This window comes from Xiphophorus maculatus, chromosome 7 (genome assembly GCF_002775205.1).
Source record: "Xiphophorus maculatus strain JP 163 A chromosome 7, X_maculatus-5.0-male, whole genome shotgun sequence".
NCBI classification, from domain to species: Eukaryota; Metazoa; Chordata; class Actinopteri; order Cyprinodontiformes; family Poeciliidae; genus Xiphophorus; species Xiphophorus maculatus.
In genome coordinates this window covers 23,513,122-24,059,240 of record NC_036449.1, presented here as the reverse complement: position 1 = coordinate 24,059,240, position 546,119 = coordinate 23,513,122, and the positions used below count along the sequence as shown (strand labels likewise).

The window sequence follows — 546,119 nt, the reverse complement described above, 5'->3', positions numbered from 1 at the left end:
CGTGGAAAGTTGACAATGTTAAAAATATAGTGATGATCTGAAGCACTGTGTTTCAGATCACATAGTCTTTTGTGTTCTCCTGTCCTCTTTACAGACTGCTTTCAAGTGTTTTATTGTTGCCATCACTTTTGAAAATCTGTGTAGTTTTCTCAAAGACATCTCAAATGTTTTTCTGTTGAATACAAAACACTTGAATGTGAACAATGCATTTGATCCAGATGAAAGAGTTTATTCAGGCCTTTTCAAAGAGAACTGCCATCAAGGTTGGCTTTTGGGGTGCAAGAATAGGTAGCATTAAGTTGGAACTTGGATTGAAAAGTAGCTTAACAAAATCTAAAAAAAAAAAAAAGTGTCCAGAAAGTAACAAGGGTTGAAACAACAGACATACATCATTTTTATTTTATGTTGCTTAATTTTTGCATTTTCAAATGATCTTCTAATGAAGAAACAGACTGGTTTCCAGATTCTGTAGTTCTCTGCTAATCTATTGGAGTCCATCAGTTGTCAAGGGCCAGTATCCTGAATGTTAGTTCTCTCCCTGATTCCACACACTTGAATCAAATTAGGAGTTGTTAGTAGGCCTCTGCAGAAATATAACATACTGATGAGGTTGTTTCTTAGTCAATCTAATCAGCTATGTTGAAGCAGAGACCCATGTAAAACTAGCAGAACACTTCACCTTGAGGCCTGGAGCTGGAAACCCATCATTAGTTTGCAGCTTTGAAATGTCGAGGGCTGTACAGTCCAAAAAGCAATTTTCGAACTAAATAAAACTTTTTTAACATAAACATATTTATGTCTGTTAATGTCATATTTGAAAAATATACATACATATATCCTTCAATATTTGGGATGAATGTTAGTTTGGATATAATCGCTAATGATATTTGGGGAAAGTTCCTGAATACTTAAACTTACGAGATGAGCTTTAACGCAGCATTAAAGTTTCCCCTGAAACCCACATGGACAGATTCATCATCCTCGTCCTCCCGGCAGCACAATATCCCCCTCCTGTGTCTTAATTTTACATCGCAACGACTTGCTGACAACTGTCTAATGACGCTGGCTCAATTTGGCGTGTTCAGGAGTGAAACCCATGTTTTATTCAGTTGTAGATTCTCTGTATGTGCAGCATTTCTTTCTTCGTGTATCCATGTTTTGCAGGTTCTTCACAAATATAAAACGCTTAAATAAATAAATAAATCATATCTCATAGCTTTAAGAACTGGAAACTTGCTAACATTAAATTGTCTCTGGTATTGTTTTCTCTCTGTTGGGATGGGTAGTGGATGTGCGCATGCGCGCTGACGTCTACCGTTTCCTCTTCCCTGTACCTGATTGAGCTGCAGTCCAGTTATACCATACTTTTTCGACGGGCTGTTTTTGATCCAAAAAGGAATTTCGGTGAGTTTTTCACTAATTTTGCTCATTGTTTCTCCGAGCTGTGGTTATATATTCAACTGTTACGTCAGTATCCATTACGAAAATCAATAATTGCTAAACGGTCGGTGCAGTTTAGCTAGCTGCCTCAGATATTTCTACTTCTGAGATTTAACGCCAACTTATTGGTTTTGGCCCTGTTGTTTTGTCAGGCCTTAGTTGATTCGTATCTGTTAATTTTAAGCTAGATATATGTACTTAAAGATGCACTTCTTTATTAAGTAATGTCTCTGTCATTTTGTTGTTAGCATAACGGGAAACAAATGTGACATAGTTGCTGGTGGCTTACAATAGTGATTTACGGACAGTTGTCAGGGTTTATAAACGCTTCTTCAAATTATAAATCAACAAACTCGACTGCAAGTAATGCATGCCCTTAGTTAAATCACACTGTTGCTCTTTCGCTACAATGTAAATATATATTTATGGTTATCTCTAAATCTTGCCTAACGTCTTGTTTTGCAGAGTGTCTTTTATGAGTAATCAAAGGCAACAGAAGCCTACGCTAACAGGCCAGCGTTTCAAACCTCGAAAAAGAGGTAAACTTTACACTTTAAACCACGTGATTTTTGCATTTTGTTCTGGAGCGTTAAAAGAATTGAAATGCCAATTTCAAAATAAATGCTATTTGACGTGTGCTGTTGCTGCTAACCCTTTCTTTAAATATTTAGATATGGCATTATATGGCAAATATACCAACAAAAATTCAAGCTTACAATGAAATAGTTATTTTCTACAGTTTCAAATCAGACACTACCTTGCTGACCAGATTATGAAACCCATTTAGGCAAACGTTTTATGCTTGATGCAGAATATTACAAAAACCAATGGAAATATTCATAAATGGGATTTTGGAATAATTTCAATATCTTATATGTTGCATTTTTACCTGGATTTACTCCTGATGTTCATGTTAACTTGCAGTCAGAGACTATTATTTCTACTTGAATATATGTACTGAAACCTTCTGTTAATTATTTACCCTTGTTATTTGTCTTGTATATTTACTTAATATAATTCCACCCTGGGTTCAATTATGTATTTTAATTCTGACTATTACAGGAGTTATTTTGAAGCTCTTTTCGATTTGTGCAGAAAAGATCAGGATGCATTTTACTGTCTGTTGTACTTGTACAACTACATGTGACCAGATATCTTTAATCTTGATGGACTTGCAGCTTGTGTTACAGCTAATGTGTTTTTCCCCTACATTCATGAACATGATAACAGAAAAAGAATATGTCACTGATACCTTTCAGAGCCGTAGACCTTCTTTAAGTTAGACATGGCACAATTCCCATGATTTTGGAGCTAGCAACCAGACTCTCTCTTAGTCAACTCTTTCCTTTGACTTATTGTTCCCAACTTCTACTACATTTAACAGTGTATTTAACTGTAGAGTATATTTCTTTTGTAATTGGATGTTTGACAACCCTATTGCCCTATGGTAAAGTGAGCAGTTTGTAGAAACCAACCTCAAGTCATTGGTTGTTGCAGGTGGTACAAAATGTCCCCAAGGCAGGTAATTGGTGCATAGTTTATACATAACCTCTGGATGGATTTAGGTTAGCATTGTTTGGTTAAAAGTTGAAAAGCAGAAATCTCAAAGTTTGCCATATATTTGCGTAATGGCATCAGTAACATACTGAAAGAAAAATCATAAATGTACTAAAAAGGATTGGTGAAGTTTAAAGAAGAATCTTTTAAGGGTCATTTGAGGATATTTCTATTTACCTACAGGTCATAAGTGGTTAGCTATAAAACCATAAAATTTCAGTTTTTGTTTCATAGATGAAAAAGAGAGGTTTGACCCATCCCAGTTTCAGGAAAGCATTGTGCAAGGTCTAGATCAAAGCGGCTCTGATCTGGAAGCTGTCGCAAAGTTCCTCGATGCCTCTGGTGCCAAGCTCGACTACAGACGATATGCCGAGACTCTGTTCGACATCCTGGTGGCTGGAGGAATGCTGGGTGAGAGGCCTCGCAAAAATCTTTTCAAACTTTATCCATCGTTAAGTTCTCAACAGTGCCGAATGACAGCAGAGTCTTGGGGCAAAGAGCACCAAGACTGAAGCTCCTCCTTTCAAATCTGTGAAACGATGGTTGTGAAATGTTTCCTCCAGCAGATCAACAAGAAGCATAGAAGGAGAATAAAGCTGCTGCTTGCTTATTTCAGCGTACCTGTTCCAACATGTTTCAAGCAGGTAGAAAATTGTTGATCATAAGTAAAAAAAATTCTGCTGATTGGGTGAAAACAAAATGACATGTCACCACTATAAACAAACGAAAAGTGAAATTAAGTAAGATTAGCAACCTTTAAACATCATCAGTTAGTACCGGATTCAGTTTTGCTTGATAATCAAACAACCAGTAACTCCTCCTGATCTGCAAATATAGTCTGCCAGGTCTTTTTTTGAAACTTTTTTTGCATCTTTGTCTTTGAACCTACTTTCACAAAGAAACAGTTTGACTTCTCATTACCATCTCATTTTGGTAAAATCTATTACATAGCGAAATCAGCTGTAAGAGAGGCTTTTCTTGTCTTTTCAAAATGTCAAACGTTCTGTTTTCAATTATTTCAATTGTATTGAAAAGATTCTAATGTGCCCAGATTTCCACATTTTGTTTAAAATTTCCCTTTGAGTAGCTTCATGTATTAAATTAGGCTTCCATTCTTTTCCATTCCATTTATTTAACAAATAATTAGAATTTGTCTAGTTTGACAAATTCTAAACAGCAGCACATAGAGCATTGATCATGTATTTGATCAATGTGCTACAGTTTGGGAATTTGGGTGTTTTTACTCACTGGTCAAACTAGAAGAAACAACAAGCTCTTACAAAAGGAATTCATTAATCGACTTTCAATTGTTGTGAACCAGCAAAAAAAATATCTACTACTAAAGCTGTCTTCTTGTTATTTTTTTTTTATCTTCTTGATACTGCATCCACTTCCAGCTCCTTGGGCGAAATAACAAAAATTTATTCTTTTCTTTTTTGTTGTAAAGTCACAACTTTATCACAGTTTCCTCGCATTTCCTCACACATGTAAGGATAACTTTAACAAACAAAACTTTACAGACCAGTTAGGGGAAAAAACATTTCTAATCTGGATTTCTATAGTTTGCAACAATTTTACCAACCTGTGTGAAGCAGAAATGACTAATAAACATGTTGACATTCTTTAGAAATACGGTTAAACCTTTTTGTCTCAATTTCACATTTATTTTAATTTAATAAAAGCAATAAGCAGGTTAAGTTCACTCTGCTACATAACAGATGTGCAACGGAATCACACTTTTATCATAATTATGTGCCACCACTGGATATAGTCACCAGACCAGACCACTCTGGTGACCACAAACAGCAGCTGGAGGAGATGACTTTTCTTGTAGTTTTCCTCTGCACTTATTGAGGACATAACATCTTCAAAAGGCCTTGCTTGGCTAGTTAGTACATGTACATTTAACAGCTGGTGCTCTGTGGGGATTGTAATATTTCTTCCTTACTTTCACTGCCTTTATTTCAACTCTGCAATGGAAAAATTAGTTTTTGAAGAAGGAGAAGGTAAACAAAACAGATGCATCTCGGTAGCTGTATCAAACTGTACTGCATCAAATTACAGACAATCTCGTGATCTCTCTGCTTTGGCAGATTATAGCCATAGTCTCACAATCCTTCACAAGCTAATATTGTCATATTTTCCAGCACTCGAGCAGTAGATTTAACTTTTCTTGGCTATTAACACACTCACTAGCACAGTTATTGGTGATTCTTAAATTTTAATAAAAGTGATCTTCAAAAAATTCCTCTTGTTATAATCTGTTTTTTTAGCAATCTGTTGGCAATAGGTTTGTATTAGTTAACTAACAATCTTAGGAATGGTGATTGTAAATGTGGAACAAGATGAGCATTAAGTGAAACTTGCTTTGATTGAAAGAATTAAGAACATTTTAGACAGAAATTGATAAAAAGTTTTAACTGGGAGATTAATGAAGTAGTAAAGAAAAGTGTTTGTTTTTAGCCCCAGGTGGTACTCTGTCTGAAGACATGACCTGCACAGATTTTTGTGTCTTCAAAGCACAAGAGGACATGGAGACCATGCAAGCATATGCACAGGTGAGTAATTAAATTTTCTTTTCTTGAAAAGAAAAAAAGATCAATATTTTGTAAACAAAAACTTTCCATCCAATCGTATTTTGTATTCGTAGGTCTTCAACAAGCTCATCAGACGTTACAAATACTTGGAAAAGGGATTTGAGGAGGAAATCAAAAAGGTGTGATATTTTACAAGAATATTTACATCCATTGCCATTTTGTCTTAAATGTACATTTAAATGGAGGAAGCGACATTGTTTTACTGGATTCAGCCAACAGAATTAAACTCATGTGCTTACTGTTTGGCAGCTGCTGCTGTTTCTCAAGGGCTTCACAGAGGCTGAACGCAACAAACTGGCCATGCTCACGGGTATTCTGCTGGCCAACGGCAATCTCTCTGCATCCATTCTCAGCAGTCTCTTTAATGAAAACCTGGTCAAAGAAGGTAACCGGTTTAATCTTTCACTGGTGCTTAGCGCTTATTTCCTGTCTTCACAAATTGGAGTCTGCAAGCTCTTTAGCCTGGAAATTATTCTAGCTTCTATTGTTGTAAATCAAAATGTATCACCAGCTGAAATAAATGGTGACTGGGAGGATGCTGACGTGAACTGTCCAGCAAGTCGAGTGGACTGAGTTTATCTTTAACACAATGTAGCTACTTAATATGTTAAGAATTTATAAATTTCTTGGTTGTGTTAATTCAGGTTTATTTATGCAGCACCAGTTCACAATTAAAGGAAAAAAATGCTGAAGGCAACAAATTGATTTGTGCTCTGATTTCATGTTTGGGTTTTGGATTAAGTTGTTGTCGTGAGGTTTAGTGAGCGCATGAAATGTACACCCTCAGGTTTAGTCGAACACTGTGTGAAAAAGTTCAGCACTGCTTTATTCAGTTCTCTGCTTTGTATGTGTAGACAGCTGTTTAGCAAGCAGTCACATTTTCTGTGTGTTATCGTAGAGTGTCACATTTGTTTTTACAAATACTGACAAACTTGTTTTTACACGTATGTCCGTTTCTGCTGCTCATCCTTGTGTAGTTTCCTTTCCACACAGGCTCATACTTGAATTTCTCGGCCAGATTTATTTCACTGTGTGAATAACTGGACTTACAAGTTTAAAGTGTTCTAATCATGTGTTGATACTTGTTTAGCAAACTTTCTGATTGGTTTTGTGGACTGCACAAAAATCTGAATTGAGCACCTGCTGTATGAACATTGACCTTAGAAAAATATATCCGGGGAGAGTGGAAATCTGTATCGACAAGGAAAAGCTTGATTGGTGCATTAAATAAAAATAATTTTATGATCTTCAATACAGATAAAATGACCAACAGCCAAGGCAGTTTTAGTCTTGTCAAGCAATATATATATTTGACCTTTTGCACGGGAGCTGCAATGGAAATTTCGTTGAATTCTGTTCATTGACAATAAATGCTATCTATCTATCAAACAATAATTTAGGTAGATTTTGTTTTCTTTTTTTTTTAAAGTAAATATTTTCTTTTACTGTCATGTGATGGCAGTTTGTTTTGCGCTGATTATTTTTCCTGAAATAAGCAATCTGTGAATCTTCATTGCTGTATTTGTTTTGCATTTTTTAAGTCTTTCAATCAAACATTTTGTGGCCATCATAAATTGCTCTTGCTTCTGGCAGTCAGAAAAGCTGGTACCAAATATGCAGATAAGCATGTGGCTGGGAAACGTGAGACTATCCTCGAGGAACTGAACAAATGGAATGGCATCTGATGAAACTGTTAAATTGAAGATGTATTGATATAAGAGATTAATCAAGCTATCTCCTTGGATTTATTCGCATTTTAAAAATTTCTTTAAGAACTATAAATAAAAACAAATAATTATTATATTAGTACTTGATCAAATAAAAAATACCTGATAAAAACTTTACAATTTTTAAGCTGCTTAAAGTTAAAGAGCAGTCTCTTAATCACTGCAACTGTCAAGTATGACTAAATTCTGCATGTTATGGGACAGTAAAATGTTTAAAAACAAAAAAGTGAACTATAATGAATTACAGAATATCTCCCTTTTCAATATGGATATTAAAGAAAGAAATTCTGTAATATTCATTCTAAGAACCAGTCTTGTTAAATCAGTCATCCATTTATTTTAACAAAACAGGAGTCCTAAGAAGCCCTCTTGCTGTAATCCATCATTATTTATTAATATTAGCATAAAAGGCTGTCAGTGTTGTGCAGCTCTGCTACTAAACAGGATTTCTTTTGTTTTCCTAAATATCAAAATGATTACAGTGAACACCTAAAGATGTCTTTTGCATCCTATAGTAGTAATTTGCTTAGTAGTTTAGTGATATTAGCATTTTTAGCTGTGCTTGCTGTATGTATTCTTTATAGTATTTGGGTAGTTGTACGTTAAGTGTGGAATGTACAAATAGATTTAGAAATTTCCAAATCCAGGCTGTTCAATGACTGTCACAAAGAAAACAACATATTTGGAGCAACAAATGATGTTGGTATTTGTTCTAATTTCTGTTTTCTGCTCTCTTAGAAATAGCAATAATATATCACATATGTCTACAGGCTCAGATTAGCAAGAAGCCCCTCAAACCAAAATCTTGTTCTTTGTGTGAATATAGGCATCTATTACATGCTTATGCTATTAACTGTTGATAAAGCAATGCAAATTGTGTTGTGAGGTTTGCCTGGCTTTGACATGGTTGTTTGTCTTTTGCTGGCTGCAGAAGTAAAAGGTGGCCACACACAGACGGCAGCTGATGAATAGCCTCAGTTAATCGAGCACCACCCATTTTCAGTCACTTTATCCTTGAAACTTGAACCTTCAAATAGATGGACTGATTAGTGGCCTACTTCACATGTTCATAAATATAAAGTTATTGAAATTCTATTTGTTGAAGTCGTTATATAGATGTTACCCTGCCATATCCATCTCCATCTGCTTGATGGTCTTATTGCAATTAAAAGCCGCAGACTTACGTTTACCGATGTATTACGGAGGCCTAACTTAATCCTGGTAGATCAGTGTGCAGCAGCTGACTCACATTACCATTCATTTGTTCAGGTGTTTCAGCCTGCTTTGCCGTGAAACTCTTTAAATCCTGGCTTTCCGAGAAGGACATAAACTCAGTTGCTGGCAGTCTTCGGAAAGTTGGCATGGACAACAGACTTCTGGTGAGAATGACACATTTAATACAACATTATTACAGCAGAATTAAGTCTTAAATGTCTGTGCTTTTTTATTATGACTTGTTAAATAAAATGAGATTATTTGAGATGTTTTGACATTCAGCAGTTCAAGATTTAGTTAATGAATAAAGTCTGTTTCTGATCGAAAAAGTCCTCACTAAACATTTCACTCCTTTCAGGAATTGTTTCCTGCAAACAAACGCAGTAGTGAGCATTTCACCAAGTACTTTGACGATGCAGGACTAAAGGAGCTTTCAGACTTTGCCAAAAACCAGCAGTCTATAGGTGCACGTAAGGAGCTACAGAAAGAAATTGAAGATCAGATGTCACGAGGAGACTCCCTCAAGGACGTAAGTCCACTTAGTTTTCCTGCTTTCTCTGACACTGGGTTCTTTTTATGTAGCACACCACCGAGACTAGCTCTGAGAATCGCTTTCTTCTTGACCTTTGTCTGCCTTTGTCTTGAGGAGTGGCTGCAAAATGGGTGCAGTGAATCAATGAAAAGTTTCTGCAATCCACTCAGCCTCGACAATATTATCACCTCCCGCATGCTTCTCTGAGGATTCCAATGCCTAACACATCTAGAGGGTTTGATTAGAGGCACGATAATGCACATGCTGGCTTTGATTTGTCTGCATTGTCGTTAATGTGTTCGACAGATTATCGCGTACACCCGAGAGGAAATGAAGAAGAGCAACATCTCAGAGCAGACAATGGTTGGACTGATTTGGTCCAGCGTGATGAGCTCCGTGGAGTGGAACAAGAAGGAGGAGCTGGTCGCAGAACAAGCCATTAAACACTTAAAGGTGACACCTTAGTTAAGTTTTGTAATGGTCTGCATTCTCTATTTAGCTTGTGAGAGTATAAAGAAGCAGAAATGTAAAGAAACTTGGCTGAGTCTTCAAAGTGAACGTTACTGCTAAATCAATGTAGGGTTATCACCTGGAAGAGAGCATTTACAGGGCCTTGGAAAAGTATGCATACTCCTTTGAAATTGTTTGCATTTGAATGTAGTTTATTTTACTGGAGTTTTATGTAATAGACGTCCAGTGTCCTGGTTACTAATACCCCTACACAATACAATACACCCAGAAGTCTCCTAATTATCAAATTAACACTTGTGGAAGGCAATTTCAGGGTAAATCTAGGTGTTCTGTGAAGATATTTAAAAAATATTAATGAACAAACAGCATAATGAAGACCAAGGAACACCAGACAGGTCAGGTATAAAGTGGTGGAGAAGTTAAGAGCAGATTTTGATTATAAAAAGGTATCCTGTAGAGTTGTTTTTCTTTTACAGGTGGACAGGAAGCTAAACAGAATGCAGTTCTGAGAGAAAATGTGTTAGAGGCTGTTTCTGACTTGAGTTAACATCCAGCAGAACAAAAATAAAAACAGACAGATCTGTAATGAAAGGATTTTAATCAAAGGATATTTATCTGTTAGAATGGTTCAGATCAAAGCAGAAGTTTCTCTTTTCAGGTTTTTATTTATGTAATAAAAATGTTACAAACTATGCCTTATTGTACACTGTTATACACTGTGTTCTTCAATAGAACAAATTTGGAAATCATTTTATGTGTATGAATACTTTTCTCAGGTGTCTATTTAATCAATAATCTTCACCAACAAATTAGAAAAAAATTTAAATAGAGAAAATTCACATTTTTTAAAAATCCATCAGGTTTCAAAACTGAAAATTCTCTTGTAAATCTACAAATGTCTCCCTTTCTCAGCAATACAGCCCACTGTTGAAGGCTGTTACCTCCCAGGGATATTCTGAACTCACACTTCTGCTAAAGATCCAGGAATACTGCTATGACAACATCCACTTTATGAAGGCTTTCCAGAAAATTGTTGTTCTGCTCTACAAAGGTGAGTTAATTACGCCCATACGGCTCCTGGTCCTGTGTTTACCTTTTTTGTGTTGGAAAACGGTTGGTTTTGTGTTGGAAAGCTATGAATGCTGCCAGATGGCCAGAGATTATAGCCAGAAAGTTTGTCTTGATTGATGTCATCAACCAGCCCTGGTGAATAATTTTTTTTTCCTCTCCCCCACAAGCACCTGGGGACACATCTGTGCTCCTGGCATCAGGTTAAAAAGATGTTGTTTCTTTTCTTTTTTTATATTTCAAGCGGATGTCTTAAGTGAGGAAGCAATTCTGAAGTGGTACAGCGACGCCCATTTGCCCAAAGGAAAAAGTGTTTTTGTGGATCAGATGAAAACCTTTGTTGAATGGCTTAAAAACGCAGAGGAAGGTAGGCCACTCACTCATTCACTCTCTAGCTACGCTGCTGAAGTGTTATTTAGATTATTCTGTAAACTAACCTTTATTTTAATCATTCCAGAGTCCGAATCAGAGGAAGAAGAAACAGACTGAGGACAAATTCAATGCATTACTTCAATTTAACTATACACGAGATACTGTCAAAGGATTCTTCTTCCTTTTTTTTTTTTTTTTTTACAGAAGTCCCTCTACGTTTTTTTAATTCTCTACCTCTGCATATCAACTGTCATAGAAGGGCTTTAATATTCTTCGGACTTGCTTCCTCTATAAATCAATGCTTGTACTTCTCTTTATATTTCTTAAGGACACAGTCTCAGTGCCAGACAGAGCTGAATGGGTATAAACTATTCTTTTCAAACAAGTTTTTCTTTTTTTTTTTTGTGAAAGGCAATTTCCTTCTAAATTATCCGGTTTAAGAGATTTCAAAGTTTCTGTCTTTAGTCAGTTTGCCAGAGGTCCTTATGTGTAGCTGTGACATGCTGGTCAAGCAAAAGACAAACTGTTTTCTGACCTCATTTTAGATCTCTGCCAATGATGTGACAACATTGAATTTACTGCCGGTTTTTAAATTCAGCCTTCATTATTGGTAATGGAGCTATGCCATTTTACACAATCATGTTAATGGTGGTAAATATTGCCCCTCAGAATTATTTTAGTTTTTCCGGAAAATCTTATGTCATTTTTGTAGGGTTTTACTCTTAAATCACAAATTTTAAAAGAAAGAGAAAGAAGCTATCGTCCTGAAGGTAGCGTTTGTTTCTGCATGTTAAAAGGCAAAAGCAGACACCTTTAACTGTTGATATTTTATTAGGATACAGCCATGTTTTTAATTTATTTACCTTAAAATTCACAACAATAATAGTTCAAAGTCTTCATACCGGTTTGGAAATAAAAAAGAGCCTTTTAAGAATTTTGCTGCCTCGAAAACGGTTTCTTCCATATTTAACTTGTATTGAATTAAAATTTTTTCCAATCACCTCTGACATGCCTTCCCTGTTCATGCTGAAGAACAGCATCCCCACAGTATGATACTGCCACCACAATTTACAATGGGTATGGTGTTAAATTTCAGCCGCAAAGCATTTTGAGGAAAACTACTTTACATTTCTTTTTGTATAGGTTTATCACATAGTTTGATATTACTACTGTACATTTCAATTTTGGTTGTAACTTGGCAGCATGTGAAAAAGTTCCTGTGGTATGAATACATTTACAAGGCAATGTACAATGCAACCCAACTCATGGAAACTATCATAAGCAGACACTCATTTGAGAGAGTTGCATGTGCAGAAAGACAAATAATATTTCCTTACTGCCTGTGTTACTGCATGTTTCCCTAAAACTGTTTCTACTAGTGGATTTCTTCTTGAATATCATAATCATCCAATCAGGAGAAGCAGCTTGACATTCATAACCTTAAGTGCAAACAGCAATCTCAGTTTCTCAACTGTTACCCCACTTTAAATCATAATTATGGTGCAGTCAAGGGTGCAGAAATGAGAGCGAAATTATTTAAAATGTTATTGACAGGTCAATAATGATACACTCACAAAGTCTGAAAGTATATTCACCTGTCCAGTTTGGTGAATATGCACATGTAAATACATAATAAAAGGATGACACTACCCAGCCAAGCATTATCAGATGATGATCACTTTTGCTCGGTACCAACAGATGGCAGTAAACCCTTAAGAGATTTTCCCTCCCCCTATTAAGGGATGCCAGAGTTTTAGAATCAAGCTCAACCAGAAAATGCCATTTTGAAGAAACCCGACGAAAGTATTAGACAGAGCTACAAAGTATGCAACATGAGTATTTTCTCTTCCTCTCTGTCTCAGGAGGATTTGTTTTCCTTTTGGTTTTATTTAGTCACGCAGCAGAACATGAAACAATTTGGGAGAGTGACATGCCGGCTGGGGGAAACATGACTGCTTTTGAGATTTCTGTGCGAGCATATTTAAGTGCATGCAGCAATGATTGCCTCCTCCCCACTGCCATCACTACCAACAACATGAAACACACATACACACCCTCGTACGGTTCTAAACATCTTAATGGGACTATTCTCTGTGTGCTGTCTTCCTGCTCAGCCGCACGCCAAGGACTCCTCCCTGCACAATGAGGAATGCTGTGGTGCTATAATGAGGCGTCCAAGCAGTGTCCTGACATATCTGCTTGTTCTGCTTATTTGCCATTTTTAGCAATTACATCTGCTAGATATACAGCAGATATTCCAGACTGTTACCATCAGTAGACCCACCTTCATCTTGAAGTGCCAAAATTGGTGTTGACATGAACATGACCTTTTCTCAATACCCTGACATTGCTCTCATGTTCATTTATTGTCTTAACATGTTACTGCAAAATATTTTAAAGCTAATGAATGCATATTTGCTTTTTTTCCCATTTTAATGACAACTGGTCGATTAATAAATAGACGAACAGAGACGGGCGTGTTTCTATCAGTTGGACTTTCTGCTTGAAGTGAGCAGAGCGGCAAAATGTGCCAGGGAATGCCAGGGGAGTTGCGGGGAGCAATTATTCTGAATTTCACACTGCGGCTTTGGTCAGTAAACATGACTCTGACTGCAATGCAGACCTCATCTGAATAATGCTGTCAGAAAACGGAGAGAGAGAGGCCAACTGTTTGTTTGAATGTGAAAACAGAGACTTGAGATAATTACTCAGTTTTGAACAAATAAATAATTTAGAAAAAGAAAAAAAAGCTGACCTACCTCACTCCCACCCAATCGTGCGGTGATGTGCCAAGCACAAAAGGAGCTCTGTTTTTGTTACGGGCAAGTTTGAAGTGAAAGCAGTTTGCTTTGCATTTTAAGCAGCGTCGCACGCGGGCACAATGGTTTTTCCTGTTCTGCTGTTTTTGTTTTTACAGAAGAATCGGGCAAACACCGGGTTTATCAGCCAGGTGAAATATGGAAATGAGCCTCAACATGTTTGCTTGCTAAATACCACCGGTTTGTCCTCAACATCAGTCGTTGCAAAACATCCTTACAGCAGAGCAGCTTTCCTGCCCTACTGCAGTCACAGACAGCTGAGCACCTCTGTGACAGCAAACAGCTGTTAAGCGCATAAAATACAAACCAAAAAAAAAAAAAGTGCTGTTATTGATGCTGTGGGGTGAATTCTAACAGTTGTTTGGTCTTCTAGAGGCGGAAAGTAATGGTCACAATAATTGGAGCCCTGGTAAAACATTGTAAATTTTGTTTATTGCAGTAATGTAATATGAAACAAAAACATTTAGAAAAAGCCAAATTGTATGAGTATGCTGACTGAGAAAATAACATACTTTTTTCAAATTGATTAGATTAGAATTGATTAGAACAAATTGATTAATCCATGGTAATTTGGTTCTTTGGGTGTGAATATGCCGTAACACAGTGGACAATTTCTTTAAGCCAACTTGTCGCTAGGTTAAACAAGAATCCATAAAAATCACCAAAGATGCCTTTAGACAGCTGTAGAAAGGAGAGACATTTTGTGGTCCTTATTTTTCATTAACAACAGCATTTCCCTGCCTACCAGTTGTTAAAGAGACATTCCAAGAAAACATGTTCCAAGTTGCTTGTTAAGTATAAAGAAGAATCTGTGATGCTGTGACGTCTATTCAACTCCAGAGTTCCTAGTTTGAGCTTAGGGTACTATGAACTTTGATGTACCAGGACATTTCAAGTAAAATTCTGGAGGTCTTTGCTTTCAGAAACAAAAACAAAAATAGATTTTTATAGGATTTTTCTCATCCAAACAAAACATCATGGTGCTCTGAGTCCCCAAACTAAAATCCTTGTGAAAACCCAAGAGGTAAGCTGAAGAGAAGAGTGAAACGGAGAACTCTGGGTGAAAGAGTCCTCTGTTACTTAGAAGTGCATTGAGAGCAGAGGTACCAATAACTTTGAAAAATCATGGATTATTCAAAAAATATTTTCAATAGAATATGATTTCTTAGTAGAGTTATTTATTTTAGGTTATTTAACACATCTAATACGGCTGACATCAAAGCTTTTTTAAAAGCAATAGCCTGGTAATTTCCATCAATAATTAATAGTCTTGCTATCAAGTGTTGTCAGTAATTAATCAAGACAAGTTTTGTCTTACAGAATTTTATAGTCCTATGTAAAAACGGCTTCATTATCCTGTTTGTTAGCTCAGTTAAAGTTTGTTATAACTGCAATATAAACTCTTTTATGAACCGTTTTAAAATGAGGTCATCTTTCAGTTCAAGTAAACATCTCTGCTCAGGCAGATATTTCGTCTTAAAAAAACTAAATAATTACATGAATAGGAAGGACACAAAGTCACTGTAGGTATTAAGGAAGAGTAACAAAGGCATTGTATTTTCTTGTAACAATTACTCCACTGACCCATAAGATTTTTGTGGAATACATGAGTAATAGATGTCCTTTCAACATAATGCCCCACATGAGCTGGGAATCTCTGAAGCTCCTCCACAGTTACCATAGCCCTCTTGGCAGCTTCTCTTATTTATGCTTTCCTTGCCATTTTAATTTAGATGTGCAGCAATGTCTTGGTTGGTTTGGAGCAGATTGCCTGGAGTTAAATATGTTCAAGACATGAGAACTACTGTACTGAATTTGAATCATTATCAGTTAAATCAAAGTCAAACATGCCATGAAAGAAGGTCATGAATGCTTTTAAAAGAGCATACAGCAACTTCTCTTTTCATTTTTAATATCACTCTTGAGAATCTAGCTGAGAAAGCAACTTGCTACTAAATGGCTGGCTCCTAATATTTGCAGGGTTTTACTGAATAACATGCCTGGAGTTGCACACTGTGTCAAGGGTGCCACTTAATTTATGTAATGACTCAGTTGCTAGCTAATCTAAAACTTCAAACCGAATGCTGTCGAGTGATAAACTGTGACTTTATACAGGGAAAAGTGTTTTATATCTTATTTGTTCCTGTAAGCATTTTTGTTATGAACCACCATTTCTAGAGTGCAGCTGGTGAGTCTTACAAGCTTAAACTTGAAGAATGTCTCTTATAAATTTTTGATATTTTGCTTCAGACCTGTTGTGCTCTTTACTTGCCTGGTCAACTTTTAGTTTACAGGTAAAGATATCTGCCCCCTTCCACTTCAGACCCTCTTTCCCTTAACCTGAAAAACAACTCTGAGTTCTTTTGAGTTTTCAATCGTTCTCTCTTAGAGTGAGCGCTTCTGTGCAAAACAAAACCTCAAAAAACCACACAACCATTTAGAGCCTCTTACAAAAGCCTGGGAGAAAAACCCCCAAAACAAACAATTGTCAGAAAATTTAAGTTTTGACAACTGATCTGATTTTTTTCCTCACTTTTTATGTAATTTTATTAATATGCTACACTTTAGCAGTCATGACCAGAATTATATACAATTAAAATCAGATACTGACATGCACAAAAAAGACGTAACTTGCTTTTTCTTACGTTATGACATGAAATCAGACTAACATATAGTGGGTTCAGATATCCTCATAATGCCAGGGTTTAGATCCTCTCATTATCAACCAAAATAATATGACCCCCTGCTAATCTTAAATTGACTTTCCCTGCTCCTGACACATTTATTAATTTCTCAAAATCTTTCCACCTTCCTCAAGTTTTGCGAACCTTCACCCCTCAGGGGAGGTTCAACAAGTTAAAAAATGTTAAGTTATTTGAACAAAACATCACAGTGTTACAAAAATGACTGCCAGGTTATTGGTGAAGTTGTGGCTACTTTCCATTTTTATAGCTTACAGAAATGTTGCTGTTATTGGTAAAATATAGATTTTAAGTGAAAAAAATCATAAATTAAATATTACAACTGAACAACCCTGGTGGGGAGCATCAAAGTTCTCATGGGGAAGGATTTATTGATGCTCAAAGTTGAACACATATCTCTGAGTGATCTGTTCGTCACCACGGTCTAAAATAAGAGCGTCTTCATCCCCTACAAGCCCCTCTGACTTCCTATGTGAAAACGCATGGAGTGTGTAATGGCCCCACTGTGAGAGTCCAGGGATCTTGCAGCTAGACTTAAGTCAACACTGAGTCTCATCACAAACATCATTACTTTCTCCTGGCCTGTCCTTTTCCCTCTTCAGTGGCCCAGGTCTGATAGCTGTGTACAAAAGACTGGGCGCAAGGAGACGGATGGCCTAGTTTGATAAAGAGTAATCGACTCAAGGGTTGCTATTTACTGGGTAAGAGCTTGTCTGCAGCTCCATATCCAGAGGATAAAGCTTTTTAAGGCATTTCAAAGAGCAGAGTTTATTAACATCCCAGGCATTTGGGTTCACACTGCTTATTCAAGAGTTTCCGCTGATTATTCAAACGCGCAGTGATTGTCATCTGGGTCTATCAGGCCACTACAGGGGGTACAGGAGCCAGATTTATTTGAAGCAGAGCCAGAAATACAGTGTGGGTATTTTGACATGAATCCTCCTGGGAACACCAAGGCTACATCACAACATTTTGGCTGTGACAAACCACATTGTCACAGCCAAATGTGACAATGTCACATTTGGCTGTGACAATGTCACAGCCAATGTCACAGCACCATTTCCAGAACCATTCTGGAAATGGTTCTGGAAAACCATTTCCAGAATGGTTTTATCGAGTCTCCCCGGAGTGCACCATAATGACTGTGCTTCTGGAATGCAGAGGCAGCATGCAAGTGTTGGGTCTGCATGCAGACCCTCAGCTTTCCTTTTGTCCGTTCCTGCAGCTGTGGCTCTGGGGAGCGAGGCAGACTGTGTGAAGACATGAAAAGTCCTTGACACAACAGTTTGTTTTAAATAGAATGGCAGATTTGCAAGAGGGATCTACTTAATAATTAAAGTGTGTAGATAGGGGTGGGGGTGCACGTGTGAGTGTGTGTATAAGCATATTTATATGTATATGTATCATAAAAGGTTTTCTAAATACAACTTAAGTAATAACTTATTTGGAAAGCAAATTTTTGTGTTATTTTGCCACCTTTTGCTTTATAGCTAGAGGTTTGTATTACTACAAACAAGTGCTATAATATAGAATGCATATTCAGTTATAACACAAATGCTACTGTATACATTTCTTAATGCACAATTAACAAGATAATGAGGTAAGTCTCAATAACAACCAGACATTACCTACTGAAAATTCAAACCGGTTATTTGGGAGGCATTCTTGGAATTAGGCTTTTCTGTCATACCACAAAAATACAGATTACATTTTAAATTAAGTACCTGAATATTTTTAATCAAACATCTGATGGCTTCTGACAGAAAATAGACAAAGTTTTTTTGTTGTTTTTTTTTTCTCAGAATAATGACCTAAAAGTTATGGATAAATCCACTTTATCTTTTCCAAAAGCTTTTTAAATTACAGGTTTGATATTTAGGTATAAAAAATATGCTAGATTAAGCTACTCTGCTAAGAAAATTATTTATTTTACACTGAATGAGAAGATAAGTGGTAATTTGCATATCTTTATTAAAGCATCAGTTAGCAGGATGTTGCAGCTTATGTATTACTTTGTTAAATCTATTGTCTGTTTTTTCATTCTTGTACAAAGAAGCAGTTTTATCACAAAGTTCTAGTTTTTCCAAACTTAGCATTACTTTTACAGCTTCCTTTCACTGTAACTTGGACAGCAGAAATTACAAGCTGAAAGCATTGTGATATATTTTTATGGCTTCCTCTTGCTAAGTGAGAAGTAGAGTGCTAATTCTGGTGCTTGCTTGGAAGCCAGGCAGGAGCAGTGATTTAAGGACAGGTGTAATGTGCTCTCTTTTCTCGGTACTTATTAAAACCTGGTTGCTGCTTTTCAAGATTTCTCACACTTTTCAAAGGTGGATGACAGCAAACCCTATTAATCTTCAACTTGTTCAAAGGGGGATGAAAATGTCAAAGCTTATTTTATATCTTTGTGCAAGAATTAATAAATGCATGAAAATGAAGGTGATGAATTTAATTGTGAACATACCAACTTCTTTCTTTGCATGTATTTCCAACTTGTCCAAAGAACCACAAAGCTTTAACTTCATAGTCAATTTCAATGACTGTCACTTTGAAATTGTTTACAGGTATATGTGAAAAATTAGGACATCATGTGAAATAAATATATTTGGACATGTGGCTATTTGATTTCGATTATTGTGAAAAAATAAACTATTTCAAAGAACAAGCCTGAAAAACAGCTATAAAGGCTTTTTTTTTTTTAATTTCTGGTAAAAAAAAAAAAACAATGAAAATAACACTCCTAAATTTATTCCAACTAAAGCTGATTAAAATGGACATAGGCATAGGTGCACCTGATTAAAATATTGTTGCTTTATTACATTGTCCCTTTTCATTTTGAAGGTGTTTTCCCCTGTTTAAACTTCAGATGCTTAGTTTTGTGTGCTCCTGTCTGTTAAAGTGAGCATGCTGTGAACACCAGGGTAAGATTGAAGGAGCTGTCTGAGGCCTTCAGAAAGAACATTGAAGGGGCTTGTGAGTTTGGTAAGAGATTTAATAAGGCCTCAAAAATTTGAAATTCACCATTCTACTGTGTGGAAAGTTTATATGTTGAGGACAGTCAAAACGGTTAGCCAGTCTCACTATTGAGCAATGTTTACCTTGAAAACAGGCAGCAAAATGCTAAAAGAAGACTCCAGAAACCCTAATGTCATCACAAGACTTAGCCTTTTGCTTTTGTTGATATGAAAGTGCATGTCTTCATAATCAACTCATGAATTTGTAGAAAGTCCAAATCTTTTTCTCAGTGGAGATGCTCTGATGTGACTGATAAACACCTTTGCATAGAAGAAATTCTTCAAAGATCTCAAAGATGAAAGTGAAGACTGGGGCAAACTTTTTCAGACATACGTAAGGGACTGACTCACTACAAGAGTCTCATTTAACTAAAGACGTTAACATTTGATGTTTGGGTTCAGAATGACCTAACTTTTTTCTCAGCTAAAATGCATTTTTTAAATTTACTTTCCTCAACAAGTTAAACAAGATTCACTTTTGTTATCCAAAATCACTTCATATAAGATAGAAATTAAAATTATTAGACATTTTTATGCATACATCTAATTTGAAAGAGCTGTATGTTTAATAGGGTCTTGATTTTTTTTCTCATGACTATACTTCTTTTATTTTAGAAAATATGTATTTATTTGGTCAACAAGGTAAAATATTTGAAATAAAAAAACACTATTTCTGTTTGTCTTACAGTTTCAGACATTAAAATAACACTCTTACAAATAGGTATTGTACAGTACAATATATGACTGAAGACTGAAGTATCTATAAGCTAAAGCAATTAGTATTAAACTGGGTGTATCTTTTGATTTCATCTTCAGCTAATTGACTATTTTCAACTTGCAATATACAAATTTGGCAGCACAACAAATTGAGTATCTACTGAGATAATGCAAACTGTTATTCTTCTTTCCTTTTTTTTAACAACTATACTGTGTTAAATATTGAGCTTTGATTTTCCTGTGGGATTTTTTGACCTGCAAGTGCAGATGGCTTATGCAAACTAATTTTAACTTGAACAATATTATTCTGTCCATTAAATTGTATAATAGAAAATTACGTTTTTGAACTAATAATATTAATTGGCAACTAACCCTTTTTGTGCCATTTTCTCTATTTTAATTTGTTGTAATATCTAGTAATCTTTGACTGATTGCCAGCTGCAGTAAAACATGTAGAGCTTTCTTTGAGTTCAGACAGCGGCCGTATTCCCCATAACAAATATAATGATAGTTTATGGTGTAGCAATTTGTTGATGTTTTCAAACAAATTGGTGAGACGTTTTTTTTTCCTCCAAAATAGGGCGACTCAAAATTGTTGTCTTCCACTACTGACAATCAAAACAACAGGAAGCTCGGAAAATATTGTAAGAAACATACATGATTATACCCAAATAGAACATGTATCTTACCCCTATACAAAAAAAAAAAACAAGACTATGTTCTTGCTAAGATTTCAAATCCATTCTGAGGAAACTTACAATGATAGTTTTCAAAAGTTTTGTGTTAGTACCACTTGTTCCTGTGAAAATATCAGAATGCAAATACATAAAATGTGAATAGATTTCCTTTTTTTTTCTTTTTTTTTTACAATACAGTCAATCTGAATCTCACAACCCTGCCTCGAATAAATGAGGTGATTGGTGAAAAATGTCTAAGTCTTACAAAAAGATGGAGTATGTTTTGAAATTGATTGATAAAACAGCTCCCTACTATATTGTCTAGAGATGTCTTGCTTCATTTGTCTAGAGAAATACAGACATTATCACTTCCTTTCGTGTAATGCTCCAGGTTTGTTATTGCGAGCTATTGCACAAAAACTCCACAATAAGGGCATTTTGTCTTTGTCACTGATGAGAGGTGATAGCTTTCATATTTGTTGTTCCCTCTTTTCAAAAGCAGATGAAGGGGAATAAAAACAAGTAAAGAAAGATGCTCATGAGACAAGCCAGGCTGTGAGCTGTGGCTGTGTAACAGGAGCAATCCATAACATTCAGTGTATCTTAACACTTTGATTTCACCACAGACTGAATGTACTGTTCCACTGTCACTTTCAGGACTTTTGTGCTATCAGCAAATGCTAAAAAATGACTTTCAGAGATTGTTTCCTGCAGCACACATGAAACATACAATGTGCTGCTTATCCATGCATCACTGCACTCAACTGGGCAAACAGGTCAAAACTGTTCCAATTACGGCAGCCTTGTGCTTACAATTAGCATGTCTGATTGGGCATGTCTTGTGAAATTAGTTACAGGGAATACAACCAAGACAACTGGAGCTGTACTACCTTTTATGTTTCTTTCAATTTAATACAAGAATAGATTTCAAGCTGAACAAGCACTGACATGCCTAATAGATTAATTATTTTTGTTTCTGCGTCATCTTAGTATATTCAAATAGGCTACGTTACAATAGTATTGGCAGGGATGCTAATAAATTTTTTCAACTGTAATTCATTCAATTACAATTGAAACCAGACATTTATATACACTGCATAAGATGTCAAATAGCTTATTGGGCAGGATCCCACTAGATGACGTTCACAGTCAGATTTTGAAAAGACTGGGAAAGACCTGGGTTCACACACTTACCTGTGTGGCTGTGCCTAATGCTGGATCAGATTACAGGATATTACAGACAAACTAAATCCAACTGAGCACATCAAGGTTTCTTGGAAACTCTTGCGAGGATGACAGTCTAAAGGAACAAAAATATCAGTACAATGGCAGTAAAAGATATTCCCAGACTTTGGACAAGGTATATTTCTGTTACACTCCCACATATATTGAAACAGAGATGCAGCTGAATATTATTTAGATAATTTCAACTGTATTCTTCTACTCCTGTTGATAGTTGGAACATGTATGTGAGGTTATGCGTTTGTGGGTTTTGGAATGAATCTTAAGCGTGTACTGTAGAAATGCCAGTTCATTAAATTAAGTCTCATTCCCATTATTTGAAATATGGAAACAGTTTGGTTTATTTCAGTAAACCAAATAATGAAGTAAGGCATCTCATTATTTATTGTATTTTTGTCTTGAATATTCAAGTATTTCTCTGCTGTTTTTTATTTGTTTAATATGTTACACTGTGTTATGGTATTTAGTTGGGCGATAGCTGGTATGATGCTTTATGCTGTTTTGCTTTTATGTACATAATCTTGCTTAGTTACAAAGAAAGAAATAGCCGGTTCAGAGCTGATGCCATGCTTCAGTCTCTTTTTTTATTGGCTGTCTGAAACAGACATAGCAGCTGGGTCAGTGTTCAGTTGATGCAACCTGACTGCTTCCAGATCTACCTCGAAAAGTCAAACATGTTTGTTTGACTGCAAAAGAGGTCGGGTCAGTTTAGCTCCCCTTCAAAGTCTGGTTTTCACCCTATCTCGTAGTAGCTAGTGCAGACTGACAGACGTTTTCCGACTGGCAATCAGAGATAAAATCAGGTAAAAAAAATTGTATAGTGTCTCTCCAGCCTGACAATCCCTGTAGGAATTATCTTGATGTGAGACAGAAGCTTATTTCTATCTGGAAGTTCACCAAGTCTATAACAATTAACTGCTATTTTTATTTGATCGGTTGTAACCATGTGCTTATGTCTGTAAGATTGGTAATTCATAAGAATCAATGTTGGAAAGATTAAGTCACATATACATTCCAACTGATCCCACTTCTCAAATAGTGCATCAAGTTCAGTTTATTATTTATATTACTTTAACATGTTCTCTACCTAAGGAACCCAGGAATTCCATTGACACATTGACCTTTGGCATTCACTTCTCCTGGACGAGCATGTAGCAACAGTTGCATAATCGCCTATGTTGTGTCGTTAACTTTGCAACAAGTAGACGGCACAAAGATTTGGGGCAGCCTCAACCTTTCAAACTTCAGTAAACTATGCATACACAGAAAACCAGTTCTTTCTGTCCAGAAACTGGACAGTGCTTTCATAGAAATGAAGAGGAGCAAGCTATTTAACTGGAATAATAATTTTCCAGTTCTGTTATTTGTCTGCTATTACTCTTTATTTAGGAGTTTTATGTTTCTCTGTGACTCTGCATTGTGAGTACGAACATGGTCACTCTGATGGTACTAGAAAAGCATAAAAATGGGCTTTTAGCAACAAGTAAAACACTTGAATATTATTTATTCATTTTTGTATGTAGAAGGATGATAGTTTGCACACACAAACCTTCAGGGTTCCATAGTTGTCTCAGGAAGAGGTTCACAAAAAAGCCCTTTCAGCATATGATTTTAATTTTCCCATCACAGGAATGCATGACCCAATATGTAGTTTCAGTATGGCCAAAAATGGAATAAACAAATACAATTTTATTTTTTAGTTATACTTCCTGATTTTATAAATGTACCAGGAAAAATACAAGAATAAAATAGCAAGAATTACAAAACCATTTTTCAAGTCATACAAGGGGAAAAAAAGGTTAAAAATTATTCATCATGCAGAAAAATAAATCCTAATTATCCACTTATCTGTCCATTTCCTGTTCGTGTTTTTCTGTGTGAAGAATGAATGAAAAATCATGTTTTCTGTGGATAGGTCCCCGGCCCCTATCAACATAAACAACACGGGACAGAGAGACGAGCATGTAAAACTCACCCGTAGGGTAAAATCAAACTCATCAGTTCAATTAACCTTTTTGTGTGGATATTATAGAAACAGGAAACAAAAAGGCCTGTGCAACTAAAATCCATATAAAGCGGATTTTAACCCGTCCATGCCATGTCACCCTGCATAATCATGAACCAAGATAAAACAAAATCACACTTAGTTCCTCTGGTATAATCTTTCCATTGAAAAAACTGTTGGCCACATTCTCACTTACGTAAATATGACACAGCAAACAAATCTGCAGCAGTGACCGGAACCTTGTCATATTGTATTATTGTGTGTTTAATTATAAAGTTTTATTTCTGATTAAACTGATATACAGATTTGTTGTTTCCCATACTATAATTTTATACCTTGAAGACAAGTTGTAATGCTCTTTTTGTTAATATGGACAACAGGTTTTTTTTTCTATTGGTGATATAAATATATCTATAGAATATCTTCAGTCTACCTTTGCATTTAACCTGGAGGAAAAATTGACTCCTCCCGTGATTGTCAATGTTATCCATGGCTGCTGAAGTGTTTTGTCATTATGAATGTTCTTGGATTTGCACTAAAAAGTTTCATCATCTATTTTCCCAAATCAGATTTGTAAAATTTTACCTAAATATATTTTATCCTATCACAGTGCCAAACCTCTTCTCTGTTTTAAGATGTGAAGTTTCTCGCTTTCTGTGCTGAAGCCAAGATATCTTCCTTTGTTTGTCTACAGTGAGTCACCTTGACAACCCTGCCATTTTTATTTTCTTGTGATTTTAAACATAGCTCACTGTGAGTAAGACATATAATTTGATGTGATCTACAAATGAGTTTCAAGCAAAACAAAAAGTTAACATTTAAAGCAACACTTATGTTGTGCCCTGGTAAGTCAATAATGGATCCAAAAATAATGATATCAAGATAGCTAAATGGGCTTTAAGAGCTGGTGATGCATAGCCCAATTATTTTCTATCAAGACATTTTCAAATATTTAGAAACAAGAGAACATTTAGGAAAATAAGCTATATCTTTTAGAAACTAAAAGCACTGTTATACTTTTTACAGATGGTGTCAAGAGTTTTTGAATCTCATATTTCATCTTCCAAAATTATGCCTGTTTACATGCAATTTGTGTGCAAAAAAGATTTTAGGCATTGCTTTTGTGCAATCGTGGTTTTTGCATCATGCACCGATATAAACTTGTGGGAAATACTTTCTAAATGGAGTATGTGCCCTGATTATAAGTCTTCTGATTTGAGTGACTAATTGAAAGATAAACTGCATTAAATGGACATCCAGATATGATCACTTTTTTTTACTAAATTCTCAGTTCAATTAACAACATTAAGATGATTTTTGCAGATATTTAAATGACCCAATTATGTGAATGATTGCTGCATTCAGATTAGGAATGTTTGCAGTCTTGCAAATTTTGGGATCAATAGTTGGTCATATTTGCTTGTATTGAGTGCTCATTTTTTAGCTTCTAGTTTAGCCAAAGTTATACCAGCATTTTTGGATGGATGGATGGATGGATGGATGGATGGAGAAAGTCAATTTCTCATTGGTTGATCATCCCCTTTTTAATGACTCCTGCCCTTCAGGTTTCTCATAGCTCAGACCCAATGTGAAAATCAGAAAGGAGACTTGCCTGTTCACGTTAGAGAGCACTGGTGAACTTTATCCTATCCCAAAACTGGAACCAGTCAGCCATTGGGCCAGTGCCAGAACCAACAACCTGACTGACCTTCTGGCTCTTCCAAAAAGTTGTTTGTGCCAAAAAATGTCCCTGTCTGCCATGCCAAGAGTAAAAGGGTGTTTGAATATGCCCATATACCAGAAAGATTAGACAGACATGATACAGCTTATACCTCCCCCCCTCTCTTCTTAGTTTAGTGTTAAAGATTCAAATCAGAATAAAATTGTAATACCCATTCCTTGGGGCTTCTGACAAACATTTTATAATTTTTAGGCTTAAACATTTACATCCTGGTCATAGTTTATTGATTAATTAGTGCTACTTTTCTTTGTTAGTCATTTTATGTTGTGCTTTAGTTTTTTTTAAAAAAAAAAATCATTAGTGAGTAAATATTGACTGATTTACAATCACTCTTTATTCTGTCAAACAGTAGCTCATTTTAATTCTTATAATCTCCAAATTGTTGATTATGCATTGATTCTAAATAAGTCTTTATTCTGAGGAATATACAGAAATTCACTGAATGAATATTGATATCTATTCCACTTGAAAACTGGAAACTTTATAAGTGGAGGTTTGACACTCTTGCTAACCATCGGTTTTGGTGAATATCCCAAATGAGGACTGACAGGTTGTCTACTCATGTCATTTACTGCCTGGATGGCTCGAAGACAAGAAAGGACACATTTATCATGGCTATCTCACACAGAAGTGTTTGACATTTTAAGGTGTGTTGTGCAGCAAGAGTTTCTAATTACCGCTCTCATATGTCTTTATCCCGGAGGATAACTTTGTCCCAGCACAACATGATCTTCCACTCTGCACTACACAGTGCACTCAACTGTGTCAGCCAATCAAAAGTACAGATGGGATTTGTCACCTTATGCAAACAATACTGTAAAAATATTGTTCTGAACATTGAATCATAACCAGATTAGTTACTGAGTGTTGTTGTCCTAGGACCAGCTTGTGTTAACTACAGTGACATTGTTTCTCAGTAGGGAGTAACCAATTGGTTACAAATGCCATATGGAAATTTGGCAGTTCAAAAGCAGAGGAGACTGATGAACAACTGAATGCCTTCTAGACATAGAAGAAACTGGTTACTTGTATTTTCTGCCAAAGTCCATAGTAAAAAGAAAAAAATCATGGTTGCTTACTGAATTTCTCTGGGAAGGAGCTGAATCACGCAGTATTACTTGAACAAGTTTATACAGTTAAATTATTATTATTTTCATTTGAAAGTCTATATGCCCAAATAATTTTTCAGTCCAGTTGTTTGAACATAAGTTCTAATTAAATGTCTGGAGAGTCTAGTCAGGGCTGAGATTTTGAGAGAAATTAAAACGACACTGGACCGTTTGAAATTTGCATACTAGCCTAAGAGTAAGAGTAAAACCACCATGCTGCTCAATATGCAGTTAAACTACCCCAATGGAAATATTGCTCAGGTTAGACTTTGGTTGTATTTCTTCAGGTTTTAATAAAATCCAACCCCACATTTGAACAAAAAGGCCAGTTGAATTGGTTTTCAATATGCAGGTTTGGATTTTGTTTTTTTAATAAAACAGACACATTTGACCTAATGTATCAACACCAATACAGCGGCAAAATGGATGCATGATCATGTCCGTGCTCATTTTATCAGTATGGACAGAGCGCAGAATATGCAGAAATGCCACATCAGGCCTGGGATTATGTGCAAGTTTATATCGGTGCTGACCTGCTGTGCTGTAATAAAATAATTTTTAAAAATCAAGTTCTGTTGACATTTATCTAGCCTTATTATCTCAAAATGATAAGCTCCACAAAATTTCAGAGTATAAGGTTATTGTATGTTTCATGAGTTTTTTTCTTCAATTTACTTAAAATAGGAAACATTTTCAGAAAATTGTGACTGACCTCAAGACTTTATTTTTATTGTTTGATAAACTACTAACCATTTGTACAGGATTTTTTATAGACTTACCACAAGACCATTACTTGCTTTTAAAGAGATTTAAACAGTCCATGCCACAGAACTGCATATAATTGCTCCCAGGAGGTGATTTCCAAAGAGGGAACAGATTTGTTAGTAATCAGTGACTGTTAAGTCCATCTTTAATGGAGTTATGCCAAAATCTAGGACCACAAACCAAAAGGAAAAAATACTGGGATTCCAAAGCAAGTGTCCATCAAACTGGGAGTTTTGAAGTTCTGAAGAACTTTAACTTGGGCATGTAAAAGTGGATCTGCATTGGGTTACTAGAGAGGGGTCTGAACCAGATTTTTGTAACTCCTGCTTATACGGCAGTGCTTTTGTTTGGATCGGGTGGAGAAATATCCAAAAAGTGTGTGACGTATGGCCTTGTGCCAACTGGATTCGGGTTTCATATTAAGATCCGTAGTGTGATGAACTAATGACTCTGAAGGCTGTCAGATAGGGACAGGACAGCAAGCCTAATTATTTTATGGTGCCAGTAATCTTTCACTGAGTCATCTTAAAATCTGAAAGTAATCTCCTATATTTATTGTCTGCCATTCATTCATAGCACAAATTATATGGCCACTCACACTATAAATAGTTAGCTGGTGAGGAACGCATTCCTAAAAATATTCTTGGCTGGTGGTGCTTGTACTCAGTTAAAGAAACTGCCGCAATCTTCCACTCACCCTCACTTAACTGTTCACTGACTAGTTCAGTCATCTTTAGATCAGCAATAATTTCCTAAACTTATTTGTTTTCAATGTCGTTACAAACAGACCAGTCTCAGGTGTCTAAGACTGAGACTGAAATGCTGAATAAAATTACTGACTTCAAAGAAACACTAAAACATTGAGTAAGCTTAGTAAGTTTTTCTCTCAACCCTTATATTTTGTTCATTTGAGTACAAATTTAAACTCCCTAACATGAAGGAAAAATCAGTAAACAGTAAACTCACATGTATTAGGAGTTCTGTTTTGCTTAAGACATTCTTTCCTATTCCTGAGCAAAGGAAAAACATCTTTCATATCTGCTCATAAATGCGACAATAAAAGTTTTGATTACTCTTGTTGAATGAATCTGATGTTAAAGTGCCTCAGTGAGCACCTGAACAATCCCAGATTCCCTTCTCATTCACAGACAGGCTAGTAAACCAACTCATGTGAAAGGTGTTTATTAAACAGACACAGTCATTTTCAGTTATTCAATTCTTATTCAGATTCACAAATGTTCAGGGACTATCTAACTCAACAATCTGTCAGGGTCACACTTCGAAATGTCAAAGCAGACATTTAGCAGATTGTCCCAGTGAGTGAATTCCTGTGGACCCAGAGTGTCTTACTGAAAGTGACCTTCGAAAAAGTCATTTTTATTCAGACACTCTCAGAACGTGGAAGGATTTCTTTGCTATTAGGATGCAGTTTGCAGGTACATTTAAATAAATTAGAATGTCATTGTTTTATTCAAGTTTCTCAGTTCAGTGAATGAGACTCATACATTATGTAGATTCATTACAGGGAGCGATATTTTTGAAGTGTTCATTTTATGGTCAATATGGTGGTAATAATTTACGGCTAACGAAACCCCAAAGTTCAATTTCTCAAAAACACAAATAACTGACAAACGCAGATTAACTTATAATGACATACGTACAAATAATTAACAGTTATTAACTGAAGCTGACCATTTACAGAATACTGCATCCAAGCTTATTAAAATGGAATAATAAGCTTGGAAAATGTGTTTTAGAAATAGCTGCACAAGCAAGAGGAGTAACCATAGCCTTGAGAGGATTGTGAAGCAAAGACAGTTCAAGAGTTTAGGGGAGAATTTCCTGAAATTGTAACTCCTGATAAGCCACTCCTAAACCAAATACAACAACAGAAGTAACTTATAGAACTTATTTGGGTTTGGAATTAAAAAAGCTGCATTTTTGCTCAGAGATAAAGCAATAAAGTAAATTTTAATTTGGTCCCAGAGTTTTGAGTGGAGAGGCGTAGTGGGAACTTTCTGCAGTTAGAAATGGTTTGTGGAGCCATGTTATCTGCTTAACCAGATCATGACAATAATAATGCCCCCAACACTTTGCTTCTTAACCTGCTCACATTGTACGCAACCTCAACCCATGTGGAGCTGCCAGTGACTGATGGCCTCCATGCCACACTGCACTGATGCAGTATTTTATGCAAAAGAAGCCCTGACAAAGTTTCAAGTGTTTCTCAATTCTTTGTTTTTGACTTATTATGAAATAAGAAGGATCTATTGTGTATTATACAAAGTTTCCGAGTCTCTGAGCTTAGTTCAGAACTTTCATCAGCAAGTCACAATCACTTAAATAGATGCATGAAATATATCCCTTTGTGTAAAATGAATCAATAATTTAACTGAATACATAAAAACATGAATGAACTAGTCAATGATTTTCTAATTTATTGAACATCTGTATTAATCTAAATGTTTTAGAATGTTACACATAGTTTTCTTCACAGAGAAACCTTTACAACCCTTTAGACCTACTGAGGGTAAAATTCAATCAAGCTAAAATTATGTTGAAAGGGATCATATCCATAGAAATTCTGAGAAAATAAAAATGTCAGACCTTCGGAGACATGCAGTGCACAAGGTCTTGGTAATGATCAATGAGCAGCTCTGAAGAAAAGAAGCCTTCACACTGAGATCTTGGCAGATGGGTGCTATGAATAGAAGGGAAAATATCATGCCTAACAGGAGAATCAGATCAAAAAGGATAGAAAGAGTACTTGCCCTCATCAGCCAGTTTCCATGAATATAAAGGTGGAATCTTTCTTTCAGGTAAAGCACAATAAATTAGCACAGCAGGCTTAGCCAGAGGTTTTAGGATTCTCATGTCCTGTGCTGTCAGTTTGATTCCTTCTTCTTGTTGTTGTTTCTTTAAAAATGAGGCAGCTGAATGATATCTTCCCAAAATTATTCCCAGAAACTAGATGGCCATTTCTAAGACTTAGAAAGAGTTACAATGAAGTGAACAGATTCAGCTTAAATAAAACAATTGTGCTCTTTACCTTACTATTGGTCATTTCAGTTGCTCAAATTCTCAAGGAAAAATCAGTACACGAAAAGCAATGTAAATGTAGTAAACGGATTCTCTAATATGAAAAACTAATTCTGACACATTCATAACCCTTAATTTTTTTGTGTACGCTTTTTAAAAAAAATAATTTTTACTGAATGTGGATAGTTGAGAAATGCAAGCAAAGGGATAAATAAAACTGTGCAAGATTTTGTTTTTAATTGTATAAGCTTTTAAAGGAAGAAAGTGTGATTTCATTCCACTTTACAATTATTATTAATACTACTTTGTCTTGGCCTATCACATAAAATCAATTGAAAAAAACACAAATATTTTATATGTATTATCTTTCATGGGTTAGTTTCTAATTCTGCTTCCAACACCATATATTACACTGTACAATATAAATACAAACCTGATGTTTGTTTTAAATGGCAGCAAGAAAAAGTAAAACCTCAAAACTAAATTGGCATTAAGGAAACTTTCATTTTGTTTCTCATCATGTATTTTAGAAGGGCAATGAAACCACAGAAGTGTCGATGTTAAAGAGTAAGTCACACTCCTGTGGTTAAGACTAATGGCATTTTACCTAGTGCTTTCATGGTCAGCTAAACTGGCAGTGCTGAAGGACTGCAATGAATGGAAGAATGTGAGGAGAATGACTGTTCAGTGACCGAGGAAAATTCCTCTGTCAAAGGCACCTTAATTTTTATGCAAGCAAAATTCTTTTCTTGGTCTTCTTCTTAGCTGTTGCCATGGTAAAGATGTGCCTATTAGGAGTCCAATTGATATAAAAGATGGCATATGAGCTTATCCATGCATGTACATTCCCAGTTGGACTGTGAGTTAAAGGAACTGAACGCTGAATCTTTGTAAATGATCTTTAATGCTGCTTTAAGATTTGTACGCATACACATTTTTATTTTAATTGCAACATTAAATATATAATGGCTAATATTAAATTGATCAGGAAAATTACTAGATTTATTAAAAAACTGCAAATTAACTGAAAACAGTTGTTATTGCTAATAACAGATTCATAACAGGACAGATTATGATATGAATAACTGAGATGTTATGAGTGGCTCAGCAGTTATTGATGAAAATGTTGTAACTATGTCTGGTTGTTGCAGCATCTGCCAGAGGGTTGATGTTCAGGCACCAGTTACAGGCAAGCTTCAACAACTTCAAGGATTTTTCCTCCACACAGAAGACTCATAACATGTTTTCAATGCAAAAGTAGAATAATTTATGTTCTCTGTCTTTGCCAGACAGACTTGTGACACACATGATGATCGTCCGAGCTAATTAGTCCTGAAACAGCTCCAGATGTGATGTATACTGAGCCTTCAGCACAATACTGAACATAAAATAGAGACACTGATTAGACACCAAGTTCCAATCAATCTCCCAAGGCAATCTTCCCTGAACTGGTGCCTCACATCTCCCCCCTTTTAGCTGAGCAACAACCACACACCACCAACTGTATGTTTAATGCAGAGCTAAAAGCACTGCTACATCTGCCTCCTGATGTCCTTCAGAAGCTCATCTCACTTCAACACGATGTGAGGAAACAAAAAATAACGAACAGGAACTGTATTCAAGTCTCGTTTATGGAAATGAAAGCTTAACTTAAATCCATTGTAATCCTTCAGCTTTGATTGATAACAGGCTTTTTAAAACTTATTATGCTGCAGCTCCCTGTTGATACAACAAAGCATGTTTGTCTTATGCAAAGCCATGTCAATAACTCCCACCGCAGATTGGCCCTTTTGAGGCACAGTCCGGGTCAGAAGATTGCATACAGATGTTAATGTTCTGTTCACTTTGAATGGTTTATTTGAACCATTCTTTTTGTAGAGTAGAAGGATTAGACAACATTAAACTATAATGGGATTTTAAAACAATACTTGGGTGAACAAGTTTGATTTTATGGCAGATTTCTCTTATCCACATAGAATAAAAATTATACATTCAAGCTCCAATGCAGTAAATACATACACCCTCATTAATATTTGGTCAAAGGTTCCTTAGCATATTGCATGGCTACATGCTTTTTGTAGCAATCAACAAGCTTCTGCTATTTTGGTCTGACTATTTGACCTCTCTTCTTATAGAAAATGGTACAGCTCATTAAATTCATTGGTTTTCTGGAATATGGAACATAACTTACAATTTTCAGTGAAGTTGAGGTCATGAATTTCCAAAAGCTTAATGTTGGCTAATACGAGTACTGATGTGTGTTTCACATCTCTGCCCAACTGAAACGAGTGTTCAAAGGCTTTTCTCTGTTCATCTAAGATGAAGGTGAAGGATTTGGAGGTAGTCCTCCTTCTACATGATTCCATCTAATCTTGTACCGTGCACCAGTTCCCCACAGAGCAAAACAGCCCCACATCATGATGGAGCCATTACCTTTAAAAAATAGGAATGACCATCACTCCAAAAATATAGAAAAGTTTTAATAAGGTCAAAAATAGGACAAGTCCTATTTTTGAAGTGTCCTCTTTAAAACTTTTCTATGTTTTTGGAGTGCTGATTATTCTTATTTTTTTGGAGTTCTTTGGAACCGGAAACGCTTTTACTTTTTTTCAGTTTTAGCCTCACCTCAACTCCTGCAAACATTCTTTTTGTTGTGGTCACACACTCAAATATTTGTCTTGACCTAGAAACGGTATGGTACAAATTACTTAAATTTGACCAGTTCATTTTTGAAGCTACAAATTACAATCAAGCCTCAAGTTGTATTTGGAGCAGTGATTTATTTCATGTCTGGTGCTATCTCAGTCATGGGGTTATAAAAACCATTTCTCTTTGGATAGTAAAAGTGGTGTTACTTGAGACCTGATGGTTCCAGGGTTGTTCTTAAACATCCAAACAATTTTTCTTTAACTCAGGGGAACACACTGAATCAAATTGTACACCCCATTGTACTCGGACAATGATCTTGAATGTATAACCAATGATTTTAAAAATAAACAGTGAATATCTCTGTAAGGTTTTCGAATGGCTTTCACTAAACTCAGTCCAATAGAAAAAAAAATTCCCCACATATGCACAGAGAAAACAGGAACACTCCATGCAAAAAGAGCCCATGTCAGGATTTCAATGCATGACCTTCTTGCACCAAAGGTGACACTGCACTGTATTTTTGTTCTAAAAACATTCGCAGATTTTTGTGTTGCAGTCAACACTGTGAAGGAAAAAAAAAAACCACAAACAAAAATGGTTTAAAAAAATGTATTAAAACCTGGCCATTAAAACAAGATTCATGCCCAATTTTTCTCTGAACCTGTAAATTGCCGCAGACTGTAGGCTGACCAGACTGCAAGCATCCTCATGATGCCAAAATTCTCTCACTCTACATGGGGTGAGACAGACGCAATGTGAAACAAACGTGGTACCATGAATCATGCATCAGGCACAGCATGAGAGGCATGCCTGGCTCAAGATCAATTAAACCTCAAAGCAAACATCAGATTACATCTTTGTGACACTAGACACCTGCAAAAAATAAAACTAAAATAACACAGTGATGGTGGCCATGATTTACAGTTGAACGACACACTATGTCGTTTGACCATAAAAACATCAAGTGAACATTATTAAATGGCATAGTAAAGAAAAACATAAAGATATACTGTTCCACTTTGTTGTGTCGCGACATATTCACCGCTTGAAGGCAACCTAAAATGAGGTTCTCACCTGTAAATATCCCTCAGGAGTTCGACAGGAAAATAGACCACACATCAGGCTTCTGAAGCATGACAGCAGAGTCATGATCCTGTACTTATGTATTTTCTTGATTCTGATAGCCTAAAACACCCCGAGGTAAAACTCTCCAAAACACAAACAGAGTAGTATACTCACTTTCCAACTTCCAGCAACTGTAATGGTGGTGTGCATCTACTCAAAAATCACAGTAAATATAAACAACTGTTTTTATCAAAGGAACAATTACATTGGGTGTTTAGTGAATTTATTTTTTGTATTTTCAGCAGGAAGTAGAAATATATATAATTTGTTTACAGTGCTGTGAAAGCATTTTTTCGCCCTTGATACTTCAAATCATATGTCAAGAACAAAGATAAGTTTATAAAAATAACTTTCCAAACATGAAGTAGACTAAAAGACCTTGAAAAACAACACACCATACTCAGCTCTAAAGAAATTCAAGAACAGATGAGAAACAAAGTCAGAAACATCTAGAGTCTACAAAGGGTAGCAAAGCCATTTCTTAAGCTTTGGGAGTCCAGCAAACACACAGTTTGAGCTTTTGTCCTCAAAAGAAGAAAACATGGAGCAGCAGTGAGCCATCCCAGAGGTAGCAGCACAACCAAAATTGCTTATAAAAGTGTATCTAATGCACTGCAGGCCGCTTTGGTTAAGATCAGTGTTCATAATTCAGCAATAAGAAACTGACTGGTTGAGAATAGACTCTGTGGGATCACTGCTAAGCAAGAAAAGAAAAGGAAAAGCACACAAAGGCTTGTATTGAATTTGCCAAAAAAAAAAAAAAATTCTTCATAAAACAAAAGTAAAGCTGTTTAGGACGGTCAGCATCCAATTACATTTGGCATGAAACTAACACTGCACATCAGAAAAAAAGTATCACGCTTAAAACTTGCTGTGTAGCCTGAGGGTTCTTTGTTAATTTCAGATCTATTCCACTGAAAAAACTGTTGTTCTTGAACTAGTTTAGTTCAGGTCTCTTCAAACTTTGGTGTTTTGCTAAGAGCCAATGTATTTGTGGAGAACCAACATGCGTCATTAACAATGGAAGTTACACCATGCGGTAGGGGAGTGTATTAGCAACATGGCAAAGCTGGCTGGAAGAGCTGGTTACTTCTTTAACATATGTATCTTCCCTTAATTTAACAATCCACAAACGTAGCCAGTGAAGTGGTCACTCTTGTTGTACATAATGGAAAGACTGATGTTATAAAACAACAGAGAACTTGATCATTTTGAAGGGTGGCAGGCTTACCAGGCAATAATGGAGATGGTGTGTTTCTGCTTTCGAGCGCTAAAGTCAGCACCCCTAAAAAATCAGCTGCTAGGTTTCCTCCAACAAACCACTATAATTTCTTTGTTTCTTTGTTCAGTTGACCGACTTTTTTCTCCAGATGTTGACTGGCCCAGGGGTGAAGACATCACAGTTTGCTAAAAAAAAATCAGTTATTCTGTGGTGCCTCAGTTGAACCAATGTTCACACTGTGGAACCTCTTTTTTTCTGTGGAAACTCGTAACACCAGTTCAAGTACATTCAGGAACTGGAAGAGGTTCTGAACCATGTTGGGAACCATAAATTCTGCTCTCTAGCAGAAAATCCAGATGTGAATGTCCAGCAATCAATTCATGTTCACCTAGATAATTTTGCACATCAGCAGGTCTGCCTCTGAATAACTAAAGAACAAAACAAAAAACAAATATAAATGTGGTCTAGTCAAAGTCCAGTCTTAAATTTGATTTGCTTTTATCTTCCTTTAGTGTGACATTAAAATTAGTTCATTAATGTGATAACATTGAGTGATAAACAAAAGCAGGGGAAATTTGTAATGGGGTAAATACACTTTACAGTCTACAAAGATTTCCAGAGGCACAGTGGGATTAATTAATGAGAATTGTGTTATTGTCCAGTCATCATGATTTCAAAACTGCTTAATAACAAAAGAAATTACCATTTGTATTGATTCTTCACACCACCAACTGTTAGGTTGTACAAAAAGGATTGTGAGCCTATAAATGTAAAGCAGTGAGAGCTTCTTTTACTCCCATCAAATCTACCTTTATTAAAATCAATAACATCAACCACCTTTCAGATTCTGGATGATGGACAGCTTCACTCACCGTTTGTGTGCCCAAAGCAAGCTGAAGGCGATATATTCTGCATGTGATGCGTCACCCCATGATGTTAGAAGCTGCATGGTGGCACAAATAATTCATAGACTCCCCTCTTCTGTCAGCGTACATGTAATGACTGGCTGGCAGTGAGCTCTCAGTCAGCTTTGGACAATGTTTGTTTTTTGTCTTCCTCCCATATTGTTCTGCTGCTGTGCGCCCCCCAGGGGACCAGTAGTTTGAAAGAATCAGAGCCTTTGGCTTAGCTGGTCAAAAAGTTTTCTTCTTTTTATCATTTTGAACTTCCAGTTGTTTGCCATATAAGGCAGTTGTTTATTATTTATGTGTGTTCTGGCTGCAGTGTGTGAGATGAGCAGTCCAGAGTGTTTGTGATAAATTGTTCTTTTCTAAGCTCATTCTGGAGACAATTAGTGATGGAAAGGCAGCTGGTTTCAGTACAATTCTCCCTGCCCGAGGCGACGGTAAAGAAAAGGTTTCTTGGAGATTATAAATCAACAGTGACTGGTAAGTGTACACCAGTTTTTGTAGTTTAGATTCATTTTGCATTATATTTTACTTTCCATTTTCTGTACATGTTGAGTGTTTTGTTTTGCCTGTTCTTTTTTGTCTCAAGAGACAAAGAGGCACCCTGTTAAGCAAAAATATATGTAGAAAATAGAACTTTCTTTAGCCCATATGTCCAAATTCAGCCTAAACAAAAATGGTGACCATTACAAAACACTAAACACTGCATCAGTAGAAATCCCAGTACAGTTATGTTACGTTCAGTTAAATATAAATGTAAATCATGCTAGTCACTGACTAGCATGGAAACTAAAAATCTGATATTTTTCTGAACAGTGAACACAATGTAGAATCAGTTTAAGAAGTTGCTGAAGGGTCATCTGTTGTTAGTTGCAGTATACTACTCATCGACATAAAAAAATATTTCTTGGGCGTGCCGTGGTGGCGTAGGGGATAGCGTGACCCATGTTAGAAGGCCTTGAGTCCTCGACGCGGCCGTCGCGGGTTCCAATCCTGGACCCGACGATATTTGCCGCATGTCTTCCCCCCTTTCTTGTTAGCCTACTTTCATATAAGGGACACTAGAGCCCACAAAAGATCCCCTGGAGGGGTAAAAAAAAATATTTCTTTGACAAAAGACAAATGTTTTGGACATGCAAGAGAAGGTTGAATATTATGAAGTACTATTGAGTTATGTAAAAGTAATCATCTAAATTATAATCATCTAATTGTTATCAGTACACACACAATCATAAATAATAGATGGAGACACAGTGCAAGAGCATATATATTTCCTTGTTAGTGTTGCCCTTCAGTGATGGCAGTGACTGAATTCTGCACTGTATTCTGCTGTATACAGTGTGATTTATGCAGGTAAAATAATCTATTTGCTATGTCTAGTGCCAGAGGTGCAGAATGCTGTGTGACCTGTAAACCTGCCATGGAGAAAATAGCCGATTTTGAGCCAAAATAAATCTTTCAATTCTCTCCATTGTTGCAGTCTCCCTCTTACTGGCGAGATAAGCAGCTGGGATGCACTGCGCACACACAGTCCCAGATATCTCCATCTTGAACCCACAGACCACTGATCTTCTTATGCGATATCCAAGAGTTTTTTCTTTTTCTGTGGCAGGTAACAGTTTGGAATGTCAAAATTCAAACAAGCTGATAATTAACATCACATCTCACAGCTGAAACTTCACTATTTGTTTCCAACAACCCCATCTCTGGTGATCAACAGATTTGACACTACCGACATTTAAACTCCTCAAACTGCCAGAGGAACCTGATTTGTCTCCTGTGTTCAATGAACCGTTCAATTGGTAGAAACAGATCTTTAAATGTCATTTCCGAATTTCTAATTTTGCACAGGCCCTTGAAAATCCTCTACCTGTCTAATAACAGCTCTGATCTTTTCTGAACATTCTGATCTGCTATCCTGTTATTTACAAAGTTTCTTTCACTAATTAAAGATGCATTTTTTTAACACGATTTAAAAAGAAGTTAGTTAAAATATTTTCCTGTTCATTTGGTCTAAGCCAGAGCTATTTGTTTAAAAATCCACTGCTCAGGTGGGAGAATGACTTAACAGAAAAACTAATTAAGCGCTTTCCAAAACTGGCATGATATGGAAGAAAAGAAGAAAGCTGTTGAAAGAAAATTTTAGGAAATCCCAGTGTGCCATGAGACATGTAGGGTAGAAATAAAGTGTGTGGAAGAAGGTGACCTAGTCTGATGAGATTTGGATTGAACTCTTTGAAAAGGTCTAGGAATGGAGAAAAAATCTCAGTGTACATCAAGCTGAATATACCATTCCCAGGTTAAAATACGGTGTTGGTAGCATATTTCTGTGGGAATATGTTGGGTCAAAATATTCATGTCAGTATGAACCAATCAAAATCTAGCTGTAGATCCTTTTGAGAATTTGTGGCAATTCTCAGCCACTCTCCATTAAATCTGGCAGAACAGTGAGCCGTTTGAAACATGCCTCGATTTCTGCCTCTCTCATCATAAAAAATCTAATTTAAATGATAATTCTTCTCCAAATTTGCAACTATGTGCTTTTGGTATTAGTCCTCCATATATTCCCAAGGAAAAACTTTTAAGTTTTTAGTTCTAACCAGACAAAATGTGAATAAACTTAGTGGGCATGAAGATTTGCAAGGCCCAGTGACTCACATAGGAGCTAATTATATTGATGATCTGAGAGCAACATTTTCAAAACACGTCATTTTAAGTTACTTTACAAAAAAAAAAAAAAATAACCGAATCATACATACAGTCCAATTGAACTGAGTCATCAAACAGTGCAGTCAAGCTTTGTTTATTCTTCTAATTGGTTTGAAAAGTTTTCTTTCCCAGGAAATCCAGCAGATTGTGTCGATTCATTGACTTGCAGCATACACTTCTCCTGGACAAGCATGTAGCAACAATAGACAATCTCTTGTATTGTGTCGCTGACAGTGATCCACTCTGAACATGCATTTAGGTATTACCATGCAATTAAAAGAAAAAAAAAAAATACCCCTGGGAAAGATTCACATTTTCTGATTAAAAAAATTCTGCGTCATTTTTGAACCATTACTGCTCCTTTTAAGCTGCTCTGATAAAAACAGTAATAACCATTTAGCTGTCATCAACATTGCATTCAATAAAGGACTTGGTGTAATAGTTTGTTTTCTCATTTTAAAATAACTGTGACAAATTATTGTTTGGATGAAGGGAAAAATGTATTCAGGCCTTCAGAATTTATTAGGGTTTCTCTGTTTTCTAAAAGCTTGAGTGCAGCTGAATCATTTTGTAAATAAAAACACTTTTTGTCACTGGGACTTAAAGGCACTGGTAAATATTTATCCTGCAGAAAAAAAAATCCCATAAGTTTTAGTTGATATTTAATGGTGCATAGACCTTCATAAAATCTTAGCAGTGTACCCAACATGCGCAACTGCGTAAACCATGACATATCTTAAAGGCTAAAGAATGTATACCAAACTACACCCTTGCAACCTGATATACTTTGTTTCTTCGGTCCACTGCTACATTAGTATAACATACACGCTGTATGTGATGAGTAATTTCTATTATTTCAGCCCATAGTCTGCAATTTTCTAAAGGTTACAGGGGCAGCTAAGGCGTTTGTGTGCAAAGCTGGCATCATTTTAAAGGTTAGAAAATATACAAGGACGGCATTAACTTCTGGACCCCTCGAAATAAAAGCACCTCCTCAGAGTGCCTTTGTCCGCTACTACAGAGAGAAATATTTATCTGAATTATTAAAGTGAAATATAGAGCATACATACATGGCCTCATTAGTGCATGTAGTGAAATACTGCCTGTTGCACTTGCACAGAATGGAAGGCACTTTCTTTTTTCTCATTTTATTACTGCCTTTTAACATGTTGCAGAGATATAATGGTGAGATGATAATGAGCAATAAATTGATAATTGATGTGGGAGATGGGATACATTTGGCAAGTATTTAGCAGACTATTGATTTATACGTCATGGTAACTGCTTGGTGACAAATTATAATTGTGGCACTGATAAATTGTCTCACTTGACTACAGTTGGGTCTCAGCAGTGCACAATATAAGTCCTGCTCAGAGCGAGGTTCTGAAGCAACTTGTTATTAATGTAATGCTGACATCTGCAGAAAGTCAGGCAGGCACCATTTAAAGGAGGGCTGGGCACAGTGAGGCTGTGCGATTAGTCAAGAAAAAGAGCCTGAAGTTTAATTAAAGTCATCAGGCAATTAGGAGCCAGCATGATAGTGCTTTACAACACATTTCTGTCTTGTCCATTACCCAGGCCTAATCAAAGAAATCCCTCCACTGATGTTATGAGCCATGAATTGTATGGTTGAAAATGGGTCAGTCACATGGACACTGATGCTGAAAAATGTATTTGTCATCTAATTACACACACACACACACACACAGACGCACACCCCCCTACACACAGAGTTTATTATTTTTACTAAGCTTTTCATTGCAAAACAAATATAAATGAACAGAAAAAAAATGCATGTTTAGATTTTAATGAATTTGACAAAGAGAAGAATGTTAAAGATGTTGATTGCTTTTTTGCTGGATGTTAAAACCACTCATCTTTACCATATATGGAGAATGGCTTTTCTAGAGGATAAAACAGATGCTGTTTGCAGAGCGAGATGTAAGAAAGGTTTGTTTTTTTATCACTACCAACCAAAAAAAAAAACTTGTATTGGCTTGGTTGTTTGTTTTGTTGGAAATATGCCAAAATGTTACATTGCCAGGTTTTGTGAGAGAATTAAAGAATACTGTGAATCTACACAAGCCAAACTGTAACTGTCACAACTCCTCATGCCAAAGCAGCATCCACTCCCTTTCAGTCTCAATTTCAGTTGTATCTCAGAGATGCACAACAAATCCAACCCTGCTGAGAGCACTTTCACAGTCCATCCTGTTATTATTGGAACACACATTAGGTAGGAAAGGACTAAGTGGCAAGTGTACAATAAGGAGTTCCATGAGAAGGAAACAGCTCTGTGCTGTGATCCAAACTTGCCAGCTAATGGCTATGCTATCCAGTAAATAACAAAGTATAATAATTATTTTCAGCCATTTCCAGTTAGATTTATTGTCAGAAAGGACAGAGTTTAGGGACATGATGTAAATATTATCACTGCTCAGGGTGACACAACTACACTGTATGTTTGGCATGCGTCAGTAAAATGATCCTTAAAAAATTCCCAAAACATATAGACACCACAGAACTGAAATTTATTTATCACTTTTCATGTTATATAAGTACAAGAACTATGACACCAACACAGAATAACAATATCTGCATCACCAGGTGTTGGCTGCCAGGTCAACTCAATAAACATGTTTTTTTGTTTGTTTTTGTTTTGCTCATATGACCCCTAATGTGTCAGATAACAACATTAACATCCTCTTAAATATTTCTAGTCTGTTTCACATTATTTTCAGCATCCTGGCTATATATTTTCTTGTTGCTATCTTTTAGAAGAAAGCTATTATGCTAATGTGTTTACATCTGGGCTATTTTACTCCTGGGTGTCTTCCTCCTGCTTTGCTGCCCCCCACTTGAATTACGTTAAATAGGCATTCATTTCTTATTTTCATTGTAGTCATGGCATTTGCAGGTCATGTAGGACTACCATCCAATTTGCATGTTGGATATTAGACCTATCTCTACATAATTCAGGTGAAGTCAAAGAAGCCAATACAGTTTCTGTTTCATTTTTAATGTCATTGCAAAAAGTAGAAAAGAAAATTAAGTTGTTCCAAAAAAATCCTTCTGTAGATAAACAAATCTGGAATTTCAGATTTCAGATTGATTTGTATCCCAAATTGGGCAAATGATCTGGGAATTAACACATTTCTTCACTGTACACAGAAATACGGCTCTTTAGAAATAGAGCACAAAGATGGGTAAGAACAGAAGAAAATAAATAAATGCAATCAAGTGCACTGCCGCTAAGATTCTTCGAAGAGATTCCATTGTGTCTATACTTATTACTCCAGTTCCATTAGCAATGACTCTTACTCATTAATATGTGTACAGACACTCTAACTGACTTTCAGAAACCTTTCAGCTTCTATTCAGTTGCATCAGATTGGATAGAATGTGATAATGGTTACATACACAACCAAACTCCCCGCATACACACCTGTGGTAAATATTAGAACTTCACTTAATCAAATAATTAATTCACTTAAGTCTATTATTTTATTGTTTATTTTTGTTTTCCTATATTTTGTTTATCAATGGATGTTTTCTCTTCTCTTGCTAAGCGTTTATTTAAGGTTAGAGATTCATCTGAATAGTGTACATATACTAGCTACAGTAATTGGAAAAAAACATCAATCAGTCAATAGAAGACTTGAATTATAATTTTGTTTCATCATTTATTTTCAAAATAAACCAAGTAAATGAAATGTTTAATTTACAGCAAATAAAAATCTGCTAACAAAACAACAAAAAGTAACATGGAGATGGTTTGGTGTCAACCTTTTTAACAGAATGATCACTCAGATTTAGTAGCTTTTTTGCACATGTAATGTCTTTTCAAAATACCTTCAAAAATGATCGTATCAGAGTTGGATTGGTCATTCAATGCATAATTTGGTTTTATGCATTGTTTGTAAAATCTTCATGGAACATCATGGCTCATTGAATGGGCCTAGAGTGCTTGTCTTCCAAATGAAACATTGGAGGTTTGCCTAATTCCTCCATTATATCCTTGAGCCACACACTGAACCTTACAGAGTTCCTGAAAAGCTCATCAGTGGGTAATTGTTTGAAGAAATGTTCTGCATCTATAGTGAGCTATTGTTCAGTATAATTAGCTCTATATGAGACTTCAAATTGAATGGGTAACTCAGAAACACAGTGGGGCGCACTTTGTTTTACATATGGTAATTTTCAGAACAGTTTTCTTACTCCTAACATCTTTTGCTTGTATACCTTATCAAGCATGGCTAGACTTCATATAACTCCTACTAAATTAAATTATTTCTGTACTCTGTATAATCCAAAAAGGTGAGAGTAGATAGATTTTTGTTTTAATGTAATGTGCCAGATCTAAAGGTTCCAGCTGTAATTTGCATGATGTTGTTACGTAGGAAGAACTACATTCCCAGACACGTTATTAAGACAATGCATGGTAAAAACAACACCAAAAAAGAACAACAAATAGTAAACAAGTAAAGCATCCTTGAGACAATGTGGTATAAACTAGCTAGCAGGTAGTCAGAAAGGCTGCATCCTTGGTAGAGATTTGAGCTTGAAATCAGGAACCAATTGAATTAAATACTAGAAAATAGTTTCTCAACACATAACTATCCCACAGCAAAGTTTGTACCTTTTGACCTTGAAGGACACTGTGGCTATTAAGTCTCATTATAAGACAACATTCACCTAGAATGAACACTCAGTAGAATAACTTTATATGTTAAAATGGCTCCAACATGGTAAACATCAATATTGGTTCATGATTAATCGTATGGTTTTTGAAGTGGTAACTTATGATAAAGCTAAACTGCTGCTTTTCTGACTTCCTGTAGCAGCTACCTGTACTCCATGACTAGGACTGGTCTGTATATGTAAGAAAAAACAGATGGCATTCTTCAGTCATCAAAGTAGGCAAATTTTTCTAGTAAGACTTAGAGGACAATGAATTACATTTTTAAGTAATTGAGTGTAACATGTAATTCTTAGCATCAACTGAAAATAATCCCACTATGAAGTAAACAACAGAATCAGACCAGTGGGGTTCATTCATTCAGCCAGAAGAGCAATCTAACAACATACTCTGAACTTCACCGATCATTCCCCTACAGAGACAGGGAGGTATGGATTAAAGTGTGCAGCAATATGTGTAATATCTAAGAAGAATTTTCTAATACCCGGTTTTCATGCACAGTCCAAATGCATTCAATGCTTTAAATACAAGAAAAATTCTGTATCATCCTTATCAACTATCACTATCTGCATTACAATCTATTGATCAACACATTTCTCAGATCAGATAGATGCTGGAAGATCATTTATATATATTCCTTTATTTAATCAGGTAAACCCCGTTGAGATCTAGATCTCATTTTCAAGAGGGACCTGAGCAAAAATTTGCAATACATAGCATTTGGTCCCTATGTTATGTTTGACTTGTGTGCTGGTACTGCTTTGACCAAATCACTGTCGCTTCTGCAGTCCTGTGTTACCCTTACAGCTCCTATTCATTAGAGCTCTGAGGTGGTTGACTTTGACCCACCATTCCTTTTCAGGGCCTTAGCAGACAAAGAAATGTCAGTACATATGGCTTTTTAGTTAATTACTATGGCACTGCGTATTTACACAGATAAAAATGCTTCAAAAACTAAACATATGATCTGGTAAGATTTGTTCTGTGTTAAATTAAACTAAATTAAATCAAAAACAAAACAGAAATTTAACCATGTTCAAATTCTAAGGTGGAAGAGAGTCGTTATTCTTCAGCAAAGATTTTTAATATATTTTTTTGGGATGCTGTGAAGGTCTTGTTTTTCATGACCTCATAAAACAGGCAAACCATCTGCTTAGTCTGCAAACTCAAGGTGTGGCTGAGTCAAAACTATTACATGCCGAGGTTAATAAGTGTTAATAGTTTGCAGATGATGTGCTGCGATTTGGTTTGCAGACTGATGAAGCTCATCTTGAGTGTCCTTTTTCTTACCCGAGAGCAATAAAGCCCTGTGTGGAACTAATCCACTCATGTCTTTTGTCTCTGAGAGTTCACCACCAAAACTTCTGGCCATTTAAATGGAAATGATCTGGCGATGAGCTGCGCAAGCAAATCTCCAAAAGAAAGATTTGATGCGCATGAACCACTTTTCCTTTGCATTCACCTTCCAACTCTTGTACCTTCTTTTCCTTCTGGTCTTTGTTGAGCTATCGAGGCCAATAACACCCCGAGATAGTTTAAGAAGCATAATTAGCACATAAGCCTTTGTGGCATTGTTGTCTTCACGTGAAGAGAGATGCTGGAGTGCACTTTGAATAGTTCATGCGAGGGGCCTGAAGCCACGAGTCAGTCAGTGTCTAGGAACTCATACAGCAGCAGCCAACTCTCATATGTTAATTAGTGATGACTTTCCCTTCTGGCTGCATTGCAAGGCTGTTACAGAAAGGTGTGACAGTTCAGGGAAGTATGTAGGAAACTTCCAAAAGCTCTGTGTGTCTTTTGATCTGCCAAGATCCCTGTTTTCTATTGTTCCATTTCATTTGTGGAGGTAAATGGAGATGAAATAAGCAATGCTGACATCTGCAGAGCTGACAGCATCTCAAGAAGACACAACTTTGCCATGAGAGTTTTCACTTCATGCCTTCATTTCAGGTTGAATTTTCATTCATTTTGAAATTGGTTTTTGAATATAGGGTAGACAGTATGTGGGATAGTAATAAGTATTGGTTGTCACTAGAAAATCAGAAAAAGGGACAATAAAATACTTAAAAGGCATTTCTGGTTAAAAATACACAAATGTTATGGTAATGCTAATAAGATGCTTTTCATGTGATACAGTAAGGAGAAAAACTGAGTGTCATGGAATGCTTCACCAAAAGTCTCAAATATTCTGTATAATTCACTTAAAATTCAGGGGAACCTCTGACTAACACTAATCACATCTGAAATAGTTCATTCACCAACAATCCTTTGTAGATGAACATCTTGATGTGCTTCAATGAGGTTTTAAAGCTTTTCCTCTCACTTTATCTTGTATTCTGAGTTCTTCTATTTTGATACTTGAGTTTTTTGCCTCATTTTTGTCCATGACTTTTGTATGATATGGATTTCTGTTTATCATCAAAGTTTTAATGACCTAAATGTCTACCTTCTTGCATTTAGGTTCTCTTCTAAAATTAACAGTTGCAGCTTTGAAACTTCACTTTTGACTGAATGGTCTTTTACCATCTGCAAACTCAGGCATTGTCATTTTCTTCTCTTAAACCCCAATGCTGCTATTGACACAGTATTTCCCCTACTATGTTTTGAGCCTTTGCTGACCCTCCTAATAGCATCTCCATATTCTATAGAAGTTCAAATTAAATTGCTTGTCCATATTGCTATGGATCGCAATGCAAAACATCTAAGATTATAGTTCCCGTATCAAAGATATTTGTCATCGGGAATATCTAGGGAATTAAAAATAAGCTTTTGGTGTACAGATCATTAACACAGCTGCATCTCATATCTTTCTTTTACATATTTATTTGTTTACAATTTTCTATATTGCAAAATCCCTCCACAATGCACACACAGGTAAGCACATTAGGCATGGGCTGGTTACTGGGGTCATGCTTCAATTTTAGTTTCAAAACCTCTTAAATTGTCCATCACAGCATTTCTATAGTTTAAAGTCTATAAGGTCTATAAAGTCTATAAAGTCTATAACATCTATAAGGTGTTTCTGTAACACCTTATAGATGTTTCTATAAACATTGCTATATATGTTTCTTATGGAAACATCTAGATTGAGCAGTGTTCTCTGACTAAGGAACAGTTACTTGAACTCTTTACTTGTTCCACCACACAACCAGTCTTTGACAAAAAGTTGGAAATTTGGAAAGTGTTTGCGTGGAAACCGAAAAAGCTCCACCTATTCCTGATACAGGTTTATGACTGATGTCACAAGTTTAAATGCAAGTTCTCCCTCTACGTTGGCATAACAGCCATACTGCTGTGTTAGAGAGTGAAACTTGTGGAAAATATGAGAAGTGAAAGGAAAAAGCTGCAATATCCCAAAGATGTTGTGTACAACAACACACATTGTGGTTTATATACAAAATCAAGTGTTTATGCACCAATGCAACATCTGTAATTATTAAGCTCACTAAATGTGCTAACAGTGAAAACTACAATTTTAGTAAATCTACTGGGTTTTACCTCCAGCCATGAAGGACCAAATACAGGAGGTTGGTATAACTATTTGATTCAACAATGCACTGCCTTTTAATCCAGTCTGGTTTCAGTAACAGAAAAAGGAAGAGCTTCACAGAAGAAACTCTCTGATGTCATGGGAACCTTTAAAACCCCACAACTGGGGCAAAGACACCCATCTCTACAGCACCTCTGCATAAAATAGATGCTGCAGAGGTGCTCCTCTTGCATTGGTGGACAAAGCACACCACCTTTTCTTCTGCCGGCAGAGAGAAGGTCCGCTCACAGAACTCCAGAAGCTTTGGATCCAAAAAAATATATAAGTTACTGTTTTGTGCATCCAATACTTCCTGGAAGACGGAATACACCTTGATTCTGGTTTGGTCTGCAGAAGGAGCCTTGGAATTACAGGTTCCCCAAGATCGCAACCAATGCTGGTTTTGTGTTCTTTCAAAGCACCTTCATGGTATTCCAAATCATTAAATAATCAATCGCTGCAGTAAATGATAAATCGATTAATTTATTTCCTAAAAGTTAATTGATTTCTAATTCAGTCAAAAATTAATAAAATATTTCGTCCTTGAAATAAATTTTGTCTTAGCATTGTGAAATGATGTTCGGAATACATATCAAGTTTTATCTAATCTAATTCTTAAATTAATTTAGAGCTCATTGACCTCCCCAACAAAACTCTTTAATACATTTATTGGTCATTAAGCATTCATAATTATACCAAACTTCATAATTTGTTTTGTTCAGTTTTCAGATTTTACTGTTTTTAGTGTTAGTAGTTTTAGTTTCATCATTGTATCTTCTTCACTGTTACCGTTCAAGGTAAACATGCAGTAAACCTGAAAGTACAACTGGTATGCTAAGATGCTGGGGTGTCAGTGTGTTAAACTGCAGAGACCAAATGATTGAACTCACGTCCTTTGTAATTAATCAACATCAGCTTGTTAACCTCCCAGTGCTACTCTATAAAGAGCAGAATGGCAAGAAGTGATCATTCTCTTTACAAGAAGAATACTTGCAAACTTCTTCTAAATTGAGTAGGTGTTTGTTCATTTTTCTTGTTAGTCTTCCATTACTGTCCATCTGTTCTTCCTAAAATAACATACTGATTTTGACAAGATAAAATTTATTTTACAACCTGCAAGTAAATAAGAATTTTTTTTTCAGTCATTCTTTTGCTGAAAGAAACTGATTTGAAGATCCCTGATAAGATTGCGTTAAACTGATGACTTTAAAATAGATTATTTTAAATTGACAGACAGATTGACACGCTGTTGCCTGTGTTCTCTCATTCTGCATATATCCATGTATCAAAATCAAAATCCCAATAAATAAATGTCTTGGACAACAATAAATATATCTTGAATATTTACCACATATGTTTTTTTAGCAGCAGCAATGTAATGATTGTTGCTTTTTTTCTTTTACTTTAAAATATGTCATACCCTTCAGTTTTTATTTTCTTGTGTAAATACTATACTACCACAATTCATGGGCTGTAGTACATCTAAGTGACACTTTCTGCAGTCCCACTGCTGTGGAGAAGCCTAGGACTCATTTTTTATTGTACAAGAATACCCATGTGAAATGGGAATAAAAAGTAAAATTCCAAATTAATTCTGACAGAAAACATATACGCATGTTTAACCACTTGACCCACTGTGAAATAGATTTTTTTCAACAACTATGGATCAAAACATGGATTCTTTTGTTAATGTAAAAGATGATTTCACAAAACTTCCCACATCATGCTGTTCATTTTAATAAAAAGCTCAAAGCTATTCATGAACAAAATTTAGAAGCCCCAGGCAGGCTGACCTTTCATCATTTTCCGGTTATTTTTTTCCTCGGGCTCTTGAAGGGGAACCTTTAAAACCTCTTGAGACCAACAGGAACGAGTTCTTAATTAAAGCCTGCTGCACATTACATTGTCCAGTCCCTGTGGCAGCTAAGTTTGTTGGATGTAGGTGGTAGAGTTATAACCTCATACCATTGTTGATTCAAAACAGGGATTACACCCCGGAGCACGCAGAAAAAGGTCACCTTGGCAATGTTTCTAATGCAGAACTGTACAAAGTAATAAGTTGGATAATACCCTCTGTTTAGTCGTTTCAGGTAATTCCACTTAGCATTCCACCATGATTCAGGCAGCTTTTTGTACTTGAGAGAATTTTCTGAGGAAAAAGTCACTTTCTGAGTGATAAGATCAGTGGCTTATGTGTGCAAATCTAGTCATGTTTCGGCATATCATGCATTTTAATTTGAGCCCTGTGCTTTCTATTAGTAGGGAAGCTTCTATTGCGATTATTTTTTTTTTTTAACCAAAAACATGTAAATGGGTAATAACATCTGTCCATTCATCTGTTGTCTATAGCTGCTCATCCTTTGCATGGCTAGCGGTTTGGGGAGATCAAGAGTGTTGGTGGGGGTTGCTGGTGCTCATTTCCAATAGACATTGGGCTAGAGCTCGTACAATACAAGCAGAATAAAAACATCTTATTGGTTCTTTAAATCAGGTAGGTGTTTTTATTTTAAAATATTTTATGTTTAGTTTAAAATTCTTTTATTTTTAAAGTTATTTTGCCTCAATTGTGAACCTGTTGCTGTGCTTTAGCCTTACCTAAATATTATTTTAACAATCTTATTCCTTTACCGTTAGCCTTGTAGCACCCTATCGATTAGGGTCTAATTGACTTTTTGTTTTCTTTCATAAAAACAATCTACCAGCTGCTTAAAAACTAAAAATGAGTAAATATACTGTAGAGGGAGGTTAGTTTGCTTACTAATAAATACAATACAAGCAGTCTTTTGGGACAATACATTTGTGAGTATTAGTTCTGTAGAGTGTGCAAGTACTGTAGACCTATTTAATCCCTGTGGTCTCTGTTCAACTGGTGACAGTTCATTCTTTCTGCTTTTCTTCTCAGGCGGCTGCAACCTCTCTTGGGACATGTGTTGATGAGCAAAATGTAGCCAGTCAAATTACCGAGATGGAAATGTGCTTTTAAATGCACAGGTCAAGAAAGACCAGCAAAACCCCAATACAAATAAACTGTCAGGACTGCACAGACGTGGAAATGTTCTAATGTTTTATGTATAAAACATCAGATTAACAACACCACTACACCTTACACCAGGTCATTACTTATTTAGGAAATACCGAACAAATTGCTGAAGCAGCAGAGTGGAAAAGTCACTGTGAGGCATTGCTAATCAAAGGCATTTGATTAACTAATCTTCAACAAGAGTGACCACTTTTACATGCGTAGATGTGGTTACTTATTTTGCTTCTCTGCAATATTTATGTGCATGCTAGCAACAAAGAAGTATATCCTCAATTGCTGCTCAAATGTGTGAAAAGGGTTCCTAGGTGATTTTCATGCAATTAGAGTTATTCTCTGTGAAGTGATTAGGATTCATTACAGTACATTTACCAACTTATCTGCATTCCAAACAAATTAAAACCAAAGTTAAAGAAAGCCAAAATGGTTGTCACAATGCACTGCTCCAATAATATCTAAAAATAAACATAAATCAAAACTTGACAACACCAGCCAGACACTGCAATGGAGGGATAACAATTTAGATTTGATTTGCAGCCACAGAACGCCACTCACAAATAAGCAAAAACGCCCTGTTTATTGAGGAAGTTCTTCTTTAGCAAATGCAAAGGAATTTTGTGGCATGTTGTGCAGATGAAGCAGACCCAAATGCAGAGAAAAAATATGGACAAAAATTTTACAAAAAACCATGGGATCTCAGGAAGCCAGATGAGAACAAAAAACATAAAAAATAAACAAAAGCACTAGGAACGAACAGGGGAACTGGATCTAATGATACTTAATAGGAAGAATCATAAAGGAGGAGTGAGAGAGAGGTGAATAAACACTGGGGATGCGAATGCTGGAAAAATAGACCGGAATAATTGACTAAAGAGTTGTAGGTCTGAGGGCAGAGAGAAAGAATAGCACAGGGGGAGAGGGAGCACACAAAGGGGGGAACAAAAAATGAATCTAACAGTGACCTATAACTGGACACAAGCAATAAATAAACATAATAAAATAGAATCACTGATAATGGGACTAAACTAGAGTAAAGTAGAAACAAGGCTGATGTAATCAAAATAAGAAACTAGAATGAAATAATCAGAACACCATAGCAATTAAAAATAACACAAGATCCTAACATTTTAAATCAAAATAGACTAAAAGTAGGTCAAAATTTTAATCATCATTCCAAAAAACCCACAGATGTGCAGCAAAAAAAGGGTAAGAATTAGAGTTTTTCAATAGGATAGTCAAACTCAATCATTTTGCAGAGCAGACCTCAAACTAATTATAATAAACACACTCATACACACCCCTACACATATTAAAAGAGGAAAGGTTTGAGCAGGAAAATTTGCTTCAAATATTTTATGATTTTAATATCAAAGTAATTTGCCCCCATACAAATTGCTTGGGGTTTTCTTTCTGACTTTTTTCCACCTTTCAACTTCAAATTGAACTGCATTTCTCTTAGAACACATGAAAAGTATTTCTACTCTCAGAACTGTCAAATAGAAAAAAAAAACACCCATCAGGGATTGTTTGCTTATTTCCTAAGACTTTGTCAGATGTGAAATATTAGTTTTACAGATATTACATCAAAAATGGTTTGCTTAAATTGGTGTGAAATTATTGTAACTCATAGGAGCAAACACATGCACAAACTCATGTACAGTCTCACTTAAATCTTTTTTACCGCATTGCAAATTAGGTTTATTGGAAAATTATACAACCTAGCAGCTGGTTGCAATAAAAATAAGGACACAAACACGATCAACTTAAATAGCTCAACACAACAAATAATTATTTTTTCCAAATTAACCACAATGTCATTTTTAAAGGCTACCCTTTGAAAATTATTTAACCTCTTCTTGACCAGCCTTCAAGGTCACTAATATCATTGGCTTTGCATGCTGGACTTTGGGAATAATTGTTTGGAATAATGGTCCTGGTGGAAATTTAAGTGAATCTCTAGCTTCACAAAATTTTCTTTCAGGATTTTCAAATATTTGATTGAATTCATCTTCCAGTCCACAACAGAATTATTTTCTGCTCAAGCTTCATTTGTCGTCCTCCATACATAGTCTTGATTCATAGGTAGAAAAGATTCTAAGCTAGTATCATTTGCCACACAGAACACAAACCTAAAGCCTATTTGGCTTATTCATATAGTTTTGAGTAAATTAGTGTTGACATACATACATTTTGTATTTTTTTGTTTATTTTTTCTTGTTTGTGTAAGACAGTCGTCCCCTCTGTGAATCTTTGGATAATTCTCTGTACTTATCCAACATGCAAGAAGATGTTACCATCAAGATTAGAGGTATATGAGGTTTACCTTCTCAAACACACCTGAGGAAACTAATGAAGCCCTTGAATGGTTGAAACCGGTATACCACCGCAGAAATTTAAATCTGTGCTTTTGTTAAATGTTCTGTTCAGAAGATTTACATAGTCAACAGCAGTAGTTGATTAAAGTAAGATTTATCACTGGATTTGGTTGCAATCCTTGTAATGTTTCCTTTTTCTTTTTTTATACAATTTAAGCAATTTTTCTGTAATATGGCAATTAAACAAATATATATAATATATTTAATTTAGCCAACAAATACAATTACCTTAATTTAGTTAAGTGTGAATGTGGTATTATGGGAATGCAAATATCCCTGTATTTCACTGTTCTTCTATGTCCTTATTTATTTCCATTTGTCCAATTTTCTATATTCGAACTCTAATAAGCTCGTTGATAAAAAAAAAGAAGATTTTCTAGTTTCTGTTGGTTTTATTTCACACTTCTTTGGAATCGTAAAAACCAAGCTTAATTTGCCACAATATCTTAGAAATTCAAAGCAATATATCCCGAAGGCAACAGATAAATAGAAATTTTCTGTTAATTTTGGAATCAAATTAAAGTATTTTTTTCCATTGAAGAAAACCTTTAATTCTCTTAGAATTACAAAAGATTCTGCTTTAACTCATCTTTACTTCCCATATAATGTTCTCAACTTAATATTTTCAATGTGCAACAAAACCCTTCAGTCAGTTGGATTTATTGGACACCATCAAAACAACTTTATTGTGTAGAATTAATTTGTCAAATGACACACTGCATCGTTGGCTGTGGCAGCGTTGGCAGCCTCATACATTTTGTTGTTTACCTGCTGAGAACTTGGCAGCATGGCATCAACTGGTAGAAGCTGCAGGACAATGAATGCTCTGTCCAATGCTTTGGTTTTTTCATAAACCATCAGTCCAAACATGTGTTCCCAACTCTCTACACAAACCTTTATGTCAACAACAACACTCAGTAATACACGCGCAAAGAGAAATAGGGTCTGCTTCAGCTGATGCCGCCTGCTGCCTCAGTCCCTTTGGACCAACTACTTTCCCAGAAAGTCAAAATCACAAGCCTGCTGCTTAAGTGGTAGTTTCTTGGAGCCAAGCATTTACCACAGGAGTAGTGAAAACTGACTTCATTTTTAATCAGCATTTTTAAAGTGATAAAAATATATATAAGGGTTAGGCTCATAACAGAGAACCAATGAGTTATTCTTAAGGACCATCTTACCCACTTGGTCTAATGACAGAGATGAAGCATAACAAGAATTTGATAAGTCAGATGACCCAGCTTTCCAGCAGCACTTAAAATCAGCATGTATTTGAGAATCAGAAAGGAGCTTGGTAGTGTTTGACATTTATGCAGACTTAATGGACATTTTGTAGGCACCATGGAGCTGTATGAGTGTACGGACTGTCATGTTTGAGAGGTTGAAAGTAAAAATCTCTGCATAAACTGTCAATTTCTTCATTTTGTAGTGTGTGACTTTGTAAAAAAAAATTTCACGTGCTCAGATTGCAACATAGTGGTATATGAAGTAACATTTACATTTATCCTTACACACAAATTACTGTACACATGTTGGTCATAATTATAACACTTGTGACAGGTGATTAACCTGTCAATCTTCTCTATGATAAAAACAACAATTATACAAAATAACAGAATACAATGCGAAGAGCAGCACAGTGATGATAGACCATAAAAAAGTGATGCAAAAAGTATGATGGGAATGAAAGTTTATGAAAAGACGTCTCCATAAAGATGGGATTTTAGTTTCAAAGATTGTGAGAAAATCTGCTGGATTGGAAAGGATGATTTCAGAGGGTTGAGGCCAGAACACTGAAGGTGTAATCACCTATTGTTTTGCAGTTCAAGTGGGGTGGATAAAGGGAGAGATTTGAGGATCTAAGAATAGGAAGAGAGAACGAGTGGATCAGAAATAGAACAGAGAGCAAGGTCATAGAGGGCCTTATCTGCAATCAACAGGCTGCTGTAATTTATTTTAAGGTGTAATGTGGGACCAACAGCTTGTTTGTTTTAATGGCTTGACAGCTGCATTTTGAACTAGCTGTAATCAATTTAGAGCAGCTTGACAGCAGCACACATAGAAGGTGTGTGCGATGTGGTGCAGATAAATGCTGTGCAAGGCATGGGCTGGTAACAAAGACAAAGAATCCCCATACCAATGTTTCAAAACATTATGACAACTCAAACATGGTATGAATAATGCTGATTATCTGCTAACAATTATGAGTACCAGGGTCTGGTTTAATAGATATGGGAAGCAAAAATTCAATACTTTCAATCAATGTGTTCAATGTGAGAGAAATTAACAGTTATAAGACTTGAGGCACTGCTGCAAGATGCTAGTGTTAATAGACATTTGCTCCAATTAATGTGCTGTGATCAGAGAGACAAATGTCAACTGTTTTATGAGTTTTGGAAATCATTTTTGAAGTATATGCATATTTATTCACACCTTCACATTTAAACCCTTTGTAGTTTTGATGATGCAAATGAATGTCATATTTACAGTTCTTTGCAAAATGATTCTTACTGCTTATATTTTGTGATGCTGCAACCTCCAAATTCAATAATTACATTATACACAATTCTATGAGAAAAAACAAACCAAATAGTGCTTAGTTGTAATGTGAAATGTTTCCACATAGTGCATATATTCTTTAGACAGCATAACTACTGGTTGTCCTATCAACAACATCTTCTTCCTGGGCTGCAGATAGCCTGATGGTGGTAGGTTTGCAGTTATGTCTACTCTTTCTAGTCCAACTGTTTATGAATTAAACAATTTTTATGGTTTGGATATTCTTATATAATATAAATCTGCTTTAAATATCCCCACCACCTTATCCCTGAGCATCACCGGACCATCAGACTTCATGTGTTTGTTGGTTTTCATGATGTTTGTTCAATAATAGTTTTCTACAACAAACCTCTGAAACCTTCACTGGCCAACTGCAGCTGCTCAGGATTGTATTGGGGGTATTGTATTAAAATGGGTTTGATTTAAGCACAAGCTAGAATTTTCACATTTTTATTTGTGAAAAAATTGTTGAACATGTATATTTCCTCTTCCACTAAATACAATATTGTGTTATTTTGTTTTGGTGTATTACTTAAATTCTCAATAATATGGAGTGAAATTTTAAATAATAACACAGAGAAATGTGAAAAGCTTAAAGGGCTATGAATATTGCCGTATTAGAAATATGTGATTGTGTCAGTAGACGTCTCTGCATGAGGTATTGCATGAAAAGAGGTTATAACAAATATAAATCATAATTTTATCTTACTGTTTGGGAAAAGAAAGATTCATAGCATTTTTCTGAACAACTCGATTGCTAGACATATTGCATTCAGAATAAAATGCTTCTTAGCCTTTGACAATGTTTATGTTGCCTCTTTACTTTGTAATGCATTGGATTCCCATTCTCTGTTCATTTAAAGTCAGCAGCAAAGGCAAGAACAAAAAGCTGCTATGAAAAAAATGCTAAAAAACGCTAAACATATTCATACATTACATTCTGCTACATCTCAAACACTGAACACATAATTCAGAGCTATTTCTCAAGGACTAAGATACTGCAAGTAAAACAATCATGGGTTTATGAAGGAAGGTAATAGATGTTTGCACGCCCCAACTGAAAGCTGTATTGATTTTCGACTGGAGAAAAGAAATGGGGATAAGGGAATGTTGAGTTGTCAGATTGCCACCTGGCAAAGATGTACGAGGGAGGAGATGGGCATGAAATCCTCATAAACTAAAATGCAGCACTCTATCATCAAAGAGAGATGAGAGGGAAATGTTTCATGCAAGGTCACAGTGAAGCAAATGTGACATTAAAAACAGCTCAAGACGTTAATTCACTCTAAATGTGCCATTTATGTGCCTCGGAAAGCTTACCTGACAATATGTGCCGTGCAAAGCATTGTGCAAAGGTCATGAGAAGTTTCTTTGACACATTGAAACTTTTTAGTTATTATTTTGTTAGCATTGACAGAACACATAAAGAAAAACTCTCCAGTATCATGTAGTGTCACTCGTGTTTTAGAATGACATGATAAAAGCAAAGTGTTGGTTGTACCTTTGTGCTAATTTCACCTTTTTTCATTATTTGCTGACATCTACCTCTGTAATTTGGTGTTCTGAAGCTGCAAACAGGCAGATGAAAATTAGACTGTTATATTTCCCCTCATCCAGTGCACAGTGACTTCCCGCCGCCAGCACTGATAAGCATTCTGGGTTCCACCCAAGACTTGTTGATCCGTCATGGCCGATGCACCAGCTGTGTTCAAAGACATCTAGCTGTGGTGGCAGTCATGCATGTGCGATTGGACCTGGGAAGTCTGATGTGTATGAACAAGATAATACCTGACCTTGGCCTTGGAAGAGAATGTGCTCTACGGCGAATGCAAATAAAGAGGATGAGTACAGAATGGAGCCAGCAAGTGGGAACACTGAGTCATAGGCCTGGTGCTTCAGCATGCAGCTCACTCTTGGGTTCAGTCTTTATATCCTCCTTGTTTTCTGATAATAGGATTTAGGTAAATAAAAGGATGGGAGCAAGTGTAGACTCTGGGCTAGAAAAAGCAAAGGGCTATGAATGATATATCCTTTTTTATTTAAAGCACAAAGCTTTTTGTCTTTACTTGTTTAAGAGCAGTTCAGACTCTCTAAGGTCCTCTCCAAAATTTTGCCTGTAAGAATTCTCTATACAATTATTGCTATGTTAAGAAATGCTTTCCAAACTTTCTGCAAAACAATAAAGTAATTTCTGACCTTCAAAATGCAAAATTAACTTCCTTAAAGGCGTGCAGATGCACCTAAAATCATTCACACTGCAAATTAGGAGTATTGCCAAAATCACACATTGTTCAGGTGTTTGGAATGTGAAAAAATGCATAAGATAAAGTTAAAACTAATATGCCAGTAGTTTTACCCAAATTTAACATCAAATCCAATTTAAAAAGAGATTATCAACATTATTCAACCATCCAAATTTTATAAGGTCACACATTAGCAAATACGACGTGTTCTCAGGGACACTCGATTCAACCAATCAAGGGCTTCATCTGTTGCATCAGGTGTGCTTAAGATGAAGCACCTCAAATACCTGGGCTTTTGATGGCAACACAATGTGAAAAAGTGCAAATTGTTTTCCATCGTTTGAGCTTTTTCTTGCACAAATAAGAAAAAAGCACACAAAAATATGGAAATATGGTAGAAGCACTAAAGCTTCCTGGAGATTCAGTTGGAAACATACTTTGAAAATCTTAAAATTAAAGTTGAAGAACTCTAACTTTCTGCCACCATTTGGCAGCGGTAGTCACTGTGGTTTCAGTTTGCACAGTATGACGCTTACTAAATGCTAAAAGGTTCCATAACTAATGTCCAGGAATCAAACCACTGCTGAATCAAGAGCAAAAAGTCAACTCCACATTTTACAAAACTATATTAAAAAGCCATCAAGATTTTGGAATTCCGTTTTGTGCTGTGATGAATTAAGCTTGCCATATTACAGCACTACAGATAAGCACTGTGTCTGAGGAAGGAAGGAAGAAGCATAGTGATGGTTCAGTGATGCTCTGGATCTACTTTGCTTGGCACTAGAAACTTGCAGCACATAGAGGGCAAGATGTATCCATCACATATCAGAAAATCCTAGGAGGAAAATTAAACATCAACTGCAAAGAAACTGAAAATTCTGCGTCGCTAGACTTTCAATATCTCAAAGTCATTGAAAGCCTGGTTTCAGAAGAGGTGCTTGAATATTACTGAGTAGCCATCATACAGTAGCTGCCCAAAGTGAATTCTCTTGAAAATCCTTGGTGGAATTTGAAGATGGCAGTTGCAGCATATAATGATAAGAATATTATTCTACTGGAGACCTTTACCCTTGAGGAGTAAGCTTGTATCCGTCTATGAATCATGCTTGTAGCAACCAAAAGGCCCAGGGTGACTTTGGAATATTTGCAGAGTTCTACAGTCAGGTGGAAAATCTGTTTACAGTTTTACCTGTGATTTTCATAAATCAAAATTTGATGGAAAAATGGTGAAAAGAAAGAAGTCTTGTTTGTATTTTTCCCTATGGAAAACAGGAAAGAGACACAGAAAAGGGGAAAAGACATGCAATGAATGTCTCAAGGTGGAATTCAGACACGAAACAGCTGTGTTAATGATTAACAGCCACATTGTGACACCAGATTCACTGATACGCCACTACAACAGTGAAATGCTTTAGATCAAAGCATATTCATATCTTACAGTGGCCTAATGTAAGCACTGGCTAACTTTATATCTAATTGACATTTTTTGGCAAGACTTTAAAATAAACATTCTAGTATGATAGAGACATACCCCAAATACTGTGAGTTTTAAGCACATTGCAAGGAGATTCCACAAATTATTGACTTTTAATGTTTTAAATTGTCATATCATTTCACAATCATGCAACAACTTGTCTTAACGTGTCACATCCCAAGAAATACCCCAAACTTTGTGATTACAGTGAGATGAAAGCTGAAAAGGTTGAAAATGTTTCAATACTTTCACAAGATCCTTGTGCCTGACTTTAAACTCCCTCAACAAGTCTGCAAATAAAGCCACCCTATTTGCCGTTAGTTCATGCCCATAAACATTGTTGTTGTCCTTTCAGAGTGTATGGCAACCTTTCCACCCAATCTCACTCTTTAGGAAAAGAATGGCTCACAAAGCAAGTCTCACTCTAAATGTAAGGCCAGTAAAGGAGTAAAGAAGGAGTTAGTAGTGCTTCCAGAAACCTGACTCCCAGACTAGATGCATCTCAGTACTCCCATTGATTTATTCCAATGTTTTATTTTGTTTTTTCTGCTCTACATCAGTTCAGATTACTAAAATTATTTCAATCTGGTGAAGTCAAGAGTAAAGCACTTTTTGTGAAATTATTATTTTCTTTCAAGTCAGTAGTGTACATACTATGTTTTAAACTATTTGTGAAAGATCGTTTGATGGTGTTTAAGAGTTAAATGGTGCCACAACTGTGGATAAAGTATTAGGTTTCATCTTAAACACTGTTTCCTTATGTGACATCATGGGAAAATAAAAAAAAGCCTGATATCTTGCTTGCAGGGTTTCTGTTAAGTGTTGACGTTAACAGAAACAGAAAAGTGAAAATGTGCCATTTTTGTGTTTATGGCCCATGCTCATGTGAATCCTTGGGCTTTGAATCGTGGGTGGCAATGCTGTCAAGACTTTTAACTGAGTTTATTCCAATTATTTTGGTGTGTTGAATGTGTGGATTGATGCTTGATAACATTGGCATACCCTATTCTGGATGCATCAGATGGAGCTACTTTGAGGAGTTCTGTAATATGGGACAGCTTTTAATCTTAATAAAACTGAGTTTGGTCAGAAAGAAAAAAAAAGCCTTTAGACATTGCCAACACCTCGGGAAGTTGATATAATCCACAGGAGTTGAGAGGCCACAAATAAGAATTTGCTTTGATCAAAACCTTTGGCTGTAAAATGGTATTTGGAGTGACCTGCAGAAGGGGAATCATGCAGGACAATTTTATGTATGTGCTTTACAGAGTCTACAAAAATATTATTACATCCCTTTAGGCCAAAATAGAAGACATTTTCCAGAGTAGCATTCAATTATAAACAGCAGAGCATAATGTGGGCTAGGGTGGGTCAAGTTGTGGCAAGTATTTTTCATCAGAAAAGATAAATGTCCTGATTTTGAGGGCTTAGGCTCATTACATGATTACATTTCTTCTCACATATAGGGGAGGACAGATGTCATTAGAGCTTCACTTTTAAAGAAGATTTCAGTGTTCAGAAAAGAAAAACAGATCAGCATATTGTGACAGAAATCTATACCCACAACCATGTAGCCTGTAGGTGTGGTTTAAATCACTTCTTATGTATTTAAGTCCTTTGTGGAGGGTCTTTTTGTAATTTAATTAAATAGTTGAAATGATGTGTGATTTCACAAAGTATGTGTTACCAAGTCTTCTCACGTCATTGTATATCTTAAATTTTGATCATTCAGTTATACTGGAAAAAGTTTAAGGTTTCGTTTTTTTATGAGTCTGTGCACGTGCCTCTCAGGGGAGCAGAGTAATTTTCCTCGTTTTTAATATAGAACTGAGACCCCACAGACTGCAGGGGCATTTAAATGAATTCATATCGCTGTCAGTTAAGAGCACATGAAAAATATTCATGTGATGATCAGAAATTGATGCTGGTGAGCCTACACCTACGTGGCAAAGATTGTTCAACTGATAATCATAAACCGTGAAGCTGTGCAGTTATCTACTTAAAAACCAACTGAAACATTCTTCTTTCCCATCTCTTGGGGTTCACTCTGTCTGGTACCTTTATATTTGGGGGTGGGGTCTCAGTCACCTATGTTGCCAGGCAACAACTTCAGAGGCAGTGGAGATTCAAGTGTGTCTCATTTTATGTCTCATTTTTAGTCTCATTTTATGTTAACTTTTTTGTACTTTTGCAGATGAACATCTATCAAATATTTTGTGTTGTAGCAGCCGCCATTTGTTTGTTTGTAAAATATTGTTGTAATATTAAGTTTATACTGGTAATTTGGGACCTCATAAAGCCTTTTGTTCTTAAACTGGATACCTCCTGATCTCTGACATCTTTGAAAATGTCAAAAGTCTTTGACACCATTAGATGACATGGTTACAATAATTTAAAAAATCGTAGGAACTCAAAGAGTTTCAAACCTAAGAAATTTCAGTCAAATTGAACTTTCAAGCACAGAGGTGGGAGAATCTTCCAGATGCTCTGCTTAGCCATCACTGGTACTGGTGCTTTGCACAAACTGTGTGGACGGAGACTGATTGTCAAATTGTTTCTAAACTTCACTTTAAAACTCTAGTTATATAATTGTAACTTGTCACAACTAGTTGTTCCTAAAGGAGATTGATCCCAAACACAAATTAAACTGATTTTGGAATGAAGGAAGTGTTTATATCAGCTCATAGAGTAAAACATGCTCAATCTGAGAACAGAGACACCGATGTTCCAGAAGCTTCTAGTTTATGAGCCTTGGTCATTCCTGGACTGTAGTTTAACATCTGAAGCAATTTTCTTTTGTTTGAGAGTGGGAATCAGATGGCTGAAACATTTACTTATTTATTTGACAGGGACAATGCAGGTAACAACAGCAGCAGAGCAGTGTCTGCAGCTGATGTGTAACAGAAAGAGTTTATACCTAAAGCAAATTCACAACTCAAGTGCCTGGTTGGGCCTTTCTATACAGAACACATCCATGTATCTTCATACACATTTACATATACAACAAGGCATAGTAGCTCACACAAACCTATGCAAAAGATGTGCAGGTTTGAAAAGACAAAAAAAGAAAAGAAATGAAGATCCATAATCAAAAGCGCAAAAATAACATGCATTGATTCTGAATGAAACTCTATGTATATGAATGCAGTTTGAGAAACCTTTTAAATGAACATATATAAAAGTCTGCAGTTTTTTCCTCACTGTCAGTGAGCGTTGATATATTGGTGACCAACATGTTGAAAAAGAGCCATGACTTTCAAGGTATAACAGCACCCACACAGCCATTGAAGCGCAGCAGACAAGGAGGGGATGTGTTTTCCTTTCATATCCGAGAGCAGCAAAAGCACAAAAGTGTGTGACAGATTAAAAGCCTGAATCCCGGATTGGATTGGATTTCAGTTCAGGCAAACAAAGGCACGGTGTAAGAATGCTCTCTTTCTGTAAAGTGGATATACAAATAACACTTAAGAGACTTTGTTGTAACATTAATGTTCTTTTCACATGTGTGAGAGAACTACTCAAATTGAGTTTACTGGCATTTGAGTAGTTTACTGGCATTTGGTAGGTATAGTTTTAACTCATTAAAATTATGACCTACTGTCTCAAAATTAGGTAGTACTCTTTCCGAATTTATCTGACCTTCTGGGGATTTAAAGATCAGATAAAAGATCTAAGCTTTGGGAAGCTTATTGAAGTATTCAGAATCATGGCCAGCATTAACTAGAGAATCAATAATGTAGCCATGATACCTCTGGATTTGCTGTTGGCAGTACAGATATATTTTAAATATGCTATTTGTTCTGTCCTGGATTTACAAAGCAGATTGGACTAAAGATGTATAGATGTACACATGACCCAAATAGAAAGTGTGAGTAATGTGCAACTATTACTTTACTTTTTGATTGGTTCTGATCTCAGTGGGATTTTATGGTAAAATAATGGCAAAAAAACTAGTAATTCACAGAGAACCCTGAGGGCACCAGATATTTGTCAACTCTGCATAACACGACTGATTCTGCTCTTTGGTAAGTCAGAGCTGTTTCCTCTCGCTGTGACTTAGATATGAATATGGACAAGCTGAAAGCATGCATAACACCTCATTTAAATGTGGACAAACTGCGTCAGCCCAAACATATTGCTTGGTGATTTTTTTTTGAGAAGCAAACATGCTATTTTGTCCAAATTGTGATTTAAAAAGGATACACATATTCACATTTGCACACATTTAGCAGCTGCAAATAGCTTCATTTATTTACCTATTTGTCTTTGTGATATGATAATTTTTGAAACATGAAAAAAAAGTTTAAATATAGTTGGTACGCAGGGGTGTACATGTGTCTGATCTCTCTGGATTTATGTAGTTTAAAAATGTTGGAAGACTTAAGCAGGACTATCAGTAGATAGCTTTTCATTCCCTTTCTTTTTTAACATAGTTTTTTTTAGGTTTTCTGTTATCTTGCATAAATTAAGAAGATCACTGTGGAACAGATCGACAGTAGAAAATGTGGATAGTAATTCTGATGTTGGAAACTTTGTGACAAGACATCATAAGGCTCAGAAAATGACTATGTAAGGATTAAATTCTAAGTTAGACTGTTCGGATGTTCTGACCTTGTGCTGTTCCTGACAGAGATAGATTTTCAGGAACATTCTGTAACAAATTAGGTTTTTATGGTGTCATACTGAGTTATTTCGAAGGTTCTAAGTGTCCCAAACTCATGTCCCATTTTAAGCCTCCATTAACCATCCAATGATAAAGCATAAGAAAATGCACAGCAGAATTATTTCCTTTTTCCATTTTTGTTCTCCCCACAAATATATTCTAGTTTTATTTGAACAATAATATTGATGTAAATATTTAATCAGATATAATTTTGTACTCTTTAAAAGGTGAACATATTTCTTTTTGCAGTGTTTTTAAATGGAAAGTTTCAGAAATGTTCAGCAAATCAAGGCTCTTTTTACTAAGTTGCATTTTTCATATTTTTTTTATGGAAAAAACAGATACTTATAGAAAACATTAAAGCTCAAATAATAAAAAAATGAGCATAGAATCAGCAATGAAAAGTGCACTTAACTTTCAGTTTATTTATACAACAGCAATTCACAGCAAATGTGGCACTTTATTAAAAAGTATATCCAATCAGATCATACAGACAACAACCTACGCTGAGTATTCATGTAGTAAAAGTGGAAAGGAAAATTTCCCTTTAACTGAAAGAAACACCTGGTTCAGTGTGAGTGGCCATCTACCACAAGTGACTGGAGGGTTTAACATGACAGAAAATTCACTAAAAAACAAAAGAAGAATAGAAGCATTGAGAAGTACAAAGTAAAATCTAAATGGAAGCAGTAGCACTTTTAGTGACTTCATCTGGGACAGAAACATAACAAAGCAGATAAACTGCGAGTTAGTTTTCACCCCACAGCGTAAAAGAAACCACATACACATTTAATCACAATAAAAAATATGCCTGTGAGACAGACAGGGTTAAACTTTGAAAGATAGAGCCAAGATTTTCATCTACAGGATGAAAATATTAAGTTGTTGGCAGCAGTAGCTCAGTCGATGCTCCTTCAAGGATGGAGTCACAGCTAAACAGAACGCCAGGCCAGCCGTGAAATAACCCCAATAAAAATGAATACTATTTGATGAAACTTTTTTTCTAGAATGATCCATTGCATTACAGTGTTTTATACTTATATCATTATTACATTTATTTAATAATATGTTGTAGATGGACAAGTTGAGTAATAAATGACTAGTAATTCCTTTCAGAATTTAATCTTAGAAAATGAATGAATAAGTTGTCCCACTCAAAATGTCAGAGAAACATCTGTGGGACCAGATCTCCAGCTGATTTTCCAATTGATGCAGCTATAATGCTGGAAATGTTTCCACTTTAAGATTCATTTTGATGGAGGAGTCAAATTTTGCTGAATCATGTTATTTTTCTGGATGAAGTCCTCAGGTTGACTTGACTTACAGTCAATGCAATCACAAACTGCCAAGGTGCAAAGCACTCACTGAATCAATAGTTTCTCACTTTGGCAGTTGGATCAGTAAGCTAAAAAGGCTAAAAAACAATGAGTGCAATGAACTTTGCTGTTGATTCAGATGTATTTCATTCCCACTGCTTTACCTTGTTCTTCCCTCTGTGTACTGCAGTGCTGTCAGTCTTACCAAGCAATGTGACTGTTTTTAAATTAGTGCAAAATGTTAAACTTCGCCTTTATGTTTGACCTCTGATGTTCACCAGAGGTCAAGCTGATGTCTATGGACTTCTTACATCATCTGATTTCTATTGAAGGAAGCTGAACAATGGAAAGAAGACACACAGTTTAGTTGGTAGGAAATGCACAAAGCTAAATGTTTCTTTTAGAAGGTTGACAGGACTAAATACACAAGAGTTAGAGGCTTTGGTAAAAAACACGAAAACCTGCAAGTATTTTAAAATTTTGGTAGTCTGGAAAAATGGATGCCAAAATTTATCACAGGGTGTGATTTATATTATTGGTGCACTGTTCTATAAATTGTTTACTTATTTCAAAGAGTTAAAAAAAGAAAGAAAATAAGTAACCAGAATGGCAAAAAAAAATATATGTGCATACATAACCAACAACAAAATCAGAGATAAAAAAGTGAGCACTTATTTAAGCCTACCAACGTATCTCAAATTTCAAATCTTTGAACTAGGAGAGACATTGTGTTTACCACAATATTGGGTGATTATTTTAGCAGATTAATCAACCTGTGTTAATCTTATAACTCAGTTTCTCTCAACAATTCCCTTTTATTTGTACAAAGCACCATAAAATCTCCTATTGCTTCAACTGTAGTTTTTTTTCAACAATGCTCTACCTATTGAGTTTTGCTTTGTGCTGCTTTGACTTTTTTCTCCTTTGATTTCTGTTTTTTTTTCAGAAACTTACAAAAAACATATTTAAGTAAAGCCAACTTTTCACAAAAATAATCACAGCTTAATATTGTCTGAGGCTCTAACCTGAGGTTCACTTGGGAACCCACTCCCAGCCAAGACATTTACAATTATGATAAATATGAGAGACAAGGAACCATGAAAAATGTCCTTCAGTTACACTATCACTGTCTACAGTTTCAGTGTGTAATAAATGTGACCCCCAGCTCAAACTCAAAAGCAGGAATGATTAACTTAGCTTGAAAGTTTGACTAACTTTCAGAGTATCTGAGTTAGTATGTATGCAACTTGTGCATTCATAATCTTCTCCTGAATTGAAATCAAATTCTTAATGGGCCTCAGGCCTGCAGGTGGTTTGTTGATAACACTGTGTTTCTGTTTAGCCACTTTAAGATGGTTTATGAATGGTTACTCATAATAAATCAGTGATTGAACGAGTGGCGTTGTTCTACAGCTTAGCAAGATTTTCTCTCAATTCTTCACTTAGAGTGAAATAAGTTAAAAATTAGGCTAAATTTGACTTTTGTGTGGTTAGAAATAAAACTATCAACCCCTTCAGGGATTAAGCAATAATGTCGCATCTTGCTCATCTAAAATAGTTTAGGAGTGTTCAATATATATGGCTTACCGTGAACTGAAGCTGAGAATTGCGTCGGAGGAACAAATCGAGCTTTGATTGTTTGCAGTCTAGAGATTAACATTGACTTTGATGGTGAGCTTGATGGTACAGAGTTTGTCACTAAGCAGGCAAGCAGTTGAGTAACTAAGCACACCTGCAGAGAACAGTTGAGGAGGTATAAGTTTTTTCACAGGTGGATGTGGAGACATGACTTGAATTTGCGAACAGGGTAGATTGAACGTAAACTTTTACCAGAGAGCTAAACAAGTACCACAGAGCGGGCCAAAGACCACCATTGGGTTAATCATCCAGGGGAGAGTAAATAGTTTGCAGCTCCTTAAGTCCTCATCTCACTGATGAGGCTGATGGAATTAAGCTCTGCAGGTTGCCCAGCACTCTCCTTTCAAAGATCCTCTCTTGAAAGGATGTAACACTCACACAAACACACCAGACTGCTGACATCAGGTATCAATGAGCCCCAAATTTTCTATTAAAAGAAATCCAATAAAACTAAATAGAGGCCAATATGAGATGTAATAAGGGGATAGACAGAGAAACAACAATCAGGTATGATCTAATTAGAATTGAACCATTTCACTCTGCTGGGTTTCCTAAAATTGAAAGCCTCTTAACCAGTTTGAGTAATACATTGAAGTTGGCTGAATTGTTTGATAACAGGGATCAGTTTGGAATGTGTGTACTTAAATTAGAATCTGTGTGTATGATTGGATTGAATTGACTTTTTATTGTAAAGTGCCCTGAGACAAGGTGCTATTTAAATGACGGAATTAAGCTGAATTAAAAGACATTGATAACCAGACTAACATAGTAAATATAAATGCAAAAGACACTTCAACAGACACTTTTGAGATGTCTTCTTCTTGCTTTAAATGTAACAGCATGCACTGCATATAAAAAGTTGTTACTTTTATTTGACTTTCTGGCATTAAGCCAGACTAAACTTTGCCAGAATAATGAGAAATTCCCTTTACACTGTGTCTTTGATCAAACATTTTGAGCGTCCTTTAACAAGCTTCTCTCTGTAGCTTGCGAGAATTCTTTCCTTGAGGTGCCATCTATTTTGTGAAGTAAATTACCTTCCCCCGCAGCAAAACATCCCAACACTTCGCAGTTGGTATGGTGTTCACCAAGCTGCCCCCTTTTATCCTCCAAATATTATGATAGTTCATCTTGGTCAACAATTACATTTTTGTTTAATCAGACCACATGTCATGTCTCCAAGGTCCATGTCTTAATATTTGAAAACTGTGATATTTCTATCTTTCCTATGTTGTTTTTGGAGTAATGACTTTTTCCTCTCTGAATGTTTTTCAGCCCATGCATACAACTTGTTTTGTTGAGGATAATGATACTGTCTAATCAGTTTCAGCAAGCATCTTCACAAAGAGTTATCATGCATTTTCTGAACCAAAACACATTCACCTTTCGGACAAAAACCAAAAGATTTTTGTCCATCATGATTGCTAGGCAATCGTAATGCCTAGCAGTACGATTCTTAGGCATTTGCATATATTTATTTAAGTTGTTAAACATTGTACCTTTTGGGATATGAAAATTGTTCTCAAGGATGAATCGGATCTGTGGCGGTCCACAATCCCCATTACGACTGGGTGATTTATTTTTATTTTTTCATGACACCATTATAGAAAAACCCTATGATTGAGGCGATGCCTTAAAATACATCCACAGCAATGCCTCTGTTTGACTCAGATATTGTGATCTGAAGCTTATAAAGCCAGGACATCATCTGGGCTTTTCACGGCTTCAGCGTAAAAAGATAATAACACATTCTCTAAAACGTTTGGGGCGACAGTGGCTCAGAAGGTAGGAGTTTGCCCTTTAACTGGTAGGCTGCCAGTTTGAACCCACGCTCTGTCTATACCAGTTGTTATGCCCTGGGGCAAGACACTTCACCCACTTTTCCTGCTGGTGGTGGTCGGGGTGCCTGGTGGTGCCGACAATGTAGCCTATTCAACAGTGTGTGAATGACAGAATGTCTGGACAAGATAAACCATTATACAACTGCAGGCCATTTACCAAGTCTCTCTCTGATTAATCTGACATTTAAGAAATAGAAATCATTTTTATAATCTGAACTGATGAGATATTTTATTTTAATCATATGTTAGTTAGTTAGTTAGTTAGTTAGTTAGTTTTTTTTAACACAAATAGAAACCCTATTTAAACCTTCTAGTATTAGGTTTAGCTTTTTCTGTATGTTTAGGTTTGTTCTTCTGGAACGTTCACCCAGTCTGAAATCTTGAAGTCTCAAACTGACTTCCGTCGACCACTCCTCTCTATTTACCTCCATCCATTTGTTCTACTAGCTGAAAGTCCCTGTCCCTGCTGAAGAGAACCATATCCACAGTATGATGCTGCCCCTGTGATGTTGCCCCATGCCGAATTTCATTTTCAGAACAATGTGTAGCTTACATTTTCCACAACACATACAGCTTTGTGCAGGGACCAAGATGTTAAATAGTTTTGCTTTGTAGCAAATTTCACACAGAACGTCTTATGGATTTCTGTCGATAGTTGCTTTCTTAATGTCACTCAGATGTAATAATAAATTTGAGGTGTGTATGAGTAATAGTTTTCCTGACAACAGATTCCTGAAGCTTATGCAGAGTTACGATGTTCCTTTTGGCTGCCTTTCTGATAAACACTTTCTTTGCTTTTAGGAGGTGAGTTATTTCTCAACATTGCTGAAGGACTGCTTGAATATGATTTTTGAAAAGTTCAAAGCTCGGCATGTTGTTTTAGCAACTTCCCAAACTCAACAGATGTATCCCTGATCTGTCTGACATGTTCCTTTGTCTTTAAGATGCTGTTTGTTCACAGATGGTTCCAAACAAAACTTAGAGGCTTTCAGAGATGAGCTGGCCATTCCATTCTGCAATGTCTATGAAATGCATCACTATAAAATGATTCACTTCAAATCGATAATCTTTTGCATACTGCATGCTCAGTGTTACAGAACATTATGCGTAGACAAAAACTATGATAAAAGGTTCAAAAAGAAAGTTGGAGTTTTGACAAACTTTTGTTGACAGTGTGCTATCAAGTGTCTCCTCACAAACAGAACTTTTAATGAAGCCTGTGGAGAGTGCGAGTATCCAGCAGTCACACTTACAGGTAGACAACTTTTTAGCGTAATTAGACTGTCCTAATTACAGGGAAGTCTGCTTCTACACAAAAAACAATTGTATGTGAAAATGTAAAAACCTATGATGAGCATTACATGTCTAAAATAAATTCCATGGTACAAGACAAACATTCAGTAGATTAATTAGCAATGGGATTACTTTTAAAACCCCATCTTCAAAGTGAAAAGATGCTGGCAGCTGATGCAAAGCATGGGGGGGCGGGAAATGCAAAACAAAATATTTGCGCTAACTTGATTCATACCTCTTGCATGCCAGTAAACTCTACCCTGACCCACAACACCTAATTTTTATGGCATGAACAGTTTCTGACTACAAAGATAGGTTTGCGTTTATGGCCAGCGTAATAAAATTCCTGAGAAACTATGTAACAATATTCTAGACTCTACAGAAAATAAAAAAAGAAAAAAATTTAAATAAGAGATCATGCTCTCTCTTTTCTTAACGGCTGTGAGACGCACCCAGGCTGAGAACTGCATCTTCTGTTTTACTCCTGGTTTTACAGCTCCTCTCAATGCAACAGATTTTATGAGGTGAGATAAGCCGAGCTAGCCTCCCCTTCTGTTAAATCTATCATGTGAAATATGTTTTAAAGCTTCAGTCTTGAATGTAAAGTTTGTTACTTCAATAAAATTGTTACTAATTTTTGTTTTAGTCAAGAGTTTATTTCACCTCCAGTGTTAAATATGCACTTGATGATGTAAGCAGGAAGTCATCCATGTGACTGGACAATCCAAACAAGCCTTTGCATCTCATTTTGATTTTGACTATTTAGTTTATACAGTAAAAGAACCCGTTCTCTGACGCTTTCTATTCAAGGTAATAAGTACATAATTAAACATGGACAATGTATTAAGAGCCTACAGTAGAAAACAATACTGATGTTTACAATTGTATTTGTTGCAAACATTAACAGAGACAATGGATTTTGTGCACAAATTTGTAGATAATACCAAAGAACAAGCAAGACAATCTAAAGTCATAATCATCTTTATTTTTAAATGCTTTGTTTTTATGATTGCCATTATTAGCTCACTCAAGGCCGTTTTTAGATAAAATAGCTGTTTTTTTAAGGGCCTGAACAATATACATACATATTTTTTTATTCTACTGGCCATCCTAGTACATTTTTGGACAGGAAAACACTTGAAAAAATGGCATGCTTTTCTCTATTATATTAAAAATGTTTGCCAGTGAAGTGAGTTGCCTAAGTGTGATTCATGACCAGGTGCAGAAGAATGATGTGATTCAGAGAATGGGAACACTGGAAAGCAATTAACCAGGCTCTGGTGTGTTTCTAATCAGTTTTCTGGTCTTTAAATGTAACAATGTTTTGACAAGACTGTGAAAGTTTAGGAAGGACCTGAAATGGGGGTTGTCTGTTTGTTCAATCTATGCGCGTACACACACACGACCTGACACACACGCAGACATACACACCCCTGTACACCTTTTGTAAATAAGAAATGGTTTGATCAATGTTGTGCAATCTCAAGCATAAAACAAATCACCCTGGCATGTTTGTTGTCTTGAGTCTCAAGTAATTTTACTCTCTAACCATTGAAATAATTATCAAATGGGTAATCAACTAAGACTGTTTAATTTACAAAATACTTTAAATATCTTTTGACAATATTGTTATGTCAGTCGACTTCATAGTAACACATTCCTTTTTCTGCAACTTTGAGATTCTCTGTTAGAAACATAGCACAAAGTGAATTTAAGCAAGGAAAGATAGAAATATCAAAAGCCCTTGATGCCATCACTCCAAAGCTTGACCTGAATTTTAATGATTTTATGCTGTTCATGTCAGCATACAATCTTTGACAATAGTTGAATATTGGGAATTTTTATATATATACCATGTATATTGCTGGATATGATCTTGTTAAATTGTATTTCACTTGAAGTGCATGGTGTGATCTTCACTCCCTGTTCTTGGTGTTATGCAAACCTTTCTTAGTTTCATTTCAGTAGTTACATTTCACTTCTAAATGGGAAATGCTTTACTTCAAGGTTTTGATACAACTTTCAACAAATATTTTTTAATCAACAGTTGTTTGTCTGTTTTATCCTTTATTAATTCAAAGGTTAATTTTTTTCCTCAAGTCTAATCCAGCATGCAATCATTTCTAAAGGTCTGGGTAAAATATGTGGGGAGTGGCGAACTGCATGGGCCAAAGAATACATTTATCTACAAGAGCAATCAATGGTCTAATGTTAAAGGACTTGTTTGGCAACAATAGTATTCTTCCAGCGTACTAAACTGAAAAAGATTTTTTCAGTAATCTGAAAAAAAGATATATATATATATATATACTGTATAATAATTATTATTATTTATTGTTTTTTTTATTTATTATTGTGCTCCAAGCTTTTTCCAAGCTTTTAAGCTTGGAAAACCTTTAATTTTTTCCACCCAAGCAGTAGCTGTGGGCTGCTCTAAATAAAGCCTTATTAGAGTGATTTTAATAAAATTACAAATAATTGAAGTTCTCAAAGCAGCAAAAGGTTCTTAGAAGGCCATTTCTATCATAATTGAGCAAAATGCTATGAAAAAAAGCAGTTAATAAGAAAGAGTCAACATGAAGTCAGGGAAGGTATTTCAGAAGAATACAAGCAAGCTTACAGCATTTGCAGACTGTAATACCTGCCAAAGAGGATTCTTTGACCATGCAAACTGCTCCAACACTTATATCTGGATTTTTATTCCTCTGCTCTTTTATCTTAATTCTTAGTGTGTGGAAAAAGGAAAAAATAAATAAATCCTTTAAATAAGCTGAGTTATATTTTTGTCCTTTGAAACAGTGTCTTATTCTGCATATCAATCAACATTTTTACACATTTTTAAAACAAGTACCCTTAATATATATACATGAAAGCAATAGCTTGCACAATTTAAAGTTTTGTTCTCTGGGGTAGGCATGCATAATCCACATTACAGGTCCATTCTACCCAAAATTATTTCAAACTATCAGTCTGATATAATTTTGGAGAAAAAACTAAGAGTTTTTCTTAGTGAAAAATCAAGTATTTATAAATATGCAAGAAAGAATCAAAGCAATACTCCAGGTATTTTTTTGACGAGGCAATAACAACATAACATGATACAAAGCTCAAACAAGTTATACATAACGCCTCCTCTTTAAGGGAAAAAAGTTTCCAAACCAACTTGTCCAATGTGAAAAAATAATCAGCCAAATTGTTAAATTATGAATTAACTGTGATTAACATGTTTACTCTGAAACCACTTCCAGGCCTTAAACAAACAATTCATGCTCAAAACTTTCAAAATGGAAAAATTAAAACAATTCTCTAAAGGAAAAGAGTGTCAACATTTCTATTCAGTCATGTAAAAGTCTAGTAGAGAGTTATCACTAAACAATTATGACGTTATCACTGCTTTTTCACATAGGGCCAGGTTGGTTTGGATACTTTTTTTAACTTAATGAATTATTTAAAAACTATTTTTTTAGTTTATCTTTGTCTCTTATTGAATTCTTTTTAATGATCTGAAACGTTAAAATGTGACAAAGCAGCACAAGCAGAAGAAATTTGCAGGGGACAAATCCTTTCTCACAGCATGTATGTCAATAAGTGACTATGGAACCCAAAACTCAGCCATGTTTCTGTGGATTTTGTTTTTCATTTGTGGTTTGTTTTCAATAATTTAGCTTGAAGTCTCCCTCACAGCAAAACAATGGCACACAAGGTGAATGGGAAACAAGTAACACTGAAGGGAGCGTAGTAAGCATTAATGTGATATGCCATTCTGAAAAATGCTTACAGAGTCAGTGTTGAATAATGGTCCTTATTTATTTATTTTTTGCCACTGGTATGTTTGTGTAACTCATTTAATCAGATTGTGATTGCATTTTTTTTTCTTAGAGCTATTACACAAGATTACAGATTACCTCTACCAGCTGGAAGCTCGGGTGTCATTCAGCATTCAATGCATTTACATCAAGTCATTCAACCATGGCCAGCCTATTTATAAGAGTTACTGTTTATTATGGAGAATGTTCTCCATTCAGGAAGTTGTGTTTTATTGATTGCTGCAGCCTACAGTTGTGCCTGTTACTGGTTACTATTATGAACCTGAAAAAAAAAAAAAAAAGAAAAACTGAAGAAGCTCTCGTTTGTCCCTAAAGTCATGCTCACTGTTCAGAAGGAGAGAGTTCAGTTTAATTAGAGGAGCTTAATGCTGCTTTTTATGTGCCCTGGAGGGGCTTCGCTTTACCTCCTCCTCCTGCATATTCATGACTCCTGTTTTGTTCAAAGGACAAAAAGAGGAACATTCAGATCAGAGCTCTGAGAATTAGATGATAGAGACCAGTCCCTCTTGTAGTGTTACAATGTGGATTAATGTTTAATACAATACAATCTTATGGGACCTGAAGTATTTATTTTCTATCTCATGTGACAGTGCATGGGAATTTAAATTCTCACTAATTGCTGACCCAGTGTTAAAAAGACATGAGCTTCTCCCAATTTAGAGCAGCTTGACAGAAGCATCATTATGATCCCTTGTCAAGTTTTCACTTTTGATTCCATGTAATAATCTGCCCTATCAAGCAACTGCCAAAGACGGTTTATATATAACACTGACAGGATCTCTACTATTCTTAGAAGCTGTCCCATGTTTCATCATCACCCTGAAATATGTTGACACAAAAACAAAATAAATGCCTCTACAGGGGCAGCTACAGTGTAAACTAGACACCTATAACTAGAAACTGTTGTTTTCCAAACTGATTAATGCCAAGCTGGCAGACAGATAGCAGAGTCGGAGTAGGAGCTTGTTTTTAACCTTTTCTTCCATTTTTACAAAGATAACAGAGATGTGTCAATCTGGAGTGTGTAGCCAGGCATAGCTGTCCTGTTAGGCATTTTACACTGTGATTCTAATTGATTTCAATGATACTCTTGAATTTACATTATTGCAGAAGTACAGTGAAAAGAAGTGATCAAATCTTTGCTTTTGGAAAGAAAACAATTTTTATAAAAAATAAATAAATAAATAAATGTTGTAAGACAAAGACTCCAGTTTTCAGTTTGACCAGTCCAGACAAGCAATCCATTTTTTTGGTCAATTTGCCTTTTTTTGCCATTTAGTACTTTTGCGAATCTATCTTATTACAAGTACAAAACATAGCTATTTACTGATCTCTCCTCAATTAAAACACACCGCTGGAACTATTAACACCAGCTTTGACGATTGATGACTTTAAAAACTTTTCTACAATTTACTCATAATACACTAGAACAGGGGTCTCAAACTCCAGTCCTCGAGGGCCGCAGTCCTGCAACTTTTAGATGTGTCTCTGCTGCACCACACCTGAACAGAATAATTACGTCATTAAGGCTCTGGAAAACTGATCTACACAAGGAGGAGGTCATTAAGTCATTTCATTCCAGTGTTTTGTACCTGTGGCACATCTACAAACTGCAGGACTGTGGCCCTCAAGGCCTGGAGTTTGAGACCCCTGCACTAGAAGTATGGTTATATGACTCAAATTATGACTCATTAGAGTTATTTTACAGTACAACTTTTTTACAGAACAATTTTTAATCTACTGACTAATCTCACCTGAGACCTGATATATGTTCTTCAGAAAGATACAGTAGAATTGACTGGTGTGTCCTTACTTTAAAAAAAGAATTTCAGTCAAAACATGGTGAGGGACAAAGCTACAGATTCACTCATTTATATTCTTTCTCAACATTGCTTTAGTTTATATAGTAATTATCTATATTTTTGCCATATGCAGCATATTGTATTCATGTGATGTCATATTCTTCCTGGTTCGGCATGCTTTTTACTCTGATAGAGCTAATGTGAGGCTTTAATTAAAACATTTCCTAAACTCTATCTCTAGGGGCCCCTATAAAAGCTCTGACTTACCTTAACCTCAAAGTACTTACCTTGTTCTTACTGAATGGCATCTACCACCTATTCTCACCTATAATCAGACTGCCCAGCCTGTAAAACAATTTACATTCAGGTGATTAAACAGCTATTTTTCTTCTGCTGGTAAACAAAGAAAAATGTGTGAGTCAACATCCTAACCAACCAATCAGTTTTATTTACCTCTCACCAACTCTGCTCTCCCTTACGCTAGAGAAACTCTTGATTTATAGCTCTTCTCTTGGTAGCTGCAAAAGGACACATTTGTTTTCTTTTTGTACAATAAAATTAATTTTAACTAAAGCTTCTCAGTTTATAGTTGCAGTTGAGCAAAAACAAACTTCATGATGAATCTTCAGGATGATGTTATCCAGCACTATTTGATATTGAAATAGATTTCCAAGCTTGATCACACCATAACAGTGCTTTTATGCATCACCAATATGGAAAGGCTGAACAAAGGAGGTACTTTGCACTCCATTTTACCTTATTAAGTGCACTGGAATAAGGGGTTTCAGAGAGCGAAAGGGCAACTTAATGTCCTTTTCGTCATTGTGAGGGTTTTGCATTTGACCTCCTATCAGATCGTCTACCAAGAGAATGCTCAACACTGCACTCACTCTGTCACTGGCCCTTACTGTTGCACATGAAGTGGGAAATCATTCAGCGAGGAGTCCAGACAGCAGCTTTGGGTCCCTGAGGGGGTCATTACGGTAGGGATGAGCAGCCCAAAAGCAGTGTATGATGGACAGTGGAGTGACAAGGCATGTTGTGGGGGGTAAGGGATAAATTGGAGTGTGCTAAGTTGAAGAGGAGCGGGAGAGGAATCTTTTAACATATTTGGAGCTTGTTGGCATCAGCGGTTCTCATGTGAAAAGATTACAGTGTCAACATATATACTTTTTAAATAATGGTTTAAAAATGGTAGATATTACAATTTCTTTACATCTTATTAGTAACTGCTATTTTACTGGAAACCAGCATAATACCATTGCTTACTATTATGTATTTATGCTATTTATTATTATGGATTAAATATTGTTTTTTCCTGATATTGGTTCCATTGGTTTCCCTCTTACAACTTTTCAATACAATGGGACAGTCGTAGCAAAAAAAACAAAAAAAAACAACTGGTTGTCAAGTGGTAAATTGCATCATTGTGTGCATTGTACACCCTGTCTATTGCCAAAATCAAACTAACAATGGTTTGGGCAATATATCCAAATGGAAATTTGGAACTCTATTCAGAAGGTTAGCATCTTTAATACATATTGTTGGGAGAGATACCTATCTAAATCATGTGCATTGCTGTCACCAATACATAGCCTACATTTGAAACCAGAACTGTTCCATTATTAATTTCCTCAGTATTGGAACAACAGAGCTTCAGGTAGCAGTTGATTTTCTACCCGCTCACAAATTGATTTTGTTTGTCCATGGTGTAACCACTTCAAGCGTGTATCATTACACAATGTAGCCTAAAAAGAAGATAATCAGTGACTTGAGCTGGCTAGCTTGGTATTATAAAACAGACCGTTAAGAAATTTTAACCAATCACACATACATTTTTCAGTTGTTGCAATAAGTTGTGCCTGGCAAGAATTAGGATACAGCTGCTGGTGGTTAGACAAAATACATTTTCTGACTGAATGTTTTTGTTTTATTACAGAGGTGACAATCTTTGGTCAGTCTGGCAAAAAAGTGTGATGACACAGCACTTTTCAGAAAAAGTACTGGGATTTTGATCTAGATAAGTTTGGAGTGTAAGTTGTATTACATTGTTAAAAAAAATATATATATAAGGAAAAGAAAAATACATGTAGTACTTTTTCTGACATGGAGCCACAGACTACCTGCTAGGAAATAGTAAAAAGTAACTTCTAGTTTATGGCACATTATTAATAGGTGATCTACAACTGTCAACACAGTCTTTTAGTTGAGCTTTCTGTGAAAAACTCTTGTGTGCAGGCTTTTCCTAACATCTCACCAAGCTGTGACCATCTGTGCCAAATGTACAAAAAGATAGGGATGCAGAAAGATTAGCCATTTGCTGATACCGAGCCCCAGATCAATACTACTTGTAGTTAAAACAAATCAATGTCATGCTTTCAAACTAAAACAAACTTTCTGCATTTCATTAGTATAACATGGTGTGTGGTTGTGTTTTTATTGTGTCCTATAACTTTCTCACCAGTCACATGCAGGCCACTGATGTATTTTTTTGGAGCGACAGATATTTCTTCACAAAAACTCTGGTAGGGAAGAAATTCTTAAAATGCACCCATAGTTTTATGATTTGTGTTTCAAGATATATCTGGCTCGACACAAAAACTATATCCGTTAATAAATTCACATCTTGCTGATGCAGCTGGTGCGGTTTGTTAAATTGAGTAATGCCAGCATTTAACTCTCTGTTTTAAGAGTTGTTGATAATTCAGCCTGTAGTATACTTGAGTATGGCTCCAGTTACACATTTGGGCAGTTTGCAGAAATAATAGTTTTGCTCATACATGAACTTTGTAGTTTGGTTTGAGTAAAGTAAAATGTCATAACCAATGTTTCAGTTGCTTTTCCCCAAAAGGATCAATATCTGAAATTACATAGCGATACCAGGACTGTGTCTCTTTCACTGTGAATTTTTATAAAGGTAGTTTGTTTGGGAAAACTGAACTGATCGACCAACAATTTATTTTAATTGGCTGGACAGCTTGCTTGAAAACACTGTGGGCAAGGCAGACATAACAGTTGGATTTAGTCAAGGACTCTGGTGCGATCTTTAAAGATGCCTTTACTGGATTATCCCTCATAAAAAACAAATAACTGAATTTATATAGGGCTTTTCTCATCATGCTGACCACACAAAACATTTTACACTAGACCCAGTTGGACTCACAAACACAGACTTTTATACACTGAAGAGTATATTAGTAGGCCACTAGGTGTTAAAATCCTTGGCCAGGGCCAAACTGAATGTGGCAGAGCAAGCTGGAATAGAGCTGACAACTTACCTGTTGTAAGACAACTAATCTACTCACTGAGCAACAGTCACTTCACACAATATGCTAAAGCAAAGAACAAGTTAATTTAAACCATGAATAGCTCTAGAAAAGACTGAAGAAGCCTAATGGATAAAAACCAAAACATCTTTATAAGAACAGAAAGAAAATAAATCCAGTTTTCTGTTCAATCACAATGAATCACAGAAGATCACATTTTCCTGAGTTACTTTTAATGATGCATTTTGTTATATATCACATAATTAAATATATATATGCCACTTTCTGCCCAATAAAAACAAAATAGGCAGTATTGGGCTCATTTTATTGTAAACCTCTCAGACTGAAGCTGATAACAAATGAATACATTGTGAGATTCTCTGTTGAATAATAAATCACATTATTTGCAGAATTCATTGTTTCTGCAAATAACTGAATGCCAGACATTCCAGTTTCATCTGGAATTGTTTTTTTTTTATTTGCATGCTCAATTTTGCCAAGAGCCTTAGGTTTCTTAGCAGAAATGTTTAATGGGCTTTAAACCTGAATCGTCATGCTTTTTGATCCTCCATCGACCAACCGTTGCAACTATTTATTTGCTCAAGTATAGATTTAAAGTCAACTTGTGATGAAATTATTTGGATGTACACTGAGGATGAATTTTAAATATTCCTCACACATTACAACTTGCAGCTCAGTGCCTCTGTGGTGTGTGATCTGCATTATTGAGGTGGATGATGTTGCCACCTCCACATCAGCCATCAAGCCTGCTGATAAATTCTGAAATCTTACATTTCAAGTTTGAAGGCAAATTTTCGATATTCATTGTTACACCTAAAACTAACTTATTCTGGACAACTTTATTATTCAGGGAGAACTTAAAGACTAACAAACACTTAAAATGTTCTTGATATTCTCAAAAGCATCTCCAAAGGGCTGTTAACATATTGAAAGTATAAGGTTTGCTTGATTGGGCAGATTTAACTGTGCACCTGCAGAAAGAAGTGAATAAATTTGCCACACAATCAGTTATTCTTTGGGTTGTAATCATTTAGAAAATCACAAAAGACTCATAAAAATGTTAGGATAATAACCCTAACTTAATAACTAATTAGTGTGTGGGTATTTTGTGCATGCATTTTTTTCTTCATTACAAGAGCAGTACATATTTATTTAGCAAAAGTGGGGATTATAATTAGTCATTGGAAGCATACACAAGTATATCATGCCATTTATCAGAATCATATCAGAAGCTCTGCGCTGTTTCGTACAGATTAAAAATACAATTTACACTGTTTTACTTTTCAACTATAAATTTTCAAGTCACTATATCCTTATGGCTATCATATTATGATCATAATTCAATGCTTTTACCAGGTACATATAGGAAACAACGAGGATCTTGTGGCAATACAGTAACTTTAAAAAACCAAACCTAAGGAATTCCTGTCAAAAATGTAATCAGTGATTTGCAGTTCTATTTATCATTTCAAAATGTATATTTTTTTTTTACAATAGATAAGTCTTATTACTACAACGTAAAATATGTTCCTTTATTTTGTGGACTTGACAGAGTATCTTTATGCTCACCTTTCATGCTTGTCAGATTATATCCCAGATATTCCGGCCTGTGGTATTATGGAATTGAATTGTGCTGTGGGGATTTGGTAAAGGGAGATTGCTCTGTGAGACTGGAATCACACTCCCATACTGCATGATACAGTTAGGCCTCCATTTTTACCATTTCAGGACAACTCAAGTATGTTGACAGGTTTCTGTTCACCAACTGTGAATTCAGTGGCTATACAGTGCCATTCACAAGTAATTATATACTTTAAATTTCTCCACAAATATTTATATTAGAACCACAAATTTCATTGTATTTTTAATTTCATTGTATTGACAAATTTCAACACAAGAGAAAGACAGAATTGTTACGTGATAAGAAAAGGATGCACAATTTAAAAACTGCTGTCGTACTGTTGCATGCTGTGATGTGTGCTGGCAGTGCCGGTTACATTTCAAAAAGATGAATCATTTTACACAGCAGCAGCGGTTCACTCACGAAGCGTCTGGCTAAGTTCATGTGAAAACAAAGTGGAAACCTATCATGAAAAACAAAACATCGTAAGGAAAAAGAAAAGAAAAAACTTGAATTCAAGACCAGATATTGTCTTTGTTAAAAATATTCCTTTCACACTTTCACAAATTAAATTGTAAAAACAAACAAACAAAATACTGTTACAGAATTTCACGATTGTAATGCAGTTGGTAACTCTGAAGTGACATTAGCAAGAGAGAAAAATAGATCACAACACTATTTCCAGGTGTTATGCAGGTTTACCGTCAAAGTGAATTTGCATGTGTGCCAAACAGATGGATTAGTGAGTCAAACTGAACTGAATTTATTGTAGTGTAGTGCTCAAGAGTGAATGGGCATAAAGTGCATGGGTGCAATTCAAACTGTTAATGTGTTAGGACAAGGCTGAACTTCTCTTCCTAGAGAGTTAGGTGGTTTGTGTCATACGTCACCTGTCACAGAAATAGGCCTGTGCTGTCAAAGCTACTGATGTTAACTAGTGGTAAGTGAATCTGCTTGAAACGTTCTTGCTTCAGTGTTGCATCAAATAATGTGCACTAAGTAAGGCCGAATAAATGTGGATGTTGAATGTTTGTTTGGAGTTTAGGAACTGGAGCCTTTTAAAATAGGTGACCCAAGAATAAGTTTTACATTTTTTTGTTGTTGTTGCTCCAAACAGTCCTAAATCTTTAGTTTTTAAATTCCAAAAACTATGCTAAGTTTCTAAGCTGTCACTACAGGTCTTTAATGTTACCAAACCCCACTACCTGAACATTTCTTTTGAAATATTCCCAAAGCAGCATTGTCAATTTTAGATGGATGACTTCTTGGAATAAATGCACTGCGTCAGAGTGTTTCAGAAGTCTATTGTCACTCAAGATCTGATGTAATCAAGTGCAATGTGTCAAAGAAGGCCCCTTGAAAATTATTTTCTCTAAACGTTTGATCGCTCTGAATAAGTAAGATGCTTTAAATAACTGTCAGACCTCATTACGGAACACGTTGCATAAGTGCATATTGGAGTGAGTTGCAGGTTAGCATTTCTTCTCCGCTCTATCTTAAAAAGGTTTTCGATTATAGTGAGGCAGTGGACTGGCAATCTATTCAGAGTTTACCCTTCTTCTAGTTCATTGACCTCTGAAGATTGGTACCAGCCTAAAAGGGACACTGTAGAGGATAAACAGGCATGTGAAATGGTGGGGTGAACATAAGGCTAGGATATATTTTAGTTCAAGGAGACTAAAATATATCCTTTTCTTCAGTTCCTATCCTTAGTAAAGAAGAAAAACTGAAAAAAAAGCCTAGTAGATATGAATCAATGTAAACAAGCATCTGTAATAGTGCAGCACTGAAATATGTCAGGATAAGTACTGACACAAGTCAATTATCTGAGGCCATAAGAATATCATGAGTGACTTTCACCAGTGGTATTTTAGTCCTACGATGAGATCTAAAGCTAAACCTGGGCTCTTTTTAAGCTGGTTACTGCAATGTAAATTCTCATATATTTGATGAGCAACTATTTTTCAAGAATCATGTATGGAGTCTTGTTATATTTGAAAATGGTTGTCCACAAAGCTCATGAGAAGTTCTCAAGTTCTCCTGAATAATTCATCATTTTTTGTATTTTGTAATCTCCAAGTCAAAAGTTATTTTCATATAAACTAGCTCTGACATTATCAAAGTTATTTATATTGTATCTAAAATGTCATTGTTTTATCTGCAAAAGTGCAGTATGCCTGTTAGATTTTTCCAGAGAACCGAACAACATACTGGAAATGGGCAGAGAGTACGGGATAAGTTTATTGAGCTTTGTTTTGGTGAGGGTTTTATCTTGTTTTTGATGTTTTCACTGAAAAAAAAATACCTCAGCTCTAACGTCTCACCATGGTGACTACAGCTGTGCAGACAAATACCCTAAAATGAAATACGAAATTGACTCACAAAAGACATGCAATTTAGTTAAAGTTATTATCCTCTGTTACAATTTTTCCGCTATAATTTATGCTAGTGCACATCCACCCATCTTTTACAATCTTCTTCATCTGTCCACTGTAATCCTGTTTCAAAAAGATCAACTTATCCTGTATAATTATTCTGTTCACTGCTGCATAATCCCATTTCTGTCCAAAGTAATCTGCTGGAACAGTTTGGTGGCTGCAGTGAGTGACTGTGACTCCGTAATGTCACCATGGGAGACAAAGTCATTAGACTTGTCACATAGCTGTGCTTAAAAGCAGTGCAGCTGTCAAACTCAAACAGTTCTGGTTCCTATTTTACATCTGAAAAAGGAAACGTCTAAATACATAAATTCATCAAAAGTGACTGCAACACACTGTTAGTGCTCAATACTATTGTAATCACAAAGTTCAATCTCTTTACTTCAATTTACTCTCAGTTAAGAGAGCTAACCATTTTACTTATAAGCAAAATAAAACAAAACCTTTGATTGTAAGGGGAAAATATTTCCCCAGACTTGTGATGAAACTCAAAGTTTTGTAAAGATACATTTCTTAAAAAAACAAAAACATGATCACAGAGAAACATCTACACAATGCTTTACAGCATCTCCTCATGTAGTTGTCATGATATGCAGTTAGGGTTGGTGAGGAACACGCTGTGGACCCAGGTTGGAATGAAGAAATGATCATTTTAATGATAATGAAATCCAAAATCCAGGCAGCACAGATGAGCAGACACCAAAGTGCTCAGAGCTGGTAGCAACTGGTATAACAAAAACCCAATGCCAGTCTTGACGGCAGACAAGACAAGGACCTGACAAAGAACAGCAAACACAGGTGGGTTTAAATACGCAGGGAGACAATCGGGGGAAACAAGTAATAGCTGCACTTAATCAAGGGGTAGACGGGACAACACAGAGACTCTACAAAACACGGAAACCTAAATGAACATACAGAAAACCCAAATCACTACAGTAGTTGGCTCAACAAAGAGAAACGTTTCATTCCAGCAAGTAACCGGGCATGAAATTGTTGCTCTCCTTAGGTGATTAGTGATGTAGTGTACCCAGACATTATTGGAAACACCAGATCAGAGTTTTGTGAAAACTAAAATTCATCTTGCTCAACTACAGAAAAAGTGTGGAACGGTACACCTACGGTAAGATCAATATTTCTTTAGAAATATCAAGATCAAGCTTTATTTTCTTAAGTCAATGTGCTACATTCAAGCTAACCATATGACCTATTAATCCTGACCAGCAGAGCTGTAAGGGTGATGTTCAAACTTTTTGAAGCTGTAATTTAGAGTTTATGGTTCATTTAAGCTTTAAACAGACTAAACAAGGTTAAGCTGACCCTTAGTAGAACATTTTGAGTTTGATTCCAGCATCCCTTCAAAACTCATTGAAGGGTCCTAGGGCATGTGTGTCATCTTATGTGGGTAAATGAGTGACAGTGACTAGTAGTGTGAAATGTTTTCTAAGTGGTCAAAATATTAACAGAAACTCTGTACAACTGTAATTTACTGCAGGTTCTCTGCCTCAAGAGTTTCCATAAAAAGAATCATTTTTGGTGAATTGCCTAAGTTCTGAGTGGAAAAACTCCTTTCTGCTTTCCTATGTGGCTGAATCAATTGGAGCTTCTCAACAGCATGGAGTCCAATCACAGTCTTAAGGGTTTTTTTCTTGTACTATATATTATCAGTTCACAGAGAACAATGTATTTCTCCTAGTTGAGGCTTCTAAAATTGAAAAACTGAAAGCTAATTTTACCAGAAAAAGAGTAGCAAAACTCATAGCACTACAGGAAAAAAAAGTTCAAATTATTAGAGGTGCTAACAAACTGAACAATGTTCATTGTTTTGAGAAAATGGCGTCAGTCCTGTTTAATTGAGAAATAATGTGAAAAGAAATGTGTTTTTCTCATAAGTGACTGAACAGGATCAGGAGCTATCTTCCAAAAAAGTTTAAAGATAAACCCTGTTAAATGTGATCAGAACTGATGATAGATAGATGAAGTTAAATGGACCACAATCCCACACTGTAAAAAAACTAACCATAATTACACTTTTTTTCTGTTTGCTTTTGCAGATTAATCTGTAAATGGCAAAGTATTTAATAATACAGTTGTATCATAGGAGTTCATAACAATTTAGAAAACTAATTAAATACATGGATATACTGTGTTAATAAATAAAAAAATAAATCAAACATTTTATAAGTCAAGCTTTGTCTTACACAAAAAAGAAAAGAAATACTGTACAACAGCTGAGTCAAATATTTACTGTCAGGATTATTGTTAGTGATCAAGTTTAAGCTTTCAAATTAAGAAATGAGATGTTGTTTAAAATCATTCTGGAAGTTTCACATGAAATCAAACTCTTATGCTGTGAATTAAATCTAAATAGTTAATTTCTATGTTTTAGTTGTTTTATTTATTTTGATTTTAGTGAAAATAACATTTGTAGCAGCCATTGGGAATTTGGTTCTTAAGTGCCAGTGCCAACTTTTGCAGGAATCTGCTAATTACCAATTCATTTGATTCAGGTGTACGTTGAAGCACTGAAAATATCTGAAACACACACAATGCTGGCCATTGAGGACTGCAGTTACCCAACCCTGGGTTTATAACAATGAATTGAACCTACAAAGAGTTTTTCTCATTAAGTCCAAATAGACTTGGGTTCAACAACCAATGAGGTGAAGGGAAAAAATTAGCAGAGATCTATGATCCCCACTTACCTACAATAATGTTCAACACTTTCCCTTGAGTAATTTCTAGCTGTCATTGTGCATATGACAGATGATTTGACAAACAAGATCAATGGGTACACCCAAGAAGAAGTATGATTATAAGAGTGGGGAGTGGTCAGAAAGTGTCCGATGAGCATGGGTGAAGGAGTCACTCAGGAGAAGTTTGTGTAAATGCTGACATTTTGGAAGAATAAATGTGGACCTTTGAGGATACCATTTTTGAGGGAGATGTGATTGTGGAAAGCATGGACTCCACTGAAAGGACATAATGTGCAATCAGACTGTTCGTTGTTAATTTCAACATAAAGGAAAATGACTTATCATCCATTGCAGCCATGGAGCTATCTAGTAAGTGTTGTCTAGCCTTAGCTTGCTAAGTAATAAGTTTGAGTTTTACATGGAATATACTTCTACCTAATAACTCAATGAGTGTTTTCCTCTGTGCCGAAGTAATGAATAAAATATTCCTGTTTATTATTTCAGGATCTTTAGAGATTACAGTTTTCAGATTTCCTTTGTTTCTTTGGAAAGCCTGGCAGGTTGCGCACGCTGTGTAAGAGCACAAACAAACAAAATCAAGCTGCATTACCACTCTAATTTTAGGCTCTTGTGATCATCAACAATTTTATATATTTACTTTTCTCAAACTGTGCCAGTGTTTCCCGTAGAATAAACATTGTTTTTTTTTTCTTTTATCAAAATCTAAAATGTCTGTGTAAGAAATCAACCATATTTTAAAGACGGTAGTTCAGTTCAGTCTCCTTTTTTCTCTTGTAGCAATAATGAGTTCACTCAAATGATTGTAAAGGATAGTATGAGCAATTGTTGCTTCCCATATCCTGTCAAATTTGCAAGATTGTAGAAAAGAATTACAAGCATCTGTTTATTTTACTTTTAAATTAACATAATACAAAGTTTATTTAGGAAGTCTTTGCTTTCAGTTCTTTGGGAATCAGCAGTTCATGAGCCTAAAAACTCAATGGATACATAATACCCACAATAGTGACAGGTATGTCAGTAAGTTAAGCTACCTAATTAAACATAATAGTCAATGTGACAGTATACACTATACCATGTAAGGCTTAGTAGTCTATGGATCCCAGGTTACTGTAATCAATCCTTAAAAATAACCATGATAACTTGCACAGCAGAGCTGTTAAGAGAGCTCCAGTATATATAAAAATGGCTCTGGCAATTTTAACAGTAACCTACTTAAGACTCAGAATGGACTTGTGCCTATACCTGCCCTTTTAGATTTCAGGGCCGCTTTGCTACGATCGATTGCAGCATTCTATTACAGAGGCTTGAACATGTTATTTGGATTATAGGAACCACTGTACTCTGGTCAGGTCACATTTTTCCAATAGATTCCAGTTTGTTCTTGTAATCATAACATGAAGGGCTGCAAATCAGGAAATCAAAAACTAAAAATATATTAATATATTTTTTTTTAAAAACAATAAAGCAAACAGCTCTGCTTTGTGCTAGTTAGAGAGCAGGTAAAGAGACAAAAGAAAAAATATATAACAACCTGGCAATAAATAGGGTAAACAAAGGAGTATACATGCTGACAGAAGTATAATCAACAACTTGTAACTCGGATTTAAACAATAGATGGCAAAGAGCTTGTAGGAATCAAAACAAACTGAAAGATATAAATGCAAAAAAACTGAAACCAAACCTAAAGAAAAAAATGTTGGTTTACATTCATAAGGATGTCTTATGGATGTTCCAGAAGACAATATCCATATGTCTGAAAACATGGTGAGATTTTGTTATAATACTGAAGTATTCATTAACACTGATGTTTTTTGTAGTTTTTGAACTATGTAATTTCAATGAAAAACTGCAATAGTAACATGGTGATAGGAGAAAAAATACATCTTTCCTCACTTGCAGAATTCATCGATCTCACTATTGTTTAATGTATAAGTTCCCAAAGTTGTTGGTGGCTTTTGGCTTTAGTACCATCTTATTGAAAAAGCCCAAGCATTATCTCCTTTACCATCCTCAATAGGTTTGACAGCACAGAGAGAAGTATGAGATGCCCTAATTGCTACATAAATTTCACCCTGGAACCTGGTTGCTCAATATTTGTAAGGCAACTTTTCTGTTTATTCAAGTTAAACCCTTCTACGGCACATCCACATATCCTTTTTCACATAGGTCACTAGAGACTCAGGTAATAATTCTAATCAATGTATGTTACTCTGGGTTGAGTAGACCTGTCAACAGAAACACAACCCTATATTATACAGTGAGGCTACAACTGTTCAAACTGAAAAAGATTCCTGTGCTGTGCTTTGGGTTAAGAATGAGCAGCTATGTTGCTTGACTTCTTTCAAAGCAATTAATTTATAAAGTTAAAAATGCTAGCTCCTGTACTCAAGCTGAATAAATATACTTGTACACATTTGCAATTTCCATCAAGGATTTAAATCAAGTTTAGAGAAGTCATAAGTCATTTCCCCAGAAACCTGCCTTTTATATAACCTGCTAACTGTAAACGTTCTAAAGCCAGAGCAATCTTTGTGCAAGTGCCATTGTTTAGGGATAATTGCATGTGGAAACAAAGAGCTTAGAATACAATGATGAATGTGCATGCTCCTTCTCACTGAACAAGGGAATCACAGACTGACCCACTTTAAATTCTTATGTGAAGGTGATGTATGGAAGAAGCTGCAGTGAGAAAGATGAAAAGAATGGATGACAAGAAACTGTAAAAACAAAATGAAGAAAGCCATCATAATTTTTATGTAGGAAAAAAAAAGAATCCAGAGTCCATTAAATCCTTCTGAACCAGATAAAAGTGTCTAGCAATATAATTCTAAAAATATTTAATGATCTATAACTCTTCTATCTAGTCCAAATTGGTCACTGCTAAAAGTGCCAAAAAACATACCAAATGCCAGTCTTGCAATTCTGAACCTGGCAGTTTTGAAACCATTTCAAATTTCCCTAATCATCCCAGTCTATGTTAAGTAACACACAACCCTTGCCCCTCCCACCCCGCAATACACACAGGATGCCTTTCTATCATCACAAGGACTTTAAATTGATTTCCATTCATTTTTCACTCATTTCTATTGTTTAATCTTGCTAATTACCCTAATCCTTAAAGGTTACCAGATCGTGCCTACGAAAATATCCTTACCCTAAACCCAACCTGAACTCATCCTAAGCTCAGTTAACTCATTGATTCAAACTTTTACCCATAGTCCAAAAACAGCAACAACAACTTATGAGATCTGGGATTTGTTTAATGCCCATAGACTCAATGCTTTTAGTTTATAAAATTAAATTAAATTATCTGCAATTTTACACCATTCTAACCCAGTTTAATAAATTCATAAAAAAATCAAACTTTTATCAAAAAAATTCCAAAATATTCTATTGTGATCATATCTGTATAATAACAGCAAGATTTTATTATTCAAGACTTAAAAAAAAAAAACTTAAAAAATGTAATTCCCATTTTATGACGTACTGACCCAATTCGACAAAATTATCATTCTTGCTAGGTTATTGCTTTAATAAGGGTTAAATGTTAAGTATTAATATGCTTAAAACATGACAACTTTAATGTGTATGCCTAACATAAACCCTATTAAATGTCTCTGATATGCAAAGGTAAAAAAATCCTTTTTAACACTCTATCCTTAATATTATTCAGGTTTTGCTTAATTCAGAGTAACAATCTAGATTTAAGGTCAGACTTTGATGTGACTGCTATGCTTGGCCTGCATGAAACAGCTGGGATTTTTGGAAGTCCACAGGTATTTGCCAGAGTCAGTGATACATGATGCCCATAAGGACGCTTGGTAATTGCTAGTTACTTTGCGAACATGACAAATTGCCTCGTCTGCAGCAATGTCCCTCAAGTGAAACAAGGCACCATGAGGTCAGTCTCAGGTTAAGAGTGTTATCAGCTGTTGACCTTGACTGTTCATTCGTCTGTACGGCAAGAAGCAGCTGGGGATTGAGGTAGGAAACGCGAATGTTCATTAATAGCAATACTCAGCTAGAAATAATGCTGGGGAGGGCTTTGAAAATTCAAAATAAACCTCATTCTACCTTAATATGCCATTTATTCACAATTTTTTGATTGTGAAACAAAAGGCATACAGAACACATCATTCTTTTCATGATGTGTTAATTTCATTTGATGTAAATAATGGAAAACTACATTTTTTTTCTAAGGATGGCATGTTGGACCAAGAAACAGAATGATAGTTCTAAAGGAAGATTTTTGTTTAATTTCCCCCCCCCCCAACTTTTAAAACATAGGAATGCTTCTTAGTGTATTACCAGGCTGTGTGTACAAAGGATTAATGATTTCAAGAGGGTTTTTTTTTCTTTGTTTTTTTTTTTTGCTTGTGAACTCATGTTTATTATAAAATATATTTAATATATTGGGCCTTGCACAATTGTTAGCATTTGTAAAATTGATGTGTGTAAACTATTCCTTCTCACTAAAATTCCCTCCAAGTAGAGGGATGTAGTAAGTTATGAATTAGGATGGCAACTGTCAGTCACATTGTCACCACCATGATGACTTTCTGCCAGTGTCCATTCACGTGTATGGAATATCTCAACCATAACAAACAATGCCTTTTTTGTTTATCAACTCAAACATGTATAAATTTAAAAAATGTAGTTACATGTGTTTTAGGGGTGTCACTGGTAAGCTAAAGACAGTTTTAATGGCAGTAAATTGCTCCCCCTCCAAATGTTCTCAAATTGCTAGTTAAAGTTTAAAAAAGGTTCTATGTGATTATGGGCTACTTCAGTAAAATTATATTTTTTCTAAGTGGTCTACAAAACTCTAGGGTTGCAGATATCCAGTATTTTAGTAAGTGAGTAATCCCTTTATTAATTCAGTACTTGGAAATACATTTGCTACTCCAGACATCCACAGTTGTTTTTCTTTTTTTTCAAAGCCACCTAATTACTCAGAAAGTGCTGCACCCTCACTTTTCTCTGTCATCACTCTGCATACTCACATTCACACAAATACAGTATATTCTGGCCCATCTACACCAGCAAGGGCTCTGGACTAATGTTACCCAGGTGCACCAGGTCAACAATTAGGTGTACCTAAGCATTTTAGTTTTTTTTTAACAACATAATATTTTTAGAGTAATATTGTTGACACTTTCTGTGTAGAAGTGCTGTATTGCAAACATGAAAAGTTTGCATTATAGTTACTGCAATTAATCATGGCTGTGTAAATATGTGTTGAAAATATCCAATAAATATATTTCCATTATGAAGTTAAGAATAATAGCATTATTAGCTTTTTAAAAAATTGCTTTGTCACATAACTCTCCCAACACAGAGAGAATGACCTTTGAAATTTGGAGTGACCATGTGCACGTTTTAAACTTTTATTGTGAAAGTTTGAAGGAAGGTGCGGGTGGCAGTATTTGTGGTGAAAAAAAATGGTGAATTACCCACCATTTTTAAGTCACATCATTCTGTTCGTTCTCCAGATGACTGCTGAAGAATAGGCCCACTGTCTTGGAACCAAGGATATTCTATGTGCAAACAGTGTCATTATTAATGTGTAGGGTTTTTTGTTGACTACAATCAGACGTGTAAGTTTTTTGTTTTGTTTTTTTGCCAGAAGTCCAATAAATTTTCCAAGCAGGTAACAAGTTAAACAGACATATCAAGACATTCTGAAGGCCAAAACATCCAGTTAAGTGGCCTTTTACTCACACAGCTCTCTTTCTTTGTGTGAGTTGTACTGAAAGAAACACGTCTTTACAGCAGGAAAAGAAATGGCAAGTGCACCATTTGCAACCAAGAAACAAAAAAGATTGTACTCAATAGATTTTTAATCTAACTTTGAATTACTATCATTATTGCCTAAACATGGTGCACCCCACCACTCGACACATGCACTAACATTCCTACCCCCTCCTGTGTACAAAGAATGAAGAGCCCATCCATCCATCCATCCATCCATCCATCCATCCATCCATCCATCCATCCATCCATCCATCCATCCATCCATCCATCCATCCATCCATCCATCCATCCATCCTTCCATCCATCCATCCATCCATCCATCCATCCATCCATCCATCCATCCATCCATCCATTTTCTAACACCCTTGTCCTTAGTGGGGTTGGGAGGGTGCTGGTGCCTAACTCCAGCTAACTTTCCGGGCGAGAGGTGGGGTCACCTTGGACAGGTCCCCAGTCTGTCGCAGGGCAACAAAGAGACAGACAGGACAAACAGGGGTGCACACACACACACACATACCCAGGGAGAATTTAGAGAGACCAATTAACCTGACAGTCATGTTTTTGGACTGTGGGAGGGAGCCGGAGTATAAGGAACTTAATATCTTTTTATTTTAGCAAAAGGGGAAAAAATAAACAACATTGCCAAACCTTTACTGCATTTTTAAAGTCCATTCATATTTGCATCTGTGTGATTTTTTTATTTGACACAAAACATGAAAGCCTCTAGGCATTAGAAAATGTTCTATAGTACTGTGGCAACAGCTGTCTAAGCATTACTTATTTGATCTATCTAATTTTCTTTAGAGACTCCATAACCTTTCTGTATTTTTCATCCAGACATCAATTACCTATATCACTTAGAAAAACCAGTGAGCTCAATAGGAAGGCAGAGCACCTGGAAAGCACCGATACGGACATGGAGAACATATAAACTTCATGAAAAAAGACACCAGGCCAGGATTTGAACCCAAGACTTTCTAGCTGCAAGGCAACATTGCTTACAACCACGCCACTATGCAGCAGTAATAGGATTTTATATCCGGAAAATACTCCATGGTTCAAAAGCTCTTTTTAATGACTTTCAAAGATCATAAATCATTTGCAGTAAAAGTCGCAGTGAACTTTGTCATTCCCATTGTCTTTGATGAGTTAGATAACTTTGCATCTTTCCCAGTAGAAAGATGCTGGGATAATTCCTAAAAGAGTTTCCAATGAACAAAGTTGTACCGGAACAAGTAGATGCTAAGGGATTTACCTAACTTTGAATTGATTTAACTGCGTTCTGGACAAATAATTTATTGTACTTGCATATAAAATCATTAAATAACATTTCAGATTTTAACTGTGAATTAATTTGCTTGCAAGAGATGGGTGGGGAAAATCTATTTTTCAATGCATCAAGATGTGGACTTGGATGATTCCGAACCGATTAACAATCATCAAAACTGTGCTATGTTGATTACCTAAATGTGGCAATCAGATAATTTATGGTGAGAATGTAAACTCACATGGATATGACAGGACCATATGCAGCAAAGAGGGAAATGAGTTGGGAAGAGCCACATCATATTCTGGATGTGTAAAATTGAGCTGAAATACTTTGAAACACAACAAGCAGACATGTTTCCAGAAAGAGGTGAAAAAAAGAGCTTGTGCAAAGTTATTGTTCATGTGCTACTGTGCTAAGCTTGTTCAGTTTTCTGTAGAGTCTGTTTCCTTCTCTTTTTTGAAATTTTGGATATTTTCCTCTGTTTCTTTTTCTTTATCTCTCATATTTCTCTTTCACCCCATATTTAAACAGAAACTTGTTTTGGGACCTCAATTTCTGTCCCTGTAAAACATACTGAATTGAATGCTGTCATGTTAAGTAATGAAAGCATTGATTCAGGGATTTTTGTAATCAATTCTTTTGAGGTTATTCATTATGGTGGGCATGTATATTATATTTTTGACAGCAAATCTTTATTATTTTCTTGTTTGACTAATGACATGAAGAATGGAAAACTCTGAGTCACAAACAAATGTTTAATTTTCTAAATATTCAATTTTCTAAATATTCAATTATTTTAAATGACCCATCAATATTTTAAACATTCACATGAAATTTATTTTGGAGCTCATATTTTTAGATCAAATTTGTTATGCCACGTTTCAGTGGGCTGTGCCCCGTGAGTATCCAAATGGAAGATGCGGTGCAGGGATGATAACTTGCCATCTCCCTTGGTCTTTGCCCAGTTAGGCTCCTCGGTTGAATCTTTATGTAGTAATGGATGCTGCTATTTTAAACAAACCATAGGGGATGCATCTATTTTGCATTAAACCATTTCAGTTTCCCAACTCTCCTAAGGATGCTGACAAATACAAGTTTCAGAGACCAGATAGTTCCACACATAAACATTAAAGACGAAAGACACACTAATCTTTCAATAATGGTGCTTTTTATTAAACTGGATGGGTTTTTTAAGTGTATCACTAGAATAGCTAGCTCTGTTTTGTAAGGCTTTGGTCACACCTCAAAAAAGAAAAGACTTACTGACAATAATGCTATTTTTGGTAATTTCCTGTTTAGGCTGTTAAATAGGCCTGGAGCTAAAACTTTGAAATCATGTCCTGGTCTAAATATAACCCTCTCAGTCTTACCTCTCTTTGTGTAAACAGCCAAACACAGGACCAAGGAACCCCTGTGGGTTCAAAAGGCAATTATTTGGAGAAAGCTGCCATGTTTCAGGTTGAGGGAGGGATGTTAATTACCTTGGTGGATTCACAAGATGCTGCCTCCTCTTTTTCTTTTGTTCAGTCTCTTTATGGGCTAATTAATTATGAAACAATGCACAGGTGATTCATCTGAGAGGAAGAAATTTTTAAACCTTTCTTCTTCCCTTCACAAATACACAACAGGAGCAGGGAGGCTTTTTATCATATGTCAGAGGCACACCTACAACTCTACATCATGCATGGAAAGGTTTTAATGCACCATCTAAACACAGACGGAGGGTTCACAAGTCAGGGGAGCAGGATAATTTGAGGCAAAAATCTGCAGATGCAAAGAACGCTGGTTTTTGGGTCGTTAGCTAAAGTTTATCTTGGTTTTTGCAGTTCTGTTTTATTTTTTCCATCCCACATTTTATACTATTCTCTCAATAATTTCTCTCATTTCTTCTCTCTCACTTCCTCTGAATGTCTGAGATCAACCCGTGTTTGTCATTTCTATAATCTGTAAATATTTTCTGTTTTTTTTTTTTTTATGGCCCACAGTTGGACCTTAAGATATTAAAGACTATTTGTTTTTCAGCTCCAACAGCTTTGTCAGCTTTAGCTAGCTACTTTGTAAACTTGGTTCAATATTCACTTTTTATTCATCCGTTGTGAAGTTTCATAAAGTTATTAATGTTTTTGTAATAACTAAGTCAATGATCTAACCCTCAACAAAAGTCTTTTTTACAATCTACCAAACACTGAAAACAATTTACAAGGTGATTAAAATCTATTCTGTTCTCTTAAAAGCAAAGTACTTTTACTTTTTTGCTTGGTAAGATTCTCACTCAGATAAAAAAAAAATATATAGATATACGACAAACTGACTTCTAATTCAGATGTTTAGTGCTTCAATCTAAAATACATAAATGACATAAAAGACATATTGATGTTACCTTTCATATCATTCAAATTAAATTCTCATGTTTGAGTGTCTGATTTCTGTTTTGAGTCAGAATCATAAACTAATTTGGTGCATCCAAGTCAATGAATAACAGCGCCATAATTATCTCTCCATTGTCTATACTTGATTATCTTTGCATGGTCACAAGTGGGCTGGTGTCTACTGTGACTACAGTGGTTACTGATAGAAAGGCAGGATACACCAGGTCTCCAGTCTATCACAGTGCCATTCTAATGTCCTATAACATAAACCTGACCAGATAGTGAACTTTTTTCGTAGTTGTATAAATAACTTGATTTTATTTTAATGACTTACTTTACTTATGATTGTAAAACTAGGTCTATAATTAGTTAACGGATGATTTTATCTTTTAAAGAAATCGGTTTTGTTGTTATGTGTCTAAATCTTTTGTACTTTGGTTACCTCTTGATGCCAAAGAAAAAAACAACAACTAATTGTTCAATATTTTTGCTTTTTCTTTGTTAGATAGATTTAAATCATGACTTCATATATGCATTTTGCCTTGCTCCTCTTGTTGAATTAAATATTTAGGACATGAAATTTGCAACATGTAATGTTGATGTGCAATAAGAAAGTTGTTTTTCTTTTGGATATATTTACTCAAGGAACAAATTAGGTTTTTGTTTTGCCTGCACTGTTTTCTTGCATTCACTCTGAGAAGTGATATGGAAATGCACTATATGGAAAGACATCCTAATTTAACACCGAGAATATTTACCTTGGATGGCTCATATTCTTTCTCCTCAGCATTGGGAGATGGAGCATGGCACGCCAGCATTGAGCAGGAAAATCATTATACCATATATGAAGGTAAGTGTTCCCAGATTTCACATGGGCAGCCAAAATGATGAAATTCAAAACTTATTTAGCTGTTAAATGACTATGCTGCTTCCACAAATCTGCCAACTTAGTTGTAATGAAATAAGGAGAAGGGTGATGAAAAATAAAAGAAACAATTGTAACATATACAATTTATCTTGGCCAAATGACAACTCTAAGCATTGGGCAACAGCACTTTTCAAGTGGAAGTTTTAGGTATAAAGTTCACCAAAAGAATGTAAACTGCAGTTCTTTAAGATTTTTGGTGACTATTTTCAAAAGCACACTGGATATTGGGTGTACAAGCAGCATTTTCCTGGTAAATACTTGTTATAGCATGTCATTATAGTGTGCAGGCTAAATGGCTTTAATATTTCTTGTCTTTCCATTGAATGATGAACATTAGTTTATTAATCCAAGAGCATTTCAGGTACCCTACCCTACATCTTACCTTTTGGGTAAGATGAGTCATGGTTCTGGAGTGCATGCTTATGAACTTCATGAGAAGCTCATAAAAAAACAGACGTGTCCTGTGGTTTATTTCCACAGCTTATGGCTAAGCAGACCGCATTATTAAACTGCAATGGATTTAAAGAGCTGGAAAATGACCACCTATTGATCGACCTATGTGTGGAATATTCCAGCCTCTGTTTGAATTACATGGCCATGGTCTTTAAATTCCTTAGCTTGTGATTCCTCTGTGTGCCTAATTTAACTCCCTGTGAATGTACTTACCTTCTGATTTGCTTGGTCTCAGTTTTCTTTCCCCTTTGGAAAATAATTTTGTGGATCCTCACCTGACTGCTCTGTCTTCCACTGTTCCTACTTCCACATTCTGTTGATTGGCTACCTGCTCTGGCATGCTTACCTGCAAATTTAACCTGGACAAAACTCTCAGAGGAAACTCAAGACCACTTTATGCTTGACCCAGCTTCACACCCAACCACTCTTTTGTGCAAGTATCAGGTGTGTCCTCTGGTCAGTCTTCCTTCCTGTAAACAATAAGTATACCTTCAGCATACTCTCCTTTCAGCAAACCATTGTACTTGCAGCTTGTCTTGTGCATCTACTGCAAATAGGCTAAATATGCTGACCTTGAACTCCCACAATACACTTGTTTGAATGAAATTTTTGAAGACACTTGAAATATGTGGTTATGTCTGGTGCTGGAACCCACTGTTAGATTAAATGATGTGTTTGATGATTTGAAGACAAATAAGTCTTGTGAAGGGAGGTAAAGATGATACCAGAGACAACTTTTTTATGGAAAAAAAATGTCACTTTTGGATTGTTTATATCTGTGCTTCACAAATGTGTATTTAATCAAATATGTTATGATTAACTATGATTTTTCGCAAGCCTTATTTTTTATTCTTTCTTTTTGGTGATCCCCCGACCCCAAGCCACTTGGTGCCCTACACTCAGTGCATGATGCATGTGGGCAGAGCAACTGCACTGAATCCATCGATTGGCTGGCATCGATGGATATTTTTTCACTGTGCAGAAAGACATTCAGAAACAGAATTATGTTAACTTGCTTGCCTCAGTAAATCATGCATAAAAGATTTGCTAACTTTAGACCTTCAGTCAAGAGTAGAATGAATGTCTTCTGGCAGCCAGTTTAAATCCAGTGTGCTCGTTTTATTTCTATACATGTCAAAGAAAGAACTTGGAAAGTGAATGTCAAGGCTTTGGTGATTAGTGGAAGTGACACCCTATCAACTACATCCATGCTTGTTTTTCCTAGGAAGTTTTGCACCAATTCATGCATCAATTCATAAGACACCGAGGACTGCCTCTAGTTCTAGTTGACCTTAAACAGGGAATAGGGGTGGTGCAGTGGGTGTGAGTATTATGTGAAATTGACATTTTTGAGTTTTATATAATATTCCCTCATCAAAAAAATAGTTGTTTTGATTCTTTCATGCATGTTTGAGAAATCCTTGGATTTATCATTCAGGGTTCCTAAATGCTTGCTCATACAAAACATCACTTATTTATACAAAGTTCCTCCTTCAATTCGCACCTGAACTTCCACCCAACAGAGCACCCCTCCACTGCACCTTCCCCACACAGCTCCACCAGTTAAGTATTAAAATAATTAACCACAGAAAATATTAATGCCTATTACATAAGCTTTTGCAAAAAGTCTGGGACTTCATCATCATCCCACTGCATTGGTATACTGTGGGTATAATAAATGAAAACTACAAGGTATGCTTATGAACCACATTGTAAGCTAAACAGCAATCTCAATCATTACTACCCATGCCCAAAAACTGATGACAATGGCTGAAATCATGTGCAAGATAATAAACAGAGAACAAAACAGTGATGCAGGTTTCCATCCCACAAGAACTCCATACAAAGCCTGGCATATTTTTCTGTCATTCACTGTGAGGCTGAAGCTCTGTGTGGAAACTAACAGGGAGATGATGTGTCCCTGGAGACAGCCATGCTTTGGGAGCGAGGCATTTCTTAATCATCGGGGAACCAGTGCTGTGGTATTTTTCTGTTGTTGCCGGCCCCCTTCTCTTTGTGCAGGAGGTCACCTGTCATACACGCTACTGAATTAGTGTGACTCATAAATACACAGGGCTAATTTAAATGTGACGAATGTTGCTGTGTGACAGCACACATGAAAACATTTGTCGCTGTGTTATACAATGCCTCAACGAAAGACTGGGTTACAAATGTTTGGTTTGCACCAATAAACAAATGAGGGGCATTCATGATTTTTTACTCGATTTAACGACAGTAGAGGAGGAAGGAAAAACTGGAGAGGTAGTTGTAAAGCATCCAATCATATACACGTTCAGTTTTAGCAATTCCAGTGTTTGGAGGCTCACACAGTGGAGTGTGTGTAACAGCTTTGCATTAACAATATCCTCGATTCAAAACCTGACTGGGTTCTCTCTGTTTGGACCTTGAGCAAAAGAAGAACCAGACTTCGTTGACACTTTGTGTACCCCAGCTTCCATTAACCATCCAAAGACATGTACACTTTGCCTATTGGCTAACTAGATATGAGAGTTAAAATATAAACTATTGTGTGTCCATGTATATCTGTTCTTTCATTTTCTTTCTCTGAACATATACATATTACAGAGGTGACAGGTTCAGGAGGAAAACCCAGCCATCCCTCTCAACAGCAATCCTGTCTATCTAATTCTGAGGAATCTTACGGTTTTCCCAGACAAGAGGGGCTATGTCTCTGGTATGGTCTGTTGCTGCCTTCAAATGACCAGAAGCCAGGAATTAAATCCAAGACAGCCACATTGAGAATGAAGCACCATATGCAGATGATGTAGTCATCAATGTGGCTGATCCATATGGCCCTCCATTAATTAGGTTTTTACAAACTATGGTCTAAATCTAACTTACTGAAACTTGTTGCCATTTGATGCCTGAATTTTTATTCTAATCAAATTATGCCAAAGTGATCCTCTTTTTGCCCTTAGCATATTTCCCATAAACCTGCTGTTCAGTCCAAATTGACAGATGGAATTTTTGTTCAGTTTTCTCTTCTGCATTTTTGATCTGCATTGGGGCTGTGCCAAGTGTACACTATTTCGACCGGAGAAAAAAAGCAGCCAGAGGGATGGACGTTTGTTTCCAGTTTATTAAGAGGTTTCAGGCTGCAGAGACACTGGTGATGCAAGGACTGTCTGATTTCCATGTAGATGATAAAGAATACACAGGGGTTGCTTTCAAACTGTTTCTAGGCTACACCAAAATTTTCATCAAATTTAAATGACTAGCAATTACCCAAAATGATTGTATGCACAATGTGAATGACAGTTGCATTATATATGTTTTGTTTTTGTGACTAGATATATGAACTGTTCGGACATTGTTGGAGTCATTACTGAAAATAAATGTTTTGTTTTTTTACTTTAGTACAATCATTCCATTTTCTGTACCTCCTGACTGGTGCTAAAGAGACACAGGGGAGGCCAGACCCCATTCCAGAAGTCAATGGGACAGGCTACAATAGCACTGATGTGGGGACAGATGAGACAAACAGTCATCTAGGCAGATATTCTCTCCTAATAGCAATTTAGTGAGAAAAATTACCCAAAATGCAAAAGGAGTAGATGGGAGTAGCTGGGGGGGAAATGTTCAGCCAGAAGTCGAAAACTCCATATAAAAATATCTGACCTGCAGTTAATCTGGCTGTTTTCTACCTGTAAGACAACAGCGCTAACCACTAAACTTTCGGAGCAACACACTGTTGGTATCATTTAGACTGAAATTTATTCATTACATGACATAATTTATCTTAAAAACATCTCAAATCCAGACATGTCACTTTTGCCCACTAAAAGGTGTGAAAATTGTTGGGTGATGTCTGTCTTCAGTACATCTTCAGTGAAGCTCACCTGAACTAACTAAATATATGTAATAGCAATAGGTTTTATGAGAGAACATTGATTCATACAACACACATTAATAAAGAGGCATAGTAAAAAATTCTTGGGTTGGGAGATGACGATGGCCTTCAAAGTTTTGGATAAAAATGAAATTCTTCTAAGCACTTCAGTTGGTGAGAGATTAAATTAACAATGTATTAACCAACAAATGGTTGGTCAATACCATTTTTAGCAGAATTGGTATATAACATTTATTGATTTTCAATTGCTGAGTGGATTTATAGGAGGATCTCAACTGACTGGTTTAGGATTTTGCAGCTTGGGAAGTCTTGGACATCAGTTAATCCATCTGTTGTCTCACAACTAATCCAGGATGCCTGTCTCACTTAGTAGAGGGACTCTTGGTCAGTGACTGAATGTCTTCATTATCAGACTACATGTGTTTACCTAAAACAAACACTAAAAGGTCTGTCACCAGGGAGTGTGTAATATTCAACATCTGTCGCCATCCCCTTATGTCGAGTTCATTATGGAAGTTTAATAAGCTTTGACTTTTAAACAAAAAGCATGCTGTGAAACTCTGTAGGGCCAGTAGTTGTGATTGAAGTTACTTGGAAGCAAGGTTGCTAAAAATGTACATATATTTTACCAGCTGGACAATTCACAAATATTAGGAGCCCTTGTAAATATTTGTTAAATAGACAACGTAAGTAATTAAACTTCTGTTGGTCTGGTCTTCCAAACAACCTGCATGCATACCCCCATATCTTCAATAAATATTTTGGGGGCCTCTGAAAATGCTTTGTCATTGGACATGTCAACATGATAATAATAATCCATATTATCCAATGATAATAATCCAAAACATATATTTTCATCTTAAATGTTTCTTTATTAATTAGATATATACATTACAATCTACTTTGATACATAGAAATGATGACATTTTAGTAAACAATGTCAGACTCAAAAATATTCTTTCTAATATGGTCAGAACAGCTCCATTTATGTCATGCTGAGGTCTAACTTCTTAGCCCACATGCAGAACAACACCAGAAGCCGAGATTGATTAAAGAGATTTATTACAACCAAAGGGAAGGGGGGGGGGAAAACAGATAAACAATCCGGGAGCGCTTGGGACTGGATCTCAGGTCAGCTAGGGAAGAAACAGACGGTAAGTTTGGGGTCGAGGAAATTTGGAGATGGCGCTGACTGAGAGCTTACCTCCGATCGGGAGGAGAAAGGACTGGGGGGAAAAACCTGGGAAATCCGGAGTCTGTTTTGAGGCGCGGAGGGCTGCGGGCTGCGGCGGCGTTGGAGGACGGACAGGTAAGTCTGAACTGTTCTGCCAGAAGCAGGCTGCCGAGCTGTAGGTTCGGAGGGGTCCTGGGCTGGATCTATCTTCAGCACGTCTCAGGTCAATCAGCTGAAAAAGGTCAGAGACACAGATGGATCAGAATTCAGGAAGCAAACAGGAAGAGTAGAGCTGGAGTGAGCCGGTACCATAACTAGCTAACAATCTGGCAGGGAAGTGTCAGCAGCCTCCTCCAGTTATACAGCTCCTGATGGCAGAATGGTTTCAGGTGCGTGGTTCAGGAGACGCCCTCAGATGGAACAAGGCCTCCAGCGCCCTCTGGTGGATGAACAGCTCCGGATCCCAACAGTACCCCCCCCTCAACGACCGCCACCTGGCGGTCCAACCGAGGAAGGCAGGGAGGAACGATAATCAGAAATCAAAGAAGGATCTAAAATAAAAGAACCCGGAACCCACATCCGATCCTCCGGACCGTAGCCCTCCCAGTCGACCAGGTACCGCCAACCCCGGCCCTGTCGACGGGAGTCCACGATCCGGCGGACGGTGTAAGCAGGATGCCCATCAATCTCCCGGGGGGTTGGAGGGGGCCCGGACGGAGGGCACAGCGAGCTGGTCAGAACAGGCTTGATCTGCGAGACGTGGAACGTGGGGTGGATACGGAGAGAAGAAGGCAGATGTAACCGGACAGCAGTAGAACTGATGACGGACTCGATCTTGTATGGGCCAATAAAACGAGGAGACAACTTCTTGGTCATGGATTTCAGTGGGATGTTCCTGGTGGACAACCAAACTTGCTGACCAGGTGCGTAGTCAGGAGCAGGACGTCTCCTCCGATCAGCGAAACGGCGGTTCCGTTCAGAAGAACGATTTAGTGCTGTGACAGTGTTCCGCCAAATGGAACGACAGCGGCGAATGTGGTGCTGGACCGATGTAACGGCAAGCTCCTTCTCATCCGCCGGAAACAAGGGAGGCTGGTACCCTAAGGAGACCTCAAAAGGAGAGAGACCGGTAGCTGATGAGACGTGAGCGTTGTGTGCATACTCAGCCCAATGCAGGAACTGGCTCCAGTCAGTGGGGTTGGTGGAAGTGAGGCATCTCAGTGTAGACTCGAGCTCTTGATTCATGCGCTCGGTTTGTCCGTTCGACTGAGGGTGATAACCAGAAGATAGACAGACTTTAGCTTCCAAGGCAGCACAAAAGTGTTTCCATACCTGAGCGGTGAATTGAGGTCCTCTGTCTGATAGGATCTCCTGCGGAATGCCATGCAGTTTGAAAACGTGTTTAACCAAGAGCTGAGCGGTCTGCAGAGACGTGGGCAGTTTTCTTAGCGGAATGAGGTGGCAGGCTTTGGAAAAGCGATCAACCACAGTGAAAATGGTGGTCATTCCTTTGGATACAGGTAACCCAGTAACAAAATCAATTGCAATGTGCGACCAGGGTCGTTTGGGGATGGGCAGAGGTTGAAGCAGACCAGAAGGGGGCTGATGAGACGATTTGTTTCGGGCACAAACTGAGCAGGCCAAGACAAACTCTTTAACATCTTTGTGTAGTGATGGCCACCAAAAACGACGGGAAATTAAGGCTATGGTTCTACTGGTTCCAGGATGGGCTGAGAATTTTGTTGTATGCATCCAATTAATTAACCTAGCTCTGACTGAAGATGGAACATACGTACGGTTGGGCGGCCCAGTACCAGGATCCGGCTCGGACAACAGTGCGTGTTCTATGATGTCGGAAACCTCCCAGGAAACTGACGCAACTGTACAACTGGGGGGCAGAACATTGGCTGGTGTCTCAGACTCTTCAGTAGAGTAGAGTCGGGACAGAGCGTCAGGTTTAATGTTTTTGGACCCAGGTCGGTACGTGATGGACAGGTTGAAACGGGAAAAGAAAAGGGACCAGCGGGACTGACGGGGATTGTGTCTTTTGGCGGATTGAAGGTACGACAGATTCTTATGGTCTGTCCAGACCAAAATGGGATGCTCTGCGCCCTCCAGCCAATGTCTCCATTCCTCCAAGGCTAATTTGATGGCGAGAAGTTCTCTGTCTCCAACATCGTAGTTCCTTTCAGCAGGGGAGAGTCTACGAGAGAAAAAGGCACAGGGGTGAGTCTTTTGGTCAGATTCGGAACGCTGAGAAAGCACCGCTCCGACTCCTGAGTCCGAAGCGTCAACCTCTAGGATGAACTGTTTCGTGATGTCCGGCTGAATGAGGATAGGAGCATTAGCAAACCGAGTCTTCAGCTTTTTAAAAGCCGTTTCTGCTTCGGGGGACCAGTGGAAGGATCTCTTAACTGAGGTTAAAGCAGTCAAGGGTTGGGCTGTCTGACTATAGTTCCTGATGAACCTCCGATAGAAATTAGCAAACCCCAGAAATCGTTGAAGTTGTTTTCTATTCTCTGGGGTAGGCCAGTCTAGAACAGCTTTGATCTTCTCCTCCGATGGTCTTACCTGTCCGCCCTCGAGCACGAATCCCAGGAAGGTGACTGATGGGCGGTGAAATTCGCACTTCTCAGCCTTTACAAACAATTTATTCTCCAGCAGTCGCTGGAGAACAAATCTTACATGTCTCTTATGTTCTGACAGAGTCCTGGAATAGATCAATATGTCATCAAGATAAACAAAAACGAAAATGTTCAAAAAATCTCTCAAAACGTCATTAACTAAGGCTTGGAAACAGGCAGGTGCGTTTGACAGGCCGAAAGGCATCACTAAATATTCGAAATGGCCCAGAGGTGTCTTAAAGGCGGTTTTCCACTCATCACCCTCCCGGATCCTGAGAAGGTGATAAGCGTTTCTTAGATCTAATTTAGCGAAGACAGTAGCTTCCTGAACCGGTTCAAACGCTGAAGCTAGGAGAGGTAGCGGGTACTTATTCTTGATGGTGATCTGATTTAACCCCCGGTAATCTATACAGGGTCGAAGGGAACCATCTTTTTTGCCCACGAAGAAAAACCCCACCCCGAGCGGAGAAGACGAGGGGCGAATTATTCCTGCGGCTAGTGACTCATTAATGTATGTCTCCATACTTTCCCTTTCAGGTTTGGAGATATTATACAGCCGACTGTTGGGCAGAGGCGCTCCAGGTAGGAGATCTATGGCGCAGTCATATGGGCGATGCGGAGGTAGAGAGAGAGCACTAGCCTTACTGAACACAGGGGCTAAGTCATGGTAGTCTGGAGGGAGAGTAGCGAGATCGGGTGGGTCCGCCTCCTGCCGGTTTGCCGGTGACTGACCCGTCGGCACGGCAGAGCGGAGACAGGTGGAGTGACAGGAAATAGACCAGGATTCAATATGCCTCTTAGACCAATTTATTCTGGGGTTATGAAGAAAAAGCCAATCGAAGCCCAGGACAACAGGTGAGTTGGCAGCCGGGAAGACAAAAAATGATAATGTTTCACGATGGTTACCTGAAACCAGGAAATCCAACGGCTTAGTTTGGTGTGTGATGTCAGGTAGTTCCTTGCCGTCTAACGCTGCAACTCTGAGGGGTGTGGCTAACGGATAGGTCTCTATGTCTAGTTGCCGGACTAAGTTTGAATCGATTAAATTTTTCTCACAACCAGAATCTATCATGGCGGATAACGTCAATGATTGATCATCAGTGAACAGTGTAGCTGGTAGCAGCAGACGAGGAGAATTTCCAGACTGTAGATGGTCCGCCAGTCTCCTCATTTCCTCTGGCGGACCACGGCTTTTGCCTTGGAGGGGCAGGTGGAGATGCGATGTCCAGATTCACCGCAGTACAGACAGAGGTTCTCTTTGAACCTTCTTAGTCTTTCTTCCGGGGAAAGCCGAGTACTCCCGATCTGCATCGGCTCCGTTTCGGCTGGTTCTGAAGATGGAATAGCAGAATTACTGGTTTTGTCAGAACATGATCTCACAAACGGGTGGCAACTCTTGGCTCCTTCCCTATTTCTGGAGCGTAGCCTATTATCCAACCGGATGGTGAGGTTTATCAGTTCCTCCAGGGTCTTAGGCTCATCTAAAACCGCTAACTCATCCTTTATCGAGTCGTTTAATGCATGGAAATATGCGCTTTTGAGAGCCGTCTGTCCCCAACCTGAAGCTGCTGCCTTAATCCTGAAGTCTATAGCAAACTCAGCCACCGATCTTCTGCCCTGTTTCAGTTCTAGCAGACTTCGGGAATCCGATGTTTTATCTGTATCCTGGTTAAAAGCCTGCTTAAACTCATCCAAAAAGTCATCAAACGAGTATCCGTAATCTGCGGAGTTGGGAAATCTAGCCTCGGCCCATTCTAGCGCTTTTCCTGATAGATGTGACAAAATGAAAGAAATCTTTCTTCCATCATGGAGGAAGCTCTGAGGGGAATGATTGAAGATAATGGTACACTGAAACAAAAATCCTCTACACTTGCTGACTTCTCCAGAAAATCTTTCAGGCAGGGACGGACGGAAATCTGAAACTGTAGAGCGAACCGAATCCACAGACCTGGAAGTAGATTGTGGATCCGGAACTGGAGCGGGTGCTGGGGCGACCGCAGAAGCCTGTGAGCTAGTTCCTTGCAAATAACTTGCAATCTCCTCTAATCGGCGGTTTGTTTCCGCTTGACGATTGTTTAACTCTCGCAACGCGGCGTCATGGTTCTGAATGAGAGTGTGCTGTTGTTCCAAGGTTTTCCGGAGTGTTTCCGCAGGGCTAGGTTGTTGGCCAGATTGTTCTGTCATGCTGAGGTCTAACTTCTTAGCCCACATGCAGAACAACACCAGAAGCCGAGATTGATTAAAGAGATTTATTACAACCAAAGGGAAGGGGGGGGGGGGAAACAGATAAACAATCCGGGAGCGCTTGGGACTGGATCTCAGGTCAGCTAGGGAAGAAACAGACGGTAAGTTTGGGGTCGAGGAAATTTGGAGATGGCGCTGACTGAGAGCTTACCTCCGATCGGGAGGAGAAAGGACTGGGGGGAAAAACCTGGGAAATCCGGAGTCTGTTTTGAGGCGCGGAGGGCTGCGGGCTGCGGCGGCGTTGGAGGACGGACAGGTAAGTCTGAACTGTTCTGCCAGAAGCAGGCTGCCGAGCTGTAGGTTCGGAGGGGTCCTGGGCTGGATCTATCTTCAGCACGTCTCAGGTCAATCAGCTGAAAAAGGTCAGAGACACAGATGGATCAGAATTCAGGAAGCAAACAGGAAGAGTAGAGCTGGAGTGAGCCGGTACCATAACTAGCTAACAATCTGGCAGGGAAGTGTCAGCAGCCTCCTCCAGTTATACAGCTCCTGATGGCAGAATGGTTTCAGGTGCGTGGTTCAGGAGACGCCCTCAGATGGAACAAGGCCTCCAGCGCCCTCTGGTGGATGAACAGCTCCGGATCCCAACAATTTAAGCCTAAGCTGTCAATGTGCAAGTCAACTCTGCCTAAAAACAAACATTGTATGTGTAAAAATATATTGTATAAAAGTGTATTTTTACACAGAGATATTAAAGTGTATTTAATGTCAAAGCTAACATTAAGGTAGCTTTGATTTTTTTTTCTTCTTTAGGTCTGTTAGAAATGACACAATGTTTATTCTGAAAATGCTAGAACAATATAAGAAAGAAGTTTCATTATGACTACCTTCAAATTCAGTATCCCATCTCTAGAATATAAATTGTATATAACTTGAGTCAAATATTTCCCTCCAAAAACTTCACTCAACAATTTGCTCAAATTTTGTTTCCTCCCTTCTGACAGAACTGGATGGGAATAATTTGGTGAAGTCTGCCTGACGTAACACAAAGACACTTGATTTGATGTAATGTCAAATGTAATTTCAGTCAGTGAGAAAAAAGTTTGTCTTTTTATATAGGCGGTCTCTAGCAGATTTTGGGTGTATTGGAGTTAGAAATAAATGTTCTCCATCACAGGGACGAAAGTTAGTATTGATTTAAAATGGTTTCTTTTGCACAAATAAACAAAATAAAAGAAATATCACACAGCAGTATGTACTTTCAACTTTGTGTTGTCTGGATATTTTTAATAATTTAAACTTTAATGAGACTATTTTGCCCCAAAGAGGAATTGTCTCTGCTGATCGTTATCAGACAAATATTCTGTTCCATGGTTTTTATTTGTATCTTGCCTGTCAAATCAGCTTGTCATACTAAACCCTGTTTTGGTAGAAGTTATTTTCTCATAAAATAAAAGTGTTTCTCTCCACTTTTGCCATAGGCTCGTTTAAGAAGTATGAGTTGCTGCAAATCCAATGACTCAATGCAATCTGCTGTGCTACCTTCATAAGATACTATCTTACCTGTTAACATCATGTGATTGATTGACTTTAATTGTGCTGTATTAGAATTATATTACTGTATGTAACTGTATCTGAATGTAAATTCAAGATAGCATAATAATGGAATCAATTACTTTGATTTTAGTCAAATCTGGATATTAATTGGAATCCTTTATATTAAACAATACTGTCAGATGACATTTTTTTTTGCAATTTGGTACTGTATAATTACAATATTATTCAATGTAGTAATTAAAAATGTTGCACTGTGGTGTTTAGCATTGGTGCCTGGCAATAACAGGGATTTGAGTCTCAGCCAGCAGTTCGCATGTCCTCTTCCTCCATGTAATGATACTACTGCATCTTTGCCCAGTCCAAAAATCTTCTTGGTACAAGTGGGTCTCTGTATGATGACCCAGTTATTACAACAATCATTGCTGTCAGGGTAGATATACACAATTTACATTCTATAAAACTAAAATGGTTATAACAGAACAGATTGACAGTTTTGACCTGGAAACAAGTGTTTTAATTGCTAATTGAAAAGTCCAAATAAACTTTGATGAAGTTGACCTCCATAAGCCGGATCCAAAAGGATAAATGGAAACATTAACATATTGGAAGAAAGAAGTATAAGCTAAAACATTGCCAGGTTTGTCCACTGACCTGAATCCATCAGGACACCTGGAGTATTTCAAAATGGAAGGTAGAGCAACAAAACCCCTCCAGCTAAGATAATATGGAAAGAATTACCTATGAAGAATGGTAGGACATCTCTCCACAGACTTGTGCAGGACAGGCATCATCCATGCCCGTGAGGCTTGAATCTGTGAGCAAAAATAAATGCAGACATAGGGAAAAAAGGTCACCAGTGTAGTGGGGTATGGACATTTTTTGCAATGAAATTCTTCAAGCTGTATTCTTTCATCTCTTTTCAAGGTTTCTATGTGGCGCAATAAATAAATGCAATTTTGGCATTAAAAAAATGTCATATCTGTGTAACTCTCCTGTTTTAACAGACTTTTAAATTGAGATGTGGAGCTCTAACCCAGCTGTGAGTAAATGGAACAAATAAATAAATGCAGTCTGGGTAAAAAAATTATTTTGCTTTCCCATTATTATTATTATTATTGGTAAAAACTATAATTTCATTTGTGGTTTTTACCTTAACTTTTGGGGGTTTTAGACTCTTTCTCTGAAGAAATGTTAGAAAAGACACACTGCCTAATTTATGTAAGGCATCATATAGGAGAGAGAAATTGTCAGTCTTACAAGGGAGAGGCATTTCAATTTCTTAAAATAGTCATCTTTTCCTCTAAAGTAATCATAAATCCACATTTTTTTATATGGTATTTTATTTTAGCACACAGAGCAATAGTTAAAAAAGGACAAATGATGAAACAAAAATAAAATAAAATAAAATTATTCTAAACTAAACGGAACTAGCAGATACACTCTCCAATTTTGCATCATTTTCATTTTATTTTTTAACAACAGGTCATCAGTTACAATGTAAGAAAAAAACTAGAGATTATAATTTACGATTGATTATAATAACAAATAAGTGAGTACATTAATCTGTCTTGTTCTCGCCTTTGTTTAAATCTGTGTTTTATGGTCCTTGCTTGTTGCTGTTGGTGTTTTATATTAATTGTTTTATTGATTGTAGCACTTTAAGATTTTTGTAAATGTATAGTGCATTATAAATAAAATGTATTGTTATTGTTATTACATAGTAAAGAAAAAAAATTGGCAGGTAAGAGTGTAAGGTGTTTCTTGTTGTTGGTCATCGCTCTCCAATTTTACATCAACTTAATTTTATTTTTGAGTTGCAAGTCATCAATCACAAATTAAGAAAAGACTATATTAAAATTAAATATTGATTATAATGTTAATAACTGAGTACATTAATTTGTCTTGTTCCTATACTTTAATGTTTAAGTCTGTATCCTATGATCATTGGTTGTTGCTGTTTCGGTTTTATAATGACTGTTTTATTGATTGTAGCACTTTGAGATTGGAGAAGATTTAAAGTGCTTTATAAATAAAATGTATTGTTATTGCTATTACATGGTAGAGAAAATATTATTGGCAGGCAAGAGTGTAAGGTTTTTTTTGTAGTTGGTCATAAGGTTTGCTCACATCTCAAGAGGAAAATTTGACCACTCATTTCTACAGAAACTCTAAATCATTAAGGCTTCTTGACACTTGAATCTTCAGAAACGTCTTCAGGAGTTCTGTGTGAATAAAGTCTGGAGACTGACTGAACCAGATCTTAATGGGATTCTTCATTAGTTGCTCCTTTGTTAGTGGATCATAATCATAATGAAACCACGTTTTGTGTCCTGGTTAAGAAAAAAAATGTCAAATTTTTACATTTTTTTTTATATGTTTACATCCTGTCAGTGCGGTGAAATCACCCTTTATCCTTAGCAGAATACAAACAGCTTGAAACCACAGTGTTGTTGCTTTGTGCTTAACCATAAGGTTGGTGTACTTGAGGTCAGATGCACTATTTATGTACCTCCACTGGCAGATTATTTGATGCCAAAGAGTTCTATTTTGGTCTAATCGGAGGAGAGAACTTTCTCCAAAGCTTTCTTTGTATTATCTAGATATTAACTAGTAAACTGAAATTTGCCCCGTATGTTTCAATATAAGCAGTTAGGTATAAACAGCAACATTCTTAGGGATTGTAGTAAGATGAGCTCCAGAGACAGAGAGCCACAGATAGATATTATATATACTGTATCTCCTCATCTTATAATAATCAATTTTGTTTCTTTTAGCTTACATAATCCACAGGAAATCAAACAGTAACATTCCCCTCAGTTAGGCAGTAACCAAACCTGACTAACCAAATCTGTAAACTCATTGAGTGAAGCCAACTTTTGAGGGGTGACCATCTGGATCAAGATTTGGCAACTTTACAATCTTTTGATACCCTAGCTGAAAGTTTAATTATAGAGGCAATTAAATTGAGCCCAGTGAGAGTCTCTACTGTTCTGTTTCCCATTTGTTTTCTGTGCCTGTATGTGTCTCTGCTGATTGTACGGGCTTACTAAGCTGTGTCGGTATTTCTAAATCACATTCTTGCTGTGTCATTTTACATTAACTGCAAAACCAGCTGTTACAAACATGTTATCCGAATTGGCAATGACATCACTGACATTGTCTGTTTAGTCACAAATTGAACATAAGAGCCTAAACTGATATTATCTATGTGGTCAGGATGGTCACAGTACTTTTGATTATGCTGCCTTGGAGAAGGGATACTTATGTCTTCGCTCAATAGACTATAAAAGAGATGACTAAACCCTCTGTATTCAAATATGAAGTGAACATTGATGTGTGTTATAGAGCATTATTATTTACTTACCATAGGAGCTGGCAAAAAAACATCAGTGGGAATCTTTATAGCAAATCAGTCAAATGTAATAATTGCAATAGTTTTTGATAGCAAGTTGTTTCTTGTGTTATGTCAGATCTCATTCAGAATGGTATGACTGATAGATTACTAATAAATAGATTATTAATGAATAGTCATCAAAGAAATAATCTCCCCATGAAATAAAAACAAAATAAACTGTCTTATTTATTTTGAGTTTAAATCATCTACTGACCAAATGTGAATTAACTTCTGTGCCCTAGTAATACCTCAAAGTGGTGAAATAATTATAAATCAGTTAATTCATTGGGATATTTTCAGTTTTAATAAAAACTGGTGCTTTATTTCAAGGTGAAGCACCAGGAATCAGAATAAGTAGAGGTTATATTTGGCCATCAGGGTCATATTTGAGTCATAGTGGTACAGGCAATGGTACAAGTGGGGTCTCGAAAGCAAATGACAGATATTTTTTAGATTAACAAAGAAATCTCTAGCAGCCTGGGTAATGTGGTGCTCAAACTGTATATGTTACAAAGTGAAATGCAATCAAGGGATTGTGGAGCATTATTTTCAAACATCATTGAAGTAAAAGCCAGATACATGATAGTTTGATTGGGGCATAATCATCTTCTCACCTATGGGCTGCACATATAATAATAGGGACCTTATTAAGCACAGGTGTCAACCCTAAAGACATTCTGATGAAGGCTCTTCACCTGCTTGTCAGTTAATAAGGGACTTAAAGAACCTTAGCTGTTGAACAAACTTAATGAAGGAGCTCTGACCTCACAGATGTGACTATGTTGCAGATAACATCGGCTTATTCAGGAGCCAAATGTGCAACTTAACTGATAGTATTTGATTTGTAAAAGATAAATTGCTTGGACATTTAAACTGTTCAAGCAACAATTGTCACTAATAAAAATGCAGTTGAATAATTGGTGAAATGGAAATTTTAGCAATTAACATGCCGCTTCTTCAGTTTAATTAATTTGAAGGTGGCACATTCTGTAGTGGTAGAGCAGCCACCCAATAAATAAAGGTTCTGAGTCATAATTTCAGCCATCTAGGGGTGGATTACCAACATTGAGACCTTCACTAGATGTCTTTCTCTGTCTGCTCAATCTTTGATTAATGTGAAGGAAGACAAAAAAAACCATTTTGTTTTTGAAAAGTTCTTAGGGAAAATTAATTGACTGTAGTAAATGTTAATTATGCTCCATTCATATCAACAACCATTGTTTTATGTACTAGATTAAGCAGTTTGTTTCTAAGATTACTAATGTGGGCATTAAGTTTTTTAGATGCGCTCAAGTTGATTGAAGCCAACTTGAGAAAATACAGCATATTGTAGAAACAGAGTAGACAGGAATGTAAGCTACATATCTTTTACCTCAGCTGTTTTCTGTCTTAGATTGCCATGCCCTAGGCAGGTTTCCATCAGTCACAGGGTCAATATCAACGCAATAAGAAAAGCAACCATTTAAGCAAAACCTCAACCTTGGAGCTACTTAGAACCTCCAGTTAACCCAGCAAGAGAGTATTTAGATTATAATATGAAACCAAGAACATACAGTTGTATAGGAAGGACGTGTTCAACCTTCAAACAAAAGCCCTGTTCTGGACTGGAACCAAGGTCTTTATTTTATGATGGAATAGTGCTGCTTTGCTGTTTTTTCATTTTAAATATTAAAATGAATTATGGTAACCATGTATTGAGAATTTTTCACTTTCAAAATATTCTCAAAACAGTTTTTGGCAAACTAAACCCAACACACCACAGTACCTTCATTTTGGAGATCTTCAGTTCCACTAAAGGAAGTATTTTCTGTCCATAGTAATAAACCTTTGGTTAAGATATATGATTCAAATCTAATTTTGAATTAGATTTGAATCATTTGCTAATTTTAATTGGCAAACATTTATATTGAAAGAATTTTGTTGCCCTCTTAAAAAAGTTACATTTATTACAGTCTTCTTTAATGGTCTTCACCACTTAGTTTGATTCAAAGACTGGAAGACTGGAATGTCATCTTGCAAGAATAATAGTCAGCTAACCCACAGGCACATACACTTGCATTTAGTAGTAGCTTTTTGGTTTCCTCAGGAATGTGTAGGTGTAGTGATGGAAAAAGTACAAACCCTGAAGACATATTTTTCTACACAAAAAAGAATGTGTTTAAATCAAGCATGGAAAATTTTGTTTTGTTTTGTTTGTCCTTGACTCTTCCTGACTGCCATAAATAATACTTGACATAAAAACAGCATTATTCTACAAGCGCTACAGAGAGCTTATTAGTTGCAATCTGGAAAGTCATTGTCTATGGTTTAATACCAGTAGATGTAGGCCAATATTTACTGGCCCCTGAAGTCCCTAGTGGATAGGAGAATAATGATGAATACCTTATCTTATATTTTTCCACATTTTATAAATTGGGTAATTCTGAAAACAAAGCAAAAACACAATAAAAAAACTATAATTGTCTACATGATTGATCAAATGGAATTGGGTAATACACTAGAATCCTTCCAAAGTGAATAAGTTTACCCACAGACTCTGAATATTCAAGTGCAAAAACATCTTCATAGAGATAGATTTCTATGATAGTAAATATTAATGCCATTAGTGTGCCATGTATTTTATCATCTTTGTTTATTTGTTTTCTTAACTCATACACTATGTTTACATATTAATGAAGCTGGCTTTAACAATTAAACTTAAGTCAGTAGTTTGTCAGACTTTAAAACATCCATTTGGAAACATCATGCAAAGTCTCAAAAATTCTGGAAAAGAACAACCAATTTTGGGTTTTATGCAAACCTATCCCTGGTTTGAATATGGTCTGATAAAGGTATGGATTTGCCAGCTCCTATGGCTTTTTTTACCCATAAACCATGGGTGTCAAACTCCAGTCCTCAAGGGCCGGTGTCCTGCAACTTTTAGATGTGCCTCTGCTGCACCACACCTGAATAGAATAATTAGGTCATTAGCAAGGCTCTGGAGAACTGATCTACACAAGGAGGAGGTAAATAAGTCATTTCATTCCAGCGTTTTTTGTACCTGTGGCACATCTAAAAACTGCAGGATACCGACCCTTGAGGACTGGAGTTTGACACTTGTGCCATAAACTGTTTACTCATGCACCTAAGAGTATTCATCATGCATATCAAGTTATTTGTGTTGGGGTTTTTTTATGTAATAATAAGAGAAATTAGAATAGAAATGTTCAATCTTACATACAATTAAATCAAATATTAATTAAACATTATAAATATTAAATATGGACCAGTTAACCTGGAAGAAAAATGATAAATTATGACTTAATGATCAAACCAAAATTAGGATGACTCATTAACTACAAACAGAAGGGTTCCACTGTGGATTTGAACTCAGGACCTTTCTGCTGTGAGGCAACCATGCCAATAATTGTACTACTGTGCGGCTCTGAGTAGCTTATTTTAAATTAATTCTGTATTTGAAAGATCTATCAAAGAACTGTTTAATCTTAAATGCAAAATTCATGCTTAATTGCAAACTCTTCATAAAATATTGCCTGTTTATGACTTCATGGCCAAGTATTGCAAAAGTTTTGCTAATGAAAAAAAACAATTTCAAGTGAAACAAACTTGTTCACTAACGTGAACTAAAGTTATTAACACAACTTTGACATAAACACAATTATCCAACATAGGTTTAGCATCTTACTTATTTGTGATTTCATGGAAAATGTTCAGCGGTATCTGCAGAGGTGCAATTTTAAATCAAAATAGAGGTAAGTGAAGTGTTTCTTTTCCAACACTTCAGATTTTTGTTAAAACTATCAACTTCTCTTGTCAGCATGAACTCAGCATTTGGTTTGAATTGTTTTCCACAGATATACTTGAAACATAGTGTGCTATTGAAAATGAAGTATTTTAATTGCAAGTCCACAAAGTAATGTAGAGTGTCTTAGTAAGGATGTAAACTCAGACATGTTGTTGCTTCAACAGAGATGTTTGAAAAGATTAGACTTTTGATTTAAGATCCAAGGCTGAGTGTTTTGTGTGCATTCCTGCAGAGTATTAACTTTAAAATGCTTATATTCTTTGAACATGGAAATGAAATGTCTTTGCTTTTGAGTGTTGGCACACACAGATGACATGTATTAATTTAAAAACTTGACAGAACTTATTAGGAATGAGTTAGTCTTACCTAAGTTTATAAAAAAATATAGAAGTGCAACAAATTGTGGAAAGCTTTTGAGGGAAACAAACTTGTTGCTATCTACTTTAAATTAAAATAGTCTCTGGTGAACCTTCACTGTAGATGTAGCTTAATATACTGGTGTTAAGGACTAAGCACCCACTAAGGTCAAAAAGTGGCCTTGACTCTTAATGACTGTATTCAGTGCAGCACAATACAAACAGTAACACTGTTGAACTGTGAACAGTCAATTTATATGGCATATAATGGCACAATGTTTCCAGCATTTCATTCTACCTATTTGATTGTGGCACATGTATAAGCTCTATTTAGCCCAGATCAACACAGATGTTTTTTGGATATGTTGAAAGGTTAAAGTGCAACATATACCACTTGCTCCTCCCACAAAATGTACAAAAGTGTAAAAGATGTAGAAATAACCTGATATTAACATTATGTGATCAATTTCACCCATGCCAATAATGATCCTTTCACAGTGGCTGGTATGGCAGCAAACTTAACTTTGTCTTCAAAGTTAAATTCAAACAAAAAAAAGAAGTATCCACTTGGAGAGCACTTATCAATTGTAATGGGACACTAAACCTCCAGCTCAACATAGTCATATATCCATTCTATACTATGTGTTTACTGCTACTGCTTTTTTCTTGCATTTAAGATAAAAAACAAAACTCTAACACAGAAGTCCAAGAGCCATAGCTTTAGTTTCACCCGGGTAATTTCTGTAAAAAAAAATAAAATAAAATAAAATAATTTTCTGTTAAGCATCTTCCACTACTGAGTTATTAATCAGTTTGCAAAAAATAATCAACAGATCAGCCCCACTCTGCATAAAAAGTTGCACTTTTCACTTGTTGATGTTAGGACTACTTTTAACTGCAGGTGCATCCTTTTTTACAAATGATCAAGCATACATGAAAAGAATGCTATGTTGTTGAAGTTTTTATTGGTATTTTTTAATATATTTCTAATATTGTATAAAATAAACTTAAGTGGTTAACTGAAAAATCTGAGCTAATGTCTTTTTTTCAGATTAAGCGATTAAGTGTCCAAATAATTGATGGAATAATTGATTATTAAGAAAATCATTAGTCAGAGCTCTAACTCTCATGTACACCCAATAAATGTAATTGGGCCACATCCAAATACATACATCTGTTTTATAGAATTTGACATTTCTCAAAATGCTTTATTTCTTCACAGCTGGACATGCTTAAATAGCTTTTCAACATAGACTAACATATGGCAAAATAAAAAAAATGTGACAGCAGAATCTAGCAACATCTATGCCCGGGAGTTTCATTAGAGAAATGCTAAACAGGTGAGTTTAGGAGCAGATGAGAGACAGCTGGGTAGTGGAGAAAGCTCAGACATTGAGGAAGGTAATGGGTAAATCAGGGAACACAGAGAAATGTTATTTAAAATAAAACAACATACTGTGACAGATGTGCAGACTCAGGAATACATAGAAATTTAAAATACTAATGATCATGACACTTCTCTATGCTTCTTTTTGCTCAGTCCCGTTTATACAGCTGAAAGAAACGGATCCAGAAACCGTCCCAGATGACAACAACTACAATCCAGCTGCAGACTACATTGACACCATGTGAGTGAAATATCTCTAAACAAAATTGTTTATTTATTTTGGAAATAAGTTAATGGTGTTTCTTCTCTTCAGTTACTAACACCTTCCCAAAATGCATTATAGTGGTTAACGTTCCTTTTAACTTCACTTATTTCCATTCATTCATTTTGCATGCCTAATTTTCACTGATAAATAAGTTGAGAAGCAAGGGCATCACAAAGTCCATCACAGAGCTTGAACAAAACAGAGACATGACAGAAGTAATTTCTGTCATGTAATGCATATCAAAGTATACAATTACACAACTTTATGTTTTCCCAATAAAGAAGAAATTAAAAAAGTTTTCATTCCAATCCATGTTTCTCAAACGGCGGTTAAGTGATCAAATAGAACTTGGGCTGCCTTGATGCTCAAGTGAATTTTATGCCCAATATTTACACAGTAAATATGAAAAAGAAACATGATAATAGGTTGAACCATGAGGTGAGGATAATACATACAAGCAAATGCAAGTGGTTGAATTACACATATTATTACTTGAATCAAACAAGGTTTTAAAATTATGTCCAGCACAGGGATTTTTCACTCAGGTTTCTTTTAGTTATCTTAAAAAGATTATGTTTTCTTGCCTTGCTAATATTTTTAGATTTGTGGTCGTAAGTAATAATTCAAACCAGCTATTTTGCAAGAAAATATTTTGTAGCTAAAAGCGAATTTGAGTCCTATGGTAAAACTGATTTTCTACAACTGAATATTTTTAAGCGGAAGAGTTGTTCATAAGAAAAATCATCCCGTAATTATCCACCCTCCTGTCTTTGTTCTAGTCATTCACTATCTGTTACTTTTCATATTAATATGGGGATTTAGTCATAGCTCTTGTGTCACTCCTGTATGGTCGGGCGTTCATCACCCACATCACGTAACTCATTAGGACAAGAAATCAAGAGCAGTATCTAAATTAATAAGATTTTAAAAAGTAATTTCCCATGCTTGATACCATATTCAATAAGATAACCTGGAGTAACCCATGTATCTTAATATGATTTTTAAGCTTTACTTCTGAACATTTTAATGTTGGCTCTGACCATTAAGTCTTATTTTTACAAAAGCTCATCTGTCAGAAATACAATCATACAATATGTGTATTTCTTGTGTTTTGGGGGGGATTTTTGTACCTCGGTTGTCTTCCTTGACCCACTTTATTGCATTTTTTAACCCTAAGTCTGATAAGACTGAGCACGAATGACATCACTGAGTTTTGATAGCAAATTAAAGAATTGATCTGGAGCTCAGCAGGCAATTATCAGAGCAGAACCACTGTGCATATCAATGAGCCCCTGCACAAAAAATGAAAAAAAAGGGGGGGGGGAAGAAAGATGGCGCCTTGCTGCAAAGCTAATATTCCTTATTACACCCTGTTTATATCAGTATACCTTGGAGCTCTGTAAGGAAAAATCTTCAGGTCTGCAGTGGATTTGATTTCCCTCACTGATCAGGGGAAACCAATCTCAGACCCTTCATATGTCTATGATAAAAACCTGTGGTATTGTGGATTATTTCCACTTCCAGTGCTTTCACGACTACAAACCTGCACATTTATTTTGCTCTCTTTTATTCTCCTGCTGTTTTTCCTCTTCACCAGTTCTATGTTTTGTTCTCCATTCTGAGCTAAGCAAGTCTGTGCAGGTACAGCAGTCTGACACCAGAATTGGTGACCATTTATTTCCACAAGGAGACAACAACAATGCCGTTATTCAATAACCTTGCAGGGAAGGTTATATTCACAGTTAGTTGATAGGAGAATGACTTGTATTCTTATTTTTCAGTGCTGTGACTTGTTCTCTATAGACCTAAAAAAAAGACATAAGGGTGAATTTGCTGAGCAAAGGTTGTGGTGCATACCATGCACCACAATCATCCGACAGTCTAACAAGTCGAATGATTATCCAAATAGATTTGATAATTGTCAAGGCTTTCAAAATGTAGTTCCGAAACCGCAGACACTATCCATCACATTTTTACAGTTACAGAGATGCCAGAGAATCTGTCAGTGAGCAGAAAAGAATATCTTACCTGTAGTAAAAAATGGCGGCAGTGGTAACGTGATTTTCTAGACTTTGGGGCATGGATAATTTGCCATAAAACAGAATAGAATGGACTTGACAGGAGCATTGTACATTAGTAGCACTGTTGCAAATGCACCAATATTAGCCAAAAGGCTGTTCTTCATCTGTGGTCCCTTGGCCAAACCTTGAATTTTGCTCTTTGTCAGAAAAACTTGAAGAAGGGATGTTCATTAGCTTGTAACCTAGAGCTCCAGTACATTTTGTTATGCTTCAACCCAATGTGCTGAACATAAATCCAAACGGCTTGAGAAAACACAACAATTTTGGAGTGGCTTAATCAAAGTCTGAGTTTGACTAAATGCTACAATTTCATTTTAAACTAATAATGGCTAAATTAAAACAAATGTAAAAAGTAGAGTGGACCAAAATCTACAGTAAATGACAGCTTTTGCCACCAATGGGGGCAACACTAACCTTTTGCTTTGGAGAGCAATTATTTTTTCACCCAGGTCCAGCAGTGGTTGTGATGATTTAGTTCCCTTAATAAATGAAATCATCTTTTGAAAGCTGGATTTGAATTTAGTATTTCTTAGGTTGTCTTTGTCTGATAATAAATTTAACATCTGGACACATACGAGCAAAATCTAAATTCATAAGCCCATGCATACTTTGGCACAATATGTTTCTATACATCAGAATAAAAATATGAATAAATACAATAATTGTGTTGTACAGCATTAATTGGAATATTCAACATGCTAAAACATTTCCAGCATATTGATAGCTTGTTTTAAAGCTTTTCTGAATTAAAACAGTGAATTAGAATCTCATTCAACCCAAGTCATAACAGAATTGTTGCTGAGGTAGTTTGTGTATGTGTTACTGTGTGTTGGCTTGCTGCCACATCAAGAAGTGGATCTGTCACTAGGAATTATGGACACAAGATGGATGTGTGCCAAGTGAAAGGAGATACTAAACAAAGCAGGATGATACCAAACGATTATCTCCAAATGCACAGACTTTGTTCATGTCCTGCTATGCAGCTTAAGACAATGTTTTTAAGTTGTACGTTCTGCTCTGTCTACCCACAGCAGCCAACAAATTTCATTAGTAAATTTCTTAAGATGATTATGAAGGATCTACTGAAAAGCTGCCATATTTCTGCAGTTAATGGGCTCAGCGAGGAGGCTGGGGAGGTGAAGGGCTTTTTGAAAGGTCAGCTCACTCACCACTGGTGCTGACCCCCCTTAGCTATAACTACTCACACCTCTTAAATCTCAATCAGGAACAGGAAGTGTGTCCATTCATTAGCTATGGTGTCCAGCGGCTGTCTCTTTCATCTCACCCCTCACGTCCTCGCCGCCGTGTGAAAGCTTCCCCTCTGTTCCAATCTTCCATCCACTTTCCACACTAGAAACACTTGACGTGGTCCCTCAAAAATGCGCTGGCTGAACCGCTAGGAATCTGCTGAACCACTTTTATACACACACACATACACGTGCCACAACCTCCCTACCTTTCTACTCCTGTCTTTCTATCTTCCTCCCCCAAGCTCAAACCATTGCGATCCTTCGATGTCTCACAGCTCTCTGTGCCACACAGTTTTTTTTCTTTTTTCTTTCTGCTGCCAATCAGTGGAGCATTTTTCACAGAACTACTTGTGGCAGAGAAGAATGATGGTGGGCGAAAGTGTGTGAGGGAGTGCATGTGTGGGGGTGAGCACGCGCAGATGGGCAACAAAAGCATTGTACTCAGCTGAGGGCAATGCTGAGGTTCCCCCCTGAGGCTGAGCTGAGATTGAGTTCATTATTCAGTAGCAGTGGGTTCCAGCTGCAAGAGGAGTAAGATGGTGAGGGGGCCATGTCTGTGTTATGGCTCCTTCAGCCCTGCAGTCCACTGGGAACCAGTCAAAAATAATGCTGAGGAAAAAGGTTTTACCTGTCATATTGAGATGGAAAGACAGCATCTGGACGTCTTTAGTGTCAAACAAAAAGAACAAACTTACTGCTAATAATAAAAGGTGTTACTTTTTTGAACACCCCTTGATTACCTTGAGCTGTTTGCAGGCTATAATTTAATCATTATTATAAAGATCATCTCGTGTTGCTGGTGTTAGGAAGCACAGCCGGATCAGCAGCGGAATTCTACTGTAGCTCTAGATGGCAGGAGTGAGTTAAACATTAGTGCCATCGCCTACCAGAGTAAAGAATGTGCTTTTGTGTGAACTGCTTGTTTGTTTTCCCTTGAGGTTGATAAAGTGTGTTGGTATAATTTAAAAAAAAAAAAAGAATTAAACACAAACTAATAACAGAGAAAAAAAAGAGTCCTTTCAAGATAGGGCTGATGTCCTGCTGCTTCTCACTTACAGGACCCAAGGTTTGTTCCTTCACTCATGAATAAATACATATTGCTACTGCTTTTTTTTTTTCTTTTGTTCCGGCACTCACACAAAGGCAATTAACTGGAAATTGCTTTGTTGAAACTGCTCCACAAAGAGCTTAGCAAAGGAAATGGCATCACAGCAACTGCATATGTAAAAACTTAATGCGTGATGTTCACCTCTCCTGAGATGTGCATGAAAGTGCATTGAGGAGCCATTACATGGTGACAGTTTGTAAATGGTATATGGAATGGGTTGCAATTGCCTTGGCACTTTCCTAGTCTTACTGATCACTCAAAGCCCCTAACAGTGCAGGAGGCATTCTTTCCATCACACATACAGACACATGCACACGCACCCCATACAGCTATCTTTGATAATTCACACACTAATCACACATCCTACTTGCACACAGCTCACTGATCAGTGAATCAAAGACAATGTTTGCTCTTCTGTGTGTGGGTGGAGATTGAGACATGATGGATCAAGCAGTCACAGGATGAGCACAGGTTAAACTACCTAAGAGGGTTTTTTCAGCTACTCCCAAACCATAATTAGTTTCCATTTTGACAAATTCTATAGTTAGACAGATTAAAATTTTCTGGAGGTATTTCTGCTGCTATAGCATTGTACTGCTTGAGGATATACTTGCCATTTTTTCTCATTTGGGTATTTTATTTTGCTATCCACCATTATGCATTATTTGCTGTTATTGCTGCCATTAGGGCTGAGTTCTCTCTGATTCTTTTATTTCCATTAGGTTCTTTTTCTTGCCATGGTAGCCATGTCTGGCCCACTGCATTTGTATTTTGGTTTTGTTTTCTACAACATTATTACAATGTCAGAACTATTGTTGTTGTTGTGAATCTACTTTCATGGAAGTTATGCCTGGCCTAGTCCTTCTGTGTTTTGATTGTGTGTTCTTTTTTTTTTTTTTTTTACTGAACTGCTGTCAACTTTGTGCACTCTGTTTTTCTTTCTAATGAACGTTCTGCTTGCCTGGTGAATCTGTCTTTAGCTGCATCTATTTCCTTGAAAAAGTCAGAGATAGAGCTAAGCTATTCTCTTATTTATTTTGTTCATCTACATTGCCTATTGCTTCATATTTGCTTAGTATAAAAGATCATTACAAAGTCCTAATTTTATGAACCTTTTTTTCCCTTTTATAGAACTGACACTGTCAGATTGCATTGTGTTTCAGACTGAACTTGCCTGTATGTAGGTAGATCTGAATGTGATTATATGATTTTGCATTAGAATGAATTTTGTTGCCCTGTAATGGGCTAGCGACGTGTCGAGCATGTACTGCACTTCTTGCCCAATGACTTCTTGCAGTGACTGCAAGGATAAGCATGATTAGATAAAGGATGGATTTGGTGGATTTCAATAAAACTTAGACTGATGTTTAGATTTGCTCCATAATTAACTGTACTGAATCTGAACATGTAAATGAGAAGGTAATAATAAAAAAACAAAGCACAACTAATAATTACTGTCCAACCCTAGTGATGCAAAGTGTAACATTGAATAGTGTGGATTATATGCATAAACTAGACACACAAGCACACTTTATTTGTGAATAAAAAAAGCTAGAAATAGAATGTATTCATAACTTCACAACTGTAAACACTTTCAGGAGAGATTTCATTTTCTATGATCGACTTATTACTTAGGGCAGTGGTCCCCAAACTACGGCCCGCGGGCCAGATGCGGCCCGCCTCCACATTTGGTCCGGCCCCCTGAACAATACCAGAGTATTTTCATATATGTGCATTTTTATTTGATAAGTTGGACTTTTGCAATAAAATAAATGTTCCTTAGTAATGAACTTTATTTATTATTAACTACTAGTTAGTAACTATTTTATACATGCATATAATTGACCCTAACCCTTTTTTTTATGTGGAGAACCCAGTGTTATTTGGTTATTATTTATTTCATAAATAGTGTTATTTCCTGACTTTTGTTCTCTGAAGAATCCAGAAAAGGTTATTTGATTGTGCTTTCTGAAAAACAATACATTTTTATGTTTAGCACTCTTACAATCGTCACACTTTTTCTGTTACAAACTGACCCCGGCCCCCCATCAGAGAAGGGACAAGTTATGTGGCCCTCACAGGAGAAAGTTTGGGGACCCCTGACTTAGGGTAATGTAGTTTTGTGACTCCAGTAAAAATTGACCAAGCAGAAATTTGCCAGTGATTCCTTTAGTTTTATCAGGGTCATGGTTTTATGAGATGAATGTTCTGACCAGTGATTAGAAACAAAAACAGTTGAAATAGGATATTTATATGAAATCTTACATTACACAATGTTTTATTTTGCTCCATAGTTTATGAAAAAAAAACACTTAACTACAACAGAGCAGTTTTATTCTTTTGGTACTTAAGTACATGGGTACAAAATGGTTTGTTTACAGGTATGAAATGGTAGGATGGAACACAATTGCAATGTGTAGGTACAATTTGGCATAGGGGTGAACTGACCTGGAGCCTGTTCTGTGATTACACAGCTTGGGGTTGAGTGCATTTTGTAGATCTGAGCTTTCAAGCTCGCTCTACCCTTGGCCACATCTTTCACTCTCAGCAGGTATCAAGGCTGCCATGATAACAAGTTATACTGTCAGTGGTGTGCAAATAAGTAGTTATCGATGCACAAATTGACCAGCAATGCAATAATTGTAACTTGCACATTGTAAATAAGTTGTAGTTTGTGGGGGGTTTTTTATCACTGAAAAAGTGTTTACCATCCTTTTTATAGCAGTTTACTCATCTTCAAATCCTTACTTCCAGCATGATAATGCACCATGCTAAAAGCTCCTCTCATCTCAAATTGGTTTATGAAATAATAAACTAACTGTTCTCCCAAGGCCTCCACAGTTACAAGTTCAACAGCAGGTTAACCAACTGTGATTAGGTCACCTTAATCAGCTGCTTTTGGCATACGTACCAGAAGCACATGCTGAGAAACATGTAGTCCCTTTCTATACCCTGAAGGATTAGCCTGGATTTAACAAAGGTACAGTTCTCATTTTGCCTCTTAACAAAATGCAAGTCATTTCCTGCATGATGAGAGTGCTGTGTTTCCTGCAGCAAATGGTCTGTCATCCTACTGTTTGATCAACGAGGAATGATACCCAGGGGAACATCCGTGTATTCTCATCTCTTTATGGATCCGGCAGAGGGCTTTGCATCAAGACAGACCTGACCTCCATCCAGTATGTTCCCTTCTTTTCTTACTAATATCTGCCAATCCGAACAAAAAAAAAACTGTGAGCCTGAATTTGCTTGACTCATGAGCTGAATCTTACACACACCCAGCTCCTGAGAACACCGGGATCATAAAGCCGAGGTAAAAACCACAACCCCAGCAATAGCTGGATAATGAGCCTGCAGTCACGACAGGGTCAAGCAGGGTCAATGGTTGGTGCTAATTCTGGATAATGCTATTGGTATTCGAAGTACAGCTGGAAGCATTGTGGAAACTGACATGGGGAACCACATTTTAGTCAGTTAGTGGAGCTCCACAGGCAAGGTACAAAAAAACGACCCTCAGAGCAGCACTTCAATGAGATGTGTCACCTCGATGTCATGAGGGCAGCAGACTGTGCGGTGGTGTTCTTGTATCCCGACAACAGGCAGAGAAGCCCATCCAGTGTTCTGTTTTAGGACCTGTCCTGCAACTGAGTGACACACAATGCATGAGTAGCCTGTTAGGTCACTCTAGCCTCTGCTTTACCTCTGTTATACTGTGACAGCCACAAGCTCTTTCCCTTGACATAGCTGCTAGATCATGATTTGCGCTACTGCTATTGACATGTTCATAACAAACAAAAAGGTTGTTACACTCTTGCTAAAGTGATCTTGCATAGGTGGGTGAATCTGTGCTAATTGAGGCTAAAGGTGAAAAGAAGAGATAGAAAATGCACAATGTACTCCCAGTGAACATGGCAGCAAAGTTAGCATACATGAATCATTCAGGACACAAGAAGAGCACTTTATAATCATCAGAAAAAGCTGAAGCACTTCGGTCACAATGTTGCCACTATGATTGCAACAAAAAAATCCTGTCTGCTCCCAGCAGTCAAAGGGGAAAAAAATGACAGCCTCATGAAATTATTCATCCGTGGGGTTTGTCTGTCTTTTTTTTTTTGGGAGACCAAAAACAGTGCAGTGCTGCCAGTGAGAAATAGCTGCAAGTCGATGTGAAATGTCCTTGAAGACTTGGACTTCTTCAGTTTATGTGACAACTCAATACAAAGCTGAGACAAACTGTTCTGCATAAAGGTTTGTGGAGGTAAATTTCCATCAGAGTGGCATTTTACCCTTTTCTTACGCATTGCTTTGTTTAATGAGATTATATTGTGATTGTTGTTCATATTTAAACACAGACGGTCGTACAACTCCACATACAAGAGGGATAATATATAGGGATGGGCAGGTATATAAATCTCATCATATAACATGGAGTGAAAATGTCATGACCACAAAATTTAAGAAAAGAAAACATGTAGAATAACACCATTTTGCTTGAAACAGATGAACAAGATTTAGTTGGATGTACTTTTTCAGAATTAACATATTGATTCTTGCAGTCATAACATCCTTAATGACATTTAATATTTTAAAAGAAGCAAAATTATTGAGTGAGCACTGCTGAATTTAGTTTTCCTTTTTTTTTTGTGCTGAATATTGTGTCTTTTGGCTGTTCTGCTCCTTACGGAGTAGCAGTTAGACTTGCCAGGCTGCAGTTAGCTCCAAAACAGAAATGCCAACTACAGTTTTACAACAGCATTACCTCAACATGTGTGATGGGTGGTGCTTATTTCATTTCTATGCCATGAGTGTCTGTCTCTTTTGAACCCTGAACAGCTATTTTTTTTTCTGTTTCATAAAAAGTAAAAAAATAAACATTGGTAGTGCAAAGTGGCAGCAGGTGGGTGAGGGGTAGCTTTGTGTTACTTCATGCCCCTTTAACTTGTATGTTCTTAGGGTCTTTGCTGGTGCTAAATTGTCACAAACAAGTTAAAAACCTTAATTTGCATTATTAAGAGACATTTAAGTTTCAGGCTTTTTTATGTGCATGTTCCTACAATTGTGATTTCTCAAGTGGTGACATAATTTGTTGGGTTAATAAAACAATTCCAGTATTTATTGCAACTAATGTGGCAAATATTTATATTCTTTTATTTCAGTTTGACAGGGCTCACACCAGAAGCTTGGTGTGGTGCCTTCAAAGCTAATGACAGAAGTTTGTGAAGCATTGCTAAGCAAATTTGTGATCACTAAAATTTGTCATAGAATTGTATGTTAAAGTTGCAGTAGGTAACTTTAATTTTAAAGTACATAAATATATATATATTAACATTTTTTTTATTAACTGGGACAGATAATCTGCGGTCTGAGGTCCTATTGCCATCTGCACAAATAAAATACTTAGTCAAAAACAACCAATCGGAAGCAGGAGAACGGTCTTAGCAATGTCAGTCATATTGTGTAATGCCAGTCATTTCCACTCTTGACTATCTAGCAATATTAAAATGACTGCAACCATCACCCTGAAGAAATGTTACATTTGTATTTAACCTTTTTGTTTTACTTAACACTAACAGCATAAATGAATATGCTACCTTAGAAAAAGCTGGAGAGGACTGTTGCCAAGAGGAATGCATGTGTTTCCTTCCTCTATTTCTTCCTGTTTGATAATTTTGACCTAATCTGTGAATGGGTGGATTAAAGGATGGAGAAGACACGGTTCTTTAAATTTATTTAGATGTGCAAGTCAGTAACCTTTACCGACTTGTTTTTAAGTTGACTGACAGGATGTGTTCAAATACTTATTTATGAAAGGCTATATGACAGCACAAGATATTTGGCTTTTTGTGTTTCATCAGCCAAGTGACCTACATTAACCATTGTCAGACATCAGTAATTGACAGCGGAGCTCATGGGGGTGGCTTTTTTTTCTTTTGCCTGCATTATTCAAACTGAGACAGCGACAGATTTTTGAGTCCTTATGCAGTATTTAGAGTCACTAATTTTCAGATTGGATATGTTCTTAAATGCAACAAACATCTATGAGGTGGAAACAACAAAAGAAATAAATTAGAAATTGTGTTTTTAAAACAAGGTAATTTATTTGAGTAACTCAATTCACTGAGAAACAATATATGGGTTAATTACACCTAGGCTGATAAGATATGTTTGAAGCTTTTGTTTCTGTTGATCATTATAATGATGATTTTTTTGTCCCACTTGCAGCTTATGAACACACATTATCTAAAAGGTTTTCATATTGACAGGTACACTTAAGACCTGCTTAAAGGTTATTTTCCACAGGTACTGTTAATCTGAGAAATTAGACTAACACATTCAAATTAGAATTTTACTGTATGCATCCAAGGTCACATGTGCAACATTTTAAATGTATACGATATCTTTTAACAGCCGTTTATGCCTGTGCTCTGAAATGAAAATCATAAAACTGAAAATTGGTTGGCTGCAGAAACCGAGCCACTCAGGTCCTTTATTTTACATCTCCATGTAAGAAAGCCTTATTGGTCAGCTGAACTCTTCCCGTCTAGAGCTACATAAATTTTGATGTCGGAACAAAGCCAACACAATAACATGATACCATACAACCTCCCACACAACACTTCAGAGAAAGAAGGCAGAGTGCAATGTTGATCATTTGTCTACCAAGTCAGTTTTTCTTCAGGAACGTAACTCTTCAACAGAAGAATCGATTATTTGCTGAAAGCCATAGACTTAACCCTTCTTTCAGATATGGTTATGTTTGCTATGTTCTAAAATTCATAATCTTTCATAAAATATCAAAGAAATCTATAGATTAGCACATTTAAAATCACACCACAGTGTCTTGCAAAAGTGTTCACACTGCTTAATTTTATCATATTATAATCTCAAACTTTAACATATGCTCAGTCTTCTATCTAATAGACCAACATAAAGCAGTGCATAACTTTGAGGTAGAAAGAAAATGACACCAAGGGTTTTCTATCTAAAGAAAAATCTGAGAAGCTGACATCCATTTCTATTCGCCTCCCTGAGTCAGTACTTTTGTAGAAATACTTTTTGCTGCAATCACATATCCCAGTCCTTTTGGGATACCTGTCTTGTAGTTCCTTGCATTTAGATACTGAAAGTCTGTCCATTTCTGCTTTACAAAATAGGTCATGCTCAGTCCTATTGCATTTAGAAAATCGGTGAACATCAATTTTCAAGTTTTGCGAAAGATTCTCAATTCAGTTAGGGTGTGCATCTTTACTGGGGCATTCAAACACACAAAGCTTTGATCTAATCATTCCTTTGTGTCTCAAGTCCTTTGGAGCCTCCAGCAGGCTCTCCTGTATGATTGCCATGTATTTAATTGCATTCAGCTCCCATCAGTTCTGAACAGCTTCCCTTTGCCTGTTAAAGACAAACATCTATACAGCATAATGATGCCACCTCTATGTTTCAAGGAGTGAATTGCATATTCAGAGAGAGGTCTTATGTTATAGTTATATTGAGCATTTTTATGCAGACTAAATTTGCACTTACCTAACCAGGTCTTGACAATGTTCCCATCTCTCATTGATGGACTGAACAATATTCCATAATTCTAATCTAACCCTAACAGTATCCCTGGTTTCCCTACTGTTTTGTGAAAAGTTTTGTTTACAATATTTACTCTATTTATCCAAAGAATGCATCACACAAAACTAGACTCTAGTGTTTCAAAGACTCCTGAAGGCAATAGATCTCACTGGATTTTATTTAGGGATATCATAATAACTGGTAAATGAATGCAAATAAATACTTGTCAGTTGTTCAATTTGTTGTGTGAAAGGGACAGTATTATATATTTTCCAGGCACAGTGCCATTTCATAGCACAATCAAGTAACTGTTACCTTCAGTTGTTATAAAAATTCTGCATATATCAATTAATGAAATTTGACTTTACAATTTGATGCCTTGAAATTGGGCCTCTGTCTCTTTAAGAAGGTCAAACAATGCACCTCCATTACACCATTTACAATTCTTAGGAGCGTCGGACTCTGAAGTAGTTTGCATGATATGCTCAGCAGACATGCATTTCCACCACCAGGTGTTTGCTAATTGCTGCTGCCACTAGCCTAGAGGAGCTGTTTGGTGACTGTGCTTGATTCTCATCTTCTTTCAGTGCTCCATCTGGGATTTCTCCTATTGATCTAGATTTTTCTGGATAAATTTCAACGGGGCCTATCAGCTAAGAGGATACTTTGTGAACGATTGATTGTCTGCACCGTTTTAGAATTGTAGACTGGCTAGGGCTGTGGTTTGGCAATGATGGTGGAGGAAATGAGTGCAGCCATTCAATCTGTGTTGGTCCCACTTCCAAATATTGAGCAGTTAAAGTCTGAGTAAGAGGAATGTATTACATTTCATGGCTCTACTGTACTACCCAATAGGTTGTTTACAGTGCATGCAATTTCTGGTAAGTTTTATCAACCTGCAACATTACATGCGTCACATCCAGCCATTAGCAATTAGAGTCTGCCTCCAGTAAATGACTGTTTCTCAATAGCCAAGTGTGTAGACCCTCTGTATGAAGCAAAGTGTAAAAAAATGTGTTATTTTTTACCAAGCTAGTTTGCCATAAATCCTTTGAATTCAGTTTCAGATGCTGACTCTGAGTCTTTCCAAATGCATGAATTGCCTTGAATGAAGTTGGCATGAAAAGCATTATTTGTATTTTTTTTTTACCTACAAATTATTTTTTACCAAACAGATCTATTCAACCCCTGGTCAAATTCGCATTTTAAGTAAACCCAGCCTGCAAAAGGCATTTTAAAAGCTGTATTTTCTTCTTTGAACTTTGTAAAGGTATGATTAGGAGACATTTTGCACACACTGTAAATGTACTGTTCAGCTCAAAGGCATACTTTTTAGACCCACATTTATCATTAGTGTCAGCAAAGTTGACATTACTTTTTCAGAGAAAACAAAATGTCAGAACTAAGCAATGACTTAAAGAGGTTCAGCTTAAAGTGAAAAAGTTTCCATGTTTGTTTGTTTCTTTTTTTTCACTCCCTCTCAGAAAAATAATCAGAAAAAACACAATGACATAAATGAATTTGAGATAATGACATGAATAATTGTACCAATTATTCTTCATTTGCCAGTTACTCCATGGTTTCACTGTAACCTCATGCGGTGCTGGTATATTATTTTTAACATTTCAATTATGTATTCTGCTAAACAAAAGCACACTTTCAAAACCACAAATATGTTCTGAAATATTGCACAGTTAAGTCATTTTATTGAAATGCAAGCAGAATCAATCATCTCGTTGCACTCAGCTGGCCAGTTGTCTGAAAGAAAGCAACACTTTTCCTTCACTTTCAGAAAAAACTAATTTGGCTGCTTAAAAATATGTAACTGTCATTTTCAGATTTCCTTTCTTTCCCATTCTGACCCCAAATTGAGATTCAGCAAGTTACATTCACCACAATAGGTGCATTAATGTGTTTCTGCTGTGACTCACTGTTTGTATTAACAAGCAGTTGACTGGATATACATAATAAAGTGACCAATGCTAAGGTTTGTGAATATGCATTGTGCCTTCACATCACATGTTTGATTTGACACTAATATTGATAATCTGAGTTGAGTTCAAACAACAAGTCTGCGTGTTCTCCTTGTGCGTGCACGAGTTCTCAGGGTTCTCCGGCTTCCTCTCTAAATTAGTTAATCAGTCTCTCTAATTTGTTCTTAGGTGGATATCTATGCTCATGGTCGTTTATCCTGTGTGTGACTCTGTGATGGCCTGACGACCTGTCAAGGTGAACCGCGGAAGATTGAATGGATGATGAATTTTTATAACTAAAGCAATTTACCAAAGGGAGAAGGAAGGACTTGTGTATTTAAGAGGAATGCATCCCGTTATGATCATGCTAAACTTTCTTAGTGTTAAAAATCTTAAATCGTACTTTTATTTTTTATTCTTTTCTATTTTTGTGCCCCTCATTCTTTAGGACCCCCATCTGAGCCTTAGCTCCTGATAACGACACCAAATCATCTCTCTCCAGAGCAAAACTATATGATTAATGTGCAACGAGCTGCGTCACCTTGACGGCATTAAATCATTGAGAAAAGACAGGAAACGTACTCCTCTTTGCTCTTGCCTCCCTCCCTCACCCAACTGTCCCCCTTCCTCTTCCTTCTCGTCCTCCCTGCCTCTCTCACTCTCATCCCTCCGGTGCGTCTGTTCGCTGCTCAGAGCGGCGGTGTGCATGTGTCAGGGAGCCGCACCGTTCTGCGCACTGGTTCCGCCGGACATCACCGGATAACGGCGCTCGTCAACCGGGTTGGTGGTGGAGGGGGAGACTGGACCCGGACCAGGAACAGGAGCGGGAGAAGCACCGTGGCTACTTGTATAGCCCGCTCTCCGGAAACATGTCGGAGTTTTTCCTTCTCGCCTTTCTCGCCCTTTCCTCCGGATTATTTCCGTGCGCCGAGCCCTCGAAGGTGTCCGACGGGGAGAAAGGTAAGCCGGAGCAGAACCACGGGCAATGCGCAGTCCGATGAAACTTGGCACCTCTAGTCTTCTGTTGGTACACTGCTTCTAAATGTTGTGTAGTTGCTGGATATTAACACGTTTTTAAAATGCACCCGTCCTGTATCCTAAACAGTTTATTACAACAAAAAAAAGAGAGATGCTTCTCATCCTTTCCTCCCCAACGTGTCATTCTTTCCTGGAATATTTAGGATCTTTAAAATGACACGTTGCATTGCTTGATCCGAAATAACAATGCCACCTGTATAATAAGAACTCGCTGGATGTGCATTTGACACAGCTTTTGCTGTGTTTGAGCATTTCCAGGAACAGCCATGAGGAGCCAGGACAGGATTCGGTAGCCTATCTGTGACTGCAGGTGCGCAGCGTAGCTATATCCTACAATGCAGCAGGTGAAGGAAAAAAAAGATCCCCTGAGCCGGAGAGGATTTTTTACATCTATCCGAGTTGTAGCTTGGATCTTTGCCGTGGGATCCTTGAACATCGCACCAGAACGGATTTGATAGGACGGTGGTTTGTACGGTCAGCTCCACAGAGCGCGGCAGAACCTAGAAGAAGCTTATTGCAGCGAGCCCCCCTTTTTTAGGAGCTTATTAGAACAGAATGGTGTCTGATATTTGAAGTTTAAGTAAACGGTAGCAGACCGGGGCCGTTTGTCACTCTTTTACTCTCGAATGAATTATTCATCTTTATGACAGTCCCGTCAGTAAATCAAAGCTCAAGGCGCAGGACTCCAAATAAGTATCTTTATTTTTGCATTTTTGCAATTGATAACAATGATGCGCACCTGGCCAGCAAATCGACTCTTTAAACTTTGTAACCAGACCCATTGCAGGTTGAGTTTGGTCATAGTTATCAATGGAAATTCAGTAACAAATTGGAATTTCTACATGTAACTTTCTATTCATTAAAAAGTTGAAAGGATGCAAAATAATGCACTTTGACTATATCAAGTTAAACCAGCTATCTGTTTTGTATTTTATTATGAATTACTCTGTGTGAGAACTGAAATTAAACAAACAACATGCAAAGCCAGAAATACTGATAACACATTCTTCTTTTATCAGCACTTCTTTAAGATAGCTACTACATGGCTTTAGCTTGTCAATGAAAAACTTGATTTAAATCGAAGATTTTACCTTCAGCATTTTGCTGCAGTTTTAAAGGGTTATTATTGTGTCTGCCTTAAATCCAAAAACAAAGGCATGAAAAATTACTCTTACCCATAAAAATGACAAAGCACCTTCCCACTTCAATTTTTTATGTGACCACAAAATGACCTTTGATGCCTATAATATTGCAGTGTGACAACAAATACCACGCTTCCCTTATATCTGTATGCTGGAATAATTTTTTCAGAGATTGAATGGTGAAAGATATTTATAGTTAACCTGAATAAACGATAGGTCCTATGAACGTGGTTTTAAAAGAACAAACGGTGAACTTGACAGAAATCTCTTTGCTACCCAAAAGATCTTTGAGGATAATTGAAGAAATACGCAACCAAAATCACACCAGCTTTGCTCGACATCGGCATCTATTTTTTGCAGAGCACAGTTCAATTCTGCATCCCCCAGCTTGTGTTATCTCCCATATTCATAGACTTATGGTGCTTAATTCTGATACAAGATTTATAACCCTAAAAGTAAGGGCCAATAGCATACTGCTAAGTTATTAACAAGATTTAAATTAAATTAACAACCTCCACTTCAGTGGAGTATTGTAAGGGGGGAAGCAGATGTGGAGGGGCCACTAATAATCTTGGGCTGACATATTAAAATTATAAGTGCACCAAACAAGCAACGACTAATTTTCAGTTGATTTATCAGTGAACCTGCAAATTAAATACTGAAAGATCTAATTCATTTGCCTTTTTATTATATGCATAAAACAAATAACTGCACAATCAACCCCATACCCCTTCATTAACATTTTTGTTTAGTAAAAACCAGGTAAAGGTTAAGAACGCATGCCTTACTTTAGGAATGGGAATAATCTGGTCATTCCTGTTTTTTTTTCTGAATCCAAAATCACTACCTCTATCATATAACCGGCAGCACATTTTGTTCAAACCTTTTTGTAGTCCTAGGGAAAACATTGCCTTTAGTCAACATTTACAGTAAATTAGTCAGATCTAAATGAAAATTAGATCTCGATCTTGGCATGGAAAACCCATATTGGTGCATCACTATCCAAAGCCAAAATCCATAAATAGAATTTCAGGAGGTTTGTATACTGCTTTGGTCAAACTTTAAATGTAGGTCCAATTAATAAAAAATATTTTTCTTCCTTTGTAATCTTCTGTAATTTTTTAAACAATCTAATAATCATAAAGTTAATCTTTTTAAGTATCTATTTACCAGAAGTTAGTTAATGTTAGAGCATGCTGTTTTGCCCTTAGTTCAGTTTAGTGACCTTGATGTTATAATGCTGCAACTCTTCTAAATATTTGACCTAATTAAGTGATCCTGACATCCTTTGAGGCTGAGGGCAGGAGGGAGTGATGGGTATAACAAAAACAGGCACTTGTATTTATATACTTGGCAGAATGCTTGAGTTTTTTTTTTGTTGTTTTAAACAAACTGGTTTATCACTGTGATGACACAAGAATCCTTGAGAATTCACATAGGCTTCACGTGATGTTTTGTCTGACCCATTGTGGGTCAGACAAAACGGGTATGGGTTTTATTCTAAAACTGAAAAGATTTATAACTTTAAAAGGGGACAATTAAAAGGCTGCTTAGCAATTGTTAAAAAATAAAAAATCTTCATTCAAGTAGTGCTTCCTCAAAGTGTTTTGTCATAGATGATCAATTTAAGGAGGTTTAATAACCACCAAAATTCATAATTGAATTACATGACTTAAGTACATTTCTACTTTGACTCTAAACTCCCATGTATAAAAAAAATAAAATCTATAGCATCTATGCACTAAAATCAGTTGATTTGGCAAGTCAGACCATTGTTATGGATCTGAAAAATATAAGTAACTTTATAATTTTAAGATGATATAACTCAGCTAAATTTTATTAACTAAAGATTTGACCAAAAATATGTTATCCCTGTATCACTTGAGCAGGGCTATGAAGGAGTGCCAGACATTCGGAGACAATATATTAAAAAAAAAATCACATTAAAAATGAAATATTTCAATGTTGCAACAACATCTTAAGATTATATGTAAAAACTATAATTAACATTAATTAATATTCCCATATTGTGCCTCTACTCCACTGAGGACTTTAATGTCAGTATTCACGCTTTTATTTTCTTGTTTTAAATTTAAAAAAGGTGTACACTTTATTTAACTTGACCAACACATTTACATGTACACCTACAGCGCAGTGTATTTGGCATTATTTCAAGTCAGAACTTAAACTCAAAGATCATCCTTGTAATGATGTCTTACCTATAGCTTACCCTCCTTTACATTCTCCAGCCGAGCACAGTGTGGCGAGGCCGCTCTGCCTGTTGAGAAACTGTCACAAATGCCTCCTTCAACACAGCTTGGAAAACAGGGACTTAGAGATTGCTTTGCAATCACAGTAGGCAAGACAAACACTCCGTGCTTCTCTCGGTGCATGAAATGAAAAGATGGATTTGCCTCTTTCAGCTCTTCAGCAGTGTTGAAAGGAGTGGAGGCACCTAGTTTTGACTGAAAGTAAAAAAATATATATATACACAACTGGTACATTGAGAACTATTAGATTCAAACACACTACAATAGAACCTGGGATGAATCACTATCAGCTGTCCTGCTCCATTCGCACCAAGAACAAATGAAACATCTTGTATTTGCACAGTACTGATAATGGAATTTCTTTTTTTAACACAAAAAGTGGTTGTCAGTCTAATTAGTTTGAAATTAATTTATTTCAGTGCAGTTGTGACCATTTTGCATTGAATGCCAAGTGGTGAGTAGTGGTTATCTCTGAATGAATTAAAAGCATTTGTAGAGTTTAATGTTTGAATGGCATTGTCTCCAATAAATGCTTCCTCTCTGTTTCCCTACTTATCACTCGTGTCCATCTAACATTGAGCTGGTCGACCTGGCCTGGCTGTTGTGTCAGAAAACCGCTGATCAGACACAAAGAACAGCTTGAGGAATTTGACAACACTGTTGTACTTCCTTCTTTTTTCAGCTTTTTTCCTTAAGGAAAAAACATCTAAATACTCGGGATGTCATGCAGTGACCTCAGTGGCAGATAAGCATCACCAAGCTCAAACAGCTCAAGGTTGTTTGTAATGTATAGCCTATTTAAAAGTTGATAGTGTTGTGAAAGGCACAGATATGTCCACTCACTAATGCAGGTAAAAGTGCCTTCAGGAGCTAATTAAGTGAGATAGTGAGATACGATCGCACGAAGGGTATGTAAGTAACTGTGCATTTTAAATGTGCATTGGTTGAGACAAAATCAGGATGAGTGCTATCATTTAGTGCTCAAGTTCACCTGCAGATAGTTTTCATCTTTACTCTTTAGTGTTACAAATGAAATACAGCAAAACTGCATTTTCAGGATTAATGTTCAGCAATATTGTAGACTCGTATAGTTAGAGGGTGGTGTGGAGCAATCGATGGAATGAAAAATGAAATACAAAAGAGAGGCAGATTTTTCTATTGTTCCTTCTTAATTGCAAAAAAATTAGTTTCATTTTGTTTTTAATATCCTATTATTGTCCAGAGTTCGATATGAACCACTTCAGCACTTCCATTTACCAAGATAAGAAAAAGAACAAATAGGCTATATTAGAATATGGATAATGCTTAGTGAATGAGTCAGCTATGTCCCTGCAAAATATGTTAGGTCCTTTAATTTCACACATTAAATCAGGATCTGTCAAACAAATTAATAGTTGTTATCTACCTATCTGTCTAGTGTGTGAAATATTAAAGAGTAAAATGGAGGACCTCACAGTCTGTACAACGACCAGCACACCTCGATGTCCATTAGCTAATCACACATTCATTCAAATGCAGATGTATATGCAATTTAAATACATCTGCATATGAATTGCATTCCTGCTTCATCTTGTGTGTTTGGAATAACTTGTTTGTGTAATTTTATATTTCTTAACAGAGTAACAGTACTCTGTAATTATATATTATGTGCATGAGAGCACAACAAAAGGAGTTGAATATTGGGAACAAAAGAATGATTTTTCTATATAGTAGGTAATCTATATTAATAATTATTTATTTCTCTGTTTTTAACATTTATTAGCATTGTGTATTTCCATATTAAAGACAAACATTGAGGTCTGAAGTCACTCAGTAGGCATTACTGACCTTTTTCCAGGTAATTTTGCACAGATTACAACCTTCTTGGCCAAATTAAATATTTTTGTGGTCCTGATTTATTCTTTTTTTAGATGGTTTTGAACTGATTTTGATTCCCTACAATTTGAGTTGCAGTTTTTTTCTTTTTTGCCTTTTCTCCCCCATAAATACATCTGTCATTTATCAACAACATAAATGTTCTCCATTACACCAGATTGCTGGGCTTTTCAACATTTGAATCAGAAATCTTAAAATTAAGATCTCGAAATTACTAGATTAATTGTAAAAAAAAAAAAAAGATTTAGGTTTACAGCAGATGCAGTTATTTCTAGTTCTTGCTGATAATATCAAAACAAAGTAGACTAATTTTAGGTTACCTTAAGTTCAACTGACCTATTTAATATTGGTAAACTTACTTGAATGAATTTCTTTACATTTCTTGCCCAACATTTTTGGTGGTGACTGTGTTCTTTAGAGGTATAACGTTGAACTTTTTTTAGGTTGTAGTTTAAAACTTTCCAAGTGTACATTCTTCTATCGCATGTAAAGTCATTGTCAGGAATAATAACCTTAAACAGTTGTGATCTGATTGACTATCAACATCTCACATTATTGTGGATGTATTAAAGCCAATTCTTATGTTCAACAATTTTCTTCTGTGACCAAGTTTGGGCCAAATGTCACCTGTGATTCTAGAGTAGTTATGAATCCACTATCACCTCATTGACTCTATAGTACTTCATTCCCTTGATGGCAAAACAAACTCATTTCAACATACCTCCAGCACTTTCACTTGACAGTTGGTATGACAGATGTATGCTAAATACTTTTTTGCTTTTTACCAAGCATGTGTCATGTGTCCAAAGGACATTGTTCTAAAATGTCTCTGGTTATTTAAAAAGTAACTTTGCGATCATTGTGTTGCCAAATTCATTTTAAAAGGAAGAGGTTTTCTCCAGGCAACCCTTACAAACGAGCAAAACTTGTTCAGTTTTGTTCTTCTGATGGTTCTGGATTTCTGGTTCTGGATGGTTTAAGATTTATAATTCTAACTGAGGCCTGCAGAGTCTGAGATGGAGCTCTTGTCTTTTTTGCAGTTTCTCTGAAAACCAAATTTTCTGTCCCTGAGGTGAATTATGTGGGATGTTCTCTCCAGGAAAGAATAGTAATTATTGGCAATTGTTAAATGTTTCTCACTTGTAGACTCCTGAACTTCAAATTGTTTGAAAATGGCCTTATAACCCTTCACTGATTAGCAGTCTGCTAAAATTGCTTCTCTAAGGTCATTACTGAATACTTTTCTTCTTGGCTAGCTGTAGACCAAACCTTCAAAATCAAATGCATTTGATCTGCAGCACTTGACTTTTACACTACCTCCTTTCTTCTAAAGAACCAGCAAGAGTTTGCTTTGTTTTTGAAGTGAGTGTAATGATAGTCAAGAACATTTCTCCTTTTGCATGGTTGTGTTGCTGTGCATGATGGGCTTAAGTGATAAAAAACTGAAATCTGAACTGAACATGATTGGTCTGTTTGCTTAGCAAGATATTTTTTTGCTGTTAATCTCTTAATACAATATGACTTTTTTGTTTTATTCACTAATTTGAATAATAAACTGAAATTGACTGGGTTGTTTAATAATTACGATCAGTTTGGATTGGATGAAATTAACTGAGTCTGTATCATTAGATTTAATTAACTTTTTTGGTGGGAGAAATGTGGGAGAAGGTGGTTGCTGTGAATTGTTGCTGTATAAATAAACTGAATTGAACTGATAGACAGCCAATAAATATTTTATTTCAACTGAACTGGTTAACAGCACTGAAGCTGTTGCCAAACCAAGCATAGCTTGTGGAGGAACATGGGGATGTTCACAGCATGTATGCGTATAAAAATGAGGCAGAGGGTGAATAAAGCTGTGATCATTTAATCCTTTTAGTAGCCTATGTATGCCTGGCCAGGACAGATTTTAGTTGCCTTTTGAGAACCCTAATAGGGTTTAACCTCAGCTTTCCATACTGCTTCACAAGCAGCGTTGTAGGCTTAAAACGGAAAGGTAGAATTCCTGATGCTGTAGCGTTGCGCTGGCAGAAAAGTTCAGAGTCACTGTCTGAATCATGAAAGCTCGGCTGAGATAGTAAGGGCAAGTAATCAGGATAGAAGAGAGGAATCTGTTAAAGAGAATTGTTTATGGCAAGCCAGCCCAAGGGAAAAGAGCTTTAACTTGAATATTACTAGGGCTGCTTGTGGTTGTCACTGAAATATTCTATTATTAATTTTTCAAACTGTGAGCAAGCTGTTCTAGCTCATGATTTTTGGTGGAACCTCATTAGAAAACAAGCACTCTGAATCAGACAGCAGCTGCAGTACAGCTTTAATTAGTGACGGAGGACGTTTAAGGACTGCAAGGTGCATCGGCCATTTCAGTTTTCACTTATTAATACATCAGAATTTTACTGAATTGGTGATCACATGTAATGTAAAAGCGTAGTCTGCGGGTCTGCCCTCCAAGTGTGGATTTATTAAATAAATTATTTCACACAGACACAGCAGTTAAATGAACCCGGTCAAGACAGAAACCTGGCAGGCAAGTTCAGTGATTGTATTGAACTAATATGAAAAATAAAGGTGGTCAGAGAGGCAGAAAAGTACAGAAACAAAAGCAGTTGTTGGGGGGGCTAGATCTGAACAGCATATGCTACTAGAAAAGACAAAAACCCAAGAATGGATGGCTGCTGGGGGATTTGGAAACAGGTGGGTGTGGCAGTCAGCTGCAGGCAGGAGGAAAGGTTGACTACGTGGGTGGAGGGAATGTGACTTCAGGGAGAAGATAAAGATTCTAAAATCACACTGACTTAAAAAGAAACCATGATATTCAATTGGACACCCACCCTGCACAAAGGCTATTGTGGGGTGTCCCAATATAAATATAAATTTAGAAATGCTGTTAAATTCAAAACAAACATTTCATATTTCCCTATAAAATGTAACAAAATTGATTTTTGGTTAGAAATAAATTAGGAAATGCCCTCATTTATTTAACTGGGTAAAAAAAAACAGTTTTTTGTTCTATGCTTGGCTTCACACATAGGGTCTGGAGCCTCAGCTATTAGAAAACAGTTGCTTGCTGAAGACATGGACTCTGGTGGAGTCTGTATGCTTGATTGAATCGACTTTTTTTGTAGAAATTTGTTGAGATGCTATTGGCTGTGAATTTGCTGTATATATAGTGCTTAAGTGATTGGGTAAAGTTTTTTATTTTTTTATTTTAACCAGTTGCTAACGTTTGGCCGTGATATATGTAATGAACTAGTTCAATACTATGAAGCTTACTGGAAATTGCCTGACTTGCAAGCAATCATCCCTGACTGCAAACAGAGACGTGTCAAGCCAAACAATATGGCTGTTAATGTTAGTTCAATATTTAGAAGTGTGGCCAACACAGACTAAATGACTTCCTCCGCTGGCATTGGCAAATTTTAACGATAGCCAGACTACAATTTTAAAACGGTGCACATATTTAGCACATTATAACTGCATTTTCAAAAAAATGTGCCCTATTTAAATGTTTAAACTTTTAGTTTGGTGTGTTCCTACTGAACACCGAAGTATTTACAGAGGGATTTAGAGATTATTTAAAATCAGACATTCCGATTTTGCAGGCATTCTGATGTGAAAATAGTCTAAAGATGAAAGACAACAGCATGCCGCTGTATGTTCAACCTGGGAATAAACTGCAAGATTCTAAAACAGCCCTCAAAAACCTTAACATATAATTTGGAAGACCTATGGCAGGGGTTTATATAAAAGTGAATTTTTGAACAGTAAAAAAAAAACTGCTCAGGTATTAATCTTTTGGAAGGTAAGCACAGAAGAAACCTTTGTTTTCCAAGAAAGACCTGAAGGCCACACTAAAGTTTTCCAAGGACAATGTGTGACATTTAAGACCAGGACTACTGAGATAATGTTTTTGGACATAAAAGTGTAAATTGAATTATTTGGACAACAGAACACAGGACATGTTCAGCAAGTGTTGGCCTAAAACAAAGACAAAACAAAACGAAAGCATCACATTTCAACAAGCCATTGAAATGTGGCAGAATATGGTGATTTAAAAGGATTGGAATATTTCTGCAAGGAACTCTCAGTGCCTTGCAAGGGGAGAAGCAGTCTTAAAATCTCCTTCTCCTCCACTTTCCTCCACTGCCACTGGACAAAGTCACAGGAAGGGTTTTAGCGAAATAGTCATAGGTCAAGCTGATTAAGCTTAAACTGTTATCAGAGATTTATCTCTGACTTGGTCAAATGCTCAAACTGGGTCTAAGTTTGGTTTAGCAGAATAGGAGCAGAAAGGGAGTCTACATCAGTAAGTACAGAAATCTCTAGTCTCCTTGATGAATTATTTCCATTTCAGATTATCAGATGTAGCACAGATTGTTAAAAAAATTGTAGTAGAAGTTTGTCCAAAAAAAAAGAAAGAAAATACAGGCCTGATAGATACTGGAAATAAGCCTACTGGCCTAACAGACTTGAAATATTTTTACCAATCAAATGTTCAGAGACAGCAAAGCAGTGAAATAGTAAAGTACATGTTTCCAACTGATGAGCATAAGCCTGGATGAATCATTCTTTTGACTTGTGTATTTGTTGTTAACAGCTAAAAGGAATAAAGACAGAAAGCAGCCCTGTCCCAAAAGAACTAGGAAAATAATTGTTAAAATACCAATTGAGTCTATTAGTCAAATACAAAAAACAAAATCTGTGATACCAGTCAATTGGGGATTACATAAAGTTCTCACCATGCACAAACATTTGCTTCAGGATGTTTTCTCTTATAATTATGATACCAAACTTGTGGAATACTGGAATTGTGTATATGTACAGCTCTGGAAAAAATTAAGAAACTATTGCAGTGAACCCCATTGACCTCATGATTATTCCACCAAATATTGATTTCTGAACTCTCCGAGTTAAAACATTAGTATTGTAGTTTCTAAATGAACTTGCTTTCTTTGCATTATTTGAGGTCTGAAAGCACTGCATCTTTTTCGTTATTTTGACCAATTCTCATTTTCTGCAAATAAATACTACATTTTTGCTTGGAATTTCAGAAATATGTTGTCAGTAGTTCATAGAATAAAAGAACAATGTTCATTTTACTCAAACATATACCTATAAGAAGGAAAATCAGAGAAACCAATTATTTTAAGTGGTCTCTTTTTTCCAGAGCATGTATATATACACTATTTATTTATTTATTTTAATTTTTTTCAGGCAGAAAAATGGGGCACATTTACCTACTGAGGGTTTTTTCAGAAACAAAAACCTCCACAAGGGGTGCCAACATTCTTTGCAGCTCACTGAAAAGATCCAGTTCTGGTTTTAAAGGGGAAACTGTTTGGTAAAGACTAATAGGTGGCCTTCAAAGGTGGGACTGCCCTCTATTTTCACAGCTGTTTAACGCCTTTTCCCCCTACACCACAAACTGAAAATGGGCCTGCCAGCTGCAAGGTCTCTAGCTCGGTTTTCTGCCCACATCCTGTTCCGACATGGCAGCAAAAGTGTCCACATCAGCAGTAGGTAATCCTCAAGACGTGAAAAAAGGTCCACACAGTCTCCAGGCTAATCTGTCTTCACTCACTAATTGAATAAAACGCATGCAGATTCCAGGTAAAACTGGGTTGAGGACTGCATGAGACGGTGGTTCCAACTGGAGATGATGCACCAGTCAGCATTGTGCTCTGGCTTGTGCTGCTGTTGGCTTCTATGCATGGATTTCAGGTGCATTCTCATTGACTCTTGCATTTCAAGTTTGTCTTGGCTGTAAAACTAGACAAGCAGTCAGAACTACTTCTAAGCTCTTCAGCTGCACCAAAGCAGACTGAACTCTCCAGCCAAACCTGAATGTTTGCCTAGAAAAACTTCAAACATTGCACAAGGCACGATGAAATCCCATCTTGGGATTTATTTTTTTATTGAGGTAACTGCTTAGGCAGCGTTTTTGCAGAATGACATCCAGCCTTTTATGCGCTGTGAAAAGACATTGAAACAGCTGACACGTCTCTCTGGTGATGTCAGCTGAGTGTTGCTGACATTGAGCTCTTACATCCTTCTCCGGGCAAAGGTGAAGCGTGGCCGCAAGCTAAAGAAGGAATCTCTGAATCAGCCCCTACCTGTTTTTTCTTGTGTTATACTGTGTCCTGATGAAGCTGTGCTGAGTCCAACTGAAAGAAGATATTGAAAGTAGCTGTTAGATTTGTGATGGTGTCAAATTTAATATCCTCTCCCACTGTCTTAACGGGTCACATCGAATCAGTAATGGATAGGCTTGGGGTGTTTACAGTCTGTTGCTGTAAATTGACTTACATCATTGATTACTAAATGGAAGGCGTGATAATTTTTTTCCACCCAGCTGATAAAAGTTTCAAAATAGATTTTTTTTAAGATGCTACATATTTTAAAATGCTAAACATATCTTTTTTTTTCTTTGAGGAAACAAAGAATGTTGGTTGTAATAATTATATGAGAGGTTCTCAGATATCAAATATTTTAGATGCAACATTGGACTCAAATATTGCTTTTTTGCAATTTGTCATTTTACAGCTAGAAACTTCTTGCAAATACACGCATAAAAGACACAAGTATTGCTCTCCTTCTAGAAAGTGAGTCTTTATCCCAGTCTTCTGTTTCAGCCTGTAACCAGACTTCATAAAAAAAATAGCCTTGTATTTAGCTCCATTAATCTTCTGCTTATCTGACCACATTTCCCATGTTCCAAGAAAAGCATAACACTGCCATAACAATGTTGTGATGGCGTGTGACATTACATCCAAAATACATTAAATCCAAAATCCAAAACATAAAGCTGTGGTTATAATGCGATAAAATATGAAAAAAGGCTAATAGAAATATATGTTTCTTTTATAAGTTGTGTAAGTAACCTGCTTTGTGAAAAGGAAACAGCCGTGCACATGTACAGTACAAATATGCCCACCAAGACAATTCAAACAAAATAACTAACTGAGCATTCAACAAGGGACGTAGTGCAATAGTAAAGGTTAAAGTTGGTATTCAGCTGGAAGGTCTGGGTTAAGCAAACCTTTCTTCAAATGTCTCAAAGGGTGTAAGACTCTCCTTCTGCTATTGGTTTGTCAGTTTGAAAGAGTTAGCGGCGAGCTGGATGATGGCAGCACCCCGAGGAGCTAACCTGTGCATATTGTTGTGTGCACATCATGCACATATTCAGTGTAGCAGATATTCACTTTTAGCTATATATTCTGCTTCCATTACATGTATACTTTGCCATTGAGGATGCAGGTTCTCTTCTGTATTTTATCTCTTTTTGTAAAGAAACAAAATATTTACATACTCTGTAGAGAAACACTTTTTTTTCCATGTAGTCATGGATAGAATTACCAAAAGTATTTTTGTTTCTTTTATTTAAACAAAAAAGAGAACCTTTTTTTCTCATGTGGTAGAAATGCATTTTTAAACTGTATGACTTGGATCCAATTGTTTGAGTGTTCATCCATAAGCTTCTCACAATGTTTGCTGGGATTTTGGTCCCTTCCCCTTGGCAGAACTGTAGTAAACATGATGCTGCCACTTCTATGCTTCAAAGTTGCCCCTTTTTTCTTGATTAAAAATATATTATTCCTGCTGAATTTAACTGAAGAGTGCCTTCATTCAATTTTGACTGTACACGCATGAAAACCTTAACATTATTTAGAGAGAGTTATGTTGGAGTTTGTAAGGTTGAAGAATAACTTGCAGATTACAAATAACTGTTATAAAACTGAAATATAAATATGCTGTGTCATTAGATTGTTTTTTCCTATATTTGGGGTTTTATCAAGTGTGGTCTTTATCATATTAAAGCTGGTATTACCAAATGTACATAATCCTAGGCGTACTAAAGAAGGAACGTTATTACCATTTTGCATTCCTTTATATTCCTACTTCTTTTCTTTTCAAATTTAGAAATTGTTCACTTGACTTACCATAGCCAACATACACACACACACACACACAACTTTTAGTGCAGCTTCAAGAACCATTTCTCCCATACCCGTTTGTGTTCCTTGCACTCTTCCAGGTTGAACAGTGTTAAATATTAAGCATGACCAACAGGTATACTTCCCTTTTATTCCCTCACACTTTAGCTAAAAGCCTATTTCAAGGAAGTCTTTAATATTTGATCAAATCCTGCTTCTGTCATAAATTGGTGACAGCCCAACGAATAAACATGTTAAGGTTTGTGGTGCCTGTCTCCAACTGATCAATACAGAATGAACGATTTTCTTTCCAGGAGGATTGTTGGAGAAGGCTTGGTAAACAAAAAGACAGATACATTGGGAGATATTCTTTCATTTTTTGATACTATAATTACTTAGGTGTTACTTTTGTTGATAAATGTCAAACCTAGATAGTATTTCTGGTGAGTGGTAAAGTCGACATCCTTACAATAAATATAAAAGACAATGTTTTTTGTTGGACAAAAAATCTAGTTATATGAGAAGATTTGATAATAAATAAGTGGTGATAATGCCACCAAGTGTCAACAATGTAGTCTAGGTATTTGAGCAAAAATCAGGTTACATTTGGAATATCTTTTGCAGATATGGATTACTTCCACTAAATGAAGAGTAGAATAAAAAGTACCCTTCTACAAATTTCTTTCTGTTGAATGTTTCAATTCCTTAAGCAAATTTCAAACACAGGGAATTAAGTAATAATTCAAAAATGAATTGTTTCGAAATGATTCTTTAGTTTCTTATTCTTCCCAACTAAGCTTTGTCATCACATTGTAGTTTAATATTAATTCATAATCCAGTGTCTCCCGTGTGTTGGGATGTTGTGCTGATAGTTGAATATCTTTGAAGTGCTCCTTTAATAGTCAATTTCTAAGTTAAAAACTGCTCTGTGACTCAAATATGAAAAGTCTGCACACGCACACCCACAGGCACAAATACACAAAAGAGCTTGCTGCCAGCACTTCTGACCTACAGATTGGTCAGAAGTAGTGGTGTTGAGGTGTTCGAATCCCCCAAGTGGCAACGACGGTGGCCAGAGGACCAGAGAGAGGGCTGCCGAAGCCTGGCTGGGGTCTCTCTCCCAGCTGCCACCTGGCACAGAGCGAGGGCTCAGTGCCCCATCATGCAGACTTGGCTCAGAAAACCAGAACAGGGGAGGGATTCATCCATCCCCCAACAAGCTTCATTCAGCTGACAAACCTAAGGCCAGTTGGTGATGCTGCACTAGATTAATCTTGGAAACATATTCATAGATAAATAATAATAATAATAGAAACATGTTTAATTTTATTGTATATCGCATCAGTGTCTATTGGTAAACATTTACATGCTAGCTAATGTCTTTCACTGACATAGGTCTTGTGCTTATTTATGTATCTCCTTTTCTCAAGCCACCAACTTAAAAAACTGAAGAATAATGAAAACAGAAAATGTTTCTTGCTGTAAAGCCTGGCACCTAAATGTGATGTCATTTTACAAAGACAAGAAAAATTCATTATTTTTTTGGACTAGATTTTCCACAATCAACATTTAAGGTGGAGTATCCACTGGTTATTCAATAAGCGTCCAAGATAATAAATATTTAAAGGGTTTTGCTACATACTGATATTTTTGAGCATAACACTTTAGGATAATTAAAAAATATTAGTATCTTGCTGATTGAGGGACACCAATTGTGTTGGTTAAGAGGCTACTGTAAGCAGATCCTAAAGATCCAGCAAGGTCATATTGACATAACCCAGAGAAGGGGAGTTATTGCAGATCAAATGTGTTATGTTCATGTATACTACAGTAGATTAGAACCTTTCCATAAACCTGTTTAAGGCAAACATCAACATACAGAGAGAAAATACACATATAAAAATTAAGTCTTACAGCAATAAATGTCTGTGTTGGGTCTACCGTCCCTGGCAGACCAATTAGTGTTACTCTTCAGTTAAATAGTGTGAAACAACAAAAGTCCTTGGCATCATTTTTAACACCCATGTGCAAAGCAGAGGAGTGGAGACATTGAAATGTGGGTCCATCAAGAATTACAGGGTGTTATAAAGACATAGTCTTAGCTTGTTCTTTAAGTATCAATTTGGAGCATTCTCTAAGTGTGTGTTCAAGGCCTGCAGTTGCCACAAAGAGGTTTTTGGCCCTGAAATATTTGTTAGTCTGCCATGAGGGATGAATAATTGAATGTACTTTTGTACCACTGTGCATGAATTGAAAATAATAGATAAAACCGTATGACAGCCCACAATCACACCTACTGCAGAAAACCACATAGTTCACTTTTAGCTGCTTGGATAGTGTTTACTCCTGTGGATTGAGTTCAGTTTTGTGGCAGCACTATCACTGGGTTACTTTGTGTAAAAATTAGATTAGAAAATACATCACCACCAGCTGTCATCAATCTGATTCACTATGATTTTCCAACATGCTTCCGAGCTGCTATTGATCTCTGGTTCCCTGCTCTCTCCCTCCCCTAGTGTTAGATTGGAGTCGTATTAACTGCTCTCCCATCAATCACAGTTCACCCATGTTTGTTTGTAGGAGACTTTGATACGATTAGAGCAGTGCTCTCAAGCTCAAGTCATGACCCCCGCTAGATTGGAATGCGTCGACTTGTTAAGGATGCCAGCAGTCTCTGCATTCTTGTTTTAGTGATGTCCTTCATTGCTCCATAACAGAAAAGAGAAATTAAGCGGCTGCAATGTGTCAGCTGTCACAGGTTTCTCCTGTTGCTCAGTACCTGATAAGATCCACTGCCCCCTGAAGCAGCCCTTTGTAAGAACAAAACCCCAGGGAAATCAAAATCCTTTTGGACTTCAGATATGAAATATGTTTTCTTAGATAATACTTTCTTGTGATTGCTCCTGTGGCCTTCTGCACATTAAACAGTGAAGATCATTTTTTTCATCTTGAACAATGATTGGATTTTTAAATATTTTTTTAATGTTTCTTTTTAATGATACTTGTGTTGCATTATGGGTCACCCAGTTTTTCTAAGCATCCACAACCACATATTTAGAAGCTGAACAAATTGGAATAGGCAAGCATTCGTATTTTGTGACAATATTAGAAACCAGGAAAACCGTTTGACTGATGTTAAACACAGACACTGGTGTTCAAAAAACATAATAACATAAATATCTAGTAGATTTAATAGAACAACTCTACAACCCTGTGTTAAAATGACAGGCTTTTCTGATGTAAAAAAAATAGATAAAATAATTTCAATAGTTTTTCTACCTTTAATCTGATAAGTCCATCTACAAATAAAGGTCCAATAAACTGTTTGCACAGTTGTGTACAGCCCAAACTAATTCTTTGCTGAAGCAAACTGTAGTTAAGTTCCAGAATTTTGGAAAAAGGGAACATAGCAATTTTTCATTGCCAAAGTTCTTCAAATATCTCAGCTTGTGCGGACATCTGTAGTATATGGCTCTCCTCTGGCAATCGCACAGATTTCTTGTCAGATTTAGTTTTGGACACTGGCTAAGGGAATTTAATTATTTTTTTATTGCAAAATAATAGAAAAAGGTTGCTACTTCTTATCTTTTTAAGATAAAACCAACATTTAAATTTAGAAGTATAAATGTACAGTAGTTAGGGACTTAACCAAATATCCCTGTTTTAATCTTTTATTGAACATTTTGGACATAATTTTATTTGATCATGTAACATTTTTAGCTCTTCTTTTTTATGGGAAATTGCCCTGCAGTTTAAACAGTTACTACAGTATAATATAGTGGGGGACATGTGACAGGCTGGTATTATATGCTACTCAATAGCAATAGACAAAGCCTCTGCAGCTTATAAATAGTGCAGCATTGTTTTATTGAAATTGAAAATGTCTAACTTTGAGCGTCACATCTGTCTTTTAATGAACTAATGGATTTTACCAGAACAGAGGCTCATCTACTGTAATCACCAGACAAATGGGACAAGAATAAAGGAGTGGTACAGTAAAGCATCAAGAAGAGGCTGATATGGCCAAAAAAAAAAAAAACATCACTACCTCACAGATTTTTGAGCTGGGATTATAGTCAAAAACATGTGCCACATGTGGTAAAATATGTAAAAATCACAATGCAATTCAGATTTAGTCAGTGTATATCTGTGTTTCTGTGTCTTAATGAGGTGTAAATTGAGCTACATGCAGTGGGTGGTGGTCTCTCATTGGCAGTAAATAATCAAGTAAAGGTCACAGGCTAGTGTTTAGCTATTGGGAAAAACATTAGCTCTCTCGTCACAGTCATCATGGAGTAATGGATGCAAGTTCTAAGTAAACACCCGAGGTCAAAGTGACATGCATTAAGTACCTACTTTGTTCAGCTGTGTCTTTTTATGACCTTGTAAAATAATGAATGAAAAAAAAATGTCTTGTTTTGCCTGCCTTCTGACCTGTCATGTTTTGTCCATCAAAGGAAACACATTTGGACAACATAACAGATATTTTACAATACTAGTAAAACAAGATTATTAAAATGACTTGAGATTATCACCAACCATTGGACTATACTGTTAGACTTGGATATTCGGTCATACATGGAATGACATTACAACAGCATCAGGTGTGCTACATGCTTTTTAATTAAAAAACAAATTCTCTCATGTTGATTGACTTAATATAATCATAACTTTAACATCTTATTTTTAAGTCTGCTGCTATGGGAATAATTATCTTAAACACTTCGTACTTTGATGGTTATTCTGTGTGAAATTATTACCGCATCTCACTTAGCTACGGTTATTATTGTTTCAGTATGCACTCTTTGTATGCCTAACCATCTTTCCTCTCTCCTTCTGTCTCTCTTTTAATCTCTGGCCAACAAATTAATAGCTGCCAGCGGATCAAACTCAGAGGACTATTGAAGTAGACTAGTGTGATTAAAGGTAATTTAGGGATGTGACACTACACTGAGAAAGTGCAACCGTCTTTCTGAAATGCTTTATCAACGTTGGGTGATGGGAGCCTTCATGCCGAGGTGACATTTATGTTGATCTGCATTATGCATGGGCAGCTTGTTCAAAGCAACAGAATGTACAAGGCCTGTTTGGTGTCACAGGAGTTATTTCTTTTGAAATGTGATTGTCTGCAGTTCAGCCCACATTGATGTTCAAACAGGAGTTAATGTCAGCATTTTCTTTTAAAATCTGCTTGATGCATGTTAATCCTGATGAGATGCCACGTCTCTTCGAATTATGACAAGTCACTTTGTATGTAATAAAAGATAAAACAGGAGATATTCATGATAAAGAACTATAGAAAAAAATCTGCAATCATAAAACGAAAAAAGGTGATTTTGATTTCTGGCTACTCGAAATTATGGCTGATACGTCTAAATTTGAATGAAACGTAGACTAAAAATGTGGCAAATCTGGCCAATTTTAATACCCCTTAAAAGATTACAGAAAACATCCAGTTTTTTGTTGGTATAGTGTCTTACTGCTTTTGGTTAAAACTAACATCTAAACAGCAGAGTTATCAAGTTATTTTATTTCCGTGTCTTATCTAACTTGGCAACAATACTGCATTGCTGTTAGATATAAATAAAAATCTTCTGGAGAAATTCAATATATTATCTTTTTAAGAACAATCCATACAGCATACATAGATTTGTGATTTACTTTTTTTACAGTAAATGTTTACTTGATGACAACACTATATTAAAAGCAGAAGAAACAAAACTACCACTAACTCTTGTTGCTGGAACTTACCTTTGAGAAACCATACAGACAAAACATGTTTAGACAACATTCCAATTTGATTTTCACATAATCACAGAGAAAAAGCTCCATTAATGGAATGTTGGAATATTTATTATATAATATTTATCATATCATTCTAAGATTTTCTGTTTCAGAGGAAGGAAACCTCGTTTGTGATGACCAGTCATTTAATTTATTGAATTACAGCAGATAAGTCACAAACACTCAAAAATCTATAAATATATTGACCTATTTGCATTTTTATCAAGGCCCCCAGTGCCATGCCCAATGATTATATTGGCAGTTATAACAGGATGTTGATTTTGATGCTGTTCCTAAATTGTTTCATCCTGTGGCTCATGATACTGGCTCAATCAGATGTGGTGCAATTACATTTTGCCCCCTGTTATTAACCTCTGAGATTGCACAACAATCAAGCCTGGTCTGTCTTAAGTGAATTAATGTCACAAGGCTCTGCTCTGACTGTAATTGGCTATGTGACTCCTCTCATGATCTCTGCTACGCAGGTAAAAATTACCTGACAAGTTGCTTCTATAACTATGCGACCTCTCCAGAGATCCTGCTCACCAAAGCAGCCTGTTAACAGTGTAGGCATGTGCATCTTCTTGTCAGCTGTGCCAGATTTCTTTTTTTCTGAAGCTCAAAAATGTGCTTGAAAACATGTATTCTAAAAATAGTCAAAGGAGTGTGGTGAAAAGTGCATCTTCAAGGGCTGTCACATCAGCTGTGGCAAGCATGACATGACAGATCTCATTTTAGATACTCTCCTTTTGACCTCTGTCTTGTTCTGCCAACCAAGATCTTTGGGTCTGACTCATATTTACCTTTTTGCTCTGATCTAATGTTCATAGCAGTCTGCTAAGACAATGCCTAACAGCTCACTGGAATCTGTGATGATGGAGAAACAGTCCAGATTTTTGGGCTGCCTGCATTTTCCTTCAGCTCTAGTTTTTGAATCTCTCTGCTGTCACACCCATCTCCCTGACAGAGCTATCAAAGGTCAAGCTCCAGCATCTGTCTCTCGAGACAATCCTCACGTGATATGCTGCTTATCTCCGTGGTTACAGTATCACTAAGAAGCTCCAAGAGCATCGCCTTTTCCAGAATTGACCTTGTCAGATGCAATTTAGACCTTGCTTCTGCTAATACTGTTCGAAATGAGTCAATCATGCATTTGTAGAAAAAAACATTTTTGTCACTTTATTTGTTGATGAATGTTTCCTGAATGAAATGTTTGGGTAATCGGGTTTCATACTAGTAAGTATTTCAGAAGGACACTGCATTATGACAAATTTTCAGTATTATCAGAACTAACAAGCACTTTCTGGATGCAAATTGATGAACGTTCATTGATGTGGTGTTTGATCCCATGCACACTACTACTGTTATTTTTCAGTTTTGTAAGACATTTAAAAGCTGCAGCCCTGTGAGGGTGTTGCATGTAAAATTACAGTCTATGTTTAATACCTCTAAAAAAAAAAACATAATGTCATTAAATAATCAACTAAAGTTGCAATTCCCATTGATAGATGTATGAACAGAGCTGTGTGTATGTATGAGATAGTGTAATCAAATGGTCAAAACAAGTGAATAGAAAATAGTATCAGCTGCCAGTTTCTGGTTCTTTTGGTGAATTTTATTGTTTAGCATTTTTAGTCTCTGACATCCATGTCAAGCATCTGAAGTCTTACTGGTATTTTAGCAAACTGGCAACACACCTGCACCTCATTAGACCATACCAAAATAGAACAGGACAAATCAAGCAAAATCTCAACAAAGAAATAGGAATCAGATTAATAATCTAATTTAGAAACTCATCTACATAACTAAATTGTCTGCAAAATTAAACATGTGATAGAGGGCAACTCAAAAGGTTACTTTAAAGAAAAGCAAAAATAAAACAAAAATAGAAAACCCTCCATTTGGTAGAACCCAGAGATGTAATCAGTGACATCATACAACCATTTAAGCAGGAAATGCTGGGCCGGCCTCTCCCATACACCTACTCAGGCTGTAACATCTAAAAGAGACAAACAATGGTGAGTAAAAAAAAAACAAAAAACTAATAATTTATCAGATATGTATCTTGAAACAAAAGAAACATTCATGTTTATCCAATGGTCCAGAAGTGCTAGCTTTAACTAAAACATATAGAGATCTAAACTGCAACATAGTGCTGCTACAAACAAACTCAGGATAGTGAGTGAAGCAAACTTTCATGAGCAATGTTTAAATTAAAGAATTATGACCTGTTATAGAAAGATTAAATAAATCAGAAATATATTTAAGGGACAAGTGGTAAACACAAACTGAACCACTTTCACAGTATGCCAGATGGTTATGAAAATGAAGTTAATTAAGCAATTTACATTTGAAAAGGATGCCTAGCTTAGCTGCAGATTCTTTCAGATACCACAGTGAAGAGACTGGGAATGTATTTTTAGCATAGCACCAAACTACTTTTTGTATGTTCGGGAATTTGACATGGCTTGTGTTGCTGATTTAGAGTTGGTGATAAAGAAATGAGCACCACCCAAAAGCTTGAGTAGGCCTATCCAAAGAAATCAGTTGTCTTATAGGATTTTTGAAGAGGTCCAATTAACAGTTTAATACTTAAGACTGATTTTCTCCAAATCACTGGAGGGAAATGCAAAGTGATGCAGTTAAAAAAAAGTATATAAATTTTAAGAACAAATATCAACAGCCAGGGATGACTTTGAGCTGAGAATCTTGGGCTGTAAATAATTGATGCCAGCTCAGCACGAGAAGGCAATAACCAAAGCGTTTAAAATAGCAGTTTCTGTATGCAAGACGGAAATGTTCTCAATAGCATTAAAAAAACTGGTGCCATCTGTTACATTGATGATAAATGTTTTCATTGTTTTGAAAACATTTTTGATATTGCTCTGGAAAACAAGCTTTTCACACTAGCCGTGCAAGAGAGAACATAATTATTGTTCAGTACTTCGGAAGAGATCCTTGTGTAGCGATGACATTAAAATAATCTGTGTAAATTCTGCTGCCAAGAGCAAGGGTAAGTCAGGACACAGAATGGGTGCACAATTTCATATAACAGACACTTTTCTAACTGGATCAATATTATATTGGGATTGTGAGGGAGCCAGTGGCACAGGAAATATTTTGCTGGTAAATAGAAAAATGGATTACAATAAATACCTGAATATTCTGCAAGCAAACATCATCATTTTATAATAGCCTGTGAGGTTCCCTGACCTAAACATCACAAAATACACTGCTCAAAAAAATAAAGGGAACACTCAAATAACACATCCTAGATCTGAATGAAAGAAATATTCTCATTGAATACTTTGTTCTGTACAAAGTTGAATGTGCTGACAACAAAATCATCAATGGAAATCAAATTTATTAACCAATGGAGGCCTGGATTTGCAGCCACACACAAAATTAAAGTGAAATAACACTACACGCTGATCCAACTTTAATGTAATGTCCTTAAAACAAGTCAAAATGAGGCTCAGTATTGTGTGTGGCCTCCACATGCCTGTATGACCTCCCTACAACGCCTGGGCATGCTCCTGATGAGGTGGCGGATGGTCTCCTGAGGGATGTCCTCCCAGACCTGGACTAAAGCATCCGCCAACTCCTGGACAGTCTGTGGTGCAACACGACGTTGGTGGATGGAGCGAGACATGATGTCCCAGATGTGCTCAATCGGATTCAGGTCTGGGGAACGGGATGGCCAGTCCATAGCTTCAATGCCTTCATCTTGCAGGAACTGCTGACACACTCCAGCCACATGAGGTCTAGCATTGTCCTGCATTAGGAGGAACCCAGGGCCAACAGCACCAGCATATGGTCTCACAAGGGGTCTGAGGATCTCAACTCGGTACCTAATGGCAGTCAGGCTACCTCTGGTGAGCACATGGAGGGCTGTGCGGCCCTCCAAAGAAATGCCACCCCACACCATTACTGACCCACTGCCAAACCGGTCATGCTGAAGGATGTTGCAGGCAGCAGACCACTCTCCACGGCGTCTCCAGACTCTGTCACATCTGTCACATGTGCTCAGTGTGAACCTGCTTTCATCTGTGAAGAGCACAAGGCGCCAGTGGCGAATTTGCCAATCCTGGTGTTCTCTGGCAAATGCCAAGTGTCCTGCACGGTGTTGGGCTGTGAGCACAACCCCCATCTGTGGACGTCGGGCCCTCATACCATCCTCATGGAGTCGGTTTCTAACCGTTTGTGCAGACACATGCACATTTGTGGCCTGCTGGAGGTCATTTTGCAGGGCTCTAGCAGTGCTCCTCCTGTTCCTTCTTGCACAAAGGCGGAGGTAGCGGTCCTGCTGCTTGGTTGTTGCCCTCCTACGGCCTCCTCCACGTCTCCTGGTGTACTGGCCTGTCTCCTGGTAGCGCCTCCAGCCTCTGGACACTATACTGACAGACACAGCAAACCTTCTTGCCACAGCTCGCATTGATGTGCCATCCTGGATGAGCAGCACTACCTGAACCACTTGTGTGGGTTGTGGAGTCCATCTCATGCTACCACGAGTGTGAAAGCACCACCAACATTCAAAACTGACCAAAACATCAGCCAGACAGCATAGGTACTGAGAAGTGGTCTGTGGTCCCAACTGCAGAACCACTCCTTTATTGAGTGTGTCTTGCTAATTGCCAGTAATTTCCACCTGTTGTCTATTCCATTTGCACAACAGCAGGTGAAATTGATTGTCAATCAGTGTTGCTTCCTAAGTGGACAGTTTGATTTCACAGAAGTTTGATTTACTTGGAGTTATATTGTGTTGTTTAAGTGTTCCCTTTATTTTTTTGAGCAGTGTATATTGTGTGGATACTTTTCAAAAAGGAATTGCAAATAAGACAGATCAGTAATCTTAGTGCTGCAAGTGCAACCTTAAGCATCATACCACTGGAATTCTGGGGGGGAAAGCCCCAGTTAAACAAAAGGCAAAAAGATCTGTAACAAGTACCAATGTTGATAGAGCTTTTTATTTTAAAAGTTTAATCTTTGAAAAAGTCAAGTCATGTTTTACTTACTTATTAAGTTAGCAGATATCTAGATACATAGCTGAAGAGTGTGTATAAGATAATAAAAAACAGTGTATTAGTAAATAACTTGACTGAAAATAAATGTTTCTTATCAATTTAATTTGGCAAAAAATAACTACAACAGCTAAAATAAAAAGTTTTATAAGATATATTTAATGGCCAAAATACAATTTAAACTGAATTAGCTCTAACATCCATCAAATATTTGTTGGTTTCAGGAATTAAAAGAAAGAGGCCTTACTAGTTAATTTCGGGTTCAAAAACCTGGTCTTAATTTGAGAGGGACAAGGGGAATGAGTGAAGTTCAACTTTAGAAAACCTCTTTTAACTCATTACCGTCTCATTTCATATCCTGCCAAAGTGGGATGCTTGACAAATCCCAGGCATGCTGTAAAAGCAAAACAAAAATTTTAGCAGGAACTTAAAAAAAATGCTGAAAGTTCTAAAGCACATTAGTCAAACTAAAATTGTTTTTGCAACCAAATCAGCATTTGGTTGCAAAACTGTTGCTGTTATGTGGTTGCCTATGTTGAGTAAAAGTCCTTCCTGGGCAGGAGTCAGTACGAGGTGCTGACCATCTAATTAGAAGCAGTCTGTGTGTGCGTGCGCATAGATGGCCAATAAGAGAAATGGATTCTATTATGTTTTTCTAACCACATTCTTCAACAATCTATCCTTTGTCTATGTAATAGGATGTATGGACGGATTGAAGGACGGAAATGGTAAAATGCAGCAAATATTTTTGCTTACCTTAATTTGAGGAAGACATATGAAAAGGGTTTGTTTTTTGGGTTTTTCTTTTTTTTTTTTGTCCCAGTAATATTCTTGGCAAGAATAAATACGCTTCCCATAAAATTGAACTAATATCTTGAGTAAAGTCTGAGTCAGTGAGATGGTGTTTTTATTTCAAGGTGCACAAACATAAAGCAATGTGCAGTTTTATTGCTTTTTGTTCCTGCTGTAGAAATGATTCTGGTCAGTTCCACATGATGTTGTGTACAGACATACTGGGAGGACGAGAGATCTCTGAGGCCCGATAAGTGCTTGGTGTAGTTAATAACCTAACACCATTTTGGATCCGAGCGAGTGTGCTGATGACAAAAACCTGGAAGTTCTCATTTTGTCATCAGAAGGCAAGGGGCTTGAATATTGAATGTTTTGATAAGCTGCTCACTGGCATGTTTTATTGCTTTATAATATAAATTTAATAAGAATGCTTCTTATTTATTTCTGAAAGAATTAAATTTTGTGATAGGAGCTTATCAATAGGTCACATAACACTTCTGTCAAAACTTATCGCAAATTCTGTGATATGAATTGCTGCAGTAAAGCTGTGTGTGAATGTCCTCTCTGCCGCAAGTGTAGCAATGTCAAAGCAGGTGATTATCTCATTTGCTATGCTGAATGTTCATTCAAAGTATGAGATATTTTAGAATGGGATTTAAATTTACCTAGTATTTAAAGGCGGAGCATTATGTAAAAGCTTTGTATTATGTAATAATGTTATTCCGTCATCAAAAACATTCATGCATGTTTGAGAAATTTTTGAATCTCCCAGGGCAGCCTTTCGCTGGTCCCTAAGCGGTTGGTCTCACAAAGCACCACCTTTTTACACAAAGCTCCTGCTTGGAGCTACAGACTTCAGCTGAACTTCTGCCCCACTGAGCCCCACCAAACTAGCAGCAGCAGCAATTAGCAAACATCTGGTGGAACCGCGAGTCTGCTGAGCTTATCATGCTAATTACCTCTCAGTCCAACTCTCCTAAGAACAGTTGTAAACTGCATAATGGAAATTGTATTGCTGTGAGGATGTGTCTGAAAGAGCAGGAGCTTCTTAAAGAGACAGAGGCCAATTTCCAGGCATCAAATTGATGGTCAAATTTATTTTATGTTTAATATACAGCATTTTCATAACAAGTGTTTCTTGATTGTGCTATAAAAATACAAAATACCACCTCTTTCAGTGCATCCTAATCAGATAGCTTTTTCTTCAACACAAAATTGCATACTTTTTTCATATTTTGTTTGTAATTTTCATGTATTAATAGAGTGACTGTCACAGGTATTATAATCGCTGTGCTCATTATTTACTGCTACCTGATATTAGAAGAATAGGATGAGCTGTAGCCTAAGTGGAGATTAAAATCCTGTCAGGCAAATCACAAAGTATCACTTTAAGGAGTGTTAGACCGCCAGGTTCTTTCAGAGTCCTACTGGGACCTTTCTGAACCTCAAAATCGTTCATTTCCATAGCAGCCACAGTGTGAAAATCTGCTGCTGGCGATGTTTCCCTGTGGAACACAAGCTCTTCATTATTAACAGCCCCTTGCTGAACATCCTCCACATTTCTCTGACCTAATGACTTTCCGGAGAATGGAGCCTCAGTTTAAACTCTTCTGTTTCTTGTTTTTTCTTTTTTTTTTGTCATTTTTCCCCATCATCTTTTGGAGGAGTAACTAATTTTTAGGAGGACAACGGCAATTGCCTGTTAAATGATCATAAAATTAAAAGTATAAATTTATAAGAAAATCTACTTTGAAATTTAATTTAAAAAATCACATGTTGAAACGACTTATACAGACAAAACTTAGCTCTTCAATAAATTTTATTTAGATCGCAGAAGCATAGCATAACACAATCATTTTTGTTTAAAGCTTAATAAAGTTGCAACATAAAAAGGGGAAAAAGAGCTATGGACCTTTTATTGTAGCTGTTGCCTCCAGGTGAAATTTTTTTCTGAGACGTGTGATATCTTCAGTAAAGGAGATTTTCTCGTCTTGCTGTGACTGAGAAATTTTATTACTGGGAGGAGAAACACAGCTCTGAGGTCTCTAAAGTTTATTCAGAACCCAAAACGTAAACCTGCAAACAAACGCCTCTTCTCCAAATGAATGTGAATATTTCACAGGAAGAAGGTGACAGATATATTAACTCTTTTTTTTGCTTTATAAACATCATTCGGTTTTCATAACTGCAATAAAAATGGTTTTCCTCTTTGTCTCAAAGGAAACTTTCTTCTGTGTTTCTCTGGAATATGTAATAACATTGTAAGAAAAAGTTCTCGCAAACTAAGATCTTTCTCCATATCAGAGAGCTTTCATTACCTCATAAGATCTCTCATAGGCCTTTCTTTTAAGCATGATCTGTTTTTTTGTTTTTTAATTGTGCTGAGACAAATTCTATTCCACAGTCTTACTATATACCTGGTTATAATCCCAAAAACTTTTAGTGTATTTGGAATCAGTGTCCCATTCAACTGTTTCACCCTCCAGCTTATAATTCAAGTTAACAATTTAAATGGTAGACCCAAGTTTTACAGTTAAACATTTAATATATGCTTTGTACTGGTACTGATGAAAGCTTAACAGATCCTTAAAATGATGCCACCACTACCATGCTTTACAGTTGGAAAAACCCCCATAAGTCTAACCCGTTGAAAAATTGTGGACTATCCTGTAAGGCAGGTGTTTGACAGAAAACCAATCAATTAAAATCAAATCTACCAATGCAGTCAAAATCAAGGGTCCAAAATCTAGTCAGAATTCCGACTGAAGTTTTATGGTTGCACGTTGAACGCATGTGTTCAGTGTAAAGACTTTCTATTTAAATGACATTCATGCTCAGTAGTAGTCTCTGTAAACCTCTCATCAGAACTAGACTGTTAAAACAAATTCAACTTAAAAATTATGTAAGCCTTTGCAACAGTTCAAAACTAAGCATTAATTCTCAGCGAATTAATGCTTTTTTTCACTTACAGATGTGAAAATGTTTAATTGTTTCAGACCATAAAGGCAGGGTAAATACTGATGCATAGTACACAACTTCTAATTCATACCTTCTAGCTATGTATTTTTGACACATAGTCAAAAATACTTCCACTCAGCCTATTTTGTCTTTCTTTAAATGGTGGTGTTTTGCACGGTGGTCACTCAATGAATCAAATTCGTTTTACTGAGCAAAGTATCAACAAAAACCATGAATGCAGATTTCTCTGGGTCAGCCTGAAGTTCTTCGAATGTGTTGTGTGACCCTGTTTCTACAGCCGGCACCAACACTTGCAGGCTTTTCCACTTAGTTTTAAGCTTTATTCTTTAGTGTGAAATAATTTTGATAGTTTTATGAGTGTGAAACTTTTCAAGTGCTCTGCCATTATAACTTATTTATTATGAATGCCTTGGAACAGCAGCAATTGAAGTAGTAATTTTTTGGGGGGTAATGGTGCTTCTTTTGCTCTCCAGCAGATAGCTTACTGCTGTCATTGTATAAAGCAAAAGGAAAACAATTACATGGGAGCACAGTTGAGCTGTGACGCCAATCTGGAAGCACAAATGCTCTTCTCCGCTATATGGTGCTCAGTTCACATTGGCTTGCTAAATTGTGTGTGTCTGTGCTGTGTGATAAGGGGTGAAGTTCAAATCAAATTGTGCTTAGGGTCGGCATGAGGTCTTGGACAGCCCTAAGAGCAGTACATCCCACTGCTGTCTTTCATCAAAATATGATTTGTTCAGGGGAGAAAGCAGTTCTTATCTGAAGAAAAGGGTACTCAGCAGCAGCCTTTGTCATACTGCACTTTTAATTAAAGGAGAATAAGAGAGTACATATGAGGCACCTTCCCCCGTGGGGAGCAACACCATTTCATATTTCTTTTTAATAGCTTGTGGTATTTTGCAAAGGACCTTCACCTTGCTCACAGAATTCGTACTGATCAGATACGGCTGTCATTTGAGGGGAAAATTTTATTTGACTTCATCGGCATCAAAGCATAGTCAGTCATAATTTAGAAGCATGGCCTTTTTTTTGTTTTGGAACAGAAGCTGTTTTTAAGCATGGAGGGGTCGTACTCTGGTAGAATGGTATCAAAATCTTTGTACGATGTGAAGCCAGATGTTAATGTCACTGAGTGACTCTGCAGACAAGTTGAGAGGCATTAAAACAGCTGGAATCAAGCTTTAAAATGGGAAACTAGAGGGTGAAAAATTTCCCTGACAAGAGAACACTGGAATATAGTAAACCATTTCAATCAGTCCAAAGCAGCGGGAGGCTGGAGCGTCTGCATTGAACATCCCCGTGGAAGGCTGCAATATGTGCAGCAGTGATAACAAATGGCATGATGCAAAAAAAAAAAAGAATCTGCTACTGGGATGAAGGGAAAACTTTTCTATCTTTAAACACAGTCAAAGTACGATTGTTTGCTTTATGAGTGAGTGATACTTAACTAGGTTTTCATGAAAGGAGAAAAAAACTGTGGCTCAGAGTCAGAAAGAACCAGGAAAGAAACATTTTATATTCAGTGCTGGATGTGTGATCATCATTCTGGTATTCACATTTCTACATAAAAGTCACAGAAGAAGAAAAGAGACTGAAAGACTGCATAACCCCCCCCCCCCCCCCCCCCAAAAAAAAAGTAGAAGATCTGCTGCAATATTGACAACTGTTCCTTTTAGCTGACACAAGCGTCATTATTTTTCGTGAGCTCTGGCTGCAAGACATCAAAATAAGGGAGCTGTGGGTTGTTTGCTGTTTCAGAAAAGTGAAACCGGATTAATTAGAGCTCTGTTTTATTGATTTCTTAAAGGAAGTCAGGTCTAAAAGATGAACAACAAGAACAACACTTCTCCAAATGTGCAATACAATACAAAGAAAATTACTGTTCTTTGGGAACAAGGCTTAATATAAGCTCAAGCTGAAATGTCCTTTTCTCCTAAAACTGCCAGTTTGTAATTGCAACAAAGACATTTAATCTTAAAATGACAATTGGTAGTGCTGATTATGTATGCTTGTAATAATGCACAAATAGTTATTCAGTTGACATTGATGGTGGTGTCATATCTTAAGGGATGTTCTGAAATTTGCAGCAACTGAAGTTTGCCTCTTTGTTTGGCATTTTAAGAATACCAAATATTAAAAACTACTGTGGGGAAATTAAAAGGACATGGGGTAAAGATGGGGAAAATGAACACAGCATTGATTTTCTCAATAAATCTAGTTTTAATAACCAAAGAATCTAACAACCCACACATACAAAGAAATGGAAACACATTAGCAAATAAATGGAATAGAATCAAATAGACACAGAAAATAATATTGAACCCACTTGATAAAATGTGTTTAACTTTATTTTGCTTTTTTTCTGCAGATTTTGATTTAGATTTAAGTTGACTCACTGTCTTAGCCATTCTAGCAGCTGTGGGACCAGCTGAATTTTCTTGACTGTGAGATTGGAATACTTTTGTTCCATTTGAAGATTCCAATCAAGAAAACCTTACTAAATACCTCCATTCATCTCTTCAATCAAATGAAAGTATGCTATCTGAATAATAGTTCCTCTCTATAAAGTTCCCACCTCTGAATATCACTATACTTTTGGTGTATTTGGGCAATTGGTCCATACAGTTCCTAATCCCAACATGTGTGTAAGAATCACCTTTCATTTTGCATTACTTGTATCTGTGTATGCCTTTCAAAGTTTTTCCTCTTTAAGCCACAAAATTGCATCCACCATAACAACTTGGTGTATTTTTCTGAACAAAAAATTATTCCTGTGGAATCTTCTTTTGATCACTGATATACATTATTCAACTTTATTTTTTACGTAAAAGGCATAAGTTAGTGGTACTATATGTTTGATCTAACTGATGCATGCCTAAAGCAGAAAATACACGCATTTTCACTTGTCATATATTCACATGTGTGTGATTGTGAAATTCTTATGTCTAAAGTACATGTTTTTCAAATTCTAAAAGAATGATAGGTGGATGTTTATGATGGTATACCTGACAAATACATTGTTTTAGGATTTGTTCAGCTCTGATCAATGTCTTTTTGATTGATTACAAGACTGTATGGTTTCTATCTTGGCCATATAACAGACCTTATCATTTCATTACAGAATTCTAATAAATCAACAAATAACTTTGCTGGGTCTTGCCATAACAAGAACCTCTTTGTGCAAAAATATCTACTTTAATGATCACTGTCCACCAGTGACAAAGTGGGTTTAGACAAGGCAGCTAGAAAGCTGATATACTGAGCCATCATATTAAGTGTGAAACATTGTGTTTATATTTAAACAATGCCAATTTGCTGCTTAAGATCTCCCATTATCTGTTCAGCTGAGGCCAAGATAATTGACTAAGGATTTGATTTTCTCAGTTCAAACATGATTACGGTGTTGCTTTGTGGATCTCTGCAAATGCTGATTTATTGCCGGGTGTTTTATACTGGAATTCAATCAAAGAGAAACAATTGATAAAGCTATCGGGTAAATTTACACTTCAGCAGACATTCACATTGTTCCATCAAATAGAGAGTGGTGAAATGAAACATTAACATAATCAGTTAGAAATGTGTGGTATTTATTTTTGAAATGGAAAAGGTAATATTTTCCAAATTTATTCAGTACTGTTCAACCCAGTTAATGTCAAGCAGGGAATTGTTCATTAAGAAAAATCAACAGTCTTTGTTATACCAGGAAAAGTTGGTCATGCACTTATGCACTTTCTATTGCATAACACAATATGGCTATTTTTTTGATGCATTGAGATTTGGACATGGATGACTGACTCTAAACAAACTTATCAAGGCTTTAAAAAAAGACTGGGGGAAATTATTTGACAATAGTTTGCAAGATTAAGCTGGTTGGTTGGATAGAAGATTATTATAAATGACTATTTTAAGTTGTCATTGCCAACGATGATTATTTTAAATTAATGATCATATTGTTTTTCCCATGAACTCATTGACAGACATGGGAATTGCTTCGTGTGATGTACCATTATATCACACGATGTAAAGGGTTGAACCTTGTTTCCATTCTTTCATTCTGCCTTGAAATTGTTGCGCTCTGGCAAGTCCATCTTCAATATTTTTGCCTCAGTTTTGTTTTAGATAAAACAAAGAATATTGCTTCTCTTGCTCTTCCACAAACACACTTTCTTATTAACCTCAGAAGTTTCTATTCTTTGAATTTTGCTGTAAGCCTGGTGGATGTCTGGTTGAACAGGAAAAGAGTTTTACAGGTTCAGCAGTTTGTACGTATTTGTGGTTTGAACATTTTGTTATATTCTGTAATAAGTTGTTGAAATAAACTGTTACTAATATTAGATGAATAGTAAGGTCATTTAGCAATTTTCACATTATAATTACTGCAGAGTGAAATGAGAAACAACCCTTTTGAACTAATTTACCACGATTTAGATTTTTAAAATGAATGTCAGGTACTTGGATTATAAGGAAGATATTTTTCACTTTGTGCAAGAAGTGCTGCAAATTTTAATATGTGAGATGTTGAATTGACTGACATTCAAAGGGTGGTTCAATTTTTTTGAAGAGGGAATAATAGTATAATTTTGGTCATCTTAGAATACATTACGGCATTAACCAGAGCTCTGTTCAAGTTAATGCTTTGTACTCCACTGACCATTTTATGGTAAATTTGTTCAATTGCTCGTGAGCACAAATGGTGAATCAGCCAAACACATGATAGCAGTTCAGCATCTAGATTGTGAAGACCGAGCATCAGAGTGAAATAATTTAGTGAAATGATAGAGAAAGTCATTTTAAGCATGTGATGTCTCTTATTATTTTCAAAGCTTCTATCCAAACATGTGAATTTGCTACTGCATGCTGCTGTTTGCTAAACTCAACAAAACCATGCTCACACAAACAACCATGTATATGAAATTGTTTGTGTTGATCCAACACATTTCTTTTGTGTCCCAATTAATGTGGAATTGAGAGCAATTTTAGGATAAACAGACTCTTCCTTCCTTGACAAGAATATTGTCTTCTTGAGCAAAGAAGAACTTTAGGAAGACCTCCAATTTACATCTCATTAGATTCATCTCTTACTGAGGCATAAAAACTACAGATGTTCATCAGATTGAAATCATCCTCTCTTGTCTGACAGCAACATCAAAGGTACCGTGATACCATTTGTTACTTCAAAGATTATGTTAGCTGTGACATGTGGTGACACAGGTTAGGCTACTCAGTGGCAGCATGATAATGTTTCCAGACAATGTGTGTATGTTTGCAGTTAATGTTCCCAATCTAGCTTTAATAATTCTGCTGTTGATAATCCATTGCACTGACTGGTACAAGCTTGCAGGGGTTTGACTCTCTATAAAATCCTTTGGGAGGAGATGGGACACTCACCAGCTGCAAAATACTCCTTTAAAGTTAATGTCCAAGCAAAATCTCAAGACATAAACGCCTATGTCAGTTTGTTTACAGTTCTTTAGAAAATGTATCACCCAGGTTTTTATGTGACTTCATCTAAAAGCTAAAAGCTCCAAAAAAAAAAAAAAAGTCAGGTGATATTTCTTTTGGACATCCATTTTTTTTCAGGCAGTAGAGCTCATAAATAGAGATAAATAAAGTGTATTTATGGGTTTTTATTAATGTCATGCATCATAGTAAAGAACATACACCACTCACTGTTTTAGACTTTAATATTGTGTCAATGTGGTGACATGAGCATTTCGGTGAATTACTTCTAATCATGCCTAATGTTCCATGCAAGGGTCTACCCTGTCTCTGTCTTCTCTCATCAGATAGGTCACACAGTGTTGTTAAGTGTGTGTGTGCACTCGCATGTTTGTGAGCTGGGGCTTGACAGCAGTACATTTGGCTTCCCAGTGGACCATGGAAATGCAACTCAGGCTTAGAAGTGCTCAGATGTCTCTTCATAGCCAGGTCCCTTGGTGCATGACCTTATTCCCTGTGACATTTTCAGCCATTAATCTGCAGATGTATGGTGATGGAGTATCTATCTATAGTTATATTGTGTTCATGTCACATAATTTTCTATGCGACACTGATGTCATGCAATTCTTTGAATGGGTTGATGAGACTGAATTTAGCTTTGATTTAGTTTGCAGCTGGTAATTGCTGCAATGTTTACTGTTTTTCTGCATTGTGTGGAGCTTTCACTTCCGCCTGAGTTGTTGACGAAAGCTAAGAGTTAGCATCATAACGCCCAGTTTTCAAGTTCAGCCTGGGAGGATTTTATTGATTGATGATAATGTCTGGGTCTTTGTCGTTTTTTGGGGGACCAATAAGCATTCTTAATATGACTGGCGCGATGCCTGGTGTACGGCAGCTTTTCTCCTCCCGGAGCTGCTGCCTGGTAGCGGTTCAGAGCAAACAGTGGGGAAGAGCGCTGCAGGTGTATTTATATAGGTGAGTGGATAGACTGAACACTGTGGGCGGCTGCGCAATAGATAATTAACGTAAGTGTAGCTTTACAGATGAACCGGAAAATGTATTTTATGTCATCCCGATCTCAACAAATGTGTTGCAGAGCACATCGTGGCGGCACGTAGCTGGTAAAGTTACTGAGTTATTGTGTGTGACGAACAAAGATGTCAAATTCCATCGCTAACATAAACACAAAAGCTATAAATGTCTGGGCAAGGTTAGAGTTCATCTATTTAACTGACTGAAGATGAATGCATGAACGAAAAGCTGAGGTATAGACATTTTTTATAAGCGTATTTGTGAGCCTGCCTCTATATTGTTGAATTGAATATAATTTCAGATTTTTGTATAACTTTTCTTCAAGTTAACTTGGAAAGTGAGCTATTATTGTTACGAGTTAATTTTATTAATTAAGTTACATATTAATTCAAGTTATTGTTAGTGAAGCTCAACTGTGAAAAATTGGACTGAGGTTGATATGCGAGAGTAATACTGCTGTTATGTTAGATTTACCAATGTTTTACTTTAATCTATTTTTAATCAGATTACTCTATTAATCATAAGAATAATCGATAGCTTACTCGATTACTAAAATATTTGTTTACAACAGCCCTACTTGAAAGGGTACAGTGAGATTATTATTGTGTGTTTTGCAATTGCTGTGATAATTAAGTAAAAATTCAGTCGATTCTATTTTAGTTTCATACATCTCCTATGAATGTTTAAGATGTTGCCCTGCTTATGCAAAGGGCAAGTCCAAAAAACACATCATATGGTTTATGTGTTTGATAAATACTGATTCAACTCCTTCTTATGAAGTATGCCTAGGGTTTTGCTGTTAGTGCACAGCGTGTACAGATCAATGCTCCCATGACACTTCCAACAAATCTATATGTTTCTGACAGAACAACATGAATATTTAAATATTCATATTTACCACTGCTCTCTCTCTTTTCTGTCTTTCAGCTAAACAACAAGATTTTTTAAAAAACACTTTAATATAACCATAAAATCCCAGCTGAGAAGAAGCTGAAAATAGCATTTACATATTGAAACATGAACTAGGCATGGGGTTGCAATTAGATTCTCATGGTATGTAAACTGTGACAAAGAGTACAACTGTTTCCCAATGTAACAGTTTCAACATTAAGATTTAACGCAAAAGTATACAAAATAATCCAATTAAAACAATAATCCAGTACACTGCTGTCAGAAACAACCAGTCAGAGACAGGAGTACTGTCATAACACTGTCAATCATGCATGTGTACATGTTGCTCATGTCAGTCCCCGTTCAGCGTCAAATATTGTTAAAGTTTAAGATCGTCAGTGCGCTGCAGCTGTGCTAATGGCAGATAAGCAACCTAACACTACAGGAAAACTGACAATTTTTCAAGTAGTCTGCTTAGCAATGGCAGAGAAGCTGTATGGGGAGAGAGCAAGACGCAGAGACCTGTCAGTTGTGCTTGTTAAAATTTTCAGGCCCAGTCCACGGTTTTCTCAGAAATCCTCACTGCAGCCTTAATGCATAACGCCAATGTTAAGATCAATATTATGGTCACATATACAATTAATATTTAAGGCTATATCAAAAAGAAGGGTGCACTGTGGCTTAAAGTTAAAATCCCATATTTATATATCACTCACTAAGAGGTAATTTGAGGACTGCTATTATTTGTTGTTGGATCAAAAGAAAAAAATAGTAAAGCCTCAGCTTCATTAATTAAAACAGAATAGCAACAGTTAACCTATTGATGCTACAAGAAATAAAATAAAAAACAATCTAGTAGGTTATTCTTTTGACAAAAGCTAAAGTCAATCTCATTTCCATTACAATGCCCAAAATAATCTCTACAGATTAGCGATTGTTTTAAATGTATTTCCATACGCTGTAAATACCAGAAAGGCATGTTTACATATCAAATGTGATCAAAACTGTCAAACTTTGTCTATTATGTGATGTGCCTGTCACGTAATAAAAGCAATATATTGTTAATCTTTATACCTTAAAGCTGGTTGATTTTCAAAACAGATTAAGTTATTCTTGAATATTTATGAGACATCTTTGACAGAAGCGTCAATTCACAGTCATCCTTCTTTAAGGGTTGTAATCTTCACATCACCAATGACGTCCGATCACATTTGGTGCACAACATCTTAATAGAGCTTTGAATAATTATTCTGACAGTTGCTTCACTACTAAAAAAATTCATAGTTCACATTTGTATATCTCACTTAAACTCTACTGGAGTAAACCCAACAGCAGGGGATACATGCAACGTAGGCTGACTTAAGTTATCAGGAGTGTTACAGTGGCAGGTTGCTCTTGTCACCTCTCAAGAGGTGCAAAATAAAGCTGACACATACAAACATCACCACATCTGTCTCCTTCTATCGTCGTTGCTTTATCTCGACCTGTAATAACATTTTATAGATGTGTTGACAGACTGTCTCAGGCAGTCATTACATACTGTTCCTATCTTATCGCAGCCAACTGAAACTGCATTATTGTTTTCCGTCTGTTCGGTGGACATTATTGTCACAGGTTGCAGTGGTTCAGTGTCTTGCAATTCTATATATGTTTTCCCCAGATAATGAAATCCTCGTTGCCTGCGGAAGACTTCATTTTGAAAACATCAAAGCAATGGCTTTGCACGGACCACTTGCTTTTGTAGTGGAAGTTGGTGTGCTGCTTCCCTCACTGAAACCACTTAGGGACCAAACAAACATTCTTCTTCCCTAAAGAAGAAAAGATGCAGTGTCTTAAAAATGTATTTAACATTTATCACAGTTACAACCAAAACCTCATTGCACTGTATCAGGAGTCTTAAAGATTGATCAACATTTAGTGGTGCATGGCTTTTGGCATTTTCTATAATAAATGTGTGTGCTTAAGTATTAAGCCCATTTTTTTATTTGATAGGCTTATATAAATATGTCCAACTAAATGTTTTAAGCAGTCCTGCAATTATTAAATAGACATCTTGTGTTCAACTGCAACCTAAGACATGGAGGTCCACCTATACCTGTTGACCAAGCAAGGAGAACATTAATCAAGAGAAGCAGCCAAGAAATCTGGAGGAGTTGCATAGAGCCACAGTTCCGGTGGGACAATATGTTAAATACACACCAAAAATGGCTTTTGTGAAAAAAAAACATGATCTTAACAGTCTGTAGTTCATAATAAGTAATGTAGGGGATGTATAAAACATGGTAAACTTTTTTGCCATGCTATTTCCATTGTGACACAGTGGTGGCAGCTTCATGCTGCAGAGTTTATTTTCCCCCAGGAAATGGAAAGCTGGTCAAGAAAGATTAAACAAAGCATATAGCTAAGTACAGCATACTCCTGGAGGAAGACTTTTTGAGAGCTGCAAAAGACTTGAGGTTAGGGCAAGAGTCATACACTCCAGCAGGACAACCTCCCGACAAATGCAGCCAGCGCTACTATAGAATGGATCCAGGCATATTGATTGTGTGATTGACAAAATCAAAGGTCAGGCTTAATTTCAATAGAGAATTTGTGACAAGGTCTGATCATTGTAATTCACAGAAGCAGTACATTCACTCTGTGTTTTAAGTTGTGTCTCTAGCTATGCAAAATACACTAAAGTTTGTGGTTGTGTAGTGACAGTAAAAATGTCCAAAGGAGAAAACTCCATTTATACTGCAATACATTTTCTTTTTAGTACTAATTCTCTTCTTTTTTTAATGATATATTAAATGATAAACCTTCAATGAAAAGGAAGTATTAAGCTTGAGGAAGTAAAGTTAAGAGTGGCTTGTCTGTACTGAGCCTTTGCCACATTTGAATCCAAATTTCTTCTCTTTTTTTAGCAATCTGTCTTGACCCTGATATGTCGGCGGCAACCTCCATCTTTTTGGGTGTGAGTATTGACAGGGGTCCTAGGAGAAAAGCCACAGCATTACACCTCCAGCTGTTCCAATTTCTCATCTCTACCGCTGAATTGATGCTGCTGGTCTGTAAAGCTTGCAGCTGAATTAATAATGAAGTGAGTCAATAGGTCTCAGGATCCTATTCTCACAGATATCACCTTGAAGCGACTTTGTTCAGGTATTGAGGTGTGGAGTATGAAGGAAAGTTGTAGATATTTACTGCCAAGAGGAGGGCATTCTGCATAGCATTACTGGGTGAAAATGGTTGTTTCTAACAGGTATTTTAATTAGTTTGACATCTACTTTTGAAATGTTTATGAAGCTTGCTTAAAGTAAACAATGGCATCTTTGGGAATTAAAATAATTTCCAGTGGTTAGAATCCTTTTTAAGTTTTGATTTCAATCGAGCAAGTTTTAAAATTTTATAGCATATTTCTTTCCTCTACATTTATTATGTGGTCCATGCTGATGTAGATGTCAGGTACAATGTGTCACAACTGGGAAATGAGATTATTGTGTTTGTTTTCCTAAGTTCAAACTAATAAAGTATGCATCAGCCCGATACTATTTGGAGCCTCGCCAATCGAAACACTTGTTATTATGATCATTTCCCAAAGAGAGGGCTTGTCAATCTGTCTGAGATCATTAACAAGGCTAGTAGTGTGATAGCTTCTGTCGCTGATGGCAAAGCCTATTTAGTAGGCGTGACATTGACATTCAATTGGCAATTTTCTATTTTTGTTGTGGATAATAGCATATTCTGCTGAGAAATAGGATAAGTAAAAACACGTATTAGGGTACCGTCACTGCGACAACCTCCCAGGTAACAAGTTTATTAAGTGATGACCCGCAGGGATACGTTACATCATTCTGTAAACTGTGGTGCAGCTCAGCGTCTAATAGTCAGTACATTGTCAAATGATTAGACAGTTTTTATTACTAGACCATCGAAGTCTGCTTACACCACCAGACTGAGAAGGGGCTGGCAGCGGTCTTTCAGGCAGGTAAAATCAATCTCATCCATTTTTGTCAGTGAGTTTATACAGTCAGCTTAAGAGCAATACAGTTGCTCAAGCATGAGTATCTGTAAAGAAAAAGGGGGGAAAAAACTGGACTGCTTTTTGCAGCCCCATAAGAGCAGAACTCATGTTGAAAAATTAACGTATGCTCCTGGGTGTTGTATTCCCATCAATGCCAATTAGAGCAGGAGGTAAAACATTTTCCAGACCAAAGGGGACAGACTGCTGATTACATACTACCATTGAACTCACGTGAGATGTCAGTGGGTAGTGTTTAGGGTTTTGGACAGAGGCCAACTTTACTTTCACAAGTTTAGGATTCTGGGTTTGAGTTGAACGCCTGAACGTTGTTCGAATGTTGAAGACATCTGAAATTTGTTACTCTATTGTTATTCATTATTACTTTTATGGGGCATTTTAACTCAGATGCTTCAGATCAGTGTTTGTACATTTAAATCTTATCCTGCAACATAATCTTGAATATCTATTGATGCTGACATTGTCCCATCAAAAACCATTGAACACATCGAACATGCAAGACTGGAAATTGCATAACAAGCATGATATGTATAGATTTATATGCCTCGTATGGAGGCACTACACACTGTAGAAAATACTGTACATAATTCAAAATGTAATTACACATTTAAAAACTGTTTCAGTCATCTTTGATCTTTTAGAAGTGAAGAATCCTTGGCAGAATGCTTTAAATAGTCAGTTTTCATCAACAAGATAATTTTGCTATAGTTTAATTTACAAGTTGTTTCTGTCCGAAACAGTCAATAACTAATGAGCAGAGGAAACATCAGACACTGTGCACATGCAAGAATAAAAAAAGCAACACTAGTATGGTGTGGCGACAGCTGTAGAGAAATGACTTCCTATTAACAGGAAGAAACTTCTAGCACTACCCAGCATTCTCAGGATTTTATAGTCCTACTTTGTGTCAAAGTCTTTAAATAGTCTGCCAGAATTTACAGATCATATGTAATTCACAGCAGGTAGAGGTTGAGTGTTCAACTTTCTGTAACCCAGTTAGCTTTCCTGCTGTCAGCAAAAACTCTTTGCTGCTGCAACCGTACATTTTCTGTTCTGTTAACATAAATGTCCAAAGAAAATCAAACATAAGACCAACAACAATACAGGATCCTAGAGTCTGGATCAATGGAAAGATGATGGATGGCTAGATGAATAGGTAGATGGTGGCCTCACTCTGATATTTAATTGAAAAATGACATCAATTAATACTGATACTGATATTCGATCAGATCTGTCCTATTTCTCTTATTTAAATCAAATTTGTCATTTTTTTGCAACCAGTATTTTTCACGGCAAATAAATAAATGCATTTAATAATACATATCTTAAATGACCACTGGCAACAATATCAACAATTATATTGAAAGTGCTCTTTGTTCATGCACATTATGAGTAGCTAGAGGCTTTGTAGTGATTTCATAACTATGCATCTTTTTTCTTGTTGCCTTCTTGATGCTATATTACAAAAACTATGGTTAGAAAACTCTTATAAGGGGACCGTTTACATTGATTCTTTTCCATTTTCCATAAAGAAAACTGAATTTGTGATGGGCAGAACAGCAGAGACTTTTGTGGACATTTGCACCACAACTGGATTATGTTTTTTGGGATATTTTTTGTCATGAAGGGTTAATTATTTGTTTCCTCTTCTAATGCTAAATGGATCCATTCAAGTGTCCAATAAATCCACACTTCTATAGTTTGTCACTGAGCAACCTGGCTGTAGTTCTTGCAAATTCAGTGTTTTGCTGTAGCCCACTAGTGCTTATAGCATTTTGTCTTTTTTTTTTTTCTTAAAGCCCCTGCAGAATCTTAAGAGGGACACCGCTTTACGCAAGAGAAATAGTGTTTGAAGAACCCTATCTTGGGACATGGCAATATGAAGTTTGCAATTGAAATGTTTTTGGAGGAGTGATACATAAATACAGTATATAAATGCACATACAACAGAAAATGTGTAGGAAGTAATACATTTTTCATTTTCAGTTAGGCATTTATGATTAAATTGCAGTATGTTTCTTTTAAGGCTGCCAGTATGAAACGGCCTTTGTTACTTCTGTAGAATTCTACATTTTCAGGGGGAATACATATAAAAAGAATAATGAGGAACTTATAGAAATGTTTGAAATTTCAGTATTAAAAATATTTGACTCTCCACAGCTTCTCTGTTTCCCCTTTGTCCTTCGTATTTTTCTTTATACTCATGCTTCTTCTTCTTGTTAGAAGTTAGATTTACTGTTTACCACCACTCTTCTCTCTTCTACTTTGTTTATTACCACGACATTCACTTGATTAGGAAATACCTATTTAACACCTTGGATTTTCAAATGCCACAAGATCTTAGCTTTTTTGTTCTATGTAAATCCATAGCACAAGTATTCCTATACATTATTCCAACCACTTGATTGGTTGGAATAATCAAGTTCCATGTGCACTTTTCCTCTCAGCATCTTACACCCAACTATTAAGTGTTGGAGTGTTTCAGGGGCGTCTTCAAACAGCTTACATATTCAGTGCTGCCTGATGTGGTAGACCCCAACCTTAATTGCTCTTTTGCTTAAAGACTTTTGTTGTTATGATTAATGCCCCATGCTGTCCTTTAGTACAGCCCTCTCTAACCCTTGGTAAAACCTTGTTTTTTTCTCTGCTACTTCCTTAATTCATTGTTGGTATACACCATGTAGCGTTTTCTCCACAATTGTTCTTCCTGATCCTTCTTTCACTCATGGTTTCTGTTGCCTCAGAAATTTTTCAGTTTGTCAATGGGGCTATCTCACTGATGCACTCCAGGTTTTGGTTTGTGGCCTTTATGACAAAGTCAACACTTTTAACACCCTGACTTTTCATGACCGCCTTGTTCACTGTAGTTAATTGGTCATGGTTGATTTTCATGTCTATCTTCTCAAGGTTGCTTTCTGGTAGTTCAATCCCATCTGTTATAATTGTCTTATCTTGGATATTATTTGACCAATCAGAAGAGCATCCTAATGTACTTCTGGTTAGGTGGATCAGTGAGTTTATGCCTTAATCACTCTTGACATGCAGCTTGATGTCATCCATGTAGAGGAGGTGACTGACAGTGGCTCTATTTCCTAGTTGGTATTTATTTCTGTTCATTATAATGATTTGACTGAATTCGATTTACCTAACATCTTCCCCTTGAGCTTGCTATCAAGGCTTTAATTGTACTATTGATGTTGTACAGGTCCAATAACTGTGATCCATTTGTTTGGGATTGTGCCATAGGCTTTCTTCTAGTTAATCCAGGTGTTACACAGGTCTCCATTTCTGGTAGAACTAGCTGGTTTCTTAGTACAATGGTTAGAGGCAATGTGATTTGGACCCGGCCACCATGAGTTCAAACCATGATTGAGTAAAGTAAGTGACATCATTCTGAAATGGGCATTGCCTAGTTTAACAAGGCTTACAACAGATGTTGAGGAACCAGGACCAGGGTTGAGACACAAGCTGCTGTTATGTCAGTATAACAAACTCAATTAAAAGATGTGCAAGGTTACATATATTGAACAACATAGAGTAGACAAGAAGTATGAAGTACCCTTACGCATTCATAAGTTCTTTTCTCTTGTCTTAAGATATACATCAAGACTGCATATTTTATTTTATAGTTAAGTTGATTTAAGTATCTAGGAACATTTAGTTAGGAGTCTGACTTCTGTTTTCTTTGGTTATGAATAGGAAAATGTTAAAATGGGAAAGATAATACAACATGGCATTCAAGTTAGACAAATGTCCATTTCATTTTGTAATCCCATAAATGTCTACAAGAAAAAGCATGTATGTCAGAATAAGAATAAGAATAGCAAAAATCACATCTTTAAAGTTCACTGTCAAGGGAACTGCAGCTTTTTCAGTATAAGAAACTGTATGAAATTGTATTGCCTTAAAATAAAGTTTTACACAAAACAAGTCCTGATTATAACCAATGGAGTAACATTTCAAAGATGGATCCATATATATTGTATATGTACATTCCAAAGTAATTTCAAAAGTCAGATATTTCCTCCTAAAACCTTTTGAATGTTGCCTGATGAAGCCCTTCAGTATCTCTTTGGTTTTTGGTGAGTTTTTTTGCTGTTGTTTTTATTTTTTATTGTTTTCACAAGTCAGTAAAAAGCTTTCACATCTTGTCATATGTGAGTAGGTGGATGGGTTTATTAGAGCAGCCTTCCTGAGTACTGTTATTTTTACATCCATACATCCATTGAAAATGTAACTTTAACCTTGTTTTTCTCATAAGATCATTGAAATGCACTTTTTGCTATTGGCAGCCATGATGTAGTTTTGTGCTAATGAAGTAGATTAAACAAAGATGCATGACTTTATTCTTAAAACATCTCCAAAGGATATGTTGTAATCAGGATTTGCTAATGGTGCCCATCTTTTTTCTCTTGCACTCAAGGGTTGTTCTTCTGCTTGACTGAAAACACGGACTAATTGGGCAACTTAATTATCGTCTGGCTAGCTCTCTCGGCGAAGTATATGAGATGGGAAGAGGTGGGGGTGTTCATATTATCAATCATACAAAGCATGACCTGCTTCTGATTAGTGTTACATGTAGTTAATTGGCAAAGACAGACAAAAATGATACTGCCAGAGAATGCTTAAAAGGGCTTATAACATCTTTCTAACTTTTTAAGGGTTATAGATGGAATTATATATGAGCTTTACCTTAGACAGTTTAAAGAGACTTTAATTTCCACCAATAACTGCTGCAGAATATGTATCATATGTGTCATATCACCAAACTGTATAATTTTGCTATGATCCCCTTTTGATAAAATTTCAATTCTGATGTAGAAAGTTCTCACATATTGATATTCCTTGATGAGTCTTTATTTATAAATGAAATTAATTAGAAGCAATGAAATAAATCATCTTGCTCATCATGGAACAATTAAGGGATGAACGCAGTATGACAAGAATCGAATCAGCGTGTGATTGAATTAAACGTGTATATAATTTTGTTAGGTTCCATTATTTGTTCAGAGTGTACAGTAGAAAATGATATAGATTTGATACGATGTGAGTTTTCTAGCAGCCAACTTTATAACTACTGCAGCAACTTTAAGATACGCTATTGGAGCTGGAATTACTGCGGCATTACTACAAAGACAAAGAGAGAGGAACACAATGTTCCACTAAAAGTGTAGAAAATTGCCTTAAATGTGGCAGAGCAGACATGGTGTGTACTTACAGAAACTAAAAGAAAGTTAGGTCAGTGCATTCCTGAACTACTAATGTTAAGTAAAGTATTGATGCTACTAGTAACAGGAGAATTGTTCCTTCATTTTGTTGCAAAGGCAATTATACCAGAGGCTTTTTTGAAACATTTTGTCACAATATAATTACAATCACTTTATTCTGTTAGGATTTGATGTGATTGTGGTTTTCAAAATTTTTAACAACAGCAAAGAGTGGCATATATTTGCATTAACCTTGCTTTACCTTTGAAATTATTTTATGATTAGAACTTCATCAACTTTTAAGCATGTTGTGTTTGGAGGAAATGTTACATTACACACCACCTCAGACACACAATCCCCATAAGTCATAGAAGACTTGCAGCTGTAACTGTGGTGAAAGGTGCTGTTACTGGAGGATTAAGTACAAAAGTATGCCACACTTTTGAGATTTTTATTTGTGAAGACATTTGAAAACTTGTATCTTTTCCTTTCTCTTTGCATTTATGAACTACTTTTGTGCTGGTCTACCACAGGGGTGCTCTTGTTCAGTCCTCCAGAGCAGCTCTCGTGGAACTTTTAGATGCATCTTTAAATGGCTGAATTCCTTCATCAGTATCTCATTCTGTTCTTCAGGTATGTTGAATCAGAGCTGCATCTAAAAGTTGCAGAGTTGTTGCTCTCAAATGCTGGAATCTAGCACTCTTGAAATCTTTCACACAAAATAAAAATAAAAAAAAACACTGAATATTTGTGGTTGTAGGGTGAAAAATGTTGGGAAAATATTTTTGCAAAGCAATTTAGGAACACAATAACAATAAAAAAAGGTTTTAGACATTCTAGGAGAAGTGTTTGACTATTGGATTCTAACTTTAAATTCACTAAGAAGAAAAACAAAATGTCATCTGTGGCATACTGCAGCAGAGCCAACAACCGATAACCATTTTCCTGGGAGATTAGCTAATCATTAAGCAGTGGGCGACTGCTGGCAGTCAGTTCTAACAACCTACAAAACACTACTTTTACTCAGACGAGCTGATCGGCCTCAAATTGACTTTTGACTGAATGCGACTCATCTGATATGATTTGTAGTTTGCCATCACTGAGATTAAAGGAGGGATATATTGTTTGGCCCCTCTCCTGAAATTAGACCTTGGCCTAGGGGAGGGAGAAAAAGCTGCAAAATTAGCATAACAAAAAATGACATTCAACATAATTCCAGTGCAGTTGTTGCTGCTGCTTGGTTTTATCCGTGTGTTTCAGTCAGAAAAAATAACATATAGCCACAGGTCCTTTAGTCACTGAAATGTCTGGCTTTGTACCATGGATTTAATCTAACTCCAAGGACAAGCAGGAATGGCAGTGTGACTAAATGATTGGCAGAAATCGTAACAATTATATCATGAATGTTAAGCCGAAGAGAGGAGTTGGATCTTGAGAGATGTCCGTTTATATCCCTGCATGTGGCAGTTCTGGTTCTGGATGCGTTGCTGCTCTGGGCTTAAATGGGCAAACTTTGCCCCCCACTTGCACAGACCATAGTAGGTAATTACACTATCTCAGCTCCTTGTCGGCTGTATTTTACTGCTATCTTTTAATTGGAGCAATGAGGGGAAAGCTATTTTATATAGAGGATTTAGAAGATGTGCTGTACCGGTCTTCAGCCTGCTAAGAGGAGAGATAAATAGAATGCCTCTCTTTGTAATGTGATTTCACCTGAAGGCCACGATTTTATTAGCCACTGGAAGCTCATCCGTTGAGCCTACTTTCATTTGTCAGACATGATAGTACTTCTTTTTGTAGCATTGCACAATGGAAATGTGAGATTTTCTGTACTTACAGTAAGTACATCCTTCACATTTTTAGTAAGAAGGGGTTTTTTTTGTTGTTGTTTTTTTTATTTAGCAAAGGAAAATAGGGTCCTGCAAATGAAATTAATATCTTTGGGTTTCTTTCAGTTTTGCTCCTGTTACCTGTAAACTTCAATGAGTTTTATTGGCAGACTATTACAAAGCATTACATTGTTCTGCTAAAAGTAAGAAATAGGTGTGATTTACAGTTATTTTACCCGTGAGCAAATTCTTTGTTTGACCACTTTTCTGTCATATTCAGGTGCCATTTGTCACATTGCACAAGTAGAAAAAATATATATATTTCCAGTTTTGTGCAGACCTAATTTGATCTAAATCTTTGCATTGTAGCTCTGACTGCATGTTTGACTTTATTCACTAATTAGATGACAAGTTAATACTTTGGATTCTATTTAATGGACAGTAAAACGAGCAGAATTTGTTTTTGAAAAAAAAAAATCTCAGTCAGTATTTCCTTTGCCATTCATTTCACAAGGTATGCACTACTTTCCCATAAACTATTATATAAAACCTATTACATTGAAATAGGTTGTTGTAAAATATGGAAAAAATTCAAGTGATGAGAATACTTTTGCAAGAAACTGTATAGAAGCATGAACAAATCAGACCACAACGTGAACATGCTCTTTCTACCCTGGTCCTGCATTGCAGAGGAAAAATCCCCAACAATTAAGTGCAAATCATATTCAGTTTGATATGTTAAATTATGCATAATTTTTTAATTGGCTGCTGGGCAGCCATTATGGGATTTCTTCTTAGAATGTGCAGCGAGAAAGGTGAGGCCATGTTTTGTCTTGCGGAGGCAGTGCTGGATGGTTTCCAGAGGTCATGCAGCTGAACACAGGGAGCCCTGCTACCTGCTGGGTTGCCGTTTCCCCTCTGCACCTCCTCCTTGCCAGCCTCCCCCTTACACACTCACCTGGCAGCATCTCTTGATAGCAGTCACTCTACCCTCAGGGCAATAAGCGGGACATATAGCACATGTTCATGCATCTCATCTTCTCATTTGGTATAAGTAGTCTTAATATAGCTGACCTCTTTCCAGTGAAGGTGTTACAGAGAGGACATGCTTTTGACCTTAAATGGTTATTCTAGAAATACTTTAAGAGAAGGGGGCAAACTATTTCTGATTAACTGTTGGAGTCTTTAAAGAGCTTTTCAAACTGTTTCTTGTAAAAAAAAAAACAACAAAAAAACGGATCATATTCTCAAGGCTTTATTGCAGAGGAATCAAGTCATCAGGATGGCACGTACTTTCAGCTGGAATTTGTTTCTATGGAAGGATTTCATTAATCATGTAGGACTTAAGATTCATGCAGTGTTTGCATAGTTGTCAAATAAATTTGGTAGTAAATCAATAGCTTTAGAAGACAGGATTGAATATCCATTTTTCCCATGGACCTGAATGAAAACCCATATTCACATACAGTGAAACTCTTGGAATCAAAACACACTATCAACATAGAGCACACATACCTTAACTTCCATAAAATGTCAACACTAACATTTAATTTAAAAGAACTTCAGAATATGTACAGAATAGTAATATTCGGTACATATAATAGTAATCTTTTCAAACTTTCTTTCTCAATTGTGTTATTACTGGTACTTCATAATATTTATCTGAATTTCCATATTCAGACAAATATTGTGTAAATTTTGCACTCTAAATGTGAGTTGTCTTCAAAGTTAGTTTTCCAGGATTTTTAGAAACTGAAGTTTTTTGGGAAGTTGCTGCTTTAACTCTGCTACAGGAAAAGCTAAACTACCCGAAACATATAACTGATGTATGTCTAAATTTAGTATGCTTGACCGGATAAACAAAGAGCTGAAAAGTGTGGAGAAAGCGGTATTCCAAAAGAAATTTTAATTTACTGTTTGATTCACTGACAATTTGCCTGCTTATTAGTGAGCAAACACCAATTTGTTGCCTCATTTTAAGTGTCCTTCATCAGCAGGTCTTGAGAAATGTTTTTTAGAAGGAACTTCCCCTATTAAAACAATACGAGCTGTTTGTGAAAATTTCTTAAGCTATCCCTCATTAGTGTACATTTAACTTCCAATTCATGAGTGGTCTTCAAGAACAGCTGTTAGATTTCAGAAGCTCACGTTTTCTTGTAGAAATGTTGATGCTTTTAACTTTGCTGCTATCAGATGAAAAACTAAAGATGCTGTAGATCAGCATCTTAGAGAACTGATGTATCTCCAAGTAAACTCTGTTAAAGCTCCTTCCAAGGTTTTCAATCATGTTTTTACAAAAAACAACTCTTACAAGGAGCATTTGTTCTTGCGCTAAGCTGAATATGTTGGTAAAAATAGGATTTTAAAAACTATTTCATGTTAAGTTCACTGATAAATTGTCTGCTTTGTGGAAACTTTAGTGCAGTGCTTCCTGTTAAGCCTTGAGAACTGTTTCTCAGCACCACTTTGAAAGACTAATCAACATCCCAGCTGTTAAGTCATGAAAACATTTACAAAGATGCATGAGTGTACATGAAATAACTTCAGTTTTCATAAATGTGTGGAATTCAAATGTTACCTTCTATAATTGAAAGTGACACCACATAACAAAAGTGTATAAGTTGTGCATTAGTGCAGTAATGAATTCTTTTGTTGCATTCAGAGGTGATTTGTGTACTAGAAACATCTCTGTTTTCTGAAAGAGAATAAGTTGGTGTATGATGAGTAAGCTTTGGTTAAAAAAATCTCAGCTGAAAACACATTTCTTATTGATGAGAATGAAAGAATACAGAGCCAGTGATCACTAAATTCTGGTTCTGTGTATTTACAGCTTCACTCTGTTAGAGATCTGTATGCAAACAAAACTCCAGATGTCAAGTAAAAAGACCATGTAGCCCTCTACTATTTGTTAGACTGTATATGAGGGTAGAACAACAAAGGCTTTCATTTTATTGTCTTCAGCATTGTTTATAGATTTATGTGTATAGCTGTGTCACTGAATTATGTGATTATAATGAGATAACTTTTATTTTCACCTTCAGAGGAAGACCTGGAATTAGTCTTTGTTGTTAAGCTGCCAAGAAGCATAAAAATATCTATAGATAATGATCAGTAATATTCCTAATGCTGTGTTGGAGTAAAATAGACTGAAACATCCTTTCACATCTTATGCTTACTTGATTGCTTTCCTTCAGAAATCTCAGGTGAATCTTTGAACTGCCACACTTGGCAACAGTATGTATGCACATACTGTGCTGATGTATATGTTTTGGCTCCTAGTAAAGGTGAATTTTAACATCATTTCACACTGAAAAATGTGTTGCCCTTCCCTATCAATGCTGTTTTTGTTTCCTCCTTTACTATCCTCCATGCTGTGCAAGTTGGCAACTGTAAACAAGGGTTCTTGTTGAGCCAAATTTTTTAGTTTCCATTACCTTCTGAAGATCAATTTTCAATTTTGAATAGTCGCCAGCACAAATATGTTTCCATGTGGTACTATACAAAAGCACCTTGCAAATGGAATAATATACCTTTACCGTTTCCTATTTTGTCACATAGCAACCAGACATTTTGAGAATATGATTCTACAAGTAGTTTGTTTGCACAATTTTCCATAAGTCATGAAAGGAGCATAGTAAACATGTGAAAGAAGGTGCTTTGGTCTGATCAAACTAAAATATAACATGGTAAACAAAATCCTCAACACGTGGTGGTGGCAGCATCTTACTGAAGCCTTTTTTCAGCAAGATGATCAAAGGTGATGGAAATAATAATGGAGCTAAATGTAGGGCAATGCAAATGAACCCTATTAGATTTCAAACTGAAGTTGGGATTTACCTGACTAGACAGGCAACTAAACTGCAAGTAAATATTAAATTATACAACTTTTTCTTTACAGAAAGGTTAATAAACTATGTAATTTCTTAGATGGCAGTATGCCTCTTAAAAGCTATGACTGTTAGCCGTTTACCTACACTGGAGCCCCAGTTTCATGGGGATTATGTACCATAGCTAAACTCTGCAAACACTTGGGACCCCCACTGTATATAGACATCATCAGTTATGTTGACTTTGATAGTAAAACTTGCTGTGACAGTGACAAACTTTTCAGTAGCTTGTACAGCTCATATCAAAGTTTGTGACCTGAAAAAAAACATGTATTTTTTTAAATTAGGTCCAATAAAAGTACCTTTGTATTTCAAAGGTGAAACATTAGATAGTGAAGCAAAATAAAATGTCTTGGAAGAATGCGCATCGTAAAGTGCAGAAATAAATCAGTCAAGTTTGATTTGGTGACATATTAAAATTTTGCCCTGCAATTTAAATGATTATATTAATATAGAATCTAACCAATATGTTGTACATTAATACTATAAACTGTTTTTGCAGAAACATTCAAACATAATGTTTTAACATTTAACCATTAGGTTCTTCATATTGCCTTGAATTTGTGCTATTTTCTATCAGTTATCTTGTTTTTTATCTTATTTCCATTTGAATCAGTAAACCAAAAAATCTTGTTCTAAAGCCAGTTTTAAGTTTCTTTTCCATATTTACATGACACAGTGATTTTATTAAACACATCATGAATTTTGCCCATTCATTTATTTTTTGAATGACACCCTAAATAATCCTCTGTGGCATACATTTGTCACCAGTTCAGGGAAAATACCTGTGTCAGGGAGCAAATGCACCAGCGATATTAAATTGCCCCTATGTCTAAACTGAAAAATTGGTAGGCTGGTATCATCCTATATAGTGAAGATAGATACTGTTTCTGCAGTAAACAACACGACTTCGCTGTTAAAATTCTGGAGCTTAACTTGTATCAGGTTGTTTGGAAGCTGAGAATGTGGGTGCTTGTTTGTTCTGAGAATATGTGGAGCAGTGATTAATGCTGATGCACAGAAGGCCAGGATAGGAGGGAAAAAAATGCCCAGAGCAGCCTCTGAGACCCAGCTACCCTGCAGCCACACCCGCAAGGCACTGGTGTGCTTCTTCCGTTATTCATTGGAGCCTATCTAAAAGCTGTGACATCTTTATTTTTCATAAATGCTGCTGCTTTGCCACATTAAATAACTAATGCGTTTTTGTAAGAGAAAATATGCAGAATTATGCACAAAGTTGCACTCTCTGCACTTTTTTTGTCTTTGTATAGTAAAATACTTGCGTTGACAAGGTGTTAGGAAATGTGGAGAGCTGTCCTGAAGGGATCTAATTATGATCTGCAAGCCTTTATTTCACTATTCTGCCCTTGATTCCTTTTAATTTTAACAGCCAGTCAAAAGTCAAAACTGATAGACCCTGACCTTCCTCTTTTCATAAAACCCTAATTACTTTGTTGGCCATATAAATTTTCACCACTGGTAAAAAATTTGCAAAAAGGCTTTTTGTCATGTGAACCATTTCTGTGTAGCTTTGGCCTTGTGTTTGGATCATTAACTCAAAATACCCAACAACAACCCAATTTCCTATGATGTTAATCAAGCTAAGTAGGTGCTGTGCACCTTTCTGAAGGGAAACAGGCCCACAGCATCATAGATCATTCACCATACTTTTCGGTGGACATGAGCGGTTTTATGGATATTCATCCTTAGTTGTATACCAGATCCACCCAGAGTTCACTCAAACACATTTCTGGTTAATGTCATTTAAACGTTTGCAATTTGTGTCTGGTGAACAAAATACAACAGTTTGGCCATATGTTTTTGAACATTATTCTGCTGAAGGACCTAATAACAACCCATTGTAACTTTTATTTTTATTTTTTGGCAAATACCACCACATTTATGCTTTAAATAGTAATGGAATTTTAGGAAGTTAATATCATGTATTCTAAAAACGTTTGCATTGCTTTTGCAACAGAAACAGAACCATGTCTATTCTTAAACATTGAACATGAGATAATTTAAATATATATACAGTACAGATCATATACTGTATATATGATCTATATATACAGTATATAGATCATATATATACTGTATATATACGATCTATATACTGTATATAGATCATATATATACAGTATATATATATATATATATATATATATATATATATATATATATATAAAGGAAAATAAAGTTTCCTTTATTTTCATGACTATTAACATTGTAGATTCAGGTGGAAAAATGCACTAAACAAAAAAGTGTAAAACAACAGAAAATACCCCTTATATTCTAGTTTCTTCAAAGTAGCAACCTTTTGCTGTGATTACTGCTTTGCACACACTCTGCATTTTCTTGATGAGCTTCAAGAGGTCGTCACCTGAAATGGTTTTCACTTCATAGGTGTGCCCTGTCAGGTTAGTAAGTGGGATTTCTTGCCTTATAAATAGTCATGAAAATAAAGAAAACCCATTGAATTAGAAGGTGTGTCCAAACTTTTGGTCTGTACTGTGTGTGTATATATATATATATATATATATATATATATATATATATCCTTGGTTTCGCCTGAAACCCATCTGGAAGGGTCTATTATAGCAAACACTCCTGCCAATTGGCAATTATCATGTCCTTTGGTCTTCTCTGATCATAGGACATGGTTGCAATTAAGCGCCAAATAACTAGTTAAAATTTACTTGCTCACATTTGTGATGGTAGGACAGAGAGGCCTATTTTCTGCAATTACTTCCAAACAACCAGTTGGCATACAGACAGCATATAATGGGTGTTATGGAAAATTAATCTCCCATAAATACTACTTTTTGCTGCAAATTTCTGTGAGCCCTAGAGACTGTTTTTAACTTTACTTACAATCCTTTTTACTACATACAGAACCATACATAGGTCATTGTCCAGCCTTGTGACCAGTGCTAAAAAGAGATGAGTCTCTGATTTACATAAAATTTAAATATCTGGAAAACAAAAAAGTGATGGATTATTAATTGAAAGTTACTATAAACTTCTATCACTCCTATGTCCTATGCAAAACACATAAAATTATGTATTTTTTAAAAGTTAGTTACATTTAATTTGAAGATATTGTTCGGGGTTTTTCACCAGTGACTTTGTTAAAGAAAAAAACATTTTTTAACATGGGATTTTTTTCCCCTTCACTGGATGAATATATTCAAATTAAAGTTTAGATTTTCATTAATGTTTCAGAGTTTAATTTGCTTTGGTAATGAAAGATTTAATTTTTGTGCTAGTATCATAGTGGTGGTGATACTAGCACTACCACTATAATAGTGTTAGTTAATTTGACCAGCATTCTCTTTTTCTTCCGTTATTTGCCTTTGTTTTGTTTTTTAAAAAACTAACTCCCTCAGAAAAAAATGGAACAGTAGTAAGGTGAAAATGCACTGTACATTATTTTAATAATGATATATTTTCCACCTTTAAGAGCACACTACATCAATGTGCAGAGTACGTCTGTACTGACGTCACTGATGGAAGTACTGTGTAGGTGATATAGTCTTTTAGCACATCTTATGACAGTAAGTACACATTTGGCTACTTCATGCATCTTGGGCAGCTGGGAGTGTGTTTAGTGTTACTGTAACTCAACCACAGAAGAGCCTCTCATTATGCTCTGAGCTGATTAAATGTTGAGAGCTTCTCTTTAGACTGAGGTGTAGAACTGGTAAGGCATACATGGATATTGTTTTGTTATAGCACCATATGTCTAACTTATCTTATATAGATATAAGTCCACAAGGTAAATGCAGGCGATACAAAAAGATTCTTTGAGTTCACCCAGTCAAACAAAATATTTCAAGGTCATGTCACTGGTCAGCTCATTATCGATCACCAATCTTTAGCACACATTTAAACCAAATACAGCTTTTCTGGGCGACATCAATAACCTTGACTGCAGGAGTCTTTCATCAGATATCAAACTGACTGAGCTGCATTCATATTTTTGAAGAAAACAGAGAGGAAGGTTCAGGTGGCTGCACTGAAAGCATGAAGAGTATCCTTGTGGAAAATGTGCATGGTGATATGCCTGCGTCTACGTCTTCAGATAGTCACAAAAAAGTCAACCAAATTGTTTTTGTTTTTTTCCCCAATATTAACACTAAATTACAGGTGTAGTCAGGTCTTGACATTTTAATGTTACATTAAAATATCAAAAAGATAAAAAGAAATGTCCAACTATCCAACCACATGACAGCCAAGAACACTTTTCTTATTGTTTTGCAAAAAAGACCACAGTGACAGGGATTGATTACTGCTGTGCTGATTCTAGTGTACCTGCTGGGCTGTGCAAATGCCTTCTGATGTGAGGTGCATTTTTAATGTGTCAGTTGAGACCTGCCAGGGTTATCATACACTATAAATGTTTCTTTCCAGTAAACAAATGTAGAATGCTAAGAAAACGTTTCTCAAAGTTACAGATATGACTTTTCATGCAATTAGTGTGAACCATGTTTAAATTACTACAGACAATTAAGAATTCGGTATCATACTCTCATTAAGCTTAACATGATGATGATGATGATGATGATGATGGTGTGCATCTGGTTTGTGCATTGCATTTGTATTGTGGAGGGAGTAAAAATCCCAATGTTCTACTGCATTGGGTTGAAATCATTATATTCTGCTGTGTCATCTTGTTTTCCACACCTAATCATTGCCTTACAATATTCAGTTAACAATTTAATATTCTATACAAAGTCTATGTGCAGTCACAGGTGGTCAATTACATATTACATACTAGAAAATATGGCCAAGTCCACTGTGACCAGTCCAAGCATTCTGCTTTCTGAGTTCTTCATCAGTGCAGAGAGAACATATGCATAGTCAGTCATTGCTGACATTTGGGTAATATTTAATTTCTGTACATTTTGCAGCAGTGGATCCTACAGGTGGCTTGCAATTTGTGGCATTTTGATGCTGACTGTTTTTTTTATCCACAAAAACATTTGCTGCAGCCTGGCTTAGCTCAAATTATGTATGTTGCAAAACTGGTACATACTCAAAAGTACCTATGTGCATATTAGGCATAGGCAACAGTCTGAAGTTACACCAAGGTTTTAAAAATTCACTATTTCAACGTTACAAAATTGTACATCGCATTGCTACTTTTCTTAAGAACAGTTGGTCTTTTTTTTATGAGATGCCACAGAAAAGGCTGGAGCAACCAGAGTTCAACTCTATGAAGTATCCATTAATTCATTGCCCCTCCTGTTAATGCACACTACTGAGAAACTGGGTAAAATAAGGGAAGAAAATTCTTCTTATGCTGACCAGCTTTTAGCTGTTTGAAAATATCTCTTTTTGCAAAAGTAAGATAGTTGTGGATTAGAAACTAAATCACTCTTATTAACTTTACACTGTTTCAGAACTACAGATTGCAAGCTACAAGCCGACTGAAAAGCTCTTTTGGATGAAAACAATCATGTCTTACATTTTTATTTTAAGTTTTTAATAGACTGTGAAAATCTTATAATGGTCCATGTCTACTTTTTATAGGCTTGAAGCGCAAAACAAATGTGCAATAGCATGGAAGGGATAATAAGTGTAACATGATCAGTTTCCAATAACTACATTGTTGTGTATTATAGGGAAATTGTTGTGTTAAGATAAGTTATTTTATTAACTGCATCTACTTGTAGTTTGGATCGTTTTTCATGGGGAAGACAGTACCTCTTTAGCTTTCTGGAACTTGGGGTATAAAGTTTTAAAGAACCACTGACCTAACATAAAACTGGTGCCTGACCTGCATGCTTTCCAAAAATAATAGGTTTCTCTTTGAAATCCGCTGTGCTTACTGCAGAACTGGATGTTCCACTGGTAAATTGCTTGACACATTGGTGAGCTGATTTGTAGTCACGTACCAAAGTTGTTTTTGTGAAGCTGAATCTTTTGAGTATCTGGCCATCCATTCTTTGTCTATAGCTGCTTGTTAGTACTCAGAGTCACTGGATGCTGTTGGCTATCTCCAGTGGTTATTAAGCAAGATACGGGTTACCCCCTGGACAGGTCAACAGACTGCTGCTATGACAGAACAGCCACACAAAAACCTTGGGGGAATTTAGTTTCTCCAACTAACTAAAGAGCATGTTTTTGAACTTTGGAAGGAAGCCAGAGTACCCAGAATGAATCCTGCATGTGCAGGTACAACATGGAAACATGGAAGCAGACTGGATTTGATCAGGAACATTTTGCTGCAGAAGAGCAGTCTTAACAACTGTGCTACAGACCACCCATCTGCTCATTATCAATAATTATATTTTATACTGAAGTTCCTGATAAAGCTGTCCTTGCTTTCTTAAGGTTTTCTTCTTTTTCAAATACAACAAACCCTAATTTATGCCAAATTGAAGTAACAAAAAAAACAAAACAAATAGCAATAAGTATACTGAAGAAAAAAGAACAGTGTGAATGTTATTTTCTTCTTGTTACGTCTCCGTTAAAATTCTTCTCTACCCAACTGACCTTCAGGTGGTACTAATCATCTGTAGCTAATAACTGCTCTACCTGAGTAAACAATGTTTTTTTTCTTCTCTCTACTAGAATCCAAACATTAATCATCATGTGCAAGTGAGGAGTTGTAATGAGTAAGATAACATTAATTAGAGTTTGAATATGGACTGTGGGCTGCAGTAGAAAGAACTTTCTTTGCATAGTTAATTATCTGTGATGTTTTTTAAAAAAACATCCAAAGATGTCTTGAGCTTCTAATTTCCCTCTGCTGTACAGTTTTCATAATGAGATAACTGCTATGATGAACCTTTCAGTTGAGATGTTATCTGTTCAGATAAATTTGGTAGTAATCCACTGTAGCAAAATTACTACAACCAGCAAGGATTTTGGGCCTTATTATAGAAGAATCTGAACAAAATCAATAGGACACCTGCTGCGTTACAGTTTACTGCAAAATAAAGATCTGTGATGAGCCAAAACCCTGCTGCATCTGACTGCTTGTTTTTAAAATGAAATGTGTTGCCACTTTGTTTGCGAGACATGACACATTTTTGTCATGTATGTTTAATGAAAAAAATTGCTGCTACCTCGTATAACAAAATAAAAGCAAACTTTTTTTAACCATATGTTTTCACCATATCAATACATAAAAGTTGCTTTATAGAGGTGGTCAAACTTATTGACAATCAACAAGAAGAATCATCACAAATATTTGCCATTTCCCTTTTGAATCATATGAGAGCAGCAAGGGTTTAATTATTTTAATCACAGTCACTTAGTAATTCTGTGTACATTTTTAGGTAATGTATGCAAAAATATGTGTTTAATAAAACGTACAAGAACTGAGTGTTTAACTCTCTTATTCGGTGCTATGACAGTTTAGAATAAAACTCAACCATTAGATTTGGTTGCAGATCACAGCACAAGGCAAGACTGCAACTTTTGTTAAGCGGCCAAGCTGTCCAGATGGAAAGGAATTACCAGATGGCAGATGCCAAGGGAGAGAAATGAGAAGGGTATGGATCACAAATGAGGAGACAAGCCTAGAGTAACAATACTTTTTTTCCCCTTTCTGCAGTGGTTTAATACAATTATATGGACAGCATTAATTTTCTTTTGTTGCTACAAACATGACTCCATTTAGAGTAAAATGTTATACATGGAGTTAGAAAGTTTAAGGAATTGCAGGGAAAGGGGTACAGATTTTCCAGATGTTGGGTGACAGATGGGCTGGCGTGCTTCTCATGTGGGAGGTGATGTGGAATCTTGAAACATAAGAAGCACCTGACAGACACGGTAAGAAAAAATGGAATCCACTCTGTCCTATTGATATAGCTGCTTTCTGTTTTCTGTCCCCTTTGCAACAAAACGATTGATTTGGTGTGTAAAGGTACATCCATGTGGGTGTCTTAAACATCCAATGGCTGTCAACCTCAGGAGAGAAAGGGATCAGGGAGAGCTGGTGAGTGTATAAATAGTCCATGTAGATTTTTTTTTTGTCAGTGTGCTATTAGATGAGACCTCTGTGGGACAATTTCAGCAGGGGCTGGAGGTGGGGTGACACTTGATTAGAGCCATTCATCAAGTCTGTGTGAAGTGGATGTACGTGATTACCAAACTGTGTTGTTTATTTTGTTGTAATACTTCACTTCATCTTATGTTGCTCTTCCAACCCCATCACTCACACTGTGCGAAACTCTCCAAATGAATCATTTAGGTATAAATTTTAGTCCCTCCAGCCTGTAAAAGCGCTCAGACTAATATCTTGTTAGGCGACAAAACAATTACTCTCATAATGCTGCTGTACTCTTAGCTATTTAAGTTTTCTCACAGGACCATCACAGTCGGAGATTAACTAAAACATGCTGAATATATTAATGCTAGACCTCTATCATTCCATTTCTATCCATCCCTCCGAGAATGCTCATAGCTAAATTGCCCTTGAAGTAAATTTTTTTCTTGTTAGGACTGGAGGGCTTTTCTTTCATCTCAGCCTTTCTGGTACTACACTTTTGGAGATTGTTTGATGTATGTGTGGTGGAAGGCCAAATGGAAGTTTGCACAGGGGGGGAAATGGGATACGCTGTCATGTTCTGATGCAGGAAAGCATTATTGTATGTCCTAAATATTAGCTGCCGTGTTTGCTTTAATATTTGCCACCGGGTGAAGCCAAATCCAGACTATTCTAATGTTGATTTGCAATTGATGTTTGCACAAAGGTCACCCTTCAAAATGTGCTCTCAGAAATGACAGAATTATAGTACAACTCACACCTTGCATATTTGTTGGGTTATGCGGAGGTGAGTAAAGCAGACAGAGTAAACACCTTAATGAAATCATAAATTGAGACATGGTGTCCACAAGACCTCCATCCTGTTGTAAGTCAGGGAACTTTGGAGCAAATCAATTTGGATCTAATAACTAGCTCTATGAATATTCCTAAGGCGGTTTAATGACAACCAACCTTTTGCTAATTTGACTTTTTTTGCACAAAAACAAAAGATTTCATTGAGAAAAAAGTATGAGCAGAAGAGCGGTTTCAACAGTGATTGTTTTTAATTGGTTTCAGTCTCAGTGGGTACATTAATATCTTACCACATTACTGTTCTCATTAAAGAAGTAAAATAGGCATTTTACATATAAATGTACGTTTTGCCTCTCTCTGGTGATTTCATTGGTAGAGCGACACAATTAGTACGCACTATAACCAATAAATAAATGATGCTGAAGCTACAACCACGGAGTTTTATTTGTGAATCCTGCATGATTGTGCTTTCCATAAAAATCATCACTCTGGAATTAATAAGAGCAACATTTAAATTGCAATGCATGTTCAACATGGCTCTACGGGTTGATGGTCCCTCTGTTAGTTCCATTCTAGTAAACTCAATTCGCTGCTGCAATGGCTGAAGGAAAAAAAAAACCCTCAAATGCAGGACTAGCAAAACAGCGGTAGGCAGGTAGTAAAAACCAAGACAATTCCATTACCAGAAACATGTAAAAAACTGCTACATAGGAGGAATCCAAATGTGAAACAAATCTGGGAATGCAGAAATGGACACAAAAGAAACATAATTCTGACTATAAACAAATGATTCACTAGAGTATAAAATGAAAAAGAAATTAAACCAGGTTTGTGGAACAGTAGGGAGCAAAGCTAACTGAAAGAAATGATCTGACGCTGTAAAACAGAACAGATAGTAAAGCTTACCAAGTTTCTGCATATGCAGTCAATATCCTAATCAAGAGGAAAATTTGCATTTAATGTATAATGCTGCAGTGTTATTTTCATACACATCTGACAGTTTTTGTTGAAAATTAGTATTCTTTCTGATTAATTTTGCTAATAATTATTTCTCCACTTGGGACCCTTCATTGACTTTAATTCATAGACTTTGTGTCTTACATTTTTATTTACACATTTTCAAGTAGTAAAAAAAAATGTCATCACCCCAAGGTAACATACTCTATCCAGAGACAGTATTTTAATTTTACATCCTTTATTCCACTAAACACACAGCATAGAATACTGTGGCTCATCAAAATTGACAAGCAAACTTCATCGATAAGACAGGATGTTTTACAAAATATGCTTAATTCCTTCATGCTTAGACATGCAAGACACATTTTTAGATATGCTAAAGTGGAAAGATAAGAAATGATGTGACATATTCAGTAAAATTCACAGGACATGTCATTACCATAAACACTTGATTTTTTTCTTCTTGAGAATCTTACCAGATATTTATTTAGCTGGAAGTGTGACATCCCAATTTTGGTGATTTTAAGGCAAACTCAAGTTCATTAACTTGTCGACCTGAAACACAGAGACAACTTATCATATATGGCACACTTGAATTCAAATGATGTAAAAAATGTTAGATATCGTAATGCTGTCTAGGATGGATTCATAATGTATCTTCCAGTATTTTTTACTGTCCACAGATTCCATTTGAAGGAGTGGTATTGTAGGTACGGCCTGGGAAAAGCTAACATTTAGTTCACTCAATAATGAAAAATGTGTAATTTTGTTTTGTCACCAGACCAGCTGATCTGAAGCAAGCTTGAAATCATCTGATTTCAATCACTAACAATTTTGTTGGTGCATCAGTAATGGCAGGTTGAGTTTTACAATTACACGCACCCAGTGCTGAATTCTAATAAATCTTATTAGTTATTTGCATTTCAGAACATTACCCTTTGGAAATTATTTTATGGGTTTTTGGTTAGGATATTAAAATCTGCAAAGAAGTCAGGTGTCACACATGTATTTGCTGAAGCTCTGCCTTGTTTCAGGGTAATAATCCTCCATTTATGAGATGAGTTGTGGTGCCTTTGTTCCATGTCACCTGCACAAAGGAACACAGGGCTATAAAGTCTAAGTAGTCCCTGCTCTGTGTTTATAGCTATGACAGGGTGAAAGTTAAAAAAAAAAATAAAACTTTTATGAACTATGAGCTTTTCTAATTTAGAGGTAGTAGGGAATTAATTACATACAGTTTATAGAGATTTGGAAGGATAAATCAAGCTTCCTGTAAAAGGTTAGACAATGAAGCGTATTCCCTTCCTCACCTTTCTGCCTCTAATTAATCAGTCAAAACCAATGTAGGAAGCTGTGATTAAAACTATTCAGTTAAGGAAGATACAAACACAAATATCTACTTTTTTATAATGAAAACAAAAGTTGTTTTTTAAGTTCTGAAACAATACAAAAAAGTTCAAAGATATTTCCTTCTAATAAAGAAGATTAGATTACCATGTCTGGTTAATATGTACCTTGGAATTAATTATAACAGCATTTTTCTATGCAAATAATGTCGTGATCATTAAAATTTATTGAGAGATGTTGTTAAATGACTAATAAGAATATTAAAACTTGTTTGGTGCAGCTTAGAGATCGCTAAACATTATAACAATATATTTTAGCTGCAAATAGTTGTGGTTCCAAAACAACAAAATTTTTTGAGCTATTCAGCTCCAAATGTTTTGTTGCTTTCAATAAGTAGGGTCTTAATGCACATTAGTTAATGTAGGTTAACGTCTAACATTTGTAGATCTAAACTGCTGTCATTGTGATGTTATAACCAAGATGGCAACTCGAGTTAGACTCTGACTCAAGTCGGACTTGAGTCAAAAAAAATCAAAGACTTGTCATAGATTTGTGCCATAGGATCTTGAAACTCTTGGTTTGAGCATTTTAGGTAATGTAATGAAAAGTGAAAGAAAGCCAGAATATGATCTACAGATTGCGGCTCTAATAGGTGATTTGCTGTTGGGTATGTTTTACTACAAAATACTTAGTTCATTTTCAGCCAGTGATGTTGTGGATTATAGGCTGGTAATAGCTCCTAACAATCTGCTCATGTAGCTTCATAACAACAACCATATTAATTTGGTTCATGTTTGTTTCAGTTGTTGGAGACTTGACTCTGACTCGGAGAGTTAGTATTTAACATTGACATAGACTGGCCCCCCAAAGACTTGAGACTTGACTCTGACCTATGAATATCTCTGGTTTTATAGAGAAACATCTGCTCATTTGTGAGGTGGCAAATCAAAGGAAATAACCATAACTATCTTATTATTCTTGAAAATAACAAAATGAAAATGTTGAAAAGAAACCATTCCTCAACTGAATGCCCTTAAACTGGACACTGAATTTGTAAAATTCCCCGGTAATAAAACTGCCTTGTGTAATGTGCTCTGGAAAAAAGACTGATTAAAAAAGATAAAGTACACTAATTACACAATTAAGTATTTAAATTATTATAGAGGATACAAGAACCATTGAAGGCAAATAGATGTTAATTTAATTTTACCCTCCACTCAAAGGTCAACCATTTGGCTTTTTAAGATTTTGTGCTTATCTAATTTATAAACACTTGTAATGTTCAAAATGGTGGCAATTAATCAAGTTTTAAGCTCTTGGCTTCTGAGAAAGTATGACAAGTGTTTTTCAAGCCTCTGCTCCTCTGAGACTGTTACATGGGGTCACAGGCTGGGTGGGAAAACATTTCAGGCTGAAAGAGTAGAAAAACAGAGTCACCTTGCCTGGGGGCAAACTCGTGCAGCCTTTGGAGTAACTCTGTGGTGCTGCTGAGGACAAGGAGCCAATGACTCATGCTGGCCCACGGCCACTGGAGTCTAACACCTTCAGATGGCTATTTGCCCACTGATGGAGAGATTCTTTGACTGCTTATGTTCGCAGGCTGGGCTTTAAATGAGCAGGTGGCCTAAATCTGCTGCCAAGAAAAGACGTCTTTTTCAGAATGAGTATTTAGTGAAAATTGAAATTTCGTCTCCCTGTGATCTCCCTGTACTCAGGAGATATATGGAATAAATCTTTAATTATTGGTAATAAGTCCAGCTGTTCAAAACCTCAATGAAAGTTATGTTTCTTCCCTGGTTTGTAGGTATTGGTATAATTCTGCAAACTCAGAATTTATCCGTTCTTCTTTTCAAAATATAACTTTTCCATAAAGCTCAGGTTTGTGGTGTATGACAAAGGCTATGTTCACACAGTATGTCTTGATGCTAATTCCTGAAAAAAGTTTTGGTTTTTTTGCAAGGTTGTTCATACTAATTAATTCAGCCACATTCAGATTGGCTGACTTGTGACCTCAAAGCAACCCACATGCACACCCCAACGTGTCCTCACACAGCAACACACAGTTTACTGAAGTAATAATGGATCCAATTTTAAGTGGTTGATCAATAGGAACCAACAGTATTGTAACAAGATCATAACATGACAAAGGAACTAAGAAAATAGTGCAACTGATAGCAATGGCCTTTTTGGAGCATTGACAACAACTTTTGTTGAGAAGTCTGCTTAGATGATGTGATGCGCTTCAGTGACTCTGACTTTAACAATTTTCAGAATTATAGTTGTCAGTCACTCTTCTGTTTATGTCTGGATTTACAACGTACATTTTTGTGGCACAGAATTATGATGCATGTCTCATATCATTGACATAAAAGTCAGATAAAATGCAACATAACTGCTTAGATTAGCATCATATTAAGACATGGCACGTATCAGATTGTTTTGGGAGGTGTGAAAAGATGAGAATTGGGTCATTCAGGCTGCCATTAAAAGTCTGATTTGGGTTGCGTAAGAGTATTTTCCTGCTGTGTGAAAGTTGCTAAAAATCTCCCATCTGAACTCTGTGCAGCTCCTCTATAATCACCATGGCTCTTCACTGCTTTCATTGATTAATACACGTTCTTATACTGATGTTAAATTGCACACAGGAAGAGCAAAATGTAGTCCGACCAATTTTATTCATAAGTCCCCTTGTTAGTAAACCAAGTAACCATTTCAAAATAATAATGCAGGTGTTTTTTCACACTAAATGGATGAGTTCCCACACAATGCTTGCTGTTACAGCTGTGTGATGCCTTAGAAGGTTGAAGGATATCTGTGTGTGAGTCCTCTGAGGTGTGTCAAGTTATTAATTGAGGACATCAATAACAACACACCCTGTTTCTTTCTCTCTGTCTTGAGCATAGCATTCATCATGTGAGGTCAGCGCAACCAGCCAAGGGAAAATAGGGCAGATTTGGTCATAGTAAGCCAGGCCTTGCTGTGCTGGAAATTTACCCCGCTGTTTCCGAAGTGACATGGTGCTTTGATATCAGCCACGCCTCGGTGTGAAATTACAACATGTTTTTGCTTGTAGCCTCATACATGGTTGATAAATCTAATCTAGCATTAAAAGTGTCCTTTTGCTTTCTTTTCTTCCGGTCTTTAAAATGTACCTGAAACATACGTTAAAAGTATGTTACATTTGTTTATAGCCAATAGAATTTCAGTCCTATTTGTGTGAAAATAAGTGACCTAATTGATTTTGGTCAAACTTGCACCTACTGCAGAGTATTTTCAAGGTCTATTTGTTTATTTGCTCCACTCACTTCCAGCAGAACCTATTAAGTTTTTCCAGCTTGAGAGGTTCAGTCTGAATTTGTACACTGTTGACACATGTCAACAAGCATATCAGATGGTAGTACTGGCATTTAGTTCTCTGCCTCTTTTGAAAAATGTAATGTTTCTATTAATCCTATAAATCCATCAATGACATACAAAAATATTTAGAATGCAGTTACATTGAATTGAAACAAAAAAAAGTATGGTAAAAATTTTTATTTATTTATTTTGCATGTCCTTTCCTGTCAGCTTATCAAATTGTGGCTTATGTTTCATTTATCAAGACAGGTTTGGTCAACAAGAGGGTGGGTAATGGAGCATCACCCCTTTAGAATTTTGACTTAATTTAATTTAAGGGATGATAATTCACCACTTCATCACAAGGAGGAAGGTATTTAAATTTTGCACTTTAGGCTCACTGACACTGTTAGAATATCTCTGTAGAAAGCAGAGACAAAAGCAATGTTGGAGCAACATATCTTGCAAATCTTGGCTAAGTGAACGCGGATGCATTTTCTGTTGAACCCGATCCCTGTCTCCTCTGCTCACTCCACAGGCTAGTATCAGTTTACTTGGGTAAAGTACTTTTAGAAGGAGACAACAAAAAATGTGGTCATAGGTTATACAATTATTACAATACAAAGGAAACTACTTTATTAATTTTAAATGCTTTCCATTACCATTAGAATAGTAGTATGGAAAAAGTATTTGAAGTTAATGTTTACTCTATGCCTATCTCTGTGTAATTGTAAAGGAGACATAATGTAATATGTTTGTACTTGCAGTGTGCTTCCATTTATGTTAAAGTGTAACATAAATGCAATACATTCCTTCTGCCCACACTTTTTGTTGGTCTTTAATATACATCGTTGCTTTTTTCTTACATTTGTTCTACAAATCTTGATACCAGCAAAGACAAATTTGTCAGTATGTCAAAATTATACAATTTACACATTTTTGTTTCTTTTTCATGAACACAGCAATTTTGGACCACTTCATTTATTGGTATTAGAGAAGGAAGGTATTGTCTGCTGTAAACTTTTCACTGTGTGATAACCTTCAGCAAAATTACCAGCTATTTTTTGTATTTATATAAGACTTGTATGAAATATCATAAATGCAATTATTTGTTTTTGGTTTATTATGCAGACAAGCAAACATTTAAAATAAACATGTATTTAGTAAATATTGTTGTGCAGACTATTTTACCTCTCTGTCATTCAACTTTTTATACAGTATAGTCACATAAATGTATAACAAGCTGAAATCAGCTGGTTAAATATTCCATTTATATACTCTAGAAACCAGCCGGCTATTGGCTGCTTAACACAGATGTCATTACTAGCTTACCAACTGTATTTCAAAATTGAGTTCCCATTATTACGGTAAATAATAGCTTATTTACTGTCTATATTCATATTTTCATTTTTCTGTGACTTTAAATATTCACAAACAGCTGAATTTGTATTTGTAAGCACTGGAAAAATGCAATAACCTCCTTTTATCCAGTTAACTGCCAGGCAGCTGCCACAAATGAGGTATCTGCATTATTTAATGCTTCATACAATCAGAGAAAACTAAAGTCAATCTGGCACTTCCAGCGACATCCTATTAAAAGCACCTTAAAGCAAAATTGTATGACTGTTGGAAAACCTTGGCATACCTAGATACCAAAAAGCACATCTGTCAGTCAATTCTTAGAATTGTTGAAAGGTGAATGAAAACACACATATTCAGGGTCAGTGCAACTTTACTTATTAAATAATTACTGACTACCACTTAAGAAGTTAAGCCTGGTTAAGAGCAGCAAATCTACAAGACATATCTAGGTGGTTTTCTGGATGGTACTCTGTAGGTAACCAATAAAGCAGGAGGAAGATTTGTCGAAAATATGCTGACCTGATTTAAACTATAAAACTCGAAACCTAAAATGAGCCTTTGAAGTGCAATTTTGTTCTGAACAAGCACTTTTTGCCACTTTTGTTAAAGCACTTTGCCTGAGGGGAAAATGTTCAGGTATAGGTGGTAAAATACTTCCAGAATTTGTTCTGTGTATTACAGTTTGAGTTATTTTTAGTAATCTGATATTTCAGAATTACATGGAATGAGCACCAAAGAAACTATGAAATGTCAGTTACGTTAAATGTTGGCTCTGTGACGTTAGAATAAAACCCAACTTTCCTTGCACCTACACAAAGTTCATGTCTTCATGTGCGTGTGTGTGTGTGTATATATATATATATATGTATATATACATTTCTCTCACCTCTGTAATAATCTCTCACTGAAGATGTTAATAAAATCAAACCTTTAATTTGAATACATATATTCAGTGGGGGAAAAAATTCTTTCCTAAAAAATAATTATTCACTTTTTCCACTCAACCTTTTGTTGTGCAACACCCAGTTTGACACAGAAAAGCACTTAAACTTTCACAATGTTGCAACATACAGCAAGAGCAATCTTTTTCCATTTCTCTTTCTAAAATCCTCTTACAGTAGATCATCCAGAGTCCAGGGTTCTGTCTTATTTTTTCTTCTCTTTATCTACCTGGCCTGACTCCAATCCTACAGGGTTTTGGTACCTATAAAATCCATGAAAGAATGCTTTTATATCTGGTAAACCATTTCTGTGTTAATTTGGCCATAGATCTTATATTATTGTCCCATTGAAAGACTCCATGATGTAACAGAGGTCATCTTTTTTTTTTTTATTGAACGGGTTCTGGTATTTAAAGAGTCTACAAAGTCATGCACTATGAGCACAGTACCCTTTGGAAGATAAACACAGCATCACAAATGATCTGCTTTACTTATCCATGTCATCAAATGCTTTTTTTAAACTTGCGTTTCCTTTGTTTTAGGCCAGACTTGGGTTGTTTGTTGCTGAAAAACTCACTCCTAGTTTTATCTGACCAAAGCACATGGTTGCTGGTAAAATCCAATGCACGTTTTTGCAGACTCCAAGCATTGATGACTGTGCTAGTTGGGCAAAAAAGGTTTTTCCCATTCAAATACCTGGCAGTGAAGTGCATAGCATCTAGTGGTTGTTATGATAATGTGGTGACCAAGTTGCCATTTTTGCTGCAGTTCTAGCTAAAAGTGAGGTTTGGGGATATTTATTCCTCCCTTACCATCCCCTTTTATGCATATGGAGGCAAGATAAATACTTTCAGCTTTTAGTGTGAATTTATTAAATCTTCTATTCCTGGGACAACAAAATATTGCCTGATCTGGATTAAAAATGCATGTAATCGTTATTCCTTTGTCCAGTTGGAAAAAAGGCCCCGGCTACACTGCTCTGGATACTTTTTAACAGTGATTTTTTTTCCTCCCTATTTTTTGAGTACAATCTGCATCTGCTTTGTATGAGGAATTCCAGTCACGACTAAAGCAGTGCAAGGCTAAACATTTAGTTTGTAAACAAGTCGCAGAGCCATTTACATTAGCTTTTATGTTTTAAAGAATTGACATAAAGATAGCATTAAAACTCTTAAGACTTGCCTTTTTTTCATGTAACCAAAACTGTTGTGTCTTTTATAAGCACTTTTAAAGAGAAAGAAATGCTCCCAAAATTTTAAAAAGCTATTGGAATGTTTTCACGTTTATCTGGACAACTTACTTTTGTGATTACTTTTTTAAATCAAAGGTTAAATTATCAACAAAGTGGGTATTGACTGTTGACAAAACAAAGTAGAACAAAGCTTATAATAAATGTATTAAGCTAAAATGATCATAAAGTTATCAGTACTCTCAAATTTTTTTTCTGGAGATAAATTTCTATAATTTCAAGCTATTCTCTCGAAACTATACTTCTAAAATCTCCATTTACCAATGAACTACAAAGTTCAGTGGAGTAAGCCAAAGATAAATGAATGAAATCATATGTTGACTCTACTGTAACCACACCTGTTTCCTTTTCACACAAACAAGCATACATATAGTGAAAATGAGTAATGTCTGCAAACTTTGTTTTTTTCTATTGGATCTGTGTAAGACCCTTCTTTGTGCCAAAGCCATTTATAAGGCTGGCATTGGAGCTGCTTACGTGATCTTAACATCTTGTATAATGAAGTCTTTATCAGAGGAACATGTCCACCTCATTTCATTCATTATGCATGCGCTTTAATTCAGGCGGTGACATAATGTTGCCTAAGGAGTTTGCTGACAAATATCTCATGCTTCAACCCTGTAATGTCGAACTGTGTTTTTTCGATTTCCCACATATTAAGTCATGACTTTTTTATTTAGTCTATATAACCCTCCAGGAGGATCTAAATGCACATATGGCGCTATGCACTGGCTGGGATATTTTTAAACCCCTGACTCAATTTAAGGGGCTTAAATTTTGAATGACTGTTTTGGCTTTCTTTCCAACCTCCCACTGTGCTTGGCATTGCAACAGTCTCTTGAAGGTACAGAAAATGCCAGCCCATATTCAGACCTCACAAACAACTACAAGCTTTCCTGTGACTGTAAAAGGCAGCCGTAAAACAACCCGTGGCTCGCATATTTTACACTGCTACCAGCCAATCCTGAAAGACTCCCAAGTAGGGGATGAGGTGGGAAACCAGGAAATGTATTTTTTTAATCTAATAATGCACCAATTAATTTCAAGAGTGAACTGTTCGACAATGACTTTTTGTTGTCATGCCCTTCCATTCCTCCTAAAAATATAAATAATCACAAAAGCCTCAAAGACCCCCATCACAACATGTCTTCCAAACTTTGCATTAAAGTGCTACTATAGTATTTTTCTGGTTGCCAGTCAGTAAGTAAGTGGAATGGCCAGCCCATACAAAGTACAAAACCCTCTCTTTAGCTGTCATGTTTGAAAGCTTGAAAGCCTTTCTCATCTTTTCAAGTGCAGGAATTGCTATTATTTGTCTTGCCGGGTATGAAAGCTTTCAGCTACCGTTTCTAGGCAAGAATTGCATTAATTTTTTTAACAAAAAAACAAAGATGCGGTCTTTAAAATAAAAAAAGAAAGAAAAGCGTCAGTAAAGTATGTGCTGAAGGAAAAGTTCCTGTGGTACATTAGATAGATTGAAAATGGCAGACTTTTATATTCTCTAATTAGAATATAAACTAAATGACAGAAAGAAAGGTATAGTAACTGCCTTGCTGTATGTTGAAGGGTTTGTTGACAGATGCTAGGAAACCGTTTGAGTCAGTCAGCTGCCTCCCACTGGAATTTGTAAGTGCTTTAGCTGGACGTCTTTCGTTTCTTGAAGACAGTTTTTAAAAAATGGAAAAGTAATGTTTCACATTCTCAGTATAAGTCAGGTCCTATTCCCTTTACAAGTTATATTCTGTTTTTGAAGAGGAAACACAAATTTGTTAAATTTTAAATAAGTAAACCAAAGCTATAACAACTGTGGGAAGTGTATTTATTGATCAATTTATTAAGATGGGGAGCCAGAAGCTCCCCAATGGTCTGCTCCAGTCTTCTTCCACTGGGACATGGCTGGGTAAACCAAAGGAAAGCACCGAGTAGGCATCCTGTTAACATGCCTGAAACAGCTCAGCTGACTCCCTTCAATGTGGAGGAGCTCCTCTAAGCTCCCTCCGGACAACAGAGTTCTTCAATTTATCTCCAAGGCTGATCTCAGCAACCCTACAGAGAAATTTCCTTTTAGCTACCTGCATCCAGCGTCGCAGTCTTGTGGTCCTGATTCATAACTCATAACCATATGAGGATGGTAACACAGGCGAACAGTAAGTCGATGGTTTTGCTTTTTGACTTACTCATTTCTACACCAGAATAGTCCAGAACAGAGGCCTCATTACTGCACACGCAGCTCCAATCCATCTGTCTATCTCCTGCCTGATCCTATTATCACTTTTGAGCACAGCATCAAGATATTTGATCTATTCTGCTTGAGGTATAGACTGACCCCTGACCAAGAGGGAGCTCTTCATCTTTTTACATGTGAGAACTTTTGCCTCACACTAAGTGAGAAATATACCTTTCCAAAGTCTCAGAATAAGCTCTGCCTTTATCTCTTTAATATATAAGTGACCCAGTGGACCCAATCAGCTTCTGTTTTTCATGAAAACTTTTTCAATTCCATTATAAGTACAATGACTCTCACAGCCCTAGAAACAGCCTTAGAAATCTTACAATTAAAAAATAGTTGAGCTCTATCAACTATATGGCAACTGTCATCTCTTTTAGCTTTGGTTTTGTTTTCAAGCAAGACTGTTTTTAGTCTTTATTAAGTTCCCTTAGTAAAATCATACTTGAATAATACTTAAATCAAAATTTAGTCAAAGGACAACAGATTTTCTGCAAAACTAATGAGTGCATTCTCCTTCTGATCAGACAAAATAAATATGTGCTCACTCTAAGAAAAAGTAAAAATGCTATACATGAACAGGCACCTGAGTTATCTGTACTTATGTATTTATTTATTGTTATTTACACTTATTGATTCAGACTCTGGGGGCTGAAAAAAACATTTTAAAACCACATTACTTTATAAATGGTTTATACTGGCTATATTATTTATTTTTCAGCATAACAACTACAAAAAGGTTTGGTTCTGTGGGTGGTGTTTCTAAGCCATAGTTATCCTCTCCACTGTGGCTACATGCATGCTGGGTAAAAGGAAATGCTGCATGTCAATGACTTGACGCAATTTTTTGGTTTTCGGGAAAAAAAACCCTTTTTCAACCAATTTGAATAATAAACTGAGTTTGATGATGGATTAAAATTTTAGTTTTTACTAAAGTGCCTTGAGGTGCCATGTTGTGATTTTGCAAAATATAAATAAACTGAATTGAAATGACATATTTCTACTTTTATGTATAGATACATTGAGCAAAGATTTGTGGAGTTCTTGTGATCTCCAATTTTCTAAAGCGTTGATCTGCTGATAGTGATTTTAGCTGACTATAATATTTTAAGAACCATCACTGTCAACATTAATTTATTTTTGCTATCTTCTCGCTGCCTTGAGCATTCCTCTTTTATTTATGTTTGCGAAACATGTATCATTAGACCTTGTGCATGAGAGAGTAGTTGCTGTAAAACAACTCTGATGTTTGAAGCAAAATGAAAATCGTTTCATTTTAGAGTATTTTTGGAGTATTAGTGATTTGTATTGTTAGCATTGCAAACTGTAGGAAAAAAAATGTGTGAGTATTCCTTGCACAATATAGATCATTACCTTAATGGTAGACTTACAGTATTTTTTCATGGAATTGAAAACTGAAAGGAATAAAAAACAAAAGCATTATTGTAACACATTCAGCCTTCTTATCTGCTGAAGCCTCACTCTGAAGAAATAGTAGACTTGCCTCTGTAGTATAAACCTCCTTTTTAGCAGCTTATTATACTTCTTGTCTTCTGACTTCAAAACCATTTCAATGATACTGAAAATAGACATGCATGGGTTGCTATGAAATTTTCATGGGATGATTACATTGAGTAAAAATATAAATGGTTCCTGATATAATGATGTTCACAGTGAAATGTAAAACAATGTAGTATTTGATAATCTAATTGCTTATATTCTAAAACACCAAAGCAACAAATGCGGAGAGATGAGGAGAAATGGTGTACCCAATAGTGTAAAAAACTTAAATTGTTGTTTTTCTGTGTGGTAACAATTATTTTTGTCAATAGAAAGTACTGTTCATTTCCTTTTAAATGGCACATTTATCATGAAATTAAATTTATGTTCACATGACTATGTAATGTGGTCAAGTATCATTGACATTCAATACATTAGACATTTATGACCTGAGATACTCTGGCCATTTAGTTAAAACCCAAACATCTATTTAAGTTTGACAGTAAACAGAAACAACTGTCAGGTAAAGTGCACTCTGCACTAAAAAGTTGGTTTATAGAGAGAAACAAGGGGGGGAGAGTATAATCCTTCACAATATAATATTGCCATATCACCCACTTCTAATGAGAAGGAGAGATTAAAAACAAGGTTACACCTCTCAGACTTGAGGAACAAGACAACACAAAATAAACACCAGAAATCTGGGATTGTTCTCACATTTCATCTAATGTCTTTTTTAAGGCTGATGTAGAAATAAAATGTCTTCAGTTTTGCTTACAAGGATATGAATACCAATGATTGTATTTCCTCCTTGCTAAATTTTAATGAGATCATTGGGTTGCCATAAGGCAAAGCTGTTTAACAGATATTTTAGAATGTATTAAGAGTGCATCTACCATTTGTTTTTGCTCATCAATGTCATCATGCTCCATTTAAACAGTGTGTGTGTGCTATCCTGTACATGTTAACCCATTTTCACAAGTTGCTAACAGCAGTGTTAATGACTTGTGTAAAGGTCATATATAATATAATGAGAGTTATACGTCAGAATGGCTCCGGTAATTTTGAGCAGAACTGCTAATTAGAAAGGAAAGGAAACAAATTTTTCCCTGGACATAGACTTATTTCTGTAATTGTTAGTGCTACTGTATTTCTCCTGGGTTATGAAGGAAATTCAGATTCATCATGCAACACTGTTTGTTTTGAAAATTTTAATAAAGACTTCAATAAGCTGTGAAAGCTTATTGCAAATGTGCTAGTATTGGGTTGCTTATCAGAATTAATAATATCATGAAACGGGATTAGTTTTTGAATCTTTTATTAAATATGTTTACATGAAACTGTGACTTTTATGATGTTTTATTTTGCCTGTTTTCTTATCCCACGTATCATGAATTCTAGTGTCCCAGACCACTTACAGTCAGCTTTCACCCTCCTATTACAATCACTCAGAGAAGCAGAGGAGAGGCTTAAAAATCTCTCATTGCTCCCTACGTCACTCCACCTTCAGCATCGGACACAGCAAATTGATTTTAATCAGGCAATAAAAGCAGATCTGATCCTCCCTCTGTTGACTCACTTTCATGCCCCAAAGAGGCTGACCTGATCGACTCCTGTGATGGATTTTGCTCATAACTGCCAATAGCCCAGTTCAATACAGTCTCTTTCATTTTAGTAGAATGTAAAAAAAGACTGATGTGTGCCAGGGTTTCAACTGTTTATTTATTAAACAGCACATCCCTTTAATCCCCGACCTCCTGAGGTGCAAAAGAAATGGTTATGTCAGAATGCTTTGGCCTAATAGCGTAGAATTCAAGTGAATGAAACCGGCTGTTTGATGACTTATTTTTTCTCATTCTTTTTTTTATTTGTTTTATTCTTTCAGTCTTTCTTATGTCATCATTTTCATCCTCTGTCATATTTTCAGGCAAGTTACTTAGAAACTTGCCAAAAGAAGGATCCAAATTTGACATGAGCAGTTATAGCGGGTCTTTAAAAAGCAACCCCAGGGCCTCCACTACTTACTAAAAGATGTATTTCATTTTGTTCTTTTTTGTTTCATTTGAATATTTTAAAATCGAACTAAGATATGAGTTCATCTATCCATTAATTTTTTTACACCTACCTATACTTCAGTTGGGGCGGGAGGTATTGCTACCAGTCATTGGCGAGAGGCAGTATACATCCTGGACAGGTCCAGTCTTGCATGCACACATACCTGAGGACCGTTTAGAGAGACCAAATAACCTGACAGCCAAGGTTTGGACGCAAGCATGCATAGGAAGAATATGCAAACTCAATGCCGAAAGATCCCAGGCTGGGATTCAGCCCAGAAACCTCTTGCTGCAAATCAACAGTGTTACCAAGTGAGCCATTATTTCATTCATTACAGCCACAAATCATCACACAAATTGCCACCATGATAAAGTGTCTGTCTGGTCATTTCTAAAACTATCTAATTAGTTTCACACTAGATGTAAGGAGACAGAAACCGTTCACAAAGGCCAACTTTTATCTTGCCAAGTTATTAAATATTTCCTCCAAGTCTTGAGGATCATCAAGATGTTTAATTAGTAAATGTGAGATGAACCTTTTGTTGTTTTTGGTCATCAGCCATTTTTGTCTTGGAACTCTCCCATGGATGCTACTTTGCCTTCAATTTTTTTTGTTGTTGTTGTTGCTGAATCATAAACACTAGGCTGAACTGAAACAAGTAAGGCCTGTGACGCTTTAGGTGTTTTCTTTTGTTCTTTTATGACCTTAGAGATCAAACTTCAACTGCTCTTAGAGTAATTTTGACTTCCCTCTTGGCAAGGTCCACCACTCCTCTGTTTTCTCCATTTATTGATAACACTTACTGTGGTTTGCTGGAATTCTAAATTCTTAGAATTGATTTTGTAACTCTTACCGATTGCTAAATATCTGACTTTGTTTCTCGTTCGTTCTATTTCTTTATTTTTGTATTTTTTTTTTTTTTTAACTTTTTTATTCAGATTTTCCAGTGCATGTCACATCTCACACATCTTACAGGTTACATGTAGAAATGCACATGTTATGTTCTAAAAAAGGGTTTTGTTTGTCCAAGGTCTTAAAGAAAAGACAAGAAAAAACAATAGTAATAGTGAAAATAAACAAATAAAAAATACAAATACAAAGAGGAATCTCCCATTCATTAATCGTAATTTCCATCAGTTGTGGTTTGAAATGAATGTTTGAATTGAGGACCATTTTTCTATAAAGATATCACTTTTCATCTGAAGTTTTGCCGTAATTTGTTCCATATGATAAACCTCCCTCACTCTATTCTTCCATTGGGAAATTGTTGGGGGCTGAGGCTTCAGCCATGAGACCGTAATCATTTTCTTTGCGAGGACAAGTAAGATCTTTAATATGTAAGTCTTACTGTGATCTTGGATTTTATTCTGGAAAATACCTAGTATCATAAAGGATGGTTCTAGGGGAATTGTAATGCCCAGGCAATTGTTAATTTCCTTTTGTAGTCCTTTCCAATATGTTGATAATTTTGGACAGTCCCAGAATATATGAGTGAAGTCTCCAATTAGTCCACAACCTCTCCAACATTTATCAGAAGTGTGGTTAAATCTAGATATAAGAAGAGGAGTCCTGAAAAATCTCATTTTGATTTTCCATTCGAATTCTCTTAACATTGGACTATTCTATGACCCTCCCTAAACATTTTTTCCCAGTCCTCATCATTAATTATGATATTCATTTCTAGTTCCCTTTTCCCTTTGATATATTTTGTATCTGTAATTACTTCCTCTTGCAATATTTTGTAAATATAGGATATGAATTTGGTGGTTATATTTCCTTTTATTACAGAGAGTATTTTTGTAGTTTGACATGATTAATACTTGTTGGGGTTTTTTGTGGCATACTTGCGTTGCATTTAGTTTTTTTTTTGGATAACCTTTGCTGTCTTGATAAAATACAAATTTGCAAACGGCTTTTTATTTAAATAATGCAGGATGTCTTTGTCCTATTTACAGCACGTTTTACCTGTCAATCAGATGGTAAATTAAAAGAAGATTGTTGATTTAAATGGATATAAATGCAAGTTTTTAGTGCCCAATTTACAAAAATGAGTTACAGTTAAGCATAATATCCATCTGATTGCCTAATTTTTTTTCGAACTGATTCTATTGACATGCTCGACGTGCTTAAATTCTGTGACTGACTGTAGGGTGCATTGAAACCCTAAGAGGTTTGTTTCAAACTTATAAGAATAGTCTAAAAGGGTTTCAGTGTGACAAGCCATGGCAGAAGAAATATGAGAAGTAACTACTTTTACTGCAGCCTCAAACAACTAGGAATAGGAGTTTATTCATTTAAGCTTTTGGTTTGATTGATAATGTTTAATTTAACCTCATCCAGATGATGTAGGTTAAGAACAAAGAATGTTTGTATTATTTAAAGCAAGGACTGGGAGACTAGAGAGCATAATTTCATGTCTCATTCTTTTTGCACGATTCAAAGCACAATCAAATTTGCATGCAGTATATTGGCATGAAATCCCCGAAGCTGTGATATTCAGAATCTGTCTTTGAAAAATAATTTCCATTTTAAAATGTGGCCTTTATGGAAAGCGAAAGGGCAAATGCAGCCTTCAGGTCAGTTGTTTTTGTTGTACCCTTTGTGTGTTAGATTTGGGCTCAGATGGTATATACATTGTTTGGTTTTTATTTTATAAATGATGTGGTGGTTTTAAATAAAATGAAATCATGTGGGGATTTTTTTAAAAGTAGAAGTTAGAGACAAATAAAAGAAATGTCAAGAAGCTAATCAGTGGTCATAGGTCATTATCCAGAATAATATGCATTCATTTTCTCATTGAAAAAACTACAAAGTGTTGCATGTTCAATGAGGTAAGTCACATTTGAACACTTTTTCTGAGAGGCAAAGAAATCTGTTCTTTGTGCCCTACAGCTTTTGAAGTGAATTTGGATGTTTTCTTTTTTTAGAAGGTGTTAATGTAGCCAGATTAATCTCTGCTTCAGGTCATAATTCAAAAGGCTCTCCTAGCCTTTTTCGACATCTCCTATATTTTTCTTATCATTTACTCATTTTCATTAGCTGTGAGACCTCGGGCATATACAAACACATAATAGACCCACATATGTACACCCCGGCAAGTTCCAACACAACTGATATGTGATGTTTTATAAATTGGTGTAAGCACCACCAACATTTCAGCTTATATGTTGGTGATTAGTTTGTTTATATGAAGCTTGAATAAAAACATTAAATCATTGCCAGGATAATAAACAACCCCCCAAACCTCTTCCAATAACAATAAGCAAAGAAAGGCATTTTATTTTCATACTACTGAGACATACAGTGCCATAGTGACATAAATATTACATTAAAGGTTTTTCAGAGAAAGCTTTTGTTTTTCACAGTAGAATTAATATTGTTATACAGTAGGCCCCCAGGATTCACCAAACCCCCTACGGAGTTGTGCACAAATCTGGTGCCCAACAATGAGTAAAGCAAAAAAGGCTTTTCCCCCAAGTTCTAAGTCATGTTCTACTTTAATAACAATGGTTTATGTTTTATAATAATATATATTCTAACTTTTTTTAGGAGAAGAAATCGTATGCTCTAAGAGCAAGAAAATGCCCTGATTGACATTATGTCTAAACAGAGAAAAATACTTTCAGCTACTTTCACGTTCATGCTCATGAACACCAATGCAGCGTTCCTGAATCGTTCTTCCTTCAGTCTTTGTTATACAACACTTTGAGCAGTCAGGCAGCTATCACGGCTGAAAAGGTTCATATGTTCTGTGAGTAACATTGGAAAAGACATGTTTCCCTAATTCTAATGAAACAAAGCTAATCAATTCCATATACGCTGACTCTCAGCTGTGCAACTTTGCAGCAAAGTGGAAAACTTGTATAAAGGGCAAGTCCATCTTAATCACATGCTTCTGTGGTACACTGGCAAGCAATGAGACAGAAATGTCACATTTGCAATGGGAAGCGGTTTATTGCACCACACAGACAGTTAAACCAATGCACATATGCTTTTGCTTTGTGCATTTTGTCTCATTAATTGCACCTAATCAGCTTCCCTGAAAACAGTTTCTCTATAAGCATTAAAGTTTTTTAAAAATATAAAGCAGCATATAAATAAACAATATTATCTCAAGTACAAATGTTTGTACCCTATGGGAGCATCAGTGAGCCAGCAGCTAGATAAATGGGAAAATGCAAACTTCCAGATGGCAAATAAGTCTTTAAGAAAGTCCTTCTGTCTCTCTCAGTCAGTCATTTATCTCTTATGCTTTAGCTCCTTGATTAGTTCCTCTGAAGAGTATCGTTAAGATGTAAACAAGCGTGCCTACAGTGTGATGAATTCAGTACCATACCATGATTAAAATCAACTCTTTTAATGATTAAAGGAGGTAAAAATTTAAACAGACATCACTTATGTTGTTTTGGTATCATCTACTTTATGGTTTATAAAAGTACTGGTACATCGAAAAAAAAAAATTATATTGTGCAACATTTCTTGTCAGTCACCTCAGGAAGTCGAATGGTAATTTTATAGAGATTCATTACACACAATAAAATATTCAAAGCTCTTAATTTTTGCAACCGTAATGTAATGATTGTGGCTTAAAGAAAACCCAAAATTCAGTTGGATGTTTTAAGCACAGATGTCAGACCTCTGAAAAGTATGTACATTTTCATGCACTCGGTTAGCCCTCCTCGCATGCATGAATTACTGCATCAGTGCACTGTAGGTTAGAGGTGACCAGCCTGTGGCACTGCATAGGTCCAATGGAATACCAGAATGCTTTGATTGATGTCATTAGATCCTCTGCCTTGTTTGGTCTGGTGTCTCTCATCTTCCTCTTGACAACTGTGCATAGACATTTTTTATGGGATTCAGGTCAGAAGAGTTTGCTAGCCAATCAAGAACATTACGGTCACTGCATCAGCTTTTAGTACCTTAGGCAGTGTGGGCAGGTGCCAAGTTCTGTTAGAGTAAAATCAACATTTCCATAAAGTTTATCAGCAGAGGGAAGCATGAAGTGCTCTCGGGTGTGACACCACAAGTTTCTGTTAATGACCTTTTGCACAGTCTTCCAATTTTCTGAGACACTGAATTTTAAATTGTCTGTAAGGTGTAGTCTTCAAATGTACAAGAAACAAAAGTTTGGAAAATATCACTCAATGTGTGGTCATTCAATGTAATATTTAGTTTCACTTTCTAAGATGAGAATGAGAAATGAAAAAATATTGCACATTTACACAGTATATGTACAGTACATCTCCACATTTTTTAAAGATGTACTTGTAAGTACAACTAATCCTTCATACCATTGTTTTCTTATGGTTGCCATCTCTCCTTAAAGGGCTTATTCTGTGTGATACCTTCATTTATCCAATAGTTTCTTGACTTTGGAGCAGGACACAGCATCCTGAGTATCATCATAAACAAAGTCATAGCTTTTACAAGTGCACTGTAAATTTTAATGTCTTCTAAAATTACTTTGTGCAAAATACCTTTTGTGTTTAACATTAAAAAAAATTATGAAAAGGACTAAAAGAAAGACACAAGGGCAGGCAAGAATGCAGCATTCAAAATTTGGGAAAGACACGTTTGATATGTTTGGATGCTATACTGTCGCATCAATGCAGAACACAATGGGCAGCCCCAACAAAACTACTCCCAACAACAGTTTGCTTTGAAATCATAAAGTAATTTGCATCATGGCTTAGACATGTTTAAACCACAATGCTCAAAGATGTTTCTTGCATTGTGATTTTATATCAAAATGCACATTTTGCCCATATTCTGTGTTATATATAACACATCCTTTCAACCTTTTTTTGTTAAAATGGTCTTGCCTCAATCAAGAAAATGTCCTTGTCTTATCTACAATAGTCCATGAATCACTGTGGATTATGATGACATACCATTATCCTTATACGACACTTTTTGTTTTTAACAGAGGTTTGGTTATAAAGACTTCATTAATAAGTTCCTTTGAAATGTTTAACAGCTCTGAAAAACAATGTAATACAATTTTTATTAAGTTTGAGTTTTTGTATGATTCTGATATATTTTTTCAACATCTTTTTCTTTAAGCACCTGATGACTTTTGTCATGTTGTTTAATTATTTTGCTATCAACACTCTCATTAAAACCTTTTAAAAGCTTTGTGTTGTTTTCTGGATATGCATAAGAATGTTTTACTTGATAGTTAAAATACTACTATTTTAGACTTCTTATAAAGAGAACGATTTATTATATTAAATTGTTACGTTCCCCTTCCTAACACTCCCTATATGGCCTGAATCACAAATGACCACTGTTTTGTTATATAGCTACTTTAAATTTTCAAACTTATAATCAGCTGTATTTGATATGCAAGATGTTTATTTTTGGAACTTATAGCACAACTCTGAATTATGTCCTAACTTAATGCTGTTTTTTGTGTGTTTTTTCATGTCTCTGTCAAGAAATTTCAATGCCATTTTTCTGCAACGTAGTAATTACTGTGAACAGTCAAAGTGTCATTCAAGGTATAGAGCTGTAAGGTAATATATGAATCATTTGGTGCTAGCTGTGGTACAGCAGGGGCCAAGAAGGATGTGATCCTTCACCATAACAGCTTTCACTCCACTCCGATAATGCTGTTTAATCTGGAGGCTACACTGAAGGCACTGACATCCAACGCAGACTCAGTGGAAACCTTGACTGGCACTTCACCCCTTGGTGATGACAAAAACCCTGTCTACTTAAGCAGCTATTACTCCATCTGATTGGTAATCATGACATGGAATGGGGAATAAATCCTTCAGACTGCAGCTGGTTTAAGATGGGGGTCTTTGAAGGTACCCAGTGATTAGGTGACCTTGGATAGAGCATCAAAAGGGGCCAGTAGAGAGAAGGCGGGTTTAGAAGGACTGTAATTTTCTATTATTTTCTATTATTGGCAGTATAATGGCACATTCTCATGCAAATTACATTCACATATGAAGGATTAATTCAAACCAGCAAGTCGTTCTGAGCTCTTAAAATTGTGGTGAAACAGGATTTTTTTTCTTTTAGAGGAGTCTCTGTTACTGTTCAGCTCAACAGTCTCTTATCTGTCTCGATAGTAAGTTCTTTTTTTTTCACAAATTGAAAAGGTAAAGATTTTGGGGGGGGTTTTTTTGACAATATATTTATTTATTTGTGGTTTCATTCTTGTATGGAGATTTTTAGAAGACCACCCTGCATTTTCAGACAAATGTTTCTCTAAGCTGTTAATCGATTTTAATTTCTAAGAAGCTTCATTAAATTAAAAATGGGCATGATGAACATGAAATTTGTTTTGTCTGACTAGGCAGAAATGAGTTGAAAAACTGTCGGATTTAAGGCATTCTATCAGAGTAATAGAACGAGTGTCTTCAGCCCTAAAGTGTTTTTGAGGCAAATGCACAAACACTACTGGGTCAAAAGCAGATTTAAAAAAATGATTTTTAACTTACTTCAGGAAACAATAATCTTGGAAAATAGGGATAAACTAAACTCTGTTTTCACAACAAACAGTTTGAAATATGTTCACTTAGTTTCCAAATGAGTGTAGATTAATGGTTGAAAAATGAACTTTGCAAATCACTACATTCTGCGTCAGTTCTACATAGAAGGCGACCACTTTTGGCAGGGTTGTATTTGTAAAAATGGTTATTCACCTTTGTAGCTGTCCCTGGCAGCAGTGCTGAATAAACATTATCCATTCATTTTCAGATCTGCTTTGTCCTCTTCTCTGGTTGCCAACACTAGAGAGCCACAGTACCTCTAGATTGTCAGTCTATCATATTGTCCAGCACATAAACTGTCTCACTCCTACCAAACAGAATTTAAGACATCCGAATAATCTTGTATGTACATAATTTGGACTACTGGAAAACAACTGTAATACTTGGAGAACATTGGATACATGCAATTTCAACTCCATGCAGAACCATCACATTGAAAACCTAACTGAAGTCCAGACTTTTGAGCCAATAGCAACAATCCCTGACTACAGTGTGCTACTCAGGCTGGAATCCAATATTTTCCTGCACTGCAAGTTCATGTTTGATCCCACCCATGATTCAGATCTTAATGTGCCGCCCACCGGCAGATGTTGTGTAGCACATGAAAAAATGCCACTGATGCATAAATTAACTTGCATGAGCTTCACACACTTAAAATAATCAAGAAACAAAAAATGATTTTGAAGTTTGTTGTTCCTTCTTAACTAAGGCTATCTGAAAATGATGGAAATATTCAGCCATGGATCTGCTTGCATAGTATGCAGAACAGAAAATTGTTAAGAATGTTTGCTTACAAAATTCTTAGGACCATTTATTAAATGTACATATGTAAATTGTGTGTGGCTACCTTTCTATTCAAAGTTACATGAGTCTGACGACATGAGATTTGGCATTACTAATCATTACTACTCATTATTGATGTGAGCATCTGGCTTTGTCTGAGACCTGGACAGGAAGGTGTGAGCTTCAGCGCTGATAGTATCTATGTTTTAGAATCTTATTTTGGAGTAATAAAGTATGTAATTCTTGAATTTCTCCGTTCAGGTCATGAATAACTTTTCTGTCAGGCTGGCAAATGACACTCATGTTACAAAAGCACTAAACATTTACAATGCCATGGCTGGCTAACTATTAGCTGCTAATGTTACCATTTAATTAGAAGCTTTGTATTGGTGCTAAACATCAACAGTAAGAAAATATAAACTCTGAACTGAATACATCAAAACTGAGCAATCTATTAAACCTTTATTCTTGTTGTGGAAAAAAAGGCTACATTTTGTTGCTCTTCCTGGGATTAGGACCACCTTACAATTGGATAAACAGAAATAGCAGTTAAAAACCTAACTCACTTCCTGTGAAATCTTAAACTCTTTCTGTAAAAACAATAATATTCAAAATACTGCTAAAATGTTGTATTGTTTTACATAACAGGGGGTTTAGTGCACTTATCTGGTCAGCAGGGTATGCGATTATACACATACAAAAAAAATTAGCAATGCCTTAATACTTCTTGACTATTTTTATGCAAAGTCGTACCTTGTGGACTCACCTCTCATACATTTCATTAAGCTTGATGTCTAGCCAACAAATATCCACAAACACTGTTGTATCTCAGCTTAGCCCAGTCTGATCATTTCAAACAGGTGTCACCTTTCTTGGGGATCCAGCTTGTTTACAAAATGTGTCCACTTGGACTTTGTAGCCTCTGACTGCTCTGCCCTTTAGTCACCACACCATGTTGTGCTTTTTTTCTCAAGCTTCTGGCCTGGAGCTAGTATAAGTCGCTAGCTCAACAACAATCTCCTGGAGTCAGTCCCACAGCACAGCCCTGGTCCACGCCAAGGTCCTTACCGGAGCCAAAGCCAACAGCAAGGTCTCTGCAATAGCCAGAACTCATACAAGGAAATCATAGGCTCTCGGCCAAGTCCATAGTCTCCCAGACCTCTAAAGAGGTCGCTGCTTTGCTGCTTATGCTGGTTGCCTGGTAGACCTTTTAGGCTTTTGTTTTACTTCCTCTATTTTCTGACTAGTTTTGAAAATGTATATTTTGTTTAATTTTTGCATTGTTTTGAAACAATGAATATTGTCAAAAGCAATTATACGTTTTTTACTCTTGTCCATCACAATGGCAAGGCAAAGGAAATGCCAAACAGTTTAAATATGCTAGTGACAGAAAAGGTTTACTGTTGTCCTTTATTTAGTTTTCATATATGAATTTCTCATTTAAGGAATATCTTACTAATAAATTACTACCATTCCTCCACATTACTTACAGAAATTGTTACTGCAGACAGAGAAGTGGTGCGCATCTGTAAAACAGCAAATTTCTGCAACACCTCATACCAGACGTGAACATTGTTTTTTCACAAATTCTTCAGAGGAAGTTTATAATCTCTCTAGATATATTTAACTTAGTAGAAACAAATTGCATATGGATTTATATCAATCCAGATACCCTTACTGTAACTGCTTTATAGTCAAATGGAAGAGTAATATGTAGAAGTGTAGTTAATATGTCCTACAAAGATTTCACTGCATGACCCTTTCCTCCAGCCTAATATATATCACACTAATTTAGTGCAAAAATATTAAAAAGGGTTTTCATCCAGAAACACTTACTTGTGGCATCAAGAAATCAATTAGAAACACAAAATCGAGGCTCCACATATCTTCAGGTTGTTCACCTGGTACATCGAGAAAACCAGCAGACCGAAGATGAAAAGAACAAAATGTTTTTTATTTATAGCTTTTGTTTGTTGTGAGAAATTTACAGTGCTCGCAGCCAGTCTGCTAGAACACAGCAGTACTTACAATCTCAGCCATATTTTTCTCTCAGAGGTGACACAAAAAAATAAATGAGGAGGAAAAAATTGAACAGAGGCAGGAATGGCTTTCAAATGAGTAGCTAATTGTATGCACTATTTGTACATTTTTGATGAAATTTCTGAAATCTAGAAAGGAGAGTGGTGTGACTTTGAGTCTTCCACTAATTATACCTTTAAGAAATGTTTGACTTGAAGAGACAGGTTAAATCAGTCTTCCTTGTTTAAATTCATTCAAAACCTGGTAAATTAAATTTAATTATAATTAAAAGGGCTGGGATTAGAATATCTCTGACAAATTCAGAAAATACATCACAACTGTTTTTTCAATTTTCTACATTTGACCATGTTCTAATCACAGTCTTTAGTGCATTCAATGCACTTTTATGTTGCGGACAAACTTAAAACAATTCATTATATAGTTGGTAAATCAGGGAGTTGTTTAAAGCAGACTTGGGTTATAAAATAATATCTCAAGCCTAAAATATTTCTCAAAACTATTTCTCTTAAACTCATAAAGTAGTGTGATACCTAATAAAGTATCACACAATTTCAAAAATATATAAGATGAGATGAACTGCATGCAGAAATGCTACTTGTGGAAGAAAACATTGCTCATAACCCTGGATAAATGTCATCATCATGCAGTAGGATGCTTCTTGTCAGTGGGGACAAGAGACCTGGTTAGAGGGGCTGGGAAGATGGAGAGATGTAACTTCAGTGTGATACTGGAGCAATAAGACTTAAGAATGTCATCCTAGCAGTACACTGACCCTAAACATACAGCCAGGTCTCAAAATAGATAAAATGGAATTATATTCATGTGTTTGTATCGCTCAGTCAAAGTTTAGATCTGAATCTAATTGAAAATCTGTGGCCTGATTTATAAAGTATGTGTACAGCCTTTCTCCATCCAGTCTCACTGAGCTTCACAAAACATTTATTGTATTTTGCAGAAAAGAAAAGACAAAACAAATCAGATAAAGACATTCATCTAAAGAATTGGTTCTATTATTTAGCTGAAGGTGGATATTATGCAGCAGTTAGTGTTGGTTTCACATTAAATACTAATTAAAAGCATTAAAGTTTGTGGTTGTAATATACAGTATAACATAAAAGACTTCTAAATACTTTTGCAAGGCACAATAAAACCATTATTTTTATTGTAATGTGCTGCAAGTCTTTCTACTTGTAGAACAAAGAAACAGCCCATAGTTTTAAGACCAGTCTCATAAATCATTCTTTATTTACAGGTCCAGGAGCAGGGGGCTCTAGTTTATCTATAGTTGTCTTCTGAAACTTTTCATATGCTGTTCCTTTTTTATAATTTTGTTGACATACCCCTTCTGTTGCTAAGAAAATAAGAGTGACCTCACTCTGTAGTGAAGGTCGAGCAGCAGCTAATGAAGGCCCCAAAGCCTAACACCATTGATTTTTCACCCATTTCATGGCTTGAATGCAAAGTTATTCAGCATTGCCAGGGGACTGGGTGAGGGGTACAACCTGGTGTTTCCAGCAGAAACCAATCATCTTGTATTTCAGGTTCTGTAGGTGCAACTACTGTAGTTCTTTCTTTTAGTGCTACATTATTTTTGCCTAACTAATTCATTTGTTTAGACTTTTAGTGAGATTTTAAAAAATAGAAAAAGTATATGGAAAAGAAAGATGTACACAGAAAGGAAATGTTGGGAATGCTGCTGAACGGATGTGCACATTTGTAATTATGGGCAACCGTCCAGAAGTGTTGTGACATTCTGCAGTCGCTCATCAGTGCGCTGAGTCACGGTGCTCTCTCCTCTTCATATGCTGATCAGACTTGACGTGGATGGCATTTAAGACTAAATAGCACAAGGCGTATGTCACTTCTGGAGAAACGCTCGTAATAAGGATTTAATATGCAGGTGTTAGGTGTCATTGAGATGCATCGCAGTACACTGGATCTTTTAACAGATTAAAAATATGAAGATTAGGGAGAAGCCACATTATGCGTTTGTTAGACTTAACAACATGCTTAGTTTGCCTCATAGATTCACTCTCATCCATTATGCATCTGACCTGGAGCTGACCAGGACACTAAATAAGCTATAAAATCTGCAAGAGTTTAAAAATGTGTATTTGTTTTATACTGAGTGTTTTATATGTATTCATACCCATCAGAAACAGATGAGTCAAAGTATCATAAGCTCCCTCTTTTATAGGCTGCTGATCCTTCACATCCTACCAAGGGAAGTCATGGATTTTTCTTTTATAAAATTTGCCAGCTGACATACCGTGGCGCTGGCAGAATGTCAGGATCTGTAAATAGTCAGTTCAAGCCTTATCTTGTTTGATCATACTGCCTTATGATGAAGTCAAAGTGCCTCTGAAGTGTTATGTCCTTGAAGACTGCTAGAATTAAAATTGGTTGGACATAATAATTTGGCACTATCCACAGTTTTAGGTCTTTTAAATCAATAATCCCTTCCTCATCTGAAACTATAAAACAACTCTCTGACTTTGAGCAACAAGTCAAGCTTTCCAAATATTAATATCTGGGCAGAAATCTTACAATTTTACAGAAAACAGAAAATTTACTTTTTCAGTTTGTGTTACATCACAGATTCAAAAAGAAAAAAAACGTATACATTGGAACTGCTTTATTATTTGAACAATATGGGTCAATGTGTAGAATTTTCTCTCACATTTTAAAACTGAAAAAGTAAAAAAAAAATTGTCAAAGTCAGAATGCAGACTAAAAAAGATGTTTCTCGCAACCCAGGGCTCAACATTCAAAATGGCTGCCTTTTTATACCGCAATTATTGCTAGTTGCAACTTAATAATGGACAGCTGATGATTTGCATTCCATAAGATGTTTCACTTATTGTGTTATTCATCTTCCTTAAGTAGTCATCTTGCTACAGCAAAATAAAGTTAGTCTTTGGCTGCTGGTGCTCAAAATTAATTAACTTGTAGTTACCTCACTAATGTGTATCTGCCTTTCATTTTAATGGCATGTGAAGATGTGTGCATGTTTTGAACCCTGTAGCATACATAGTTAGACAACCAGATGAGTCAAGCTGACTCTGATGTTAATTCAGTGGTATAAGCATCATAACTTGAAGACACTTTATCAGAATCAGAAGGATTTATTAAGTGGTGTTATGCTGTTGCAGATGTGTATATTCGGAAAACAGAAAAATAGGAAACAAATATGATAGATTGAGTAGCAAAAATGATCTGGATAAAAAGTAACTTGCAACCAATTATACTGAAGTATGTTGAGTGAATAAAACAGTATCCTATGCTAAGCTTACACTTCTGTACATAACAGTGCAAGTGACTGTTATGTTTGTGCATATGGGAAGTAGATTGTTTGCCAGGTAAAACCCAGTTTCTTGTTTGATGTTTTACTTCATACAAAGAATGAAGAAAGCTATGCTACGAAGTTACTGAGAATTACATGACCTGTAACATAGAGACGGTGGTTTAAAAAAAACAACATATCTTCTGAACGGCACTAAAGCTGCCCAAGTAACACCAGTAGTAGTTACCATGGCCTACAAGCAGATATACCTTGACCTATTACCCTTGACCTTTTGTGAGATTATACAGTACAAATTTTTGCGTTTTGGTTCACGTCTCAAAGAGAAATACACTAACAATCTCAGATTCATACACTACTGCACTTAAAAGAAAAGCTGGATGTGTAACATCTCCTTTAAAAACTGCTATTCAAAGTGAACAGTTTTTTTCCTTTTTTAGCTTTGGAAAAAGGCTCTTTGAGCTGTGCTCTGCTGCTTCTTCAACTTAGGTCTTATTTGAATAGGTGCTTGGCTTAAGACTTATCCAAAGTAGCATATTGTGAAATGTGCGCCTTATTGCAATTCAGGGGATTGGGAGGTCTTAGTGGTCTGTAGCTTACACCTCATTGTCGTATAATGTTGTTTAGAAAAATAAAGACCTAAGCTCTTGTGTAATTCACAGTTTATTAGGAATGAGCAAATGGGACAGTGGATGCCTCGCTGCTAAATGCCGCATGAGGAAGTGTGCTGTGCCGTCTTAGCATTTGTATTAAATTATTCTGAATATGCTGTGAGTAGCTTAACAGTATGAGACTATTATCTAATCTTAATAAAGAACTTGGTAATAATATATGTCCCAAACACTGCTTGCAGATTTTGCAAACAAGCCTTTCTTCTTCCAAAAATCTGGCACCTTTCAAAGACTCGGTAGCATTAATGAGCTACGCTGCTGTGCCAGTGGTGGCTGCTAGGTGTTAGGAATGGTGCTCATGATAATGCACCCAGCCGGGTGCAGGCTATGTATTTCCCACTGTTATGGTAATGGAACCTGTTGGGGTGTTTTTTTTCCACTTACAAAGGATTGCTATGGCATTTTTTTAAATATAGAAATCAACACTTCAGTAATGTTTGCATGGAATTATGCCGAAATATATGATGATGAGTAACACTACACTTTCATGTGTCTTTCTAATGCAAATACTACCAAGCTGTAACTTTTCCTCAGCTCAGTGTTTGTCCCTTTGTTGCTTCCAGCAGCTTTTGGGACTGTGCTGCCTGACAAAGAAAAGCTGTTTGGGGAAAGCTGAATGAAAGGACGAAATGACATAAGAGGTCATTTGCTCGGCTCATATTTGGCCCCGTAGCTTTGAAGATGAAGAAGCATGAAAGGAGGTAGAACATCAGTCGGTAACTGGGCTCCTCAGAGGTGAAGGGACCGATTTTTTTTTTCTCTTTCTTTTCTCTTTTTTCTGACTTCCTTCAGTGCTTGAGGAAATGGCCCTTCTGTTACCAGCACTCTGCTTCTCAATGGTAATCAATTCAACTTGAAAGGCATAGAAGACAGGCCTTTTGAAACTTCATCAATCTGAACGTGTCTTTGCCAACTGCAAACACAGCATGTGCTTATTAATGCCTTCCTAGTTTGTGTAAATAATGTTTTTGGGATTAATGTAGATGCTGCACAGTGGTGCACTTGGTAGCACAATTACCTTGGAGGGTGAATGTTCTGTATGTATGGGTTTTCTCCAGGTACTCTGGCTTCCTCGCACAGGCTAAAACCATGATTGTTAGGATAAAGGGTCTCTCCAAGATTTTTCTTAGTTGTGAGTGAGCGCATGGTTGCTTTTCCTTATGTCTCTATGGCTATGTTCCGACAGCAGGTCTTGATGTTCAATTTCGATTTTTTTACTGAAATCTGATTGTTTTTGGGTGGTCATTTATACTGCCATTTAATCTCGACCACAATGAGACTTCTGTGTTAATGGTTTTGCGTCCCTAAAGCAAAAAACCAATATTGACGTCACACAGCAGTCTACTCTTTATGAAAGTAATGATGGATGTAGCCATTCATGGATCGATTTCAGAGTTTGTTCAGTAAAGGAAGCCGACAGTATTGTCACAATATCATAACAGGACGAAGGAAGCTGATAAAAAGAAAGCACTACGAATAGCAACTGCCTTTTTTGGAGTATTGACTGCAATTTCTGAAACAGGGAAGATTGTTGAGATGTGTAATCAGGAGTCAGGAGTGGTCTTATTGTGATGTGATGCGCTTCAGTAACAAAGGCATCTGTGAACATAAGACTGTAATTTTTAGCCATTATTTTTTCTGGTGCAGGATTATAACATATGTCTCACATTAGTAACATAAAAGCTGGATAAAATGCAACATGGCTGTTCAGGCTGCAGACACTTTGAAATCAATTGGATACATATTCAAATTAGTTCCACGTATGGAAGTGGCACATATCAGATGGCTTTTTGGTGAAAAGATTGGAATTGTTTGGTTGAAACTGAGGTGAGAAAGGCAGCTATTGGTCACATATGGGCAAAAAAGTGGATTTGGGTTCACATTTGCCTGCTGTGGGAATGTAGCATATGCTCTTTTATCTGATCTTAAAACTTTTCTCTAGAAGACATTTAGTGTATCCATGTTTGGAGGTTGTTGCACCATGGCACAGCTCACTGCTGCGTTTCAGCCAGAAGGTTCTGGGCCCAAATCCCAGCTGGTCCTTTCTGCATGGAGTTTGCATGTTTTAGCAGCGCATGCATTCGTTCTCTCCAGGTACTCTGGCTTCTATCCATGGGTTCAAGGTTATGTCATTAAAAACCTTGTGTCCTGAAAAAAGAACAGCTCCACTAAAAGTCTGAAATTAATATTAATTTCACACACATTATCTGGACACTTCTGACTAGAATAAAGAGAAGCTCATAGGCAGGGTTGAGGATTCTCAATCAATTTGTAATAGTTCTGTTAAACTATGGTGAAGCAATACAATAGAAATGAAAAAATCCCTCATACGTTTATCTTGAGTGTTCATGTTGCCCTATCTGACAAGCCTTTTTTTTCTATTTTCAATAGCTGTTGTGTAGATTTTCAAGAGTTTTAGGGAGAAAAAAAGGACTGAATATTTCAAAGGGGACCTTGATTTAAATTGTTGGATATCAGCTATATTGCATCAGTGGGAATAGAAGAGGCAGAATGGATGAGATGTTTGACCTTTTCAGATTTGTCCCTGGGCAGCAAATTTGCTGGAGGGTGCTGGGGCAGGGAGCAGCGGTGCGTTGAATTATCACTCCCACTGTTCAGATGCTTCAGACCTGATCTCCCACTTGCTCCCCTCCTACCTCTAATGGGTTAGGAACACATTGGGGGGAAAAAAGGAAAAGAAAAAAATGGAGATAGCAAGAGTGAGTAGGAGGAGAGACTTTGTGAGCTGAGTCTGATTGTCTACAGGTTAAGCTTAGAAACAAATTACCGTTTTTACTGGGCACTGAAAAGCGGTAGAGGCAGGTGACATTGTAGTGGCAAATCTTTTGCAAAAGCTTTTTGTTATTCAGCAGTGTGATCGAACTGAGTCTGTGACAGCTACCGGCAGGAAACATGTCAGGGCTTTGATGGATGCTTTCTATATTGAAAGGCTACGATGACTTTTTAGTTGACTGGGCTTTCGCTGAACACCGCCTGTTCCACCATCAAATAAAAGCACAACACCACGGAAGAGAAAAAGATAAGAAAGAAACTTGCCACAACGCTTTGTAATAGTTTCAGAGTCACATCGGACATTGCGTCTTTGTTGGAGGAGAGTGGCTGTCAAAAATGTTAATATCAGCTGGGGTTTTTTCTCAAAACAACGATGGGGTCCTGTGTTCTTCTGTCAGCCTTTAAATATTTACAACCAATAAATAACGGCACTATCTAGGTTTTTTTGTAATCTGTTTCACTCACGCTCAACTTTTTTGTTGTCAAAAAAAGCCACTTCATAACATTTTGTCCATTTCCAGTTCAAGAAATGTCTTTTCTGCTTCACTCTCACCCAGGTGGACATCTAAACCATGTTTTTCTTCGGTAAAGCCTGATGTTTCAGTGTAGCATCATCACCTCATGCCGCATCTTTTTCTATTCTTCCCCACCCCTCTCCTCATGCCATCCAGAACCCATCTTGTGCGACGTAGGGGAGTTTCACTGTCATGACCAGCAGATCTGCATTCCCGAGGCCTGGCTCTGTGACGGTGAACCCGACTGCCCCGACAACTCTGACGAAAGTGATCACATCTGTAAGTCCATTCATTCCATCCATTCCACATGAATGCCAATAAGTCCTGAGTAATTATGCCATTAAATGTTTCAGTCAGAATTTTACTTCTCGTTACTCTTCGTGAAGGTCAGTGTCTAATTTTGGGCTTTCAGTAATTTATTTATTTTATACAAATAACTCCAGGGGTTTTTAGAGACAAGAAATGGGTTCACAAAATTTTTTGTCGATTTTCTGTAATGCACAGGATCAGAATTTTAGAAATAGTGCCAAACTTCAACACACTAACTAATACTGCTTTTTTTTTTTTATCCCTTTGGTAAGTTGCAGAGAGGCGACACACATTCTCTAGCCATCAACAGGTTTATGGAATAATTTTAGTTGGGCATTTGACCATTGCTCTCATTTTAATTAAAGTTACTTGCTTTTCAGTTCCTGTACTTTGCTTTCTGTGTTATCCTATTTCGTTCAAGTTGTTATGTTATTTGTGAAAGAAAACATTGCAGCTTTACAAAGCAACACCAAAGGGAGTAATTCTCTCCCATAGAAACTGCTCTCCAACCACCTTAAACACCTTCTTGCCAAACAAAGCTATTCCTTTTATCCTTAAAACATTACCATGAACAGTTTTGCATATTGCCATGCAGTAGTTTACTTGAATTACCTTGTCACTGCCAGTTACAAAACAAAGTACCACATAATTGTAAATGGAAACAGATATGTTTCTTTTGCCCCCAAAAAAGAAAAGTATTGTGTGCATCCTTAGTCAAGTCTTTGTAGAACCTCCTTTTACTGCAAATAAAGTTAAGTTTTTTGTTAAGTATTCCTCTACTGCCTTTTTATAAACAGAGAATGAAATTCATGGCCATTCTTTTTTTGAAAAATAACTTGTGGTCTGTATTATTGGTGTGATTTCTGCAAATGCTGGCCTTAAAATCTTGACAAAGGGCGTGCTGTGGTGGCGTAGGGGATAGCGCGACTCACGTTTGGAAGCCTTGAGTCCTCGACGCGGCCATCGCGGGTTCCATTCCCGGACCCGGCGACATTTGTCGCATGTTTTACCCCCTCTGCTTCCCCCTTTCCTGTCAGCCTACTTTCTTATAAGGGACACTAGAGCCCACAGAAGACCCCCTGGAGGGGAGAAAAAAAAAGTAAATAAATAAAATCTTGACAAAGATTTTAAATAGGATTTTGAGAGTGGAGCGAGACTAAGGGGCTGAGGGAAGCTTCATAACTGATACAAAGGGATACAAACTAAGAGCCAGGAAAGAAGTAATATACATTGAATACTTAAAACTACAAGTAAAAACTCATGAAAACTACTAAACAGAGCAAGACATAAAAAACAAAGAATAGCTAAAATGCAGAGCTCAAACACATTGAAAATCCAAAGTTCATAATATTTAGCTCCCTCAGTCCTTCTTTCAACTCTTTCCAATGAAGGAAAGCATACTCACAGCACAATACTTTTCTGTGGTAATGAAAAGTATTATGCTGTGATAATAACATAACATACAGAATAACATACAGCATTAATTGTTCACTACACATAGCATTTTAAATGTTTCACAGTTGTGATTAAGGTAAACTGTAAATAGGATTTCTGGAGGATTTTTTTTTCCCATCAAGAAGTTTTCGTTTAACCACACCTCCATGGACGCTTGACACCAGTCTGGTGTGTTGGTGAGATTGTTGGATCACTGATGTTCTTTAACAAACCTCTGTCTTTCTTTAGCACGTTGACTGAGCCTCATCCTGCTTTTATAGATGGATCCGAGCAATCTGAGCTGACTTCCCAAAGCCTAAACTAGACTGAGAGAAATACATAAAACAAAATACTGTTCATCTGTCCCTATTAATGAACTATATACCTTCTACTTATAGAGTAGCAATTAATATTTATAATAAATACCATCCTTCTCCAATGTGAAAGCTCAGTGTTTTCTATGTTGTTTTTTTTGGTATTTTATGTAACTCTAAAAGTTTAATTAAGCTGTTTTCAAGGTGATTGGAAAGACTCATCAGACAAACAAACAAACAAACAAGCACAGAAGCCTGCTGGCACTTCAGAGCTTTGAAAAATAGATATATGAATTCATTAAGGGTGTTACTCTGTGAAAAAGTGTAAATCCTTTATTGTACTCTGAGTATTTGGCTTCACACTTCCAGCTGCAATCCGCTAAACCTCCGCTTGTCCTTCACTTCAGAATTGTTTGTGGCATGAATGTTCTCTGGGTTTATTATTCATACACTTCTGTGACATAGATTTTCTTTAATGGAGAAACAGAGCAGAATTATAGGCTGAATGAGCGTTTGTAAATCATGATGAGATTGTGACTGCCATGCAGTTGATTGCAGCCAAAGACAAATAATGCAGCAAAACTAAATTATTAACATTCAGCCCAGGTTCTTCCATTGGTGTGAGTTATCGGGTGTAATCAGGACTTTATCGCTTTGGCAGTGACATCTGTGCCTAAATTGTATGCAATTGTGTAATAATTATTAATGCCTGAGCATGCGCAAGGCAGTGTATCAAGCAGGTTACTTTGAGATGAAGATGCGTGCTGCAGAAAAAGACAGAGGCTTAGCTGCTTGTCTCAGAATGATATAATTACACATTTACCAGCTGTTAACACGCGCACAGCTGCCTGCATGCTCTCTGAGGGTATGAAAGCAATGAGGTGGTGGTTTGCCGAACGACTCTCCTAGCCTCTGTGCATGCTGTGATAAAGCAACAAGAACATGCGACCCAGACACGAATCAGGAGGAATAGAAAGAATGAGTATGTCCCCAAGACTACAAAAGCACAAGCAAACACAGTGCCAAGACATGCTGCATCTTCCTCTGGGTCCTTTGTTGATAAAGGGAGTTGTTGTGTTTTATTCATTCTTATATATCAGTCTATCTTTAATATTTTGCACATGGGCTTATGCCTTGTCATGACATGTGCTTAGTTTATCTAAAGCATCTAAAGGAAAAAGTCACCATTTCATTTTTGTCATTAACCTTTATTACACCAGGTAAAAACCCATTGACACCAAGGTCTCTTTTACAAGGGTTACCTGACCAGGAGGTCAACAGCACACACTTCAGAAACACAAGTTGCTTATAAAATAAAACTAACATTACAAGTAAAATGCAATTTGTTTTAAACTGTAATTATTAAAAAGCAGCATGACATTTACACAAGGGATACTTTATGTATTTTTCTTCATGTATGTACAATGTTTCATACATTGTCATAAGTATTACCATACCTTAATATCTTCCACAATTTGTCACATAACTAGAAACTTTAGTGTATAATATTTCTGTAACACTAAAACAAAATAGTACATAACTGACATGAAAGAAAGATGGTATGTAAAATCTGAAAAGCCTAGCATGCATTTGTAATTAGCCTGCTTTAGTTGGATATCCCTACTTAAAACTATTGCAACACATTAACTTCAGACTTTAGAGTACACTTGTTTGTAATTTGATTTTAGTATAAATGCACCTGTGAAAACAGAACATTTGTATTGCTAATTTTTATTTTCAGAATTCAAGGTTTTTGTTAAACAGTACAAGGCTTGGAAGAACTAATGCTGTACTGTTCAATCTGTCATCCAAAAAATAGAAAAAGACATGGCCAGTTCCTGAAATGGTAGGCTGTGCAAGAAGAGCATTAACCAGAAAAACGGTGAAAATGCCAACAGCTAATCTGGGGGTGCGAGCCATGTGAGATTCAACAAATGGGTGGAATAATTGGTTGTTCTCCGTACAACACAAAAAATGAACTTTCTGATCCACACGAAAACAATTTTGCCAACATTGCACCCCATGCTGACTGAATCATCCCTTTTGTAGTGGCAGCATCATGCTGGGGAGATGCTTTTCTTCAGCAGGGAGAGGTAAACTGGTGGGTTCATGTCATGATAGATGGCACTGCTGTCATTGCAAGTAAAGGAGGTTGTGTCTAGTGTTTACATTAAATAGGCAGAATTATTTATTTGAAGAAATATTTTGGAAAATCACAAATAATTTTCTTTCCATCATAAAACTATGGGGTAATATGTGTCAATTTATCCATTAAAATCCCACTTAAATATAAGACATTTGTGGTTGTAACATGACAAAATGTGTAGAAATCCAATAGGTGTTAATAGGTTACAAGATATATATATATATATATATATATATATATATATATATATATATATATATATATATATATATATATATATATATATATATATATATATATATATTTATTTATTTAGGGATTCTAGTCAAATAGTGAGACATTTTCACAGTTTGACTAACTGGCTTACTAGGAGAAGGATTTCATTTTTTTAACATAAATACGATTTAACGTAGTATCCAATTGCATATTTCAAGAGAAGGTTAGCAGCTAGATTTTATTATATTACAACAATAGCTGCAGTTTTAAATGACTAAATCTCTAGTTAGCCCTTTACAAGGGAAGATTGTTGAATACAATATGAATATATCTAATATAGAGATTCCACACAGTGACTGGGGCCCAAGAGATATAATCTCCAAAACGCAATTAATTATCACTTTGATTAATGTTGGCACAGTTTTATTTACTAAGCCTGCAGGAAGAAGACCCTGCATATTCATCTAAAGAAATTGGTGCCGTATTATCGTGGATTATGTCTCGATAGAAAGGGAATTAGATCAGCTTTACCCAACAAACAAAAGACAGGATTGAAATGCACTCTGCCTTCTTAAATAATACTAAGGATTGCAAAAAGCTGTGGAGAAAAAGCCCTCATTTCAGATCCCAGTCCCTGAATTGAAATAAAAGCAGCAGGAATTCAGCATATTGTGGAGCAGCAAGCAGGCTTGCTTTGATTTGACACACTATTGTGAGTCTTACACATAGAGGGTTTAATATCTTAAGAAGGAGATGAGGTAATATATTAAACTTTTGTCATCTAGATATATAAAAACAGTGGCACACATTGCTTCTTTCTCCTTTGCTCTGCTTGGTCAGGGAGATGTAATCACTAGGACTTCGGGGATTATTGGGAAACAGGAAAGAAAGGTGGCCTTAGATTGGAATAGCCAGAGTCTAGGAGGAGACAAGAGCTTATCCACTCAGCTGCTAGGCTCACAGGAATGGACAGCTGATGCCGGGAACTCATGAATCAGAGAATGCAGCTGGTCTTTATGAATGACAAAAGAAAGGCCTAGAAAAAAGCAATTTAGCACCTTTTGTCATGCAGTAATTAGGCCAACCTTTTTCTCTTTGGACAACGCCACTCCTTCAGCAGTTGAGGTGGAAAGATGAAACAAATGCAAAGTGTAGCATAATCTCTTAATATGTGCATTAAACTTAAAAGAATGTATAAATGTCAAGGCAGTCTTGAGACACTTGGTTTTGCTATTTGCTGTGCGTTTGCAATAAACTGGGACAGTCATAATTCATTTTATGTAAAACTTGTTCTGGTGTAATAAAAAAATTTTTCCTTGTGCTAATGGCTGTCAGCATTTATTCCCTTCCTATATTGATGCTTCACGCTTGCAGAGAATATTTAGAAGCTAAATCCATCATGAATCCTTTAGGAAAGGATTTCATGGACTTTTGGCTCCTCTTAGTTGTGCTGCCATAAGGAGCTTTGTGAATCTGGTGAACATGGAGACCAGTGAATCCTCTGATTGAATTGTCACTCCCAGAGGAAGAGACAATAAAAGGGGTCAGTGGCTGACTTCAAAAACATGGGCACAGGAGCTGTGTTTCATGGCTGATGATTGGCTTGACCTAATCGTTGCCATTGTTGATCTCAGGGTTCTGGAGGCGAAGTGGGATGACGGCTGTTCAAAGACAGCACTCTCTCAGGGCTTTCTCTTTTGATTTTTCTTCACCAACAGGGAGGATACATCACCCAATGCCTTTCCCTGAGGAGCCTTCCTCTCAATTTTCTAATTATAAATCCATGCCTATTTAACAGAAAGCTTAAAAAAACAAGAAGTGTAATTAAAATAAACAATTTCTGCCTCATGTCTGTCTCTCGCATTGTTCTATTGAGTGTTATTAATTTGCTTTCTTCTTGTCAGTCCCAACCACTACAATAGCTCTCTGTTACATTTGGTTGCCCTAACAACTGCAGATAATATATAGTTTTGCATTTTTAAGTGTTGATTGCAAAGGAGGGGCAGTTTCCTCCACATTTATTGGCACTCAGAAAATGTGGGCAATGGTGGTGGCGGCGACAGAAATTTGTACTCTTTTAGGAATTGTAAATGTATAAAAGTACAGTATTGTATGTAGGATATATTTGTCCCCCTCTTGTGTGTTCTTCAATGAAATATTGGACTTTTCTCCTTTTCTTTTTTTTGGTATGAGATGATGTGGCTGAAATTGTAGATTTACATATAGATTTATATTTATATTTATTTTAGAGCTCTTTTGCTTATCTTCACTCATTGTGTGCTGTGTGTAGACTGACATATTTTTATTTAGGGAATCTATAGTCCTAATATTGAAGTTTATGTATCATATCTCATATCAAATGTTTTGTAAGTCATAATGTTAATAGAAATTGATAAGAGTACACAAAGAAATGGGGCATCAAAGTAAATAATGCATGAACAACTACTCATTTAAATAGGTTTGCCGTTTACTGTAATTACCTATATCACTGGTTCATATGTTATACTGAACTCAATAACAAGCAAAAAAGGGACTAAGAGGATTTTTCTTTTAATTTCACACAATGATTATACAGTCTTTTACCGTTTAATAAAATGAGAAAGAAAAATATACAAATAAAACTAATATCAATCATACGTTCCAAATAAATATTTGGAGGTAAAACTGACAAAAGAATCACCAAGCAATATATCTGGGTTGGAGTTGCTGTGTCTATAATTATGCTTTAGACTCTTCCTATCAACTTGTTGCTTGGCAGTTTATCTGGCAGGCCCCATATTGAAATAAATGTATCACTAATGTGTCTGGTTCTCAAGGGAATTGGCGCCAGTAGACTGGAGGTTTAGGGGGTAATGTAGCGTAGCACTGTTATTGAGCTAAAGGACTGTCCTTTTTGCATTATGTACCATTTTTCTAAGATCTCAGCCTTCTGTTGGCTCATAAAGAAAATGTCTACATATTATGAAAATCATTCTCTAAAGGCTTTCTATCTAGACAGTTTTTTAATATCTGCAAGACCATTAGATCCTTTTCTTTCTTTTTCAAAGTGGTGTTCTTCAAGTGATGGATAAGAAAGCTCTAAGGTTACATTATGTTGTTTCTAAAATATTTAAGATTCTTAGTGTACTATCATGTTAAAGATTAGTTTGAAATCATGTTTGTGTCTTCTTCTCTAACTTTTCATGTGGAATTAATTTAAGAACACATTCACTGTCATTTAAAATCAGCATAATTAACTGAGCACACATTTACCCAGCCGTACTGTGTGAATTTTGCTTGATTTTCGTAAACATGCAAACCTTTGAAATAAGACACTTTTTTTCATTGTTTGTCCTCCCTGGTACCTTTGCCACATTTCTGCAGGCTTGTCCCATCTGTTTTATCCACTGTTCAAGGAAACAGTTGCAACAAATGTGTGTGTGTGTTTGATCTGTATTTGCCTAGACACTTATAGTTATTCAATATAATTACAAAGATATGCTTTGTAATTATCATTTTTTAAATACTTGTGTCAAAATGTGATAGTTATATTGAAGAAAAATCTAGATTTTTGTCACCAGTGTCATTTGCATGCTCTCAGTTTGATTGCCCCTCCCGATGTTGTTTAGCAGATTTCCATATGTTTGAGCATTTGTCTTTTGGCAAAACTATTAGTGCAAGAATTTTGTTGCCTGGTGACAATCTTGTACCCACAGAATGTCTCATTCCTGTCAGAAATGATGCACTGGGAGGAACACGCTACAGCTTTGTCTTTGCTCTCACAACCCCCCATCTTAGTGACTAAGCTGCACTGACACATTTTCCCCTCTGTATTCCCTCCAACTACGAATGTTGTGAAGGACTACGTCCCAGCTTGTCACCTTAAGAACCAAAGAAAAAGAGCATATTTTATAAACTTAACATGCCTGCTGTCATGGAGTCAGTTTGGCATTTAAGTATTAAAATCTACATTATTCCCCTGCTGGTGCAGCAGGAAAGAAAAGCACAGCAAAGGCAAAAGCTAATTCACAGCAGACACAGAGGCACACTGAGTTAACCATAGCAGGACTCCAGCTGAGAATGTTATCCTGTAATCAGAATCGCAAGTGTCATTCAACTCACAAGAAAGGAGGTGCTGGACTTGAATGTAAATCAGCATGAATTGTTTGAAATGCCTTTTATACATTGACTCAATATGCAGTGTTTTTGAGAAACTTGCATACACTTATCAAAGGAGACTGAAATGATGACACAATTATCATTTCAGTCTCCTTCACTCTCCATTATCTAATGCACTAATAAGTGCATTAGATAATGAACTTATGCATTATCTAATGCATAAGTTCAAATGTACATACTCATTAATATTTGTATACATTTTGCTTAGCCTTCTGTTGGCTCATTTTCTTTATGAGCCAACAGTTTCTTTGGCTCATTCTAAACCCTTTTTTAGAAGGGAGGCATTCTAAACCCTTTTTTTGTGATTATAAGCAGTATCTAGTTTTGTTTTGGTTAGATATTTAACCACTCTTCCTATTAAATTGACTGTTTGTTTTTTTATTGAATTTGAATTGAATAAGTTTGGCCTGTATGTCACCACCACCCTAGAAGGCTGATGTTTGTTTGCTTCATATTTTCCTGAACCAGTCTTGAAGTCTGCCTGGTTTCATTGTCCTGTTACAACACCCAGTCGTGTCCAACTTTCTTAACTGACCCAAACTGTCAAGAACATTGGTTTAGGTGTTTAAAAACAGCAAAGGAATCATTGAGGAACTGGGCATTATTGTCTATTATTAATAGTGTTGTGAGTTTAATATTAACTTGAATTGAGAGGGTGCTAATCTAGGAAGAAGCCTCAGTTCCAAACACCAACACCATCAGAAATGTGCAGGTTTCATTCATGTAGTTTCATACATTTTTATTCTGATTGCCCTTTCATTCTGATTACTTATATTCATGTAAACATGAGCATGAACTTTGCAGTCATTGCTCACAAAAAGCAAAAAAAAATTGATGTAGGAGTACTTTCTATGTTAAAACTCCTTAACTCTCACCTCAGGATAACACAATGGAAAAACAGCACGCAGGCGTTCTGCTGCATGTTAAGGGGTTAAAAATAAAGAAACATTTAAAAGCAGGAGAGAGGTAATGTTGGTTGCCGCACTATCTCAGCAGATGCCTTCCTCAAGGAAGGTCTCTCAGCTAAACAAAACACCCGGCCAGTTGTAGCTTATATGGAGCGAAAAAGAAATGAAAGGGTAAGAGAGCTCAGGATAACCACAGCCACTCCAGTGTTTGTCTTTATCAAAAAGGAACGTTTTAAGTGTCTTAGCATTGGACATGGTGTCTGCCTCAAAATTCAAATTAGGTCACGGATGCGAAATTAAACAAAGTAGAAATTCTGTTTAGTGCTGTAATTAATACTTTGTAATTTTTATACATAAAAAGTGGTTATTGTTTTTCTTATTTTGAACCTACATCACCATAGTGTTATTGCACATTAATTCTAAAATCAATGCATCAAAGGTTGTGTTAGCATTTAGCTTTTACACTTAATGGAAAGTTCATCTGTTTAAAAAGCAAATACTCCTAGTTAGTGTAAGCTTATACAGTGCATATTAAAAAGCATGCTTAAATATTTTTGTATGCTTTTTAAAAAACAAAGCATAGTTTCTAGCTCTTTTAAAAATTGGCTGCAGCAGTAATGTACTTTAATATTTTTACATTCAGACCTTCACTGTCATGTGCTGCTGCAGATTTTTATTTATTTATTTTTTATGGTGGGCGAATGATCTGAACCAATTCTTCAACAGGTTTGATCATTCTCTCGCCCCTCCCCCAGCTCTATCTCTCCTGCTGCAACCCTCCTTATCTTCAACAACTGCCTGTTTTTTCTTCTCTGGACTTCACACCTCTCAGCTCTCAGCCATCATCCTCCCATTCCACTTCAGAGGACTCCCTCCCACACCACTACCCTGTCCCTTACAACACTTCAGGTGAAGAACGAACTGTGAAAGATCAAGGTGCAAGAGGCTGAAGGGCTGGATGGCATCAGCTAACAGCTCCTGAGGCTTGGCATAGATCAACTGTGTGGTACCATGGGATACATGTTCAACATGGCCCTGGGGCTAGGGAAAGTACCACAGTGGTGGAAGACCACTAGTGTTGAAGACCACACATTTGAGGGACCTCTTCATCTACAGCCCCATAGCACTGCAATATCATCTGATGTTGGTCCTCAATCATCCTGGGGAGGCCTTAATTGTATGTGCTACAGTTTGTCCACTAGCCTGACATCAGAGTGGATGATGCCATCCTCTGTCTCCTTCACTGAGATCTCAGTCACCCAGAAACTCTGTGAGGATCATGCTCTTTGATTTTTCCAGTGATTTTAATACTGTCCGCCTAGAGTGTCAGGAGTGAACCAACACCTGTCCCAGTGAATATACTATTCTATTCTATTTCGGTATATTCCAACATAATTGTAATGAGCCTGAATATGCCAAGACATGAAAACATGGGCATTCTCTTTTTCTTATTTCTTTTTATTTATAGTCCAGAATGAAATTTCAGAAAGACTGAAATAAATGGCTGAAAATATGAAGTGGTATATCTCTTTCATTCTTAGGCTGAATGGTACACAAACTTAGTATGAGTATTATTATGAGGTAAATAAAAGCAAATCCCAACAAACATTGCATTTAATCATAAACCACTTAGCAATCAAATCTCATAAAATACAACCAACACAATCAGGAATCAGCAGGATTCCCTGCTGAGGAAAGCTGGCCTGCTGGGCTCAGATGCACATGTCACCAAACAGTCAAGGGCATAGCCAAGTTACTGAGTCTCAACATCATTTACACCGGCAGCAAAAGCACAATAAATATTCATCAAGAGCCTCAGCGTCAACATGAGGTCCGTCTGTAATTCGCCTTCACAGTGAGAAAGTATAATAGAATGTGCAGCAAACCTCACAAAATAAACAAACTGTCTAAACAACAGATCAGTCACAGTGTGTGTCTTGACCAACAGTTTTGCTTTCTTTTCCATTAGACCACAAAAAACATGAATGCACATTTGATATACATTGGTGTTAGTACTGACACCCCTGAACCATTTGACTAAAGTTCCTAACTTTAATATAATCTATTGAAATAACAGCTAGTCATTTGCAAGTCTTCTGCAGTGTCTATTAGGGCTTAGCATATCCAAAAAATGTAGTTTTGCCCAATGACTTCTTTAAAACAAAACAAAGCTCAAGCTCATTATGACTGAATGGGGATCATCTATGAACAGATATTATCAAGTCTTTCCACATATTCTCAATTGAAGTTTAGCACAAAATGTTTTTTGATTGATTAATATGATTTGAATTAAGATATTCTGTTGTAACTCTATAAGTTTATGGTTGCTCAGTGTGAAATGTGAACCTCTGCCACATGTTCAAGTGTCCTCTGCCTTTAAAATGTCCTCTAATAAGGTCTTGTTTGGCTCAATCTATCGTCAAATCAACACTGACCTCCTTTGCTGTTGCTCCTAAAATGAATTATTATATATATGCTAGACTGTGACAAGGTTCTCATTATTAATTAGGTAGCTCTTGTCCAATTATTAAGTTGAGTTTTTTTCATATTTTTTTTTCACTTTCTTTTTTTTTTAAAGCTAAGCTTTGCTAAATAGTCCTGCAGGCTCTTAGTAGATTTATGTATTGATTCTTTGCTGTGCTGTGAAACCAGGATGTCATGAGTGTTAATGCCTGACTCTATTCCACTGCTCAGTGAAATGAAACAGAGGATTTTACCTGGAAATACGAAGGAAAGAATGCTCAGCATTTACAGCAAACACAGAGTTATTGCAAAAAAGGAAATAGGTTCCAAAGGACTTGCAGGTGTTGATTGATTTGGCTTTTACTCTGTCCCCTAACATAAAACCTGTAATATTGATCATCTGTAATATTCTGCATAATTCATAATGAAATTATGTGCCAATCAAAAATAAATGGCATGCATTTTAGAAATGTGATTTGAAAAAGTATATGTATATACTTTTTTTTTTTTTTTACAATAATCTAACAATAACTTAGAGGTTAAAAAACAGCCTAAAATAAATAAAATGAGCCTAAAGCAGCTGGACCCACTGCCAAAAGTTACCAAAGGGTGATGTTATCACATACAGAATTCTGAACTCAGGAATTGATGTGTAACATAATGAAAACCCAAGACAATTATAACAATATTGAAATCTTTACTGTAAGCCCATAAAATAAATATTTTTATGGGAATTTGTCAATAGAGGAGGAGAAAATCAGGAGAAGTATTGTCTGAGAGCTGTAGCTCTGAGACCTAACTGTCTGATACCCTGTCTAGAGATTTAGATACGCTGTGGAAAGCATATTAAATCTCCACTGTAGAGCTTCTTGTTACAAAACTTGTAATACAAAAACTAAAATTATGGCAGTATTAAAGTAGATGTAGTAACGTTTCTCATAGTTCTGACAGGCATTACCTTAATGAGCACAAGCATTCGCCAGGACTCCCATTCCTTCCAACAACTGTTCTATCTTTAAATTAGCAAATCATGCAGTACTTAAGTTCTTCTTCTCATCAGTTTTCTTTGAAAAACTAGTAGCATTGTTTCTTTGTTGTTACTTACACTATGTCATCATTGATGTATCATAGTTCCATTTCTGTTTTCGAGTGACATGGCTTCAAAGCTAAGAGTTAAGAAGATTGATAAACCATGCAATCCAGAAAAAGATTAAAAAGCTACAGATTGTGGCTAAATCAGGATAATTAAAATTAAGAATGAAAGACTGGTTTTAGTGCCTACAACACTCTTAGTTGGCTATAGTTGCTGATTTTTTTACAGAATTATGGCATTATTTAATTGTATTTTATTGGAAAATTTGTTTCAATAAAGAAACCCAAGGAAAGCACACAAACCAAATATATTTTTCTCACCGGGAAGATGTTCATTTTAAATTATGTAGCAGGCTGGTTGTTAATTGTTTCAATTAATCAAATCAAAGATAAAATGGTATTTATTGAGATGTTAGTGCTAAAGACTTGTCATATGTAAAGCACATTATTCTGTATTACTCTGCAAGTGTTTGCCATATAGAAGCTGTTTTATTTATTTATTTATTTATCGTTTTTAAACAAATATGGACAAATACAGAAAAAACAACTTTTTGGCTGAGTACAGTGTTTCAAATGCCAGGTATATAAAGGTCACACAAGAGAATAATCCTTTTAAAGAGTACTTGCTGGTAGGACCACTGCGCCTTTTAAAGACAGCCCAGAAAGGCAGAGAGAGGGAACAGTACTTTATATGTACGTAGTGAAACAGGGCTGTGTTGGTAGAAAACTTTGCTCTGTTTAGCCCATTGTTGTGCATCTGCCCACAATTTGGCTGCTGACCTTGTTGCCAGGAAACTGTGAAAACCATCTGAAACATAAGTCGGATCAGTTTCTTTTTTTGTAGTAATTTGCGGGATTACAAATGTAAAATTGATCTGCAAATTTCGCTCCTTAAGATAAAATGCAAAATATTGTTGCAAACCCTTCAAGATGTAACTTTAAAAAGTATGAATTCTGTAACCATATACCAAAACATAATTTAAATAATATAATAACAAATAAACTATGACATTTCAGGAAGCAGGAATCTTTTACCTTAACATCAATGGTTGGCAAAACACACATACCTACAACACATAAAAAGAAACATTTGGTCTCATTATGCTTCATGTTAATTTCTTCCCACTTGCCCAGGAGCTTATACAGTAAGTACCCAAATCTATGTAGATTACCCTACTCTGCATTTGGCGATTCCAATTCTAGTTATTTTTTTATGTTATTTTGTAAATGTCCTCCACATGAAGCTAGTATTATTTTGGTTCACAGCATGACTTAATTAATACTTATTGGTTATTTTAACTTCACATTAATCCCATCTTGGGAGATGTGTGGCTCTCAAGTGAACAAGAAATGCCTGTGTACCACTGCTTTGAAGGAACTCACATTTATACATTTACTGAGAGTTAGGACTCAAAACTTTAAGCTGATTGAAAGGAGACACTGATCAAGGTGAAAAGCACACTGTATGAAAAACTTCTTAGAATGTATCACACTGAGCTGTAATTTAAGCTTCATTTAGTTATGTTAGGAGTTTTCACAAAATGGCAGAAAACGATTCCTGTCAAATAAGAATATTGGGCTTTAGCAATTCAGTTCTTTTGGCACAGAAATTTTAATTCTACATACAGTACCATCCAAATCTATTGATCCCACTGAAACCTTTTCACATGCTGTCAACTAACAGCATGTGTTAGTTGACAGCATGTAACTAACACTAATGTGTTTCATCTGGCTCTTATATGATCAAACAAAGCTTTAATATTTGTGAAGTAAAAGGAAATGATTTTCCAAATGTCTCAGAAATAAAACTTTTGTCATTGTATTTAACACCCTTTACTCTGAGTCCCCTTAATCCAACAATGAATAAAAATAAAAATGCATGCCAAACTTTTCTGTTCTTACTTGTAAAGGTTTTTCAAGGCTTTGGATCCAATTTTCTTCCACTTCACCATAATGAACATTATGTTGGTCAGTAACATAAAATTTAAATTACATACATTGAGGTTGTGATTGCCATGTGACAAAACAGTACATATTTACTGATTGTAATTAAAACCATTGGTACCAGCTTTCTGTGCCACAGAGTCAGAGGAAACATTTTGAGTTTTAGTGTGGACTTACAGTTTCCCCCAGCAGACTGAAGCTTGATGACTTTTATACATTGCTTCTGTATGTGTTGAATTTTTATAAGTGCTAATCTCTGACATGAGTTTTGTGCAGGTCAGGTTTATTTGTATGGCACATTTCAGCAACAATGAAGTTCAAAGTGCTTTTCACCATAAAAACATAATACAGTAACCAATAATGAAATGGCAATAAACATTTCATCTTGTCAAATTCAGCCCTGTTGAGGGGTTCTTTCTTTTTTAGTGATATGTAATGATATTTAATTTATATTTAGCTTATATTATTCAATATTATATATGTCCACTTTAATTATAAAGTGGAGGATGCAGTGATCTAAAACTAGCTGCAGAAATGTTCTCTCAAATTTATTTACACTTCTTGTGTAGAAAGCCTAAGAAAAAATGATATGATTGCTAGAAATGTGTGCAGCCTCCACAAAATACTAACCTACTATGACCCATCAAATTTAGAGTTCAGAAGAAGATTAATCTCTCAGAAGCATTTTATATTTAGAATGCTCTCAAATCTAGTTTTCACTTATGTAAAACACTGTGAGTTTGATTACCTTAGATCTCAGCAGCTGTGCTGATGGAGAGCCAAAGAAGAGTAATGATATGTTTGAAGTTGCGGTGTCAAGCAGTGATGTGTGACTTGGTATTTGGAAAACATCTGAAACATGATTGGTGTAAGGCCCCATTATAAAAGGCATTGTGGTAACATTTGTGATCCCTCTTGTGGTGTTAAATAAAATGTCACATATTCTTTCTGCTGCTTGTGATCGCAGCCAAATGTTCTAGGGAGTTGAGAGTATAATACACACACAAAAAAAAATACATTTATTGGTTGAATCGCAGGGTCAATGTAAAAATGACATCTCTTTATAAGTTAATCATAGTTTAGATGCTTCTTTTTTCTGCTAAATGCTTCAGAAGAAAGCTTATTTTTATAAAGATAAAGTGCTGCTGAAGTCTCTGCATGGATACACGAAGCAAAGTCTGGGATTTAAATGACTTTAGCACCTTGCAGTCAGACAAAGGACAAACAAACTATTTTATCTCTGACTTTGAGTAACTGAAGTATAGCATAGTAGTTTGGAACATAATACAGGGATTCTGTCCACCTCAGCTGTTAGGAGACCATCTGTATACCCCTGCATAACAGATCAGCACCACTGAATATTCATGCATCATCCCTCCCCTTATCACATTAGATTAGAACCCATGTGGCGAGAAACCAGAAAAAAGAGGCTGACAGGACTGTTTTGCCGTCACAGACCCTTAGAGCTGCGTGTTAAATAGCACATTTGCCAAATGGACACTTAGGTGAAGGATGGGTTGTTCTGTGAAGACTAGTCTTTTTCCTTCATCTTTTTCTCTTCTTTATACTTTTCCATAAACTTTAGAACTCTGTATTAAATTTTAATTTAACATTTTATATATAATCTCTTGCAAAACTGTTTATGCCCCGACACATAACACATAACAACACAACAACAGCAGTGTTTTTACTGGGGCGTTTACTGTGGACAGACCAACACATGTAAGACCTTAATTATAAAGTGGAGGAGGAATTTTACACAATCTGACAGTTTGTTTGTTCTCAGCCTTAAAGAGTCAAATCTTTGTAGCACTACCTTTTTCATCCATTTGCAGTTGAAGAATTGTAGGGTATCTCCCTACTAGCTTGAAGGTCTTGTCATCATTTTCTAAATGAATTCAAATCTGGACATCCTAAAATAAAATTATGTTTTCATCTAAAACATTTGATTGCAGTTTTGGCTGCAAGCTTAGGGTCATTGTCCTGCAAGAAGTTGAACCTCTGTTCTGGTTCCAAGTTTTGATGTAATCTAATACACTTTCTACTGCTTTTTCTCCATCCATTTTTCATTGACATGAAAAAAAATTGACATTTCCTGTTTCTGCCACAGACCTGTTTTACCATGGAGATGATGTCTTTGAATAGATATAGTGTTTTTTTCCCTCTACTTATACTGTTTACATGTACCCTGACACATTTAATTTCCATCTCATCTGACCAGAGCCTTTCACATGCTGCCGCTGTGTCCTCCACATGGCTTGTGGCAAACTGCAAACGAATTTCTTTTTGTCACTTGGCAATTAAGGCCAGATTTGTGGAGCGCACAGCTAATGATTGCCCTGTCAACACATTCTCCCACCTGAGCTGTGGATTGGCTTCTGTTTACTCATTAGATGCCTTTTCAAAGCAAATGGATACACTGGATTGATTTTGGGGGGCATAAGAGTAAAGGGGCTGGAAACAAATGCATGCATTTTTCAGATTTTTTAAAATATTTTATTTTCCTTCCATTTGGTTTATTACATACCCCAACAGAATATGTTGAACTGTGAGATTGTAAAAGGACAACTATTGTGAATACTTTTGCAATATATATATATCCCTTATACTGATAGTGAAAGTATACAAGTTTCAAGATGTGCAGTTGTTAGTAAAGCCTAAATGTTCACAACAAAGTCATAAAGGGATGTTTTAAACTATTTTTGGAAATTACCAGTTCCCTTCATTCAAGAAACATAAAAACCTAATGGACAAGGCTACCTACAGCTGAAATAACTAAATGGGGCATAAAAGCAGTGCAAGTCTTTTGTGCTTCCCTTGCTGTAGCCAAGGTACCTTCATTAGTCAGTCACCATTTCTTGGCAATTGAACGGTTGGAAGGAGATAATGATATAAGTCATTATTGCATCAGTCCAGAGATACACTTCCATGTCCACATCTCTCTTCTGTAAAACCCTCAACAGGCTGTCACCCTTCTTTTTGTTAGCCACATTAATTGGGTAGTCTTACCTTTTTAGATAGAAGTGGGTTCCACTAATAGATAATGTACACGGAATTCTAAATTGGTGTAGTATGGGTGTAAGAACTTTTAGGAATAGTTTTATCTCTCACCTGATGGGTAATAAATCTTCCCATTAGCTGCCCACAATAGCTAATCCGTAATTGATGTCAGTGTAGTTAAGGTGGAAATATGGCTTTTTACAGTGCGAGTGTGCTGGTCAGCTGTGTTTTATGTGCTCCTGGGGCTTACACATGAATGAGGGTCACTTATCTATGTGCCTCATGAATCCCTAAACAGCTGCTCTCCGCTGTTTGCCTGGCTGGCAGTGGCAGTCAGGTAGTTTGTTATAGGATTTTAACCAAATGCGGCTGCAGAGCAACGTGGGGAAACATCTGTTGTGTGTGGAGAACAATGCTGTGAAATATAAATATATTTGCATATGCGCAGGTTCTTCCTCATGCAAAAGAGGTCTTGAGGTATAAGCAGGTTGACAAAAAAAAAGTTTACTTGCAAATAAAACAAATGATGGTGAATCTTTTTCTGTCGACTGGTGTGCACTCCTAATTTTGCCTAAAACCAGAATTTTCCTCTGGATGTAAACATGAATAATTATTGTTCTGGTTTCTCTTTTTTCTGCTTCAGGTGCACAGGAGGTGGTGATCAGATGTCCCCTCAATCACATACAGTGTATTGGGACAAGAAAGTGTATTCATTTCAACAAGCTCTGCAATGGGGCCAGAGACTGTGACGACGGGTACGATGAAGGAGTTCACTGTCGAGGTAAGAGAAGCTTTTATGTTCATTCTTCTTGCCTTGGGTTTAGAATGCATAAAATGATAAGACTTTTCATTATCACAGCAATTAATCAGATTGTGCTCATCTTATTTGGATTATTAACGTTGTATAATTTATTTCACCCATTAAAATAGAATAAATTTTTAAAACATGTATTTGTGAAAAGTGTTTAACTTTCATATCTAGTTAATGTTCCCTAAAATACTATTGCATATTTTATCATGGCATATTCCAGATATGTGCTTTTCTTTGTATAAATTAATAGTTAATTTTTACCCACAGTTAGAAGCTGTTTGTTTTGTTGTTTAATACACTTTCATCAGCTACTTAATAGATGACAGAGAACAGCTTATTTCATGCTACAGTGTTTTGAGTTGGCATTTTTCCCTTTTTGCTGTTGAACTGGTTGCTAGGGTGATTTCTCGTCTTCCCTACTGTCAGAGCAGGCGAGAGAAGCAGCGGGATGGCAGCGCCAGGTGTTGTGCTGTACACAAGTTTTTGTTGTTGCTTAGTTTTTGTGCAAATACACCAAGCTGTTACGGACACCTGGTTTCTATGAGGAGGCAATATTTGCCCTGCAATCGCTGAGGTCCCTTCACAACAATAGCACCCGTCAGACAAAAACTGCAACCTGTCCTGACCCCGTAAGACAGTTAAAGTCGAGCTGGTATGAGTCCATGTATGATTCAGAGGTGCTAAGAGGTGTCAGTGTCTGATTCACTGTCCTGAAGGAAGAAAAACTATTTAAGTATTTGCCTCTCATTTTTGACATTGTCATTAACTTAATCTTGCTAAAGTCTGCAGATTTTGGGATAATGGAAGGTATTTGGTACTGAAGATGCATATCTTTTGTTTGTTTCTCAGTATCACTTCAGAGATATGCAATGTTGTAGCAATAAGAGTTGCATTGAGCAAGAAGCTGATTTCGGATTTCCAGTTCTTTTATAATGTTGATTTGCCACTAACAGTCTGTATTTATTCTACTTCTTAAAATAATGCAATTTGAGACAATATGCATATCACGCTCAAAATGTTCATTTTTTCTTTCTTTCTGTCATGACCAAATGTCATTTATTTACAATAATTGGCCATTTTATTTGGAGTACCTTGCTGATGGTGGTTTGACACTTTTTGCCTTAAGACATACCATAATTCTTTATAGCACAGATTCAATGAAGTGCTTGAAATATTACTTAAAAGATTTGAGCCATATTGAGGTGATAGCATCATGTAGTTCCTGCAAGTTTGTAAACTGCACTTCCATGATGCTTTCTATAAGATACATCTGATTATTATGGAGGCCATTGGAGCCAATCAAACACATTATCATGTTCAAAAAACCATTTTGAGTTTTTTTGAGATTTTTCATTCGATGCATTGTCCTGCCAAATATAATCATCAGAAGATGGGTTCACTGTGATCTTAAAGGAAAGTCTTCACTAACAATACTTAAATAAGCCATGACCTCCAAATAATACCTAATATGTAATAAAGAGTCAAAAGTGAGCCAAGAAAATATCTCCCACACCATTATATCACCATCAGCAACTTTAATTTATATAAAGTGAGATAGTACTGTTGACCTCAAAATCTGAACCCTACACTCTAAATCACAAATCCAAAACAGAGAATTATTGGACCACGGAATGTTTTCCCAATCTGTTAAATTTTGGTGAGCTTGTTTGAATTGTAGCCATAGTTTTATGTTTTCAACTTACATGAGAGGCAGCCTATATGGTCTTATGTTTCTGCAGCCCATCTGATTCAAGGTACAACATGTTGTGCATTTAGACACGGTAGAATGCATACCTTGGCTGATGCCTTTCAGTGATCTAAACTAGTCAGTAAATTGATTAAGGCATCTTTTTTCTTTTACAAAACATTATCTCTAAATCAGTAAGAAGGTCATACACTTGCATAATAAATTAACCAATGAGTGTTTGTAGCCAACGTGTGTAAAAAAGGAGTTGCAGTAATACAGGATTTATAACTTATTTTAAACCAAGACAAAAATACCAAGACAATGTGTTAACTGTCTTTCAAATCTTATGTTTGGGATTTATGTGATTAGTGCAGTTTTAGTAATTAGTGCAATAGTTATATTGATTATTGACCAACATATTAAGTCTCTGTCTTTGTGCATATTGAATGCGATTAGTTTGCTGCATTTTGGTGGTTACTATGAATTCACTTTACTGATATTGAAGATTTTGATTCCACTTCATTCAGTAATAGACCCCTTTCAGGATGATCTGAAAGGGGGCAGCACTTATTTCTGGTCAGTGAAAAACACTGATCAGAATATGATTGGATTTTGGAACAGTCAAGCCAAGAACCATATGATATTGCACGTCAACCATTTTTTAAAGTACATTTTTATTTTAAACTGTAGTTGTTTTTCTAACACACTTGAGTCAAACCTGGAGGAACCCACAGTGATTTCCAAACTTTTTGTGTGTGTGCATATTAGCCTTTATCCTGGAAGAGCAAAACACAGGCATTAAATCGAGAATTTATTCTAGAAACATAAAATGAGATACTGTGTCAAGTACAGTAAAAAAAAAAAAGAAGTACAGTGGAATCCACCCAGTTTATAGCATTCTTAATAGTCATAAGTACACATTGATGCTGCTTGCTTGCCACTTATGAATTACCTTTGCCATAATGGATACCTATTAGAACACCTCTTATTCTGTTATTCTTCTGAAATGCAGTGAGAACACAATAGCACAGAAACTGACCTACATTAGCTGTATAATTCATTCCTCTCACAATCATTTTCCACTAAAAGCACAGAGAACAAGAGAACAAAAACTGCTTTTTTTAAGTCTTTGTCCGAGTTTAATTGGATATGAATTAATGTAGATATAATACCAAAACATAAATGTTTTTTTATAAGTCAACACATAAAATATTAAGTTTTATCTGTAAACTATTGCAGAATGATACTTTTTGAAGATATGTTCAGTTTTTTAATATGTCATAACTTGTTCTGAGGATTTTATTTAAAACAGAAAGCAATCATAATTTTTGCTGTTAAAAATAAGAGATACTGCATTGATTTCCACTGTTATAAATTTGCCATATTATATATTTCTGTACTTCATTATGTATTTAAGTTGATCACTGGTGTATCTTGCAGAGAATGTATTTTTGCCCTATGTAGTGTTGTATATCTAATAGCTGAGATAGCCAGCCTGCAGTCATCTTCTCAACAGCCATGCCACTCAAAGTGTTAGTGTTACCTTAATGAAAGAGACGGATGCTGCATATTTAGTTTCCACACCATCACTGTAAATATCTTCAAAGGAGGTAAACATTTTTTTTGTACACTTTTTGGTCAGCTAACCAGCAGTATGCAGAAACATGTGGGAGGTGAGCAGTGGAGTGTAGCTGTGGGTCCCATACAGAAAATGTATCTTGGCATCTTACTAAAATGAGGTTTAATTGTAAAAATACTAGGGGTAAAATTCTTTGCAATTTTTAGACCATACCATGAAAACATACAGCTTCTAGTTCATAAGGTAACCTATAGAGCTCTGAGAAATATATCTGATGAAACTATGCTATGGTCTTCTGATAGAGGTAATGAGACAAAGATGCATGTATAAAGAAAATAAATTTAATATTTGTCTATTATTGAGTGGAGAGTTGATTTTAGGTATTTCTTACAAAAACAAAAAAGACAAATAAGTAACACTGCATTTCCCATCCTGTTATTTTGCACAATTCATAATTTCTTATGTAATCTGGAAATGGGAATACATAAAGGATATTTTTTTTTGTCAGAATCAAATCATGGATGAATATAATACATTTAACATACATTTATTTTAAGTGGACATGTTTCTTGCAATAGTTCCACTTATTTCCAAGTCGAAACTGTCTTGAAACATTATCACTTTAGTTTAAACGATTTGGGTATATGCCCACAATAATATTATTACTGTATTATATTGTAAAGCTCACAGTCTTGAGCTACATTACACATTCAGCTGAACATTTTATTTTTATTGGAATAGTAAATGTGATTTATAGTTGTAATGAAAGTTTTTTTTTTATTAATTTGGAAATATGTTCACTTCTTCCTCAGTGCAGACATGCGTCATCAGCTTTGAAAATTTTGGAAGCTGCAAAATTTACCCTTCTCAGTTCATGTCAATACTTAAGGCATTAGTCTTGTATAGTAGAATTTTATTACCCCTTTTGTTTAGTTTTCATGTTTTACTCCATGTTCTTCGTTATGATTTAACATTGTAATAATCTAAGATTCTTCATAAGTTCCCTAAGCAAGAACTACAGTTTAGGACGTGGACACATCAAACTCAATGAAGCAGGAGAAATTGAGGTCATCAGAGAGAAGTCGAAGGCAACCAGCTGGTTCTCTTAAAAACTTTCCCTCCCTTTTTTGCCCACCTCTTATGAATATACATGCTGAGCATCCCACGAGGCCTTGAAATGAAGGTACCCATATGGAAAACCATCAAACTCTTTTTGCTCACCTTCAGGAGACTCATTTTTAATTGTATGCTACTGGCTGCGCTGTGGGAGCTCTGAAGTCTCTGCTTCTTGCATTGAAGAAGACAAATGTCAGTCCTAAATAAATAGAAGTTAGTCAGTTAGCAAGCTTCTTGTTATATCACGAGAACTGTCCCTAAAGGTGAAAACAAACAAATTTATTTCACATTTTTATAATAAAAACAATGTTATTAAAACAGATTACTCATTGGTTAGAATGACAGTGTTATTCCAATGCTGTCACATGCAGTGCACTTGCTCAACTGAGCTTTGGGCGAGAACTGACCTACATCTGAACTTTGAAAACTGATTCCAAGGTTTTCCAGTAACATTTGATGACATGAGAAAGAAAAATGCTTTAATAAAACGAGCCTAATTTATTTGGATTCAAAACTTATACTATCTTCTTACACAATACAAGGAAATACTACTTCTCTTATTTTAAAGTTTCAAGAATAGTTGACAAAACAAACCACACTAATTAAGTAATCAAATGCAAATGATGGATAATTCCAAATCCTGCATACAACTAATTCACTTTCACACTAGTGCCACTAAATGCATTTGAGGTTTCACATAGTTCTTTAATCTTTCGTCTTGAATTTTAAAATAATTCAGTGAAATAGTGAAGGTTATTCAAGTTTGCATTTACAAGTTTTTTTAAAATCACAGTAGTTAGAGCAGTGCCAATTACTGACTGAAATGTAATCTATTTAACATTTTTATCCCAGTAATTTCCTTCCCCATAATGTCCTTCATTAGGTTTTATGACTCAAATAAAAGACATTTCAAATAATTACAACCTGGGGTTTTTTACAGCTAGGTCAGATTTTTCTTGTATCCAATTTTTTTTCTCCATGTGCCCAACAGAACATAACATTCCAGGATACAAAGACATTCTGGCAAGGAAACATTGCAAAGCATTTCCATTCATTGCAATGTATCTTTTGTAAGCTTAGATTATTTTTTTTTATTCTATCAACTGTCATGGACATTTCAATAAATTACAGACAAATATGCAGCATAGTACGATGCATATCATACTATTCTTTTATACTTTCATTAAAAATTATTTACTGAAATGTTTGTTTTTCCTAATTAGACTGTAAATATACACTTAGTTACCAGTCCCAATGTTGACAATGTTTCATTGAATTGTATTGCACCTTGAAAAATAAAACCATTGAGCAAAGTGCATTAAAACTCAATATGAAAGCAATAAAAGAGGGCACAAGATATAAGTAAAATACATGTTACAGGTTTTTGGCAAAACATTTGAATAAATGAAGAAAAAACAATCTCAGAATGCATCCAATAGGGCATCTCCGATACCACACACAACAGACAATAGCTGTCCAATTGCTGGATTTATGGTTTTAATTTCTATGCCTTCACCATTTTTTCCCATAGTCTTGACTTTTTTATTGTGCTTGTTGCATTTTAGTACTGTTTTGTGTTGTGCTAAGAACATATTTATTGTGCAATTATTGGTGGAGGTTATAGATGAAATCATGTCTGTCACAAATGTCAAGAAGCCTGCTGCAGTCTGGGATGCCTGTATTTGCTGCAACAGTATGTAATGTTACACTGATCTTGTCACAGCTCAGCTAGAATATTTCTGAATTATGTGTTTAAGGCTATCTTGGTTTCATTTCTTTACATAATATGCTTTGGAGTCTTCCAGTAAAAACATCCATAATCTCCCGAATCTGAATCATGTGCTGCTTACAGCCCACTGTGATTTGTTCACAACCTAATAGTTATATTATAACTTCTTGTGTTTATCTGGAAGTAGTCCAGTTATTTCACTAAAATCTGTTATATTTTCACTTATTATAATTATCCGTTATTCACTAAATAAACTGTTAGAATTTTTATGTTTTGTTATCTTATACATTAGTAGTTTTATATTACTAGTTGTTTTTTAGTTTTAAGGTTTAGTGTTCTCACAGCAGAGAGGAGGAACTTGATCAACTGTGTGTAAGACGTTTCCTTAAACTCAAGCGTGTTTTCACAAGTGTTCTTTAGGGGGGGCGTCCTGAGATAATCCTTAGTTGGAAAACTGTCTGTTTGTAGAATTTAGTTCTGTTTATCTTTACTTGTTGCCAGGATAACCCCCCTCCCATTTTGTTAAGATCACATTCCATTCACTCCCCTTCTCTGCTAATAAAAAGACAAGTTCTGCAGCAGAATGGCAGAACGCAAGGAGATCGGCTTGAAGGAACTGATCCTCTGTGCCTTCTCAATTCTTGCAAGAGTTTGGTTGAAAACTCAGTAACGTTGTCTGTGGTTCTTTTCTATAGGTTGAGAAAACACCTAACATAAACCAATACATCAAAAATTTTGTGTTCATTTCGTCACTCACAATTCATCCCAATTGTTTGTCCTGCACCATGGTTGTCATGCCAATTGCTTTATGCAATATTTTATTTCTATCGTTTCTCTGGAATCTAAATGATTCCCCTCATGGTCCACCTCTGATATTTTAGGTTGCAAGAATTTAGTAACAAAAGAAATGTTTAGGAGGGCTATTGTCAGGAATGTTATAAATTATCAAGTGTGGTGACATAAATTTATGAAAGAGTCGAAAGGATCAGGGAGTCAGAATGTTCTCCTCATGTTATTATGTTTTTATTATTAATTTATTTGATATTCACAAGGACACAGTTAACATGCCACATACATTACCATTTATAGTTATGGTTAACTTGCAATGCTCATCCCTAGAAGGGTCTTTAAATAAACAATTGTTAAAATACACAATTAAACACGCCTAACAAAAGGCAACATAAAGCAGTAGATTAGTTGTGATCACATACCTGACTCTTTTTAGGTTCATTTATATGAACCTTCAAGTTTATATAAATGTCCCCACTCTGAATCCAGTTGCTGTGGAACAAGGAATTCTACAGCTAAGAGCAAAGAACTGAAAAAGCAGACTGTCCGGATGATGTCTTTCTCAGAGGTACTTTGATGTTTCCACTGGAGACTCCTCGTGTGGGAGAGCCCACCACTCTGAGTGGAACTACAATTTCACTGAGAACAGAAAAGGCTGGATTGTACAGACATTTATACATCCATTTTAAATAACAAAACTTTATCAAATTTTCAAACCTTAGTAAATTTAGAGTGCATTCACACCCTAAATTTAGGGTGCACCAAACAGGTGGATGCACCTTAATTGAACTATAGTGCATTTGTCTAAGTCTGATTTGCTTAGGGAGGTGTAAATGGTCAATCAAATGTTGATGCTAACCAAAACAGCAAACTCTGGTCTGAAAAAACCTAGGTCTTGGTTCAGTTGAAGTGAACTCCGACTCAGTTTGAATGCATATGTGGATTCAAGTGGACCAGAGACCACTTCAAAAGCAGGAAGCAAACTATAACACAGGGTATTCTAGGTAAATACAACCAATACAATAGTGTGAGTCTAGTCCTGGAAGGAGAAATGGCCCTTGGTCTTTTACCAAATACAAAGGAAAAATCCTTCAACTGCCATGTAAAAAAATTGAAAATGGGATTGTTGGATTGCAAAATTTTTAAATCTGAGTTAAGGTGAAGACTGCCTTTTTCTAAGGAAACCACATAATGCTAATCGCTAATGCTAAAGTCTGTTTAAAATGAGTTTTTTATCAGTGTATTTTTGTTATAAAAGAACAGCAAAATCCAATTTCACAGAGATTTCTCTAAAATATTTTCAGGTAAGAAATAACCTTATACTTTATTTTCAGCTCTTAGCTTCACGTCTGAGCATATAGTCATAAAGATGAATAATTTTCACCGGTAGCACAATTGAGTGACAAATGATAAACATTTTCAAACACGCATGCTTCAGTTCTTTGTTTCTGAACTGAAAGAAATTTCTGAAGACCTTTAAGCTTTTTGGATCAACCAAGCATGTGGGGAATGCATAACCTCCGAATAAGAGTGCAATGCACATGGAAACAGTGTCAAGAACATGATGTAGTTCGGAACATGTTTCATTTCAACTGACATTTAAACAACGCATTAACAAACTAAGCACAACCCCCAAATCTCATTGATCATTAACAAGCTGATATGGTAATAGCTCATGAGTACTTGACATTTATGCCGCAAAATTAGCCCATTCCTTGATTGTGAAGTGTGGAGACAAAGTACAGTTAGAGAGCAGGTCAATGAGAATATAAAAAGTAGTTTCATGCTCTCTTTAGATTGCAGTCTAAGAGGAGTAAGGCCTTTGAAACCCCTTCAGAGAAAAAAGGTTTCTTTCACAGTAAACTCTTCCTTCCACCACTGTTGACAGACATAGACTCCTATTCTAATACATTGTTCTGTGAAACTGATCATGTATGTGCTGGATTTTACATTCCGTGTAAGTGAGCAGTGAAGGACTTACTTCACTGCTCACAGTAGAGCTACAGTTGCCACAGTTATTGCTGCAGAGTATGATTCCATTACACCTCTCAGAGCTCTATGGACTCTGATTTTGAGGTTTTCACCCAGGTGGAGAAATGTGTTGCAATGTTTCAAATATGAAAACTGAATAACAAAAGTTAAAAACTTATAAGTTTTCTCTTTATCAAGCCTTGATTCTGGTAAATAAATTTAAGATTTGGATAAGTGAAAAAAGTAAATGCCTCCTAAACCTAGTAACTCATGCTAGCCTTTGTGTTTATAACACAAGTATTTGCAGTTACTTGCAAAGAGTCTTTTACATTGCTGTGGAGAATTTTTTCCGTCTCCTTCTAATGGACTTGGTTTAATTAAGCCACATTGGGAGCTTTTTCAAGTCTGAACACAAGCGTCTAAATTTTGATTTAAGATCTGACTTTGGCTATGTCTCTATAAAACCTTCATTGTGTCAGGAGGATTTACTGGTTTGCTTTGGATTCTTGCATTCTATTTTTGGTTTTTGCCTCAGAAATTTCCTGTGGTTACCATTTTCATCCATTCTCTTTCTAATTGTTGAATGATGCACTCTGACCTTATCTGAGGAAAGTGATGTCTGTCAAGCTTTAGATGTTGGCCTTGGTTCTTTTGTAATGTCCTGGAGAATTTGCGGATGCACTCCGAGTAATTTTTATAGGCTGGCCCCATCTGTGATGATTCACCATGGCTTTGCTTTTTAACTGATTGTGGATAATGGCTCTCTGTGTGGCTTGCTGGAATTCCAAAGACTGATAGATACCAATGACTTTATTTCACTTCAGCTTTTGAATTTCTTTAGGTTGTGGGATCATGTTTTTTTTTAAAGATATTTCAGCAACTTATACGTTTCAGACAGTTTTTTTTCTCAAGTGTTTTCTTGATTCTACTTTTTTGAGCCTGGGTGTGAAAAGTGAATTAAACATTATGGTAAATAGGAGTAAGTTGTAGTTTAACATAGGGCTAGATTGACTGAGATAGAGAATTTACCTAAATACTGTAAATGAAATTATGATTTTAAAGCAACCTTTTGTTAGGTAATCTTTAAGTAATATTATTTGAAATAACTTGGACTTGACCTCTCAGCTTGTTTGAAACAAATTTCCAAAATTTTCTTTACTTTCTAAAGACTTAGAGAAAATAGTTTTTATTCATGTGGTGTCCACTTTTGTTCTTATCATTCCTGCCTCAGCTGGGGTCTATTAAAGGAAAGCCTGGTCTTTATTTTCATTGTTATGCTGGTGATTGCAAGATTTATCTATTTATTATCTGTGGCTCCTAAAGTGTGGCACAATCTGCCTTCCAACATTAGACAGATTTTTTGCTTCCCATTTTAAAGTCTCTGTTAAAAACAATTCTGTTTTCACTGGCTTTCAACATAGCGTGAGTTGTATGTTCTTTTGATACTTTTAATTAACTTGTGTTTTTGTTTTTTCTTTTTATTCTGTTTGCTATGTTATGATGGCTGGAATAAAATGTGAAGCACTTTGGTCAACTGTTTTTAAATGTGCTATACAAATAAATTTGACATCAATATTACTTGCTACTTGTTAATTATCATAGACCCATACTTTATTTCTTTTTATCAATGTTTACCATAAGTTTTCTTAGTTGACATTCTGTTTACAAAGTAATTCATAAATATTCAAATAAATAAGGTCAACTATCCCTCCTGTTTTGTCCCATTTAGACTAAGTTGAAGAGGCGACCCTGAGATGGCTTTTTCGTCTGTAGAGAAGAGATAGGACATATTGGATAACAGATTTTGAGAATGGAGCTGATAGGAGAGATGAAAAAACAACACAGAAGATTCATGGATGTAGTAAAAGGAGGACATGCAAGGGGTTAGTGTGAAAAAGAAAGATGCTCAGGATAAGGTGAGATTTGAGGAAATGATCTGCCATTCAGACCTCAAAAAGGAGTAGCTGATAGAAGAAGATACATCATTCCCACCCCCTTGTTTCTGAACAAGTCAATTATCTCACTTGATTAACTTTTCATTATAGCAATCCAAACAAACAGTTTTCTCCTGCTTGAAGGAGCTGGTGATAAGTGATGCTCCTGTTGTAAAATGACTGGCCATGGATACAGCTTAAAATAAATACTGATATTTTTTTCTTCTTGCAGTAGGTTAAAAGTGCTCAGCCATCCTTGTACTGTAACATATTAGCATATTTATTAAATTTTTGCTCCTGTAATAGATGGAACATTTGCCGTAAGTGGTCAAAGTGATTGTTTTCTTCTCCACTGTGTCACACTGCTTCTTTATTGTGTTACGTCACCATGCTGCAGCCACTTTACCAAAGAATATGAGGTAGCAATTCTCTATAGTGGTGTGTTTGCTGTTTCCGTATTTCATACAGATGAATATGTTGATTTGTTGTGCGTTTTGGCAGAATTCATCAAAGTATATCTTGTTACAATCTCACCCCTTTTTTAACTCTGTATCAGACACTGTTTTGCTGTTTGAGTCTTTTCAGGCCTTGTGGTATCACTGCTTGTGATCGACTTTGAGACAGACCCAACAACACGCTATATCAACAAGAGCAGACACTGGCGATCAATATTTTATGCATCTTACTTTGTTCTTGCACAGTCTGGCAAGATTATTGTCACTCATATCATTACTCTTTCTAATATGAGGAAACAATCTTGTGTCATCAAATCCCATTACAGGGGATTTTCTTCCTCCGGAGTGGGTAGAATTAAAATTTCATTGTTTGCTGGCAGATTCTGACACCCACACCCATGACGTTGCTTCCAATTTTTCAGGGCATGTCAGAAGCCTGGCTGTGCACCAGGTTTTAAATCTCTTATCAAATTGGACTGTGGAGGATTACCAACATTTACTGTCATGTTTGCCTTCTAGTTTGAGCACCAGAGTTACATTTTTTATATGAATATCTATATCTCTCAAGTTTAAGGTTTGTACTGATATTTGTATGGAAAGCATCATGTCATGTCAAAGCTGACATCCTCAAGCTTTTTAGATAACTTTCTAAATGCCTGTCAATAAATTGTGTCACTGCAATTGCGCAGACACTTTTTTCTCTGTGCAGACTTTCTAAAAGTTCAAACTCAAGAGATTATTTGCCCCATTTTCACTGCTGTGGAATGAGACCTGTCAATCATGCCACCCAGTATAATATCAACTCCAGCTACAGACCTGGAAATTGGTTCAACTCTTCACTTATGCTTAAAAAAATAACAAAGATTCTTTGAACTGGCATTTGGTGTACCTTCTGTGTTTGGCTTGCATCTGAATTTGGTCCCACATCAAATATAGACCTTGACTGTGGAGGGAAGCTAGACTGTGGAGTAAGGCTATTCAAAGACAAAGGCCATGGCCATCCCTAAAGGGAAGCTAGAACTAGGCCAGATGGGGCAATCTGACTGTTAGCCTTGGAGCACTGTTTTCTTGTTCATGGTGAGACTTCTTGTTATTACTGGCAAAGGAACAAAGCAGCTCTATGAATTTATATTCTGCCATCTGTGTGACTGAATGTTGAAGATCTGAGTGTATTATGCTGTGTGAGTGATCTATGCTGCCATGAAGTCCTTGCTTTTAAGATATGATCTAAACTAAAATTTATATTTAGGTCATGAAACTTCAATAATACTGCAACTTACTTTTAACAGAATTGAGCTATACATTCTCCACTAGTGTGGGTTATTGTTACCCATGTAATTTTTGTTATTAATGTACAAAATCTCATTATGTATGTCTAGAGAGGAAGATTTCTGGTCTAGGAAGAATAGAAGCTTTTGCAAGTGCTATGGTTGACTTGTGTTTGTTGACTTTAGAGACCTTGAGCTTAAACTGTGTTCTCAGTTTATGCTAAATTTTTACAATTCATTCAGGCTAGACTTATGGTGGGATATTGTGAATATTGGTGTCCTCTGTAACTCTGGCTGTAAGTTCAGCATGCAATTATTATTATTATTATTTTTTAATAAAAAATAATTATAATGTTCCTTTGCTGGTGTTACCACTGGCATTTTCAACTTAATTATGCAAATATGAGTGTGCAGGTGCCTGTCTCTGATTGGTTCCCAGAGACAGCCACCAATTGGTGGCCTCCCGGAGGTGAAGGATATAAAAGCTGCGGATGCAGACTTCCTGCCATCCATCCTCAGCTCATCTCAACTGGCCACACTGTTTGTCTATTAACACCTTGTAAAAGTTCTTGGAGCTGTAGGAGTGAGCTGCTGTTTATGTTTCCTTAGTTTTCTCATGTTTTTCTTAATTAGGGAGGTAAGTTTTTGTCATTTGGTTTATTTACTTTTAATTAGGTAAGTTGGTTAATATTCAGATAGTTTCCTTTTGTTTGTTGTTTTCAGCATTATAGCTCACTCTGAAGCCATATGCTTGTTGTAGCATCTCAATCAAAAATACATCTTTTTAAAATAAATAACATTATAAAATGTTCAACTTTGTGTGTGTTGGCTGCTTGGGATCTGAAGAGGATGGATCCTTCATGTTATGATCTGGCCACCCCTAGATGGGTTGTAACAGCTGGGGATCATATTACAGGTCACAGGGTCAGATGGGTAGAAAGATATTGCTGAGGCATTAGTAACTTAAATTAACATCCAATATTAAGAAAGACACAAAATTGTAAAGAGAGCAGGGAATGAAAGAGCCTTCCCTTCTATTCCACTGCTGGACAAAAAAACACTACATGAGACATTTTTTTTCTTTCAAAACATTGTGGATAATTTGTTACAAAAGGCTTGGTTACTCAAAGGTACAAAAATCTATGTTTATATCAGATGATAAAAATAAGTCAGAAAAGGTAATGACAGTAATCAATCAATCAATCAATCCTATTTATTTAGACACAATTATGGTCCATAAAAAAAAACAAGAAACAGACAAAACAAAAACAAGAACAAGAAAAATAAAATAATCATCCACTGCCATATTACCTAAGGCACCAGTGATTCCACAAACTAGAGAAGAACCTCACTGAGCTTTGAACAGGATTGGTCAAAGTGTGAATGATGCTGTTTGCAAAGTCTGTTAACATACACATACTGTACATCTGTACATAATGTCTTGAAGCACAGCAGCACAAGTTTGTACATTGGCATTTACAAACATCTGACTGGTACTACTCCATCGCGGCACCCCAAGCAGTATCCTCAAGCCATGACAGGAGTAAAACTTCTATTTACTCCTGAATAATGCTTTTAAAAGACTATTTTACTCTTACACAATATGTGGTGTTGTCATACCACCACCTGGGGATGCCCTTCTTTTCATAAATAACGAAAGCTGGACTGACAGAAATGTCACATGAACATGACTTCTTAACACCATTTAGTCAGTGGAGGAGAAATGTGTTGTTTTATGGTGCTGTGGCAGGCAGTTTTAACACATAGTAGAAACATGACAAAATGGTGAAAGAGAGTCATAGTGATTTCACTAATTTTACTCATTTCTGTGGCCCTAGATTGTTATTAGATACAGAGTACACTAAAGCTAGATTGATTTTGCATTGCAATTTGCAAGAATTCATTTTAAGGAATAAACAGTCAAATCTGTTACACTTAAAATGTGGAGCCTGACTTTTATAGAATCAAACTCTGACTATTTGTAATATGAGTTTTTGTTTATTTTTATATGGTATTTTTAGTATTTATTTTATTTTTGTGTATTGTAACATATATCATATTGGTTTTAGATCCAAATAATTCTAAACATACTCCCCCTATAGAGTCTGAAGTATGTTATCTTACAAACCTTCATTTTAACATTACACTTAATACTTGCCACATATTGCACCTTTGGTCATTTCTTAATTACAATTACTATTTTTGAAGCTTGGACCTTGTAGGTCCTTCCATGTGACCTCCTAAAAACATGTATGCAAAGATTTTCTTTAACTTTCTAACTGTTCTAATTAATATACTCAAGTAGAACAGTTAGAACACTTAGGCAATAAAACTACAGTACAAAGTGCACAATCTCATACAACCTTATTTTCTACAGTTCTAGTTGTTTAAGAACTGTTGGATTATTGCATAACAGACAATGCCTGGTGTAAAAAGGCAGTTGTTTTCTTGTAGTCATTTTCTAACTTCTATGTTTTCTTCCCTCTCCCATTTTGAAGAGAAATTGGCCTTTATCACATTATTTGCATTCTTGAAGTAAATAGAAAGTCATAAGTCACTAACTTTGTATAAAGAACAAATGTTTCCTCTACATTAATTTTATAGTAGACCATAAAATGAATGGTCTACTATTAGACCATTAATAATAGACCATGTTGTGGTCTGTAAAAGACATTGATACTGCCTTTTTTTTTTTTTTTAAAAAGTAGTTTGTGATATATCCTTTGAAGGATGTGACCTTTTGGAAAAACAAAAAAGTTTTCTTAAAGAACTTAATGCTTACTGTCTCACACATATTGTTTATTTCTAGATTACAATGGCAGGGACACAACAAGCACTTTACAACTGACTCATGCATGCAGAGGTAGCTTAGATATGTGAAAAGCGGGCTCAGTTCCAGATATACAATCCCCTCCGCTCTCTGTTTGCCAAGAGGAAAAGCTCATCATCTGGCGTCTCTGAGCAGATACAAGGATTAGCTTTGAATATCTTTAGCCCAGCATGTAGACATTTGATTACTGCATCACAACAGGGAAATATGCTTGCTACTCTATACCTCACGATGAATAGCAATGCAAAGGTCACTCAGGGTCCACACACAACTTTGACAATAGGTAAACTGGTACAAGTGGATAAAGCGTTAGCCTTTGACCCACCTGTCAAGCACTGAAAACTTCAAAACAAATTACCTGCTTTTACAAAGTATTATTACCAGTGACATGCTTTTATCATTGAGATGGATATTCATTCCACTGTGGCCACATTAGTAAAATGGGTCTGCTCTGTAACCCTGGGTGGGAGTTTGTTCTACAGGATTTCCAGGTTCCTTTTAGAGTTAAAAGCCCAGGATGGGCTCACAATGAACCACTATAAACCAGGGATAGATAATATAGACATTATTCTAAGGTATTTCAATGTACCGATATAATAATTAAAAGTAGGGGTTGGGGGGGGTGGGGGAGGCTACCATAAATATATATATATATATATATATATATATATATATATATATATATATATATATATATATATATATATATATATTATATACTCAGTTTCTTCCTGGATCCGAGGTTCGACTATCCGACGGACCCTCCTCTCCAGGACCCCTGAATAGACCTTGCCAGGGAGGCTTAAGAGTGTGACCCCTCTATAATTGGAGCACACCCTCCGGTCCCCCTTTTTGAACAGGGGGACCACCACCCCAGTCTGCCAATCCAGGGGAACTGCCCCCGATGTCCATGCGACATTGCAGAGTCGCGTCAACCAACACAACCCCACAACATCCAGAGCCTTAAGGAACTCCGGGCGGATCTCATCCACCCCCGGGGCCTTGCCACCGAGGAGCTTTTTAACCACCTCGGTGACCTCGTCCCCAGAGATTGGAGAGCCCAACCCAGAGTCCCCAGGCTCCGCTTCCTCAGTGGAAGGCATGTTGGTGGGATTGAGGAGGTTTTCGAAGTACTCCGCCCACCGGCCCACAACGTCCCGAGTAGAGGTCAGCAGCACACCATCCCCACTATAAACAGTGTTGGTGCTGCACCGCTTCCCCCCCCTGAGACGCCGGATGGTGGACCAGAATCGCCTCGAAGCCGTATGGAAGTCTTTCTCCATGGCCTCTCCAAACTCCTCCCACGCCCGAGTTTTTGCCTCAGCAACCGCCCGAGCCGCATGCCGCTTCGCCCGCCGGTACCCATCAGCTGCTTCCGGAGTCCCACAGGCCAAAAAGGCCTGATAGGACTCCTTCTTCAGCCTGACGGCATCCCTCACCGAAGGTGTCCACCAGCGGGTTCGAGGGTTGCCGCCGCGACAGGCACCGACAACCTTGCGGCCACAGCTCCGATCGGCCGCCTCGACGATGGAGGCATGGAACACGGTCCACTCGGACTCCATGTCCCCCACCTCCCCCGGGACGTGTTCGAAGTTTTGCCGGAGATGGGAGTTAAAGCTCCGTCTCACAGGGGATTCCGCCAGACGTTCCCAGCAGACCCTCACAACACGTTTGGGCCTGCCAGGTCTGACCGGCTTTCGCCCCCACCACCGGAGCCAACTCACCACCAGGTAGTGGTCAGTGGACAGCTCCGCACCTCTCTTCACCCGAGTGTCCAAGACATACGGCCGCAGATCCGATGAAACGATGACAAAGTCGATCATCGAACTGCGGCCTAGGGTGTCCTGGTGCCAAGTGCACATATGGACACCCTTATGCTTGAACATGGTGTTCGTTATGGACAATCCATGGCGAGCACAGAAGTCCAGCAACAGAACACCGCTCGAGTTCAGGTCGGGCGGGCCGTTCCTCCCAACCACGCCCCTCCAGGTCTCACTGTCATTGCCCACGTGAGCGTTGAAGTCCCCCAGCAGAACAAGGGAGTCCCCAGGAGGAGCACTCTCCAGTACCCCCTCTAAGGACTCCAAAAAGGGTGGGTAATCTGAACTGTCGTTCGGCCCGTAAGCACAAACGACAGTCAGAACCCGCCCCCCCACCCGTAGGCGGAGGGATGCTACCCTCTCGTTCACCGGGGTAAACCCCAACGTACAGGCGCCGAGATGGGGAGCAACAAGTATGCCCACTCCTGCCCGACGCCTCTCACCTTGGGCAACTCCAGAGTGGAAGTATGTCCAGCCCCTCTCAAGGAGACTGGTTCCAGAACCAGAGCCGTGCGTCGAGGTGAGACCGACTATTTCTAGCCGGAACCTCTCGACCTCACGCACTAGCTCCGGCTCCTTCCCCACCAGAGAGGTGACATTCCACGTCCCAAGAGCCAGTTTCTGCAACCGAGGATCGGACCGCCAGGGTCCCCTCCCTCTGCTGCCACCCATCCCACACTGCACCCGACCCCTTTGGCCCCTCCCACGGGTGGTGGGCCCATGGGAGGGGGGGCCCATGTTTCCTCTTCGGGCTGAGCCCGGCCGGGCTCCATGGGTAAAAGCCCGGCCACCAGACGCTCGCCATCGTGCCCCCCCTCCAGGCCTGGCTCCAGAGTGGGGCCCCGGTGACCCGCGTCCGGGCGAGGGAACACCAAGTCCAAAGTTCTTGTCCATCATAAGGGGTCTTCGGGCTGCTCTTTGTCTGGTCCCTCACCTAGGACCTGTCTGCCTTGGGTGACCCTACCAGGGGCATGAAGCCCCAGACAGCATAGCTCCTAGGATCATTGGGACACTCAAACCCCTCCACCACGATAAGGTGGCAGCCCATGGAGGAGAGGAGGGTCCGTCGGATAGTCGAACCTCGGATCCAGGAAGAGCAGTGTGGTTTTCGTCCTGGTCGTGGAACACTGGACCAGCTCTACACCCTCGGCAGGGTCCTGGAGGGTGCATGGGAGTTCGCCCAACCAGTCTACATGTGTTTTGTGGACTTGGAGAAGGCGTTCGACCGTGTCCCTCGGGGAGCCCTGTGGGGGGTTCTCCGGGAGTATGGGGTACCGGGCCCTTTGATACGGGCTGTCAGGTCCCTGTATGACCGGTGTCAGAGTCTGGTCCGCATTGCCGGCAGTAAGTCGGGCTCGTTTCCGGTGAGAGTCGGACTCCACCAGGGCTGCCCTTTGTCACCGATTCTGTTCATCACTTTCATGGACAGAATTTCTAGGCGCAGCCAAGGTGTTGAGGGGGTCCGATTTGGTGGCCTTAGGATCTCATCTCTGCTTTTCGCAGACGATGTGGTCCTTTTGGCTTCATCAGATCGTGATCTGCAGCTCTCGCTGGAGCGGTTCGCAGCCGAGTGTGAAGCGGCCGGGATGGGGATCAGTGCCTCCAAATCCGAGGCCATGGTCTTGAGCCGGAAAAGGGTAGAGTGCCTCCTCCGGGTCAGGGGGGGTGTCCTGCCCCAAGTGGAAGAGTTTAAGTATCTCGGGATCTTGTTCACGAATGGGGGAAGAAGGGAGCGGGAGATCGACAGGCGGATTGGCGCAGCGTCTGCTGTCAAGCGGGCGCTGTACCGGTCCGTCGTGGTGAAGACAGAGCTGAGCCAAAAAGCGAAGCTCTCGATTTACCGGTCGATCTACGTTCCCACCCTCATCTATGGTCATGAGCTTTGGGTCATGACCGAAAGAACGAGATCGCGGATACAAGCGGCCGAAATGGGTTTTCTCCGTAGGGTGGCTGGGCTCTCCCTTAGAGATAGGGTGAGAAGCTCAGTCATCTGGGAGGGACTCAGAGTAGAGCCGCTGCTCCTTCACATCGAGAGGAGCCAGTTGAGGTGGCTCGGGCATCTGGTCAGGATGCCTCCTGGACGCCTCCCTGGTGAGGTGTTCCGGGCACGTCCCACCGGGAGGAGGCCCCGGGGAAGACCCAGGACACGCTGGAGGGACTATGTCTCTCGGCTGGCCTGGGAACGCCTCGGGATTCCCCCGGAGGAGCTAGAAGAAGTGGCTGGGGAGAGGGAAGTCTGGGCCTCCCTTCTGAAGCTGCTACCCCCGCGACCCGACCTCGGATAAGCGGAAGAAGATGGATGGATGGATGGACTCAGTTTCTTTTTAGTTTTTTTTGTGTGTGTTTCATTCTAAAAATTGACAGAAAAGAAGTCTGCAAGACATCCCTGCTTAAAGCTCATCCTCGAGATGTTTATCCATTTTCTATGCTTAGTTGGTTGCAGCTGAAGAAGATGGAGTTTAACTGTGCTCAGACTTAAATGTTGATGACAGAGATAAACCCTCTTTGACCAAGACTAAACACACTGTAGGGTACTTATGCTTGTGATCAGTTAATCATATACCAAGTGAAAATAAAGGATTTTTCTTCTGGCAGTTTGTAATTTGGTTTATAAATTGGAGTAATTTAGAGCATAATTTATGGCTCTGAGTAAGTAATTAATACTATAGCTAAGCAAGACAGGGAGTTTTTTATTTAGAATCTACACCAGTTAATGCCAGGACTAATCCCCTATAAAACATTTTTACCAGAAAACCAAAGAAACTATTGCATTCAGGTTCAGATGAAATGGGTTCCTCTGTCTTTTCAAATACCAGCCCATAATTAACCCAAATTCTTCATATCTTTGTAAGATTTAGACCAAAAATTATTTGTATTTGCCAGAGTTGTTCATGGTCAGTGTACAAAAAGAGACATTTTTAACATATATTTCCCCTGTTTTTATTTGGATTTCATTTTACGAACGATATGTTAAAAATTGCCATTCCTGGTAATCAATGGAAATATCTTCATTGGTTTTACGCCTTCTAATTGCTGGTCTTCTGCGTGTTTCAACTGATTTACCTTTGGTGATGAGCTTCAAGTATTTTCAGTTGATATGTCAACCTCTGCTGTTCACAAATTTATGTTGAAAAATCTGTCTCTCATTTGTTAACGTGTAATCAGTATCTTAGGTCTATTTAGATTCTCACAGAAATGCTAACAGGTGAAAAAACTAGTTATTTTTATTAATCTTGAATGCTCTTTATTCAGCTTTGATCACACTTCCTGTTTCATTTTTAAAAAAAATTTTGTACCTGGTTTGAATTATTAGTTTAATCAAAGAAACTGCTGCTCCTGAGGTGTTTGACTTCATTTGTAACCCAATCTCTGTGAAGCCTGTTTCTTTTTTTTAAAATACAGGTTGACTTCAATTACTCAAAATTATTCCAAAAAATTGACCAATTTAAAATAATGAATCAAGAATCAATTAGCACAGTAGGAATCCAAATGACTAAAACTTAAAATTAAAATGTGGCTTCCTATCCTGGTTGTCTATTCACCAAGTCAAAAATATTTATTTTTAGATCAATTTGAAGCTGAGTACACTTTTATCTTTTTGAAAAAAAATGAAGCCCCAGACTGCACAACCATAACCATTAGTGTTTAAAACATAATCCTGGAACTTAACAACTAATAAATCTAAGACCTTTTGAAAACTGTTTGAAGGCTTGTTTGCACGCTACTGATAGCACAGCAGGAATATCATAGCTGTAAACGTGTTTCTATTTTTACTTATGTTCAATTGAGGCAACATGCAGAGCTGTGACTCAAAATGTTCCATTATTCATGCGAATAAACAGTTCAAATAGTGGTGCTTTAATATCTACAAAAGAGGAAAAGAAAACCAGGGTACTCTTATTTGCACTGACAAAATATTCATGTAGCTTGATCAGGAATTTATTATAAATATATTTCAAAAGATTAAACAATTTCCCCTTGAAAAGTGGATTTTTCTATTGCCTTAATCAGGAATTATCTTTACACAATGCTAAAACAACTAAAGATTATTGTGTTAATTTTTAATCATTGTTGTAAAACACATTCTTTCAAAACATATGTTTTTCATCGGATGGTTGTGCTCTTTGAAGGTACTTATTTATTTAGAAGAGCCATGACATGATTAATGCAGCATATCCTGTATGTGCAAAGCACCAGCAGCATATCGTTTAGGAATATTTTTCTCAACATTCTCTTTCAAGTACATCAAGCTTCAGGTATTTTCGACTAAAAACATCTTTTCACCACAGGAGCAGAGGAGACATATTAATACATAAATGTCAAAGCAGCCTCTCCAGCCATTGTAGTTGAAAGGTTACTGGGCATTTACATTTTAGTTTTTCGGTGCTTTCTTACTCCCTGTCATACAGAAGACACATTTGTACCAGAAATGAAAGCTCTGTCATTTCACATACAACTCTTTGTCCATCAAAACCTCTTTGACAGCACAGCAGACAAAGTACACAGAGCTTTCCTCCCTGCTGTTCCTTCCAAGCCATCTTAAAAGCAGTTCACTCTGAGACTGATATTGTTTCACAACAGTTACCTCCAGATTCATTCGGCTACGTGGAGAAGAAAGACTTTGTAGCACCAATAGCACAATCTCACACTCAGTAATAAGGAAAAAAATCAGACCTTTAATTTGTGTACATTTTATTTAGATAGGCCATAAATTGTTTTCCACAATAATACTGGTGTCTGAATTATTGTTACCAATAAAAATACATATAACTGAAGCATTGCTTTGCATTTCTACTTAATTTTTTAAAGTCAGGAAACTTTTAATTACCAATTCTTTACTTCAGTAATGAATTAGTATCTATCCTTGCTACATCGACATATTTTTGCCAAATTAAAGTAAGTCTTTTGTCATCTAGACACTGTCAGTATGTGAGGTCTTTTAGCTTAATATGCTATTATGGCTTTGAATTGAAATTTTTCTTATTAAGAAAAAAAGGTCTTGAGTTGTTGCCTTGTGCTGGCAGTGTTGACTAAAGAGGATGTCCCACAACAGGATTGAAGAAGCTTGTACCATTTGTTATTTTTCTGGCAGAAGTTTGGATTTTACTGACTAGATAAATGACAAGACATCACTTGTCACTGATTGTAAAGCACTGAACTTTGATTAACATTTTAAAATACTTTGACTGATCCAACCTAAACTTACGGTAATTGTTCCACACTGAACAGTGTTTTGCTTTGTTAGTTTTATATTTAATAAACCTACGAAGAAAAAAGAAACTCAAATAGAGGTTTTGTTGGGGTTTTTTTCAGTTAATTATAGGCAATTAGAACACATTAGAATTTGACAAATATACACATCACAAGCCATGGATAAGTCCAAAGGTCTGCAATATGAGGCATGTTTTCTTGACTCTAACAACTTTAGTCAACATGATACAGATAAAGAATTGTTTTTTAATGTAAATATAATAAGCAAACTAAATATGTTAGCAAATGTAACATGTTTGGTTATGTTTTTATCAATTATAAACAGCAAAACAAGATGACTCTACAGGTACAAGGAATATTTTTGTCATTAGTCCACAAACTCTTCTTCTTTTCCACCTATATTTTATATTCAAGAATATGATTAAATTATCTTTTTCTAAAACTTTATATCTTTGTTTGAAATAATAGAATTTTTCATTCTACCATAAAAGCAATTGCATGGTTTTTTGGGACCTGAGAAAAAATATACTTTTTAACAGCAAGGTCAAAAACACCTTTGGATTGAAACGTTTGCTGACCCTGAACCATTCAAACCTGGATGGGATTATTCAGCAGTTATTACCTATTCTTTGAAACATAGTTTGGCATTTATAAACCTTTTACTCTATTGGTGAATAGGAACAATTTCTAGTTGTTGTTTTTTTTCTCACAGTATTGTCAAAATCTCCTAGTCTCATCCTTGTGCACTAAATAGTGAGTCTTGCTCCATGTTTTAAGATGGCTTTAATTTTAAAACCATAATTTGAACTGAACTAACTACCATGCACACCAAGTATTTAAGTGAGGTAGACAAATCTCTAAAACCCACTTGGAGAGAACAGAGTCTCCATAGCAACCAATTATTTCAATGTTTTCATACACATCTTTACCATGGGATGCTCGTAATTGTAAAGGTGCTGCAGTGTTCACTTGATTATTCATCTGTTCACAGTATTCTTATGTTTTCTTGCAAATTAACTATATATCTAACTAATTGAATAAGTTTGACCCTTCTAGGCTGCCATCGGGTATAAGGAATGTTGCACTGTTGACAGGCCACCATAGAGATTATTAAACTGGTTTTAATATTTGCAAGTCTTCAAATTGGTTTCTATATGTACTTACTGGGAATTTATAGGCTTACTCCAAACAAAACGTCATTCATCTTCATGCAGTAGTTAGTCAAGACTTATTGTAGCCTATAATGAAAACAGTGACAATTAATTGCTAGCAGCACACAATTCAACTGCTAAGTATAAAATTGAAAGAAAAAAATCCACTGTATAATAATGACTAAGCTTGTGATTGCCTTTTTCTTGTATCACTTTGAGTGTAACTGCACCCTGTCACGAAATACTTTGATCTACCGCTGTGACATTTCATTAATTTCTTTAGATAGAGCAACCGGAAAGATCATGGAAAAATTGATATGCAGCTGTCTCCACTGAGCTGGATGATGACATTAATGAAAGTTCAGCCGCCTTTGTGTTGTTAAAGCATTGTTTTGAGACTAATTTGTTCTTTTGTTCCACTTATTGATTTGTTCTGCGACATATTCTTCATTCCACAATTAGATGTTCTTGTGTTTGCAGAGCAAATTACAGTATTCTGAAAGTACACCTAAAATGAAATGTTGGCAATGGAGCCTTACTCCGTCATTCAGTCTGTCAGATGAAGATTTGACAATGCAATGTTAGTAAAAAAGTTTTAATTGTGCTGCTTAGATGGCCTAGACAGCTGACTGACATATTAATATAAGTTATGAAGCCTGCACTTTGGGATTATTGAAACTTTTTTCCACTGACAGTACTGTTGAACATTTAATGGGGATGACATTTCTTTCCGTTGTTATGCATTTTCTAACTGTATCGATTCCATACTTGACATTTGCATGAAAAATATTAATACGCTGCAATTTAATTTTCATGTAGTTACGGAGCCATTTTGACAAATCACACTATCACTGGTTGAAGAGTGGCTGAACATAAGAAATAAGACAGTTAAACCAGTTGCAGACCATGTCCCAGATATATCGGTGTAGTGGCCAATTAAGCACTGATTCCAGGTTAAGGCCACAGCTTCTGATTTAGCCCAAAACATGGGTTTTGCTGCACAATTTTCTTCTTGCAAAGGTTATTGTCATGGCTTCTGGCTCTTTTCTACCTTGCCTTTGCCCTCTTCTTATTTCTCTAACATGGTTGAATACAGCAACCAGATTATTTATGTTTTATGTCTTACTCCACAGGTGTCAAACTCCAGTCCTCGAGGGCCGCTGTCCTACAGCTTTTAGATGTGCCACAGGTACAAAACACTGGAATGAAATGGCTTAATTACCTCCTCCTTGTGTAGATCAGTTCTCCCAGCCTTGCTAATGACCTAATTATTCTATTCAGGTGTGGTGCAGCAGAGGCACATCTAAAAGTTGGAGGACACCGGCCCTTGAGGACTGGAGTTTGACACCCCTGTACTCTCTTTGCATATTGTTTCAGTTACTGTCTGTGAGCAGGTTTCCATATGATTGTGGTGACAAACACCTTACCACAGATTTTTTGTATAAAAAAAGAAACTTTTTTGTGTAATTTTGTCTAAATAACCAAATTTTTGGTTTTATTGGCTGTAGGCCATAACCTTCAAAATTAACAGAAATAAACAGAATGTATCTTTTACTTACTCTTTTTTAAATAAATGAACTTATGATGGTGAGCTTGGCTTTTTTTCTTTGCTAAATGAGACTGAAGTGTTTAAGAGCGAAAGAGGGAAACCAGGCATATTTTTGTAAACTAGAAAAGTAATTTTCCTAACTCTACCTCTTTTCAATTGTAGAGCTTCTGTCAGCCTGCCACGAGCTCCGGTGCCGATATGGCTGTGTCATGACAAGAAACGGCACCTTCTGTTTCTGTGCCGATGGCTTTGAGGTCGGTGAGGATGGAACGAGCTGCAGAGGTAAGAATCTGTATAGCCGATATTATCCTTCACACCATGGAGCCCTCCCCATTAAACCCAGAACCCAACCATTCCCCAAATCCAATCTGCCAACAACATTCCTTCCCTTTTCCCTTATCCAGATTTCTTTCATATGAATAAGTAGGAGTTGCAGAGTATGTGAGAGCCAACTGTCTGCAGGGAGAGCCTCTTGCATGCAACGTTTCCACGTCAAAGAACATACACTTTCATGCACATGTTGTTTATACAGCATGCATCTTATCTATGCATTTCTCTCTCTCTCTTTAAATGATCTTCACATATGTCAGAGGCTACACGAAGAGGCGACTTTGCACATAACTCATGCTGAATATATAAATTATAGTGGCATAATTATGCTGGTGGAGGAAGTGTATCAAAGTAGCTGAACTTCCTGAATTTGATCCAGTTGGAAAAGTACTAAAGAGTAGTTCAATGGCTATTACGACTCCAAAGATGGTTTATTGGTAACAGAAGTAATTATACCTGAGGTGTCAGACTGAAGCCACATTAGCATTACTTTATGTATTTGGGTCATGTTTGAGAACACCTAATTTGTTACAAATAACTCTCTTCCCTTTTTTTCGTAAGATCATGATGAATGTGCCATGTATGGTGCATGCAGCCAAACCTGCATGAACACCTACGGGTCATACAGATGCAGCTGCACAGAAGGATACATCCTGCAGCCTGACAGAATATCTTGCAGAGCCAAACAAGGTGAGCAGCACACTTGCATACATGAGACAATGTAATCTGCATAGCACATATGTTTCACTTCTATTAATAAACAGGCTGGAATTCCAGCTTATCAAGGCTTCGATCTGTACGAGAAACGGTGGGGCAAGATGAATGTGGTTTAGCTTTGACCACATCCATCACCCGCATGGGAACGAGTAGATCTGTTGAGGCTGGTGTAATGATAAAATTAATGAGCACAAGAGTTTTAAGAGGGTGCCATCTGCATTATTTGTTCGGAGACAATAACTGATTTATGCTAATAGCTGTTGACGGCTCAGCAGTGAATGTGTCCCCACAAGTAAAGCAACCTGCTAATTGTTGAAATTAGGTACTCAAGAAGGATGCTGTGTTCAGGTAATCTGTCACCTGCAAGTTAATCAGCCCAACTAATTTGGTCGTACAGTTTTACATCTTGCATCCAGCTTTCTTGTTCTTTTTTTCCATTGTTAAGGTGCACACATAGGTTGGAAATAGCTGGAGGCCAGAAACACCTTGTTGGGCATAACATGACTGTTATGGCTTTTAATCACAGTGACTTGTGTCCTATGAGGAATAAACTGAATATGATTACCCATAAACTTAACTGAACCCAATGCTCGCATGCATTAATATTAATTTAGCAGAGAGTGATAGTGGTGGGAGCATAACTACAGGGTTACCATTTGCTGCAAAAGCTCATGAATATATATCTGTGATAGAGCTGTGAGAGGCCAAAAGATGAGGGGCAGCAGGGTATGAAGACCACATTTGTGTGCTGAAAATACAGCTGAAGTTAAAATTCCATAACACATTCTTCTTTCAGTAATTTAATCTTGATCCACCCATTAGATTCAGACTAACATGGAGGTTGTTAGGGTTTTCTTTTCTCGCATAAATCTGATATTTTTCATCCAGATTGAAGGCGTTGTAAATCTAAGATTCATTCAGTTTCAGGTTGTAAACCCTTTTTCAATAGACACTAAATATATTTATTTGCAAGCCTCTTGTCAAGGCCCAAACAGATCCCTGAAAAACATCAGCCTGGCTGCACTCAGCCAATTTAATTTCAGCAAAATAACTTGGGGGCGGGGGGGACTTTTGTCAATATTTTCCTATCTTCACCATTCCCATCTGATTTCTTTGTGCTGAAGGCATTAAACCCATCAAAGTAACACATAGCATGATGTCAAAATAAGCCATGCCACAACCTATTTCATTGCATTACAAACACGAATTTCAATCTATTTTCAATAAACAATTATCTGCAGAATTTAAAGTTTAAGCAAAGAAGACATGTTTTTTTTTTTTTTACAAATAAAATTCTGAAATGTGTGGTGTGCCAATATATTCAATCCCTTACAAGGATACCTAAGCGAATTAAAAGTCATCCAATTGGAGATATATGTTATCCAATTAGTTAATAGAGTTCACCTGTGCGTAATTGATCTTGGTATACTGAAAATCACTTCTTCAGTTCAGGCCGAAAGAGTTTGTTAATAAATATTACTGAAGAAACAATTAAGTTTAAGAAACATACCAGATGGATTATATACGAAGCTCTGGCAAGGTTTAAAGCTGCTTTAGGACATAAAACACCTCAAGCTGGGGGTAGTGCTGAAAAGGCTGGCGGGGCTGAAAAAAATCCACAGCTTAGTATTTCATAGCTACTTGTCTTTCACTCCAAAAATTGTAGTTTTCCACAGGTCATTGTGTGGACTAACATGTTCAAGAAGGTGCTCTGATTGGATGAGACCACATACAAAACTCTAAAACTCCATGTGTGAGAAAACCAAGAGGATGCCAGCTTGAGTGCAACATCCAAACTGTGAAATAGTGTTGTGGCAGCATCATGCTAAGGTGTTGTGGCAGCATCATGCTAAGGAGCCCATGTAGTTGTTTTGATGAGAGGAATACAATGGAGTTTAAAACCGTGGGATCTCAAGTCTTTTGCAGCTGTTAGCAGCTGCAAAAGACTTGAGATGGGGCAAAAATGTATCTTCCAAAACAAAGACAACTGCAAGCGTACCACCAGAGCCACCATGAATGGCCTTCTCAAATATTAGACTTAAACCTAAATGGGAACCTACAACAAGACTTGAAAATTGATGTTTACATGCATATGCTTTCCATACAACTTGACTGAGCTACTTTGCAGAAAATAAGAGAAAAATCCAGTCTTTAGATATGCAAAAATTGCAGCAACATACCCAAAAGTACTGCAGCTACAACTCACAGCTATAATTGTAGTGAAAGGTGGTTCTTCAGATGCACACCATCTTTTCAAATACTTATTTATGAAAAATATTGAAAACCATGTCATTTTCAACCTCCTTCATAATTCAGCACTACTTTGTGTTGGCGTCTCACATAAAACCACAATAAGTATGTTAGAGTTCATTACTGTAATGCAGCAAAATGTGAAAGCATTCAATACAAGCAAATCCCTTTTGCAATGTACTGCACAATTCTCAATATTCACTGGAATAAGGTAGTATGGAATGTCACTACATCACCGCTGTTGATTAGTTTGAATAGTTCATAATTTATTTAATATAGTTTATTTTTGACAGAATAAAAACTCTACAACAATGCACACCTAATGGTGGATATAAACAGATCTCCATCAAAACGTCTGAGTACCCCTTCAGAGTCATGCACTAGTAGTTATGTGACCCGACATTCTGATTTATTGCGTGCATTAGGAGAGCAGCCCTTGACTTGAACTTGTGTGGGAGATTGGGATAAATAGGGTCCCTTTTAAAAGGGCGAACCTGATGTCAGAGAATGTGCACGGTCAATTAAACCCATAAAAGCAGCTTATTTCCGTTTTTACCACTATGGCCAAAGGGAGGTTAGAAAAAAGTCCAGCAATTCCCACCTCAGTTGTTACTTGTGGTTCCAGAATTTTATTTGTTTAGCTTATTGCATTTAAGAATATTTTTAGGATTTGGCTAGCAATTTTTCTGCAGGATAAGTGGTTGATTAAATATTAAATTTACTTTGTAGGACTGAAAATATTTTGGCTTTTTACATAGCAATATTTATTTATTGTTTTGCTTACAAATCTGGTCTGTTTTTTTTTTTTACAAGCATCAGTAATTTTTTGCACAAAAAAACACATGCTGGTTTTCAAATGATGGACATCCAGCAGTCCATGTTGGAAAGTAAATCATAAACGCAGGAACTGAATGAATCAGCAAGCAGTTCTCTATGGTAAAAACTGAAAAATGAATGAATGGCTATACCGACTGAGTCTGAATTGTTCATATAGCCTGATAATAAATTACTGCAATTATATGCTGTGTGCTGAAATGATCATGAACAGCCAAATGCACAGACATCCTTTGTTCATATTTAAAAAAGTTCATGGATATATGAATATAATCATAGATATAGTATGTCTGTGTCCCTTTGAATGTTTAATCTTTTTTATTGCTTTTACAAAATAATCATAATCAACAAGCTTTCTTTTTGACAAACAAAATTTACAAAAAAAAAGAAAGCTTATGTCAAAGTGAAAACAGATTTCTTCAAAATAATGACAAATAAAAATTTGCAATATAAAATAGGTGATTGCATAAATATTCACCCCCTTCAAGTCAGTATTTAGGAGATGAACCTTTGGCTGCCATCACAGTATGGAGTCTGTGTGGATGAGTCTCAATCAGGATTGCACATATGCGCTGCAATTTTACTCTATTCTAACTTGCTGAACTGTTCAAGCTCTGTCAGATCGCCTGGGAATCAGCTATGAACAGCTCTTTTCAAGTCCAGCCACAAATTCTCTGTGGGGTTGATGACTGGGCTTTGACTGGTCCACTTCAGGACATACATCTTGTTGTTTTCAAATCACTTCTGTGTAGCTTAAGCTGGATGCTTCTGGTGATTGTCTTGCTAGAAAAGAAATGTTCTCCGAAGCTGCAGTTCTCTTGCAGATGGAAACAAATTATTCTCCAGGATTTCCCTACATTTTGCTGCAATTATTTTACATTCTACATTTACAAACCTGCAGCAAGGGCAGCAGGATCCACAGCATGATCTTCCTGTTGTCATTCTTCACAGTGGAGTCTGTGAATTTGTGGTTATTTGCAGTGTTTGGTGTCCACCAAACATATAGTTCTAGTCTGATGGCCAAAACCACCAATAAACTTTCTTCCACTTGACCATGAAGTCTCCCACATGCCTTTGGCAAACTCCAGTGAAACGCTGATATGAGTTTTCTTAAACCCTGGCTTTCTCATTGCTACTGTCCCATAAAGCTTTGACTGGCGAAGAATCCAGACAACAATTGCGTGCTGAGCCTCTCCAATCTCAGCTACTGAAGCTTGTGACACCTTCATTGTAGTCATACGCCCTTCTTGCACGGTCACTCAGTATGCAAGACCAACGTGATGTAGGCAGATTTACACATGTGACATATACCTTCTATTTGTTGATGATGGATTAGGAGATATTGAGCACCTTAAAGATTTTTTTATATCCATCCTATGACCTATACTCTTCAGTAACCTTTCCTGTGATTTGCTTGAAATGTTCTTTTGTCTTTGTGCTGTAATACTAGCCAGGAATACTGATTACCTAGTGAATGGACCTTCCAGACACAGGTGTCTTTATACTACACTTACTTGAGACACTGTCATGCCCCACAGCTTATTTCCATTCCACTTATTGTGAGACTACTAGCACCAGTTGGTTGTTGAATTAGGCCAGTCACTTTAAAGGTGATGACTATTTATAGAATTACTTATGTGAAGAAATGAGTTTCCAGTTTGATATTAAAGTTTTTTTTGTAATTCTTTTGTTTGTCAAACAAGCCTAATTTTTTTTAATCAATTTTAAAATAGGTGAACACTTTTTATAGGCACTGTATTCATTGAAGTTGTACTGTACCATGTTTATTCATTAATTTGAGAAACTGACCTCTAAAATTCATTAATTCTGATTGCTTTTTTTGGCATGAATTTCAGTGTTATGACACCAATACAGAATGACAAGGCCCAATTAGTCACTCGTGAACCTACAAATGATGCTCTGGAAATTTGCTCATTGATTGGTTAAGGAGTTAAATCAAAATGTTGTTGTTGTGTTATCCACTACCAAATTTTTTTTATAGGTTCAGTTTGAAAACATGGATTTTACAAGCTTTCTAAAATAAGTTGTCAATAACCATTCAAGCAAAACACTCCAAAGGTGGAAAAAAGACAGTGTTCATCAATGTATATTATTGCGACCTGCATCTGCATCTATCTTTTTATAATGTGTTCATAGTTGACATTGTTCTATAAAGAAACATTGACACTTCTTGGAGAAAAAAACAACAACAAAACATCCTAATTCATGTTACTTTAAAATTTAAGCAATGATCCCGAGTATGTCAAAGTGTCTGAAATTTTACATCCATTCCATAATTGCAATAGTGGGACTATTTTCTTATTTTTTTCTGTAAATGGCAAACATTTTGGATTTAACATTAAAAGATGAGACAAGAAATCAAAATTTTAGAGTACATTTCCATGCATTTATATCTAGATTTTATGCACAACTTAGAGGATAGCATTATTTGTGATAGAGCACCACTATCTTTGGGTCAAAGTATTGGGACATGTTGCTGAATTTTACTACTTTTTTTTTTTTTTTTTTTTTTTTTTACAGCTGTGTCCTTTTACTCTAATTATTTAAACCATGAACAGCACTAAATGTATTCTCTGTTTGGTTTTGCCTGTGTGTACAAAATTTCCAGATACATAAAAACCAGAGAGCCGTTTATGGGTATAAAACAAGCAGCTGTGAAGCTCAGAAAAGATGGAAAAATCAATAAGAGCCGTTGCACAAACATTGGCCAGTTAAATCATTTGGAATGTCCTCAAGAAAAAAGAAACCATAGAGGTGCAAAGTAACAGACGTTAAACAGGTATACCAAGGATACCATCGGTAGTTGACAACAGAAATATTGTAAGATCTTTAAAGAAAAAACACACAAAAACTTTTGATGGCATAAGGACACTCCTCCAAACAGCAGGACTAAAGGAATCACAATCCGCTGTTTGCAAAGAACTTCATGGATTCACCAGAAGACAAACTATTAGCAAAACGAATCTATCTACAGACTGAAATTTGCTGAATGGTAAAGAGATGAGCTCTAAAAAAACATTGAAGCACACTTTTTAGACCAATTAGACAAAAATGTATCTTTACAAAAATGATGGAAAGATTAAAGTCTGGAGAAAGAAATTATTCTAATATTCAAGCTCATCAGTGAAACAGTAGATGTTATAGATTGTATATTGGACTTGCATGGCTTCTGAGACTGGCTTATTGATCTTTATTGACGACTTTACAACAAAATGACAGATGCAACTTAGCTGTTTGGAAGATCTGCCTAGCTCCACCTATCCAATTCTTTTTTTTCTTTTTGACTGAAAATGTGCTGGTTAAGCTTCAAATAAAGGCTCATTTCTGAGCTGTGTTTTAGATCCAGATACAGTATCTGCCAATAAATGCTGATGTTTTGATCTGATGTGCTATATATCTCATCTTTTATTCCCATAATATTTGCAGTCAACAGCAATGCTTCAAAATCTTTGGAGGTCAGTTGTGCCATAGGGGGGGGAAAAGTTAGGACAATGGACCTTACCAGAGGGGTCGCGTTTCATTGGCTGATGCCCATTCTACCTGGTCACGTGCATGGCCGTCTCACAAACACACTCTTCCCGTTAGCTAAGTACAGCATAATGGCAGCACTGATACAACTTCTACACCTTGAAGCCTGTCTGCTACACAGTTTTACGTTACCTAAACAGATCAATATGCAATGTGTACTGTATCTGACATACACTAAAGATTTTATTTTAGCAGAAAAGGCTTTGGACTACACTGTTACTCATGTTAGCCACTCTAGCACCAAGTACAGCTAGTCAATCAACCATCGCTGTGTTCAGGGAAGCGCTGATTAATAATCGAGAAATAAATATCAAGCCTGGAAACTTGATATGGTAACGGACTGAATGTTATGTTTTTAACATAATCTTTGCTCGTTTTGCGGGGCGCAGGCGGTTGCCAAGGTAACAGGTGTGCTTAAACTACAAAGAGAGAGAGAGAGTGAAAAGGTACTAGTGGTTTTGAGTTGATCACCTGTTCAGGTTATTTTACCTTTGTTTACCTTTGCTGTGGCGCATTACAGCCGCTGTAGTTTCTAAACGTTGGACTAATTACCTCGTTCGTTTGTGATTATACGTCATTCACAACAAACATCAAATAGAACAAATATATTTCATACAGAACAAATGGCTTCTACCGTGGTAATTATGTGAAATTGAATTAATTATATCCCAACTTCAGAAGATTTGCCTTTACCTTTACAGAGCTCTTTGGTTCCTCCTATCAGTCTGTAGCTTCTCATATTGAGGTAATCAAACCAAATTTCAGATCTACCATAGGCCAGCAGGTACCACTGACACCTGCTGGCCTCAGGTTTGCAACCAGCTTGTGACTGAGAAACCAGTAACCTCCTACCAGATGATGACATGAACTTGTTAGTTCCTCTGTCCATTGTAGTAGCTGATATATTGTGACAATCCGGTAGAAACGATGCACTAATCGAGTCATGTTTACATGGAAACAACGCGCTAGGAGGGTTTGCTTGTGAGACTTGCGGTCACGTGGGTCGGTTGTGGGTGGAGCTTGGTAAGGTCCATTCCAAGGGTCCCCGGCCGACAGAAGGCTGCCCCAAAAATGCATAAAAAGAAAAAAATAATAAATTGTTTTATTCTATTCTATTGATTTATTGATTTATTTTATCAATAAATTGTAATTTATTGATAATGTCAATAAATTATTAATATAACATTTTAAACTTGTTTACACGTCCCTGTATCTTCATGAAATGGTTTGTTCCTGCTTAGTGCACTTGACGGTGACGGTGTTCAGCAGCAGTACAAGACAAGAACTGCCGTACCTTAGTATACCGCCAAATAGTCAAGTTTTAAGAAAAATAGCGAGATTGAGAGAAATAGAAGACAGACAAAAGAGTGTTAATTTGTAACCCAGTTTTTCTCCAAGAGAGGCAGGTAGACTGTGTGAGATTATCAACCATTTAGCATAGTTAGCTTAGGTACATACTACTGTTTGCCTCCATTTCACCACATTTAATCAGCTAAGGAAAATAATTACCAAGATAGTCATATATTTAACTTGTCCCTGTAGCTTTTACCACACTTAACAGATGAGTCAGTCGGCAGCAGCTCTAGCCCCCCATACCAACAGAACCCCTTCCCCCGTCCCAGTGGAAAAGGTGAGTTCCATGTGTTCAACGACGAGTTAGTTAGCATTATTCCAGGGAATCTGTGAATTTCTCTTGTCTCTTTGCTCTTTTTACAATTACACAGCAAAAGCAATGTATATATTACTGACAGAAATTGAAACAATCTTTATAAAATGATAAAAAAATAGCCTCCTATCTGTACTGGAGGCTGGGCAGTTTAAACTGTGTCTACTTTAGCTTGCATTTAAGTTACATATATCTCTTGCCACTTTGCCTCCTGACCTGTCCCCTCTTCTCCTAAGTGAAATTAAAACTGCAGTATGTAACTTTTATATAAAAAAATCTTTTTTATATACCGGTACTTAAAACTGTCACTATGTCATGACAGTATGGTATGAGAGGTAATCTGGGAAAAAACATTTAAACTGCCTTCTCCCAGTACGATCTAAAAAAAATAAATAAATAAATATTTGAGGCAGGAGGTGAGTCTTAGCGCTGTCAATCACCATCTTGTGCTGCTCATCCTCCTTTCCCTTTACCTCTTGCTCTGTGCTATGCCATAGCTAGCATAGCCTGTTGTTAATGCGCAGTCTAGTTAGCATAGCCACCAATGACAGCAGATAAATGGTCTATTGATGATAATTTTAAGATACCAATCTTAAGCCTGTCAAAGTCCACTACATGGTGGAAACATAACCAGACATCAATATGATGGTTTGAAAGAAAAAGAACAGCTTGCCTCCTGATGCTGAGCTTCTGAGTGAAATAAATAAACTATTTTCCTTCTTTTATTTTTTCTCCATTTATTTTAGATCCTGGTGACAGCCATCCAGTGCTTCTTATTGGTAGCTCAAATCGTATTGTCATCACCCATCTAAATGGAACGGGTCTTCAGCCCCTGAGGTCCCTAAGTGTAAATGGAACACTGGCATTGGATTTCCAGCACACACAGGAAAGGGTATGCTGGGCCCTGTCTACAGAGTCCTCTGGGCAACTCCGCTGCGCCGCAACAAGGAATCTACGTGGATTCACACGGGAACAAGAAATAAGAACACAACGGAGTATACAACGTATGTCTTTTTTTCTTCCCAGATCTCGGTTCTTACTGTTACATAGTCCTTTCTTGCTTCTACTCTAGTGATGGATTTAACTCATTTACATAAAGAAAAAGAAAAAATGGCATGTCTTTCAGCTTTGGTACTTATTAAAAAATGCTTCTTCACACATCGGCTGAACATTATTTTGCTCTGGCTGGCTCTCTCTTCTCCACGCTCTTAGCTGCAAGGCGCCTCTAGCTCCTCATTATCTGTGCAGTTTAAGACAGGTTAGCCTCAGCAATTTTAGGATTCACCTTTATCCTATAGCTGTCACTCTGCCTGCAGGCATCAAAAGCATTGCTGCTTCTGAATTCCTTTTCCACAATAGTTCATTGGAAGCATAAATCACCAACGTTTGATTTAGCGTTCATGAATGCAGCTCATCTTATTTTCACAGAGACAGTTATATCTCAAGTTACAAAGCATGTACATCAAATGTGCTTAGGTATACACAAAAATGACAAAATAATTTCAGAAAGTAAGAATTGTCTGTAGCCATGGTAAAATTCAAAGTATGCCAGTTTTACACATCAAACCTAGTATTCATAACATTGAATACTGTCACTTCTGTGAAAGACAATGGTGTCTCTCAGGGGAGTGCTTGGAATTTATTAAAAATAACTCAAAAGAACTCTAAATTACAATCCCGAAGGTCAAAGCAGGGGTTTATTAAATACAGCTGTATTCAAAATAATAGCAGTTCTGCATCACTATGCAGATCAGTCAGTGTTTTTGCAAAAAAATTATATCTCTATATGGCAGATAAGCTTCTAGTGGGTCTTGTGTAGCACTAGAAAACAAGCACACCCTACTGTCATTGCATGCATTATTCTGATATTGTGTACTTGAATAATTAATTAAAAGAAGGGCAATGTTAAAATAATATGGTGGAACTCAATCTGGATGGTTGTGTATTATATGCAAGAACAGGTTTCAGTGGCCATTGTTTAAAGGGGGGCTCCGGGGTATTATGTATTTTCCAAGCACATAGTGCCAAGTTATATCACCATCAAGTAGTTATGTTACCTTATAGCCATATGAGACACCTTGAAATGGGCCTCTCTCTCTTCCTAGGGAACCCTTCAGGACATGATCACAACAATGCTCCTCCATGATGGTGTTTAGACCTGTTCTTAGGAGCCTTCAACTGAGAAGTAGTTCATATGATAAACTCAGCAGACTCTCATTATTATAATACTCTAATTATTTGTTATGTATCTAATCATTATCGACTGGAATACCCGTTTACTGGCCCAAAAGTTGGTCAATGTCATGCAACACAGATATGATGCACTTCTCAGAAATAATGGCAAATAGTCAATAATGGAAATATTGAAGCATATTTTGGTTTGTACTGAAAATCTACGAGTTTGCAAATGTTTAGAGATTGTTTAAACAGCCTAATACTCCTTTGTCCTCACTTTTTGTGACATGAAATGGTATATAGTTTCTTTCATATTTTGCTTTGAAATAGCATAGAAGCTTTATTCACTTTTTAGTCTTTGCTATATTTGTAAACAGCTATATAATCAAAGACAAATTGCAGTACGCTTAGATTTTTTTAAATACTTGCCAAAGTATCAACTAAAAAAATTATTTTGATTGTTACATGTATAGTTATTTGAGTTCTTTGCCCAGTGACAATATTTGTTATGTATTTATTCATTGCAGATGTGGAGCAGATGGCCATTGACTGGCTGACAGGAAACTTCTATTTTGTTGAACATGCCTCTGACAAAGTATTTGTCTGCAATCGTGCTGGGGACACATGTGTTACAATTCTTCAACTAGACCTGCTGAATCCAAAAGGAATAGCCCTGGATCCTCTCATGGGGTGAGTAAAGTGCAAACAAAAAGTCATATCCTGTCTGAAAGCTCCAAATAACTTTCTATCACGCATTTTTTATTCAAGAGCAAAAATAACACAAGCTTTGAAGGGCTGCATTTTCTGAAAAATTGCAGTGTGAATGTTATTAGTTCAAATTTCCTGCGTCACTGCTAAAACCTGCAGTGATGCAGAAATCCCTGCAGAGTTTAATAGTAAAGTATTAGAAGCTAAAATGGTAGATGAGCAGGATTCTTTTAAAGGCAAAAAGTGCAAAACCACTGAGTCTGTACTGTTAAATTCAAATTCAACGCAAATTTACTTCTTTATATGTCAAAATTAAATGTAAATTATATATTTCTAGAAAATGGACTCCATTACTATAAAGAAGCAAAAGTCATTGAAGAATTGATTAAGCAGTACATTTCAATGTGTGCGTGTTTGTAATTCAGTTCAAAGGTACCTGTAGCTCTTACTAAAAGCTCTTACTCTCTCTTCATATTCAGCCAAATTACTAGATAGGTTCACCAGCTATCTAAGCATAACCTGTTGCTATTAGCATGTTAGAATATAAACTATCTTAATCTGTGATTTCATAAAAATTGTGAAAGATATTAGAAATTGAAATTTCTATGGAAAATTTCTATTTTAGAAAATATAAATTAACATATTATATCTTAACATAATATATATTGACATAAGAGCACAGGTAAACATCATAACTTCCTAAAATATATGAATTATCTCATATTTGAATGGTTGAAGCAGGACAAATGTTGGGGTGTAAAAAACTGATGAACATGTGCTCATGGTGGAAGAAACTCATTTCAGTCAAATTGTAGTATTCATGTATTGATTTTTTTAGTGCATAGAAAAGTGAATGCACTTTTTTTATAAGGCATGAAATTTAAATTTCTTGAGACATTGTTTTTTGACAGTTGCACACAGTTGAAAGCATCTGATCCACTGTTGTTAGTGAATGACATGAAACATACATATAAAGAAGTTTTGACATTCAATAAGGACACTGCCATTCAGAAACGTAAAAACATATAAAGATACTTTCAATAAATTCTAAAATGAATTGGAAGTCAATGAAGAGAGGGTAAAATCAAAGTTGTATGTTCTCACCTTTCACTTTCAAGTGGTTTAGAATCCACTTTAAAGCCTGTATTCTAAACCAATTGTTGTTGCTCAGTGCAAGCCCAGCTTTTTTTTTTTTTTAAGGAAAATAATATAAATAACTAAATAATAGAAGCCATAATCATTATGTCCTGAAAGATCTGTATGTTTTGAAATGTAAAAGGTTGAAATGACAAAAAGATTGCAGCATGAACAGAACAGTTTGAAAGAGCCAGAGGATCACTATGGAGTGAATTCTTTTCAGTATTCACACAAATAAAAATATGTTTATCCAAGAAGGAAGGCATTCTAAGATCGTCTTTCTCTCCTATGGCTCAGCTCTTTTTTTATTTGAGCTGTTTAATTTGACAGGCAGCTGATGATGCCTCAGAAAGTTCAAATTGTCCAGACATTCATCTGTATTCACTGATGTTGCCACAGAAAAAATGTCCCTGCTGGACTTTCCATCACTGGATGTTTGTCTGTAAGGATAGAGGAAAACACATTATACCCCCTGTGAACACTATAACAGCATGTGGTGGGCTGTGTTCAGGATCACACTTTTTGAGAGAAGATTCTTAGCACTTTAAGTAAGACAGAGTGATAAAAAAAATAAGCAAATCATTTAAGTAAACTGCATTCACAAGCTTTATCAAACTGTGCACCAATTATCAAGAATTCAGTCATTTTTGCATTTCTACTTCTGCCTAGCCGGCAAAAGCGAGCCTATAGCAAAGATTTGGCAGGAAACTTGTAGTTAAAGCAACATTTTAACATCCCTTTTTATCTGTCTGGGATTTTTAGGAACAGTCTGCAATTCAAAGACAAAGAGTGTTTAATTTAAGCCGATGCTTGTGGTAAAATGTTTCTATCCAAACATGGCTGAACTTGAGAGCACCTTGCTTCTGCTTTAAGCTACTTTTCTTATTCTGCCATGACCATCCCCTTAAGGCTATGACAAAACAGTATAAATCTTGCATGTTAACACCCTGCATAATTAATCTGAAAGTTGAAGCAGTTGAAGCAGAACTGCATTACCACTTTGTGGTATTTTTTTGTTGTAAAAAACTCTGCTTTATTCATCAACTTGGGCTGCTATTATGCCGGCGGGTCTAATCAAAATAATTTGCTGTTGGTTTCCTAATGGCATGACCAGTTTTGATTTGGTCGGCTGCATCTATGCTCTCATTAAATGCAGTTCAGTTCCAGGAATATGCTACAGCTTCTGGTAAATATGAAGCAAATTTGAGAATGTTTAATCTGTAAATCCACCTTTTGTTACTGTAAGTCAGCAGTTGAGGGATTTTGTTCTACAATAATACCTTATCACATTTTAGGTTAAGGGCTAGATTGACTGTATAAGACAGAACATTTCTGTGTGCTCCTACTGAATCTAATTGGTGAGAAATAGGTACAGCTGTTTCTGAAGCAGTGGGCCTGAGAGAGGTCTGTCAGCCTGGAGCAATGGAGTGAAAACAAAAGAAATGAGGGAGGTGTTGGATAGCGGCACAGCAGGAAGAACAGTGTTTATAGAATATGCCCTGCTTTGGCACTCCAATTTTTATCCTTGTTTGACTCTTATGATGTCTCCCTGCCTCTTTTTCTATTGGATACGGCATTTTAACTTTGCTACATAGAAAAAGATTTGATGGACAACCTTTTCTTGTTTTTGTGGTGGAAAAAAGTAATTGATTGATGACAGCGCACTTAACTGCAAAATTCTTTATAATACAAAATGATTAAAAGTCCTCTTTTACTGCCTTTCTAAAATTTGTTTTAGAAATGTTTTTATTTAGAGCAAAGCAGACCCAAAGTAAAATTTTTCATTTGTGCTCACAAACTTGCAGAATATAATTGATTCAATACCTTTACAAAGATTTGTTAGTCCACAACCAAAATGTAATTTGTTGTAGTATTTGTAATAGACCAAAACAAAGTAGTATATAATTGTAAAGCAGACAGAATGTCTTCCAAAACAAAAATAAAATTCTGAAAAGTGAAAGGTGCATTTGTATTCAGCTCCTTGATTTATTAGTTTCTGCAACCACATTTTTGCTTTATGTTCAGCTGCAAGTTTATTCTCTATATACTGCGAATGTTGAACATTCAAACTCTACCAAAAATAGACTGTTTTATTTGAACATAAATTTGCATCATATTTTAGTCTGGGTCAATATGCTTTTCTCCAAACCATTGCTTTTAACAAAAGCAATATTGCCCATCAAAGTCCTGCTGATTAATAGGAGGATAGCATGGGTCATTTATGTCTGTACAAACCTTTGGTCATCTTAAAAATTTAATCAAGACAAGCAAAAAAAAAAAAAAAGTTTTAAGTTTTAACTTTTTAAAATAAAATAAAAATTGCATTTTTTTTTTCCCCAGCTATAAAAATGTTTACGGGTTGTGAATAAGACTGTCATGACCCTGTCATAAACATGACATAACACCTGTCATGAACATGAGTAAGTCTTCATGAATATTTATGACTATTGTCATAAAGTGTCATTCACATTATCATGACACTTTTAAATCATGACACTTTTAATGCAAAGTTGACATTATTCAAAATGTCTTCGTTATGACAGCTTGACATTGACCAAGAAATCATGTTCTGACATAAATTTGTTATAGAAGTATTAACGATTAAACTTTAGCTTTAATAACATAAAGCTACATAATTTTTAAAGTTTAATCAGTAATACTTTTATAACAAATTTATTTCAGATCATGATTTCTTGGTTATTCAAATTATTATATAACATTTAAAAGTATAAATTAATATTGTTCAAAAGATTCAGAGACAGAATCATAATATTTTGTCTGTTGGTATTCATTTGAGAAGTTCAGTTTGAAAACAACCTGACTAATTGGCATAAAGCAGTTATTAACTGCTTCCAAAGTTTGAAAAGTACACTGACAGAGAAAAGAAATTGCCTTCTGTAGTGTTTATTTAGATTTTCTGTCACATTCTCTGCTTTGCCAGTCTTATTTTTCATCGTGAGACCTACCCAACATTTTCCCTGGTCCCATGCAGTTTACTTATCATGGGGCTCATTTCCAGGATCCATGTGGATCTTCTTCCAACTGTGGAATGAAGAAGTACAAAATCAGCACCACCCCTAATCCTGGGAAGCAGTCATTGATATGCTACATACAATCACACTTCTTTAGAGTATTGGGGTTCTTGCTGACAGACAGTTTCTCTCTGCAGCCAGGTCCAAGGTTCAAAGAACATTCTGTCTCTCCTTAAACTTAACTTGTGCAGATTAGGGAAGCTTCCTGTCGTTCTCTGTATCTTGTTATTCAAAAAAACTGTGGGAGCTCAGTCAGAGGCAGAAAGAAAGAATGACACTCCTTTCCTAATAATTGCAGAATTTGCAGACTAGAGTAATTTTGAAAAGTATAGTCATACCCCAGGGGACCTTTACCCAAAGAGATGAAAGCTATGGCTTCCTTGTCATTGTAGCAATGCAACAAAAAGCTACTTTGTTGCTCTTGGAGACTCTAGTGGCAATAATTTAGACACAATAAAATATAGTGAAAATATTAACAAGGCTATAAATATAATTATTACTTTAAAATTCAGAAGGCCTGAGATACGTTTTTAGCTTTCCTGTGTGACCTGTGTGAACACAGAGGTGGTAGAGGGAGCTGAAATTGATCAGTGTTTCTTTTAGGTCTCTAAACTAGAAGGAGTTTAGGGAGTTATAGAGTCAATTTTGCAAGTAAATATAAAGTTTCAGGTGTGGAATATAGTTGACTGGTAAGAAAGACGAGGTGTTTTATATAGTTCTCCCACTGAAACACCTCCAGTAATTAATCAAAACCAGAGAGAGACTGCCTTTTTTGACCACTTCTCTAAAAGCACACAACTTCTTCACTACATCCTGATAGTCATGTAACAAGGTGTGTTGATAGGAAATCTGGAACAGAGCAAGATTTTCTAAACACCACTTAATTAAAAGACTAAAAGCAACCCCTTGGCATCAATGGATTCCCAATTCCCTTTAGGCAATTTTTATGTGTTGTCACTAATATGTTATTTACATAAAATTCCGTTTCTCAGCGTATTTCTCGTTTTTAATGGGCAGCTCATGCTGTCGTTATGCTTTGTGTCATACCCTAACAACACTCTCCGGTTCTCTGTGTGGGATTCCCAGACGTTCCCAAGCCAAATGGGATATAAAGTCCCTCCAAAAAGTTCTGGGCCTTTCTGAACAGATCCCAAGACCAGCTCAACTGTATCCAGTTATTATAGAGAAGCAGCAGCTCTACTTTGAGCTGTCCCCAGATGATGAAGTTCCTAATCCAATTTTTGAGGATAAGTCCAGCCACTGTGTCTAGGAAGCTCATTTCGACCAGTTGCAACCAGCATTTCATTCTCTTAGTGGTGATCCATATCTCATGATCATATCTCATGATAGTCAGAACATCGTCCCTTATATTTCACAGAAATTATTTAAATGCCACAAAAGTTGATATCAAATCTAAACAGTGGGAAGATAATAATAACACATGTTATTTGTGTCAAAGCTCAGGGTTTTTATTGTTTATTTTTTCTTTCTTGAATTAGACCAAAAACATAACTGACCTGGTTTTTAGACATTGTTCTCACATTTTGATTGGTTGTTAGTATATATGAGCCCTTACCTGTTGTCTTTGTGAAAACAGTTCTGGTCATGTTTAAAGTTGAAAACAAGAACGCACCAATTTATCAAGCCAGAGATTAAGGCAAGGCAACTTTATTTATATAGCACCTTTCAGCCAAAGACAATTCAAAGTGCTTGTACAAAAAAGTTAAAAACAACATACCTACTTAAGCTAGTTGTGCAACAGAATGTACTAGTACTAAACAGGCATGAGCAGCTTGATACAACCCCTTCTTCTATGTAAAAGGGTGAGGTGAGTTAAAGAGTAAGTTGTCTTTTTTTAGCAATTTGCATTCCATTTTATGAAAAAGCCAAAACTACACTATATTGCGGCAACAATATTTCTGTACTAAAATAATTTGCGTTGCTGTAAATTGTGTATTAGTAGTAGCATGGGAGAGGATTGTTTCATCTGTCATCTATCACTACAAATAAGTGGCACTGTATAAACAAAATCATAAGCTTACAATATCTACAGAAATCAAATTCTGTTTTTTAAATATGTGTGTTAATTCTGTACTTAATCCGTCTTTATGGATTTTCTGTCTTTTGCCTCCTATTTTCTTTACTTATTAGTTTCTAATTATGACATTTATATTTTTTAAGGCTAAATGAACACTTTGAAGCATTATGTCAAATGTTAACTTGTGACCTAAGTTAATCTATAAGAGCCTTATCACACATACATGTTTCCTTTCAGGTAGCAGATCTGGTTTTAAGTGGCAGGGTTTTCCCCATCTATTAAAACTAAACAGAACTATTTGAACATATCTATTCAAAGTTTATATAATGCAAGGTGCTATTACATCTGTTGGCTTACACTAACCAACACAAAGTATCCATAAAAAATGAATGTAATTTGAGTTGACATTTGTCTCTGTTCTTCTCTAGAATGCTGTTCATCACAGACTATGGGAATGTGGCCAAGCTTGAGAGGTGCAACATGGATGGCTCTAACCGGACCCGACTAGTGGATTATAAAATGGAGCAGCCCACTGCTGTCGCATTGGATATGATCAAGAAGCTTGTTTATTGGGCAGATGCCTACCTGGATTACATTGACGTTGTGGATTACCATGGCAGGAACAGGCACACCATTATCCATGGCATCCAAGTGAGTGTCACATTTTACTGTAAGCACAGCTTTTTTCCTTCTACATTTAAGGAGCCATTTTAGATAAATGTTAGGGCTTTTCTTTACAGCAATGCATTTCTCTTCCCTTGAGAAAGTCAAATTATGACATGACAGAGTTCTTGGGTATTTTTTTCATTTGGGCACCATGATACGAGGCAGGTGGTACATTCAGTGTCTGGGGTTTTAATTCACTCTTCATTTTCATAGAAAAGGTCTTTTGAAACCTTGATGTTTTATTAAATAGAAAGAACTGAGTCACACGTGGAGCAGTCTTCGAGATGAGCATATCAATAGTCTCTCCCCTGTAGTACACTTTTAAGCCCCTTTAATTGCAAATTATGATTATTCATTAAAAGGCCATTGCCACCAACGTGGATGAGAAATTCAGCCTTTATGAGGAAAAAAAGAACATACATCTTAGCACTTTATTATGTATGCAGGTGTTCTTTGGATGATATTGCCTTGTTCACATTTGCTTGTGCCCTCATTAGACTGAGGATCTTAATGCCATTGGATCTGCATATCAAATGTCATACAGAGCCTCAATTTTTTTCTCCTAGACTGTGCATTTTGTGTTCATGTTAACAAGCTGCCTCTTTACTCTTTTATTTTTTATTAGACTTAATTTGACATTAAACTCATTCATATTTTTAATGATGTTACTCAACGTTTCCAATTTTGGACTGAGCTTTTGATAAAATATTACTGTTTTATGCAACTTAACAATGCTTAGTTTATAAGTCGGGCTTATTGTGCTAGTGAATACACACTCACTTGGCATTGCTAGTTTAGGGCCTTTGTCCATTTGGAAGGTTTTAATGTTTGTAGCAGTATGGTTATTGGCAGAATAGAACAAGAACTTCAAATAATTTTACACCAAGTACTGGCTGCAGTATTTGGCTCTGTCTAATCACATCTATTACAGAATGACACACAAAGGCTTAAATATAAAAATACATCCCCAAATAATATTTGATCAGATGTCATTTATACAAATACACCTTAACATAATTCTCAACTAGAGGTGGTTATTTTTCCCGTTTTTCATGGCACATGATTGAGATTGGTGGATATCCTGGCAAGGACCTGTCATTCAACTATCATCCACTGCTTTCTAGGGTTTGGAATCATAGACCTGTTTGTTATTCCCTGTTCATGATTATTCTATCCACCTTTTGTAACACAACAAAACCTCAGGCATCAAAACACACTCACAGCAATGACAGTGTCATCAAAATGCTTGACAACTGGTACAGTGTCAAGAATTGAACCTTAAAAGCTTCAATTCAGTTACTCCAAAAATACATGTTGTTACTCTTGCCAGATAACTCAGTCTTTGCTTGGTCTGAGAGTAAAACTTCTCTTTAAAAAAGTTTTTTTTTTCTTGGCCAAGTGTGCAGTCGCAGATTTTAGTCCAACCTTACGTATGACCAATTTTTTCCTTTATTGGTGCCTGCTTGCAAAAAAAATAAATATTTTTTGCAAGCATAGATTTTGTTGACTAATTGTTTTATCCAAACATCCAAAACCCAACCCTCAACCTTACTGAATGGGTTTTGACTTGATTGAAAATTAGGTTTGCCCCATAAAAATCAACAAATTTGAATAAACTCTACAAATTCAAACAAAGAATCGAGGCCAAACATTCAGTCAGAATTGTGCCAGAAGCATTTTGAAAGTTACGAAAAGAATTTGATCGAAGAGAGTCTGTATGAGAATTTTCTATGCAAATATTACTGTGGGTGCATACACATATTTATGCCTGCAGATATACTGTAATTTTGACCCTGAACAGAATGTTTCAAATGCATCCTTAAAAGGCCCACAAATTAATGACATTCATGCCCAGGGTGACTGAATGTCAACTTTTCACTTTTCGTCTGTACTGACATGCTTCCTGTGTTCTTGGCTTTTAGCATAAAAACAACATCCAACTTTACTTTTTGAAAGGAAAGCAAAAATGTTATTAAAACAATGAAATCAAATTTCAATAAAGTTAATTTTTAATTTGTTTGAATTCTTTTATTTTTTTTTTTAAGTATCCAGTGATGGAACATTTTCTTTGTAAGAAGCTGTTTAAGATCTACTTGGTAGTAGATCAATTTAGTGTTGAAGCTAAATTCCACAGACAGAGAGATGGACGAGTGGGTTAATTTGTTATATTTTTTTCCTGAAACATGTTTCTCAATGCCCCTGATGTAAAGGTGTGGGGCAGTGAGCCTAGGTGTATTTCCTGTGAACATAGCTCATCCAGCCATGTTGCTTTGTGTAGGTGTCAGCCTGCTAAATGTAGCATGGAGGGTGGTTGTGTCAGGGCCAGCAGTCTCCCAGTGGAGTCCAGCTTTTGACCGTGGACAGGCTGCCAAGTGTAGTAGACGACCACACCTCCATTTCCCATCTCTCCTGTGCTTGATGCATGCTTGGGATACAGCTCATATTGAATCTGCTTTGTTGTTTTCTTTTTCCTTTTGTGGTTTGACTTATGTTTAAAAAAAAGACAAATTGGCTTTTTCTTATGTTTCAGGTGTCATACGTATATGCATTGGCTGTGTTTGAGGACTACCTCTACGCCCTGCACTCTGCCCCTTTAGAGGAGAGTTCATCTGTGGAGTTGCTGCAGGTGAACAGGTTCAACATCACAGCAGAGAGCAGGACATTAGCCAGCCTGGGGAATTCTAGAGCCCTGCGTGTTTACCACAAACTCGCTCAACCGAAAGGTAAAGGACATTTTCCAATAAGTAAACATGTGCAAGTATGTGTCACAGTCTACCATCCGTGACTCACAAGGTGTACACTAGAAAAAAAGTACTTTTGTGGCATACAACATTAGTTTTGGTCTTTCGTATTTTTCCCCAGTCAGGAGCCATGCATGTGAAATGGATTCATATGGAAAGCCAGGAGGATGTTCTCAGATTTGCCTTCTGAGTGGAAGTTACAAGTCTAGATCCTGCCGCTGCCGTATTGGCTACAGACTTGGTTTTGATGGAACATCTTGTAAAAGTTAGTACACATTTTCCTTTTTTCTCCATAAATCACTTTAAGGTGTTACTAAGCGATAGGGTATTCAAATGATAGTCAGTTGTCTTTTAGTTTTTAATAAGTTTTCGCAATTGTTAAATTTTATTCTGTAAAGCCAAACCTTGTATCCAAATCTTAGTGAAATTAATAGACAGACTTGTAATGACCGCAATCCTACCAGTTAGCCCCATCATGAAAAGCCTATCCTATCACCATCATTCCATTTAACGAAAAAGACAAGATGTAAGAAAACAATCTTTCATTTGGCAGTCAGAGAGAGAGAAATTGTTTCCAATGAGCTAATGAGCTAAAGTAGATTGCATCCAGTGTCATTGTAGTGGCAGACCGCTATTTAGGGTGATGGAATCAGATAATACCGTAACCAGACACTATTATATACACCTTTTGAAATGTTTTCAAAAGGTGTATATAGCCATGATTTGAAAAGACAGACTACTGAAGTTCAAATCAGTCATTATAATGGGAATATTCAAGTTATGGAGAGTGAAAAGTGCCAAATTATACTAAAAAAATAACTTATGAAATGCTTATTTAAATGTGTCATTAATTTATTAAAGCTAGAATGTCATCCATAAATAATTCATTAAATATAGAATTAATTATATGTGCCTCTATTAAATGTCTACATTTTATTTTAAAAACCAGATATAATTATTGCATGTTTTAATAAATTATTTATTTTTCCTGTAGTGAAGCAAAGCAAGAATTCATTTAAACTGTCACCTTTCCATCAAACTCAGCAGGTGGTAGTAGGCCTGCTTCTGTAGGGATCCTGACATCTGATTTGCTCTTTCAAGCAGCAAGTTTATACAACTTCTTCCAAGTTTGCTTTGACTCTGGGTAAATATTTTTACTGTAAGTTTGAAAATGACGTCAACAAATTGTTGTAATTTATTTATTACAAACTCTGGGCAAGCAATACTCCAGACTCTATATGTCTAGTTTGTACTGAAATACCTCTAATAAGTTCACAAGAGAGCTTACTGAGGTACTGCATGGAAAAAGCTGCCACAGACTTCAGTCGGGATCAATGTTGGCTCCACCCACTCGCTACGACGGCTAGTGCTTTTTTGTGAACTTATTAGAGATATTTCAGACCAAACTAGGGAAATAGAGGCTGGAGTTGCTCACCCAGAGTTTTGCAAAAATTGCAAAAATTTAAATATGTTATTTTTGCGCTTTCCAGCAAATATATCGACCTCTAAGCTAAAGAAAACATGGGAGAAGTTGTCTTAACCAATTATAATATAGAAGCAATCCTAATCCCACCCACTGAGTTTGATGGTGAAGTTGACGGTTTATTTTAATTCATGACCTCCTTCAGCACAGGAACATAATAATTTAAGTCATGAAATAATTATATCTAGTTTTTTAAATTAAATCAATACATTTAATTGAGGCACATTAATTAGGTCTATATTTAATAAATTATGTATTCATTTGTAGTTTTAAAAAATAACACATTTAAATAATAATTTTATATGTTAAATTTTTTATTATATTTGGCACTCCTCCCTACCCATATCAAGTGACTTGTTGGTGTTAGAGTGGCTGGTCTGAGTACTTTAGATGTGATCTGGGATTTTCATGCAGAGTCATCTTTTAGATTTACAGACAATGATTAGAAAAAGAGAAAAATATCCAGTGAGTTACAGTAATGTGGACGAAAATGTCTTACCCATCCCTTCATAATTAGAATGCACTTATTAGAATGTGACTTATTTGTACTCTGATGGCTACTTTTAGCAGCGTAACACTTAGTAGAAACCATATCAAGCTTGTTTTTTCAACTTGATTCAACCAAAGTATCCCTAAAAAACTGTCCGGCTGATGTTTCTTGCTCAATTCACAAGCAGAAATTGTAAAAAAACAAACAAAAAAAACAACAACATAACAATCTGATGAAAAATTAATAACAGGATTATAAACAGTTATGCTATACTGAAAAGAGAATGCTTTAGAGTCAGTGCTGTCAAATTTTGTTTGTCTGCCATAGTGTTTAATAAATTCAGCTCATCAGCTCTATTGTTGAGCTTATTGTGGTGCCATCATCCCAAATACACATAAAGCATAATTAAATATTTTTCTTTTCTTTTTTTTTAATCTTTCTATTTTATGAAATTATGTAGTGGAAACACATACTTGACTATTTAGACATTATTAAAAATGACTTCTTTGTGTACTATCTCTAACAATTAAACAATAATGTAATAATTGTAGCAGAGTATATGCTACAATCATTACCTATCTGTATCTATCTCTAGATATCTTAAGGAGTTGGTCTGCCTGTTACTGTAACAAAAACATGACCTGTGCCATTTCTTGGGGGCTTTCAGGCAGGCCACAATGACCTATGAGACTTTTTTAGTCTCTTATGACGAGACCGGAGGCAACAGGTGTGTTGTATTTATGTTGCAATGAAATTGTTAAACATGCAGAATTTTTTCATTGCAACACTATTTTTTGCTCTAGTTCTCATATGATTAGGAAGATTTGCTGAATCTTTTAAAAATCTCATTCTGCTGTGAATAACACGAAGATACTTGCAGTGAATTAAGATTCTTCCACTTGTCTCTTATTCATTGAGCTCTGGCTATTCAGCTTGACCTGACTAGTGAGATGCTGTTCCTGGGATAATTACACAATGTTTTCTCTTGAAACAATGAACGCTAGCCTTGGATAAACTTCAGTTACCGTAATGTTTTAGCTTCAAAAACTAGGTTGGGATTTTTAAAGGTCCTGACATATACTGTACCATTAAGATGTGTTCATGCTACGAATAGTTTTATAGATTCAAGTTGGAGCAACGGCAGGCATACTGTATGTTGATTATTTAATTCAGGGTGAAATATATTTTAATGTTAACAATAATTAGGACTGACAAGTGCAGCAGATGTTTCTCTTTGATCCTTCTTTGTTCATTATTATGCACTTCCTTGTGCTTTATGATTAAATCTGCTATATTTTTACTCTTTTAATTAGTAAATTACTTTCCAAACACATATAGCGTCATCTTAAATACTTTATGTATGTTTTATATTTTCTGAAAATCTACAGTGCAGTGAAAAAATATTTACCTATAGATTTGATTATTTTTTTCACCAGAACACTAAAAAAACACCTTTCAAATGAGGATTCCATGTATTAAGGAGAAAAAAAAAGATGGTCCACATGTGAAAAAAGTAAGTGTCCCCTAAAATTAATAACTGCCCCAAACTTGTATAGCAACTGCTATTACCAACTTAGTGACTTTCTTACTATATTTAGTGACATTTCAGACAAAAACAAAAATTGGTATCGGACAAAATTGGAACCAGCAGGTCAGGCTTTTTAAAGATTAGTGATCTGGGATCGGCCAGAAAATTGCAATCTTTGGCATCCATCCATTATCTTACACCCTTATCCCTAGTTGGGTCACCAGGGGTGCTGGTGCCCATCTCCAGTGGTCAACAAGTGAGAGGCGGGGTCATCACCCTGGATAGGTCACCAGCCCAACCATGGATGCACACACCCATACTGAAAGAGAATTGGTGTGTGCATTCCTCATGTTTTTGTCCTCAAGCAGTAATATTGGTTCAAATGTTCTAAACTGCTTTCCAAAAAATTTTTGTAATCATGTTTAGAACAGTTAGTACTGCGTTGGCATTGCTAATTAGAAATCTAGTGTCTCTGTGCACTTTTCATAATGTAAGTATTGTGCTTTTTGCCTGAGGCCTCCAGCAGGCTGTGAAAGTTGCCCGATTCTAAATATTTCAATGCAAAAAAGTAAATAAAATGACTTTCTATGTTTCAATTGGTCTTTCTGCTGTCTGTGGAGGTTCCGTGTTATTTTTCTGTAAAGCACCGACTCTTGCTTCTTAGAGTTCTCTCCCGCATTTCACTGTAATAATCTGACAGAACTTCTAACACTAAATGTTTGCACAAAGCACATAAAAAAATCATGTATTTTTTCTCATTCTCACCACAAACGTTTCTCTGAAGGAAGATATGAAGAGCAGCAGACAGTTCATGAGGCTATCAGAAGGACTTTCTATCAAGCTTCGACTGTAGCTTTAAACTTTAATCCAAGTATGAGCATCTGATGAAAATAATGCAAGCCATCAGTTCCATCTCTGCTTGCAGTTGTTTTCAGATTGAAGTTTTTATTGCCTTTTTGTATTGGCTTTTTATCATTCTTAACAGCCAAACACCTGTCTATGAATTTCATTATTGGGATAATGTATAATAATGTTAAATAAATTCCTAAGTAATCTAGTGTGACATGGATGGATGGATGGATGGATGGATGGATGGATGGATGGATGGATGGATGGATGGATGGATGGACGGATGGATGGATGGAAAGAAGGAAGCATTTTCATACATCTTTTTTGTCATCTTTCTATGACAGTAGCTCCTTTTAAATATAAATAAGAGAATTCAGCCCAAGATTACTGTTGTTTGTTGTTGTTTTTTTTTTTTGTCCCTGTGAAGGTCATGTGTCATAATAGAGCTGGCTATGTGCAGGCAGAGCCTTGGGCTGACAGTTATAAAGATGAGGGCAGGCGAAAACAGCTTTATGCGAGTGTGACGTTGTCCTATCGACCTGTTGGGACGCCTGATAGATTATTGCCATAATGAGGGTTTAAGTTTTCCTGCATTTGTGGGCTGCTCTGATCAATTGTTGGACATTGTGTAGATGACAATAAAAGCCGAAGATCAAATTGATGACACAATTTGGGCGCCTACAAGATTTCGATCAGAGTAATGGAGCTTTGGGAGCTTTTGCATGACATGTTTGATTTATTCCTCTCTAGTGGATGTTCTGATGACATCAACTATCTCTCTCTTGCTCTTCATCTCCTAAAGCATAATGAGATTTTTTTGTTAAATGATGTAGTTTTTCATACAGCAGTCACTGTTAGAGTTTGATATCTGGGTCTCTAGCAGTGCTTAATTGCCTCCTGGTTAGTTGGTCTCTCTCTTACAAAAATGATAAATTGAACTGAGGCATGTGTGGTCCTCACCTCCAGCATCCTTGTCTCTTGGGTAGTAGGTGAGACTGGAGAGAGGTCTGCTTCTCTCAGTGGAAGGCCTACTTCATTCCTTATTCTTCCTCTCTAGAGGTTCCTCAAGGTTTCGAGTATACACAATCCCCATGCGACACAAAGATGCCACTGAGGAAGTCCCTCAGCTCCAGACTTCTGTTTGTTTTTCTTACAGAACACCATGTTATTTAGATTAGAAACACTATTCATAGCCAAGGTAAGCATTGCAATTGAATGTTTGCTAAAGTAATTCATTACTTTTATTCTCGTGGCAGTTTTGCAGTGAGGGCGTGATTGAGGGTGGTGAGTAGAGTCATTGGCACTGATTACTGGCTCCATTAGGGTGAATAGATGGCTTTGGACTTGCAAAACATATAAGAACAATGTGGTTGTTAAGTGGGTTTAATGCACGGATCAGCACTGATGAATTAGACCAATTAATTGACAATAACAGTAAAAAAAAGGTCTGTCCTTTCTTGCTTTGTAGAGCCCAAAAACGATTTCTTCCTCTTCTATGGTAAGGGGCGTCCTGGGGTCATTCGTGGCCTGGATATGAACATCAAGTCTGGTGACGAGCACATGGTACCTATTGAAGACCTTGTCAATCCGCGAGCCATAGACTACCATGCAGAAATGGGACACATTTACTTTGCTGACACCACCAGTTTCCTCATTGGTCGTCAAAACATAGATGGAAGTAGCAGGGAGACAATTCTCAAAGATGGTGAGTCAATGTTTCTTGTATCTTTTGGATTATTTTTTCTTTTGTAAGTCAGGTTCATTGTACTTTTTAAAAGACCCTATTCTCTGTTATGTCTATGGTCATAAAATAGCTTTTGCACATCTGTGCTACTAAAATAAACTGCACTTCAAATATCTTTTTATATCTTTTCTCGTTTTTAGGCAATAAAAATCTCACACATATAATATATGGGATGATAAGGGGATATAAATGAGTCTGCTTCTTAAGTGTAGAGCAAAAAATAACACTTGCAACTATTTTTAGGTTATGATTACTGTATGTACAATGAAAATATATTGACACATGTATGATTATCTGTTTCATTAATTGTATGTTTTGAAAATTCTCAGAAAAAAAAAAGAGAAATGTCTATCATATTTTGTGGTGCTGACTTTGTTCTAGAACTCGATAATGTTGAGGGTATTTCTGTGGACTGGATTGGAAATAATTTATACTGGACCAACGATGGCTACAGGAAGACGATCAGTGTTGCCAGGCTGGAGAGAGCCTCTCAAACCAGAAAGACACTGTTGGAAGGAAACATGTCACACCCTAGAGCAATCGTAGTTGATCCTCTGAACAGGTAAACTCTCAAACCATATACTGGTAAGGTCAGAATGTTTATCTAGGGTTGATTTATAAAGCATGCTTAACCGAATTCTTGAATTGCATGGCTGTGTGACTGCTTAACTGAATTCTTGAATTGCATGGTTGTATGACTCTCGAGCCATTTAAGTACATTTAAGTTAAAACAAAATAACATGAGCAGGCAATATTACTTAACTCTCCTTAACCCCTTAACTTGCAGTATCCCATCCGTGGGACACATCTAGTTTGTTTGAATACTCTGCCTTTTTTGCCGCCAGTTAAAGGATTAACTATGGCATTCTTGTATAATCTATTGTATTAGCCATCCTATTGTTGATATTTATAGAGTAATGTTATGATAGTTACGTTGAATTAAGTACTTAGTTGTAATGTACTGATTGTAGTAATCTTAAGGATCATCAAATATGGTTTGCTTCTTTATGTTTAAAATTTAATATAGTCTAGCACTTTTTTTAACCTTAGTGCTAAGTCAGCCACTGAAAGCAACATGTAAAGAGTTATCAAAAGCCTTTGAAATTTTGTAGCGGTGGCATAATCCCTTGTGAATTACAGAAAAATAATTTAATTTTAGAATATTTAATCATAAACTGAGCCAAATCCCATACTTGGAAATATGTTTTTAGCGAAATCTCTGATGCCACACGTATTGGCACTCCTGCTGTTATGACTGCTAAAAGCCTGAGTCCGATGAGTCAGTTCCCTTCTGATCTGGCTATATGTTTAGGACCATTATTCTGAAAGACACAATTAAGACACAAAATCCCTGGTACTTCAAATAGTTTATGATGCCATACATACTTAAAAACAGAAATAAATAGGCCCAAAGCATTACAGATCCTCCACCTGACTTAACAGGTACCATAAAGTGTTTCTCTCTCAACATATTTACAGTATGTTTAGACTTTTGCAAAATGACCTACTAGTGTTTATTATTGAAAAGTTAATTTTTTGTTTTATCTTTCTATTTAACATCTCAGTAGATTTTAGCCAGCTCCACGTGCTTATATCTGTGATGTCTGAACAGAAAAGTATTTTTTCAAGCAGCTGATGGGCATGTGGAAATACTTAATGATTCCATGAATCAAGTAAACAGTATCACATACATTACTAAATAAAAGTGCCTGGGTTTTTCATATCTTGTGAAGACATTGGACACATATCTACAAGGTGGGTGTCAATTGTGGAAAACACTGTACATGTATAAAAATATTTGTTTGAGAGTACTTCTTTTTTTTTTACAGCAGTCTGTCATGAAAAGAACTTTAGAACAGACATGTGAAAGTAAATCTATAGAAATCCCTACAGTGCAGCTTGAAGCTAATAATTTACCAGAAGTTCTTTAACTAAACAAATAACTTGAATTCCCTAAACAAAGCAAATATATGTTAAAAGAATTGTTTTTCTTTTCCTTAGCATGTATTGAAGAGACACTATGAATGTTACAACACCCACTGGTTTTCTTGTATTTTAACTTGCTGTGTCTTTGTTACAAAGGAAGTATTGTTATTGAATAAATCGTGGGAGTGATATTTTTATTGCTGCTTTCAGCACTGTTCTTTAAAATGTCAAATTTAAACACATTTCTCCCTGTTGCTTCCAATGTAATTACTTTCAGGATTAATCCTGGAAACCATCATATTTTTAAAACTTTTGTACTGACCTTTGACCAAGTAGTAGGTCACATGAAAGGTTTTCGAAAAATTGACTTGTACATGAGCAAATGACAGCATTTGCTTTTTAAAGGAAAAACTTTTACAAAAAGAAACTATTTGCTCCACACTTGAAAACTTGGTAACCAAATTTTCAGTTTGCCGGCTTCTTCTCTGCAGCCTTCATAGATCACATCGGAGTTCCTGTTTGGATTCATCAATGTTGGTTTTTGCCAGCAAAGGTGGTAATTAGCATACAGACATTATGCTGCAAAACTGCAATTCATTGAGTGTCTTAAGGATCTTAAGGATTAACACTTTAAGGCTTAAATCGTATTACCACCCACTGAATCCATAGCAGTCAGAGATTAGTTTTCAAGCCTCAGGGCATTGTTCCAAACATTTTGTAGCATATTGCTTTTTTTCACAGTTTTGGGAACTTGTACCCCACCACTAACTTCTTCATTCTTACATTTAAAACTGACTGCATGGTTTAAAAGCAAAGTTACATTCATACAGTAAATGGAGCCCTAAACTTGTAACATAAGAAAAATAAATACAGACAGATTTTCAGTTGCAGACAAATGATTATGTTATCTTTTTCTTTGTTTGGGGATTAATAACTTTTATACTGACCCTCCCATTGACAGCACAGGTGATTAGAAAAGCTAGTTTTAGGCTTGTGAGCGAACATTCAGACAGAACCCCGGCAGTTGTTTGATCTCTATCTGCTCAGCTGGAAGGCTCTTTTCACATGAATTGGTTGCACTTCTCCTACAGATTTCTCCACTGCAGTCTTGAGACCTTATTTTCTGCTCTGTTGCCACCTCCAGTTTGTGTTGACATGAGTGTCAGCTTAATAGTAACTTCCTTCACTGTTTTGCTACATTAAGAATGACATATGTGAATAGTCAAAACATTTTGTGCAAGTCATTTCCTTATGTGATTTTGTCTCTTTATGCTATTATAACTGATGTGAAATCTGATGTAAATGTAGACTTTTGGCAGGATTAGGGGGTTCTGAAACAATCATTGCTTTTGCCTATTTGGAACTAGATATATTTTTGAGATAGCTTCTTCATTTTCAAGTGAACATTTAAATGTATAAAATTCCTAATTCAAAGAGCTGTTGATGCTATGATGCAAACCCCACTGGTTTCGGTGCCTGCCAATAAGTGGGTAACCCAAATATTAGGTTCTCTCAATTGAGATATTTTCAAAGCTATGTTTAGTGACTGCTTGTGGGTGTTGTAGTTTGAGGTTTCCAATTTGCTGTTCCCTAGTGAAAAACTAAAACTTTAAAAGGATTAAAGCCTTCAGTATTTACTATCACAGAAGGTTTGGTCATATTCAATAAATGCTTTTAGTCGGTAAACATTTCTGTGACAAAAGGCTGGGTTGTTTATTTATTTTCTGCTTTTTGCATTTTTTGGAGCATAGCAATATCCAGATCAGAAAATGTGATGATTATTATTCCACCTTCACACTATTGTGTATTTCCCTGGCAATTAAACAACTAGAAAATTTCGGAAGAAATTTAGCCGGGGCCTGCCAAGGCGCGCCCGTCGGGCATGGGCCCGGCGTCGTCGCGCCACAAATCGGCGTCGACGCCAAAGGACGCCGCGACGTGATCAGTGGCACGCGGAGAACCGCAAGAACGTTAAGCGAGGCGGACGTGCACCGTTCGGTACGATTTAAAATGTTGTCAAGGCTTTTATTTTGGAAGTTTTGTTAACCTTCATTTCAAAGGGCCAAACTAATCCCATGCGTAATAGTCCTTGGGTTAAAATAGTTATATAATGCTCAAAACACAAGTAGCTGATGTAAAAATATTCAAGGCTTTTATTTTGAAATTTTCAGTATGCTTCATTTCAAAGGGCCAAACTAATACCACGTGTAACAGTGCTTTGGATGAAAAAGTCAAATAAAGCCAAAAAGAGCAATTACGTCATGTAAAATTATTCAAGGCTTTTATTTTGAAATTTTCAGAATGCTTCATTTCAAAGGGCCAAACTAATACCACGTGTAACAGTGCTTTGGATGAAAAAGTCAAATAAAGCCAAAAAGAGCAATTACCTGATGTAAAAATATTCAAGGCTTTTATTTTGAAATTATTATTATGCTCCATTTTAAAGTTCCAAACTAATCCCATGTGTAACAGTGCTTTGGATGAAAAAGTCATATAAAGCCAAAAACAGCAATTACCTGATGTAAAAATATTCAAGGCTTTTATTTTGAAATTTTCAGTATGCTTCATTTCAAAGTTCCAAAGTAATCCCATGTGTAACAGTGCTTTGGATGAAAACGTCAAATAAAGCCAAAAACAGCAATTACCTGATGTAAAAATATTCAAGGCTTTTATTTTGAAATTATTATTATGCTCCATTTTAAAGTTCCGAACTAATCCCATGTGTAACATTGCTTTGGATGAAAAAGTCATATACGGCCAAAAAGAGCAATTACTTCATGTAAAATATTCAAGGCTTTTATTTTGAAATTTTCAGTATGCTTCATTTTAAAGTTCTGAACTAATACCACGTGTAAGAGTGCTTTGGATGAAAAAGTCAAATAAAGCCAAAAAGAGCAATTACGTCATGTAAAAATATTCAAGGCTTTTATTTTGAAACTTTTGTTAAGCTTCATTTCAAAGGGCCAAACTAATACCACGTGTAACAGTGCTTTGGATGAAAAAGTCAAATAAAGCCAAAAAGAGCAATTACATGATGTAAAAATATTCAAGGCTTTAATTTTGAAATTTTTGTTAATATTCATTTCAAAGGGCCAAACTAATCCCATGCGTAATAGTCCTTCGGTTAAAATAGTTATATAATGCTCAAAACACAAGTAGCTGATGTAAAAATATTCAAGGCTTTTATTTTGAAATTTTTGTTAAGCTTCATTTTAAAGGGCCAAACTAATACCATGTGTAACAGTGCTTTGGATGAAAAAGTCAAATAAAGCCAAAAAAGAGCAATTACGTCATGTAAAAATATTCAAGGCTTTAATTTTGAAATTTTTGTTAATATTCATTTCAAAGGGCCAAACTAATCCCATGCGTAATAGTCCTTCGGTTAAAATAGTTATATAATGCTCAAAACACAAGTAGCTGATGTAAAAATATTCAAGGCTTTTATTTTGAAATTTTTGTTAAGCTTCATTTTAAAGGGCCAAACTAATACCATGTGTAACAGTGCTTTGGATGAAAAAGTCAAATAAAGCCAAAAAAGAGCAATTACGTCATGTAAAAATATTCAGGGCTTTTATTGTGAAATTTTCAATATGCTTAATTTTAAAGTGTAAAACTAATCCCATGTGTAACAGTTACTGAGTTAAATCAGTTATATACAGCCCAAAGCAGCAAGTAGTTGTAAAGGCCAGTTCTCAGTCCTGATCTGTTTCAACTGAGGATAGATAGAACTACAACGATGCGTATTCGTAGTCCTAACCAGCAGCCAATAGCCTCTTGAGTTCCGTTGCTATGGCAAATAATGGTCTCAGCAGGTGTGAGCTCTGAGCTGTGAGCTCTCAAACACACAAGTGTGTTTGAGCAAACACACTTTACTGAAAAAAAGCATTGGAAACAAATCCTTCTTGTTCGGGAACCGTAATACATATTCGAAAAGCGTTTTAAGCGTATGACAGTTCAATGTGTCTTCTGCGATAGTCCCGAGATTCATATCTGTACCTCACTCAGAGCATTTACAGTGATGAGAGAAAGAAATGTTGTGCCCAGATATGAACCGAGGTCGGCTGCCACTCTAATATGAGCAAAAATGAGAAACTTTGGGTCGCTTAGAGGCAAATTGTGGACAAACCATAACTGGTATCGACGAGCCGTCTTCACTTTCGAAGAGATCACAGACGTATCTACAAAATGAAATTTGAATGGCATTTCTAGGTGAATTTGTGACGACACAGCAAATCCTCAAAAATAGGGTATTTCTAGGATTTTTCCCATTGAGTTATAATGGGGTTTTTTTCGTAGTTTTTTGCGAATTATGTCGCCATGTTAATCCCGAATCCCACCAAAAGTAATAGCTGGAATGGCGTGAATTTTCTGCACGTTTTGATACCTCTTTTGTAGGTGTGCACGCAGCGGTATGAGCCGCATTAACGGTTACGGATGAAAAATAAAGAATAATAATAATAAAGAAACTTTTCTTGGGAGAATAGCAATAGGTTCCTGCCATGGCCCCAAATATTGGACAAATATTGCAAAGATACATGTCTCTAACTAGATAAATCTCCAGAAATATTTACATATATAATTCTATCAGTTATTTGCTATCCAGCTAAACCAGGCGACCACAGACATTTTGGACATGTTAGCAGTTCTATGACAATAGCAAGAAAACTTACAGATGCAATATATTCCACATATAGTTGTTACAGCTATATATGTCATTCAGATGCTTCTTAAATGGTTCCCAACAATCCATAATAATGTTATTTAATTTCAGGCTATGTTTTGTGAATTTCTATTTTCCCCATTGGTGAAGATTCACTCACCTCACTATGCCAACAGTTTTCAAATTAACTAATAAATAATATTTATTTAGTTAAAAAGTATTTGAACACTTTGTATAATAATGTAGTTAGGCAAGGGTACTGATCATTTATGTTTTACACCATTTTCCACCATAGTAGTTATTTAGATCCACAATTAGAGGATGTGTTAATATAGGACTCCATTAAGAAGGAAGGGGTGCACAACAACATTACAACAAACAACAAACAAACAACAACATTAATAAATACAAACTGGGTGCACCTGTTCCAAAAAGACATGCAATATAGGAACAGGGCCATATTATAAGCAACAAACTTACTTAATATAGCATGCCTTAATATTTCACAAAATGCTTTAATTTCTTTACATTTAGAACCACTTTAAACACTTTTTTGTAACACCAAATTGCTTGTCAAAATAAGAAACTCATGCAGGGGTGCAGTGGTGGTACAGAGTGTAAGGTATGTGAACCACTGGCAGAGGCCTCAGTCCTCTATGTGACCTTCATAGGGTCCCGGTCTGCTGGCCTTTGCCACATGTCTTCCACCTCTCACAACCCTCTTTCCTGTCAATATATTGTGAAATAAAGGGCATTAGAGCCACAAAATTCTAAAAATCCCCAAAGAAACTAAGGCATAGCAGCGTTAGTCAGCACTAGCATCCCAATTTAGTAGCTTTGTACATCTATGACTCAGCTCCTTCTTCACCAATTTTGAAACAATCACTGTGGGCTATTTTAAGTCAAGAATGTCACTTCATTCTGCATATTATTTTATTTGCCTTCTTGTGATGAAAATTAATATATATATAAATTTGTGTTACACAAAAAATGTGAAGTTCACTAAATTAAATTCATTAAATTCAAAGGTATCATTTTTTTAGCTGATGAAGACACAACCTGGAATCAAAGAACAGTATGTAACAACAGAAAATGTGTGCGAACCAATTTGAACCATTTTTAGCAATAACTTGAGACACATGTCTAGTGTATCAATAAAAAATATATTTTTTGTTCTTTATTGCGCCCTGAGATGTTGACTAGAGTCCCAGCAGCTTTAAATGAAAAATATCAAATTAAAGGATGACATTCAGCATTTTGGCTGAATTTAGATCAGTGAAGGAAGTATTAATATTCTACTTTTGTACTTTATATAAATGGTGTGCATCTGATGCAGTGTCTATCTATATTCAGCTGTGTAGACGTGTGTGCGTGAATCTGTGTGTGTCTGTGGAAGTACTATGGTATCAATAATTCATGAGGTCACAAAGACGACTCAGAGACACGGTATTCATTCACCTTCCTATCCCAATCTATTTTATCTTTCCTGAGCCAACCCTCTACCATTGGTGAGAAACACGGGGCACACGGCTCAGTCAGCAACACTCAAGCAGAGCAAATCCCCTGGGCATTGTTACTACAGAAAAGACCATGTCAAATTGTTGCCCCAATCATGTTAAAGATACCTTTGGCTCATTCAGAGGTGTAGTCCCGACATTATTTTTGTGGTTGGGAATTTAAAACAACTAACTCTACCTTGATGTTTTGATACACCTATCAGATGCATTAATAGAGAAAACGAGCAAGCCTGGGAAGGATTTGTTTACAAGAAAATGGAGAGGTAAATTGTTGCTTGATGAATAACGGCGTTAATTTATTTTCCATGCAAGTAAAAGAAGTTATTACTTTGCAAGAAAATACAGCCAAGCATTATTAAAAAAGCCAAGTTTACATCAGTTTCACACAATGCATTAAAAAGTACAGTTTGTCTTATAGAGAGTCAAAAACAATCTGACATTGCATATAAAATATTATATTATAACATTCTGGGTAAAATACCCAGATGCTCCTGGCATGTACGTTCTTAATTTAAGACGATGATTCATTTGTACATTGATCCAGTAACAGCTTGTACTGTTCTTGTCCACCTCTCTGTATGACAGCTGGATGTACTGGACAGACTGGGAAGAGGATGAAGTGAATGACAGCATAGGACGGATAGAAAAAGCCTGGATGGATGGATCCAATCGTCGTATTTTCGTCACCTCCAACATGCTGTGGCCTAATGGTCTGACTCTAGACCACAGTAGCAGCACAATGTACTGGTGTGATGCCTACTATGATCATATTGAGAAGATTTACCTGAATGGAACTGGAAGAATGGTATGTATATATTGATGATTTGGACCTTCGCTTCTTAATTTAATTTTGCTGTCTGAATCAATCAACTTCATGTTTTGAATAAGTTATTTGTGAATACGTTGGTAAATTAAAGTTTTAATCTTTCAAAAACGTTCAGCCTTATAAGATATTAATATAATAATATTAAAAAAGTAGTTTCTAATTTAAAACGTTTTAATGCTGATGTTTTTATTCTTCAAAGCAATGAGATGATTGAACAAATCTCCGCCTTTCTAAAACCACAGCCAACAAAATATCCTTTCATCCCTAACCTTCCCTGCAGTTAAACTGGCATATTAATGATAATAAATTATTTGTAAAAGATCTTTAATCAATGCCAAGATTCTATCTAGCATTATTATAAGCAGGCCGTTCTGCCGGGTAGATTTGTGCAAAGAAATTAAATAACATTCATCATTCTATGGGTTTAGAATAATATCTAAACCCATATTCAAATAGTTAGTCTGCTTTGAGATGATTGATTTTGCTGTTGCTGATGGTGTCTCTCTGTGGCTCCACTAATCTTCTGATTATAGTGCACGGTGTTTCTTGTTGCAGGTGGTGTACAGAGGAAAAGAGCTGAACCATCCCTTCGGCATCTCTCATTATCGCAATTTCATCTTTTGGACGGAGTACATGAATGCGTCTGTATTCCAGCTGGACTTATCCACAGGCGATGTCACTCTGCTGCGGAGCGAGAGACCACCTCTATTTGGCCTGCGTGTCTATGACGCACAGAGCCAGCAAGGTTGGCAGCTTTCCCTTCACTTAGTAGCCGTCCAATGCTGTGAATTGAATATGAATTGCTTCCTTTACAGTATGGATCCCTGTTGCCTTAATGGGTATGGGGGATTTATTACAATATGTATTATATACACTCCAGAGTAACAAAAAATGCTGTTGCTCTGTTATTTCATTGCAGTTACTGATGCTGGAGTAGATTATCAACATGTAGAGAGCTTCATGTCATAATCTTACTCCCATTCTGTCTGTTAGAAAATTGCGCCAACCAAGTAACCATTGAGGTATATTTTTATTGTACAGGAATAATATTGATATATATGTATATAAATATATATTTTTTTACTGCTTGAGATTACATGGAATAAGTGTTTGCTTAATAGCAAGTCTTGAGTAATTTCTGGTAAGTCGAAGATGTAACCTCCCATAGGACTTTTATTCTATATTTATTATTGAATTAGCAGGTGGGACACACAGGTTTTGTTGAAAGGCGGTTTAGGGGAACTGTTTTGAAATCTTTCCATTTCTGAGATTTGTTTTAATAAACAGAAGTCTGAAATTGTGTGAGCTTGAACAAATAAACTGCATATTTCCCAAAATACTTTTTTCTATTTTCATAGGAGTGATAAAATCGATTCTATATGTCATACTGTGCGAGATGTAAAAAATCTGTGTTTCATCTTTCATTTTTCAAAGCTTTTATGGAAAGAACTAAGCTCACAACTTGACTCCAACCTGAGTAGTTTAAAATTTTTCATTAAAGTCACAATCCTCATGCTATGGAAGAGAGATCTAACTATCTTTTATCTAAAAATAAAAATCTATTTTTGGCAATACAACTATCAAACAAGTGAGCTATAACCAGGAGGCAGAAAATAAAACTTATTCTGTGCATATTATAAAGAGCAATTTTATACAATAAAATGTTCAAACTACAGAAATAACACCCCAACTACATAATATCTAGCTGGTTAGCAAATAATACAATAATTGTCCATTTCTTTTTCTGGCATTTTCACTGGGCCCAACAGAAAGATGTAGGGTGTAAATGTAAAACTTTTTTAGCTGAAAAAAAAAAAGTTACACTTGGAGAAAAATAAGTTGTTGGTCAACAACGGACAGATGGAAACTGCTGACTAAATAAATCTGGAGAGATGGCAATAGATTTATATATTATTGATACACTGTGGAGCTAAATCATCATGGAATATTGCCTGTCGTACAATTCAACTGTGATTCAGACATGTTAGCAACCTGGATTTAAAAAAAAAACCCACTAAATAAATAAGCAAGGCAGTGACTTATTCCAGCACTACTCCATTTTACCGAACCTGCCACAGGGCTGACTTTGTTGCTTATTTTTAAGGTATAGTTCCCTTTCGGCATCAAAGGATGTGGCAGCAGGTGCATTTCAATCCTAGCTTTGACATAGCAGCAGTATTTGATGCTCAGGGAATGGCAGCATCAAATACTGCTGTTTTGTCAGTATTTGATGCTTCGTTCTCTCTTTCATTGAAAGAATATCGATTCATGTTGTTATGATGCTGAAAAAACCAGATAGGAGACAAAATGGATAATGTAGTCAGTATAATGTCCTCTGTGGACTTCTCTTTTTGCCATATACCAGCCATGTAAAAGCAGAACATGATACATTTAGAAGAATATTATTTTAGCAGACAGCCAAAGTGGTTTTGCGCCTTTGCTGCATCCTGAAAACATTGATTTCTGTAGAAGAGCATCAGAGATGCTTATTGTGAGTAGAGCAGTGCCCTGTCAAGCGCATGATGCAAACCAGTTGTGGTTTTTGTGTGCACAGACTAGTTCACATGATCTAGAAAACGTCTAGACTTTTTCTGTGGCCACTGGATAGATTAATTGGATGTCCAATGTTGTGGTTACTACTGATTGGCTCCCACAAGACCAAAAGCTTTATCTCATTGGTTCAGGCACTGCTTTTGGGAAAAGTGGTAAATTGAAGTGACAAAGGTGTCACATGGCTTAACTTTATAGGGGTCTTTTTGCTATTGAGGAGTGACAGTTTTGTCCAGGAAGACAAATTATCCCCACTGAAAAAATGATAAAAATGTCAAATATATTTCTCTTGCTGTGTTCCCAATATTTCATGTGATGTATGGCTTACACCTGGCATGTCTAAGTAAGGCAGGAAATGGGTTTTGCATCAGAAATGGGATTAATTTTGCAGGACTTAAAGTGGTGAAAGGTACTAATATTCACAAGACTTAGAAATTGTAAAATAAACTGAAAAAGACAACTCACAGTGTTTGCGATCTGTTTCTCCCAGGTGAGAACGCATGCAGCGTGAATTATGGAGGATGTAGTACCCTTTGCCTTGCCATCCCAGGAGGCAGAGTGTGTGCCTGTGCTGACAACCAAGCTTTGGAGAAGAACAATGTCACCTGTTCAGGTAGGAGGACGTAATGAATCAGATGAAATATAAAGTCCAGGATCGTCATCTCCTGCTGTCATCCTGCCATCATGCTAAGGGATAAAGACGAAACAGCTCCTTGTTTTTATGCAAATCAGGCAATAAGTACATACAGGTGAAAAATTATCCCACCAGACCTCCAGCTACCCAAAACAAATCCCACTTGCTTTATGTTCTGTGGGGTTGTGAGACATTATTAACTGAGTTTGCCTGCTATTATGGCTATGCCAATAATTTCTCCTGAGTCCATACCTCTTACCAAGTCCTATGTTGATTTTAATTTGTCCTCTGTACTGTTTTTTTTCCAGATTCCTCCACTGATGTTTTAGAGCCAACTCGATGTAAAAGTGACGAATTCCAGTGTCACAATCAGCGCTGTATACGGGCCTCGTGGAAGTGCGATGGCGACAACGATTGTCTGGATGGAAGCGATGAGGAGAGCCACAGCTGCTGTGAGAATCTTGATTAGTCACTTCAAAAAATAAAAATACCCCATGCAGAAGCTGTATGGGTCAATACTTTAAAAAGCACAACAACAACAAAATAAACACTACAATTTTTACAGTTAGTTCTCTCTTGCCGTCAACATCCAGGTTGCTAATTGACACTGCAACAGGGATGTTAAATGTGCTGCTGTCTACCTTCTTGGTCTTGCTGGAGGATAATCACTCTTTAACAAATTACTTGGAGGAGCAGAGTTTTTGGCTCATTTGGATCATTCATTTATTTATTTTTTCTTATGGAAGGCAGAAGCAGTATATTTTTACACCATAATCATATGCCAGCATGATTAGAAATTAAAGAAGAATCACCAGATAGCTGCACTGCTAGAATATCATTTGGGATAATCTGACTCAGTTTATCTAAATGGATGTTGAGTCTTCATAAAACAGTGTCGCCACAAACTCAACATCACTGTTGTTTAGTTTGTGTCTGTATTGATATACTGACACATACTTTAGTGTTATTCTTTGGATTATAAAAGTTCAATATCTTCTTAACAAAATTGATAAAAATGGAATCAAACCCTTTCCTCAGAACAAATTTGTCAGAATACTACTATCAGTTTGGGAACCTCTTGCATTATCCAACTGTGAAATCTTGATCTACCCTAACTCCACACAGCCATCCCTGTCTAAGGAATTGTGCTTTTACTCATTGTTTTAAGTATGCCCATAAATTTTCTCATTAACTTGGTGCAATTTATAAGTGATGAGAATTAATGAATTTGTAAACTCAGTGTGCAGCTTGACTTAATTACAAGGGTGACAAGAAAGTAGGGTATGTGGTGATAGTATTTTCACTGAAGAATATTAAAATGAACTGAATGTGACTTTAATGTGAATACTTTTTTCGATGAGGAGAGCCGTCCCCCACAAGTCTTGATTTTCAGTGTCAAACATGTGGCTTTGAATACAAAAAACAAGACTTTTCAAAGTATCTGTTACTGAGACATTCATAGAGTGTTTTTGAACACGCTGTAATAATCTCATGGCATAAACATAATGTAGAGACATCATATATACCAGATGGGCATCACTGCCTCAAAATTTGTGCAAGTGCAACTCAGCCATGACTCAGTGATATAATTAATTATTTTAATGCCACATTTCCGCCCAAAATGATTCATACCACTGTCAGATTTAGGTAGAAGTTATGTTCATTCAACAAGAAGTTTGTGTTTGAGTGAGATAATCAAAAGATAGAAAGGTGTAAAATAGTGTCACAGTTTTAATTTAACTGTTCAAAAAGTCATAAAAATTATTAATAATCACTTAATAGCTAATTGAAAACATTTTATTACCATTACAGTGAAGGCTTCAAGTAAGGATTTATTCAACTAATTATTATATAACTTGTTGGAGAGCAGTTACAGTGTGTAGAAATTTGAATGTTGAAAATAAAAATAATGGAGCAGTTTACTACTCTCTGCAGCCTTTCTGTTATCTGCTAATGTCTTGTCTAATTGTTAAAAATAGCTGGTTGAATGAAAATTCCTCTGTTGAAAATAATTTGTTTCTTCTTCTGGCTTCCTTTCAAAGAACTGATTAAGCAACATAACTTTGAGTCTTTCTTCAGTAAGAACCATTGCACTAAAGATTCAGAAAAACATAATTTTTGAGTTATTTGAGCGCATTGCTTAATTTTATTCTTTGTTTTATTTGGGTTTTTTAAATTTACTTTATTAACTATTGGTGGGTTTCTGTAAAGCCACTGTCATTTTTGTATCTATTTGAACTGTTTCAGACAACCACACCTGTCCTGATGATCAGTTCAAATGCAACGACAACCGGTGCATTTCCAAAAGATGGCTTTGTGATGGAACCAATGACTGCAGTAACGGTGAAGATGAAGCTAACACCACTTGCTCTGGTATATTCTTCATCATTCTTTATGTTTGTAGTTTTGGCATCTGTTTGATAGTTTGATGCTTCTCTTTACATGCAGGACAATTTATTTCTACAATTATGTTGCTACATTCACTGTTGGAAATATAATTACTCTTTAAAGGAGTTTTCCTTTATGTTTTGATAAAAGGCTCCCATCATGTGTTACTCAGAAGACTGATGTGCTGTTTAATTGATTTTAGCTCATTGAGCTTATAGACTGCTAGCATTAAAGATCAAACAGCTTTCTCATCTATACAAAGAGGTGGAAAGCTTTTTTTCTCTCTCATCTTTTGATAAGATGTTCTCACCTCAGGTGTGCTTTATTTATCCATGTCTTAAACCGAGGTGTCAGGTGTTGTCAAGGCAGCCATCACTTTTATAATTTGAGGCTCTTAAGAAGCTTTGGTGCAGTACTATGACTCTCAGTGTGTGCGAGCGCTATATAGTATCAAAGAGTCAAGGTACCTTTGAGAGGAAACTTTCTGTCAGGAACACTCATGGTAGATTGTCTCTATGTCTTTAACAGTGCCTCTCTGCAGCTTTTTATCCATAGAAGATCAATCAATGAGCATTAGTCAGTGGATGATGAATGTTCCTGCACTGGCAGATTGACATGCATATCCCACTACAGCAGGACATTGCTTGAGTGCTGTCATGTACATGACCACCAGGATGTGACTGAAGGCCTATCAAGCAACAGCACATTTTACACACGCTGTCAGACATGCCACATTTTGCTGTGAGACAGAGTGATAAAGAGTTTGCACTGGCCAGACATTGACATTTTGGTGATCTAGTGGACATTAGATGTAGTTGTGCTATCCAACATTGACATATGCGCCTTTAATGCTGTGATTGAATTAGGAGACCACTTTCTCACTTTCTTGTTTTCTCAGCCCGGCCCTGTCAATCCGACCAGTTCGCCTGCCAGAATGGACGCTGTATACCTCGGGGCTGGAGCTGTGATCGGGAGAATGACTGTGGGGATATGTCAGATGAAATATCATGCAGTAAGTCTCCTGGATATTTACCACATGCTATTATAGTCTTACTGACTGGATGTAAACAAAGCTATTTGGGGCTTACAGTAGAGGCTCACATTTTATGTTTCAGATGGTTAAAAGACTATTAAAAAGTATTTACATCATGATTTTAACTGCCTTGTTCCTTTTAAATATTCCAGATCATCAAGCTAATTTTAATACCAAACAAACATGACCTGAGTACTGCAATTTTGAAATCTTGATTTGATTTCTTAAGGGGGAAAAAAGCTACCCAAATCAACTTAGGTCCATGTGAAAAAGTAATTGCCTTTAAATGTAATAATTTGTTATTTAATGCTTGGCAGTAACAACCTTCAAGCAGTTGCATAACAGCCTGACATGAAAATGAAATTTTCAGCCCACTCTTGTTTGCAGAATTGTTTTAATTCAGTCACATTGGTGCCACTTTCTATGACTTTAAGAATGCCATACCTAATGTCATTTAGAGTGACCTAGTCAAAGTCTGGATCTGAATCTAATGGTGATATTGTGTTATGAGCTCAAATAAGCAGATTATGCATGAAACATTTACTATGCAGCCATTCTTTTTTTTTTCTCTGAAGAGTTTTTGCGGCGCTAGTGGCTCGTATTTTTTGTACAGTAGGCAGACAGGAAGGAGGGTGAGGAGAGGGGGGAAAGACACGCGGTAAAGGTCGTCGGGACCGGGAGTCGAACCCGCGACGTCCGCGTCGAGGACTAAGGCCTCCAAACGTGGGGCGTGCTAACCCCCTGCGCCACCACAGCACGCCCCACTATGCAGCCATTCTGCCAGGAAAAGTGGTCCAAATGTCCTTCAAAACTTGTCAATGATCACAAATGCTTGTTGGCTGGTAACATGTATAGGGGCAATTATTTTTTCACATGTTGGGGGAACAATTATGTTTTCACATAAGGCCGGGGTTGGTTTTATAGCTTTTTCATATGAAAAGCTGTAAGGAGGGAACTACTTTTTCACAGCACATTTATTCTTTATATTGTGTTTAAAACAAAAGTTGAAAAAGTGTAAAGGTTTTAGGTTTCACTGCTGATTGAATAGCCGTATCATCAGCTGGTAAAATGTCAAAACTAGTTTTCCATTTTGCTCTTGAAATGCTTGAAATGTGACTGTTTAATTTATGGCTGTGTCAGAAAGCTGTCAGCATTTTTGCAGTTCCTGCTCATAGATGTAACGCCACATTTCACCTGCAATTGATAGAAAGAAAATATGTTATAAACGGCACTATTGTTGGGTTATTTAATACAGTGCTACTCTTTTTCCGCAGTGGCTTTAAAAGTACAGCATGATACATACATTGATCAATTTACCATGTTTCCTACTACATAAATATTGCATTTCTTTTCAGAAATGAGATAAAGGGGTGAGAAATCTTTAAAGCAAACAGTTTATGAGTGTCGCATTTCCCACGGAGTTGCTTTTTGTGTTGAACTGAAGCAAGGCTGGAGTAAAAAGAAATTAGTCCAGTTTGAGCAGCATCAAATAGTAGTCGACACAGTAGTCAAAGAACCTTTTTTTGTGTTTACATGAAGCTCATCTATGTTTCTTGCATAGATGATGCAGCAAAATGCCACTGAATTCTTTTCTATGTTTCTAATTAGTTACCATACATCCACTCAACAGCTTCCCATTAAGAAGGTCTTTTTTCTCAAGAAAGGTCTGCATTACTATATTAGATTTACTGCCATTCCTTTTACAGTTGGTACATTTTCATGTAATGCCTTCCCGCTTAAGTGGCTGCCTCGAAATACCTTTTTTTCTGAAAAAGTATGATTTGAAATTACCCATCTGCTTTGGTAAGGAATAGAAAGGCAGAGTGGAATGTATTTGTTTCACTTTTTTTGTGGCTCCAACATATGATGATTTATACATTAATTAATTAATTTCAGAGTTAATCTATTAATCTATTGTCTATTAATAAATTGTCTATCTTAACATGTCTGAAAGGACAGTGGACGCTTAGCTTAACCGGGAACTCTTATTATAAATTTTACAGTTTCAAATCCATACAACAGTGTTGTTAGAATGTGATTTATCAATGTGCTAAAGAAATGCAGGTTAGATTTGCAAGAGTGTGAAAGAGGCTTAACAGTTGAACCATTTGTTTAGGCTGAAGACAGATGTGTTGGTGGTGGGTTGAGTCACATTTTCTGTCTGTTTCATTAATTTTTAAAATTTCTGTTTACACATGTCAAGATGACTGGTGATTAGAAAATGCTGATGATTGTTTGTCTATTGAAGTTAATCTATGTCAGATACTGTTTATAAAAGCTTTGTTTGGAAGAGATATAGGAACAGCTTTGTATGCTTTGTACCAGTCACAAATCATGATTTAACATCATTTTCTGAATGTATGCAATAATCAAAACACATGAGTAAATTACTACAGAAGAAATATGTTCAGAAGAATCTTTGTACCTATGTTTTTTTAAACAAACTATGTGTGAAAATATATTTACAAAGTCATATTTTGTGTTCTTCTGAGATAATAATTCCATATTTAACACCTAAGCATGCTGTGATTTATCCTTGTGGACTGTATTGTAGCTACAAGAAACATGTTGTATGCTACATTTTAGGCTCTGATGATTACCAGGTCAGTTTGTTTGTGATGATATGCGTATGTGCTACTTCACAGACTAATTTTGATAATTACTGAAATGAGAAGTTTTTTGTGTGCTGTTTTTATGCTTAGTGCAACTTTAGAATTCCACCTGCAGAACTGAACAATCACCCAGGTGGAACTTCTCATTTCTGAAAGGCTGCTAAATTGTACAGAACAGCAAGGCCTGCTTTGCTGGCAGAGGCTAGAGTTTTGCCAAAGCACTAGTCATCTCTACTTCTATGAAAATGAATGTTAGTCAGAGCTGCTTACTCATTTCGAATACATAGTTATTTTCACACCCATTACTACATTCCGTTGAGAGAATTTTGAGGCTGAATTATTGATGTTGTGTTCTTTGGACCAAAAACTAAACACTTCCTCACTGGTGACAACAGCTTAAAGGAATGATGCAGCGTAAACAGGATACTTTTGCACAGTAGCTCACTGTTCTTAAGTAGTGCCTCTGTGGTATTATACAATCTGTCAGCTAAGTTCAGTGTGTTAAAAGTTGCAGTGTTCTGGATAAATCTTAGAAAACATAAAAAACATCAGACACTATGATAGCCCAAGGTTTTTAGAGCTCTTTGAAGATGTATTTAACCTTTTATTATGTGAGAGGGTAAAGGGGCGTTTGAGGGTGCAAAAGCTGTTTTTAGCAGTGAGGTTGAAGTAGATGTATTAGCAGCATACATTTAAAGGATCAGGGAAAAGGTTTGAAGATTCTCCGTAATCACTATTTGTATTAAATCAGCCCTTTAACGGTGATTGATGTTTGCCAAACGCTGCTCTGTGCCATATCGCATCAGCCTCCCTTTGTGTGTCCTAAGCCGCTTCAGTACGCAGTCACAAACAGCCGGGGTGTAAAGCAGTAATTAAAGTTCATGCTCGGCTTCATTCAATCATAATCAAGCTGTGCAGCAAAACATATTCTCTCCCCTTACTGTTGTCTGAGCTTCCTCAGGCATCACTTCTCTGCAGGCACTCTTCTGTGAAGCCCTGGCAGCTCACTTAGCTTCAGTGGAGCTACTGTGGGTTTTGGAGCACCTGAAGCTCAGTGGTGGCTGCCTCAGAGATTGATGTTAATTTGGATTTTGTTTGTCAGTAGTTTAGTGGTTGTCACACAATGGCTTCTGCTGGACTCTCTCGATGGCGTCATTATTTATAGATACTGGTGTTTCATTTTTAGCTATGCTCGCTGTTTACTTGAAACCCTCATTATTTATGTATGCTCGTGCTCCATTCTTAACAAACGTTAAATTCCAGGCAGTCACATCCTGTCAGTAAGACCCATTACATTTGAGGGAAGTGCAGCGTTCTTTAGATGACACTAATATGATAGTGATACCTTCTCCACAGCATCAAAGGTATACCATGCAGCTACAGCAGACTGCCAACAAATCAATTCAAATAGAGACTTGCATTTCTTAGGGACGTCAATAACCCTTCTGTACAAAGTATACCAAAATTAGGCCGATATGTGATGGGAATTCAAATGTCGATTCTGACAATGTCATCAGTCCACAAAAACAGAAAAATATTTAGTTTTCCTATACATTTCCTATCACTAGTAAAAAAAACCAATGTTTTAAAGTAAGCCAAAATAGTTCATGAGATTTTTCTTTATTAAATCTCAGGTGATGACAAAGCTGGGAATGGGACACAATGGATTTCTATTAAGTTAACAAGAAGAGAAAAATGAGAAAACTCATAATATGCTAAGGTGGGTGACAGGAAAAACAACTGTAAGATAAATCGAAAGTAGGAAATTAATATCGAAAGCTTTTTGCATATACTGTGTTATCTGTCTGTGAATGAATAGTAAGCTAATGATGGGTGAAAGCTGTTTGTGTGAAGACTGCATTCTGTTTCATGGCCAAGCGTGTTCTACATCTGGTTGTATGACTGGATGCATTGAGCAACAAATGAAATGTGAAGACAGAACTCATTCTGAAAGAAACCACAGCCCTTCAAGGCTTCCATGAGCACAAAGCTTTAATCAGAAGTGGAATTTCACATTATTTTGCACTTATAATCAGGGTCACCAGTAACAAAGAATTTGGCAAGTATTTCCAAATCAGCACTATGGATACTTTTTAGATTGGAGAGCACGACCATAGTTTCTTGGTGACATTGAGAATAAGTGATTAATGAATTGCAGGGATTTATATGATATTTTTTCAGTCTTTGCAAACTTTTGTCAGTCACTCTTTTCCTCTGCATGACAACATTACAGCCTGGATAATAGAGACTTTACTATATCCATATCCAAATATAAGTACTTTGTTTATTATAGACTACATTCTACTTACTTAAAAGTTAACTTTCTCAGAAAAACAAATTGCTTAATTGACTAAACGGCCACCAAATATTGTCCTCCATTTTAGACTTCTATTTGGATAGTGCTCCATATGTCTAGAGCAGGCACACCTTTGTACAGTGTCTATAATTCAGCTGTAAAGGGATTGACCCCTGGCCCTGGATCATGTTCTCCCTTTTCTCTGTCTCCCTCCCTTACTGTCTGGACACAATCAAACATGGCTGTAACACACAAAGAAATATATACTCTGGAGAAATATGCTTACATTTTTAATGAGTTGTTTCTTGATTGCTAATTGAACCGTACGCTAGCTTTCTGAGGGCTTTGGTTCACAAAGTCGATGCGTTGCAGGCATTGCAGTGGATTTAAGACTTGTGATTAATGAAGCTAATGTGGTGCTATATTGGTGTAGATTCTTAGCCACCTAAGACATTGTGATCCAAAGGGTTTAAAATGAAAGGCAACTGGACTTCTCCTTTTTTCTTGAATGTTTTACCATAATCCAAAACACTACTTTTGTTCTAAACATGACTTAAAAGTGTCAAGCTTATAAATTGTAGTGAAAACAGCTACATTCATAGGTTCATTAAGCTCACACGAATCACTTAATGATTCAAATATATCCCTTAATCATGCTAACATGCGAGTTCATCTGGTCTCATCTCAGAAGGTAAATGACTCAATCCTGCACTGTAACATTGAAGAAAGCTTCAGGCTAAGGCCACCTCTTCGTTTAGTGTTGGTTTTGGCTGCTTAACTGCTCTCTCAAACCACTTGTCCTTGTCCAAAACATGCATATTGTTATCTTCAAAATAAGTTTCCCTCACCCACAGATGAAGATGAACCATGCAATTTAGGTGTCTCTTCTGTGTTGTGTAGCTGCTGTTTTGTGTCCCTAATGTAGAGGTCATAAAATTCATCACTGCAGTAGATTGCATATACCACACTGTGCAGAGTGTGTGTTTTGGTGTTTTGTCCTTGAGTTGAACTAGTCTGTTTAAACCCTACAATAGTCTCAGGCAAAGACTGTCTAACCCCTGAAATAAAACATCAAAATAAAAATTTGGTTCATGAAGCTATTTTAACGCTAAATTTAGCCCGTATACCCAGATATGAAATATTGATTACGGTGTTATGAACCACATATCATACAAATGTCTGCACCATACAAATTTCTTAAGGAATATTCTTGTAGATAAATTGAAATTAGGAGAAGCACAGTGCAAATTAGTTCAGGAAACCATCCTTTTTCTAAAATTATGAAAGCATAGAATTCCATTTTAGAGTACTCCTAGACAACCTCTCATACAAGTTGGATTCTCTTTAATTTGACAAATAATTTTTTCCTCTCCTTTTCTCCAGCTTTCCCTACATGCCAGCCCCTGACTGAATTCAGCTGCTCAAATGGACGCTGCATCAGTGTCAAGTGGCACTGCGATTCAGGTGAGCGCAACTAATCAGCCAGTTTTCTAGTTAACAAGTATGCCCTTTGACTAGTATTAAATGTATCACCTCTGGTATTCTTTGTGAATATTGTCTTTGTCTGCAGATGATGACTGTGGCGATGGCAGTGATGAAGTGGGCTGCATGCAGACCTGTTCAAACACTCAGTTTCAGTGTACCAGTGGGCGCTGTATTCCAGCAGACTGGGCTTGTGATGGTGACAACGACTGTGGTGATTTTAGTGATGAGAACACAACCTGCAGAGGTGGACCTGCATGTAAGAAGTCTGTTTCTCTTTAGGGTTGATTAGGTTTATTTATTTAATTTTGACTGTGCAAAGAAAGCTATAGTTAGACCTTTTACCAATGGGAATTGAACTATATAATCTAATTATTACAGGGAGCTAATCCAACACTAGAAAAAGGATCACAGCTCAGTTGCTTGTCACTAAAATGTGGAGATAATTCATCACACTACTCTGATGTAAACTGCTGCACTCTCCATCCTCACTGTGTCTACTCAATGGATTGAAAGAGATTAGGCTACGTCTTTGTTGTTTGGAGTGAGAAAAAAAAAGCCAGGTTTTGGTTTTAGTGAAGCAAATGATCAATTGTGATTTCAACTTAATACCTAAAACACACAATAGATGTCTCAAATCATTACCTTCTTGGCATGTTGTGATTCAAAAATCTTTTATGTGAAAAACAAAAGTAAAAATATTAACATCCGGTGGGAACTTGTTGTCATACGCGTATTATTAAACTGAACAATGATGCGAATGCCTTTCATATTCCAATAAATCCATTGCTGATCTAGTAACCCACTATTAAACAAATCAGCTAGCATGAACAAACTTTGGAATTGAACTACTTCCCATAAACAAATTCTCTGACAATAAATAGATCTTTTGAAATGTAAAAAGAATATTTTCTAAAAAACACAAACAAAAAAACAGGCCAATTACTATTGTGCGTTTCAGTGTTGTGATGTTGCTGAGTGGAATTGTGAAGCATTAATTGTTGGATTACTTTTGTTCCAGTGCTCCCATCTGTGATTGAATGCAGTGGGGATGAGTTCCATTGTGTTGAGGATGGAACCTGCATCCCTGAACGTTGGAGGTGTGATGGGGACAAGGACTGTGAGGACGGAAGTGATGAGAAAGACTGTGAGGGCACCAAAAGGATGTGTGACCCGAAGGCCAAGTTTACATGCAAAGATACAGGTTGTCAATGGAATCTCGGAAGTAAAAATAATCCTAAAAAATTAATTGCACTACAACAGCTTTATCTGCTGGGTAGTTATTGGTAAATTAATTAATCTTACTGACATTTCTTCTCTTTTTCAGACGTTACCAAATATTGTCCTTGTTTTTCATTGAAGTAATATTCATTAAGCATGCATACAAAAAGACAAAACAAAAGGCATTTAATTTAAATTAATCCAGTTAAAAACAAAGCTTCAGTTCAGAATTAATGTCTTCTTAAGGCACTTCACAAGGCAACAGGTGCAATTCATGTAAAATCTTATAGAGTGCAGTTTGGTCCAAATAGAATCAAATCAATATAATTTGTTCCTGTTCAAGGCAGTCATTTAGTCAAATTCATACTGTTTAACTACAATGAAAGAAGAGTAAATCACACTCATTTTGGCATTTAATACAAAAAGCTAAAATGTTCAAGAATTATTTGCACCTATGAGGCGACAATGGAGAGAAACCACTTCCTCGTAACATGAATTAATGTCTAGCAGAACATTGCTCAATATAAGTGGCTATCTGCAAGAAACGGGTCAAAGCATTGGGTTAGGAGTATTTTTTATTTATTTATGGGAAAGTAGAACAAGAACAGAAAATAAAATTAAGGAAGCATTAGTCACATTAATTCCTCTGTACAGGAAAGAGACACTCCTAGGCACAAAGGTTGTAAGGCAAGACTGCATTCAGTGGGAAAGAAAATCAATTAATGTCAAAATTAATTAATGCCAATAACGCCCTCAATTACTTTCTCAAGAAAATAGATACTGCCAAACTCAGAAGCATTGGGCCAGAAGCAGTTTCTAAAAGGGAAGAATAACAAAACTAAAATAGCAAATTAACTTAATAAGAAATACAGGCTGAGTTGGCATATAGATGCAATGTAAAAATTATTTATGGTTTCATCAAAAATAATTTCTGAATAAATTTTCCACAAAGCTAATGAGACATAAATGTCCAGGCCACAAACAAAAAATCTATTAAAATTATGAAGCACTTTGTAATTCAATCTTAGATTGAAAGGCTTAAAGATTTACCGTAGTCCTGTATCACAGCAATTTTTTTTGCTGTGTTTATCTGCAAACTGTCAAACCATCACAGTGAAAATGTAACAAGATATCAGCAAACTTAAGATCATTTGCTCTCCACCCAGCTTTTTTCAAAGCAGGAAATCCAAGTATTTGTGACTGGCCACGACAAAGCTTGGAACCAATCTCCCCGGGGGATCTTTGAGTTATTTACAGATTCAGAAAGTGTATTATTCTAAGCTTTGCAGTGATGTCAAACACATAAAAAATAAATATATAAAAATGAAGAAGATATGCCCCGGTGGTAACAAAGCTTTTCATTTACATTATTTTTCAATAACCCCACACCCCAGAATGTATGACTGGGAAGGTGTGCATACAAAAGTGAGCTTTTGCGATTTTATCAGAAATGTATGTTTCTTCTTATTTTCCTTTGTTTGTGCTGTGGCAACTTGCTCCTACTTTTCCCATGGCCCGTCCCATTTCTTCATTTGTTTTCAACATCACCTATTTTATATTAAACAAAAAAATCTATATACTTATTTCCATAGTTTATTTTTCATTTCTGTGTTGATCTCTCAAAGAATGTGCAGTAGATTATTGTTCCCACAATCAGGACATCTGTAATATAGGCAGTTTTAAGTCCATCTATTCAAACTTAGTACGTTTTTTACATCAAGTATTTGAATTACGCCAGAATTAGACTGTTACTCTGAATTTTGCCCTTCACCTTTTTGCTGTTTCTCCCCAGACAGCTTTTATCAAGAATGGAGGCTATGCTGCATGGTGACGGGTTGATTAGACCACAATTATTAATTACTCTAATTCCACTGTGTCACACTTCTCTGCACTGGTGCTGTTGTCCTCTCCACAAGAGATGAGTGCCTTCACTGGCAATATGCAAAAACCTTCAAGTTCAATTTGGGTAAAACACTGTGGAGTTTTACATGCAGTGCTTTGAAAAAGTATTTATCCCCCTGAAAATATTTCTGGTTTATGATTTTTGTCACAGTTAAGTGTTTCAGATCACTGAACAAATTTTAAGCAAAAGATAACCTGAGCAAATCCAAAATGTTGTTTTCTAATTTATTTTTTTTCATTATGGTGAAAAAGCTATCCAAATGCATCTGACTGCTTATAAAAAAGTAATTGGCCCCTAAAATTAACTACTGTTTGTGCAACCCTAGACAACAACAGTAACCAGCATTGGCAGTAACAATGTGTCTCTTGCAACGCTGTGGAACATTTTTATCCAACTGTTCTTTGAAGAATTGTTTTGATTGAACTTCGTTTCAGGAAGAATGAGAGAGCGATAGACAGTCATTCAGACGTTCTTTTTCAGGGTTTTGTGGAGTTTTCATAGCCCCATTAATTTTGGCAAAATATTTTGTTGCCGCTGCAGCAACAAGACAATGTTTGATTGGTGGCATGACGTTTTTTACTTAGTTTTTTGTCAGGTTTACTTTGAGACTTTCTAAAACATTCCATGTTTGTCTCGTTAGTCAAGACAAACATGGAACTACTGCTAAGACTTTTTTTTTTCCCCAAGAAGTCTTAGCAATATTGCAGGTTGAAATTTGGCAAATGTGACCAAAAAAGAAGTGGTTTGAATCTAGTTTTTCCCTGACTAAATAAAAGCACACCCTTCTTTATGCAGATTATGCGTATTTGATATTAATCAGTTTGGTGATCTGAATCATTTGGGTGGGAACAAGAGCAAGAAGTTGTAACTGAAATACTTTTCATCACACTGTTTAAAATAACTGGATGTTTTTTAACTTTTGTTTGAATTTCACTTATAACATTTTGTGTGGAAGACAATGGGATGTATAAACCCTCCTGGAAATGAAAATGTTAGGTTTATAAATCCACATTGAAAAATAAAGTTTTTACCCATTCTTAGAAAATAGAGTACCTTGAGTTGAGTTACAACAATATTTAAGGAATCATTTCCTTTTAACTGTGTAAAAGAAACCAGTAATGAGCATTGATGGAAAGTCTTCTGAAGAAATGTTTTGATTAATTAAAGATTAACAGAAGCATAGTAAGGAAGGCTTTTCCTTGGTTGGAAAAATAGATTTTTCATTCTGGTGTCCAAACAATCCGTAGGATTGTTGACAAACCAGCTCACTTTGATCCATTCATCCATCCCTCCTTCCATTGTTTCATTCATATTTTAAAGATGGAAAGGTTTGAGTGTTTATACAATCTCACATAAAATTAGACACTTATAGCAAAAGTGATTTAACTACACAAGTGTTATCTGGCTATAATCCCACAAGTACAAAATAAAATGTTAAAAAGGAGATGACACCTAAAAGACAAACTATGACAACTTAACAAACTCCAAATCTGCATTGCTTCAGTAACCTTTTTTTTTAAATTAAAACCTCCTAATCATCTATAGTTAGAGAAAGAAGCTAAAAAGTCAAGCAGTTTCTTGTCTGAAAATGGGCCAAGTTTAGAAAGCTAAGTTCAGCACAGAAATAAATGCCTGAGCCCTAAAACAGGTTTAGAAAAATAAGTTGATGTTTACTTATTTTTACTTATTTGAACGGCCTCTGTTAACCTCAGCCTCTCATACTTTACAGGCAAGTGCATCACAAAGAGTTGGGTATGTGATGGAGACATTGACTGTGAGGACCGATCTGATGAAGAGTCATGTGAATCGTCTGTTTGTAAGCCCCCAAAGTACCCTTGTGCTAATGATAGCTCAGTATGCCTGACGCCTGATAAGATCTGCAATGGCAAAGTCGACTGTGCTGACCGTTCGGATGAAGGACCCATCTGTGGTAATTTTTTTTTGTTTTATCGTTTTGCATCTCATCTTCACATCCCATTAAGTGAAAATTTTCCTTAAATAGTTACTGTGCCAAAAGAATTGTGAATAGCAAACTTTACAGGTGATTACTGAAAATCTCTTTCCACCACCCTGATTATGTTGGCTGTTGTAACAACTATCACTGCCCCTGGAAGGCTCTCACCAAGGTTTTTAATGCCTGTTGTTAAATCACGCTCACAAGCTGCATTACAATTCATCCCAAAGGTGTCTGATGGGTTTAGCTCTGCTGGCAAGTCAACAGTAGCCAAGTAAAATAACCGATGCACCCTCACTGCTCTGTGCATTATCCTGACAGCAAAATGACACATTTAAGTATCTGTTGACACAAAAGTGGAAAAAGTTTTTTTTCTGCTAAGTTGTGAAGTTTTTATATTTTTAATGTTCTATAGAGCATAAACATGAACGAAAGCACTAAGCCTTTTAAAAGCTGTAATACCTATTCAACTTTTTCAAGTTTTCCCATTCTAAATAAAACTTGAATTTTATGTGATAGACTAACAGACAAATTTTTTTGCCCATCCTTTTTTGCAAAATAGTTCAGTCTCAGTCAGATTGAACAGAACCAGTTTATGAACATCAGCAGTCAAGTAGAGAAAGGTATTCCCATAATATGATTCTACCACCAACATTTTCCACCATAAGTAGCATGCATATGTTTTGCTTTTCCTCCACACATGATGTTTCTGCACGTTGACCAAAAGACTTAATCTTTAGGCATTCTAACTACAATCCAACATCATACATAATTCCTAAAAATACAAGCTTTGGTTTTAACTTGAACATTTTTAAAAATGTTTCACATTTGTGAATACTCTGCAAGACACTGTAAAAAGACAACCTACCAGGGTGAAAATAATATCTATGCAATGTAACTTTAAAAATTAATTTGAACTGTTAGGGCAACTTTCCATTTTCCAGGTGGGCAATGTGTGACTTGTACAATTTCTTATTTAAAACGTCCATCCTGTTCTTTTTCAAACGATGTTCGGATTGCTGAAAGTGTCCCAGCACAGTCTTTTTATATTCCCCTTCTTCCACACACAGCAGCTTGGTGCTTGACAAGTTACCAGCATCTGTTGTTTCTGAGACCCAAGACACAACATAAAGAAAATCTTCCTTCCTGGTAATGGCAAATGTGCACTAAAAGCCTTCGGAGAGACCAAAAATATGCCCTCATGTGACTATCAGTAGCAATTTAATCTGTTAAAGTGAGAAGTGTAAACATCGAGGTTCATTTTCTAGAGCATTGCTAACCAATCCTCAGTGGGCTCCTGCAGGACCCTGAAGTGCTATTGTGGCTCAAAAAGTGGGCTGCTGGCTCATCTTAGGCTATTAGTTTATGTTCAGTGGAACCTCAAGGGTCTGCTTGATTTAGACCAGTTCAGCATGATTCAGACCTCGCAGTAACAATCATGACAAAAAACATTTTTTTCTTGGTGATTAGAGAGGGTAATCTTATTCTATCCTAAAATATGGTCTTAATTAAGGCGTATAAAGAAACCCCAGGTTAGTTTTTTTCTCCATTTTATTTTTGGGAAAGTCAGAGACTTAAATAGAGTGCTGTGAAAAAGTATTTGACCCTTACATATTTCTTCTATTTTTTTCCGTCACACTTAAATGTTCGAGATTATTAAATCATATTTTAATATCAGATAAATTAATCTGAGTCAATACGGCTACCTGTCATTTTTAAGAAAAAAACAGCACTTATGTTAAAAAGCACTTATTGCCTAAACTTTATAACTGGTTGTGTTATCAAAACCCATGAAAACCTTGATATTAAGAGTTTATGAAAACCTGCATTTTTTTAATGTAAGGAATATAAGCTAACTTTTAGCACATTTTGAGCTTTTTGAGCTCAGATTTAAGTCTGTACATTCCATACTTTTGGAATTCAATTTTTATTCTGACTGAGGCAGTTTATCCAAGAACTGCTTACCTGTCTGTTTTCCCCAGACATGTGTCTTGTAGCCAGAGGGGGCTGCAGTCACCAGTGCACGGTGGCACCAGGGAAAGGAGTTGTGTGTTCCTGTCCCCCTGGACTTCACCTGGATTCAAGCAACAAGACATGCGAGGCAGTGGACTACTGCAGCCGTCACCTGAAGTGCAGCCAGGTGTGTGAGCAGTACAAGACCACGGTGAAGTGCTCGTGTTATTCTGGATGGATACTCGATGCAGATGGAGACAGCTGTCACAGCATAGGTAACAGAGGCTTTCTTTTTAATGTTTGTTTCATGATGCCCCTGGCTGTTTTGTTGCTGTGTGGTTGCTGCTTTGTGTTTGTTTCTGTTGTAAAATTGAGTTTTATGTTAGGGCATCTCTATGATCTTTAATTCTTTAGGTTTTCTTTGTAAATGTAGTTATTAACTTAGTGAAAATCTAACAGTTGTGGTTGATTTCCTATCTTTATTTTTTTGTCATGCGATAACCTGTCACATCTTAGCTGAATCAGATTTCTCTCAAAAATGTTTTTTTATCGCTTTCCTGCCTTGAGTGGTCATTAATTTTTTATAGTTGGAGTGGAGGTGACCTAGCATGTGTGTGACAGAGCAATCACTGTACAACTGGGTTTTACTATTGCTTAAAAGAAAAGTTATTTGTTGCACTTTGATGTATACATAGACTTTTATATATTAAAAATACCAAGTAGTAAGTTTCACTTCAGTCTCAAGTAATGAAATAAATTTAAAGATTGAGACCACAAAATAATTAGGTTGTTTTAAGACAATTTCCAACAGATGGACACACTGTTGGAAGACTTGAGTAAAATATACTGTATAACAAACACTCACTTAATTTGGAAGTAATATTTCTCGCCTGGCCCTTCTGCTCTTTGAGTAACACTGCAAGCTAATATTAGGTGGTTAATTAGTATCACCTTTAGCTTGGCTAGCTAGCCTGCATTCTATTGCTTCACACATATTCTGTTCTATTCTTTCAGCTTGTCAACTGTACTTTCAATAAAGCTTTGTCCTAACTACAGCAATAGGCAATGCTTACTTAATTTAGACACCATTAATTTCCAAATTACTGACCACCTTCCTTTTAAGCAAGATAAGTATCTAAAGGACGCTGGTAGTGCGAGTACAGGGCGACTCTGCTCCATACCTACACTTTTGTGATTCTGCTGACTTCATTTTTTTAATAACTCATACGAAAAGATTGCGCTTTTTGAGTTTCCAACAGCCAGGTCAACTACTTAAATGAACTGAAACTGGTCAACATCTGATCCTTTTTATTGTAAAAAATAAAACTTATTAATGCACTAGGTGTTTCAAAATATTTCAAGTCAAACTGCAGAACAGACACATTTTTTTGTCCGGCTATGTGAGTGCTGAAAAGGTGGAGAGGTGATTGTGAGCTCAGAAATGAAAGCTGATTTAGAATGGGTTGAACTAAATTATTTCAAAATTTTAAGATGCACCATAGTGATGAGTCCTATCATTTTTATCTGCATTGATGCTTACTGAGGGAAGCATGTCTTCCCAAACTATAAAGCTTGATGGTTTACTTGACAGTTCAGATGTTTACCCCCAAAACAGATGTGTTATCAAAAATTTTGTTTCAAATTTTTGCGTTACATCAAAAAATTTTGAGTCTGCTCCACTGATTGCTGCTACTGGATAATCCATTTGATGAGACTGCTAGAAAGCTCTTGAAATACAACTGGGACACACGTGCTGTTGGCTTGTCACATTCTGATTTATGGACCCCATTTTGATGACTTGCTTCTGTCTTGCATTCTGGGATGAATAGCAGTTGCAGCTCTAATCATACATTAACACCAGAAAATAATACACTGTTTTAGTTTGAAGCTGATTGGGACTCTACTTGTTAATCAAACATCAGTCTTTGCATGCAAACTAATATCACAATTTCATGTCGAAGAAGGTGTTATTAGATTCATTGTGAAGTCCCGGGCACACGTTATTTCTCTGCTTTTCACATCTCCGTGATAAAAGATGTGTTTCTGCAAATCTTTTCACTGAAAGCATTGTCGCTGGTTTGCTAACTGGAACAAGTGACCAAAGTAAGGACATTGCTTTCATTATATTTGTGTGCAAACAGCTCTGTTGCCTTAAAAGTGTTTTGAACATGAGGCTTACAAAAAAGTTGCTTTGAAAATATTTGTTTTTATGAGTAGTTGTGTTTCAGATGGGTGTCAGACATTGAATTTAGGTAGAGCAAACATTTCTAAGAAAAGGAGTTACACTGAAGGTAGAAGTAATCTTCCTGATTGAAACAAAGAACCGCAGGCAGAGTCATGGAGGTCTAATATTCAGACACTGTTTACCATCAACCTGCAGTAAGAATTAGCAATTTGTTTGAGCCCCTGCAAAACATATTCCTCAAAAGACTGGATGTACTGTATCTACTTCTTTGGAAAATTATTTTCATATGTTCAGAGTATTTGGCAACAAACTGGTTTGGCTGAAATTGATGAATATTAATGCGCACCACATGGCGGTTTAAACTGCTGAAATATGTTTGAAACCATTTTTACTACTCAAGCCATCAGACTGGGAATAAATAGTATAAAAAAATGCTTGCACAAAGAAATAAAAACAGGAACTTCTGCTTTTAAATTAGAACAATCCTATAAAAGTCAGATATACCCTGATTTAGTTACAAATTGCTTTCTTACACAGGAAAATCTGATAAATAGAATTAATCATCAGAGATAAATTTAGCCTTTTTACTACTTTATTAATGTTTCCCAATAACAATGTAAAATAAAACTGTTAATTTTAGCAGAGCTGGTCCAGAGCTGATGTCTAAAACATAACTAGATTTTTGGGGCTTTCCAACTACCCTCAAACAACACAGCTTAGTCACAGGTGGAAATAATTTTTTCTTTAACAACCACTAATAGATCCATAAATATACTGTAAAAGAAAGAAATAGTGATGTCACCAGAAAACTAAGATCTCTGAACCTGATGCAATTTACTGCTGTGAATTGTATGTTTGATCCCACTAAACATACACTTTTCAACATGAGAACACATCTAATGTGACATACAGACCCATTCAATAAATCAAAAAATTTTTAACAGTTAATTTATTTCAGGAACTTTATCACCTCAAGTAAACCACATTATATATAATGAATACATAAAGATGTGTTTTCAAACGCATTTTTTAATGTTAAATATGATGATTTTCCCCTCATAGGTAATGGAAACATGACATTTGAAGTTAAATATTATTTCAGACCAAAAAGGAAAGTGTGGGCTTATTAGAAAGTATGTTCAATACCTGTTTAAAGATTGCTATTTTAAAAAGGTACTTTTTAAGCAGCAAAACAATGCTCATCGAGGTGTCTATTCTAATTCTATGACACAAGTCAAAGATGTGATAAACATCATACATCGATCAATCCGCCAACATGGGTCGTTTGGTGGCAGTGTGACAACAACTTTGAGATCATCCTTAAGGTCTTCCTAACAAACATTTTTTTTGTTTGTTTGTTTTTTTACCAACTGAATTACGCAAGGAATGTCACTTTACAACTCAGTTTTTTCTTCTTCTAGTATTATTTCACCAGTCTGGCAGCGGTTCAGGTGCATTTCTGCTCCCAACAGGCCCTTTGTAGAAATTGCCTGTTTAAATTGCAAACTGGCCAATGTTTTGTAATTACTTGCATTTGGCCTGTGGCAGCTAGGACTGTAAATCCTCCAACAAAGCAATACACCTTTAAAATGATTTACAGTTGAACATCTATGCATTATACATACATACATACATGCATACATACATTTATATATATTACATACTGTACAATGAGCATACCCTTTTTTTGTATCTTGATTCCATCTGTTTTGTAAATGTCTTATTCCAAGGTAATTTTAGTACAAGTTCTCACTGCATTCATATAGTTGGACCCATCAAAACGCAAATTCCTGTCTGCATAAAAAGGAGTGTACTTGTTTATTGCATCATGATGGATTCAAGAAAAGACAAGCGCAATTTTTTATCTAGTCCGAAAATCTCTGTGTTTGCCACCTGATGTTCTGTATTGTGTCTTTGAAAAAAAGAAGAAAAATTGTTGCGGTTGTTTTTTGTGTGTCTCTCTGCCACTAGATCCTTTTGAAGCTTTCATCATTTTCTCAATCCGACATGAGATAAGACGAATAGACCTTCACAAGCGAGACTATAGTCTTCTGGTGCCAGGACTGAGGAACACAATTGCTTTGGACTTCCATTTTAACCGTAGCCTGCTTTACTGGACAGACGTGGTGGAAGATAAGATCTACAGAGGACGGCTCTCGGAGACGGGTGGTATGCATTGGGGCACACACAAGGGCATCGATGTACATAAAAACTTGTTATATACTTGAAAGAGGCTGTGCTTTTATGTACTAACTTTAAAAATCCATGTTTTATGATTTCTTTTCTCTAGAATTGTCGCAACATAGTTTCAAAACGCTAATAGAGATACATGTATATTCTTATGTCTTTACAGTACTATGAAACATGTTTTGCTCTTTTACAAAATTTAGTTTTTGTCACACTTAAGAAGTTTTAAAATTATGTTTACTTTTATCAAAGGGCCGTTTTATTTCCAGACCATAAAGCAGTTCTAATCTGTTCTTGAATTTCTTCAGAAAGTCACACGATGTTTTGCATTTAGCTAATTTTAGTCAACTTCATGCTGTCAAATAGGCTCTGTTTATGCAATTTAGCAGTATTCTATTGTATGCAGCTCATGAAATTCAGCTCTGTTTTTGTGGTTAATCACATTTAAATTATGAGCTACAAAGTGAGCATTTAGATTTTGGATAGTATGTCCTTCCTTTAAGCATTGCTCTTTGTATTTATTCAGGTTATTGTTATGTGATAGTAAAATGTATTCAATGATCTCAAGCTTTTTGGTGTGATAAAAAAACAAAAAACCTTTTTTTAAAGGGTGCAGTACATTTTCACACTTCTGCACTTCACTCTCATGATGTAAGTTCATAATATCATCATTTTTATCCTCATAATCAAGCTGAAAAATATTGAGCCAAAAGACCTGTATTGTGGTATTTTATCTATCCTTCAAAAAGAATCAGAACTTTACTCTTTGTATTTTTGTGAATGGTAGTTTTTCTCCGTCTGTGGAGCTGCCAAACTGACCTGTCAGCTTGGTCTATTCTACTCTTTTAAGAAACTTTCATAAAACACCAGACAGATTTTCCCCCTTTGTCAAATGGCTATATCCAGCCTCCCAATGCTCTTTTGCCTCATGGACAGCATTCCCCATGCATCCCATTTTCTATGAATTCATTCAAAGTCACGGCAGTACAGTCACGTTATTGTCTTGTCAATATTGTTTTAGGAGTGGCAGGTATTGAGGTGGTTGTTCAGCATGGGCTAGCCACCCCAGAGGGCCTGGCTGTGGACTGGATTACAGGGAAACTGTATTGGATTGACAGCAATTTGGACCAGATTGAGGTGGCCAAGCTTAACGGAGAAATGCGGACCACTCTGATCGCGGGAGGCATGGAGCACCCACGAGCCATTGCTCTCGACCCAGGACAGGGGTATGTTTTTTTTTCCACTGCTGCTAACACTAGAAATAATTCAAGGAGTCAAGGTCTTATAGAATACATTAAAAATAATGCATTGGTTCTTTTTCCTGAACATCAAAATCACAGAGAGCAAATACTCCAATACCATTTCAACCCTTTCAAATAATCTACTCCTCATTTACTCTTGTTCCATAAAAATTCTGTTGCTCGACACTACAGCTGTTATGGATAAAAAGCAAAGGAGAAACCTTGTTCTTTTTTGAATTGGTCCCCTCTAGGTACAATTCCTAAAATTCAGTCCTCATTTACCCTGCAGAGTAGGACAAGGAGATTGTTTGTAAAGTCATCTTTTGTCTGACAGCAAATGTTTTATTCTCCCTGTTGTCAGCAAAGAGAGGACTGACTATACCAAATATTGCTTTGCCAGAAACAACTAGTAAGACTAGAGTTCAAGCTTGAATAATGACATAGTGTAAAGTGTGCATGTAAAGCTGTTGATGAAATTGCCATTGCAAAATGGAAAAAAGACCGGTAACACTTTATTTGACGAGTTGTGAATAAGATTGTCATGACACTGTCATAAACATGACATAACACCTGTCATGAGTAACATAACATAAAGCTACATAATTTTTAAAGTTTAATCAGTAATACTTTTATAACAAATTTATGGCAGATCATGATTTCTTGGTTAATGTCAAGTTTTCATAACGAAGACATTTTGAATAATGTCAACTTTGTATTAAAAGTGTCATGATTTAAAAAATGACACTTTATGACAACAGTCATAAATATTTATGAAGACTTACTCATGACAGGTGTTATGTTATGTTTATGATGGTGTCATGACAGTCTTATTCACAACCCGTCAAATAAAGTGGTACCAAAAGACCTATTGGAATGAGGCAGAGTGATGTGAATTGTATAGTGGTCCAACTTTTTTTCTTATCTGCATTGTCTTAAAACAAATTTGAAAGTACATTTTCTTGTATTTATATATATATCCATATCCTATTTCATCAGCTACCCTGTCCCGGTACTTCTTCAAAGTACGGTTTGACACAGCAGGGCTGATGCTCAACCTATCCAGGACTGAGTGACTGCCAACCTAAAAATCCTCTTTGTGGTGTTTTTTGTGGCACCTTTGGAATATTGTTAGAATCTATTCTGCAGGTTGTCCAGCAGCAGCTACAGCTTTGAAAGGAATGTGTTGTACAAGATATTAAGTCTGTCTTTCCTTCCTTGGTTTTCTTCTTTATGTAAGAGAAAGATTTTAAAGATTTAGGGATGTAAGTAGGGCAAAGAAAATGATGGTGTTCGCTGCTGCTGTAACCTAATGTCACCTCCTTGCAGCTAGTCCTCTGCCTTGGATACATAACATTGCTGTTATCAGTGGACTGTGGCTCCCTGAGCTGAGTATTGGACCTGGGAGAGAGGGTTGAATACCAGTGTAACCTTCTATTAAAGTATAATGTTCAGTTTTTATGCTCTGTATAGATTGTGGTCAAAACAAAACAAAGAAAAATGTTGCTTCAATTCTTAATTTTTCACATCGCCTGCCTGGTTTATTTATAATAGTGTTTACAGTTGGACCTTAATAATTATGAATAATTTTGTCTAGACCTGTTGGATGATGTATAGATTTCTTGTGTGTTTTACAGATTCAATGCTACTATGAATTTGGCTCAATGTCTTGAGATATGAATTGTATAAAAAATGGTATGTTAGCCATTGCCTTAGTTTGTGTAAGTCTGAGTTCCTGTGTTTCCCTTCAGAAAAGTATTGATTTGCTTCTTCAACCATTACCACACCTGTGGTAATGGTTAATTCTTAGAAACCTTCAGAAACCTTGTTTAAAATGGGACCTATTTTATAAAATACACACGAAAATAATTAAATAAATGTCTTGCTTATTTGATTTTAGTATTTTTATAGTTAGCTATTACATATCTTCTTTAATGTGTGACTTTTAAATTCGAGTGTTCTACTGCTGTTGTATCAAAAAATAACATTTGAGGAGTTTTAGTTCACTGTTAAACACCTATTTCCCATTAATTTAGCAATTACAGCCTCATTGAATTATATTCTACTCTCAGCAAGATGTGAAAGATAAGAACTTCAAAGAACTCCATCACCTTTTCAAAATATGAGATTTTACGAACTTTTACAATAAACTATTTTTCTCTGCTGTTGAAATGTTACAACAATTTTTCTTTAGATACTGTATCTACATTGGCTTAATTTAATCTGAAAGCCAGTGGTTGGAGACTTTGGAAAAACCCAGACATCCCAAAAAATCAATTTAACACTTTTAAGGAATGAATTATATGCTCATACTCTTCCTTTTGTACTTGTTCACATTTGAAAGGATGACTAGACTACATTTCATGGCTGTAGAGAGTAGGATTAATGGGTACTTTTGGTACCTAAAGGCGCATTTCCATTACGGGGCAATAATTCTAATCTTATTACTTGAATCCACTCAAAGGAGTGGGTGATTGATCACTGAGGTCTTATCAAGTGAATAAGCCTATTGATCTGTACAGATATATTTCTTCCTAACACGGTTTTGTTGTCGCCGGTATGTGATTTAAATTTGAGCACCCATTTTTTTGTTAATTTTGGATGACTTAGTTGACAGTGAATGGACAGAAGCAGAGTTCTCTGATAGGAAGAGGCTACACACTGTCAGTGATACATGGGGCCTTGGTTTTCTTTTGAAGTTCTTTACCCAGCTTTAAAAGTTAATGAGTCCAGAATGGGTTTAAGATACATGGTGCATGAGAACTGGCAACCCTACTAGCACTACTATAAGGAATAAACATCTTTGTGAAAAGCCATGTGATCATTAGAATCTTCTCGTGACAAAATAACTACGGGTGGCTGAATGGCAAATTTAGCTAAAGTTGAGATATATAAAATGTACCAATGTAATAAATGAACAAGTATAATAAACAGAAAACCTGCAATGTTGTCAAAACATGCTTTATTGGGTTGTGATTTTTGTGACCCCGTGGCTTCCTGTTGCTGACAAAATCTCAAACTGTAGACCATCCTAGATCATCAAATTGTATTAGGAGTTAAACTTAGTCAAGAAGTCCAACACAAATAATTTTAAAAAGTTGTGATCAGAACACGCCTGTTAGGAAAATATTGTTTTAAAAAACTCAACCTGCTGGCTTGTCATAGATGGTTAAGAATTTCACTGGGACACTACTATTCTTGGGCATTCATCAGGACTGCTGTTTGTGTTACATAACACAGATGCAATACCATATCCATAATTACTGTTTTCTGTCTTTCTTTGATGAGAAACTCTAATTGCATTCAGTACCTCGATGCTTTCAATCTTCCACAGCCGCAAAGAAGAATAGATGCTAATAGCCACATCTTGTTTCTGTTTCAAGAATCCTCTTCTGGACTGACTGGGATGCAACATTTCCAAGAATTGAGGCTGCTTCCATGAGTGGGAGTGGAAGACACATTGTGTTTAAGGATATGGAGATTGGAGCCTGGCCTAATGGACTAACACTGGATCATTTAGAAAAAAGAATTGTTTGGACAGATGCACGGTTAGTAATTTCAGATTGTGTGCAAAAATCGTAACCATTTAATTCTTATATGCCATTAAATACTGCAAAAGTTTCACCAAAGGAAATTTTATCATCTTATTCTCCTAGTGGGCATTAAATTATGCAAGACATGCAATATTTATAGACTTAAAAAAAATGCCACTCTATGGCTCTTGAACATTTTAACAGTTCCATCAGTGGATTGGAAGGTTTCACTTTGATCTCCCTCCATCTTGTACTTTAAGGACATTAAAGCAGAAGTTTAAACTTTTATATGGTGTTGGTTCTTCTTTAACAGCTCGGATGCCATTTTCTCTGCACTCTACGATGGCACTGGGGTCATAGAAATCCTCAGGGGCCATGAATACCTGTCCCATCCCTTTGCTGTGTCTCTCTTTGGTGGAAATGTCTATTGGACAGACTGGAGAACAAACACATTAGCCAGAGCCAATAAGTGGACAGGCCAAAACGTCACTGTCATCCAGAAGACAAGTGCTCAACCTTTCGACTTGCAGATCTTCCATCCCAGCCGGCAACCACAAGGTGAGAACTGTGTGGAATCACTAGATATTGATGTAGGACACTCTGTCTTTTAAAGTTAAAGTCAGTCTCATGATGCAATTACAAAATAAAGCCATATATAATTAGTTTTAGCTTCTGCCTCTGCCTTCATTTGACCTGTCAGTCAACCAGCAGGTGCCTGACTTAAAAATAGTACTCATGCAGAGAATAAGCCACTTAAGATTAATGCTACCTTTGAATCTGTTTTTCTTTATTTCCAAATTATTGTAATTGACTCATGCAAATACAATATTTTTTGCTTTCTTTTATGAGCTGAATCTGAGTAAAGAGGGCTGGTTAAAATAAAAATCAATCTGTTTTAGCCAAGACATTCAGTATAAAGAGTATAATTGGTTCATTTCAAACACTACTTTACAGGTATATTGACTGTTCTGATCAAAATATTGCTCTCTTACAGTCAATAAGGAAATTTTATTTCCTTATTGATATGATGGCTTACCTTGTGTTGTGTTTAATAACACCAGGTACAAGGAGTAGGCTGATGCATGATTCAAAATTTAAAAAGTTGCAATTTAAAAAATTTAAAAAGCATAATCAGAAGATAAACAGTTACCAATAAACCTTCTAAAAGTGAAAGACATTGTAGCTTCAACAAATTATGATGGTCACTACATATCTGGGTTAAGCCAGTCAGCAATGATTCAACTAAAGCCTTGTGGATTTTGTGCCATTGGGTATTTTCAATTGGCAGTGGAGAGTAGAATGACTTGAAACCAGAACATGTTTACTGAAATGCACAAGAGAGCCACCAAGCTTATGGTGCTAGCAGTATTGTTCATGTCTTTGATCATCTCCAGTTCGCATTTGAGATGATCAAAGTGATGCATTATCCTCAGATTTATTTATTTTTTTCAATAATGAAGGGTCCATAACGTTTGTAAATTCAACAGCATCTAAGTCTGAGAGCCACAATGCTGTGTGCTTTTTTTTGCTCGTAAAAAAATATTATAATCATAACAGTTACCATCCTTCCTTTTTTCTAATCTAAGTTATGTTCGTCCATGTTGAAAATTTTGGTAACACTTTATTTGACGGGTTGTGAATAAGACTGTCATGATACCGTCATAAACATGACATAACACCTGTCATGAACATGAGTAAGTCTTCATGAATATTTATGACTGTTTTCATAAAGTGTCATTTGGTAAATTATGACACTTTTAATACAAAGTTGACATTATTCAAAATGTCTTTGTTATGACAACTTGTCATTAACCAAGACAAAAATGTCTTCGTTATGACAATTTGACATTAACCAAAAAATCATGATCTGACATAAATTTGTTATAAAAGTATTACTGATTAAACTTTAAAAATGATTTAGCTTTATGTTATTAAAGCTAAAGTTTAATCAGTAATACTTTTATAACAAATGTATGTTATAAAAGTAAATAAAAAGTTAATGTCAAGTGTTACCAAAATTTTGACCACTTCAAATACTGTAATTATCCCAGAAAATCCCCTTCCTTCTCTTCACTTTATGCTGACTTTTCTCTATTCTCCTTCCTGCCCCATCAGCCTCTAACCCTTGCGAAGAGAATGATGGACGTGGTCCCTGTTCACATCTGTGTCTCATCAATTACAACCGCAGCGCATCATGCACCTGTCCACACCTCATGAAGCTTTCAGCCAACAAACAATCCTGCTATGGTGAGCAAGAACACCTTCCTCATTTTTCACGCTTTCAGCATGTGTTGTCCAAGTAAAAATGTAAGTTGCTGCCTTTTACACTTTAATTCTTTCTTTTGACAAATTTTGCATTTGGTTTTTAGTGCATCTTCACCTGCATTTCACAACAGAAATCCTCAAAAGACTCTCAAATGGTTGTTTTATTGTCTCACCAGCGTTGAAAAGGTTTCTTCTGTATGTGCGGCGCTCTGAAATCCGTGGTGTTGACATTGACAACCCCTACATGAACGTTATGACGGCGCTGACGGTGCCAGACATTGACGATGTCACAGTGGTGGACTTTGATGCTCAGGAGGAGAGAATCTACTGGGCTGACATCAAAAGTCAAACCATCAAACGGGTGTTCATCAACGGCACTCAGCTGGAGACCATCATTTCTTCAGGTGGGGCAGGCAGTCTTCCAGGGAGTCTTCTAAAATATCTCTGTGGAAATTCTGAATGGAGAACCAAATGAGAAAGTAATATTCCATACATGTTTTTTTAAATTTTTTAACCAGATGTAAGATTTATTTATTTATAGTAATCAATATAATTGCAGAGGTAACTTGCAAAAACGTACGATGCAACAAATATTTGTATGCAATCTAAGATTCTTTATGTCTGTGTGTGCATTGTCTAGTCTAGTCAAGATGAAAATCTCAAGAAATAATATGACTATGTACAACATAGCATGAGTATTTCCCATGCTTTCTTTTGTCAGACATAGCAAACTGTCGGGGTCTGGCTTTAGACTGGCTTTCTAAGAACTTGTACTGGCTCAGCTCAGAAAATGACGAGTCACAAATCAATGTGGCTCGCTTTGATGGGTCCCTGAAGACGTCCATCATCCACGGCATTGACAAGCCAAGGTGCCTCGTAGTGCACCCTGCCAAAGGGTAAGTAGATTAGAGTAGTGTGTGCATCTCATGAGTGCATCACCATCAGTGTATAGTGTAACAAAGAGTTGACTTGTACAAAAGGAAGATAAGAAAATCAAAGCCCTTTTGGAAAAAAAGCATCTTCTACATATCCCTCCACACTTATTGACACTCCTGATGATGGTGTGTAAAATGGCCTTTTCTAAATTATTCTTTTACTGCCACAGCAGAATCTCAGACTGAAGAATTTGGAAAAATCTAGCCTTAGTTAAAATTGAGCCTATATGTTTGGTGAAGACAAATAATAAAAAATCTGTTCAGTACTCTCCACATGTTTTCTTCTGGGATGTAGATTGTTGATCTTAACTTGCAATACAAAAAATGCTAATTTTATTTCTATAGGACAATTTTTATTTATTTGGACTATGATTCTGGATATTTATTCTGCTAAAAGACCCAATCAGAATCAATTTTCCATTTTTGTTTCTGTTTTCATCTCATGGGAAGAGAAATAGACCCACACCATAACAGATTGTGCACCATGCTTAGCAGCTCTTTTTCTTGTTTTTCCAGACTTTGGTGTTGTCTAACAACACCGTATTGTTCCAGTTAAAGTTTGACACTCCAATTAATTCACAAATGTCAAGTATACATTTTAGAAATTAATTCATTTACATATTGTAATCTTGTTAAACAAAAATTAGATTTTTTTTAACCTGAAACAAAGTAATTAAAGGTTTGATTTTTCTACATTTTTCAATGTACTGCTCTGTCTTTTTGCTGTTTAAAGCTAGGTATCCAGACATTATAAGGGGGATTACATACATTTTTTAAATGTTAGTCAGATATATATGCAAAATAATAATAGAAAAGGAAAATAGGATTTTTAAAATAATGTGAGTGTTTTTGTAAACTTCATGTTGTTTAGTACCTAACCGAATTACTACCACTCACCTTTCTTCTGTCATGCAGGAAAATCTACTGGACAGATGGAAACACGATTAATATGGCTAACATGGATGGGAGTAACAGCAAAGTCCTCCACCAGAATCAAAAGGATCCCGTAGGTCAGTGGAAGCTTATACAGTTAATAAACCAAAACTGTCTATTTACTTGTAGCTCACTTAGCATGAATATAGATGACCAAATTAGGGATAATGGACATCGATGTGATCGTACAGTTTTCCAAGGATCACTAATGCATTTGTGTTTTATATTGTGACATGGTAATTTTTGATAGGATGTAAGACGATAATGTTGTGATAATTCTCTGCAAACATATTAACTCTACAAAAAATACCACACAATAAATTAATAAATTGATTGAGTCATATAGATATTATCTGTACAATTGAGATTAGAATGTAATGAAATAAATCAACATTTTTTGCACTACAACTGATAAATGTAGCATTTCAGAAGTTTAAAAAAGTGTTTTGTAAGTTTTATTTTTGTTTACTTTTATTTAGCCTCTGGGTTTGTTTATTGATAATGCCCATGCATGTTACTTGTATTGTTATTTAAACTTTTCAGAGCATCCAAAACCTCCCTTTATTGTCACATATTTCAAAGTGCTGACATTATTTAGACCACTGTGGTCCTTGAAATTTTTGAAAAGCTGTTATAACACAGATCATCGCAAAATAATCAAATCTGCCATGCTTGTTTTGAAATATAGTGCAGACAGAGACAGCCAATGATTTGAGCTGAATGCGGGTGACTTAATGACACACATGCCTGCACATGTACTGCTGCAGACTGCAGGGAAGGGACTCTCTGTGCAACAGCAATTAAGAAGAAAATAAATTACTAAGAATTTTAAGAAGATGAAAAAGATAAAACGATAAAAATTTATGTGTCCTCGAAGAACATCAATGTCAGTAGATTATTATAATCAACATCATTAGTTTTTCTAAAGGATTCACGGCGGCCCTAATGTATTTTGTTGTCAGCTGAATAGATCAGAGGATTTAAGTGTTTTATAAATGAGTATTTATTTAGTGAGATATTCTTTCGAATATTACCACAAGATTTGGAAAGTGCTTTTTAAGCCATTAGGTTGATCTCTGTTGAAGGTGTAATATCATCCAGATTATTATTTTAATTCTGTAATTCAGGTCAGAGCCAGAAAGGGTGGAAATTGAATGTGATGCACTCCCAGCATCTTTGAATTATATGCAAATTTATGCTAAGCACCTATTGTAAGATATTACTTTCACAACATAATGGGAAATAATTTGTACAATTTTGTTAAGCATTAATTTAGATGTTGCAGTGAACTTCTAACTGATACAACAGTGTCTTGTGCAACATGTTGTGAATCCACAGATATTATGTTTAATAAAGGTCCAGTGATTTTTCATTGCTACTTCATTTTTATCCATTTCAGCTTGTTTTTGAGAGCTTTGCTCTCTGCGGCTGTTATTAGAAGAAGCAAATTGTTTGACTGTAAACTTCACATAATCCATGGTTAAATGGGCAAATGTTAAAGCAATCAGCTGGTCTTCATCTGTTGCCGTTACATATAGCTCAAGGTCAAACTTTTCATTTGTCACACAGAGCAGCTTTGTCTCTGCTGCAATTCTTCATTCTCCCAGGCCTGTCAGCCATGGAGATACCAGCATGCTCTGTATTTCACTGGTTTCATTTATGATTATGGGGTAGACCTGGGGACAAGAGTAAATTAATGATGCATTGTGACTGTGAATCTGCCAGACATAAATCCAACACATGGTGCGAGACAGTGAGATGTCCGGAGGTACACAATTGAAATTGCTTTCAGCTCCAAACATTAACAGGGATACTGTTTGGAAAAAAAAACATCAGCTGGCCAGGAAAGGGATTGAAAAGCAGTCAGTTCTCATTCTTGTTCATTTTTCATGCCAGCTGGAGCTCTTTTTGAATGATCTCCCACGTAGACGTGTGAGGAAACACAAACATTTTTATTTCTCATACTCTAACCAGGTACATAGGAACAACAGAATGTAAAATTTAAAAAAAATATGTTGATAATTCAGCTTTGACTGCTCCCACTGTAGAGCTGTTCTACTTTTTTCTTCTGTACATTTTCCAAAAATAACATTTAGCATTTTTGCAAAAGCATACACGAACATTGGACGTTATTACCATATTGTCACCTACAAAGTGGTAAAAGTGAAGCCTCTAAAGTGCATTTAGATTTTACATGATAAGATTTAACACGTAAGTGTGAATAGATATGAAATGGTACAAGATTTCCAAACAGTTTTACTCATAAAAATCCACTTGAAATGCAGTGTATTTGTATTCAGTCCCACTTTAATTTGACACAGTTAAATAAATGCTAGTGAAACCAACTTCCTTTGAAAGTTAGACTTTCCCTGTGTGTCATTTAATCTCTGTATGAATACAGTCATTTTGTGAAGGCCTCCGAGGTTTATTGGAGAACATTAGTGAAAAAAAGGCAAACAGCTTTGAATAGCTAACCCCAACATTGTTCACGAAAAACCCTGATGTAATTTATTTTAAATTATATTATTCTAAATTATATTTATTATGATTCAGCCTGATACATCAGAATATGCATGTAAAACGTATACATTAAAAAATTAATGTTTATCAGTTATCATTTTCCTTTTGGCACAATGAATATCTGCTTTGTGATGTCCATTCCTATATCTCGGCAATTTGTAGTGCACTGATTGAAACTTGGTTTGCTCTCTCCACCTATACGTCTCCCAGGTCTCTCAATAGACTTCACTGCCAACAAGCTCTACTGGATAAGCTCGGCCAATGGCACAATCAACAGGTGCAATCTGGACGGAGGTGGACTGGAAGTGCTGGAGACTCTAAAGAGGGTGCTAGCCAAAGGCACAGCTCTGGCTGTAATGGGTGAGTGAATCTCGTCACAAGTCTATCAGATTGCCACAGAGGATTATTCAAAAGGTATGAACAGATTAAATGTCTAACTGGATAAGTGGGTAGACTAGAGTCGCTTAGGGAGTCCTAGCAACAATTGCGCTTCACTTTGTGTGAACTCGCCCAAGCACTAGATAATTAAAATGTATCACAGCAGTGATTGATGATAGATTTTCTCCCTCCTTTTATAATGAAAAGGTGGGGGGTGTTAATTACATGTTGATTCTTGCTATCATTGCTAAATCCAATGTGTCACACCATCCATCAATTGATGGATATATTAGAATCAGCTTAAATGTACCAGTCCTAAATGATGTATCTTTCATGTTGTTGTACAATAGTTCTTCCTGACATTGCCTATTTAGTCCAACATCAAATGTCTCTGGGCAGCAGTAATGTTAAAATGCACATTTTCACAGATAAAGGATTAAAGCTAAATTCAGTCCAAACATTCATGAAAAAAATGTGACAGAAGACAGATAACAATTAAAATTAACAAGCTCTTTTTCTCAGATACTCTTTTCTCAGAAACAATGCTGTATCATATCTTCCAGAATAGCGTTGGACGTTTTCATTCTAATAAACATTTAATTAACATACATGATTAAAAATATGGTTAAAGACTAATTTATGTGACATGTACACAATATGAAACATTTCTCAACAGTATTGAGAAATGTGTATAGTAACTAGAATTATCACTGCATTTTTGCAGTTTTATTCATGAATATTCATACCCATAGTCGACTTAAATTTAGTTTCATTCAACCAAAAATGTTCTTTTTCTATTTTGCAGCAAATTAGACAACTCTCTTTCAAAAGATAATAAATGAAATGTAAAAGGACCATCAACTTTGACAAAAAAAAGTTTTTTATTATTATTTTTTGCTAATAATAGGTTGATAGAATATGTTTTTACCTTTTCCATCAATCTATGAAAAGAATAGTCTTTAATATAGTGTAATTCAAACATTTCTAGAATTATTTGCCAGCATTTTACATGTTTCTAACCAGGTACATGGAACAACAGAATGTAAAATAAAAAAAATTTAAAAAATTATTTTACATTCATGTCACTTCGGCTCTCCTGCCGAAGTGACATGAAGAGAGCGGTCTCAAGCCGCATACCTTTTTGGTTGGGGAATGCTCGTCGAATCCTGTTCCCTCACTGTAAATCCTCCCAGAGAGGCGGCTCTGCTGTTCGGGTGATAAAGTTAACAAAGTTTGCGCCCTGCATAGGTGTTTTTTATTTTTAAAAAGTCTCCTTGCCATTCCTTTAATATGTAGGCCCACACATTCTGATCAAAGTCAGGACTCTGGCTGGGCCACTCCAAAACATGAAAAGTACTTCAATTCATAAACAAAGCAAGTTTGCATGTTAAAAAAATAAAAAAAAATGATGTAAATATCAATCTGACATGGATTTGAATACTTCTTTGTTGAACTGTACTTTAGATTTTATTAAAGGGTTTATAACATCTCCTTTACTCCAGGATCTTTATGTATTTATATTTTTGTCATAGCAGTAAATGTTCTGATGTAGGGGTTTCCATCTAAACTGTTGAAAGCGGGCATAGTGGTAATTGACCATAATTTGAAAGTGTTTAATTCTCATGTATTAATACAGGATTTCAGCAGATTAGTTCGAGATGATCGCAGTCCCTTTGAGATCATAGTTCCGTAATAAATGCGCAACCATAAACCATAATAATGGATCCGTTTGTCCTTTCACATCATGCTTATCGATCCGACAAAATCAGAGCCATGTGTGTTTTTGAAATTGTGCCACTGGGATTAAGGAACCAAGGGTGTTTGCTTACCTCAGCAATATGCACATGACATTTGTGACGGGCTTTATGTGATTTCCCTGTCTGAGGGAAAATACCCACGGGGCCGAGCTCTGTGTTCTTATCGTCATGCAGCCTCTTTAGATGCATTCAGGGCTTTAAATACAAGTATAATGTCAGCATTTATGATCTGCATCAGATTCGGCTGATCAGCATGTTTCTCAGATCAAATCCCACTCTGCAATTTTTAAGAAGTCAAAGTGTTGAGGTTATAGATTGATCAATTTAAAGAGTCAGACATATTGTGTTTGAAGTCTGTTATAATACAGAAAAACAATTATTCATAGAGGAAAAGAAATCATTATCATAAGTATTTAAAGTTTTGGTAATATTATTTATGGCACTTATCATTTTAATTTTGATACATAAGCTTAAAGTTACATTCATCCAGTAAATTTACTAACATTTTTCTTGAGTTGGTTCTGGAGAATACTATTCCTTAATGCTATGTTATTCTTTATAGATTTACATGGTATAACGAGGTGATATTATCTGATGGGGTTGCATGTCTCCAATTAGCGGCTTAACATAAAACCACTCTTAGCTTACTAACTGTTGCCTAAAACTTTGACCTCATTAAGAATAACATGTGCCATTAATCTTCATACTGTGATTAAATTCTTCAAAAATGTTTAAAATATGCAGTTAAGAATAGTATGGCAAACAATGAGTAGGTTCTCTGTATAGTTTCCCAAATACAGTCTTAATTTTGAACAAAAGGCTAAAATAGTGGTTGCAAAAAATTTTACTGGTTTTTTAAGACTTTTTTGAGGAAATACCACTTTTCAGTTTGTGGAACAAAATCTCTTGTTGCTGCGTTCTGTAGCCTACTTCTTGAAGACAGTATGAAATGATTTCTCTTGAATCCTACAACACGCTTTCCTCTCGATCTTTTGCTTTGAAGATGAGTTTGTGTTACTTAAGCCAACATAAATTGCAACTGTACACAAAGGTAACTGAGTTGTCCAGAGAATTGCATTACCATTTAGACCTTTTAAGAGCCTACAAAGTTTAGACAGATTGCGCTTACACAAGAAAAACAAGACCTCAAAGTCAAGGGCTCATTGAAATGAACACTTACAACACGGCTGAGATAATTCAATTTTACACTCAGATGCATCTAACCAAGTGTAATTTTCGACATGGCAACAGTTTCTTTGGATGCACTCTATGTTTGTAGACTTATGACCTTCTCAGCATGTCATATAGCATGTCTTGGCAAGCTAAATGAAATCTCATCTCGTCGGGATTCTCAAGATTTCAGCAATGTAGAAGTCATTTACACACGCAATGTGCCTGTCCACATATCTGTCTGTCTGTCGATCCATCTGTAAATAATAAAAGACTGTTGTCAGGCTGATGCTTTGTGCTTTGCCGATGTATGCTATTAATCTTGACAGGCCCTTGCTTCCTGTATGGAGGGTAACTGTCAGTATGTGCAGACTGCATTAATTACAGTGTTACAGAATAACAGCCGTGGCAGAACTGAATTTTTCCTCTTGATTAGCTGGTAGCAACCTCCAATAAAAAAACAAAACAAAACGAAAACAGATCTGTAGGTTCATTTTCATAAGTATTCTTTACAGCTAAGACTTGAGGGCGAAGGACCTTCGAGACTTCATTATTGCATTTCACAAATCTGAGCGAGAATATGAGGTGACAGAGACTAATGGCGTGGCTTCCTCACAGAAGCAGGTACAGCAAAACACTGAAATGATGTCCGCGGGTCTCCATCAATCACAATTAATGACTAATTTTACCTATGTTAGGGAAAACTAAATAGTCTTAGAATCAGCACTGGACTGTGTTTTACTATTTTTGAGGGGGAAAAAAATCATTTTACTGGGTTTTACTTTCACCAGCATGAAGAAGATACAGAAGATTTCACATTTAATTTTTATTTAACCACATTTAAAAGCTTTGGAAGTAGTCTTGGGATTGGATAACTGGATTCTCTCAGCCAGAATAGATGTTAAGGTTTCACAAATTTCCGATGCACAGATAATTTATACATATTCTGCTTTCCATTAATGTCTTTGTCATAAAAAGTATCAAATAACTTAGTGATTTATTTATTATTTCATAATATGTAATGAGAGAAAACTTTTGATGAAATATTATTTTTGTACTTAAAAGAGATTGAGTGGCAAAGTCCTGTCACTTCTTTTGATTTGAAGCAGTGCAGTGCCTTACCAAAACAATGTGAGTCCTTTCTCAGAAATGTCATTATAACTGTTGAGTCCTTGGATCTATAGTTGCCGGTTGCTGTACTGGCTAATGGGTGGTGATAGTCCCTACCACTTTGGCCAGAACAGGAGCTGGCTATCATGGATGCCAGATGGATACAAGACTTTAGGCCAGGGGTCTCAAACTCCAGTCCTTGAGGGCCGCTGTCCTACAGTTTTTAGATGTGCCACAGGTACAAAACACTGGAATGAAATGGCTTAATTGCCTCCTCCTTGTATAGATCAGTTCTCCCAGCCTCACTAATGACATAATTATTCTATTCAGGTGTGGTGCAGCAGAGGCACATCTAAAAGTTGCAGGACTGCGGCCCTCGAGGACTGGAGTTTGAGACCCCTGCGTTTAGGCCAAAGATGTCCAACAGATCAGGGACATGTAGAAATACAACCTTTTCAGCTGAATTCAGAAATGCTATCTAACTGCCTGCTGGTTAGTCCAGCTGAAATCAGATGAACTGGACAAAAAAGGAACACTCTTATTATATTTACATATCAATAATGCCTTACAAAAGTATTCACACTGTGTAATTTTTTCACAATTAGTCACAGTACAACCACAAAATTGGGGCAACATGTGGGGTTTCATGTTATCAAAGAACACAAAGTAACACATACTTGGAAAATAGAAGAGAATGCATACATGGTTATTCATGTTTGTTCAAGTGTAATATGGTCATGGATTCAGCTTCCTTTCTTCAAAAAGAAGCTACAAAAGACTTCAGATTGGGATAACAGAACTTTGAGCCTAAATTTACAGTCAGAGCTGCAATGAGATTTAGATCGAAGCACATTCGTGTATTAGAATGTTCCAGTCAAAGCCCAGACTCAGTCGATAAAGAATCTGTGACAAGACTTGAAAATTGATGTTCACAGATGCATCCCACCTGGCCTGAGTAGGCTAGAATATGAATGAGCAAAATTGTCAAGAGGTGGCAAAAACATATCCAAAGAGATTTGCAGTTTTAAGTGCAATGCATCTGTGATTCTGAAAAGAATTGATTCAAGGGGGCTGAATATGTCTCACACTTCTCAGATTTTTATTTATATAAAAAAAAATAGGAAAACCATTTATCATTTTACTTTCACTGAACAATTAGGCATCATGCTCCTCTGCAGTTGGTCAGGAAGAGTCCCCTTCATTGTAATCATCAAAGGACTCCTTCTATAGTTCTAGCTTTGACTCACCGATAATGTGTCATCACAGAGACTATTGTGTCCTCAGCGGTGACTAAAGTGATGCACACTGAGCAGACCTATCATTATGAATCGTGTCAGTGCTTTAATAAAGGTTCATTCAGCAGGTGGCCTTTTTTTAAAAAATGGTTAATTCAGAACTCTGATTTACTGATATTTGATACACACATAAAGGGGGAAGTGGTGCACAAATTCAACCAGTAAAAAAAAACCCCAATATGGAGTAGTGATAAAGTAGGGTCAAATATTCAGTCCTAATGGAGGGTTCTTGTTTCACTCTGCAAACACACCTTGATGTTGTCTACCGCTGGTTGCCAAATGGTGTAATTACAGAACTACTGGAAACACAAGGTCAACCCATGCAGGTCTTTAGGCTCTGTAATAATTGAATTGCCTTGAGGGCTTCCATTTTGAAGGTGTGAGTGATCCATCAGCCTTGGCTTGTCTTTGATCAAACAAGCCGTTGAAGTGGAAATTGAATATGATGTGCCACAAGCGAGCAATCACATCTAGCCAGTGGTCCCTGTGGCATCAAATTAACACAAGGTGCAAAGCTAATCTCAGCCAGCATGCCCTCTGGGGCGTAATGTTTTGTAAACTGCATGTAGACTGTCACTCTTCTTCATGTGCACTTGACTGATTTTTGGAAATGCGGCCTACATTCGATTTTAAGGTTAGCATTCACACTCAAGCACTCAGTGCAATGAGGAATTGCTCCTCTGAGTGCTTCTGTGTTTGTCTGCTTTTCTGTTTTTGTGATAAATCAAAAAGTGTGGGACTTTAAAAGAATGCCTGATTGGATAGTCTAAACAGGAAAGAAATGATCCTAATCTCTATAGAATTTAAAGTGTCAACTACAGAAATGTTCTTCATTTTAATTTGGTCGCAACAAAAATCCTGAAGGATATTCCACTGCACTCAGTTATGGCCCAAAGAGTGCTGCTTGGCTTGGTTGAATTAGAGAAAAACATAAAATGAAATGTTCTTTTAAATCGCACTGCATTAAAGAAAGGAGTCATTTACTGAATGGTTGCTGCTACTGCTTAGCTGTGTAGTTCTTCTGCGCCTTCTCAAGGTCTCCACAGAAGAGTTGTGACAGGTTCATAATCCAGGGTTTGTTTTTGTATCTGATTTAGATTTCTTTATTTTAATATGACTCTTTTCTTTTTTTAAAAAAACTTTTTGAATTTGCCCACCCATAAAGACATAATTTTTTTTTTTTTTCTCCGAAGAGTTTTTGCGGCGCTAGTGGCTCGTATTTTTTCGACAGTAGGCAGACAGGAAGGGGGGTGAGTAGAGGGGAAGACATGCGGCAAAGGTCGTCGGGACCAGGAGTCGAACCCGCGACGTCCACGTTGAGGACTAAGGCCTCCAAACGTGGGGCGTGCTAACCCGCTGCGCCACCACAGCACGGCCCAAGACATAATGTTTTAGGCATATTTTTTTCTCCACACTTTCACTCCTTTGCAGAAGCATTCATATTTTCTCCATCGCCAGGATACTATGTCGTGCTTAAGGTTCAACATACAGTGAGAAAGAGACATTAAACTCTTCAGCACTTTCTGCTTTATTTTGAACATTCATGTCAGGTCAGAATTGTCCTGAGGAAAAAGGTAGAACTCATTGATGGACTCAGTATGCTGAGGGTCAGAGGGCTGGGGTGGGTGTGTGTGTGTTTTTTAGAGACACACTTATCACCAAAGCTCCTGGTGGCTGAGATACTTAGGCCCAGGGGGCTTTGTTTTCTGTCACAGAGAGGCAACCAGTGAGAGTAGAGATGTTAAAACATTATGACGCATAACAACTGCAAGTGCATGTTCTCAGTTGAACCGGTGCCAGAGGCATCTATCTGTTGACATGGGTTGGACATCACTGTCTTGCCCACTCCCTTTTTTTGTTGAGGTTCGAGAAAAGCTGCTGTAGAAGAAACTGAATATCAATGGGAGTATGATTCAAAGCAACTGAAAAATGCACGTCATCAGCAGCTAGCAAGTGAACATAGCAGGGGACAGAATATACTATACATTAATCTTATATCAGCTCAGAGAATACATAAATTATTAAATGGCTTTCTGACATGAAAGCTGTATCCATTTGGAATTTTAGTGCAAGATGAAACTTAACACTTGCACTTCGAATAATTGATGAATTCTGATATTATGTTCTTGCCTCCTCTAAGCTTCCTTTAAAATGTTATTTTTAACCAAAATGTGCTTTTGTAGATTTGAATGAACATCTTACAGACACAATCTAAGTTATTTAAGAAAGCTCTAATGTGATACTAATAAAAAAAAGCATAAATAAAGCCATGTACATGTTTTTAATTTATTTGTATATGGTTTTACCAGAAGCAACTCCATGGATTACTAGCAACACTATTGAGGAAACTGACTTACACAAACAACAGAAATCAGCAAATGAGGTTTATGTTTACAGGTGGCAAACTGTGGTGGGCTGATGATGAATCAGCACAGCTGGGGACAGTCACCAAAAGAGATGGACGGAACTTTTTGATTCTGAGAAACAAGACAAGTGGTGTTGTCCATATGAAAGTGTACGACAGGGAGGGCCATAAAGGTAAGAAGACACAAAATTATATACATATTATATGCAAGTATCCATCTATAATATCTTACTGTTTGCATTTGCTGGTTATGCTTTTCATTCAGGAAGAAATTCGTGCCAAGTGAACAATGGAGGATGCTCGCAGCTCTGCTTCCCAACCTCAGAGAACACCCGCAGTTGTTCCTGCACTGTTGGATATCATCTGCGCAGCGATCGTACATCCTGTGAAGGTAAGAAATGCTTTAAGGTACACATCACTTTCAAGGTAAGATTGCATTAAAGTGTGTTAGTGATACCCACATCAAAGCTTAGAAATTATTAGGTATATTTAAATATATGTGATAGCTGATAAAGGTTTGTAACAGGTATTTCTGTCATTCTTTAGGTGTTGGCTCATTTTTACTGTATTCCATCCATGAGGGAATCCGTGGAATTGCATTAGACCCGAATGACAACAGTGAAGCCCTCATGCCCATCACAGGAACCCTGTTTGCTGTGGGGGTTGATTTTCATGCAGGTATGATATAAATTAGAAGACCATGTTAGATCTAGTTCTCAAGATCTAATATGTTTTTGGTCAGTTTTTGTGTTCCCACCTAGGTCAAGACAGTCATTTGCAGTGAATACGTTTTACACAATAACTAAAAGACAGGAAAAACACTTTCACTGAGCAGAGCTGTAACGCATATGATTTTACCAAACCACAATTGGACAGACATAGAATTTAAAACCGACATATTTAAGTACAGGTTGAACTAAACATGGTTTTAAAAATAAGTCTATTTAAAATATCACATGAAGCAAAATGTTTTTTATTGTATAGTAAGAAATAAAATAAATATTGAGGTTGGAAATGTATATTTTCTACTAAAGAGTCTAGAATGTGATAAACATGTAGAAATTGTAGTCAGAAAAAGTCTGAAAATTTAACATGACATTACTTTCCATAAAGTTGAAAGTCAGATTAATAGAAAGGTCTTCAACTAACAATACCTTGTTAGGTATTGTTAACCTAGCAACAATGTAGATGTAAGATATTGGTATATAAAGAGCCAACAAACCTTGGACAAGTTATCTCTTTGTAAATGTTTATAGAGTTCACTTGAAATAACACATTTCAATTGCAGTGAAGCAGTTTTTCTTTATTTGAAAGCTTAAACTGCACAAAGTTGGATGCTTCAGTGATTGAACTGGTGAGGTTACACTCCTGATTTCTCTAAAAGCACTTGAGTTTGATTGGTGGAAAGGGTAATGGAATATCATCTAAATGCTAACACAACAAACATCTTCTCCTTGGAAACCAGCAGATGGGCTGTCCACCCACATCATGTCCGCTATTGCTCAGCTAATTACTGTAACTGAAATCATCTTAACTCAAAGTGGTTGCTTGCTAAACGCGTTTCTTGTGGTAATAACAACTGGCCCATGGCTTTACCAGGTGGGAGGGACAATTAATGCAACAGAAACATGCAATTAGAGTGTTAACCAAATATCTCCATTGCAGCACTGAGCTTTGTCTGCTGATAATTTGTAATGTTTCAAGATTTTCAGCGAAGTTTGGTAGTTTTATCTGTTGTTAAACCTTTTGTGGTGTGAACTTTTAATTACTATATTAGGGCTTTTACCTTAACCTTACTTTTAACAGTTGCTTTAATTAGTTAATGACTGAACATCCCAAAGGGATCATAAATGAAAGGGTTTAGTAACAATGTAATATGCATTTCAAAAATATCTCTGCTATTTGAGTATTTTAAGTTTTGTCAACCTATAACCATAAATATCGATTCATATCTAAATCATTTCTAAGTGTTACACATTCTTTACCCTTTACTCGGATACCCCAAAATAAGATCCAGTCCAGCTGCCTGTAGAGGTCACTTAATGAACAGAGTCCACCTGCATGTAATGGGCATCAATCCAAACACTAGGACGCTACCTAAAACAAACAGCTGGAGTAACAATGGAATGGTTTAGATGAAAACATTGCCTACTTTTATAACTTATGCATTGTCTTTGTTACAGTGCACAGTTTACGTTATTTTGTGTAGGTTTATCACATAAAATAAATCAACAAACTACATTGAAGTTTGAGGTGGTGAAGCGATTAAAAACTTTTAATTAAAAACTTTGAATACTATTGATACTTTCGTAAAGCATTGTATGCTGGTACTTTTACAGAGTTTATGAAAAGGTAGGCTATTCATGTCTAAAAAACAATTTATGTTGCATTAACAAGTCACAAAAATTGGCCCTGACAAAATAAATAAAAGTTTCAACACTTGTTTCTTGGATTTTCTATGTCTGAAACATCATCATTCAGTAATTTTTTAATTTTTTTCAGAAAACTTCAAAGAAATATTCCACTTTCTTATCGTTTAAGCTGAGCTGCGGTGCAGTTGAAGAACAGACACATTTCTGCATTGATTGTCAGTACTACCATAGCATTGCTTAGATTTAAAGGACTGTGTAACTTTCAAATTTGATAAAGCTTTGCTTTGTCAGGATGAATGCAGAAACATAAAAACAGCATTTTTACAGCTAACTGCCACTTAAACAGTGGCTGAAATTATTTTAGAAAGCTGATTCCAGGCATTAGCAAATCTGCACAATAAAGCAGATACCATCTCTGACAACTGTTTGAAAGCCCAGCTTTTGGGCTGTTTTCTGTCTCATTTTTATGTGATATTTAAATTGCTGATTATATTTCTTTTTTATATTCCTCAGCTGTCAGTTTTTGCCTTTTTTCCCTCCCTTTACATGTTTGCAGTTATTGCAGTCTCTCTCTCTCTCAAACACGCACACACACACGTCCCTGCACACACACCTCTATAATAGCTGTGAAACACTAAAGCAAATATCTATTAACGCCCATCGCTCTTGAGTTTTTTTGTGTTGCAACCTCTGTTCACGCCTTGCTGCTTGGGGATATTCATTTTAAATAACATTATCTTTCAGCCTGTACATCTCCAACGTTATGATTCTTAGCTACTGTTTTTTTTTTTGTTGTTGTTTTGTGCAAATACTCTTCAGTTTATGCAATAAAGTTTTAGAATATGAATTTAAATTATAGTACAAAAAGAAAAGAAAAAAAATGGCAAAATTTTTAGATTGGATCCACCTGAATCTACAGGATTTATTAACTTATTCTATTTCTTTACAAACCCTAACTTCCTAGTATTTTAGATTGGATCCACCTGAATCTACAGGATTTATTAACTTCTTCTATTTCTTTACAAACCCTAACTTCCTAGTATTTAAACAAAATGTATGTAACACAATGAGTCATTTATTATATCAGGCTCTGGCGTGTTTCCAAAATGGTATCAGCTTAAGGTGCCATAATGCTGCCGTGGTTGTCATCTGTTACCTTTGTGCTTTCTTGCATAATATCTGACGATAACAATTGACCTTTCATGCTGACAAATACTCTGAATATATTCTGCTGCTGAAGCAAATAAATTCTGTATAAAAGCTATTGCCTGCTCACGCAGCTACATGCTTATAGCATTCAGATAGTGAAGATATAAAGGAATCAATTAGCGTGGTGATTTTATGTACTTTTTAAAGTTTTCATGAAGGTAAATATGCAAGGGTGAGGAAAGGATTCCCTTTATAAAGGAAAATAGGAGACCTCTGTTAGCATTTACATGAAAACCAATGTTTAGATATCCTAATTCATGTTAAACATTTTAAAATGGTTCTAAATTTACATTTTCCTTCCTGATTATATATTTTTTTTTTAGTATTGAGTACATTCTCACATGAAGACACACCCTCGGGGGTCCCTTTCTTAGACAGGTTGTTGATGGGCATAAAGGTTGTTTTTTTGTTTGTTTTTTTAACTCTGCTTGTGTGCATTTCTTTTCATAAAAAGTCATTCTGAACCAGTGATTTTATTTTGTTTTGTTTTGGTAATCTTTCCTTCCTGTCTACTCTTCTACCAAATGGCTGTACTGAGCATAGAACTGCCAATAACTTTTATATCCTGTTTTATTTTTATTTTTTGTAGAAAGTATTCCATGATTCTGTGTTTAGCTGTGTCTTTTTCCTGGATAATGTAATTTGTTGAGCTACTTCTGCCATTACTTTAGGTACTAATTTTGGTTTAGGAATTATTTTTTCTAGACAAATTTATTGATGGAGCCATTGCTGCCACTTCTTGTGTACTTTGGATTTAATTCTATAAAAAGTTCTTCTTGCACAGTGCTACTTTAAGTTGTTTTTCTTTCCAGTATGCCACTAGTAACGGAGGTGCTGCTGGCATAAATTTTGGAACTTCAGTTTTGTTTCTTTTTGTAGAACACCTTTGTGGCAAAGTAATATGTGCTTTGCTGTGCCTGTTTTCCTAACAAAGCCATTGCATTGCTGTCAGTAATTGTTTGAACTCTTGTCTGTATTTCTTTCCATCTCCCTTAAATCAGTATTTGTGTGTTTTTCTGTTTTCTTTATTGGACAAGAACACTAATAGAACTATTGATGCCATTAGATCTGTGTATTCTTTGTTTTTAGTTTTATATTAATCCCGGAATAGTGTGTATTTTTGTGTGTCTTTCCTGTTCCTTCTTCCCTATAATTAGGATTAAATTGAATAGTTTGTAGTTTGATCTACATCTGAATCGATTGTATTGAAAGGAACTTGTCTGATCTGAGTTGAATTTGCGCTAGTTTTGAAATATTTTGGTATAAACTCTGGTTTGCTATTTATTGAAGCTCCTTGGGTGATATTTGTTGTGAATTCCTTCATTCAAATAAGCTGGAATGAAAGCAACACCAAGTAACTTTCACTTTCATATGAACCAATGGAAACTTTGAATTCTGTGCACTGTCTTTACTGTTGTTTACTCAACAAAATCTATTGAGGAAATATTTCAACTTTTAAATTTTATATTAAGCTTAAACAATTTGTGCAATGAAGGATTGTTAGGCAGTGAAGATTTTAATCATTTTACTTGATTGTGATTTCAAAAAATACTTATTAGCCTGTCACTTATTTTTTTCAAATAAAAAGTCCAAGAAAACATAGTTAGATTTCTTAGATAAATATTAATAATATCGCAACTTACTTAATATACAAATAAAAAGCTTCAAACCAGACTATTTAAAAGAGACTCTGAAGGTCAATAGCCCTTTTGAGTGTGACTGCAGCTTTTGGAAAAGAAATTAGCTGAGTCCAAGTACAAAATTCAATGATTGCCACAGCCTTTAATTCTTTGGGCAAGTGAACATGCAAATGTAGCGCTAAGTCCCATCCAGGATCAGCACCTGACAGCATGCACATTTCATTTACATATCGTTATGGAAGCCAGGTTGCCAGAGCAGAACAGATGAAAGCCCCGCAGCTGTATTCTGTCATATGTCATCTTTGTGTTAACAGAGTGTGAAGGCATGAGGAACAAGATGGTGCAATTAAATGTCTGATGCTAGGTAAGCTCTTAACAACCTGTGGAGAGTCGGACTTGGAGGCTCCACTGCAAATACAGCATGGTGAATTTACCAAATTCTTAAGGACTTACTGTGCACTGCTTTGAAAACTAAAAGGACTTTTCTATAAATTAAAATATCAGAAATTTCAGTAGCACAGTTTTAAAATTTCATTTCATATATTAAGTGGATTCATTACACACATAGTCAAATATTTTCAGTTAAAGTTAAGTTTTTCAGTTAAGTTTCAGTTTAAAAAAAAACATACTCTGTTGGTCTTTGAAGTAATCTTTAAATTTAGGAAGAAACTGACTTGGATTTTCATTAGCTGCTTGCTGTAATCATCAAAATGAACAGGAATGTGTCATTTTGTGTGAAATAAATCTAGATATGCAATATTGTTTTTTTCTAACTACTGAAATAAATTACTCTTTTTGATTCTAATTTATTGAGATGTACCTGTATACTCCAGCGTCATATTTTGTACTTATGCTGCCCCTAATTTGAGGTCCTTTCTAGCACTATATGACATTTGGTAATACTGACAGTGCTAAAGTAAAATTTGGCGTTGTTTAAAACTGTAACTACATCCATGACAGCAGCATTCATCATCCTATTATCTCCTGTCATTAATGGTATGGTGTAATTTTCAGGAAATGACACAGTGTACTGGACAGATATGGGGCTCAACAGAATATCCCGTGCCAAACGTGATCAGACCTGGCGGGAAGACGTCATTACTACAGGCATCAGTCGAGTCGAAGGCATCGCTGTTGACTGGATCGCTGGTCAGTATTGTGTCTCCCCAGTCCATGGTGTTATTACTACAGGGTGTCAGCTTGCTATTGACAGTGAACAATTTACATTTCTGTTTACTGTGTCTAGTTAACGCACGATGTAGAAGCTTAGGTTTGATGCTGCTCCTCATTAAAAAAAAAAAAAACTTTTCAGCAAACAAAGTAAAATCATTCATTGCAAGAGTACAAATTCAACATGACTTAATGTACTGAATTTTGAAGTTATTTAAAATATGTTTACAGAAGGACGTATTTCGTAACAAAAAACTCTAGATGTGGTGTAAAATTTTTTATGGTGTCGGATTTAAAGAACATGTTAAGAATTCTCATACCATTAAGTTCACCTTACAAGTTTTCTCTTACAATAGCTTTTCTTGTTTTCATTTGAAGTGGTGTATTTTAAATTTTAAGTCACTGAATTTTCATTCAGTGACTTAACTGTCTCATTTTTAAGGTTTTAAATGGGCTTGGATTCCCCAACTACTGTAATAAATTACAAATACATGTTATTGACTGAAACACCTCAATCAGTTAAAACAGTGGTGAAAACAAATATATGTATCCATACATAAATAGCTGGTTTCTGTCTTCCTGACCATATACTCACACTTTATTCCTGTCTATTGTAGAGTATATTTATTTTGCATTAACTTTTTGTGTCTACACAGGAAACCTGTACTGGACAGATCACGGTTTTAATCTGATTGAAATCTCCCGCCTTAACGGTGCATACCGCTCAGTGGTGATATCTGAAGGACTTGATCAACCAAGAGCCATTGCTGTTCATCCACAAAAAGGGTGAGGAATGTCTCTCTGTTTTATGATTTTGTTGTCCAGTTTTGCAATGCAACAGGCTGCAATACATGGGATCAGTTGGGTTTTTGAATGTATGAGGATGTATAGAAAACTGATTATTACTTTAACTGTGTCGTTTTCCTTAATGAGAAAAACTGGTTTTCACACCAGACCTTGTCTGAGCACTCGAGCAGTTTCATGTTTGTTTACCTGCTTATTGATGCAGCTATTCAGTCAGCCAATTACTTGCCAGCTTTGCTGAGCATTAGACCACACATGCAGCTTCTGTTAATGTCAGCATCAAACAGAAACATTGAGAAAAGGGTATTCTTAGTGATTCATGCCAGATTGCCTCGATATTGACAATTGAGAATCTATATTAAAAACATTTTCCTGGCATTTCCCACAGTTTAGCCAACTGATAAACATATGTTTGAGTAGTCAGAGGTGAAAGCAGTGAAACATTAAGAGCAGACTATAGATATACTGTATATGTAGTTATCTAGATAATAATCATAAAGACCCAATCCTCAGAAATGTGTGATTTGTGGTGTGTGGTTGTGATGATGCGCACAACAACTGGAAATATGTCAAGTTGTTTGAAACAGATTATTGTTCATGATTTTTTATTCCAGCATGTAATTGTTAAGATATGTTTCAAAGCATTTCTCTCATAGCTACTTATCTGAAGCCATCTTTAAAACTATGTATAGTTTTTCATAATTCAGTCGATTTATGAACAATGAAACAATTACACCAGCAGGAGCCATATCTGCAGCATGAATCTGTTTCCATGTGGTTTAAATAAAATTCCTTCTAAATGAATGTTGCAGCTGAAATTGAGACTCATGGAATCAAGCAGCAGTTTCCAACCTGTGGTCCAATTCTGATGAATCTGTGTGAACTGTAGTCTCAGTTTCCTGACAGGAATGACACCCAGTATGGTTTTCTTTTTAACGAGTGGTGAAAAAACTACTAGTACATTTCTATCATCTCAAATCAATCTCCCTTTTCTCCATTGACCTCTGACATCAACAAGGTATTTTCCTTCACATTACTGCTGCTCACATTACTGTTTTCCCTATTTAGACCATTTTCTTTAAACCTATGAGATGGTTTGCATGACAATCCAAGTATAATGGCTGTTTTCTGAATTACTCAGAGAACTACCTGTCTGGCACCAACAACTGTACGCTGTTGGAAGTAAATTCATTCCTTTTTTCTCATTCTGATGCTCGATTTGAACTTTGACAGGTCATCTTCACCACACCCAGATGGCTAAATATATCAAGTTGCAGCCATGTAATATGCTGAGTCACTAATTGTGCTAAATCTGTTTCAGCACAGTTTAGACACATCCAATATGTGTCAATATTGAAAATGTATGCATGTCAGATGTTTCACCTTGGTGCTTCCCATATGTTTTTGCCTTAAATCCCAATGCTGCCTAGTTGCAAGGACTACCTGATATTGTCACATCCACTGACTAACGAGGCACAGTTGGCAAACCCTTATATAAATTTACCATGACATCAATGTCAATACATCTCTTAATGACCTGGAGCGCTAATAATTGCAGGTTAACATCAGTAGAACATTTTTTCGAAAATTACAGAGATTGACAGATGACATCTAAGTCCTCACTTGAAGTATTTTAATAGGTACTCTGTTAAACTTAGGATCAAAACCAATGTAAGGGGTTGTTCTGGGTGTCAAACAAGGACAAAACATAATCTGCAGTCTAAGATATGTTTTATTGTAGAGCTTTTATTTTTTGTTAGGCACCACATACTGGCAGTAATCAACACCTGAAGTCCAGTAATCTGTTCTATCTTGTAGCGCTTAAGCCCGCTGTGTCCAATGTGGGTTTGCTTCATTGTCTTATTCTCTTTGTGGAAATTAAGCCAAGTGGGTAAAAGTCACTTTTTATGTGGGTCCAATTATGCTTGACAGTTACCTTTTCTGGAGCGAATGGGGGCAGAATCCCTGCATTGGCCGCTCTCGTCTGGATGGTTCAGACCAAGTTACCCTTGTTAATTCAGGCATCGTATGGCCCAATGGGATTTCCATAGACTTTGAGGTACAGTCTACAACACAAGCATTGTCTTCAACCTGATATACTCGGATATTCTACACCCCCTCTTTCATCATTTTCTGAAATTTTAATGTGCATAAGATGGTGGGTCTTTGATCTGCATTTTTTAAATTACCTTCCAGGAAAACACATTATATTGGTGCGACGCACGCACAGATAAGATCGAGAGGATCAACCTTGAAACAGGTGAGAGCCGGGAGATTGTAATGTCAGCGGCCAACGTAGACCTGTTCTCTGTGGCTGTGTTTGGGCCTTACATCTACTGGTCTGACAGGTAATTTATTATTTTCCTAAATACACTCAAATTCCCTGGCCTGCAAGGCCCTGTATTTTAACTTTACATCAACCTAAGACGACAAGTGTCTCGTGTGAAAATATTACAAAAAGCAATTGTTCTTACCAAAAGTCAAAGCCTATTTTTGTGAATGCAGACAGAAATGTTTGTCACCAGCATCCTAAATCCTTCTTCATCCCTGTTATAATGGCTTATTTAGGCTCGTGTTTTTCACGACTCACACTTAAACTAGTCGTAAAAACGGTTAATTTACTTCTCCCTAATTTCCTGTGCAACTAACCTGCATGCATTTCTTTTTTTGTGGAAAGAAGAGCAAAAGAATAATTTTAGTCCCTTTTTTATCAGTTCTATCGAGAAAATGCTGTTTCTTTTTTATCCCTTCAACTTGCCTCAACCAAAACTTAGACTAGAACATCTCTTAAACATATATTTATTAGTTGCCATCTTTTTTTTTGTTAATGATGTTCAGGGCCCATTCCAATGGCTCAATCCGGCGAGCTTTTAAGACTGACGCCAGTGAGGATGTAACCATGAAGAGTGGTCTAGGGGTCAATTTAAAAGATGTGACAGTTTTCAACAGAGATAGGGAAAAAGGTAGGATTTAACTTTGTATTCTGATTCATTTTTCATTACACATTGTGTCAATTTGCATTTTTTGTAATTTGTTTGACACATAAATCTCCAGTTTTATTATTTTTTTCAAGTACATAAATCAATCAAGTTTATTTGTTAAGCTTAAAATATCAAATTTTGGACTAGTGCAGGTGAGGATGCACCTGATAGTAATGTCAATGTAGTGGGAGTTAAGAAGTAGCACAATTATTAATGTTTATCAGTCTTCAAATGTTAGCAATGTTATGTTGAAGGTAGTGGATGTAATATGATCAAATATGATTAAATTCCAGGAATATGATATTCCAAGGCTCTTTACTTGCCATAGTTGTTTTCCATCTGTCATATATAGGCAGGACAAATTATACCTGACTGCACAAAGCAGGAAATAAGGCAAGCTGGTAACTGAACATGTGTTGTGGTTTGAAGGCACCAACCCCTGTGCCAGGGGCAACGGAGGCTGCCAGCAGTTGTGCTTTCACCTGGGAAGCGGTCGGCGAACCTGCTCCTGTGCCCACGGTCGCTTGGCAGACGATGGTTTTGCCTGCGAGCGCTATGAAGGTTATTTACTCTTCTCTGAAAGGACTATCCTGAAAAGCATCCACCTCTCAGATGAAAACGACCTCAACTCACCGGTTCAGCCACTGGAAAATCCAGCTTTCTTCAAGAACATTGTTGCACTGGCCTTTGACTACAATCAGAGCAAATCTGGGACCAACCGCATCTTTTTCAGTGATGCGCATTATGGAAATATACAGATTATTAACGACGACTGGGCAGGACGATATATTATTGCAGAAAGTAAGTGGATTTCATTCTGGCAAAATGTGTTCCCGCTATAGATTAATTACTTTCTTTTACCCACCTTTTCTTTATTGCAGACATGCTCTTATGTGCACATAAATTTTGGGACTTTAAGGTAGCCCTGTGTAAAAGCACATAATTTCAGATGGTTCATGATACCTTTTTTGCCATGTTTACAGCCACGGACACATTTATTGACACTTCTGGTAAAAGTCTACAGTGACATCCTCTCTTACAGATATTCTTATTTAAAACCAGTCTTTTATTTGAGTGCATATATTCAGTTCACATGTTTGGAAGCTATTTTTAACTAAATCGTCTGTGGTACAGTTATTTGAACTAAATTATTGTAGCTACAGCATTATTTATATATATATACAGTTCAGACCAAAAGTTTGGACACACCTTCTCATTGAATTCAATGAGAAAGTGTGTCCAAACTTTTGGTCTGAACTATATATATATATATAATATATATATATATATATAGTTCAGACCATATGTTTATATATACTTTTTAAAGTTGATCAGAGTTTCTAGAGACTTCTAATTAGCAAGCCATGACTTTTGGTATTGATGGATTATATGACTAAGTATAGAGGCCTATTATTTATCACTGACTACTTTGCTGGATGTGGTATCAAGCTATTGCCTCCACAAACAGTCTGCAGGAAGGAAAAGGTGGTGCCAAATCTTCCAGAGCAGGCATTAGAAACTGCAGTAAAGAGCGGTATCTTAATGTCACTAAATCTCCATACCAACTGTTAGATTTTATGCTGTTTGTTAATACTGCTGGAAAGTAAACAATCAACAATTGGTAAATACAAAAATTACTGGACACAAATTGCAGCCTGGCTTTTTTCTAAAAAAATTAGTGATTATGCTTGAGAAATTAAAATGTATTTATTTTACAGCTCTTCATACCACGAGTGCCCACAAGTGCAGGTTTATACTGTATAAATGGTGTCACCCCTACATTAGGAGATATCTAAATGAACCCTGAGCACTCAGGTTTCAGTCATCCATGTTTCTGCATTGATGACTTTCAACAAGGTAGAGTTTTTTACTTTATTTTTGATTAAATGGCTGTGTTGCTGACTACAAAGAATCAATTGCATCTGTTTGGGTCAATGTCACAAGGGATTCTGGGTTTTTTCACCTTTTACTCTTTAAAACCCCCCATTAATTTCAAGCCAACTATTCCTTATGTGTTTCTAGGCTTCCTCCTTGTTCACTGCTACCAATTAAATTTATTTAATTGGTAATTTGGTAATTTATTAATTACCAAATGTCAGCCAATCCCATCTTGATGAGCATGGTTGGCGTGAGATAAACAGCTGAAGTGTCTGTTCTCCACAGCTTGCCTTCTCTGCCATTCTACAAAGTTTCCACAGGGAGCAGAGCTCAGCACCTTCCCATCCTCTTCTTACACAGGAAGACTAGCAGAGTGTTACTGATCCATTCTCACCCATCCCCCATTCCATCTCCCACGCTCCTGCTGAGGGAGCTTTCTGCTTATTTATTTATCTTCTTGAAATGAACAGGCATTATCAAGAACCATCTGTCAGGAGTGTTAGTGTCCTTCACGCCTTGCCACTTGTGAAATGCAGAATGAAAGAGGTCCAAAAATTTCGCTGAAACACTGTTTGAGTTTTTCAGTCAACAACACTATCACATATTCACGTTGTATGCAGCCATAATGCAAAGATTAGTTTCAGGACATTGTGACTGTCCCCGGTTTTGTATTTAGTGTTGGTTCAAAGCAGAATTAGAAGCATTAGGGCACTTTAAGGCAGCATCACACTGAACTGTGTGTAAAATTAGGCCTTTTGTTATTTTTTTACTGAATCCCATCATTGAGGAAAGGTGAAGATGTTAATCATCCATATTTCCCTAATTAAACTCTGTGTCCCCCATTAATTACTCCCTCGCGTGGCCAACAATTTGTGAGCAACTCCAAGCTGCCAGACAGCTTTTATTGCAAACTATTAATTAGTTGTCAGCTGACTCAGGCAGAGTCTTAAGTATTTTAGAGGTGGTTTATGAGTTTAGAAAAACTAGTGTGCAAAAACAAGGATGAGAATAGATCCGATTTGCTATATGTTGCATTTGGATGCCACGCAAAATTTGTATTAATATTTAAGTCACCTACAGTTATTTTGAAATCCTCCTAACTTCAATAATTGACACAAAGTAAATTAGCTTTCCATCCATAACAAACGAATTAATTTAATTGCATAATTGGCATAGATGCCACAGCTTGGCTTTACATATTAACAAACCCAAATATCTGCATTTTAGTATAATACAGTGTATGTTCTGAAAGCCTGAAATAAAGCAACTTAGATTAGACTGCCCGTGATTTAGTTGAGTCATATTTAAAGCTTCACACTTTTCTAGAGTAGCATGTATTGGTATCACCTTTATTGTTTGAGCTGATTTAACATTCCAAAGAAGGTTATGTTGAACTAAAATATCACAAATAATATTTGTTGAAATGAACATTCATTAATTCCTGTTAAAAAAACAAAGGAGTTTTTTGTTGTTATTTTTCTGTTTCGTTTTTTAAAAGCCTCTGTTAAACATATTTAATAACTGTGTAACCAAATAAAACAAAGATAGATTCTGACTTTTTGTTAATGTGAATACAGTCATGAGTCAAACTAAGAACACCCAATGGTGTACTAAGTATATATTTGACAGCAGTAATTCTAAGTTGTCATTTTCTGTAAGACCTTATGGAAATGGAATAGAAAGCTAAAGAATAAGTCACTATGCTTTGCAGCTAGTTTGAAGTGTTTGTGTTGACATACTGTCTTTGTCTGTTTTTGTCAGAGATCACACCGAGCATCATGGCAAGATATCTCAACTTTGGTCTTATCTGATGTTCTTTTAAAAGTTCTTGCACTTCTTTTGTGTGTGTTTTTTTTGCTTGTTTTTATTTTGCTAGAGAAGAGACTTTCTTCTGGCAACCCTTCCAAACAAGCCATTTTGTTCAGACTTCATCAAGGTTCCTCAACTTTAGCATTTAACTCACTGACTGTTCTTTGCAGTTTTCTGAGCATTGCAAAAACTCACACGGAGAATTTACTGAGATGTTCATAACGTTTTTGGGAGTTGTCTTTGTGTTGAGTGATCTACTGGTTCTGTGGCTTAAAACAAACAAGCCCAAATCATCTTTATTCCACCACAGACCTTGACAACACATATGAGGTGCTTGTACTGATAGGTTGTGTTTGGTTTTAGTCAAGTTTCTTGCTGTGTATTATGGCAAGGCATCTATTCTGTTGTCCTATTTGTCCTAAGGACATTGTTGAAGAAGTATTCCAGTTCTTTCATGTGAATAGTGCAACACTAAGCCTTGCTGCCTCACTGAGAGAAAACACTTTCTCGGTCTAAAACTTCCAAACAAGCAACAATTCTGTCTTTTTCTAATTTTACTGCTTTAAGCATTACCATTTCACATGCTAGCTGAGGCCTGTCAAGCATGAAATGTAGCTCTTGTTTTCTTTTCTTTTTCTCTGAACACAGAATCACATTGGGTTTAATTTGGAGAAGGATGGATTTCAGTTTCAAAAAGCTTTATAAACCTTCCCAAATAAATGGGCAGCTACCATAGCTTGACTTAGGCAGTTGTTGATGTCTCTTCACCTTGGCATTGTGTTTATACACAGCACATCTGTATATTCTAAACAAGCAAATTGCCAAAATGCCTGCTTTTATAGATGTATTCACACAAACTGATGCACAATGAATACGTCAATTGATCTTTTTTTTTCATTTTGCAGTGCATAATAAGCAAAAGTTACATTAAGATGACATTTTTAAGCCTTGTCCACACAAGTAGACTACTGTGGGTAATTAGATATTGATATGACCAAATTATCTGATAGTGTTTCTGACTGAGGGTTCCGTCAGTGTCATTCACCTCTATACAATAACATGTGAGTGCTGCAAAAGCCTTATCTTATGTTGTGTTTAGGAAATTGGTTTGCGATGAAAACACACTCAGTTCCTCGGTGACTGTGGCGTCAACAAATGGCTGTCTGTCCAGTGTACTGAGCCGTGAAGTAATTTCTCTGTCAATCACCAAGAAACACAATCCCACGTCTAACACGAAAAGAGCTTGCCATCTGTTGCATGCAAACAGTTTTTTTTTTTTTTTGTTAAATCTGCATGGACTGGCCTTAATTTAAAATTTTTGAGATACAAGTGTAAGTGACAGTAAGCAGCATATTTTGATAATAACACAAAGTGCCATAGCATTATGTTAAAATTTTAGAAGGACAGAATGTAGCGTAGTAATATCTATTGGCCTTATTGCAGATTGCAACAAATATTTGGGCGAAACAAATGATGTGGTAGCTTTCCAAAAATACAAACCCTTCTCTTTTCCAGATAGCTTAAAGTTACAAAGTCATGCTTATAGGATTTTTTCAAACAAACGATAAAACAGTGAAAAAACATTAAGTATATGTCGTCATAGTGACAGTTTTCACTCATACCAGCATGCTATCTCTTATCATTACCAATGGAATGGAATACATATTTCAGTTGGCAAAGTAATAAAAATGTACCTACTTTTCTTTAATTAAACAGGATTCATGGCCAAAATACTGCTATAGCTGCGACGTATGGTTACTTATCTGAACTGTATCTTTCTTTTTTATTATTTTTTGTCTTCTTAGATGTGGGTTCAGTGGAGGGTCTGGCTTACCACCGGGCTTGGGACACCTTGTACTGGACCAGTTCCACTACATCTACCATCTCCAGACAGACTGTGGACCAGAACCGAGTCGGTGCCTTTTCCAGGCAGGCTGTGGTCACTCTTTCAGAGGAAGACCACCCGCACGTACTGGCCCTGGATGAGTGTCAGAGGTTGTAACTCGTCTGTCTCAAAATACATCTCTTACATTGGTTATCAAATTACTGTATGATTCACTTAATCCCACAATACTGTCTAGATACATGGAGAGTATGTGCACTGTATTCAGAAATAGCATAACTGTATTTAAAATACATGCATTGAAAATTGACATGACCTAATTAAAGTTTATTTATTCAAATTAAGATTAGAAATAGAAAACTGCCTTAAATGCCCAAACATTAGCAGAAAGCATTGTTTCTCTTTAAAATTTTGTTTTAGCTTTCTGTCAGCTGTAGGACATTGTCTGTGCTCCTGTATAAGTCCATTCATAAACTTGTGTTGTTGATATTATGCCAGGATGTTCTGAGTAAAGCTCTCATATCCGCCAATTGTGTGCTGCTCGCTAAAGAGGAATAAAAGCAATTGAGACATTAAGTGCATACTGCCCATGCTGTTAACCTTGGATTTACTAAGAATGTAAAACTGACACAGTTTTACTGAGAATGTGAAGTTTAAACTACTAGTTAAATTCTGCAAATGTTTGCATCATAAAACCTGGATTGCATTCAGAAATCAAGTTATTATATACAGTATATGTATATATATATATATATATATATATATATATTTTTTTTTTGTTGTTGTTAATAAATTCTTATATAAAGATAAACACTATTCTTAAAAATTAAGACAGTAATTTTGGATTTTTGACATTTTTTACAGATTTGTGTTATTCTTTAAACAGTAGGAGAACAAAGTTATGTTATTATTTAACTGATTTAACTGTCAAGTTTAATTTGATTGCTCTGTCAATTTGACAATTCTGATGAGTTTGTTAATTTCCATTTGGCTTTTCTGTAAACTAACATGCTAAAAATTATATCTTAAATTAATTGCTAGATTCTAATTACTGTTTTCACCTTTGTGCTGGATCAGTCTGACTTATCTCATACACCAGCATAAAACAAGGCATAAGTCAGATATTGTACAGACAAGTAGATTAAACGTAACAGAACAGAATCTGAAATACATTGAAGTGGTATAAGATTACTTAATTTCTATACCAGTGAATTAGACTAAATAAAGTAAAATATTAGATATCCTGCTGCGGACAACCCAGATCTCATCAGGCAGCCGGATCCACAGTGCTGTTATTGTTCTGCTTCACAGAACATTCAAACATGTGCAGGTGGCATGCAGTCTGTATCTGCTGCAGAGAAGCTACCTGCTCGGTAATAGAAACACCATCCCTGTGACCATTTTTAGGCTAAATCTCTAAGCATATACCCACAATAAATGAGAAAAAATATAACAATATGGAATGTAGCAATATATCCAGTTTAGATAGGATGTGACATAATATTAGGCAAAAAAAAAAAACAAGACATAGGAGATTCTTTGTTAAACGTTAGTTGTTTTTTGTTGACAGCCAAAAGAACATGGCAACGGAGAAAAACTTCCCACTAACAAATTTGTATCCCTTTTTTTACACCTCAGTAAATTAAAAATGACATTTTTGAAATATTATGAAATTTATTATAAATAAAAACATCCAAACCAGCATGACTCCATGTGATAAAACTAAGTGCCCACAAATCTATAACCCTTTTGTCAGCAAAAACTACCATCAAGCTTTAGTGACAACTAGCAGTGATTCTTTTACATCCCTTTGTAGGACATCTGCCCTTGTCTTCTTTGTGGAATCATTTAATTCTGCAACATTGGACGGTTTTGATCATGAAGGGTTTGTTTAAGGTCATGCCAGATTCTCTATTGCATTTAAGTCCAAATTTAAATCAGCAGAATGGAGCAATGTTTTCATCAATGTGGCAAGTTTCTCAAAAGACATTTATTGGGTGAGGTGAAAAGAGACTTTGTGTTCCTTTAGATCAGCAGGGGTCTTCACCTTGAAACTCTCCTATGAATGCAATTTTTGTCCAGTCTCTTTCCTGTTATTGAGCCACACTAGTAAACATTGACTTTAACTGAGACAAGTGAGGCTTTGAGCACTTAGGATGTTGTTCTTGCTTTTTTTGTGACCTCCTGGATGAATCCTTGATTTGCTCTTGTACTTGACCCCTGTTTCAGGTTTTTTCTTTTCGTGGATTATGGCTATCACAAAAACTTGTTTCCTTGAGGCCTAAAATCTTAGAAATGACTCTGTAAGCCTTTTCAAACTGATGTCAGGGATTTTGGTTTGTCTTGCATGTCCTTAGATTGTGGTTTGGTGTGTTACTGTTTTTGGATATTTGAGCTCACTATATGCTGTCTAAATGATTCTGTTTAAGTTATTTCTTGTGTCTACAATTTTGATAGCAGTCATGCCTGAGTGTCGATAATGAAAATGAACATAGCTTTCCGAAAATATAGTTAATCACAGCTAACTCATAAATTAGAAAGAGAGACTTACTTCTTCATGTAAGGCCAGGCTGGTTCCTTTTTTGCTTAACAGATTAATCATTTGAAATATGAATTTTGTATTTTCTCAAATTTGTTTATTTTTTTCAGGAGCAAATCTATAAGTGTGCAAATACTTTTTTTCTAATGTCGCTGTAGAAATAGCTAACAGTTATTTCGCAAGATAAGGTCTTAATTTTCATGACAAGAAATACTGTGTTAGGGATTATATTAATTGTATTAATTTTCAAAACCACGAATGATAGTCCTGATCTCTAGTATATTGATGTAAATATTGAAAAGTTTATGTTATTGAATCATTTTTAGCATATCTTCCCTACCTTTTTTTTTTGTCCCTGAATCTCTATTTTGTAAAACACATAGTCAGGCATACCTGGTACAATTTTTAAATAACAGCTTTTATGTGTTGAACTCTGCATGTTTTTAGCAGTTTTGAAAAATTTAAATCAGCTAAAAAAAAAAGAAGCATGTTTTTGCATGATTTTGTTTTCAAATTCTTTTTTCATAAATATATTGAGAGCAGTCAGAAAAGACTGAATGTCCTCTAACTCTTGCTACACTAACTAAATTAATTTCTTGACCCCAGTCTCTCCTTGGTTGGCAGTTTGGCAGCATATCTATCCTACTCTCGAATCATAGTCTGATAATTAAAATTTAAGCTCAAGTGATTAATTAGTAGACTCTGGTTGTGACTTCTGACCTGAATTTTTTATCAGTGTAGTAGAGTGGACTTCTATGACTTCATTAAGTTTTGAAGTGGGAGGCCAGGATTAAGATAAGGGTTTTTTAAAAATGTCAAAGGAGATCCTGCTTCTTGTTTACTGAACAACACAGCCTCTGTCTGATTTGTGTTGTCCATTTCTATTGCAAGTCTCATACAACTGATGGTACAACTGACTTTTTAAAATGTATTCATATACTACTCTTACCTGTTTCCTGGGTTCTTACACACTTGGATTTGCATAGTTGACTTTTATCATTTAAGCTGTGATGATAATCCATGTTATTTTTTTGAGCCAGAGCTAAACTTGTATCATTTTTACAGAGTGAAAATGAAGAAACAAGATCTTTTCAGCTATAAGAGGATTGTGATACGTAACAAAAATAATTGCCTTAGTCTAAGCTTGTAATCTCAGTTTCTACTGTTTACAGAGGTATATGAAAAATTTACATTTTAGGCTGGTGTTTCCTTGACTGTTGAAATGCATAGGCCCCATCTCCATCCTTTAGAAAGATTTTGGCAACTTATGACTCTGAAAATGGATAATGAGACCTCAAACAAATTTGAAATCAGCTATTTTTCTGAACAGAAAATACTTTGCAATTGGAAAACATTTAAATTGCTAACATCTCCAGATTTATTGGATCAGGATTATAATCCAAGGAAGTTCAGACCACAGACATACCACCACCTGCTAAAAGAAATCACAAAGCCTGTCAATGTTGTCATGTCAGCAGGCTCTTTCTATTGTTGATTTGAAAGTGATTGCCTGTACAATCGTCCAAAGATTCTGAAAACCTTTAACTTTATTAGGAGACGTGCAAGGAGAACACGTTTGTTACCAAAATAACTTGAAAATTATAAAGTTTGCCAGAGAAAACTTAAGGATAGATCAAGATGTTTGTAATAGTTTTTTGGACAGATGAGCCTAATAAGTGTTAGGACATCAGAACAAAAGACACGTTTGGCATAAGAAAATATAGCATTTCACAAAAGAGAATCATTCAACTGTGAAGCATAGAGTTGGAAGTTTTAAAAGTCTGGGGATGTTTGGCAAGTTAAAACCCAGATTTTAATCTAATTGTAATGCTGTGGGGTGACATGAAATGGGCTATGCAATCAACAAACCCTTCAAACAACTCTGCTGAAAATCAGGAGTAGAGCAGACCTTCCTCAGACCGATGTCAGGGACTGATAGACTACAAGAAACGTTTCTCTGAAATAATAGGATGTAAAGTTTGAAAATAGGTTTTGCACTGTGTACTTTGTAAAGCTGATCTTTACTGTCCATTCTGTATGCTTAGCTTGATGTTTTGGACCAACTGGAATGAGCAGAGACCCAGCATCATGAGATCCACCTTAGTTGGCAAGAACATCAGGATTATAATCAGCTCTGACATCCTGACGCCAAATGGACTGACAATTGACCACAAAGCAGAAAAGCTCTACTTCTCAGATGGAAGCCTTGGCAAGATTGAGAGATGTGACTACGATGGCTCCAGTCGATATGTAAGTAGGAAAACAAAAAATGCAACAATTTGTGGCTGTTGTGAAAAAAGAATACTTCTCATTTTAATTGTTTAGTTTTGCATTTCTGTGTTATGTCCTGAATTCCCAAGATTTAAGAAACATATTTTGAAAAAGTCATATTATTTTAAATTGTTTTATACTCACTGTACCTGACAGTGTAAGACCTCACATAACAATGAGCTAGATCACAAAAAGTTAAGACTATTTACAATTAATTTTACAAGCCGTGCTGCTTTCCCATTCTTATGTTATGCTAAAGGTATGTTATAGTTCCAAGTTGCCTTTGACTTTTGAGAAATTCCAGCCATGATTGGGTCATAAAAACTAACACATTTCTGCGTTAGTTTTTCTATAAAACAAAAGGGGAACAAAAGTCTTTACATGACGCACATGCATCTCTATTTGTTATAATTGGTGATAATTCCCATTGCTTCTAATGTATTTATGCATTTTAATTTTCAACTACACTTGGAGAGATGAGCATAGTAAATAGCTTTTTTTTTCTTGCATTAAAAAGAAACTTCTGTGCAGTTACGTTCCTGGAACAAGATCCTCCACACAGCAGATGGGATTTGAAATACCTCTTGAAGTTGTCCTATTTCTTCTCTGAGGGCACAGATGGTTTCCTTAATCACAAAAGTCCGTTCTTGGTAAAGTAAATAAAACCCAGCAAGGGGGAGCTCAAGTTTTGTCCATAAAAGTTTCATGCATAATGTATGACATCCCAACAGCTGTGTCCTGGGTATGCAGAGGATTACAGTACAGGATGACCTTTTCATGCTGGAGAATCTAGTTTTTGCTTGACATGGCTCATGCGGCCCAGCAGTTTGGCCCATCTCAATTAGTTACCCATATGTGTGATGAGCTGGGTCACTAGGCTCAGAAAGTCTTCACCTTTGAGACCCCACCTGAACCTGCAGCAGCCTTGTCCTGCTAATGAAAGCTTTGCAGCAAGACTGCTCTGGGTGCAGCATTTCCTTTCCAATTAAAATGTGTAAATTGAACAGAGATAGCTAGCTGTTAACGCCATCCTCAAACCAAACTGTAGTAAGACAAAGCATCCACTGCAGACAAGTTACTTACTGTGAAAGCTTAAGGCAGCTTGTCACTTTAAAGAATATTGTTTAATTCTATGTGACAAAAGATGTGTTCAAATTACCAAGAAATGCCAGTAACCACAGGATTTCAATTAGGAATTAGAACAGACTAAGGCAAAAGAATAACCATGATAAAGTACTTTTTGTAATGAGTCATATTAGTGTAAACTTTAGTAGCAGTTTTGTCTTTCAGGGCACAGCTTCTCTTAACTGCAGTACTAATATATGCTGACGGGGAGCTTGGGGGAGTCGAATGTTTGCATAGTTCTCACCTCAGTGTCATATTTAGAGTGATGACGACATTAACGATGACAGCAAGAGGGTCAGCAAGTTTAGCTAAGAAGCTGTGATTTTTCACCATCATAGAAACTACTACAAAACTGAAAGATATCAAACTGTTCAGTTTAATATGTGTAAAGCATCACTTGCATTACTTAATGTTGGTTTTAAATGTAATGAAATATCAATTTCCACAACAAACAAATATCAAGCACTTTTCTTCAGTAAAATGTCTCTGAATGGGCTGTTGACAGTCCAAGTGATCCGCATTTAAAAAGTAAGTCAGAAAAATTTGTCCAATTTTTTTTTTTTTTTTTCCATTTTTTTCTCCGAAGAGTTTTTGCGGCACTAGTGGCTCGTATTTTTTCAACAGTAGGCAGACAGGAAGGAGGGTGAGGAGAGGGGGGAAGACATGCGGCAAATGTCGTTGGGACCGGGAGTCGAACCCGCGACATCCGCGTCGAGGACCAAGGCCTCCAAACGTGGGCGTGCTAACCCCCTGCGCCACCACAGCACGCCCCAATTTGTCCAAATTTTACGTTATGTATTATCAAGTGTAATGAAGGAAGTAGTTATTGAACGCATGAAAAAGGAGATGCAAAAAGGAATTGAAAGCCAAGAAAATAACTGAAATCTTTCAAGCAGTCCTGCTCCCTTTGTGTATCGTTTAATATCAAGTGGTTTAGCCCTATAGCTGATGACTTAAGGTTTCTTAATCCCAGGGCTGAAGCAGGTTCCAGCTGAGTGTAAAGTGGCACTGGTTACAAAATGTATTTTCTGACATCTGAATGTTTCAGTGACCACCACCTCCTTGCAAGACTTCTGACAACGCGTCAAAAGAATAATCTAAAGAGTTGTTCAGCAGCCAAGGATCACTCTGGTGACATCTGGTGTATATTTCATGACAATAGCCCCATTAGAAATGTAGAAAAACATTGATGTGTTCATATTTATTTTCCCTGCTGCATCATAAACTACCAGTAATTTCTACAATCATATCTGGATACTTTTGAATCGAGACAGACTGGTTACTAATTTACTCAAAACATGAGTTCAGCACAAAACTAATGAGTTGCTGCCTTTAAACCGAACATCTCCCAAATCTAATTTCCTATCAATATGCTCTTCCCCACACCATCTGTCGTTTATTTCTCTGTTCTTCACTGTTTCTCAGTCGCGTTGTGGCCAGTTGTTGCTTCCACACGCTGGGCTCCTTTAATCAACACCTGTCCTATTAATCCCAGTATGGCACAGGGCTAATGTGTTGTCGCTTACAAGCCTGTCCCCCTAATGGCTGAGGCGACCAAGCTGTTGGAGTCCATGATCCTCTATACAAGCCGGGGGGGAGTCCCAGAAGGAAGCATCTGATGGATTCTTGCCTCGTTGCCAATGGCACTGTCATTTACTCCCCCAACATCTGGGTTAAGCAGTGAAGCTGGCAGCAGGGGTTGATTTGTTGATTAATGAGTAGACACAATATTTTTCCCCATTTTTCCAGGGGTTATATACAGATTGTCTGCATCCTATACAGTTTTCTTTTAGAAATACATTTTTGTGAAAGGAATATTACATAATTCTCCCCATGACCTAACAGCAGCTCCCTGCTCTATATGTTCTTTTAGGTCATACTTAAATCAGGACCCGGAAACTTCTATGGGCTGGCCATCTATGCAGATTTTATTTACTGGTCTGACTGGGCCCGTCGAGCTGTCCTACGATCAAATAAGTACACTGGTGCTGACACCAAGGTGCTTCGAGCAGATATACCCCATCAGCCAATGGGAATAATAGTCGTGGCAAAGGATACCAATAACTGTAAGTACAAGAACCAATCTACTGTTGCAATTTGAAAAGGTATACCTCTTGAATCTATTTGCTTTTTGTCACACTAACACCACAAAATTTTTATCTATTTTAGCCTCTGGCCTCAGACCATTGCTAGAGAACATGTGTGAACAAACATCGTGCAGAGAATTTCAGAGTAGGGTCGAGTTGTAAAACAGTTTCCCAAACTTTGAACATTTAACGAGGCACTTTTAAACCCATCATATCAAAACTGAAAAGTACTGGCTCAATTGTAAACCTTGAAGGGTATCAGAAAGGTGACCAGGATGTTCTTTGCAACTCAACATCTCAAGTGATAGTCTCTTGATATCACAACTATTAGTTATGTTCTCCATACTGATGTATGTTGAACTGAACGTATACATTTTTGGTTTTGTCTAAGAATTAACAACAGTGATATTTTCATTAACTTGTATACACTTTATATTATGTAGATATGAGCACTCTGGAAGCAAAAATAAAACCATTACTAAAGAGGCATGGGTCATATTGCTTGATTTGCACATCTTTATCTTTTTTAGAGATTTTGATATTTTTCTTTACTTGAAGAAGTAATTTAAATGATTCAAACCCACATATATATTAGTCAGCAACAATACCAGATATAGCTGTTAGTTATCACCCAGTTGGAGCTTACTTTAAAGAACATATTAATTTGATGCGAAAGACGGCGAGTTGATAAATGAAAGTAGTCGTATTTAGAATGGCGAGAAACTTAAACCTCAGTGGTAATTAATAAAACAGTAGCTTATGTTGTAGAGGGAGTCTCTTAAGTGCCGTAGAAAGTTTAATTTCCAAGTAGGACATGGAAGGTGAGCTTAAGCACATCCCACTGGCTTGGCATCGGATGGCGAGAGCATCTCATTTCCTTGTTTATCTTGTTATGGGAAATTATTGCATCCTGTGACCTGAATGAGCCAGCTGCAAGTTTGCAATTTCATGTGCAGTGAACGGAAATGTCGGCTTGGTATATTAGTTTATTCCTTTCTGTCTTTACGTTGTTGCACTCTAATTTTGTTTTCATTGTCACGCATATCCTGAATATAAGTAATGTTCATAAAACTACCTTACCTGAGCTGCAGATCAGATAGATGTGTCTATTCTTTTTTGAAAACAACACTCAAATGTCTCTAAATAATTCTGATATAGAATGCATCTTTTGCTTTAATATTTCTTACATTTTCCCCCTAGGAATTAACAGGGAATTTTTTTCAGCAACTGTTTCAAAGTAAAAGCACAAAAATAGGTTTATAGGCCTTCAGGTTCTCTGTATGTTTACACCAACATTTTTTAATAAAGGGAATTAAATACATTGTGAATTTCACTCTGGAACACTATAATAAAAAGATGAGTAATTTATGTGTTAACACCCCTTGAACATGTTCATATTTGGTCTCAAAACAAGCATAAATATAAAAATAATTTACAGTATTAGAAAGTTTTATAAAGGACCAAGATAAGGTAGTGAATTATCGGAAAGTGGAAAGAAAATGGTACGCTGTCAGTGAAATGTGAAACCTGTGTTGTTGTTTTGTTTCATATTCTACCATATTATTTAATAGCCTATAGAGCTTTTAAAAAACCATTTTATTCCTTTATACAAATGTGATATATTGTATGTTCCACAGAATACTCTGAATGCATTAAAGTTACCTGAACTGAATTTTCTTTCTTTGTTAAAGCCTAATTAGCTGTGTTTGAATGTTATTGAAGGTGAGCTCTCCCCATGCCGACACATGAACGGAGGCTGTGGTGACCTCTGTCTGCTGACAGCTCATGGAAGGGTCAACTGCACTTGCCGTGGAGAGCGTGTGCTGCTGGATGACAACAGATGTGTGTGTAAGTCACCAGGAGTTTCACATTGATTCATTCTAAAATGAGCTACACCTTACCCAACACAGACACTAAAAGAAATACCAGATATTTTAAGGACATCTTTGATTTTTGTTCTTTGTAAGTTTATTTTTAAATATCTTAATTTTTTTTAGTTTGTTCTCTGAAATTCTGTATTCATTTAACAATCCAACAAGCAACCAGATGTTGGTTGTAGTACTTTGAAGAAGATGTTTTTTTTTATTAGAAACTCAGTAAGTATTTGTGCATAAACAAGGTTGCTATCTGAGTAAAAAATATGCAGAATGAAACAGTTCAAAGGAGTGAGATGGTTTCTACACTTCTCAATTATAAACCACTACAAGTGATGCCTTGCTTTCTAATTGACATCACTAGTTGAAATTGAAAGTCATTATGCTAATGGGCCATATGGTGGGAGGGGCTGTTCAAACAAGCAAAGTTTGGCCAGACAGAACATGGTGTGTGACTCAGAGCTGGATGCTAGCTTAAATGTCATGGCAGTGGATGGTACGCTATTTTTTATATACAGCCTGACTTGATGCATTATTAAAATAAAGAGGTTTTTGCCTTTTTTTAGCTTTAAAAGATCAGATTGAGGTCTGTTGATGATTTGAGTGTTGAAATTAAGATGTTTATATAATGAGTGAATTCAAACTAATTCTGTATTGGGTGTTTATTAATATATTTGTGAATATTTATGGAATAGTATTGAAATTGCACAGCCAAATTTAAAATTCCAGTCAGTGGTTAACAAATTGTCACCTTAGGTTTCAGTGTCATATTAGTTTTTGTCTTTCAGTGAAGTATTTAACTTTTTTATTATTATTATTATTATTATTATTATTATTATTATTATTATTATTATTATTATTATTATCAAGTTTGGAATGATTGTAAAATAAACAACTTCATTAATTGATGCATTTAAAAAATGGGAGTAGTTTCAATTTATTATTGTTTTTCTGTAGTTCACAAAAAAAGAACTATTTGTAAAGACTCAAATATATACATGAACCTCTAAGGATATTTAGGAAAGTGTCTGTTAGCAAGTTACAGGGAAACTGTACTCAGGTGTAACTACCATCAAGTTTCTAGCTTAATTCTTGATTGATTTTTGTCCGGTTCTTATCTGAAATGATGAAGTTTATTTAAAGCAGTTGGGTTTAGTGTAAAAGTATTGTAAATAAGATTAGTAAAACCATTGTAAAACCAGTTTTAATGTGTGTTTGGAATCTTTGTGTTGTTTAAAATACCCATATTGGTGCAAGGTATTATCATTGTACCCAAACTGTCACCCTCAGTTATGTGGCATTGCTCAATGACAACCCAAGAATCACCAAATCTCAAGACTTTCATAAATTAGAATTTGCTAAAATAAGGTTCATTGTCCATAATAAAGCTATTTTAACATAAACAGGGAATAAAAGTTTGTCAACCATGAAAGAACATCTGCTGCAAAATCAACAACTTCAACCTCTGAGGCGCTGCTGCCCACATGGACAATCTAAATGTATTTTAGAGAAAAAGACATTCTTTTTTCAGAGGAGAAAAAGTTTTAGATGATTATCCACAGTGAGGTTATGTTTTAGCTGTTAAAAACCTATTGCACAAAGTATATGGAATAAGTAAGAAGGTGGACTACCTTCCAGTTCTTCAATATCACCTCAAATCAACAACTCAGTTAAAGTTTGGTTGCTGTTGGATGATCAAACAGGATTATTATCAAATAAACATCAAAGCACAGAAAATATTTTGGAATGAATAAAACAAGTTACCATTAGGTTTCTGGGAAAGGTCACCAATCTCTCCTTTTTTGAAAAAATATGAATTTGGGCTTATGAACAGTTTCTGATATGGACACAAAAATGAATCCACAGTCTTTGAGTAATACACAGTAATGGTCTTATCTCCAGCCAGAGTCATTAAGAACACTAACTGATGGTTACAGTTATTCCCTAAGAGTCATTCAACCCAGTATTATCGAAGTCTAGCTATGATTATTTTTTTTCCATGTGTGAATTAGAGAAAAACACATTATCTTCTTTTTTTTTAAATATCACAGTTCTATGTGTGTACTATCATTCCATTCCAAAAGTGAACATTTCTGATATATAATTTAAAGTTACAGATGGCATTCATATGAATGATGAGTTTTTACAAATTTCAGTATTAATATTAGATGTATTAAGTATTAGATGGTATCAAAGTTGACAGTTATGGCATCTTATTTGTTAAAATAACTGCTTAACGATATTAACATCGACACTAATAAAATTTACTATCATTTTATTTCATCCCATTTTCTTTTCTGCAGCAGAAAATTCATCATGTAACATTTACACTGAATTTGAGTGTGGAAATGGAGAGTGTATCGACTATCAGCTAACCTGCGACGGTGTGGCCCACTGCAAAGATAAATCAGATGAGAAGATGCAGTACTGTGGTAAGAGAAACTTAATACATCTATATAAAAGAAAACAGAAGATAACCAGCAACAACATTTAAGGTTAATTAGGATTCTGACAGATTTAATAAAAAAAAAAAAAAAACACTAGATGATACCTTGAGTTTGGAAATAATTTTAAAGCAATTCAATTGTCCTTCAGATAACAGGACCTGCCGGAGGGGTTTTAGATCCTGCTACAACCAGAGATGTGTTGCCAGTGGTCGTTTCTGTGATGGGATCGATGACTGTGGGGATAACTCAGATGAAGCCTTCTGTAGTAGTGAGTTTGCAGCTGTTTGATCTCGCGCTCTAGCCTGCCTTTGAGGGCAGGATCTAGTCACACTCATGCCTATGTTAATACAGCTCACAAGACCACACGCTGTGCTAAGCCCTCGCTGTTTAATAAGCCCAGAGATCATAAGGAGTGCACAAATTAAAAGAGATGCCCAACCACTGCCCCTGGAAGTTGCTTGAACAATATTTGGTGTTTTTTCATTTTTTTTATTTTGCTGGTGAGACTGTGTCTTTGAAGGTGTTTTTTTTTTCTTCCTTTTCCATATATGTTTATTTTCATGCAGTAATTGATGAGAGTGGGAGAATATTGAAGCTTAGAGATTTTGGCCAGGCTGACTAAACCCACCAGGAGATACCAATGGGTTGATAATTAATGAGGATCGTCCAATTTAGCAATCTGGGATTTTAGTAGCGAGTTTATCACAGAATGTTGTATCCATTACCAACCTCTTGTTTTTTCATTAGTACATCAAGAACCTTTTTTTTTTTACTGACCAACAGAATACATAATTATGCTGTTACAAACTTATGTACAGAAATAAAATTTATCTTTTTTATGGACTTCAAATCAGAAGTATATATGCAGTTTTAATGTGCAGGAATCTCATTTAATTTTTTATTTTCTGTATTTGTTCATTGAGGTGAAATGATAATAAAACAATCAACTCAAATGTTTAAGGACAGGAAAGAGAACTGAATGTTGAGCACTCAGGGAAGAGTGCCAGTTTTTCAATATAAAGAGACCATTTTTGCATAGAAATTAAGTGTCTGGAAATGTTTTGTATCAATTTCAACATTTACACATATAACTGCCTCATCTCAAGTGTATTTGTGGAATTAGAACTATAGAAATCAATAAACTACATTGGAAAGACTGTTTTACAGTACCATTTCTCAATTATATAAATCCCTACCTACACAGAATCAGCATTCTGAATCAATATTATTTGTAAACAGATTAAGAAGCATCATATGAGCAGGGAGAGGTTGGTAAGGGATATGTGTCTTGATGCATAGATTTGTAACACCTGTCCATCGTGGCCAATTTAGTTTAAGATGGGAAACAGCTTTGAAGTCAAAAGTCCAAAGTCATGAACTCACCTCTTTTCAGACTGATTTACAGTGAGAGAAACATCCAGGAGAATCAAGAGAAAAATGTTGTAGCTTGTCAAAGGACAAACTGCAGTCAGCTCAGGTTGAGCACTTTCAGGTTATCATTGCATTTCAGTGTTTCATGCACATCAGGGAATTCACCTCAATTTTACTGCTAGTGTATATTTTGACGCCTGATCTCGAGACAGAGTTGTGAAAGAATAAGGTGGTAAAAAAAACTACAATATGTAGCGTAATTAACCAATAAACACATGAAAAAATAGAAAAGTTCTCATCTTTGCATGCATGACTGAACACAGATGCACACATGCAACTGTTCTTGTGTGTGCAAGAGGCCTGGGTACATGGGTTACATGCTCTAACCCTGGTGCCACCATAGCACCTTATTATCCAGATTTTAGCAAGAATGTGTGCATATATTTATATGTTTTATCTTAACCTCCACCCCCAAAAGGCAACAGTTAAAATGAAGTACTGAAAATGCAAAATGATGGCGGCATTCATGCTCATGATAAGTGTGTGCAAGCTTATGAGTAGATATCTCTTTACTGTGTTTTTCTGCAGCAGTATACTGGATTTGACATTTACTACAAAAGCTGTCCAACTGCACAAACACAGAAGTCATTAAGTAAATTCTTCTGAGCGCCTTGTTAATTTTTACTACAGGTTTGAAAGAGTGGTTTTGAACCAGACATGGGAAAGGTCCTGTTTTTTGTTTTTTTTTTTAATAGAAAATGTTCATTTGCTCCAACAGATACCACATGTGGCTCATCTGAAATGTCTTGCAAGGATGGGAGCTGCGTATCCATCTCAGCTTGGTGTAACCAGGTCATTGACTGTGCTGATGCCTCAGATGAAAAAAATTGCAGTAAGTGGTTCCTTTTTTCATCACAGCCAAAATTAAAACACATACACATACACACAGCTGCTTCTCTAGCAAATCAAATATACAGTGATTTTAACTTTAGATAGGCCAGATTCAGTGCTTCACTCTTCACGATCACCTCCCATTTCAGTGGCATTGTGACAAGGAAGTCATTCTAGTGATGTGTTTTGTATTCAGACCACACCGATTGCTCTCACTTTTACAAGCTGGGGGTGAAAGAAAAGGATTTCATCAGCTGCAACTCCACCTCGCTGTGCATCCATCCGTCATGGATTTGCGATGGTGCAAATGACTGCGGAGACTACGCAGATGAAACCAACTGCCTGGGTGAGCTGCACAAAGACTCACGTTTTTTCCTGTGAAATCAGAGGCGGGTCAGGAAAGCCGGCGTCAGTTTGAAAACACTCCATCTCATTTTTGGAGATGATTATGGCAGTGAAACAAGGGATTCAGAGAGAACTTGGGAGATGATAATGACCTCAATCATTGCTAAAGCTCAGCGGATTGACTTGATTTTGTTGTATGCCCCAGTTTCCCACGGGCAGAAGTGCGAGGAGGGCCACTTTGCTTGCCCGAGTGGGAATTGCATTTCTAGTGTGTGGCTGTGTGACGGCCAAAAAGACTGTGAAGATGGAGCAGATGAATTCCAGTGTGGTAAGTCAACATGTTTTAAGTCCGAAAAATGAAAGTATGGTGTCATAAATGGTTCATGTTTACAAAATATGTATTCTTTTAACTAACTTATTGCTTTATGTTGAAATGCAACGTGACTCTGTCTTTAGGATTACATTTAGAATTTGCAAAGTATCCAGATATAATGCAATGCTTTGCAAACAACCAGCAACCAGAATTTTATATGATGGACCAATACAAATAGCACATAAGTGATCAATTGAAAGTGATGATTTAAATAATTTTCTACAAAGAAATGTTGAAAAGTTTAGCGTGCGTATTACGACCCTCTGAGTCAGCATCCCATTAACTCTGAGTAGTTTTTCTTTCCCAACTTCAGAGAAGCATCTACACAATGAAATTAATATATAATTCCATAAAATTTCGATAAACCACTGTATAGTGTGATAAAATATAGACTAGATAAAGGGGTATACTTTCTGCACGGTACTGACAAGAACCCTTACAGTGTCATTGTGTTCTAAAAAAAGGTAATATTTTAAGTTTTATACATTACCATTCAAATGCATTTGTATGATATTCATAAAAAGCTATATAATGGAAGTTTTAGGACTAAATGAATTCACCTGACGATATTTTGTCTGTGTTTTTCTGTGTTGTAGCATGTGATCCAGAAATGTGTGTTGGTTAGTTGATACCATTTGTCAAAGAAAATTATAATTATAAAGAGTTTTCATCTTTGACCATCACAAAAAGAACAGACATTTTCTTCTGTCGTTGTTTTTTCTAAGTGAGCACTGGCGCTTGTTTGAAAGTCTAATTCTGACCCTGGATATGACATACATTTTTTGACTTCTCTGTTTGAATTCTAAAGTACAGCACTTCCAGCATAACAGTTAATTAACCACCCATCAGTCTATGAAGCAGTTATACTGTGCATGCAAATATAGGTTCTCTGAAAAAGTGAAAGAATTAGACTTTACAATGACACTCAACTACTTCCTGCACCCCAGGCAAGCATTCCTGCTTCTTCTTTCATGCATGCTAATGTATGTAGAACCTGCTATGACAAAGTCAGGATCTCTCCAATTAAACAGTGGAAGCATAATTAAGTCAAGGTACTTGATCATTTTAGCCCAAAAAAACTCAACAAGCATCCGCACACGTACTCAGTCACACGGCGGTATGTCTCGCATCAAAGCAAAATGAGCTTAGTGCTTTGATGTAGGTGGTCAGAGTTGCTGTTAAACTCTATCACCATCACATGTCTGCAAGGTAATTGGATTTGATTTATTAATCCATATGCAGACATTTTGAAAAAAAAAAAAAGGAAAAACGACCTACGCTTTGAGTTTATTGAGTTTAAATATAAGATATTGTGGAGCTAGCAGTGAGGGATGTTGCTGGTCTGCAGAGTGAAAGAGTATTGCATCACTTTTAAATATACGACTTCAGCACAACATAATATGTAATTTAATGCATGTATTTTGACTATGGAATCTAATAAAATATCTCTTTTTGCTAATGTGACATTGATATAATTTTAAGTAGTGTCATCATCAGATAACAAAAAAAAATAGCTAGGATGTTTAGGTACATCTTACAAATGAATGTGCCTAAAAAGCATTAAGCTTCTGGTGCTGCCCTGACCTGTATTAAACGCTTCTAGAAAATCCTATTCATGCTAGAAAAATGAGCTCTGCTCCTTCTGAGGAAAAAAACTATCCCAGAAGTGTATTGATGGCAATATAAAAAAAGCAAAACAAAACATGTGGTTGGGGTGAAACTTGCTGAATATTTATGATGGTATATGTGTATAACTGAGTGTGTAAGTATTGTGCTGACCATTTGCAAAATAGAGAAAATCTATGATTATTTCATATTTTTCATCCAATGTATGAATCCAAGATATCAACTCCAGAAAAAAAAACCTTAAATGTTGTCAAGTAAGCCAAAACATGCCACCAACATGAACCGATTTAAATATACCTAAAGATATTGCATGGAAGCAATGCAAAACAGTGAAGTGTGACGGCATAAAAACCAACAATTTTAGTCTGACGGCATAAAAAGACAAATAAAAGGCACCACAGAAGTCATCCAGAAAGTTCAAGACGGTCTGATTACTGTCTATCTGTTCAAATGACAGGAACAAATTTTTTATTAATGTTTAGCTGCAAAGAATGGACAGAAGTAATGCAATTTATAAAATTTTTGTTTAATGCCTTTTAAATTCTTTTTTAATTTTTTTTTTATTTATGCTTTAACATGAGGTACAATGTAACGGCAATGCAATAGTTATATGCCTTTTAAATTCTGACTTATTTTGAATATTATCAGTCTTGATGCTAAAAAGCAGCATAGTATATAAAGACAATTTTCATTTTTTATCAAGAAATGTCACTTTGGCCTGTTTGTGCTTTTATAAAGACTGTTGTGGATTACACTCCAAATCTCCAAGATGCTCTTTTCTTTTCACAACAAACTGACATTACTATTCCTCTGGGTTAGTTATCATATAAGAAGCCCGAGTGACAGATAACATGACTGCAAAAGCATTGTGGTTTGAAGAAAATGTCTTTGCATTTCAGAGATTTCAAGTTCCACATCTGGTTGGACGAAATAATCATTTCTACCTTTCACAATGAATAATGCACTTTTCTACTTTGCAATTCACTATTGAAAATGAGACATGAAAGACTGCCTTTGATGCATTTAGTGTGCTTTAGACCTGCTATTTTGTTATACACTTCAAGCAGCTGTTCACATTTGAAGTGCAAATTTGGATTCATGCACAGGATGTCTGGATAATCTGAGTTTCCAGATTTAGCAATTTAATGTTTATCTCACCCGTATCTGACATCCTGGTATGAGTCCGCGTAAAGATAGAGTGATGTATAAAGTCTGACAGGGGGGAAACCAACTCAGTGGGAGCTATTCTTCCACTGCTACCCCCCACCTTTAGTTGGATCCATATTCCCTGTGCTGTGGTCTGACCTGCAGCACACATCCCCCTTTCCTTCTCTCAACATCTTATCAAAGCTTTGGCAGACTTAGCCCAGCCTGACATCTGAGAGAATGAGACCACAGAGCAACTCCCCAGGGAAAGTACGAGGTTCGGTGACACAAATTCAGCGCTGCTCATGAATACCGTATATCCAAGTTTCACACAATGGCCATTATACAGCAATCAGCAGAGTGTTCTCTTAGACGACATTCAGCTCCTTCCTGTCAAAAATAAATGAGAACATTCAACTAAACCAACACGGATGTGGATGAACTATTCAATTTCTATGCCTTACAGAGGTATTCAGTCCCTTCAACTTTTACCACATTTTCTCATAACTTCATGGTATTTTAGTGGATTTTCATGATAACTTGGAAGAAATTATGTAGTGAAAGAAATCTGATTGTTTGGTTTTAAAGAACAAATAATATTTCCCTTCAGCCTCCTGTATGAGTTAGTTGATACAGTAACTTTTTGTGGTAATAACAGCTGCAAGTTATTTGGGATATATCTCCATCAACAGATATGGAAAAGTTGTCCTTTTTTCACAAAATATCTCCAATTAGCAATTTTCAAGAGGAAAAAAACTCACCACAGCATAAATGCCACCACCATGTTTCACAGTAGGAACTGTGTACTCACAGTGATGTGAACTATCGATCTCATCTGATCAGAACACCTTCTTTATTTTTTTCTATCACTTATTAAAACGGCAACTTGGTTGAACTGAAGTTTGCTTAGAGCGTCAGAGTAAAAGTGTTGAATAGAAATACATGCCACACTGTCAAAACAAAGCAATTTTTACCAATATAGAGCAATATGTAATTCCATAAACTAAAATAACACTGAAATTTAGTTTTCCAGGAAAAAATATGTTTAAGTTTGTTTTGTAATACAAATGTGATAAAATTAGCAGACTCAAGGAACTACTTTGTTTAACTGTTTCTTTTCCCAGCACAATAAACACCAATATTTCTTAGTTGGAAGACAGTGAAATAAAACTTTCATTTGCAATTCTTTGGATAACGGCTGCTACTAATAATAAAATCTTTAGCGCCAAACAATAAAACTAAGCAGCAAATGAGAGCCAGCCCACTTGTTGTGTTTTTATCAAAAGTATTTTCCCCTTCTGCCGGTTATTGTGCAGCCGTTTTTGTTTCCTTTTCACTTTGATTTATGGTGCTGAATTTTCTTCCACTACCTTCCGCAGACTCATCCTGCCTGTGGAACCAGTTCGCTTGCTCCAAGAACAAGTGCATTGCCAAACAGTGGCTGTGCGATGGGGAGAACGACTGCGAGGACGGACTCGACGAGAGTGTGCAGATCTGCGGTTAGTGCCCTTTCAGATGTCATGAGGGCTCTGCTATTAGCATAAAAGGTCACATCTGCCATGTTGCTTGTTGCAGCTTCATGCATTCCAGAGGCAGAACTGGAAATGAGACGGTCTTAATGAGGCAACAAATGAGACCGCAGGCATTTCTGATAATTCGAGTGAGCACTGAGGCAAATAGATTTTTCATCACCAGGACCCAAGAGGCATAGCTATTTCAGTGGGCAAATGAGATGTATGTGTAATGAATTCTACAATAAAACAAAACCAGCCATGATAAAGAGTCAGAAACCACTGCGAACATTGGTGGTGTAATTTCAATGTAATGGAGTGTCATGAAAATATTAATGAAATGGTCCAGAGGTCTCCAAAAGCACAATTCTTGTCAGAAGCATGATGGGCATTGTAGGCACACATGCCTAATTGAACTGCAGTATTTACCTTTGTTTCTCAGGGCAGCTAATTTTTCTCCCTGTCAGTATTTGCCTTTAAGGGCAGTGCTAAGAAAGAGGGGTTAATATTGCTGATGTGCAGAATTCGCTAAATAATTATTATTCATAAAGCACATGCAGTATGTTGTTGGCACTAAACAAAGAACTGCTGCACCGAGAAAATTACAGTTGGTTCATAGGAGAATATACTGTAAGTAAAAAACATTTAGTATATAGTATATCATCTGTTTTGCAAATGTATGCAACTAGTTGTATTTTTAAGGAATGTAAAAAGTTTAAAAACACCATCATTAAGTTAAGCAGTGCTGGCCATGTGCATTGCCCCTCCTTCTCAGTGAAAAATGTTTAAAAAGCTTTAATATATAGTACAGACCAAAAGTTTGGACACACCTTCTAATTCAATGGGTTTTCTTTATTTTTATGACTATTTATAAGGCAAGAAATCCCACTTATTAACCTGACAGGGCACACCTATGAAGTGAAAACCATTTCAGGTGACTACCTCTTGAAGCTCATCAAGAAAATGCAGAGTGTGTGCAAAGCAGTAATCACAGCAAAAGGTTGCTACTTTGAAGAAACTAGAATATAAGGGGTATTTTCAGTTGTTTTACACTTTTTTGTTTAGTGCATATTTCCACATGTGTTATTCATAGTTTTGATGCCTTCAGTGTGAATCTACAATGTCAATAGTCATGAAAATAAAGGAAACTCATTGAATTAAAAGGTGTGTCCAAACTTTTGGTCTGTACTGTACAGTGTATACTGTATATGTTATTGCAGTAGTACTATTTAAATTTAGAAAATTGCAATTATTAATCTCTGTACATTTATCAATTAGTTCAACCAAAAAATAATCCTACTGCCACGTTTATTTTTGAAGTTTCTATAAGAATTATATTACTAGTAATCCACAATTTTTGTTTCCCCACTGTATAAATATGACATGAAAAAGAGGCCAATTTCTATAGACTAAGTGTTGTTTTAACAGCAAGGGCAATAGTAATTTTGCAGCATGTGATTTTGTTGGAAACAATTTCTCTCTAACTTGGGAATTTTCATACATGTACTAAGTGTTCTAAGATAAAAACTTGGTTTTGTGAGATTATTATTTTTACATTTTTTGTGTAAGGATAAAGTAAAGCAATAAAACTTCTGTACATGTTTAATCTTTCTGTAAGTGTTTACCAGAAGTGCTAATAAATAAACAGGTTTCTTTTCTTTGAAGAATCAGGTCTTTTGGTTTTTAGAAGTAGATGATGTGATCTTGTTTTCTTCTCAGGCACAGTAACTTGTGCTCCAGGGTTATTCAGCTGTCCTGGATCATATGCCTGTGTTCCCAAACGCTGGCTTTGTGATGGTGAGAGGGACTGTCCTGATGGAAGTGACGAACTCTCTCCAGCTGGCTGTGGTGAGGTTGCCCCTTTTAGTTCAATACAATATTATTATTTTTATGACATTTCATTATTTAAAGATTAAAGAAAAGGCCCAACTAATTTTAAGCCACAGTGCAAAAAGGATGCATACAGAGAGAATTAGTGGGTAATTGGATAATTAGAGGCTTCTACACAAATACAGCCATCACTTAGTGGCATAACCAGAGTTATTTCTTCTTTGACTCAAACCCCCTTAGCAGGGGAACAACAATTAGAAAAAGCATAAAAGGCAAAACACTAATTTGTAGACATACCCTGTACCATAGCAGGGAAGAAAAGGTTTATCCATTCATTAGAGACTGAATGTTCTTTTTTCGACCATCAGCACCAAACAACACATGTGATGACAACTCGTTTCGATGCCACAACAAAGCGTGCATCCCCCAGCGATTCGTCTGTGACCATGATAACGACTGTGGAGATGGATCTGATGAGTCCGTGGAATGTGGCAAGTAGATTTATCTTGGTCTCTCATGCTCTTCATATTTAACAGTGATAAATGAAAATGGTTCTTTTGAAAATTGCATTCTGCAGGCTGAGCTATTAAACAGCAATGGTGGACAGATTTCTGAATATAACAATGCATGTAGTATTCAGAAACGTCTAAATCTGACCTTTCACCCACAACTTTTAGTTTTTCATTTAGTTAGAAAATAGTCCTTTCTGTTATTTACAGTGTATATAATCCATCATTGCATGTAATGTTTTTGACAGATGAAACAAAAATCAGTTTTCATGCTGTTATTTCATTTAACAAGAAAAACAAATTAAACAAACTTTGCACTTATATACCTGGAACAGGTGAAAAAAGCAGAATAATAGGCCAAACCCAGAAGCTACAACAGAATAAGTAAACCCAATGTAATGTTTTAGTCACATATCTCCATATACACATTCCATTGATGAAATACTCTAAGTAGTGTCTGACCAGTCACATCCAATTAACAAAAAGTACACAAAAAATTCTAAGATACTCGAGAGAAATCTCTTCACTTTATTTTGTAAGCTGAAATATTAAAATCAGTATTTGGAAAGGTCACTCGCTTCATTATGTAAATATAAAAAAATAACACAGAAATAAACCTAATGTAAAGTAGAAAGTTGCAAATAATCTTTCCATAAACGTTCATATTACAGAAACATAATTCAACATCTAATAGGAAAAAAAACACTATTTCCTCGCTTCTTGAATTTATTTAGACTGGTACATAGTGTCTTGTTTCTCATTAATCCTTTAGTCTTTACCTCACGTTGTCAGAAAGGCACTGTGTAAGTAATGTCTTAATTCTACAAGTCTGTTTATGATCTGATCTAACTTTATTTTTTTAAAGTTCTAAATAAAAGAAAACAACTTTCAATAATGGCAGCATTGACTCAATAAAATCTCCTTCAAGATTTCTAAAATGAGAAGACTGCATGTTTCTTGTGTATTGCAGCTGGTTTGTTATACTATCAATACATTGATACATTGACAAGAGACACATTGGTATCAATGTTTGTGAACATGCTGACACCCAAGTTTTATTTAGGCACATACTGTTATGGAGTACCTCATGTGGAGGGAATTCTCTGTTGCAGCTTTGATTTACGATGACTGACCAAGGAAACGCATGTTTATTCTTGAAATGTTGGCTGCTGCAGCTGTGAATGCCATTATACTTCCAGATGGCTTGAATTGTTGATCAGCATTGATTCCATTTACACTCTGACAGTGCCTCATTATGCTATCAGCAGTGGTCATGCAAATCTTTCTTCTGTAAATCTGTTTAACATAATTGACACTTAACTCTGCAAAAGGTTCCAACCAAACTGAAAGCTCTGAAACTGACATGTCCGAGTGTAACTTGATGAGATAGTGGCTCACTTTCTTTTTTTAGTCTATCGCTCCTGTGGATCTGGGGAGTTTCGCTGCGGGGACGGCCGCTGTCTTCTCAGCTCTCAGTGGGAGTGTGACGGCTATGCGGACTGTCCCGATCACTCAGATGAACTGCCGCTGAACCTCAAATGTCTTGCTGCAGGTAAGGCTGCTGTTTGGCTCTCTGTAAGAATCTCTTCATCAGTGTCACCAGCAGCATCACTCGCCAAGGAAACTGGTGGATTTATATGGAGGAAACAAAAAGGCCTCTGACTTTCTGAGTTTAATTTATTGCCTATTATCCAATGTGAGGGCAATGCCTTTTATGAGCTTTCATGGGTGATCACAGGGTGTTGTGATAGTTTTTCTTTGTTCTCTTCAGGAAGCTTGTGTAATGGCTCCTTCTTCATGTGCTCCAATGGCCGCTGCATATCTCAGGGGAATCTGTGTGATGGGAAAGATGACTGTGGAGATGGATCAGATGAGAGGAACTGCAATGTGAATGAATGTTTGAACCGCAGAGTCAGTGGGTGCACACAGGATTGCCAGGATCTCACTGTGGGCTACAAGGTAAGTTAACAGAGAACTTATAACACTGCTAGACAATATCTTTCTAAAGTATTCATCACCCCTAAACAGTTTTACATTTAATCATGTTACAACGACAAACCTCAGTAAATTTCATCAAAGGTGGATTCAAACCAGCCCTGATTAGTTCGCTTTAGTTGAACTCTAGTTCATTTGCCTAGAAAGTCCATTTCATTTAGTGAGGTGCTAATCTGCAATCAAACTCTGATGAAGACTAAAAAGGGATTCTAGTCCATCTAAAACCAAATCTGGATTCAGCTGAAGTGAACTGTTTCTTGTGTGGTTTGACTGCATGTGAATGCCAAGCGGACTGGAAAATAAATACAACCAAACCAAATGACTACGTTTGTTTTGGAAATGGCCATCAACTGTTTTTCCAGCGACAAAAAATAAATCTTAAAACCACTAAAATCTGACACCATTCCTTTTTTGTTTTTATTTTGTGAAGAAGGAAGTGGCTCCCGGTGTCTTCATCAGAGGTTTTTTATGTTGTCCTTCAGTGGTTTTTGGTGCAGCGCCGCCACAGGTGTGAAGGTGAACATGTCAACAGGGTTTGGTGCGTTTGCAGTATGAAAGTGAACTGCACCAACTGAAAATGTAACAAATGTTTATCTGTCCTTCACATAAAGTCCAAATAAAAGTCTGAGGAAAAGGTTTGAGGGGTGTGAATACTTTTGCAAGACACTGATTGAAAATACATTACCTATCCACATCTATACTTAAACAAACTACGTAACTCAAGTTAAGTAAAAGTAAACATGGTAAGAAACAAATATCATGTGTCAATATCTGTTAATAATATAAAATCTGGCAGCTCAGTTAATGAGTCACAGCACAGCTATTACATATCTCAACATTTTACCTGTGACTTACATTCCAATAGTCAGCTAAATCACTACAGTGCAAAATGTTAATTAAAAAACTTCCCTGACCTGCAGTGCTGAGCTGCAGCAGCAACATTTCTAATTCACTAGCAGGTGTAATGCGGGGCTCATATCAGTAGTGGTGTGGACATGAATGATTAATGACTGATAATAAATCAAGCCTTACTTTGCACATCATTAAACAGATAAAGATGGGTTGAAGTGTACATATATATATATATATATATATATATATATATATATATATATATATATATATATATATATATACACACATAAATGTACACGCTCGCTTTGTAACCTTGAAAGCCGTTAGGTGGAGGTGGGTGGGTTAATGATAAGCAAACAACTGTCTGATCCACCTTGCTTCCTCACTGTGCCATGTTGTTGTTCTGCTTCTGGCAGCACAACAGTGGCATTTTGATATGAGGGCTGGCTCCAGGTCATGGCCACAACCGCTGGAGTGTTTTCGTGGTCATCCTGGTTGTCAGATTGTGGCAGTTTTAACCATTCATTCCTGAATTTTATTGTTATGTCCCTCTGCGGGTTAGTGTTTACTGCTTCAGAAATTGCCAGAAAGCACAAAAAAAGTGCTTCTAGCTTGTCATGACGGGGGCAGATCTGGACAAAGAGCACATCAATGCAAACCTTTAGCTCATCCATTTGTGGCCTGAACAGGGAGATCAGCAGAAAGGCCATCAAGGCTACAACGCCGCATAAGAAGAGGATTTACAGTTGGTGCAGAACAGCTGATACAAGCACTCTTAAGTTATTTTTGGTTTCTCATTGGTCACTGAGTTGGTCACTGAGGTGAGATTGAGTCTTTGAGCCACAGAGCAGTATGTATAAACAGCTCTGGAAAAAAGTATAAGAGACCACTGCACTGAACCTCATAGAAAACCTCATGGTTATAACACCAAATATTGATTTCTGAACTCTTCCTGAGTTCAAACATTAGTATTGTTGTTTCTAAATGAATATGAACTCTTTTTTTTTTTTTTTTGCATTATTTGAGGTCTGAAAGCACTGCATCTTTTTCTTTAATTTGAAAATTTCTCATGTTCCAGAGATAAATAGTAATTTTTGGCTTGGAATGTCAGAGGAAAGTTGTAAGTAGTTCATATAATAAGAGAACAATGTTCATATTACTCAAAACATGTGCCTATAAAAAGTAAAATCAGACAAACTGATCATTTTAAGTGGTCTCTTAATTGTTTTCCAGAGCTGTATGTGTGCATGTGTGTGTATGTGTCATGCCTTTAATGACATGGTATATTAGCTTTCCTGCTTTGCTGGAATTCTCTGAAACAGCGACTTGCTTAAAGAGAAGATGTGTTCACTTTTCATTTTACACACTGTTTTGAGATCTTAACACCTGTGTAATGTGCTGTGTTAAAATTCCTCAAAAGAGATAGGGTAACATGTGACTTATAACCCATGTCTTTTCAGCTGTTTTTATTGCAGTCAACTCAGTATGTATACACAAAAGCCCTTCAGTTTCTTTCTGGAAGTATCCACAAAGTCCAAACTCCACAAAAAAAGGCTTCACATTCCACAGCCTTGGTGCTCCTGTTTGTGAGAATCAATATCCTCCAGTCATGAAACGAGAGGGACTATTAAAAGGTACTGATTGGAACACCTCAGTGTTCGATTCGAGGTCTATTGCTGTATCATGTCAGCAATACATATACAGGAGCTGATCTTTTCAAGTCTCTGGAGGTTAAGATCAAAAAAATGTAAAATAAATTCTAAAACTGACTGGTAGCTGGTCTGTTTAAATTCAGTTTCTCCTGGGGCCCTGGGGCTAGAAGAGAACCTGAAGCAGTTGCAAAATTAATTTATGCCTCAGGCCACCCGGCAGACACACATGAAGAAATTTTAGGACAGATCCAGAGATTTCCACCAATATAATCAATCTCATAATATAATAGGGAGTCATTGTTTAATAGATCCACCACTTTGGTTCCCTTCAAAGCATTTAAAGAAACTATTTGAATAGCCTTTTATTTCACTAAAGTGACTTAACCCTCTATGGCATGGCGTTGCCCTCAGGCAACAAACCACATAGCTGTACCTCACATTGCTCCTTTATTTTATTTTTTGGGGGGCATGATTTTTGACATATTTTTGTCCAAAAAATAGTTCTTTTATGAATATAGTTTTTGTTTGATTTGTATTTCATTTCTCATAATCAGTGTAGACAATCTTGGTGTTCTAGACCAATGTTACCCTGAGGCAACAAACCCAAATCTGGTTCCAGGAGGTGTCAGAGTCCGATTTTATGATTGACATGTAATTAGGGACCACCAAGCTCCCAAAGAATGCAGGAAAATATTTCTTCCCCACAAAAATAAAAAGTCATGCCATAGAGGGTTAAGAGAACGCCCTCTTGATAAAATGGCTGTTTTACATCAATACTTTTGGAAGGGCAGAAAGTTTAGGTGGATGTAAAATTTGATTGCATTAGAACTATAACATGTTTATCACACTTTTTCTTTCAATATTATTTACTGGAACAGGATGGTTGGGAAATAGACATCTTTTGGCATATACTGTAATACAGATTTAATGTTGACTTGTAGGTTATGGTTTATCATGTTTTGTTGTCTTTTTCCCCCTGAGGGGAAAACAAAACAAAAATGTCCCTATGAAGTTTTCTTTTGTCTTAAGTGCCAGTTTGCCTGATTGAAGGTCTCTTTCCCATTTGATTGACTTTGAATCAATAAAGATTTGAATGTTGAAGCAACACTCATTGAGATTTGGTGTTAAGATGTTTTCTTGTTTTCAAAATAAAAAATATATCTTCCTTCGAGCTTAGCTTGCTTTCTAAAACTACAAGCTTCTTTACGATTTTATCACTTACATTTTTGTAACATCTTTGCTTTGTTCTTATCGGATGGTGTTAGAGTAAATGTGTTTCAGAGTAGAATATTGTCTTGCAAGTGAACCTTAAATAAAAAAGGGAAAGGGAAAGCCAATAAAGAATAAAAAAGGGAAAAAAATTCTGGTGAGTCAACTTTACCTTATTTACTGCTTGAGGAAGGAGATTTAAATGGCCACTAAATTTGTAGACATTACTGTTAATAGCAAAGCAGAAAATAATAGAAGGAAGAGTTATTTTCTTTTCACATGAAGGTTATAGAGAAATAAGTCAGAACTTAAAACGCTGATAGTTTTAAGTTATTCTTATTTTTAGTTTCATTACATTCTTATATGTTTTCATTATATTTTTCTATATCTCCAAGCAATATTTTTTTATGTTTTTCATGTTTTTTTAATGATCAGTGTAAATGCTGGCCTGGTTTCCACCTGAAAGATGATGGGAAGACTTGTGTGGATGTTGATGAATGCTCCACTACCCTCCCTTGTAGCCAGCGCTGCATCAACACCTATGGGTCCTACAGGTGCCTCTGTGTGGACGGTTATGAGCCTGTGGATCGCAACCCAAACACATGCAAAGCTATATCAGGTCAGCTTGATTGTGGTTTTCTCAATTTGAAGCATTATCTCACATAACAGTACAAGTCCCTTAATGCTATGCATTCTGTATTTCAGCCGAGGAGCCCTTTCTCATCATGGCAGACCACCATGAGATCCGCAAACTGAGTGTGGATGGTTCAAATTACACCATCTTAAAACAGGTAATCTCAACCTATTCAAAGTCACAGTGTTCGTAAAAAGCTTTGATCTGTGTCTGTCAGCTTGTGAGAGTGTCTTAGGCAGAATAATTGTGAAAAATATTAGTATTTATTCAGTATTGGGCATTGTACTGTAGTGACCTTTAGCATTTGCATATTGGAAGCTTTATTTTAAACATTGTAGATGCAGATTTTATACGTACAATAAATTACACTTGTTGCTTTAATGGTTACAGCTTCTGAAGAGGTTATATGCCAGATACTAACGAATCTGATGATTGTGAGAGCTTTGACACACAGGACTCTAATATTAGCTCAAGGAAATTCATGTGCTTTTGTAAAGTTTATTACAACCCTGTTTCTTGCCTGGGTTTTTATTTTGGTGTGACAATCCGTGGCCCGCATTTATCGCTTATTAAAAACTTCCTGGATACACCCCTGTAAGATGTGCTGTGATTTGAAGTTATGCAGCTCAGAAATACAGAGACCTGTTGAAGCTGTACAATGGAAACAGATTTGACTCCTGAATAATTCAGCTCCCATCTGTCACATACAGCCCCTGCTCCAAGACCGACAATACTTCTGCAGACTTTGGTCACAACATTGTCTGACATGTGCAACATCAGCACAATAATTTGTTGCACAGACAGTTTTTGTCATTTGTACAGTTCTTTTGGATTTTCTTTTAATGGCAGTACATTGCCAGGTTAGAGGAGATTCACACTGGTTAACATGCCCAACTGTTTTCACAAATAGGTAAAATAAAAATGTATTTTAAAAATTTGAATAAAACAATTAACACTCAATTAACACTACTTACATACTTTTAACAGGCCTCCCCTGTTAAAGGTATGTAAGAAGCCTCCGCATAAATTCACCTAATGTTGCACAAGCATACTCTTTCACTGAAAGAGGGAAAGAAAATGGATTTTTGAAAAATCCATCCCGTAAGAAAGGAAATGAGATCATTCCCATTTGAGAATCATTGAACATTCTTTGCATGTATTTGTGCAACTGCACTGACATCTGACTTTTTTCTAAGACTTTGTACATGCTTAAGTTGACTAATGTACACTGCTCAAAAAAATAAAGGGATCAAAACTATGAATAACACATGTGGAAATATGCACTAAACAAAAAAGTGTAAAACAACTGAAAATACCCCTTATATTCTAGTTTCTTCAAAGTAGCAACCTTTTGCTGTGATTACTGCTTTGCACACACTCTGCATTTTCTTGATGAGCTTCAAGAGGTAGTCACCTGAAATGGTTTTCACTTCATAGGTGTGCCCTGTCAGGTTAATAAGTGGGATTTCTTGCCTTATAAATAGTCATGAAAATAAAGAAAACCTATTGAATTAGAAAGGTGTGTCCAAACTTTTGGTCTGTACTGTATATATGAAAGGACATTACCTTTCATACAGATTAATAATTGCTTTCACATACATTTTGAAGAAAGAGATATTTATGTGAAAAATAATATGTAATGAAATAATATGAAATCACATTGAATGATCATGCAGCTTCAGGGTTTGGGTTGGGCAATAAAGTTCAGTATTGAAATGTTGCAGGTTTTTTTCTATGAATGTATTGTAAATTGTTGAAAATGTATTCATAAGTTTTCAACTATTTCATGTTTTTGTCATTTTCTAAGAACATCTAGTGGTCTGGTACACTTTAACAAAATCCAGTGTCAATTTTATTCATGTAGCACTTTCACTTGGTTCTGAATAACAAGAGTCACGAAAATAAGTTGATAAGAGCAATGAAAATACCAAAAAAAAAAAATTATATTAATTGGAATGTTTTAAAGACATTAGTGAAGAGAACCCAGCTGTATGTGTTTTTCTGTCATTATAAATATAGCTGATCTGAAACACTAGACAGGTATTGTTGTGTATAGGTTCAAAGAAGGGTTCAGTTTTAAAATAATAAGCTGAGCTTTGGAAGTCTCACAGTGCTCAATTCAAGCCTTGTTCAGAAAATTTAAAACAACTTCAAACCTACTATAACATGGCTGTCCACCTAAACTATCAGCCTGGGTAAGAAAGATCTTGAGGATGCATTTCTACAGCAGGCATAGGTCAGCTGTTTAGAACAGACTCAAGAAGAGATTAGCTCATTTTCAAAACTTTGTATAATTACACTTTCACTTGAAGGTTTTGGTTGTTAGGTGATGAAATGTGAAGGTGTTTAATCAAATTATCTGACCTGCAGCATAATTTTAATGAGATAAAAATAGAAAACAAATACTTTAGTTTTTCTTGTTTTCTTTTTATATTGAAGCTCAGTTAAAGGGTCTCAATCCCTCTTCATGCTATCCTCCAGGTAGATTAATAAAATATACCGTTCAATTTTAGAAGTACAAGAGAAAGGTGGATTTCATCTCTGTAACAGATACGTGGAGTACAGAAATGTTCCCTCAGGACCTTTTGGGACCTGTCTATGAAAGTGTTGATGATCTGATGAAGACATTTCATTGCACCTGTCAGATTGTCTGACATGTGTTCAAGGCTCCTACAGTGTGAGACAGCAGGGGTGGAGGGGCATTTGTTTGGTGTGCGGCACTGTCTGATTGACAGCGGGCTCCTATGAGCTAAACATTGAAGAAAGGTACCTCACTCTGCTCCTTTGATCGGACTTCAGCTTGCTCTCCAGTCAATTTTAAAATTGCTTGTATTACTGAAAGCCTCAAGAGCTATGGGATATCCACCAAAATCAATATTGCCTGTGCTGCACAAAACATATCACATATAAAAAGAACATGAATCTTTTTTTTCTTTTTTTTTACTTTTTAGCAATGCAAATTGAAATCACCTTTTGGTTGAGATGAAAATAAATGTGTTTCTGTTTAATTACCAAATGTTGTGTATTTATGGTGGCAGTTAGAGTGAGAGCCTAATGCTTTCACCCCCCCACAGGGAACTTAGCTTCACCCATTTTAATTCAGATAAATATTCATATACTTTAACATGCAAAGTGTGTTTTCTATTTCTTAGGGCCTCTATAACATCATCCACCTAGATTTTGACTACAAAAAGGAATTCATCTACTGGGTGGATTCAACCAGGCCGAGTGGTCGAAAGATCAACAGAATGCGCCTAAATGGGAGCGACCTTAAGGTAACTGATGAGATAATGCTGCTGTGACTGACTACCATATGTTGCTTGTTTCATTTTGGAGATGCATCGCTGCATTTCCTGTTCCTACTCCCACTTCAATTTTTACCCACCTATCTCAGCTCTGTTTTTGCTCAGTCTAATTATCAGATTTTGCAGTTTAAAAACATTTTCTGCTTTTGAACAACACGTGGTTGAAGTAGCTCATTATCACCGCTCAGCTAAAGATAGGTGTCTTTTATATTTTACACTTTCGACATCATAGATTTTTTTTTATTGCTTCAGGAAAGAGCTTCTTGCTTGCTTAATAGCTCAGATAGAGTGCCTGCAAAGATAACTAATGGCTGTCAGATGAATGTGGCAAGCATCGTGTTACAAATGCGCTCTCAGGTGTTGTCACCAGGTTGGGTAAGGTCGGGGGATCGAAACCCAGATAGAGGAGCTGATGGGACATTAGGATAACACTTTCTGGGTTCCCGTGCCACATCTCATTAGCTTTTGTGTGCTGAGCAATAGGCTTATTTAGCTCTCTTACATCCAGAGTTTTCAGCTTGAGCCACTGACACCACTTAGCAAACTGTCTGAAACACAGATCCATGAACTTATGACATCGGGTTAATTAAAGAGTTACTAGCATGAACAGCCACTCGCACAGGTTTGCTATATGAAGAAAAGCATGAAATATAAAAGATGTATGAATTTTATTTGCAAAGAAGATTATAGTGGTATATAATTAGAAAAATAGTTAGTGGACATTTTTCTTTTCATTTTTTCTTGGACTTCAGCGCATTATTTCAGCCATATAATTTATTTTTTTTTTCCATTTAGCTATATAAACGTCACCTCTGTTCATCCATGATTTCCATTTTCAAATAATCATTTTGCTCCAGAGTTGTGTTTCTAAAGGTAAATAAAGATTTTTGCTGACATGCAATTCTTTTTGTGGCATTAGTTGCCATGAAGTAAATTGGTTTATAAATATGCTCATATTTAACTGCCACCACACTTCTTCATGCTCCACACAGGACCTTGATATGCTGCCACAATGATTAACTAACATGACCTTGCTAAAGAAGGTTGGTGCATGCTAAAAACAGTGTCTTCAACTCTCATACTTTATGCTTCCTGGAGAGCCCAAGGTATGCCAAAGGATCTCACAAACCCCTGCAAATACCCTTCTTTTTTTGTCATTTTGTTTTTTAACATTGTGACGAGGTCATAAGCAGGTATTCTGAAGGTCTTATTATCTTTTCGTTGAAATGGCTTTTTACATGCAGATCACTCAACATCCTTTTTCATATTTATTTTTTGAAAAGTCATATTCAAATGTTGACATTTTCCTATTTTTTTCTGGAGCAGTTATTCTGAACAATAGAAAGTGATAACCTAGATTACTACAAGTAGAATGGTCTTTACGTAAAAAATAGAGCCGGGAATTTAAAGCATTAATTTAATGTGTTTATGTAGTCCAAAGGACCCCACTGTACTTTAGACTACATTTAGTCTTTTGCCTATTCGTGCACTTATTCACACACCAATTGTGGTAAGCTACGTTGTAGCCATAGCTACCCTGGGGCAGACTGACAGGAACGAGGTTACCATACAACCGGACCCCTCTGACCACCACCATTTTTTCTTTTACTGAGAAAATCTTTCATGTGTTCAAAACCTATTTTCTTCACTGCAGCTGGGAAGACTTTTGATTGTAGAGTCTAATTTTAAAGTCATCACTCATTGCTGCTTGACCTTATTAAACTGCTCCCTTCTGCTCCCCATGAGATTAATCAAGTAATGACTTTAGGTGAACTCCTTCTGCTTTGCGAAAATAGCATTTTCAACAAAAACGATCCTAATCCTGAACAAATATCTACTGTTTTTAAAAAGGTTTAGTAGTCCTGGGAGCCTTTATTTGAAGTAGACTAGTTAGGACATAGAGAAGGGGGGGACGACATACAGCAAAAGTCTTAGGGTTGGGAATCAAACCCCAGACTGCTGCATTGAGACTAATAGCCTCTGTATATGGGGCGACCGCTCTACCTCTACACCCCTCGTGCTTCGTAACACATTTCTTTGTAAATATATTTGAAGGGTTGACCTTTTCTTCACAAACTAGCGTTAGAAGCAGGTTTTTATCTCTGACAGTGTTCTGTATGCAAATGCACATTAAAATAAAGCTGAGGCTTTTGGTCTGCAGCCTTAGGTCATTACATCACCCTGCAGTATTCTCAACAACCTTTTTGTCATGCACAAGGCTCATGTTTAGCAGTTACCATGGCAGCACATGACAGCCTCTCAAAACCATTCCGTTTGAAAAGTTAAGAGAGCCCAAAATGCAGTAGAAAAAAAGTATTTTGCTGAACATAGCTTATCATTTAAATGTTTTTTAGTGTTTCAAACTACTTTCACCAAACTTTTTTAATTTCTTTTTTAACAGATTGTCCACAGGACAGCAGTGCCTAGTGCTTTAGCAGTGGATTGGATTGGAAAAAATCTGTACTGGTGTGATGCAGAGAAGAAAACACTAGAAGTGTCAAAAGCGAACGGCCTCTACCCGACTATCCTGATCAGTTCTGGTCTCAAGAACCCCACAGATCTTGCTCTGGATCCCCAGACAGGGTGAGAATATTAAAACTAATTAAAGAGTTTACAATAGCTTACAACTGGACTTTATTCTTAAAAATTACTGATTTTTGAATGGTTCTTAAAGCAAGTTTTTTTACAAATGCATACTATTTTTTGAAAGTATGCAAATAAGTCATAGTTTTATGTCTAATATCTATTTAGTTGGTGGTTACATACATAATCTGTGGAAATGAGAATTTCCTTTTTTATTTAACATGTTAATGTAGAGTCGGTAAACTTTAGGCATTTGTTATTATTTTCAGCATTTTGGTTTTTTTTACTAGCATGTATACTCACATTGTTAATTTTTACCTCCACTGATTTATCTGACTCGTATGTTTTATCACCTTGTTATTTTGAACAGTACTCCATTTTAATGTTGCCTACAGTGACATGCAGCTTTTCTCAATTCTGCAATATTTGTGACTAGGTATGTGTTCTGGGTAGACTGCTGTGAGCCCTCTCAGATTGGACGTATAGGCATGGATGGCCGTGGGCAAATGGTTATTATTGACACAGAGATCTATAGCCCCACTGCTCTCACTATTGATTATACCAACAAGAGGCTTTACTGGGCAGACGACAACCACATTCTGTTTGCCAACATGGATGGCACCCAGAGACGCAAAGGTGAGAAAAAAAATTGGTGTGATAACATATGTTGCACATTTTAAATTTTAAAATTAAGTTTAGACAAATTAAAGGGAGTTCACCTTGATGTTTTACCACTGAGTATGGCAGTGATGGTGATTCATATGCAGTGTTTTGTTTTTTTACATTTTATCATGTTGCAACTACAAACTTTAATGTATTTTCTTAGGAATTATTCTGATAGACCAATTCAAAACTATGAAGTGAAAGTAAAATGATGTGTAATTTTAATAATTTTTCACGTTTTAATGGATAATATTCTGAAAAGTGTGGTGTTTCTATCCAGGCTCCTTTGCTTCTATACCTCTTAATAAATCCAATTGCTTTCTAAAGTCATAGTCTGGGTGTAATTAATCTCAGTGTAAATTCAACTGTTTTGTGAAGCTTGCAAGCTTTTGTTAGACAACATCCAATTGCAATTACAAAGAACAATCAACACACTATTTAGGCCAGGGATAAAGACTACAAATGGTTAAGTTTGGACATTCTTACAGCTTACCATCAACTTGTGATTAGAAAATGAGAAAATATCTGAACAGGCACAACTGCGAGAAAACAAGAAATGCCCATTTTCCTAAATGGACAGACTTAGGAAGAACTGGTTTAATCACACAAACAGCCAAAAGATGTTCTTTACAGCTAGAGGAACAATGGGATGGTTTAGATTAGGAAACTAAAAAACTCCAGTTCTAAACATCTGTTGTTGCATTTTTACATTCATCCTTTCTCTAACACCTAAATCAAATGCTTCTTACTAGGCCGCTGCAGAACTCCATGAAATGGTGACGAGGTAATTTTAAGATAATCTGAGTCAGGTGTGTTGGAGGTTGACTGCATCTAAAAGTTGTGGGATTGTAGCTCTTAAGAAATGGAGTTGAGATTGTTGGTGTAGATCAAATAATAAGCATTGAGTCACAATGACCTAGTCAAAATTTAGACTTGAATCCAATTGATAACCTTTGACGAGATTTAAAAGTTGATGTTTGAAGATACTTTCCATCCATTTCTTACTATGAACTCATTTGAAGAGAAACACTGAGTAAAAATTACTAACTCTAAAAGTGCAAATCTGATGCAGAAGTGGTTCTAGACAATTTTGGAAACCATGTAAAATTTCCTCTTCACTATTTTGCATTGATCTGTCACATAAAACTAATGAATATTGTGGTTGTAACATTCTGAAATGTGAAAGGCACTGTATTTTATTATCATTTAAAATATCAAAAAATATTATTTAACTATCTAAAAACTCTATTTTGAAAATCATGACAGATCTATTATTAAATCTGTTGAACTGCTTTAATCTCCAAGGGATTTTGGATGATATTAACCCTGTTCAGATAGAGAACTTAACATATGACTTCCTTTTTTAGTGTCCTATGACCACATCCAAGGAGTAATGGCACTGACTTTGTTTGAGGACTTTGTGTATTGGACTGATGGGAAGTCCAAATCACTCCGACGTGCTCACAAGACTACAGGCACTCAAGCGATTGAGCTCCTCAACTCCTGGCAAGCCATCAAATCAATCAAGGTCTACCACTCACTTCGGCAGCCTGAAGGTAAATAGTGCATCAAACTCTCATGTTTGTTCCTTAGTTGTTGTTTTTTTCAGCTGGAAGAAAAACATGCCTGATGTCAGACTGTTTGAGCTGTCTTGTATTTGTATTTTGCTGTCCAGTGCCCAAGCACCAGTGCCAGATTGCAAATGGTGGATGCAGCCATTTATGTCTTCTTTCCCCTGGTGGGGAACACAAATGTGCCTGTCCCACAAACTTTTACCTTGCTGCCGACAACAAAACCTGCCTCTCCAACTGCACCTCCAGTCAGGTCAGCTGCTTTCTTCCTCCTTCCCCACCATGTCTACACCTGCTGTGATCATGTTGTTTGCTCCTCTGTTCTGATCAGCACTGTTCCACCTGAAGGCAAATTGCTTCACTTTCATGGGCTTTTTTTTCTGACATGAAGGGTGAAGGAAATGTTTGGGTATTGATTTTAACTCTGGCTTTGAAGAACGTAGAAGTCTAACCAGGCAGTCGAGAATGCATGTTGACTTCAAATTGTGTTCACCCACTCCTCTTCTTTTTTGTCTCTTTTATTCCAACATAGTTTCGCTGTGGGACAGATGAGTGCATCCCTTTCTGGTGGAAGTGTGACACGGTGGATGACTGTGGGGATGGCTCAGACGAACCCCCTGATTGCCGTAAGTGTAATGTTGTAGTTGTAAACCATAAAAACAAAATCTGGGGCAAAAACATGTTGGTTTTTTTCTCTCTATTTTCTTGTTTTGGTTACCTGTTAGTCAGAGCTTTGACCTCTTTTATAATATATGTGCCATTTTTATTTTTAATTGCACACTGGGTTACGCTTAATTTTAAACAGCGGAATTCAAATGTCAGCCTGGGCGTTTTCAGTGTGGTACAGGCCTTTGTGCTCTTCCTCCCTTCATCTGTGACGGAGAGAATGACTGCGGTGACAACACGGATGAGGCTAACTGTGGTAAGTGGATAGTTTACTCTGCTGGAGTACCTGAAAAAATATTCATGTCATTCACTTTTTCACACTTTTTGTTGATGTAAAAGCACAAACATAAGTGTGTTTTATTGGGACTTAATGTGATTGATTATAAAAACAAATAACTAGTTGATTATAGAATAGTAACCTAAAGATTCATACTTACAGAAACACACTTCCTCTTATTACAAATAATATAAGTTCCAAGTTAAGAGGCTCACTGGTAACAAACGTGAACAGGATTGAAAGTAAACATGCATTTAGTCATTTTGTGGTTTTTCTATGGGTGTCATATTAGAAGTTAGACTCTGAAGGAAGTTAAAGAGGCTTAATGGCAAATCCAAAGCTGCATGATGAAAGATAAACTGACAGAAGAGCAAATAGTAAGAGGTTTACTGAAAAAAATACTTGGACATAAATTGAGCAGAGTACAAGCATTGCCCCAGACTCACCATGGGTAAATATAATGGGCAAATAGGGAAAATAACAGGATGCCTCGTAGGTGGATATGAACAGGCCCAGAATAAATGATCTCAGTTGATGAACGATTTGAACTAATATGTAGACCACTCCTACAAGATGCACCGACCGTTCTCCGGATCACCAGTGCTGTGCAATGGCAGAAATCATGAAAATCCAACATTAATCATATTCCACTATTTTCTTATTTTTCTTCTAATCTTATTCTTACAGATCCTAACCCAACTCATTTACATATTGTCAGGTTTTAGTCAGAATTGCAAAGTAATTAGAAGCATATTCAGAGCTTTTTAAAATATTTCTGCCTTACTTTTCTTACATTAAGTATTTAGTGTAGTGATACATGTATTTATGGTGTTTTTTCGTTTTGTTTGATGTTGCTCTCCCGCTTACCGTTTTTCCTCCTAGAGACATACATCTGCCTGTCAGGCCAGTTCAAGTGCACCAGAAAACAGAAATGTATCCCTCTAAACCTGCGCTGCAACGGTCAGGACGACTGTGGTGACGGAGAGGATGAGACAGACTGCCGTGAGAGTTTGCAACATTACTTTTTATTGTCTGAAGTAGCTATTAATAATGCATTGCAATAAGAAGAATTGGATATGTTTGTGCAAGCACTTCAAAAAAACTAAAAATAATATATATAGTGCACAACGTTTTGATGTATGTATATTTTAAATTGTTACAGATCATAAAATAAGCATCCTAATTTAGCATTTTTTTTAAAAAAACCTTTATTTCATGCCTGTACTTGAACTGCATACAACACACCATTAAGATTATGTAGTCCTCATTAGGCATTCTGGAGACAGCTTGTGTTATGGCCTGCTCTTGTGAAAAGGGATTAGAAATTGAATCGCATAGAGGATAAGAGCAGATTTTGTCTGCAGTGATGTAACTCATCAGAATATCACACCCTATTCAAGACTTTTCGCCGGATGCGTTTGTCTTTCCGATGATTACAGAAGGGGTGAGAGCGAGGGAAGGAGATTGCGAGAAAGTCAGGAGGAGAAAAAAGACTTTAATTAAAGTGAAGCTAATTACTTCTGCCCTGCTTAAACTACCAGCATGATTGGATGTGTTTTTGAATGCACTTTTGTAATGAACACTTCGCCATTCAAATTAAAATGCTATTTGAAACAATGTCACGTTATATAAAAAAGAAGCTGCTCCTACCTTGTTGTAATATAGCATGAAAAATGAGGGCAAAGAAGATGTTCGTGAGGCATAATTTGCTTCCTCACTGTGTCTTGCATCGTGGTAGCATTCCATGATGAGTCAGGTCTTTCTACGGAGAAAAAAATTCATCCTGAATGATGAAAGATGTTGCTCTTCTCTTTCTGAATACAGCTGAAAGCACCTGCTCCCCTGACCAGTTCCAGTGTAAGGCATCAATGCACTGCATCTCCAAGCTTTGGGTTTGTGATGAGGACCCTGACTGTGCAGACGGGTCAGATGAGGCTAACTGTGGTGAGTTATGTGACATTAGTTTCCCAGAAAGAACACTCATATGAATCTGCTTAGATTGTGATTAATTTTACCCTTGAATTTATTCTGGTCTGACTCAGAGTGACTCAGTCATGTTACTTGTTCCTCTGGTCCGACTCTCAGCTGAATCTAGATGCCTTCAAGGCCACCTGCTAGCATTGTCAAAGATGTTCTTGCCAGTTAACAACACAAATTAACAATTTCGATACAACTCTTAACTGTGTAGTTACTAAAGAAGCAGTGGTACAATCTCTCAATTATAAAATCACACAATGTTTTGGTGGCTAGAATGGATGTGAGCTGAGTTTAAACTTTCTTTGAACCTGCAGTGAGAGAGTTTGTTACATCATGCGAAAAAGAGCAGCCATCCCTGTAGCGAGAACAGAAATGTAACATTACTGGTTCATTGAACCAACAAGAGGATTAAAATATCAATGAAAATATGTTTTCTAAAACTCATGATACTTTTTTTGTAGATTAAAAGGCTTTCATCAGACTGAAAATTCAGTTCAAATCAGTAACTTCATTAGTTTTAGACTTGCTTCCTGTGTCAGAATCTCTTATAAAGAGATGACACAAAGTAATTGTTAAGTTTAAAATTATTGTTTGTTTTATATGTTTACGACTGTTACTTTTGCTCAGACCTAGCAGTATCATCTGGGCTGGATGAATCAGTTTTTATTTTAACCAGTTTTAAGTATGACCTTTCACCTAAGGCAGAGATGTTGAGCTCATTTTCTTTTTGGGCCATATCAAGATCATAAATCTCCTCAAAGGGCCAGTTGTGGCACAATGTATCTGTAGAACAAACTGTTAAAATTTGATTTAATAGTTGTCTCTGCATTCAATTAGTAGTTTTTCAAGATATTTAATATTGAACATCTTTTAACATTGATGTAATCTGGTATTATACAAATAAAAACTGCTTTGATTTTATCGATTATTTAAAGTCAAAAGGACCCAGGCCTTCAGTAAGACACATAAGGCTTCAAAATTCAGGTAGGGTTACTTTTTCCACATGCAGAGCAATGTAGTTAAATGACTACGTTGGTTGTCAACAACACCACAAGCACAGTGTTTGTATGTTTTAATATTTAAGTGCTGGTTCAGCCTCCCCTGTGCTGCATTTTTGAGAAATTATTTGAGCTGCAACGCTCAAAGTAAGATAAATTATACAACATATTAAAGGGAATTGGAGCGGGATGAAGAAAGTTTAAAGGATCCTGACCATTACAGTTTTCATGAAAAAAATAAAAACTTACCTTCAATAAAACTTGCCTTCAAGACCAGTTTCTTTACAACTTTTACTTTTGCACATGGTTGAGGACAAAACAAGAAAAATTTGATCACCATGGGAGGTTTTAATAAACAGTGACCACAGGAGGTACAGTCAGCTCCAAAAACAATAACAAAGCTTTCACAGCAGAGAAACCCATATCATTTCCTTATCAGTCCCAATAGAACATTGTTTCTTCATTTATGAGGATTTCAACAAGGAATTCATTAAAACTGTCAGCAGGAAAAAAAAAAAAAACTTAAATTATTCCCTCACATATCTGGTTGTTTTAAATGAGCCAACAGGATTGCCAGATTTTTTTAATAAGCTGTTTCTAAATATACATTTTTAAGGCAAGGATGTCCATGTGATATCGCTATTGTCTGATCGCTATTGTCCGTTACTAGACGGTCTGAAAGCGCTGTTCTTATTTTGATTTTTGTGCTTTCGCACATATATTTAGTTCTGCCTAGGTGTGATGGCACTGCTTGATTTGATCATTCCCAGAATGGCTGTTCTTGCCAGATCTGAACATGGCCTGTGATGCAACAACCAGCACAACCAAGACTGATTTATTGTTTTTTTCCTTTACTGTTAAAATTTTATTAGTTTTTTGTTCTGTTATGTTTTGATACCAAGTCAAGAAGTGAGAGGAAAGGGAGAGTGGGGTGTAAGATCCATGCAAGGGAGCACCAATATATTGGACTAAAACAGAATTAATCTTAAACTAAGCATATCATAAATTTGTAATTCCTCTGAAATGCTTATATGTTTATATGCAAATGCTATTAAACGGGAAAAGAAAGTAAAATCTTCACACTGCAGTAGTTATGTACTTTTCTTTTTTTGTTGTTGTTTTGTTTTTGATTTAGTGGTTTTGTTTTTCTAGTTGATACATGCATCAACTCATTGTGGAGAAAATGGAGATTTACTTTTTGGACAATTTTATTTTCAGCAGTGAGAAGGTAAAGTGACAGTAGTTGATATGGTTCACTGTAAGGGATATCAGGCTGGAATCCTGATACTAGATTCTTCCCTATCTCTTGTTTATAGATTATTTCGACCTCTTTCACTGAGATACAGGCATTAAATAACTCCCACAAACCCTCACTTCTCCATATTTCCCTTAAATTACACCACATCTTGGAATATTTCAGTTGCTTTTAGGACATTTGTCTCCTGTCTCAGTACAATTGAAACATTGGAATTATGTCCAGTTAGTTTGTTTTTGTTATGTGAGTTGATGTGGGGATGTTTTACTGTGACTGTCACAACTATTTCAGAGCACAACGACTGGGTCTGGCTTTGACTAAACACCATCCAGTTTACTCTGGTCCTCATGCTTTGATGCTATGGATTTCTTTGTAAGCTCATTCTGTTTCATGTAGCATTGTTCTTTTTACTTCTGCTTCTAAGAGTGATAACCTTAGAAGATCCTCTAGCAAAGCTCAATAAGTAAAAATAAAATGAACCACTTTATGTTTATCACAGATGGTTTTTCCTCCTCAGATTGTTTGAGCAAACAAACTTTTAGCAAATGACTTATCTTCATTTATGCCTATTTTTTCTACATTTAAAACACCTCTGATAGCCAAAGAAAGTTGTTCTTGTCACTTTTTTAATGAGCTCTGACCCAAAAGAGTCATATTTCCAAATTATTATCCCTTTTACATTTAAATGCTGAATGTAACCAAGCTGCTCCTTATTGAATTGCTGCCTCTTGCACCTTCCTGTTTCTCCGCCTGCTGTCATGTAAGAAGGAGATTCAGGCTTAATCTGCCACCTACTTCTTCACCCACGTCTCGTCCCAGCTGATAACGTCACCAGGGCTATTATCCCTGGATGATGTCTGTTGAAAGAATACTTTTATAAATTAAGTCGGGATAATTATATTTTAAAAAAACATTTTTGAAGAAATGTGGTGGAATTTTAAATAAACATTAGTCTAATTGTTGTAGAATTCACTTAAGCTTCCATTGACTTATCCATGTAAGGATAATAATGCAGAGTAAAATGTCTGATGGAAATACCCAAAGCAACTCTGAACTGCTTCTATCTTACTTTTTTCTACTTAATAAGAATATATATTTGACTCCAAACACAAACATATTGTCTTAATCCATGGCTAGATATTATGATTTCATATTAAGATACTTGAGAAACTTTTCCCACTGCATGAGTCAGTATTTCTTTTTTTGTTTTCATAATTTTATCCCAGATAGTGTCCCAGTAAAAGCAGCCTACCCTTTATAGTGGACAATTAACCACACAGAGATGTTCTATGCTCATCATTGTCCCTGAAAATTGTGCCTTGAGAATATTAGTTTTCTATGTAAATATTCTGAAAGATTAATTCAAACCTCAGATTTAACTGAGTGAACCCATTATGTTAATATCTTGAGTTTATTGCTCTTGGTAATTGATCAAAAGTTGTTTTTTTTTTCTTTCTTTCTGTCACATTGTCAAGAGTACATCTTGTGAGATCATAATATAGAGCCTAAAATAGATAGAAGAGTAAAACAAAACAGCATGGAATGCTCAAGAAATATACATTTTCAGTACAGCAACTAATCAAAGAAAGAAAGCCAAACAGTATGGTAGAGTATTTCCCATTTTACTTCTCGATCACTGTCGCGTCTTGTCTGCGATAATGCTGAAAGGAGCAGAATCACAGCTTGAATGTGGCTTAAAAGGAAACACAAGTCAGACTTAGAAATGTTCAGTTTTGCCAACTTTTTGTCACCGATCGGCTGAGCAGACCTGGCAGCAGAGTCAGGTATTTCATCTTACGGTGTATTAGCTGTTTGAATGCATGCTGTGTTTTGAGCTCACAGTCAGACTTGCTCAGGGAAACCCTGAGGAAACGATGATTACACTTTAAAAATATGATAGCGAGTGCTGTATTAATATTCATGCTCTTTGAAGCCATTTTCCTCTGTATGCTTTTTTTTCTATTTCTTGCTCCTGATGAAAAAGATGAAAAGACCTGTGGACCTCATGAATTCCGCTGTGAGAATAACAACTGCATACCAGACCACTGGAGGTGTGACAGCCAGAACGACTGCGGAGACGGCTCAGACGAGGAGAACTGCAGTGAGTATACCTGACAACTTCACGTGCTGTTAGCTCGGTTTACGTGCTTGTATACACTATTGATGCTTCGCACGCACCGTGAAGAATTTGACGCCCTTGAGGACACCTGACTGCTTTTCCCACCAACCATAACAACGCCTTGTCCCATTCTCAGAAATAATATATGCAGTTTTGTGCATTCAGGGTGGTTCTTCTTTATCAATTCAACATGACTCAACTCCCTCTTTTAAGCGCACTCTTAATATCAGTGCTTCTTTTCTGAGAACAAAGTTAAGTGCAGACTCTTGGGCTACTTTATCTACTCATGAAATGTCACTGCTAACCCACCTTGTTAAATCCCACATCCTGTTGTGTACTCAACTCTTTGTATTTGCGTGGGGGGAATTGTTTGCCTGTGTGTTGTATGAGCTCATGCATAGACTCTGTGTGCTTTTTTTTGCAGTGTGTGCACATTTTGCATGATTTATTAGATGCTTGAGCCTCCAAACCTATTAATGTCACTTAAAATGCAAATAAAGGCCAGTCAAGAATTGGATGGAAAAAAAGACATAAAGCAGCTGGACCAGCAGACAATAGAGGGGCTGCAAATCAGATTTTGCTGCAATGCCTGGTGGGAGTCTGTCTTACAGCACAACTCATAATACATGCCCATGGTTAGCTAACAGCCCATGATAACAAGGGAGGGCCCAGACGATGAATCTAATCCAGCTGTTTAGCACCAGTCTAATATTGTCCTTAGGGAGAGACTACTCCTAAATAGCAGACACAAGATTCTTGGTTTCAGTGAGAAATTCTTACTCCTGATTATGAGAGCCACAATCAATGGGTATATTTTGACTTATGTTTATGCTTATGCATTTGGCAGACACTGTTTTCTAAAGTCTTTTAGCTGTTCCCAGTTTTGAATACGAAATTACACTAAAGGATAAAACATAAAGTTTTTACCAGGCATATGCTGATCCATATAGTTTAATTCAATCCAAGCCTTTTAAGGACATCTATTTGCAGATAGCAAGTCCCACACTGAAACTCTATAAAACCAATGAGCAATATGAGCTTAAAATTTTACCATAATATGTTTTACTCTTAGTTGCAATAATCATAAATACATAATCAGCCTGGCCACTGCTTTTCTACACAACCCCCTTAATAATAATTTCCTCTCAGTGCTCCGTCTGGGCTTTCTCTTATTGAAGAGGATTTCTCTGGTAGAATGTCCTCCAAACAGAAGGAGATATTTTCTGCACTACTTTAAAATTGTAGCCTGCCTGTAGCTTAGAGTAAACCAACAACATGTATTTAAAGTTAAGCTAGCATCAGGAATTGATTCAGGACAGTAATCATTTTTACCATTGCTTTAGCACAAAATTCATGAACATGTGTGAATTAATAAAATGTGGGTGTTCTGTTTCCTTTACAGAGCCTGTCACCTGTAACCACAAAGACTTTGCCTGTGCGAATGGAGAGTGCATTTCGTCCCGATTCCGCTGTGACGGAGATTATGACTGCTTGGATAATTCAGATGAGGTCAGTTCCTGAGTTTTACTGTTTTTGTTTATTTTTAAGAATTAAATTTGCCACATAAAATGACTTCACAAGCAGAGCTATGACACCTACATTTTGGGCTGTCTGGCATATGAGTTTTTATTAGCCTGAACAGTGAGGATGTCCATCATACCCCATTAAATCGTTATGTGTTAACTAATGTGTAATTAGTGGGTCAATAGATAGCTTGCATTAAAATTAAAGGTTGTAATATCAAGAGTGTAATATCGTGAAAAGAGATCAAAACGTCATAATTGGGTCACTAACACTCATAAATTACAGAAGCCAAATTATAGGTAATGTATTTTTCTCTGTATCTGATCACTTGTTCAGTTTGTCAGTACAGACATAGCTCAAGTTTGAATTAAGCATCGCAATTGTAGAAAAGTATTTATTTAACTCTTAAAAAATTCCTGTTTTAGTTATATTTCACTGTGCTGATATAAATCTCCTCACCATGGTTGTCACACTAAAGAACAGTACAGGATATTTTACTGTGATGAATTATTGTACCTTCCAATGCACTAGAGCATGAAAAAACATATTAATTTGCTTTTGGTAATCCTAATCCTTCATGCCTGTAGACCTAACAAAGACTGGTTGTTTTGTTCATTCAGCCGCCTGAATATCTTTATTTTTAAAGCTTATAACTGCTTTTGTAATTTGACGCTGATAATATGTGACAAAATTAACCTAAATGCGCATTCATTTTAGCAGTGCATGGGAAAATAACGAGGCGATTCTGGTCCACCATCCGGCGTCTCAGGGGGGGGAAGCGGTGCAGCACCAACACTGTTTATAGTGGGGATGGTGTGCTGCTGACCTCTACTCGGGACGTTGTGGGCCGGTGGGCAGAGTACTTCGAAGACCTCCTCAATCCCACCAACATGCCTTCCACTGAGGAAGCGGAGCCTGGGGACTCTGGGTTGGGCTCTCCAATCTCTGGGGACGAGGTCGCCGAGGTGGTTAAAAAGCTCCTCGGTGGCAAGGCCCCGGGGGTGGATGAGATCCGCCCGGAGTTCCTTAAGGCTCTGGATGTTGTGGGGTTGTGTTGGTTGACGCGACTCTGCAATGTCGCATGGACATCGGGGGCAGTTCCCCTGGATTGGCAGACTGGGGTGGTGGTCCCCCTGTTCAAAAAGGGGGACCGGAGGGTGTGCTCCAATTATAGAGGGGTCACACTCTTAATCCTCCCTGGCAAGGTCTATTCAGGGGTCCTGGAGAGGAGGGTCCGTTGGATAGTCGAACCTCGGATTCAGGAAGAGCAATGTGGTTTTCGTCCTGGTCGTGGAACACTGGACCAGCTCTACACCCTCGGCAGGGTCCTGGAGGGTGCATGGGAGTTCGCCCAACCAGTCTACATGTGTTTTGTGGACTTGGAGAAGGCGTTCGACCGTGTCCCTCGGGGAGCCCTGTGGGGGGTTCCCCGGGAGTATGGGGTACCGGGCCCTTTGATACGGGCTGTCAGGTCCCTGTATGACCGGTGTCAGAGTCTGGTCCGCATTGCCGGCAGTAAGTCGGGCTCGTTTCCGGTGAGAGTTGGACTCCGCCAGGGCTGCCCTTTGTCACCGATTCTGTTCATCACTTTCATGGACAGAATTTCTAGGCGCAGCCAAGGTGTTGAGGGGATCCGATTTGGTGGCCTTAGGATCTCATCTCTGCTTTTTGCAGACGATGTGGTCCTTTTGGCTTCATCAGATCGTGATCTGCAGCTCTCGCTGGAGCGGTTCGCAGCCGAGTGTGAAGCGGCCGGGATGGGGATCAGTGCCTCCAAATCCGAGGCCATGGTCTTGAGCCGGAAAAGGGTAGAGTGCCTTCTCCGAGTCAGGGGGGGTGTCCTGCCCCAAGTGGAGGAGTTTAAGTATCTCGGGATCTTGTTCACGAATGGGGGAAGAAGGGAGCGGGAGATCGACAGGCGGATTGGCGCAGCGTCTGCTGTCAAGCGGGCGCTGTACCGGTCCGTCGTGGTGAAGAGAGAGCTGAGCCAAAAAGCGAAGCTCTCGATTTACCGGTCGATCTACGTTCCCACCCTCATCTATGGTCATGAGCTTTGGGTCATGACCGAAAGAACGAGATCGCGGATACAAGCGGCCGAAATGGGTTTTCTCCGTAGGGTGGCTGGGCTCTCCCTTAGAGATAGGGTGAGAAGCTCAGTCATCCGGGAGGGACTCAGAGTAGAGCCGCTGCTCCTTCACATCGAGAGGAGCCAGTTGAGGTGGCTCGGGCATCTGGTCAGGATGCCTCCTGGACGCCTCCCTGGTGAGGTGTTCCGGGCACGTCCCACCGGGAGGAGGCCCCGGGGAAGACCCAGGACACGCTGGAGGGACTATGTCTCTCGGCTGGCCTGGGAACGCCTCGGGATTCCCCCGGAGGAGCTAGAAGAAGTGGCTGGGGAGAGGGAAGTCTGGGCCTCCCTTCTGAAGCTGCTACCCCCGCGACCCGACCTCGGATAAGCGGAAGAAGATGGATGAATGGATGGATGGATGGGAAAATAACATTTGCATTAAAAATGAAGAAATAAAGCCCTATTACAGATAATGTTGTTTTGTGATGCATAATACAAGGACAAAAGCTTGTTGTTAAAATTCATTATTCTTTTTAATATTTTGCCCTCTTTAACATTCATAATATTTGTTTTATATGTAATCTCTTGGCATGCAGGTGCTTCGACCCTAATTAACCCTTTGTGGAGTTTATCCCAAGTGTTCACTTTCTGAATTCATGTTTGCAAATACTTTAAGTAAGACATTAAATTAAGGTCAAAAATAAACACCCAGAAGGAATGGTCCAATTTCACCCATTTAGTTTGGTATAAATGGGTGAAATTATCTTAAAGGAGTGTGTTTTTATTGGGCATGAGTCCTAACAGGAAAAAACTGAGAGGGTTTCTCATGACTTTGTAAAAGTAATGATTAAGTTCTTTTCAGAGTCCTCTAGCTGAGTTTAAAAACAGTTCAGCTATTTTTTCAGAGAACTCAAAGCACATTTAAAAAAGCACCGCCTCTTCACCTATTTGCAAACCTTTGAAGCTACGGGTGGACTGTAAGGTTTGAGGACTGCATTAGTATATCATTAGCTTGCAGTAGTTGTTAAAGTTCAGTAATATTTTCCAGAATAGTGCCACCTTTGCATATTTTCATTTTATGACCAGTTTTATTGCTTTAACACAGATTGCTAGTTTTTAATGTCAGTGGGCATTAGTAGGTGTTTACATATTATCAACCATATTAAGTAGTTGTTTTAAAGGGGGTTATGTAAAATTGACTATTTTGAGCTTTATGTCATGTTTGTACACTCCAGGTATTCAAAAGGTACTTGGAGTGTTCCTTTGATTCTTTCCTGCATGTTTGAGAAATCCTTAAATCTCTAGTAGAAGCCATTCAGGGTACCTAAATGCTTGCTCATACAATGTGCTGCTTATTTCTATAAAGCTTCTTGCAACTGCAGTCTTGAGCATAGCTTTGTTGTTGTCCTCACAGAATACCCCTTCCCCAAGACGTCCACTCCCAGTTCCACCAAACTAGTAGCAGCAGCAATTAGCAAACACCTGGTTGAACTACCTGTCTGCTGAGCTTTTCAAACTTACAACTTCTCACTGCAACACGCCTAATTTGCGAATGCCATAATGAGAAGGATTGTTGTGACGACGAGCTGAAGGCAGAGTGTCAGAAAGAGTAAAGGTTTCTTTAAGAGACACATGTCCAATTTCAAAGCAATGAAGTGTAAAGTCAAATTTCTTTCATGTTATGTTTGATATGCATAGAAATGTAACAACTGAAGGTAACTTAGATACTTGATTGTGCTATGAAACAGCACTTATGACTGGAAAGTACATAATACCATCCTTTTAAAATAATTTTGCAATCCCTATTTCTTCCTCTTTTCCCTCAGCTCAGTGTTGAAGTTGAAAATCGTTTCAGTCCTTATCCCCAAAACAACCCAAAGGCTTTACAAACACTCTTTCCTCTTTGGCAGTTCTACTTTATCTTGGGGTTCTGTATGTTCTGTGCAGGATCTTAGCTGTTCCTAAGGTTATGCTCTTCTGGGCACAGAGTTCAAGGGATTTCCTCCTTTTGAGTCCTGTTCCTTGAACTTTTCAAATTCCTTTTTGATCAATCCTTAATGTGGCTGTTGATGTTGTAACCACTATTGCCCAATTGTCTGCCTAGTCATAAACCTCACTGACTGGTTAGCCATCACTGCTTTGTCAGTTTAGTCAAGGACATCCTGCAGGATCTTAGTATGGTCATTCTCCATAAACCTTTGACTTTCTTACTGTGACTGTGGAGTTTCCTGTCTATATTTGGCACAAAAGTTAATCACTTAAAAACTAAGATCCAGTTAAAAATCTTATTTGTAACTGATTAGTATCACTAATCACTGTACAAAAACATTTTTTCTTTTACATTTAGTACAAACATAGATAGATTTACATATTCTTAACTAATATCTTCCTTTTATTTTGTTTAAGATAAGCTGAGTAGGAACATGTTTTATTGCTTGTGTTGTCAACTTTTAATATTTTAATACAAATTTGTGGATCATCACATTATTTTTACAAAAGTACCTAATGATTTTATAATTAATGTATAATCATTGGTGTGAAATACAAATGATTATAAATCTAAATTCTTTTTTGTGTTTTTTTACTTTCTTATTCTCTGAATTTGTTCTCAGAGAGGCTGTGAGGCGCGCTGTGCAGATGACCAGTTTCGGTGTCACAACAACCTCTGCATCTCACTCAAGTGGTTGTGTGACGGTCAAGAAGACTGCAAGATGGGGGAAGATGAAAAAAACTGCCATGGAACAGGTGTGAACCTAGCAAAATAACTCAAATGATTTTCATCTTTGCTCAAAAGGATGGCTGCATGTTCTGCAGACAAACAAAATGTTCAGATATTTAGGTTGATATATTATCACATTATAACTAGTGATAAGTGTTTGGATCTCTGCTTTGACAAACAGAGTCAGTCCATCTTTGGCAGGCTGCTGTGAAAGGAATCAGAGGAATTGAATAATGAATAAACTAGAAGTGTTCATCCCACCCCCAGATATTCAGAAATGGTTTTATTCATGTCTGTAGAAGAAAAGCCTCATTCAGAAGCATGTCTTACAATCCAAAAAAAGAAAAAACTACCAAACTCCATATCTCTTTGTCTATTTTGAAAATATATTGGAAGTGAAGGGGGCCCCTCAATATTAGTCAATAGGTTATTATTTGATAATTGATTTGAAGGATTTTTCAGTTTTCCTCTGCTCTATTCTAAGCTTTCACCAATTTCTGTTCACTTTTCAGAATCACTTATCTAATCATTGTGTAACAGTTTCTCTATCTTGTGAATCATCATAAGAATGCTAGCATTAGTCATTTTATACTTTTTTTTTTCCTGAGAACTTTATATAACACTCTAATTCCATTGATTATTATTCCATTTTTGACAAATAGAAGTAAGTCCTATTAAAATGTTCTTTTAAAACATTAGTTGTCGTTGTCTGCCTAAGAAGTATGGTGAATTGGCAAATAGACCAACACCCAAAACCAAAAAATACATTATAAGAACAGTTCTCAGAGGTCCTTCAGAAATGTGCAAATCAGATTTAGAAGCAGATCCTGAAAATATAAAAATCTATTGTTTCAGTTCAGTTTTGTAGCAAAGTCAAGTGCTGTAATCATGTCATCACTGAAGAAATACTTTTAAGAGAAATCATCGCTCTTTAAGATTGGTTTTTCTGTCAGGATAGTGCTAGTCTGAGCTTTGTAATAGTTAAGACAACGAAAGTGCTGCATCTTCAGTAAATAATATCTTGGCGCTTTTTCTTCCAGTGGGCCCATCTTGCTCTGTAAATGAGTATGTGTGTGCCAGTGGAGGGTGTGTGTCAGCCAGCCTGAGGTGTGATGGACATGACAACTGCCTTGATGGCTCAGATGAGGTCAGTACAGCTTCACACGTTTCCAGGAATTAAGGGTATCACACACCAATGTGTGTTTATTGTGAATAGTGCTCCAGCAGATTATTGTGTAAAGAGTCTATTTTTCATGGTTACTGCTTGAGGATTTTGTATTTTGTTGCTGTGGACAGATTGGTTGTGTGAAGGAGTGCAGAGAGGATGAATTTCTGTGCCTGAATCGCGCTCACTGCATCCCTCGACGCTGGCGATGTGATGACGTGTTGGACTGCATGGATCACAGCGATGAAGAAAACTGTAACCATGGTAAAAAGAAGGAAAAACTTTGATAAAACTGCAATATGTTATGTCATATAGTTCCAGTAAGAAGGTTAGGTATACTCATAATAGACATGATTTTTTTAAAATAATGCATTTGATGTTTTCTTTTTCCAGGATGAAATGATTATTTAATAGAGAACTTCAAAAAATACAATTCTGGGCTTCTATTTGAGATTTTGTTTTTCAATTCAGACAGGCCCACATTTAGAAACAAAGGCTCACATATAGCCTATACATATCCACCCATTTGGTCTAAAAGCCATATGTAACTTTCCCTATAAGAAAGGATTATATATAGGGCAGTAGATATGTGTGTTTTTTTAGGCTAGGCTGTATGTATATTTCTGACCCTGTGTGGTTTACCAAAGTCACAAAAAAATCAAGCTCTTACACACAGTTTTTGTTTTTCAAAAGTACGGACAGGAGATGAGAAGATAGCAAACATAATACAGATGAAAATGTAGCTATAAATACAATACAGAGTTTTAGCCTTTTCATTTAACGAGGTAAGATAATCCATGATATCTGAAACTGTTGTACTTTTTTACCTAACTTGCTGTGATAAAAATTGTGGAAACTTTATGTGACTGCAGGAACATTTTTCTGTCGAGCCGATGAATTCATCTGTAATAACACCTTATGCAAGCTCCACACATGGGTATGTGATGGCAAGGATGACTGTGGCGATAACTCTGATGAAGATGCAGAAATGTGTGGTAAGTTTAAAATACCACTCACAAGATAGCACCTAAAAGCCACTTGATGCATTTGTTTTACTTCTCTGCACCCCTAGAGAAAAGATGTTGCTGCTTCTCTTAAATTCCAACAGCAAATTAATTTGTTTTTCCATCTTTTGGCCTCCAGCTAAGCTTCCTTGCCCACCTACAAGGCCTTTCCGCTGTAGAAACGATCATGTTTGTCTGCGCATGGACCAAGTCTGCAACAAAGTGGATGACTGTGGCGACAATTCGGATGAAGAAGAATGCGGTGAGCTCAGGAAGCAAAAATTTGATTCTGCAAAAAGGTTGTTTATGTAGAAAATGTATGAACATTTGGTGGTTGATAAACATTGAAGCAGATATTGTTTCCACTTACTGTATGTTCAGATTTGTGGCTTTTTATTTGTTATTTCTTCTTTTTTCATTTCAATGTCAAGGGAAATATGTACAAAATAGTTTTAGCTTTTGTGTCCTATACCCATTTTAATGTTTCCGAACGCTTTGATTCTCCCTTTTCTGCTGTCCTGACATCTTTCCTCGGCACAAGCTGTCTGTAAATTCTCACAAAGAGAAAAAAATGAGAAATAGCTCCTGTTTTTTAACATTCTCTTGTTTCTCTCGTTTTTCATTCATCTTTCTCTCTGATTCCATTGAGACCCTCATCCATCTCTTACCTCAGTCCATTACCTCTCACCATTGTATGCCTCTTCCATCTATCCATCTCCTCAATTTCATCTTAATCCCATCGTCCTCCTCCCCGTCACTTCATTATGCTCCTTTCCTTTTCATTCTCACATTGTTGGAGAGTGCCAAACATACATTTTTTTTTCGATACACAGAAAAAAATGGGAAGATGAAAATCAAACTGTAATTTTACCTGCCGCTAAGATAATAGCCTCTTTCTCGACTAGCTATAGAAAAGATGTAATTGTGTACATTCCTTAAACTGAAAATTGACACATTAACTGTCATTTGCTGTGGGGATGTGACGATCAATATTTTTGTACTGCAGTCAATCCAAGTTACTCAAATTTTAGTTTTTGCCAATAAGCCATCCGTCTCTAAGCACATTAAAGTTATTACAATCAATAGGCCTCACTTAGACACAGTTTGTTTATGTATATATGGTGCAGTGCTTGGAGTTTATGCAGCCTACAGTTGAAACTCATGTCACCCATTGCTTTGTTCATATATCTTACATTACCATCAAGAACGATGCCAACAGGCTGCTCATCTTTTTCTCCTGTGTTTAACATCTAATCGATTGGCTGCTTTATAAGCTCTGCTGTGTGAGATTCATTCAGCTGCTGGGAATGCAGTGCTGAATGCTTTGAATCAAGTGAAGATTTCAATTTAGTGTGCAGTGAAGCTGAGCAACGGTGTCAAGCAAACATCAGAACTCCAAAGCCAATAACAGTAACTTCTGAGAAAATACCTTTGTGAGCAAGCACACCGCCTCGCAAGAAGTGCAATACTCTAAATCCCACACTGCACTCTTTCAGTTTGTGTTTTTAGTTAAACAACCCTATGCTTTCTTCACACTGACATATGCCAATACTCTGAATTGTTTAGTGTTCAATGATATTCCCACTGCTGAATAGTATGAAACAAGCTATGCACTCCCAGAAAGTTTTAAGATAATACCTATAATAAAACATTTTATGTGCTTTGTCAGATCATAAAAACATAAAAAACACTGCATGGTGGGCAACAAATGGTTAGCTAGCTATAACTTAACTGGCCACACATCAAACATGTGGATGAAATGTGTATCCTAAAACAAAAACAGTGGTGCTGTCCTATCTCAGTGGGACAAGATATTACATATTTCTTTTTTAGGTGATGGTATAAATATGAGTGCAGGTTGAATTCTAGCAGGTATACAAGGAGTGAATATATCAAATAAATTACTTATCAAAACAATTCCACATTTGCCGTGGAATTGTGTTAAATATTGAAGCATAGAAATGACTTAAATAATTCTATTTATTATCATCGGCTTTAACCTGTGCTAGAAATGGTGTTGCTGAGAAAAGCAGAACACATGGAGGATATTGCAAATATCATTGTTTTCCAGAGATGAATGAGTGTCTCCAGGTAAGCACAAACTTGCTATGAAGGTCTTGAAACAATATCTTTGAATTTGTTTCGGACATCAGCTCAAAATAGCGATTACAATGAACAAAAACGGGGAAATTTTTTTTTCCCAATTCTGCTTTGCAATAACAATAATTGTGTGATGTCTTTCCAAGAGGAAACTTACAAAGCAGTCCAAACTGCTCCGATTTTTTCAACTGTTTTGTATCTAACATTTGCGAGGATTTTGCACTGGATTCAAAAGCAGATTACACTAATCGCATTCAGACAAAACATGCCATATATACTACCAAATGCTATATGTTTTAAAACTTAAGTTAAAGTTCATAAATAAAATATTTTTAAATTAACAAAGAAACACATGCCAATGATCATTTCTTAATTTTACGTGATCATTTCACTTAGTTACTTTGACAAAAAGCAGGTATAAATTTGTTGTTTGCTTGGTAGAGCTTTTGAAAGGGCAGGTTTACTTTACATTCTTTTTCAAAATTAGAAACATGAACAACTCAGATTTATACCCATTTGATATAAACAAATAGTTTAGAGAACTCGTCCCTCAATAAATAGAAATGTAATCACTCTGTTAGATTTTTCCATGTTGAAGTAGCTCTAGTATGTTATTATTTTTCAAAAAAATAAAAAAACAGATAAAAAATAACTAAAACTAAAAAATAAACAAGTTTATATCGCAAAATTTTTGTCCTTTTTCGATATGAACTGTTTGGAAAGAATGAGTCCAATCAATGTTCCAGTGTTTGACCTGCCTCTGACAGTTACAACCGAGTTAATACAACTGTATTAACTCTTCAGCTCTTTAATTCCATATTTTTTAAAAAAAGATTTGTATTTACTTTTCTATGTTTTCTGTCCTTTTTTTTCAAAGCAGAGGTGGTAGCTGGAAGGCCTCGACCTTGTGGGAAGACAGAGTTCACCTGCAGTAATCAACGTTGCATCCCAATGCAGCTTCAGTGTGACCTCTTCAATGACTGCGGCGATGGCGGCTCAGACGAGCAGGACTGCAAGTCATGTAAGGACACCAGCTGGTAACTTTCGCAAAGATATCTTTGAAGCTTCTGCAAGAGATGCAGTGTAGCTCACTGTGAGGTTATCAGCAATCTTCTCATTTGAGATGCAAGGTTTTGTTGTTTGTGATAATAAATGTTTGAGGTGTGTTGTGTTCGGTGTGAGTGATTAGGATGCACTCTTAGCTGTTGCACATCAAAGGAAAACCCCAGCAGTCAACTGAGATTCAGAGGCATAATCAAAGACTTGTATTTATTTGTAGTTTCCAGTGGAGATGTATGCGGAAAGAAAACAAATCCATGTGGGGAGGATGCAATTTGCAACCAAACAAATGCTAATGCGATATGTCAGTGCAAACCTGGTTTCAAGAGGAACCAAAAGACAGGCCAGTGTGAAGGTAACGTATAAGTATTTCTGTGTTTGTTTGTTACTCAAGTAAATGGTGGGAGTCATTTGCTAAAACTTTTGCTAATTTTATACTTGTAGGCTTTTAAAGGTTAAGATTATGGGGAATTTCATAGCAGGGGGTATAGACAAGTAATGGATGAATGAATTGTATAAACAAAAATCTCTAAAACTTCAACAAGATGTTAAGATGGAAAATATATATTTTATTGTCTTGTACCAGTGGTTTAGTAGACAACTCATCATCACAGAGGTCTGTTCATTATCAACAAAAAGGTGTAATTAGTGGTGGTACTTGAGTAAATTTTTATTGGAGTTAATTGCAGGGTCTGTAATTAAATAATCCCAATTAATTGCATTTTAATCAAAATCAATATTGACGAAATAAGCAACATTTTCAATTTAAAATCTAATTTCTCTGCTAAATTATCAAATAAATAGATGTATGAGCTCAACTGCAAAGATAGTTGTTGTCTTCAACACCATGAGTGAAGATAAAGAGAAATAATTTAAATTTAAAAGGAACATTGTTAGACAAGTAGGACAGATAAACCAGGACAGATAAACCAACATAACCGCATTGCGGTTTTTAGAGGAGAAATAATAGAAAGGCATAAAAACATTTGAAATGTGCTCAGAACAATTCTGATGTAGGGCATGTGTCACAAGTTACTTGAACTTTCCAGGAACAGATGAAACACTTTTCACCTCATGTGGAAGGAAGGCAGGACAAGGAAAATTAAAGTTGCTGCCCATCATATTTTTTAACTCTGCACTTTGTTTCAGTGACACAGAAAAATATAGATTTGTAATGATGTTACAAATATCATTGTTTTCCAGAGATGAATGAGTGTCTCCAGTTTGACACATGTCCTCATTACTGCACAAACACTAAAGGATCCTATAAATGTACATGCGATCGGAACTATAAGGAGATGAACGGCAACTGTGTTGTTAAAGGTATGAATATTATCAAAATGTGTTCCAGTTTAAAGCTCGGCTTACATTTGTTTGATCTATTTTTATGTATCCTGCTTTAACTGCACAGGGTAGGTTGTTAATAATTTATACAAGCTTTAATTTCCTTTTTGTTTTTCAAATTAACAACTGTCTTTGCAGGACAAGATGACAGAGTGCTTTACATAGCCAACGACACTGAAATCCGAAGCTTTGTGTATCCATATAACCAGAGCCAGGGACATAAACTGCTCACTCACATTGAGGACAATGCTCGCATTATCGGGATGGATGTTCTGTTTCATCAGCAAAAGTTTATATGGGCTACCCAGTTTAACCCTGGTGGGATCTTTTACAAGGACACTCTTGAAAGAGGCCAAACAAAAGCAAATGTTAAGAACATTGTAAGTGCTCCCTGTGCCTTTATTTGTCCATCTATCAAAAACTGCTATTGCTTCATGAGTTGTCTGAGTTTATAAATTGTGTTTTGTGATGTTTTACTGCGTTGCCTTTTATATGACAAATTTAGATGATGCACGCACAGGATTTGAATAAGAGAGCCTGCTTTTTATGCATTGCAGTGTTCAGATTTCCGTCGTCCTAGAGACATTTCTGCTGACTGGATCACGGGAAACATTTATTGGACTGATCACTCCCGGATGCACTGGTTCAGCTATTACACAGCCCACTGGACTAAATTACGATATTCCATAAATGTGGGCCAACTTAAGGGACCAAATTGCACTCGCTTGATTACGGACATAGCAGGAGAGCCATATGCCATTACTGTAAACCCAGCCAGGGGGTGAGTTGTGTACTCAGACACTCTTTTCTTGATCACACTCCTTAAAATGCATTATTCTTATAGATTTGTGGAATGAATAGGATTATTAAAATTATAATATGAATTCCACATTTAAACATGTTTGGACTTTACTTTTTAATACCATGTAGAAATAATGTTTTTGAGAATATTTAAACTTTTACTACCAATTGTGTAATTATATTAAACTAACATAATTAGTGTAAAGTTTAATATTGCAAAACCAGCTTATGGTATGTACGGTTCGTGTGGTACCTGCATGGTACCATACGTACCATGTACCATGTACGTATGGTACCATGGGATGTAGGTACCATAACTACATTTTAAGTGATAGTGGTAGAATTGTAATTTTTCTTATTCCAATATCCTACTTCACATTTGGCTGTAAATAAAATGTAGGAGAAATATTTTTATTATTTCATGAATTAATTCACAATATGTTTATTGCTACAACAGTAAGTACAAGATTCAAAAAATACTAGAACAATTGAGAAAAAAGGCTGTGGCAGCAATTTATAAAATATTTATTGTATGTCATATTTATTTTATATTTATGCAGAATCCTGAACTGTTGTTTGCATGGTTTCTTGCAGAATGATGTACTGGAGTGTTATTGGCGATCACTCTCAAATAGAGGAATCAGCCATGGATGGATCATTACGCAGAGTTCTCTTGGAGAAAAATCTTCGGAGACCCACTGGTAGGTATATCTGCTTTTATTGTTTCTATATGTTTGTTTTTTCTCTCTATGGTGCTTTTTTATTACCTTGATGTCATTCGGTGGAGATGTCTGGAAAACGGAAAAAGGCGCATTAACAGTGTGTGTTTTTCTTATCCTGCGAGTCCATCTTTGAGACTGATTATGCACGCATATAAAGTAAATTCCTTTTTGATTATACAAGCAGTGTGGCCTTCTGTGGTGTATGTTGGAATATGAAAACACACAAAGGACTTTTTGGTTTGCCTTTGAATCGTCATACCGTTTTTTTATATACTATATATTGTACCAAAGTTTCTACTAAAGATACATTTAATGTATACCAGATGTGTAGTAGTGCGTTTCAACTAATTAATTTGTCATATTTGCAATGCTTCCTTTTGATACTATTGAAGCTGAACCAGCAGCACCTTTTTGTTAGACTTTGATAAATAGGTGCCTCTTTGCAAACAGACGTGTGAAAATAGGTATTCCTACCATAGAAATTATATGAAACACAACTATACCAAGGTGAACAAAATAACACTTTAATCAATAAAGTACACATTTTCTAGTTTATTGTAAAATCAGACTCTTAGCATTTATTGGTTTCTCTGGTAAAGAAAGAAAGACTTAGGAATATTTATTGTTTTATTTGCAGTTTCCTAGTCTAAGTGACTCCTAATGCCAAAAAGCTTTGAAATTACTATCTTTTGTGTCTTCACAGGAGGAATAAATGTTTCTTTCTCAAAGTTTTTCTTTTAAAATCTGTATTCAAAGGGCATATTTTGAAAAAAAAAAAAACATCTACAAAATGCTGCAACACAAACAACTTAGCATAATGCTTTTGTAATTGAGTGTTGTTGGCCAGCCCAACATGCAGTCTATATTTATTGCTTCCCTCAATTCAACAGAGACCCTCAAGAACTGCTTTTTCTAATTTCAGCTACTTCCATATGCATTTCAATAAATTAGAACCATTGAAAAGTTATTTTTTTTGTGCATTTCATTCAAAAAGTGAACTTCAAGACAAATTTTTCCTACTAGAAATGAATTTATCTTCATATATTGTGAAATATATTAAATATATATATTTCACAATTTATGAAATATATAATTTCATATATTGTATGGAATCATTGTTGATACGTTTCTCCATTTTAATGATTACAGCTAATGAAAATCTAAAAATCTGTTTCAGGTGTTCAGATTAATACACAAAAAAACCCTAAAAAATATATTTTAAAACAGAAAATGCTGTTTAGGTGATGCAGTGGCTTATATAATCATGGCCATTAAGAGGATCAGAATGTTCGTTAACTGTGAAGTATAATAATTTTAATTATGAGGAAGAAAAAAAACACTTGATATATCCCTGACATTGTGTTTAATAAATTCAAAATGAATTACTTTCACTCTTTAAACTTAATTATGTAAATAATTAGCATTAAATAATCTTTCCAGTGATACTTTTTTTATATACTGACTTCTTTAAAATGTGTTAGAATGTATAAAATTTTTTGAAGTTGATTAGGATAGTATAAGTAGTCTACATGTTATATACCAAAGTTGAATGTTCTCAAAATGGGAAAGACAAAAGAAGATACCATTCAGGAAAGACAAGTGTTGATTGTAATAATGGTGTTTATAGTAAAAAAAAAAAAAAAAAAAAACATAAAAAGACCGTATCTATAGACCTGATTGTGCCCATATCTACAGCCAGAGAAATGAAGCATCAAAAAGAACTGGAACTGTGCAGTCAGTGTGAGATAAAACTATTGCAATAAAAGATTAATTTATTTAGTCCTTTATACAAATCTTTTGCAGGGGTGTCAATGAATCTGAGGGATGAAAATAAAAGCTTAATATCTTTTGGTTAAAATGCCAGACAATAATTTTTTTCTTATTATGTAGTATAATCCTAAAGCTATTTTAAATATATATATATTTTTCTAACATCACCACTGAAGTCAGTACAAAACAAAGACCAAGTAAGGAGTAGTTAACAGCCACTTAGTTGGTGTCTGAAGGTCTAGAGGGAGCCTCTTAGTGCTGATCTAGTTTTGAAAAGCTGCTTTGGCCTCCTTTAATTCAAGAGACCAATGCTCTGTCTCGGTCACAAGGAGAGAAATTCATCATAAGAGAGCTGAGAAGAAAAACACAAAGATTAATTTACATGCCTAAGCGGCGTCCTCGGTTTTCTACTTAGAGTTTTGAGAGAAAGTGAAAGAATTTGAATGGCCAAAATCCACCATCAAACCTCAGTTCACAGCTGAAATGTTCTATACAAGCACAAAGATTGGATTTTAAAATACGCAGCTTCTTCTTCTACAACAAATCTAACTTTCTTGACCTGAAGGTCTCCTGCGTTGAAGGATTTTACAATGATTTCAGTTTAATTTGTCAGGTAAATAAATTGCTTACCTTCATCCTCCCACAGGGCTGGCAATTGATTACTTCAACCAGCGTATTTACTGGGCTGATCCTGAGCTCTCACAGATAGGGAGCATGAGATTGGATGGCTCGGACCCCCTTGTGACAATCAGCGACAGACACGGTAAACCCCAAAGAGAAAAAAAAACAAAGTACAAGTATTTTGTTTTTTTTTTTTCATTTAAACCCACGGTATTTGTGCAGCACAACTTCTTATCAAATAATTGCAGCAGTATTGCCTGTGAGTCTCAGAAGGCTAGGTTGTATTAAGATCAATCTGCCCTCCACAACATTGTTTCTTTTATTTTCTGAGTCACAGGATACAAACATTCAGCATCCTCGGTATTCTGAATTTCACTTTCACTGCTGTATCTTCAGGAATTTCTCAGCCATACAGAATTGATTTATTTGAGGACTACATCTATGGAACTGGACTAAAACATGAGCTGTTCAAGATTCACAAGTACGGCAAACAGGCGGTGGAGATTCTCTATTTGGGGGTGGAGAGGCCCACCAATGTTTTTGTCGCTCACCGTTACAAACAGCAAGATGGTAAGTCCTCCTGATTTAAATAGAGTAGTCCTTTATCATTCCCACAGTGGGGAAATTCACTTGTTAGAGCAGCAGAATAACAAAATATACCCCATTTAATGTAAAAATATCCAAAAGAAAAAATAGACAACTGTGTATTAATGAAATACCTACAGATAAATTAAAGTTAAATAAGAACCAGAAAATCTCACAGATTTTTAAATACAGACTATGTTCTGCATGTTAATCAGCCCTTCATCTAAATATTCATTTACACATTACACCTATCATTATAAAATGTATTTATTGTGGGTTTTCTCTCATCTACATTGGATAGTATACATAAAGGCTAACCAATATTGTTGTCTAATGTCCATTAGCAAGTTGCACCATGACCACATGTTTTCGTAGCCATCAGAAACGCTCTAGCTTAATTAATCCTCTAGCAGAATTGGTAGAAATAATGTAAATTGCCTGATTTCAGAGCACAGAGACAGAATCGTGTACATTGTCTGTATAGTTGAGATCAGGGCTTTACATATTGCTTTATCAATGCTAAAACTATCTTTGTGGTTCTTACCACCTGTTAAAGCACCCAATAACGTTCAACTTTCGACCAATAGTTGTTGATCTCACATTATTTTATTCGCCTAGTGCAGTGCACCAGTACCATTTGGCACCACAATAATGGACATATTTATACTACCTTCCCCATGCTTCACAGTACATATTGCATTTGTAAACTTTAAAGACTCAGCTACACTTCTCCAAATATACTTTAAGTCACTGAGGTCCATATTTATCTTGACACTGGTGTTTCAGCAGTTTCCTGGTCATGGTATTCTTGAGCCTTAATGGTTTCAGGATTGTTCCTGATCAATGTATTTTCCTTCATCTGAGGGTGACAGTTTGTGTCAGGTGGTAGAAACCTTTCTTGAGCTAAGTATTCCAGCTGGGAAATTATCCCAAACATATGGCAAAAGTTGTTATTGAATTAATAAAGCAGACTAACATTGAGCCTTTTTTTGAAGCGCTGACCTTAACAGTTCTGAACATTTGTGAACTATGATCACAAGCTGGGTTCATGACAGGGCATCAACCAGTTGAAATGACTGCCAAGTCTGCCTGGAAGAACTGTCAAAAATCGAGTTAGAATTATGGCAGAGGTTTGCTGATGGCAAGAAAAAGTGTGGTTGAAGTGCAGATTGTGGTGGCAAAGAGACCTTCCAACTTCAAACATAAAAAAGCTGGTTAGCAATTATAAGAAGTGTCTTGATTCCTGAAATTAAGAAAAAATAATATTCCACTGATTATTGAGAATAGAATAAATAATTTTTGACCTGCCATTTTTTTATAAAATGTAAATGAATGTCTTAATGTTACAGAATATATTTTATTTCATTTTCTGTCTGATTAAAACTGTTAGTTTGAATTAAAATGATTTGAAATCTAAACCCACCAGAGGTATGAAAAGTTTAGATTTTAACTATGTTTAATTAAATCCTATAATGTATAATTGTGACCCTGTGTCAATTTACATTTGTTTCTTAATATATTTTAAGGCTATTTCACCAGGATATCATGCAAAGAAAATCATCTTTATTCAACTCTGTCATAGAACTACACATTTGGCCTTATTTAAATTAATCCAGCAAATATGTTCAGAATATTCTTGTGTGTAACTACCAAACAATAAAAATGTCGTAAACTAAGTTGAAGACTTGTAACATTCTTGGCTTGTTGATGATGAAACCTCTTCTCTTTTTCTCTATGCTCCATCAGCAAGACCTAGCCTTCTACACAATCTTTCCCTTTTCCAAATCTGGAAGTGTTTTTTGATTTGATGAGGCTTAAGCCATTTTTTTGTTGTTGCAATTATTGATTGAACTTGAGTCAAATACAATATTTTGTCGCAGATATGAAGCCTAAAAAAATCTCGAAACTTTGGTACGCAGCCAATCAATACAGCCTTGTCCTTCCTCTCACTTCATGCGGTAAACCCGTGCCTGGTATTTGTTACATCTTTGGTGTTAATGGTTGAAGAACATAAGAGAGCTCAGTCTTGGTCAGTTTTCTTTTTACAGGGCAGCTCCTCATTCCCCAGAGACTCATTAGGCCAGCCATGTAGTGCAAAATGTGCAAGTCTGTGGGCAGACGATGCACTCAGGTTGCACTGAACTGTGAAGGAAAGGCTTGATATCCTCAGCAAAAACCTCCTAACAACAATTTAAATAGGAAACAGTTCTTTCGTCATTGCTCTGTGCCCTCGATGTTAGCATACTTATGGTTTGCTAACTGTATTGTTGTTGTAGCTGTTGGAAGGAGAGAAAATGTGATGCCACAACTTCAGGTCAAGATCTGAATATAAAGTGGTTTGAGATTTTTAACATTGTCTGCATGATGAATGTAGTTTGGACATGTTTGATTCCTTTCCTCTTGCCTCAGCTTTCAAATCTGTTTACCACATACCTTTAATTAATACATTTTTAACTTTTGCTGGAATTTATTCTGGATCTTTAAGGAATGCTTCCAGTACATAAATTTTTTATTTTTTTTATTTTTGGGGGGCTGTAGGTGGAACTAAGAGGAGCACTTGAAAAATCTACAAATCATCCTGATGAAAGGAAATTGTTTTCACATTTCAAAGTTGTTGATGTTTCAGTGTGAAGTCCTACGCATGCATAATCTAGCCAGCACCTCTCCTTGCTTGAAGAAAAAAATCCACTCTTCAAACCAAACATTAAAGCACTTTGAATTCATTGCTTCATTTTAGAAAAAAAAGAGCCATACTTTCCTCAAACAAACAAGTATTTCTGCTTGCTAACTAACTAAATTACCTTGTTAGCTCTTTTTTAAGGATATTTTTTGTCTTTTCTCTCCACAGCATCAAATCCCTGCTTGAGGATGTCTTGTGATTTCATGTGTCTGCCAAACCCAACCGGGGCCAGATGTATCTGTCCAGAGGGAAAAGTTCTGGTCAATGGCACCTGTAATGACATCAACAATTCAGGTGCTGTAGGCTATAATTATCCTAAAATCCTCTGCCTTGCATAAGGGATTATGACCGTTGTTTATCTTTTCTACATATTGCTACCACAAACATACAGTAGATCATAAATGTTCTGCGTGCTAGACCAACAACAAATAATGCATACACATGGAGAGGGACTAAAAAAATACAGTTTTCCTTTCTTTCTATTTGCTTTTGTAAATCAAAATTTTAAAAGTGTGGTATGCACATATATTCATTTCCCTCCAAACTCTCCATCTAAAAGCAGACATTTCTTTGAAAATAATCTCAAACTCCGTCGGATTGGATGTATGTCCTGTGCTACCACAGGTTTTGAATTGTATTTAGGTCTGGACTTAGACTGGCTCTTTCTAACTCTTGAATTTGCTTCATTCTGAACCATTTCATTGTAGCTTTGTCTGTACACTTGGGGGTCAAACTGAAAACAAGTATCATTTCTTTCTTTTAACAATTGTTTCGTTCATGCCACTCTCTTAAGAAGTCCAGATATGTGACATGCCTATCTAATAGTTAAGTTTGTGGTTTAACAAAATGTAAAAAGGCATTGCAAGGGACTTTGTGAAATATTATAAGTTTTTTTTTTCTCCCACTAAACACAGTAAAATGAGCAAATTATATTTTAGCAGCGGTTTTATGACAGTAATATCACTTCTGTATGAGGCATTGTGAACACTTAGGTTGATTAAATCGCCCTCCTGCTGGGATTCTACTTCGGCTTCACACCTCTGTGAAAGTAGCTTTTCAAACTTTACCTGCACACCCCTCCGGTTGATGTGATGTGACTGCAGCACACCCCTGAACCCGAAGTAAAGGGAGTTCTGCTGTTGTGCAGGTGAACTCTGCCGCCCCCCTTGTGAAAATGGAGGTCGTTGCTTGGCCAATGAGAAAGGAGACTGGAGGTGCTACTGCTGGCCCGACTTTTCTGGGGAGCGCTGCGAGGTGAACCACTGCACAGACTACTGCTTGAATGGAGGCACCTGCATGGGTTCACCACTGGGTAAGTCTGTTAAAATATGTGCAGTGGGCCATGATTTCTATTCAAATATTCCCGTTCATCTCTGCAGGGTTGCAGATTTTGCAACTTAATTCATATTTATCTGTTCATACTATGTGCTAGGTACTTATGGAAACATGCACAGTATTTCTGAATGCTTTGTATGGTTTTACAGTGGTTTCAGTGAAATGAAACAAAACTTTATTTTGAACATGATAGTAGTATAAAATCATGCACAACAACAAGGAATGCAAAAGACATATTTTTGTACAACAGTAATCTTAACATGCTCGAAAAGGAGTAGGAAGAAGTAAGAAACTGTATTACAATTAAAGAAGGATATAAACTGTCGTAGTGCCAGAATATCTCATTAATAACACTATTTTCTTACAGTGTTATTAATGAAAATGTTATCATTCCATATCTTTACATATCAAAAAAGCATTTTTTGAGGGTTCAAACATAAAGAAAGCTGACTTTATGAAATATATATGAAAAGTAGTGAAGAATAACTTATGACCAGCTCTGCTTTAATGTAAAGCTACATGTATGTAGATGTTTTTGCTGGGAACTTTAACTGAGCTCCAACTAGTTCTTTACTTCAGCAGTGGAGTCTTGTGTTGTGAGAATTGAGGATAACTGATGGTTTTATTCTTTTTTTTTTAAATTGTATATACAGTATGTTGTATGTCACATCACCTCATCATTGACAGGTTTTTTTATTTTCTTATATTTGTGGATTTTATGTCAACAATTCCATTAGTAATATATTTATTGAGATGCAATCTGCTCTACCTATAGAAAGGTGTCATTCACAAAAGATAAATATGCAATACGTATTTGGGGTTTAACATTATCAACCCAGTTTTTCATACAAACTTAATAATAGCAGTCACACAAATGTGTCTTCTGAGGAACCGCCGTCTTCTGAATCCAAATTTGCGCTTTTTTTGCCAGCCAGGTGAGCAATTTTGTTTTCAGGTTCGCAGTTGCAACAGTCTAAGCGATCAACTTTCTATCCAGTAAAGGTCTATTTTATAGTATTCTGAAAGATGAAAAATAACATGTCTGTCCAACAATTTAATGAAAAGCAGAAGGAAATCTTTTGTTGTCAAAATGCATCATGATGTAAAGTTAAATGAAAGAATCTAACTTTGCTTTACAAACTTGTATATTTTTCCTGTTGCATTCTTCAGAAAAATTAAAAATCTTAATTTGTTAAAAAAAGAAACATACAAACATGATAGAAGGGCTTTAGTTCACAAGATGTGGATTATGTTTCCACATTTATGTTCTTTCAGTGAACAGCGCTATTAAGATTGCTAGAATTCATTAAATGGAGGTATGTAATGGCTGAATGACAACCAGCAAATGTAATTTGAAGCCTTGGCATTTGTTTGAACATAAATGAGTAATTTATGTAATAGCCTTTACAGCATTTTATTTTAATGTTCTGAATATGTTTAGTAAAGAGTTTATTTTTCTTTTAATCCTTACAAAAAATAAAGTAAGCAAATGTTTTTGAGATTTTATTAATCTTCCCTTTTTGAAGAATGTGTTGACTTAGAAAAGATAACCTTAGAAGAGCTGGATTAATGCCTTCATCTCTTTGAGCAACACTGAATTTGACTATCAAAATGGCATACCATTCATCACCTTTCATCTCACATTATCGTGCACGGCTTTCTTTCACCTTTAAATGAAAATGCTGCATTCCTAGTTAAAATGGATTTCTGATCATGAAAAGACAGCTGTGAGGAAAATAAATATTGCAACACCGGTCCTTTAAATGTTTAGTGATTTTTGTCTGCACTGAGCTGAGGCTGAGAAATATTAACTGGAAAGAGTGACCAAACATGAAAAGAGGAAGAGAGATTAAAGTAAAATAGATATCCCTAAATCTCCAGCTTTAGTGATTAAAATGGACCAGAAGTGAGCTTGGCATCAATTAGAGGCTGGAATATCTACAGATTTATCTATAAACACACAAGGTGACATTGAATTTTAACTCCCATGTCTTTGATTTATTTTGTGTATAAGCATAGAAATTTTAGCTTTGGCAGCAAGGATGCTTTAAGTTTTCTCTTTTTCTTTCTTTCTTTTTTGTTTATTTTACAGCATCAATGGGGCAAGCAAGGTATTTATGCTTTGAGAAGTTTTCAAAGAGGAAAAGATGCATACATTAAATTGAAATCAAAGCAGAGGTTATAGCCAACTAAATTAATCTTGCAGCTTTTATTCTCGTTTCTTTTTTTGAAACTCAGTACAAAAAGTTTGTTTCAGTTTTTAATAGCAACAGATTACCATCTACCTTTGTAACTCTCTTGTTAGCGTGGTTTGCCTCTGGGTCTTTTTACGCCACAGAAATTTTTGTGGCTTCTGATTTTTGGATGCGTATCACCATCTCACCTATTAGGTATCTGCATATGGTATGCAGAGCTACCATATGCCCTGTCTAGATTCAAGTTCAACACAGACTGAAGCAGTGCTTCAATCTGAGATAGTAGAATATCGTTTTTATTTATTTTTGCAGTGCTGCTTGGGAATGTGTTCAGGTAACTGGATTTGACATGAGAGCAGTCTGTTGCCTGCAGTCCTTATAGTCTCGAGAACTGTGACAATGATCCAAAGTGAAAGGCTTTTTACTTGTATATCATTTCCTATTCAATGCCTCCTTTTCCACCCATTATTCCCAGGGTAGTGTAAAGGAAAGGCAAATGCTGCTTGGGGATGTGTTCAGGTAACTGGATTTGACATGAGGCCAAGTAAAATCAATTGAATCTGGGATAGTAGAATATTGTTTTTATTTATTTTTGCAGAAATTTGCAGAACTGAGTTTATCCCCCCCCTTTTTATTGGATAAAATATAGATTACAAGAAAAATGGAACATCAATTTTATACATTGTAATTGATAGAAGGTGTTGTCGTTCGTTTATTCCATTGCAATTTACTTTGACTCTATTTATAGGAAAACTAGTGTATTTCTATAAACTGGATCATTTGGTATAAATTATAAATACACTGACTTGAATTACCTGAGCTGAATTTACTTGTAGATGCTGATGAAGAAAACCAGAACCATAATCTGGATGTAAGGGGTGTAGTACAAGGGCTCTCAGTCCTATCTCCGTGTGTCCATATCTCAAAGGTCTTAGCTGGGTAATGTTTGATTGAAGCCTGCTCCTGGAAGAACTGGTTGCTTTTTTGCCTTTGCTGCAAAGATATCACTCTGCGGGGCTGATCCGCACCCCAGGGAGTCTGGCCAAGAAGAGAGAAAATTAGGGTCTCTGGAGGTTCTGTTTGTGGGTCTTTGGGGGATCAGCCACATGTGCAGGAAGTGACTAAGAGCAAATTCTGCGCTTGCAAAGCCAAAATCTATTTCACCAGAATAAATTAACAAGTTCACGTATGGAGCTGCAGCAGATGTGACTATTTGCAACAAATTCATCATCTTATACTGATATCTGGCTTGCCTTATTCGTTCTCATTTTTGCTTTTTTTAGTAAGAAAAAAAAAAAGCCCTGCAGGCTTTATATTCTTTATCTGTAGTCTGAGGCAACCTACCAAAGAACAACACATTGCTGTGAAAAAGTAATTGCTCCCTTGTAGTTTCTTCTTCTTTTGTTTTTATTTTTTTGTTACAAGTAAATATTTCAGTTTTTTAAGCAAATTTTAGCATCAGTCAAAGATACCCTGAGCAAACATAAAACACATTTTAGATGATTATTTAATCTATTAAGAGTGGTAAACACTATCCAAACTCTTCCGATTCCTATCTTAAAAATTAATTGTCCCCTAAATCTAATAACTGTTTCAGCCACCTTAGGGGGTAACAACTGCCAGCTAGTGTTTACGATATCTGGCAATGAATAGTTTACATCTATGTGGATGAATTTTGATCCACTTCTCTTTGCTGGATAAGGATGACCTGCTATTTTAAGTTCATACTACAGCATCTCAGTCAGATTGAAATCTGGACTTTCACTCCCAAAAATAGTACTCCAGCTCATGTTTTTGTTTTTGGCTAACATCAGCAGTAGTTTTCACACCTTAGAAACCTTATCAGGGATACCATTTTTACACAGTATCTTTTCGTTGTATGATGAACAATGACTTTAAATGATGCATGTGATGTCTTAGATATTGTTGTGGGTTCTCTTGTGACCTCCTGGATAAATCGTAATAGCACTTGGAGTAAATTTGTTTGGCTGAAATATCCTGGAATGTGTCTTCATTGCTAATGATCCTTCTGGTTCACACAAAAGCCTTAGAAATGGCATTGTATTGGAGTGCTGTGGTGGTGCAGGGGTTAAACACAACCCACATAAGGAGACCTTAATCCTCGACTTGGTCTTTGCCGCATGTCTTCTCCCTTCTCTCATTAACCACTTTCCTGTCAGTTCACTATCAAATAAAGGCCACCAGAACCAATAAAACTTAAAAAAAATTGCATTGTTACACATTTTACAGACAAATGGGATTTGTCAGGAGGGGGTTATTGCATAATATGTTTTGAGCTATTTTATCCTACTTTAGTTTGTCAGAAGGGTTCTGTTTAAGAGATTTCTTGATTCCACAGACCAAGCTTAATATTAAGTCAGGGTGTATTGGATGTTTTAACTAAGCTGTCCAAAAAATGTGCTAAATGACACTAAACCCATTATTTTACAAGTGGATAATTACGTTTTCATTTGGGTCCAACTTGGTTTGAGTTAGTTTTTCTGGTCTGCCTTCTGGTAACTCAGAAGGAGGAAACAGTGCAATCAATCAATCAACCACACCATCCTAAACACCAACACTGTTTAGAATGATGTGCTGCTGGCCTTAACTCGGGATATTGTGGGTCAGTGGACAGAGTACTTTAAGATCATCGCAAACTTGCCTTCCAGTGAGAAAGTGTGGGCTAGGGACTTTGAGTCAGCCTCTCCAATCTCTGGTGCTGAGGTCACCATGGTCCTGCGTGGCAAGACCCAGTGGGTGGATGAGACGTGCCTCGGGTTCCTTGAGGCTCTGGATGTTGTTTAATTGTGTTGGTTGACACAACTTTGCAGTATACAGGGTGTATATGGTGTATAGGTACAGGGTGTAGAAATGTGTATATACATATATATAGTATATCAGATAAGTTTCTCCCATATATTAAATCATTGTTCAAATAGGTTCATATATTCATTTGTGTACATGCCTCTATATAAGTGCCTTTCTATTTAGTAATGTAAGAAGGCTGCATGTTAGCTCTACATGCAGTCTTTCTTACTTTTCAACTTTCACAAAGCCTGCTCCTCCATTCAACAATGGACAATCATCAGCAGGTAGTACTTGATAACTTCTCGCATTGTGGACTACCACGTTGTTATGGATACAAGCCTTCATTTATGTCATGCTACACCAGTATGTAACTTCACAATCCACATTTATTTAGCTAGAATAATGGCTTTTGAAATGTTTGAGACAGAGCCATTTATCTTGTAGCCACTTCTTTACTTCCTGGACAATATTCTGAATAGAAAAATTATTCTAATATCAAGATGGAAATAGAACACCCCAAAAATTTTACTCAAGTAAAAGTAGCACTACTTCAACATATTTTTGCTCAAGTAAAAGTAAAAAGAAACCACATAAGAAATTTTATTTTGTAAAGAGACTACATAAGTGCTGAGCAACTCTTAATAACATTTTACTTAATAATTACAAATGATGTTATGAGACAGACAAAAATACAGCTATGTGATGTTTTAAAGACTAAAATGGAAAAAATGCAAATAAATAGCATACTAATGAAATAACAAATTCAAGTAGACAAAACACTTTTCCATGTATATTTTTTTCAATCAACTTTTGAAACGAATTATTAGAGCAGGTAATGTAGATATGTTAGAACAATGTAAGGTATTTCTAATGACAATGCATAGTTTTTGCTTTATCTTTTTATTTTACAAATGGCACAAAATGCTCAGTAGGTAGAAAACATTAGAACAACAAAGCTAGTGTACAAACTTTAACTCACTTTAACATAAACTGTTGGTGTGTCTGTGTCTCGTTCAATTTTAGTTAAAGCAAACAGGTTTTATTTATTCATTGAAGTTACTCAGTGGATATCTTAGGGAACTCAGCAATGGGAGAAGCGATACTACTTTGTTAAATCTAATTCTAAACTATTCTCTTGCAGTTCTGGCTGTACGTTTGCAGTCATTGTCCTGCTGGAAAATAAACCTCACTCTACATCTTTTTGTCAAAGATTGTCCTGTATTTAGCTCCATTCTTCTTATCATTACCTGGATTTTTCTTCCCTCTGGGAAAAATCCTCTCAACAGCATGATGCTGCCACAAACGTGTATCACCATGGAGATGATGTGATGTGTTAGTTTTTCTCCAAGAATGGATTTTTTCTTGGAAGACAAAGGGCTTTTTTTTGGTCTCATTTGTTTTGAGCCCTCATACTCTAGACTTAATTTAAACAGAACTTCTCATAGCTTCTTTCTGTGACTCTTCCATAAAGCCCAGATTTGTAATGTAAGACTAAGTGTCCTCTCTTAGCTGTGGATAGCTGCAGCTAGTCCAGAGTTGCAATGGACTTCTTAACTTCTTCTATGAATAATGCTCCCATTGCCTGGTCTGTCAGTTGGTGAGTTTCCCATTGTGTCATTATTCCTATTTTCTAATGATGAATGGAATAGAGCTCTGTGAGATGTTCAAAGCTTTATATGTTATTCTGTAACCTAGCCCTGTTTAAATCTTCTCCACAGTGTTTTCCCTGACCTGCCTGGTATGTTCCTTAGTCTTTATGATAGCTACTAATCTTCACAAATGTTCTCTATCAAACTCTGATTCTTTCACGGATAAATTCAATTTTTCCAAGACTAAACTACAAATGTGGACTTCATTTAATAGTTACTCAACATATTCAATTATTTCTGTTTTCAGCCAACCAGGGGATTCACCATAATGATCAAGATTGGATATTTTAAAATGCTGAATATTTAATCTAACATAACATATTTAACTGTATCATTGGCACCTTTATTACATATGTTAATGTAACTCCTGCTGCTCATTATAAAAAATTCTTACTCCTCTATTGAGTCATTTTCAGATACACATTGCTTTACTCTAATTGGCTCATACCTGAATATCCACTAAGGCATACCCGTCAGTCATTTAGATAATCATACATATAAATTAATGACCCAGATACAAAATTATCTGAGTTTTAGGTGAAACTTTTTAGGATTACCAAAATGTAGTCAAAATGATCTGGGCTCTGAATGTGGAATCTAAAAATCATCTGGAGACATGATTAGGAGGCCTCCAGAATCACCTCCCTGTTGGAAATATGCCAGCCATATCTGACAAGGAATAAATCTGTGGCCAGAATGTGAAGTCATTTTAGCAATTATATGCATGCTGTTTCTGGCTGAATTAAAAATTGGATCGGTCTGGACGACGTGTCAAACAGCATACGTCCTCTTGATACCATAGCTGCCAATCAGTGGATGCCTCGAGATTCACATAAATATTAACCAGAACAGACCACAAGGCAGTTCCTTGAATAACTTTTACATGACTTCTTTGCTTTCAATTTTGCCCCAGACTTGAATGTTATGAAAATAAACTCCCATGCAAAATATTTTAGTTAGAGATGGCACAGTTGTTATTAACACAATTGGCTCCATAAAAACAGATGTGTAGTTTCTTTGCAAAAGTTCCATGGTAAAGCCTCTTCCATGCTTCATCCAAAGCATTGAAATTCCCTCTCATTGATGTAATTGCACGACTACGTAAATATTGTGTTATCTAGTTTGTAGAGAGGCTTTTTCCTCCCTTTCTCAACCCCCAAACTATTTTGCACAGAGCTCTGGGTGATTTGTTGTGTGATTGATGAGAAGTTTGTGGGCATGTTATATGCAGAAATGTGCTCACCTAGCAGTGTTGATATTTTGCTGCAACTAGTCTACTTCCACTGTCCGATTTTTGAATTCGCCGACAACAAGAATACTTTTGAGGTGTGTTTATCATACACAGTGAGGAGTTGCGTATATTTGTTAGGTATTCCTAGGTATTTGATTCTTCACAAAATACCTAGGAAAATTGTCAAATGATTAAAAACTCTTGGATGGAAATTGCAAAGTCGTAGTCCATGGAGGAGGTTTAACTCTAGAGAAGCCTCATAGATCCAAATCTCTGTTTGAAGAATTTATTGACTAGACAACTATGATTTATGCACTGCAGAAATTTGACTTTTATGAAAGAATGTTAAGTCACTAATAACAGAAAGCCATAAGAAGTCCATTTGCAGTTTTCCACAAACCACACAGAGAACTCAACAAACATGTGAGAAAAAAACCCACTCTATATCAGAGCTGTACTTTTTTTAGTACATGAATAATGTTATGAGTGAAATGGTAACGCTGCACATCACATGAAACAAGTCACTGGAAGCATCATGGTGTCAGAGTGCTTTTCTTCAGCAGGGACAATCAAACAGATTACAGATGGGAAAATGAAGTTTCCAATTGTAATTTGGTTTGTGGAAGAAAAAATACATTGTGTGTCATATAAAATCTCAATTAAAACACAAAACAGATGTTTATGGTAGGTGTGAAATAATTAAAGGGGTATGATTTTGCAAGCCCATTTAGAAAAAGGGAAATTGAGGACTATAACAACCCAAATCATAACTGTGTGTACAATTGGCGTTGATCTGTACAACTTTGACTGTGTTTTTTCACAGGGAAGCCTACATGCCGTTGTCCTATTGGATACTCCGGGCCTTTCTGTGAGAAGCGGATTTGTGACAATTATTGTCTTAATGGGGGAACATGTGACGTCACTCAGGGAAATCAGCCTGTGTGTCGCTGTATGGCAGAGTACACCGGGGATCGCTGTCTTTACCGTGAGTTCTTCATTTCAACTCGTGGATTGTTCTGGAAACCTGTGGTTTACATAACTGACATTCCCTTGTAATCACACAAAGCATTAATCTGTATTCAGCTACCCGGGATGAAACTCAGAGAAAAAAAATATAGTTTTAGCACACATTTAGTGTTAAACAAAAGCAATTGCCCAAAGAGTTATCTTTCCACAGACACTACATTTGCTTCAATTTGCAGATAAACAGAATTAGAGTTCTTCCATCTCACATCCTTTGGGTATTTCATTTCCACAGTGATGGATTTTCTTTAGCAGTGCATTGACATAATGGAATGGGGAAAACAATTCCAGTTGCACATCATTAGTATTTTCTCACTGCTGCTTGCCCAAGGGGAGATATGTTTCCATCTGTGGCTAAGATGTCATTTGATGTGGATAATTAAGTCCCATTAAAGCCCTGTACAATTCTTATCTAACCAGCTTATACACTAACCTTTCCTTCTGTGCTTCTCAATATGAAACAGACATCTGCCATCACTACTGTGTGAACTCAAAGGCCTGTACGTTATCCAGCAGCGGCTATGTGGAATGTGTGTGTCCCGCCAGGTATGAAGGGAACAAGTGTGAGGTGGACAAGTGTCTTCGATGCCATGGGGCTCCCTGCCTTATTAACGAGGAAACCTTAGACGTGGTTTGCAAGTGAGTGTTTGGTACTCCAGTCCATTATTTCTGTTGCTGAAATCTTTGGGGTTTACATTTTTTGTTCGTTCATGGGGAAACAGAGCATATTCTCAATTCATATCACAGTCACTGCCTCCACAGACTGTAAGCTCTCTGAATTGATTTGATTAAATTAAAAAAAGAACAACTTCAAGTCTACACACCCTGTTGCAGAATGTTAGCTGCTAATAATCTCAATGAAATAGAAGCCAGGTTAGCAACTTGCCATTTTTTCCCCATTTTTTCACAATAACAAAATAGAACAAAAACAAAATGTCAAGCTAAAATGCTGCAACAGACTTAAAGCTTACAAAATAACATCAAAAGAAGCAAGTTAATTAAATCAAACCTCACACCAACCTCCCTTTCCAATTTATTTACCCTTTCACTGTATAATTCACTCTATAACTTTAATTTTCACAATAAATGGTTGCCAAATTTGATAGAATTCATGTTATTGATATTTTATCACATGAGTAATTTTCTCTAAAGGGAGAATCGACGATAGCTCTGAGAACCTTCTACTCAGCTTTGGTCTTCTAGTATTTCCCATGAAAGGGCTATTACTCTTTTTGCCAATAGTATGCCAAAGTCAATAAATATTTGTTGATTTCTCTTCCAACAGTTATGCATTTGTTTGACAAAAATCACCCAGAACTCCTTCCCTCCTCCCATCTTGTTAAAATATAGTTTTTTGCTTGTAACTTGAGTCAATTATTTCTCCATCCTCCAGCTGCACAAATGGTAGAATTGCACCAAGCTGTCAGCTGTGTGATGGATATTGCTACAATGGAGGTACCTGTCACCTGGACCCCGACACCAGCCTTCCATTCTGTCAGTAAGTTACAGCCTAATGGGTGAAAGAGGTGTGAGGGAAGAGAGCTGAATGTTTTCTACGCAGACTTGGTTTTACTGAAATACTGGCTAAAAAAAGAGTGGCTTTTAGAACAGAAGGAAAAATTATCACGGGATATCTTTCTCTTTGCCTCAAGAACTCAACAAAATAACTGTCTCCTTTTGGATTAGGAAAAAAAAGTCTTTAAATTGAGAGAAGATTTGATGTCACTGTTTGAGGCGCCAATGAACAGCAGGGGGCTGAGTGCCAGTACACCACCCTGTGCAGCGTGACACCTCTCTGTGGCTTAAGGGTTTAGGCAGATAAAAATGATTTGAAACTGTTTCAAAGCCTGCCATTCTGAACATCTCATGCTGTTCCTCTCTGCCGTTTAAAGCTCATGTCAGACCTCGGCGACTGTCTTCAGCAGCTGGCTTTAGAAGGTTTTTTTCCTTCAACAAAAACAGAAAAAGTTCTATATCTTTGCTTCAGTATCCCAAGAAACTCAAAAACTTGTACCAGACAAAAGCTAAAGTGCCACGCATGAAGGAGTCAAGACTACTCAGAGTGCTGTTTAAAATGAACACTTCTTCTGCGATAATCGCATTCATTGCATGTTAAAAATCTGTCCAAGGAGGAAATTGGAAATTCATTTTCAAAAGCCATCTGTCTAGTTTTCTTTTTTTTTTTTTAAATGCTCATTGTCCACTGTAGTTAAATTGAAATTTGCGGTCACCTCTCTCTAAATTCCAGGGGATAGAATCAATCTCTATGCAAATTACTCCATCTTATTCGATGAGGTTAACAGATCCTGATAATGCGGTTTATTATTTGCTCCAAAGACTTGAAATTATGTGAGATGATGGATATGATGGTGTCAAGAAATCATAAAGTTTGACCTTAATCCTCCGAGTAAATGTGTGTTTCATCAAACTCCCCAAATGCAAAAACCCTGCTGTGTAACGCTGACTCAATTGTGATGATAATCAATGCATTAAACGCATAAAAAAGAAAAAACAGCCCTGCAAAAATACAAGTTATGAAACATTGAAAATAATCTATTTCTTAGTGCAAGAAAGCCTCAATTGGCTAGTAATGTTGTCTAGTTAGACAAAAACCTTTAATAATTTAAGCTTATATTGAACTTTCTTTACATTCTCTTGCATAATATTATAGTTGCCTAAGTACAGATCATTTTTGTCTAGATGCTGTAATTCTAATTCTATAAGATAGTAGTAACCACTTTGCTTTTTTCAGTAAGGACCTTTTTTAATACTTTTCTAGGACAGAGCTTTATATTTTGTCTAAAAAAATTATTACCCAGGAAGAAAGGCAAAGTCATGTCATTGATAATCTTTCCCTTTCAAATCTAACAATTATTATATTAGTTTCCTAATAATTGAAACCATTAGGCATGTGCCCGCAATAGAAGGGTTTTGTTTTGTAGTTCTAGATGAACAACATTTTTTCTTTCTATAATTTTTACAGCAGAGAATGAAAGGGTAGTGTGGTACCTTGAGTTAGTTCTCTTCAAGTTCAACCTGAACTAGGAGAAATGAGATTCGGTGCTCGAACAATAAAAAGATGTCGGACTGCTGGAGACTTTTAAAATTTTAGCAGATTGGAAATCATAATATTTTAAACCTTTGGAAACCTTGGTACTGAAAATTGGCAAAACAGACTTCCAAATAGCGTGTCTTTAGAGGAGACTCTTCTTTTTTTTTACAAAAGCAGATTTATGTTTTCACATGATTTATTTTCCTAATTTACTCTCTGAAAACGCAACACTGTATTACTCCGTCTGACAACTGAAGGTGCTTAAAGGATTTAGTGAGTCAATCTCCATTCGTCAAGCAGCCAAGTGTTCAACAACATACATTCTCTGGGCCCTTTCATCACTCCCAACACAATGTTTTGCAGCTGCACTTCAGGGTTCAAGAACCAACGTTGTGATGAGCTGGCCAACCCCTGCGATTACTTCTGTCAGAATGAGGGGATGTGCACATTAACAGCTCTTAACAAACCTCGCTGCAAGTAGGTCCCTCTCACCTCTCCAGCTTTGTTCAGAGCCCACTCACCTCCTTTGTATACACTCACCCTCCTCCACTCCATTTAGCATCATTTCAGACGCTACAGTTTGCAAATCTGGTACCTTCTTCTAGCAAACTGTCAAGTAATAAGTGCTAGATATATACATAAAATGCAAATATTATTTTCTTTGGTAATAAAGTTTAGGAACATTGAATACTTCCCTTACCATGTTAGGAGAAATGTAATTTTTTTGTATTTATTTATGTATTTTGTTTTTCACTTAAAAATCCTTTAGGTCAACAATTTTTAGATGAAAGTACCAAAATGAAATAAAATCTGGATTTGTTTGAGGAAAAAAATCTGCGCAAAGAAATAAATATTAAAGACAGAAAAATCCTCATAAAGAACACCACAGATAACTGTGGTCTTTGAAATCAAAGTGGCATTTATTTGCACAATATTGTAGACTGTTACCATAAGATGCTGAGTGTTTTTCTGGATTAGCTGCTCTTCTATTATTGCAGCATTCTAACACCAAAACTTTGTTTTAGCAGATAAAATGTTGAAGTTTTAATATAAGATGTTACAGTGCATTTTACGGTTGTGGTTGCTGATATTATAAAGCAAATAGTTACAGGATTCCTACATATTTAAAATGTCCAGATAACCTATATTTCCAAACTAAAACTTCCAGAGCCTCAGAATGTTTTCAGCCATTTTTGACGTATATACAAAAGTCAATCATCAATTTCTCACGGATGGATGGATGGGTTAATGGATGGATGGAAGGAAAGAAGGAACATTGAGACAATTAGACGTGGAATAAGATCTGGAAATATTCTTTTTGATTTGACCAGGGAAATGTATAAATTAAATTATTCTAATCTTCACTGCAGCCCTGTTTATACTCCAGACCCACTCTTTCAGTAGGATTTTATGATTATATTGAGCCACCGGTAGACACAGAGTAAGCGAATGTACTGTACTCTGGGCACTCATGATATTTGTTACATCTTGAACAGTTATTAACTAATACAGCACTTATTACATTGTCAGTTGCTGCATGACTCAGCATCTTTGTTGGCCCCTTTACTGCCACCCATTTTCCCATCTCATGCAGTCGTCACTGTGCACAAGTGAACCCCGGGAGAAATAAAACATGGTGCCGTATATGTGTAATGTGAGCATCAGTGTGTGTATTTACATCCTGTTCATGATTAGCAGCTAAACATGTCAGGTAATGGCCTGAATCATACATAATTTCCCATACCACACCGTGTAATTGATGTAATTTTCTTAAAAATAGCGTAGATTTTTTTAGGAAGTTTGTTTTCTTGGAATATACTTTGGAAAGGAGATCAAACTCCACCTTGCCTCCAACCTCCTATTAAAATTCCTGCCGCACTGACATTTCGTCCTACAAAGGCGGGATTCATTTCCCGCGTCTATGGGGCTGCATTTTTAGTTTTGATAGCCTGATGTTCTGAGTCTGATACTGCATGTAATTTAGAATAATTTCATCACCCTGCCGCGCCCACCTGATCACTCATGCTTTACGGGCCCATCTGCGACTACTGTGAAATTAAACATCACCTTTTCTAACAAGGGTCATACATCACACCCATTGGATTCCATTGGAACACAAATGAGATGAGATTTGTGTCATTTTTTTATGTATATCTTTTTATTAACTGAATAACCAACTCTAGTAAATTAACGCACACTGTTTGTGGACACTATATGGATGTACATAGTGCTTATTCTATCTCCAGGTGGTGTGTTGTTTTTGTTGGATCAAAGCACCTCACTGCAAGACTGAATCATAATGTGTTGCACATGTGAACCACTGTCACATCATACTGTAGTGAATTTGCTAAGGTGTTTCCTGAGCACTTTATCGACTTATAAAGAAAGCTAAAATATCTTTTATTCACATTCTGCTTTAACTTCCTTCAGATGTTCTGCCAATTGGGCTGGGACACAATGTGAAAGGCCTGCCCCTAAAAGCAGCAGATCAGACAACACAAGTGGAGGTAAGAAGTGGAGAAATCAACTGTTAATGATAACAAAAATAAGGATAAGAACCCCATTTGAAATATGCATGTATGTTTTATTAAATCTCATTTTTTACATTTCAAACTCTGAGACGTGATCATGCAGTCCTGTTGGACATGAAGGTCATAATAAGTTAAGGTATTAATTGGTTTATTTGAATTGTACTTTTTCCAGGGTGGGATGATTAAATAACAAACAATATGAATTAGATTTTTCTTAGACATACACTGCCTGGCCAAAAAAAAAAGTCGCCACCAAAAAATGGTCACACTCTCTAATATTTTGTTGGACCGCCTTTAGCTTTGATTACAGCCCGCATTCGCTGTGGCATTGTTTCAATAAGCTTCTGCAGTGTCACAAGATTTATTTCCATCCAGTGTTGCTTTAATTTTTCACCAAGATCTTGTATTGATGATGGGAGAGTCTGACCACTGCGCAAAGCCTTCTCCAGCACATCCCAAAGATTCTCAATGGGTATAAGGTCTGGACTCTGTGGTGGCCAATCCATGTGTGAAAAAGATGTCTCATGCTCCCTGAACCACTCTTTCACAATGTGAGCCCGATGAATCCTGGCATTGTCATCTTGGAATACGCCCGTTCCATTTGGGAAGACAAAATCCACTGATGGAATAACCTGGTCATTCAGTATATTCAGGTAGTCAGCTGACCTCATTCTTTGGGCACACAATGTTGCTGAACCTAGACCTGACCAACTGCAGCAACCCCAGATCATAGCACTGCCCCCACAGGCTTGTACAGTAGGCACTAGGCATGATGGGTGCATCACTTCACCTGCCTCTCTTCTTACCCTGATGTGCCCATCACTCTCTGGAACAGGGTAAATCTAGACTCATCAGACCACATGACCCTCTTCCATTCCTCCAGAGTCCAATCTTTATGCTCCCTAGCAAACTGAAGCCTTTTTTTCTGGTTAGCCTTACTGATTAGAGGTTTTCTTACGGCTACACAGCTGTTCAATCCCAACCCCTTGAGTTCCCTTCGCATTGTGCGCGTGGAAATGCTTTTGCGTTCACATTTAAACATACTCCTGAGTTCTGCTGTTGTTTTTCTTCGATTTGATTTGACCAAACGTTTAAGTAATCGCCGATCATGATCATTCAGGATTTTTTTCCGACCACATTTCTTCCTGGAAGATGATGGTTCCCCACCATCCTTCCAGTTTTTAATGATGCGTTGGACAGTTCTTAACCCAATTCTAGTAGTTTCTGCAATCTCCTTAGATGTTTTCTCTGCTTGATGCATGCCAATGATTTGACCCTTCTTAAACAGACTAACTTCTTTTCCACGACCACAGGATGTGTCTTTTGCCATGGTTGTTTAAGAAATGAGGAGTTACTCATTGCATCAGCTGGGGTTAAATAACTTGTTGCCAGCTGAAAGATAATCGCCTATGTAGTACTTATCCAATAGGAGGCTTGTACCTATTTGCTTAGCTAAATCCAGGTGGCGACTTGGAAACAGGCAGTGTATATGCCTGTTTGATTAAATATCCACAATTTTTGTTGCCAAACCTCAGGCATAATTCTGCTGGCTATTTGACCAATGGATTTAAAAGAAATGGAAGAGCTCATTTAAAAATGTTGGTTTCAGCTTGCTACATGTTCATTTGGGATCATAGTCCCCGATGTGTTGAAATGGGTTTAGGAATGGTTAATTACAACAGCTTCTGGAAATCCCCCTAAACTCAATCCGAGTGAAAATGTCTTGCCTATGCTTAAAGGAAGAGTGTGCCAAGGGACCAAATAAATTAAATTAGCTTTATGATTTTTGATGAGGAAAGAAACCAATATCCAACCAGAATTATGCAAGAAGCTGGTTGATGCCTGCAGAAAAAAGTCTAGTTCTATGAGACATCCTAGGGGACTTCAAACTAAGTATTAGTTGTGGTGTATTCAAATATTTTAGCTAAAATGTAATGTTAAAGGAGACGCACAAAAAAACCTAACTTCACTTATTTCTTTTTTTAATCATTGCAGTTTATAGGTGTTTGGTTTAAATAAGTCAATAGAATATTATGCTTATGACGAGTTTCTGTCCACATCCGACTGGAGCTGTAGGTTGTGAAACAAGTTCAGTGTGTGTGGATTATCTCCATGTTTGCTGCTTTATCCGAACCTAAAACTCATGTCAGATTATTCATCAGAAATGTGTCTTTGTTGTAGCTATCATTAAGACAGGAAAGTAATACTCCAGTAAAAATAAATAGAATATTTATTAATATTGTACTAATGAACACAGTATGTTCAAACTTTGCAGGCATAACTCTCTATATCAGTATCACAAAATCAGGAAAAATCAATATGCAATAGCTGTCAATAAAAAAAATCAGTCTATAAAGTAAGTTTAAATAATAAAATATTGTTGATACTATGAATATCAGTTATAAAGATAGCTAATGAATAAAAAGAGATAAGAAGACACTTGCAAATGGCAACTATTGAAAACAATGTCTTACAATAAAGAACAAAACACTTTAGTGAGAAAATCAGATATACATATATTAATATACTTAATAGTATATTAAGTATGTTCCAACATACAATCATAGAATAAAAAACAATAAATTAGTAAAATTTTACATTTACTTATTGATAATATATACTGTATATATATATATATATATATATATATATATATATATATATATATATATATAATATCTACTTGGTCATTTATATCCTAATACAAGAAACAGTTAACACATTTTTCTGTTTGTCTGACTGTGAGCTACTTAGTACCTGGTTAGAGAGCATATTCAGATTTCTAATTATATTCATTATATTTCCTAGCTACAATAACTTAATTAAATATCAGCTAACTTCCGGTCAGAGAGGTTTACTTTTCTTTGAGATTAAGTAAACACTTCATAACAATATATGAAATCAAAAGTTGAAAACATGTCCCTGAGAGTGTTGTTTTGTGAAAATGTGTGTTACTATAGTGACTTTGGCTTTATGTTTCTGAAATCTAAGCTGTTAAGCTCCGGTAATAGCACAGCCAGCTTGAGTGACATTTTAGCTTGAAGAATAAAGGTACAACAGTCACCAGTTACCAGTTACCATTGTTTGGATCCAAAAGCCTTCATTGAGCATATTTACTTTGTTCAATTAAATAGGCCTGAATTTCACTGGTTTATCTTCTAATTCAGTGGTTCCCAAAGATTTTCTTCTGGGCCCCCCTATGGATTACAATAAAATCCCCCCCAAAAAAGAAAAAAAAAATCAACTGGGCACACACATCGTTCAACCAGACATAAACCACTGTTCTAATTGAAGAAGTAAACTTGAGCTACATTTTGTAATTATACTTGTTGGAAGTTTTATGAGCTTTTAATACACAGTTTAGCACCAGTTTAATATTGTTTCACTGTTTATCTACTGTGTATATTATCTGAACAGATGCTTGGTAAATAGAACAAAGCAATGCCTGCTGAAAATTAAAAAGAACAAAATCAAAGTTGGTCACTGTCTGAATTAATTTCAGGTCATTTTTTATTTCTAACACTTCCCTCCATCTCTCATCTGTTTCTTTTCCAGGAAGCATCGCCATCATTGTACCTCTGGTTTTGCTGGTTATCCTGATTGTGATGGTGGTGGCAGGTGTTTATATCTGCAGACGAAGGCAAAGGTATGCAGATAAAAGAAATAAAACAATAAAAATTGAAAGGGTGGTTTCTAAGCAGCAGGTGATGACACTATCAAACAATGTGCAGCTTTGAAGATGAATGAAAGTCTCAACTTTCTTACTGAAAACTTTGTTTGGCTATTTTGAATGTAACTACCTAGCCAAGTTAATATTCTCCAAGTGTTGTCTGGTGATGTTTTGTGTGGACGTGTGCAGCACTGGGAGGTGAGCTGACCTGGATGTTGTGGTTCATGTTAATGACTCTTTCTCTCTTTCTGACACACGCACACAAACACACACTCCTCAGGGGAAAACGTGTGCAGAGGCAGCCCATGACAAACGGAGGGATAAACGTGGAGATTGGCAACCCGTCATACAACATGTATGAGGTGGACCATGACAACCATGCTGATGCAGGCAGTCTGCTGCGACCCAACTTCACACTGGACCCTCACAAGGTGGATTTGATTAAATACTTTTTTATTAATTTTTTTAATACGTGTTTTTAGAACATATAATGGTCCTATTTTGGGTTTTTTTGTGTGTAAGGATTCACTCTTTTTGAACTTTTTCGGATGTTACTACATAATAACCACACACTTCAATGAACTTCCCTGGTATTTTATATAATAGTCCAAACAGTAGTAATTTTGAATTTTCTAAATTTTTTACAAATAAAACCTTAAAATGTGTCATGTATTTGTTTTCAGCCTGCCTGAGTCAAAAGTTTCTAGAAACGAGACGAGAATTGGAATAATCCAAGGTTTCTTTTTAGTGAAGTTGCCAATCTTACACAGAGTCACAGCTGTTGACTTCCCCAACTCTCAGCAGTAATGACTTTATGGGATTCTTTGTAAATAAAATTGATTCTATTAAAAATAAAATTTAGTGACATCCTCCTGAGCGTGATAATGGCATCCTCATTGGAGGCAACTTAATCTGTGTTTGGACTGATTTTATTCAGTTGTGCCCAAAAGTTTTAGCTTCTTCTAAATCTTGAAAGCTCATGTTGCATTCTGTCCTCACAAAATTATTTGAACAAGTGCTTCCTTTGATTACTATTCCCATTTATATCCTTAGCAGAGATTCCAGTTTCCTTGTGTAAATGACAAAACTGCATCATCCAGGATTACTTGTGGAGTACCACAGGGTTCAGTGCTTAGACTAATTCTTTCTATTATATACATAACTTACAAAACGCTAGGGACATTTAACTATGCGGGTGAAATTGCAGGAGAAACCTAAAATGAACTATAACCTTTACAGATGAGGTACTCGACTATTAGTGGTGAAGGTTGTTAGTTTCACCGGATTTTATTTAAGAGTTTTAAGATAAGAGAATAAATACAAATACACACTACACTATTCAGAACTGTCTTTGTGAAAAATGTTTATAAAATGATGAGACTAACAATTACGGGCTACTTTTTTGATCTTCGTAAAGCTCAGCAATCTCAGAAGATCATGTTCGGTTATATTTGGAGTCCGTTATTACAGTAACAAGAAAATGTTTGAGAGTACTAATTTACTAATAATAATTTGATTGCATAATTAAATTAGATATTTTTGTCAAACGCCTTTCAACAAAAATTCTTAGAAGCCGATTAATTGGGTTTATATAGATGCAGCTGCGAATCTCCCAGAAGCTCACTTGCAAAGACAGTCCGTCTGGTTGCATAAATGAGTATTTAATTTGATTGAGCAGCATATTAATACAGTATGGGATGTAAAGTTATTATTAGCAATCTGTTTTGAACATTTGCAGTATGTTTCTCCATATGTGTTTCTTACTCGTCTATCAGATTCTCAATAAATTCTGCACTGTTTAAAAACAAAAAAGAATATCTAGAATATTTATTTGCCATTTTAAGCAAAGTTTCTTGACCTATAACGCATGTTGACGTGTTCACTGCTTTCTCTCTGTCTTATTTTATTGAAGGAATATACAATATACTGTTATTGAGGTTTGGTATATTTTTTAAAACTTGTTTAAAGATGCCAAGAGGACTTTTCATTTTGTTGGTGATTTATTCTGTCCATAACGCTCAACCTCACTCCCACACTTAGTACATCAAATAAATCCTTACACCCTCATGTATGCTGGTTTACAGCTCATCTGCTAAAGCCTCAAGCCTAATGCTATTGCTTCTTGTGCTGCCAGCTTTGACATTTGCTATTGTGAGGACTGTCATGCTTTGTTATTAACTGAGATTTGCTGACTTGAACTCACGTCTTGAAGTTTTTCTGTTTGCTCAGATGTTTTTCAATTTGTTTTAAATCCAAAGGACTGATTATGATCATTGAATATTATGACACCAAAACAATGAGATTATAACCTTACTGTATGTAGCTGAAGTGATGAAAGAAGATGGTATCTGTTTTGTTGCAGGGGTGGTGTGTAAAATCCAGTGACCCTCACGCCTTGGGCATGAATTCTGTGCCCAAGGAGGTTATTCCTGGACAGGTGAATTTAACTATTTTTTTAATTCTAAAAATAATAAGCAAAGTAGTATACTGTATATGCAGTTCAACCAGATACTTGCATACCCTGTATAAACAGGCATCTTCTATATTTGCTATGTGGAGAAGAAAAAAATCCAAACACCCAGGGGAGTTTTGATTATCTAATCATTTTCCATCAGAAAATGATTAGATAATGATTAAATGTGTAACATATTCATATCATTTTTAAAAAGGCATCATTGCAAGCAAGTATTATACACAGTGCAGTGTTGTAAGTATACAAACTCCTACTTGCTTTCTGCAAAATCAAAAATTCAGCTCATCATTACCTTGAAGTTGATTATAGAACACCCACAGGCTCCCATCTTTGTTAATGGATATGTAATCTGTAAATGTTCTGCATGCTTTCTAAGGAAGAAAGTGACTATGTGCAAGAATTTTCTTTCTTCTCACCGAGTCGTCGGCATGCTTATTTCGCAAAACCTAATCATTCCTTAAATATGCATGACTCAAACTTCCACTAATTGTCTTTCCTAATTAAAAGAATCAGCACCTAACTCTACACTGATTTCTGCCAAAATGTAATGATTTATTTTAGAAAAAAATAATGAACATGAGCTATCAGATGTATTCCTGTCAGTTTGTTCAAGGTACAGTGGCCAGCTGTTTTTAGCAAACAAACTTTGATAAACATTCATTTTGTAATTCCCTCTGTACCAAGCAGGAGCTAAATAGGAAACACAAATGGGACCCAAATAAAGGCTGGAAGTGCTAAAAACTGAAATGACAAAAAATGAGAGTGGAAATTAGGCTTCCCAAAGGGGGGGACCAAATATGACTCCAAGGGGTGGCCTGGTCCTCGAGGGCCGGTGTCCTGCAACTCTTAGATGTCTTCCTGGTCCAACACATTTGAATCCAATAGCTGAATCACCTCCTAAGTGCTGTCAAGTTCTCCAGAGTCCTGCTAATGACCTCATTATTTGACTCGGTGTGTTGAAGTAGAGATACATCTAAAAGTTGCAAGAGACCGGCCCTCGAGGCCTGGAGTTGCCCAGCCCTGCTCCAGATGAATGTGTTTAGTGTTATGTTTAAGACTTATTTGTATTGTAAATAGAAAACTACTTACAATCTTTACCAGATTTAATGTGACGTGTTGCCTCCTCGGCTACTTACAACTGATTAACAAATACCAAAAAGTATTAATTGTTGCTACTTTAGGATTATCACTGTTGGAACTTGATTTTTGGAAATATCCTTACTGACTCCTTTTGTTTTCCCAATGCAGCCTATGAATTACTCCAACCCCGTGTATGCAAAGATCTATATCGACGGACAAAACTGTCGGAAGCCAGTCATCAGTATTGATGAAAGGAGAGAGCTACTCCCAAAGAAACTAGAGGGGACAATTCGTGAAACCGCCGCATAGCCTAACTTTACACTTTGTACTTCTTTTTTTTACCACAGTGTACAATATATAATATAAAGGAGGAAACAAGATTTTTCTATTTCCTACGAGGCTCTTGAGTTTTTCTCGTTTAGCATCAGCATAATATCCTTGTTGGTGTGTTCAGGAGTTTGATTTTACGACACATATGCAGTTTGCTTACTCATTTTTATTTTAAAGCTATACAGCACTATACTGTATACAGTAACGAAGTAAACCTTCTGATTTGCAAAACAAAACAACTTAACACCATAAGCCACTCTTGTGCACAGTTCAAATGTTCAGATTCAGTGCTACAATTTGTACCAATAGCTGACTCTAGTTTTAAAGGAATATTGACACGAGGTTTGTTTTTTGAAGGGGCAAAACCAGACGATTTGGCTACATATTTTCTAAGCAAATGTATGTATAGTTGCAAAGTGTTTCAAGTGTTTTGTTTCCTATGTGTGCTGGAAGGACCAGAAAGCTTCATAAGTGAGCTGAAGCTTTGTATTTTTTTAGCTGCTGTCTTTTTTTCTGCTCTGACCCAGCTGGATCTCCTCATGAAAGACCGTAACTCAGTCAGTCTTTCCTCACCAACGATGTAATTCCTCAGTCCTTCCGTCTTGTCCATCAACACCTATTCCAAACTCCGCTCACTCAATGGAAATACTTCACACGAGGCCCATGTTGAATGTTCGCTGTCAGATTCCTGTATTGTTCACTAAGAGGACAGATAATTAATACCATATTTTTCTAGGTCTCATATTTCAACAAATGGAATGATATGGAAGTGATTTACCACAGTCACACAGGTTGTTGGGAGTTATTATTAAACACGTTTCTGCTGGAGATGAACATGATAGATATAAGAAATTTTATAATTTTGTATTTGATTTGTATGTTGTTTGGCTGCTTGTATTTTGGAGAAATGTATTAAATGTAAGTAATTTTTATATAAAATGTAAATCAATATTGAATAAAGGGGGCTTATTTCCATTTTATTTCTCTTTATTTTGCCACAGTAGATACAAAGCAAGTGTTTTGAATCGCTTTTGTCACTTTATAAACACACAATTTAATGTATTTTGTTGGAATTTTATATGATGGACCATCACAAGATGAATGAAATAATACATAGTTACCAACACTTTTTTTCACATACTTAAAAATGTGGTGCACTTATTTATTTAGCCTCTCTTGGTGCTGTAGTTGCAAATTCTTCTGCTAAAAAAAAAATTTTTTTTGCTCAGCTTTCTAAAATATTGATGTTTCTACAGTAGTTTAAAAAAGAATTTCAACACTTGTTTTATTTTTCCATTTCATACTATACATAGGTTTTCTCATGACAGCCAAGTTCAAGTTTCATGGTGCTGCCATTCAAAGGATTGTTATTTTTATGGATCCACTGTTGTAGTGAAAAAGGCTTGTACAGAATAAAAAAGTCCATTAGCTGACATCACACAAGGAATGAAAATGGGTATCATATTCTCAAAACCATTGATTAACCAATCTAAATGACAGGTTATTTTTTCCTGAAGTAAGACATTTTCATTATTACTTTTCAAATTGAGCTTCTGGTCATCTTTTGGGTTAATTTCCCATATGTGAAACTTTATAGATATATTTCCAGGCTTATTAAAATAAATGTGAGCACACCTTTGAGAGAAGTTTCTGGTTCCAAACTTCCACCTCTACAGATTAATAATGTTGGGAATCAAAACTTATCATCACAAAGTGTCAGCAGTGTATGAAATATTTAAGAACAAGTAGCGAATCAGCACAATATGTCAGTGAAGTAATGAATATAAAATTACATTGAGCACCCAGAGGCATTATACACTTTCCGGTGGTGATGAGCCAGCCTTCTATACCCACTCTAGGATTAATCGACAAGGATTTATGTGATCCAGCCCAGTTTCTGCAAATTGCTCTGACATTATATTTTTGCTTTACTGAGGCAGATAGTTACCATTTAACCACTTTTTAAAAATGATTAATTAGCACATTTTCCCTCATTAATATTTTCTTTTTTCGACTATAAGCAGTTGAATTGAAAACTTTGTATCATTTTACTGATTAGGTACAATATTTTAATCAAACTGCCTTGAACAAAACATGATACGCTCTGGGAATACTTTTGGTGGGCCATCCGCTCTACTATTGTTACATGTTTTCTTAATTTGTGGACAGTAGTTCTTTATGTGGTTTACCAGAGTTTCACTGCCTTGAAGGCTTTGTAATTTCTTCCAGTAGACCTGCACAATATATCAAATCTCATTTATCACTGCATTATTAACGTGCAAATTTGCAACTGCAAAGGACAATAATTAACAAAATATTCTATGTCGCGTGTCATGCATGCTGGTCCTCTCCATGTTGGCTAGGCTTTAACTGCCTTTGATCTCCAGCTTTTATGGCCAAGATGTTAACACTCACAAAGAGTGAAAAGAATATTCTGATGCAGCCAGAAAAATCTAAGTTGTCAGGATTGAAATACATATTACCATCCCAAAATGAGAAAACAAGAAGAAATTGTACTGGGGAAATAATTTCTCACCTCACTTTAGCATATACGGAGGCCATTTGTATCTATCAGTGAGTAAAACAATAACCTCCAAATGAAAAGTGCTGCCTTATATAAAGACTTATCAAGTAGATTTCAGCTCCTAGTCCTCAACCGATACAGACCTCTAATTCAGCAGTTATAGAAATTAGAAAGATCACCGTCACCTCCAGACTCCAGAAGTGGTTCTAAAGAGGAGAAAAACAAGAATTTGAAAACATGTCCTGAACTAAGAGAAGCCTGGCACCACCCTCCGTTCACCTCGCCTATTGATTTTTTGTCTCTACCCCACTTAGCAAGCATCACCATTCTCCTGCATAAACATCAGAAAAACCCAGAGGGCTCATCTCTCGGACAGAATCAATAATAACAGGAGTCGTATTCACATTATAAACAACAAGTCCTGCATACTCATGCCACAATCGGCCCCAACCAAAGCTGCTTATCACTCCATGTGCGGTGAGTGGGTTGGGACTTAACAAAATTGAGGCAGAAACTACATCTGAAACTAATCAAGGGAAAAATGGTTTGCTTGAAATGATTGGAGAATAGCTCATTCCATTTCACATTGCAGGTCAGAGTTTGACCCACTTATTTAAGCTTTCTTTCTGATTAATTGGAGTGTGACTACATATCGCTTCAAAATAGGGTTTGTTAAAACAATATTCTCTGGAGAAAAATGGCAGCAAGTATGCAAAGTTGTAGTTTTAGCTAAATGTTATTTATGTGTCAACACTGAATTTATTAAAAGTTATACTTTTTATTTTTTATTGGTTGTAAGTGTCCAGGTTTGCCAACTTGAAGGGAACAATACCATAACAAATGACAACGTTGTACTTCCTATGTAATATTTTTAAAACTTCACTCTGACTCCTCTTCTCGAGACCAAGAATGCACTCAGCTAGAGCTAGAGCTGAGTGCATTCTTGGTTCATATCAGAAAACCAATGGGATTTGCTAATCATTGCACTCAGTTTACATGCTAACTACTATTAGTAAACTAATGTGTTTCCAAATATCAGAAATACAGAAACAATATCAGAAAGTGAATCTTTAATTTATGTAAGTTTGTTGATGTTTTATATAAACAGCAGCCATACTGGTTAATAAACAAGAGGTGGCTCAAGTGTGTTCCTCTCTATTTTGATTGTGAATATGGGGAGGAACACGGGCAGGCCATGTGCAGGAATTGAGGTTGATGCTCCAATGACGTCATTTGCAGCAGCACTTAGCAATGGAGAACCTTTTTCTAAATGTGCAACCTTGTAAATTTAGGCATATCACACCAAACTAATGTTATGAAGATTCAGTGTTTCACATTGGCCGGCACAAGATTGTAAATAGCTCCGAGAGCTACATAAAGAGCACTTCACAGTTTCTCAAACATAAAAGTGTGTCTAATTGGGATGTGAAAAGAAAATGACATATGTTTTACTTTGTGACATGCAGAGACTGAATTTCTTTCTAATTTGCCTTTGCAAAACACCTGAAAGTCAGTCAGATTTCACATTGATATAAAGGGGGTTTTCAAGTCTAGCCACCGGTTTTCAAATAAATCTATGCCTAATATAAATATGGTTTAGAGTTTTCATCTTCCTGAAAAGTGAACCTCCACTCAAGGCTCAGTTGTAGAAACTCTAATGGGATTTCTTCCAAGATTTTCCTGTCTTTACCTCCATCTATCTTCCAACAAAGTGGGAATGGTACGCTCAAGGTGATGTGCTGTCTCAGTTCTTTTTCCATACATTGTCTTTTGCATGTAAGGCAAAAGGAAATCTACTTTGGTCTTATCTTACACATTATTCCACATATTTTCTATAACCCCTCCATGGCTTGTGGCAATGGAAACTACTTAAATTTAACTTTTAACAATTACCTTTCTTTCAATACTCTCCCATAAAGACCATATCTCTAGAATACAGATTTTGTTGATTGCCCTGTATACACTATTTCCCACCTGAGCTTTGGGTCTTGGCTTTATAATTTAACAAAATGTGAAAAACACTAAGGGGTAAGAAAGTTCCTTCAACACTTTGTTTGCTATAACTTTATTGCAACAGAATAATTATGATTGTGTTGTAAACCCATCTATCAAAGCATGTCATACAGTCAAAAGCCCTGTATGCTTTAAAAGACACCCACCATCCTCACTTCTACAATTTTCTTCCCTTGTGAAAGGCCTCAAAGGTGTAGTGAGTAAGAGAGGGAGGAGGTGGGCTCTGTAGCAGAACAATTGCTCCCTACCTCAGCAATATAGCAGGAAATGAAAGAGGTGGACTGGAACCAAGGTGTCTGTGTACCTTATTTGTTCTTATACGCTCAGATATGCATGACTGAAGGGAATGTACAAGGAGTGGTCACATGTGACCTATTAGTCACAGAATGACCAACTCCATGGGCCAATGTGTGGGATTGATATATAGTACAGGTTGGTGTGTGTGCAGGGTGAACATTGTGGTTTCCCCAGAAATGCATTCACTCAAGCAAGAGCAAAAAGAAATATGTTAACATTTCGAAAGTAGCTTGGGGCTTGTTCCATTTATCTCCCCGTGCTCTGTTCCAAATTGGCCTTTTGCTGCCTGCCTGTCTGAGGCCTGATATGGCACCTTGTAAGGTGGCCTAAAGTAGAATCGCATTTGAAGTTTTTGACTGATAATAACCAGCAGCCTTGTGCTCTGTGCCAGAACTGGCAAGTCCGAGCCCTGACAGGCTGCAGCAATAATCGTCCTACTGGTTTAAATCCACTTTGAGTCACTTGTATAAGACCCTGCCAGCTCACAGGAGGCAAAACCCTGCTGTTCTAGCAGATGTTGAGGAAGCGATCTGTTTGCTTCTGGGTACTCTGTGATATTTGAGAACCCCAGTATGATGGAAAATGGCAGAACTCCTGACCCTTTCCACTGTGAAAGGAAGGTTGGGTGACAGTCAAAGGAAGTTCAATTCAGTTCAGTTTTGTGGCATAGCAGAATGGGCTCAAGACAATTACAATTCATAGTCATGTCTACACAACTTCAGAAAACCAAGGGGAAGCTTCAGTATCTTAATCTTTGCGCTTAAATGATCAGGTCAAATCAGTATTCATCTTCGGATGTGTTAACGCAAGAAAGAACATTTTTGTTTGAAACCCCGCTAAGTTTGGATGTCGGTCTTGTTCCCGGGTCTTTTACAGCACAGCTTCCCATATGTTGTCTTTATTGCTAAGGCTGCGAGCTTAAAAAAGATTTTCACTTTAATCCGCCGAATGGAGTTGAGAAACAGAGTGGAGCAAGTCAGTCTCAGAGAACAATGTCTTTCTTCCTGTAGTCAAACAAGAGGGGGTTGTCTATTTCAAGAAAAGCAGAGCTTAGTACACATGAGTTCTGTGGTTAATGGCTTCATGCATATTTTAAAAGGTATAATGCCTTTTGTGGTGTACCAACTGAACTTCTGCTCTTGTTCTGAATCAACAGCACTAACTCTGGGCTTAAATATGGTTAATATTTGGTCACTGTTCACATTTTGTAGTGAAAGAAGATTATTCAGTGAATTCTAAACAGAAGGATAATAATGAAGTAAATTTGAAAGCTTACGCAAGTTTGCCATGTTGGAGCTTTATACCAAAATGCACAGGAATTGAAAATGTGTTGGGTCAAAATTCAAATATCGGGAGTCTATACTTTAACAAGTCAGACTTCCACATCCTGTACACTGGCTTGATTTTATAAAATAGGTACGAATTTGACTTTTTGTAATTAGGTCCTACTTTACAAACACGTAGTTAGTATTGTGGTTTTGTTTATGTTTAACAAAACCCAACACAATTCAATATCGTGTTGGCTTGGGAAACAATCTACATGAAGAGATTCTAGGATGAAATGTCATGGTCACCTTATCCGATAAGCAGTTGATAAACTCTAAGCACTCGGATGGTCAGATGAAAGTGGCTGTCCTAAAGTCACCCCAGTGAGGTCCTGCATTAAGCATCTGTGGCTCAGGTGAGCCGGGGTTTTTGTTGATCCCTCCTGGGGCCTCCTCAAAAACAGCTTGGTGTAAACTCTTTTAAATTGAAAACAACAACAACAAAAACCTGGGGCATTGCACAGACTTATGGGGCTTTGTAACTGATGAAGGTGTAGATCTACCAAAAGGAAAACTGCTCTTTCATGAGCTGAGGATAGCCTTGCTTTATTATCCTTTATATTTTGTATTTAATAAAAAAAAGGTAATAATCTTACAATGCAAAACTTTATCATACCAATGGCAAAACAAACTAAAGAAGTTTGAAGAGATGTAATGTTTAAAAATGACTGACCTCCTACTAACCTTGGCCTCCATTGCTCCTGGACAAGTCCTCTTTTGGCTTACTTTGTTTCTTTTTTCACGTCCTGTGCTATATTGCAAATTCTTTTTTCCAGTTTTTAATTAAGATCAGGAAGATATTGGCTGTCTTGTTACGGAGCGGATCTGAGGAAGTACAGTGGGTCTGCTGTAAAATCTACATGCTGGTGATGTGATGAATATCGAAACCCAATGCAGTAATGAGGCTTCCACCTATTGACCAGTACCACAGCTGATTATCACAGAGATTAAACACAGCTTGTGGAAGCAGATTGCTCACCTAATAATTTTATTTGCTAAATGTCAATTTAAAATCTTTACTAAAACAAAATTTTAAATATTTTTTTAATCTTCTTTAACTTTCATATAGTTCACATAAGCCTTGAAAATTTAATTTATCAGGTATTTAATTTATTTTTACACATTGTGTGTTTATTTACCATGACATGGGTAAGTGAGAGTCCTTAAAAAAATATCCAAGTTTCTCCAACTGGTGTGAATATTGACAGTTACTCAATGAAGAACTAGATTAATATTTATTCCATTATTTACAAAAAATATTTATTTTTCCCACAATGTGCTCATTTATTACACAAATATTATTTGATCACAGCTATGTCACATTAGAGCACAGCAGATCAAGTGTGAAATAGTTAGGTTATTGGTGGTGCTGTGGAGTGAGATAAGTGCAGCCAGGAGCAATAACCTCAATTCAGATTGTGTTTACAAATTCAGACAGGCTGTGTGTACAAGTATCAGTGGGTGTTAACATGATTTTTCTCTATGGTGGATGAAGTACTGTAACTTCAGTTTGAAAACAAAAAAAAAAATTTTCAACAGGTATTTTATCCTCCAAAACATCTGTTAAAGGTCAAAGAAATTTCTACCCAAGATGATTTTTTTTTATTAGTCATTTAACCTTTTAATAATTGTTAGATCTAACCTTTAACTTTGTAATTAATCATAATGAGAACAGATTTAAAGCTGGTGCTTTGAATCTTAGTCCACATCAGCTTCACCCTACTGTACTGACCTACTGCAATTACTTCAGAAACCATAGCAACCAGCCCGTATGGTGGCAAAGACACCATTGAAAAATGATATGTTTGGTATGGATAGTAATATTGGTTATGTCCCAAGTGATACCACAAGTTCCATTCTTCTTGGCCATAAATTACTTAAAATTGTAAAATATAAAACTATAAAACTTCCTGTTAAATGCAACTTTCCTAATTTTGTTATTAAAAAAACAAGCCAATAGTTAAGCACATTTATATACAATAAAAAGTATTGAAATAAACCATCTTTAGCTTCTTAAAACTCTGGGTAAAGTCTGACACTGTGTCAATGTGCTTCTTGAGTAAGAGTGTACTCCATATAAAAGCTGCCTGAGATGTCATTAGTCTTTTAATTTTCTGGTCTTACATAAAAATATCTTTTTATTTGATTTTCTCTCTGAAGAGCTTTAGCACTTTCTGTGCTTTAAATAATGCTTTCTTCATCAAGAAAGAGTAATGGGTCCTTTTGAAATCTAGATTTTAAAAAAAACTTAATGCACTGCATATTTTTTTCTCTACTTCATCCTAAGTATGTCACCTTGTCAAATCTATACAATACTGCAATTTTAGTTAATACTATACTTAATGAATATTCCCTGTTTCAGGTAGGAATTTGCACATAGACCAACCTGTACTGTTGTAAGTCGTATTACTAACTCTTAAAAAGCTGTGAATACATTTGGTTGGCGATTATATTTACAAGTTTTCTATTAGTCTATGAAGTTCAGTCACAGTTAAGCGGTTGCTCACATCTGACTCCTAACTAGGGTTTGAATGGCATCTAGCATATCCACCTTATTCCTGGGAGGGTTATTGTAGAAACCGTGGACATAAATATGGTAGAAACAATTCTGTTACTTCCGGCGTCCACCGGATGTAACAGCATTTCTACTAGGTAATTTATATTTTTTGTTAATCTATATTTATGGTAGACTACATCTCTCTTTTCGGTTATTGTACAACATTAAGTAAAAATAGTAGACGGACATCCCGTCTGCTATCAGAGAGCTGCTCAGTACAGATCAGCGTAATTATGAGTTTAATCACGATCAGCGACAGGAACCCATGCATTAAGTTTTGGAGTGGAATGGCCGTGATTTAGCAGTGCTGCTAGCAGCTCGTTTTTCTGAAGGACGGACAGTAACAAAGAAGAGAAAAACAGTGCAGCTGGTCCGAGTTTAACTGTTTTATCGCTGCAGTGTGTGTGGTTTTCCCCGACTGGGGAGAACGCAGCTTATTGAATGTGACCTTTGCTGCTCCACAATTTGAAGGACTTAATTTCTTCCTTAGACATCAAATATAATTCACCATTCTGTATCAATATATTTCATATAGCAATAACTGCCTTAAAATACACCCAACCAGTTGCATTCATTTCAAATTGAGCATGTTAGGAGTCATGCGTACTTGCAGTATGTTGCACTAGTAGTTTCATTTGGGCAGCATCTTTCCATGGCTCAGCACCGACTCTTCCACTTTGCAGAGTTGTCAGGAGTCCCTGAAGCTGACAAAATCTATTATTAAGTATGGATAAAAGGTGACATGCAGTAACTCACCCTTAATGTTAAATGTCAGGGCAGATTAAGTTCTTCACTGTGGCTTTTTATTTTCAACATAGGAAGCATATCTGTCTTTTTTTCTGCAAGCAGACAGAACCTCAATCGCCTCTAATGAGATGCACTTTAGTCGAGAGCTGTGGCAATATACAATTCATGACTGTTATATTTTGGAGTAATTGCATTTTCCATTTGCAATTGTTTTTTTTTTTTATTGTGACTCCATCAAATAATTTTTGTAGCTTTTTGTGGAATTTCAAAAGAAATTGGTAGAAATTAGTTTATTCCAAGCAATTTTGAAATAAAATGAATATACTATATATGTATGAAGGGGAGTTGGCATAGTCCATTTTTGAATTTCTGACAACTTTTACTAAAAAAGTTTTTCAATTTAAGATGATAATCCTGAGCTCATAGGGATTTCTTTTCAGTGGTATCTAAATCAAAAGCTGACCATTTTAAAACATTTATAAAGTAATGTTTCTGCACATATAAAGATGTTCATGCAATAGTTGTGGCAGAGTTATCATTTTGAATTATGAATTGTACTTAGAAAAAGCTTTTATCTCCAGTTCTTTAAGTCCAACTCAACTTGAGTTTAACAGTGGTCAAACTCAATTCTTTTTTATTACCATGAAAAAGAATTTATTGCCATAATGGTTAATGCATAACATAAAATTCAAATTTTGCCAATGTCATTTCAGTTCAAGCAAAAGACTTTTTGTTAACTGAATAACTGAACAGCCTACATGAGCTCACCTTGTGTCACATCCTCAGTGCAATAATATGCACATGACCTTGAAGAGCAATGTGAATCATGATGTTGAGGTAATGAAAAGTTATGGTTGCTATGCAATAAACCACTGGCAGAGTGGTTTGTTAATTTATATTGTCCCTCCCGTCTTCATTTGTTTTGTATCCTATAATCCAATGCAGGCTGGGTTCTATTCCTAATGCATGGTATTCTCTATAGTTGTCTACTTAGCTAATGAGTTAAATTGGGGAATAATTATGAAACAATTCATTTGAAGATGGAATGCTTTTTGAAAAGGTATAGTATTTGATTCAAATTCAGCAATAAGAAACAGCCTTCTTCGACATTCATTATGGCATTGAATTAGTAATATTAGCCTCATATGATTCATTTTAACTCAATTTAAAAGGATGGTAGATCATTTAGTTTACTTATCTGGAGATTTTGAATGATCTTTTGAATAAATCCGTTCCATGGGAATGGTGAAAAAATATAAATAAAGATTAACTCTTTATACCACAAAGTCAGTCGTGTTTGTCAAATATTTGCCAGTGATAACTTAGATGAACTATAAATCTAATTAATCTATCATTAATCAATGGATGATAAATTCATTATCTATGTTGTCAATATTAACCACTAATTTCATTTTGACACATGTGGCTAATATTAGCTTAAAATGTCTTTTACTGCTACTACTCATGCTACTCATCTCTTCTCAAAGAAAATAGATTAACTCTGCCACTCCTGTCTTCTTTCATTTTTGGTACCTTAATTTCCTTTTCTTTGAAGAAGGATGGGACTTTTTCCTGCCCCCTGATCCTGTATAAGTCCAATCTTTCATTGGCAACTGACTGAAAAACAGGACTTAACCAATTGCACTTTCATAAAAGGGCAATAGGGGGCATCAGAGAAAATCCATCATTATTGTTAATCCAGAATTAAATTTGCCAATCTCTTTGATTAAGCCGATCTACAGCTTATTATAACATAGAATAATTAGAAACAAAAGAAGTGAAACAAACAAACCACCTTCCCGTCAGGCTGTTTTCAGGCCTGCCTGGAGTGTGGGCCCAGAGAAAATATTATCCCCTCAGTGAAGCTCGTTCAAATAGTAAATGTACAGTTGTGTTGTGAATCCACTTAGTTTGTATTTATTTTATGTTAGGTGTTTTCTTTTAAATTACTTATAAAATACCTATATCCAAAGATCATTTAAAGTAACAGATTTTCAAGGTCAAAATCTTTTACTTAGGTCATTAAGCTTTGGAAAATACAGAGAGGCTGTCAGCATTTATTGGATTTTCTGGCTAAATCCGTTTCTTACATAGCCTAACACTTCAAACTAAGTTTGAGCAGATTCATGTCTTTATTGGCATCACCAGGGGATTGCAAAGAAGAAAAATGGAAAGTGCTGTGTTCTTCACTCCACATTAAATCCCAAATGGCTTTTTGCCTGCAACAAGCTTCATTCAACCAACATCAAGCTAATTAGGAACTTCGAAATGTCCTCTTATTGTGTGTAGTTTACAGTCCCAACAGAGAGAATTAATCTACAGCAAGCTAAAACATGTGATAAATTAGCATAAACTGAAAACTCTAAATTTACATTTTTCTTCCTCTTGTGTGTTACTTGAAATGAATTTGTGATAATTATAGAACAAATTTGTAAAAACCCTTTTTCCTCCCCATTTTTGTAAGAGGGCGAAATCCCTCTTAATTCAGTCTGGAAATCCATTTTAGTGCATCAGAATTAATACATAATTGGTTTTTACTACAATCTTAATTTAGTTGTACACATGCCCATTTGTTACTTCCATACTTACTGAAACACAAAATGTGTAAATACTTATTTATACTTATAACACAATGCTGCACTGAACCCCAGTTCCCTGCCTTCTTTCTTGTAAAATCAAATGTTTAATGTGTCCTCCAAAGGCAAACTTGCAAGGTCCCCTGACAAAAAGAAGCCTCTAAAGCTACTATTTCATATAGCTGAGAGGGAGCAAGATTTTAGCTTTCTGTTTTGAACTCCAACATCATGCAATACAGCTTTAAAATGATACTCCAACACATTTAAGCATAGAGGTTAGTTTAGGAGGCCCCTGCTTAGTTTGAGAAAGTAGAAGTATAATATGCTCAAAGCCTCTGAAGGAGCTTTGTCACATTTAAGAAGATAACCTCTACAGATGTCACTAAAGGTTATTTCTGCTTGGGTGTATGCTCGACAGTTTAACTTCACAAAGCCGTTAAGTGTAAGCGAGATGGGTTTTTATAGCTGGGACTTCAGTTCATTCAACATGCACACCATTCAGCAGTGACTCTAAACACTTTAAAAATCAGAAAAAAACACATCTCTTTTGAAAGGATGGAGAGTCTTTCTAAAAGGTATCAGTTTGTTTGTGAAGCAAGCCACAAGAAGCGATTTTAAAAACTGACCTTTTACACCGACTGATTTGATTTATGAGTCGTTGCTTTGAAAAAAGCTGGTATACTTTTTCTTGTATTTCCTTCTGGGAACTTTTCTGAAGCTTACTGAAACCTCTACATTGATGCAACAGTAAGGTAACTAAACTAATTATGAAACAGTAAAACATGTACGAGATTCATTTTGGAATATATGATTGCAGTATTATATTTTGAGTATGAGAAAGTGCCAGAATTTTCTCCAGTTCTTTGAAATATTCGACAATGTGTTTCCCTCAATTGACCCAGAATGCGCTGCACCATAGTTCACGTCCTGCTTTTGGAGCGATGTCTGGTTCACTTCATATAAACGGCGCCAGATTTCACTTCAACTGAACCAAGACCTAGGCTTTTAGGTGGACCAAAGTTAGCTTTCTTGGTTCGCATTGGAGTTTGTGCATTCACACCTCCTCAAATGAAACAGACTTTCTAGACAAATGAACTACAGTTTGATAAAAAGTGGACTAAACAGGCTGGGTGTGAAAGCACCCTAAGTATAGTTAATTTCACAATTCCCCAAAATTGGTGTTGTCATGCAGATGATGGGGTCAGAATTTGACATTACACAAAAGCATGGATGCTTCCCGTCTTGTAACAAAATGTCCAACTGTGAGGTGCTTCATGAGCACAGCTTACCCATCTGCTCATGTCTACTTCCAGTCAAAAATAGTGCACCTTGTCTCAGAGCTCAAATCATCTCAAACTAGTGTTTTGAAATGACAATGAGTTCACGCTACTCCAGTGGCCTAAAAAGTCACCCTACCTCAGTCCAATAGAATACCAGTAGGATGAAGTGGAGCAGAATATTTGCATTATAATTGTGTTGCAGACAAATATGAATAAACTATGTGAATTACATAAAGATGTGTTGTGTGCTGAATTTAGACTTGAGCACATCCAATTATTTAGTTTTATAGTATCACCTTACATTTTAGTTTATTCAAATTTTTCTCAAGTTTTATTAGCCTTTCAAACTGAAAAAGAAAACGTGTAGCAGGCTGACACGTGATTTGAATTCTCTATCTGTTAATTTTTTTTTTTAGAAAGACCTGGAGAGCTTGTTCCCAACCTTCAGTATTTTTCCTCGGGCTTACCTTTACCTCTGAGTTAGGTAACTTATCTCTGCTGAGAAACCAGAACCGATGGCTACTGCCAGCTAGAAACATAGTTTCTACAGCAAGCACTTGAAAAGTTTTGCAGGTTAAAGTTTGTCACAGCAAATTAGCTAAAAATTGTGAAGTTAAAAGATAATAAATCACAATTCGTCTGGGTCAATGTAAGACTTAATTTGCTATTTGTGGATATATTATCTGTGTGCTCCTGGTAAACAAATGGATTTATATAAAAACAGTGTCTGAAGAAAAAATTTGTTCTAGCTCAGAGTATTTATAAGAATAAATAAAAAAGATATTTAACTAGAAAAACAGGTAAACAATTTTGAAGAATAAATTTAATGGCAGATGAATTTAAAACAGTGACTGTGAACAGACTCCTTTTTATTTCTCTCTCTCCATATGTATAAAAATAAAAATGGGAAATGTTAAATATCATTTCTACAACTATAAAAATTAATGTAAAAATATCTAAGCACCACTGGGGAGAATTGTTGCTTTTTTGTTGTAAGTAAGTGATTAAGTTACTAAAGCACATTAGTCTTATTAATTATTCCATGAGAATTTCACACTGTCCTATGCCTGCCTTGGTTTTTATTTTCATAAGGAAATTATTGGAACAATCTTAACAGTCATAAAGAAGGTACACTGTAAAAGTAATGTTTCAGCTTTACTTTTGTGTGAAGTGATTAAAAAGCTGTGACAAATATCAAATCCTGACTAAGATAACGCTGACCGCACATATCAATTAGGGACATGAGTAATCTCATTATCATTTCAGCCTCAGGGTAGAGTGCCTGTGGAGACTGAAATTAATATGAAATTGCTGTTAGAACTTTGCATGAATTTAACAGCAGGACTGTTTGACTCATGTTCTCCCACAGGTGACCCAACAAGACACAGCACATTTGTTTGAAAGGGGGAATGCGGGATGAGACCAGTAACATTTGCAAGTCAGAATTTTAACAAACCCATTTATAGTCCATTTGTCTTTTTTGTGAAGCAAGTAATAAATATAATTGTCTAAAAGTGGTATAAACTCATTAGCATTTGTGAAAAAGAAACACTGGAATTAGATTAAGTGGCAGACCTTCAAATTATTTCTGTTGCACACAGAGCAACTGACCCAAAAAGAAAAGTAGTCATAGACATAGTTTTCTTAATGCACATATCCAGTCACAAGAGAATAAGACAGAGGAGATGTAGTACTGTACAGACGTATTTGTCACTTACTTGACACACATAAATCATTAAACAGATTTTAATAATGGTCAAAGATAACCTGAAAACTTAGTTTTTACAAATTATATTTGTAGTTTTTGAAGGTGAAAGGGGGAAAAAAAGCTACACAAATCAACTTGGCTCTATGCAAAAAGTTCCTTGTTTCATCATAAATTATTGTAATTTGCTTTTGTAATATTTGAAGTACATTCAAATTTGACTGCCTTTTCTGCTGTCACTCATTTTTTAACTTTCCAGGATGTCTTCTTGTAGTGTCTCTTCTCTATCTTACTGACTCTCCCACATCCCTCTCCTTCCTTCACTGTGCAGACACATGTACACCAATCAAGAGTGGTTTTAACAGAAAGATTGTTCAAGAAATGTTAGGATTGGCTTGTGTATTATTTGTCTCCTATCAGCTTTAACACATAACTAAAAACAATACTTTATTTGAGCTTTCTGATCAGTAACAAACAGAATATGATAGGTACCTTATGTATATACTGACATTTTTAACTGCCACAACAGATGCTTTATTCAGACTCTATATTATACTAGCAGCCTGGATTGACTTAAATAATTTGTTTAGTTTTAGGTTAAGGGGCTCCATGACATTTGAAGGTGAGCTTTGGCTTAGGTAATGTGTTGCTAAATCTAATCAAGACTGGATACTAAAATAAGCACTCTCCTTCAATGACTTCTCATGGTGAAGTATCAGTAAACAGTGTCTATGAAGTTTAATAAAATGTCTAGATTTTACTAGGTATAAAAATAAGTTAAAATTGGCTTTTAACTCTTTTAGGTTGTGTTATGTTTGCTATTTTAGCATTTCTTTTGTCTTTATTTTATTTATATGCATTCTGGTAATTGGCTTCACATTACCATATAAATAAACCTCATCTCCATTTGTAATTTATTTGCCATCATTTAATGTAAAAATCTGTCATTTCTGATTGTGAAGTTGAGTACAATGCCACAACTCATCGTGTTTTATTTATTTTCTGCACTGAGCGTTTTTAACTCATTGCTTAGAGTAGATCTTAAAATAGATATAAAATGCCACCTCATCAATAATTTTTAACAGATACTATGTACAGGTCAAGGTGTGTCTGTGTGTTGCTTTGTTTTTGATGATTTGTTAGAACCTATTTTCTAACATACTAACCTGTAGGAACAAACTGCTCTTTATGAGGCCCATAAGAAGTTCTGTTTTTGGGTTAGGTTTAAGAGTGATGTGTGAATTGAGTTTAGGTTAAGTTCCGTTTGGTATATTCTAGTAATGGCTAGCTTTAGGATAAGAGTTAGGGCTTGTGAAATGAATTATAAATGAATGGAAGTCATTGCAAAGTCCTTGTGAAGATAGAACGACGTGGCGTGTGTGAGAGAGTGAGTGTGTGGCTTTATAATAAGGGTTATGATCCAAACATATCTGACATGGCAAGAGTGTGCAGTAATTAGTAGATAATGACAGGAAATTACAGCCGTTATTCATTTCAGTATCAACATAAATATCTTTTAAAGGTAAAACTGTATCATTATTTTGATAGAAAATACTTCCACAGAAACCCCTACCAAAAATGGAGGTGGTGTGAAAAAGTGAAAAATGATTCATGTTATTGTTTGGCTCCCTATGAGGTTCAGGTCAGGTTGCTGACCTGTGGAAATAAGTTTTGTTTTGGATGTGTGGTCTCTGAAGGCTTCAGTGGATTTAACTTTTACAGTTCACTTAACTTTTACTTGTATGATTTCTGACATGTCTCCTGTGCTGAGTGAGAAATTGTCCTCTGAAGGAGAGAAAACTTAGACTTAGACTTAGACTGACTTTATTGTCATTTTGCATGCACAGGGTGTATACAGAACGAAATTTCGTTGCATACGGCTCAGGACAATGTTTTGAGCTTTCAATGTTGTGAGGTTACTCCAGAATAAAATAAAATACAGTATAAAATATGAATATAAATATAAATATAGAATATAAAGTGCAGGACTGACAGTAAAAAGGAAGTTACTTAGCTCTGTACATGTGCAAGGTATAAAGTGGAGACCAGATTTTAAGTGCAGTCCAGTTAAGAGTTCAGCAGTCTGATGGCAAGTGGGAAAAAGCTGTTTCGGAACCTGGTGGACCTGCACCGGACGCTGCGGAACCTCTTTCCAGAGGGCAGCAGGGAGAACAGTCCATGGTGGGGGTGTGAGGGGTCACTGATGATGTTTCGGCCTCGGGACACGCAGCGCTGGGATGAAATGTCCTGAATGGAGGGAAGGGGGGCCCCGATGATCCTTTCTGCTGTCCGCACCACTCTCCTCACGTTCTTCCAGTCGGAGGCGCTGCAGCTTCCACACCACACAGAAAGGCAGCTGGTCAGAATGCTCTCTATGGTGCTTCTGTAGAACGTCTTGAGGATGGGCGGGGGCAGGTGCAGGTGTTGTTACATTTAGAAATATTAAGGTTCTGAATTTTCCTTTTTGCCTCCTTGGTAATGCAATCCATTTCTGGAATCTTTGTATAAAATACATACTTAAGAAATTAAGGAAAACCATCAATTTCCTTGTTGTGTGTTGGGGTGTATTTGGGTGTGTGGATCAGATAATTGGTATTTTCTATTTCCTTTTCTCTTTCTGGTATTGTTATTAATACCAATTATTAAGGCCATGATGTAAGTAACACACCAGTTGTTTAGGTGACTCCCACCGTAATTAGTTGGTATTTCTCATAATACACATTAATAGACATCTTAACCAGGGTTGTGACTTGAAACCCCAGTTTCAACAATCAAAAATTGGAAACTCACTTGAGACCGTTTCTCAATCCACAATGCACTGGTTTCTTATATAACTTCTGCTGGTGGTGTATCTAAAGAAGGATGACTCTTGTGGCTGGAGCCATATGAGTGAAGACCGTGCCACTTGGCATTTGCTGATGAGGGTCTCCCCAAATCCTGGGCCCAATCTTATGGATTGATGAAATTATGCTAGTCATACTCTTCACCCAGAACCAAATTAGACTTTTTCTTGTTTGTTCAAGTTCTAATTATTTTTTTTCTTGGTTTGTTAATTGCCACACTTCAAATTGTATGCCCTGCCTTGCTAGAGTTATATCAGAATCGCTGATAAAATAAATTGTTCTGAAGTTTACTGTAACCATCTGTGCACAAAGATCAAAGGTTTTCAGCTTTTCCACACTTCTCCCTTGTTTTATGTCAACAACTTTTTATTTAAATAAACTTTTAATAATACTATCATTTACTGGACTAGACTTTAAAAACTTGACACACATCAGGTCATGTTTCTGCAATATTGATATCTTACCCTTCCACAAAGCAAAGGCTACTTTTCAATCCCACGTGAAATAAGTGAATAAAAATATCATGTGAGGTGAAGTGGAATATGAAAATACTTAATTTTCATCTTGACAAAACCACACTTATCTGTCTTAAATTATTAAATAAGGTGCAGAGGTCTGACAAGTAATTATAAAAATGAGGGGTATTTGTAACCTTTGTGCTAATGTCTTGATGGTAGCATAAATTGACTAAAATGGATGTTTAAAATTGCATGTGTTCATAGAGTCAGGAGTGGTCAAAAGGAATTATGTGTTCATGTGGTGGTACACTTGTACTATGAAGAAGCTAACAGCCTGCCCCTATCTATTTGGGCCTAATATCTGTGTAATATATTGTGATTGTTCAAAGGTTACAACAGCTGCATTTTAGTTCCAAAGCATAGAATGGGAAGAAATCTAGAATTCTTTCTCTCAGTGAGACATTGTAATTAGCTAATGCATCTTTTGTAGTCACCAGGGGAAGCAAAATTATTCAACGTTCATTTAAAGACTTATGGTAATGTGACACCCACTTTCTGATAAGAGAATACTCCAAAGTGGTTAATTAAAATATATTTAGTCTCTCTTATTATTGTTTTAAAGGAGATATACAACTACTCTAGTGTAAATGTGGCAGTTCTACTAAGTTTTAGTAGAAGAAGTAAATTGGAAATGTATTATTTGAGTTAAAATTATCACCCTTACATGTCCACTTAGTCTATCTTTCTACCATTAAAATAATGGTAACACTTTATTTGACGTGTTGTAAATAAGACTGTCATGACACCGTCATAAACATGACATAACATCTGTCATAAACATGAGTTTTCTTCATAAATATTTATGACTGTTGTCATAAAGTGTCATTCGGTAAATCATGACACTTTTAATACAAAGTTGACATTATTCAAAATGTCTTTGTTATGACAACTTGACATTAACCTAGACTTTCATAACATATTTATGTCAGCTTCTTGGTTAACGTCAAGTTGTCATAACAAAGACATTTTGAAAAATGTCAACTTTGTATTAAAAGTGTCATGACAACAGTCATAAATATTCATGAAGACTTACTCATGTTCATAACAGGTGTTATGTCATGTTTATGACAGTGTCATGACAGTCTTATTCACAACCCGTCAAATAAAGTGTTATCAAAATAAATTACATTCTGAAGACAAATTACTAATATTGTGGTGGTATCAGTGACTACCAAAGTTTCAAAAAGTTTCATTTTTAAAATGAAAAACATTTTAATCACATTTTTCCTGTATTTTAAAGTTGTATTAATGAAGGCACAGAGATTCACAGATTGATCAGATATAACAGCCCATTCTCACTCCCAACTCGTCATATATTAACATATGGGACGGTCTGTCCTCGTCACATGTTGACGCGCAGGGTACCCCTTTCGCGTCAATATGTGACGCGAGGTGTTTTACACTATGCCTTACCGTAATTTTTGCCCTAAACCTAACCAAATCGTTGGGTTTTGAAGGTTCGGCAGCGTTTACGAGAACCCTTCGCGTAAAAAATCCACGTAAAACATGTGACCTGCCCAAATTGTCAACATGTGACGCTGAAGGACCCTGCCCAAGTCGTCAACATATTGACGCAAAGGGAGTACCCTTCGCGTCAATATGTGACGCATGGTCAGAAATTGTCCTAAGTCGTCAATATATGATGAGTTGGGAGTGAGAATGTGTTGGATATAATTTCTCCGGCTGCACAGATCTTAGAGCGAGGCTTCATGGCCTCTACAACACCTTTTGTTGCACACTGCAGGTCAGCTGTTTGAAAAACTGAAATATACTTTTCCCTCACTTGGAAGAAAGATAATTGAAAATAGTTCTGTTTAATAAAAAGTAAAGGAATGAAAACAGGGCCATCTGTCACTTTTATTATGACGAAGGTCTTTAAAAAGTTGACTTGTTGTGAGTCGGTAATTAGCAGATCAACCTAAATTAATATTATTTGCAATAATCAAAATAACATTAGGCTGGTATTTATGCTATATATTTTTACTCTAAATCTGTGTAACAAAACATTAACATCCAGAGGTCATGGATAATATTAAAACTATAACAATTAGTGTTTTAATGGGGGGAGGGGTTGTTGTTCAATAAGAGATAATGTATTCCTATAGTTTTAAAGTTGCTATGAATGCCGTGCAATCTTGACTTTTGTTTGGTTTTGTAAAGTGCGTTTTCTGAATTATATATTTATTGTAACATAAACATTATATTAACTAAAAAAACAACCAAACAATTAATTACATCTTTTACAGGACATATTATACACCTGAAAATTGTTATCTTACCTTAGATGTAATTATCTAAGGTTAATATTTGATTTTAACCAAATTTGGCTGAAAAATTATAAATCAGAATCTAAAGTAATTTTCACCAGTAGAAAGATCAATCAGGGTGGAGTGCAACCACTCCCTGCTTCACAAGTCTGATTGTGGATTATCCATGCCCCCCTGTGAACTAACTCCACCAACTTATGCAAGAAAATTTAAGTGCAACAGAAAGCTGGGGTAGGTTTGCCTACCACCTCCTGGGAAGTGGCATCTTGGTGGGGAGCCTATTCACAACAGTCTCCAGTCAGTAGTAAGTGTTGCAACTAAGCCAAACAGTTTTAAAAATAGAAGCAAAACAGACTATAGTGCTTCTCTCAAATATCTCAATTTATCATCTATCTCAAAGTTACAAACTCTGGAAGGTTTCCCAAATTGACACATTCCCAAGTTATTTTCTCTCATTCATGCATTTCTTCAGACTTATTTATGTTTCCTGATGATTTTCCAAAGACGAGTCCAGAGACTCACTCAGGCTCAGCTATGCAAAATCCTGGGTCCAGTAAGATTTTGTTTTTTCAGTCGCATATCTTCACAGTGGAAGTATTTCTTAAAATAAGTATTTCTCCTTTTGGCTGTGGCCATTAATATGTGGATGTTGCCTGTTATACTTTTCCCCACTCCCAAAACTAGAGCTGTTAAAAGCTGTTTTCACAATGTTTCTTATTTTGCCAAGTACACTTACCTCCCACTTTATCAGATGCAATTTGCTATAACTGGGATGAACTCTTTTTGCCTGTAGGGCTGTCTCAAATCTTCGAGGCACATTGATACAGTTTTACGGTTCAGTCTCTGAACCATGAGAGATGGTTGTGTGTGAAAATCCCAGTAGATCAACAGTTTTTGAAATTCTCAGGCCAGCCTGTCTGGGATCAAAAGCCATGATGTGTTTAAAGCCACTTAAATCCCACTTCTTCCTCGTTCTGATCTGCGGTTTGAACTTCAGCAAGTTGCTTACACAACATTTAGAAGCATTGATTTGTTATCCATTTGTTTTATACAAGCCGTTAAATAGGTGTACCTTTAAAAATGGTCACTGTGTGTTTTCATTTATTTAAATACACTTTCTGTAAGGGCACTTTCTGTAAATGTGAAGATATAATGCCCTACTGTTGTCACAAATAGGAAAGATGTGTGATGCGTTGTGCACCACTAGGTTGGTTTGGCTCTGAATAACTGCTAGCACTTGTATGGTGCTTTATCTATAAGAAACGAGGTTTCTTTAAGAGGAAATGGAGATGAAAGCCGACAAGAACAAGAGTTGCTAGATGTCCAACCAAACTAACTTTGTTGTAATATTGGTTACTTCATGCATTCTGCATACAAAAATGAGGAAGCTTTCATCACTATAAATGGAGCATGTGCATACATTACCTAAGGTTGTGTTGAATATTTCATCATTATTGTAAAATTTGCTTATCACTTATGTAATTCCTCCTTTTTGACATGTTCATAAAGTCAGTGGCAGTCTGGTTTAACTGGAATTTCTTTGCATTATGCTGTCGTTTGTGTTAAGTTGTGTTTGAGTGATATTTATTGAAAGCCGTGCCATAGAAACAATAGTACTATAAAAACCAAAGCAGTTGGCCAATAACATGGCGGAAATGATCAATATTTTTTTTGTCTGATGCTCTCCCCCTTGCCTTCTGCTAAGCTGCAGCTAGTTCTCAACGTCGGATCCATCCGTGACTGCTTAAGGGCCCAGCATGGTTAGACTGAAGTCGAATCTTTGCTGCGCAGTTGCATGGGTTTAGAATGTTCGTTTTCGCACAGACGCTTCAGTCCAGAGGAGGAGGAAATAATAGACAGACTGGAAAATCTCATTTTATTTTTCACCTATTATTTATTTTTATCAAAAAAAAAAAAAAAGAGCAGAAGACGTCTGTGAGCCATTCTCCTGCTGAATCGGATCAGAATTGAATTCAATATTTACTACCTCACGGCATTGAACAATTGCACAAATCAATGTTGTTGTTTTTTTTTTGTTTGTTTTATTTTCACCGACTGTCCCATCTATACCCTTTGCACCTGGTGACATTTTTTACAAATATGTAAAATTAAATTGTTTATAAAAGTTACAAACTGCAGAATTAAATAAACACTTGTCACCAAGCTTGCAATTAAGACATCCAGTTTTTTATCAGATCCTTGCTGTAGTCTTGTGGTTGTGTTAGTCCTTCACAGTCATGCTCAGTTGATTCGTTCTCTCTGCGTTTTGCTATTCGTTCTTGGATTTTCTGCCTCAGCAGCATCTCACTTTATATGAATAAACATTTATACTTACAATACCTACTTCTCTGCCCGCATGGCCGCTTTGGATCCTCCTTCACCCACAAATCCATGACATTATCTTGGTTTTCTAGCTCATTCATAAGCGTATCTTATCTTTTATTATGGATTTATTATGGTTGAGAGAAGCACAATTTACATAAGACTATTGAACAATGAATCTGAGACCGCTGCATGTAAATGTGACATGTACTTGAACCCTTTTAAACATCACCATTGTGTATTATATAAGAAGAAACAATTTTGAGGATATTAATTTTATAAGGAGCTTTATGAAGTGACTTCTTATGGAAGATCCTATGCTTTTTCTTCCTTCCTTACCATGTCTGTTATGTCACTCTTCTGAAGTGGAGGCCTCATCGCTGATGTCAAGACTAAAACTTTAAAACTTGAACTGTGTCAGCTTCTGAGCCAGGCAACATCATTTGTGTCATTTCAGGAGCTTTGATGATGTTGCCTAGCAAAAGCTATAGTATAGTTTCCTCTCTACTAGCACGATAACACAGCTTAGAATGTCCTGAAACTCATTTCTGCATTTACTTTAGCAACAGCTTCTAACCTTTATGGTTCACCAAAAACAGTTAATAAATACCAAAGATGTATAAATTTGTAAAATATTGTTAACCACTCTTCTCCGTATGAAATATATCCACATACAGCTGGTCTAAAATAGAAAAGATCTTATTTCTTATTAATTTGTCAACAGATATTAGCTAATCTAAGTTGCTGTGGTTAGATGATTAATTTGTGACAATAATAAAATACTCAATTTGTTCTCTTAAGTATGTTTTCTTGTAATCTTAGCAGCTACAAAACATGGTTACCCAAAAATAAAAGAACTCAGGACTAAAAATGGAGTTTCCAAACTAACTTGAGCTGAAAAACTTTTTCTGACACCTCCTGCTCCAATGCAGAATCTCTTTAAACCCCCTACAGTAAGTTAAGCTTTTTAGTCACTCAAGTCACATCCACATAATGTGAAGATGTCCTGAATGTAGAGCACAAGCAAAAAAGTAAAGTCAAACTACATCTTTGACAAATTTTAAAATAAATTCGAACAAATGTGATGTTGAAGCTGTTTAAATGTATTCTAACTTAGCAATATGAAATGTAGTTAAAGAAAGATTAAGTAGAGCAAGAAAAGTGAAAGGACTAAGAATAATGGAAGCAAAAATGAGACAGCAAAAATTATCCAAATACAAATTAAGTATTTTGATTAGACACTTCATATTTTGACTCAAACATCTATACAGCTTCAAAACTTTAGCAGTCAAAATGCAAATACAGCAGGAGGGATTGCAGTGCTCGTCAACCGATGGTGTGATGTTGGACATGCTACTTCCAATAACTGTCTCTATCCTACATTTCCTCAACTAAAGTAAAAAAACACTCTAAAATATGTTTAATTTTGGTTGCTGTAATGGTATCATTGGCTCCGTTTTTGCCAGGCTAAATACAGGACATCCCACCACACACATGGTCATCACAGGGTAGTTTGAGCCCTGCTTGTCTGACTGCTGCAGATTCAACTTCCCTGCATTTCATACAATTATGTTGGCATCAGAGGTACACAGGTTCTCTGAAGCATTGAGACTAAAATCCTTGTGAAAGGGTTAAAACTGAAATCACAAAAAGCAAAATTAAAAGCAGAATAAATAATAGAAATAAATAAATAAAATTAAAACATTTCTAAACTACCAACGCAATTCAAAACATAATATTTTATATCATAGATAAAAATAAGTATAGGAAATAACTTTTTAAAATCAACATGAAGCCAAACTAAAAATATAGTAACATTAAACTGGACATTTAAATGACCAGTTTAAATTTTCTTGACCTTTGGATCAACATGAAAAATAAAGTATAAAAAAATAATTTGTCTTTCTTTTCAAAAAAGATGCTTTTCTTAACAGAATTTTAAGATTTAATTATACGAAAACTTTTTTTAAAACTTTTTTTAAAGTAGCAGTTTAACATTATTCTCCTACAGTTAGATTTGTTCAAGGCTTGTTACACATTTTTCCCAATGTTCCATCATTATGATGGGTACATATTTTTATTGAGTTTATTTTTACTCAAGAGCAAAGACACAACAGAATGTTTTATATTTAGACGTATTTAAATTTGTGCAACTCGTTACAGATTCAGACATAGTGTGAGAAAGCATACAAATTAAGGTAAAAGGAGATATTTTCAAGGTTACAGATTAGCAATGCAGTTCCAGAGAAGTATCTGACCACCGCTGCATATTAAAGTCGATGGCACTGCTAAAGATAACATGTCCTCTAGCCTCCTCTAAATCCCTGCATCAATGTTTCATACATCTGGTTATTAGGAAGGGATCCAGGTCAGAGCCTTGTTAGATCTCAATCTCATTCAATTTACACAGGATGACGGCTTAAAATGATACAATCAACAACCTCCTGGCTCCATGGCATGGATCGCTAATTAATTAACTTACCTCAGGCCTGACAAAGGAGAGCTTATGTGTCACCATTGTTTCGTCAACGTTTAATAAATGACTCGGGAGAAACAACAATATGCAGCAGAGTATGGCTGCACAAACAAGAAGAGCTGCTTCACTGACCACGGTAGTTTATCCAGAGCTTTTAGAAAATGTTATCTGCAAAGTGATGGCATTTCCATACAAAAGGCTGGTGCTACAATGTGGGGCCGAAGATTCGCATTAAAACCAAGACAGAAAGGAGGTGCAGAGTCATAAATTGCTGTTGTCATTGCCGTAGAGACCATTTTCCTCTCGTTGGACCTTGCAGACCTGCTCCCAGTAAAAAGGGCCACACTTATTTCATTGCACTCAATTCCATTCATTTAGACGGTCCCTGGCGAACCTCCTTGGAACATGTACCTTTTTTTAGTTTAACAATCAAGCCTTGTGCTTGGGGAGAGCCACCGCTGTGGAGGGCTTGAACCAGGAAATCAGCTTACACTGGTAATTAGTTTGCCCATTTTGCTTCTGACAGCTAAACTCCTTTTATCAAAATACCACACAGTGTGACGTTTTTCCTTGCCAGCCGCAGAGGACAAGCCGTGGTGACTAATGATTGCTATCCCATCCCAGGAAACAAGTCCTCATTCCAGTATCATCCTAACTATTTTTGTCATCCATTTACCAACGGGTGAAATTCCATCTCCTGTGCACATTCCCCACCAAAGAAACAAACCTCTTTGGGCAAATATGTCAAAACTGCTGATTATCTGTGCACTCTGTCTGCAAGCCAAGGCCAATATTGTGAGTAATAAGAGGAAAAGAAGGTCTTTGAGCAATGTCAGCTTGTTTTCACAGGTATTCTTAGTGTTTTTTCCCCCTGAAAGACTCATTAAATTTATGCAAATGACATTGTCATCCCCGAAACATGCAAATGCAGTCCTTGTATTGCGCTACAAGTTGACAGCATGCTACAAAGTGAAATTCCCTGTCCTGGCAGTACAAGTAGTAGATGAGACATTTTTGAGTTCTTGCAAATGTACATGCCTTTTCAACTTGATTCCTAAATCTGTTTTATGAAAAACAAGTATTGTTTTTGTTGTATCCTGAGAGGAAAAGGAAAATGTTGAGGGGCTTAGGCAAATGCAGAACTGCAGCTAACCCTGAGCACAAATGCTTTGTAAAGAGCCTATATGTATATATGTCCAAACAATTATGTACAACTATATAAAAAATTGAAATGTCCTGTGAGCAAACCACTCAGGAGAACTGAAGTTTTTTGTCCGTGATTTGAATATCTTTTTGAATGAAATGTGCATACGACCAAAGAATACATGTAAAAGATCTTGTGCAGATGTTGGTTTAAGCTGGAAGGAGTCAATTATCCACAGTGACACAAGTCCAGTACACACATATGCTGAGAGGTCATTCAACAAAGAAAAAGCCAAAACTCCAAAAGCAACATGAAAAAGCTGGATAACAGATTGCAAATGCACATAGGGATAGTAAATTAAATTTCTGAACAAATGCCTGGTGGTCTGATTAAATTAAAATTGAACAGTGTGAGGGTAAAAAAAAAAAAAAAATTGGAAGCTTTGAAACCACCATCCTGGGGGTGGCAACATCAGATTACTACAGCAGGGACCTCACAAAAATAGATTCCACCGTTGTGAAAGAACATTATGGTTTTTGGAACAAAATATCTGCTCACTCTACATCATAATGTCTCACATGCATATATCATCACATAGCACTTAGCAAGGGATTAGCCACACATAAGGAGGGGAATTGGTAAGAAAAACCTATTTCTCATCCAACTCCCAAACCTTTATACTGAAAATAACACAGTTCTCACTGGTTAGCAAAATATCTCCACATTAAAACAATATGTTATGAGTTTTTCTTTCAGTGAAAATCATTTGGGGAGGAGAATATGTAAATATGTTACACCATGTTTTGATAAGGTGTGTTGTACTGCTTAAGACGATCTGAAAAGAAGCTACAAACTTGGCTCTTGGCTTTGACAGCTGCTGGAAGGAGGAGCTGTAGGGAACAGTGAGCAATGAAGGGGAAATAATTTCCCTTTGAATGTTAATTTATTTACAATCGCAGAAGAAAAGGTTATAAGAAAAAATCTTCTCATCAAGGGCACATTGTGTTACGGCCCAAGGCTTTTCCTCTGGGTCTCTAACATCCCTGTTTTGGAGCTTCTAATTGGTGCTGATTGGAAGTGGAGGCAGCTGGCCAGTGTCTCCAGAATGACATCAGATCCAGCTTAAGATGCATCGTTCTTTCTCACTAATCCAGCCCATTCCTTTCTGTCTCCCTGCCACCCTCTCCCCTTTCTCCCTCTCCTCTCCAATTTATTTATTTATTTTTGTTAAATAAATCCCATTTTAAGTTATCTCATGCGTTGCTTCCCTTTGATTTGTTATGGTTCTAGAGCCAGACCATAACAATTGCTTTTAATTTTTGAGTGGAATTCTTCATTACCTGGAAAACATATCTTTAATTATAGGTCTAAGAATAAGCCTTATTGCTAAACTGTAATGCATGGCAGGTAATATTTATTGATCAAGACTTGCCTATAAGGGATTTTAAGATTGCATAAGGCAAGTATATCTGTTGTGCAACTGTAAAAAGACACAGTTAAGTTTTGATGCATTGGTTTTCTTGTCCTTTCATTGATTAAAGTTGATCCGTTTAATAATGCCATTTTTAGAGACAATTTCCATCCAACAGTTTGATTTTGCAGGTAATTCCTCTTGCTGAAACATATTCTTTGTCAGAAAGGTGATATTCCCCTCACTCCATAATCATTAACCTTATTACCTGAGTAAATTACATGCTGTGAATGTGGAGCTCAGCCCAGCTTTACCTACTCTATTTGTGCACTTGTCGCAGGGGATGAGCTAAAAAAAAGTAGTGGGCAACTATTTCTAACAGCTTTGTATCAACTCTGCTCTTTTAAAGGTGATTACGGATACCATTGCCGTCTTTGAAGATATCAATTGTCACAGTGTTACTAAGAGAGTGGCTTTAAAAACCTGTGCCATGTTTATTTTTAATTACCTCCTCCATGGCTCTGAGCCAAAGTGCAAACTTCTAGGCGCAGCTAAGCTACTTCCCTGTCACAACAGTTTACTCTCATCAGTGATAGTGGTGCCTGTTTGCAGTACACTGGATGTTTAATATGCTGTAAAGGAATGAGTCATAAACAATCTTTGAAAACAAATGATGTGTCTTTAATTTTCAATGTAAAGGAAAACCATTTTGCTGGTCACTGGTAAGATACAGAATGTGTTCTGGTTACATCTGCAGTCTGATAGTTCTATTAAATTTTACACTGATTCTTTGTTGTTGTTCATTGTCAAGTTTTATACAAGTACACTAGTAGACAAGGCAGTTGTGAAAGGTTTATTTTAGGCTTTAAACTAGAGCCTGTCCTATTTACTACAGATTCCTTAACAAGTCTTTAACACCAAATAGTAACCTTGACTGAGATACAAAATTCAGTGTTATTTTCCATATTACCTTTTGGGGGGGTATCCAATCTCTATGTCCAGTCAGGACAAATGACCAATATACAACTTAAAGAAAATAATATCAGTTATTTTCTTCAAGTGTTTGTGCTAGACCTTACGTAGTGGTATCCAGATTGCTTAGATTGTTGTTTTTTGTTGGTTTTTTTGCTATAATTTGTTAAAAAAAATTTAACTTTTTTGAATGAAAAGTCCTAGGGATATCTTTCATGGAGTCTCTAATTTGTATTGCTGCCAACAGTAAAGGGAATATCAGAATATATATTACTGAATCCATGCTGTTAATGTAGGTAGTGTATGAATCTACAGCATTTGAACCAACTGCTTCAAATGCTGCAGCCATCAGCATGAGATTTATCAAAGAACCTGATTGTGAAAAGTGAGAATTGTAGTCTTTGTCTGTTAGAACCAGAACAGCCCAGAGAAGTCAAATTAGTGACAAAACCCATTTACAAATGACTGCAACTTATGATAAAACTAATTTAGGTGTATATTCTTTATTATGGCTTGCTGGACAGTACATCAGCAGAGCGATTTTATTCTTTGCATACATGGCAATGCAGTTGTAGAAACATCTTTCAAATACATTTTAGTGGCATAATCTTACACTGACATATAATTTGAGTGCATTTATTTATGGGGAATTTCTAAATTCCCCATAAAAAGGAATTTAGACAAAAGTCAGTGCTTTTTCAGTTTTTGTCACTCATACTGTTTTTTTCTTATTTGTTTTTTTTTTTTTTTTAGCAAAGAAAAATAACTTAAGGATGTGTGTAATTAATACTTTATGTCACATTGATCAATGTCTCAGAACTGTACTATTTTCTTGGTTATAATTATGACAAGACACAAAGGTTAATTTCTTCAAGCCCCTTTTCAAAATGGGATCATGTCATTTAAGTTAGGTAGATGTGTGTTGGTTTACTATTCTCCTGAACTTGCACACATTTCCAATCAAAGCAACAATTATAAAGCTTAAGACAAGTGACAGTGTAACAAGCAGGGCTGGAGGAGAACCCAAGGTTGCACATTCAGGAGGAAAGTAAAAATAAATCTCCAAAGTTCACTACTGGAGAGCAAAGATGGACATGTTTGAGTCACAAAATCCCTATAACACAATGCTTTGAAAGGTTTTTGTGCACATATTTACTGGGGGTTGTCAGTATGTGAAGAAGACACTATTTCCTGACAGAATATATCAGTGATTAATCATAACTTTGTTTAAACTTCCTGACAGCTGTCACTGCAGTCTTTAACTAATTGGCCTTGGCTGTTTGTCCTTTCTTTTATCAGCCTGAAGTGTTGTTTACATGTTTTTTATTTTTTAATTTATTATTATTTTTTGCACCTCCCATGATTCCAAAATTGCCTCCAGTGTTGGCCACACATAATGTATTTACAACAATAATGTTGATGCCTCCAGTGGAGTTCCACTATGGAATGGGCTGAGAACCCAGTGAGACCATCTGCATCTTGCTAGATCTGCTGGATGCAGTGGAGCCCCTGCAGCTCCAGGCCTTGGTTCTGGCTTGAGCGGATATTAAACAGCCTTCCCCAGCTGAGTTTTTTAAAAATAGGATTGGAAACGCTTAGTGACTCCTCTAGGGACATGGTTCAATAAGCTTTAACTTCCTGCCCACAGTTTTGTTGCAATATATATTTTTAAACACTAATGCAATTTCAAATAAGGCCTGTTAACTTCAAAACATAATTAGCCATCAGCACACAGTGTGGATTATTTGACATAAGAAAACCCAGTGCTGCTCTGACCTGATCTGAGTTTTATCCAACCTCTCAGGTCATTTTCAGTACACTTCTTGCAGTGAAGTCACAAGAATCATTAGACTCCTAGGTGTAATCTCTAAACCCAGCATATGTTGGTGTAATTATTTGCTCTAGTTTCTTTTGAAACCAGGAATAAATGACCAAGATTGTCAAGGTCAGATTTTATATAGGCTTCTGTGGTAAATGATCTTCAGTGTTCCATCCATCACAGTGGGTAATAGCTGATGAATGGCTGTAGGCTGCAGTATTTAACAAAAAGTCTATGAAATAAAATATTTTGCCAGTCAGACTTATTAGTGATGTATTCAACGTAAGACATGTTCTCTTTGTTGACTTGACTTTTAAACACTTTCATGAACAGATGACATGAGGTGATTTCATTCCTTCAAAGCAACAAAGCTTGATATTCAAGGCTCTGTCCAGCATTTTTAAAATATCCATAATGATTTCTTCGTCCTCAACGCAATTTGTGACTAATCTGATATTATGATTTGGATCTGCTGTGCCCCAGCTATAACCACCTGTATTGTATTTTGATGCTGCTTCAATATTTACAAATAATATTCTTTCTTCAAGACACCATCTACTTTTTGAAGTGCACCAGTCCCTCTAGCAGCAAAGCCCCAAATGTGACACTAGTACCCTCATTCAGTTGAGATGGTGTTCTCAGAATCATAAGTCTGAAACCTAAAAATCTGTTTTTTAAAGATGTTATCTAGTTTAAAGTTTTCTAACTAGAAAACTTTACGTAGAAGATCTTAGTTGGTAAATGTGTTGCATAGACAATAATTCTGTTGGTATTACATATTTAGCAAAGAATCAATAAGTATAAGGCATTGCATTTTCAAAACTTATTTTATATTAAACACAACTCCACCTGTTTTTATTATGTTATTGAAACTTTTTCCTTGTAATTCAAATAAATGCTATTGGTTTGCAAGTAAAAACATTATCATTCAAACTTTTTGGCAATAAGATATCAATTTTCATACACTTCCACTGTGTTTTTGGTAATAATACAAGTTAGGTAGGTGCCACTGACTGCATAAAACATATAATCTTTAGGGTATATGTAAGCCACCACTATGTGAGGTGCTGAGGTCATTTCAAGTGATGAAAGACTGAGTTTCCAGCCATTTCAACTCAATTTATACCACAGGGTTTTTCACAAATCCCTTTTTGCATATGATGACATTTATGATATGGCCTAAGGGGGGACTGAATAAGTAATCAGTAAAGTCATTGAGCAGGTCCTCCAGAGAGTTCTGTGTTAAAACCAAATGAGAGGAAGTGACAGTACTCCTGCAATAATTTTTATTGTGAATATGGTGCTTTGTATGCAATTGTGGGCTGGATCAATAAAGCCTCCTAGGACTCCTTCCATTCATGATAACCTTACCTAAGCTAAAAGGATGCTTCAACTCACAGTACTTCAATTGAATGACAAGGAGCGACAAAAGGTAAGCTGGTCTTTTTCCAAAGAGGCTTGAATTCTTTTGTGTTTATTGCTACAGAAAAAGAACAAAGAACAGTAATGATCTTGGGAAAAAGGATTTTTAAATTCACAATGCACTCACTTCTGTTATCCAAGGCCATTTCAGGAGGATCAAATATATATATATATATATATATATATATATATATATATATATATATATATATATATATATATATATACTAACCAATTAGATGCACATATAGTCATTTTTTACTCTGTTAACAGAAAACATTTTTAACAATATGCTATGTTACTCATCTAAAGCCCCTGTTCCAAATTTTGCTACATTAAGAGCCATACATTTTATTGTATTTCATTGGAGTTTTGATATAAAAAACAAAATAAAGTATTGAATGACTGGAAACTAGAAAGATCTTTTTTTTTCAGACCTCTTCACTCTGATATCTCGAGATGAAATGCAGTGCAACTATTGCTTCCAGAAGACAGATAATTGACTTAATTATTTGTGGACCTTATCACACTGTAAAAATGTAATTTTTTAAAAATATTTAAACCTTTTTCCATCAATTTTTTTATGACAGATGTAGCAAAATCATAAAGATATTATGTGTTAAAATTGGTGAGAAGTGATATTTTTGTTCCTGGCTTTTATAGTTTGAAGGTCAGTAACAAACAATCACAGGCCTATTTATGAAGAGTCAATTTGTGTTCCACTTGAAAAATAAATCATAAGAACAAAATATGAAATGAAAGTACAATAACAAGCAATACAATAAAAAATGAATAAGGGGTGTAGAAAAATTTGAAAAATTACATTTAAATAAACGACTGGAAGGGCCTAAATTGGATTTTCAAATATATCAAAAAGTATTAAACTAAACTAAAGGTGCAAGTACCTAAATTTCTGCCTCTCACATTAGTATGCGAAATATTGACCCGTACTTCTATTCAGTTAATTTACTCCACACTGGTGGGTTTGTGACGGGTCCTACTAATGCATCTTATTCATTTTGTGACAAGGCCACTCTAAAAACAACAGAAGAAAATATATTTTTTTTTTCCTTTCAGGTCATTCAAAACTGTTTTTCTTTTTTCCAAGGCTTTTTACACCTTGCCTTAATTGAAATTGTGGGTGAGTGTGAAAAGCACTGAAAGACAAGCAACAAATGATGACGTGACTGGCTCCAACCTTCACCTGCTGAGTGGACAATTTCAGGTGAGCTTCAACATTAGTAGACAGGGCTTGAATCAAAGATCAATGCTTCACTCTGTTGACCCTCGGTGTCGTGCATGCTTTTCTTTAAAACAACCAAATTAATGCTTCCTCTTGTTTTGCTTCTGATGCAGCCTATTCATCTCACATAATAGCAAGCACATGTTTTTGTGTAGGTGTTATGGCCATTATGGCTCATCCTGTATTTAAATCATAGCATAATTAATGAGACATTTTTCTGTTAAAACCTTTCCACTGCTCAAGTAAAGCATTCTCTCCCTAAAATGGATGGTCATCTAGAGGAGTTTCACCTACTTTAAGTTGGCTTTCGTGTTGTTTTGGATCACAGTTGCTTTTGCCTCAATCATAACCAATACCCACCATGTCTATTCATGTTCTCTGACCCGTTTTGACTTGGGGGTGAGAAAAAGTCAGTTGTACCTTGTATGTTTTGCATCTATTTTCTGTGGCCTCCTGTTGGCAGATTTTCAGTAGAGTTACTTTAACTAAAAATAGATTGATTTCTGTCAGATGCAGCATGTATTTCAGAGTATAAATTGTTTATATGAAGTGGTAAAAGTTACAAATAAAACAAAAAAAAATCTATTACAAATGCACAATTATAGATTACCACTGGAATATACATTGAGCCTCCGCAACTGAATAGCTTTAGTTTTTGTTTGTGTCAGATGCCAAAGAACTGTACAGTTCAGTTGCCTGAACTGCAGCACTCAAATGAGATCAAATACATTTTCACAGCCTTACATCCAATCAACCTGCTGACAGGTTGTTTTGAAATTTGCTAGTGCTTGAAATCAGGCAGAGACATGTATTCCCATCTAAAATATGTGAAATACATTTCATCTTCTAAAGTTTAAGAAGGACACAGTTAACTATAAAAATCACTTGTGCTGCAATTATCGGCTGATACTTTCTACAACCCCATTTTCACTGAAAAAGGTCAACACTTGGTGTTCCTCCTTAAGTTTTCAAAAAAATTGATAGGCTAAGTAAAAGCAGAATTAATGGAGAGAAGCAGCCAACATGGCCATGGTCACTGGAGGAGCTGCAGAAATCCAAAATTCTGGTAGAATAATATATCGACATGGCAGCTTCTAACTCCTCAAATATGACCTTTATGCAAGAGTGGAGGGAAGAAAACTACTGAAGTGCTGTTTTCAGTTTGCCACAAGCCACTTAGAGGGCACGGCAAACATGTTTTGGTCAGATTACATGAACTTTATGACCTGGGTGTTTTGTGTGTGCAGTAAAATGAACTTTACCAGAAGGTCTTATAAATGTAGAGGGTGATGTAATTGTAAGTGCACAGGCTAAGCTACAATGCCTCATGCAGTAACCTTTAATGTGCTTGTTGCTAATGTCAATGTTATTTTCTTGACTCTTACAGTCATGACTTTGACAGCAGTTTTGCATGCATGGCTGGAGTGCTGGGCCTATTTGCTTTGTGTAAGTGCTCAGTGGTGAGTCACTGTCCCTGGACAACTGCATCACCAGCTAAACAGCCGAAAGCCAGTGACTTCTTAATAGTTCCTTCCTTTCCTTAACGTAAAGAAACATATTTGGACAAATTTCTGTGCAACACCATGTTCGGTTCTAAGTGCTGAATGGATGGATTCTTGTCAGTGCCGCATGTCTGCAGGGAGTTTGCCGACAACCAGACACAAGTAAGCATTGACATTATTTTGATTGTCAGCAGTTTTTTTCATATGTCAAATGTGTTTATTATAGAACAGGATGCGTGATTAGCTGAAAGGGACAGTTTAGTGCTTCAGTGTTGGGATTTTATGTGATAACCCAGCATAAAGTTGTGCATAATTGTGTTGAAAATAGATGTCAAGTCCATAAAATGTATGCTCACATTTGGCATAGCCTTATGTAAATGACCATAGACCTTATCTAGCTTTAGAGGTCTCTAACAAAGAGACCTTCACAAAAATGTTGCATTTATACGTATATTAAATTACACACACGTGTTTTGCTTATGATTAAGATGAGTTCTGAAAGCTGCTGGTAGCACTGATTTTCATTGTGGTATTGAGAAAAGGGGCCTACAATGAAAGATTCTTCACTTTATTTTATTTGTAAAAGGATTTTGAAAACTTTTCTTTTTCTGTCACTTGATAGTGTACTTTTGTGCTTATCCATTACATATGATCCCAGTAATTCATAAACTGAAGTTTGGTAAAATAATAAATAAATAAATAAATAAAAAGCTAAAATTGTATATTGTTTTTGCAAAGAAACACAAGATATATGCAAAGGTTGGCTGACATAATTTTGATTTGGAAAGATCAAAATCAAATTGATGATCACAGTAGTCTCATTGAGTAAACATATAGGTTTTGCATAATTTGTGTTAACAAAATAATTGCAAATCAGTCATCTAAATGCATATTTCTGGCAATGTCCAAATTTATAAGAAGTCAGGTTTTTTTTTTCAGTGGATTTTACCAGCTGCTGTTTTAGCAGGATTAATAATGTATAAACAAACTTCCAATATTTGCTTTCAGGCTAAATTCAAGTGCATGTCTCAAACTTGATAGACTCTGTGCACATAATTAGCAACATAACAGACACGCCTGCTGTTCCTGTACTGACCTCAGTCTCACATTCACACTAGGAGCTTTCTACACTCTGTACAGCCGTCTGTTAATATTAGCGACTAACACTTCACAAGCCCCAAATAACCACACTGAGACCACAATGCTCCACTTACCTGTACATAAAATAAGCCTTTTCCGCCAACTAAATAATGCTTCAACAGTTTGCGTGGCAAATGCAAAGACTCAATTAAGACTATAATACTTCCCCCCTGACAGACATTGACAAGCTGGAGACAACACTTGAAGGGATGGGACAAAGTAGACTAGGGAAAGCACTGTCAGATATTAACTTGGACTTTGAGGCTACTGAAAGGTCTCAGTCTTTCATTCAACCCAAGGCAATGCCTGAGCCAATGAGATAAAAGCCTCTGCATTCTTGAGAGCCAATCAGCAATACTCTGAAGAGACCCAGGCCAATTAATCTCTTTGGTGACATGAGCTTTGGAGGGATGGCCTGGTTAGCTCCTGGTGCTGTGCTGAGTCTGGATTGAAACCCCACTGTTTTCCTTTCATCTCATGGCTGACAAAGAAAAAAAAAGACATCCCCTGCAGCAGAGAGAACTTTTGAGGGGTTTTGTCTCCATTTGAAATTGCACCTGTTCTTTCAACCACTATAAAGACAAGCACTGAATCACTTCATCAATCTTTTGAAGTATTTGCTGTCAGGATAATTTATGCAAGGGGAGCATGCAGACATATATTGCCTCTTTGTAGGGCCTTTTTTTTCTATTCCACTGTGATGGCGTACTAGTCTAACTGGCAGACCAACATGTCTACTCTCAAAACCCAGTAGATCAAAGCTAAACAGACAGTGGTGTTTCTTATATCCTTTTCTAGTTGTGGATGTCACGTTGGCTCCATCGCTTCGATAAGTTAGACTTTTTTGAAACTATCTAACAGCTCTCACACACACTGACTTTTTTAAGCCTGAGGGACATGAGCACATTTATCATTCAGTGTACTCCACACAGCTTAGGCAGTGTTGCCACTGGCCATTTGTGTTCAATCATCTGGGCAAAGGCACTGAGGTCAAAGGTTCTTGACAAAATGTTTTATGAAGAGTCTTCTCATTACTCTTATAAAAATGTGATTTGATGGAACTGGAAATTTAATTTAAAGATTACTGCCAAGCCTGTACTTGAAACTGAAAGCTGGAGTATATGTCACAGCATATGGTTCCAAATTATGTTGCAAGCAAGATTAATGTTGTGAACATATGCACATGTTGTTGTTCAATGTGTTTGCTGTCACAAGCTCCTGGTTTTGTAGATAAATCATTATAACACATTTGCAAGACAACGGTGAAAACTGCTTACATGGAATCCTCATATCAGAGTTTTCTAGAAATTATTACAGCTTTGATCAAGTTACTGTACATCTTGGTAATATGTTAGTAGCTATTTTTGAAGCATGTAAATTGTACCTTATCTTGTAAGTTATTTGGTTATATCCAAAATCGTATTCTAATCTGCAAGAATACGATAAAATGTCATTAATGTAACATGACATTAATGACATGTTACATATTTTTTTCTTTAGGACTCTTCCTTTTACATTTTTTAAGATACTTGTCTCTGTGCCCAAAGTAAAAACAAAGAACAAAAGAACAATAAACTCATGTTTCAGTGATAAGATACTGGCCACCCAAGTAGAATGTAGTTAAAGTAAAATGTCCCACTCAAATGGGGGTTTATGAAGTGAAGATTGATGCCACGATTTGCTAACATTGATATTTTATAGTTTTAAATCCTTTCTTTTCACATTAAGTCTTTTAGTTGTGGTGTACACTGGGGCTGGGTGACTTTAAAATAAAATCTCTGATTGTTTTCATACCAGATCCAATTTCCAACTTTAATATTTTTTTTGCTTTCTTTTCTAAAAATGAAAAGTACAGAAAATAATTTTTAAAAGTTTTTTGGCAAGAATTGTTTTAAATTACGAGAATAAGTCATATTAGCAGAATAAAGACGCAGTTATTTAGAAAAGTCTTAAAATTATGAGCAAACAGTAATATTAATAAATTAAAAAAACCTTGCATAGAGTTATCAACATCTGCACCCAACCAGTTCATGCCATGGTTCTTTCTTTGAAGGGATTGTGCAAAAGAAACCAATACTGAGGTATAGGTTCACCAGCCTGGTAAAAACCAGCCTCTTGTTCTACATTTTGCTTAGAACAAAGTGCAGAGTCCAGATCGTCTGGAATCTTGGCTATTGAGAATCAATTACTTCATGAATGTGTGGACTTTGTTGAAGTTTTAAACTTTTTCTAGCCGCTAAAGTTTGGCCGAGATGCATGTAATGCACCAGTTCGACACTATAGAGCTTGGTGAAAATTACCTGCAGTGTAAACAATTCTCCACAGCTAAGAGAGAAGTGCTGAGCTAAACAGGCGGCTGTTAATGTTTATTCAATATTTGGAACCGTGGCCAACATAAACTGAATGTCATTGTTCACTTTTTTTGCTGCCATTGCTCAAACTATAAGCAGACTACAATTCTAAAACAGAAAAGCAAAGTCATCTTTCACAACTTTCTTTCTTCTAAATTTTGTTCATTTCCAGTCTTCTAGCCTTTGGTATGAGTCTTTTTGTTTTTGAGATGTTTAAAAATCATTTGACTTGAAATGATTTATTTAAGAAATATTTAAGAACTTTAGATTTTCTGGCTCTAAATTATGAAAAAATTGGCTGCTTAAATATTTCAACAGGCAATGAAGCTTCTTTATACAGTCTGACATAAGAATTAATCAGTTCAACTGTATATATTATTTCTATACTTTGCTGTATCCCATATTATGCACAGGGCTTTATTATTGAACTGTAGATGGAAGTCATTTTGTATGCAGCTTGGGTATTTGAACTCAAAAATGTCTTCTCAAGATGAAAGTGGTAACTAACAGCCATCTCGCAGAGTTCGCAAGTGGAAGAAGCAATGTTTTGATGGGACTCAAGCCCCCTGATAACCAAGTATAACAGATCTGTCTGCTCTATTTGTCCATCTTAGCAGAGTGCATAATCCTACATGTCTCATAGCCAAGGAAGCCTCAGTATCAGTTTGATTTATGAGAGAGAATGTGACAGAGGGTGTAATGGACCATTCGTGTTCTCTTTAGACATTCTAGCTGCATAGTTTAACACTTGCTACCCATCAGGCCCTTCTTCACAAACAATCTATTCTAGACAACTGCTGAAACAAAAAATGGTCATCACCAGAGGAGTTTAACTTATGATCTTGTGTAATCATGTTGCATAACATTCTTCTTCTAGCAGTATTTTTTTTTCTTCCACCATAAGAATTATTTAAATAAACTTGAACAAATTAGATAACCAAACAAACCTTAAATTCCGATGAGTTTGGACAAAAATAAATCAGTTGAAAACAGTTTTTTAAATTAAAATTAAAATTTGAGCCCAATTGTAAAAATGCTTAACATTACCAGTTATTGAAAATTATGTTGTTAATTGAAAAAACCTACATGGTGAGATGAATGGAGGGTTTTTTCTCGTTCCTATCCACATAGTTTTTTTGTTTTGTTTTGTTGAAAATATTCCAACACATTCCAGTATTTTGTGAACATTAAAAAAATTGTGTGAATATAGACAAACCAATCAATATTTGTCCTTTCTAATGATGCTGAACCAGAACCCCTCTGCTTTCACTGATGATTTGGGATTTAGCTCTAAGATGCACAAATGCATGTGACTCAGACAAGAATGCAATGAACATGCTTCGGTTATAAATAATCCATCATGTTATCCTCGAAACAAACATTACTTAGAAAAGGACAAATAGATAGGTTGACTTGACACATAGAAGCACTACCTAGAAAAGGCAGTTGGTGGCTATTGCATAAATTTGTTTCCAATCACTTCATTGAGCCCTATTATAATAAACGTCAAAAAAACAATTATCATTCTCAGCCCATCATCAATCAATTTTATATACAAAGCACCCTTCAAACTAAAAGCATCTCAAAGTATTGTACAGATCACTAAAAACAAAAACTGCTATTTTTTGGAAACTGCTCCGCTATTTCCATGACACTTAATGTGTGTATAGCATAGTGCAGATAAACATGTGGCACACGTCTCTCAAGCTTTGCTCATCAAATATGTGTAAATGCTACAAATTTCCTCCTGAAGTCATTTTAATTCAGTTTGACAGAGTAAACACTTGAAATTATCTGAAGATAATAGCTAAAATATCCAGTTTTAATTTAGGCAGAGGTGATCTCTCCTCTTCGCTCACCTTTAACTATTTAAAAACGTTTGCCAGCAAAATCCACATAAAATCAGTTAAGTTTAGTTATATGACAGAGAACCTGTCTATAGGCTATTTGTCTTCATCTTAGCCATCAGGGATTTGAATCCCTTGTAATGGACACTTGGCCACTGAGCGAGATGATTAATACTGATAGTACAATGGGAGGAGTTGCTACTCTGCCCTCTGGACTCCACAGAAGGAACACTCCGAAATAACAGCCAAGTTGAATGAAACTTGTTCCATTAAAATACATTTCTGGTTCTTATACTCAAAACACACCTTTTGTTCGTTCCTGATGTTGACTTGGCTTTATCTCAACACACACCACAGAGGAGATCACACTGGTCAACCAAGTTCATTAAGTTAACTGGCTACTGCATGCCTTCTTATATCTTCTTATAGCAGCAAGGAAGCGCTTAATGAAGTTTAACTCAATTTTAAAGCCTAACATCATCATTCATATGACTGTTTTAACCTTTCTTATATTTAACTAGATTTAGAATATCCTGTCATTCAGGGAATAACTTCTTTTAAAGCTGCAGATTGAGAATATTGTGCCATTCTATAAAATTGGGCCTTGTTCATTTCAAATTTCAAAATATTATTAAAACTAGTACAATGAGTGGTTTATTCATTTTAATCATAAATGTGTTAGCTCAGAGGCTATAGACAACAAAATGAGTCTGGTATATACATCACCCAACTGCTGCAGGCTATTATGTAGCCACTCTAATAAAACAATAATAAATCCCAACCCTGCTCAAAGAGGGTCAGCATATTACAATATCTCTCAACCTCCTGGGTAAAGTGTTAGGAGCTATGTTCAATGACATTCAAGCTCACAGTCTGTCATATGATTGAGAGGCTAATCGCTTTGTAAACAAACATCTCCAAATGCGTTGTAATAGGGGCTTAGCTCTGTACTGAGGTAAGAATGTGATGACAGTGAAACAATTGGCTTCAATCACAAAGCTCTGATTTTAAATCTCTGCAGATGGGCAGGAATCCCTTTGTTTCTACATGGTGATGAGTGATTTAAAAGGATTAATTGGGGCCGGTGTGCTGTTGTTGGTGGCAGTTTAGCAAAATTTAAATGCTTAAAGATCTGTAATGGCGTCAATAAACATCAACTGTGTTTGTTAAGCAAACACAAAGAGTGCTGTATGTCTATGGTTCCCACACTGTGGTGCTTGGGTTGCCTTTAAAGTGTGTTCAAAATATGTTTTATTTTTGTTTTTACATGGGTATTAAAATACAATAAAGCTGAACAAGTTTTTGTTGTTGTTAGACAGTTAGATTACTGACTTTTCAAATAATTGAAAATCAAGTAATTTTGTATTAAGTGAGAAGCTTGAGGAAAGATCGCATGTCATTTGCATCGATGACTTACAGCCTCTGAATTTGGTGCACATGTCATTTTAGTTTGCAGATATTTTAGCCCATTCTTTGTGTTTAGAATAAAACGATAAAAGTTCCTGTACATTTTTAGTAGTTTTGAAACTTTAGCCCTGAATATCACTTTAAAAAATGTTTTTGAAATCTATAATGTAGTCACCCACCAAGTGACTGGAGCCAAAATGTCTGACGGGAACGACTTGCTTAAAAGGATCCAAAATTACTTAGACTTTATTTGAGAAGCATTTATTTAATATGTCAAAAACAATCTAACAAAAATACTGCAGGTTGTTTAATCTTTATAAATTTAAATATTGCTGCATGGATGTCGCCATGTTGTTCATGCTACATTGCATCCTGTGTAGATGACGTATGCTAGGTGCTAAAGTGCTAGCTCCTTCAAGAAAGAACACAAATTTTTTGTGCAATGAGTAACAATCAGCCCTTCAGTTTGAACCAAAGCCCATTGAAATAGACAGCTATGCAGAAATCATAAAGGGAAATTAAAATGAGGAGGACCAAATATATGATGAGTTCAGATTTGGCAGAAAAAAACTGGTATTGTTGTTGTTGCTTGAAATTGCTAACTGGAAAGGAGAGCATATACCACAAAGAGCTCTGGTTTCTAACTCAACCTGTTTACAGTAGCATCAAAATCAACATTGTTTTCTTAAATATATTAGAATGGTGTGTTACAAAGACATAAAGATGACTCATTGTCACTTTAAACATCCACTCATTATCTTTCAGTTAGTTTTGATTTTGTGTTAGCGCATGCTAATGGTGTTAGCAATAGCTACTAGAGTAAACAATGGATCACTGTCTGTTGTTCACATTTGTTTCAGATATTCTTTCTCTAACAGCACATGAAAACTTTGAGGAAGTTTGCCTCAATCCAGACGTTCTTTTGGCTGCCCTCATCCTCCACTACCCTGATGTCTTGTGTCTAGTTTTTAGGCTCAAGTCCACTATGACCTATGCGGTATGCACTGCACAGTGCAAACAATATTCTTTAGGTTAAAGAAAAATTACAACATTTCGGCGCAACCTGTTCAACAAGTCATGGATCCCATTCATCCTCAGAGTCTCCTGCAATAGCACTTGTTCCAGAGGTCAAAGGGTTAACAACCACTGCTTTAGATGCAATATTGATATTTGTTTTGTGACTCACTGTAGTATTTTTAATTTGTACTTTGGTTCTTCATCATTCCAACAGACCATATCAAAAATACTTTCTTTCCTCATACTTGATACTTCCTCTTACTCCCCTATTGAACATTTTGAGGTATATTTTCTAGTTCTATCATCTTTGTTTGTATGCATTTTGATATGCTACCAAAAAAAAAGAAACGGGAACATATGCAGTTGTGCATCAACTTCTGCAATGTGTCACCTGCAGCAAACAGATTTGGTTTACAGTGTTATTTTTAATTACCTTGATGAATGCTTCTCTAATTGTATAAAATAGGTAAAGCAGTTGAATAGTTCAAATGGAATATGAAACATTGAGGTAATAAATATATAAAATAGATAATTAAATAAAATGACTTCCGCTAGCAGAAATGTCCCACATATGCAGCAATCGCAACAACCTATCTGTGAAAACCAGGAAATTTAGGACAATATATTATGTTGCACCGTAAATAAACAGATGAATTATATTAGCAAAGCAAGTGTGGAAAATTAATGAGGTAATTTTTAGAAACTCCCCACATTTAAATTAGCAATAACTACAATAAAGAAGTAACCACACCTGCAGAACGACATGCAGCAACATGCCAGCAGTAACAAACGACACTAAGGTCCTTCTAGCTGAGATATAGATAGTTTCAGCCCATGGGGAAAGGTGGGTGGGCGATAATGTCTTCCCAGAAGGCCCCACAGAGCCCAGCACCCCTTCTCCCCCCAGGAGAGAGGATAGGCTCAGTTCACAAACAGAGCAGAGTTACTCACCCAGGGGACTCGTGAGCCGTACAGGTGAGACCACACATGTATCACTTCAATTTATCATTCTCACAGGGCAGGCTTTGCAAACATGCTCTGGCTGCTAGATCAGCCGATATGAAGCATGGGTAGGCACCAGTGTCCCAACAGCTCACTGCCCTGAAATGGCAAATGTGCAAAATAAGGATTAGGTCACTGTCGCTTTCAGCAGGTATGAACAGCTTTCGCAACTGTGTATTTTTGTCTTTGTCCGGAAAGGCATAGTGGAATCTTGTTTTGAACTTTTAGGATCGCAAACCATTGGCTCTGTTGGCTTTTATTTTGGTCACTTTATCAACCAATGTGTTCAGCACTGAGTACTCTATGGAGAAGTTAAGTCTACTAAAATAAAATGGAATACTGCAAAACATAAATCATCTGCCATTAAAACACATTGAACATGTATTGATTCAGATACATGACAAGCTGTATACTAATATCTTAATTTAATATATTAAATCAAACACATAAAGCTTCAATTTAAAACTACAATTCTAATGTGTAATCCAAACGTCACACTTCAAAGATAAACTTTTAAGTCGATAATAGAGAATTGAAACCAGATTTTTAAAAATCTTATTGTCTCTTGAATATTTTATTTGTTTTACATCTCTTAAAATTAGGAAAATTATTACGTTAAAAAACTAAGTTATCTTTTTATTTTAAAAAAGCTAGAGGCTAATTACAATGTCAATTTGGTAAATTATATTATTTTATAAAATCAGGCCAACACATTGAATTTTCAGTTTCCATATTATTTTAATTCAATTTAAAACAATCATAATATTAAGGGAAATGACTTATAAGAACCTTAATTAGCAGTGCACAAATTATTTTGATGAAATCAGTAGATGACGGACTTATAAGTTCAGCTGGTTAAGAGACTTAAGTTTACTCTCCAGATACTACAGAGTTCAGTGCCAAAGTCAACATACTCAATCTGTAATATTAACTCGATTTAGATTAGAATATTTACTATTTTTTTCAAATTAAAATCTTTGTGGGCCTTAAGTGGCCTTATAAAGTGTAGTTCACACTATTACTATTCAATCATCATTATAATAAAGTTGAATAAGTTAGCCAAAGTTCAGGAGAGACAAGCCTTCGATGGATGTGGTATTCATAGAATCACTTTTGAAACATTTATTCAGAAAACCTAAATCCTGTTCTGTGTGCGTAAATATAAACTAAGCATTAGATTGGATAAGAAATTGCATATACTGTATTTAGTCCTTGTAAACCAGACATGATAGAATACAGGAAGTGTTTTAAGCTAAACTCTCACAATCATCTGAAAAGTTGGTGGCTGCTCTGGTTTTCCAACTGAATAGAATCAAAGGAAATGTGTTCAATTCGCAGAGTATTAGAAATGAAGATATTTATTTTTAGGTATAGAAATCCAGTATGACTTTGAAGTTAATATTTGAAAAAAGAAAATGGAAAGAATGGTGTCTAGGTATCTGAAACAGTGTTGACAGCACGTACTTGAACCAAACAGCACATCATACAAACTGTCGAGGTATTCCAATATGGGGAACTGTGAAGTAGTTAAACCAGATGGAGGGGGATCAATGTGTGTGCCTTATGTACCTTTCGCTGCACAGTTATTCTCAAATTTTCTCTTGTTTTCACTTCAGTGCTCCCAACTGACAAACCCTCTGCTCTCACAGCTTTCTATTGTCAGACACAGCCGAAGCCATGTCTCGCCAATTAGGGGAATAGCAGCTTTGGAAAGCCTTCCCGCTATGTCTCTGTATTTCAGTCTTGGTTTGGATATGGCAGTGCTCAAGTGTCATATTGGGCACAGTCTGCCAAGGAAAAGCACATGCTACAGGAAGCATAATGATCAATAATTTGCACATTCCTATCCACCAGTGATTTGATTAAAATAGCCTGTCTGCACAGCCATTGTTGCTTTAGGCTCAGTTCAGTCTTGGTCTTTCATAGTGAAATGTTGACTTAAAAATGTTATTAGGAGAATTATTTCAAATTAACTGACTGATGCTGCTAATAATATGTTTTTTTTTTTTTTTACCTTGTGTTGTATCATGAGTATTTTTGGTAAAGAGGCAAATGAATCTTCTATACATTACAGTAACTGGGCTTTATATCATTTATCTCTATTTTTGTATTGTGGGTTACTGATTGAATAAACTCTTAATTCTAAAAGTACCAAGAAAACACTGGTAGATTTAAACAAACAAATGTTTTCTTTAACTAAAAAAATCTTGTATAAACACAAGACACTGTTAAATTGTTCAGGAATAGTTAGTATAATCAGTTTTTAAGTAATTAGTTTGTATGACATGCAATTATCAATCCATCCATTCAATTGTTTATACCCACTTATCCTTGCAAGGTCGTGGGGTTGCTGATGCCGATCCCCAGCAATTAATGGACGAGAGATACACCCTGGACAAGTCGCCAGTCCATTACAGAGCAATGCAGAGACACAGAACAACCAACCATGCACAGATACACACATATCCAAGGGCAATTTTGAGTGAATTATTGTAAAGAAAACTATAATTGACTATAACAGTCAATTACTGTATGGAAAATTGTTGATTTGCCATCAACCCGGAGAAGCAAAAGATGGATGGATGGTCTTCAAGTTTATTGTGATTGTATTTTACTTACCCCACTCACCTTTCTAGACACCACAGTTTCCATTTTTCTTGACAGATATGTTGTTCCAATTGGAGATTTTGCTGGGCAGTTTGGAGATTATCTTGATTCAAGTCACACTTATTTAGATTAGGTAAAGAGTTTGGGTGTAAATGTGAATAAATTTGGCGCATTTGTGGAAGGTCAAGTCTTGTCATGTCAATGAAGTCAGTTTTAATTCCCCATTGTTTTGTCTAGTGTTATATCATGCTATGCAGGGTGTAGAATTTAATATGACTGAGGGAAAGATGAGTAATTTCACTGCAACTCTGGAAACAATCTGAATGTCTCTTGGTCTTGAGTTCTTCCACAAAGACATGGAGCTTTTCCATATGGCTTACATTACTGAGGATGACGTCTGACTGGCAGGTGAGTTTGATAGATGAGGTTCCCCTGCAGTCAGGCTGCAAATCTAAAGCACGGAAAAACAAGTCAAAGCCAGAAATACAACAGCAAAAGGACAAAACATTTTTCTGGAACTTAGACCTTTTTGTTTTGTCGACTGGGGAGTATGTTAATCCTGTGAGGAGATGAGAGGAAGAGGAAGAAGATATGCAGAACAGTAATGAGGAGATGAGCAACAGCTGTGCCAGGTAAGCTGCCAGGAAGAGAGAAGCGAGGCACGAGCAGACATATGACACTTGAGGAAAATTGAAGGTGAGAAGACAAGAGGAGAGAAAAACCCAGTTGCCAGCAGGTATTCTGACATTTGTAATATGGAAACAAGAAGCAATCAGATGTCCATCTGTGTGTCTAGCTGCATGGTTATTGTAATACTAAATTTGTGAATCAATTACTTGAACCTAAGAGGGACTCCATTTAATACTTAAGATTATCAAAGCAAAAATGCGGAACTTATGATTGACTTTTTGAGTCTGGGTTTTTTTATTTCACTGATTTCAGGACACCTAAAAAGTGACAAATTATGCATCACTTTTGGAAATGAATTGTTTGATAATTGTAGTTGCAATTTCTTGTATTAAACATTACAGAACTTTTCTGGTTAAGACCATACAGAAAATGAACTACACATGTTCCCTATGGAGTGATCCCATTTAGTGTAAAATTGGTGCTAACTGGAATTTGTAGTTTTTGGAAAATGTGTTCCATTTCTATGGAAACAAATACTTTTCCCCTTTATATTGACATTTATACAGATGATGTGGACCTTTTTGTGGAAATAGTATGCCCAAATGTCACCGGCCTCTTTCAGAAAGTAATATGTCCTGCCACAAAGCAAAAATGATTCAGGGTGCGCAACAGCACATTTGTTGACATCCTGTTAACATTCTGGTACCAGAAATGACAGCATAGTTTTTATTGGACTCTATGTCCTGACAGGTCAGACCTGTTTTGGTAGAAGCAGGAGGGCAAACTCACTATTAGGCAGGTGATCATAATGTTATATTCTGTCTGGTTGATTTATAGCAATAACAACAAAGTTATTCAAGTAAATAAAAATCCAGATGAAAAGAGCCAGTACACTTAAAACATGGGGATTTTGTGCGTTTGCTTTTTATTCACATTGAAGCATGTACTTCTGTCAAGTAAATGTTTAAAAACTGTCTCTACATGTGGAATATAACATCTGAGAAGAAAATGTAAATGTAAATCACATTTTTACCAGCTCATCAGCTGAAATGGGGGCTCTGAAGCTTTACTTGTCATGCCTTAGAACAAGCATGTCTTGTTGATGCAGGAGAATATCAAAGAGTCACATGTCTGCTAAATAAAAAAACAGGACTAATGTCTCCTAAAATTACTATAATTACACATGTGCAGGTATTGCGTCTTCAGAACAAAGTCCATAAAACAGTCACAATAATGTGGAGCAGGATATTCTTACATTAGCTTACCTCCGGTTTCATTTTCAGAAACATCTTTGTGTTTGTAGCGTACTGATGATGGTCAGAAACTTTTTCTGCCCAATCTGCCCAAATATCAGGTGAAGATCTTCCTAAACAGAGCAACCAAAAAAGAAATGCATCGCTTTAGTCACTTTATGCTATGCAAACCTCTGAACCCTTTCCCCCATGATATAATTGCTGAGGATCCCTTTCAACTTGGAATACTGTCAGGTCTATAAGTGGTAGATATACAGTGGAGCCATTTAATTTGTGTTTTAATGTCCACCAGAGATAATCAGTTCCTCTGATTCTTCTTTCACCGTCTCCCTGTGTCACAAGTGTGGAAATCACTTTTATGAGTGTGAACTGTGTAACCGTTATTGCTACTTCATTAGTTTATGTTATAGTTCATCATAGTAATTATAGTGAACTGTCTTGTTAAAACAAAAGTACAAGCTACTGTCTTTATTCTGCATAGTACGGGTGAGATATTAATATCTGTCTGGTTTGAAACTTCTTAACTGAGCCTTTAATATTTTAAATTCTACTCAAAATTTCTTCGAGGAGCGTCCTGATATAAATGTTTGATCTGATCTATAAAGCTGCGGCTTTAGCTTTGTTGATCAAAGTGTTAGTCTGTATATAGCTTGGTTGCAACCCTATTTGTGAATTAAATCCTTCTGCTTTTCTTCAGGAATATGGCCTTGTGATGAGTCCTATAGTGCTCTTGTTGTGCACACAGGGAATAGGACAAATAAAAGCTTTTAGCTGCTGGTAATCAGGTCAGTGTGTTGTCCTCAAAATGCTCATAAGGGATTTAAGACAATTCCAAAGCAGATCTTTTATATCTCCACATGCAATTAAACAATAGAAATTTAAATCTGTTTGCCACAAGCCATAAAGGTGCAAAGGTCAATCAAAAGTCAGGCATTGTAGTTCTTTGGGGATTTGCTTGAAGTGGTGGGAGGCGAACACAGACTAATTTATGGAAGCTTTTTATCAAAGGCAGATGCTGCATTTTAAACACGCCACAATTTCAGAACAATATCTCATTTTATATAGTTCTGTCCTCATACAAGTAATTTTAAACGAATCAGATTGTTTTTATAAGAATAGTCTGAAGTGAACTAATATACTAGTACATTTAAAACACATTAACATGAATATTGTGTAAACAGAATGTTTCAGAGAGTGAAACTGGTATAGGATATTACCGCACAGAGTGAAATATTCCGAGCCTTTGTTTCTTGTAATTTTGATGATTATGGTTTATAGATCAAAATTCTGTGTCTCAGAAAATTGGAATCCTATTTTTTGAGATGTAGTAGATTCAAAATGTAGTTGACTTTGGGGTGTAATGATGCATCCACATCTAAAGGCAAGATGATACACAACACACTATTTTTGGAAGTACTTAAACTTTTTTTTTATCAACAGAAAAGGTTAAGCAAATCACAAACTGTGTTTAATCAGTGTGAAACAGTTGAAGTCCATGGATTGTTGTTTTCAAGTCTGCCTCGATAAGGTCATAATGCAGAAAAAACAACCAACCAACTCAAGATTAATAAGGGGTCAAAGGAGTTAGGGTTGTGTTTTTTTTTCTTTTTCTATCTCTTTTTTTTTTTTGCAAATAGGAAAAATGGATGTAGAAACATCAAACTATATTTGTTATTTCACTGTTTAACCATTATATATCTTTGAATTTTGAACTAGACAGGATCAAAGGCAGTTCTGACTCATTAACAGCAGTGAAACAGTCTTTTAAACTCCAATTTGAAGCTCTGATAACAGATTCAATCAATTCATCAATCAGCTTATTTCAACTAAGGAGAATTTACTTTGAAAATCAAGGTGACCACCATTCTGCTCTCGGCACAGTAGTACTAGGAGTCTGTTAAGCAAAAGTTAGGTAGTTAATTAGTTGGGCTTTTGAGTAGTAAATCAGCAGTCAGCAGCCTTACAGATGGGCAGCTCTTAGTTTGCCGATATGTGCTGCCAAATCAGGAAATGTAGCTATTGGCTGTCTTTAAAGTCACTGGAAGTTGCCAAATGGTATTATTACTGAATTTGAATAATTGTTCTCATACATGTAAATAATACATGTAAAATAATGTTAGGGAGAGATGTTGGAACTTTCAGTCAGCTGCTGCAGTATGAGAGCAGAACTCCGGCCCGATTAAACTGGCCACCAGCACTGCAGTCCGCATGTAATCATATCGGATGTTAAAATCGGGAATTACTTGGTGAGCTTTGATTTTCCCAGTAGGAATTCCTACTTGAGGGAAGTTCTTCTTAATGATAATTAGATGATTTCATTAAAAAAAATCATGTGTTAATGTGAACTACACCTATGTCCCCTGAAACTAGACTTTCACCATTTGCCGAATTGCAAGCAGTGAGAATTACACGCGTTGTTTAAATTAACAGTGTTCAGTACCGCATTTATTCCTGCTTTAATAGCTACTTCTTTTGCACCATAATCTGTCTTCTTTACTCTCCATCCTTCTCTACCTTCCCTCACCTTCTCTCACACATATTTGTATGATCCACAGGCACCATATTTGCATCCCTCAATTAGCATATTGTATGGCAACAAAATCTAAGACGGATGATGTTGGACCCCAGGGACTTTCCTAACAGGTGGGAACGGGGTTGGAGATAACAACCAACTGTTCCAGGAATGAAATGAGTCCAAGTGAAATCTAAGCTGAGTATTTAATTTACCATGACTTCAAAAGGAAATGGCAATTAGAGAGGAACTTCAAAGTCAAAATACCTGCATGAATAAGAAAATATTAGCAGTTGCTTTTCCATATCACGTGCATGTCTGTATGTAACATTTGATCTATGGAGGTCAGTAAGAGTGTGCTATTATAAGATCTCATTATTTATATTCTTTGAAGAAAATAACATGTACATTCTGGGCAATGATGTTCAGAATGTTTATTAACTGAGGTTTTTAGCTGACACTGATGCAACCCTGAAGAAATGTATTGCTCTGATCCACTGTACATGTTAAAAGTAAAATATCTTTGATTTATTTAGTTAAAAATTAATCAAAATCATTTAAATTTAATGAAGAAACTAAGCACAGTTACAATATGGAATGCTTTCTGGCTATAGAGCATAAACAAGTCAAGTATATACCACATTTCAGTGGTCAAAGTGGTTTGCATCGTATGAACATACTATAACCAATTTTGAAACCAGCAATAAACATTTATTTTTTGTCAAATGCCATCATCAAAATCATTAAGCAAATACACTACTAATCAAACTCAAATGTGAAAAGATTTTAGCCTTAATTTAAAGGATCTCAGTCCGTGTTTATGTCTGTGTTGCAGTTTTCTGGAAGTTTGTTCCAGAATTGTGCTGCATAGAAACTGAATGTTGCTTCAAATGACAAGAAAGGAACATCCAAGCGCACGTAATGTATAGTCAGTAATTAAACAGATTATGACAGATAATGTGGATATACATTTTACGCTACGTACTCTGAGAGAAAGACGGAACACACAATGAGTAAGCACTTGAAGTTGAAGAGAAGCTTCATATTTTATTACAGAAAATTTAATTGAGAGTATCCATGAGACTGCATGACTCCAGGAAATTGATAACAAGTGCACTGGAACAGCAAGACTTGTCTACTCTATTTTTATATTTAACATACTTATTTTTGCACCTAAATCTCAGTTGTTTTATTTCCCAGTTCTATTTTCTCTTATTTTACGGGCTCATATAAAGTTTATTGTAGAAATTAACATTAAGCTTCACTCATTCACACATATTAATAGTATTGCCTTAAGAAAATAATGAACACAATTTGAATCTTACGCAGTCCGTTCAGATTACATTTAACAGTGGGACTTCTTAAAGCACTTCAAATTACAAGACAATAACCCAGTTTTAAATCTTATCCAGTTATACATTTATCTAATACAAGTATATCAACTGTTGGAACTTAAATCAAATAGAATTCAGCATTTGTGTTTTATTCAGAAACAGGTACTGTATAATGGTTGGAGAACAACATTTGCAGAATTAAATGGAAAACAAAGATGGATATGCAACAGCCAGACCACACAGCACACACACAGCAGGCAGCCATATTATTTCCTTCAGAGTAACTAGGTGTGAATCTTCTCTAAGAGAAGCTAAAAGTTTTCACAAAAATCTTCAGTTCACAGCAGACATTTTGTCTTGTTTTTTATCCAAACAGAAACAACCAGCCTTTTTACACTTGTGTTCTCAGAAGATATTAAACGTGCAAGTTGCTTTTATCAAACAAAAAAGGAATGCGCTATCAAATGAAGAAGAATGTGTATGGTGGAAAATAAAATAAAAACCAAAATATATTTGTTTCAGTAAAACATAAGTCTGATGTGTCTAAAACAGTATATTTGGTGGTGAGTAATTATCATTATTACATGACCAATTGATTTAAGATACAACTGCTGCTATTTAGCCTATATATATTTTTGTATGATTAAAATAGGATATCAGAGTGATGGTAAAATTATACATTGTCACTATGATTGTGTAAGTTCAAGGAACCTTTACTAGAAACATGTGCTCCTGCAGAATGTCATTCTCAGTACAATTCCACTGAAAAGGCTCTGCAGGATTCAGGAAACAACAAAGTGACTGAAGAAATTCAGAGTGTAATTAGCTTTTAAGCTGTCTAACCTGTTTTTTCCCAAGACTGCACCTTCTAGATTCTGAAGGGTGAGAATAATAATACCTTTTGAACAATATGCCCCCACTGTCAACACTAATTATTCATACAATTAGCATTTTGATTTAACTCAAACCCTTTTTTTTCCCAAATGGACTCGCTCTAGCTATTGAATTTAGAGGAATACATTTTGGATTTGTGAAATTGTGTATTTCAGCATTAATTTGGCAGAAATTCATCACCGTTGTCAAAAACGTCTGCTCTGCTTCTTCTGGTAGCAGTTCATGGATGCTGTGATTAAAAAATAGAGCAGGATTTAAAATGATCTAATAATTTAAAAAGTGCTTTTCACCTCAAATGAAATACAAACAGTCCTGCCTATCTTTTTTTTTTTTTTTTTTTTTTTTTTGCTGCACAGAAAGAGCAGGTGGCAGTGTACTTTGATACTTTCAACAAGAATTAAATGTTTTCTGGCTTTGGGGTACTTAATCTCCTTTATCAGTTTCATCTCTGAGCTACAAAGTGAATCGATTCAATTCAACCTTTCAAATCATAAAAACTTCTCCAGCTGTGAATGATTTTGTGTCAAATACACAAACACATAGGAGGAAAATACAGTTTTCAGAAATTTGGCTCAAAATAAATATGGTATTTCATTTGAACAGAGATTGAACAGATGGTGTCTTTGCAGCATAGATATTTAGATGAAAATCATCCAAATACCTTTTGCCAATATCCATAACATGCTCTCACAGAATATGGTTATCTCTAGTAAGAAGACACTTTCACACCCTGAAAATGAAACCAAACATAATGAAGGGAAGGCAACCTGAACAGCCTTGTATGAGCACAAGAGTGACATTTTATACAAAGAGGCAGAAAGCTGTCTTTAAATTTGTCATTTCACCCAAAACATCAATAGATTTTTGTTTAATCCTCTGATTCTCTAAATCCCTGCAGTCCTTCAAAATGACTTTAGATTATATTTATAGGATATTATTTTCTTTTTATTATTATGCATGTAAAATTATTTGTTATTGTAAAATATTATAAAAAATGTCCCCATTATATGCAGTTCTAAAAGTTTATCACTATTTTGCATATTGTCACATAACAACCACAACCATAAGCGTATTTTCTTGGGCAGATTGCTGCGTTTTGTGGGTGAATGCAACTAAAATGCAAACAGGACCATGGGATGAGCATGATAAGTGTTTAATAAACAAACAGAAAACTTGCACAGCTTATTAAAAAAAGCAAACAAGGTATGGGGATTGGACAGAGTAGAAGGAGGAACCAGTAATGAACAATGATAACCAGAGACCTTATACACACAGGAAAGGGTGGAGAATGATGTCGAATGTAGATGAGTTAATCATGGGCATTTGGAACAACTGTGGAGGAGAGCAAAACCAGGAAACAGAAAAAAAGTGAATAATTAACTCAGTGGAAACTAAACTATGCACAAAACAACAAACCAAGGGGGAAGGCCAACACTGATCTACAGGATAAACTAGAATACACAGAGAACAGAATATAAGAAAAAGTAAGAAATTAAACCTAAAGCACTAAAGCTACATGGAAACATCTTTCTAAAAACAAGAATACAGAGAAATGAATGCTATTAATTCCCAAACCTGTTGCACATAAATAATAAAAAAAAGTAAATTATCAGAACATAAATCTAAACCAAAACCCAGACATACCTGAGGTTCATAATGTTTACAGAACACTTCAACTTATAACAAAATTACATTACATTTGAATGAATGTTATTGACTGGCTAGGTGAAGTCTAAAGGCTATATGTTGCACTGGATTTTGTTTATGGCTCTTAGAGTAAAGCCCAGCATACTTTCTACACAGGTTTTATTTATGAAATGTGTTCCCTTTATTTCACAACTGTATGCTCTACAATGGTTGTTCTACCACAAAATCCCCATAAGGTATAATAAAGTTTGTGGTTCTAACATAACCAAAATGTAAAATAAGTTGGTTATTATTCCTTTAACTAAGGACTGTAATCCTCACATTATGGACTAGACACAGAGCTCTTACTGAAAGACTGTGGAGCAGGTTATTTCATGTTGCTGATGATAAAGGAGCTGCAGAAATATTTAAAATGAGACAAGGCTCTTCAAGTCTTTATGGGAGGAAAAGTGGAATAAATTACTTGAGACTTAAGTTACTGTGTTTCATTAAGTTAGATACAGTATGACTGAGCTAAGAGATGAAAAGAAAAGATTGTGATATAATGAGATGTTCAATGATGTGCTTGATCTAACAATGTAGTTGTGTCACTGACATATGACGGCATATGCCTGCAGGAACATAGGAATCAATCATTCTAATTCAAGTGTAAAATGTTAGTCTGTTGGTGGGCTGAAAATGAGTATATAGTGAGGCTAGAATGAAATTACTAAAAATAATTTCCATAAAAACTGCATATGTTTATAAGAATGCTCCGGCTGTTTAAATCCAAAGGCAAAAGATCAGTGGAAGAATATGTCAAACAGGTTTTAGAACAATATCCAAGGTAGAGCAAAGCAAAACACAAAACAAAAATGTCTTAATAGGAGATGCTGTATTGCTGATTCCATTTAGTTTTTTATGAGGAATAGTTACTGTAACTCAATAGCCATTGATAATTCCAAATGATGATGAGCTCCATCTTATTCTGCTTTTTGCTGAAAGCCAGGCTCTATTAGCCCATTTCTCTACCATAATCATGTTTCTACCAGATTTAGACATCATTAGATTTTTTTCACCCTTTCAACTACAATTTTTGCATTGTCTGATATGAAGGAACTTTCATCTTTTCTATCTGTTCAACGGAAATTTGCTCAGGGATTAGACCTGAAATGTTTTATATGTTGCTGGCACTGTTGCCATGGAGGGGAGGTATTATGTATTTTCCAGGCACAGTGTGCCATTGTATTGCACAGTTAAGTAACTATGCTACCTTCAGTTGATATAAACCTGTTGCATATATCAAACATGAGTTTTAAAATTTGATGCCTTGAAATTTGTGTCTGTCTCTTTAAGAAGCTTCTATTGTTCTAACACCCAGCAATGCTTTTTCATTATGTCATTTTTAATTGCTAAATGCATTGAACTGAGAAGTAGTTTAGTTGGCATAATAAGAACACAAGTCTTACAGTTCCACTAAGTGTTTGCTAATTGCTGCTGCTGCTAGTCTGGAGGAACTGTGGGTTTCTGTGAGCTGGAAGCTCAGGTGGAGAAGTTTTATGGAAAACAAAATAGCTCTTTGTGAGAGCAATTGCTTGGGCACCCCCCGAATGGCTGCCATATGGGAGATTCAAAGATTTCTAAAACATGCATGAAGAATCAAGACACCACTCCAGTAATTATGTTATAACATAATATAAAAGTTGGTTTTACATAATAGTTCGCCCCCTTTAAAAACTGGAACTATCTCTTCAACAACAGGCACATCACAAAGATAGTAGATCCGTGCTTTGTGTATTGTAATTTTGAAACTTTTGCATTTCTTGCATCACCTTTTTTGTTTGTTCTAATCACAGCAACAAGACTTTTAGTTATTTGCATGCAAATGCATTATTTTACCAAAAATAAAATCAAGCACAAGTGGAAAAATAAATTTGCTATATAAATATTTGCCTTTCAGGGTATACTTCATTATCAGGTATTGTGTGCTTTGCCTCACTGCTTTATGGTTTATTAAGTCTGGCTCCACATGAATGAGCTCAATTTGATTTGAGGTGTGTGATGACAGTCACCTGCATTCCCAAAGGCCTATCGTCATCTCACTAACACTGTCTGACAACTGAGCTCATCCTCTAGCTTTTATTTAATGATGTTAAGTCTCTCTTCCCTTTTATCTTCATGCAGTAGACATATTTCCACTAAACTGTCTAACATCATGAGACTAGAGGGGATCCTGTTGAGCATCACTCTAACATTCACAGACTCAGCCACACTTGCCCTATTAGGTTTTCCTAATATGAAACTCGTTTTCATTTTACAGTCAAACTTAATTTTATTAAAAAGGAAAAAAGAAACTACAGTGACACCGGATATGTCTCTCTAAATAATTACAGAATGTATTGAATTATATCCAGAGTAATTGTGTTGGGAGAAAAGAATGAGGAGTGTCATTTTCGTCAAGGAGTGAAATTAATTCTGTGGCCTGTCAGTGTAGGTAACTGATGATGAAGAGCTTCTCTTCTGTGCATTACAATATACACTGTTCTCATTCTACAGAAGATAATACAGCAAGAATTGTTCTCAGTCATTTTTTTCCTTCTTTAAAATCTCTTTATGCTGCAGTGAAACCACAAGAACAGATGAGCAGTTTGCTGCCAGCAGACTTCTTCTGTTCATCATAAAGATTTAAAGCTCCTATTTTTTTAATACCTGACCGATTTCCTTGTGTTTCTGAAACCAACACTCCCTCTTCTATCTCTCTTTAATGTTCTTAAGAGGTCTCTGAGCAGTTCAGACAGTCACGGTCTGTAAACACACACAGTATCAGAAACTTAAAAACAGTGCATAGAAATCCTGTGTGGGAGGTTTTCTTCACCTACCTGAAAGGATCCGGATAAATCTTTTTTATCCTTTTGTGTCCACCTGAAAGACACACCAAGACCTTCAATGATGTGTTTTCATTTTTGTTCACCATATCCAGGACTCCTACAAATTTTCCATTTTAAAATGTATTTCTCTTCTAGACTAAAAGTTTTTTGTAATTCTTTCTCAGTGTTTTAATATTCTATTTAGGAAAAACATGATTTACCTAACATTGAAACCAAATATGCTCTGTTGCCTCATCAAGTCCAAATCCACTTGTTCTCTCTTCATAAAATGGTTAAATAACATCCATGTTCTGTAAGTATTTTCTAAAATTTAATTACACCTACTATCATTTTTGTCACTGTTGGATACACAAAGGTTAATAAACTATTCACAGACATGAATAATGAATTTCTGATACCTAGAGTAAAAGATGTGTGAACGATGGGTGTCCAGCTGAATTTCAACTCCCAGGTGAAAACTGATGTCAAACCCATTAATCGTGCCTGGTTTCCTCCTAATAGAGCTTGTTGGTAGGCTGATACAGCTCATGGTCTTTCAAGGGTAAAAGTCAGCTGGGCATTTCTCCAATGAGTACAAATGCAAAATGGCGAACTATGTATCTCATATTTTTATGGCCTCTTGACTGGAACATTGCCAGACATAAAAGATGAAAGCAAACATATTTTCTGGAAATGAGTTCTTATGATATTTAACAACTTGTGACCCAAATGTTTAGCTGAATGGATGGAGTTTCAAAGAAAGTATGACTGGGACATGAATGTTCAGCTGACTGTATATTTATTCAATGAAGTTAATACAACCTCAAATAGCCTTTTCCATCTTCTTCTTTATCATCTTTGGGAAATGTAGATGTGAAAAACTTTTAAATAAAGCAACTTGCCCTGACAAGACCATATTTTTTAAAGCATACTTCTCACAAATAATTCATCATGTAAACAGGATTTTTCCATCTTTAAAAGAAGAAACTGTAAGCACATCATAATAAGTCTTTAAGAATCCCCTAGGTTAGTGCTGGTCATTCTGAGAAAAAAAAACTTTTTACAAGAAGAGTGCTAAGAAATGTACAAATACAATTTAAAACTCTAGAGAGTGGAAAAACTTGAGCTGTTGACTAGAGAAACAGAGGATAAAGAGTTTTACATTAATTTTGACATATGTCCTGAACAATTCAACTGAAAAACAAAAACAAGTTGGGGTATTTCAATTCAGTTTATTTAGTTATTTAGTAGTGGAATCAATTCATAACTAATGTAATCTCAAAGCAGTTTCAAAAATATGCAGCAACTTGGTTGCTTAAAGGGTAAATGACATGTACTCGCATGTCGCTCCATTTTTCCAGAGGACCCCAAAGTCCTTCAAGCTACATTCAGTCACTCAATCACATGTTGATGGTGGTGAGCTAAACTGTAGCCACAGCTGGCAGTATACAATAGAATTGGCCACCACCAGCAACTGAGGCAGGTAATGTGTCTTGCCCAAGGACACAACGACTGAGACGGGCAGAGCAGGGGTTCAAACCAGCAACATCTGGTTACAGGACAAATTCCTACCTTGTGAGCCTGATCTAATCAACCTCTTTGTGTGTAGCCAAAGCTTTAAATCTAGTGCTCATCACACACCCAGTTTTCTCATTTCTATATTTGCAACAGGTGTATTTGTTACAAACTTCACATGATTTTGTGCTGCAGTTTCTGCAACAGAGCGTTTGCACCTGACAATGCGTCTTCTGTACCAGACCAGGTTAGGGCGTTGGTTTTTTGCATGGCCTTTTGCCAACATTAAAAACTGCACAAGTTCCCCATGTATAAACTTCTGCACTGCCAGGTGCATATTTAACTGCCAGGTCAAGCATCTTGTAGAACATGGCAATGCATCGTTCAGCATCTTTCAACATCTTTCTGCTACATTTTCCCATCCTTTGCTTTCACACCTCCAAAAATTTCTTTCTGGGAAAGCTGCACTGCTCTTTATTGGATTTACCACTGGTATCAACATCTGTTGCCACTTCTAAGTTCAACTCATTATCAGAATCATCTACTTCATCAAAAATTAGTTCCTGTCCTCCATCAAATTTTCAGTCCTCCATTGCGTACAGTAATTCCAACACTTGCAAAGCAGCATAGGTTCTCTTGTGTGCCATTGCGTTTCCGTTTGCTTCAAGCAGGCTAGCAGGGTAAAAAATAATGATCTGCTCTCCTCTATGTCTCTGCTTTTATTTTGTTCTCAAAAGGACACCTATTCAAATATTTGTAAATTAGCTTCTGTTGCAGGTGTAAATCTGTTTCCCGGGTGGAAATGTGTGTGTACTACATGTGTAGTATGTTTAAATTATGCATGTGCATTTTCTAAACTGTGGTACGTAGTAATTTTTGTGCACCCAGTCAAATGATATATGATTTATTTGTTGAAAACAAACACAGGGAAAACTTTTCTAGACAATGCTTGAACCAGATACTATATTTATGATTTTTTTTTGTAGCTCTACAGTCAGCTCTGAAAAGACAGCATCATTCTTTTATTTTGTTCTTTGCAAAGATACATACAACATCTTTAGGGCGAAAACTTGTAAATAGGAGCCCCAGAGAGATAGATTGAAAGTGTAGTTGGGGGGTGTCTAGGTTTGCTGCAAGCATATGCATTACAAAAGTCGACTAATAGCCCTCTGATTGTTCAACAGAAGGAGGGGGTACGTCCTCAGGATCTCTTTTGTGTTATTCTATCAACAAAATTGCAATTCTGAAATATTGTCTTTTGAAAATGATGCCGCCTTACCGGCTTCTTCTGTTTTTGCTTTCTTGTCCTGCTTAAAGTTACAGTACCTTTTACAAAGATATGTTTGGTTTTTTTTACATATTTGTTAAAACTGTCACTATGTCATGACAATATAATATGAGACAGATAATCAGCGAAAAAATTGAGCTCCTTCCCTTCCTCACAGTGGTCTTTTTGTCATCTGCAGAAATACACAGTTCCTGGTCAAAAACAATCCATCTGAGCGAGTAGGAGTGTCTTAGCATAGTCCATTACGTTCACCACAATGATTCAATTTTATTGCTACTTGATCTCATATTATGCAATGCAGATCATAGACTGCACCATTGCAGAACCATTTACATTGAAGTCCTTGAAGTGACTCTGAAACGGGGATCTTTGAATAGAGGGCACCATCAGAGTTTTCTTCCAAAGATGATCAACCAAACAAAGCAGGGAGACAAAACCAAAATGGTGAAGTTGTGACTATTGTATTTTGAACCTTTTGTCCCATATCCTTCAATACACATGCACTATATATGGCATCATAAGTTACACATACTTGAGGAAGGCAGAACTTGGCGTTTTATGTGATGAAATGTACTTATTTTCCTCAAATGTAGACCCACATAAAGAAGTTTCTAAAATATGTATTACATCTGTTTATATAAACCTCAAAAAGTCTCACTTCATCTCTGGTGGGAACTTAGCCTTTTAGTGGGTCCAGATTTTACTTTGCTGTGACATAATTTATTCCTGAGAACAGGTTTTCAGCTCCAGTCTGGGGAAACTCCCAGGACTGTACATCAAACTCACTTTAGAGGAATAGAATATTCCCTGTTTGCAACTGCAGAGAACATAAGGTCGATCTTTTACAGAGGCTCATTTGGGTTAGGTGTTTTTTTTAATGTTGACTGGTGACTTAAAAGCAGCCAGTGTAAATGTAGCTTTTAGTGCATTTAATTTATGTTGTCTTTTTGTTTTTCTTTGCATAATAATCATGTTGAAAGTAGATCTTCATTCTAAAAGAACAATTCTAGAATTGCTCTCTATATGATTTACATTACATTGCCACTCCTTCATTTTCTGTTTTGTGCCTGGGAAAAGTGTTCATACACCTTACATTTTTTCTATATTTTTTCACTCTATAAAAATGTACATGGCTTGTTTTCTCCTCAACTATCTGAAAAATATGGTCTGTATTTGTGTTTGTCATCTTTACTCTTACACCACTAAATAGTTAGTGCAACTAAATGTCTTCAAGAGTCATCAAATTAAAAAACAGAGTTCACTTGTGTGTAATTATGCAAATAAATAAGTCAGTGGAAAGTAAAAAGAACCCATCAATAAGGAAAATCTATGGACATCAAATATTTGTGCATTTATCAAATCTTGCAGAGTGGTAAAAAAAGAGCAATTGGTATAAGAAAGCTATAAACCATGCAATTGACACAGAAAATATTTGTAGAACGTGCCCTGGTCAGGTGAAATCAAACTTGGCTATATGCTTAAACATGCTACGATGCCTCTGTTCAGAAGGGACATGGCATATGGTCAGATGTAAAAATGGATAGCGCTAAATGCAAGTTAGTTTTGAAAAATAAAAAACTGTTAGAGATTTCACATTCACCTTCCAGTACAACAACAACCTTCAACGTGTAGCCAGACATACAATTGGATGGCTCAGATCAAAGCAAATTTGTGTAAAGATGGCTCAGTCACAGTTCTGACCTAAATCATAATCTTCACATTTGTATTTGTAAAAACATTGAAAGCTATGTATCCTTTTATCACAATTATGCATTATTTTTTGAGGAAATCTTAAAACCAATACAGTGAAGTTTGTGATGAGTGACGATATGTGAAACATTTCAAGGAGTATAAATACTTGGCATGGCACCACAGCTAGGATACATCCTGATTCACACCTATGTACTCGGTTTTATGAGTTTCTTGTTGTTCATGAGCACAATGCAAAGTGCTTTGTTTGGAAAAAGGCAAGTGAACTTACAGAAAGTGGGTAAATGTTCATCAATGCTCATCACTATGCTCCTCCTGATTTCTTTGCGGTGCTTTTTTCATTGTCCTGTTATTATTGCAATCTAAGAAATTGTTGATTAGCCAAACTGTTTAATCATTTTACCTAATTCTCAACCCTACAGTAAGCTCTCTATGACTCACACTGTTTATGTGAAACAGTAATTTTGAAGCCATCACTCTAATTAAAACAAACAATCTAATTAAAATGCACTTGGCTCATCTGAGATCTTTGTTCTGAGGTTATTTCTCCCTGAATGAGCTGCAGTTCCGCACAGCTTGAAATCAGCTTTGGAGTATCTAGTTTGTTTTGTCTCATCAGATAACTTATATCAGTGTCTGTCAGACTGCTTATTGCAGTGTTTGTAGCCTGGTGGGCATCGGTGTTGTGATCATTTTGCATCACCATTTCCATTTGTGAAACAGTAAGTAAGTAAGAGTTATTATTGTCCAGTGAGAAGACACAACTGGCTTTTTCACAAAGGTACAACAGTTTTTCTCTTCTGAGAACATTTTGTGTTCTGCAGTTTCTACACTAAATTGTGCATTTTTTACTTGGTATTTGGTAGCTTAATATAGAAAATAATGGCTGTAATCTCATTAGCTATCTAGGTTGGGGAAAAAAGGTATGAGAGTGAATCCTAGAGCTACACACTAGATGTCTTGGTACTCCCAGGATAAGAACAATGAGGTCCTGATTAAGGCTTATTGCTTCTTCTTTATGATATAACTCATCAACAAATGCCCAGCAGTAAAAAAGCAATTGATTTGGTTGGCAGGAGGTCTGAGCTCAAGCTGAAATTGGACATTAAAATGACACGGTCCATTGCTCCCGCTTGCAATATTTCGCCTCATGTCAAGGGAGACTCTGTGAGACCGTACAATTAACGGTTACAGGCAGGGTCGAGCATCATTCAACCCTCCAACTGCTCTGCCGTCCCTGTAGAAGTACAAGAGAAGGGTGGTGGGAGATCTGTTTAATTAAGCACATGTTTATTTGTCACTGTATCATGTTACCATTAACACATCTAGTCATTTTAAATAATAAAAAAAAGTTCATTATTGTCTTGTGGACTGATTATGTTGGAGTAGCAAATGATATGACACAAAGTCCCTCAAATGGTAATCGTACTTTTGATAAGCTGCTTCATGTCTTATTTGTAGTTCTTCCATAATTCATGCCGTGTATATAATTGGTTTGTGAGTTAAACATGCATATACTGGTGTTGGAAAAATATGCCATTAAGGAGAGTCTACTTCAACGTTCTCTCTGTGGGTCTCAGAGTTTCTGTCTGTCTTCAGCATTCTGTCTACCATGCAGTTCAGCTGCACTCAACATTTCTGCTCTAACAAGAGTTTGGCTGTCAGCTGTTTTCACTTTAGTAAGACCACTCATGCAGAGAAATGCTTTTTTGCCGCAATCAATACTTCTATACTGACCATGTTGGAAATAACCAAGAAAAAACCCCTGTACAGGATGTACCATGCTCTCTAAATTTATTGGCACCCCTTAGTGAAGCTAGGTACATATTAAAATCCTTCGCCCCCCCCCACACCACACACACACATATATATATATTTATATATATATATATATATATATATATATATATATATATATATATATATATATATATATATATATATATATATATATATATATATATTCTGTATATACAGTATATATACACACATTGTGAAAATTTTACATTTTGGTGAAACATTTAAAAAAAATTACTTGGACAAATTTTATCTGTGTTTTATGTGAGAGGACAACACAAAATAATTAAATATGTGGCTGCTAGAAGAAAAGCATCCCTACACTATTAATTTCCCCCGTACATACACGCGGCACATCCAATCACAAATGTATCATTTTCACAATAGCACTGTATGCATAATTCATACCATGTAGCCTGGAGCCTGGAGTGTCACAGTGTGTCTATGTCTGTAAGATTAGGTGACCATTACTGTTTAATTCAGCATAAAATATCATATAAGGTAACAAGGTAGTTATAATTAAGAAACTGTAAGTTGCTTTTAATGTAAAAACAGCATATGTTGACCAAAAGGAACTTTTTAAATAAAATCTTGTTGTGGAGATAAAAATATAAAATTGTATTTCCTTTCAAGACGTTGGGCAGACGTCTGGAGTCAATGTTTGCTATGAACATAGAGTCCAGTCTATGCATGTCATATTGTGTTTGCAACATTCACCAACATAATCATCTTTCATATGTTTTCCTATTTTTCCACAGCTCTAGCACAGCAGCTTGCTCTTAGGACAAAGCGGTTAAATTGAGCTTATCTGTGCAAAGCTTTTAGCAGACTGAAAGTAGGACCTTATGGCTTTCTCTCAACAATGGCTTGCTAGGTTTCCATAAAAGGGAGATTTGTGGACTGCACGACTAAGAGCTGCCAAGTTGACAGATTCTCTCACCTACATTGTGAAACTGTGCAACCTCACCACAGTTACCTTGGGCATCTTAACTTCTTCTCTGATTGATTTGCCCTACTTGCTCTGTCTGCGATTTAAGGGGATGGAGATATTTTGGTACATTTGTAGTTCTGTTGAAATCTCCCAATTTGGGAGTGCCGTTTTACAACCTAACCATTCTTTTAACTCATCACAAGGTTAATCTTGACCTCTCCAGTGAGTGTTCTTTATATTTATTCAGTAATGGTCACTTAAAAATGTGTTCTTTCTGATCTAAAGAGCCATATTTTCATTGAGTCCATCACCATACCCATACCCAGAACAATCACCAGTTTCTAGCTGTAATAGCTTTGCACTGACTTAACTTTTGGTTCACAAATAAAAATTTCAGTTTTGTTTTTGACTGAAGAACCTTATGGCAAATACGCACATTGATTTACAATTCTAATAAAATACTTCTTAAACCTATATCATATATTTTAATATTGAAATTTTAGATTACAATATGATGAAATGTAAAGAAGTGCAAGTTTACAAAACCCTACACAAGACATTAAAAAAAGTCGATAATTTGTTAAAAGCAAATATCTTAAAGTGGTACTGTTTTCCATCAACTGATAAATGTGCTAAAATTGAAGCTTGTATTTTTCTAAAATAGTCTTTGTGAAATTTAGCAGGGGTATCATCAAATGTGGATGATGATGTAGGTATTTCGGTCACAGAAACTCTTTATAAGTAAACAAGATACAGATTATTCTTAAAAGAATAATTATTTTTTCCAGCTTTAGACAACTTTAGGGCATTGCTTGAATATCCATTCTTTTTAAAATGGGTTTAATTCCCTGGAAAAGCCATCTTAAGAATAGCCTAATTTTTATACTGAAACTATATAAAATAAATTGATTTAGCATAACTAGTTTGTTAAACAAATCAAAATTGATATCAATGTTGCTAAATCACAGCTGAAATTTTATATAGGTTGCATCAAGTCTGTTTAAACCACTGATGATAAAAAAAAAAAAATCTATATTTCAGTAAATGCACCATTCACATATTGGGCTGCTAGGAGCTACTATGAGTAATAAATAAGAGGGTTTTTTTTAAAAAACTGTCTTTGTAACCAACCACCCGTCCCAGTTTAACCTCCGAAAATGAGGTCAGACAACTTATCAATGCCTATTGTATTCAGGTAATACCAGTATTTTTGTTTATCTCACACTGCACAGAAGCCTAATGTATTTTTCTTTTCTGCCAACAAATTATATTTATAAGATGGGTGGCAAGAATTTATTTTTGAGCTGTTTTCAATTCAATACAGGAATGAAGAAAAATTGACCTCTTGTTTTTACAGGGACAATAATAAGCGCTGAGTGGTTCCTATTAAGATACAAACAAACATTGGCACTCACAATATACAGACGACCCCATGAGGTATTCTATTGCAGGAGGATTAGTCTTGCCTTATAGGAGCCATTTAAAACCTGGTCAATAAATTGCAGCTTTTAAAGATACTTTCACAGAAAACTCAATTTAAACTTAAGGACAAATATAAACATGCAAAGGCATAGACTGGACACATAAAGTAATAGCTGCTACTTGAACTCAGTCACATTTATGTGATAGACTAGCACAAAGCAGTGTATGATGGTAACGTTTAAAGATTTTGCATAATTACTTAAAGATTTACAATTAAAGTCTGTTGACTGTAACGTGCATTTATATTCAGCCCTGAGTCAATTACAGCTTCAAGCATTTTGTGGTGTGTCTTTACCAGATTTACACATCTGGATAATGAGATGTTTAGGATAATTTTCCCGCTGGAGAATTAATTTCTTCCGAGTCTCAAGTCTTGTGCAGCCTCCAAAACAGATTCTTTTCCTGAACATCCCGAAAGCTTCCCCCTTCATCTACAGCAGAGGTGTCAAACTCCAGTCCTCAATGGCCGGTGTCCTGCAACTTTTAGATGTGCCTCTGCTGCACCACACCTGAACAGAATAATTAGGTCATTAGCAAGGCTCTGGAGAACCTATCTACACATGGAGGAGGTAATTAAGCCATTTCATTCCAGTGTTTTGTACCTGTGGCACATCTAAAAACTGCAGGACAGCGGCCCTTGAGGACTGGAGTTTGACACCTGTGATCTACAGCCAAAGTTTCAAACTCCTTGAAGTTTGAAGACTGGAGTCCCACGTCTTTTATATGTGTCCCTGGTCCAACACACCTGAATCAAATGATGAATTGCTTTCTCAGCATGTCATCAAGTTCAAAAGAGTGCTCCTAATGATCTAAATATTTGATTTAGGTGTGTTAAATCACAAACACACCTATATTTTGCAGGACACTGATCATGGAGGGCTGGAGTTTCACCCCCATGCGCTTAACCAAATTGTCAATTTATTCGACCAGTTTCATCTTGTTACCAATCTATGATTGTGTAAAGGTAGCTGACTGCAAATGCATTCCAAAATTGTCAGATTTGTGTAAAAAATTATATATTACATGTGTACGTTTTGCTTCCACTTCTCAGTTATTTACTAGTTTGTGAGCATAAAATTATTAAACTTATATTTGTTTCTATACTATGACAAAATGTGAAAAAAAAAAAAAAACTTCAAGGAGGAATGAATACTTTTGCATCGCACTGCACAGGGATACAGAGACAGTAAGTGAACTCATATTGTAATGTAGCTGCTATTTGAGCTCAGTTGTATTTGTGGAGTATTTCAGCATATGCAGGTACTCAATCTTAGGAAAACGTGTCTTACTTTCACAAAATGCAAAAAAGCAAAGAAAGAAAGAGAGGAAAGAAGAAAGAAAAGAAAAGGGTGCATGAAAATTTGTTCTGGCCAGTGAAAATGATGGCAAAGCTCTCAACGGCCTGTCATGGAACAGATGGTATTACAATATGGGAACAGCACTATTAACAGATCCATTCATTTTGTGTCTGTGCTGGGAGTGTAGCACATCACCGAGGAAGCTTTAAGTGGGCCAGGTTTTTCAGATGGCCACCCCACCTTTTGTGCTGACAGTTTGCCACTTTGTATCTTGAATATCACTGACAACATGATATTGAACACTCGCTTTCGAACCACCGTGACATTGTGGAGACCACACATTGTGCATTCTGCCTTTGAAAATGCTTGTGAGTGTCTTTCAGAATGACCACTGCCTGTAATAGGACGCTTTTTGCATTCAGATGTTGTCCAGACCAAAAAGCACTTTGTAGTTCTCCTCTTAAGGACTTTTGAATTACACCCTGTTGGAACAGAAAGGCAAAGCTAAATGCTGCATGCATTTTTCAGATGCTCATTGTCTAATTGCACCTAATTAGCATGATTAAGAATTTAAGAGTTGTGTCTGCATTGGACCTAAAGACAAAGTAGTAGTTGTCACTTCTGCTAAAGATATGGCAAAAGAGATTCTGTTACTAAAAGATCTACAGCACCTTCTAAATTTATGTGCACCATTGTTAGAGTGTAAAAAGCCTTCGCAATAGCTAGCATACTCACACTCTGAAATCACACTCCAGTCTTTTTGATGTAGCTCCTGCTACCAGATGTCAGCTTTTGAAATTTTACTCTGACTTAATATGGACAAGTTTAGGCAGAACATTTTTTTAATTAAATATTATTTTAAGATCTTAATTTTTTTAAAACATTTTTAAGACCAGTTAAGAAATATGAGCCTTCTATTATCTATTAAAGGATCCTTAACGCTATGTAAATATCTTCTTTCAACTGTTTCACACAACAAGGCCTCCATAAGGAAAAGGTCAAATGATATCAGCTTTTTATCATTTTTAATTCAATTCCTTTTAGTGTCTGCATAACCACGGTGGAGTTGCTTGATTAAAAACTCTGTCGTGCTAATATATTGGATGAAAAACTGGGATGTTATTGGATGCATTCTGAAATTTATTCATTTGAACTCTGAATTCTTTGGATACCTTTTGCTCTGATGCTGCTTGAGGCCAGCAGAGAAAAAATATTCAGCTATTTTTCCTGCTGCAGCATCAAACAAACTTTTGGTTGCAGGAATATTAAAGCCTTGAGAGTTTTATTGCTATTATTATTGTGAAAACAGAAAATTGTGTCACTAAAGAAAGGACATACCAAAGAATATACATTTACCCAAGTTTTTGAACCTAAATGTTCTATACGTTTTTTGTGCAAGGTTATAATGCTTATTTAGTGTTAGACAAATCCATTAGTAAAGTGGTATGTGTAGTGCCACATTAACCACAGTAGAGGTATTTAATGGCAAGAGTTTGTCTTTTCTTTTTGACAGTATGGAGGAGGAACAGGAAGATTTTCTTTGGGTTAGAATGTTGTCTGAAGGCTGAATGGAATCATTTAGACTGTTGAAACTGGAATAAATTCATTCTGTTACAAACTGCTAGGAAATCATTCCTTTAATATTTCCACTTACTTCTCCCAAGGCATTGACATTTCATGCAGACATGTTTTCACATGGAAAATAGATGATAACAACACACAGGTGCACCTCAGTAATTTACAACATTTTCGAAAAGCAAATTTATTTCAGCATTCCTATTCCAAAAATGAAACTCCTGATACAGCTTTGCTACACTCAGCGATATAATTCAAGCTTACATTGTTTTAAATTTTTTATGATTATGGTTTCTAGCTAATGAAGCTACATACAATAGTCATTTGTGCATAAACAAAAGGAATAGTTGCAGATTCTTAAGATAAATACGTAGGAAACTTACTGAATACTTTTGCTTTAAGAGCAACACTGCACAGATGTATTCAGGACATGAACTTTGTATTAAGCTACTCTGGAAGCAGAAACACCTTTCCTGCACTCAGGGAGAAAAGACCAGGCTGTTGCTCAGTAGTCCAAGCTAATCTTTTTAGATGAAAGCAAACTTTGCATTTCAGTTGAAAATCGAAGTCTGGGAGTCTGGAAAGAGCATGGGGAGGAAAAAAAAGAGTTTGAGTTGCTTGAGGTCCAGTATGAAGATTCTATAGTCTGTGATGATTTGGTGACTGATGTTGCTGGTGTTGTTTCACTGTTTTATCCAGTCCAAAATCATCTTTGGACCGGGTACCACAAAATTTTAAGGACATGTCATGTGTCCCTCTACTAGCAAGTATTACAGCGAAGCTGATATATCACTTTGCGCCTGCCAATACTGCCAAAAGTACATAGGTTGACACTTATGTAATTTAAATCTATTTTCAATGATTTGATCATTCAAATTTTCTGTTAAACTTAATCTTGTAATTTGTGAACTGTTGGCCACATCCAAGAGGATCAGAAATAAATGTTTAACATACATCACTTGGTGTGTGAATAACTAGTTTCACATTTCGAATTGAATTACAAAAATACACTTTGATTCTAGAATTCTTATTTGTTGAGATGCAAGTATTGCATTTTGTTATTTTAACTGAGAGTATTAGTGATACCTTTAAGCAGGGGTGTCCAAAGTCGGTCCTCGAGGGCCGGCATCCTGCATGTTTTAGTTCTCTCCCTGCTGGTAGTAAGAACCTTTTCAGCAAGTCAGTGTTCTTCTTAGGCCATCATTTGATCCACGTATGTTAAACCAGGGAGAGAACTTAGACATGCAGAATGCCGGCCCTCGAGGACCGGCTTTGGCACCACTGCTTTAAAGCTTATAAATCGGATAAAAGATAAAATGCTAAAGCAATTTTCACCTTCATTTTTTGATTTGCAATGTCCTACTGCATGTCCTTGCATAAATAAACCCCTAAGGGAGGAAAATATCCATTAATTGTATTTTTATTCTACACCTCTGAACATTGAAGGGCAGACTGTAAATACCCACCACCAAGTGTCAGAACACAGACATTGCAAAGCTGTGGATTCAGTTTACACTCACTAAACATTTTTCCTTCCCAAAGCATTGAATTACCCCACTTTGTCAAATCCATAAGTGTTTGAAATATATGCCCAACTTGTCTTTTAGTGCCATAATACACCAGCAGTAGAAATACTAAACAACAAGAGCATAACATTTGCATAGGACAGAACAATGTGTGTAGGTTTGGTTGATTAAAGGATCAGGTTTTTGAGTCGGTTTGAAGATCTCCTGAGTTTATTTTTACATCTATAATTACTTCTATATTTATATTCTATATTTATTCATATATAGTTAAAACAAACCACCATCTGGTCTAGAAATCTCCTCTTTACAAGTCATGCTAAATATTAGCGTGTTTTAAGGTGCTCTTATTCTCACTAGGAGTTTTAGAACTTGCATCTTGTTTTGGCTGCGTCACAGTGCTCTCTGCTGCACTGATTGAATTTATGGATGTTTTCATCAAAGCAAAAGAAAGCCATTAAGATGAAAAAAAATAACTCAGTTCATTAGCACATTTTCACTCATGATTCAACCTGTGTTCTAAATGATTGAAAGTGTTGGTAAAAGCATAAATATCTAATTAAATATTGTTAGGTTCCACAATGCATTTTTAAAATTCTAATCCAATATGGAATAAAATGTAACCTTTAAACTGCTCATAGTCTGATTTTTTAATTCACAGCAGAAGTGGGTTCTACAAAGTAATTATAGGTAATTATGTTGCTGGAGAGTTCCTGCACTGGGCCATTGAAATGTGAGCTTAATCATATTAGCAGATATTTTGTATAAAGTAAGTGGAGAAACATCATCAAGCTTTTTGCACACATCAGGCGTTTTGCATCAGTTACATCTTTAAATTATCTGCTCCTAAAATAGTCCTAAAAGTGAAATACAATTTTTAAAATAAATTACATACACATTCAGAGGGATATTTGCCCTAATATTTTTACAGATACAGATAGTTAGTGAACCACAAAAATCTAAACTTGTAGTTGTATTTTTAAATTTTATATCAAGAAGTTAATGATTCTGAAGCAAATTCTTTAGATGCAGAGATTGTGATATATTGATAAAAATAAGTTCTTTAAAATAAATCAATGGGGGGTGTGCCGTGGTGGCGTAGGGGATAGCGCGACCCATGTTTGTAGGCCTTGAGTCCTCGACGCGGGTTCGACTTCCGGACCCAACGATATTTGCCGCATGTCTTCCTCCCCCTTTCCTGTCAGCCTACTTTCATATAAAAGGGACACTAGAGCCCACAAAACACCCCCTGGAGGGGTAAAAAAAAAATCAATGGTTTGATCTTTGTATGAATCAGCTATGGAGAAGATTCTTTTTTCAGTTTTGCAGTGGTGTAGTTAAAGTAACCACAGTGCTTAGTGATTTTGAAAAATTTTCAACAAGAGAGAAAAACGTTGTCTCCGTCTACTTAATCACATCTTCAACTTCAGATAGGGACAAGTTGTTTGAATGTGCGTGTAGTCAGTGTTTTGTACATGTGGTGCAGATTAAAGCACATTATGTGTGTAAAACCTGTGCAAAGAATGCAGCAAATTGCATTGCTTTGTGAATTTCTCGTCATCAAAAAACAACTATTTATATCCTTGTTTTTCAATTTTTATTGCTGTTCTTTGGATTCTTGCTGTCATGTCCCTTTTGTAGCATTTGTGGGTTTCTACCTGTTTTGTCTGCTATGACTTATATTTTTCTCATCTTACAGTATCAGGAAAATATACATGCTGCCATAATTTGTTCTCTTATTACACTCAGTGTGTTTGGAGGTAATAATGATGCCTGGAGATCTGCCTATCATTTCATTTACAAAATGACAATGACAGTGACTAGTTGTCTCATTCTGATTCCACTCCTGTGAGATTAAAAGATGTAGGATTCCCTTATAGCTACTCTCTCCGGGGAGAAATCCCCGTGAAAGAAGCCCATTCTCCAGTGTGACTGGGTGGGATGAACCTCACTTGTTGATAAGTTATCATGTGTTGTCTGTCCTCTCAATCAGAACACATCCACCTTGCTGCAAGGCTCCCGCTCACCACGTTCTCTGTCTCGGTGAGGGCAGGCTGCATCAATACTGCTTTCACCCCACGCTGCTCTGAGAGAAGCCTCATTCTTCCTGAAATCAACTGAGAATTCTTCAGAAATTGGCCATTGAAGCTCTGAACTGTTAAAAGGCCACAAACCTTTCTATCCGCTAAGGAATGGATTTTGTCCTCAACATCTTTGAAATTTGACAACTTTGTAATGGAAAAAGTTTTTGCAGGGAATGTGAACAAAATCTTTGGAATGTTGATTTAGCTGACATGGAGTATGTTCATGAAATAGGGGATGTTAGAAAAAGAGATCCTTGAGGCATCTCTGCTGCATTCTTCAAAAACAACCTACAGGTAGAGGAAAATATTTACTTTAAAGATTTATCTTTTTAATCCTGTGGAACAACACACAAAAGTAGATGTGTGTCTGTGACTAACTTACATCCTTACTTATTTACATATGGTGGACTACTTGAAAATCTTAATTTCTATTAACACAAGTATGAGGATTTACTTGTTAATACATTATTTGCAGAGTTTCTTATCAGTTCATTATTATCATCATGCATATTGTAAAATCATAGAAAAAGCGATATATAAAATGATAAAATTTTAAGCCAACAATAGATTGTGCTGAGACTTGTATGTGGAACAGAAACTCCAGAGATTCTGAAGAGTTTTTTATGTGGGTGGTGATGTGATGCATGTGTTCGTGTTGTTGCTACACAGCAAATAGGTTGTACTTATAAAGCACCTGGTCAGAGGGAGTTTTTTTTAGGGGGTTAAATGTACTTTTCATAGAACAGGTGGGTTTTTCTTTGATTCCACTAAATAATATTAGGGAGAATGCATGTTTTGATGCTGAACCATAACCTGATAAGGCAGCAAATCAGTGCCTTGGGTTAGTAAAAGCTAACATAATATTCTATATTTAATCAGTATTATATTATTTTGTGACTGCTTCTCACGTTTTACTCAGATTTCTGATAGCATTTATTTTTCTTGACAGCAACAGATATTTTGTTCCAACCAGAACTTGTACAAGTTAGCCTCATTATCTTGGTTCAACACAGAGGATTCGGCTAAAAAAAGCTCAAGATATTTCTGTGAGTGTATGACATAACTGTGCATTGCATTGCCATTTGTTTGGAAACATATCTGGCTCAACCCATGAAGTTAGACTTTAATTTACATCTTGTTTATGTGGACAACAATTTCAAGCTAAGAAATTTGCTGAATTACTATAACAGTAGTATGTTTATTTTATGTTTCAATATGCACAAAAATTCCAACCTTACCTTATTTCATCATAGTTGCATTTAATTGTTTGTTGACAAAATTTACACAAAATCTTGTTCTTGCACTTTGCTTTGACGGCTGCAAAATTTAATTGCCACGCTGAATGCAGTCTGAGGATGTCTGAGCGCAGTTACCAGACCAAGTCACACAACAGACAGGACGGAAGATGCAACTGTCAGAAAAGTTACTTTTTCCACATATTTTATAGATCACAAAATCATTTTTTCCTAGTCCACGATACAGTGGTGCAAGCTGTGCTAAACTGACTTTGATTTTGAAAGAAAGGAGGTGAAACTGAATGGGTGGAAGAGAAACAGTAAGACCACACAGAAAGACAGCACCAGCATTCAGTTTTGTTGGGGACTCTGATCCCAATTATTTAAAAAATGTCTTGAGCTTGGTATGACAATCGATATCAAGTTGAGACATCCTTTACTGAAGCATAATTCATCTTAGGCCTACCTGTTTTGTATGTGTCAGCTGGATTGAACAAATAGTTTTTTTTAACAGCAAGCAATCATTAAGCAGAACATAAACCATGGGACATCAGTATTTTAGAAAAGAGACTAATAACTTTTTTTACTTTCATCCTTCAATTGTAGTTAGCCACATATTTAGTGTCACTCATACAAGTAAGAATATTTCACAGCCAAAAGACACAAAGTGCAGCGTCTCAGAGTACTGTTTATTGTCCCTTGTGGGTCCTTTGCCTGGGGACAGAAAAGTGATGCCTAAAGACCAATGTGAGCAGAAGTGTTTCAGAAATTATATGCTTGAGTCGATTTGCAATAAAAAGAATTGACCTGACATTTTAATGGACCCGGAGAAATAAGATACCAGAAGAGCAGGTGAAATTCAGTTTTCTCAGCAAATACATCATCGATGTTGAGGCATTCAAGATGAATGTATAGAATTCCACAGAAATAAACTGATAAAATGACAAAGCTTGGCAAAAGTCCTTGGGAGATCTTCTCCTTTATGTCCCATATGAATAATATATAGGACAGCATTCTCTTACCACTGTTCATAATATTAATTATACAGCCATATATCCACAGTCATCCCTCTCAGTTTCAGAGGTAAACAAAAGTCAGGCCAAGGACAGTGCTAGGAAGCTGCAGGTGTTATGCATGTGCCACTACCTGTAATGACACTTCAAGAGAGCATTCATGTCCTATTGACTTTGAAGCATGGTGGGCTGTGGCCTTGTAAATTGGAATCGAACAGAACAATTATCCCATTAAGATGTCAGCAGATGTAGAATAGAGCAGATGTTACTTGTTAGCTTCAGTTTGAATGATCCACAGCAAGCTGTGTGGTACAGCAAAGCTAAATAAAAGGCTTTTAAAAAAATTATGGCAGATGTTTTTTTATTTGTTGACGTGTTCATGGTTGAGCACGGTAATGATAGGTATTTATATTATAGGTAACAATACTGCTGGAAGACTTCCAAAACAACTTTCTGCTGAGGCGTAATTGTGGATAAAATGAATAACTTAACCTTGCTTGTCTGGAAAAAAGTCAAAACAATTGTTCATTGTAGTTCATGAAGCACTGTTAGCAAAGTTAACATTCCTGCATGTCGTACTGCAACTTTTAGTGGCATATATAGGACATTTTGGTATTGGCTACATTTCTTGTGTATGTATTAATATATTAAGTAAAACAAATTATGAAATTATGTTTGCACATATTTTCCATCACCAACCTGAATAAGCTTAAATGCTTATTGGGTTGAAGCACTTATAATGTACAATTGTGTAGGGAGGGTGTGGCCTGCATAAATATTATGTAGCTACTATTCCAAACACTTTAAATTGTCAAAATATTGGAGCGTGACCAAGGAATAATTAAAGGGTTTGTTGCCAGTAGTCAATGGAATCCCAAGGAATGTGTTCTCAGAAAATGTTGTCAACTGACTTCCAAAGATTTGAGAAGAATCAAACTTTAAACTACCTGGAATCCATTTTCCTCAACTGTTGTCATATTTCACAACATAGCTTACCTAAAGTGCCAAAAAGCACAAGCTGTTCAAACCTTGGATACATTGCCAAGGTAACAAAGGCTGAGATCTGACCAAAGCTGAACAATACACATAAAGTGAAAGTCAAGATTGGGCCCAAAAATATCTAAAAATGGAAAGGCTATAATTTTTGTGCTGGAAAATGTTTCATTTCAGGAGTACCCAAAATACTACTCTTGTTTCTGTAATTGAAAAGAGGGGATGCTAAATCATCAAACTAATATTTCTGAAATGTCAGAAAGATTTATTTGTAAATCTTGAATTGTTTATTATTTTACAATTTACAGATAAAGATGAACAAGTGAGATGGGAAAAAATTATTTAGTTTCAGAAAAAACTGCTCAATAATAGCTGAAATATTTTTGTACATGGATGTGTTCTTTAAAGGGTCAAGATTAATTGAATTTGGATTGATTATGGCACTGCTTAATTATGGTCAAGAAACCACATTGTACAGAACAAATCTACATTTGCACCTTTCTGTCCTTTTAGTTTCTATTTTTGATCCAGTTTAGTGTTAAATAGTACATTTTAGCCCTTTTGTCATTTTTGATTTGCATTGTTCTTTTAAGTACGTGGCGCAAATGATCCCTGTCACATCCCACCTTTCAGTGTGTTTTCATTTGTTTCTCAAGAAGCTCCTCCAAGAACAGGTGACGAAAATGACTTCAGGAGTGAGCTCAAACTTACTGGCTTGTTTTTGTCATGTGTCTTTGACCAGACCCTTTGATGAGCTGGCCACCTGTCCACGGTGTGGCCTGTTTTGACAGCTTGGATAGACTCCAGCATCCTGCAACCCTGAAAAGGACAAAGCTGGTTTGAGAAAGGGATGGATGGTTCATGCTGAATGTAATTATTCTAAAAACTGCTGTGACATTCACACCAGGAGAAAGTAAACCAATATGAAAGCTTGCACCAGAAGTTACCATGCAACGAGCAGGTTTTCATTTCTAACTTGTCATATATTGCATTAAGGTTATGCATTTTGCCACATTAAATGAACAGGATTGCCATGGCCCTTTTGGACACAGTTTTATTTTAAAAAGTCGCCGGCTTGTTGTTCAGCTGTCAGTTTGACGTTTTGTGACAACACGTGATACTCCATGTAGACCTTGTCACTCTTCTTACCATATTTATACATTTTTCTCACTGTAGTTGAGGATTCTTGTCATCCATCCATCTTCTTTCCTGCAACCTGGAAATTATTCAGAGTGAAATTGTCTGAACATGTTTGACCACTGCTATTGTCAGAATTGGAACAAGTCATTGAAACTAGTTGATTTCCTGGCCTGGATCCAGCTAGTAGGCATTAATTCAAAACTTTCAAAAGGGCCCAGTTATTGCAGAAGCTTAATGTTAGTATTTTTCTTTTTTCCACTCAAGAGCCAATCTTGATTTATTTTTGGGATCAGCACCCTGTTGAAACATGCAGTTTTGTCAACAATCCTGCTGCTTTTTTGAAGTGAAGCTAGAAAGTTTGAATGTCTTTAACTTTTATTCTTTCATCTATTGTGCAATGCACTTTGTTCCATTGGAAAATCTTTGGACGAAGCTCAGGTCAGTTTCAGCAAGCCAACAAATTTTAAGTAAACGCTTCCATTTCTAAAAAGAAGAGTGGTCAAATATCCAACTGTTAGTCTGACAGGATTTTGCTAATAGATAGAAAGAGTTTGCAGTTTCTCTCTGCTTGTTGCTGAAAGACATTTAACCAAATATCATTGGAGGATGAACAAATTTAAGCTGTAGGTACTGTAGATAGTATGTAGAAGAGAGTAAATCCCCAATAAAATCAAACATCTAAATGTAGAAGCGCTTAAAGTGCAGCAGTGTCATTTTATGTTTGATCATTTTCTCCTAGAAAGGAATAATCCAAGCACAAGATTCAAAGGCCGTAATTAATTCAGTATTTATGATAATGGTGGATGCAACCTATTCACTGGCATTGTAAGGGAGAACACGCTATTATTGGTGGAAGTCTTTCAAGTGTATATTACAGGGGTGTTAAACATAAAATCCATATTGTAATTTTTTTTTGCAATGATAATTTTTTTCTTGATCATATTTTAATGTGTTTTTGAAACTAATGTTATTGTCAGTTTACTGCTTGTTGTTTTAAATTATGGCAGTTTTGTGCCAAAATGTACAATCTATTTGATGTCTGATAGAAAAAATATTAAATTACACCTGTTTGTTGCAGCCTGTTTGACACAACCAATTTAAGCTTGGTTGGGTGTAGTTACTGCTTCTTTTTGGCTATTCTATGTGTGGATTAAATTCCTCGTTCTTGTTTTTCTTTTTAAACAATTGCTTTATGCAGCACATGCTTTTGGTCTTGTTGTTTTTCTTCTGACTCTCTTTTGGACTTCAAATTTACACACAGTAGCCATGTAACAGTATAACCTCATTGTTTATAAGAGTTAAGAATTACAGGAGCTACATAAAATCAAAAAAATGTTTGGGCCGAAGTGTCCAAAAGACTTGGCATGAAAGGGTTTGGCAAAACTTTCATCTTTCTGTTTTTAGTTAAATTTAAGCATATCTTGGTTCTGTCTGGTTGTTGTTAAGCTTTATATCCAAACTTGTCCGACTGTGATACAAGTTGTGTTTGTTACAATGAATTACTTAATAAGATGTAGAGTTTATTTGAGTTTTACTTTTGGTCAGAAATTCAATTTTATTCTGTCTTGGCTTTGATAGCCAGAGCCAAACATTCCTTGTAGCTTGGTGATTTTTTTATTTATTTATTTTTTGTAATTTAACCTGGGACACTAAAAATCCACCATGGAGAAAGAAGGCGAAAAGTTATTTGTGTCAATGTCAGAGAGAAAATAACATGGCACAACAATAATGGCTGTAGGAGGATTTGTTTGTGGATTCTGTGCAGGTCATTTGTTTCTTTTGTTTATTTCATGTTAAGACACAGGCTAGTGCAAAGAGAATTACCTGTTCAATGTTTGTTTTGTACCTAGATAATGCCGTAGTCATTTTATCAAGAGATAAATGCAGTCTTGAAACCAACTTTTCAAAGGAAAAATGATGAAAATTGGCTTTGTTGGTTTACAAAAATGAGCTAATGTTCTGTGGACATGTTACCATCATCCCTTGATGTTTCCGCTTTGAAATAATCTCATTTGTATAGCATTTTATGACAAATTAATCTAGAAGAAAATATGTTAAAATGATATTAAACGCAGCATAAAAACTATGCATTACACAAACACTACCGCACAGTGATGCAAATACATGTATGTAATTAAAAGGAAAACGGTAGGAATATAGAATTTATTCTGTCCAACAAAGAGTCCATAATGCCACATTGAGTTTATTTTATGCAAGCTGTTCATACGGGATAGATTCTGTTACACATTTCCTTGTTGTCTGTCAGGATAAGGTCACAAAGACAAGTTGAGGTAGGCCCTAACATTTCTCTCATGACCAACATTTTCCAGCTAATTCTGGGGAATCAAAAGACGAGGGGGGAAAAATATCACATATTCTCACAAGAATGAGTGAGTGTCATGGTGTTAACATGATCTAATTGCTTATATTTGAAACAGTATGTTTTACTACTGCTACAACAACAATTCAAATATTTACATTGTAAATAAATACACTTATACAGTTTGATTGATTTTAATAACTAGATTGAATCAAAAGTGTATAATAAGGGAACAGTAAATTCAGTAGCTGTTTTATTTTACTACACAGAATAGTATCTAGTAGACATTTGGTATTTGTGGTTTTGGGACCACAGTCACATACAAACAGATGAAATACTTGAGATCTCCCCTATAAATACTTTAAACTGCTTACTTTAATACTTCAAGGACCAAATATACATTAGTATGCATTGATCTCCATATGCGCTGGTCAGTCAAACATACATAATGTGTTCTTTGGTTAGGTGAAAAACCTGCACCCTGAAGATTAAAAACATTCCCAGCTTACATTTGTTCCTCTTCAATAACAGAATTTTATTTTTGTTGTAAATAATCCACCCTATGCAAAATGTTTCAGTCTGACAACATTTTATTGCTGTTATTGCCTGCGGTTATTGCCAGTAGTAAAGGATGCAAGAACAAGATGAGCTTCATGAGCAGCAGTTGTTTATGAGATGGAGTTTGTCAAAGTTATTGATGGGCCTTCAGTGTACATTGAGTGAACACATTTTTCAGTCTGAAAAATTATTTATGGTCAGGCTTTTGAGATAATAAAAATGCTACTAAAAGTTGTGATCCTTTAGCAAAAGGAGAATAAAACATTTTATCTTTTCCAATAAATAAAATCTAAAACTCCTGAACAAAATGCACTTGAATTTAGAATTTTGGGGGTAGAATGTGATTTTTTTAAATTTTTATTTAATGCCTATTTAATAATTCAGAACCAAAATGCTTGATCTGCTTCTTCAGCAAATGCTTAATCTCATTGGTTAATTTAAATGTTTTATGGAAATGTATTATAATTAACTAAAAGAAATGGGTCACTATAGTTGGCATAACATAACTGTGTGCATTCCTTTATCTTAAAGGGATATTTTTATCTCTGCTTAAAAACATGTTTTGGTAAATTAATAAATATTTTTCAAACGCAAAAAACAGAGATTGTTCTCAGAGCAATTGTGCCTGGTGTTTTGTTATTTATCTCCCTCTCCTTTCATATCATATCACGGATACTGTTAATAGCCCTAAATGTTTGTTCTGCTTCCATGATGCTTGCTCATTCTGAATATAAAATGACATCTGTTGATGTGCATTCAGCCAGCATCATCTGACAATAATGATTAAATTTGCTGTTGCATACCAATTATGCTGAAAACGTGCCACAGGATCCCAGGAGTGATTTGTGTTTAGTTTGTTAATAAAAAATATATATATCCAGTCTCATTTTGTTTTCTCCTGTGCAGTCTGGCATATCTACATTCTGCCGCGTGAATAAATCAGTCTTAAATGCCAGTGACTGGAATGTGTTATTGGAAGCTCCCCACTGAGACTTTGGTCACTGGTAGTGGGAAGATGCACACCCACTGATGGATTACAAAGACGCTTGTGCACTGAAATCAAATGCACCCTACCCATGGAAAATAATTGTTTACATCATATATGTTTCGTGACAGTGCTTAAGTACATAAAACAATGTGAGAGAGGACAGACAAAGAGCATATTAAAGTAATACTGCTCTGGAAAATAACCACTGAATCCCTCATGGTTATTCCACCAAATATTGATTTCTAAACTCTTCCTGAGTTAAAACATTAGTATTGCTGTTTCTAAATGAATATGAACTTGTTTTCTTTGCATTATTTGAGGTCTGAAAGCACTGTATGTTTTTCGTTATTTTGACCCTTTTTCATTTTCTGCAAATAAATGCAAGATCTTTGCGTGGAATTTCAGAGACATGTCAGTAGTTCATAGAATAAAAGAACAATGTTCATTTTACTAAAAAGTAAAATCAGAGAAACTGATCATTTTTAATGGGCTTTAAAAAGTTTTCTAGTGCTGCAGCTACAGACAAATAATGCAATTTTGGTGAGTAAAGGTTTGAGCACGTACAAAAAACAGAAGCAAAGATGATGCCAACTTGGTGAATCTTTTCAGGTCAACAAACATTTCAAAGAAATGTCAAGGAAATTCAGAAACTCATAAATCCAATATTTTTTCCAGTCAGTAGCTGTGTTTCCATTGACCATAAAATTGCACAAATTGGATTGATGATTTTAATGATTGCACTTCAGAAAATACGTCTGTTACTTCTTTCACAATTGCTGACTGTATGATGTGTTTATGATGTTTTTATGTTTTCGTGCAATGGAAACACTTTTCTCATCACACAAATCACTCCAGTTTGTATACAGCAGCTGATGAGCACTAGTCTGGCGACTGAAACATAAATATCTAATGTATGTGTTTACATCTGCCACCATCATGATTTGTAACGACTTATTGCACAAACGGACTTATTGATGTGTAATTTTACATGTATTTCTTATTCAATGGAAACACTGAATTGGTATTTTGGACATTAGAAGAACATAAAAATTTTTTTTACACATTTTAATGGAAACACAGCTAGTGAATTCTCCTCCTTCCAAGGGTAATTCATATTCTCCTTCCAACCCTGTTTCCAACCCTACTTCCAACTCCCATTCCAACCTTCCGCCCAACCTTAATTTTAAACCTCCTCCAACTCTAATTCTAATCCTCATCTAACCCTAATTTAACCCTAATTCCAATGCTACTCTCAACACTAAGTCCAAACTTCCTTCCAAACCTCCTTCAACCCTATTTCTTACCCTTCTTTCCTTCCTTACCATTTTTCTGTTCTTTACTTTCTTCCCTTCCTTCCCAGTTGCTATTCCTAGCACAGCTTGCCATTCAAACTACTGAAGAATCAACCACAGTTTATACTGGTGCAACCAATGACAATGATGCAAACACATGGAGACATCACCATACTCACAAGATGGACAGTGATTATAAAGCTGCTAGTTCTTTCAGTTCTTCTTATTTGGAAAAGTGTGTCTTACTGTCAAGTTCAGCTGCTAATTCTAGTACAGCGGAGAAGTTTTTGCTTTTTTGTTGCGCAGCCTTCTGGTGAGATCGTCATAGCCTTTACAAGTACTAAGGTGAGGGTTTAATTTTGATAGTAAGTGAAACCAACACTTGTGTGAGTTCAAGACATTTAACAGACTGAGGAGAAATTCTTCATCATATCACATTCAAAAGGCAAGTAAGAGAAACATCTTTAATTGAGGAGGTATCTGAAAAAAACACCATTAAACTTTCAGAAACCAGTATAATCTCTAGTCACTTAGATATAGTTCCTTAACAAACTCAAAGTTCTTAGTAATTAGCAACCCACAGAGTTGAAGCTGAAATCAATCCAGGAGCCCTCTGGAGATGTAATCCTTTCTTATCCTACTGTAAGCTCTGATCAATGAAACAAGCACAGGCTTGCATTTGGTCCAAGTTAAATTGGCGCCCAAAACATCATCCTGCAGATGCTAGTCGAAAAGTCACAACAGACAAATTTATTTATTTTTATTTTTTATTTTTCTGAGCAACACAGTACACAATGATTAGCCCAATTGCCTCAATGCGATATTTGGATTTTCTCCTTGTGTCTATTTCGGTTTTCATTGGGTTTTCTGGCTTTCTCCAACAGACTGTGAGGTTTTTTTTTTTTTACTCAAAAGTTTCAGAAGCAATGGATGCCAAACAAATGGTACAGCTTAAGAAGAACATACTGTTCCTTATTTTAGAGTGTGACTGCTAACTCAAGAAAGAGCTACCACACAACTTAAACTCCAAATCAAGTGATCACCCACAAATTTTCTAACACTGCTCACTAAACTAGTTAATAACCCCATGTCATGTTGATATTCTTGATTTTGTTCAAGTGTCAAGAGGTGAAAATCTGAATTTTTTGTTTGCTATTACTAACTTCTACTTCAGCACAGCAGCAATATGACAGTAAATTCCCTGAAAGAGCATGAACTGTTACAACAGAAAGACTCCAGTGCTGAAGTTGCTGCGAGTTTCTGGCAAACCTCAATGATTGGCAACGAATAGATGAGTGCAGCCCCGAGGCAGTCCAGTGTTGCTGGATATCAGTCACCGCTGATAAATAGCCCTCTCCACCGAAAACAAATGTCCCCTCTTTTACCAGTGATTTAGATGAAACACCCAATGGACTTCAAAATCCAATTGGTCTGCCTTGCACTCCACTCATCAAAGTGCATCTGTTGGCCGTCTTTTAGTGGCAAAGCAAATGTACCATGAAACGCCGTCAACATTAAAATTTAATTTCCCATCCACAGAGAAAACACCTCTGTGAGGACTGTCAGTCATTTTATACACATGTTAAACAATGGCGTATTAATTTTCCCCAGAGTTTATTATGGTCTCTGCCGTGGCCCCCCTCCTCTTCTGTTTCATTGCCCTGCCGTCTCACTATCTTACACACACTGCGGCTCTTCTTCACTTGCAGTTGAAAAGGCTGTCAGGGTGAAATCTAAATAGGTAATTATCTGACTTGTATAAGGCAGAGAGAAGGAGAGAGAGCGAGGCAGCCGCCGGGCCATCGTGACTGGCCTAAAATCGAGTCTCCTTCTCTGCACAGGAATATTAATTGCAGTTTCACCTTGTGTTTGGGATTGTTGTTAAATCTGTCTTCCTTTTTTTTGAATAGGCAGTTTTTACCAGTCCCAGATTCATCCATTTATTACAGTTTAAGCTTCCTGAAAAGCCTGATGTCAGGGTTTATCACTTGTCTCACAATGGAAACGGAGCTTCTTTAAAATCTTTCTGCCATTCTAGCGTTTCACTGAAAGTGTGTGTATGTTATTTGTAGTGAATATAAACAGAACAAAAACAAAATGTTTGCTGCATTATTCTCATTCTTGATTCTCGTTTACTGAATAGAAGTCTGTTTTTGGTGGGCTACTGCCCCCAATAGGCCAAATGAATGGAAAATGAATTTTTACTGAAAAATTAATCATACAACTGATATAAAAAAGCCCAAAAGTTATTTTTTTTTATTTATATTTCATTTTAAATGTGAAGAGGCAAACTATTTAAAATTGATAGATAATTGTAGCATAGCTTGATTTAGATTGTTTCAAATTATTATTTAAATTATATTACCAAAGTAACAAAACCAATTTAAGCTTTAATAAGTCAATGATTTTTCTGCTTGAGTCCAAATAAGATTCTTAAAATATATTTAAGTTAAGGAATAAGTGATGTGCAAAAGATTTTAAAAGATAAGTCAGGCAACTTTCAAGTGTTTTAAAGAATTTCTTTTGCTTATTTACACCTGTGTCTTATTATTCTTTTATTTTTATTTTGATGTCATACAATTATTAGCTTGTGACAAGTCGACATTTTATCCTAAATAATAACTGCATGGCCATTTGCATGTTTGCTTAATAAATGATTATCTGAGCTATGAGTTTGCTCAGTTGTTTAACAATTGGTAAGTAAAAATCACTTCCAGTGTAATAATTGCATGACAACAATTAAGTGCAGATTGTCTTATGGTTGACATCATTCACAATTTTAAAAATAATATACACTATGTTAAATGTTTTTATTACTATTGTTGAACTCAATACCCAATTTTTTTTTAGATGGATACTCTCTTAATTAGCCATCTCCTCATGTTTAAAAGTGTAATCTGAAATCTGATTTAATCATAATTTAACCTTTGATTTACGTATGAATACTTTAGCAGCAAATCATCATCCAGATAATTTTGTTTTGTATAAATGTCATATTTTTTACCTTTACTATATCTGTCCTCTGACATTTCAGACGAACTGAACCTTATTTATTTATTTTACATTAGCTGCTTGCACTTTGCCCTTACATAACTTTATCCCAGATGTTTGTGTTATTTAAACCGTGGCTATTAAGAACCGCAAAAAACCTGTTGACCTTAATGGGACTAAAGGTATACAAGCCTGGCAGATTCTTTTTTTGTATAATGGTGCAAGTGCTATTGATCCTGGATAACATTTAATTTCCCTCGCACTTGGTGTCCATCAGGTTTGCATGAGGTCACACCGCCTCATCTCATGTCTCAGTGTGGCCTGAAACCTTTTGACTGAGTGACTGGTAACAAATGACCATCCTCTTGGCTGCACTTTGCAGTCTGGCTGGAATAGCCCTCAGTGGCTGGCTTGTGCACACACATATAGACCTAATGGAGGTGGGCAGGGTAGAAGGGGGGTGAGCAGAGATGGATTCTCTCTGTCATTCTCTGCTCGACCATGCCAGCCCCTATTTGAAGAGATGAGCCATGTTTGAGTTCACATCTCTAATTAGCCACAGAGGCCCGATCCTTGTTCGCAGAATTATTACACTGCTTAATAACAGCTGCTATAGAACTATAGGCGGAAAAAACTAACACTCACAGTTTAGACATGTCGTCGACTTTTGTCTGAAACATGAGCTCAGAGACACATTTTGTTTGGATCTGCAAATATGCAAATAGCATTGTATGGATGCGCAATATGTGTGTGTAAGTGGCTGAGTGTTTCCCAACAACAATGAGAGAAATGCCAAAGAAGTGGGTCTCAGATGATTAAGAGCAGCCTCTTTCCCCAAGCGTGTTGGTCTCCAGAGACACATCATCTTCCTGATAGTTTCTAGGCTGAGCCTCGGCCTTGCGACAGATGACAGAGAGAGATGCCCAGCAACTCCTCCTTTGTCTAGTTCAGGGAGGCAGTCTGCTATCTAGCATTATTTATCTTACAAATGACTCTATCGCTGGGCTCTAGTGTTTGACTTCACATCTGGATGACTGAAAGAGTGCAGAACCAATCTGATCTCTTCTTCTGTGTCAGTTGTCATTTTATTCCTCCCTAGATGATACTTAAAATTCATGAAGCTGCCTCCTGCTGCTTTGTCTTTCTTTTATTTATGTGGTCATTGAGTATTGCTGCTTATGAAATGTTTTCTAATCTCATTAAAATAAAATAAAGTAACTAGCCTGTGTACAAATCTATCTTTGAACCACAAGTATTTGAACAGACAATAACATGATTCTTCATCTCCTAATTAACCAACACAGGAGTTTGCGAAGAGAAAACCTTAAGACTGAAGCTTTGACTGTCCTCTGAGAAAAGACAATTAGCATGTTGTCCTTGGTGGCACAAAACAACACATGCACCTTGCTTTTCATTGCTGTATTTTTTATTCTTCTTTCTGGCTCCAATGGAGACTGACCTATATGGAGAAAAATGTCAAGCGTACGGCAGAGAGCAGATGAGAGAACAGCAGAGACAGAAGACAAAAGCAGACTAAAGCATACACTCAAATCCACTCATGCAGGAAATAGAAAGAAAAAATAAGATCCTTTCCCTTTTTTCTCCTCTACGCTCCCCTGGAGAGGTCACCTTATCTCACAGTTACATGGTGAAAGCTGTACAATGTATGTGCGGTGCCACATTCATTTTGTGATTCTTAACAACCCCTAATTAAAGTGGGAGAGCATATTTATGGTGCTTAAGTTACCAAGAAACAGGAGCTAATTTTAAGACTGTCAAATTGTCAAATAAGTTGTGAAAAAAGTAAGAAACTAATTTTATATTTATTTATGAAATTGTTGGATTCAATTAAAGTATATATTCAAAATATATTTTGTTTAAATTAAAAAAAATGGAAGTTATCTATGTATAGCGGCCACTTTTCCTCCTGAAACATTGGCATTTCTGGCTCCATGTCTTGTGAAACATGATATTTGTTTTGGAGGATGACTTTTCATGATGTTTTGGAAGATAATAGACAGCTTATTATAGAGAACATGCTGAGTGACCAACCACTGAGGATGCAGCTAGCTGACTGAGTGGGGACACATAGAAAGAGGTTTTCTTGGAAACCCAGAACAAACAGCAGAACCATAAATAGCTGCACTTCAGCCTATGTCTGCTAATGGTCTCATGCTTAACAGGATGGATTATTTACAGCTTCAAGAACACATGCTGCAGCAAGTAAGATCTTGCTGTGTTTTTGGCTGTCTCCGTAGCAACAAAAAAGCAACTGGCTGATGGTACTTAGCATCCATGACAATCTATGGCATACTTGTGGGTTAGTTTCAAAATGTTTGGATGTGGTCAATATTTGTATTAAAATCTTAAGAAGAAATAGAAGTAGTAGTCCCCATGGCAACTATAAAAGTCATTTACTGCGGAGACTATGCAGGCTGGTGCACAAAGATTACTGGACAACAAAGTCACAGTGATTTCTTAGGAAAGTTTCCACTTCCTATCTGCGACTACTCCCCTCCTATGTTTGACCTTCTATTTATTTATTTGTTTGGTTAACCATGCATTGGCTATCTAGATATGTTTGAGGTTTTTTTATTGAACAACAATTTTATCAAATGCTTACTAAAAATAATTTCAAACAGCGTCTAATGATAACCATGTAACAATCACAACCCTGCAGGATCCAAGTGCTTATCGTATTTCTGTGTGCTACAAGTGCTAAATTGGGTATTTTACCCTTTTTTGTATTTACAAATTATTCATGATGAATGAACATTTTGCTTTCTTGACAGAAAATGTAAAAAGAAATCTTTGCCAAAGTAAAAACTAATTTCTACAAAATAATGACAAATAAAAATAGGTTAGCTAAAATAGGTGATTGCATAAGTATTCACCCTACAAGTCAGTAGTAGAGGCACCTTCGGCTGCAATCAGAGCACAGAGTCTCTGATCAATCAGGCTTCCACATCTGGGTGCTGCAATTTTACTCCAATCCTCCTCGCTAACCCATTCAAGCTCTGTTAGGTCCAACCACAAATTCTCAAATTCATGTGTTTGTGGTGATGTGCAGTGTTTTATGTCCGCCAAACAAAGAATCTTTGTCTGATTAGTAAGATGGTCCATTTTAGTCCCATCAGCCAACTCTTCATCCACTTGACCATGGAGTCTCCTTGTGATTTAATTTGAGTTTTCTTCAACTGTAGCTTTCTCATTTCCACTCTCCCATAAAGCTTTGACTAGTGAAGAACCTGAGCAACAGTTGTTATCTACAGAGACTCTCACCAACCTAGCTGCTGAAGCTTGCAACCCATTCAACTTAGTCCTGGAGGCCTTTGTGTTTGTTAATACCAGGTGTTTCTGTAGACTTTGCTTCCTGTCTCCAACAATGTTGTCATTTTTTATAAAACACTAACAATAGCATGAAAAGTGACAGTTAAGTCTCAAAGCATCCACAGTTCCTTTAAGTAATTACTATTGTTATTTTTGTGTCAATCAAGTAGAAAGAGCAGCTTCTCTAGAGATATAGTTGAGTAACAGTTTATGAAGAATGACAACTTTGTTGAAAACTAAACAAAATAATGACAATCCTTTAAGGAAAAAAGACTGTGCTGCTTCACCTAAAAATACCAATAAATGGCCTTGGAGATATAACACATGAAAATATATGACAATCATGTCATATTGTTACAAAATTACATCCCTGCTGTTCTTGTTTTTTGAAATTATAATCCCTCTTTAGCAGCACTGGAATCTCTAAAGTATTTCTGCATTCATCACACTAAAGGTACAGCATCTTTTTTTTGTCCTTTTTGTACCATTGAGATGGAACTAAAATTGTGTCTGCATTTACATATTGAATGAAAAAACAGAGACAGAGCCTCTGGGATATTGTTTTCTGTCACTCTTTGGATATTTGGTTTTGATTGGAGACACAAATAGTACTTTCCCACAACAGCTGCATGTATGCATCAAATGTAACCACTTTCAAAAACAAGATGTGGAAATAGCTTCAGAAAAACCAAATATATTTCCAAAGATTGTCCACTCAGATGCATTGAAAAACATTTTTTCCATCTGTATCAAACTAAATATATTTATTCTTAATAATAGTTGGAGCTGTAGTCTGAAAGGGATATGTCCCAGTTTGGAGAATTAGTGGGACATTCTCACAGGGGAGTTAAGCTCCCAAATGGACCATTTTAAAGATGACTTTCTGAAATATTAACAACTCAAAGCTACATTAATTTGAATGAGGCAGATGATTATTACTGCTAGATCAAACAAACAATGTTACTATTTCTATGTGTTGTTGCTATGAAAGCTTTTCAATGATCTAATTTCCCCTCATGGAGGAAACTTATTTTAGCCGCTGGTACCTGGAATCTTGTTTTTTCAATCATGATTCTTGTCTCATGATGACAGATCAGGGCCAGAACATACAAACCCTAATAAATGGGGAGCTTTGTTTTTTGGGATAAACTGTACTTTCATGTTGACATACTGGAGCAAATGCATTCCCAATCTGTCTATCAATCTACACCTTATGGGGCACAATAGTTCTACTGAGAACTATTGCGTCAGCTTTAGAGGAACTGACTTTCCTCCCAGTTACTTCACAGTCAAATACAGCTCCCCCCAGTGGCGAACCAGGAGTGGGAATGGCAAGTGTGGCTAATAGCAATACTCAGTTTTAGAAATGTGTAATTTATTTATAATATACTCACGGAGTGGAATGGGTCTCCTCTGCTATGACTACTGGCGATGGTATAGTACAGATTAGATCACTGTCACACTGACTGAAGTGCTTAGGAAGTTCTCAATCGCTGCTTGCTCAGGGCACAGCAGGGTTTTGTAGTTTAGTCATGCAAAATTGCAATAAACCAGAAACATAAAATTCCACTTTGAATGTATATAAGGAGAATAAAATACTTTTTTCCTTCAGGGTTGTCACAGATGCTCTGTTGCCATGTGTGTTAACAGCCAGGAAAAGGAAAAACAGCCAGGAAAAGGAAAAACAGCACAATAATGGGAAGGAGCCAACTATTGTTACGTGTTCAAATTCACTTTAGTTTTCATTTGACCTCTGAGCTGCAGCAGCTCTCAAGTGCAGGCTTGTGTGTGAGCTTTGACATTTGAACTTTTGAATTGTCCATTAAGTGGAACATTAAGGTCAGAGCCATTGTCACCTGCTTTCCCTGCCCGAAGTGAATAATGTGCAAAAGACCAAGACCTTTCTAAAGACAATTTGTCACATTCATAAGAAACATTAACTCCACTGAGGAGGTGTGTTCCTCAGTGCAGGAGAAATCGTCAAAGCTGCCAGACAGCAGCAAAACATCAAGCATCAGGGTGAAAGCTTGAGGTCAAACGCAACTCAACAGGGTGCTCTGGTAATTATCCCCATTACCAATGCACTCAAACTAGTAGCACTCCAATTTAAACTCTGGGAGGAGAGTTGAGCATTTTCAGCTTGGCTGCTTCAGGTCGCTTGTTTGAAAAAAGCTTGCTGTCTTCTTAAGTCTTCTAAATCAGTATCAGTCTCATGTGTGCCATGTGTTAAGCAGACTGAACCTGTATTCAGATGCCAAGATAATAAAATTACCAAATTAAGCAGTATAAAGAGGAGTCTGTACCACTGCATGTGTCTATGCTGTAACATTATATAGAAAAATCGATGACTTTATAACCAAAGTGGACAATCTCCATAAATGATAAATGTCATAGAACTGTTTGCATTCTTTAAATTAATGTGAAAGCTGTCTTTGTTTTAGATTTTTAATAATTAATTTGAACTATTCTTATATCAGGGTAGCTCAATAACACATAAAACTATTTTGAACTTCCTCAAAAACACATTTGCTTTAGCCATTTGCATTAAAATGACATGTTTTTTGTAGTTATCAACAAGATCCTGCTAAAAATTTGATCATACTTTTTTCAGAGATCTTTTAAATTGGCTGTTTCCTCACAAGTAGTTAGCTTTTAAACTTTGTCCAAGAATTGAATCATCAATATAACTGAGGATGGAACTATTGGCAAAACTAGTTTTGATATTTTGCTTGGACATGAACAGACAGTGGTATCCATCTGTCAACCAGCTAGCTAAAATTTGAGGAGACTTGAAGAATGCAGCCACAGACTTTTGTCTTTAAAATTCTACCACCATTTAGAAATGCACAAGTACATCTGGTAACATAACAGATCTGAATGATACCACCACCACCATGCATCACAATAAGGATATCAAGCCATTCTGGTTTCTAAAAACTACTGGGGTTAAATGAACGGATCACATGTCTAACACAAGGTTCAACACTTCATGCCAGTGATGTGAGTTTTTTCAAACTGTAATTTTGTGGGGTTTGCTCATATTCGTATGACTTAATAAAGCATCATGGGTTTTCATTCATTCAAAGTCTCAGAAGAAGTGGCATACTCACAACAAATATTATCACATGTAGAAAAAAGACTAGGATCAAACAGTATCTAAAATGATGAAATTAGGGAAATAATAGGGCTCCCAAAAAAAGTAGAAAAAACTTTTAAACTGCTGTAAGACATATCAAGGATAGACTTGATGAGAGATTTGACAGCTTTTTAAAATAAATTATGCACATCCAGTTTGAATATAAGGAGGTGAAGGAGATATAGCAATTTATTAAGCACAGGTCTAATTTTTGCGGCTGAGACAAATTAACACAACCATAAATTAAACTAATCGCTGCCTGAAGACAGTAAACTGTGGAAATTTCTAGAAAGGAAAAAAAAGGTTTCTCCTTGTTTGGCAGGCTTTTATTCCAGCTGTCACTGTTATCTATGTTTCTTTCTGACTAATTTTGTCTTCAGCAAGCGGACTGTTGGGGTGGAGATGAGATACCATTTTCAAGTATTTCACTTTAACACTTGAAAATGGTTTGCAGCCAAATCGCTGCCTGAAGACAGTAAACTGTGGAAATTTCTCGAAAGACAAAAAAGGTTTCTCCTTGTTTGGCAGGCCTTTACTCCAGCTGTCACTGTTATCTGTGTTTCTTTCTGACTAATTTTGTCTTCAGCAAGCGGACTGTTGGGGTGGAGATGAGATGGTTGGCTCAGACAACACAGGATATTTCACTTCCTTACATTTCAGGTCTGCTTGGAGGTTTTTGCAATGTTTTTACTCATCTCCATTGTAAAGTATTCATAAAAATGGCATTGCTGTTTCCAAAAAGTTTTTGCTTCATGTATAATCAATTTGATTTAAAATTTTAGGCTGCAGGAAAATCCTTTTTTGCTCGCAACAAAAGCTTCAACATGTGTATGTTAAGAGACAATTGAAAAAGCTTTCAACCATGCATATATACCCAGAATTCCTGATTTTAGGTTCTCTAAAAATGGTTCTTAACAATAAAAATCAAGGATTCTTAAATCCATCATTCAAATTGATTTTCACTATGATGCTATGAATGTGTGAATCAAACCAATTGCATCCAAAACACAATCACATTTTTCTGTGCATAGCCATGAAAAAAAGCTATACAAGTCACACAGAACTGAAATACAATAATCATTAAAATCTTGTGTTAAAAGAAAACTGTTATGTCAGTATTAACCTACAAGGCTACTTGAAGGAAACAGAAAAATGGATGCAAAGCCAGAAATTTGAAGAAATTTCAAACATTCCTGCCTTTTACCAGAAAAAAAGTCTCCTCATCTGCTTCATCAGTGTTTGATGTTTGTTGCACAACACTCAGAATATTGTTCTTTTGTTTTATCAAAGTTTACTTCATGTCCTTCTAGCTTGTGAATGTTATATGAAATCTTTGAAGATGAAAACAAAAGGCCAAGCAGGTTCATTTGTATAGTCATTGACTGATAAAGCTTTTCAAGGAGCTTTGCAGAAAATTAAGTGCCTAGATAAACAGACAACTGGAAGAAATATAAAGAAAAAAAGGTAACAAATGCCTTAGAATAACATAAAAATGTTTGAACAACGTGAAAAGAAAGAAACAGTAAAATGTGAATTTGAAACTGATAAACATTAATCTACAGACAACTTACAAATAAACAAACTTTGAGATTTATGGGAACGCATCAGAAAAAATGCTTTCAGTAGTTCAGGATTGTTCCAAAGTTTGGAAGCATGTAAGCTAAATGCTGCTTCCTCCTATTTAGTTCTGGTCCAGGGTACACTGAGTAACCATGACTGTTATGATCTGAGGGGTCTCATAACTGACAAGTAAAGAAAATATTTTCAGGGTTAAAACTTTTCAGTGCTTCATAGACCAAGAAAAAGAATTCAAACTCTTTCTCTGTATAAACTGGGAACCTACAGAGTCTTGGTTCATATAAGGTTTGAATACTGAAGCAAATTAAGGACAAGAAGTACTAACTGTCATTCAATTTTCAAGCTCAGATTCCAGAACCATTTCCTCCCTCTACATGCCTTTCTTCCTTATAGTGTAGAAATTATAAATCACATTTGAAAACATTTATTTTTCATATATTTAGCATCCTTTAATTTTCTCTCTCAACAAACTCCTAGTCAGGATCACTGAGGAGTTCAGATTTATCCCTGCAGCCATTCAGCAATAGTCAGGGTACACAGATCACTCTACACCTTAAGGCAACTAAAATAAATTTTAACCACACGCAAATATTTGTGGACTGTGGGAGGAAGCTGGAGTACTCAGGAAAGTATATCCTTGCAAAGAAAGGCTATTCAAACCAAACAAAATATTCATAGTTGAGATCTGACCACTGGATTCACCATACAAACAATTTTTCATAAACTTAGTCAGGAATTTAAAGTATTTCAGTTAATGGATTTTATGTGATTTTGTTATTTAAACCCATAAAATAAAAATATGTTTTTCATATTTGCTAAAACTGTCACTATGCCCTGAGGTCCTACAGCCATCTGCAGAAATATACTACTGCCAGTCACAAACAACCAGGCAGAGCTAAAAAGGAGGGTCTTAGCGCTGTCAATCATTCTTGTTTATGCACATGCAGCGACAAAGTCACTAAGCTGGCAACAGTGACGGTTCTGTGTACAGAATAAACATGAATTGCTTCACTGCATAATGAGTGGAGAACATGAGGAGGGGAACTGGGACTGCTTCACCCACTTCAAATTATGGCTTCATCTATGAGAGGAAAAAATATACTCAAAAAACATGGCTCGATGTGAAAAAGTAATTCCCTTATTAGAGCATAATGCCAAAAACAAAAACATTTGACACAATAGCCATGTTTCCATTAAAACAAACACATTTTGCAGGCATTTATTCTATAGTTTTGATATGTCTGAAAATTGACAAATAATGAGTAAATAGTACATATTTTTTATTACTCCATTTGTAAAGCTATTAAATTATTTTACCAGCACTAGGAATAACTGTTGTTTCTTTTTAAAAAGTAAGATTTTATGAAATTTTATAAAAACTAGGGTACGATAAAACTGAGATTTTTGATCATTTGCCCAGATTTAATCTTTTATTTATAGATTTATTCAATAATGTTTTCATTCATTTCTGTATTTCATGGCTTGGACAAAAACGGCTGACCTTCACTGCTGCCATGCTTTGTGGTGCAGGCTGATGAGCTAGAGGTTTCCTTGAAAGTTAAACTCGGTGCTTCATTTACATTTGAGAGTATTTTTTGTGAATAGAGCCAGTTCTATAAATAGTCTGTTATAACC

The 546,119-nt window shown here is 36.3% G+C and overlaps 2 protein-coding genes across 5 annotated transcripts; both read left to right on the top strand.

Annotated features, from left to right (window-relative positions):
* The first annotated feature begins 1,304 nt into the window (after nucleotides 1-1,304).
* LOC102228710 (basic leucine zipper and W2 domain-containing protein 1-A-like) lies at nucleotides 1,305-11,986 on the top strand. 3 transcript variants are annotated; one of them, XM_005801222.2, is made up of 12 exons: nucleotides 1,305-1,404; nucleotides 1,906-1,979; nucleotides 3,232-3,408; nucleotides 5,461-5,555; nucleotides 5,648-5,713; nucleotides 5,844-5,979; nucleotides 8,591-8,700; nucleotides 8,895-9,065; nucleotides 9,375-9,521; nucleotides 10,452-10,590; nucleotides 10,852-10,974; nucleotides 11,065-11,986. In XM_005801222.2, exons 2-12 carry the CDS (start codon nucleotides 1,916-1,918, stop codon nucleotides 11,094-11,096), a joined length of 1,260 nt encoding a protein of 419 aa, XP_005801279.1. In that variant the 5' UTR covers nucleotides 1,305-1,404; nucleotides 1,906-1,915; the 3' UTR covers nucleotides 11,097-11,986. The 3 variants fall into 3 exon arrangements, with proteins under 3 accessions (XP_005801279.1, XP_023192994.1, XP_023192995.1); XM_023337226.1 differs by lacking the exons at nucleotides 1,305-1,404; nucleotides 1,906-1,979 and adding an exon at nucleotides 3,561-3,641 and having other exon boundaries at nucleotides 3,318-3,408; XM_023337227.1 differs by lacking the exons at nucleotides 1,305-1,404; nucleotides 1,906-1,979 and adding an exon at nucleotides 3,564-3,641 and having other exon boundaries at nucleotides 3,319-3,408.
* Nucleotides 11,987-131,820: 119,834 nt separating this feature from the next.
* lrp1b (LDL receptor related protein 1B) lies at nucleotides 131,821-452,213 on the top strand. 2 transcript variants are annotated; one of them, XM_023337135.1, is made up of 92 exons: nucleotides 131,821-132,098; nucleotides 223,818-223,940; nucleotides 242,289-242,426; nucleotides 267,708-267,827; nucleotides 268,437-268,565; nucleotides 277,638-277,895; nucleotides 279,594-279,756; nucleotides 286,410-286,632; nucleotides 289,178-289,370; nucleotides 289,510-289,653; nucleotides 295,207-295,443; nucleotides 295,864-296,044; nucleotides 304,171-304,390; nucleotides 304,967-305,156; nucleotides 307,452-307,574; nucleotides 307,904-308,047; nucleotides 309,843-309,968; nucleotides 310,882-310,995; nucleotides 317,308-317,388; nucleotides 317,495-317,665; nucleotides 318,428-318,610; nucleotides 322,260-322,460; nucleotides 324,467-324,712; nucleotides 328,594-328,791; nucleotides 329,831-330,035; nucleotides 333,431-333,595; nucleotides 333,894-334,138; nucleotides 335,696-335,827; nucleotides 336,022-336,249; nucleotides 336,567-336,741; nucleotides 337,696-337,790; nucleotides 340,444-340,593; nucleotides 348,341-348,481; nucleotides 348,574-348,699; nucleotides 348,855-348,986; nucleotides 354,544-354,678; nucleotides 355,356-355,485; nucleotides 357,436-357,562; nucleotides 357,700-357,851; nucleotides 358,342-358,466; nucleotides 358,914-359,285; nucleotides 363,977-364,166; nucleotides 368,599-368,803; nucleotides 371,823-372,015; nucleotides 373,759-373,884; nucleotides 376,214-376,342; nucleotides 376,506-376,625; nucleotides 378,507-378,620; nucleotides 378,816-378,965; nucleotides 379,170-379,292; nucleotides 383,489-383,608; nucleotides 385,340-385,468; nucleotides 385,819-385,941; nucleotides 387,371-387,511; nucleotides 387,731-387,918; nucleotides 392,106-392,289; nucleotides 392,376-392,461; nucleotides 395,457-395,579; nucleotides 398,011-398,192; nucleotides 398,629-398,828; nucleotides 400,223-400,411; nucleotides 400,531-400,679; nucleotides 400,959-401,052; nucleotides 401,232-401,348; nucleotides 402,252-402,371; nucleotides 403,194-403,313; nucleotides 407,584-407,700; nucleotides 409,121-409,227; nucleotides 413,923-414,055; nucleotides 415,070-415,176; nucleotides 415,326-415,458; nucleotides 416,067-416,189; nucleotides 416,338-416,460; nucleotides 419,179-419,319; nucleotides 419,578-419,712; nucleotides 420,561-420,680; nucleotides 420,840-421,081; nucleotides 421,259-421,482; nucleotides 422,097-422,203; nucleotides 424,641-424,757; nucleotides 425,012-425,185; nucleotides 428,049-428,174; nucleotides 429,028-429,192; nucleotides 437,922-438,083; nucleotides 438,586-438,760; nucleotides 439,515-439,619; nucleotides 441,537-441,650; nucleotides 443,604-443,680; nucleotides 447,260-447,350; nucleotides 447,655-447,805; nucleotides 449,737-449,811; nucleotides 451,096-452,213. In XM_023337135.1, exons 1-92 carry the CDS (start codon nucleotides 132,008-132,010, stop codon nucleotides 451,234-451,236), a joined length of 13,932 nt encoding a protein of 4,643 aa, XP_023192903.1. In that variant the 5' UTR covers nucleotides 131,821-132,007; the 3' UTR covers nucleotides 451,237-452,213. The 2 variants fall into 2 exon arrangements, with proteins under 2 accessions (XP_023192903.1, XP_023192904.1); XM_023337136.1 differs by lacking the exon at nucleotides 441,537-441,650.
* Nucleotides 452,214-546,119: the final 93,906 nt, after the last annotated feature.

Coding starts and splice junctions, on each gene's coding strand:
- LOC102228710 (XM_005801222.2), top strand. CDS start 1,916: ATGAGTAATCAAAGGCAACAGAAGCCTACGCTAACAGGCCAGCGTTTC. Junction 5,556..5,647: donor CCATGCAAGCATATGCACAG/GTGAGTAATTAA, acceptor TTGTATTCGTAG/GTCTTCAACAAGCTCATCAG. Junction 5,714..5,843: donor TTGAGGAGGAAATCAAAAAG/GTGTGATATTTT, acceptor ACTGTTTGGCAG/CTGCTGCTGTTTCTCAAGGG.
- lrp1b (XM_023337135.1), top strand. CDS start 132,008: ATGTCGGAGTTTTTCCTTCTCGCCTTTCTCGCCCTTTCCTCCGGATTA. Junction 308,048..309,842: donor TGAGGAGAGCCACAGCTGCT/GTGAGAATCTTG, acceptor GAACTGTTTCAG/ACAACCACACCTGTCCTGAT. Junction 415,459..416,066: donor TGAAGAAAACTGTAACCATG/GTAAAAAGAAGG, acceptor ATGTGACTGCAG/GAACATTTTTCTGTCGAGCC.